Source organism: Halichoerus grypus, chromosome 7, assembly GCF_964656455.1.
Source record: "Halichoerus grypus chromosome 7, mHalGry1.hap1.1, whole genome shotgun sequence".
Lineage (NCBI taxonomy): Eukaryota > Metazoa > Chordata > Mammalia > Carnivora > Phocidae > Halichoerus > Halichoerus grypus.
In genome coordinates, this window is record NC_135718.1 from 77,059,738 (window position 1) to 77,636,453 (window position 576,716).

At 41.3% G+C, this 576,716-nt stretch overlaps 7 protein-coding genes, 1 non-coding gene and 1 pseudogene across 15 annotated transcripts in view; 3 read left to right on the forward strand and 6 right to left on the reverse strand.

Annotated features, from left to right (window-relative positions):
* ANKRD22 (ankyrin repeat domain 22) overlaps positions 1–2,673 on the forward strand; it is a 25,657-nt gene extending 22,984 nt beyond the window's left edge. Inside the window, exons 5-6 of the mRNA XM_036079341.2 lie at positions 393–491; positions 770–2,673. Of these exons, the coding sequence (XP_035935234.2) occupies positions 393–491; positions 770–847 (177 nt within the window). The 3' untranslated portion in view covers positions 848–2,673. The remainder of the gene's footprint in view (positions 1–392; positions 492–769) is intronic.
* Positions 2,674–3,489: 816 nt separating this feature from the next.
* LIPM (lipase family member M) lies at positions 3,490–19,869 on the reverse strand. The gene is made up of 9 exons (XM_036079338.2): positions 19,714–19,869; positions 16,927–17,044; positions 13,733–13,931; positions 12,780–12,889; positions 10,141–10,277; positions 9,615–9,761; positions 8,493–8,564; positions 7,224–7,295; positions 3,490–3,759 (listed from the first exon to the last, which is right to left on the reverse strand). The coding sequence occupies exons 1-9, from the start codon at positions 19,816–19,818 to the stop codon at positions 3,490–3,492; spliced, it is 1,230 nt and encodes a 409-aa protein (XP_035935231.2). The 5' UTR covers positions 19,819–19,869.
* An 18,706-nt stretch (positions 19,870–38,575) lies between these two features.
* On the reverse strand, positions 38,576–38,682 carry LOC144382677 (U6 spliceosomal RNA). Its single transcript, XR_013450074.1, has one exon. It is a non-coding gene; the product is annotated as a U6 spliceosomal RNA (small nuclear RNA).
* A 5,294-nt stretch (positions 38,683–43,976) lies between these two features.
* On the reverse strand, positions 43,977–60,002 carry LIPN (lipase family member N). Its single transcript, XM_036079327.2, has 9 exons — positions 59,490–60,002; positions 58,799–58,916; positions 56,536–56,734; positions 54,845–54,954; positions 52,464–52,600; positions 50,555–50,695; positions 48,963–49,034; positions 48,361–48,432; positions 43,977–45,311 (listed from the first exon to the last, which is right to left on the reverse strand). Exons 1-9 carry the CDS (start codon positions 59,595–59,597, stop codon positions 45,078–45,080), a joined length of 1,191 nt encoding a protein of 396 aa, XP_035935220.2. The 5' UTR covers positions 59,598–60,002; the 3' UTR covers positions 43,977–45,077.
* A 12,214-nt stretch (positions 60,003–72,216) lies between these two features.
* LIPK (lipase family member K) lies at positions 72,217–114,892 on the reverse strand. Of its 3 annotated transcripts, none has more exons than XM_078077785.1 (11): positions 114,759–114,892; positions 109,734–109,877; positions 94,263–94,378; positions 93,068–93,182; positions 90,246–90,345; positions 88,828–88,937; positions 87,508–87,644; positions 81,025–81,171; positions 79,112–79,183; positions 76,668–76,739; positions 72,217–73,071 (listed from the first exon to the last, which is right to left on the reverse strand). In XM_078077785.1, exons 3-11 carry the CDS (start codon positions 94,365–94,367, stop codon positions 72,832–72,834), a joined length of 1,098 nt encoding a protein of 365 aa, XP_077933911.1. In that variant the 5' UTR covers positions 94,368–94,378; positions 109,734–109,877; positions 114,759–114,892; the 3' UTR covers positions 72,217–72,831. The 3 variants fall into 3 exon arrangements, with proteins under 3 accessions (XP_077933911.1, XP_077933910.1, XP_077933912.1); XM_078077784.1 differs by having other exon boundaries at positions 90,246–90,444; XM_078077786.1 differs by lacking the exon at positions 81,025–81,171 and having other exon boundaries at positions 90,246–90,444.
* An 8,569-nt stretch (positions 114,893–123,461) lies between these two features.
* On the forward strand, positions 123,462–124,392 carry LOC118527492 (10 kDa heat shock protein, mitochondrial pseudogene; annotated as a pseudogene).
* A 10,353-nt stretch (positions 124,393–134,745) lies between these two features.
* On the reverse strand, positions 134,746–149,391 carry LIPF (lipase F, gastric type). The gene is given in 9 exon segments (XM_036079332.2): positions 134,746–134,982; positions 137,616–137,687; positions 138,267–138,338; positions 140,634–140,780; positions 142,324–142,460; positions 146,771–146,880; positions 147,976–148,174; positions 148,994–149,111; positions 149,287–149,391. Coding segments are annotated over 9 exon segments (1,197 nt in total).
* A 32,976-nt stretch (positions 149,392–182,367) lies between these two features.
* Positions 182,368–200,627, reverse strand: LIPJ (lipase family member J). 4 transcript variants are annotated; one of them, XM_078077790.1, is made up of 10 exons: positions 200,610–200,618; positions 199,940–200,051; positions 198,213–198,221; positions 194,072–194,270; positions 193,241–193,350; positions 191,599–191,735; positions 190,882–191,028; positions 187,319–187,390; positions 183,705–183,776; positions 182,368–182,718 (listed from the first exon to the last, which is right to left on the reverse strand). In XM_078077790.1, exons 1-10 carry the CDS (start codon positions 200,616–200,618, stop codon positions 182,485–182,487), a joined length of 1,101 nt encoding a protein of 366 aa, XP_077933916.1. In that variant the 3' UTR covers positions 182,368–182,484. The 4 variants fall into 4 exon arrangements, with proteins under 4 accessions (XP_077933916.1, XP_077933919.1, XP_035935223.2 ...); XM_078077793.1 differs by lacking the exon at positions 198,213–198,221 and having other exon boundaries at positions 194,072–194,171; positions 199,934–200,051; positions 200,610–200,627; XM_036079330.2 differs by lacking the exon at positions 198,213–198,221 and having other exon boundaries at positions 199,934–200,051; positions 200,610–200,627.
* Positions 200,628–217,819: 17,192 nt separating this feature from the next.
* RNLS (renalase, FAD dependent amine oxidase) lies at positions 217,820–477,127 on the forward strand. Of its 3 annotated transcripts, none has more exons than XM_078077789.1 (7): positions 217,820–218,084; positions 219,276–219,381; positions 220,040–220,182; positions 226,049–226,207; positions 419,381–419,554; positions 450,651–450,826; positions 457,922–458,047. In XM_078077789.1, the coding sequence occupies exons 1-7, from the start codon at positions 217,901–217,903 to the stop codon at positions 457,994–457,996; spliced, it is 1,017 nt and encodes a 338-aa protein (XP_077933915.1). In that variant the 5' UTR covers positions 217,820–217,900; the 3' UTR covers positions 457,997–458,047. The 3 variants fall into 3 exon arrangements, with proteins under 3 accessions (XP_077933915.1, XP_077933913.1, XP_077933914.1); XM_078077787.1 differs by lacking the exon at positions 457,922–458,047 and adding an exon at positions 475,457–477,127 and having other exon boundaries at positions 217,823–218,084; XM_078077788.1 differs by lacking the exon at positions 457,922–458,047 and adding an exon at positions 475,457–477,127 and having other exon boundaries at positions 217,825–218,018.
* Positions 477,128–576,716: the final 99,589 nt, after the last annotated feature.

The following is a 576,716-nucleotide window of genomic DNA, read 5'->3' on the forward strand; positions in this document are numbered from 1 at the left end:
CTTCTTCAGCTTGTGGGGACTTTAATCAACAACCACAGAGGATGATATTTGCAAAAAGGCCCATGAGGGGACCCGTTAGGAGAAAAGACAGCAAGATGATCAAGGGGTCATCGCCCAGACATATGGAATCCTACCAAGAATCCCTGAGATAATTCGGCAGTAGCGTTGTTTAAGCTGGGAACAGAAAATGAGAGAGGAAGATCTTAATGGCTTATAGGACATGAATTATATGCACGTTGAGGCGGGAAAGGCGTGTTAAGTACGAGAAATGTAGTTGTGCATAGATGGTTTGCAGACTGGTTTGCTTAGTTGTAGGCTGTGAGATGTGACACGACACCTGCTAGGGTTGGTGGAGCCCACTGACGAGCCGCAGTGTCGGTCCTCTGTTTCAGGATGGCTGCACGGCGCTACATTACGCTTGCCAAATGAAAAACCAGACCCTTATTCCTCTGCTGCTGGAAGCTCGTGCTGACCCCATGATCAAGAACAAGGTAAGCATCTGCGGACCATTGTCTGAGGTCTCTTCCAGCAGCATCATCTTCTCATTTCAACTTTGTATTGAAGTGAATTAATTGCCTCTGATGTTGTTAACAGCAAAACGAATTGTCCTCATTAAGCAATGAAGTTATCCTATTACTGTTGGAGCCGAATGACATTTAAAGCCCTTACCAAGCCTGTGAGTCAGTCAGTCTGGACTCTTCGCTAGACCTTTTGCTTTGACGTTGGATTGTATGGGAGATAAATAACTCTAGTTTCTTTTTCTCCTCAGCGTGGTGAGAGTTCCCTGGATATTGCGCGGAGATTAAAGTTTTCCCAGATTGAATTAATGCTAAGGAAAGCATCATAATCTTTGTGGCCTTGCATGGAGAAGTAGAAAAAGTTAAAGGACTGGATTCTATCTCCATTTTGGACAATTGGTCTGTGGACCGTTGAACCTGGATGCTATGATTTTTTTGGTAACCATAATGGTGGTTTCCATAGTTAACATTTTGGAAGAGCTTTGTATTTAGAATTTTCTTTTGCCCAGTGGAGTTCACCATGGTCACGATCCTTCTAGGAGAAACACTAAAGCTCTTGGAGCCTCCATTTTGGTCCAAAAAAAGGTGACGTTTCAAACTCAGTCTCTTCCGAAGAAGAGGATCAGAGTTACCTGGTTCGGTTTTCTCAGCTGTGTGGCTCTTACCAAGAGGCTGTCCTGTGGATATCATGCCCAGAAGACAACTCTTTCTCTCCGTCCTTTTTGAGTAGTAAGAGGAAGATTCAAAGTATCCGTATTTGTATAGACTGATATGTTAGGGGGATGGGAGGTGAGCTTCATATGTAAATATTTACTTGGTGAAACAACGTCAATAAAATCATCCATCAGTCGTCAGGGGAGGGAGTATTTATGCCACAGTAATTGGCAAATGCTACAAGTCAGAGCTTTTTCTTTTTCTTTCCAGAGAGCCAATTTCTTTTTTTTTAAATCTTTTGAGAGAGAGAGAGAGAGAGCACAGCCAGGGGGAGGGGCAGAGGAAGAGGGAGAAGCAGATTCCCCGCTGAGCAAGGAGCCCGATGCAGGACTCAATCCCAAGACCCTGAGATCATGACCTGAGCCAAAAGCAGACGCTTAACCTACTGAGCCACCCACACATCCCTCCAGAGAGCCAATTTAATCAGCATACCTCTAAACATTTTGCTTTTGATTTTGAACAAAATTATGAAACAATCAAGATGTTTGTTCAAAAGTATCTTTCTGATTCTCTTGTGAATGCAAGGTAGCTACTAAGGTTGTTCATTCTGTTTATATTCTTTGGTAAAATTTAAAATAGTATTGTTAATTATTAGACAAAGGATTTCTTTTTTTTATGTTATGTTAATCACCATACATCATTAGTTTTTTTTTAATTTTTTTATTGTTATGTTAATCCCCATACATTACATCATTAGTTTTAGATATAGTGTTCCATGATTCATTGTTTGTGCATAACACCCAGTGCTCCATGCAGAACGTGCCCTCCTCAATACCCATCACCAGGCTAACCCATCCCCCCACTCCCCTCCCCTCTAGAACCCTCAGTTTGTTTTTCAGAGTCCATCTAGACTAAGGATTTCTTTACAAGAAATAGAGCAATAGGATGTGATGGTATCTGGATTATACTTCTAGAGGAGAGAGAGAATATCAAAATAATATTTCTCAAGTCCTTTGTCAGTGAGACAGAAAAGAAATAAACACATTTAAAGATGATTGAATTTTGCAAAGCAAGACTGAGTCATTAATATCTTCAGACATGGACTGAGCCACACTATATGTGGTAACAAATAAACAGTCTAAGAAAGAATGATTTACCATCCTTGAACAGAATAAGGGTTTAATGAAAATCCAATCCAGGAGTATTTATTGAACTATGTACAGAGCCTTAAGGTACATGTTTTGTGAGGGAAGTAGTAGGGTGTAGATATAGATTCTGAAGCCTTTAAGTGTCTCTTAAAGTATTTAAGACAGATTTGCATTGAATGAAGTTAGCAGGTGACTCTGGGGGATTGAATAAACAAGTGAACTTCACGCACCAGTATACCTTCAATCTGGTTTGCAAAATTACACTCTCACTCACGTAATTTATAACTGTCATCTTTGAAACTGTGTGAACATTGAACATTTTTCTAAAGAAATAAATCCAGATTTGTGGATGAGTCTGGGTACTTGTCAAGATCAAAGGATAGAACACATGACAGTTTGTGTCATTATGCTCATGACTTTCTAAAGCTTTCTTCCCAGTTTTTAATTTTTGAAGGGGGAAAATGGGGCCAGATATTGGTAGCCTCAGGCAGTAAACTCTCATATGAACTTGGACTTGGCACTAGGTACTGAAACACAGACGTGCTCCATGCAGGGCTTAATGTACTTGCTGGAAAAGTCACTAAATATCTTACCAGATTATTTCCTCTGAGACTCAACTATAAAACTTGGCCCTTTTTAATGATGCTGAAAATATATTTCGTCCATACTGTTCTTTTTCCATCTCTCTCTCTCTCTTTCCTAAAACAGCTCAGCTTCCTGAGGTAGCGTGATGTCTCTATGGCAATAAGGTGAAAATGTCGAGCTTATTTTGTTGTAGTTACAACAATCCAGACATTCAAGACCTCTGTCTCTGTCCCAATCCATCATTTTACTTGACTGTTCCAAAAATATGGCTTCTAGAAAAAAAGTTAACATTGTAAAGGGGTCTACCTGAACGACATAAAGAGTCCTAGTTAACTTCTGGCTGTCAGGTAAAACCTGCTCTTCAGGATGGCAGAATATATAACACATGAAACCTATGTTCACCCAATGACTATTTTAACTAGCTAAAAAAAATTTAAATGGCCGTTTTAGTGGCAAATACAGGAACTCTGAAGGAATGGGTATTATATCTCTGCCCTCCCTTCCCCACCCCTTTCTACTGATATGGGAGGTTTCTCATTTCTGGAAATCCTGAAAAATCCTAAGACTCATCAGTATCGGATGCTTCACAGCCTGATCCCGCACTTTCCCTGGGAGAAGCTGGTCTCCTCCTGCTTCATCAGATGTATGATCTCATTGTACATACGGTGAGGAGCATCCAAGCCCCAGATGAAATCCACATGTGCCCACTCAGGAATGTTCTTATGGTAGATGAGATTGGTCACCTCAGAGAGCAGTGTCTTCACGTCCTCTGGATTTGAAAGCCAGTCCTGACCCCCAGTCCACACTGCGGTGGGGACCATCATATCTCTGACTTTGTACCTTATGGGAGTTGGCTAGAAAAAAGGAATCGTTTTTAACTGTCGGTGACATATGGATTTCCAAACTCACGATTTATATTTCAAGTCAACAGAGTCAAAATATGTCATGTGTTGTGAAGAAAGGTGCACGGGCACCACAGCCAAACAGGACCCCATCCAGAGTTGTCTGTTCAGCCCCTGCTTGAAGGTACAGTCGGTTAGCCTTAGTTTCTTCATCTAGGAAATGGGGATGACGCTTGTAACAACTTACGAGGTTAAGTGACAAACCATGTAAGTGGCTTTCCACCTTAAGCATGAATTTTCAATTCTTTTTCTCCTTATTAATAAATATTTAACACATATGTTGCCTTTGGAAGATAATGTTCCTGTCCTTTTAAAGGCTGATTTCACAAATTTCATGAGGCCAGAGGGAGAGAGATTCTTGAGAGAAAGGCAAGAGATTGGAGTCCCCTGAGAAGGTAGCTGGGTCTTCACAGAGACTTTCTGGGAGAACAGAAAGGCCTTGAGGCAGTCCAAGCTCAAAACCTGGGGAAGTCAGAGGCCCTAGAACTCCGGTCATTTGAGCAGGGGGGTGGGGAGGGGTAATGATTAGACCCCTGCTCCAGTCCCCCATCACCTGAAGAAAGTCATCTAGGATTCCAAACTGACGATCTCCCTTATTCAAGCAGTGCTTCTAGATCAGACTGGCTGGCTGAGCCCTGAGGTTAATCAAGCACCCAGAACTTGCCACAGTAATGTTGAGCCCCGATTCTTCTCAGAAAATCCACCGTGGAGCCAAGGCTTCAACCTAGGAGTCTTGGTTGATTCTGTGGCTTTCTAAGAATTTAGAGTTCTAGCCTGAGACTGTGATTTACAATAAGGAGTATATATTTGGTCTTCATCCCCATTTCTGGCACAGACCTCCTCTTTACCCTTGGAACTTACTCAATGACCAGAGCCAATAAAGTGTCTTTTGTTAAGTTAAAGAGGTGACTTTTGGACTTGACTTAAGGATGGGGGCTGGTTGAAATAAGTCAATCAGAGAAAGACATGTATCATATGACCTCACTGATATGAGGAATTCTTAATCTCAGGAAACAAACTGAGGGTTGCTGGAGCGGGTGGTGGGGTGGGAGGGATGGGGAGGCTGGGTGATAGACACTGGGGAGGGTATGTGCTATGGTGAGCGCTGTGAGTTGTGCAAGACTGTTGAATCTCAGATCTGTACCTCTGAAACAAATAATGCAATATATGTTAAGAAAAAAAAAAAAGAAGAAGAAGATAGCAGGAGGGGAAGAATGAAGGGGTGGAAATCGGAGGGGGAGACGAACCATGAGAGACGATGGACTCTGAAAAACAAACTGAGGGTTCTAGAGGGGAGGGGGTGGGGGGATGGGTTAGCCTGGTGATGGGTATTGAGGAGGGCACGTTCTGCATGGAGCACTGGGTGTTATGCACAAACAATGAATCATGGAACACTACATCAAAAACTAATGATGTAATGTATGGGGATTAACATAACAATAAAAAATTTTACAAAAAAGGATGGGGGCTGGTCGCCAGTGGAGCCAAGTCTGTGATTAGAGGGTTGGAACTTTCAGTGCTGCCCCCCACCTCCAGGGAGGGGAGGGGGCTGGAGATTGAGTTCAATTGCCGATGGCCAACAATTGAATCAATAATGCCTATGTGATGAAGCCTCCATAAAAACCCTAAACAAGGTTGGGGAGCTTCCAGGCTGGTGAACAAGTGGAGATTTGGGGAAAGAGGCCGGCTAGGAGAGAGCTGGAAACTCCTTGACCTTCACTCATACACTTTCCTCTGCATCTCTTCCTTCTGGCTGTTCCTGAGTTACAGTCTTTTGTAATAATGGATGATCTAGTAAGTAAAATGTCTCTCTGAGCTCTGTGAGCCAATCTGGCAAATTAATAGAACCCAAGGAGAGGGCTGTTAGAATCTTTGAGTATAGCCCCTGGGTCCAGAAGCATAGGAAAAACCTGGGCTTGAGATTGGCATATGAACTAGAGGGCAGTCTTAGCGAACCGAGCCCTTACTCTGATGCTATCTACGGATAGTGTCAGAATTGAGTTAGATCATAGGGCACCCAGCTGGGGTCTGGAGACCTGCCTGTTGGTGGTGGGGAATCTCCCTGTGCCCATACACACATAGGAAGTTGGTGATCAGAGTTACCTTTCATGGTCTAACTTAGATAGGAAAGGTTGGAATATTCTATGGCACCAGTCATGTATTTTTCTCATTTTACAGGTGAACTGAATTCAGGTCTAACTCTAAGGAGCTGTGATTCTAGAATGCCTTTTTTGCCTGAGTGTTTTCTTTTTCTTTCCTGGGGCCTACGTTGCCTGAGCTGCTTTCTCTAGAATTTAAAACATTAATGCTGATAAATTAAAACCATCTCGGAGCCGGAATGCTTTCTCCAAAGACATGTATTAGGAAACATTGAAGAAGGACCTAATAAAAAGTAGCTGATGCCCATGACTTAGAGTTTGCTGGTCAGGGCACTCCCCAGTCTGTCTGATTTCCTAGGCTTTTATATCTAGACTGATGTATGGGAGTGGATGTTCCTTATGATCCAAGACTCTCAGGGGTTGGCCTCTGTCCGTGGCTCCCTCTGGCTTTATGTTTGTATGGTCAGCATTTGTTTGTATTCATACACAAGCTAACCAATAATCTTCAGTGGGGATGTTATGCTCAGAAGAGTATAGCACTCACTTCTGACTCTCCACAACTGTTCATTTTATTCTAGGGCATCGGCTGTGCATTTTCCTAGATAATGTAATACCTTTTCACATTTTTCCCTTGCAAATGACAGATGCATTAAAAGTGCGACCAGCAGAACTCTTAAGGGTTATCTAGTCTAATAATAATAATTATTATTTTAAATAGGCTCCACACCCAGCTTGGAGCCCAATGCTGGGCTTGCACTCATGACCCTGAGATAAAGACCTGAGCTGAGATCAAGAGTTGGACGCTTAACCGACTGAGCTACCCAGGCACCCCAGTCCAATAATTTTTAAAGATAAAGACATTGGGGTCTGCAGAATGAAAGCAGCCTATCCATGACCCCACAGGTGGTAGGACGGAGGCAGGACTCACAAGCAACACTCACTTGCCACTGAAGGCCCTTTTATGTGCTATGAAGCAAACTCGTCCCTGCCATCTTCATCCCTGGTTTTGTTTTTTATTTTTATCTTTTGACCCTAAGGGGATCCTTCTAGTGACCACCAGAGTCTACACTTTTCCCTTCACCATATCTACCCCATCTTGCTCCTTAGAAGCCCAAGTGCCTTGTTCATGGCGGCCGACTCATCAGGAAAGTTCTCCTACTCTGTTATGAAAGCAGGAAGCCTCTTGGCAAAGCTGTGAACTTCTGTCTCTTCAAATGGAGTCAAGCCCGAACTCAGATTTGATCCCCGCCTCTACAAAAAACTGTCATTATAACTTCCCTCCCATTTATTTCAAAAGGATGGGTTTGATTTTCTTACCTGATTGCCTTTCTCCAGATTTTTGGTCTCGTTCCCCCAGTCAAATGCCCGGAATTCCCCAGAACTCATTGCCTAAAAGGAAACAAATTGACATGGCCTTCAAATGCATCCCTGGATAAGGGTGGGATGAGCAGGTGCTACCAAGTCTGCAGTCGTAAGCCAATTGGAGGGCAAAAGCTGAGGAGGCTCTTCCACTCGGTGTTAGGATAATCTTCGAGAGAGCGTAAGGGCGAGTAAGGCCCCTTCGGGGAGGAAAATGCACTGGAGACGCACTTGCCACCTTGTCCTACAACTCCAGGAAGTGCATCCCTGATGTAGTCTGTGTGTAGGTGGCTGTCTCCGCAGGCTGCCACGGGAGAGCGCCCCCTAGCGCCGTGCCGTGTGGTGATTCAGGGAGAAGGTGACCAAAATTTCGTCCAATTCAGAATTTTCTTTCCTTTTGATTGTAAAGTCTCGCTCCCCGTACACACGCACACACACACACACGCAAATAGAGCCATGACCTTAGAGGAACAATTTAGGCTCTAAATCGTTAGAGAAACAGATAGGACTGATATTTATGATTTTTAAAGGTCACCCTCAGTATGCTTAAAACTTTCTGCTTGAATTAGGAGCCCTCCATTTTTTTTTTTTTCAACGAGTCTGTGGTTGTAGTAGTTGAGAATCTAAGGTTAACTATGCTCTAGCTCTCTGTCTTTATCTCCATCCTTCTTTCCACAGCAAATCAACCACTCTTCAGTATCATCTATAATGAGCAATACTAGGCGCAGTGCTTCTTTATAGGTGAAGCAATAATTAGCACCCACACTGTCCTGGAATGAGTTCCGGATGATCCGAGATCTGCCCCACTGCCCCCAGAGACAGTTCCTGTGACTGGTGATCGGGACCCTCCCTTCTGTGATTGCGGGTGAAATCTGCAGCCCAAGGACTCCTGTGAATTAGGTCCTGCCTTCTTCGCATTTTTATTACCACTTAACCATTGTGCTGGAGAAGCCGAAAAGGAGAATAGAAACGTGATCTCCAGCTTCATCTGAAGTCACACTCTTAAGGTCCACTAAAGATTCCTTGGGCCAACCCTCCCCCCCACCATCTCCTGAAAAGATTCAGTGTTCTGGATCAAATTCACGGTCGAAACAGCATTGCCAAGATCATTGTCCATCTTGGAATAAATGTGAAATAACACCTGGGCTGTCAAAAGGACATCCTTTGACTGCTCCAGACAAAATACACAGAGACCCTTGGCAAAGACAACAGAGTTAGCATTCCTACCTGGCTCCAGTGTAGGATATTTTGCACAGACGTTCCAGCCAGAATGTGAGCGACATACACATTTGCTCGGCTCTATAACAAAACACGAGTGGTTTGTGGGGCATGGAAAACTCACAAAACATGCATCTTGTCAAGACCACGTCTCCAGGGTGTCAGATTGAGAAATAGGAATATCATCAAGTTATCAGCAATTATTCACGAATCAGTAATATACACACACGCAATAAATAAGAAATGCCACTAGGTGTATCCCCGGGCACCTGTATTTTTTCATCTGAGAAGAGCTTCTCTTTAGACATCTGACTTCTTCTTTTAAAAAACTTTACCAGAATAATTAAGGATGAGGGCTCTAGAATTGGGTCTGTATTCAAATCCCACCTCTGCCATTCAATTTTTAGGTCGATTTGGGAGTTATTGAATGCCTTAAATCTCAGGACACTAGTCTGTAAAAGAAGGCTATTGATCATACCTGTCTCATAGGATTGTTACAGGGAATCACTTAGCCTGGTACATAATAAGTGCGTATCGAATGGTAGCGATTAATCATATTGTTAAGAGAAAAGGGAAAAAATCTTCAGGAGTGAAAGATATATTCCTCCAGCTTCTGGAGGTGCTGCTGGCAGACAGCACCCCACTATCAGGCTTCCTTGGGGGGCCACCCCAGGTGCAGACAGCTGCCCTGCCCAGCGTCTCCCCTGGCGACATCTATAGCAAGTGACAGGTTGAGCTGCGAGTATAAAGACCTACCCTCTCACTGTAACTTAGGACAGCTTAGAAGGGTCTCCCCATCTTCACATCAACTGAGATTCCCACAGAGACTGCATAACGGCTTGATGTTTTCAATCTACCAAATCCTGCTTCCTTCCCTTCCCTGGTGTTATCCTAAGGGTATAACCCCAAATCGTTGTGCACACTCTTCTCCGCGTCCAAGTCTATGACATCAATGTCTAGCGATGCCCTTATGTCAACCTTGACTCAGCCTGTGTTGAAGTGTTTTCTGCATGTTAGTATGATTTGAAGAAAATGGAATAAGTCTCCCCTGGCATTAGCTCACTCTCAGGAGGTGAGACTCACTCCTCGCTTTGCTTTGGAAAACTAAGAATTGACTAGGCTCCCACTTACCATGTTCATATTGTTTGTATTAAATCCTCCCATAAGAAACAAGAAGTTGCTACAAATCTGATCGATGATCATCTGACCACACAGGTAAATAGCAAACTGTCTGAAGAATCTGGTCTGGTACAGAAATTCTTTTCTGCCAAACAGTCCCTGTAAAAATATGACATGGAATCGTAGTCATTACATCAGAGTCGAAAAGAAGTGAGTCTAATTTAAAAGCATACAGATCTTCCAAAACTTATAATGGAGCCCATCATAAGTTGAAAATATTGTAAATCAAAACCTGGGAGCTCTGGCTGCTGCCCAGCATCACGAGAGAGGTTTGTCTCAAATATCACTAGGTCAGGAAAAGATCAACATTTAAAATTCAAAGTATGGTTTCTACTGATTGCGTATCGCTTGTGCACCATCATAAAGTCAAAAGATCATGAAGTCGAGCTATTGTACGTCGGGGCTGTCTGTATGTCTTAGCAAATTGGGTTGGAGGACTCGTCTATGCAGACAAGGAATTATCTGAGGAGTCACATACCTTGATCATCATATCCGGCAGCAACAGAAATTTGGCACCAGGGCTTTTTGTATGTTTAATAGTGGCTATGGGTGCTAAAGCAAAATACATTTTGATTTTCTGAGCCAGTTCTGGCATGGTGGAAAAAGCAACAAAGCCTACAAGAGAAGAGATATGTCAGTGTGGATATTGCCTATCCCAGAACCCATAGATGCTGACTGTACTTTTATCAAGTTATTTCAGTAACTATGTGTAATTGGGTCTTAACTGTCCTGGGAAAGTATAAGCTCCTTGAAGGGGAAGACACCAGTAGCCAACACACCTCGGTGTTCCCTACGACACCTGGCATATCTTTTCCAGCTAGTAGGTTCTCACTGCATTATTGAATTAAACTATTGAGTCCAATAATATGGACTTTGAGAAAATATATATACAGAGAAGTAACTATGTGCCAGACACTTTTCAGGGCACTTTTGTTGTTCTTATCTCATTGAATTCTCAGACTCTTGTGAGGTGTTTTTAACAAATCTCTACTTTACAGTGAACGGAACTGAGAATTAGAGAAATCGCCTTGTTGATCAGTAACAAGCAGGTTCTGTAATAAAATGGGTGTTGGGATAGCAGGGTTTCTGCCGGTCTCATTGATTCCTACCTTTTCTGGAACCCAAACTGTAACATGATCTCAAAAACAAGTTGTCTACTGAACTGGATCCTAACTCTTACTTTTGTCATAGATCAGGTCTGGGGCCCTGGCTAAATCAGTCTGTGCCCCAGTTTCTTTTTTTTTTTTTAAGATTTTATTTATTTTTGACAGAGAGAGAGAGCACAAGCAGGGGGAACAGCAGAGAAAGAGGGAGAAGCAGACTCCCTGCTGAGCAAGGAGCCCGATGCGGGGCTCGATCCCAGGACCCTGGGATCATGACCTGAGCCGAAGGCAGACGCTTAACCGTCTGAGCCACCCAGGCGCCCTGTGCCCCAGTTTCTAAGCCTATGAAAGTCTCTGAATTATCACCAGGTAGGGACCATTCCTGTGGAGCCTTGGCGAGAAAAAAGGCTATCATTTAAAGCCAGGGCGTGGTCACTGTATTTGAAATACTCTACATCTCTGCACTCCCTAGCTTGGCTGATATCTGCAGCTTGAGTGGGAGGGGAGTGGGGTAGAAGAAGACTAGTATCACGTGACTCCCTCCCCCCAACCCACCCCAGTTCCTGGGGGTGAGTGAGTATTCATGAAGAATGCATCCTTCTCAACTTTTCCCTCCACATGATTAAGCTTGCTAGCCCCATGCAAAGGCAGGCCCAAGAGTGACTTGTTCCTCTTGCTCTCCCAGGTGTACCATCAGTAGGATTGGGTGGGAACTCCATTAAACTCTATTCCAACTGGATGGTGACCCTATTAGAACTCTTCTCAAATGTCAAGTTTGAGAACTCTCACTAACTTCTCCCAGCGATACTTTCTCTTTACGCAAAGTTAGTACAGGTTCTCCATCTAAAGAGCTCCATGGTTGACAGCTAGAAGAATCCCATGCTTTTTTGCCCCCTTTTTCTTCTCGAAATGGCATTTGGCTTCATCATCAGCACCTTTATCTTAATGTCAAGCTGGACAATTTGAGTGTAGAGCAAAGAAACTCTCAGAGGCCTCTAGCCATTAGAGCAAGAGCAGGGGATTAACACCTCAGCTTGCTCTCTGTCAAGTGTGTGGTGAGACGTGGCATCCCCAGAGCCAGTTAATGTTGTTGGAAAATCCAGAGAGGAAAATGTGAAAGTCAGACTCTTTTCATTCGCCAGAAAGCACCAAATAAAAATAAGCCCACTGAACTCCTGCCCTGAGTTCCAGGGGGGTGTGCTCACCTGTCTCCTCAGCATCCCATACCCTGGCCTTCCCCTATGGGTTTGGCTCAGGGTGAAGGTAAAGAGTGCTCTCAGCCTTCCCAGGGAGAACCTTCTCCCCATGACATACACTGCGCCCTTCCTTGTCCTGGTCTAAGCCAAACACTTTTCCTACTGCCTTTGGTCTGAGAGAGAGCCAGAGGACACAGCCTCCACTCCCATTCTCCCCATTGATGACCTGTATCCTACAGGGGCGATGAGTTAAGGTTTCTCATAAATTCACCAAAAGTAAAAGGACAACAGCACGAAATTCCAGACATTGGCCTTAGAAGGGAAGGAACAAGACTTGAATGAAATCCGCCAGCCGTCCTGTCTGTAATGTGACCACCATGCTTACTGTTTATGTTTATTTATTTGAGTGCACACTCTGTGCCAGAAACTTCTCTTATACTTGTGTCTTAGACGAAACCCCTGCCTTCACAGAGCTGATCCACATTGTCCCTGAATAGTTCGAACACCTCTAACTCCCCTACGAGGGAGTTACTATCTTCATTTTGTAGACGAGGAAACTAAGACCACAGGGGTTGGACAATTCACTCAAAGACATTCACCTAGGAGTTGGTAGAGCCAGATGTGATCTAATCCCACATCTGTCTGCCTCGAGAGCCCTTGCTCCTTCTGCTACTTTCGTCCCCGACTTCCATAGCCCTCAGAGTCACCGAAGAGGTCAGGGCCAGAGCTGAGAGAAGGTCGGGTGCCAGACCCCAGGCACCGCCGAGCGCCATATGCCCACATCCCTGACTATACAAACCTGCTCCCATCGAACCTACCCATGGTGGTGCCCTGTGAATAGCCGACATAATAGATCTTTTCCTGGCCGGTTTTCTGCAAAATAAAGTTTATGACTGCAGGAAGGTCAAACCTAGCCATCTCATCATAACTATAAGGGGGGGAAAAGACAAAGTTACGTGAAAAATTAGAATCAGAAACAACGAAAGCAGCCCCTGGGCTTTACAAACAAGCACCCGAGTCGTCAGCCCCACCAGCTTGTGACCATGCCCCTCAAGACCCCCAGGATGGACTTGTTTCCCACCCGTGACACATGGGGGCCTCTGGGCTCACAGACTATTTGCACTATTTGTACCCTGCTGTTTCTCCAGATAGTATCACAGAGCGATAATCATCTTCAAGGAATATTTACTGAGCACATGATCTACCGCCTAGTGAAGGTGTCCTGCTATACAGTTGGCAAAGCAACACCTGGCTGTACAAATTCATTTGTACAGAAAGGATTAAAAATGCTGCAGGGGCCCTTCTCCGATGACATGGATGAAGAGCAGGTTGAATGCCAATAGGTAATTTACATAAAAACATTAAAAATCTTTTGTAAGACCCTGAGATATATATTAGCCAAATTGATGGTCCCTAAGGCTTAATAGTTTCCCCGAAATCTCTAATGTTGCCTGATCTCATCTCTTTCTGGGGGTGCCAGTTCTTGTCATTACTCAGGGGGGAGTTAGTCCCAGGGTACGCATCTGCAAGGACGTGGACCTACACCTTCTCTCAACCACCTGACACCAACCACCATCTCACCCTATTAGCCAGACCCATTCTTCTATTAGGGAAACCCAGTCCCTCCCTCTACTTCCCCCAAATTAAAACAATTGGGTCTATCTTGGTAGGATATTGATGACCCAACCAAAGTAAATCATCCAAATGCTAGGAGCCATATTCTTTACTGGGTTCTCCCAAAGACATCTGTGTCTGCCTCCACTCAGTATACCTGAAAGCCCAGAACTCATCTTGGTCTACGGAGAGGGTCTTGTGTTTCCGAGACCAGGTGTTCCCCCTGCTATTCCCCAGCCACACGTCAAAACCGGCGTCTGCCAGAATGAAGCCCAGGCTGCTGTTGGGCAGGTTGAAGATCCAGTGGCTGGCGTCCCCATTCAGGCCATGCTGCAGTAACACCACTGGCCTCGGACCTACGTGCAAGAGAATTTCAGCCATGAGACATGTTCTCCACCTTCCTTGTTACCCTCTAGTGTGCAAGCACTTTCAAGTTCAACAGACCCGTGTTCAAATTTTGATTTAGCTGCTTGTTAGATCAGTTATATTAGTTGGTCACTTAACCTGTCTGTGTCTTGATTTCCTCATCAGAAAAACAGGATTTTTGTTACAACTAAATAAAATAACGCACAGGGAACAGATGCGACAACGCCTGGCATAGAGAAAGAATCAGTAGAGTTTGGCTTCCATTGTTGTCTTCCTGTAGTTCTTACTCTCACTCGGTGTGTCTGGGCACCACTGAGAATACTGGAAGTGCCCAGGACATAGTATAGTCTAATTATTAAGGTAATTATGTGATTATAAATATAATTAAATATTACATAATTATAAATGTATATATAATGTATATATATATATTTATACCATAATGTATAATGGTTTAATGATTACGGGCCCTTCATGTCAAAAAGATTCACAAGCCAGCTTGAAGGAGCCCCCACTGCCCAAATATGGGAAAATTTGAGACTCAAAATAAATAATGATAGCTATAAATCGTATCCCAGTGAATAAATTAAGAATGAGTGAGTCTAGGGGCGCCTGGGTGGCTCAGTTGGTTAAGCGTCTGACTCTTGATTGCGGCTCAGGTCGTGATCTCAGGTCAGGGTCTCAGGGACCCATGATCGCTTGTGACCCTGAGATCATGACCGGAGCCGAAATCAAGAGTCAGACACTTAACCAACTGAGCCATCCAGGTGCCCCACATTGTTCACTTTAAATATATGCTATTTTATTTGCCAATTATATATCCATAAAGCTGAGATGAAAAGAATTTTTTTAAATAAAGTGAATATCACCAATATTGGAATAAGCCATTATCACGTGCTTCATGATGTGACATGCTGAGGACACAACTTCACTTCTGCCGTATTCGGGCCAAAATGTATATAACCTGAATCACATCATGAAGAAACATCGGACAAACCAAACTGAAGAGCGTTCTATAAAATAACTGCCCCAAAACTCTTTAAAAATGTAGAGGTCAAAAGAGACAAAACTTGAGAAATTGTTTCAGTTCATAAAGGAGACAAAAAGTCATGAAGACTAAATGTGGCATATGACCGTGGATGAGACTACTGACCAGGAAGAAAAGCAAACACAAAGGACTGGTATAACTGAAAACATTTGAATATGGGCTGTGCAGTAGATACTAATATCAATCAATGTTAATTTCTACTCTTGCTGAATGTATTGTGATGACAGAAGAGAACATCTTTCTTTATAGCGAAGGGGATCGGGATACAACCCAACCTACTGGGTCCTTGAAGAGGCCGACAGGAGTGCAGGAACAACACTGGCCACTAGAGGGGAGTATTCTGCACCAACTGGACCAAAAGGGCAGATGGATGGATACCTTGAGCTCCCAAACTCTGGGGCTATAAGTGAACAGCGTAAGTAAACAGGATGTGAGAATAGAAACTCCATCCATGAATAGGGGTGCAGGTGACCTGTGAGCTCGGGCACCACCACAGTCATTCGATTGCTTGGGAGAGCTGTGCCTTGCTTACCTCCTAGGATTTGTGGGGCTCACTGAAAAGTTCTCTCTGCATCTCCAGGCTCTCTGTTTATTTGTATAAAATTCATTCATTCATTCGTTCATTCGTTCGTTCACTCGTTCATTCCACACATATTTATTGGCACCTAGAATGTGCGTGGCGTTTTTTTAGGCACTGGCTGTATATAGCCTGCAACAAAATCAAGTCCCAGCTCCCAGTGAGTTTACATTCTGGTTGGGGGAGACAGATGATAAACCAGCAAATTACCTATCTTGCCAGGTGGTAAGTGCTGTAGGGAATGGAGCAGGATAAGGGGCCGGACTCTACTGGGTGGCAAGGGGCTGCTTCAAATGCACTGAGGCTGGAGCATGCTGGACCTACGGAAGGCACAGCTATGCAGCTGATATAAAAAAAAAAGCTGGTTTTCAAAAAGCTGCACACGTGTAAACTGGAATAAAACAGAACCCCGAAGCTTGTTTATGCCAAAGATGATAGCGTTTGCCCGGCAGTCTCTGGTCCTAGTTAAGAATATGGGCTAGAGTGGCAGACAGGTCTTGATGTGACTGCGGGTTTTGCGATATTCTAGCAAGTGCTAGCATAGACCTTCTGGACAAGTTACTTAACCTCTGTGAGTGGCAGTTTCTTCAGATTATTGTGGAAGTTAAGAGAAACTAATGCAAATAAAGCACAAGCCATCAGAGCCGGCTTTTAGAAAGAACATAGTATGAAATTGTGTTATCTGTACTCATGACAAATACTGTAGTTGCTGCTATAAATGTAGAGCTAGAGTATTCAAAGGAATACAGAACACTTTCATTGGTAATGAATGTGAATATTTTTCAAAAACCAGCAATAGCTGAAAATCCCATATACAAAAAATGGGACTATATGAATTGAAGAAATGTATCAGAAAATTAAAAATGTACATCTATTGCCTGATGCTTAAAAAACTTCAGTGAAAAGCTGAGCAACATCTCAAATACTTAAAGTGCTATTTGGCTGGGGAATACAGAGTATGCAGGGGTGGGCGCCGGGTGCCGTGTTGGAGTTTGCATTCTTCATGAGCAAGGGTTGATATGGTCTGTTCAAGAGACCATCAGTGGATATTCTAGAATATCCATATAAGAGGGGTTTGAGGAATGGGTTAAGTGCTAGAAAGGGTCAAGAAATGGACCTTTCTTGAAGGTCTTTTTTTGTTTTAAAGCAAACGTTACGTTTCTTTGAAATCATTCAGGATATTTGGGATAAATGGGGTGGTGTTGATGGGGAGGATGGGGGAGTGAAGCTATCTTTGGCTCAAACAATGGGCCCCAGTCTATAACAAGAACCCAGACTCCCCTCTACACACTCAAATCACAAGGAAATCATTACTATAGAGAAGGCTGCCATGTTGGGATGGCATGGGGGTGAACCATACCTGTCTTCTTAAGTTGCGCTGGGCCTTGAGGAATTCTGTTAACTGAAAGGATGTACCCATCTTCTGTCACAACTTCATACTCCTCACAAGGGTAGCCTTGATGTTGGATGATTTCGCTCTAAGGAAAAAGCAGTGTCTTTTGAGTTCAGTTCTGTATGGCTATAGTCTCAGTGATCCAAAAGTAACAAGTAGCTTCCTTGACTCTGGAAGATATAGAAAGGGGTCCCATCTTTTCCCTCGTTACTCATGTTATCTTAGAAAAACTAGCCAGCCCTCTCTAGTACTCACTTTCTTTGCCTTTAATGTAGACTAGAACAATGGTTCTCAAAGTGTGAGCCCTTGACCAAAAGGCTCAGCATCACTTGGGCCCTTGCTAGAGATACAAATGATCAGTTTCCACCCAAACTGATTGAATTGGGAACTCTGAGGATGGGGCCCAGCAATTTGTGTTTTAATAAGCTCCTTTGGAAATTCTGATTCACTGTAATGTTTAAAAACCACTAGACCAGAAGACTGATTCCAAAGCCTGTGTGCATGCCAGAATTATCTGGGGGCACTTAAACCTCCAGATTCCTGGGCTCATTTCAGGTTAGGGACCAGGTAATTATAATGCACCCATTGAGGCGTTCTTCCTAGGACAGCTTATGAGAACCTTTAGACCACACATTCCCTACAATTCTTTTCATCTCTGAGAATCACAGATTCAAGAGTGGTAGCTCTTAACATTTTTAGGTCAGGGATCCCTCAGGGAATTTGAGGGGAACTATAAAAATGAATATGCACATGGACACACAGACACATTTTTTCTATTTACTCTCAGGGGTTCCCAATTCCTGGTTGCCTATATATGGATCCCTGTTTAAGGACCTCTACTCTACCCAGTCATAACATGTGGAAACTCTTTGTAAAATATGAAGCTTCAGAAATCTTTTCAGTAACCTCCCTATTCCCACCCACCCTCATCACCCCGAGGAAGGAATCATTTCTCTCAGCTTTAACAGGACCGAGAGAGGAGAAAGCCAGGGGTGAAATGCCTAGTGTAGTGCAAGGGAAAAGGGGCATAGTAGTTAAGAGAAAGGCCCTGAGGTCTCCCTGCTTGAGTTTTAATCCTGGTTCTAACACAAACTAGCTATGTGATCTTGGGAAAATAGTTAACCTGTCCCTGTTCCTCAACTTACTCATCTGCAAGTCAGGTATAGCAATGGTCTTTACTCCATGGGGTTCTGGCAAGGAATGTGAAGAGACAATGCACATATATAATACTCACTAGGTTACCTGGAATGTAGTAGGCATTCAATGAGCATCAGTGACTACTAGAATTAAAAATCACCCCCACCTTCTCAAGTAACTCTTATTTATTTGCAGACTTCAGCTTAAGAGATCTTTTTCCAGAAAAACTTTCCTGAATTCCCTGGATTATGTCCCCCTCATCTACATTTTCTTCCTCGATTTCACTGCTCTTGTAATTAGTAACTGGGGGTCTATTTTCCCTGTTGGACCCTAAGTTCCATGAACTGGGGTCTTTTGGCATTCGTAGATCTCTCTGGAATCTCACTGACTAGCGCAGTATCAAGGGCCTGTTAGGTGCTCAATTAACACTAGCTAGAAAGAAACAAGCAAGAAGCCAGTTGTATCCCGAAATATAGGATAGATTATATCCATAGAAATCCATCTACAGAATCAAACCCATTCAGGCTCTGAACCACTCGTATTCTATTTCATCGAATGTATCCCAGTAATTATATGGATTTCCTATTTTACTTTGCTTCTCCAGGCATAAACACTCAATGGCAGAGTCTGATTTAATGGGTTTTGGTATTAGGGCTCCTGAAGACCCAACAGCACCCAGTGCTGGGCACACCCAGTAGGTGAGGTTCGGGGAGACCGGCTCTGCCTATAGCTGAAGACATTGCCTCCATGCAATAACTCAGAGGAATGTGTGTGGGATCTTCCCAGGGCCAGTGAGCTGGCGGGAGCCTCTCCTCACCTGGGAGGGTTGATTGCACATTGGTTACAATTATGAGCTTTGTGTCCAGGCAGGCCCGGCTCTAAATTGCGGCTCTGCTACCTGCCAGTGGCGTGGCCTAACTTAAGTTGCTTATAGCCCCTTATTCTCAGGTCCTTGATTTGAAAAATGGGGATGATACTGGGCCGTACCTTGACAGCTTTCGATCACCGTGTCTGCCAAGGGGTAAGTATAACTATATGGTGGGCATTCCTAAACTCAACCCAGAACTTGAAAGTAAGCCCAGCACTCTGGGATACCTAAAAAGATGTCACATCGTTCATGAGCCTTACGTACATGAGGCCCTCTAGATTTTACCAAGGCCAGTCAACTGAGGTCCCAGTCCAAAAGAGGTTATGGAGGACAGATGCTACTAGAAGCCGGCGTCCTGACAGTAGGAAGGGAGGACTGAGCAAGTAGAAAAGGAATAAAAATCACAGATAAAGTGGAATTGCCAAGGGCCTGGGTGTGGCTCAAGATGCCACGATGATTTCTCTGCTCGTAGAATGAACCGAAGAATCCAAGAAAGATTACCTTGCGCTTGGGGCAAAGGGATTAAGTCATTCACCTGAGTTTACTGAATTTGTTCAAGGAGGACGAAGGTTGACACATACCCAGGTTAGCATTCTTCCCAGTACAACATGCTTATTTATAACTATGCTCTGCTAGCAAAAATCACCACCACATAGAAATATAATATATAATGCAGATAATACACAGATGCACAAGTTAGCATGTGAACGACTTCATTTCCCCCCAAACACAGAAAAATCCCAACTTACAATATTCATGAAAGCTTCTGGATCCACGGCTTTAGTTGGCATACATCCTGAATTCACATTTCTTTGGAACAAATACGCCACCAGAATCAGAAGCCGCATCTCCATTCTGTGTGAGACAATCCACACTCTTGACAAGATTTTTGGCAAGATCCAACATCAGCATTTATTTTTTTTTCTGGCAGTATCACCACTAATCCTAATGTCAGAAGGATCTACAGCTTTAAAAGCTGTTTCCTATATGTTCCGTCCAGGATTCCTCCCCTAAATTCAGAAACAAATTCAACAATCTTGGTTGACAGGAAGGAAAGAGCTCGAAGCAGAATGGAAACGTGGCCCAGGATGTCTCAGTGCCACCAGGCCCCTCCCAGTCCTCCCAGAACTCACAGTCACCAACCCTCAACTCCTGGCTGTGTAAAACTTTCTTTGATGCCACCTGGAGTTATGTGCATATGATACAGCCCATAAAACCCCTGTTCTTCATCATCAGGAAATAGGAACCACAGGGAAGATCTTTTTTCTTTTTTTCCTAGTTTTTGTCTTTCTTTGGAGGGTAGAAAGATACCAAGTCTGCAGCAAATATTGCAAGCTTCTATAGCCACATTCCAAGGCTTTAATGATCAGTCCTTTTTTTTTTTTTTTTTTTTTAAGATTGTACTGATTTATTTAAGGGCGGGGAGACAAAGAGTAGGAGAGCACACAGAGGGAGAGGGAGAAGCAGGCTCCCCCCTGAGCAGGGAGCTCAAGGCAGGGTTCGATCCCAGGACCCCGGGATCATGACCTGAGCCCAAGGCAGATGCTTCATCCACTGAGCCACCCAAGTGCCCCCCCCCACCCCGATCAGTCCTTTTATTGCAGATCAGTGTACTGATAAGTAGTTTTCTTTAACATGTCAACAAATGATAGGACATTTTCTCTTTTTAGCGATGGGTGAGATCATTGATTGGAAGAAAACAAATCTTCCACATTTAGGCCATTTCTATGTCCCTCAACTAAACAGACACATGCAAAAAGTTTTATTTTGGCTTATAATCACCAGCTAATGCCAAGAGATTAATGAGACAAATACCTGGCAATTAAATCATCTGCAATAACTAAAGTGAGTTGCAGCCTAGTTATTTTCACAAACGAAATGTCCCAATTGGGTCAACTGTGTGGCAATGTGAGCACTTCCTTACCCTACTATTGTTTAAGCAGGCCAGGAGGATAGACTTCTTGTCATTTTAAGTAAAGAATGTGTTAGAATTTAAGACAAAAAAAGCATTCTTTGAAGTATTATATTTCTTTGCTTTCACATCAGCTCTTCAGAACTGAGCTAACAGCAACCACACTAACTTAGAGACGTCTGGAATGTGGTTGGTGAAGGAACCGAAGCTGGAACAGGACAGGTGAGTCTGTGAGAAGGTACCACCCACGGTCTCAGCCTCACCTCTGCTAAGCTGCAGAGGTGTAATGAGGAAAGCCTGAAGCTCTTAATCTGGCCTGATCTCAACATTCCCACCACATTGATCTGCTGCTTGCTAAGGAGGGGCCCTCTGACCTAGTTCAGAAGAGCAGGGACGTCTGTCTATAACACTGCAGAGAGCCCCATGTCCTTAGTACCGGCTGAGCTCACTCTGACGGTCTGCGAAGTGAGACTTTCCAAAGGAAACTTGGCTCCCACCACCGACATTTTAGGAGTTTTAAAAGTCAGATAGCTAGAAAAAAACCAGGAAATCACATTCGGTTCTTTCGTTTTTAGAAATGTGAAGACGTGCCCAGTATTACCTGGGTAGATTGTGGCAACGCCAATCCTAAAAATTCAGGTGTTTTAATTCGTTGGTTAGTATTATTACCACATGGAAAAAAATGTAACATTTCAGTGTCCTCTTCCCCATTCGAGGACAAAACCACGTAAACCATCAGAAGAAATGACATCAATCTTTGGGAATTGTCTCTTTAAAACGTCTCTCCTGGATTTGAGATTCACAATTATTCTCAGTGATTTCATTATAAATCTGGGAAACATAATCTACTCACATTTGCTCTAATACATTCAGGTAAGATCAACTCCCACATTGGATTAATAAACTTGTGAATATTGTACAGATTTATTAATAAAAGAATCGATGCCAATTAAACTGATCAGTTCAGAAAGAATCCCATGTTTTGGGTGGTTTGGTTTTCAGCCTTTATGAGCTGTGCCCTCTTTGGGTGCAAGCATAATGCAGAGAAAATACAGTTCAATTGGCTACCAAATTCTTGGGTAACTTTATGAGCTCACAACTGTCATTTTGGAAGCCAGAAAGTGACATTCTAAGTCTAGCTCAAGGAGCTACATTTGAACAAACTGACATAAGTTCAGTTCTTCCACACTCCAGAATTTTAACCACCTTAGCAACTCTCAAGCCATGGGAAGCATCAGAAACATTATGAACAGAGATGGGGGTTCAGATGTGCCAACGAATGTGACCTCCAACTTGGAAGTGTTTATCTCCAGAGATTTATCTGTAGAGGTTTCTATCACGGAACTCTGTCATCTCTTAAAATGGCTTTTTGTCGTGTCCATACATAAAGACGGAGATCTGAAAGACTCTGATATCTTGAAACTAGGAAAAGGGGTCTCCCCCTGATGTACATTATGTATAAATCAATTCAATATCAAAATTACATAAAAGCAACAGGTCTAATAGGACAGAAGTTAAAGAAAAGCTTTCTAGGAACAAAGTGAATAATCAACATGTAGCCTTACTCAAATTTGTACTGTGTGTAAAAACTACACAAAAGGAAACTGTTAAAACAAACAAAACACTTCTCTCTCTCCCTATCTCTCTGTCTCTCAAATAAGTAAATAAAATCTTAAAAAAAAACCCAAAAAAACAAAAAACAAAAATAGGACAAAAACCCCAAAACAGAAAACAAACAGTAACACAAGAGTAAGAAAAAAAAGCAAAATGAAAAAGCCCCTCAAGCTGGGACAGAAGTCCTCTTTTCTGTTTGAGTTGTGCGTGAAAGGGCTCTCGACTTAGTGTTATACTCCCCTAACGCTGAACTGAGTTGTATTAAAACGGTTCCTTCAGGTTGTGTAAGCTGAAGCCCAGAGTCCAGTGGGGCCTGAGCCCCGGAATCTAACCAAAGTCCCAGTCGGTGCTCTGGGCAGACTTCCTCTGCCATCAAATGACTGGAACTTCTGGGCTCACTCAGACTTGGGCCTGACCCCTTCCTTTCTCACCAAGAGGTATCTCGAAGGACACCCCAGGCCTCCAGGCAAATGGCCTTTTGGTTTACCCTTCCAGCTTGTCAGACGTGCCTGAAAATATAGGACTCTCATTCTGAGACCAATCAATACCTCTCAGCTCTATTAATCAACACAAGATGCTTCTTCTTCTTCTTTTTTTAAAAGAAAACAGAAATTGTTTTATGTTAGAATAAAGGTATTAAATTCTAAAATAAAGTGTAGTTAAATTTAAAAATGTAGGGTTTCGAGAAAATATTTAAAACATGATTATGGGGCACCTGAGTGGCTCAGTCAGTTGGGCATCTGCCTTCAGCTCAGGTCATGATCTCAGGGTCCTGGGATCGAGCCCCATGTCGGGCTCCCTGCTCAGCCAGGAGTCTGCTTCTCCCTCTGCCCCTCCCCCAGCTCATGTGCTCACTCTGTCTCAAATAAATAAATAAAATCTTAAAAAAAAAAAACATGATTGCAAAATAAGACAACAGAATGTACTTAGGTGTATGTTAGGCGTAAGGAAAACTACAGGGTTTTAAAATAACAATGGCACAATACCAGGGTAGCTGGGTTGAAAGAAGCTGTAGCCTAAAACGGGTTCATTTCTTTTTTTTTTTAATTAATTTATTTATTTGAGAGAGAGAGAGAGAGTGGGTGCCGAAGCAGAGGGGGAGAGAATCTCAAGCAGACTCCCCACTGATCTTGGAGCTCTAGGCGGGTCTCGATCTCACGACCCTGAGATCATGACCTGAGCCGAAACAGAGTGGGACACTCAACCAACTGAGCCACCCAGGTACCTCAATGTGGGTTAATTTCTAAAACCAAATAGTCATACCCTAAAAAAATTTTCCCTCACCTTTTTTTTTTTTTTAATAATTCAAAGCAGGATCCCATTTTTAACTTTCAGAACATACGAACATTTACCTTGAACATTCACTGACGTGTTAGGTTTTCCCTTTGACAGGTAACTACTTGTAAGCAGATGTTGTCTGTTCTGCCAGCACCACCCCTTCTGCTTGGATGAAGACGTTCTAAAGCTATGTCTTATATATGGCAACACAGAGGATATGCAATGATAGACACTCTAACAATATCAACAGAAGAACCCAAGAAGAAGAGTGGCTGGGATTATAAAAGTCATTTTGCTGGGGCGCTTGGGGGGCTCAGTCGTTAAGCGTCTGCCTTCGGCTCGGGTCATGATCCCAGGGTCCTGGGATCGAGCCCCACATCGGGCTCCCTGCTCGGCGGGAAGCCTGCTTCTCCCTCTCCCACTCCCCCTGCTTGTGTTCCCTCTCTCGCTGTGTCTCTCTCTCTGTCAAATAAATAATGAAAATCAGTAATGCCGCTATCCCTCAGCTTTTGTCTGTCTGAAGGACGACTTTGCTGAGAAAGTATTCTTGGTTGGCAGCATCTTTTCTAAGCGCTTTGAATATCTCATCCCACTCTCTCTTGGGCTGCAAAGTCCCTGCTAAGACCTCTGCTGACGACATTGTGGGGGTTCCTTTATATCAGAATTGTTTTCCTCTTGCTGTTTTTAAAATTCTCTTTTTTCTCTAATTTTAGACAGTTTTATTACAATGTATCTTGGGGAAGATCATTCTGAATTGAAATTTTGGAGTGACCTCTGAGCTTCGTGAACCTGGATATCCATCTCTCTCCCTGGCTTTGGGAAATTCTCCACCAGTATTTCTTTAAATAAGCATTCTGCTCCTTCCCTTCTCCTTCCCGGACTCCAGTGGCACATATGCTGTTTCTATCAGTCCCATAAGCTTTCTTCATTCCTTTTTATTCTTTTTTGTTGATGTGGTTGTTTTAGCTTTTGCTCTTCTGATTGGATAATTTCACTTGATCTGTTTGCAAGCTCATTGCTTCGTTCTTTTATTTGTTTAAGTCTTTGTTCAAATTCTCTTCTGAATTCTTCAGTTCAGCCATTGTATTCTTTAGCCCCCAAATTTCTGTTTGTTTTTTTTTATATTTTCTATGTCTTTGCTGAACTTTCCACTGTGTTCTTATATTGTTTTCCTGATACCATTAAATTGTTACCTGTGTTCTCTTTTAGCCCTCTGAGTATCTTTAGAAGAATTATTTTGAACTCTTTGTCAGACAATTCTTGGATCTCTATTTCTTTGGGGCCAGTTCTGGAGGTGTGCCTTATGCCTTTGCAGGAGTCATGTTTCCCTCATTCTTCATGATCACTGTAGCCTTGTACAGGTGTCTGTTCATTTGAAGATGCAGTCACCTTGTTCAGACTTTATGAGCCGATTTTGGTGACGGAAACCTTTTGCCCGTGGGCAGGAGCATGCTGCAGCATGCTGTGATATTATGTCTAATGGCACAGGGTGCTAAGTGTGCGGATAGGTGTCAGTAGAAGCTCCAGCAGGGAGTGATGTCTTTTTGACTCAGGCTGCTGAGGTCCATCTCATCGACAACTGTGTGGTCCTTGGTGAGGGCTGTGGGGGTGTGCGGTGGAGGCAAGGGCTGTTGGGGTCCTCAATGGGTCCAGTGGCTAGGGATCAGGTAGGCAGCAGTGGTGGCTGGAGCTGGTGTTATGCACGTACTTGGCTGTAGGCGCCAGTTGCAGGTGCCTATGTCAGTTGCAGGGGCCAACTGCAGACACACACATAGTGGTGGGGGTAGGTGGGCGCCGTGGGCTCACTGGCAGCTGTGGGGGCCTTGGCCTTCAGCGTGTGCTCCCATGACTGCAGTCTCCCCTTGGCCATGCGCATGGCGGTGGAGGTCAGTGACCTGCGTCATGCTGGTGGTGTGCAAGTACACAGCTGAGGGACTAGCCCTGAGCGTGTGCCTGGCAGTAAGGGTCAGCCATGCCAGTCTAATCTGGTGTCTTGCACTCATGCAGCTGCAGTATCTGAGATGCAGGTGCAGTAGAGGCGGGGGATGGGGGTGGCGGAGGGGAGCAGGGACTCAGGAGGCTTGTATCAGGGGATGTAAATACCTATGGAGCAAACCTGGTGAAATCTGCAGGGGTCTGTGGTGGGCTCTGCTGGCCACTGGTTTGTTTGTTTCTTTCTTTCTTTTAAATTTTTATTTATTTGGTGGGGAGGGAGAGAGCAGGAGCAGGGGGAAGGCAGAGGGAGAGGGAGAAGCAGGCTCCCCACTAAGCAGGGAGCCCAACACGGGGCTCGATCCCAGAACCCTGGGACCATGACCTGAGCCAAAGGCAGACACTTCACCAACTGAGCCCCCAGGTGCCCCTGGCCACTGGTCTCTTGAGTGGGAAAAGTTGCTGGGTTGGTCTGCAGAGCCGGTCCCTGGGAACTGTGGTGGCCCCTGCTGTGTGGCTGTTATTGGTGGCCCCTGTTTTCTTCTTCATTCCTAGCTGTCTCTAAATATCCCAGCTTTGCCAAATGGGTGGGGTGAAGCCCAAGCAGGCCTTTGATGTGGTGCCCTGAAAGGCTGGGGAAGCTCCCCACTTACCTCCTTCTTCCTTTCTCAGCAAGGGGCATTCTCTCAGCTGGGGAGCTCCCTCCTGACCCGGGGCAACGCTGGCTCAGGGGCTGGAGTGATGCAGGCAAAATGAGGCTGTCTTCCTTTATCCTTGGGTGTGGTTATTCTCAGGTTATTTGTTACACTGCGTTGCTGAGTTTCCTTAGGTGGACTCCAGAACTCTCCCGAAGCTGTTTTTATTTGTGGGTAGTTATCTAATGGTTAATCTTTGTGGGTGGGGTTGGAGGCTGGCGTGTCCTACATTTACTGTATGTGTGACTCTCTGCAACTTTCTTACCCTTGCTGAGCCTCAGTGTCATCCCTTGTAACTTTTTTTTTTTTTTAAGAGAGAGAGCACAAGGGGAGGGGCCGAGGGAGAGAGAGACTCTCAAGCAGATTCCACGCCCAGCGCGGAGCCCGACTCGGGGATCGATCTCATGACCCGGATATCATGACCTGAGCCGAAATCAAGAGTGAGACACTCAACTCTCTGCGCCACCCAGGCGTCCCCCGCCTTGTAACACATGAACAGGAACGGCACCTTCTTCCCAGCCTGCTGTGTGGGTGAGGTGGGTATGAAGAGGGAGCACCGAGCATGCCTCAGCAAGTTTGCTTCGTGCGGGTCATGGAAGCTGTGATGCTGGCTGGCTGCTCCTCACCGTGGCCTCCTGCCGGCTGACTTGATGTTTAGAAGATAAACCAGTTTCTCCAACAACCAGAGAAACTAGGAGTCATCCAGTGTGGAGACCTGTGGTCATATCCCTTGCAGACTGGTCCACGTCTGACTCCCGAGCCTGTCCCTTCCTGGCCCTGTGATCTTTGTCCAGCCCCTTCACCTCTCAGTGCCTCAGAAAAACTGTGACACCACCACGATAAATGGGAAAATGCATACAGATGGGGTAAGCACATGTGGGTGCTTAAGGCATTAAGCCAAGATTAATTGAGCCCTAGTTTGTTAGAGCTGAAATCACAGACTTCTGACATCATGGAGTTCAATGTCCTGGCTTTTATTTCAGAATTATATAATATGCAAACTGCATATTTGTGGTAAAACTTCAAAACACTATGAAGCACATAGAATGAGATGTACATCCTACTTTTCTTCCTGGAGTTAATGTGTTAATGCGTAACCTTCAAGATACTTTTTATATGTTTACATATACATGTAATTATACATTCACAGACAAATGCATGTAACTTTATAGACATGAATAAATAAATTTATTTATATAAATATGTGTATGTTTGCATATTTCTTTATAGCTTTGAAACTTTCTGTCAGGGGCACGTGGGTGGCTCAGTGGGTTAAGGTACCCACTCTTGGTTTCAACCCAGGTCATGATCTCAGGGTCATGGGATCAAGCCCTGTGTGGAGCTCCACACTCAGCCCAGCCTGGAGCCTGGTTAGGATTCTCTCTCTCTTTCTCTCTCTCTCCCCCTCTCCCCACCCTTGCTTGCAGGTGCGCTCTCTCTCTTTCTTAAATTTGTCTCATTCGATTTCACTACTGCAAAAAACAATGTTGTACGTACCAAGATATAACAATGCACCAACCATTCTTTACTGATGGCTAACTTTCTTCTGTTTGCAATATTTATTTATTACAAACAATACCATACCCTCATATCTACATATTGTGTGCACATATGAGAGTATTTTTATAGGGTAGATTTAAGATGGGGAATACGAGATCAAAGGTTATATAGTTTCTACATCTTCAGAGCTACTGCAAAATTGTCCCCAAAAGATTCACCCAGGGTAAGTTCTGCTAATAGGGCATGAGCATGATTGTTTCTCCACATCCTCCTTCATTGATTCTGCATTTCATAAATTTTTTTAATGTTGCCAATCTGATGGGATCAAGATGATATGGTAATTTTTGTTTGTGTTCTACTGAGTTATAACGAACTTGGAAAATTTTCCTGTGCTCTGGCTCCTTGATTTTTCTTTATGAATTGCTCTTTCAAATTATTAGCCTATTTTCTCTACATTTTTAAAATGATTTGTTGGGCTTTCCATTTTTTTATGAATATTGATCTTTAGTTTGTTACATGTATTACACATATTTTCTCTTTTTCCTCTTTTAAAATTTTGATTATGGTGCTTTTCTTTAGTTCCTTGTTCATCTTACAGGAATGTTAACATGTTACGGAGTTAAGTCTCTTGAGGCCTTTATTTTGGGCTTCTAGGTTTTCCGATTTTTTCCAAGACAAATTTTCTTTATCCCAAGTTTACATAAATATATTTTCCAATATTTTCGCAATGCTTTTCATTTAGAACTCTGGACCATTTGAAATTTATTTTTCGGGGTGCCTGGGTGGCTCAGTCATTAAGCGTCTGCCTTCGGCTCGGGTCATGATCCCAGGGTCCTGGGACTGAGCCCTGGGTCGGGCTCCCTGCTCCGCGGGAAGCCTGCTTCTCCCTCTGCTCCTCACCCTGCTCTTGTGCTCTCTCTCTCTCTCAAATAAATAAGTAAAATTAAAAAAAAGAAATTTATTTTTCAATATGGGTGGGTATTGAATCTGGATTTTTTTTAATATAAGTAGCTATTCAATTTTACAAGTATAATTGATCCTTTAGTCTTGTCCGATTCTACTGCGATGAATGACCTTTACTTTTTCATCTTCTGTTATAAGTTCCAGAAGCCCCAGAGAGCTTACATGATTTTCCTAGAGCAACGCTTCTCAGCTGGGAACAATTTTGTTTCCCGGGAGCTTTGGGCAACGTCTGGAGACATTTTCAGGTTGTCACTACTAGGGGAGGTGCTCCTGACATCTAGTGGTAGAGGCCGGGGATGCCGCTAACCATCTTGCAAGGCAGGAGGCAGTCCCCTGCGCACAATGTCCCCATTCAAAACGTCAATTGAGGTTGTGAAATCTTGTCCTAGAGTCACTGCAGTGTAGGAATATAGGTCTGAGAAAAAAATTCTACTTGGAAAAGGCATATGAACATGTTTTACAATCAGTATTTAAAATTGCTGGCTTTTTGAGGCTCCTGGGTGGCTCAGTGGTTAAGCGTCTGCCTTTGGCTCAGGTCGTGATCCCAGGGTCCTGGGATCGAGCCCCCGTCTCGGGCTCCCTGCTCAGCGGAGAGTCTGCTTCTCCCTCTCCCACTCCCCCTGCTTGTGTTCCCTCTCGCACTCTCCCTGTCTCAAATAAATAAATTAAAATCTTTTAAAAAATAAAATAAGATTGCTGGCTTTTTGTAACTGTTGATAAATCCTCCAACAGGCGTTTTGCTTCCGAGCTAATAATTATCATGATTTAGTGGCTGGCTGTTTTCCAGGTGAGAAAGAATGTCACTCTTCACACTGACGTTCTCTGAGATGTTCCCTTATGTCTACAACTGAAGTATTTTATTCTCGCCCACTCTAGAACACATCGTTTGTTCCCCTGGATGACATATGCATAGACTAATTGTGTGCTCTTTCCAAAGCACTGGCTTTGATCAGACCAGGTGGGGCTGAAGTTTTCACAGCTGACTTTACCTCCCATACTCACAGAAATCAGACTGAGAATCATCCGATTGCTGATGCTGATTTCAGTTTCCACCCTAGACTTGCTGAAGCAGGATCTCTGGGCTTGGGACCCAAGGATTTGTATTTTTATCAGGTGAACCAGATGGTTCTGAGGGTGAGCTGGGTTTGGGGGTCGCTGCCGTGCTGCACCCACAGACCTCCTGCCCCAGGGAGAGAATCACCCCTCGCTGTGGGGCAAATTCTTCCAGAGTGACTGGTCTCAGAAGGCAATTTAATCCTGGGGGTAAAGTACAACTTGAGCTTTTAGGGTTAAAGTTTTCCCTGTGTTCACCAGCATAAAAAAATGTAGTAAAAAGATGATTCATAATAACCACGACCTCTTTGAGATTTTAAAATGTATCAGGGAAAACCACAAGAGTTGAAGAAACAAACATGCACGTTACTCGTTTTTATGGCTGCTAATGATAGTTTGTGTTGGTTCGGTTGCTCTCATCTCAAAGTGGATTTAAACATTAATTATCATAAATCTGGGTTGCATTTAACAAACAAATATAGCTAAGCCTAGAGAATCAGATCACATGGATGTGCTCTGCACGATGCTAAGAAAGTGCTGGGAGTCACCTCATGCCGACCCTGGAGGCATTTTACAAATACTGTGATAATTGGACCTTTCCATGTTTATTGAGATATTTAGCTTCCAGGGCCACTCAATCCCAGAGATAAAAGAGCTATGAGAATAGCAGCAAAGGGCTTGAATTTCCAAAATGGCTTCAATGAGAGCAAAATAATTTTCTTAAGTACACTTAACTATTAGACAGCAACAAGAGCAAATGGTTATTTTGAAGTCTTTAGATTTTAGCATTCCCAGTTTTTCAGCTTTTAAGGGATTCATTATATATATCATTAAAGTGGTGTCCTGGAGAGTTTGCCAAGGAAGGAAGAGAAATTTGAAGTGAATTGACAAAAATTCAGTATATGTTTGCAAATCATGAAGGAAGATATTTGTGAGGAAAGAATTCATTAAAAAAAAAAATCCAAGAGCTAGCTAAACATAGTTCCCCGGGGGAGAGCATTTTGGCAAAAGAAAGTGAAGGCCAGGGGATGCCTGGGTGGCTCAGATGGTTAAGTATCTGCCTTTGGCTCAGGTCATGATCTCCAGGTCCTGGGATCGAGCCCCGCGTCTGGCTCCCAGCTCAGCAGGGAGTCTGCTTCTCCCTCTCCCTTGTGCTCTATCTCTGTCTCTCTCTCAAATGAATAAATAAAATCTTAAAAAAAAAAAAAAAGAAAGAAAATGAAGGGCAGAATCCAGAGCATGTCTGAGGACCCTGCTAAACCTAGGGCTTGGTAATATTGATGTCCATCGATATCCACCTGTCATCCAGGTGATACGAAGTCTGGCTGAAGATGGGATAGTGCAGCAAAGGAGGGATATTTTTTCCCATGCACATTACCCACAGGGAAAATTAGGGGACCCGAGTAGCCCTGGTCTGAGTACTGACTGTCGTTCTGAAGCCACATCCAGAGTGCACGGATTCTGGGGTAGGGGGGCTGGGCTAGCGATTGCAGGTTTATGGCCATTCAAGAATAGCATCAGGAAAAAGGAGGATCTTAGGACTTTCACACCTGTTATAAGTCAGCAGGTGAAGAAGTGTGAGTGTTGAACTTACAACTACCTAAGACGTGTGAGTACATTTATACAGATAAATAAACCCAGTAGTCATCAGATGTAGGATTCAATCACTCACGAGGGCAGGTAAGTAATTTAGGAGCTATCCAAATCAGTGCCTTTGCCCCCAGACGTCTTTTTTCCCCTAATTAGGAGAAATCTCTACTTTGTTTTGTCAGAAAGCCTGAAGTTCCACTAATAAAAAAGAACTTGGTTAGTGAGGCATTCCAGGGAAGTAGCAGGAGCACTGGAATTGGAGTCAGGGTCTGGGGTCCCCAGGGAAGCTAGTTGTGTGACCCTGGGGAATTCACTTCCCCCATCCAGGCCCTGGAAGCTATACAATTTGGTTGAAACCAGATCGGTAGTTTTCAAACTGTTTTGTTGAAGTCTGGGTTCTGTAGAAGGGCTGCAAGAAGTCGGCCAAGGGAAGCATTCAATTTTGTTTTTTTAAAAAAAATGTAATTTTACTCATTTAAATAACTTTGCTTCACAGGTAATTGCAAATGTCTATTTGTATATCAAAGTTCACATCAGTAGCCACATATTCATTAACTTATGCTAGAATCTCCTTTGCTATCTTACATAATTGAAGAGAATTGAGGTTGTTTAAAACCTCTTAACTGTTTAAAAACAACTATGACTTCAACTACTTTTGTGTGCAGATTTTATCGTATCATTTAACTCAACAAACTAGAGTACTGAAGTGTAAGCCAAGATTGAGTCCCTGGAGTACTGTTGCTTACAATAATTCCTAATTCTGAGGATTATCAAGGTAACTTCATCCTTATCACTTCATAATGGCTGAAGGTTATAAATGTGAATTTTATATGATAAACTTAGACTAACCATCTAGTACTCATTGATTTTACATGTGTTGGAGCCTTATGTCATGTTTTTTGTTTGAAAAGATTTTTTTGTTCTAAAACTGTTTTAAAATCACTGGGTGAGATGGTTTCTATAATCTCTTCTCTGACGTTATATCTAGGTCCTTCTTAAAAACATTAGAAATATCTACTCATGTTGTCACCCTTTGAGATTTTGGAAATTTTGATAAGAGGCAGCCAAACGATGGCTGGGGAATAGTTTAGTCCCAGAGCACTTGGGAGAATCAGGCGTGGGTGGATCCAAATTTAGAGCGTGGGCTCAATCTCCAAACCTAGATCATGACCCGAGCCGAAATCAAGAGTCAGATGCTCAACTGACTGAGCCACCCAGGCGCCCCCAACACTGCTTTTTTAAAAGTGATCACCTTTGGGATTCAACAGTCTTGCACAATTCACATTTGGGGCGCCTGGGTGGCTCAGTCGTTAAGCGTCTGCCTTTCGGCTCAGGTCATGATCCCAGGGTCCTGGGATCAAGTCCTGCGTCGGGCTCCCTGCTCAGCGGGGACTCTGCTTCTCCCTCACCCACTCCCCCTGCTTATGTTCCCTCTTTCACTATCTCTGTCTGTCAAATAAATAAATAAAATCTTTAAAAAAATAAATTAATTAAAAAAATAAAAGTGATCACATTTATAGGAATACAACATATTGAGGCTGACGAAGACTTGGCAGATCAGCTGGTTTATTTTATAGATAAAAAAGCCCAGAAGAGGGAAACAACTCGCCCAAATGTTTAAGATCAGCTTCCGCATGATGAGGGCTAAGGCAGGCAAAAGAACACTGGGGAATGAAAAGTGAGAGGAGGAGGAGAGAGGAAGTAAGGTAGAGACAGCCTCCTTCTATCACTTCACTGCTTTCAGGGGACATCCTAGCAACATGAACTGGCACACTTTAAAAGAATTAAATAGGAAGTGTCTCTGTATTCAGAAGTTGCTTCTCCTCTCTATGTATTCTTGCTTGGGGATTCTATTTCCAGAACGTAGCGCCTATCTGGTCCTGTTGCTGATGTTGACATAGATCATTTCTGGAAGGTTCTCCCCAAGGGTTCCTGCCTTGAGATGTTTATTTGATTGTCTATAATATGCCTGGTATATCTTATCAATAGGGAATATGCAGCCTATTCTTAATCAAATCAAGAAACACCAAACAAGTAAATCAAAACAAACAACAAAAAAAATCCAGAAACTGTACAGTTTTAAAACAATGTCCTTAAAAATATAGAAAAAAAATTTATTCCTGCCTTTTCAAACCTGCAATATACCTAATGAAGGATGGAACAATTGAGGAACATGAAAGACTCTAAGTATCATTGAGTTTCTTGGAAAATTTTTTCCTAGGGCCATTAAAAGGGTAAGCAGGGGGATGTGTGGGTTCAATTATGGACCTGGAAATCCCAACTGAAACCTCAAGCCACAGGGACACCAAGCATGGAGTCCCCCCTACCAGAAGCATTGGGAATGGTGGAATCTGACAGACTTGGGTTCAAATCCCAGCTCTGCTCTTACCAGCTGTGGGCCCTTGGACCATTTTCTGATTCTCCCTTTTCTTACCTATAAATGAATAATAACACCTTCCTAGCAGCATTGTTGTAAAGCCTCAAACAAAAACACACGCGTGAGGAGCACAGCAATGTGCCTGGCATCTAGAAGCTACTTAATATGTCATTGGTATTTATGGTTGCCATTCTTATCATTAGAATGAATACCAATTTGTAGGCTTGAGGTTGAGAAAACTGAAAAGAAATCGGATTACTTGGACATTTCCTGCCTCACATTTCAGTTAAAATATATAAGGAGCTAGAAGCAGGTGATCCTGATCGCAGACATACTCTTTAGCAGCTCGGGTTTGCAAGGCTGGTTGTGGGCAGAATTGCCTACCCCCCCACCCCCCCACCCCCGTCCTGGGCGGCAATGGTCGCCCCGGCTTTGCCATGACAACATTTGGCAAGGTGGAAATCTGGAAGTCCTGCCTCTCACAACCTGCGTAGACAGCTGAGGCAGAAATTTACTTTGAAGCTCTACAATCTGATCATCAGTGTTGATTAAATCCACAAGTCTATTTCTGGCCGAGGGTGTAGCATGCGACTTTTCTGATAAAGGCAAAGACTTTAGAAAGACCTTGGAAGGACCTTCCCAACGTGCCACAGTGAGGGTAGTCCCCCTGCTACACCTTTCTGAAAACAGAAAGCACTGACCCAAGAAGTAGCTACAAATTCATCGAAATACCGTAGGAAAAATATCCTCACCTATTTTCTTTCCTCTTTAAGAAATTACTCCATTTCCAGAGCATCTCTTTCTGCCCTTTTTCTTTCTCTAACACAAGATAAAGAGGAAGGCAAGCATGTTTTCTCGTTTAACACATATAATAGGAAGTATAAAGACTCTTCTCACTCTTTTCCCCAAAAAGTCACTACTTATTTTCCTCTCTTTTATTCACTCAAACTTGCAATTAATTCCAAAATTAATTTTTTTTAAAGATTTATTTATTTGAGAGAGAGAGAGAAAGAGAGCACAAGCAAGGGGAGGGGCAGAGGGAGAGGGGCAGAACCCCAAGCAGACTCTGTGCCAAGCGCGGAGCCAGACACGGGGCTCCATCTCAAGACCCAGAGATCACGACATGAGCCAAACCAAGAGTTGGATAGATGCTCAACTGACTGAGCCACCCAGGCGCTCCCAAAATCAAATATTCTTAATTCAGAAATTTATTTCTAGGACCCATCTGTGACAAACAAAAATAGCATAAGTAGCCAGATGAGGGAAATGGTTAGAGAAAATCTAATTCAATCTCACAACAGAGTACTATTCAGCCATTACAGATCTACTGTAGCAGGATAGTAACATGTTCATAATATGTTTCAACGGGGAAGATAAAGGCTGCTAAATAATATTTACTGACTAGAAATAAGACTAGAAAGAAATCTATCAAAATATGAACCAGGTAGTTTTTGGTGGTGAGAACTTTGGTTATTTATTATTTTCTTTGTTAGTGTGGTGAGGATGTTGGTTATTATTTTCTTTGTTAGTGTCTATTTTCTAAAATGTCTATAAGAAACAGATTTTACTTTTGCAATTGAGCAAAAACAAAATAATTTTTTTTTTTTTAATTTAAGAGAATATCCCCAAGCTTATTTTAATCCAGATAAAGGCAGTGCGGTTTAGGAGCAGAAAGAACCGTAGGGATGGCCTACCTCAGGGCAGGGTTCATTTGCTGAAGGAGGGCTGATTCAGGAATGCTGTCGCCCAGCTCGAGGACTGAAGTAGGAGAAGAAGGAGGACACTGGCCACGCACAGCTTCCCCTGTAATCAGCCATCACTCTAGCAACCAGCTTCACTGCCTCAGGCCCCAACTCTTCTGCAGTTGCTTTAATCTATGGCTCCCATTAGTTCCTTAGGCACTGGTCCCCCAAGTATGGGCTAGACTCCCCTGGGACTATGGGAGTTTTAGCTGCTGCACAGGCTACTAAATCATGCAGAGGTGTTAAATAATACAGAATCACAGGATGGGAGAGTAACAAAGGACCACAAACGTTGCGGTTTAAAGTCACATAAGTTTATTCTGTTATGGTTCCAAAAGCCAAGATCGAGGTCAGGAAGCTGCGATCAAGATGCTGATCAGGCTGCATTCTTTCTGAAGACTTCAGGGGAGAAACTGCTTCCTTATGTTTTCCAGCTTCAAGGGGTTGCCCGCATTTCTTGGCTCCATCACACCACTTCCAGTTGTTCCAAGGTCATATTTCTTTTTTCTGACTTTGACCTTCTTGCCTCCTTGTCATAAGAACTCTTGCACTTCCATTGGGTCTACCCAGAAAACCCAGAATAAAATTCTCACCTCCAGTTTCCTATCATAATGACAGGTGCAAAGTCTCTTTTGCCATAGAAGGTAACACGTTCACAGGCTTCTGGGATTAGGACGGGGACATCTTTGGGGGGGCCATTATTCTTCCTACCATGTCTCCCTATCAAATTTCTTTCAACCTTCTGGGGCACCTGGATGGCTCAGTGGGTAGAGCATGCAGCTCTTGGTCTCAGGGTTGTAAGTTCAAGCCCCACACTGGGTGTTGACATTGCTTAAAAATAAAATCTTAAAAAAATTTCTTTTCTTTCAACCCTCTGAATGTCACAAGGAGAGAGTCTAACTTTGGTTTATGTCTTTGTTTCTAGCAATTGCTCATCTCCCTGGCAAATAAAGAGTACATTTAACAAAAGAAAGGCAGTTCTAAAACGCTAGTGCCCTGACTAGTCATGCTATCTATTTTATCATCAATTATGTTTTGTATTGTTCGTCTGTTTACGGCGACTTTCAAGTTTTGGCAAATAATACCTTTCCTTCCATTTATAGTAGCTGCAGCAAGTTTCTTTCTTTCTTTTCTTTTTTTTAAGGATTTTATTTATTTGGGGGGCGGAGAGAGAGAGAGCACGAGTGGGGGGAGGCACAGAGGGAGAAGCAGTCTCCCCGCTGAGCAGGGAGCCCAATGCCGGACTCGATCCCAGGACCCCAGGATCATGACCTGAGCCGAAGGCAGATGCTTAACGACTAGCCACCCAGGTGCCCCAGCAGGAGGTTTCTTTTAAAAAGCAGTTTAAGTTAAACAGAAGAACTGATTTTGAGACTTTTGAATAAGCAGTATTATGTTTGGCATGCAGGTACAACCAGCATTGTGAATGAGAAATGTGAATGACTAAAGCTTGAGAAATATTGCCTTAGTAGAACACCACCCTACTTAAAATAAGGGAAGAGTCAGGACATTCAGGGACGACTCTTCTCCTTGCTTAGCTCTGCATGAGGCCTCCCTTGAGGAATGTGACCCTTCTGCGTCCCTGCGCCTGGCTGGCTTAGTCTATGGAGCATGCGACTCTTGATCTCGGGGTTGTGAGTTCAAGAGTTCCAGCCCTACCTTGGGTGTAGAGATTACTTAAATAAAAATCTTAATAAAAAAAAACCCCCAATTTCCCTTTTGCGTCTTTGATAGTATGTTCTCTGCATGGATAGAGGATGGGTCAACAAGATTGGGAGAGAGACCTTCCTCTTCATTCAGGAAGAATGCAAACCAACAATGGAAAATTGGTGGGGTATTGTTTATTGGGCATGGGTTAAGGGTGAATCTCTTTGCAAGTCTTGCTGAGAGGTAAAGGTAAGTTCCTGTGCTCATGTGGTCTCTCTCTCTCTGGTGGCTGATGACCAATCAGGACAATCTAAGCAGGAAGGAGCTAGGTCCATAGGAAAAGGACCCAGGAGGTGCTTTAGAGCCCAAATATTCCAATCCTTTCAGCTTGGAGGTAGAGGGGAGAGGGTAAGGATGAAGTAGATGGCAATGGGGACAGGGGTCAAGGAACTTTTTATGGTGAAGATAGTTTTCCCTCAGGGACTTTACCACGGATTTCCCCAAGAAGCTTTTGGGGTGGGAGCTTCATCATTATCAACTCTTTAGATTTTCCCTGACGGCGCCCCCAGTGCCACGAGCATCTCCTGAGTACCAACCACTTGCCAGATTGTCTCAGTGGTGGGCTTATATAAAGCTAGACTTTAATTTTCTCTCTGTTAAAATCACAACATGTCTTAGATTATTGGTCTTCTCTTAATGAAAGATTATAAAATGTTTTTTGTTTATCTTTTATGTAATCTGCCTCAGAAGCAAATATTTCCTATACTTCAGATTGTCTTTATCAGATCTTTGATTACTTAGAACAACTGAGTTTTTTCAATATGAAAGAGCTAAGGGTTTTTTTGCAACTAGGTAACTTCTTATATTTGCCTTTTGAAACCTTAAACTATTGGAAATACGGGTATGTGGTACACCAATGCCTAAAATCCCATTTAAAGAACCGACTTAATATTAAACAATTTTTATAATATTTGCATTTTTAAATTTTCTACCATACACATGTACTTTTTAGTAATATAAATTGTATTATTTTATTATGATATAGAAACCTATGTAGTTTCCATATACCCCTGTGGCAAATCTTGCAGAGTAGGTGGTTAGCAGTTTTTCCTTTTTCCATCCCAGTGCTGACTTTTTGGCCTCTGTCTCCTGTGTTTGGAGCTTCGCCACCTCACATGGCTGATGAGATGCTTTGATAGAGTCTAGGACCAGGTGTTTTTACCTATAGCAGAGTTTCCAGTGATCTTTCTTTGGAGAGGGGCGATGATGGTAGGGCACGGAGGTCATTTTTAAGTGTATCATTTTTAAAAAGAATAGGACTGCTTCACGAATTCGCGAGGCATTCTCGAGTAGGGACCATGATAATCTTCTCTGTCTGGTTCCGAATTTAGTCTCTGTGCTGCCCAAGTGAACACTTAACAGTGCTTATTTTGATGAAGCCTACGAAGGGCACATAGTATTCTGAAAAAGTTAACTTTCCCAGCTCAGTTGACTGGTCAGGTTAAGAAAGCAATTTGCACACAGATTAAAAGTGACAAAAACAAAACAAAACAACAAAAACTAACAAATAAACGGAAACAGAAACGGACCCATAAATACAGAGAATAAGCTGAGAGGTTGTCAGAGGGGAGGGGTGGGAAGACGGGCAAAATGCTTGATGGGGAGTGGGAGATGCAGGCTTCCAGTAACGGAATGAATAGGTCCTGGGAAGAAAAGACACAGCACAGGGAATATAGTCAATGGTATGGAAACAGATGGGAGCTACATTTGTGAGCATAGAGCTGTCGAGTCACTACGTTGATACCTGATGCTAGTGAAGCACTGTGTGTCAACCATGCTTCAATCAAAATGGCACACAAAGGTAGGAGTTACTGAAAAAATATACTGGTGCCTTTATACTTCACAGAAAATTTTAATGATGGCACAATATTAGTGTCATTCTTCTTTTCATTTGGACTGGCTCTGTGGGGGCTGTGATAATGCCGATGGAGATTTTGATGAGCTAAGAGCCCCTGTCACCCTGATAACAGGCTGGGGGAGAATTTCATAACCATCAAGGTGCGAATACCAGGAATCCGTTTTCCCTGGACCCCCAAAGCACTTCTTAAATCACATCTGAACTCTAAAATGGAATGAGAACCGCACAGATGTTTTGCAATCTCTCAGTATCAGGTGAAGGTAAGAGTGAAGTCAATGGAAACATGGAGAAACTGACATTTCCCCTCAGGGCAAATATGTACATCAGGTGTCAGCACAGAATTCAGCTTCGGGTGGGACTAGCAATTAATTCAAATTAACGAACCCGAATTGAGTGTTTTTTACTTTCAAGTCACCTTGCTAAGCACTGGAAAGTTAAAAGGTAAAGCCAAAACTTGGAAACAACCCAGAAGTCCTTCAGTGGGTAGATAATTAAATAATCCGTAGTGGGCCCATACCACGGATATTTCTCAGCAATAAAAAGGAGCAAATGTGATACACTTTAATAGTTAACAGTTTGGATGGCTCTCAAGTGAGTGAAACAAGCAACTATCAAAAGGTCACACAACTTTTACACAAAGTTGCCGAGATGACAGATTAGTGGTTACAAGGGTTAGGTTTCAGGAGGGCTGGGGAGTGGTGGGAGTGGTTGTTAACTACGCAGGGAAAGCTCGAGGGAAGTTTTTGTGGTGATGGGCAGTTCTGTATCTTAGTTGTGGTGGTGGTTACACAATCTACATACATGATAACATTGCATTGAACTACACACACACACACACACACACACACAGAGGAGGGCATAGTGAAATCTGGTTAAGTTCTGTGGATTATACCAAGGTCAACTTCATGGTTTTGAGAGCACACTATAGTCATGTAAGATATTACCTTTGGGGGGAGACTGAGGGACGAGTATGTGGGAACTTTCTGCACTATTTTTACAATTTCACAGCAATCTATATTATTTCAAAACAAAGATTTTAAGAAGTGAAAAGGTAAGAAACACAAAGCTCCTGTTCTCAAGCTACTTAAAATTGATTAGGGAGATAGACTAAAGAGATAATGCAGGAGCATAATAAAAAGTGATTTAGAAGAAGAAGTATTAATTTGGGGGCGTCAAGTTCAAGGAAATCTTTTCAGAAATGGTGGTGCTTGAGCCAGACCTTGGAAGGTGTGGATGAGCTTCGCATAGGAGGACAACGGGCAAGTGGTCAGAGCTGACCAAGGCCCTGTCTCCTGTGTTTGGAGCTTTGCCACCTCACATGGCTGATGAGATGCTTTGATAGAGTCTAGGACCAGGTGTTTTTACCTATAGCAGAGTTTCCAGTGACTTCCTTGCTCTTGGATTAATAAGTCTCAAAAAGCCATTATTTTAGTCCAGTTTCACCTCACCATACTTCCTGAAAGAAACTCACCAAAGACTTTACATTTGACCTGGATTTGTATTAGAAATTAATGTCATGATTTACCTTGTTCTATACAAAATATTAATGGGATATTCAGGCTTGAGAAACTATAGTTCCCTAGTGAGTCTGTTTATGGGGTCTACGAGTTTCTTGCTTTGTGTAAATGTAACGGTAAGAAAAAAAAGGAGAAACGTTGTCAAATTTTCAATAACTTTATATTACAAAGTCTATAACCAAGTTCCACATCAGTGGATTGCTAGATTCTATGCTTACTTGGAAGTGATCCTGGTATTTCAGACAAAGTGATGAAAAATGTGTTACAATTGACCTGACTAGTGATCTACTCATCTAAATTTTTTATCCAACTTTATTGAGGTATAACTGACAGATAACACTGTGTAAGTTTACGATATACAATGTGATGATTTGATACACTCATATATTGTGAACTGTTTACCACAGATAAGATTAGTTAACACGTCCTTTGCCTCACGTAATTACTCTTTTGTTGTTATGGTGGGAACATTAAAGCTCTCCCAGCAACTTTTAAGTACACACTACAGTATTGTTAACTACAGTCACCATGCTGTAAGAGAGCTTCAGAACTTACTCATCTTAGCTAAAAGTTGTGCCCTTCGACCACATTTCCCCATTTTCCCCCACCCTCCCCCTCAAACACCATTCTACTGTTTCTGAGTTTGATGTTTTTAGATTCCACAAATAATTGAGACCATGCAATGTTTGTCTTTCTCTGTCTGACTTACCTCACTTAACATAATGCCCTTAAGGTCCATCCATGTTGTCACAGGATTTCCTTCTTTCTTTATGGTTGAATAATATTTTACTCGTGTGTGTGTGTGTGTGTGTGTGTGTGTGTGTGTGCATACCACATTTTGTTCATCCATTCATCTGTTGATGGACACTTAGGTTTCTATGTCTTGGCTGTTGTGAATAATGCAGCAATGAACATGGTAGTGCAGATATCTTTTTGAGATAGGGAATTGCATTGCTTTGGATATATACCCAAAAGTAGGATTGCTGGGTCATAGGGTAGTTCTATCTTCTCATCTCAATTTGAGATTTTGATGAGTTTATAAAAAACACAACAAACCCCCTCTCCCAAAAAACTCCAAAACATTTTCTCATCTCTTGCCTTTATTTTTCAAGTAATTCTGGTCTAGGGTAATACAAACATGACTTTCTGAATGGTGTCCCAACGATATTTATATACCATTTGAACACATTTATACAGATATATACTGTCAGACATCCTGGATTAAAATCATGACTCCTTCATTTGTGCAATCTTAGGAAAATTTGGCTTTTATATCTCATTTTTCTCTGTGCCTCATGTGACCATAGTTTTATCCCATAGGCTTATAAGTTTTAAATGAGATATTTCCTGTAAAACTCCTAGCAAAAAATAAACTATTATTCAGACTTATCATAGTCAATATATTTGCTACAATACGCAGAGCAAAAAATAAAAAAAGTAGAGGTATTGGTAAAAAGTGTTCTTTTCTTCTGTACTTCATAGCTTGTTGATTTTAAGCAGAAAAGCTTAGTGTATTTAAAACGTACTTTTTATTGAAATATAACATATATAATAGAAAAAGTGCACACATTGCAAAAGCATAGCTTGAGAATTTTTTAAAAGATTTTATTTATTTATTTGTTGGAGAGAGAGAGCATAAGCAGGGGGAGTGGCAGAGGGAGAAGCAGACTCCCCGCTGAGCAGGGAGCCCGATGCGGGGCTCGACCCCAGGGCCCTGGGATCACGACCCGAGCCGAAGGCAGACGCTTAACCCACTGAGCCACCCAGGTGCCCTGTCTGTATGATATTCTTTACAGCGATGTGTATAATTACAAAAGATCCTAATCCATCTGAATCTCTGTTGATAATGAAATTCCATGTAGTCTATCATAATGTTCCATATGAACTGATAGAGAAAAATCTCCAAGATATATTAAGTGATCAAAGCAAAATGTGAAACAGTATATATAGTATGGTACAGTTAGGTGAGAAGGAAACCCCAATGAGTATCTATGGAGCTACTAGAATATGCATGGTATAATCCACAGGAGGATACTCAAAAACACTGGTGAGAATGAATTGTCTTTGAAGGGGAGACCATGGGACCAGGAGCCAAGGCAGGGAGAGAGACTTACTTTTTATCGTATTCCCTGTTTTTATCTTTTGAGTTTTGTACCTGTGTGTGGTAGAACGGATTCTTCCCCACTTCTGCACTCCTGCATCACAGCATGATGTACGCGCATTCTTGGTCGTGTGGTTTACAGCCTCCCCCGGTAGGGAAGGCAGACTACCCCACCCCCCTGGGGCGGGCTCGGCTGGGTCATCTGCAGCAGAGACATGTGTAGGAGCGGCTGTGAATCCAGCAGAGCTGTAAACATGCTGCTATGATTGAGCTAGTCCTCTTTGTGCTCTTGGGATCTACCTTGTGAAGAACAGAGTCCTCTTAGCTGCTAGCTCCAGAATGAACTGGCATGTGGAGCAGACCAGGACCCAACCCACCGGGTTGAGCCAGGCCCTGGTGATCCCAGCCCAAGGCAGAGCCACCCCAGTCAAACTGCAGGGCTGTGAGCATGAAAAAGGAATGTTTGCTGTTGGGAGCCCCTGAGCTACTCACGATTGCTTGTTACACAGCATTATAGCAATAGCCGAATAAGACAAATCCTGCAGGAGCTCTCTCAACTGACGTCCACTTAACTAGATTCCTATAGTAACCAATGCCTCTTTTCTCTCTGTAGGTATCTTAACTGATGTCCAATGCCTCTTAAATACTCATAACGAATAAGCTAATCTATTACGGCCACATCTTTCCACTCGTTCCAGTTGAACTGTAAGCTTACCAAGAGTTAGATATTTGTTCTCAGACTTACTTATGCCTGTTCTATCTGTTATAATAGTTATATTATTTAATGCATTTTGATTAATTTGGTTAAATGTGACTTTAAAAGACTGTACTGTTTGCATGAAAACTACACTTTCACTCGGTGTTATACGCAACCGATAAATTATTGAGCATTTCATCTTAAACTAATGATATACTCTATGTTGGCTAATTGAATTTAAATTAAAAAAAGAAAAAAGAAAACTACATTCTACTCTTCGAAGAGCTCTCTAAAAGTCACTAAAAACAAACTTAGACAGTCCAATCTTGATAAATAAAAATTATACAAATATGGAAGGATTTGTACTTAAAATGGCTTCCCAAGTGTTTTAAAATTGTTACTCATTTGAAAGACATTAAAACTAAGGTTAAAAATGATGAAGTATGAATTATTTATTAAAGAATGATTATGTGGTATTTGACATCCAAAAGACCCTAGTCCTCCATGCAAATATTAGGGAGCTAATTTACATTTACTTGTTTAAAATTAACTGTGGGAGGTATGTATGTGTACCATTTATTTATGATTCCTTGAGGATCGTAAAGAGTTTTCCGTTAATGAAATCTTCATAGAAGGTAAAGAACTTTTGCAAGTTTCCACCATTCAGGAATCCAGAAACGGACACAAAACTTCACGTTCCTCTTGGAACTCCATACTAAATGCTAAAATCAAGGTCTGGCATCAGTTAGAGAATGAAACAGAGCAAGACTTGGAATATTCCTAGAGCCTCCCTTGCTGCTTCTAAAATAGGCTTTCTGGAAGCTGCTTTAAATGTCACTTGGGTGCAAGCAATTGTATAAATTCCCCTTTGACCATGAAAACACCGCTGGTGATCAGTTTAACTTATCTTTAGAGCAAGACGGGACAGAATTATTTCTCATGTGTTGTAACTTCAGAATAATCAGTAATTCAGCATATCCTACGTAGTCATTCCCAGTTTTATCTGTCTGTCTGTCTCTCTCTTTTTTTTTTCCTAGCTTATAACAGTAAAGTGGGCTCCTGGAATACTTCAATTTTATTAGTTTTTCCAGTGGGCTGTTCTTTTTCATGCTGGACGTGGGCCAGAGCTTATTTTCATGGCCTGTTTATGGATGACCATAGATGACCATGGCTTGTTTATAGATGACCACCTAACTGTGATTTCTAGTAGGCCATATGATCACAGCCACCCAAAATATATTCCCAAATGAAGTCTTTCCTTCTAAGAAATTGACTTTAACTAGGAAAGGAAAAGGCCTCTTTGAACTACTCTCCCAAGTGCATATTTCACAGAGATGAAAAATTGGGCCTACCCCTGACTGAGGGGAAGAGACTGGAGATTTCAGGTGTGTGCAGTTCTTAGCTAAGAGCAACACAGTTGAAATAATTCCTAGCCGGGACGCCAGGTAAGGGAGCCCCTCAGCAACAGCAAACAAGGTGAAGGATGCCGGAGAAGGCCTCCTTGCTGATCAGTCTCTTTCCCAAAGCCTCCCATGGGCTGGCAAGCAACTTTGAACCAAGATGGAGACGTGCTGCAGTCAGGAGTATGACTTCATCAAGGCTATGATTTTACTATACATCCGCTGAGGAGCGTCCATGCCCCAGATGAAATCGAAGTGATTCCAGTCAGGCAAGAGGTCGAAGTACTGGAGATTCCCGATTTGGGGGATTACCCTGGCCACATCCTGGAGCGTCACAAGGACATCATGGCCACCAGCCCACATAGCAGTAGGCACCTTCATGGTGGTCAAGTCATAGAGTGGGGGACGGCTCTATGGAAAAGAGAGAAAGAACGTTCATGAGAGAAAGCTCCTCACTACAACAATTGGGTTCAGGTACGCAGAGGGGCTCCTAAATGAGCATTGACTATGAACACAGTTCTGTCAGGCACCAAGGGAAGTAGAAAGAATGCCTGCAATGGTCCGTATCTTCAAGGAGTATGAAGGAACAAGGCAAGATAAGTCAACAAACATTTGCCTACACAGTAGGGTATGTCAAATGCCACAAAACACTCCCCAAATACAATAGCAGTGAAGGCAAAGAAGAAACAACTTCTGACCGGGGGCTTTCTAGAAAGAGGAGTTATTTGAAATGACTCTTGAGGGACAGTTGGATTTTGCCAGATAGGGATGAGGGTGGGAGGGCTTCCTGGAAGGTAGCCAGCGCATGTACACCGTGGTCAGGATGGCAGCCAGCGCATGTACACCGTGGTCAGGATGGCAAGCTCTCCAGTGAACCCAGGGAAGAAACTGTGTGGGACAATGCAGTAGGATATAAGATTGGAGACAGACAGTCAAGGTCTAGGCTAAGGTATTTTGACATCTTTTGGAAGTTTGGGGGGATGAAGCAGGGTCATTTCTCAGAGCTCAGTCTTAGGGTGACTGTAGGGCCATCAGTCTGGGATGCCTTGAGGAAGGAATAGGCTGGCGGTAGATCCTGGAACAATCTAGACACACAGTAGGGATGGTCCAGAGAAGGGATAATTGAAGCTATGGGGATGACTACATTCTCCAAGGGAGAAAGGGAGAGAGGTGTGAAGAATCTTGGAGGAAGGCTGACAATTTGAGTGGAGGAGATAGAAAGTAGATAGCGTCGATGGAGGACGAAGGAAGCAATCAAAAAGGGAAGGGAAGACTTAAGATCACTGCATCGTGGAAGTCCGGGTTGAGTGCGTGAATGGTCAGGGGCTGTGTGACCTCACAGAACACACATCTGAAGGCGAAAACAGGCCACTGGATTTGACAATCAAAAACCACCGCGACTTTAAATAAAGTAGCTGTAATAGAAAGATGAAGACCCAAACTACATTTTCCGGGGTTCAGGAGTGAGTGGAGGAAGGGAAGAAGTGCCAGGTCCTCTGCCCCGTGAGAAAACACTGGTGAAGAAAACAGAAGGAAATCTCTACCCTCGTGGAGCTGACACGGGTTAGTCTCCCTATTCTCGATAAAATGCAGTGGGCACAAAGATTGTGCTGGGAACTTAAGAAGACGGCAAAGTAATAATGCCAGAATATAATAAAATTTGACTTCAAGTGACCTAAAATCATACTCAAAGCAGGCAGGATCAGCCTGGACTCAGATTGGACCAGCTAACCATTGAGAAATTCTAAGGACACTGACACTCCCATATATTTAAGTCAGCACGTTGTATCCTTCAATCTTACAATTTTATTTGTCAATTTTGCCTCAATAAAGCTGAAAAAGAAAGAATTTGACTAACAATGGTCTTAAGTGTATGGGTGACATTTTTGTTTCATTTTCTTGTAAATGGAAACAATATATAAATTAAATATGCTCATTAAAAATAATGGAAGAAAAGAGAAGTATGTCAAATCCAAATTGAGAGCCTCCTTAATTCCTTCACACTCCCTTAATTCCTTCAGGTTCCCCTAGTTCAGTCTGCCGTTCCTCGGCTCTCTGAAGACAATTCTTTTAACTTTTGTTGTTGCTGTGTTGTTTTTTTTTTCCCTGGCCCTATTCTAAGCATTTGCAAATAAATGCATCTGTGAATATATACGGTCTGAGGGGCAGGGGAAAACTTTGGGGGGTAGTGGAAACTTCTATATCTTGATTGTGGCATGGTTACAGGAATGAGTGTATTTGCCAAAATTCATTGAATTGGAAAATTTGTGAATTTTATTGTATGTAAATTATATCTTAATCAAGCTTAAAAAATAATAAAAATATACATAGCTCTCTTAGTTGTCCTAAGAGCTAGTAGAATCACTTGTCTAACAATTCAATCCATTAGTGAGAAATTGACTGGTCTGATTGACTGTTTTGATGCTCAGAAACAACTTCATTGATCTATAAATAGCCTTAAATATATCAGTCTCGGAAAATATTGGAAAAATTTAATTTAATGTGTTTGGTTCATATTGAGAAGCCCAGCTCCTGAATTTGAGGAAAGAAATGGTGGCAACAGGATTATCACAGGTATAGGAGGGCTAAATGAATCTCCAAATTTTAGTGTGAAAACTCAGAGGGCAAAAAGATGCTAAAGGCTCAACTCTTCATGGGTGGATAATATTCTTTTTTATTTTTTTAATTTTTAAAAAATGTTTTAAAATTTTATTATGTTAATCACCATACATTACATCATTAGTTTTTGATGTAGTGATTCTTTTAATTTTCATGTGGGATCCTATATTTTTTTCTGTTGACATCCAGAACTGGGTATTCATTTTCTCTGTACATTTTTATAGATTTTTATGAAACAATTTTCATTATTATACTGTCAACAAAATTATGTTAAAAACCACCTTAGTAGCATTGGCTAGGTCTTGTGTAACTGTAAATGAAAAAGCAAGATTAAAAATTGTGTGAAAGCAGTGATACTGAGAAGATTGGAATAAATGCAGTAAAATATTGATACATATAGTGTTCTCTGGGTGGAGGGATTATAAATTATTAGAATTCCTTAAGATATCCTTCTTTTATTTCTATTCTATTTATTTTTAGATTTTCTGCAATGAATGCTTATTTAAATTAGTCATTTTTTAAAGAGCGTTATCAATGAGAATGCCACTAATTGTCAGGCAGGATTCTTTTCACTCTCCAATAATTTCTTTCTTTTTTTTTTTTAAGATTTTATTTATTTATTTGCCAGAGAGAGTGTGAGAGCATGAGAGAGAGAGCACAGGCAGGGGGAGGAGCAGACTCCCTGCTGAGCAGGGAGCCCGATGCGGGACTCGATCCCAGGACCCTGAGATCATGACCTGAGCTGAAGGCAGATGCTTAACCAACTGAGCCACCTAGTCATCCCAATTTCTTATTATAATGTCTCAAAGCCACCCTTCTGGGGCCATTCCAAGCAGCTCACCTGATTATAGTGATGCATGTTCTCAGCTTCGCTTCCCCAGTCATAAGCTCTGAATTCATCAGATCTGTAAAGCTGAAATACATGTTTTTTGGAAATATAATCAGAGTAAGAATCACAATTTTTACAGTAAATCTTAGAAAACCACTATGCACTGGGAAGAAAATAAAGCTTTCTGGATCACCAGAAGGATATAAATACATTTTTACCACTAGAAGCACAAAGCCAACAGAGAGGGAAGCAATGGTCTCCCTTGGTTTGAAGGGACAGCTAATGGGAAATCACGACTCCTTAGGGGGAAGTCAAACCTCAGATAGTTCTCTCTCCCGGAAAGGCTCTATCACCTGAGGCTTTCCCCGGTTACCTCTTGCTTCAGTCAGGCTCTGTTTTACAAGCTCCGATCTAAGATTGGGTTCATTTATGTCACCTACTTGGTCTGTACTATACCTTGTCCTTTCCCTTCAAATCTGGGGAAATCAAACCAAAGATGGTGACAGAGACAAAATAGAAGCCAGCTTCGAACCTTCTTAGGGTAGACCTGCTAACTCTCTCCTTTCAGTGTACCGAAATAAGATTGGAAGAGTCTTCCATGACAAAGACACTACCTGTTTTATATGCAGGATGTTCTGCATTGATGATCCAGTGGGAGCATGTGACATATACACATCCATTCGACTCTGAAGGGAAATAAAACATACTATAGCAAAAATCACCCAGTGAAAGAAAGTATACCTCCCAGAAGCAGAGAACAAGTGTGCTAAAAAGTAGCAAACCAAAGCTGGGGTTTGGGAAATGACAAGGCCGAATCATCTAGGTAAATAAGAGCTCATGTCAGTTCATGGATTGCTTGAGAGCCAACGTGCACCAGCTCTGAAGTCGTGGGATAATTTGCAAGGAGGGGGATGCTGTGCGCATGCACGTGGGTGTGCCCTGTCTCAGATCCGGGCGTCAAAACACCTGGGCTTCAGAACTTAACTCTTTTTTTTTTTTTTTTTAAGATTTTATTTATTTATTTGACAGAGAGAGACACAGTGAGAGAGGGGACACAAGCAGGGGGGAGTGGGAGAAGGAGAAGCAGGCTTCCCGCTGAGCAGGGAGACCAATGTGGGGCTCAATCCCAGGACCCTGGGATCATGACCTGAGCCGAAGGCAGACGCTTAACGACTGAGCCACCCAGGCGCCCCCAGAACTTAACTCTGTTAATTATAAGCTTTGTGACTTTGTGTAACTTGTGAGTTTCTGTATTTTCACCTATTAAATGAACACACTAAAAGTCATACTGTGCCAGGCTTTTGTGAGGATAAGATAAAATATTGCAGAAGAAAAGCTAAATATAATCACTTCCTATGCGCTGTGCTTCGGTCTTTGTAAACAACATAGAGATGAATATTATAGAGATGTACTAGCGATCGGAATCCTATGTCTTAGAACACTGTAGAACGAAAGTAATCAAGGGAACTATTAAAAATGCTTACTTTTGAATAAGCAGGCTTTGAACAATGGTTCCTCTTGTATTTTGGTCTGGCACAACTACACCTCTTGAATAGGGGTAGGGTGGGCTGGCGGAGAAGAGCCATTTGGGGACTAGCTTCACCGTACCAGCCTCATTGGCCGCCATATGGAATGGGACAGAACTAGCTGTTCAACCACATTAGCATGCACATGCACACTCTTCCTCCTCCTTGAATTCTCCATAACAGGAAGCAAAGAGTTGATGAAACAGGATTGCTCCTCTTTTGTGGGAAAGGGGTTCTATCTCCGTTCCATTCTGTCTTGTGCCTTCCAAGTTAAGTGGGGGGTTTTATCTGAGGCCAAAGTCACCCAACAAACGGAGGCACACAGGAAATAAGTTCAATGCTTGCCTGGACTTCTTTTCTGGGATTTTTTTTTTTTTTTTTAAATGCATGGTATTCGTTGTAAAATCAAATTGACTATAGGGAACGTGTGACACTCCTACCCATGATGGACATCTGTTTTCCTAAATATGACCAGGGATGGAAAGATGAACCTACCTATTCTTTCCCTCAGTTTTCACATTCATGGTCCATTGAATACCCAATCTATGCATAGCAAATCTCCTCCTTTACGGTTTAGAACACCACATTAGTTTATACAGTGTAATAGATACATCAAGGTGAGTCAAAGAAAAGCTGGAATCTCTTAAAGCATCAAATGGTCCCATAATCATTATACGTACCGTATTCATATTTTTCTTGTTGGATCCAGCCCATAAGGACATGAGTTCACTACATATCACCCATAATATTTTATTGTTGCAGAGTTTGAGGGAAGGTTCCCTTCCCGTCTTTAAAAATATACCTTTGGTACCAAAAATACCCTGTAAAAATAAGCAATAATTATCCTTTCAAGAATTGTTTTCAGGCTTCTTGACATTCCCTTCATCCCAGGAATAAGGATTCTTGGAGATCTATTTCCATTTGTATTTGCTCTTTCTGCCAAGGAGACTAAGTCATTTGGGAAAAGGAACTATTTATGAACCCATCTCTATCCAGGGAAGATCAACAAACATAATTTAAAAAGAGATTGCAGTAAGGCTCTTCAACCCCAAATTTGCTTCTCCATGGTGAAGCTCCCCTATTCTGTCCAATTGGTGACTGCCTATGTTTCTTATTTCTCATTAATTGGCAAGAAAGGCAGAGCAGTTTCTCCTTAAGGCCAAATATTGCCTTGACTAGGAAGGAAAAGCAAGGTTTCCCCTACTACGCATGTGCACATCATCTTTTTAGCAGCGTCCCAGAGGAGCCAGCTGTTGGGCTGGAAAGCAGACCATGGAGTACTGAGAGGAGGGGGCCACTGGACAGAAAATACTTGATATAATGGGACACAGTACAGTTAAAACTTCTAGGGCTTGGGAGAGTAAGCTTGGGTGGGCCTCTCTGAGGGGAGGACTGAAGCTTCTGGGGACCACAGACAGGAAGTGGTGGGAAGGGTCAGGGAATGGGACTGAAAGTGGCAGGAAATCTGACAGCAGGTAATATGAAACTGAGATAAGCCTCAGACCCACCTATGCCCACAAAGCCACATATATGTAAAATATAAAATGTAAAAATGATGTATTTAGAGATAGATGTGTCTACCTCCGAAAGTAATGTAACTTATCTGCTCAACTCTGCCCAAATGTAGAAAACATCCCAAACTAACGGGTGTCAACGCACTTTGGCAACAGAACTATCAACCACACAAAAGAGAAATTGCATCACTTGAGCTTACAGTAAACAACACAATAAAACCGTGGAACCAATCATTAGGCTCTATGGGAACTCATCCTTGTGTCAGCTCACAAATAATTTTTTTTTCCATTCCCACCCATTCACCCTAAGCCAGGGCCTCATTTTACATATGAATTACTGTGAAACCCTTATTGGTCTCCTTGATTTCATTTCGGCCAAAATTCATTTTAGCCAACACCCCAAATCAAAAAGGCGATTTTGCCAAAATACTATGTTTATCATGGCAATGACCTTTTTAGAGAAACAAAAAGCAAACAGAAAAAAAAAAAAAGAAAAAGACTTTTGATGGATAAAGTCCCAAATCCATAATTGGCAACCAAACTACTTTTTCAACCCCTGGAAAATAACCAATAAATGTCTGAACGAATAATTGAACTGTAAGACATTTAGGTTTGGGAATCATAGCTTTGGTAAATTAAAGCAAGCTCCCCTACGGGAAGGAGTGTATTATTCAGGCTTATCTAACATCATGTCTTCCATCTGGGCATCGTGAATTTATTGACCTGTCCAGTGGAACAAGAATGGAATGAGAAAATTGTGAGTGGGTTTTAAACTACATCACAGTCACCTAACTAGAAATTCTGATATACACTCAGGTCTGTTAATGACCGAGTACGGTAAATTGTATATGGGAATTGTAGACACGCACGTGGGTACAGACACGCACATACATGGACACACATACACGCACACCCACACACACACAAAGCACACGGTCACAGAATCTGGTTTCTACAGATTTCATGTAAATTTCCTACTTTCCTACTTTCGCTTCGTAATAGATTTTGCAATAATAAGGATCTACGGTCCAAAATGGGATCCTCAGAGACATTTTGGCGAAAATGAGAAGCCTACCTTGATTACGGAATTTGGAAGTAGAAAAAAACTGGTAAAAATGCCCGTGGGATATTTGAATGAGACCACAGGACCCAAGGCAAAATTCATTTTGATTCTCTGTGCCAGTTCGGGCATGGTGGCAAAGGCTACAAACCCTAAGAGAACAGGAGACAAGACAGTCTTGTAAAAATTAGAAATGCTGAGGCAATGTCCCTACTAACAAGAGTAGGACTCTGCTTTGACAGCTTATCCCTCTATTGCGATGCTCCTGTGGCTGAACTGGGAAACTCTCCTGAGTTGTTCAGCAAAGATAATCTGCCTTCAGTCCTCTCTGCTCTCAAGTGTCCATTTTCCTCGTATTCTGGACAATTTGACTTGGTTGGGGGGAGTGAGGGATAAGCTGCTCGAGCTGCCACTGCCGAGGGGTCCCGGGGACAGCTTTACCCCCCCCAACCCGCTCCCCCCCAACTCCCCGCATGGGCTAAGCGCTAGCAATTCTGTCATTTTCCCGCCAACCCTGAGATGCCAGGATGAGTCACAGAGCTTCCAGAAGTAAACAATTGGTTCACGGGAGGTGAACCAATCAGTTCTTTATGCAGTATTATCCAGTGATCCCACAGTTGTTTTTTCTCACAGTGCAAAGAAATTTCATCCCTCCCAGTGCTTCACTGGATGCTGACCAACCTCCAGAATGTTCCCTGATTTCCCTCAGTCCTCTGTGGTCTTGATAAGGACCAGCTGTCTCCATTCGCTCTGACTTTTCAGCAACAGCATAGCACGCATTTCTAGCCCTATGAGGAGGAGGGTGGCAAGCAGCACTGCACGGGGAAGTATGTGGAGTGTCTGTGTATTTTGGTTCCCTGAGATGCCTTCCAGGGACCCTGCCACTGTGTGTGTGTGTGTGTGTGTGTGTGTGTGTGTGTGTGTGCGCGCGCCCATGGGCGCGCACATGTACGCTCCTGCTTTTTTTCCTGAAATTCTTGTTGAAACATTGAAACCATTTTGGCCAGAAAAAGAACAGACTTTGTATTAATTGGCTGAGCCAACAAAGACTGAAACTGGTATACTGGTATAATACTTCCCCTGGGAAGATCTCTGGAAGTGCGTGGAGGTGAGTTGTTCCGCGCTCACACTGACTCGTAGTGTAAGCTGGAGCATGGGTTTGCTAAATGTCTAGAGTGGGTCCTTCCCACATAACCAAAATTGCTCTGCCCCAAATGCGGAGGATGTTCACTGAAAAATTCATGCCCTAAATGCAAGGCAGAGCAATGCTGATCAGATATTTTCTGTTTTCTTTTCAGATCAGATGTAAGAGCATATCTACTCCTGCCCACTTTTCTAGACCCCACTCAAGTCATACCTTAACCATCTGGTTCCTCCACATGCCCAACACCCTCACTGCGGGGAGGCAGACTGACCTGATTTGAATCTGTGTTCTTAAAATTAGAAATTTTAGTGGAAGATCACTAACAAATTCACAATATTCGTAGTATGGATTCCTCTAAATTTTTATTTGGAGCTGGATTTTTGATTTCTTTCTAAAAGATCTAGTAAATCACTAAGAAGTACATTTTCAGAGAGCTGGATCTTGAACTTTTAAAAATTTTCTGTATAGTGCTTGAATTTAATTGCTATTCCATAAATATTAAATTGCACGCTAAATAGATAAGCCCAGTTGATGTATGCTTTTGTATTTCAACTAAAAAAAAGTGACTGTAGGGGCGCCTGGGTGGCTCAGTCGGTTAAGTGTCTGCCTTCGGTTCAGGTCATGATCCCAGGGTCCTGGGATCAAGCTCCTTTGGTTCAGGTCATGATCCCAGGGTCCTGGGATCAAGCTCCGCATCAGGCTCCCTGCTCATCGGGGAACCTGCTTCTCCTTCTCCCTCTGTCCCTGCCCCTTCTCATGTGCTCTCTCTCTCTCTCTCAAATAAATAAATAAAATCTTTTAAAAAAGTGATCATATATTTTCAATTCGTTCAAATGTAAGTATAAGCTCACCCTTTGACTATTTTTTAAAATCCCAAATGGATTGTGAGGAAGGCATGATTGACACATACTTATCATCCTTCAGGGATATTTCATGTCATTAGGCTTTACTATTTTAGCTCAGAGGGGACCTAGAAACTTACTTTGGAAATACTTCGGTTTGGGGGCACATGGGAATTATATCACCATTACAAAAGTGCTGTTGTAACCAGAGATGGAGGAAAGATTTGCCTGACACACAGTCTCTGAAATTCAAGTTCACAGCCACTTGCTGTGGCTAGTAGAGCACTAGCATGTGTCTAGCACAAGATGGAAAATTAAGGGCACAGTAAATGGCGGTGATTCTGTTCCAGTTGAAAGGTGAACCTTGGGAGGCTCTGACTCTTGTAAAACACTGACGTTTGTAAACATACCTATTGTAGTGCCAAGTGAATGCCCGATGAAATACAGCTTCTCCTGACCAGTTTTATTTACAATGAAGTCTATTATTCCCGGGAGGTCGTATTTGGCCATTTCATCGAAACTGCAAAATAAAACGGGGGCTCATAAATACTTGCCACTAAGTTTAAACTCAGAGCACCTGCTCACTTACTTTTTATACACAGAATTCTGTGGCGGTCGCTCCTTTGGAGTGCATCTCATTATTTACCCAATCAGGTGTTGGCTAGTGTAGCTTTTGTTTGCTGCATTTATGTGCATTACAGTCTAATAACAGGACTGATTTCAAAACTTGTGTGTACTGTCTGAAGGCCTGTCCTACCTTTTCTCCTCTTCTTGTCCTTCCGTTTCCCCTGCTTTGCCTGCCTCTTCTTCAAACACCCACAGGGCACTTCTAGACCTTCGGGCCATTTCATACTCAGCTTTGGAAACAGAACTGGTTGCAAATCATGATTCTAGCTGAGAAACTCTTGATAAGTTACTTAAATGCTCTGAGCTTCAGTTTGCTCATCTGTGAAATGGACATAATACCTGCTCTCGAGCAGGGCTGTTAAGGGGATTGCATGACAGTCAAGTCATGACTCAGGTGCACCTGTTATTATTGTTTCTTTCCGCATTAGAGATATGTTTGATATCTACCAACATGCCATAGCCCCAGTTCAACTGGAATTAACACAGGAGAACCAAAAGACTTACGTAATATTTAGTGGAGCCAGGTAGCCCATGGGCTCAAGGCATGCTTATCAAAAGGACATGTGAGGAAATAGGAAATCTGTAGGCTGACACTCCCGAGTATAAGAGAATTCTTGTGATGTCTTATAGTAAACAAGCTTCAAGCTCCCAGCCAAGGGCCAGTGACACAAAATATTTCCTGATATTTGCTCCTGCCCCAAAGCTCTGGCCCTAACAATTTATTCTACCCTTCCTTCATTCTCAACCTGTCAGTGGGTGCTGAATATTTCATTAATATGGTAGGAATGCACACTCTGTTCTAGCTTAGCCTTGCAAAGGGAAGTCTCTTGCAGGCATCAGCCTGTCCTCTGGTGACAGCAGAAAATACTTTCAGTCAAAGAGGCAGCATACGAGAACATTGTTCTCCATTGCCCATTCGCAAGGTTTTAAAGACCTCATATTGGAGTTCTCTTGAAAAATGGTATGCAATACAGTCTCAACCAGAATTTCTCTAAATAAAATATAGTACTGGTATACATCACCTCTGCAAAATTGATTGGCCTGTCCAAGAGAAAAGACCTGGATTAGCAACACTAGAATGAATAGAAGCTTCGTGAGGGCAGGTACTTTGCTCACTCTCGAGTGCTCAGGGCCTGGAACTGTACATACAGTAGACACTCAGCAAACATTGGTTAAGTGAGTGTGTGCACCGATCGCAGGAATTCCCTGAGCTGTCCCTTGGGACAAACTTATAATGTATATTATTGGATAGAATTGCATGTTAAAATCATCATGTTAAAATGATATAATGTGCTTGTGGGAGAATCAGTGGAAATCTAACTTCTTGCTATTTCTCTGCTTTGAGATATTAGTAGAAACTACAAGGGACTATGTGACTTCCAATGTTACAGATTATTATTAACATCATCCACACTATTATATTCAAAGAAATCGCCTCGAACTTTCTTCATGGTTTTTCTTAGATACAATTTACCTAAAGGCCCAGAATTTTTCTTCAGTCACTGAGAGTGTTGTGTGTCTTCTTGACCAAGTGTTCCCCCGGCTGTTTCCCATCCAGACATCATAACCTGCATCTGCTAGAAGGAATCCAAGGCTGCCATTGGCAAAATTCTCCAGCCAAGAGGCATTGTCCGCAAATAAGGCGTGTTGCATATATACGACCGGCCGGGGTCCTGGAGGGACAGAGGAAGAGAGAGCAGAGAGAGAATAATTTATGATAAATAGAGCATCTCAGGAACATGACAGAACCCCCCCAAAACACACACACACCCCACACCAGAAGAAGCAAAGACCAAAATCAGCATTCACCTTCCCCCTTGTCATTCGTGTAGAGCGTGAGAATCACGTAAGTTTCTTGAGCACGTGCATTATACCTGGTGCTATGCTGACAGATGAACAGATGAACACACATGAGCTTGTTACATTCTCATAATACCTCTATTATGATATAAGTAGCTACTATTTTAAGGGTCTTCATTTTACAGATGCAGAAACTGAGCTTTAAGGTAGTGAAGTAACTTTCCCAAGGGGCCACCCAGTTAACAAGATGCAAAGCCAGGACGAAAGCCCAGTTCTGTTTCACACCAAAGTGGGTGCTCGTAACCGAGCTCGCTGCTCTATGAATTCGCATTTGCCTATCTCTGGGGTCTGACTTGCAAAGACAGGAAAATGATCGTGTTTGATGGAATCCCATGCCTCTTCCAGGGAGGAGGAGGACGAGAGCGTAAATGGGCAATGACTGGTTCCTCGCCAAGCTTCCCGCCAAATCCCCAGCCTCTGCCCACCAGAGAGCATTTGAAAACCCCAAATATAATAGAATCGGCTCAACATCCCTCTGACAACTGTCAAATTCCTGAGGGAGAGGGTATTCAGGGAGATGAGGAGAACCAATGCAGAAGGTTCCAAAAAGGCACCATAATTTAGTGGGTAAGACCATGGGCTCTGGAGCCAGGCTGGGTTTGAATCCTGATTCCATCACTTGCTATGTGTGTGACTTTGAGCATTTTACAGAGCCTGCTCAGGTTCATTATCTGTAAAATGATAACTATTCATAGTACCGACCTCCTAGGGATGAGAGGTTTATTGGATATAAATTAATGTAAAGCTTTGAGAATAATATATTTAATCAATGGTTCTTAATTCCAAACCTTCCCCAAATTCTCCCTTCTTAAGTAAAACTTTTCCTGGAAAAATGCTCTCCTTTTAGAGTTCCTAGCCCCCTCCCCCCAAGGCTGGTGTTGCCAGATTTTGCAAAAAAATGAAAATGAAGATTAAGAGAAGACTCAGGATGTCCTGTTGATTTGAATTTCAGATACAGGATGAACAATTTCTGTATAAGTACATTCTAAGTGGAACTTGTCCGAGAAACTGATTTGTTAGTGATCTGAAATTCAACTTCAACTGGTGTCTTCCATTTGTCTCTTACCCCCACCTACATCCCACTCTCAGTCTTCATTCTGAATCTCTAGAATTACGCCTTTCTTTCTTAGAGGAGAGAAAGTCAAACAGGGCGATTTTAGCTGCCTCTGAATATGAATGGCAGGAGGGATGGTGAGTGACAGGTAAAGGATTTGCCCCCTAAACTTCCCAGATACTTTGCTTATGCTTCTCTCTTCCTCACTCATCTTGAGCTTTGCAGTGACATGTCCCTATTTAAAGAGTCATTTCTCTGCTTTTGCATGGCTGGCTCTTCATGCTAGAATTCAGGCCTTATTAACACCATGTTCTTTCCTCCCACAAAACTTCTGTCCCTCTGATCAAAACATAGGAAGAATGATCCAGTTTTCCTTCTCGGAAAAAGTTTCAGAAATGTCAGGGTCATTTAATTTGATTTTTTTAATCCTGCAGAGGGAGGCCTATTGATTCTAGAGGGGGCAGGAGAGACTTCATGCAACCCAGCTGATCTCTTTGCAAGTGAGGAAATCCACTTTCCTGGGATGCAGCAATTTTCCACATGAGAAATCAGTCATGAATGAAAGAAATGTCGGCCCCGCCTTTGCATTTACACCCCGACCAAGCAGGCCTGCTTGCTGTCAACAAGATCTGTCTTGCCTTTTGTATTTTTAGGTTCTTGACTGTCTTCAGAGAATTGGAAAAGAATGAGACTCCCTGTTAACTATTTAAAGACTAATCCAAGAGTCCATCGATTTTGATAAACCAGTCATTCTCTTAATGGAAAGCCAGCACTAAATTGGATCCATCTGCTGTCCTCCTTTGCAGGAGAGAACATCTTTTACCTGGGCTCCTGGCATCTTTTCGTCCATGAGGAATTCTGTTGACGCTGAGGATGTACCCATCCTGAGTGATGACTTCATACTCTTCACTGGGGTAGCCATTATAGGTGATGATCTCACTCTGCCAGGTAAAAACCCAGACGTTAGCTCAACATCTTCTCCAGAGGTGATCAGAAGGAACTAGAACAAAGCATCTGGTGTGTGCTTATTGGGGTGAATTATCTGAAATCTGTAGCCCCCGGTAACTGTAAAATCAATTTACTGTGTAAAGTCTTGATAAAAAATTAGCAGAATATTAAAAAAATGTCTGCTATTGGCAAATTTGGGGGTGGGTAGTTGGGTAGAGATAATATTTAGTATTTTCTGACACAACTATGTTCTCCAGCTGATTCTCGAGACCCCTTATGGTTTGGTAGAAGGCAGTTATATATATTATCCAAATAGCTTAAAATAGAAATTTTAATATTTTTAAAATATAAATTCAGAAGAGGAGGTGGCCTATAAATTCTTTTTTGCTTTACATTACTAGAAAATATTATTTACTCAGTCAAAAGGGGAGATCTTCCTAGCTTTACTCTTAGAGAAATGTTAAATATCACCTACATTTTATCTGTTCCCTTATCTGAGACTCTCTGCTATCACAAGACCATTCATCTGCCTTATGTGATGTCCTTTGGGACTTGGCATGACTTACAATATTCATCCACACTTCAGGATTCGCTTCTTTTTCCAAATTAAAGAATCTACCAGCACTTAAAGTTCCACAGATCAAACAACAGGTTGTTGTTAAAACCAGCCACATCGTGGGAATGCCTGACGTAAGACATTTAATAATCACAGATTAATTTTATACATCAACTTTGCTTTAAGAAATGAAAATAGTGCCCTACTGAAAACCGGACGGACATCCTAGGAACACTAGAAAGTGTGGAAGGAAGCAAACGCAGTGAGCTAACTCTGAGCATGGGAATCCTTTCCTCACATAGAAACTGCTTTGACCCAATCCACTTCTGCAAGACATTTCATCCAGTACCAAGCCTTATTGTTTTGGTCGTCCTTTCGTCAAAGGTTTTCAATTACATTAAGTCTTTGCTCACCTGCAAATTGCCAGGGTACCCGAAGACTCAGAGGACAGGTGTCCAAAGCCACAGTAAAGGGAAAAGGGGTGTTATCCTCTACTCTAACCGGCTTCCCACAAAACAAACAAGAACAGTGACCAGAGAAGCCGACGATCGGTTTCCAGTGACCGGATTCTTTCTCTTGTGGACACCCAGTGGGGAAGGCTGCACATTTGAATGTGCAATCTCTTCCTTGGCGTGGCTTAAAAGCACCTCTTCCAAGGCAGACCACAGTGCCCCTCTTGTGACCCCCACTCATGACCTGACGTTGAGGTCCAGCCTCACCACCAATAAGATTTCTGACCTTGGGCAAGTTATTTAGCAGCTTTGTCTCTTGGTTTCTTTGTGGGTGAAATTAGAATAATGTTACCTACCCTACGGGGCTATAGGAAGGATTAAAGGACCTATAAAGCAGTAGACACAGTCAGCCCTTTCTTGCTATTTTTCCCAATCAGAGAATGAGCCAGAAAGTAACATCAGAGAGCTGTAACAAATTAATGACTGACGTCTAGAAATTTAGAGCTTTACTTCTGAAGATTTTAAATAGCTTTCCATGCATTTGCTGTCTGGTTGAAGATGATTTTATATCTGCAAATGTCATATAATTGAAAACATTGTTAAAACTAGTAACGGCTAGTTAATCTACTGAGTGCTAAGCTTGCCCAGAGAATGTTTGTAATTGCCTCAGATGTGTTATTTCAATCTCAAAGAAACTCCATGAAGTAGGTCCTATCATCCTCAATTTATTGATGAAAAAACCCAAGGCTTAGAGAGATTTCAGATCTGCCCGGGTCACAGAGCCCACGGGTGCCAGAAGCGGGTCCGGAAGGCAGGCAGCCTCCCAGCAGCGCCCTTGCATCTGACACCCCTCCCGCTTGTGACAGATCTTGACCTTACCTAGTTCAGTGAGCATCCTCTGCTCCCGAAGAGTCTGCACCGATTAGGAACCTCTAAACTTTTGCATGTGACTTCAGGCTGAAGAACGAGAGGTGGTTGCAGTGACAGTTAGAAGCTAGAGAGAGCAGAGACAGGAAGCCCATGGAAATGAGGAAACCCCGGGCTGTGGCGCCTCCCAGGGCATCTTCCTGACGCACCAAATGCCCTGATGCACTTGCAGATTGGGAAACAGTGGTCTGCAGGATGCCAAGTAACCAGTTTGACTGAATCCTTCATGTTTCCTTGGAGTTTCCTTGGGCCACTGTTGGGAGGGTTCCACTACATTTTCAAAGCCTGGCATAAAATGGGGAAGTCGGACAGACTCAGGATCCTAATGGACAGAAGCAGACAGAGCAATATCTACCTTCTCAATGCCAGGGCATTTGTCAGGGTCAGATGAAGCGATGTCTGGGAAATGCACTGATGTCAACCGTGTTGTGTGGAGGGAGGGGACTGATTGTGGCTGAATGGTTAGGATGAGGCCATCCCGACTCCTGGCTCCCGAGGCCAGGCAGGACCTGGAAGCTGCGGAGCGTCAGAGGACATTGACCCATATGCCCAAGGGATGCAGCCCTGGGTCAGCTTTGGCAGCGACCGTTGTGAGCACTGAACCACAGACCAGTTGACCTCTACTTAAAGCAAAGTAGAAGCAGGGCTGCCTGAGGGGCTCAGTTGATTGAGCGCCCCACTCTTGATTTCGGCTCAGCTCATGGTCTCAGGGTCTTGGGATCAAGCCCTGCGTCGAGCTCTGCGCTCAGCGGGGAGTCTGCTTGAGATTTTCTCTCCCTCTCCCTCTGCCCCTCCCCACTCCCGCATTCTCTGTCTCTCTAAAATAGATAAATAAAATCTTAAAAAAAAAAAAAACCCACACACAAAGCAAAATAGAAGCAAAGGCCAAAGGAGAATGAAGACAACTTAGCTCCAACCTCTCCCCCAAAATAGTGGAGGCACATATGCATCGTTTCTGTTTCACTCTGTATTCTGTACACCTCTAGGGCCCCAGCAGTGACTGAATCTCTTGGGGACAAGAAGCGGGAAGACAGTGAAGTCCTACCTAGCAAATTCAATAGCTTCTGTTCTCTGAGTCTGGACTCATCCTGCACCCCTTTCAAAAACAAAGCTCTTACTAGCATTTGTCCAAACCTTAAGATCTGTTCCACTTGAACGGGGAATTTCATGCCAATTACACCAACACTGACTGAGAGGAAGGACTCTGCTTGTTGGACTAAGTGGGAGGATTATGGATTATTCCACCTTTTTTTTTTTTTTAAATATTTTAGTTATTTGAGAGAGCGAGATAGCACAAGCAGGGCACAGGGAGAGGGAGAAGCAGACTCTCTGCTGAGCAGGGAGCCCAATGCAGGGCTCCATCCCAGGACCCCGGGATCATGACCTGAGCCAAAGGCAGATGCTTCACCTACTGAGCCACCCAGGCCCCTGGATTATTCCACCTTTGAGGCAAGACTCCACCGTTCCTGACCCTGATGACCCAATGACAGAGGGGTGAGGAACTGCTGGGAAACACACATGGCTTCTGATTTTCAAAATCACTTCAGGGGCGCCTGGGTGGTTCAACCGTTAAGCATTCGCCTTCGGCTCAGGTCATGATCCTGGGGTCCTGGGATCGAGCCCCGCATCGGGCTCCCTGCTCAGTGGGAAGCCTGCTTCTCCCTCTCCCACTCCCCCTGCTTGTGTTCCCTCTCTCGCTGTGTCTCTGTTTGTCAAATAAATAAATAAAATCTTAAAAAAAAAAAACTTTAAAAAAATCACTTCAAACAGAACTTCAACAGACTCTAGGGAGTTCTAAGAGGCACAATGTTATTAGTATTAATGTAGATTTGTGGCCATACTCCGCGTGGAACTAGCATGAATGGAGCTAAATATCTCCAGCCTTGACGGGTTTTAGACCAGCTCAAATCTCAAAAGTCTGTATCATCGTGCTCTCAGACCCCTCTTGGACGCATTCAATATGTTGAAAGGAGTTAAAATGAAACACATTGCAACTTCTTCCTTGGCCCTATGAAATACAAAACTATAGCTCCTACTCTCTAGAAGCTCAAATTTTCCCTACTTTTTTCCCCCATAAAATTAGATCATATTAGAGCTGGAACATGATCATCTTGGGGGCAGCCTTTCTGAAACCCGGTGGTGTTTCTGATACCTTGACCCAAAGTTCATATTGCAATCTGAGCAAATTTTTTAATGATGGCTGCCCGTTCAAATATCAAGGTGGCTAAAAATACATGCTTGAACATAGAACATAGATCCTTGAACTTGATGTCTGTCAGCGACAATGATTATTATTTTCCTTCCAATGTTCTAAATCAAAATACATTTGCTATTACATCTCCTCTTTTTTTGTTTGCTTGCTTCTTTCTCCCCAAAGACTGATATTTTTGGTAGCACATAACTTTGTATCAAAGGGGGAATCGTTTTCCCTTGAAAGCAACTCAAGTTTAAAAATAGAAATTAATGAGAATTTTGGAGAAACAAATAATTAAACCTTACCCCCTTTAGACAAATTTTGCCCTAGAATAAAAGACTTTGCATGAACAGGAGCACAGAATCTGTTGCTTGCTCACCAATTCAAACAGGGTGGTAAGCATGTGTGCGTGTGTGCGTGCACGCACACAATGATTGATTAGCCCAATTTGGCTTTAGGAAAGGCACTTTAAATTACATTTAACAATTTTACTTCTTTACCCATAAAGCAGAGTTGGCCATGCTCGTGACATCTATAAGAAACAATGCTGTTTCTGAAATTATCTATCAGAATGGAGCATGTTCTCTTTAATGCTGGCTGGTGTCTGTGAATCTCCCCATCAACCCCACTAAACCGCACCCACCTTCAAACACTGTATGGCTATAGGATGGAGAGGTGGAAGAGAGAAAAGGCAAATAAAAAGTTCCATCATAAATAACTGAAATACTAAAGATTTTTGAAAAGAGGTCATAAAAAGCTAATTGAATGTACACTCATCCCGATCCAAAATGCGCAAAGGAAATATCACTTCCATTTAAAGAGAAGTTATTACCAAGAGTGCAGGTGGTTGCCCTTGATGACTTCCACATCCTGGGGTGGCAGGATCAGGACTGTATTTGTGGCAAAGGTCAAAGCTTCTGGGGAATGAAGAGGAGGGACCATATCATCTCATAGGAGGAGATTTATAGGATCCAATCCTCCAAGCCTGTTTACCTGCCTAACTGCCTACTTAATGTGCAGAATTTATGTATGGTATTCTCTACAGCTCATTTTGTATTTGAATTCCTGTAGGAGGTATGTTCAAATGGAAATGTTTTTTTTTAAACATGCACAGACACGCACAGACAGATACACACACACACACACACACACACACACACACACACACACACAGAACACCTGGCCAGAAATTTAAGTTGTATCTAGTTTTAGATACAGTCTTATCAATTTGTGTGGGTAAATGAAAGGCAATTGGAAAGAACAACAAGATAACACTGGCTATTTTGACACATGCTCTTGTTTCTTTTCTGAATTAATTTTCTACTGTGTTAAATTGCTATTAAATCACCTTCAAATCTCCCCAACATCCCTGTAAATGGGTCGATGGCTTTGATTTCATCCCTCTCCTAATCACCATCAACATCTAACATATCTGCTGGGTGAGTGAATTAAATGAATGAACGGATGAATCAAGAAGTCCAGAAAACATTGCTTAATTACTGAGGAATAATAATATTATTCATAAAAATAGTGATTCTTAACTATTTATTATTTACTTTGTGTCAGGTATTTTACCTCGTTACTCTATAAATTTTACTGGATTTCTTTGCTCTTAAGTATGCTTCAAAGGACATTTTTCTTAGCATTGTTATATATTAAATTTAATAAGAGAGTAAATTTAATAAGAGAGGAAAAGTCAATCTTGTTTTGTTTTTGTACTACTTGGAATAATTCCACCATTAGTCATAGATTGCATTACATACTAATACAATAAGAAAAATTGCTACTGGATAGTCATTTTTCTGCTATCATTCAGCCTCCAATATGTCCTTAAATCTATCTATTATGGCACAATCTGATATCTTTCACACAATCTCTCTTCTCCAACTTCTCCATACATTAAAAAAAAAAAACTCATAAATGCAGAAGCATTCAAGTTTTTTTTTTCCTACAAATAACCAGATTTCTTAGGAAATAATAACCTAAACCTTTTCTCTATGCCAGCATTGTCCAATAGAAATGTGATGTGAACTACACATGTCATTTAACTTATAACCACATTTTTCAAAGCGTAAGGAAATTGGTGAAATTAATTTTTATATTATACTTCATTTAAACCAATAAACCCCAAATATTATCATTTCAATATGTAATCAATATTATTAACAAGAGACTTTCCTTTATATTATTATTATTTTTTTGCACTAAGTCTTTGAAATCTGATGATTATGTGACATTCACAGCACATCTCTGTTAGGACTAACCCCATTATTAATTCTATTAATGTTACTCAGGTAAATATGTCCAAGTCTCAAGAGGGCAAGGAAACAGGTCTTGTGATTAAATATGACTTCATACGTGCCATTTAACATCTCGGCATACCTAATTCCTATGTGAATTAAGAATTCTCTTTTTCCATATGGGATATAGGTCATGAATGGAAATATGAAGCCATTATGTGTACCCAGCACTTTATAAATAATAATATCTACCAATCCTTTTCTATGGAACTGGCATTGTGTTAAATTCTTTTGCATTATTATCTCACAACAACTCAATAATAGAGACACTTAAACATATTTCCATTATACAGGTAGGAAAAATGTGGACTAGGGTGATTAATTAACTGGTCTATGATATAAAGATAACAGTGGACTAGGAACCAAACCTAAAGACTTCAGGGCCCACGATGAGGTGCTGTACTCTACAAATATTCTTCATAAACAGCTTCAGTCTTCATGATGGCAGAATATGGATGAGGCAGGAATGAATGTCTCCATTTTGTTAAAAAAAAAAAAAAGGAAATAGCTAGAATCAATGAGAAATGACTTTCCCAGGGTCACACAGCTCATAAATGGTGGCGCTAACTCTGAACTTCTGTTGTCTAACACTACCATGAGGATTGTTTCCATAACAAATCCACGTTTCTGCTCAGTCAAGAGAAAAGGTGATTATGCTGTGAAAATACTTTAAAATTTATTTTATTTTATTGTTTCCTTATTTTTGAAGTCTAACTGCCATGCAATGTTATATGAGTTTCAGGGGTACAACACACTGATTCAATAACCCTATACATTACTCAATGCTCACAAGATCAGTCTACTTTGAAAAGAGCATGAGGTGTCATAGAAATAAGGGCAATTTTTTGTTATGATGATCTTTATAACTATTGGCCGTACCCACGGTGTCCTTGAAAGGGAGGGCTGAGAACTGTCCTTTCACTAAACGGAATGCATCCATCCGACACCATACTGGTGGGCAGGATGAACAGGTGCCACCATCCCTGAAAGAGGGGGCCTGGAAGATGGAAGCCCAAAGGTGGGAAAACCTTCAGCCTCAGATAAGAAAGCTCAGGTGAAGAAAAAGGAAAGGCGTGTTCTTGCAGAGGATGGCAACCTCTCAAAATTTCTGGTCCTCCTAACTACAGAGGGAGCAGTGTTTTGTTGAGGGTTGGGTAATTCTCCAGTGGGGCAGGGCGGGGCTTCCCTGATGGGAATCAGGTTGCGTGGGGCCAAGTGGATGACTCCTGGCTGTTACCTCGATGTGTTGTGGCTCTGACAAGCCACCACAGCACACCTGTCAACAGATTTGTCAGACGAATACCAACCGGCCTGGCGAACCTGGCCCTCCTCTCTGCCGGGCTGGTTTTGACGCAGAACTTGGGTGTCCTGTTTTACATACTCACGGACCCACCTGCTCTGTCCTGATCCTGCCCCCCGTCGCTGGCTCATCCTCTCCCTCTCTGCAGTTCTGGTAACAATGATTTTGCTTTAGTTTCTGTGTTTTCTTTAAATCTGTATGAAATTCTGGCCTTGCCCACTGTGCAAAGCCCCAGGAATCCCTTAACAAACAGGAGCCTCCCCGACCAGACGGTCTCGCCTGGGCTTCCTCATCTGTGTCTTTAAGGAGACAACACAAGGAAGCGTTGAGAGTTGGAATCTGGATTCTAATAACTCTGAGCTTAAGACCCAGATTTGCTTCTAAGTCTCCTAGCATCTGTGGTCTTTAAAATAGCCTAGTCCCAAAAACTAATAATGTAATGTATGGTGATTAACATAACATTAAAAAATTTAAAAAAATAGCCTAGTCCCTTTATCACAGAGATAAGGGCAGGGATAAATGGCTCAGGCCATGCCTTTGATAAATGCCCAAGAAGTTAGTAAGTGCTAAATAAAGTTAGCTATTTTTATTACTACCCTCATTGGGTTGAAATTCCCCAGCATATTTTAAACTATGTATAAGTCATAAGATGAGGACCACATTTTCCTTATTTAATGCCCTATGCCCTATTTCCAGCCTCTAACACATAGGAGGTGCAGAGTAAATTTTTTTTAAGATTTTATTTATTTATTTATTTATTTATTTATTTATTTATTTAGAGTGTGAGCAGGGGGAGGGGCAAAGGAAGATGGAGAATTTCAAGCACACTCTACCCTCAGTGAAGAGCCTGGCGCAGGGTTCGTCATGACCCTGAGATCATGACAAGAGCTGAAACCAAGAGTTGGACGCTAAACCGACTGAGCCACACAGGCTCCCTGCAGAGTAAATTTATTTAAATGAATGACTTGTAACTCTGAGGAGTTGTTTGAAAATTTCTTTGTCAGGGATCAGAAAGACACCCCTAGAAGGAGACCTCTGAGCCCCCCAGTCCTGCACAAAGTAGGCTTATGGTGGAACTGAAAAGTGGTTCCATGTTAAAAGTTTCTCCCCTCTGGAAGCTGCCAACGTTCAGATTCCTGAACACGTAATACAAAATCAAACTAAAAATATGGCATTTACATGATTGATGAGAGTGATAGTGATGTACCTTGAGGCTTCTACTAAGAATATAAATTTAAAGAGTATTTTTAAGAGACAGCCCTAAAGGCAAGAAAATACAACCTGATTAGGAAATACAACATTGTGACTTAATTTTAATTAAATTCCATTCAGTTTAAGGCAAACAGCGTGGGCAGATCGTGTCGAGGAGAATGAGGAAGATGTGTGGGAAGACTTAGGTATATAAACCTTGTTTGAAGATGGGCATCTGATTAGGGAAGCAGAGGCAGATGTATCTAGAAAAGCAAGTGAAGTCAGGTTATGGGGAACTTTGAAATATAGCTAGGGAAGTTAGGGCTTCATAGAAGAAAATAAAAAGCAGCAGAGTCATGGTAAGTTCTGGTACAATGGTATTTCATGGTGAAAACACCCTTGGAAGGAGGAATAAGGAAGATGAATCAGTGGAAAAACTCATAATTAAAGATATTAAGGAGGAAGCAATAAAGCTTTTTAAAAAAGATTTTATTTATTTATATGAAAGAGAAAGAGAGAGAGCACGAGCAGGGGGAGGGGCAGAGGGAGAAGAAGACTCCCTGCTGAGCTGAGACCCGGGATGCAGGGCTCTATTCCAGGACCTGGAGATCATGACCTGAGCCAAAGGCAGATGCTTCACGGACTGAGCCACGCAGGCGCCCCAAGAATAAAGCTTTTGTAGAGAAAAACTGATGCGGTAGAAATACTATATTGGCTCAGCATTCTGAAAATACAGTTCCAATGCTAGTGTGCTCACTAACTCATACACCTTGGGCACACCACTTAAACATATGCCTCGTAAGAGACAATTTTAGGTAGAACGTAGAGGGACTTTAAAATTGTTAATAGTTATGCTTATTTTAGTTACTTTCTTTATGTAGAGTCACACTAGCTCTGCATTAGCACAATGATACAATCTTTAAGAAGGATTTTGACTTCTGCTTCTAGCCATGAGACAACAACAGGGTCTGGAGTTACCATCTACCATCAAAACTAGACCATTGGAGCCAAAGTAATAAGCAACAGTTTTCGGACATTGGAAATCAGGCCACACAGGAGGGTGATCACTGAGAGGAAGGAAACGTTTGAGGGGTTCTCTAGGAAAACCTGAATGCTCTGCCTACTGATCCTTTCTAGATCACAGCAAAGGTAGGGCAACCCAAAGAAAGCTCGGTGGGAGTGGGGTCAAACCCTGGATGCCAGGGAAGCCACTGGTTCTGGAGAAGAACGTGAACCAGGCTCTTTTGGATCTGCGTGCCCTGGGTTCTGCTCACACAGACCCCCATTGCTGGCACTTCTTGGAGAACCACTTCCCAGGTGAGGAGGTAAAACTCATCAAGAAGATGGATGAACACCTGACTCACTGCCACAGGCTGGCAGCCCCCGGGGCCGGCTGGTGAGGATCTCTTCAAAAGGCTCACCCTGAAGCACAATTAGGAGCCTCCGGAGCCCATCAGCTGTTGAGGGGTCCCTCTGGCATCCCCCCGGTGCCGGGGTTCTGCCTGAGCCTCTCCCTGCAGCCACTAGGCAACTTGTTAGCCACTCTGGAACCCTCTCCCAAGCCGTGGAACAAATGGAAACAGAACAAGCTTTTTGCAGGAAAAAAAAAGAAAAAAGAAAAAAAGAGAGAGAGAGAGAAAGAAAGAAAGAAAGAAAGAAAGAAAGAAAGAAAGAAAGAAAGAAAGGGAAAGGAAAGGAAAGAAAAGAAAAGAAAAGAAAAGAAAAGAAAAGAAAAGAAAAGAAAAGAAAAGAAAAAAGGTAAAGAAAAGAAAAGAAAGGAAAAGAAAAGAAAAGAAAGGAAAAGAAAAGAAAAGAAAGCAAGCAAGCTCAGTGCTTTATATGAGTTATGAAGGCAGAGACTGGAATTCAGGGAAGATGAGGACGATAAAATCTGTGTCAGAATACCAGAGAAAGAAGAGCAATACAGAGGAAGGGCTTCCAAAATATGGAGAGGCATCCCCTTGAGTTTTTGGCTAAATAATAATGTGCCCATGTAGAAGTTAAAATATCACCAGAGCGGACAGAGTAAAACTTTCAGAGAAAGAACAATTGCCAGGAAACTATAAGCAAAACAATTCCTAGAGTGTCCCTAGTATACATAGGGATGCATTTGAATTCCCACCAGCCAGCATGGAGAGAGCTTTCCAAGCACAGGGGGGCATTCAGTAGAGACTTGGGAAGTGCATGCCTCACAGCAGGGCAGAGTTTCCTTGGAGGAGAGATTAGTCTAGACTGGCCCTTGAGGAGGTGAAAAACCCAAACCAAAACACACAAGTCTCAAAGCAATCAGACTTAGCTTCAAGCGAGCGAACTGACTGCCAAAAGAATTTCCAACCCTGTTGAAAGGAATACAATAAAACTTAGCACTCAGCAATGCAAAATGCAAAGTCTGGCATCCAATAAAAAAAATTATTAAGCATGCAACAAAGCAGGAAAATATAACCCACAACCAGGAGAGAATCCATCTATAGAACGAACCCATAAATGAGAAAGATAATTGTATCAACAGAAAGTATGTTACGATAGGTTTTGAAAGAGGCTGACTATGCTCAAGGATTTAAAGGAAAACATACAATAAGGAGGGGAAAAAGGGAAGATATAAAAGAGGCCTAACTGGGATATCTAGAGATGAAGAATATACTTCCAAAATAGAAAATGCACCAGATAGGATTCCAGCAGACTAGACACTGTGTAAGAAAAAATTTGTGAATATGAACACAACAGTAGACACTAAAAGGAAGCACACAGAGGGAAAACACTGGGAAAAACGCACAGCTTCAGTGACTTGTGGGTCAATAGCAAGTGGTCTAACGTCTAAATTAGAGACCCAGGGAATGTGAAGGTACAAAAGATGTTTGGAGGGAAAAAAAAGATATTTGGAGAAATAATAAAATTTTTTTTATAAATTCGATGAAAACTGTAAGTCCACAGATTCAAGAAGCTCATTGAATTCCAAGCAGAATATACAACCAAACCACCCCAAGGCTCAATGAAATCAAATTGCGAAAAATCCATTGGTGAAAAGAGAATCTTAGAGCAAAGAAAAAAAATCTACAGTAAGTACAAAGAAGGAATATAAGAACTCACATGTTTATCAGAAACTACATGCCAGGAGGTAATGAACAACATCTAAAAGCATCACAAGAGGGGCTCCTGGGTGGGTCAGTCATTAAGCATCTGACTCTTGCGTTCAGCTCAAGTCATGATCTCAGGGTCCTGGGCTAGAGCCCCGAGTCAGGCTCCTCGCTCAGCACAGAGTCTGCTTGAGATTCTCTCCCTCTCCGTCTGTCCCTCCCCACATCTGTGTGCATGCACTATCTCTCTCTCTCTCTCGTTCTCTAAAATAAATAAATATAATCTTAAAAAAAAAAAGCCCTGTGAGAATAAAAAAATAGGAAGCATATCAGTCCAAGATTCTCTTATCAGAAAAAAAATTTTAGAAATGAAGGCAAAATACCTTCTTCACTGATCAGCCCAGCTGGAGATTCTGGGGGCCTCGTCTATGTATCTTCTCCATTCATCACTGACCATCAGGGAAATGCAAATCAGAGCCACTCTGAGATATTCCCTTGCATCTGCTGGGACGGCTATAACAACAATACTACTATTTTTTAAAAATGTTTTATTTATTCATGAGAGTCAGAGAGAGAAGCAGAGGCAGAGAGAGAAGCAGGCTCCCCGCCTAACAGGGAGCCCGATGCGGGACTCGATCCCAGGACCCTGGGATCATGACCTGGGCCGAAGGCAGACGCTTAACCATCTGAGCCACCAGGCGCCCCACAACAATACTACTATTAATAAAACAGAAGACAAAAGAGAAGTGTTGGCAAGGATGCAGAGGAATTGAACCATTACCCACTATTGCTGGGAATATAAAATGGTGCAGCTGCTGTAGACAATGGTATGGAAGTTCCTCAAAAATTTAAAAACAGATCTACTACATGATCCAGCAATCACACTTTTAATTCAAGGAATTAAAATTAGCATCTTGAAAAGATACGCGTACTTCCAAGCTCGTCCCGACATTATTCGCAATGGCCAAGATATGGAAACCACCTAAATGTCCATTGATAGATGAATGGATAAAGAAGATCTACCTAATGCATACATATAATGGAATATAATTCGACCTTAAATGATGGTAAAACAAAGACTTTTTTCAGACAAACACTGTGAATCGATAGCTAGCAGATCTGCAAAACAAGAAGTGTTTAAGGAAGTTCATCAAAACGAGAAATAAGGAAATAAAGGTAATAAGGAACAGGGTCTCTCAAGCTTTTAACCAAAGAGACAAAATAATAATAATAATAATAGTTTGTTAGTACTATCAGTAGTAGTTTACTATTGTTGATAAGAAATTACCACAAACGTGGTGGTTTAAAAGAATATCTGTTTATTTTCTCACTCTTGCTTTGGGTCAGCAGTCTGGACATGGCCCAGCTACTTCCTCTGCTCAGGGACCCCCCGGGCTGCAGACGAGTTGTGGCCAGCCTGCTTTCTCAACTGGAGGCTTCACTGGGGAATAACAGGCTTCCAAGCTCATCCAGAATCTAGATGTAATTCATCTTGAAGCTGTATGACTGAGAATCCTGTTGTTCGCTGGTTGTCGGCTGGAGCCCACCTGTAGATCCTAGAGGTCACACACGGTTCCTTGCCATGTAGGCTTCCTGCACATATTGGTTACTTCTTCAAGCCAAGAAGAGGAATCCCTTCTCCAGTCTACTTACATGGAGTTCTCATATAATATAATGCAATCAGGAAGTGACGTCCCATCACCTTTGCCATAAACATGATCTAACCAAGGGTGTGACACCTTTGCCAATTCTGTTGGCCAGAAGCAAGTCTCAGGGCCCTCCCATAATCAAGGAGAGAGGATTGCACCAGCACGTGGACACTAGGAGGTGAAGGTCACTGGAGGGATCACCTTAGGGTTTGTCTGCCACGTTGTTATTTTGAAAATCCACTTGCTTAGAGAAAGGAAAACGCATTTAATTTTGCAAACATTCATCCATCAGTCTAATAAGGTCTTGGTAAATTTCCTGGGGTGCATCCTGTCCAAGGTAAAAATCCACATGATTGTAGTGTGGAATCAACTTGTAATAAATAAGCCTGGTAATTTTAGGGAGTAAATTCTCAACGTCCCTGACATCGGCCACACGGTCATGTCCTCCGCTCCACACAGCTGTTGGCACCTCCATCCTTGTAACGTCGTATAAGGGAGGTGTAAGCTAATTACAGTTAAAGAGATAGAGGAAAAAAAACAGTTTTTACAGAAAACCACCTTATGGAAGTAACATTCAGTATTAATTGTGAAGCAAGTTCTTCAAATGCTCAAAGTGTGCAGTTAGAATACCCTTAGTGATATATAGACACTAAAATGTTAAAAGTAATTAAAAACACTTTCATGCAATAATTTAAATTGGGAATAAACAAACCAAAAAATCACAACTGTTTTATTCCTGATTTGCACTTGGGGGAAAATAGGAAAGAATCCTAGGGGAAGGGGACCGTTATTTCTATGAGGACCATCTTTCTAGTAGCGCTTGCATGGGGAGTATGTCCTTTTCCAACAAAATAGATGTATTTATGGATTGGATAAATGTAAATACCTCTCCTCATATGCAGAAATCTCGACTAGGGGGATTATTGACACTTGAGCAGGCTCTTGGGGGAGCACTGAGACCAACGGATGAAAACATTTGAAATATGAGGTTAGGAAGGAGCCAGCCTGTCCCAGACAAGAGTGGCTGTGGTATTAATCTCTTGCCCCTTCTCTCTGGTTATACAGCCTTTCTCATGTGGATCCAACAAATCCCATCCCCTAGCTCCTCAGCGGGCCAGGATGACCAGGCCAGGCCAATCAGTCCTTCATCCTTCTGGCCTCCATGACTGGATGAGAGATGAGTTCATGGCTAAAACCAGGCCAGAGTTCTCTGGAACTTTTGGCTAGAGTGATTGAGAAAAATACTGGCTTTTTCTTTGGGTTTGCTGTTGAAAGAACGCTATGAGCTAAGTACATCCAGGCACCATTTTACTACTATATTTAAAATAGCCTAAGAAGGGAAAGAGCATACGCAAGCAGAAGTAGGAGAGAGAGGGAGGGGTTGAGGGAGCAGGAGAGCCCAGAGGACAGTATTTAAGTTCCCATTTATTATTAATTTCCCACCACACTTTTTAGCTCAGTAAAGCGGTATATATTTTTTAAACCTAAAATAAAGTTGTCTTCTGCTATCTGCAACTGGAAGATTATGGACTGCCACCATAGTCTGTGGACTGAATTGTGTTTTCTCAAAATTCGTATATGGAGACCTTAACCACTACTTTGACTGTATTTGTAGATAAGGCTCTTAGGAGGGAATTAAGGTTAAATGAGGTCATAAGGGCTGGGTCCTAACCCAGTAGGACTGCAGCCTTATAGGAAGGGGAAGAGAGAGATCTGTCTCCAAGCACAAACACAGAAGAAAGGTTATGTGAGCGTGTGGCCAGAAGGCGGCCCTTGGCAAGCCAGGAAGAGGGTCCTCACCAGAACCCCACCTGCCGGCACCCTGACCTTGGACTTCCAGCCTCCAGGACTATGAGAAATAAATTTCTATTGTTTAAGCCACTCAGTCTACAGTATTTTTTTTTTTTTTTTATGGCAGCGTGAGCAGATTAATACAGAGTGCCTGAGTGGTACACTCACTCGGTTAAGCGTCAAACTCTTAGTTTCGGCTCAGATCCTTATCCTGGGGTCATAAGATCGAGGCCCTGCATCAGGCTCCATGCTCAGAGCACAGCCTGCTTGAGATTCTCTCCCTCTCTCGTCCCCTCTCTCTGCCCCTCCTGCTCGTGCTCTCTCTCTCTTTCTAAAAACAACTAAGTATATCTTTAAAAAAGAAAATACACCATCATTAATTTTGGCAGCAAGATTAGGAAGAAAAGGTTATATGGACAAAAGATCCTTAGGCACTTGTAACCTTGCTGGGGAGAGCTTTCCTAGACCGGAAATGCACTGGGGGAGGTCCCCAACTTGGCGAATGTGCACCAGGAGTTCTCCAGACAGGGCGGTATTCAGGCAGAGAGCACTGGGTTACTCATCACCGAGGTCCCTGGCCCTGGATGCGTTGGTGTCTGGGTCTTTGCGTTACTAAGTATCTTACGGGTATCCCACGTACCCTATACTGCTGGGAGACCGTGGCCTTGGGCTTAGGAGCAAGTGGTCAATGAGAAGGTGTAGCTACAACAGGAAGTGAGAAAAGCAGAGAAGCCTGTGAGTGCAGATGGGCGTTCACCACCAGCAGTGCATGCGAGCGGAAGGGCTCAGGAGAGCCCGCGCAGTGCCCCAAAGGCAAAGAAGAGGCATGCTTTTCCTGACTCTGGTTTTCTTGGCAGGATCATACAGAGCACAAATACTCGGATGCAAAGATAGAGAGAGGTAAAGAATAGAGAGACAGCACAACCCAGAGGGAGCAGTATATATAAGCAAGGTTTATGGCAAGAGAATGGGCCTGCGGAGCCCCTCTGCAATGATTTAGGACCCTGTGAAGGATGAAAGGGGGCCCAGAAGATGGCAAAGCAAAAATGCATATGAAAATTCAGGATGCAAATAAGACGTGTTGGCTTTGGGCCAAGAAATTCTTTTTTACTTTTGTAATCATAAAGGATTGGTGATTACATTGATAATCACGCCTGTCTAATTTATGGGCCTTACTTATACTTGTGACGAAAGTGATTGCTTTTTACACATGCATGTTGTTCAGCCTCAGTTTGTTTGGGGTTTTCCATTATTCCCCCAAGGTCCCAAGCAAAAGATTTGTAAATGAACTTGAATCAGCCCGTCTTCTGAAGATGTGCAAGCACAATGGTAAAGCTAAGCCCTGTGACTCAGCTCTCAACCAAATTGATACCTGAGTCCCACAGGTAAGCTCATCATCCAAGACACTTTCCTTTTAGCAACTATCTACTCTTGCTAGGACGAGGAATTGGTTAATTACAAGAGTAAATGGTACTTGGTCATAGTGGGTGAGTCTGTGTGTGGTTAGCAGTTCAGGAGAAAACTATAGCGGTTTGGGAGAAAAATCAGATTTTTCACCCCAGCCAAAATCATGCATTTTCACTACTGCAGTTAGGGTAGCACTGAAAATTTGCTTTTTAAAAAAATTCAAATTTTTCCATATCCCTGACTTGAAAAACTCATGTATCTTTGATGACTACTTGTTTAATTTGAGCTCAGTCTATCAGCACGCAGCCAAAACCGTGTACAGATTTCCTTATAAGTACTGGAAAAAAGAACAACAAATAGAACACAACATATCGTCATTTAATATAGAGCTTTGGCTCCAAATTTTTCAGAGATTGTGTCAAGCAATATCTTGACACACCATTCTCTGGCAGATAACAGTATTTTTTCCTAAGAGTGTTATTTGTGTCTGGTTTATCTCTAGTGATCCATATATTGTTTGTTTTTTTTAAACGAGTATAGTACATGGCATCCCAAAGAACTGTCCCAAAGTGCTGAGAGTTTCTCTTTTTTGAGAAGGAATAAGAGCAGTGGAAGAAGAATGGATATAAAATCCAGGAACCCCTGGGCTCCTCTGGCTCATTACTAGCTAAATAATTTTGACAATTTATGTAACCTCTCTGAGCCTCTGCAAAATGAAGACAATCATATTTGCCTCGCAAGGTCCTTATGAGGATCAAAAGTAATGATATGGAACATGCAAGAAACCAATAAGTAGCATCTGATCGATATAAAATATCTGGCATAGTGTTGGTGCTTAGGGAGTGGATACTACTTTATTAGTTCACTTGCAGGTGCTATTGATGATTATTGTCATCTTTGTACCTGGTGAAAGTGCATCATGTTCTGATCAGGGTTTCCCCAGTCAAAAGCTTGGAACAGACCAGAATTAGCAGCCTATAATAAAATCAAAATAAAAATGCATTACAATGATATAAGAAAACAACATACACTGAAAGACAATAAACAGAAAATATACAAAGAGGATGACATCACATCCCACTCTTTCGGCACAAGAGCTAAAACCCAATAAAGAGGAATAAACCAGATAATATAAATGATAAATATTGATATACTAAATCACAGAACTGACAGTCTTTTAATCCCCTCCCCCATACTTCTCCTGTGAAAATCCTCAGACAGCAATGTCCTTAAATGTTCTAATGTTTATGAAATGTTCACAAGGATGCTGGATGGAATGATTCTTGAATATCTTAGCTCCAGGAATTTTAATATTTTTTTAAAAAGGCACCAGCTGTATGTCTCCTACATTGAAAAGTGACTGTTTTAACATACAAACAGCTTTGTACGTTATTCTTGCCAGGTGGTCTAGGATATTATGACCATATTCCTTACTCTTAAATAAAGGAATGTTCACTCAGAGTATCCTCAGTGCTTTCTATTTGAGGTACAGTGTTGCTGTCCCCCATTACATGGTCCAGCAGCCTGCCCCCATGTCATCTGTCCTGTGGCCACAGGCTCAGTGTCTGGGACAACACGCATGCCCATATTTGCATTTTCATGCTTAGGCTTCGGCTATTAGAATGGAAACATTCATAAGCCTCTATACCGAAGGGCTCCTTCTTCAGTGATTTGCCACCCATGTCAGATGGAGGCAGATAATGTTCACATTTGCCTCAAGTGCTTCATGAAATGATTCTCAGGCTCTTCCAAAGGTTTTTTTCTTAACTTGAATCTCAGATTTTTTTTTTCCACCCTCGTTGATTTAATCCGGATTTTTAGTTTAAAATTATTCCCCTTGTGATTTCTAAGGGCAGAGGCAGTAGTCTGCTGCTGTTGGAATTTTGCAGGTTTTTGACAATGGGAAGCAGTATCGTGGACTAGTTAGGTCCTCGGGTTCTAGCAGCAAACAGAGCTGGTTTGAATCCAGGCTTAAAGGATTATTGCATCTGTGATTCATGCCAAGTTATTTATCTTCCCTAATTCTTGTCTGTGAAATGGGAATGACACCATTCTCCTCATAGGGTTGTGGAGATTAAATAGGGTAATGCAATAAGGTAAAATAAATAAATAGGGCAATGCCTATAAAGTGTGTAACACCTAAGAAGACTCAAAATTACCACTATCAACATCAGCATCATCACCCTTGCCTTACCTGTCTGAATAACTTATGACCTCGTATTTTATCTCATCTCCTCCCCCCATCCTCCTGACTTATTTCTGTCTTGAAGAGGACCTTCTGTCACAAGGGAAGAGATCTTTTGAAGAGCAGTCAGCTGGGAGATGAGTAAGGGACTGGTGAGGACATTTGTAGAATGGGGGTCTCAAAGCCTCCATGGAAAGACTGTTATCAGAATTCAGTGAGACTGAATGAAATCACATGTATGAGTAGCAAGAACACATAGTAAGTGCTCAGTAAACGTGAAATTGAAACATGAAGGCCATGCTCATCACGGGCTCCATCTGTCTCCTCACTGGAAGGAGGCCCTATGTCCTGAACATCCTTCTTCCTGCAGGAACCTGAAGGCTTATCTCCTAGGGGGTGGAACTCTTCAAAGGAGTTCAGAAATCCTCAACTAGTATTTCAGGCTATCTACAGCAGTGCTTCTCAGCCTTAAAGCACAGAACAAATTTACTAGGGTGGAGGTTAAAGTGCAGATTCCTAGTATCTCAGATACATTAAAACTCTGGGAAGACCTTTTTCTCCTCCTCCCTATCCCCCCTCCCCCCAGACACAGACAGGTTCATACATATTTGGCTCAGAAAGCTATACCAATTGAATGTGCCTTACCTCTGAACTTGCTGAATATTGAGTGATACAGTAGAACACACAAAAAATTTAAACTGAGGGTAAAACCAGAAACCATTAATCTACTTTAGTCCTTCTCTAACATTTAATTTGCTCAGAATAAAGCATGATTTCCATACTCTGAAATGGCCCACATGCCAATAGGAGGCTGAGCAGACCTTTCTGGAATAGCCCGTGTCATGGTATATAAAGTTCTGTTAGAACTGACAATTTTCCAAAAGAGGAAATACAAGCTTTCCCTAGAGAAGGCAGTTTGGAGGGATCCAAAAATCAGAGTTCAGTCAGAATCTGTGGGAAGCAGGCCCATACACCAGACGCTACTGAGGACACGCTGAACAGAAGAGAGAACAGGAAGTCAAAGTGAGCTGATGCTGATTCCAGAAGCATCAACCTGACAGCAGCAGGTGCCAGCACAACCCTGTGGTGGGCTCTGTGAAAGCGCTCTTCAGGGGTCGCAGAGACCTACGTGTGCTTCATTTCAGAAATAGGAAGTTCGTACCTGGGCCCAGTGCAGCATATTCTGAACAGACGTGCCCGCGGAGCTCTGGGCCAAATAAACATCCAAGCGACTCTGCAAAAGAAAGAGATTATTTCTCATCTGGAAGCTAATCATGTGACCACCCCACAGGTAACTGTGAGTATTCTCTCTCTCTCTCAGGAACAAACATGTACCATACTGTCTTGAAGAACTTTCTCCTCCCTTGGCTCTAGTCTGTCCTGTGCAGCCTTCCTAAAGTCCAGAGGGCATCCTGCTGGTCAAAGGTGCTAACACACCTTTTCTCTCCAGCCTCATGTCAGACAGGTCCAGGAACCCAAAGGGTCAAGGAATAAAAGCCCCAGTGCCCTTCCTCACCCTGCATTAAGTCCCAAAGGACATTCTGAGAGAGTTGTTTATCATGAGACATTCAGAAAAGATCTGAATGTTTGCTTTCTGATTTTAACAACATAGTAAATATTCTACAGGGCTCTCTGAAAGTTTGGCGAACGTAATCCTTCCAGTATTGTAACTTCCATTAACATTTAGATTTTTTCTGGATTTAAAAAAAAAACTTGATTTTTTTTATACTTTCCATTGCTTTTTTTTAAGGATACATAGTTATACTTTTCCACCAAAGTGAGCATAGAAACACACGGAGCTTAAAAAAAAAAAAAAAAACATAACCCCTCATGACCTACCCAAACCTACTGAATCGATATCAAAATCTCTAGGGGTGAGTTCTGGACATGTGTATTTCTTCAAAGTTCCACAAACTCTACTTGTGCATCCCTGCCTATCCTCCACTAAAATAAACATCCTGTAGAGACTACAGTATCCCATAGGATGGTCCCCAACAGTGAAAAAAAAGGGCAATCTGACTGTAAAAATGTATAATGAAGGCCCTCAGTGAATGTTCAAGGGGGCCATTTTGTGAAGTCTTTCTTTAGCAAACTCTCAGGCCATGTCGAGAGGGTGCTTTTGGGAGATGATCTTTATTGTGTGTGCTTAAAGGTCTTCTTACTTAACTCTGCCTCCATGATATGCTTCCATCGAAGTGATGGGCAAGCACAGTTCCCTTCGGTAAACTGAGAACAATGTAGAGAAGGAATGTGAAAAGCCAGTGACTAGGGCATGCTTTCCATAAATGGCCTTTTAGAAATCTTGCTTGAAAGCAAGAAAAGTGTTAATCAGTACCTTCCACTAACAGAGGGAGACTAGACTCTGGGCAGAAGTCTGTGAGATAGTTGAAGACCATTTTCAGCTTAGTCCTGCCTGTGGTTTCGAAGATACCCCCTCTCTGGCAGGGAAGTAAACAGTAGCTTCCCCTCCTCCCTCTCCGACTCTTTGGGTCAGCTAGTGGTGACCGAGGAAGAAAAGGATTTCGGTTGGAGAGGACTCACCAGGAATCCCAGCTTATCCCTCTCGGTGTCCCTTGAACAGTGAATCAGTACCTATCATTGGAAAGCTATCCCTTAGTCCCTTTGGATTAAAGAAGTAAGTGGTTCACAAAATGACGATTTCCAAATCACCTATGAAAGTGGAAAACTGGTTTAAAAAATACAGATGCCTGAGCTTACTCCCTGAGATTCTACTTTAGTAGGTCTGAAATAGGGTTTAGGCACAGCAAGATAAATTTCAAAATCATTGTCTTAGTGTAAGTGAAGGATTTTTCAATGGCGGCACTTCGGCCAACAGCAAGAGTTGGTGAGAATGTTCAATGGCCAAGCCTTCTTTGCAGATCCTCCTACTAAAGCAGGTGGACTCCCCAGCTTTGGCTGGAAACCACCAACATGTAACTTCAATTCAGGAGACCAAAAAATAAATAAATAAATAAAAAGCCCTTGAGACGTGGTTTCCACGTGATTCAGTACAAACTCTCCTCACCTCTGTGCAACAAAACAATTGTTTTCTTGGCTCCGACTACTTACACATACCATGTTTAAGTTTTTGGGATCAAATCCACTGAAAGTAAATAGGAAGTTGCTGCAAATATGACGAAATAGCTTCCGGTTGCACACCTTGGTGGCAATGAATTGGTCAAAAAATGTATGAGGGTAGAACATCTTGTCACCAAATAAAGCCTGCAAGATCAATGTAAGATACCATCAAATTTCACGGATATGGATGCCAAGAGTGGAAAGTGAGTGGTAACTCAGACAAGGGCTGGACAGCAGTGGTATCTGCTCTATGCTAGTCTTCAGTGAAACAGAGAGGCCTGTTAAATTTTGTTTTTGGTTCTCCCAACCCACCTTGTTGGTCTTCCCAACTCTCCTCTTGATGCCTTTTCCCAAGATCCTCTACTTGCCGTGTTTTTGGAACGTGCCCTGAAAAACTAGTCCCTGTAGGAAATTGGTAAGTCTTTGGAGTCAGGGATACTTTGGCTCAATTCTGGATTCTGTCTCTTATACCTTAAGAAAGTATTTCATTTCTATTATCTGGAAATGGATAATGAAATGGAAAATTAATATGCAGTATGTAAGACTGTGTAAAGATAATAGGTCATGTTTAAAAGGAGCCTACTACAGTTTCTAGAATCTAGTTAACATTCCCCAAACAATAACTACTATTATAATTAGTGAATGATCATTCCAGAATATTCTAGCGAACTCTTCCAGAAGCAAAAGCTTAACCCCCCCAAAATCAATCTCTACTAGTGGAATTTCAGGCAATGTTGCCAGTGAGTTGAATTTACCTTCTGAACTTTAGGAATCCCTTCGAATTAGGACACAAATTCATATCTCATTCCTGTGCATAGAAGATGAATCTTGTCTTTGTTTCACAATAACTAGCTTTATAATCTTAAATTAGATACAAAGATGAAAGTGTTTTTAAAAAGATTTTATGTATTTATTTGAGAGAAAGAGAGAGAGAAAGCATGAGCGGCAGGAGGGGCAGAGGGAGAGGGAGAGAGACAAGCAGACTCCCTGTTGAGCGCAGAGCCTGGTAGCTCCATCCCAGGACCCTGAGATCATGACCTGAGCTGAAGTCAGACACTTAATGAACTGAGCCACCCAGGAGCTCCTGTAAAGATATTTTTTGATTCTTAAACCTTTTGGAAATTCTATTTACAGTAATAAAAACTGGCTTCTCTTTCTCCTGGAAGCCTTTTTTAACTACCAATTACAACCAAAGAACAATAACAACTAGCATTTATTTTTATTGCACTAATGCATGACGAGATCTCACAGTATCTTTGGTAAACTTGAACCAGTAAATTCCTACTGGGTATAGTTGATGGAATTCTGAGTTTGAAAAGTGGTTACTTTATATGGTCAAAGGTCATCTTCATTTAATGGAATATTTGGTATCCCATGGAATATTAAGGTTATCTATGATATACTGTGACTTCATATACCCCTTCCTGCCAGAGAGAGGGAAGGAGAAAGAAAGAGAGACTACAATGTGTTAAAATAGTTCAAATCAACCTCTTTAGGTCTAGAAAGCAGTAATTAATCATGGCAGACATTATCTAATTCATTCTGGCCTCTCATTCATTTTGTCACAATCACTGGGACACTTGAAAGATTAAAAAAATTTTTTTTAATTAAAAAACATTTTTTTACTTTTTAAAACTTAATTTTTTTTTCTTTTTTGAGAGGGAGAGAGAGCATGTGTATGAGTGGTAGCAGGGAAAGGGAGAGGGAGAAAGAGAGAGAGAGAGAATCTTTAGCAGACTCCATGCTCAGTGTGGAGCCCCATGTGGGGCTTCATCCCACAACCCTGAGATCATGACCTGAGCTAAAATCAAGGGTCGGACACTTAATCGACTGAGCCACCCAGGAGCCCTAAAAATTGTATTTTTAAGTAACCTCTACACCCAACATGGGGCTCAAACTCACAACTCGGAGATCAAGAGTCACATGCTCTTCTGACTGAGCTAGCCAGGCGCCCTTGAACTTACCTTTTAATAGAATGTTTGCAGGGAGCCTGGGTGGCTCAGTCATTAAGCGTCTGCCTTCGGCTCAGGTCATGATCCCAGGGTCCTGGGATCAAGTCCCGTACCGGGCTCCTTGCTCAGCGGGAAGCCTGCTTCTCCCTCTCCCACTCCCCCTGCTTGTGTTCCCACTCTCTCTATCTCTCTCTGTCAAATAAATAAATAAAATCTTTAAATAAAATAAAATTAAAGAATGTTTGCATCTCTTCTATGTTCTCAAGTGTAATAATCTAAATAGATTAGCACATGAATAAGTAATCAGAGTAGAAAGCAGGGTCTGGTTTTAATCAGCAAACATTTTTGTTTCTCATTACCAATATCTTCATCATCCACACTTGGCAGAAAATCCATGTGAAAAGGAAGTGCCAGTTCATAGATGTGACCAACCATCAAAATATGATGTGAAGAAAGAGGTTATATCTGCCATAAAGGGCCCTTGTTCTTTATTCTGACTGCTGGTGTTTCCAAATACAGGGTGAAGTAGCATGGCGGTCTCTGACTTCACATTACCTCTACCCCTACACATGAGCAATGCAACAAAACTACCATTATATTTACCCAGGCACAGATAATTGCTCCTTCACCCTAACCTAAAAAGAGAGGATAGTAGTGCAGGCCAGCCAGCCATAGAACACCCATTCCTACAGTGTGGTCAACATGACTCATAGACTGTAATTCCAAGTTGGTTCTGGAGGGCGTGTGCTTGTCACATAACAGTATAGCAGTCTTGCATTAGCTCTAATTTAAGAAGATATCCCTTCTTCTGGGTACGTGGCCCCGTGCCAGGTCTCATGGTTTGCCAAGCAGAACATGGGCTGGATGCAGCTCTCAATGGACTGCTGAGCTGGGCTCTGTGTACACAGCTGCATAAGGATCCAGAGCTGACTTTTTCAGGTTGGCATTGGAAAGGAGGGTAAATAATTACATAGAAGAAAGAATATTGACCATAGATGGCCTGCTCAGATCTGGGTTCAAATTCTGGTTCCACCACCCATTCGCTGGGTCATTCGGGACAGGGTGCTTAGCCTCTTTGAGCCTCAAGTTCTTCTTTTAAGATATGAAGATAGGGCACCAGGTAGCTCAGGTGGTTAAGTGTCCAACTCTTGATTTTGGCTCAGGTCATGATCCCTGGGTCGTGAGATCAAGGCCCACCTCTGGCTCTGCACTGAGCGTGGACCCTGCTTGGGATTCTCTCTCTCCTTCTGCTCCTCCCCACCACCCAAAAGAAAGAAAGAAAGAAAGAAAGAAAGAAAGAAAGAAAGAAAGAAAGAAAGAAAGAAAGAAAAAAGAAAGAAAGAAAGAAAGAAAGAAATGAAGACAATACTAACAACCCTTACTATTATAGAAAACACATAAAGAGCAAAGGGTCAAAGCAAGCTGTAGGTCAGAAAAAAGATAGAAGGGTAAGAACACATAAATGCCCAGGGGCAAAACAAGGGATGGGAGAGGTGGAGAGGATAAGCAATTGGTAAACAGGAGATCTGAAGCACCAAGTGCTGAGGTTGAATCTAAAATAAACTCAATTAATAATACTAGACAATACTTACTGAAGACCTGCTATAGGCCAGGTATGATGCTTAAACATATATCATCTCAATGAATCTCCAAAACAACTTGACAAATCTTACCCATTTTTTTTACTCATTCATTCATTTTCAACTTTATTGAGGAATAATTGATACCATAAGACATTAAATGACATTTAATGACATTATAAATGACATTAAATAATGACATTAAAAGACATTATAAGTGGAAGTTTGTATACTTTGACCTACATCTCCCCATTTCCTCCTCCTCCAGCCCCTACTAACCACCATTCTATTCCCCTTTTCTATGAAATTGGTTTTTTAATATTAGATGCTCCCTATAAGTGACTCAGTACAGTATCTGTCTTTCCTGTCTGGCTTATTTCATTTAGCATTATGCCCCCTAGTTTCATCTAGGTTGCAAATGACTGCATTTCCTTATTTTCTTTTGACTTTTTTATGTTCTTTAAAATTTTCCCATTTTAATTTGTCTATACTGTTTTCCATCAGGGCTATACTAATTTACATTTCCACCAATAGTGTATAAGGGTTCACTTTTCTCAACATCCTCGCCAACATTCATTTCTTGTCTTTTTGATAATAGCCATCTAATGAGTGTGAGGCAATACCCCACTGTGGTTTTGGTTTGCATTTCCCTGATGATGAATGATGTTGAGCATCTTTCCATCTATCTATTGGCCATTTTCATGTCTTCTTTGGAAAAATATGCGTTCTTATCCTTTGCCCATTTTTAATTGGATTACTTGCTTTTTGGCTATTGAATTATATGAGCGTTTTGTATATTTTGTTTATTAACCCCTTATCAGATACTTGTTTGGCAAATATTTTCTCCCATTCTGTAGGCTGCATTTTCAATGTATTGATTGCTACCTTTGCTGTGCTGAAGCTTTTTAGTTAGTCCCATTTGCTGATTTTTGCTTTTATTGACTGTATTTTTGGTGTTTTATCCAGAAAAATCAGTGGCAAGACCAATGTCAAGGAGCCTTTTCCCTATGTTTTCTTCTAGCAGTTTTATGGTTTCAGATCTTCTGTGTAAGTCTTTAATCCACTTTGAGTTAATTTTTGTGAGTGGTGTAACATAGGGGTTTAGTTTAATTTTTTTTTTTTTTTTAAGATTTTGTTTATTTATTTGACAGAGAGAGAGAGAGAGAGCACAAACAGGCAGAGTGGCAGGCAGAGGGAGAAGCAGGCTCCCCACTGAGCAGGGATCCCGATGTGGGGCTCGATCCCAGGACCCTGGGATCATGACCTGAGTTGAAGGCAGACACCCAACCGACTGAGCCATCAGGTGTTCCTAATTCTTCTGCATGTGGCTGTCCAGTTATCCTAACACCATGTATTGAAGAGATTGTCTTTTCACCATTGTGTGTTTATAGCACCCTTGTCAAAGATTAGTTGACCATAGTGTGGGCTTATTTCTTGCTCCCTATTTTATCCCACTGGTCTATGCACCTGTTTTTATGCTAGTATGATACTGTTTTGATTACTATAGCTTTGTAATAGACTTTGAAATTGGGAAGTGTGATGCCTCCACTTTTGCCCTGCTTTCACAAGATTGGTTGGGCTATTTGGGGTCTTTGTGTTTCTGCACAAATTTTAGGATAGTTTTTTCTATTTCCGTGAAAATTGCCATTGGAATTTTGATAGGGATAGCACCGAATCTGCAGTTCACTCTGGGTTGTACAGACACATTAGTGATATTAGTCTTTCCAATCCGTGGACACAGGGTATCTTTTTATTTATTTGTGTCTTTCTGGGTTGTATAGGTATGGAATTGAATCACCATGGGCTAATGTACTTATTTCTCACAAGCCAGAATCCCTGGCTTCTGTAAAAATGGTCTTCCTTTCATCTGCTTTAATCGAAATCACTGAACGCAATGATCACTTTTAGTCTGCAATAGGAGAAGCCCATATCAATCCATAAGAGGAAAACACACTAAAGTTCATGGACCAATTCACTTCAACTGAGTAACTGATCAGATTAGTTAGCTCTTAGCACACAGAGAGAATCTGGAGTTTAGGATATTGCCCAGATTTTGAGAAGTTGACAGACTGAGAGTCTAAGAAGTGTGGGCCGTTGAGTAAGGTTGGACTTTTAGTGGGGTGCCTGGGTGGTGCAGTTGGTTAAGGATTCGACTCTTGCTTTCTGCTCAGGTGGTCTCAGGGTTGTGAGATTGAGCCCCCACATCAGGCTCCGAGTTCAGTGGGGAGTCTGCTTCAGATTCTCTCTCCCTCTGCCCCTCCTGCTCATGTTCGCTCTCTTTCTCTCTCTCTAAAATAAATAAATCTTAAAAAAAAAAGGTTGGACTTTTAGTGATGGGGAAAGTATGTTCTAAGCAAATCATGACAGCAATGAGTAGGTGACACTAATTAAAGGCTTATAATGTGCAAGACCTGGTTCTAAGGGATTCACAAGTCTGAACTCAATCCTCACAGCAGCCCTAGGAGTAGGAACTATTAACATTCCCTCTTTATGGGTGAAGAAAATGATTCACAAAAGATTTAAGGTCTTGACAAATTTACCCAGCTAGCTAGGATCCAACCCCATGCCATCTGGCGCCATGCTGTGATCTTAACTCCTCCTCCATATTGCTCCTGAAAAAGCAAGGGTCACTAGAGAGAAATTTAACCTACTAGATTAAACAAATCAATTAATCACCTCAACATTTGCTTTATCTGTGAGTGAGGAATGACATGGGATAGAAGCCCCTGATAGACATTTAGACAATAGGGTAGAATGGTATTGGAGTGAGCTCCCTGAACCCTGTTGGTAAAATTACATTATTAGTAGATCTACATGGACATCTTACATCTGTTATAGTCTCAGAAGCTTGTAAAATGCCATTTTGTCTAAGGTTCTCTTCTCTTGAAATCAGTGAAAATAGAGCTAGTTTTAGTTACTACAGATTTAAACTTGGAGGAGTCACATACCTTGACTACTTCTCTGGAAAGAATTGTGAATTTTTTCATAGGACTTTGGGTGTATTTCACCGTGATGACTGGAGCCAATGCAAAAAATATCTTAATCCTTTTAGCCAGCTCTGGATTTGTAGAGAATGCTATGAAGGCTGAAAGGGAAAAACACTAGTTTATAGATTTAAAACAATTCTTCATTCATAATAAATGGTAGCAGAAGTAGGCATATTAAAAACAACAACAACAGCAACTACAAAAACAGCTCAGAATAAGTACCACTGGTAGGGAAGAATTTCCTAAACTTCTCAAGGAAACAATTGGCTAATTCAAAATGCAGTGACTTTTTTTTCCCTGGAGAATTTATGTCTCTTCATAGTGTTGCAGAAAGGGTTCAAACATCTATTGTGGGGCATGTCCAGGTAAACTCCAAGGGCCATTCTACCTTGACCATACTCTCTAGTATCATACAACACTGGGCTATAATTTTGGCTTCTCATTCACTAGCTGTGGGAAGTCTTGGTTTTCTCAAGCTGTCAATGTGGAAAATAGAATCCTCACAGGATGATTCTTTTGAAGGTTAAATTACATATATATATATATATATATATATATATATAAAACTGAAGGTATTCTTTGGCATTCTCACCATTGGAAAGGATTTCTAAATTCAGCCATTCGTAACACATGGATGATAATGGTCTCAAATGTTTGTAGATTGCAATGAGAGATGGTATGTAAGATGCATAGCGTCTAAAGACCTACTTTACACCAGAAACCTGATTAGAATTCAGATGTAGAAAAGAGCGTGGTGGAGATGCGGTTGATATTGTTGAGCTGTCTAGCTACACGGGGAGCAGGGAAGGGGGTGAAGTGCCTCAGGGCATTGTCAACACGGCCCCATCTACTCTAGCCTATCCCAGTGCCTCCAGGAACTAAAAGAAACAGTAATTGTGGCATATGATGTCCACAGTTTGTAATTCTCTGCTTTCTTTTTGGTGTCCTCATTCGACTGAAAGCTCTTTAGGGGAAAGACCCATATCATCCTTATCTCGGCCTTCCCAGGGTCCAAACCAGTGTCTGGTAACTGTGTGGTGTACACACAGGAGTAAGTCCCTCTCCCTCAGGCTTATCTATCAATCTCCAAATTCAGTCCTGGAGCGGCAAAATCCCTGGTGTCCTCCTCGTTTTGTTTACTCTTCAGAAACCAGTCAGAGGAAATGGTTTCCCAGGTCAAGTCCTCAAGCTAGAGACTGCACAGGGGGAAGAAGTCCTGACCCCTTTCATGAATATGGAAGGTTCTCTGACACTCTCAGATCCCACCTGCCCCAAACACACCAATGGTGGTGCCTTGGGAGTGGCCCACATAGTAGAGTCGCTCTTGTCCGGTTTTCTCTACGATAAAATTGATTGTGGCCGGAAGGTCATAGTTAGCCATCTCATCCAAGCTGCCAAAGAGAAAGAACAAAAAAATTGGGGGAAAAAACCCAACTCAATGTCAGTCCTACAATGTTTAGACACATTTATTGCAGACATAGATACATAGCTTTTGTCAATTTAAGACTAGAGTCAATGTAGAACATTAGGCATCTCTGCAAGTTTTGAAGATGTCCCCTTGATGGCAAGAGTGACATGGTTAAGAGACCAGATCAGAAAAATCTGCTTTGCAAAGTCCCAGAGAGGATTTTCCTGTAAGGCTAGTCATAGTTCACTTAATTCAACAGCGGATTTACCAAACTCCCTTGAAAAGAACAGTACCTGGAATGTTTATTTTAAAAGCAGACTAAAGCAAACAGATTTGTAGGGGTCAGCCCAGACAGACTGAATCAGAACTTCTGGGGAAGAGGCCGGGTGATCTGCGTATTTATCAGTCACCTCAGGTGCTTCTTTTCCTATGTGTAGTTGGGAAAACACTCACCTAGGGAATCATCATGTTACCTGTAATCATGCCATGACACGGCGGCATTGGGGTGTGGAATGAGGAAATACCAAATGGCTTCGAGGAATAAGGCGGCAATGAAGAAAGGAACAAACAGCTTTAGTGACCTGCAGGGCATGCTTCTTAGAGTCTGTACCAGGGTGGGGGGGTCCCCCTGGGATGAAGACGGCGTGGCTTCTAGGGCAGACCATGCCCCAGGGTGCTGCTGCTGGTGACTCTGCTCTTGGCTCATTCTGTGCTCAGGCTTTCTCTTTATTTCCCCAGGACCTGACTCTGGGGCCAGGTCTCAGCCCCGCCAGCCGATGGATGGTTCACTCACTCCTCAGTGAATAAACATTGGAGGGGTCAGCTGTGCAAACTCACCTGGGGCTCACTCTTGGCTTATCATGAATGTCTGGTTCTCAAAATTTTCACCCAGAGCCTTGTTTCCGGTCCCATTTCTCGATCAGTTTCGGTTTTCCTCTTTAGCAAGCACCCCAGGTAAACTTCCTTTGGGGTCCACAGTGGCAAAGTGATAGTCCTGGAATTAACCTTTCTAAAGATGATCTTTGCATTTTGATTTTTTTTTTTTTTTTGCATATATACTTTGCACACGCACACACACACACCGGTGAGCAGGGTTTTTTAAACAAACAGCAATGCAATGAATAAGGGCATTTCTTCAGGGCCTGTGAAGAAAGCCCGGGTAGAGGAAGAAATGTTTGTTTCCTTCTCGTGGATTCCACTGGGTTGTGTGTGCACAGAAAGAGGGAAATCCAAGGGTGTCCATGTCCATGAACAAGGTACATACTTTATTTATTAGTATGTAGCTCCTTACCTGAAGGCCCAGTATTCTCGAGATTTAGGTGAGAATTTCAAGTGTTTTCTGGACCAGGTGTTGCCCCGGCTGTTGCCCATCCAAACGTCATAACCGATATCTGCCAGAAGGAAAGCCAAGCTGTTGTTCGGGAGGTTGCAGATCCAATTAGTGGCGGATGCAATTAAGCCATGTTGCAAATACACAACAGGCCTCGGAGCTGAAAACACATGGGCAACAAGAATCTCATGTCTGAACGCCCTCGGTGTCTGGAGAAGAATTCTCTTTCCCGACTTCCTCTAGTAGAACAGAGGGGAAGGGATGACATTTGGTGCCAGGCAAATCTGGGCTCGAGTCCTTTATGAACTGCTTACTTGGGCAAGTTATTTGCCTTTTCCTGTCTTGTTTTTGTCTTTTTAAAATTTGGATTATATATAATGTTTTACATTGTTCTGTAGGTACTAGAGTCAGGTTGTTCTTGCTCAAAGTCTATTCTGCTACACATTAACCCCTTGTGCCTCAATTAACTTAACTGTATAATGGGCAGTAATTAACAAATGCTATCTCATAGTGTAGTCATAAGAATTAAATTAGAATTAAAATACATAGGGGCGCCTGGGTGGCTCAGTCGGTTAAGCAGCTGCCTTTGGCTCAGGTCATGATCTCAAGGTCCTGGGATCAAGCCCTGTGTTGGGCTCCGCGCTCAGCGGGGAGTCTGCTTCAGGATTCTCTCTCTTTTTCTGCCCCCATCTTACTCTCTCTTGCTCTCTCTCTAAAATAAATAAATAAATCTTTAAAAAATACATACAAGACAGTCCGGCATAATGAATCATTTCTCTATTATTATTATTCATATCAATAACATTTGATGTCTCACGAAGCATCTGATTACCAAACTAAATTTTTCTCGAAATAGTAATAGAAACATTAAAAATGCCATTTGTGAATACTGACTGAGTGCCAGGCACTAGGCTCGATTTTACACACGCCACATAATTTCATTCACATTGTCAGAAAGCAAAACAGCAAAATGCAAGATGTTCAGTGAAATGTTATGCAACGTAAAACTGTTAATCTGATAGAAAATTCCTGTTCACGATGTGGAATTGGGACAGCTTGACGAAGAAGAAGGCAGGGAAGTGGCATTGAGACACAGACAAGAGAGAAAAGCAACAACAATGTTCCCGTCTTTTACAAAAGGTTTGTTACTGTGCTGGTACCCGGGACCCCCTCAGCTCCCTCTGGGGCTAGACCAGCTCCCAGAGATCGGGTGGTTACACTGGGGTCCCAGAGAGCCTTTGGTCACCCAGACGCAAGAAACTAAAGTCTATGTTCACTCAGTCTACCTTTGGAGGAAACGGAAAGAAGAGGTGTTACTAATTCTGCTAAATTATTGCCTAAGAGCATAGGCCCCCTCGGATCTGAGCCCCCAGCAGCTTCTCATTGTAGAGTCAGCTGTCCAGCTCACGCATTTTGGCAGCTAGCTGGCAGAACTGAAATAAAAGTTTGGGCAGACAAAGTTCTCATGACTATTGTAATGGGGTTATCTAGAACCTAGATTTTTCTCTTTATATGATTAACCATTGTGAGACTGGCAAGTTTCATTATACAAGACTCCAAAGTATCAAAGGAGCTAAGATTTGAGAGAAGAAAGCAAACAGTTCTTGCCAGGTGGATTCCCCCTTACTCTACAGAGATCTATCTGTATTGTAGGGAGCTAGGAATGGCTCATTAATTAAGTTTAAGTATAGCAATAATTGGGTCCAATTTAGGGCGCCTGGGTGGCTCAGTTGGTTAAGCATCTGCCTTCAGCTCGGGTCATGATCTCAGGGTCCTGGGATCGAGCCCCACATCGGGCTCCCTGCTCAGCGGGGAGTCTGCTTCTCCCTCTACCCTTCCTCCCTGCTAGTGATCTCTCTCTCTCTCTGCCTTTCAAATAAACAAATAAAATAAAATCTTTTTTAAAATCGGGTCAGATTTACTTAAAACATGAAGTCCCAATGACTTAAGAAGAGAACTAATTACAAATGAAGTAAGTTGGAAAGCTGTCGGAATAGCTGAAGCAAAAGGTGATGATCATGTCCAAACCTAGACTTGAGGAATATTGAAGCAGAGAGAAGTTTTCAGATGAGAGAGAAATTTGGAGGCAAAATTGATAGATCTTGGTGACTGGCTGCGTATAGGAAGTGATGGACAAGAAAGCGTCAAGATGACTTCTAGGGGTCTGGTTGTTAAGCCTGAAGGGAGTATCTCCAGAACAAGACTAAGTTTTATTTCATGTTATTTTTGGAAGGACAAAGTCATAGAGGAAGAAAAGACTAAATAAGGAGTGTACAGTTGACCTTTGAACAACATGGGTCCACTTATCTGTGGAGTTCTTTGATAAATACAGTACAGTCATATAAATGTACTTTCTATTCCTTATGATTTTCTTAACATTTTCTTTTCTCTACCCTACTTCCCTGTAAGAATACAGTATATGATGCATATAACATAATACAAAATATGTGTCAATTGGCTGTTTATGTTATTGACAAGGCTTCCAGTCAACAGTAGGCTATTTTCAGTTATGTTTTAGGGGAGTCAAAAGTTATATGTGAATTTTCAGCTGCTTGTGGTGGGGGGTAGTGGTGTCCCTAACTCCCATGTTGTTTGAGCCAACTGTGTATCTAAATGCTTGAAAAACCCCAGAGGATTCTACAAGCGAAATGGAGCCAGACTGGTAGAGGTGATGAGTTTCCTATTTCAGACCAAAAGCTGCCCAGCTCCTCTAGGAATGCTCAGAGCACACCTAGGAATCTCTGCTGGAGGCAGTCTTCCTTCCATAACAACATAAATCCTACTTGCTCTGGGACATCCTCTTCCAGAAGGAATCCGGTAAATTCCAAGGACATAACCATCTTTGGTCACGACGTCATACTCTTCACAAGGGTAACCCCAGTAGGAAATAATCTGGCTCTGGAAGGAGGAGAGGAAAACAGACACAACCATGATGTCAGCTCTCGATTTTTATACCTACATTGCAACATAGTCCTTTAAGTTACACAAGCTACTGTTGAACTAAGTACTGGGACAGGATGCAGCAGGAAACTCAGGATCCCTTGAGGAGAGTTTTAGAAGAAGGTTGCATGCAGAGGCATTGGAAGGTGAGGGAGGTTGACCTTATACCCCCGTCTGCCCGGCCTGGATTGGGAGTTACAATGAGAATTACTAATGCACCCGGGTTCACTCACAAAATGTTTGAAAACAAATGTGTATGGTTAGCTAATGAGGGAAGCCATGGGGGATTGTGTAGGGCCCCGTGGCTAGTAACAAGTGAGCTATTGCCAGCCAACCCTGAAGGGAGGTGGGAGAGAGTGGCCCCCAGGCCCAGAATGAGATAGGAAGAAAGGACCACATGGAGAGGAAGCAGACAGCCCATCTAAGGTGACCACGTGGAGGGAACCAGGACAACGAATCATCTGACCTTACCCTTGTCCCTCCTTCTGATCTCCTGCTCAAGATTTCAATGGGCTGAACTGAACTGAAAGCCAAAGTCAAGGGACCTTGTTGACCTAGTTCTTACAGGTCAGTTTCTTGGGCAGAGGGTAAAGAAGATGTAAAGAAGAGAGTCTGAACCCAAATGAAAAATACCTCCTGCACAGATATACAGGCAAGAGAGCAAGTACTGTTTACTGGTCATCTGCATAGAGCATGGTGTATATGTTCTGCTTTATTAATCCTTACAATAAGCCTTTGAGATGGGATCATACCCATTCATGGCTGAGAAAACCGAGTTCCAGAGAGATGAATAATCTATCTGAGATTGCACACTAGGAAGAGAGAAAGACAAAATTAAAGCCTAAGGAAGTTTAGCTCCAAAGTGCATGCCTTTACCACAGGATTATGCATGTGCCCATGCAAGGTGCTCGAGAGGTGTGCATATATGATGGGGTTATTTAAAGCGGTGGTTATGAGCTTAGATTCTAGAGACAAATTGTATGGCATCAAAATCTAGCTCTTTCTCTTCTTAATGTTTCTTCTTAATGAAGGACTTACAATATTCATATTAGCTTCAGGATTTGTGACACTTCTTCTCTTGTGATAACCATATACAGGTCCAAGAAGAAGCATCCAGTATGCTGCTGCTAAAAGCTGCCACATTTGGGGTCTGCCTGGGAAAGGAAATATTAATATATTTGTCATCAAAGAGAATTCTACAAGTGAACTTTGGTGTAATCCTTCTATAATATGACTGTAAGAGAAAGTAGAAACCTGCTTCTAGGTTGTGCTTTAGCAAGCAATAAACTTAATATTCAAGACTCATTCCATGAAAAATCTGAAATTATGAATTTTTAGTAAGAAAAGAAAGAAGAAAGGAAGGAAGGAAGGAAGGAAAGAAGAAAGAAAGCATAAACCTCAAATAAGTCTCCAATAGATAGCTGGACAAAAGAAGGGAATGTAGAATTTGCAGAGAAAGAAATACAATGGCCAATATATTAATAAAACACGTTCAATATCTCTAGTTACCAAATGAATTAATTCCTTTTTTCTAATCATGGGAGTAAGCATCGGCACAACCTTTATGGAGAGAAATTTATTAACATGACTTACAAATTTAAAAATATTCATACTTTTCACTCAGCAATTCTATTTCCAGCAGTCTATCCAAAGGAAAAATAATATACATAATAAAAAAGAAATAATTATTATAAAATCATTCCTGATTATATATCTTAATATAGTGAAATTTACCAAATAAGAGATTGATAAAATAAATTATGGGTGAGGAAGAATGGTATTATCCAGCCACCAAGTATAATATTTATATGTGTTATGTGAAATCTCTATTATATAATATTAGGGGAAAACAATGTAAATTGTGCATATATTTTGAGCCCAATGTTAAAACAAATGATAAAGAGGACAAAAAGACTGTCACCTGCCAAACTCCTCATGATTTACCCCAAGATCTGAACTTGGCTGCCCACCTGCATATACATATCTGTATTTGTCCCACATTTTCCTTAAGTTCTTTCTCCCAGCCTATCTCTTAACTCAGGAAAAAGACATGACAGGCACAGCATCCCATGATAGAAACTGAAACCACCCCTCAAGCAATAAGGATTGCCCAGAGGAAGAGCTCCCATGGCCCAGAGCACCCTGACCAGTGTGAGCTTAAACCCGACTCACGCCTACGCAGATGCACCATGGATTGACCCACAGTTACCTCTACCTCATTATAACACTAAAATCTCCACCCAAGGAGGAACACAAGCCTATTTACATAACATGCAAAGTGTGTACAGGCATGGTCCCTTAAGGTGCATGCTCAACCTCATCCCTGCCTCTACATTCAATGACAAGGCTCCTCTATCTAAATACTCATCCTAACCCTGAATAAAAGGAACCCACCCACCTTGCTCGGGGGTCCAAGCTTTGGAAGTTAATCCCCGTGATCTCCTTATTTGCCACAAATAAACTTTTCTTTGTGTGACAACTCACTTGGTATAGTTTCTACCTGTGACTCACCAAGGGGCAAACTCAAGGTTAGTTCGGTTACATAAACACCAAATTTTAATTATGGTCTAGATGGTGAATGTTTTATTATGTCTAGGTGGTGAATATTTGGGTGATTATTTTCTCATTTTTCAGGACTTTCCATGCTTTATAATTTTTTTATATCCAGTATTACTTTATCATAAGAAAGAAGTTACTTTTCAAATAGAAAATTGTCAAAATTGTGGGGGAGAAAAGATGATTATATTCTCCATTTGGCTTTGAAACCACTTAAGTTTAAAAGCAACAAACAAGTAAACAACTGCAGAAATAACACAGGGGGACACTTTGCAGGAGACTTCCCATTACTACAGTCTTTACAAAGTGAAGACCTTCAATTTATGTTGGAAAACACACCCTAGCTGTTAGTATGTTCTTTTTTTTTTTTCAATATAAGACAGATGGTAAGTCTCACCCTGTAGGAAATGGGAGGATTTTTCAGAAGATGCTCCAGTATTGTTATAGAAAATTCCATGAATGTCTCTCTTGGATATATCAAGGTCATAATCTCTGTTGACTGTATGTATTAATATAATTAATTTATATTATAATATGATCAATGTGGTAAATATGTATTTTATATTAATGTAATATATTTATATATAACTCATATTGATTGATGCAGCTTAATTCTGGTGAATCACATTGGTAGTGATAACACCACCAATAGTAGTAATTATTATTACTAGTGCAACTATCCACTGAGCCCCTATTATGTGCCAAGTTAGGTGCCAGACATACATGGTCTCATTTATTCTCAAACTGATCCCAAGGGATAAGAAATATTATCTCCATTTTATTTCAACTGAGACTGGGTCTTAAAGAGGTCAAGTCATTTGCCTGAGAATCTGACTCTTGTTGCCAGGCTCTGAAGAAAATGCTCCTGAGCATTGTGTTCCTAACCACTTGGTCCATTGGGAATAGGCTTCCAGGGCCCTCTGGCTACTATGTGCCTGACTGGTGTCGCATAGACGGTAGAACACAGGCACCACAATTACTACAAACTCAGAACCCCACCCCAGCCAACTTGAATGAGACTCTGTGGGGGGTGTGGCCAGGGATCTGCATTTTCAGCCATCATTCCAAGTGATTCATTCATATGCATTCCAACCTGTGAGGAACAACTAGACTGCCTGGATTCCTTGAGAAAAGAAACTTTTTTGTTCTCATTTCTGTCCCTCTGAGACCTAGCATGGAGGTTCCTGATGTGGGAAACAAAGGCAGAACGAAACATAGATAAAATTAAATGTCCTTATAACCTGCAGCCCATTGACAAATACTTGAGGCAGGCAGGGTATAATGTTCCTCCAGGAAGCTCCCAACTCAATGTTAATGCCTTGCTAGAGGGAAAAGCAACCTTAGTTTGACAATAGCAAGGCCTCCTGTATCCTGTGAGTCTTCTTTAGCATATGAAAATCCTTCTGGAACTTCCCTATCTTTACTTCCCCCAACTTCAAAGTATATAATCAGTTGCCCCTCACAATCCTGGGGCAGCAGCTCTTCCTGCCCATGGTCCTGTTCCCGTGCTTTAATAAAACCACCTTTTTGCACCAAAGAAGTCTCAAGAATTCTTTCTTGGCCCTCCGCTCTGGACCCCATCAAACCTCACCTATATATATCCAAAACTCCATCAGTTCCTATAAACGTTTGTCAAGTAAATAGATGGGTGAAAGACTGAATGAGTACATCATTTAATCTTAAAGATGACCCCACATTGACTCACCATTTTGCATTATATCTTTTTTGCCTCGTTTCATTTTGTCAGCGAGCTCTCTTGCTCAACTGTAGACCCCAACAGATAAAACCAGAAATAGGGCAGCTCAACTCACGTTCTAACTAAAACCCATTGTGCTGATGCCTTATCATACTTTCTTGAGACGTTGACAAAGATGCTTTGCAATGACCAGAACATTCCAACCATGGACCAGAAAAGTCCTGAGAGCAATGAAATGTCTAGAAGACCACACCCTACAGGTCCCCTTCCCAGCCCGTGATGATGCGCTAATCACATACAGCTCCTATCCATGACTAGGTGCTCTCTGCCTGCTCCCCTGCACATATACCCTGTTCTCCCCAACCCCCCAAACTCTCCTATAAAACTCGAGGTGTTCCTTTTTGCCGCAGAGAAGTCTGTTGTTAAGGGAGAAGCCTGCCACCTCCCTCAGCTGCCGGCACCCAAAATAAATCCTTTTCTCTTTTCCAAACCCTTGTCTCTTGAGATATTGGCTTCTCTTGAGCCGAGTTTATCTGAATTTGTTTGGCAACAGAGTTGGCAACCCAGCCCAGAGCTACGCTCTCAACCTGTCCAGCCCCCTTGGGGTCCCCCAGAGGGAGTGGCTTAGCTGTTTGTTTTCTGAGTTAGCCACTGTGATAGATGGATCAGTAACAATTTCACCCCGCTCCACTGGTCCTCTCTTACAGTAAACTTTGAGTTGATTATGTCCTTAGTTCAGGATTATCTTATGAGAAGGCATGAGGGAAAATTTTAAAAGTGGTCTTTTCTCTCAAAGCACTCACAATTTAGTGGTTTCTGTGGAGTGGTTGACATTTGGGCCTCTGAGTTACAGTCACCGCTGTGAAGGGCCCCTGCGTTAGAGAGCATCCAGCTCCCTTCTACAATGGGCCTGCTGGAGAGCCTCTGGGGCCTGGGCTGGTGCAGAGGAGCTGGGCCATGTGCCGCCTGTAGGAAGAACTGGAGTCTTGTCCCAAGGGATGGCGCAAGACTGTCCTAGTCATGACAGGCTGTGTTGTGTAGCCATGACATCGAGCCCATTGGGCTGCTTTGTTTCATACCTCGGTGTGCTGGATCTGGGTTTGGAAGGATGACATGCCCAGACAAGAGCAGTCTCTGTCTTCCATTTTGGTTAGTGGTTCTAACCAAACAGCCTCTCTTCAGGCATCTCTCACCAGGGCTGTTCTGACTTGTACTTTTGAGGGGTCTACTTACCTGCTCTGCCCTATCTGAGTCTCACAATATTACCTATAATTGTCGGGTGAGGCTGCCTGATTTAGACACTTCTCCTTCATGATACTCCAAGAGTCCTCTTATTTCTTTGATGGGTTTCCATGACAGCTCCCTGACGAAAGCATCTCACACTGACATCCTGCTGGCCCACACGAATGCATAGAAAGAAAGCAGCCATGATAAATTCCGGGGGGCTTTCAGTCCTTAAAGTTGAGATCGGGGCCTCAAGTCTCCAGACTTAATCAACATAGATTATATATATTTTAGGTTTATTTATATATATGTATTTTAGGTTTATATATATATATATATATATATATATATATACTTATAAATATGTAATCTACATGTAGATTATATTGATTTATCACTCTAAATCAGCATTTCACACTCTTTTCTATGAAACATGACTCCCAGAAAATGTTACTTGTTAGAAGAGCTCACAGGAAAGCATGTATACATAGTTTATATCATATATAAAAACTATATACGATAGTATGTTTATCAACCCTGGTTTTTGCCCACTAAATGCCAATAGCCACCCATTAGATTACTCAAATATGCATCCTCATCTTTCCAAATGTCCCCTAGGGTGAACGACACTGCTATCCTCATAAGTACATATATATACAAATGCTATATAATGACTTGCTCTGGAAGTCTTAGTTTACAATATTATAATTAAGGGTCAGCATAGTCCTGCAATCCTGACCCTGTTTTACTATAATCGACTTTTCTGCAATCTCATTTGCTCTTGAAATTTTACTGTTTGAATAACACCAATTAAACATACTATGGCCCACTAATCTTTGACAAAGCAGGAAAGAATGTCCAATGGAAAAAAGACAGTCTCTTCAACAAATGGTGTTGGGAAAATTGGACAGCCACATGCAGAAGAATGAAACTGGACCATTTCCTTACACCACACACAAAAATAGACTCCAAATGGTTGAAAGACCTCAATGTGAGACAGGAGTCCATCAAAATCCTAAAGGAGAACACAGGCAGCAACCTCTTCGACCTCAGCCGCAGCAACTTCTTCCTAGAAACATCGCCAAAGGCAAGGGAAGCAAGGGCAAAAATGAACTATTGGGATTTCATCAAGATAAAAAGCTTTTGCAAAGCAAAGGAAACAGTCAACAAAACCAAAAGACAACTGACAGAATGGGAGAAGATATTTGCAAATGACATATCAGATAAAGGGCTAGTATCCAAAATCTATAAAGAACTCATCAAACTCAACACCAAAAGAACAAAGAATCCAATCAAGAAATGGGCAGAAGACATGAACAGACATTTTTCCAAAGAAGACATCCAAATGGCCAACAGACACATGAAAAAGTGTTCAATATCGCTCGGCATCAGGGAAATCCAAATCAAAACCTCAATGAGATACCACCTCACACCAGTCAGAATGGCTAAAATTAACAAGTCAGGAAATGACAGATGTTGGCGGGGATGCGGAGAAAGGGGAACCCTCCTACACTGTTGGTGGGAATGCAAGCTGGTGCAGCCACTCTGGAAAACAGTATGGAGGTTCCTCAAAAAGTTGAAAATAGAGCTACCATATGATCCAGCAATTGCACTCCTGGGTATTTACCCCAAAGATACAAAAGTAGGGACCCGAAAGGCTACGTGCACCCCGATGTTTATAGCAGCAATGTCCACAATAGCCAAACTGTGGAAAGAGCCAAGATGTCCATCAACAGATGAATGGATAAAGAAGATGTGGTATATATACACAATGGAATATTATGCAGCCATCAAAAGGAATAAGATCTTGCCATTTGCAACGACGTGGATGGAACTGGAGGGTATTATGCTGAGCGAAATAAGTCAAACAGAGAAAGACATGTATCATATGACCTCACTGATATGAGGAATTCTTAATCTCAGGAAACAAACTGAGGGTTGCTGGAGTGGGGGGTGGGGTGGGAGGGATGGGGTGACTGGGTGATGGACACTGGGGAGGGTATGTGTTCTGGTAAGCGCTGTGAATTGTGCAAGACTGTTGAATCTCAGATCTGTACCTCTGAAACAAATAATGCAATATATGTTAAGAAAGAAAAAAAGAAGAAGAAGAATGTAGCAGGAGGGGAAGAATGAAGGGGGGGAAATCGGAGGGGGAGAAGAACCATGAGAGACAATGGACTCTGAAAAACAAACTGAGGGTTCTAGAGGGGAGGGGGTTGGGAGGATGGGTTAGCCTGGTGATGGGTATTGAGGAGGTCACGTTCTGCATGGAGCACTGGGTGTTATGCACAAACAATGAATCATGGAACACTATATCTAAAACTAATGATGTAATGTATGGGGATTAACATAACAATAAAAAAATTAAAAAAAAAAAAAAAACATACTATGGCCCAAATTTCTAAGGAACACTCTTGGGAAATGCTGCTTTAATATATATACATATATATATATATATATATATATATATATATAAAATATATATATGTACACACACACACACATATATATACACACACACAGATATATATACGTATGTATATATATATTTTTTTCTTTTTCTATTCACTACACCAAAAAAAAAATCTGTATAATCAAGGGAAGACTAAAATGACATAAGTAGCTCCAAACTGGAAATTCATCTTTAAAAAGTTTTCTGCAGGCAGATGCCCTCCATGGTGGTGAGACCTGCTATAGACTTACCCAGCTTTGGTTGGGAAAAGGTATTACTAGCAATAGGACTACTTGTAAGACTGTCCTCCCTTGCTCAACAATTTCTAATAATGGTTGTTTTCTGTCTTTCCCCCCAGCTAGGGCAACCAGGGAGAAATAGGAGACTTTCAAAAGAATATTGCCTTGCTGCATTTTCTGTTTCATTTTGGGTTTAAATATTTTATATTAAGCGCATGTAGATTAATGTAAGCAACTCTTGTAAGTAATGCATTTTGCATTGACGGACACATTGATGATGACATCAAGGATACCAATTTCTCAACAAAAAAATAATAGAAATAAAGAGAGACCTTCATTTCACTTTTCTCATTGCTTCATGATGTTACTGTCAAGCTTATCAAACAACCATTTAACCAGGGCTGATGTTAATGCTTAGACAGCATTCTCAGTGAATCACACCCCAATTCTTAACTACACTGCAAAAATGGGGTAAGAGTTGGCCAGAATATGCAGGTAGGTACAAAGACGTCAATTTTAGATTTATTTTACCATTGAGCAGACTGAGATTCCTCAGAGTGAGACGTAGCGACTGGCTTTTCTGTGTTTCCAAAGCTCGCTTAGGAAAATATTTGCAATTGAGTGAATAAAAAATATTAAATGTCAAAATTAGTAATATGTAATATAATTACATTAACTTATAATACAATATAACAATGTATATCAACTTATATTAGGAGAGAGAAAAGCTCACAATCAAAACTGCAAGTTTCTACCTTATTAAGTAAAAAAAGAAAAGCCCATAGTAAGTTGGAGAAAAGAAGTAATAAAGATAAGAGAAAATAATTAATAAAATAAAAAACAGAGAATATTAGAGAAAATTAACAAATCCCAAAGGTGGTCCTTTGAAAAGATTTATAAAATTGATAAGCACTAGGAAGACGAATCAAGAAAAAAATAAAGTTATACAAAGTACCAGAATCAGAAATTAAAGAATGAATATCATGAATGATATCACAAATAATAAAATTGTATTAAGAGAATATGAGGAAAACTCATATGCCAATTAATGCCAATTAATTTGATAAAGTAGATTAACTGAACAAATTCTTTGAAAAACAACTTCAACTATTTCTGTTTCAAGAAAAAATAGAACATTTGATGAGCCCTATTCTATTAAAGAAATTGAATTTGTTTTCAGAAGAATTTACACACATACAAACAAAAATCCCACTTCTGAGTATCTTGACTACTAAATATTAGTCTTATTTGTTAAAAAAAAAAAAAAATTGAGTTGGGCCATGTTCTACTTTGATCCTTAAAAAGACTTATGAATAGGGGTGCCTGAGTGGCTCAGTGGGTTAAGCTTCTGACTCTTGATTTCAGCTCAGGTCATGACCTCAGGGTCATGAGATCAAGCTCCACATTGGGCTCCCTGCTGGGCATGAAGCCTGCTGGGGATTCTCTCTCTCCCTATGCCTGTCCCCCCTCCAAGTCTCTCTCAAATAAATAAATAAACAAATAAATAAACAAATATTTTTTAAATAAAGAATATCTTAAAAAAAAAGACACAGGAATAATAATAAAAAGTAACCCCAATGGTTTCCTTAGTAATTATCCTATTTAACATTTAAGGAAGAAATTATTATAATTAAGCAAAAAAATTTTTAAAAAAAGGGAAGGAACTCTTCCCAACACATTTTATGAAGCCCAAATAAATTCACATTATATTTTAAAGTGACCCAAATAGCCAAAACTTATTTGTAAAAGAAACGAAGTTGAATGAGTGACACTACCTGATTGCAAGATTTACAAGCTACAGTAATCAACACTGTGTGGCAGTGTCATGTGACAAATATCTAGTACAATGGGGTACAACAATTGGTGCACAAATATACACATACACAAAGAGTCAACTCATTTTGGACAAAGCTTATAATTCAATGGCAAAGAATCATATTTGCAAAAATGGTACTAGAACTGTGCATAAAAGAAAAAAAAATCAAGCTTAACCCTTAACATGCACCATTTATAAAAGTTAAAAGTAAATTATTGGCCTAAACATAAAAGCGAAAACTATAAAGCTTAAACAAAAACACAAGAGATCTTTGTGACCTCAGGGTAGGCAAAAATATCTTAGGACTCAAAAAGCATGAAAGACAAAAATGATAAATTAGATCTCATTGAAATTAAAAACTGTACTGCTGAAAAGACAACATTAAGAAATTTAAATGTCAAACCATTGACTTTGAGAAAATATTTGTAAAACAAAAATCTGGCAAAGAAATTTTATCCAGGATACATAAAGATCTCTTGCAATTCAATAAGAAGTCAAATAAGCCAATAATAAAATGGACAAAAGCTTTGAACAAAAGAAGGTGTATGAATGACTAATAAGTACATGAAGGGGTGCTCCGTATCTTTCGTCAAAAGGGAAATGCAAATTAAGACTACAATGAGATAACTCTTCTTACCCACTATAGTAACTAGAATTAAAAAGACCAACGGTTGGCAAGGACTTTGAACAACTGGAACTTTCATGCTTTCTTTGCTTGTAGAAGTGTAAAATGGAAAAAACACTAGTTAAAGCAATTTAGTGTTGTCTTATATAGTCTTATGGAGTTAAATATACAACATACAATTTCCACATGACTCAGTATTTCCACCCGTAGGTATTTACCAAGAGAAATGACCCAAATAACCCAAATATCTGTCATTATGGAATGGATAGAGAGATACAGTACATAGGTCCAGTGAAATACTCCTTAGCCATAAAAAGGGAACAAACAGCTAATACACATAACCACATGGATAAAACTTAAAAACGTTAGCTTGAACAAAAGAAAGATGTCAAATACAAAGGAGTATATACAGAATGATTATATTTATATGAAATTTTAGACAAAAATCAATACTAATGTGTAGGACAGAAATTAGATTGAAGGTGATTTGGGGCTAGGCAGCAAAGAAACATGAAGAAATTTTCTAGGGTGATGAAAATTTATATCAGGACTGATCTTATGGCAGGGCACCTGGGTGGCTCAGTTGATTAAGCCTCGGCCTTCGGCTCAGGTCATGAATTCAGGGTCCTGGGATCGAGTCCTGCATCGGGCTCCCTGCTCAGCGGGGAGCCTGATTCTCCCTCTGCCCCTCCCCCACACTTGTGCATGCTCTCTCTCTCTCAAATAAGTAAAATCTTAAAAATAAAAGACTGATCTTATGGCAGTTACGTGGATTTATTTGTCAAAGGTCATGGCTAGTACTGTTATAGCACGTAACTACGTTACAATATACAAGTTATACCTCAAAGAAGTGTTGAAAAGAAAAAGAAGAAGCAACCACAATGGCCCAATATCCTTTCCATGTTGGTTCCATCTACTTCCTTTCTCAAACCTCAGAATCCTTGTTTGTATTTGTGAAAAATACTGGGATCTTCAACCCTGTCTCTCAGAGATTCTGATTCTAAGGTGAAGTAGAGACTCAAGAGCTGCATTTTTATTTTTATTTTTTATATCTTTCTTTGAGAACTGCATTTTTAATTAGTACCCCAGGTGGTTCTTGATCTAGGTGCCTCCAAATTCACACCTGGAGAAGCACATCACTAGACAGATTTAATTCCTATTTCTCTGTGTCCTGGTTTCCCACACCTGTGATGTCCCCACTTTCATCTCTCCAGACTCTCTCCCTCTTGCCTGGTTCAACTCTTTTGAGTCATTCTCTGACCGTCCTTTGCTCTGAAATTTTCTTCTAATGAGTTTGAAGGTGATACCGTGAAACATCAAATCATTTTCCAATTGCTTAATTTCTGTTGTCTTCTAAATTACATAGCTAGCTGCTTGTCCTACTCTTTCTTCAGAAACATTTCAAAGATGAACAGTACATATTTCAGTAGTAACTGGGTAAGCTTGAATTCTTAGCCTTTTCAAATGAGGTCTGAATTATAATGTCTGTAGAAATAACCCAACACTCCCCTCCAGAGCATCAGCCCAATTTGCTCTTTTGTTTCGCTTCTTGGCTGACATTTAACTGTTCAGCAAGGAAATATCTTGACACTCTGCTTTCTATTTCACCTCTCAATCCTCATTGAAAGGGCAGATTTCCAGGCTTAGTTTCTGAAAGAGAACTTACATTTGGCATATATTAGATACCTGTTAATATTGTTAGGTTCTAACTCAACTGATGGGTCACAGAGCCAAGCTCATGCAATCTCCACGTGCTGTTATATTATTCAAACAGATTTCTTTTTGGGGTGTAACCTTTGCAGAGAAGTGCTACTGGTCTTTCCTTGGTAAATGATTCTGTCAGGCCACGATTAGTCATGCGCTCATAGTAACAGAGCAGAACCATGGCCATCCCAGAAAATCCAGTCCATAAAATCATGTTTCTTTCAGGAATACATATTTTTGCTTTGAATATTCATCTCTCTCTTTTTCCAGTCACCAACCGTCAAAGTTCTATTATTAGTAACATTTATCATGAAAAAATAAAATTCAATGAAAATAATAACAGCTATAATTTTTTTAAAAGATTTTATTTATTTATTTATTTATTTATTTATTTATTTATTTAGAGCATGTGTGCAAGCAGGTGGGGGAGGGGCAAAAGGAGAGGGAGAGATTGAATCTCAAGCTGATTCCCCACTGAGCACCACAGAGCCTGACCTGGGGCTCCATCTCACAACCCCGAGGTCATGACCTGAGCCCAAATCAAGAGTTGGTCATTCAACCAACTGAGCTACCCAGGAGCCCCACTATCATTTTTAGTATGGTTATATTATTACGGTTATATGATTTCAAAAATAATAATTTTTGTAAAGAACTTTGCGCCAGGAGTTTTTAAAAGCAGTTTCTATGAATTAACTTATTTAATCCACAAAACAACTTTATTGGTAGGTACTAGTATTATTATCTCCTTTTTGTCTGTCTTGCAGAAGGAGAAACTGAGGCACGGAGAGGCTAGTACATTAGCTAAATTCACAGAGGTATTAATTGCTGGCACTGAGATTTACATGGAGATCGTTTGATTCAAGATACCACAGTCCATCACCACTCTGTACCACCTCTCCTGTGTGTGCTGGAACATTCTTTGGATCAGGTCATTTCTTCATGACTATCGGCAAGACCATGTTTCATGGAATTTTCAGTAATTTAATATAAAAAGTTACAAGCTAAAAATCTAATTCAAAAGACGTTGGTCACCTTGCCACTTTCTCATTCCTGGCCCTCTGGTAAAAAAAATGGGATAAATTTTTTATTCAGGAGAAATTACTGATCATTGTTGTGCACCATCCCAAAGCGTTTGCTTTTTTTTCTGTCTCTCAGTCTCTTCCTCCTTCCCTCTTGCCTCCCCTCCCTTTCTTCTCCTTCTTTTTCCTTCTTTTTATATCATTCTCTTTCTCCCTTTTGCCTTCCTTCCCTCTGTAGCAGGAAGAATCACATCAGCATTTGGGTTTTAAAGGGCTTTTAGGGGCACCTGGGTGGCTCGGTTGGTTAAGCTCTGACTCTTGATTTTGGCTCAGGTTGTGATCTCAGGGTGGTGGGATCAAGCCCTGCATTGGGCTCAGTGGGAGGAGTCTGCTTGAGGATTCTCTCTCCCTCTCTCTTCTCTCTAAAATAAATAAGTACATAAAATATTAAAAAAAAAATAAAGGGCTTTCAAATAGGACTATTCTCTCTGAGGCAAATAAACAGAAGTGAAAGTGGAAACTGCACAGATAAATCAGATTTAGATACCCACAAAAGCTGTAATTAGGTTGAACAGGTGCTGTGGTTAATGAGAAGAGGAAAACAAACTTTGGCTCAAACGACTCACTGTGTGGAGTCTGGAATAATAAAAACACACTGTCTGGAATAATCAGGAATTATTCTGAGGATGCTGTAATGTATTTATAGCAAGCACTTTATCTGTTCACCATTTACGAAAATTCAAGCCGTTAACAGGTGGCGCTGGTAGGTCCACAACATGGATTTGCAGAATAAATGTCAGAATGGTAAGCAGGTAAATGTAAATTACTTGCTTTTTTAGTTGTTGTTGTCATTGCTGGTTTTAACTCTTTTAGCTGAAAATATTACTGAAATGTATTGTACATTTCTTACCTATTTAAAAAGTGACAAAAGAAAATCTGATTTTAACTGAGAGAGCCCAGTTGGAGTACTTTCCTTCCTGATAAATTGTTCTTAAACTTCTGGATAGATCCTTGGTAGCCAAGATTATTAGAAGAATATGGAAATTAACCAAATTAGCATAAAGATCAGTTTCAAAACTGGAAAATAGATTTGACAAAACTTAACTCCTCTTCCTAATCAAAACTTGTCAGCAAAGTAGAAACAGAAATTCCTCAATTAGTTGAAAGACTCCTATGAAAAATTCTCCAGCTGTAATTAGAATCAACCGTAAAATACTGAATACTTTCACCCTAAGAATGGGACAAAAGACAGGATATGTGCTCTTATCACGTCTATTCAACGTACAGCAGGTGTCATTAAATAAAATAGAGTAAAAAGAAAGGAAAAACAAAACCAAAAAGCAGAAAGGTGGGAAAGTAGAAGTGAAACTGTATTTGCAGATGACATGATAGTGCATTTAGAAAATCCTAACTAATCCGTACAAAAATTACTAGATCTCCTGAGTAAATGCAGAAAAGTATCAGGACACAAGGTCAATATTAAAAAAAAGCAATTGTTTATCTTATGCTAACAAAAAAAAATGCTTACAAAACAAAAATTTTAAAATATGAGTTAAATAGCACAAAAAACAAAAATAATAAGTAACAACTTGAACAAAAGACCAGCAAGATCTTTACACTGAAAATTGCAAAACTTAAAGAAACCTAAGTAAATGGAGAGATATTACGTACTTTATACGTAAAAGACTCCATATTGTTAAGCTGTCAGTTCCCAAACTGAACTATATATGGATTAAGTTCCAGGGACAATTCCAGCAGACTTCTTAATAAAAAATGACAAGTTGATTTTAAAATTTATATAGAAATATAAAGACCCTATAATAGCTTAAGCTATTTTAAAAAAGAATAACAATGTTGGAGGACTTACATTACACAATTTTAAGATTTACTATGGAACTACTGTAATTAAGACAATGTGGTATTGGCAAAAAGATTGAGAAAGATCCATTAAAAGAATAGAGTACAGAAATAGGCCAAATTATATGTGATCTAATAACTTTTGACAGATGCTCTAATGAAGTTCAATGAGAAGAGAAAAACCTTTTCAATAATTATTTCACAGGAGCAACTGGATATCAATTTTGAAAAAAAAAAAAACTTGCTACATTTCTTAAACCAGACATAAAAATATACTTGAGATGTATTGCAAATATAAAAGTAAAAACTAAACTATAAAGCTCTTAGAAGAAGACGGAAGATAATATCTTTACAAATTTGGGATAGACAACTAATTATAAAAGAAAAAATATTATAAACAAGTCTTTATTAAAATTAACTTCTGGTCATCAATAACACCATTAAGAAAATAAAAAGGCAAATCACAGACAACATGAAAATATTTCAGTTGATATCTAGTAAAGTATGTATGTCTAGGATTTTTCAAGATATAAGTAACAATAAGACATACAATTAAATTTAAAATTAGCAAAATACTTGGATAGTCACTTCACGAAAGAGGATATACGAAGAGCCAATAAACACACAAAAAGATGTTCAATATTGATAGTCATCAGAAAAATGCAAATTAAAACCCTCATGAGCTACTACTGCACACCCACTAGAGGGCTAACATTAAAAAGACCAACAATAGGGGCGCCTGGGTGGTTCAGTGGGTTAAGCATCCAACTCTTGGTTTCAGCTCAGGTGATGATCTCAGGGTCCTGGGATCAAGCCCTACATTGGGCTCCCCACTGGGCATGGAGCCTGCTTGGGATTCTCTCTCTCCCTCTCCTTCCGTCCTTTCCCCTCCCTCCCTCAAATAAATAAATCTTTAAAAATAAATAAATAAATAAATAAACAAACAAACCAATACTAGTAAATATTGGAGAGAAGGAGGAGCAATCAGATCACTCATACATTTCTGAGGGGAGTCTATAATATTACAACTGCCAAAAACTGGCAATTTCTTAAAACTCTATAAGATTGCAATTCCATATTTAGGTAGTTGCTCAGAATAAAAGAAAATATAGGTCTACATAAAGACTTGTTTGCAAATGTGCTCCTTGAAGCTTTATTCATAATAGTAAATTATTGAAAATAGCCCAAATGTCCATCAATAATAGAAGGAATACACAGTTGTGTTATATTTATACAATGGAACTCATTGACACATACAACATAAATAAATCTCACAAATATTTTGCTGAGTGAAAGAAGCCAAACACAAAAGAATGCTTACTTGGTAATTCTTTTTCTATGAAGATCAAGAACAGGTAAAATGAGGGGCTCCTGGCTGGTTCATTCGGTGGAGCATGTGACTCTTGATTGCAGAGTTGTGAGTTGGAGTCCCGCGTTGGATGTAGAGGTTACTTAAAAACAAAATCTTACAAAAAAAAGAAAAGGAAAGAAAAGAAAAAAGAAACAGGTAAAATAAATGTATTGGAATAGAAAAAAACAACTCTTTACTTGGTGGTGGCATTAACTGGACAGGTAGAAGAGTTTCTGGGTGATAGCAGTACTCTGTATCTTGACCAGATGACTGTCAAGACCCCTTAACTGCACACTTAAGACTTGTGCATTTTTATTGTATGTAATTACAACTTGATTAAAAAGAAACTGGAAACAATGTTGCAAAGCAGGTGTTCTCAATGATTACTAGTTCTGGTGTAAATTAGCTCAACTCAGTTGGTAAACAACATTGCTACACTTACCAGGACATCTTAAGACTATTCATATCTTATGTCCCAGAGGTTCCACTCGATAAATAGATACTAAGAGAATATGTTTTACACTTGAAGGTGGGGGGGGCCGGGGGGGGGCGGTAATCTTTTCTACAAAGTTGCTTTTATGCTTGTTATTTGAAATAAATAAAACTTAAAAACAGATGTTCAATTGTAAAGGGGTGTTTAAAGAAAATATAATGTTAATTAAATATATTAGATGATTAATTAAATATTGTAGAGAAAACCATTAAAATGTTCATGAAAACTACATAATAACAGGAAGACACACTTAGGATATGACATTAAGTAGGGGAAAAATTGTTGGGAGGAAGAATTATACATATCCATGGTCTTCACTCCAAGGTATGCAATGACCTTCCAAGAAATATATAGGCATGCAAATAGTTTTTTTTAAAAGATCAGATTATAGATCTTTGACCCCTGTATATATTCTTTCCTAAAATTGATACAACCTGCGAATTTCTAGCTTCAAGCTGGTTCCCCTTTTTCACCTCTACAAAGGGAAGGTCTACCTCTCCCATCTCCTGAATCTTAGCCTTGTGAATAGTACAGAGGAACACTTGACAACATCGACATTGGTACTGGCAAAAGCATTGTTGATAAAGTAGCAGTCCTTTTCCAAGGGCAAGTCACCTCTGCAAATGTGTTGATGTTTAATTCTCTGCTTTCAAAAATTGGAAAAGAATCTACTCGAGTTGTCAGGAGATAGATCATTAAAAATAATTTTTGTGGATGCATCTCTGATTTGTGACACAGAGCTTCAAAAAGAATTCAAGGACCTGAATAACACTATTTAAACAAGGGTTTTCAGCACTTACATCTGTTGAATAAATGGAAAACAACTGATGCTGAATTTTGTTTCATCTGTTAATAAATAATAATCATCACTGGTTGTACAAATTAAAAAGAGAAGTTCCATTCATGTCATTAAGAGATTCATTCCTAATAAAATTTGGTTTTAATGCTTAATAATTATTCATTAAACCTTTAATATATTGATGATCCTTTGACCAATTATACGCTAATAAAAATTACAATGGCAAGTCTTTAAAAAATTAAAATAAAATGCAAATTTATGATCACAAAATAAAACTTTTAATTTCAATGCATATCCACTGTTTTAGTTGCACAATAAAAGACTTTTTAAGCATACAAATACATTTGTATATGTATTTATAGAAATATATAAAACACCTGTAGAAAAAAAAATGGAATGGGAATATGAATTCAAGGAACAAACAAAATATATAACTTTTTAATCCATTAAATAAGAGATTTTTTCCAATGGATGTTATTAGGTTTCAAATCACTATTCTATTGGATATATTTTAAAAAATTGTGTAACAATTTCAATTTAGACTGTCTACAATATGCCTTAAGGTGCATCCTTTGCAACCATTTAAATTTATGATTAAAAATTTATATGTCAGCCTAAAACTTTGTACATATTTACGGAGTTTTGCACAATTTGTCTGGGGTGACAGAGGCAAAAAGAATCTTTAAGCAACTTACAGATACATTTTTAAATATATATTTTTAAAATATCTCAAATAAATAAACTGAAAAAGTATGATCTTCAAAAAAGACTGAAAGGGGGGCCTGGGTGGCTCAGTTGGTTAAACGTCTGCCTTCAGCTCAGGTCATGATCCCAGGGTCCTGGGATCGAGCCCGGCATCCAGCTCCCTGCTCGGCGGGAAGCCTGCTTCTCCCTCTCCCACTCCCCCTGCTTGTGTTCCCTCTCTCTCTGTGTCTCTCTCTGTCAAATAAATAAATAAAATCTTAAAACAAACAAACAAACAAAAAGACTGGAAGGATTATTCCAAAATGATAATGATTGTATTTGGATTCTAGGAATAACAACTTCCCCTCTTTTGCTACTTATTGGTTATACATTATCCTCGATGACTTTATTAGGTTGAATTACTCTTCTAATAAAAATATACTTAAGACATTTAGAAATAATTAGGTGTAAATTTAAACCCAATGACCTCTGAGTAAATGCCGTAGTGAGGTGGGAAACAAAGGCAGAAGAAAATTTATCCAATTTCCTTACTACCTAGAGCCCACTGACAAGTCCTGGAAACAGGCAGAGTGACCTTCCTCTAGGGACTCAACCGCCTGGATGTTAATACTTTGCTAAGGGCAAGCTTAGCCTGAGCCCCAGGATCCTGTAAGTCTACTTTAACATATAAAAATTCCTTTGGAAACTTCCTTTATCTCTACCCTCAAGATACATGTTGGCAATCACCCCCCAAGTATATGACCCACCGATATACATCGGAAGAGTCTCATTGAGTAGGGGACGGGTGGAGCTAGGTAGAGAGAGGTAGGTAGGGGGCTACAGGATCAGGCTCACAGAAATCCCAGAAATGCTGAGGCACAACGAAACCAAAGATAAGGGAACAAACCAGACCACCCTGCTCTGGGCGTCAGAGGTGGGGTCTTTTTATGGCAGTCATATTGTGACCAGATCCCAAAGAAGAAGTAAGCCATTAAAAATGTTATCATCAGTCCTCATTCAGAACAAGACATCACAAGAATGATAAGGCCACAAGCTTCCTGGTCGGTTGTCAATAAAAGACTGTGGATGGAGACCCACATTGGCAACCCAGTGGGGACCCCTCTCACTCCTGAGAGCTTTTTCTGTATCCTTGCTTAATAAAACTCTATTGCTTTGCTCACTCGCCTTTGTGAGATTCATTCTTCGACCCAGTGAGACAAGAACCTTGCTCTCCTGCTTCACTAGAAGTCTTCTGATGGGGCCAAGTTGACAAGTTTTAATATTTCTATTTTGTAATAACCATATCAACAGCTCCCTACGTCCACCTCACATTTTGTTTATTACAGGATTGGGGCAGTAAATACCAATGTTCTTCCTGGCCAGAAGACTATTGTCTGTCAATGAAGACTTTTTGGTGCTTGCCACATTTTCCCTTTTTATCCGACGTATTCTATCCCAAACCAATTGGGGTGTTTACAAAAATTTAAATTCTGTCTCCTCCTTTCCTCAGCATCCTTCACAAAGCTCTGATATTCTTACCTCTTACCAAAGAAGTGTGACTCACAAGGTTACACAACTCTTTAGCAGCCAGGTTAATCAGAATCTGGATCTAATTTGGTTCTCTGTTTTCTGAAGTCCTCCACCCACAGAGTGAAAGAAGGAATCAGGAAGATGAGGACATTATTATCAACAAGTGAATGGGAGGAAATCATTACACAACAGGACATCCAGGCCCGCAAATCCGGGATGTGAGGATTTAGCACTTTGTGTCAAATTTGACAGGCAGGATCTTCAAATGGGGTAAGGGGGCCAGTAGCTCTGGGCATCAAGCCCAGGGGAGCCCCAGCAGAAAAGACTTTCATGCTGAACGGGGAATGTAATGCTCAAGGGGGAAAAGGAAAAAGAGCAAACACTAGAGGGCATCGTATTTTCATGGCTCTTCGTAAGAAAATATTGTCCTAGGTTGAAGACAAAGCCCTTGAACTCTGGAAGACTGTTGCTTCAAAATTTAAAAAAAGTAAAACAGATAACAAAGGAGGAGCTGTGGAGGAGATACTTGATCCCTCAGTTTCTTTTACAAAGTAAAGGAGACATAGAATAGGTCAGTAAAGGAACACTGAAGTTAGTTGTATTTGAGTAAAATGACTCCTTTTTCCAAACATGAAAGTCTGGAAACAACTTTCTTGTTTCTGAAAACAGAGAATAAAATATAAGTATATTGTAAGAGCAAGAAAATAAATGTTTGGCTTTGACATGTAGACTGAGAGGACAATCATTTCGTCTCCCAGAGAGATCTGAATCCATGAGGCTGGCCCATCCTCTTGTCCCAGGAGTTCATGCAGGTCTGAAATTATGAGGGCTGGAGGGGCACCTGACTCAATCCGTATTCATAGGAACCACTCTTTCACTCCCGACCCAGTGCAGCTACTCATTACAAAGCAACAGAAAAGGAGAATGACATGTCCTCACAAACTTTTGGAATAACGTTCATAATTTCCATAAGTAGGAATGTCACTTAGGACAGCAATGCAGGGCAATCACTTGGCCCCACATTTTCCCGCAGATGAGCCTGCTCATAAGAAGGAATATTCATGCTCAAAGCCGTTGGAATGAGACAATAAAAGGCTTTTTGAAAATTCCAAAAAGTTTTAAAAAGACTATCCAAGCATTCTTTCCCAAACCCCTAGAGGCACCATCTAAGAGATTGGTCTCTTAAATCCATGAACTCTGCCATCTGCCTTTCCCAGCTGTGGACTTAACAATACCTCCTCTCGAGGAGACTCAAATATGCTTTCTAAATGCTACAGCATTCTGAAACTCGCTATGACATTCTCTAAGGAAAACTCTGCACTCTATCTTCTCGGTGGTCACGTTATACTCTCACTATCTCTTGCTTAACGAGGTCGAACCACATACAGCTTTCCTCACCAACATGTAAAGTTTCTGTGCCTCCAAGTATTTCCCAAGTCTCATTGAAATACCAGGACCCAGGCTCTGCAAATAGATCAATAGTTATTACCTGATCCCTGAAGTCTCCGGGGGGGGGGGTGTGTGTGTGTGTGTGTGCTGTCTTCAAGCCCTGGGAGCTTCAGATTGATTCCAGCTCCTTCCAGAAGCAGTTGCCAGGAGAGCATGCTCTGTTCCAGACAGCCCGGGAGATGTTGCAACCAGAAACTTCTCAACTCGAGGCAGATTAATCATGGCTTCAAATATGACAGAGGCCGCCCAGGCAACCTTGTCAGGTGAGTTCTTAGTCAGGGAGGAAAAAAGAAGTGTTAATGGTCTAAAACCTCGCTCCTGCCAAGCCGGTCCCTGGGTTCTGTGCCTCAAGGGTCAGGTGGATTGGAAGCTTCTCGGCAGAACATAGACTCTCCGTCCAGAAAATAATTCCACCCAAGGATGGATGCCACGACCCAGTCATACAAGCATCTCCATAAAATGCCTCAGCCCCCTGCACCATCAGTTACAACACGCAGAGTGCTATTCATTCCCAATTTCTGCCTTGGCTTTCCTAAATCTCCTCTACCTTCTTAGGTAAATTGAAAATCAGACGGGCAGGAAACAGACAAAGTATATCCAAGTCTTTCAACGGAAGCCTAGAAACACAGTGTCTCATTCAAGATCTCCAGCCAGCTAAAGGCAGAACCAGGGGCTTTTGCTCTCTCCAACCAGTGTCTTTTCCTACTGGATGAGCAGTTCCTGTGTCTGCACTGGGAGGGTTGTGGTATGTAACCTACAGGGAATATTAGACCTGCATGGAGTCCTGCTTTCTGATTTTCACAATTGTGAGGCTGCAGATTCAACTTGATGACATTAAACCAAGCAAACTTCTAAAATGATGCAAACACTAACATTTTACATGCGTAAAAGTCAGCTGAAGAAGAGTAAGAGTATTCCTGAATTAGCTCCTGAATTCTCCCCATCAGTTCAGGCATCTCTGTGGCCACTGAGAGCACAAGGGATGGTTGCAAAGTCACTCACAACACAACGTGCAGGGTGTCTGGGTGGTTCTGTCGGTTAAGCAGCCCACTTGTGACTTTGGCTCAGGTCGTGATCTCAGGGTGGTGCGATGGAGCCCTGTGTCAGGCTCTGCACTCAATGGGGAGTCTGCTTGAAATTCCCTCTCTCCCTCTGCCCCTCCCCCTGATTGTGCTCTCTCTCTCTCTCAAATAAATAAATAAATCTTAAAAAAAAAACCAACCCAAACACAACAGCAGACCTGGCATTTTAGTTGGGCAGTCAAGACTGTGTGGCATGAGACTGATTTCAATACCTTCAAGTCTCTTTGGATTGTGTCAGTGAGTAAAGCACTCGGATTCTATTTGATTCAAATTTGTAGTCAGCATTGGTTTTGCTTCTGTTACTGTAATAGTTTTGGCAGTTAATTAAAATGTTTTACAGATTGATTTGTTTTATTAGAAAAGTTTTATATCTCTATGTTTTTAATAGGCAGTTCCATTTACAAAGTAGTATGCCTTACCAGCATGACGTTTTGAGTCTTGAGAAGAAAAACAAAACCCACCAGAAAGACGGTTCATGTGTTGGCAATATAGAAACAACTGGAATCTAGTCTATGCTAGAAAATGAGATACCCTTAGGCAAAAAGAAGTGGGAAGGTGAAGCTTTCAAGTACTGCCTAGTTGATATTAAACTATTTTACCAAGAGTTTTCTGCAGGGCACCCTTCATCCAAAGAAAATCCAAATCATTGTTGTTTGGAGACTTACAGTGAATGAGTTATTCATCCATATAAGGGCCCTTTGTGGTTTTGTTTATTCTTATTTAACTTTAACCTTTGTCTCTGATCCCCATTTCCACACACTTGACCTCCATTCTACCCTAACCTGTCATTCTAACATATCATTGTAGAGAATATAGTACACAACTTTTCCATATGGTATTTCGTAATAAATCTCATCCCGTTTTTACCTTTCTCTATGCTATGCTTATGAACAGGACTGACTGCCTAATATGCAAGAGCCAGAGCAAAATGACAATACGGGATGCCATGTTTCAAAACGATGAAGAATTTCAATATGTAGGCAGCAGAGGAGTAAACATGTGAGAACATTCCAAGCACGGGGCCCTATGCTTTGCATATGTGACATACCGATCAAGTCAGCCCTGCTTTTGAGAACACAGCATGTTCCCATCTGTACATATGGTTTGCTTTTAATTACTGTTTCACGGAATTCCACAATATCTGTTTTTTAAGTATCCTGTCCCCCCTCCCTGAGTCAGACATGTAATTTTATTTCCTCAAAATCCCCACTGTTAAAAACATCAGCATTTACACCCCCCGTTATGGAATGTGTGAGAATTTCTTTGAGATGTATTTCTAGAGATGAGATCTTTGGTGATAGGTCATACAGTTTGCTCAATTTTCCTATGTGCTGTCAAATTGTTCTAGAATAGGCTGTGTGTTCCCATCCACAGTACTGGAAGTACCCATTTATTTCTCTACCTGTTTTGCTAGTTGTGCTGTTGTAAACATCTCTGTCAATCCGTCATTTCTCTATTCCATTCATCTATGACTTGACTCAGTGAACAGAAATCCAACTTTGTTTACATATTTACTTTTCCATTCATATTTGTGCTTTTGGGATCTTCTTTAAACTTATTTCCCAACCTCTAGATCACAAAATAATAGGGCAAAGGTACTTTCCCTTTGCAGAGGGGTTGGGGCCCATCTTGCTTTGTTACTTCTCCTTCCTGCCTTCTGCTGGAGGGGTAGGTGTTCTTTCAAAAACACTTCCTTCCTCTTTCATCATGATTTCTAAAAGCTCTAGGGTGTTAGGACAGAGCAAGGGAAAGCAGAGAGTAATCCCTGCTTGACTCACGCTATAGGCTCATCCTGGTAGTGAGTATGTGTATCCAGCAACTGTGTTCTAGGGGCTAGGGGATTAGGGAAGTCTTAAAGGGAATGCAACATTCACAGTGGACTGGAGCTGGGTCCCCAGTGTGAACACTTTTTAAAATCTGTGGCTTCAGAGTGTTTTGAGGGCAATGAAAATACTCTGTATTGTACTAGACTGGTACTATACTGTATACATGTCATTATACATTTGTTGAAACTGCTAGAATTCACAACAATTTACAAGACTGAACCTTAATAAAAATGGTGGACTTGTGGTGATGATGATGTGTCAAAGTAGGTTCACCAGTTGTAACAAATGGACCACTCTGGTCAGGGAATAATGATGATGTGGAAGCTATGCACCTGTGGAGACAGGTGATAAGTGGGGAATCTCTGTCCCTTCCTCTCAATTTTGCTGTGAACCTAAAACCGAGCTAAAAACATTGTCTTAGAAAAAAAAAAAAAAATCTGTGACTTTAAATCTGAGCCAGGAATCTGGCATCGTTTCATCAATGAGATTATATGCCTTGGTATTTGTGTAATGTTGGACTGACTTGTATTGTTTTGGTTTATTGCCTTTGTGTACTATCCCCTGGGGTTTGCATTTTTATGGGTTGGTAGGGACCTAGGCTATCTGTGAGATTCAAGATTTTTATTTTAGGGTATGTCTTCCTCCAAAGGTGTGTGCTGAAGACCTTTTGTATGTGCCTGTGTGGATAGGCACCTGGTATCTTGTTGGCTGGAGTGTACTGGAGATTATGAGTCACAGGGAAACAAGGCCCATGGACAAAACAAACATCAAAATTCACTCCCTCTGTTAATGATTGTAGTAATTCATTAAGGCATGTGGGTTTTCCCAGGGAGGGGGTGTTAAATTTAAAAAGGCTGAAGATCTTACACTATTTTGTTGAATCTAAGATGTCCTCATTTGTAAAATGTAACTTTCATCATATTATGTACTCCTAGGAAAGAAACACAACATCAGCCATACTTATAAGACATCGATTGTAAGAAGCATTCCGAGTAATGAGATATGAAAATGTAAAAAAAAAAAAAAAAAGCATTTTGAAATCAACGAAATATAGTTTATTATAATATAGCCACATTGAGTTAAATCACAAGGTTTAGACCACAAGATCTTTGTAAGAATTTGCTTCACAATTCAGATATATCTATGGGTTAAAACTCTTGCATGGTTTGGTATATCATGAAGTGAAATCACCTAAGATTCTGCAAGCCCCAAAGACCTCTTTTTAAAATGTTGTAGGGGCCTTAAAAGGCCATAGCTACTGGGAAAGGGTCCTGAGACCAAGCCCTTAACTCAAATTGTCACCTAAACCCTGCTCAGTAGATATTATAATGTCCATTTTACAGGTGAGGAAACAATTCAGAGAAGTTATAAATTTTTAGAGAACTAGCTGATGGGGGACAAATAATGAGACATTTTACCCCTTACCAAGACATTTAATGCCTGAATTATCTTATTATGTAAATATTTGATATTTTGTTATAGGTCTCATAGTCCAAATGGCCATTTGTAGACAGTCCATATGTTTTGAAATACAGAAAAAATTATAATTCAGGGCAAATGGGGTTTCTAAGTCAATGTTTATCTGTTTGTGTTATTACCCAATAAGCTATATGTACAGACAGGATCAAGTCTATCCATTTTACAAAATGGAAAGAGGCAAAAAGAGAAAAGAATTTCTCTTCCACTCAAAATATTTTATCTACAGACTAGTTGTCTATGGTGCCTATCTTTATAAACAACTTGAGAATTAATATTTTTAAAGGAGGCTAGCATTGCCCTAATACCAAAGCCAGAAAAGGACATTATTACCAAAGAAAACTATAGGCCAATATTCTAGATGAATATAGAAGCAAATATTCTCAACCATGCATTAGAAAACTGAATTCAGCAGCACATTAAAAGGATCATTCACCATGATCAAGTGGAATTTATTCCTGGGATGTAAGGATGGTTCAATATACACAAATCAGTCAATGTGATAATACCACATTAACCTATGATCATCTCAATAGATGCAGAAAAAACATCTGACAAAATTCAACATCCATTCACAATAAAATCACTTAACAAATCAGGTATAGAAGGAACATATCTCAACATAATAAAGACCATATGTGACAGGCCCATAGCTAACACCATTCTCAATGGAGAAAGGCTGAAAGCTTTTCCTCTAAGATCATAAAAAAGACAAGGATGCCTACTATCACCACTTCTATTCAACATAGTAGTGGAAGTCCTAACCAGAGCAATCAGACAAGAAAAAAAATAAAAGGCATTGAAATTAAAAAGGAAGAAGTATAGTTGTTTGTATTTGCAGATGGCATGTTTTTAATATATAAAATCCCAAGACTCAACCAAAAAACCGTTAGATCTAATCAACAAATTCAGCAAAGTTGCAGGATACAAAATTAACATACAAAAATCAATAGCATTCTGTTCATTAACAATGAATTATCTGAAAAATAAATAAATAAAAATAAAATCAATGCCCTCTACAATAACATCAAAAACAATAAAATACTTAGGAATCAATCTAACCAAGTAAGTAAAAGATCTCTATTCTGAAAACTATAAGACAATGATAAAAGAAATCAAAGAAGACACAAATAAATGAAAAAGTATCCCAGGTTCATGGATTGGAAGAAATAATATTGTTAAAATGTCAATACAGGCAAAAGCTATCTATAGGTTCGATGCAATCCCTATCCAGATTCCAATGGCACTTTTTTAGAAGTAGAAAAAAAATCTTAAAATTTATATGGAACCACAAAAGACCCCAAATGGCCAAAGCAATCCTAAGAAGGAAAGATAAATCATGCCATTTACAACAACATGGGTGGACCTTGAGGGCACTATGCTCAGTGAAATAAGTTGGACGGAGAAAGACAAATACTGTATGATCTCACTTATATGTAGAGTCTAAGGGGAAAAAATACAGGCTCATGGAAAAAGAGATCAGATTTGTGGATAGCAGAGGCTGGGAGGTAGGGCCAGAGGGAATTGAGAGAAGGTGGTCCAATGATAACTTCCACTTAAAAGGTAAATAAGAACTAGGGATGTAAGGTGCAGCATGATAACTATAGTTATTGTTGCTGTATTACTTATTGGAAAGTTGTTAAGAGAATGAATCCAAGAGTTCTCATTACAAGGAAAGACATTTTTTTCCTTTTTTTCCATTTCTTTTTATTGTACCTGTATGAGATGATGGATATTACCTGAACTTACTATGACAATCATTTCACAATATTCGTAACTAAAACCTTTATGTTGTATACTTGTTCATTCTTCTAGCTTCCTTTTATTTCATTCAGTTTAAATACTTAAAAGTACATCCAGTTACGTTTCCTGAAACAAATTCCTGGTGAATTCCTGATTTCAATTTGTTTTCCCCTTTCCCTTAAGGGAGAAAAAAATTTTTTAAAGAGTTGAAAAACAGAAGAATGAACACACATATTCAAAAGCTATTTCTTTGAGTAAAAATAATTGTATAAAATAGAGGAAAAGCAATATACAAGATTCAGAGTAAGAAAGGGAATACAATTCTTTGTGCAGAGAGAATTGAAAAACAAATTTAAGGGAATGTTCTAAGACATGGTGTTAGCATTTTCCAAAGTGTATAACTTAGAACAATAGTCCTACAAAAAATTAGTTAAACAACAACAAAAGATTCCCAGCCAGAAACATTTAAGAACCCTTTATGTTATACTCTTGGAGATTCATAACACATATTAGCTTTATGGACGCTTTTGGATGAAATGGAAATTTTATTGTGAAATATAAATGATTAACATTAACTCTAGAAGCAACAGAAAACCTAAATAGATCTTAGAAAAAATTTAAAAGGCAGTAAAAATCCCTTCGTGAAAAAGGCATCATACTTAAAGGAGTTATAGATTATAGTTCTAACAAATCATGAAAGAACAGACAATCCTTGGGCTATCGAAACTATTACAGAGCATCAAGAAGATTTTTCTAATGCATCTGATTAGAATAACCCTCATTGAAAAAAAAATCAAAAAAAGTTAAAGGCAACTACAGACCGTGCTTACTTATAAATTGTGATACATCAAAGTTAAATAAAAAATTAGCAAATATAATACATCACCATGGGTTCATTCTAGCTATGCAAAAGTATAGAATACAACGAAAATTTTCACTATGAAATGCATCTAAATGTCAAGACTTTTTTTTTTTTAATTTATTCATTTGAGACACAGAGATACAGAGAGAGAGAGAGCATGAGTAGGGGGAGAGACAGAGGGAGAGGGACGAAGCAGGCTCCCCGCCGAGCCAGGAGCCGGATGTGGGGCTCGACCCCAGGACCCTGGGATCATGACCCGAGCCGAAGGCAAGACGCCCAAAAGTCTGAGCCACCCAGGCGCCCCTAAATGTCAAGACTTTGTAACACAATAAAACCTTGTTTAAGGTGTGTGGACAAGGAATTTTTCCCCAATGACATCAGAATAATTGACTAAATATTTGGAACACAATAGAGCTAAATACTTGCATCATTCCAAATACCAAAAGAAATCCCATGTAAATTAAAAATTTAGATGCAAAATATAATAATATTAAGGTAGTAGGAAATGTAGGTAAATATTTTTATAATATTTGAGTGAGGAAGGGCTTTCTAAATATGATACCAAAGGCAGAAATCATGACAATAGATCATTAATTAAGCCATGTAAAAGTTTCAATAGGTCTACATTCCTAAAAGCAGCATAGAGAATTTCCAAAAGCAATGAATTTAGAAAAATATTTATAACTTATATAATAGAGTTAGTAATCTTTATATGTAAGGAGTACTTAGGAACCAGCAAATAAAAGACAGAACATAATTTGAAAAAGTGGGAAAAGTTCAGATATAAAAAATTTCACATAGGCTAAATATAAATAGAGACCATATGCATGAACGGATGTTCTAATTTGTTATTAATGATAGAAGGGCAAAATCATGCATTAAGAAATCCTATAAAATTAGCCAGTATAAAGCATAATGCTCAATGGGTGTCAGTGGCCTTGGAAGAGCAAATGGTAGCGGTCTGGAAGCCGGGTGAGGCTGAGAGCTTCCCAGCAGGTGCACACCTTATGTGTGCGGCATCACCTGGAGGTTATGTGTGTGGTGTGGGTCAAGGATGAGGCCTGGGTGATCAAGCATCTCGGGCTTCCAGCCCAGACTTCTAAGGCCATGACCCTGAATAGCGATGTGTACGTGGAACAAGCCCATTTTATTTGTTACTGCTTTTATAAATCTGCCATATGGTGCTAATTATTCCCATCTGCATGAGAACTCAGGAAAATCCCCTGACTTCACCAAGAAGGATCATAATTCAATCTGGATTTAAAATTAAAGTTTCTGCACCTTCCCCACTGGAGCCTATATCCAACCAGCCTGAGATCAGAAGCTTGCATTAGGAAAGGGAGTATGTTGGCTCACACTCTCTCTCCGGGTGCTTCTACCCTTTCTCTTCGAGTTCTCGAACTTTGGTTTCTGGTCCACTGAGTTGGGACACAGAAGATAAAAGGGGAGCAAGTTCTTACTACTTGTCCTGTTGTATTACTAGTGTTTTCTAGACTTGATTATATTGAAAATTGACTGTCTTGTGGGATTCTTTGGAGAAGCCTATCCGTAGCTCTTTGGACAGGGGACACGCGTCCACGCATCTCTATTCCAGATGCTCACTTACCTCTGCAGCTCCAAGTTATTTGGTGATACCTCCGGCCTCTTTCCACTGATGGTTCTTGGTCTTCCAGGCGGTCCTCCAGATGAAAGGCAAGCATATAGTGACTGTCTCTCCCATGTAGCCCACTTCTTTCCAAGCCTAGAAAGCGGCCATGCAGGGCATTCCTCGATCCTTAGCTTTGCAGGAGGAGTCAGACACCAGGTTGCTGATTCCTAAAGTGCAGGGTATATGCATTATGCTCTCCAAGTCACCCTTTTGGCCTGAAATGAGGGGCAAGCAGGTGCATCCCTGTTCCTGGGGAGAGGGAGAATGGGGAAGGAGAAGAAGAGGTGGGATTCACAATGCGGTAATACATTTCTCCAAAAGCCCTACCCTGAAATCCACAATCTCTGACCTTTTTAGAGCTTTGAGATGTGTGTTGGAGGCAGTCACGGAGAGGACATGACCCCTAGTTGACCCGCAAGCCGGACCCAAGCTGGACCCAGCACCCGGAGGCTCCTCACCTCCTCTGTGTCCTTGGACCGTGTGCTCTGCTCACCTTCCCCGTTCAGGAAGCTGCCCAGGAGCAAAACCTGCCGAGCTCATGTGTTGTTCAGCCTGAGGGACTGCACACGAGCACTGAATCCAGGTAAGGCCTCTCTAGCCACTTTTAAGATTCTTACACTCGTGTGTGGAGATCTACTCACCTTGCGGCAGCTGAGTCAAACCTGAAAAGTAATTTTCTCGGCTTATTAAGCCTGCCACCGACCATCCCAGTGTCTGAGAACAGGCTACACGCTGCTAGCAAGACAGGCATTTAGAAAATTTCGTCCCCTCCTCGACTGAGTTTTAGCTGAAAGGGGTGCAGCCGAAATATCAACCAAGAGGCGTTATGCTTCCAGAAAAATCTCAGGGAAAAGCATTGCAGGCAACGGTAGCAGCTGTCGGATCGGGCTCCGAAGGAAAGGGTGGATGGATTCTGCTGGTTCGCGTCAAAGTCGGGTATCGTCCTCCCAGAATAGGCAGGCACCAAAGTAGTTCTAGATGGCCAGGATCATTTCTTACTTAGAAGGGGTGATACTCTTGCAAAGTATGGAGACTGAAGTAAGTCACTATTGAGATGGCATCCCATGAAGCTGCCCCTTCCACCGAATTCTGAAATCGGTCATCCCGTGAATATGTCCATGTCTCTCTTTTATAATAAGCTAATGACATCCAAAAAACAAACCAAAAAACCGCCACCACCTGCCAATCTGTAGCGGTCTCTCCTCATCCTCTGTGGACCGGGCAGTTCATGAAACAACATTCTAAAAGTCAAATGATTCCTCCTACCTTTAGCGCAGGTCCTCCCTGGGACTCTAATCCTCCACTCTGGAGTATTAGGTCTCAATAGAAGTTTCCATTTTAATACCCCCTATAGCTATGACATATCTAAGAATTTATTAGTTAATTTTAGCCCACTGAAACCCATCTTGGAGGTCTGACCTCCAGAACTGTAAGGTAGTAAATTTGTGTTGTGTGAAGTCACTGTTTGTGGTGTCCAGCAATCGGATGCTAACACATAATCCATATGTTTGTGTCTTTCTCCCACGAGACTGTGAGCTCCTTAAGGGTATGGCTATTGTTTCATTCAAGTGCAGTATAGTACAAAAGCAAGAATGTTTACGATGTTAAAGTTTGCCCTCTTTGAGTTTATTAAGGAAAGCAGTTCCATAGGAATCTGATGCATTAACAATCATTTCAGTTTTCTGAAGTGCCAATAAAAAATTGTTTATCACTTTTCTTTCATTAGTTACTTGCATGTAAATTTTATGTCAAAAGAGAAAACAGGTTTGTTTCCAAATTCAATGGACTCATGACCCCAAGATCAAGAATCACATACTCTACCGACTGAGCCAGCCAAGTGACCCAAATGGAGTCTTAAGATGCCTGTAAACCAAATGCAGTAATAGGAGTATTTATTCTTGATTTGCACAAACTGTAAAAAACACATTTATGAGACAATCATGGAAATGTGAACATAGTGTGGATATTTGATAATATTAAGGAATTCATTATTTGCTTGGTTTTTAGGGGTGATACTGATATTGTGGTTACGTTTTTAAATTTTTTTTTATGTTTTAAAGCTATGTCATAAAACATTTCCAGATGAAATGATATGATGTCTGGAAGTTTGCTTTAAAACAATCCGTTGCTGGTTGTGTTGGGAATAGAGATGAAATAAAATTGGCCATGTAATTTAGGCCAAAATATAGACATTTGGGCTGAGAGGTCTTTGGGAGCTCCACTACTTTCTCAATTTTTGTGCTTGAAAACTTCAAAAAAAGGTTTTTTTCTAAAAGATTTTATTTATTTATTTATTTGAGAGAGTTTGAGAGAAAGCATGAGCTGGGTGAGGGGTAAAGGGAGAAGTAGACTCCCCATCAGTGGGGAGCCCAACACGGGACTTGATCCCAGGACCCTGGGATCATGACTTGAGATGAAAGCAGATGCTTAACTGACTGGGCCACCCAGGCACCCCTAAAATAAAAGTTTTAAAAAGAAATTAGTAATAAGATGATGAAGTAAATCAAACTCAGGGCATTGTAAATTTTGTGTCAAGTTTAGGAATACTTTTGCCATGTAAGCCAGTCCCAAGTGGGTTTGCTATTTACATGTGATTTTAAGAGAACCTGACACATTAAAGAAATGGACAGGTTAGCTACATGGAAAAAATGAATTATTTGTTAGTAAACAACCAGTAAAGGTATCAGAGAAGGACATAATGATAAGCTTTGGCGATGAAACAAGGGCTTTTATGTGTCTTCCTGAGCCATAGCAGCAGAGAACATATAATGAGAAGGAGCCCCGGGGTTCCCTGAAATGACAGTTTACAAATTCAAAGCAGTGATAAAAACTGTTACTCATACCTGCTGCCTAACACAAAGAGGGAAGAGTGGTAACAAAGACCAAAATGTACTTTGTAGCATAGCATCACGTGAAGGATTTATGTGTATTAGGACTTGATGTGTTGGTATGGGACATTGACAAACTTGGGTCAGGCTGACCTGAATTCAAATCCTGCTTCCACTATTTGCAGGGAGAATGTGCACACACAATTTATTCTCTGCATCCTTACTTTGTGAAATCGGTGTATTACCAATTTTGTAGTATTTTTGTGATGCCATATGTAAAGTGCTTAGCAAGTTTGCCCTACCTTCTGTTTGTGAACTGCTCTAAGACTTAATGTCTATTTTTTTTTTTTTTTTTAGAGAGAGAAGTTTTCACAATTTTTGATACTGGGCCTTAACATGCTAAGTAAGACGGCCACAAGCGCCATCTATTGATTAAATAGAGTCAATGCCTTGGATTAAGAGCGAAATCACAGGCAAATCTCCCAATCTACGTTCTAGTGGCAAGTTTGGGTAATGGGATAGTTCCTACAAAATATCTTTGTTAAAATAGATTGTGAATATGAAAATATTTTAAATAGCAGTAAGTGTTTTTCTCATAAGAATAAACCACATGTCTGTGCGCTTATGGAATTAAGTTCATAGAACAGTTACATTTTCAAGCTATTAAAAAAAAAACAAAAAACCCTGCCGGGTTTGCAACAATTCTGAATATAGCCGTGAAGTGTATTTATGTTTTAATGGTATAGATTTATGGACCTGTGTGTGATCTGAAATACATAATATTATTAGGTCATTTAAAGCTCAATTTTGACTTCAAAAACTTGTTTAAAGCTGCAGTCACCAAGAGTATGTGATAGTAGATGGAAAATCATTGGTGCTCTTGAAACAATGCCAACATCTGAGCTTCCGTCAAAGCATCTTGTAGATAAAAACCGGGATGCCATTAATATCAATTCTAGGCACAAGCTTCCTATTAAGATTATTGAGGTAATTTTATAAGCAGGATTCTTTTTTCTCTATTATTTCAACCGTCTCCTTTGTTTTGTGTCTGGAATGAACATATAAAAGGCAGTAAGCTGAACCATATTATAAGATATGACAATTGTTTCTTTTTTTTTTAAAAGATTTTTTATTTTTTATTAGAGAGAGAGAGTACGAGCAGGGGGAGCGGCAGGCAGAGGGAAAGGGAGAAGCAGGCTCCCCGCCGAGCAGGGAGCCCGATGTGGGGCTCGATGCCAGGACCCCAGGGATCATGACCGAGCCAAAGGCAGACGCTTAACCGTCTGAGCCGCCTAGGTGCCCTATGACAATTGTTTATAATAAGAGATACACTACTTGCCAGGCTTAATGAAATAAAAGATCCCAAGAGGCAGAAGCAATTTAAAATTAGGATTTTCTGATTATAAAGCAGAGCGAGATGAAAACAAATCAGGGACAACACAACAAAACACAGTCTGTTTAATAGACTTAAAACGGTGATTTTTCAAAATGTGGATTCCTGATCAGCAGTATCACTATCTTCTGGGAACTTTTGGAAATGCAAATTCTGAGACTCACCTCAGACAGACTAAATCAGGAACACTGGGGGTTAGCACTAGCCATATGTGTTTGAACAAGCCTTCCAGGTGATTCTGATGTTTGTTAAAAGTTGACATGAGGAGACTATTCTCCAGGATATGTCTGCATGTCTCAGATCAATTTTTGTTCCAGATTATTTTCAAGAACGCTTGCATAGCAGACCAAACCCTCTGCCTTAGAAAACAGTGGTAATATCTCTTTTCAGGAGACAGGGCAGGTTTGTTCCTGGCCAGTGTAATAAAGACGGTGTCCCTCTCTGGGGCCGAGATCGGATAGGTTTGCTAGCAGCCCCCTTTATAGCATGGGGATTCCCTATGCTTGGGGTTCCTCATTGTGGCGTAGACCCATTGTATGTGCAACATACACCTGGGTCAGCTTTCACATCTTCCCGGGACTTGGGGAACAAGGGCAAGGTGGAGGTCACGAGGCCTGCTGTGCTGTAAGCAACGGAGTCCTTTGTCTCTGACCTGGGAGTTTCCTATCTTCTGCCAGCCGTGATGATACTGTGGCAGGCTACCTCGCTAACTTGCGAGACCATCTCCATCCTTGACGGTGTAGAGCTACTGGGCCAGACGCTCAAATACATTGCATCTCTCTCATGTTGGTCCATTCTCTGCTCAGGTGTCACTTCCCAAAGGGGACTTTCCTGGTCTGTCTGTTTGACATACTGCGTTGTGTCCTTCCTACTGTCCCACCTGCTATATCTTTATTATCAGTGATTACTATTACCTGATACCATAATATACATCTGTTTATAATGGATTACCAAGCTTTCCCATTAACATGCAAGCTTTATGGGGGCCAGGGGTTTGTCTTTGTTTCCTGCATCTAGAACAGCATTGAGCTCTGTAATTATTTATTGAATATAAATATTTGTTAAATGAATATGAATATAATATATTGTATGTAACTTAGGCTTATTAAATGAATATAAATATTTTCTACAAGCAGCACAGGTTTCAGAGACCAAGAAGCTTTTTAAAAAATTTAACCTAATAGATCCATTTTCTCCTGTTTGATAAGTTCAGCCACATTTTCTGATGAGATGCTTCAAAATGAAGGTGTGAAACCCAGACTCTTAAGGTCACTGGAAAGGATATATTAATGCTTAGATAATTAAAATTGTTTGGCAGAATATTTATTCAAAGGAAAGTAATTCTTTTTCTGACTGTGTGCCTGTTTGTGCACACATATTCTAAGTAGTATATGTGTGTATAAATATATGTATAATCTTATAAGTATATATTATACAAAGTTTATTATGTATAATATATATACACACACATAAAATATATAGCAGGTATTTGTAAATATGTGTATTTATACTTGGATATATATTTTTAGACATACAATGTGCATATATTCTTCAGTGTTCCATAAGCTGATCTAAAATAAAGATAAGGCGATGAGGGTTCGCAAACAGAACTACTCAAGTCTCCTGCGCACTTGGTAGGGGCCGACCTTGTCACAGCGGCACACATTGAACAACACAGTGACGGAAAGCCAGCTGCTCTGGTGTTACTGAATCTACTGGAATCCATGACTTGGTTTCTCTTCCATAAAGAGTAGTGGATTGTTGGAACTTGTGGGGAGACCTTGAATTGAGGAACTTTAAAAAAAGTGTTAATGCTCCTCTTAAAGGCTGAGCTCACAGATATGGCAAGTTAAGTTAAGGAGCTTTGTTTTGGAGAACCAACTGGGTGATACGATAGAGGAGAAGCTGGGAAGAATGAGCAGGCAAACCAAATGAATGCAGGAAGAAGAAAGAAGTTTCCAGATACTTTCCGGTCTTGGAAATACACCTTGAAATAATTACACAAGAGGGTTAAAACTCAAAGAGAGATAATTCATTAAGAAATGTAAAATGTGTAATTATTAAAATGAAATAATCAGATGCAGGCCAGCCGGCTCCCAAGATTGGGTCTAACTAGGCTCCATAATTGTGCATAAATTTTGGCTTTCTGTTTTTATTACTATGACTACATAAGTTTACTTAAAGATAATCAGGCTTTGAGGAACTGATTTACGCTAACCAAAATCACAGAAAAGACCCGATAAGACAGAATATCGGTGCTTTATGTGTGCAGAGAAATTACCTGCTATGTAGTAGATCCGACACTTACATTGGGTGCTCTACAAGCTTCTCACTTAGTGGTTATTCCATCTTGCGGGATCTTCTTTAAAAAATATATTATTATTATTTTAAGTAGGCTGTGCCCCTAGTGTAGAGCCCAATGCCAGGCTTGAGCTCCTGACCCTGAGATCAAGAGTTGGACACCAACCGACTGAGCCACCCAGGCACCCCAGTAGTTATTCTATCTTGAAGCTAAGTTACTATAAGAAGATTGTCTGGAATGTAAGAGCAAAGAAAAATGATCTTAATAGATAGTGCCTTGGAGCTATAAAAGTAATATTGGGTGATATTGATTGGGTGCTGCCAGGGATCATACACTAGGTGTATTAGAATGTCTGGCATAGAGCAACAGTGCAATAGATATTTGTTCAATAAATGAATTTGGAAATCCTCACAACTCCACGAAGTAAATACTTTCATTATTTCCACTGGAGGAAACTGAGTCTTGGGAAGACAACATCTTTTTCATAATATACATCATTGATCTACACTTGAACTGAGGTCACGTTGACTTCTTAGTTCATGTTTACCACAATTTTATTTTGTGGCTTGAAAATATATATATCCTTTCCTACCTGCAAATTGACTAGAATACACTCGGTTTTAAGTTCCCATATATCCCTACTTACTGTAGACCTTATTATGACATCAGCATGTTATGATACCTTAAATTGTTTTATAGTTTATTTTAGCTTTAATTTACTATTCTCGATGAGGTTTTGGACTCACTGCTACTATCAGCAGCCTATCTGAAAACTACTTCTTAGGGTGGGTTATTTGAGCAGATAGCTCATCTCATCTGTATTTTTGTGTGTGTGTGTGCTGCTTTCAAAAGAAAATTCTAGAATGGCATCTTACTTGTATGCCTTAAATGCTTTTCCCTGTTGGCTTAGATTATATGGCTTTTACAGTCTCTGAGTTGGGCTAGGACAATGCCCAATTGAACATGGCAAAGCAGGTGAGGTTTGCATCTGGAGGTTCAAATCCTTCCCATACCTTCAATATCTTGCTCTCTTGACTTTTTTCTTGTTTCCACTTCTTTCTCTTCTTTTTTTTTTTTAAGATTTTATTTATGTATTTGAGAGAGAGAGAGAGAGACAGTGTGTGTGCGAGTGAGGGGAGGGGCAGAAGGGGAGGGAGGGAATCCCAAGCAGACTCCCCGCTGAGTGTGGAGCCTGACACGGGGCTCAGTCGCACGACCCTGAGATCATGACCTGAGCCGAAACCAAGAATCAGATGCTCAACCAACTGAGCGACCCAGGCACCACTCTTCTTTCTCATCCTAATGTCTATCCAGCTACTTCTACTTCCTTTCACACTTGCAGGGAAAACTTAATTCAACTGGCATTTTTCTCTCACGGATATGTGCGTAGAGCCTAGGAGCTCAGATATTCAATATTATTAACCCGAATAATACTTCACAAAATCCTCAGCAGTTCCCCTCATTCCTTCCCTCAGATAACTCTAGAAACATTTAATTTGGCAACATAACAGAGCTATTTATGTCAGCTTTGTGCAGCAAAAAGAGAATACTTGGACTAGGGTATGTGGATCCCAGCCGTGATGGTGTCAATTTATTAAGGGACTCAATCTCTGTGAACTTTAACAGCCTCACTGGGAGAATGTTGGGACTAAAGTGGGTAGTTGCCTAGCTCTTTTAATTTTAAAATACCATGATGTTTAAAAATAGGAGTCATATTATTTCTGGTAAGTTTTAGATGACAACACACTTCTCTGTTCATTTTTATTGGTCTTCATGTGAGTTATGCGCAGAACATAGAAACCTACTTGCAACCCCAAAATAAATTAGGAAGAATTTTGGAGGAGAATGTGAGCAATGATATGAAGGTGCAAATTAAGAGGTATATTTGAGACACAAGGAAGAGATGATTTGACTAGAAGGGAGGCCTCTGGTTAAAGTAGATGGGGAAGAGATAGTATAGATAAGTAACTCTAGATTTATGAGGACATGGGATGGCAGGTTGAGGAATTTGAATTTAAGAAGTTGAAGAATGGAGAGGATCTTAGGAATCAATTTGGAATATTAAGCAGAGACTAAAGAAAGGAAGATCATTTAAGATGCTACTGCAACAGTTCAAGCATTATGTGTTCACAGATATGGTGGAGATGGGGATGAAGAGCTAATATTTTTTAAAAATTGACAGAAAAATGAATATAAAAGTGTGATGTATTTTTATCTTAAAGATTTTATTTATTTATTTATTTATTTATTTATTTATTTATTTATTTATTTAGAGAGTGTGAATGGGGGAAGGGGCAGAGGGAGAAGGAAAGAATCTCAAGGAGACTCCCTAAGGAGCGTGGAGCCCAATGTGGGGCTCAGTCTCAAAATCCTGAGATCATGACCTGAGCTGAAACCAAGAGTTGGACACTTAACTGACTGAGCCACCTAGACACTCCATGATGTAGTTTATCTTAAAAAAATTACCTAGCTCTCTTCATTGAAAAAGCCTAAAAACAATGACCAACCCAATAAAAATGATCACCCTCCCTAGTGGAATAAGGCTTCTTAAAAGGAACCAGGACTTCTTGGAGAAATAACTGATTCCAGAGCAGGGGAGGCAAATACACAAGATGACAGTTAGGTCAAAAGGACACGGGAACCATTCCTAGAGGCTCTCAGAAGCAGTAGAAGGGAATAATTTTAATATCTCTAAGAATAAAAATTGCATTGCATTGAAACACATCAAATATGCAAAGGAACATTAATTGATCATGATACTAAAAGAAGGAAAACTCATTTTGGAAATTGAAAAAGGGAAAGAATCATATATTTTGGGTAGCCAAATAATATATGAAGAAAATTTTCTCCTACAGAAATATCCTGGCTAATAAATGAAGAAAAAATGATTCAGCTAGAATATCATCATTCCCTAACCCCTAGTGAACAGCTGAATCTGGGTGCTGCAAAGACATAGCTACTGACATCCTGAACGTTGAGCAATTCTGCATTCTGATCCTCATTCTAGAAAAACACAATACCGTCTATGAAGTAGCCTTTCCAAAAAAGATCTCGATGTGATCAGGGTTATAATTCACAAAAATGGTTCTTGGCAGGGACGATGGACAGTTCTCCCCTTAAGGTGATATTTGACAATGTCTGGAGATATTTTTAGTTATCACTAATTCGGGTGTGTGTGCTGCTGACATCTGGTGGGTAGAGGCCACCTATCTAGATGCTGCTAAATCCTAGAATGCCCGGGGATTATCTGGGCAAAATTATCTGACAAATATAATGGCCATAGTGTTGGGTGTTAGAAATCCTGACTTATGGGAGATGTGAAGTGGAGAGGAACATGTTAAATTATACAACTGGAATATAATCAGCAAAATCTCAATGGTATGAGACTACAAGCCAAAGACACAGTTTCATTAACAACAATAACCAAAAAAATTCAAGAAATAAAAAGAGAGGGGGCAGATGACCTATAGACCTAAAGAGATAAGAGGCAGATCAACCAATAAAACGTGAAGAGCATATTTGGGTTCTGATTCAAACAAACTGTAAAAAAATTTGACATTTATGCGACAATTGGAAACCTGAACACTGGATGTTTAATGATATTAAGAAACTTTTGGATGTGATGATGGTTTTGTTATGTTAAAAAGAGAGACCTGATCTTCTAGAAATACATCCTGAAATACTCAATGGGTGAAATATGTAATGTCTTAAATTTGCTTCAAGTTAATATGGGAGCAAGATAGTAGCTAGAGAAATAAATCCTTGAAGATCAGCTGAGAAGTTGACAGTTCAGATTTAGGAATGAGGGATATGAGCAGAGCTTCTGTAGGAGCAAATGTGTTTACTTGTGTTCAACAACCAAAACCAAAGTTGCCCCTGTCTGCTAAATGCAGTCTAAAAGAAAGGTAGTTAGCTCCAAAAGCACAGGAGACTATACAAATATAAGGATTGTTCTTTTCTTGAGAAGGACGAGTTGATGAAGCATCTGACTCCTTAACCAGCTCCACCACCATGAATATTGGTCACTAGTCCCTGAGATTCTCATGTCACTTTATTAAAGCCCACCAACAAAGTTCATTGAAATAAAGACTTTTAAATGATCTACTTTTAACAATCTCTTGTTGCCACTTTCAAAATAAAGGGGGTGAAACAAACAAGAAGGCTTCGGGCTTTTCCAGCAAAGGTTGAAGGACGTGGCAGTGTAATAAAAATCATTAACAGATTTTTGTGACTACTCACTATGTTCTGTATACAATGTGGGTACAAGATACTCTTGATCTCATTTGTATTTTATACATTAAACCCTACCCATAGCATGATATATGTGACCCAAAAAGCTTAATTTATAAAATATGAGGTCACGATATTACAGGGTTGATAGAATTTCTCAGGTGAGGCTGTGCTTATTGGAGATTCTGGAAGTTTGGAGGAGCCATTTTGGGGGTGGGCACACCGAATGATGACAGTTGTTGAGCTTCAGCAACAATAGACCATAGAAAGCAATGTACTCAATCTCAAGCATGCCCCAGAGGAGTCAGTATTCTATCCCATGACTGTCTTTTGGTAACACTCATGACTCATGTCTCACAATCTATGTTGAGTTTAGAAGATCATTGGGATGGGAGCACTGGGAGAGACATTTCACCTCCCCACAAATGTGTTCTTCCAAGTGTTTCAAGACCCATCTTAAGTGAAAAATAAAAAAATGTAAAACTTTTTTGACATTCAAAATGGCAACTGGAAAGATCATTGATGCTAATATATTTCTGAAGTCAAAATTACAGAAAGAATCCCTGTATCCCAAACACCATGTGAGAGAGAAGAACTTATTTTGGAACAATAAATGGATAATTCTTTAAATGGGGAACTACTTATTATTTTCTCCCATCATAGAAACAATATCGTTGTAAATTACTTGAGGGGCATCCATGGCCCAGATAAAATCCAAGTGATTGTAAGGAGGAATCTTCTTGTGGTAAATGAGATTGGGGAGTTTGGAAAGCAGAAGGTCAACGTCTTGAGGGTCGGCCAACAAGTCATTGCCTCCGTTCCACACTGCAATTGGCACATGCATGTCCATCAAGTTGTAGTAGGGAGGTGTGGGCTAAAACACAAGAGAGAAAGAACCCTAGTGTTTATAGGTAGCTGCACTTTAAAGCCCAATACTTATACCTTGGCTAGAGGATATTGCATCAGTTGATGACTTTTTCTACTGAGGTGTAATTAACACATAACATTGTATCAATTTCAGGTGTACAACATAATGATTTAATTGATGCATATATTGTGAGATAATCACCCCAGTATGTCTAGTTAATGTCCATCACCACACATAGTTACAAATTTTTTTCTTGTGATGAGAACTTTTAAGATCCACTTTCTCGGTAACTTCCAAATATACAATACAGCATTGTTAATTATAGTCACCATGCTGTACGTGACATCCTCGGGACTTATTTATTGTATAAACTGGAAGTTTGTGCCTTTTGACCGTCTTCATCCATTTCACCCACCCTGTACCCCCCACACCTCTGGCAGCCAGCCATCTGTTCTCTGTATCTATGAACTCAGCTGTTGTTTTTGTTTTCAGATTCCACATATAAGTGAGATCATACAGTATGTGTCTTTCTCTGTCTGACTTACTTCACTTAGCATAATGCCCTCAAGTTTGATCCATGTTGTTGCACATGGCATGATGGAGTTTTAGAAGGAGATTCTTACCAGTGATTGCTCAGAGAAAGTCACCTTTATCCACACAGCGAAGTGGATGCAATATGTTTTAGGTCAGTACTTCTGAAACTTGAAAGGGCCTGTGAATCACTTGGGGATCTTGTTAAAATGAAGATTCAGTACATCTGGGGGAAGAGCCGGGATTCTGCATTCCCAGGTGAATGCTGATCCTCTTGGTTCTGGACCATGCCTTGAATAGCAAGGCTTTAGATAACAATTCTTTGCAAATTAAAAACTTAGATTTCTACCCAAGCTCAAGAAAGTGGATTTGATTGGATTCTAAGTGTAATAGACTGTTTCTACCCAGGCACTCTAAAGTATGATCTGGAAATATCTTGAGTTATTTATTTTGGCTTTGTATTGATTCACCAGTATGGTCAGTTGGTAGGTCAGTCAGTTCATTGAAGGGGTTGCATTTGTTTAATACTTACCTGATTTTACTAAATATTGGTTAAAATTCTGATAAAAGCTATCATCAGTCCCATTTGCTATTTCTAGAAGATCACCATTTACACATAGATTTTAAAGAGGTTTATAAAGCAGGACAAGGGAATAAGTAAATCATCACCAATTTTACCACTATCCACAGAGAACTTTGTTAGCTTTTTAGATCATATTCTCAAGATTACTAAACCGATATACTACATTTTTCTATATTCTCACTTTATATAATAGCCAACTTGTGTCATAGCAAAATATTTCATCATATATAATTTTCCATAGTATTTTAACACTTTATTATAGTGGAGAAAGGGGTGTGGAGAATATCCATAATAATAAGCCCACTTACCTTTATTCATGCTCCATTGTTCAAAGAGTTTTCTAAATGCTAGCTTCTGGCTCTTAAATTAGTGTCAGTGCTCAGTTAGTTGAAGACCATCTGTGCTGTTTTATGGCTTGGCTGGAGGGAGGGTGGGCTTGGGATTCGTTATTTTGGATCCTTTAAGATGAAAGCCTCTGATGACAGAGCCCAGTAGAAAGGTAGATGCAAAGAATGACTGTGTTTTGGGGGTTTGAGGAGGCAATGGTTGGGGGAAAAGTGTTTTCAACAATGTTTGATCTGATGGTACCTCTTTAAAGACATCAAAAATGTCACAAAAAGGGGGGTCATCTTCTCTACACATAAGATATTGTGGTGAAGAGATAGAAATCCCTTGTAAACATCAAGTCGTGGAAGCAGATGAAAATCAGTAGTGCTGCTCGGCCAATACTTGGGCCGAAAATTTGGGGTGGGATAAGAAGGAAGGGAAGAAAATTATAAAAACTGCAGAGTAGCTCTCCATTCAAATGTAGCCAGTGATGGTCTGAGGGTGTACCCTGAGCTGAGGGCTTGCAGACATTGCCTCATTCCGAGTCTGGGTGGCGAGATGAAGCAATTCCTGACTCAACGCCTAGGGGGCCTCAGAGAGGATGGACTCCAAAGCAGCAGCAAGTGCAAGGGGTGGCCAGTATGTCTGCCTCTCCAGCAAGGCCTCTGTCTGCTGAGGAATATCTCCAGCCTTGACCTGCGAGCACGCCATCCTAACATCTCACCTCTGGGAATATGGTGGGATCACTTCTCTGGCTGTTGACAAAGGAGGGGCTATTGTTGAAGAAGACCAGAAATTCCAGCTTTATCTCATGAACAGTTCGAATTATTGGCTTGTTGTATCAGCAAATTGCACTTCCGAAAGGAGAGGACCGTGTGCTGGGCGGCTGGGATACAGGGCAGAGCTGTGTAAGGGGGTGAGGGGTGATGTGTTCTAGGAGGTTCTCGCATGCGGTGGTGCGGTACCCTGAGTGCAGCCGATGGAGCAGAGTGCACAGAGGGATAATGGAGATGGGGTGATGTCTGGCATGATGAAGAGATTCCAAGGAAATTATTGTCTACTTTCTAATTTCCTTAAGGATGAGTCTGGGCACCAACATTCCTTTGGAAAATATATGCACGATTATCATAATTTTACCTTTAACCTTTTATATCTTTGTCTTTCAAAATGTGAACAATTTCAACTTGAAGAGGCTTACCTGATGATAGTGCAGCATGTTCTGAGCCGGGCTGCCCCAGTCAAAAGCTTGGAACTTCCCAGACTTAACAGCCTAATGTAGAGAAATGAAGAACACAAGGAAATAAAAACTCTCCTTGCTATGTGAAAAACAAAATTCAGACACTTCCAGTTAGTTTATTTTCAATTTAAACAATATTTGAAACACATATTTCTCCTTCCAAAAACCAAGACCATCCAGGACCAGATATTTATACAAGTTTAAACGTGGCTTTGCTTGAAATACTTTTTTCTCACATGCCAAGTCATCAAAAATCATTCGTTTGCTCCCCAAAGTGACTGTTTTCATAGGATTTTATTTTTATTTTTTTTTAGAGAGAGAGAATGCATGCGCATGAGAGGGGTGGGGGAGGGGTAGAGGGAGAGGAAGAAAGAGAGAATCTTAAGCAGGTTCCATGTTCAGCACAGAGACTGATGCAGGGATTGAGCTCATTACCCCAAGATTATGACCTGAGCCAAAATCAAGAGTCAGAAGCTCAACTGACTCAGCCACCCAGGAGCCCCTCATAGGATTTTCATTCACATGGACTGATAGTTATTTTCAGTGACCCTGGTAAAGTGCCAGGGGTTCAGGTACACAAAAGAAGTTTTAACAGCATTTGAGAAATGATACCTGGGACCAGTGGAGGACGTCCTGAACCGATGTTCCTGCTGGATTATGTGATAGATACACATCCAAGCGACTCTAGAAAGCAAAGGCACACACAGATGTATATTTGGTTTCTTAAAAACAGCTAAGATTTAAGTTTTTCTGATCCAGGTCAAGTGCCTAAGGGCAGCATTTACCAAAGGAGATGAGCAACACAGTTGTATGCTGCTTTAGATCTTGCAAAGCGTAATTGCATGAGCCAGTTTGTTTGATTTGTAGCCCCTCAATGAGGAGAACTCATCATCCCTTTTATCAAAATGGGAATCAGGGCTCAGAGAAGTTTAGAGAAATGTCCAATGTCATGCAGCTCATATCAGGGTGGAGCCAGAGACTTTAATCTAGATCTCTAAATTCTCAGCTTTCATTCTTCTCTACCCAGTGCCGGAGTGCTGTAGATGTAATGTCCACACACAAGCCTTTTGCTTTGCAGACCTATATATGCATATATAAGGAGACATATGTATGTACACATTGTATATGTGATAGTCAGTATACACGTATAGGATATTTACAATTGTTGTGCTATCCTGCTATCCTATCAGTGTCCTAATCCACCATGATCAGACCCCAGACAACAAACTGAAATCCGTGTCTCAGCTTGCATAGACTAGTTCATAGTGGGTCTTAGTGCCACTCTGTGGAGGACCATGGCTAAGGGCAAACAAATTGACCATTATCATAGAAGAATGAAATCTTTCTCTACATAATGTTCATGCAGAAGGATGAAATCTCTAATTTCCTTTGCTCCTCGTCTCTATTTTACTATGGTTTTTCTCAGAAGGCTCTTATGAATGGAATGCAGTAACTTGTTCTGCCTTTTCTTAGTGTGACAAGGGTAGATGGCTCCATCATACTCCACATACAAAATGGCAGCCATTACCAGATCCATGGAGAGGGACTCGCTTGCAAGACAGAAGGATGAGACTTTTATTTACCATCCAAAATAGAAACTAAGGAAAATTCCCTTTGTTCATATATATTTTAAAATATCAACAGATTCTGATCAGCATTGAGAAAAAGGACTGGATATCCTTGATTTCCATGACGGCAGGAACATATCTGTGTTTTCACCTTTGTGTTCCCAGTAACTACAACACTTAGTAGTGCCCCAATAAATATTGTTTAATGAGTAGGTACCTGAAGGTGGAATTATACCTTCTTGTCAATGAACTTGGTTTTCTTAGGTGTTCAAGAGTATATAACTAAACCGACAATTCTGAGGGAGGATAATTGTCAGTATACAATAGTATTAGTAGCAAAACATATGCTATTCTTATGAGCCGTATGCTTTGAGCTATATTCTCCATGCTTTACACATATTAGTTCATTTAATCTCCACAATAATACATTTTGTGGACAAGGAAACCAAGATAGATGAGTGTAACTCAGCTCCAAAGATAGGATTTGAATTTTGGCTCTTACCCTGAATCCATGCTCTTCACTACTTTTGATACTGCACTTTGTCATACATGTTTTAAAACCCAAACCCAATTCAAAGCAAGTGAAATAGCCAGATAAAGAATATGGACAAAAGCTAACATAAATCATTGCTCTGAAATAAATTTTATAAAATTTATGGGAATGACTATCAGCATTAAGGACATTTATTCAATGCTTAGACATCGGCAGAGGAGCCTGCCAAAATATATGGTTCAGTGAGTCCCCTCACAGAATTGAAATGTTACACCAATTACTTAGGTGGTCAGAAGTGAGTAGTGCTCACTATCTACTACTTTTTCTACCTGCTGTTTACTTTAGGGGGCACTTGGGTGACAGCAGGGAGCTGGAGGGAATGAACTGGGAGCAATGATGTGACTTCCTTTGGGCTTATCTACATAGCATGGACACAATTCTGAAGCTACTCCTAGTTTTTTTGTTTTGTTTTTGTTTTAAGTAGACTCCACACCCAGCATGGAGCCCAACACGGGACTTGAACTCACGACCCTCAGAGCAAGACCTGAGCTGAGATCAAGAGTTGGTTGCTTAACCAACTGAGCCACCCAGGTGCCCACTACTCCTAGTTTTTTTTTTAGAATACCATGTCTAAGTGATGGTAGGACAAGTCATCAAAATTTGCTCAAAATATTCAGAATAGAAATGTCAATGCAGGGGCACCTGGGTGGCTCAGTCGTTAAGCGTCTGCCTTCGGCTCAGGTCATGATCCCAGGGTCCTGGGATCGAGCCCCGCATCGGACTCCCTGTTCAGCAGGGAGCCAGCTTTTCCCTCTCCCTCTCCCCCTGTTTGTGTTCCCTCTCTCGCTGTGTCTCTCTGTCAAATAAATAAACAAAATCTTAAAAAAAAAAAAAAAAGGAATGTCAATGCATACAAACCATGTTCAAGTTCTTAGTGTCAAATCCACAAATGATGAATAAGGCATTGCTGCAGAGGAGATCCACTGTCTCACGGGAACACACCTCAGTAGCAAGAAATTGTTAAAAAAACTGGAGTGGGTAGAATATTTTGTCACCAAAGATAAGCTGAAAAATAAAAGCATCGGTAGAGGTTTGTAAAAATTAAGCAGCGGAGAAGACTCATTAATTTGTCTAGTTTACTGGTACAGGTGTGAATTGGCTGATGAGATTTTCATATTTCTTTATGTTGTTTCAGGAATTTCATATACTTTTTCTCATTTAATTCCCACAATAAAGGTGGGGAATGGACAGGGCAGATGACCAACATTGAATATTTACTGTTCCATTGAGAAACGTAGTGGCTGCCGAGAAGAAGTATAAGACACAAAGAGTTACAGTCTAGTTGGGTTAATAAGTGTTATGAAATAAAATCATAAAACAACGTGGCAGGATGTCATAACTAAGTGTCAAGATGTGTGATTTCAGCAATAAAACGTGAAAAGATCAGGAGCCGAAATGGTGACTCAGCCATATTTTCAGCAAAGCCTTTGGAAGGATTTGCCTCAACTCTTCTTGAGGAAAAGACATTTGGTTATCCCCATATTATACATGAGGAAACAGGAGGCTAAGAAATAGTTGGGATCTTGTGCTAACTAGATCTGACTATAAAGTTCATAAATTCTATAAAGCTAGCATCCTGACCCAAACCTCAAGCCTCTGACTTAAGGTCTAACACTTATTATTATTATTTTTAAACCAACTATCTACACTGCCTATCAGAAAATCTGAGCACAAGTAGGAAAGAAACACCTGCATTAATGCAGCCAGTCATGATACTCAAAAGTGATCCCAAATTTTCACGTTTTGAACAAAAGCTTTACAAATATAGTTTGTAGATAAAGTCTCAGGCTTTCGACATACAGGTTAGTTCAGAGTGAAAAGAAATGAATAGCACAAAACCACAGAAGGAAATAGCATCATTACGTTCTAGGGCCTGCAGTAAAACTTTTCCTGAAGGAAGTTGTGTCGGTGTCTGTGTGCGTTGGTTTCGGTAGGTGATTAAGTGTTGGAAAAACAAAGATCATTAATTCCCTCTGGTGTGTGCCTACTTATACAAGACACTTAATATTTACAGCTTATTGCAATCCACACTCCTGCCCTCTGGAACCCCATTTAAAGGGGAAGCTCTTAGGAAAAGTTTTGGAAAGCCAAGGGCATTTGATGAAGGGTCTCAAAGTGCTTGCCTCAAGGAGCATTCTTTCTCCTTTTCCCTCTCCTTTGCTTTTTTTTCTACCCTTCCCCTTTCTGGTTTTCTTGGCGCAGGTGATTTAGGCTTCTTCTTTGACTGGTTTTGTTTTTATTTCTCCTTCCCTGAATCATGGTTTTCATACAGCTATGAAGGAAACGAAACGTCTGTGAAGAGGACCAACACTCCCGGTATTGCTAACCCATATAAAGTAACTGAGAATGCAGAAATAAAGGGGGATCTCAGCGGCTTTAATGGGGATTCAACCATGGTCAGCGCTAGTCAAGAACTAAAACACGCATGTGCACATTTCCATTCTTGTCCAGAAACATGGTTGTCCGCACGGTGTTTCTCTTCTCTTTCCATCAGTCTGAGACCAAGGATAATTTGATATCTTAGATTCAGTTAAAGACAATCACATACCTTGAAGAGGAATGAAGGAACAAGCGCGAGTTTGTTTAGCAGGGTTTTGGTGTACTTCACAGTGGCAACTGGAGCTAACGCATAGAAGGTTTTGATGCTTTTAGCCAGCTTGGGATTGGTAGAAAAGGCGATGAAACCTGAAACAGAATGACAAGGAACCAGTGAAGAAGGGGTGTGTGTGTGTGTGTGTGTGTGTGTGTGTGTGTTTTACAAGTGGACATTATTTTGGATTTACTTAGAGTGCCGTTTACTAAGAGAGAGAAAATGACCACCTCTGCTTGTTCAGAGCGATCAAATCTTAGTATATTTGTTTTATTTTCATAGATTCTCTCTAGGAACATGCATGAGGCTAGAACTTGTAAAAAGTTAAAATAAATTCTTTCATCTGACTTTAGAAAACAGGCCAACTTACGATTCGCATGGGATGATAAAGAGTTATTTATACTACATATAGGTTTTGATGAGTTCAAATTCATGTCATCACAAGGAGATAATTAGCATTTAATATGAGTAGGGTATGTAAGTGGGAAGATTGAAAAAGTTTTAAATCTGACCAAACAAGATTTGAATCCTGGCTATGTGGTTTACTAGTTTTGTGACCTTGGACAAATCACTTAAGCACTATGAGCCTCATTTTCCTCATCTGAAATATGGGGCTAATAATAATGAGTGCTTCAGTAGGTTTTTTTAGGAATCAAGTGAAGCGAGTTATAGAAGGTATTTACCAGGACACTAGGCACATTGTAAATGCTGGACAAGTGACTAGACACAATAATTCAAACATCTCCGCATGGTAAATATACTCAAATCTTGACTGTAATTAATTGGTCTTATGAATGGTAGCATATTAGTAGATTGGGATGTGATCAAAGAGTTTTTAAGCTAAACTCTATACAATCAAACTACACAGGATAATCTCTCCCCACGGTTTATAATGACATATTGATTAGACACAAGAATGACCTGAAAAAAATAAAAAAGACTTTCAAATGTAAACACCTACCTCACCTACCTCAGCCTAATTCTGCTTAAGGAAGAATGGTGCTCTTGGTTGCCTAATTCTGCAGATTACCGCAAGCCTATCACCCAGAGAAAGCAAGAATCACACTTGAAGACTTGGCTTGGGTGTCCCCTCACTGTCAGGACAGGTGACTTCCCCAAATACGTTTGCTTGCTCAGAATAAACAATCCTATTTGAGACACAATCCTAACAAGGATACTTATCTGACTTTCCAGTACACAGAAGATTAAAAGATGCAAATTCAAAGCAGAAATACCTCCCAGAAATCTATGAGTGTGGCGACAGCAATGACAAGGTATCCATTAGTGACAAAGAAGAATAGAATGTTCAAAATTCAAATGACTCCAAAGAGTGGTAGTTTGGTGTCATTTAGTGTCAGTTCTACTCATCTCAATAAATCCTAGGAAATTGTTGCATTGCATCTCAAGGCAATAATTTTATAACCTTAGATCATCGAGGAAAGGTTAAACTCTGTTCAATGGGTGCTCTTTAAAAATGCAGCAGTGTGTCATAAGTTAAGGCAGACTTCCCTCCAAAATAATGAAATTTTTGTATGGTTTTGGAAACTGAAGGAGTCAATTTTAGTAATCTAGAACATCTCCCCCTTTTTAACAAAGGATTTTGAGGGGTGCCTGAGTGGCTCGGTTGGTTGAGTGTCCGACTCTTGATTTTGGCTCAGGTCATGGATCTCAGGGTCGTGAGATCGAGCCCCACGTCAGGCTCCTTGCTCAGTGGGAAGTCTGCTTGGGATTCTCCCTCTCCCTCTGCCTGTCTCCCCGTGCACATGCGCGCATGCTCTCTCTCTCTCTCTAAAATAAATAAATAAATAAATCTTAAAAAAAAAAGAGGATTTGAGTCGATTGCTGACCACATGTGATTGATGCTGTGCTGCACTGTCCAGATTCTTCTTCATGTCTGAGGCATTTATTCAACCCTAGAGGCAGGGAAGTTTGTGACTCCTTTCTAATTTTGCTTTTGCTCAAGAGAATCCAAGGTTCTCAAAGAATTCAAGGGAATCCCTTCCCAGGGCAGTCTGCATTGAATGGCTGGTCAGCAAGTGGGTCACCTAGTCCCACTCAACGACTCTGAAGAGCCATCTCATACAGAGCTGGCAGAGACCTTTTTGAGACCGTGTCACGTCCCAGCTTCTCCCTCTGCCTAGTCCTGGTTTTCTGCCCTTTACCCTAGCAGTGTTTATTTATAAAACACCCTGAATACTAATCCTCATTTCCTTGGGAACATGACCTATGATGTAATGACAAAGGACACTGGGAAGCTCTTTGTCACTGACATTTTTCTCTAAAATTTTATAGGTGAGTGGTGCCTGGGTGGCTCAGTTGGTTAAGCGTCTGCCTTCAGCTCAGGTCATGATACCAGGGTCCTGGGATCGAGCCCCATGTGAGGCTCCCTGCTCAGCAGGGAGTCTGCTTCTCCCTCTGCCCACTCATGCTCGCTCGCTTTCAAATAAAAAAATGAACTCTTTAAAATTCTATAGGTGAGATCCATGTGCCCGCCACCAAGTTCATCTACTTCCCTGCATAGATGTCTATATATGGATGCTCTGATTGCTTAGCTTCACGGCAGGGACTCAGGTTATCAGCTGAGAGTAGGGACTATCATAAAAACACATCATTATTCCTCCCCTGTGACCCCATCTTCCCCTTCTGCTTCCACCCTTTTCCTTCCATTTATAGCTTTCTCTCGTGCGCTCTTGAACTCACTGGATTATGCTTTCATCCCAACCACTCCTCTGAGGTTGCTGTTAGGAAGGTTCCCTACACCTGTCCAGCTGCCAAATCCAATGGTCCCTTCTTAGACTTCAGTTCCCATGATTCATCAGTAGCCTCTTCCACAGTTGACCACCTTCTCCTTCTTAAACCCGTCCTCCCCTTGACTTCCAGAACACCAGGGACTCCTGGCTCCTCATAGCACTGTCACCATGACTCCTCAGCTCCTTTGTCTGATTCCTCCTCATCGTCTAAATTAAGAGCAGCCCAGGGCTTAGTCCTCAGGCTCCTCCTCTTTCCTGTCTGAACTCACTCCATTGGTTATTGCGTCCTGTCTCACGTACATTTTGTGTTTTCAGTCCAGTCCTCTCCCCTGAACTCCAGATTTGTATCATTACTCAACTGCCTGGCCTTCCACTTAGATCTCCAACAGGTATCTGACAGCCAACAGCGAGAAAACAGAGCCCCTGTGCCCCTGGACCATATCAGCCCTCCTCACAGCCATCCCCCTCGTGGGTTGGGCATCTCCATTGCTCTAGGTACTCAGGCCACAAATCTTGTGTCATCCCTGACTCCTCTCTTTCCCTTACACCCTGTATCCAATGTGGAGGCAAGTCCTGTAGGTTCCACCTCCAGAACACATCTAGAACCTAACCATGCACCACAGCTACCTACCCGCATCCAGGTCACAATCATGCCTCGCATGGTTACCTCTAATAGTCCTCTCCCTAGTTCCTCTACCCAGTTCTTTCTCCCCATCGGCAACTGGGGGGGATCCTGTTAACAGGACCGTGTAACTTCTAATCCTGTTGAGGATCCTGAGGTCGGATCCTGGTACTCCTGAGGTCGGATCCTGGTACTCCTGTCTTCAAAACTCTACTCTGGTTTCCCTTTTTACTCAGAGTAAAAGCTGAAATCCCCGTAACAGCCAAAAACCCTGAATAGTCCTCCTTCCTTAGACGGCGCCCCCATCTCGTCTCTTGCTTTCTGCCTGATTCAGCCATACAATGAATTGCCTCATCACCTTTCCTTGAACCGGCTGCAACCTCAGACCGTTTGCACTTGCCATTCCCTCTTCCCAGAACATCAGTCTTTCAGGTGTACACATGGCTCACCCCCACCGCCCACCTCCTTCATGCCTTTACTCAGAGAGCTGGTGGTATTCTCTATCTGAACTCGCTGTGTCCCCTCCGATGCTCCTTAATAGCCTTTCCTGATTTATTTCCTTCCCATAGCCTTACCATTATCTAACCTACTCTATATTTTACTTTTTAATCCTTGTCACTTTCTCTGCCTCCCCACTAGAGTGTCTGTAGCACAAGGATAGAAATTTTCATCTCCTTTATTTATTGCTATATTCTTAGGACACACTGCAGGTGCTCCATAAATGTGGTTGAATATATGGAAGACATTCAGTCCAGAGGCCAGGAGGTGCAGTATCTCAAAGCATGGGCTTGGGAGTCAGATTGCCTGAGCTGGTATCTGAGCTACCCTATTTGCCCTACCTGTGTTACCTTGCACAAATTATCTACCCTCATGTTTTGTTTCCCCATATATACAATAGGAATAGTAATTGTCCCTATATCACTGGATTGTTGTAGCCATTCCTTTATATGATGAATGGAAAGCAATTAGCAAGATGACCAACATGCATGGGTCTATACAAACAAAACCACCTGCTTCAGCTGCTTTTACCTACCAATGGTGGTACCCTGGGAATGGCCAACATAGTGTAGCTTATCCTGTCCAGTTTTCTTTAAAATGAAGTCAATCGTGGCTGGAAGGTCGTATTTAGCCATCTCATCAAAGCTGCAAGAAAAACAAAGACAAAATAAAACTGAATACATTTCCTTGCCATAATTTCTAAAAGTCAAGCATATTTATAGCTAAACCTCTCTTTGAGAAAGAGAAAACTGGATTCTCTAAGCATTGCTGCTTATAGCCCATTAGTTAGTGTCAGGTGCTTTTGAGGGGGGTGGCTTCTTATCAAGAGCTGACATCATTTCTGAAGCAGAACATTACAGCTGCAACTTAATCCAAACAAGAGAGCATCTGTAGGTGGGGATTCTTTCTATCCTTAAAAATGAATGTCAGATTTAATCATCATTTGTACGCAGTGTTCTGGCGCCAATTGAGATGAGTCATATCGCCCTCTCTTTTACTCCCCAGAGATCAGCCAGAATAATCTTTTGAAAATGAAAATGGGATTCTGCCACTGCCTTGTTGGAAACTGTTCAGTGGCTTCTCCTTGTGTGAAGGGTGAGCTCTGAGGCCCTCAGCATTGCCCGCGGAGCCCACCTGACCTATTTCTCTTTCTCACCACTCCAGAGACATGGGCTTCCTTTCAGACCTTGGAACACTCAGAGCCCTTCTGTGCCTCAGCAGCATCACCGAAATCTCTTCTGTTCCCCCTTCCATCAGCACTTTCCAGGAATGGGGCACGAGAGGGCCAGAGATAGGAAACCTTTGAAAAGCTTTCCACGGTGTCCAAATTACACCCCCCCTCTCCCACCTCACTTTTGATGGTGACTCGGGTTCTTGAACCCCCAACTGAGTTTGGACATCCTCCCAAATCTCCACGGATGTTCCTTTTGGAATCTGCTGAGGGCAGCAAATTTCCATGCTTCGGTCATTTCACTCATTCCATTTGGAAAAGCATACTCAGGAAATCGGGCTAATCATGCGTACCGAGATCATAGAAAATTGAAGGAAAAGCTACCCTTGGACTGCGGTGTATGGAAGAATCCAAGAAGGTATTAGAATAAAAATGACTTGCTTTTTTCCTACTGAGAGTGTAATATATTAAAATGGGACTGGACTGGAATATGCATGCATGAATACCCATGCTTTTTAGACTCAATGCTTATTTTTCATCGTCCATCTTTCCTTGTCTCCTTTCTTTACCTGAAAGCCCAGAATTCAACTGAGTCTGGGGAGAAGTATAGGTTTCTCCTGGCCCAGGTGTTTCCCCTGCTGTTGCCCAGCCACACGTCATAACCTGCGTCTGCCAGAATGAAGGCCAGGCTGTTGTTGGGCAGGTTGGAGATCCAGTTTGTGGCTGATGCGAGCAAACCGTGCTGCAAAAATGCAACAGGTCTCCGGCCTGAGGGAGAAAATCGTATCCAAGCTTTATACACTCATTCCTCATTCTCAGATAAACACGAAGACGGAAATAGGCTTTCAGATGAGTAGAATTAAATACGTTTACTTGATTGAGTTGAATATTTGAATATATTATCTTAATCATGGTGGTGGTTTCTCAAGTGACACAATGTATCAGATTGTGCATTTTAAACATGTGCAGTTTATTGTAGGCCAATTATACCTCAGAAAGCTATTGAGAAACTGATATTCTAAGGAAGTTCAGCGTGATGTTAATTTAAGTGGATTGTGAGTGGTAAAGTGATAGGTGATGTTGCTTGATTTTATTCTTTTTGTACTTCACAATTTTCCTACAATGAAAACAAGATAAATTTTTATTTAAGTGACCTTTATCTGTTTAGGAAATGAGCCTCAGATCGCCTCCCCATCCTCCTTACTGTAACACACATCCTGGCTAACGCTTCCTGGTCCTCCAGGACTCAGTTTAGTTATTATTTCTAGAGCAAGTTTTCCTTGACCTCCACTAGCTGAGTTAGGCACCTTTACCAGAACTTCCAGTTCAATATCCTCTGGAGAGTTCTAGCCTTGCACTTATCACATATTATTATATTATAACCACCTGTTCATGCATCTCATTGACTTGATGGTAATCTCTTCGAAGACTGGAGATAAGGTTTTGTCATTGCTGCATTTCCAGAATGAGCAAGACTCATTAAGTCCTTAGGGAGAAATGAAAGGAGGAAGGGACAGAGGAAAGAAACAAGGATGGAATGAAGGGAAGAAAAGAGAGAAGGAAAGAGGAAGGGAGGAAGGATTATACCTATATTCTCTGAATTTTTCTTCCCATAAGGAATTCTGTTGATCCCAAGTATATAACCGTCTTCAGTCACGACATCATACTCTTCATTTGGGTATCCCCAATAGGTGATCATCTGACTCTGATGAGGAAAAACAAAGCTTTTAGTTTTAGTTGAGTTTTTAAATGCGTCTAGTAAGTAGATGCTGTTAGTTATTCTTGATCGGTCATGTAAAAGCTTCAACTCACCATGATTCTAAGTCATGGTAGTTGCTCTTGGTTCTATAGGTTCCCCATCCCCAATCCTGGTAACTTACAATATTCATAGTCACTTCAGGGCTTTTAGGATGTAATTTTCCAAAGTAACCATGTGTAGTTCCAAGTGTAGATATCAAACTTGTCACTGTTAATAGCAACCACATTTTTGTCTTGCCTGAAAAAGAAGAGTAACCAGTGCCATGGTTAGCCCATTATACTTTCATAATACTTGTCTTTTGTGCTAATTTTACCTTCATGCAAAGTAGAGAAAGGCTTAGGTTTGATTATATTCTGTTGGGCAATAAACTGGGACATGTGGATGTCAGCATAAGTATCTTAATGCTTCACATGTTTTCACTCTACTTGATTCCACAAATATGTCTATAACCACAAATGTGTCTAAAAACATCTATATGTACGAGGATGTTCACTACAGCATTGTTTATAATAGGAAAGATTGGGAATGACTTAAGTGCCTATCAGCAGAGAACATAATCTTATAAATTATTGTGTAAACCATACAACAGAATGTCACGCATATTGCTTAAAAAAAAAGTGAGATGCAAATCAAAACTGCAATGAAATACCACCTCACACCTGTGTGTGGTTATTATCAAAAGACAAGAAATAACAAGTGCAACAAGTGTTGGCAAGGATGTGGAGAAAAGGGAACTCTTGGGCACTCACTGTTGGTGGGAATGTAAGTTGGTACAAAAACAGTACGGAGGTTCCTCAGAAAAATTGTAAATAGAACTATCATATAATTCAACAATTCCACTTCTGAATATTTAGCCAAAGAAAACAAAAACCACTAACTCAGAAAGATATCTGCACCCCCATGTTCACTGCAGCATTATTTACGATAGCCAAGACATGGAAGCAATGTAAGTGTCCATTGATAGATAAATCGATCAAGAAAATGTCACACACACACACACACACACACACACACACACTGAAATACTATTCAGCCTTTAAAAAGAAGGAAATCTTGCCATAGAGGACAACATGGATGGACCTCAAGGGCATCATGCTAAGTGAAATAAGTCAGAGAAAGACAAATACTGTATGATCTCATTTATGTGTGGCATCTAAAACAAACAAACAAACAAAAACACCAAAACAAAAAGCAAAACAACTGAACTCCTGGATACAGAGAACAGATGGGTGGTTACCAGAGGCAGGGAGGTGGAGGAGGAATGAAATGGGAGAAGCAGATTAAAAAGTACAAACTCCCAGCTATAAAGTAAATAAATCAGGGGGATATAATGTACAGCACGGAGACTATAGGTGATGATAATATAGTATTGTATTTTTTAAAGTTGCTAAGAGAGTAGATCTTAAAGGTTTCCATCATAAGAAAAAATAATTCTGTGACTATGTGTGGCAATGGATGTTAACCAGACTTATTGGGGTGATCATTTCACAGTATATGCAAATATCGAATCATTAATGTTGTACACTTAAAACTGGTATAAATGTTATATATCAGTTGTATTTAAATTAAAAAATAAAAAGAAGAAAATACTATAACACTCTCTCCCGGAAGAGAAAAAAGTGAGATAGGTATGTATGTATTTATATGAAAAGTTATCTTGGGTGGATTGTAAAAACAAGGCGGAGAATACCGTTCCTTTGGTGTATGTACTATAGTGTATACAGTACCATTTATAAAATTAAAAAGGTCTCATCTGAAAAGTAAAACTAGAACACCAGAATTGTTAGGCGTCTTGTAGTTAGAAAGAAATACTGCCCAGTGACAAAATGTGCTTGCTATAAAATGAATGAATGAATTTTTTTTACTCTGAGCTACCTGGAAAAACTGGGTTGCCCAATTTAAAATTTACCAGCCTTGCTTGTCAACATGTGGTGCTTGGGGCAGCTGGTCAGCATTTTCTCTTGGACAATAAAGAATCCCCCTTACACTCAAACTTATTAGAACTAAATTGATGGTCTTTTCCATTTTTCCATTTTTATTGAAATTACAATTTATAAACTTTTTCCAAAGGACCACTTTTATAGCCCTTTACTTTTCTGATCTTGTGATGGCAATTATCACTTATTTCTCAGCATGGACAAACTATTTGACATTAGACCCAGAACATCTAAACCCCCTTCTATGTTGTAATTACCAACTACATGTTTGAGAAGCTTCAGATACTAAGCTGGTGAAAAAGCCTCGAGGGAGAAGTGATATTTGTCCTCAAATATTTGAAGAGACGCCATATGGCGGACAGTCTTAAATCAATTCATGTTTAGTGCATCAGAAATAAGTCATTCAATAAACATTTGTTAAGAAACTACTAAGTGCTGGAACACCTGGGAGGCTCAGTCAGTTAAGCATCTGCCTTCAGCTCAGGTCATGATCTCAGGGTCCTGGGATTGAGTCCCACGTCAGGCTCCCTGCTCAGTGGGGAGTCTGCTTCTCCTTCTCCCTCTGCCCCTCCCACCCACTCGTGCTCTCTCTCTCCTCTGTCTCTCTCAAATAAACAAATAAATAATCTAAAAAAAAAAAGAAACTACTGAGTACTAGGAGCAATATTTGGAGGTCACAAGTGCAAACATTTTAATTCTGTATCGTGAAGAGCTTTGTAAGATTCGGATCATTGGACTCAAGTGGGATTCTTTGGAAAGTAGTGATTTCTCAGTTGCTGATGTTTCAACAAAGGCAGCATGACCAGTTGTCATAATTCATGTAGAACACTTAGCATACTTTGCAACTTACAGGAAAGCCAGACTGAAGCTCTCCAGACCTCAGTCTGACCCTCTGGTCTGAGAGTTTGGCCACTTATTTAGTGTAGGATTAGATATAATAGTGTCCCTTACAAATGGATTTTTAACCATGTCTTTACAAAGATATTTTAGAAAGGGACAAACTCGTACATAAAGACCAACCAGCAGTGTTTTAACATTCAAGCCAGCAGGGTTTGACCACATATTTCAAGGAGCCATAATTTTATACCATCTATTGCCTCGTTAAGTAATGGCATTGTAAAGTGAGGACACTTAACCTATGGTTTAAGTTTCAGATGTCCCAACAACCCAGTCGTAAACATGGGCTCAAAGATGTTCAGGGGCAGGTTAAGTGTGCTCAGAATGCGCCCGGACCAGCTCTGAGATGACGCCAGTAACTGACATTTGCAGAGGGCTCACTGTGTACTGGGCAGTGTGTCCAGCATGCTGAGTGTGGAAGGTAGGTGCCTTCGCTGAGATGGTTTCCTGTTTGAGAAAACACAGCAAGTAATGGTGCATGTCCCAAAGTTATTATCAAAACCCATGAAGATAATGAAAATTCTTAACAACATGATAGGTATGTCATAGACACTGAATGAATACAGTTATTATTACCGTCATCCCATTTGATTCTCATGATAAGCCTTTGAAGTAGATAGCATTTCAGTCCCCATTTTATGGATAAACAAGGCAAGGCTAAAAAAAAAGGGCTTCCCCAATAGGTAGGTTGAAAGCAATTGACCCCATGTTTGAGACTAGGTGGTCTGTTTCCAATGATTATGTTCTCCACTATAACGCTTCTTTAGGATGACCTAAGGCCAATGCCTATAAGGAACTGCTTGGGACATCTACCAGGGGTTTATATAATTTGGTCCAAAGTTGTTTGGAGGGGTGTATAATTTGAAGAAATTCATTAGTAGCTTCTGAAGTTTAGCAACTGTTTTAATAAAGGTTGATTCAATAGCACCTGGATAAAAGTAAATTATTTAATATAGTATAGTAATACAGCTAACCCATATGATGCTAGAGGACTGATTTTTGCTTCTCAAAAGGAAGAATAAGGGAGAGAAATGTTCACATTAGGCACTCGCTATAAAAATGCTGGAAGTAATAAGCAAATCTATCATCTAGTAATTAATAATTTCACATATAAATTAAAAAATCCAAGAAAAAATAAATAAGATCTTAGAAGAATGAGCCCTAACTTAAATAGACACATTTATAAAGAGGAATATGCAACAAATATGAAAGCTTTTAAAAAATGCAAGAGTTGCAATGAGTTCAATAATTCAAATATGAATTTTGCCCAGCAGAAGTCATACTCACTGTCTCCTCAGAAACAAGGTTATATTTCTCTTGATGTTTAGTATCTTGGTTAACGTTGCATTTGCTTCTTATATACAAAACTTCCAATAACGGCCAGAATTACTCAGCCGCTGGTAACATTCCATAAATCTTTATATCTGGATATCATCTAATTATCAGAGGACAAACCTAAAAATCAAATACTGCATTGATTTTCACATAGTACTGAGATCACACCTTTAATTTCTAACAACCACAAATATTGGCCAAAGGAGTTATGCCTAAAAGTGATTTAGGAAACATTAAAAATGATTCTTGATAGCTTAGACATATGGAAAATGTTGACCCAAAGGTATAAGACAAGCGATTATGTAGTGTAGCTCAGATAAAGGGGTCTAAGATGACAAAAGACCTCCTCTTGTTCTTTAAAAGTACAGCACATAAACTATTCTGAATGGGTACTTACATAACCTCCTGCAAATGAATGTAATCAGCAAGGATTAGTGTTATATTATGGTCTTTGATCAGGGTCTCTAACTCAGCAGATAATGATCTAGCTCATATAGAAAACCCCAGCCACTGCCCTTTGAAAACATATGGGTGGTGTCATTTTCTTCATATAACATCATTAGTTGGAGTTTAAACAATGTAATTGTGTTAATAAATGACTTGTGCATTAAAAAATTAATATTTAAAAATACAGTTGATCCTTTACAACCACCATGAGCACCCGTAGCTTATAGTGAGAGAAAAAGAGGATCCTGTTTTGACTTCTTAAAATAGTTTGCAATTTATTTTTAGGAATCATCATTTTTTTAGTAGCACTTAAATTGCATGCAGAAATAGTGAAGAAATGATTATTGCTGGAAAGAACACAATGGCAGGCTATAACCCATCAACTTTTCACCAAGTACCATAATACAACTAACTAGATTTGCTTGGTTTGAACAAACTAGGAAAAAGTTAGGGTATATCAAGTACCACATGTATTTGCATATATTTATGTTCCTAATATCTCAGCTTCACTCAACTCTGGTTGATTGTCATTGACAATAGGAGATTTTTGAAAAGAGGAGAGAGTGGTACATTCTCATAACTGTCAAAGTGGAACGGAAAGGTTTTGCTCGCTATCCTAATGTAATCTGAATTTACTTCCCGAGCAGGTGGGAAACAGCTTGACCAGGTTTTTCATGTCATTGTTTGTATACATTTAACAAGAGAACGCAGGATGTGTTCCCTTGGGCTTTTACTGTAGTTGAAAAGGATTTGGGGTCAGAGTTTGGGCATAAAGGAACACTAGGAGTCTTTTAAAGAGATCCGCGATTCTTGCCACGACAATGCAGCCAATTGGCCAAACACACTCACTCTTGCTTCTTTATAAGTACCTTAAATTCTGATTTGTTAGGGGTCATTGTGGTAGTCATATAAACTAGGAAAGAAGAGTTAGGTTCCAGTGTGCAGCGTGTGCTAAGGGCCATGCGGAAACATGTTGCCTTCTGTGCTGTATCAGCCCCCCTAACCTCCCTCACCCTGCTCACTGTCCTTTTCCCCTTGCAACTGTCCTTATGTACATACAAGTCTCAGCTCAGCCTGTATTTCCCTGACACTGTTTATCATCTCTCCATGTTGGGCTTGGTACTATTATATGCATTGCAATGGAGCCCTATGGTCATCCCTATTATAGGATTATTGATAGATGGGCTCTTTGTTAGATCTCTTCCCTTGCACACAACACACACATGTAAACTCCTTAACTGTAGGGGCTCCATCTTGTTTAATCAATATTTTATCCCCAGCGCCTACCCCTTGTCTGGAACAAAGTACAGGATCCATAGATATTTGATGAAAAAAAATGATTCAAGAAAGAAAAAGAATTGCCAAACCATCTATACACTTGCATAAGCATACCAAATACACTTTGTAATAGTAAACTACCTGATGGATATAAAAAAAATCTGATTAATTTAATGTAAATCAAATGAAAAGAGGGTATTAAAATATACATGAGAAAAATATATGTATTAAATTATTACTATCTCTTATTTTTTATGCTGATGATAAGAAATTTTACTAATGATAACAGAAAGCCATTTATAAGCTGCTGAAAGAAAAGTTGTAATTTAAGAGTTGTACAAATTGTTCCATGGAAACCACCTTGACCCCATGGTCTTTGGGATAGTCATTATCAGAATCCATTGATGCAATTAATGTTTGAGTCTTTAATTAGGACAAATGAAAACACAAATCTGATGTGGAAAGTGTCTTTGAATAAGACTGTAATGTTGAGAGAAGAGGTCAAGGACAGGAAGAATGGTTGTACCTATATAACCCTATGTTGGGTGATTCAAGGCAAAACACTTATTCACTAGGCCTTAGTTTGTGTAATAAACTCTATAACAATAACAATACCCACCCAACTACCTGGTAGGTTTCTCACGTAAATGTCCTGATTTCCTTTTGTTGCTTGTTATCTTTTCTTCAAGATATGGGATTCACTTCAAATGTCACCTCCATGGTGACATCTGAATCTCCCTGTAGAGTTAGTGGTTTTGTCTCCTCATTGTTCTAGGTCCTTATTGGTCCCCCTGCACTGGCACTCTCCATATTTTAAATATAAGCTGTTTTCCTGTCCAGATGGTGTCTGCTGAGCGACATAACAGATAAATAGATGAATGAACGCATGATAGAGATCACAGGAAATAATATGAAAGCAAATGCTTTGGAAAACTTAAAGAGCTAGAGAAGCAAATATAGGATAGTGTTTTCAGTAGCGTTTTGTGTTAGCCTTACTAGAGAACCATAAGATCCCGAAGGTGACACCAGCCTGCAGATGCTGTCCCAAAAATAATGTGGGAATTTCTCATGTTTGTTTCTGGACAGAGGGAAGAATAGCACATGTCTAAACACATGGCTTTAGGGTCAAACCCACTAAGCCCAAATTCTTGCATAGTCACCTATTGTCTCCATGGATTTACATCAGTTTCAGCCTCTCACTTCTCTCATTTGTAAAACCAGGACGACAGTGGCCTACCTCTCAGATGGTTTTTATAAAAATTAGATAAGTTATACACTCTATATAGCATCGGGCATGACATAGATACTTAGGAAATGATCTTTTAAATTTTTCATAATGAACAATTTAACCAATTGCTGAAGGCCTCATTCCTCAGTTATTCTTTTGAGTGTTTATTATATGCTTGAAACTCTCAGAAGCTGGAAAAAAAAATCTTACAAATGGCGAGCCAGGTTCATGCTCTCTAGAATCTTTTATTTTGGGGCACAGAGAGATGTTAAAGGAATGGATACAAGTCTTGGTGGATTGTAAAAAGGGCTTAAGGAAGTAAAGTGCTCTGTGAAAGAGAACAGCCACACTATTTAGGAAGGATAAGTTGGGAAGGTTTCTCTGAGGACAGAGCTGGGGCTGAGTGATAAGAAGGAACCAGCCTTGTGAAGAGTCAGTGAGAAATCCTTCTGGGTGGAGGTAAGAGCAAGTTCAAAGACCATGAAGTACACAAGGACTTGTCACATTGGAGAGACATCTAAGAGGCTGGTGTGGCAGGAATCTGATGAGCAAGGGTGAGAGACAGGATCCACTCATGTGGCTCATTTAGTCTGTGATAAGCAGTTCTGATTTCATTTGAAGAGTTGAAGGGTTTTGAGCGGGGGGTGGGGAGGGCTTAACTTGTTATATGTTTTTAACAATCAACCTGGAAACTGTGTAAAAAAAAATGGGGGGGGGGAAAGGAGGTAAGAATGAGAACAGGAACACCAGTTGGAAGCTTCTGCAGTGTTCCATTGAGAGATAATAGAGTCTTTGATCAGAGTGGTAGTAGAGAAGGTAAGAAGAACTGATTCAAGATATACTCTGTTCTTACAGAATTTGCTAACCCATTAGATTTGGCAGGGGTCAGGGTGAAGTTAAGAGAGGAAACAAGGGTGATCAAATGTTCTTGCACTGACCGTCTGGGGGGAAGATGGTGACAGCTGCATAGACGAGAAGTGTAAGGAAGGAACAGATGAGGGTTGAAGGTAGGATGCCAAAGCATTCATTTTTTTATATATTTGACATGTTGATGATAATTATAAGCAGGCAGTTTTCATATGAGACTAGAGTTCAAGAAATATGATATTGTAGACACAATGTGGGCACAAATGTGGGTATACAAATGGCATCTACAGATGGGATCACCTAGAAGAGCGGCTCTCAATTTTCGTTACACATTGGAATCATCTGGGAAACTTTTAAGTACAGATGGCCAGACTCCAGCCCCAATCGACTGAATCAGAAGCCCTAGGGTGCTAACTAAACCCTAGCATAAAAAAAAACCCCAAAACAAAAAACAAAACAAAAAAATCACTTCATGTTAACTCTGATGCATTTGTGAGACCTGAAAACCACCGACCCAGGGAGAGAGTGTAGACAGAGAAGAGAAGATGGTCCCAGATTGGGCTCGGAGGCATGGCAATACTTGGGAGACCGAAGGTCCCTAGCAAAGGGAATGGACAAAGAGCAGCCAGGTAGGCCTGGAAACAGATTTGGGCCCCTGGAGGAGACTGTTGTGAAAGTGTGGCTAGCTGGTTTCAGGGTCACTAAGGGGTCAAGTATGGTGAGGACAGATAATGTTCTTATATTGATTTTTTATTGAACCATGTATACATACGATAAAGCATATACATCTCAGTTCCACATTTGATTACTTTGTGTACATGTGCATACTCGAGTAACCACCATCCAGGTCAAGATATGGAACATTTCCAAAATTCCATAAGGATCTCTTGTGCTCCTTGGAGCTTCATATCTTCCTCTCTGTCAGGAAGTAACTGCTTTTCTGACTTATATAGCTATGGGTTCATTTTGCACATTCTTAAACTCCTTATCAGTGGAATTCTATAGGGTGTATTCTTTGTGTCTTGCTTTTTTTGTCCAAATTATTTCTGTGAGCTCCATCCGTCATTACTTCATGTATAAGTAGTTTGTTCTTTTTCTAATTCTATAGTTTGCGATTATACGAATTTGCCACAGTTCATGCAATCTTCTGTTGATAGGTGGTTGGGTCTCTAGTTTATCAGCACTTACGAATAAAGTTGCTATCCATGTCTTTTGATGGACATCTCTTTCTACCTTTACTAGGTCCATTCTTAGGGATGGAATTACTGTGTCATTAATATATGTGCACCGTTAAGTTAATTAGATCTTGACACACAGTTTTGCAAAGAGTTGTGCCAACTTACACCTCCTCCAGCAATAAAGGAGAGTTCCAATTTTTCTATATACTCACCAACACATAGTACGGTCATTCCTTTTATTTTTAAATATTCTGGTAGATGTGAAATGATATTTCATTGAGGTTTTAATTTTCCTTTCCCTGATTAATAATGAAAGACATTTTTGTAGGCTTACTGGACATTTTGATCCTCTTTTGAAGTTCCTGTTTCAATCTTTAGGTTAATTTAATTGAGTTATCTCTTTTTATTATTGATTTGTGGGAATTGTCTCTATATTTTGGATATTGGTCATTTGTTAGATGCATGTGTCATGAATATTTTCTCCTAGTTTCCCAGGAGTTTGCTTTTACAGTCTCTGAATGGTATCTTTTGGTGAAAAGAGCCATTCATTTTGATGAAATCTAATTTCTCAATTCTTTTATGGTGCTTCTTTGTCACACGTAAAAAATCTTTGTCTACACCAAGGTCACGAAATTCTGTCTTCCTTTAAAAACCTTATTGGTTTACCTTTTTACATTTAGGTTTGTGATCCATGTCAATTTAATTTTTATATTTGGAGAGAGGAGGGGTCGATGTTAATTTTGTTCTGTGCAGACGCCTAATTGATGCAGTAGCCTTCCCACTGAGTCGCAGTGCAGCCGGGATCATTAATCAAATGTGGGCTTGCCTCAGGGCTGTATTTGATTCCACTGACTACTCACATTCTAAGAAGTGGCCATAATCTTCCCTCATATTCTGAGATGTTTTCTTTTATTTGTTGCCACAAGATGGGAGAAGTGAGGGAAGCATGTGGTTCATGATTCCTTCACATTTTCGCTGCTCCTTGGTTGGATCAAAAAGTCTAAGAGCTTCCACTCCACTCTGACATTTACATGCAATGCGGTAGAACAGGAAATGATTTGCTCCGGAAACATCTGTCCTCTTGCAGATATTTCAAATTCTCTCACTCCATAGAGTATAATTCTTTGCCTCCTCCCACATTTGCTGCCAATGTTCACTGTTCTTAATCCTGGTCTTTCCAGCTCAGAAGGGCTTTCAATGTAGTAACTGAAGACTCACACCCATGTTGTAGCTCAGCTTTGAATCCAGCATTAACGCAGAGGCGACTGCTCTCTTTGAGCCAGTTGACATGTATGAAACCAGTTGGACAAGCCCAATTTGAGTCCAAAGTTGAAGCTCAAGGGTATCACCTTTTGGCTTGAAAACTTGCAATGGCTCCCATTGTCCCAAGAATGGAGTTTAAACAGAAAAGAATGTAATTCATCAATGGAATAGGGATTTTTGGAAAACTCTTTTGTTGCAGGAGTGGAGTGTTCCTAAAGTTCCCAGGCCCAACTGATCTCTCTTTTTCTTACGATTTTCTATTGTACTTTGGTGATAGTAAATTTCATTTTGGCTCATATGTCTCCGCTGTTTTATATTGCTTCTTAATGACTTCAGAACATGCTCTATTAATTCAACAAGATGAACTTCATTAGAACACATATTTATATCACTATAGAACATGGTGAAGGGCTTTTCACTCAGCACGTGCTTAGTATTTTAGATATGAATGAATTAGCTTATTTCCTGCATCATTTCACAAATACATGAGGCAACTCTTGGTGCTTAGGAAATGAGTTTATTTGACTGTCCTCATAAAATTCCAAAGTTCCTTTATCACTTGGGGGTGATAACATTGTCTTTACAACTCCTCTTAGAAACCTAGAAACTTCCTCTTAGAAACCTCATTACTCTGAATAGTTGACACTGATGTTGTAAGGGACAGATGTTCATGACCTGGGGCCCATGTAAATATGTGCATTTCTAAGGTGAGTAGTTCCATGACTTCCATTAAATTCTCAAATTTATCCTTCATCTATAGAAAGGTTAAGAATCATTGAGACTATGCCTTCGGCCTCAGGTCATGATCCCAAGGTCCTGGGATTGAGTCCCGCATTGGGCTCCTTGCTCTTCTGGGAGCCTGCTTCTCCCTCTGCCTGCTGCTCCCCTTGCTTGTGTTCTCTCACTCTCTCTCCCTGACAAATAAATAAATAAGATCTTAAAAAAAAAAAAAAGAATCAGTGAGACTAGGGTCATGTCTAACAATCCTTCATATAACAATTACAAAATGCTCAATAAATGCATGTCCAATAAGACTGAATGGCAATGAAAAGCAGAATATTTACTATGATAGAAGGATTCCCTCTAGGTTAAAAAAAAAAAAAGACATGATGTAAAAGGTTATTTTATGTGTATTAAGAATTCAATGTCAGCATTGAAAAAAATAGTATTGGTGATAGATGTAGTAATGATTATTTCTTTTTTTTTTTTTTTTAAAGATTTTATTTATTTATTCATGAGAGACAGAGAGAGAGAGGCAGAGGGAGAAGCAGGCTCCCAAGGAGCAGAGAGCCCGATGCGGGACTCGATCCCAGGACCCTGGGATCATGACCTGAGCCGAAGGCAGACGCTTAACCATCTGAGCCACCCAGGCGCCCCAGTAATGATTATTTCTGTAACTATTTCATAGAACCAAAATACTACAGTCAAACTTAAGAAATACTGTGAAAGAATATGAAAAATAAACGATAGCATTAAGGAAAAACAATTCCATTGTCAATTAAGAAAATTCCAGAACTTTGCATCTGGTAAAGTTTTCTTTATTGGGACAACAATTTTGTAAATTTCATAGTTAATGTCCTGAAGAGCTCCATGTCCCCAGATCCAATCCAATTGATTATAGGAGGTAGAGACAGGTGGTGAATGAGGTTAGGGATCTGACACAGTACGTTGCTGACATCCTTAGTTTCAGACACAGGACTTTTCCATCCACAGTGCAGCCCTCAGTCACACAGTACCGTGGAGGAGCAAGCTAAATGAACACAAAGAATTTTCACAAATAATCACACTTAGAAGCAACGTTGGGTCTTTGTAAAACTGTTTCACTAGAAGAGGTGTATTTTATTTATGTTATTTTTATTATTAGTGAAAGTGAGTTGGTGTTAAAATATATAGCGTCTAGAAAAAAGGCCACATGTGCATTAGCCAATGTAAAGTTCCATACCGGAGTAGCCCCACTATACCTGGCAAGCTTTGGTGCCCTTCTACACACAGACAGAGGTTAGGGGAGAGGTATTATTTTTATTCCTAATCTTTAAAGCAACAATAAAATAGATGATTAAAAATCAAACCGGATCTGCTTTGTTGGCTCTCTCAAAAAAACAAAGAGAGGTGTGTTTTGGAATTTCTAGATAAAGACCAGTTTGGGTTGATAGCTATTTTCCTATTCTGGCCAATTGGTCTTGAATTGATCCTTTAGGTCTAAAGATAAGGGTGTTGATCCACTCTCAGATTCAACAAGTCCTGCCCTAACCCTGCTGAGGCTTGTCCCTGCCCTCCTTCCGTGCTGCCCCCACTTGGGTAAGACAAGTTTAGAAGAGTCCTTAACAACACAATGAAGGCGAGTGGAGACAGTGGAGGAAGGAAATAGAGGGGGCATTGGCCGAGACAGAGGTATTGGGATAGAATTATGGAAAACTACTTTGGGGAGAAAAAACCTCTTGGATATTTTGACTAAATTTACAGGCAGAATCTGCTGCCTCAGTCAGTATCTAAGCATATGACAGAAGCATGAGAACAAAGTTGTCTTTAGCTGTGTCATGTGATGCTCAGAGTAGGTTGAAGAGATTAAAAAATATTAAGACTCTGTTAGCTTCTGAAGACACGTTGCAATTTATATGTGCTTTTACTTGTATTAGCATCTACAATCTTTAGAGCTGACCTGTGAGGTAGTCAGTAGGTATCACCTCCAATTTACAGGTGAGAAAACCAGCTCAGGGAGGTTAGTTTGGTTAAGGGTGTACAGTTAATGACTGGAGAAGCTAGGAGAAGGGCTTCGGGTTATAGACATAGTTCACCTTCTGGATGACCCTGGGGATTCTCTGGAGCACCTATCAAACGTCACTGCCTTCACTTACTAGGGCAGCCATGACAAAGTACCACACTCTGGGTGTCTTCAACGATAGAAATAGAAGTTCAACATCAAGGTATTGGCAGGGTTGGTTTCATCTGAGGCCTCTCTCCTTGGCTTGCCGATGACCGCCTTCTCCCTGTGTCTTTACATCGTGTTCCCTCTGTACCTGTCTGTGTCCAAACTTCCTCTTCTTATAAACACACCAGTCATACTGGATTAGGGCCCCTATAAAGCCAGCAAGTATAAGTAGTTCACTTCACAGTGACTTCTGAGAAAATTTTCAAGGCAAAACAAATGAGAGGCCAATCTCCAAACTTGGCTTATAAACTTGCTTCTTATTATGACTTAATGAGTCTTCCCAGGATCAGAAGTGCTGGCTCAGATTTCCAAAATCACGGAAGCCACATGGGATATTTGGCATTGGAGGGAGTTATGGTTCAAGAGTCTGTGGACCTTGAATTAGTAGGCTAACAACTTGATTGGAAATTTTGTGCCTTGGAGGAAATCAGAACATTGGAATCTTCACATATCTAGAGATACATGGAAGAAAACCATATGCACTGGAACAATCAGAAGGTTAACTGGCAGAATCCTAAAGACTTGGAAAATTTATTTTCTGAAATATTCTGCTGGAACAATGGGATGCTAAATAAGCAACTTCAGAGCCCACATTTAGTGAGATATTTATGAATTTCTTTGTTGTCAAAAAATTCTAGTTTCATTTATTGAAAAGACCCAACTATAGAGTTTGATATTTAACATAGAACTCCTCCAGCTATGTCTTCTAACATTTTGTGATTACCAGAAATTGCCTAATATTTTTTAAAGAGTAAATTAAAACAATTATTCTTTTAAAATTCAAGAATTACATTTTTTCTTAGGAAAGTGTCACAAAGAAATGAGCCTAAAGGAGTCAAACAGAAAATTGAGAAATTATTGTCCACATAGAGAGAATCTCAACTTTCTCTTCTATATTTACTAGAAAGAATATAACTCCACTAAAATTTAGGTGTCTTTGGGGACATTAGAAAAATCCACACTTGGGGCGCCTTAGTGGTTCTGTCAGTTAGGCATCTGCCTTCGGCTCAGGTCATGATCTCAGGGTCCTGGGATCAAGCCCCACATCGGGCTCTCTGCTCAGCGGAAAGTTTGCTTCTCCCTCTGCCCCTCCCCCTGCTCATGCTTGCACTCTGTCTCTCTCTGAAATAAATAAATAAAATCTTTAAAAAAATCCACACTTACCTCTAATGTACACAAATGTACTTAAGAATAGGGAAGGCCAGTCGCATCAAATTCAGTTATAAAAATAATTATGCTTGCATGAATGGAATGCTATTTAAACAAATAAAAATCAAACTAATAAAATGCATTTACAATAAACATATTTTATTTTGTAAAATATATATTATTTAAAAAAAATAAAATCAGTGGTCAGGTAAAGCTAAATTGATCACTTTCTCAAATCATATAGTCCATTAGCCTAATTTTACCTCTGTATAATGACCTGGTTTGGTATCCTGGCATACTAATATCTTGAAATCTCTATGAGATATTACACTGACAAAGTTTTTTATGTTAATAGTTAATTCTTGATTTGCTTTATTTGTCTAAAAGTTAAGAACTTAAAAATATTTATGTATAAGTATGTCTGATTTTTAGATATAGGTGTGAATACTTAATAGGTATAGTTATGAATACTTAATTGTGAAAACCTGAGATATGGGACAAAGCAAGGATGTCTGCTTTCAGCATCACCACTTGTATAGCACCACCTGTATGCTCGTGCAATATAGAAAGACAAAAAAATTTAAAAAATTAAAAAAAATCAGAGGACCTAAGATTGAAAAGGAAGATGCAAAACTGCCTCTATTTGTAGATAACTGTCATCGTTAAAAATCCCAAAGAACCTACCCCAAAAAGCTATTAGGAATAATATGTGAGTTTAATAAGGTCATAGGATGCAAAAATATCAAATGTATTTTTATACGTTAGCAAAAACAAATGGAAATATTTTAAAAATACATTTACAATAATACTAGAAAACAGGAAATACTTAACTATAAGTTTAAAAAGAATGGGTGCAAGATCTATATGCCAGAAACTATTAAAAAAAGAATGAAAAATACCTAATCAATGGAGAAATATATCATATTCAAGAAGAAATATTTTGTGTTCACTGTATTGGGTGTAGTTATCTTTAAATTAATCTATAGATTCAACACAGTTTCAATCAAACTCTCTGGTGGATCTTATTGTAGCTATTGACAAGCTAACTCTAAAATTTATATGGAAAAGCAAATGAACTAGGAGAGACAAACGATTTTGAAAAAGAACAAGTTCAAGACTCACATGACTTGATCTCAAAATATATTTTAAAGTTAGATAATGGAATTGATATGATACACAAATTGATCAATAGAACAGGATGGAGTTCAGAAATAATTCCACATCTTTATGAGGAATTGATTTTTCCAAGGTTGCAAAGACATTTCAAAGAAAAAAGATAGTTGTTTCAACAAATGTTGCCAAAATAAAGTTATTCATATATGAAACAGCGAATTTCAATCAATAGATCACATGGTACACAAATATTAGCTCAAAATGGATCATGGATTTAAATGTAGAACCTAAACTATAAAAATTTTAAAAGAAAGTATTGTTAAAAATGTGATTTTGGATTAGGCAAAATTTTTTTTAAATAAAAATACCAAAAGAATGATACATAAGAGGAGAAACTGATAAATTGATTTCATTAAAACTTAAAACTGCTCCTCAAAAGACACTTAAAAAGAGACAAGTCATAGTCTGGGGAAAAAAAATATTTGCATATTATGTTTGATTAAGGACTTGGATCTAGCACACTTAAAATGCAATAAAAGGAAAACAAACAATCCAATTTTTAAAAGTAGGCAAAAGATTTGAATAGGTATTTCAACAAGAAGATATATGTATGGCAAATATGCACATGAACAGAAGTTCAAAATCACTTGCCACTAGGAAAATGTAAATTGAAACCACAATGAGACACTACTACTTACATATTACAATGGCCAAAATTAAAAAGACCTACCATACCAAATTTTGGTACTCCCATATACTGTTTATGGGAATATAAACCATTTTGGAGACCAGTATTACAGTTTCTTAAATAGTTCAATATGCCCCTTCTATACAACCTGACCATTCTGTTCTTAGGTATATGCTCAAGATAAATGAAAACACATTTCCACACAAAAGCATGTATAAAAATGTTCATTACAGCTTTATCTGTAATTGTAAAAAACTTGAAACAACCCAAATGTCTTTCACAGGTGAATGTACTAACAAACTGGTATACCCACGCAGAGGGATACTAAACAATCAAAAGGAATGAACTATCATTCCCACCAACAGTGTAAAGATGGTTCCTCTTTCTCCACATTGTTGCCAACATTTGTTGTTTCTTGTCTTGTTAATTTTAGCCATTCTAACTCATGTAAGGTGGTATCTCATTGTGGTTTTCATTTGTATTTCCCTGATGGTAAGTGATGTGGAGCATTTTTTCATGTGTCTGTTGGCCATTTGTATGTCTTCTTTGGAGAAGTGTCTGTTCATGACTTCTGCCCATTTCTTGACTGGATTATTTGTTTTTTTGGGTGTTGATTTTGATAAGTTCCTTATAGATCTTGGATACCAGCCCTTTATCTGATACGTCATTTGCAAATATCTTCTCCCATTCCGGAGTTTGCCTTTTAGTTTTGTTGACTGTTTCCTTTGCTGTGCAGAAGCTTTTTATCTTGATGAAGTCCCAATAGTCCATTTTTGCTTTTGTTTCACTTACCTTTAGAGATGTGTCTTGAAAGAAGCTGTGGCTGAGGTCGAAGAGGTTGCTGCCTGTGTTCTCCTCTAGGATTTTGATGGATTCCTGTCTCACATTTAGGTCTTTCATCAATTTTGAGTCTCTCTTTGTGGGTGGTGTTAGGAAATGGTCCAGTTTCATTCTTCTGCATGTGGCTGTCCAATCTTCCAAGCACCATTTATTAAAGAAACTGTCTTTTTTCCATTGAATATTCTTTCCTGCTTTGTTGAAAAAATAGTTGACCATAGAGTTGAGGGCCCATTTCTGGGTTCTCTATTCTGTTCCATTGATCTATGTGTGTTTTTGTGCCAGTACTATGCTGTCTTGATGATCACAGCTTTGTAATATAGCTTGAAGTCAGACATTGTAATGCCCCCAGCTTTGGTTTTCCTTTTCAACATTCTCCTAGCGATTTGGTTCCATACAAATTTTAGGATTGTTTGTTCCAGCTCTGTGAAGAATGTCGATGGTATTTTGATAGGGATGGCATTGAATGTGTAGATTTCTCTGGGCAGCATGGACATTTTAACAATGTTTATTCTTCCAATCCCTGACCGTAGAATGTTTTTCCATCTCTTTGTGTCTTCTTTCATGAGTGTTCTGTAGTTTCTAGAGGACAGATCCTTTACCCTTTTGGTTAGGTTTATTCCTAGGTATCTTATGGTTTTTGGTGCAATTATAAAATGGGATTGATTCCTTAATTTCTCTTTCTTCAGTCACATTGTTGGTGTATAGAAATTCAACTGATTTCTGTGCATTGTTTTTGTATCCTGCCACAGTGCTGAATTGCTGTATGAGTTCTAGTAATTTGGGGGTGGAGTCTTTGGGTTTTCCACATAAAGTATCATGTCATCTGTGAAGAGGGAGAGTTTAACTTCTTTGCCAATTTGAATGCCTTTTATTTCTTTTTGTTGTCTGATTGCTGAGGCTAGAACTTCTAGTACTATGTTGAACAATAGTGGTGAGAGTGGGTGTTCCAGTCATGTTCCTGACCTTAAGGGAAAAGCTCTCAGTTTTTCCCCATTGAGTATGATATTCACTGTGGGCTTTTTATAGATGGCTTTTATGATATTGAGGTATGTTCCCTCCATCCCTATACTTTGAAGAGTTTTAATCAAGAAAGGATGCTGTATTCTGTCAAATGCTTTTTCTGCATCTTTTGAGAGGATCATATGGTTCTTGCCTTTTCTTTTATTGATGTGCTCTATCACGTTGATTGACCACCCTCGCATCTCAGGAATAAATCCCACCTTGTCATGGTGAATAATCCTTTTAATGTACTGTTGGATCCCATTGGCTAGTATCTTGGTGAGTATTTTGGCATCCATGTTCATCAGGGATATTGGTCTATAATTCTCCTTTTTGATGGGGTCTTTGTTTTGCGATCAAGGTAATGCTGGCCTCAGAATGAGTCTAGAAGCTGGTTCTTTGAAAGAATTAATAAGATCAATAAGATCAATAAACCTCTGGCCAGATGTAATACCTATTCTACTGAAGCTGTTTTTAAAAAAAAGAAATGGAAGGAAAACTTCCAAACTTGTTCTATAAGAAAATTTTCACTTTGGATGATAAAGTTTATTCATTCATTTTATGCACATATTCTTATATGTTGCTTATTCCTTATAATATTAAGTATACCCCCACACATTAAAAAAGAATTAAATCTAGGGAGAGGTAAGTATTGGAAATTGGGGTAGGTGTATAGAGGAGGAAACAATCATTTAACATCAATCTTAAGCCAGGGATAGGTAGGTAGGAAGGTAGGAAGACAGACAGACAGATAGATATAAACTCTAAACAGTAGCAATTCTATGAGTGATCTGGCAGAATTCAAATTTCATGAGTGGAAGAAAGAAAATGTGTGGAAAATTTGCTTTTTCCTCAGAGTAGAAAGGAAAGTTTGAGCCTAGCAGACACTTTCTGTTTGAATCCTCTGTGTAGCCTCTAGGGTATCCTAGAGGCTTTTGCATCCACCCCATGACCTGGGAATCCTTGCCTGGGTCTGCTCTGTAACTCATGGCTTTGTATCCACTACCCCAATCCTCAGAGACATGTCATGTGACTGTTCTAGACTCCAGCTACCCTGCTCCATCTCCAGTCTTCAACGTGGCGGTAACCAATGACAGCCCCAATCACATGGGAGGTAACAGGATAGAGGGAGTGGTACACTGGGGATCTGGGGGTGGGGGGGCATAAGGAGGGTCTGGACACAAAAGTATTGGAGATAAGAAGCTTTTGAAGCAGAATGGCATCACGTGTCTCTCTTTGATTTCTCTTTTCCTTTCTATGCCTTTCTCTCAACCTCAGACAAGTTCTGAACATCTTAGATGAGACCCACTCTATTCTGAAGAGCTCACAGGCTTGCGAGAGACAGTCAGGTAGGCAAATATAACTGATTCTATCATATGAATTTTATCATTCTGATATAGAGAACATCATCAGTGTAAAATAAATGTAATACTGTTTACAGTGCTCCTTCTGTTGGATTGCTTAGGGAGTGGCAATGTTTCAAGTAAACTCATGTGTTCCTACAAGCTTTGGGATTATTCTAGGATTATAAGATACAAACAGTAATTACGACTTCAGTGAATACATCTGTGAGCCCCTGGCTTCTAGTCTCTGATTAGAATGTCGTACAGAGAAAAGAACATGGAGAATTGGGGATGAAATACAGCACTAAATAAATGTCATAGTTTCTACAATCCTGACTGCAGATAATTCATCACAGCACAGGAAAAGACTGGTTACTTGTAAAAGGTTAAAACCAGTTTTTCTGACTCAGGAAAGGGCCACTGTTCCTTTTACTGCATTTGGCTGCCTCTTTCAGACTGACTTGAGATTTCTTGCAAATTATGCATTCTTCATTCATTTCACTAACTCATAAAATCAATATGACTTTTATAATGTGTTCTGTTCCCAAATCACAATGAGAGACAGCAAAGTCAGGCATTTTTGGTATAGAATTGTAAATAATTACCTATTCCACATTTTTAATGTCTGTAGAAAGAAATATTTACACAAAAGCTAATTAAATATACTTACTTCATGAAATGGCCAGAGATGTCCCTTATACTTGAAATCTCGCTCTTCTTTTTTAAAAGATTTTATTTATTTATTTAGAGAACATGTGCAGGGGGATGGGTAAAGGTAGAGGGGGAGAGAGAATCTCAAGCAGACTCCACACTGAGCGTGGACCCGGAGATCATGACCTGAGGCAAAATCAAGAGTTGGACGCTTGATGGACTGAGCCTTGCAGGCACCCTGAGATCTCACTCTTAAATGAGAAATCCTCTATACTCACCCATTGTTAAGGGGAAGAACCATTGTGGGGGGGAGCATGGAGATACTTCTGAGATAGCAGACCTCTGATCTGAAGTTACAAAGTCCCAAAAGATCTAAACTATCTGATCCAAGAATCCCTAAACACAAGTAAAGAAGAACATACACTATAATCAATCTCCAAAACAACATTTGCATTTCTGATCACACGAGAAACTGAATATGACCATTGACAGACAGAGGAAAGATAGAAAAGGCTCATGAGAAACCTGTTAACTGGACCCTGCATGGTTTTTGAGTATAGCCTGGAACTACTGCTTTCCTGAAAACCTCGCTCACAGTGACAAGGTTAGCCAAAGTGTAAAAGGTAATATTTGTCCTTCAGCTTTGTCCCTGTGTCACTCTCACCCCACTAAGCCCCTTGTCTTGGGGTGCTTGCGCTGATCCTTGCTTTTCCTGCCCTCCACCGGAGCGTTTTGCTGAGTGTCAGGCAGAGCAAACACTCCTTCCCTTTCTCTCCACACCCACAGACATGACCTTGTAGTCTCTGCTATCAGCTGCAGCCCCTACCTAAGAGGTGAGAATGGGAACTCTGAGTTTGTGCATTGGACCGTTTTGAATGTTCAATGCGTTCTCCGCTACCAGATCTAATTTACCCTTAAGATAAAATTGTTCAGACATTTCCTTCAAGTCTCGAGTGTGATGCCACTGCCTCAATGGAACTTTAACCGGAACATCTCATTAAAAATTACAGCACTAGTCTCATACCACCCACCCCCACTGTGTTTTTCCCCATTGCACATATCCCTTTCCAACCCCTTCTATGATTTCCTTGTTTCTTTTACTTAGTGTGAGTGCTCAGGAAGGAACTGTTGGATGAACTCATTAATCGGGGATGGGAGGAGCTCTTATTGTCATCCCTCTCCCACTTTGCTGTCCTTCCTTTACTCCATCCAGTCCTTTCTCTCTCTTGTCCGGATTGTTACATCCTTACCAACTCACTTTAGCTCAGTTTGGTCTCAGAGACAGACTTTCCTTCATCTTGCTCGAGAAGTGCAATTTCTATATTATAACATGAAACCCAATCCATATGTTCTAAAAACTCTCTCTCTGTGTCTCTGGCTCCGCTGCTGGCAGGATAAAATTTAGCAGAGAGGACACTCCATGATTCTCCTTCACTTTCAGCCTCTTCCCGATTCCCATCCACTGGTGTGGTATGCTGGGACCTGTTCCTACTGTCTGGAGGAGAACCAAGGGAGTGCTCCCTTTACCAATTCTGCGTGGGGTCACTCCACAGTGGTAGCTTGAAATCAGTTCTACCAGGAATTATTTTCACCAGGAAGATCGGCAAACCCTACAAATCAGGGTGTTTTCTTCCCTGGAGAGACAGATGTGAAATATCCTCCATCATAGCACTGTTCCCTCTCCCACCAAATAAATACATAATTCTCACCAGTGCTCTCCAACTTTAGACTCATGGGAGAATGGTTTCCTGGGGCGCCTGGGTGGCTCAGTCGTTAAGTGTCTGCCTTCGGCTCAGGTCATGGTCCCGGGGTCCTGGGATCGAGCCCCGCATCGGGCTCCCTGCTCTGCGGGAAGCCTGCTTCTCCCTCTCCCACTCCCCCTGCTTGTGTTCCTTCTCTCGCTGTGTCTCTCTCTGTCAAATAAATAAAAATCTTAAAAAAAAAAAGAATGGTTTCCTAATCCTGCCACACTCTGATGGGATTCCTCAACTGAGAAGTTGGAAGTTCTCACTTGACCTTCAACACTCGTATGAATTTTGCGTTCTAGTCCATACATATGCACAGCATGATAAGAATTTAGATAATTTACTATTTGAGTAAAATGGATGTACAAGGAAGACTCGCAAGCTGCTGCAAACTTTTGTGTGAAGGTTTTATGTGGATATGTTTTTTTGTTATTGTTGGGTTTTTTGTTTGTTTGTTTGTTTGTTTTTGTTTTTAAGTGAATACCAAGGAGTGAAATTGCTGGGTTGTATGGTAAGCATATGTTCAGTTTTGTGAGAAACTGCCAAACTCTCTTCCAAAGTATCTTTGCCATTTCATGCGTCCACTAGCAGTGAAGGAGAATTCCTGCTTCTCCACCTTCTCACTAGTATTTGATATTGACAGTGTTCCAGATTTTGGTTATTCTCATAGGTGTGTAGTGGTATCTCATTGTTGTTTTAAATTGTGTTTCCCTGATGACATTTGATGTGGAGCATCTTTTCATATGCTTATTTGCCACCTGTATATCATCTTTGGTGAGATGTCTGTTCAGATCTTTGGCCTGTTTTTAAAATCAGGTTGTTCTCTCATTGTTGAGTTTGAAGAGTTCTTTGTATATTTTGGATAACAGTCCTTTGTAGGGTGTGTCTTTTACAAGAATTTTCTCCGAGTCTGTTCTTGTCTTCTCATTTTCTTGACATGGTCTTTCACAGAGCAGAATTTAATTTTATTGGAGTTGAGCTCCATTATTTCTTTTATGGATCATACCTTTGGTGTTGTATCTAAAGAGTCATCTACATACCCAAGGTCATCTATATACTCAAGGTCATCTGTACTTCCTCTATGTTATTTTTTAGGAGTTTTATAGTTTTCCATTTCATATTCAGGTAGGACCTACTTTGATTTTTGTGTCTAGATTTATAATGTTTGTGTCTAGATTTATCTGTGTGTGTGTATGTTTATGCCTACACCATTTGTTGAAATAACTCTTTGCTCCTTTGTCAAAGATCAGTTGACTGTATTTACAGAAGTCTGTTTCTGGGCTCTTTATTTTGTTCCATTGATCTATTTATCTATTCTTTCACCAATACCACACTGTCTTGATTATTATAGCTTTACAAGTAAGTAGAGTGAGTCTTGAGGTTAGGTAATGTTGGCCCTCCAACTTTGTTCTTCTCCTTTAATATTGTGTTAGCTATTCTAGCTCTTCGTGTCTCCATATAACTTTAAAATCAGTTTTTCAATATCTACAAAATATCTTGCTGTGATTTTGATTGGGATTGCATGAAAGCTGGGGATCAAGTTGAGAAGAACTGACATTTTGACAACATTGATTCCTCCTATCCATGAACATGCAATATCTCTCCATTTATTTAGTTCTTTGATTTCATTCATCAGAGTTCTGTAGCCTTTCTAGTCTAGATCTTGTACTGATTTTGTGACATTTTTATCTAAGTATTTTATTTTTGGGTGCTATTTAAATGATATTATGCCTTTAATTTCAAATCCCAGTAGTTGATTGCTGGCATATAAGGAATTGATTGGCTTTTGTGTATTAACATTGTATCCTACAACCTTGCTATAATTGTTTATTACTTCTAGGGGTTTTTTTATTCTTTCATATTTGATACATGAATGATTATGTCATCTGCAAAGAAAAAGAGTTGATTTCTTCCTTCCCAATATGCATACCTTTTATTTTTTTTTGTATTGTCTTATTGCATTAGCTAGGACAATAACTTATTTTTACACTTGTGCTGCTTCCACTCGGCAAGCCATCACTGTCTCCTGAAGATTATTGCCATGTCCTCTTAACTGATCTCTCTGCTCTCACCTGAGTTTCCTCCAGTCCATTCTAATGAAACAGCCAGAGTGACCCCTTTTAAGACATTTTTAGTAAAACCTTGTCCCTCCCAGCTACAACCACGCAAAGCTCTTCATTCCACTCTGTGTAAGACTTACATTCTAACGAGGGCTTGCAAGACCCTGCACCATCTGACTTACCTCCTGCTATCACCTTGATGTCCACATTCTATTATCTTCCCCTCGTTCATCCCATACCAGACATTCTAGGAAATTTCCCACCTTAGTCCTTTCCAAGGCAGTCCTGCATTATCTATCTGGGAGGTTCAGGAGTGGAGCATAAGGGAAAGGTAGTTTTATAAGTAAATACAGGCTGAAAGTCAGCATGACATTAGGAAAATTGGCGTTTATTTTTTTAAATAGGTGATTCTTAAATAGGTCTCTGGATGGTATAGATGAGATGGTTGACACATATAAATACATTTGTTTCAGGATGACTTAGTTGTAACTACTCACCGAGTGATCACATTTTGTTATAACACATTCCTATTAAAAACTGAGTAGCTACTTTATTTTCACAAGATAATTACTTTCTGAGTTTTGCCATCCTTCTCCTTCTTACTGCATTATCAAGAAGATGTGATCTCTTTTCAGGGGAGGGTATCCTGTATTACCATCCTGGAAACGACAAGGACTAAAGCAGGAGAGCAGTTACAGAGGGCAATGCAACTGAGTAGACTTTCATTTAAGTCAATGAAGACCCAGTGATGGTATCATGGAGGTGGGATCTGTGAAGTGACACAGGGTCCCACATTAAAGGGGGCTCATCCTTGGTTTAATGCTTTACTATCACTTAGTACTTGAAAAACTTATTAATTTTAGAGCAAGGGGCCCTGCATTTTCTTTTGCACTGTACTCCGTAAGTTATGTAGTCAGTTCTGTGAAGACCTAAGCATATCATTTGATGGAAGAAAATGACATTGCATACAAAAAAATGGTTGAAGATGCAAAACGGAGATGATAAAATAAACAGAATGAGATCCTAGAAGAGAAAGAAAGGAGGAAGAGAAAGAATATGGGTACAGGTCTTAGAATCAGTGGGGACAGGGACTGCAGTTAAAAAAAGGAGGGAAGGGTGGAAAGAAAGGATGAAGAAATGAAGGCATCCTACACTTTTGAGGGAGAAGATAAAGAGGTTTCCAACTCTCAGTGTTCTCTATGTTCTCAGTAGGGCAGCCCAGCACCAGAAGCATGTGTTTAAACAATAGAGATCTTAAATAAATATTTGAAAGTGGGAGAAGATAAATACTATGAGAAAGATAGTGGAGGAGTAAACGTGTGAGAAAAACTAAACCAAATATAAAACAAACCCTATCAGAGCAGAATGCAAACACAAAGTCCTAATGGAAAAAGTTATAACAACAAATGTAGAAGAGGAAGACAATGTGCATTTGTTATGCCTTCACATATGTCGATAAAGCTTCTTAATACATGAACAAATATTCAATATTCTGTAAGATAATAATGTGATTTCCTGGGGTGCCTGGCTGGCTCGGTCCATAGAGCATGTGACTCTTGATCTTGGGGTTATGAGTTTGAGCCCCACGTTGGGTGTGGAGGTTACTTAAAAATAAAATCTGTAAAAAGAATAATGCTATTTCCTTAGTTATTAGTGACCACACTTTATTCATAGGAAGACTGTATAAGAAGGTTGTCATGTTTAAGTTCCTGGAAATTCTTTTGGTCACCATTTTCTTATAACAAGCTTTAAGCGTTCTTTATCTCTAATATTTCCTGTATCGCCCCACCAATTAATTAGCTACATTCTCATTATAATCAGTCATCCCCTAAGAATCACTTAACTGATTTTTTCCCATAATTCTAATTAAGGTCTTTATTTTTTAAAGTTTTTCTTAACTTCTTGGTTGACATATAACACAAACAGTGAAAGGTTCACACCACAAGGGCACAAATCAATGAGTTATCACAAATGAATGCAGCTGTGTAACCATCATCCAGATCAATAAACACCATGCTGCTGACACTCAAGAAGCAAACCCCAAGCCTTGTCCCATTTACTCCCAGCTTTCTCTCCAGACCCTTCTCTTTCTAACTATCTCGACTTCTTACATTACAGATTTGTTTTTGAAGCTTGTATTAATTAAACCAAGCATTCTCATGTCTGGTCTTCCTAAGGATTAGGCTTTTGGGACTCCTAGGTGTTACTGGGTGTAGCAATGCTTCATTCACGTTCATTACTGCATATCCTATTGTACGAATGCAACATTTCATTTACACTTTCTGCTCCTGTTGATGGATATTTCTCTCATCTCATTATAGTTTTATTTTGCATCTTTTCAAAGCTTTCAAATGTGGATCCTGTTTTGAAAGCCTTCATGGTAGTTTGGATTTTCTCTTTTATGAAAGTCTGTTCAAGTCTCTGGCCTCTTTTACTATTGGGTTATCTGTCATTTCCTTTTTGATTTGCATTGGAAGTCCCCAAGACCGTGCTTAGGCTGCGTGTTTCACTAGAAGGACTCCCAGGCCACAGAAAAACAGCTATACCCATACAGAGAATGGATCCAGACTAATATCAGCAAAGGTAAAAGCACCGGGGTGAAGTTGAGGAAAAACCAGGTGCAAGTTTCCAGCTGTCTTCTCGAAGTGGAGTTACATGGGGCTATGTTTCATTCTCCCAGAAATAATGTGTGGAACTATGTAGGCATGCAGCACTTGCATGACTGACCTTAGCTCCTCAGACTCCAACCCTCAGAGAAAAACAGGCATCACCGTAAGCCACACTCTTTGCACAAACTACCTGATCAAACTTGTACCGCATGGCCCGGGTCTCAGGTCTACAAAAATAGTCTTATCAGGTAGAATTTTCCAAAGGCTCAGAGTTTGGCTAATCCTGAAAACAAGCCCTTCTTGGGACTGTGCAGAGTTTGAGCCACACTGGTCTGCTAAGTTAACCCTTGCCTGTACAGATTTGTAGAATAATAGATTGGAGCCCATTTCGCTTGCCAGTGTTATAATTTTTATCTCCTACTATGTGACTGGCTTTTTATTATCTTGACTGCTTTGATAAGCAGAAGTTCTTCTGTTCCATTGACTAATCCCTGCATCAGTTAGTGTGGCTCTATAATAAGAGAATTGACATTTTTACAATGTTATTGTCCCCAGTCCTTGCACATGGTGGATCTATCCATTAACTCATGCATTCCATAATTTATCTTTAAACAGTGAGAAACCTATTAGGAAAATAGTTTTCTCTGCATAGAGGTCTCATACAGCTTTTATTATATTTTTTTCCAAGATATTTGATATTTCTGATGTTATTGTACATAGCATACTTTTGAAAAATTTACTTTATGTTTATTCTGGTTGGAAATAATGAACTAGAGGCAAAAGCATTTTTTTAGAGAAGTTTACTTGCAATCAATATAAGAAGTCAGAGATTAGAAGAACCAGCTTACCAAATTGAAAAAAAAAAAACCAGTAGGTGTTTAAAAAAATAGCAAGATTATCATCAGACTGTTTATGGTAGAAAAATAGCTACTTTTTCACATAATTATTACATCCACAGAAATCATATTTTTTTAGACATCAGCACTGCAAAAATTATGGAGAAAGACATTTTTCATTAGAGTCTGTTTTGTCTTGGGTAAATGATTCTTAACCTGGTGTTGAGTTAGGCAGTCTCTCTCCAGAAAGTAATCAGCTTCTGCATGGAAAATGTGCTGTAATTCCTGATTACAGCCCTTGGGACAGTCTGACAAGTGTCCGTTTGTAATGATCACATCAACTGGCAAAGACAAGAACTATTCATCTATTGGCTGTAGAATCAATATTTAGGAGTAATTCGTGCAGTTCTTTACTAAGGTTCTTTTTTACATTTCTTCCAAAAACAGTGATCTCCAGATGATCAGATCCTTGAGCTAAATTTCTTCATCTTCGCATCAGCAGGGATATATTTGGCCACACACAAACCAGTCCCTGAACCAGAACTAGACTGGACCGAGAATTGGGCATAATCTGGAACCGAATTAGGATAAGAGGTAGAAAATAAAAGGGTGGGGGGGGAAGAGATAGAGAACTCTATGACCACATAAGATCACCTCGAAAGCTAAGAAAAGGCTTGCCTCGATGTGAGGGGCCAATGGAAGGTTCACTTGGCACACTGTCATTTTCAACTCTGGTAGGTGAGTCTCTCTGGACATGGATGGATAACTCAGAGAGAAATTATATTAGAAAAGAAAATTAAGGGTTTTCTTTCATAAAGGTGCAAGCATAGACTTTAGAGGGTCTGGCTTACTAAATAAGAAATATAACAAGTATTTAAATAAGGAGAAACACACAAGATGACAAAGGTTGTATTGGTTATATTAGCTCATTCATGCTGAAAAACAGCAGTATTTTCATATAATTATCCTATCCACAAAGATTGTGAAATTTATTCAGACAGCAGCACTATATAAGATGGTAGTAAAGTTTTTTTTTTTTTTTATCAAGAGTCAACAATTTAAGAGAGAAACTCCAGGTTACATTTATTTTGAGAACTACTCTGAGGTAGAGCAACCCAATTCTTTTTTGCTTATCCCAGGGTACAAAGCCTTTTTTTTTTTTTTTCCTTTTTGGCCATCAGATGTACTGTGTATGTTTATTGACAACAGTGGTGAGGCGAAGTGTCAGTTTTGCTTCCATATAAATGGTTGCTATAAATATAATATTTTTAAACTGACCTTAAGTCAAAGCAACTTTGTTAAACTCACTGATTAATTCTAATGATTTATATGTAAATCCCTTTCGATTTTCTATGTATTCAGTCATGTCAACTGAGAATAAGGAGCTTCGTTTTTCATTTTACTAACCTTCACACCTTTGTTTCCTATGCTTGCCATATTGTCCTGGCTAGGATCTATACTACAACGTTGACATGAATATGTGATGGGACATAATTGTCCATCCCAGTTTTGGCAGGAAAGCTTTTGATTCTTCATCAATAACTATGATGTTTGATGTAGATTTTGTTCTAAATACTCTGTCAGATTAAGGAAACTTTATTCTTACTTTAAGAGTTATCGTCATAAATAGACTTTAAATCCTGTTAAATACTTCTTCCCATTTATTAAAATGATCAAATGGCTCCCCACTTCCCTGTTATACTCCTAACATGGTGATTTTCATAGACTGGTTGTCAACATTCAGGCATTTTCTTTTCTCTTGAGTAAATACCTAAGAGTGGAATGGCTGGGTTACATGTTAAGTCTATTTTTACTTTTATAAGAAATCATCAGGCTGTTTTGCAAAGTATAAGAGTTCTTTTTTTTTTTTTAAGATTTTATTTATTTATTTGAGAGAGAGAGAGAATGAGAGAGAGCACATGAGAGGGGTTATGGTCAGAGGGAGAAGCAGACTCCCTGCCGAACAGGGAGCCCGATGCAGGACTCGATCCAGGGACTCCAGGATCATGACCTGAGCCGAAGGCAGTTGCTTAACCAACTGAGCCACCCAGGTGCCCAAAGTATAAGAGTTCTAATTATTCTACAATCTTCCCAATACTTAGCAATACCTTTCTTTTAATGTGTTATTCTAGTGGCTATTAAATATCTTGTACTGTTTTAATTTGTGTTTGATGACTAATGATGCTGAAAATCTTTTCAGAGGCTGACTGGCCATTCTTTTTTTTCCCACAGCTTTACTGAGGTATGACTGACAAAAATTGTGTATATTTAAGGTGTACACTGTGATTTTTGATATATGTATACATTGTGAAATGAGGACCACAATCAAGCTAAGTAACATAACTATCACTTCATGTAGTTATCTTTTGTATGTGTGGTGAGAATCCTTGAGATCCACCTTCTTTGCAACTTTCTAGAATACAGTATATTATAAACTATAGTCACCATGAGGTACGTTAGGTCTTTTGTATCCATTAACCAACATCTCCCCATATCTCCCACCTGTGGTAGCCACCATTCTACTCTCTGTTACTATGTTTGACTTTTTTAGATTCTACGTATAAATGAGATAATACAGTATTTGTCTTTCTCTGTCTGACTTATTTCATTTAGCATAAAGTCCTCCAGGTTCATCTATGTTTCCATGTCCTTGCAAATAGCAGGATTTCCTTCTTTTTTAAGGCTGAATTTTATATGCATATACAATTATTATATAGATAATGATGATTATACATAAACATGATGCTAGTACATAAACATATATATCTATATATACATCTAGATAGATAGATGATCTCTATCCATCCATCCATCAACAGATACGGGTTGTTTTCATATCTCAACCGCTGGGAATAATGCTGCAATGAACATAGGAGGGCAGATATCTCTTTGATATAGTGATTTTATTTCCTTTGGATATATAGCCAGTTGTGAGGTTATTGGATTATATGGTAGTTCTATTTTTAATTTTTCAGAAACCTCCATAATACTTCCTATAGTGACCCTACCAATTTACATTCTCACCAACAATGGATATAAGGTTCTCTTTTCTGTCCATCCTTGCCAACACTTGCTAACTTTTGACCTTTTGATGATAGTCATCCCAACAGATATGAGGTGATATCTCATTGTGGTTTTGATTTTCATTTCCATTATGATTAATGATGTTGAGTACCTTTCCCTATGCCTGTTTCATTAGCCATTCTTATATCTTTTGTGAAGAATCTGTTAGGTCTTTTGCATAAATTTTCTTGGGTTCCTTTTCTTCTTATTGAGTTGTGAGAGTTATTTTTATGTGTTTCAGATAAACAGCTTTTGTCAGATATATTTTTTGTATATATTTTTTCTCAGGTGGTGGCTTGTCTGTCATTCTTTTAAGTGTCATTTGATAGGCAGAAGATTTTAATTGTAATTATCAAAATTTTCTTTATAATTGCTCATGCTGTGTTTCATCTAAGATATTTTTGCCTACCTCAAAGTTGCAAAGAATTTCTCCTCTGTTTCTTCTAGAAGTTTTAGAGTTTTGGGTTTTGGATTTAGGTCTATGTTCATTACAAATTAAATTTTATGTGTGATGTAATGTAGAGGTCAGAGTTCATCTTTTCTTCTGTAATCATATCCACTTTTGAAAACACAATCTTTTACCCATTGAAGACCAACTGACTACATATGTGTAATCTATCTCTGAACTCTGTATTGTTCCAAGGATCTAGATGTCTTTTTATACTAATACCACACTGTCTTAATTAATGCAGCTTGTGATTTAAGTCTTGCAATTTTGTAGTGCAAATCCTCCAACATGTTTCAAAATTACTTTGGCAATTCTAGATTGATTATAATTCTGCAAAAAGTTTAGAATCATTATAACCATTTTCAGAAAAAAAAAAGCCTAGTGGAATTTTTATAGCAATTCTTTGAATATACAGATAAATTTGAAGAGTGGATATCTTAATAATATTGTCTTTCAACTTGAGTATATTTGTTTATCTCTATTCCTAAGCATTATAACTGTGTGTAATATTGTAAATGGTATATTTAAAATATCATTTTGCAATCATTTGACACTAGTATATAAATACACAACTTATTTTTGTATTCTGACCTACCTTGAAACATTGCAAAATTTTAGCATTATCTCTAGCATCCTAGATGACTTGATCTTCCTTTAGAGAAGCCTTACTTTTGCTTCTGACAGATGGCTAGGGCATCAGTATTCCCAAATTATCTTTGTACATTAAGAATTCTTATGATTCAAAGGTGGTCTATGGTTTCTGAAAGGGTGATCAATTTCTAGTTTGACTTTATTCTTAGGGTATAGTACTTTGAGGTTCCAATCCAAAGCCCGAAGATCAAGGTTTATCAGAGAAACTTCCCTTTGGTAAGCTGAATTACAATTTTTATTCTCAACTAATTGTTTGCAGGATTTTAATTATACACCTGGATAAAGCAGGTGTTGCTAGGATATAAACAGCTAAAATGCTAGGCTTACTTTCCTGGACTTCTTTTTCTTGACCCTGTAATTCTTCCCTGCATTTTTAGCTCTCCTTGTCCTCAAATAAATGCTTTTCACATTGTCCCAGGTCTGAATTACTCAGTCCACCATTACCAGAAACCTCCAACTTATTTTTTAAATCTCAGCATGAGTAATTCTTCTGCATAGTTACCCTCTGCATTTGTCTTTTTTGAAGGATCATTCAAAAACTTTGAAGCAACACTTATGCTATATACACATTCCTGAACTCTTTAAAAAGATATCTCTAAGTGTGTATCTATTCTCAGTGCTCTACTTTCTTGGTACCAAGGGTTACCAAAAAAAGGAAGGACTGACCTGTAGTCTGAACTGTGGCCTTTAAAGTCATGTGTCTTCTCTTAGCTGCATTCCAGTAACCTATGCATAGATTTTCTTTTTTCTCACTATCTATGCATATTCTGTTATTTTTTGTGGAACACTTTTTAAAGCCCATAAGCATGTGCGGAGCACAGAGTTAGCCACCTCAGAGTGAACTGGACTTGGCTTGGCTTCCAAGCTCCATTTTGCTTGGGGCAGGAAACTCAACTTCCCAATTCAAGAAATTATAGATTTTTTTCCCCCAGTCTTTATGTGGTAAATTTACACTCAATTCTAGAACTCTCCCTTTTCATCTTGCTGTCCCCAGGGACTAAGAAAAGCCCGTGATGTTATGCATTATTGCAGAGTCGGAAGGACTATGGTCTAAGTCCTTGCATGTGATGTGCCCTGTACCGCCTGTTGATGCCCATCCATCCCAGGACCCTGGGATCATGACCTGAGCCGAAGGCAGATGCTTCACCGACTGAGCCACCCAGGCGCCCCAACAACCATTGCTACTCTTTACACATATTTGCTGGAAAGGTAGGCTATACAGGCTGGGAAGTGAGGCACAAACCCTTTATGGCTTTTACGAGCTCCCTACTTCTGAAGCTTGGCCGCAAGTGGGGCAGAAGCAGAAATACTACACTGGCATCCAAACTCTCCTTCTTCCCTTTTTCCTCCCCCAGACCCTTTGCATAGCACAACAGTGCTTCTACTCTTTATTCAGCATGGACAAAAATTAGCTTTCGTATCAGCAAGCATTCTCCCAAACTCTTTTAATATCATATATACTCATATTTCTTTGACGTAAAGAAAGCACCTTTTCAAAAAGTCATCCTTTTAAAATTATGCTTTTAGTTACTTATGTTGCATGTAGACACCCAACAGACTACTTTGGGCTGAGTTAGAATCTGCCGTTTCCCTCATATAATAAATGCCACTGATTTAATGAATGGAAGGCCTGGGGCAGTGAAAAAAAAAAGGGAAAAATTCCAGATTTTATTTAAATAACTGGAAAAACATGCATAGCAAGAAAAAAGTGATTGGATTTTAAGAGAAATGATATAGATCCTTCAACACAGAGTACCATAGTTCTTTATAGATTGCCTTGGATAATGTCAATGATTTCACGGTAAACTTGCTGATATACATCTAATCCGAACAAAAAGTCTATATGATTGTAGTAAGAAACAGTTTTATGGTATATGTGGTTTGTAATTTCAGGAAGTAGATTTTTCACATCTTCAGGATCGGCCAACAAGTCATTGCCCCCATTCCAAGTTGCTGTTGATACGTTCATGTTCCTCACATCGTAAAATGGAGAAGTGGACTAAATGTAGAGGGTTTTCACAGAAAATGATACATAAAAGGTGTTATTTACTTTTCTTTAAATGATGAATTAATACAATTTTAAAATAAGCTGAATCTAAAATAATTACTACTATAAAAGCAAGAACATCGAAAGAATCATTATTATGATTTTTACTCAGAAATAGATCAGATACAAATCAAAACTAGACCGTTTGCTCTAAGTCAGGGTATTCAAACATTCCTCAGAAGGAATTTCAGTTTTATTTATAAGGCATGAAAGTATTTCAATCAAAATTTTCCGTGGCTGTATAACTGCCAATATGTTCATCAATAAATGGTAAACATTGGCAATTGAAGCCAAATCTGATTTTATTGATTTTGATCTTTCTATTTTACTTTGGAGTTTTACATAAGCTAACCACATTAGGCATGAAGTTTAGCTAAGGCAGAAAAGGTTGGTGGAAAAGAATAACTTTGAAGACGACAGACTTGGGTTCTAATACTTCAAGATTTCTGTCATCTTCCTCATACAATTATTACCACCTTCTCATTAACTTTTATCTTTTCCTCATTATGCGGAATGAGGAAAATTCCATCATGTGGAATGAGGGTTTGTCTTATCTTCCCAAATACAGTCAATAGCTTTTGAGGGTCAAGAACCATATTATGCCTCTTATTTCTTATTTAACTAACCACAGAGCTATTATAAACACAATATTTTTCCTCTTGAGGGAGGATGAATTACTCTACAGCCTGTCAAACTTCTCCAGGCTTATCCAAGGTATTTGTTGTTAAAATAAGTAGAAAACCTGGAAAATACGTAGAAAACCTGGAAAAGCCCCTTGGGTTGGATGTGACAATATGGAGCCAAATCATGGTGATCTTCATCTGCTGGTCCTTCTCACTCTGTTATTATACTCTTGGGCTTTACATGAGCCTTTTTCTGTAGCAACATCATCTGAACAGATCAAGGAGATAGTTTTCAGCTTATACATAATTATGTACCTGATTAAAGTGAACCAAGTTCAGAACAGGACTGCCCCAGTCAAAAGCTCTCAATTGGCTAGAATTAAAAAGCTGAAAGAAAAAATTTAAAAGCAAGATTATGCTCATCTGTTTGCTACAGCACAGCTGGTAATGTGAGGTGTGCATTTCATGTACTGCCTGCCCCTTTGTACTGGGCCAGTGGGTATATATGCAGGGAGACTTCCTTGCTTCTCCCTTCCTTTGCATAGGGCAAGAAATGGAAGAGGGAGGAGGTGGTGGGGGGCAGAGGAATCTACAGAATGTGATTCTGTCATCTTCATATAAATGCACATTTCCCCAAGGCCTTTTACCTTGTTAAAGGGAGCCTGTGTGCTTGGGGCAACATCAGCCTTCCCCAGAAATCCTCAGCTTCATCCACAGAGGTCAAAAGTGTCTACAGGCTCCTGGGTGGCTCAGTTGGTTGAGCGTCTGACTCTTGGTTTCAGCTCAGGTCCTGATCTCAGGGTTGTGGGACTCAGGGTTGTGGGATTGAGCCCTGCCTTGGGAATCTGCACTCAGCAGGGAGTCTGCTTGAAGATTCTCTCTCTCCCTCTCCCTCTGCCCCTCCCCGTGCTCATGCTCTCTCTCTTTCTCTCTAAAATAAAGAAATAAATCTTAAACAACAACAACAACAACAAAAAGTGTCTAGGACTAAGTGCTTTAGGACTGAAATGACACTTCCCTAAACACCTTTGCTTCAAATAACAGCACTCAAGAGCATGATCCAGAAGCAGTCCCTTGCTTCACCTACCATACTTGTAGCCTCACCACCACTAACTGCGGTGAGCCTATTAGGTCTAATCTGATTGCGTTCATTTTTTTCCCCTAATAACGTTTTCATTGCAGGAAGGTTCAGACTCTCAGTTTACCCACGTTCTCTGACACTCTAAATCTGACAGGTCTCCATGCACCCCCCCATTTTATCTCCTCCCATCTCCCCCCAACTCCTAAAACTCTTTCTACCATCTGGAATTCCATCATTAGCCTGTATCTTAAAACCCATCTCTGATGGGCTCCTTTACCTTCCTGCTCTCTGGACAACCTGATTTTCCCCAAGAACGCTTCTTCTCCTACAGCTCTTTCCTGCCACAAAACTAGCTGAGGTTATTTATGACTTTAACATTTGTAAAACTTGTTAATTCTGAGGAATTTCCTCACATTACCTATGAGCAGCACTTGACCTAGGTGTCCATTTCTATCCTCGAGAGCTTTTCTTCACTTAGTTTCTGGAACACTGTCATTTCCTGATCTTCATTTTTCACTCCCTGCTCATTTTTGGTCTCCTTGCTGTATCCATCCAGCCGCTGCTGCCTGACCTCTGAATCTTTCTATGTCTCATCCCACCACCCTTGCTCCTCTTCTCCCCATCTGTACTTACTCTGTGTGTTCTCATCCAGTCTCTTGGCTTTCAGTGGCGTCCATATTTAAAATGTTTATCTTCCGTAAATCTCTTCTAAATACTAGACTCCTATACACAACTGCTTATTCAAATTAATCGCTGGGATGTCTCACACTTAACATCTCCAGAACTGAACATTTTATTTGTCCCTCAAACCTACACCACCACCAAATGTCCCGATCTCCTTTAATGGCAATTGCATCTTTTCCTTGCTTAGGCCAGAACGTCTGGAGTCATCCAAGACTCTCTTCTCTCTCCTCTCTCAGAATCCATCATTAAACGTCCATGGCTGCATGTTTACAATACACATGTATACTCAGAACCCAACCCTCTTCACCACCCTTCCTGGGAACACATCCCATGCAGGCCATCATCATTCTTGTTTGGATTATGGTAGTAAGCTCCTTAATTTATCATTGTTTCCACTTCAGTCTACTCAACATGGCACCCAAAGCATTCCCTTTTTTTTTTTTCCGAGTAAACTCTACCCCAGTGTGGTGCTCGAACTCACAACCCTGAGATCAAGAGTCACATGCTCTGCTGAATGAGCCAGTGAGGCATCCCCTAAGTATTCCTTTAAAAATGTAAATCATATCATGTCCCCTCCCTGCTCAAAAACCTGCAGAGGCTACTCACTTCAGCCAGAAAGCCAAAGTCCTCACAATGATGTACTTGTCCCTTTCTGGGTCTAGTACATTTCTGCCCCCTTTTCCCTACTCCTTTCTCCCTTAATCACTGACATCACCCTCACTGACCTTTCAGCCATGCCTCTCAGAAATGCTCCTGACTAAAGGGCTTTGCATTGGCTATTCTCTGTCTGGAATGTTCTTCCTCCAGGTTGTTCACATTGCTAACTTTCTCGGCTCTTTTAAATCTTTTCTCGAATGTCACCATCTCATTGAGGCTGGCCTAACCTCTCTATTCAAAAACACAACCCACTACCCAGTATGCCTAATCTCTTTATCTTGCCTTTTCTCCTTTATTTTTCCATAGCTTCTATCCCCTTCTAAAGTTTTAAGAATTTACTTATTTGCTATGCTTAATGTTTACTGTCTCTATATCTACCACTAGAATGTAAGCTTAAAGAGGACAGGAATATTTATTTTGTCCAATGATATATACCCTGAGCATAAAACAGTACAGAGCACATAGTAGGTAATAAATATTGTTTCAATGGATGAATAGATGCAAAGGTTGCTTAGGTTTTCCTGGCCTAACTATCACCGGGAATGAACTAAATCTAAACATAAGTTAAAGATTTTTAATAATTTACCTCAAAACAACCACTTAGTAGATTTAAACATTTTTAAATGAGAAAGCTCTTACCAATATCTCAATGATACTGTAAATTCATTAGTGTTTGTTAAGTTTAAATAACACTCATAATCATCACCCTGTTGAACTCTCATAATATTTTTGTTAGTTAAGTCAAAGCATTACTATTAACTCCATTTTTAAAAGTAAGGAAACTGACTTCATAAAGATTAAATGAGCTTGCTCAGTGTCTCACTGTCAGTAAGGTTCAGAGAAAGGATTCAGTGTCTGATATTTTTATCTCAAGTATACTGTTCTTTCTAAGATAATTATCCTGGCTCTCAACATTAAGATGATATTCACACTGGATTTTTTTCTTCATTAATATTCATGCAACAAATATTCTTGAGTATCTGCTATTTGCCCAGAGCTCTTGGCCTTGCAAATGTAGAAGTGAATAAAACTTGCTCATGGTCCTCATGGAGTTCACAATTGAACAGAGAAGAGAGTGTAGTCTAGTGAGAGACTAGGCATTAGGACACCTGTGTTCTAGTTTTAGGGTTTTTTTATTTTTTTATGTTTTATTATTATTATTATTATTTAGTCTTAGGTTTTTTTTAAAGGAATAGCTCTGACTCTTTGGGCAAGTCAAGTGATGAACATGGCCTCAATGATTGCTAGTCTACTATTTCGAATTCATATTTTCTCATTTGTAAAACAAAATAATTATATTGCTCTGATCATTGCTTAGGGTTAGAAGACCTAGTAGGTTATGATATTAACATATTATAAACTATAAATAATTACACAAATATGTAATTGTTACATTTTATCCTTCTAAATTTATCATCCTATGGCAATGGCATGATTCCCAGAATGATGAGATAAACCATGAGTGGTATAAATAAAATTGTACTAAAATGCACTTGAAAAGTTGTACCTGACTCCAGTGTAGCATATTTTGAACAGATGTCCCTGCTGGGTTATGTGACATATACACATCCACACGACTCTGAGGGGTTAAAAAATTATTTTTATACTTAGTTCAATTGGAGAAAGCATAATCTTTGATATTTACTACACTAAATAATTTCAATTAAATTTAAAGTTATTTTTAAGTAATATAAATAAAAAGATAAAATTATATTTTAATTAAGGACACAAATGTACTTACTAAATGTGTAATTTTTGCATTAATGTAGAAGCTATTATTGGATTTCCAAGTTATGTAGTCTGTCATCCCATACTGAAAACAATCAGAACTCTTAGGACTCACACACACACCCCTATTGCACACTAAAGAACTGAAAAGATTGAAAGAAATTACGAGGAAAAATGGAAAAGAAAAAACAAAAAACCCTCAAAAAAGCAAAGTACTAAAGACAGTTTTCCTTCAAGTTATTTGCCAATCCCAGAGAATCTGAAGTTTCATTGTGAGACCTCAGCTAGTTCAGGAAAAAAAAATCAGCCCAGAACCTGCCAAGGGCAGTTAGGAGACTTTAAAAAGAAACCCTTTCCATGATTAACTGGGCTCCTGAAATTCTACACAACTCCCAAGGAAGCAATCAGAAACAGAGCAGCATTCAAGTCAATCTGTCATCTAGGTTTGTACTGCCTACACGGTCCCTGGGAACCTCAATCAGTGAACAAGACATATAATGTCAATGTTATCCTATCAAAATCTCAGCAAGTTATCTTAAGGATATCAACAGACTGCTTCTCAGGTGGAGAGGCAGAAGACCCAGGACAGCCAACACAATATTGTACGGGAAGAAAAAGTTGGAGGACTGACACACACAACTTCAAGATGTACTGTAAACCTACAGTAATCAAGACAGTGTGGTATTGGTGAAAGAATAGACAAACAGATCCATAGAATGGAACAGAGGGCCCCCAAACAGACCCCTATAAATATAGTCAACAGATCTTTGACAAAGGAGAAAAGGCAATACAACAGAGAAACAATGGTATCTTCAACAAATGATGTTGGAACAACTAGACAACCACGTGGAAAAGAAAAAAAAAGAGTTGAGACACAGACCGCACACCCTTCACAAGAGTTAACTGAAAATAGAACACAGACCTAAATGTCAAACTCAAAACTATGAAACTCCTGGAAGATAACATAGCAGAGAAAATCTAGTTGACTTTGGGTCTAGTGATGACTTTTTAGATAAAACACCAAAGGCACAATCTATGAAAGAAATAACTGACAAGCTGGACTTCATCAAAGTCAAAAACGTCCACTTTGCAAAAGACAGTATCAAGAGAATTAGAAGACAAGCTACAGCCTGGAAGAAAATATTTGCAAAAGACATATCTATGAAGGACTGTTACCCAAAATGTACAATGAACCCTTCAAACTCAACAATGAGAAAATAAATAACCTGATTTAAAAATGGGCCAAAGACCTTAACAGACACCTCACCGAACAGATATAGAGATAGCAAATGACCATGAAAAGATGCTCTGCATCATATGTCATCAGGGAAATGCAACTTAAAAGAACAATGAGATAGCACTACACAACTATGAAAATGACAAAAGTCCCAAACGTTGACAGCACCAAGTGCTGGTTAGGATGTGGAGCCACAGGAATTCTCATTCACTGCTGGTAGGAATGCAAAGTAGTACAACCACTTTGGAAAACAGTTTGGTGGTCTCTTATAAAACACAGTGTATCCTTATCATACAATCCAGCAATCACATTCCTTGGTATTTACCCAAAGGAGTTGAAAACTCATGTTCATGCAAACTCTGCACATTGATGTTTATAGCATCTTTATTCATAATTGTCAAAACTTGAACCAAAATGTCCTTTAGTAGGTGGATAGATAAATAATGGTACATCCAGACAATAGAATATTTTTCAGCACTAAAAATCAATGAGCTACCAACCCAGGAAAAGATATGGAGGAACCTTAAATGTATGCTACTAAATGGAAGAAGGCAATCTGAAAGGGTTGCAAACTGTGTGATTCCAACTACATGACATTCTGGAAAAGGCAAAACTGTGGGAGACAGTAAAAAGATCAGTGGTATCAGTGGTTGCCAGGACTTAAGTGGGGAAGAATGAACAGACAAAGCACAGAGGATTTTTAGGGCAGTGAAAATATCCTCTATGATACTATGATTGTAGATCCATGTCATTATACATTTGTTAAAACCCACAGAATGTAGAACACCAGAGTGAACCATACCATAAACTATGGATTTAGAATACTTATGATGTGTTGATGTAGGTTCATCAGTTGTAACAAATGTACCACTCTGGTGGTCCTTGCCACACCCAAGGTCATCTAGGTTTTTCATTATGTTATCTTCTAGAATTTCTATAGTTTCACATTTCACATTTAGGTCTTTGATCCAAATTTTAGTTCATTTTGTGAAGGGTATAAAGTCTGTGTCTGGATTCACTTTTTTTGCATGTGGATGTCCAGTTGTCCCAACACCATTTGCTGAAGAGACTATTGTTTTTCTATTGCACTGCCTTTTCTCCTTTGTCAAAGATCTGTTGTTGATATTTATAGGGCTCTATTTCTGGGCTCTCTATTTTGTTGCACTGATCTTCTTGTTTCTTCTTTCACTAATCCCACACTGTCCAGATTACTGTAGTTTAATACTAAGTCTTGAAGTTCAATAGTACCAATCCTCCAACTTTGCTCTTTCCCTTCAATACTGTGTTGGTTACTCTGGGTTTTGCTTCTCTCCATAAATGTTAGAAGTCATTTGTCAATATCCTTAAAATAGCTTGCTGGGATTTTGATTAGGATTGCATTGAATCTATGGACTAAGTTGGTAAGAATGGACATCTTGACAACTTCTCTTTCTTTGAATGAGTAAATTGATTCTTGCTGGGAAATTATTAAATAGTACAGGTACAGGAAACAACCAGTAGTCTAAATGCCGCAGCTGCTTTTGCCCAATCTGGATTTTTAATTTAATGTGCTTAAAAAGTCTTAGAATGAATGCCTACATCTGTAACAACATCTATATACAATCAATCCATATGGGCTTGGTAATAGTAGCTTGAGCCCTTAAACAGTTTCCCACTCCAGGAATTTTGATGAATGCCAGAAGCATGTAAGATATTTCACAGGCACTAATGCTAATTACAAAAGGGTCAACAAGAAAGGGAAGGAGTGTTAGGAACCAAGATATAAGAGCAGGAGTTGTGAAAAACAAGTGATAAAAGACAACTTAAATACAAGAAACTTCGGGAAACTAACACCCAATAGTAAAGGCCAATAAAAAGACCCAGCACAGCACCTGCTCTCTGTTCTTTACAGAGGCAAGACAAATTTGACTGCAAAATAATCCCTGCCTGTTCATGCTGATTAGTTTCAGAATGTTGGTATAGTTCCAAAACCAGAAAGACTAAGAATCTAACTATTAGTATATGTGGATAAATCATAAAATGACACACAAGGCATAAAATAAGTGCTATTAAGAGCTGCTTTCTAAAAATTGACAAAATACATTTCAAATTCAACTTATTCTCACCATATTTAAGTTCTCCAGGTCACATCCATATATCATAAACAAGATTTCACGGCAAATCTTACCAATAGTCTTCAGTGTACACAGCTTTGAACCAACAAATCTTTTAAATGAGGTATTAGGTAGGAAGTCTTTGTTGCCAAAAAAAGCCTGTAAAACAAATTTACTTTATTCATATTTGAAAGACCAAAATAATTAATCAAGAAATGGTGCAATGAGTTCATTATATTTAATCAAATGCACTGTCTCACATTAGTTTAAAACATTTAAATTAGAGGGGTTCCTAGGTGGCTCAGTCTGTTAGGTGGGTGACTCTTGATTTTGGCTCAGGTCATGATCTCAGGGTTGTGAGATGGAGTCCCGTGCTGGGCTCCACACTCAGAGCAGTCTGCTTGTCCCTCTCCCTGCCCCTCCCCCCCTCGCTCCTGCATTCTCTCTCTTTAAAATAAATAATTAAATAAAGTCTTAAAAAAAATTTAAATTAAGGACAAAACTTGGAAGCAGGAGATAGACGTAAGTTGACTACTGGATTTTCCTTCACAAAGAGATGTCCAAAGGTATTATAAGTAAAATCTTATTCCTTTGTAAAAACGAAAGAATCCAGTGTCACTGAAACCAGAAAATTAAATTCATACAAACATAGTCAAGACTTTTTATTTTGAAAGGACAGAAACATTGTCATTTTGGATTATAACTACGTAAAGGAAAGGAATAACATACCTTTATCACTGACTTCCATTTGTATGCCCTTTTAATTAAAGGGCTCTTTGAGTATTTAATAGAAAAAACTGGAGCTAAGGCAAAAAATATTTTGATTCTTTCAGCTATCTTTGGTATTGTGGAAAACGTTATGAAAGCTGAAAGAAAATAAGACAGAAATGAACTATTCTTACACAATTAGTAGCATGTAAGAAATGACTTCATGACAAGTAAGAGTAAATTCAGTATGCTATGACCACTTAATTGACTCATTCATTTCTTAATTCCCTTATCAAACATTTATCGATCACCCAGTATGAGACATGCATATTGATCACAATAGCATACTGATGATTAGTATTAAAAACAATGTCTAGGCCATAAATAATGATAAATCAACACTAAAAGAGTCTTATAACTCCATAGTTGAGAAATCAGAAACAATACTGAACATTTCTATAACTGGCAATGCTGAAAATAAGTTAGTGAGCTTTTCTGATATTTGAATCTTACACTTTAGGTGAGAGATTCAATACATGTCAAATTATTTCAATATTTACTTTTAATATATTTCAAAATATCCTTGCCTTCTTGTACAGAAGATAACCAAACACTAGTTTATATTTTATTGTTAGTTTAGAGTTATTAATGTGACAAATAGTTTTCCCCTTTGTGACATCTTATCAAGCTACATTCTTGCACATCTCTATTTTTATAGCTTTTCTGTTTTCTGAGTTCTGAGAAGGCAAACAACCAAAGAATCATATAACATATTATGAGTCAGTAAACTCTAGCACATAACCCACTTTTTTTTTATTTAATAATTTTCCAAGATTCCTGGTTCCAGATAACTGAACAGCTGGAGAATCCAGACTCCAAGTCACACACATGGTTAATAAATGTCAGAGAAAAGATCTATGGAAAATTGGATTAGACTGTTATTCAACAAATTTTTTTTAAAGCAGGAAGTGGATTATTCCTATAAGAAAATGATCATTTTCAGCCTAGAAAAGACTCAGTGAATACTGGCTGCTATTATAAAATAGTCTTTGTAACTTCCACAGTAGAAAGAGTGGGAGTAAGAAGGTTTACCGCACCATGTAAGAGAATTACATTGGGTTTTAGAGAATTTTTTTCTTTTCTGAAAGTGAAGTTGTCACGCATTAGATAGAAGCATTGTTGTGAGCTGACAGAAGTTCTTTTCTAGTCTCTTTAAACATATGAAGACTTTGCTCATCTTCGTGTAGGTCTAAAGTTTAATTTGTCCTAAATGCATAACATAAATGGCCTTCTCATGTCTCTCCTTCATGAGGTCCTATGCCACACTTAAATGACCATAATAATAAGTATGAAATTTCTATTTGTGGAACAAGTTGTAGTTATGATTTCACTTTGATCCCAAGATGGATATCCAACTTCTGAACACTTGGAAACAAAGACAACTGCCAACAACCTGTTATTACAATGAGTTCTTTGTGACTGAAGAAGATAAGGTAGAAGTAAGGAGGGGGTAAGCTTCCAGGGCCCGGCTGTGGGACACTCCTCTCAGAGCTCTGCTTTGTGTCACTTGTAGCTTGGGGAGCTTGCCCATGTCCTTAGGAGGTGTGTCTGCAAACTCTACAACAGTCATTGTGGACTATAGCGACAATCTTTCTTGCCATACCAATAGTGGTGCCCTGGGAATGACCTATATAAAATATTTCCTCTTGTCCCGTGTGCTTCACGATGAAGTCAATGGAGGCTGGGAGGTCGTATTTTGCCATCTCATCAAAACTACAAAAGAAAAAGGGAAGTTGAAATCCCCTTGCTTCTAACGTGATGCTAACACTTGAAGATGATGAATAAGTAAGTGCATGAAACAATTTTCAACTCTCTTTAGGTATTATCAAGAAGTTATGAAGCGCCTGGGTGGCTCAGTTGGTTAAGCATCTTGACTCTTGATTTCGGCTCAGGTTGTGGTCTCATGGTTGTGAGATCGAGCCCTCATCAGGCTCTGCACTCAGTGTGGAGTCTGCTTGAGCTTCTCTCTCCCTCTCCCTCTGCCCCTCCCCACGGTTGTACTCTCTCTCTCTCAAATAAATAAATAAATCTTAAAAAAAAGGAAGTTACATGGCATAATGTATCTACTGAATAAAGACTTATGTGAGAACACAAAGTCAAGAAACTAAGATAGTCCCATGATAGTCTTATAAAGATGCTGTTTGTTTATTCTACGTACAGGGAGATAAACTAATATAGGTTATGGAATAAAACAATGGTTAAAGGAAGGGTGGGGTTAGCCAATAAAGGTTATTACTGAAAAACAAGAAACATGCTTAAGATCAAACAATCACTCTTTAATTTTCAAGCAAAAATTGACACAAATTGTTATGGTCTGTTAAAAGACCTGATTGAGAAAAGATACTTCTGTTCTACTTTATTTCATTCAAGCACAAAACAAAATATTTGACACACTTATAAAATAAAACGAAACATTACTTGATGTTATTTGTACCTGAAGGCCCAGAATTCTTTGGAATTTGTTTTGAGGTATGTGTGTTTCCTGGACCAGGTAGTCCCTCTGCTGTTCCCCATCCATACGTCATAACCAGCATCTGCTAGAATGAAGCCCAGGCTGTTGTTGGGAAGATTTGAAATCCAGCTGCTGGCAGATGTAAATAAACCATGTTGCAAGTATACAACAAGCCTCTGAGCTAGAAAAAAAAATGCAGAGAATTTCTTTTTAAATGTTGTAGTATCTGCATAAATATCTCATCTGAAATTCAACCTTTCAAAACATGACAGTTTGAGGTTTTAAAAAAATTTTTTTATTTTATATTGTATAGATAGGGTAAATTATTAATGTTTAACCCCATTGTATGTCAGTTGTTTAGCACAGTTTACAAAGAGTTTTTTTCAAATGACCAAGTGTACAATTAGGTTATGTCTCACTTAAATATATTAACTTTTAAGATTAGAACATTCGAATATCTAATAGTAATGTGAGCACTCATATACGTTTTAATTTAATTTACTTTAATTTAATTTAATTTAGTTTAATTTCAGAGAGGGAGAGAGCAGGAGGAGGGGCAGAGAGAGTGGGAGAGAGAGACTCTCAAGCAGACTCCACGCTGAGTGTGGAAAGAAAGAAAGAAGCTGTTCCTTCTCAGGAGAGGTGCTTCTGGCATTATTGGCTAAATAGGAGCTCCCACACTGGAGGAGGAAGGAGACAATCTCCTCTCTGACCAACTGACACAAAAGTACAAAAAGCTGACTCCCTTGCTTCAGGGTTGGACCAGCTCTGATGCACTTCATGTTCTGTATTTCCCCAAGAGACCAGGGTGAGGCTAGAATCCAGTTGAGACCACATATTTACTTAACTTCTTCCTCTGCTCTCTTCTGTTTCCCCCATTTCCTTTCTCCTGAGATCCCCTCAATAAATCATGTGCACTCAAATCCCTGTCACAAGCTCTGTTTCTAGGGAACCTGACCTAAGAGTTACTACTAAAAGTGACCAAGGAAGCAGACATTTGTGGATGGGATTGTGGAGTTGGATTACTTGCTGGCTGGCTGGTTGACATTGAGGACCACACCATTGACATCATTAATTGTAGGGAGAGTACTGACAGAACCTTGCATGTTGTAGCACTCCAGGGGCTAAAATACTCATGTTTCCTGTGATGGCACAGGATAGGAATGACTGGCTTGTGCAGTATCTCTCACAGTTAAGAGGTACAGGGGAAATAGGATTATGAGGTCTGGGTAGCTGTTGCTGAGTGCCAATCATGCTTTAAAGAGAGAGTATTACAGGATCAGGGCAATCAATCACCAATTCAAAGCAAAGGGTGAAAGTCCTAAGACTTTTCTGATAGCACCTCAACACCTCATCTTCTACTGCCAGAGGGCCAACTGAGGTGAAAATCATGGTCTTGAACTAATTGTAAGGAGAGTAGAACTCAGGAAGTTTGAATTCTCAGCACTGGGAAGAACCCATCCCATATTCAGGGCCTTGATAGGGAAGGAGGACTCAGAGACTTGAGATGAGACTATCTGAATAGAAGAACTGTAGAAGCTTGAGTCCCAAATTTCCTTGAACTCACTGGGACTATAGAGTGACCCACTCCTCTTTGTTAGAAAACTCTGACTTAGATATCTTTCAGAACAAGGCTTTTCCTCCACAAAATCCACCCCAATCCCTTCCTGTATACTCAATCACTAATGCTGGTTGAGTTCTCCAGTGGCTTGACTGAAGTGTTGGGCCTGCTGAGGGAGAGGAGAGATTGTACACTAAAAGAGCTACAAAATCTGGAAGAGTATGCCTAAGTGTTGAATATAGAAAAAAAGGAAAGGTATATATATCTTATATATATATATATATCTTATGTAGGATATATATATATCCTACGATGCAAGGTTTTACACACTGGCAATGGTTGAGAGGTCAGTCTCAACACTCTGCCAAGATTTCTCAGAAGCTTAGAAAATTCCAGAATAGCAAAGCAGATTGGGAAGGAAAAAGATACAGAGGCTCAAGACATAGGTATGCTAATCTAATAAATAAAACCAGAACACCCACCAATTGATTAATGTGCCTTGGGTGAGCCCAGAGGATATTTCATCTAATAAGTTGAAAAAAATACACTGATGAGGATATCATCAAAATTTAAAAACTCAGAAGTGGAGAACTTCGACTTCCATCTTGGGATGTATAATAAACTGGAAAAGTATTGCTCCCACTCTTATAAAAAAAAAAAACACAAACAAACAACTACATTCAAATTCATGACTTTTAAAAAACTCATCAAAGAGCTGATTCACAGAGCAAAAATCGGGCCTCAAATCTGAGGAGAGACAGGTGCTTACAAGGAGAAGGGAGACATAAGCCCTCCCTTATGCGGGAGACACAATTTGAATAGATTAGGTAGAATAACTGAAGAATTAGTGAAGGCCAGGGATAGGCTCCAAGGACAGTGTGAAGGACAGGGTTCAGTAGAAAAGGGGAAGTCTATATCCTCCTGCAAGCTCTGTCCCATGAACCCTACATGAACTTCACAGAAAAGATTGGGAAGAGTCTTGCCAAAGTGTCCATTGTGGTGCAGATCTGTGAGAGGGAACAACAGTTATTGCAGGAGGGGCAAGACGCTCTCCTCTGATCCTTTCCCCATTTGCCCTCCAGAGCCATACTCAATTGAGGTGCGGGGCGGGGCGGGGGGGGGGGGCACAGGGAGGGCAACGAGCACTACAGAGGATACACTAACCAACCAAAAGTGTGTAGGATGTCTCAACCAGTAGATGTCAGCCAGACAGTGGTCTTAACCACTCCAGTGCTGTGCTGTGGGCTCACAAAAGGAGTAGCCATGATGAGAGAGATGTAGACTAACCTGGCCCCCCAGTGTGGGTGCCTCACCAAGGCGACTAGGAAAGTATGTCTGACCTGCCTGCAAAGGAAATCTCACAGGGTACCATGCCCTCAAGGAGACCAAACCAGCCACTTGGAGACCAGTTGGGGGCACCAGACCCTTTCTTTCCTGGAAAGGGCAACAATTCATTATGACAGGGATTGAGATATATTTTGGCTATGATTTGCCTTTCTTTCCACCCAGGACCACAGCCTGCCAGCACTACTTTTCAAGAGTTCATGGAGTGTCTGGTCTATAAATATGGAGCCCCTCATGACATACCTCAAATAAAGGGATTCACTGCAGGTCAAAGACGGTGCATTCATCAGCATTATGGCCTTGGAAGGCCACTGGTCTTATCACATAACTACCAACAGAAGGCTGCCAACCCAACTGAGCAATGAAACCACCACCCAGTGGAGATGCCATCTGGGAGATGACATCCCATAAGCGTGGGTCCTATCCTAAGGACTCACTATATACCTTAAACAAATGGCCAGAATATATTGCTACTTCCTCTCATTGGTAGAACACATGAGTCTGAGAAAAAAAGGGGTAGGATTAAGACTCACTATCACCCAGTAATTCACTCCAGGGCTTATACTTTCTGTCCTCACAATTTAAGGCTCTATAGACTAGAGGTCCTCGTTCCCAGACAGAAAACACTTCCACTAGTTCACGCGGTAACTAATAATAAAGCTATGACTGCTGGCTGGCTAGACTTTGGGCTCCTCATGATAGAAGACTGTGGGGCGGGGTGGGGTGGCAAAGAAAAGAATTGCTATATTGGCAGGAATAATTAGCCCTGATCACCATGACGAGGTAGGGCCTCTGATACAGAATGAAGATGGAAAACCATATTTGTCATTCACGTGATTCACTGGGACATCCTTTGTTACTCCCATGCCTTACTTTACCTGTAAAATGTACAAGTACTGCAACCATGACCTGTTTTGGGCACAGTAGCCCTTCAGGATAAGGGCCTGGCTTGCCACATCAGGGGACATGGCTGAGAGGGAGAGGATTCTATAGTGGGTAGTAGAGGTCAGAATTTATGAGTACCAGCCATGGCGTTAGGATCAGTTGCAACGGCAGATGTCATACTCTGTTCCACTCACCCCCCTCTTGCAAGTTTCCCCAGGAATTCTGACCTACCCAAGTTCTGGAAAACCTGTACCTGGATGAAATAAGCTTCATGTGAAAAACAAATGGATCTGAGTAATGCAAGAAGTGCACTCTGTTATTTTGGTGCCCCACCTAGACTTCCTTTCCTAAGCAGGTGGAGCATGCTCCTAGCTGTTGTGGGTATTGCCTTCTAAGTGTTCATTATTGCCCCTCTCTCTGTAGGATTGCCCCCCAGGCAAATGGCAATTGCCTCACCTATGAGAATACACCTCTTTCTACGAGAAGCCTTAAGCAATGACTAACTGCTGAGACAATGCAAAAGGCTAGCTGCCTAACTTCAGGGCAGGACCACTTCGGTATTGCAGTTCCTGGATCCATGCGCTCCCCTGAGATCAGACTCCAGCTGGACTTAGCTGAGCCACATCCTTCCTTAGCTCCTTCCCCTGTCCTCCCGTGATTTCCACATGACCTTCTCCTGACCGTAGGCCAGCAATAAATCACATGCTCCTGACTCCCTGTCTCCAGCACTGCTTCAAGACAACTCTGAAGCACTTACTATATTTTTAAATTACTTTTCAATATTTTATCACAGTATTCATGATATTAGGTCATACTGTGAAAAATGATTACTATAATTATATTAAATATATGTTAACATTTTCTGTCTAGTAGCTCTGACCTTTATAAGATCCAAAATTACATTGATTGAGGTTGTTTCAAATTAGTATCTTCTGTGAAATATACTTTAATGTTTAAAATGAGAACTTGAGAGGGTATTTTATAATATGAGAAACATTCTTTTCAGGGAGAAAATCTAAAGAGAAAAGTAAAAAAAAAAAAAAAAAAAAAAAAGGCTGGCTTTTATTTGAGCAATTAGATGAATAAGGAAAAGTAATCCATTACAGATTCTGCTAGTAAGTGGCTGATACAGGATTATAACCCTAGGGACAAATTCAAGTGCTTTATTTTTTTCACCTCATTTGTGGATAATGATGTACCTACTGTTGGGTTAAAGAACCAGAGTTTGCTACCAACCTGATCTCTTTGTTATTACTAGAAGAGACAGCCATAAAGACAAGGAAGGACGTTTTTACCAGCCGTTTTTTAAACCTATGTTACCATGTTACCATTTCTAACCCCTCCTGAAACAAAGAGATTGGAGAGAATCAACAGAAATGAGTAAAGTGACCCACAAAGAACACTTGGAACAGCTTAATTTCCATCACACTCTAAAACCACCTTGTGAGGGGCGCCTGGGTGGCTCAGTCGTTAAGCGTCTGCCTTCGGCTCAGGTCATGATCCCAGGGTCCTGGGATCGAGCCCCGCATCGGGCTCCCTGCTCAGCGGGAAGCCTGCTTCTCCCTCTCCCATTCCCCCTGCTTGTGTTCCCTCTCTCGCTGTGTCTCTCTCTGTCAAATTAATAAATAAAATCTTTAAAATAAATAAATAAATAAATAAATAAAACCACCTTGTGAACAGGAAGCCAGGGGAGAACCTGGCTCTCTTCTAGTGACATGTAGAGACATGTAGGAGAAGTTAACTATACGCTTAATCTTTAAATCCTTTTCTTGTCGGGCGCCTGGGTGGCTCAGTCGTTAAGCGTCTGCCTTCGGCTCAGGTCATGTGGGATCGAGCCCCATATCGGGCTCCCTGCTCAGCGGGAAGCCTGCTTCTCCCTCTCCCACTTCCCCTGCTTGTGTTCCTGCTCTCGCTATCTCTCTCTCTGTCAAATAAATAAATAAAATCTTTAAAAAAAAAAAAAATCCTTTTCTTGTCTGAAACTCACTAAGAAGAAATGGAAGAGTTAAGGCCTTCAGGGCCCAGTAACCAAATTTCTCTGAATTGAATATTACCTGAACTGTCATTGTTTGTCTTCCCATAAGGAATTCTATAAAGGCCAAGGATGTAACCATCTTCAGTTACAATATCATATACTTCATCTGGGTAGCCCCAATAGGAAATAATCTGGCTCTACATAAAGAAAAAGGAAGCCTTTTAGGATACGATTTCTGGTCAGTTAATGGAACCTGATAATAATCTAACCTATTAATGTAATAATGGACCTTTGTATTGTCTCTCAACCTCAGGACTATTTCTTCTTACTAGTTCACTGATTCATTCAGTAATAGATATTTTAGAACATCTACTAAGCATTAGTCTTATACATTACTTTTTTCCTAACTACTAATCACTCAAACTTTTACCTACTCAGCCATATACAATTTAAAAATATATATTTATCCACAAATGTTTGCATGTCTATGGTTATAGCTAAGCTTATATCTGGAATTTGTATGTGTGGACATGTATACAAAAGAGAATTTGTAAGTCCTCCATAAAGGTATTTAAATGTATTTAAATATATTTTTATCCAGGGACAAAATAAGGGTGAAGGGGAAACTGAGCTACAGAATAGTAAATGAATATATAGACTGCAGACCTATTAAAATAAAAGCTCCCCCCTTCCCAGTTAAAGAGTAGCATTCCCTGTTATTTCGGCAGCTTAGCATTTATTTCCTAGCAACTTACAATGTTCATGTTCGCTTCAGGGTTCCTAGCTCTTCGATATCGAAAGGCACCTTGAGTAGTCCCAAGAATTAAAACAAAAGACATCACTTTGAGAAGGTAGGATATTTGGGATCTACATATAAAAGGAGATGTTAATACTATTAAAATTGCAGGAGGTGATAGCACTTGACTGTTTAAATAATTCTGTGAGTTAGGGAATATTACCATTTTCAGGGAAGAAAACCGAAGCTTTGAAAAATTAAGTAACTTCTCTAAGGACACACCATGTATAATTGGCAGTCAAGATTCTGATTCATTCCTGCTTCATTCCCAGATCCATACTTTTCCAACTACCCTCTTTTATAGCACAAACCCCTCTTTGATGTCTCCATTATAGAATTGTTAAGCCGAGTTCCAAAACTTTATCACATACTGCAAGTTAATTGATACCTGAATTAATGATGTAATGATATTCTTACCAGACTAACACTTGTTTTTTTTTTTTTTAAGGATTTTATTTATTTATTTGCAAGAGAGTGTGTGAGAGAGAAAGAGAGGCTCAGAGGGAGAGGTAGATGCCCCACTGAACGGGGAGCCAGATGCCGGACTCTGGGATCATGACCTGAGCCAAAGGCAGATGCTTAACTGACTGAGCCACCCAGGTGTCCCTGGACTAACACTTGTTTAAAGTATGGTTAAAGGTTGTTGGGTTTGGGGGAAGGTAGGGGGATGGATGAGGAGATTAGGAAGCTTGGATAATTTAACTTTTATCCAGCCTCTCAGCGTCTAGATTTTATTGCATATAGAAATGGGAGTTTTGGGAGTATCCTAAATTCTGGGAAGCCAGAACTCTTAAGTTCTTTCTAGAAAAGTAAGAAACCAGGGAGCCATTGAGGTCACTACTCACATTCTCTCTCCCAAAACATGACATATGGATCTCATGAGCCTTGTACCTTATGCCTAGAAGGACATTATGCAGAGTTTATAAAATGTCCAGCCCTGCCACTCACGAGCTTTGTGACTTAAAGGAAGTTACTTCCCCTCTCTAAGCATCAGTTTCTCTACCTATACTATGTGAATAATATAGCTACTTCTCAGGGTTGTTATAAAACTTAAAGTTGATAAATGTGATATGATGCTTTGTTAGTAGAATACCAGTCATATAGCTAATCTTTAATGTATATTAGATTTCCTCACTTAAGAGAACTAACTAATACCAGCAACTTAGAGAAATAATTTACATGCAAATAAGTGATATGTCTCTCTTTTATATTTTGGTAGGCTAGTCTTCAGTGCAATAATTTAACAACTTGCTACCAAGTATCTAGATTTGCAAGTTTTAAACTACATTTATTTTTTAAAATGTACTTTCTAATCGAAAGCTTTAATTTATGGAAACTGGACTTCTCCCCTTTTGGTCTAGGTTTGTATTATACTTGGTATAATATCTGTGCTCTTTAGTGAAGGCAAGAAGCAAATTTTAAAACATTATTACCAAGGTTTTCTACCAAAGAAGAGAGAGAAATTTGCTAATGTGCTTAGGTAAAACATTGATAACATGTGTAGTCACGATCTAGATATTCCTCTTCGGATGTGTTCTTGGCAAAGCGCTATCAGGTAGCAAGGCTACTTGGTTCTCTGTCCTCATGGGCTGTCTCAAATAGTTTCGTGGAAACTATCTGTATTAACTGGATTTTGAAGCTTCCTGAATAGACAGTGCTTGTTGCCTAGCAGAGATTTTGAAGTACTTTGCATTATGTCTGGAACATGTGCAGTATTTGTCATCCAAAATGAGAAATTTTTGAAAATGAAATGACATTAATAATTAACTTGGAAATAATTAACCTGGGAAACAGGCATAACTGGACTGCCCTAGGCAAGTAGGACTTATGGTCACCCAATTTTTATCCTTACTTCCCCAAATTTTGGTATTTTTACCCTGATAAAGTACAGGAGAAGGATGAACCTGTGGCATATGGTTGCTGATACTCTAACAACCACCAATGGGAAATGTTTCAACTGAATGAAATTTTTTTTTTTTAAAGATTTTCTTATTTATTTGACAGAGAGAGACACAGCGAGAGAGGGAACACAAGCAGGGGGAGTTGGAGAGAGAGAAGCAGGCTTCCCGCTGAGCAGGGAGTCCGATGTGGGGCTCGATCCCGGGACCCTGGGATTATGACCTGAGCCGAAGGCAGACGCCCAATGACTGAGCCACCCAGGCGCCCTACAACTGAATGAAATTATTAACTTTGTGTTTACAGTGATTTACCAATTGTATAAAGCAACTAGTGAAAAAGTTCACTGAAATCTACATCAGTGCTTTTCAGTATAAGGCTTCTGAGCCCTTGAAGTGTAGCTACTGAGGAACTGAAATTTGAATTTCATTTAAATTATTTTTGATTTATAAACTAAGACAGTGTAAAAAAATACCTTTCCCCTAAACACAACTTCATTGTTTTGGTAAGATTGTATGTCACTTGAATTGTTGCATTATGTAACATATTGCTGTGCTGTTATATTTCACATATGGGGCATATGTGATTTTTTCCAATATTGCGTGAAAATACGTCACCTGTCTAGTCAATGTCAGCAGATTTTATTTAGGTTGAGTAATTATTTCTTTTATTCACTGATGTAACATAGTAATATGTTTGGGCATTTTATGCAGACAGCATGAATTACAGTAGTACCCATATAAATCATAGTTGGTATTTAAATTAAAATACTTATTTCGGTTAATTATTTGTTAGCTTACAACTTAAGTATAGATAATTTTTTAAGTTAAATGGCGGCATAGTAGTGATGCAAAATTGAGTGGAGGTGCAGGAGCCAGTATTACACCAGATCAGTAAAGGGAAAAATAAGACAAAAGAGTATGTCTCCACTTTCAAAATGGATGGCAATTATCATTTGCCACCGCAGAGCAAAATCTAAAGTTATTTTTCCTTCTAATAAAGAAATATTAAAGATCGTAAACAACGTTAAGAGACATTTTCAGCAAATATATAGTGAATTTAATAAAGAGTTTCTTTTTTTTTGATAAAGAGTTTCTACACAAAAGTCAAAAAAGAATCAGTAAAATTGTCTGACATCAGAACTTAATGACGAAAAAACATTTCTAAAGGATTTTTAACAGAATCTGAGCTTGTAAATTTAGACTTCTGTAAAATGCCTTGGATTCTTGCACAAGAAAAGAAAACCGTTTTTAGATGGTGAAATGCTAAACAAAAATTATTACAGTTGGGGAGATTTTGTTACTAAATTATGAGGGAAAGCCTAAAAATGATATTTTACAAGTTGAAGAAAGATCTTCAATTAAGGCACCAAACCACTGCCTGTACAATACCCAAACTTCCTAAGAATATAAAAATCGATTGATTCAAAATTTGAAGGTTTCATGTACTTTTCTTTACTTTCAGATGAGTTTGCAATGTTATAGGCAGTACAGTTAATATTTTGGATAATTTTGTGTTGGATTTCCAGCTTTACAAAGAAATATCAATTTGAGAGTTGTAAATAATGAAGCTCATAGTGCAAATATTTTACAAATCTTTTACATCTCTTAAATAATTTCAGCTAGATATGAAAAATATTAGTTTCTATCACAATGAATAGTGCTCCAGCATCTTGTTTCAGAAATCCAGATTTATTAGAATTCTCTCGTATTTTTAGTTTTCCAAAATTTATTGGCAGTTCTATCACATGCATTTTTTTAACAAATTTTTAATTGTGGTAAATAAATACACATAATGAAATTTACCATGATAATCATTTTAAGGTGTACAGTTCAATAGTGTCAAGTATATTGACATTGTTTGGCAACCAATCTCCAGAAATTTTTCATAACCGTTGAACAACTCCCCATTCCTCCCTGATCCCAGCCCCTGGCAACTCCCATTCTTTTTGTCCTCTGAGTTTCATTATTCCATTTACCTCATGTAAGTGGCCTTATACAGTATTTGTCTTCTTGTGACTGGCTTATTTCACTTAGCATAAATGTCTTTAAGTTTCCTCCATATTGTAGCCTCTGCCAGAACTTCCTTCGTTTTTAAGGCAGAATAATATTCCATTATGTGTGCATACCATATTTTATCTGCTTATCTGTCAACGGACATATAGGTTACTTCCATATATTGGCTATTGAGCATAGGCTATGAACATAGGTGTACAAATATCTGTTTGAGTCCCTGATTTCAATTTTTTTTTTTTTTAAGATTTTATTTGAGAGAGAGAGAGAGATAGTGAGAGAGAGCATGAGCAGGGGGAGGGGTGAAGAGGGAGAGGGAGGGGAGAAGCAGGCTCTCCGCTGGGCAGGGAGCCCGATGTGGGGCTCGATCCCAGTACCCTGGGATCATGACCTGAGCCGAAGGCAGCCACTTAACCGGCTGAGCCACCCAGGCGCCCCCCTGTTCTCATAGTTCATAAACCTAATGCTTACAAGGCAGTCTTTAAAGAAGTTGCATTGTGTTGATGATTCGTGAGAACAAAATAGTCTTATTTGTTAAAGTATATTTTTAAAAAAAGATATATCATGATTCTTTTTCAAACAAAATGAACTCATGAAAATTATCATATCCAACTCATTAATCGATATGGGAATTGCCTGCTTTCAATTCTTTTATATATATACCCAGAAGTGGAATTGCTGATAATAGGGTAGTTCTATTTTTAACTTTCTGAGGCACTGCCTTACTGTTTTCCACAGTGGCTGTACCACATTGCATTCCCATCAACAGTGCACAGGGGTTCCAATTTCTCCACATCCTCCCCAACATTTGTTATTTTGTGTTGTTTTGTTGTGGTTTCATTGGGATAAGGTATACATAACATCGAATTTACCATTTTAACCATTTTTAAGGGTACAGTTCTGTGGTATTAAGTACACTCATGTTGGTGTATATCCTTCGCTGCCATCAGTCTCTAGACCTTTTTCATTGTCCCCGAATGAAACTGTATCCATTCAATGCTAACTCCACATTCTTCTCTCCCTCAGGCCCCTGGTAACCATCATTCCACTTTCTGTCTCTCTATAAATGTGACTACTCTAGGAACCTCACATAAATGAAATTATATATATTTGCCCTTCTGTGATGGGCTTATTTCAATTAGTATGTTTTCAAGATTCATCCACATTGTACCATGTGTAAAAACTTCCATTCTTTTTGAGGCTGGATAATATTGCATTGCATGTATATACCACATTTTGTTTATTCTTGTGTTGATGAACACTTGGGTTATTTCCATCTTTTGACTATTGTGAATAATGCAGCTATGATCATGGGTGTACACATATCTGTTTGAATCCCTGCTTTCGCGTCTTTTGAGTATATACCCAGAAGCGGGATTGGATCATATGATATATTAGTCAGCTTGGGCTGCCATAACAAAATACCAGAATGTGTACAGCTTAAACATCATTTACTTCCTTCTTTCTTTCTTTCCTTCCTTCCTTCCTTCCTTCCTTCCTTCCTTCCTTCCTTCCTTCCTTCCTTCCCTCCTTCCCCCTTCCTTTCTCTCTCTCTTTCTTTCAGTTTCACATAGAAATTTAGTAAAATTTTAAAGATCAGTTAATCCTAATAGTATTTGAACTATTCCAGAGCATGGTTTAAAATATACATCTTCCAAATTCTTTCTATAGAGTAAATTAATCCCAAAACCTGACAGAATTTGCACAATAACAACAACAACAAAAAAACCCACAAAAAACACTACCAGTCAGTCTCATTATGACGATTGAATTAAAGTATTCTAAATAAAATAATGGGAATTTATTAGTCCACTAATAAAAACATTATGACCAAATGAAGTTGTCTTCCTGCAATGTAAAAGCTCAACATTAGAAAATCAGCTAATATGATCTATCATTTTAATAGAAATAGGAGAAAAATCATATGATCATATGATAGGTGCAGAATTAAAAAATTATTTGACTATAGTTGACACACAATGTTACATTACTTTCAGGTGTACAATACAGTGATTCAACATCTCTATATGTTCTGTTCTGTTCACCACAAGTGTACCTACCATATACTATTACAATACCATTGACTATATTCCCTATGCTGTGCCTTTCACTCCCATGACTTATTCATTCCATAACTGGAAGCTTGTATCCACCAGTCCCCTTCACCCATTTTGTCCATTCTCCCACCCACTTCTCTCTGGCAACCTATCAGTTTGTTCTCTGTATTTAGAGGTCAGATTCTGCTTAGTTTAGTTTATTTATTTGTTTTGTTTTTTAGATTCCACATATGAATGAAATAATATTGGTTTTTTATTTCTCAGTCTGACTTATTTCACTTAGCATAATACCCTCTAGGTCCATCCACGTTGTTGCAAATGGCAAGATCTCATCCTTCTTTATGGCTGCATAATATATATATATATATATATATATATATATATATATATATATATATATATATACACAGCATCTTCTTTATCCATTTATCTATCAGTGAACTCAGGTTGCTTCCATATCTTGTTGTAAATAATGCTGCCACAAACATAGGGGTGCATATATCTTTTCAAATTAGTGTTTTCATTTTCTTTGAGTAAATACCCAGTAGTGGAATTACTGGGCCATGCTGTATTTCTATTTTTAATTTTTTGAGGAACCTCCATACTGTTTTCCACAGTGGCTGCACCAGTTTGCATTCCCACCTATAGTGTAAGAAGGTTCCTTTTTCTCCACATCCCCACCAACACTTGTTACTTCTTGTCTTTTTTATTTTAGCCATCCTGATCGGTATGAGATGATATCTCATTATGGTTTTGATTTGCCTTTCCCTGATCATGAGTGATGTTGAGGATCTTTTCATGTGCCTCTTGGCCATGTGGATGTCTTCTTTGGAAAAATATCTATTCAGATCCTTTAACCATCTTTAAATCATATTGTTTGTTTTTTGTGTGTTGAGTTATATAAATTCTTTATATATTTTGGATATTAACCTCTTATCACATATCTCATTTGCAAATATCTTCTCCCACTCAGTAGGTTGCCTTTTTGTCAAACATTGATTTTCTCACAGCCCTGGGGGCTGGAAGTCCAAGATCAGCCTAGCAGTATAAGTTTCTGGTGAGAGCTTTCTTCTTGACTTGCAGACAACCACATTCTCACTATGTCCTCAGGGAGCGGAGAGAAATGGCTCTATCCTTCTTAAAAGGCCACTAATCCTATACAGAAGGCCTCACCTTCATGACCCAACCTAATGACTCTAATTACCCTCCAAAGGCCCCATCTCCAAATACTATCACATTACAGGTTACGGCTTTAATGTGTGAATCTGGGGGGGGGGGGGTGGTCACAAACATTCAATCCATTACATATGGTAATTCTATGTTTTTTGAGGAATTGCCATAGCCCTTTCCACAGTGGCTATACCATTTTACATATGCACCAGCAATGCAAAGTGTTCACATTTCTCCACATCCAATTCAGGGTGCTTGTTTTTATTTTTTGCTGTGAATTTTGAGAGTTCTTTACATATTTTAGATACCAATCTGCTTTCTGATAGATGATTTGCAAATATGTTTTCCCATCCCATTGGTTGCCTTTTCACTGTGTTGATGGTATTATTTGATGCACAAAAACTTGAAAAATTTGATGAAATCCAACTTACCTATTTTTTCTTTTGTTGTCTATGCTTTTTGGTATCATATATAGGAAAGCATTGCTAAATCCAATGTCATGAAGTTTTTCCCTATGGTTTCATTTAAGAATTTTATAATTTTAGTTCTTATATTTCAGTCTTTGATACAATCTGATTTAACTTTTGTACATGGTATAAGGTAAAGGTCCAACTTCATTATTTTGCACACAGATATCCAGTTATCTCAGCACTTTTTGTTGAAAAGACTGTCCTCTTCCCAGTGAAGGGTCTTGGCATTCTTGTTGAGAATCATTCCACCATATATGCAGGGTTTATTTCTGGCTCTCTATTCTATTCCATTGGTATGTGTCAGTATTTATGCCAGTAACACACTGTTTACATTATTGAAGCTTTGTAGTAAGTTTTGAAATCAGTAAGTGTGAAACCTTCAACTTGGTTCTTTTCACTGGAATTTTTAACCCAAGAGAGTAGTATTTCTCTTATTGTTTCATTCCACTGTGTAATACATATTGAAAAGTATGTGTGCTTAGTTTTCTGAAGCAGACTTTATAAAAAGTGTCATGGATACAGTTGTCAAAATCACTCAATATGTATATGCAAATGCTAAGACTGATGATCAGCTTATGGAACTCTTGAAAGAAATAGAAAAAAAAATGAGTCTTGTGTTCTTTGCCAGAGGTCATTCATTGAGTCATGGATGATTTTTAAAAGATTTAGTGTACCGCCAACTCTAATTCAACACTGCTCTAAAACAAAAGCAATATTACCAAATACCCAGTAATCAAAGAAAAAAAAAATGATGGCAGTGTGACTTAACCTTTTCTCATCCATACGCTGGAAAAAAAAAAGCTCATTTATTACCTTATTAATGTACTACAAATTATGTGTAAGTGGAAACTTTCTATAATGCAATCAATAATAATGATTTCACATTTTTATAACATGAATCAATATGTGGATTTATTTCTAACTAATAGCATTATATAAATTATCTACAAAAACTAACAAAAAATTGGAAGAACACTTTGTGTGATACTGACAAATTTAAAGTTTCTTTTAAACTCTAATTTGAATTTGATATGAATAAGACTAATTAACATGAGCTTTCAAATTAGCTTAACTTTGGACCAATGTAGCTTTCAAATTGGTATACCATTTCAAAGCCAAATTAACTCTCCTAAAAAATTGTTTTAAACTGTCTAGATGCAAATATGCAAGGAAAATAATTTATTTGTAGTCAATTTAGTTATTGAACAACTTTGAAATATGTTTGGAACACCTTGGATATGTGAAACCACTCTTTTAAGCATAAAATTTATTTTATTTTATTTTTTATTTTTTAAAGATTTTCTCCATTTACTTGACAGAGAGATAGAGAGAGCCAGAGAGCATAAGCTGGGGGGTGGGGGGTGGGGCAGAATGGTAGAGGCAGAGGGATAAGCAGGCTCCCTGCTGAGCAGGGAGCCTGATGTGAGGCTCTGTCCTGAGACCCTGGGATCATGACCCAAGCCGAAGGCAGACGCCTAACCGACTGAGCCACCGAGGTGCCCCTATGTCTGATCAAGTATGTCTGATAAAAAATTTAGCTCTCAAATTGACATGTTTTTATAGGAGTAAATTACACACTGGATTTTAAAGACTAAATACAAAAAAATGTAAAATATCTCAATAATTTTATAATAGTTGTATGTTGAAATGATAATCTGAATATAATGGGTCACTATTAAAGTCACACAGATATTATAGAATTAGCCATTCCTACTAAAATAAAATGTTACTTTTACCTGCAAACCTTGTACCTAACACAGCAGATATCATTATTACATCAGCTTAAGTCACTCACCATAATTTTCCATCCATGCTGGCTGCCTGGTGAAATATTATTCCATGGACCAATCACTGGTGCTTTGCTCTGTTTAGGGCAAACTTTTATAAGATATTAAAGATGAAAGTAGAATGGAAAATTGAGTTTTCTACAAGAACACTAAAATTCAAGGCAACCAAAATTTTAAATAATCATTTTTAAAGATTATCACCCAGTTAGCAAAAGTACTTAAACAAAATATGAAGGTACCAAAAATCTGCATTATTAATAACACCCATCTATAACCAAATATAATTTCCTAAAAGCTGATTTGAGGGTTATTTTTCTTCAGCTTCCGACATTAAAATGATTAGCTTGACTCTAGACACACCCTACAACAATGAAAAACATTATAACCATACCTCTCTGTTCTTGTTGATTTTAGGTGCCTAATGTGTGTGTCTTCAAAGTAGTCAATCATAGATGGTGTTCCTTCTAGCAATAGAGTCATAAGGGAGCCAAAAAAGGAATATTGTTCTAGAAGAAAAAATAAAATGAGAACATTCAACTTCAGTGCAATATCAAACCCAGCCTCCTATCATTTTTTAAGCTACTTTCCCATATGCTATTCTAAATAACATTCACAAATATGAGAGCACATCTACAATGGTTGTTAGTAGTAGTTTCCCACTGACTTCAGTTTAAAAAAAATTAAAATTACTAAGACATGATTCCAGTTCTCTTAAAAACCTGAAATAGATTTCTGTTCTTCTGCCTGGCAGTTACTGCAGTAACAGCAGTGAGTTGTAAATATATAGTCTATGACTGGTGTAAAGCAGTTCAAATATAGTCTTAAAAGTATTACTAGGTTTTGAAGATTCATCCCTATGGAAAACATGAACAAGTTTTCAATTTTTTACTCAAGCCGTATGATAGAAAATATAACATTATTTGAAGATGGGCTAAGATTATCTTAAAATGTATATTGTAGACCCTAGGGAGACCACCAAAAATGTTTTAAGAAGCATAAATAATAAGCCAATAAAGGAGATAACATTTATGAAATCTTGGGTTACATATCAGTAGTGACTTGGGCAATCTTTAAAGATGACAACAGAGGACGCTCCTAAATGCCCCTCCTCCCATGGACACACTGAATGAACAGCTACACATGGAACAATTCTTTCTGAAAGAAATCCAGAAACTAGCTGAGCAATAACTATACATTGGGCAAATGAGAAAGTACCCACATCAAAACTGGTGGGAAAGGCTGAGACACACTTTGCACAGCACCATACCATAGGGAGGGATCCCCAAACTCCCAGCTTCTCCCTGAGGATTATAGGATTTGAACACCACATCTAGGGCCCCAACTTTTATGTCACACACCCAAGGGATGGGCCCCTGAAACACTTAAGTCTGAAAGCCAGTGGGGCTTGCATCCTCAAGACCCACAAGACTATGATAAACAAAGGAGCAGCTTTTAGTAGATGTGAGCACTTGCCACATCTATCATCCCAGGGCTCAGTACAGAGGGAGTAGGCAAAAATGCCCATTTCTCAGTTTTTCACTAAAAAATGTCTATTTGCATACTTTAAAAGATGCTGCCTGAGGATCAAGCTTCTAATTAAGCACACATCTAGGGGCTGACTGCCATGCTTCCCAGAGATCATGGAAGCCTATGGACACCTCCCTTTCTCTCTAGCCCGCTCCAAGTTGCCAGTTCAGTACACATATCTAGCACCCCAGCTTTTGTGGTTGCCTCTTGAGGGACAGGCCCCTGGATTGCTTGGCTCTGATAACAAATGGGGCTCACATTAAAAAATTCCACAGAGCTGTAGCAAACAAAGAAGAAGTTCTTAATGGGCTCACGAGCAACCCTTTCCTCTGCTACACAGCCAGGCCCAGTGCAGAGGAAGCAAGCAAAAATGCCCATCCACCAGTTTCTCCCTGGAAGGGGCCTAAATACTTACTTTCCATGTTGCTGTCTGATGGTCTAGCTTGCATCTGGACACTGTGATCCTTCTCTTTAGGACACTGATGGTTTTGGCATGGCCTCAATTACTGGGAGCCACTAAGAACAAATAAGGTGGCTTGGGTGATCACAAAGGATATTCAGGAGTATAGGCTGGGATTATTGATGAGGTTCATCTCCTATAATGAGACCACTCTGCCAAGACTAAGAGAGGTAGCTCTTTCATCAAATGCACAGAAACCCATAAGGCAAGTCAAGGAAAATGAAAAACACAGGAATATGTTCCAAACCAAAGAACAAGATAAAACTCCAGAAACAGATCTTAATGAAATGAGGATAAATAAGTAACTAACCTGATAGAGAGTTCAAAATAACAGTCATAAAGATGCTCCCCAAGATCAGGAGAACAATGCATGAACAAAGTGAGAATCTCAACAAAGAGACAGAAAGTATTAAAAGTACCAAAAAGAAATCACAGAACTTAGCTGAAAAACTCAAGAGAGAGTTTCAATAGCAGGCTAGATCAAGTGGAAGGAAAGATTAGCGAAGACAGGGCGGTAGAATTCATTTAATCAGAGGAGAAAAAGAAAAAAGAATGAAAAAGATGAAGATAGTTTAAGGGTTTATGGGACACCAACAAGTGGACCAATATACACACATTATATAGGCCCCAGAAGAAGAGAGAAATGGGCAGAAAGCTTATTAAAATAGTAAGAATAGCAATAATAATAACAACAATAATAATAACAGCTGTAAACATACCTAATCTAGGGAAAGAAACAGGCATTCAGATCCAGGAAGCCAAGAAAGTTCCAAAAGAGATGAATCCCAAAAGACCATACCGAGCACATTATAATTGAATTGTCAGAAGTTGAAGACAAGGAGAGAATCTAAAACAGTAAGAAAAAGAACTTGCTATCCACATGGAACCCCCATAAGACTATCAGCAAATTTTTCATCAGAGACTTTGCAAGTCAGAAGAGAGTGGCATGATACATATATATTCAAAGTGCCGAAAGGAAGGAAGGAAGGGGGGGAGGGAAGGGAGGGAGGGAGGAGGGAGGGAGGGAAGGAAGGAAGGAAGGGAGGACGGAAGGAAGGAAGGAAGGAAGGAAGGAAGGAAGGAAGGAAGGAAGGAAGGAAGGAAGGGAAAAAAAACCCCTGCCAACCAAGAATATTCAACCCAGCAAAGTTGCCCTTCAAAATTGAAGGGAAGATAGTTTTTCAGACAAGTAAAAGCTGAAGGAGTTTATCACCAGTACTAGGTGAGCCTTATAATAAACATTAAAGGGACTTCTTTAAGCTAAAATGAAAGGATGATAATAAGTAACAGGAAATTATGTGAAACTATAAAACTGGTAAGGTAAATATATAGTTAAATTCAGAATACTCTAATGTTTCACAGTGGTGGTAAATCTTGAGATTTCTTTTATAAAGCTAGTAAAGAGCAATTGTGAAAGGAAAGGTAGGAAAGGAGAATCTGCTTGACCACAAAGGCTTTTGCATATTAGTAAAAAGTACTTTCAGCAGTTGAGAATGTGGAAATTGACTTCCTTAAAATTATAACTGTCTACCATTTAGAACATCTTCATTTACTTATACATATTCCATTTGAGAACTACTCTCCTATCCAGTACTTCAATTCCTTTTGCAATATCCCCCATTGTGCTCATCAAGGTTTTGTTTGAAGGCGTCCCAGTTGGAGAGCTACTTCATGAGGAAATGTGTTCCATTTTTAGATGTATCTACTTAAAATTATTCTTTAAATATCTTCTTTGAGTTAAGCCAGAATCTACTTTATAATTCCCATCAACTGATTTTAGTATACTGATGTATCCCATTATTTTTCTCTCCTAAGGTCTTTTACATATTTGAAGATGGCTTTCATGTTTTCCTGAAGTTTTCTTCAGGCTAGAAATCTCTATCCTTCTTACCTATTCAAGTAAGATAATTTCAAGTTCACTTATCATCCTGGACATTTTTCTTTGGAATGGTACCCTTTTCTGAATGATCCTCTTAAAATCTGGGGTCCAGCACTGAACCTAGTATTCTAAATGTGATCTGACCAGTCTAAATAGTGTGGGACTATCACCTCTCTTGTTCTGCACACTGTAACTCATTTATCATAGCTTAGGTTTATATTTACTTTTTGTCTTGACAGCACTATTACACTGTTAACTCATAATGAACTTAAGGCCAAGTATAATTTTTTTTCTTAAGTAGGCTCCACATGGGGCTTGAACTCACAACCGTGAATTCAAGACCTGAGCTGAGATCGAGTCAAACGTTTAACCAACTGAGCCACCCAGGCACCCAGGCCAAGTACAATTCTAAGCTCTCTTTCCCTGATTCTGTAAAATTATTTTCTAGATACAAGGATAAGACTTCGAATAACATTGTCCACCTTTTTTTGTTGTTGTTGTTAAATTTGTTTCAGTGACTTCTATTGAAATCTCTTAAACTCCTGATCTTAAAATAACCCAATGAAGCTGTTCATCTTGATTTTATGCCATCTAAAAACTGTTAGATTTGCCATCAATGATTATTGAAGTTATCAATAACACAGTTAGTGAGAACAGACAGAGCCGTGCATCACACAAATAGACATCCTTTGCTAACTCGCATGATATTTTTATATTATTACAGTCATATTATACCATAAAAAAGCACTCTCTGAGAAAGTATTTTCAATACTGAAACTGCCCCACTGAATTACCATTTGGCCTATCTTAGTTTAAGCATTATCCTTGAAAGGTTTGTATACCTTCTAGGCAAACAGTGAGCTCTGTTTCTGAGAATTCCAACTTTGCTTCTAGTTGCCATGGATACTATATTGACTATGACAATGTTTCTGCCCTCTTGGTGCTTAAATTCTATTAAGTAAACAATAAATAAATAGGCAAAAAGCAAGATAACTTCTAAAAGTGATTAAGTGACACGAAGAAAATTAAATAGGTTAGTGGAATAGAGTCACAGGGTGGTTGTTTTAAGTCAAAGGTTACAGAAGGCTTCCTTTAGATAACTTTTAAGAGGGACTTAAATGAGCAGAAATAGTCAGCCTTGCAAAGATTAGGAAAAAGAACGAAGAGAAAAGGTCAAGGTGACTAGGAAGAATAAATATAAACACACCTGTTCTAGCTATTTTGCAATCCTACTTTCTTTAGTTGTCTAATAATTCTCAAATTTCTCAGAAAGATACACTAGTACCAGCAGCCAACCATTGACTTACAACCCTACAGTTATAGCTCTGGACTAATATAACCTACTCTGGAGGTTGGGGCTGGGGGCTAAGGTGGGTGGCTATACCAGTCCCTAAAGACTAATGAGAAATCACAAGCCACCATGGCTACCTCTAGTCAGTGGTCATAACAATCCCAAATTCTATATAACTTTTTAAAGAACATATTGTTGATCACACCAGAACAGGAAAAGAGTGAAGAATTAATGCAAATGAACAATTACTGGAAACACAAGTCAAAAAAAGTATGCTCTGTACTGAAGAACCACACAAGCAAAGGCTTACTGCTTTCACAGGTAAGTGGAAAATCTGAGGATATGTTTGGGGAACATATGATAATTCTATTTAGCTATAGCACAGGACATATGAAGATTACCAAGATAAGATATAAACATAGGTTGGGGAAATATCACTGAACACTTTTTATGCCAAGCAGTTGAACTTGGTTCTGTATGAAACTGAGAGCCACTGCAAGTTTTCTGAGAGCAGTACTGACCGATCCAGAAGCTCAGTGGAGAACACAGATTAGGAATGGGGAGCCTGTAGAAAGTCATTCTAATAACCCAGTTAAGAAGTAATGACTGCCTGGGGCACCTCGGCGGCTCAGTCAGTTAAGCGTCCCACTCTTGATTTCAGCTCAGGTCACAATCTCAGGGTCATGAAACTGAGCCCTGAGTTGGACTCCGAGCTCAGCATGGAGTCTGCTTGAGATTCTCTCTCCCTCCCTCTCTGCCCCTCCCCACCCATGCTCTCTTTCTCTCAAAAAAAAAGTAAAGCTGGATTTTACTGGTGTAGAATTGCATGGGATTGAATATAAGAGACAGAGGAGAAGAGGTCAAAAAGACCAGAGGACTAATAGTTAACAAGAGTGGGAAAAGAGAAGCTATTGAAGATGACCATGAGGTTTTAGGCCTGATTATACAAGAAATGAGGAAGCAGGAGATGGTGGACATGAGCAGAACAGACTCAAAACAATCCAGGAGGACCTGCCCTGGTCTTATCCTTGAGATACTGTGTAAACTTGGGCACACTCACTTTAACTTAGTGTCTATATTTACATTATGTAAAATGCTGGTGGCAGGGGGCAGTCGAAATAGATTACCTCAAATCTCCTTTCCAGACAATTCTGAGATTTTTAGAATGTGGTTGTGAAATCTCTTAGACTATAAACAACTTTAAGGCAGGGATTGATTAACTTCTTTTGTCTAGCATATCAGCTTTATTTTGCTTATAAAAAATAAATTAGTAGATATATATGGCCTTTCTAAAACATTTGAAATTAATAGAAAAAGGTAAATACATCTGTTTCCTCTTGAATTTCTTATACTGCATATGTACTTGTCTCTGTGTATGTTTACAGAACTCTGGGATTTTACTAGTTTTGTAGCCAGTTTTTCAGCATTATAGAATGAGTAATTTTCTATACATCCTTAAACTTTTAAAGCCATATTTTCTTAGTAGCTTCATTAAGAAGTTTGGATAGCCATAATCAAATCAACTAAATCCCCTGTTGGTTGTAGACTTCAACGTTTCTAATAACATTGAGGTAAGTACATTTTTATGTAAATCTTAATGTATATCTATATATTATTTCCCCGAGATAAATGTCTAGACTTGGTATGTCTCATTTAAAGGACACAGTTTTAGGCTTTACATATATTATCAAATTGTACTCAAGTTTGCTCACTATTTTTTGTCCTGGGCATTTTGTAACATACAAGTTGTAAATAACTATGTATTTAATGTTTTTCTGTTCAGCTCCATCTTTTATTTTTATGTCTTTTTACAGGCTATAAGTCATCTAAATTTTCTTGTCTTTTATCAGATATATGTAATATTGATCCATCACCAATTTGATGTATGGTAATTTCTTCATGACGGGGACATAAAGTAAAACTCATTTTTAAATGTTTACATTGGCTACCATTGTCAACTTTCTTAGCACTTCTCATAGCTACCCAGTTTCTCTAGTCTTCCAGATGATAATTTATCTACAATCTAGGGTTAACTGAATTCTTTATCAATGCTTTTTGTGTTTCACTGAGAATTTCCAGGACAATCTTGGGGGGAAACCAAACAGTGAGAATGGCCTGCATCCTTGTCTTGCTCATCTTTATATCCCTCAGAGCATTTGGAATGTGTTCTGACCTAGAAATATTTACTGAAGAGCTGAGTGATCTCAAGTTTTCTCGTGAACCAAACCACCGTAATCGTCACAAATCTGACACGCTGACGTTACTGTCCCCATTTCGCAGATGGAGAAACTGAGGCTCAGGGTTACAGGACAGCCACAGAGCCCGGGGCCAGTCTGAGAAGGACCGCCCCGGCATCCGCACGTGCTTCTGGAGGAGGTGAGCAGCGGCCTTCCGAGCCTCGCGAGTGCGGGCCCTCCCCGCGCACTGCCGGACTGGGGTGTCACGCCCGCAGCGGCTCCAGCCCGGGGTGGGGGTGGGGGTCGGTGCTCCCACGCTCCATCCTGCATCCCTGCCCCGCTCGGCGAGGCCAGGGGCGGCAATGGTCCCCGGAGCACCCGGGCCTGGCCCGCCCCGCTAACCGCGGCCCGCTCGCCTCCCGTCTGCCCCCTGCAGGCCGACCGGCGGGACTGCGCGCCGGCGGGGCGGGCCTGGAGCGCGGAGCCCGAAAGAGCGGCGCGGCCTAGCCGCGAGACCCCGGGCCATGGCGCGGGTGCTCATCGTGGGCGCCGGGCTGACGGGAAGCCTGTGCGCAGCGCTGCTCAGGAAGGAGGCGCCCCGTCCTGTGCACCTCGCGGTGTGGGACGAGGCTGGGGACTCAGGTGGGTCGTCGGGCGGTCGAAACCGGGAAAAGGAAGCCGGCGCCTGCGGGCGGCCCACCCCGGAAGGTCTGTGGGAGAATCCAGCCACCGCGGCCGACACCTCCCGGCGGCTACCTGCGCGGTGCGCGCCCCGTCACGTTCCCGGAGCCTCCAGATCCCCGGAAATGCCCGAGGCGGGCGGGAGTGGGCGGTGACCCCGGCGCCGCGCGGGGAGCGGGGCGGTGGGAGGAGCCCCGCGGGGCAGGGAGGGAGGAGCGGGAGGAGCCCCGGGCAGGAGAAGGCGGGGCGCAGGGGGTGTGGGAAGATCCCCGCGCGGGGTCAGGAGCGGGAGGAGGGAGGAGACCCAGGCAAGAGGAGTGGGGGTGGTGGGCGGGGAGCGGGAGGAGCCCCGGGCAGGAGGAGGGGGGCAGGGAGAGTGGGAAGATCCCTGCGCGGGGTCAGGAGCAGGAGGAGGGAGGAGGCCCAGGCAAGTGGAGTGGGGGGGGGGGGTGTGGGCGGGGAGCGGGAGGAGCTCTGCTTGGGGTTAGGGAGGAGGGAGGAGCCCTGGGTAGGAGGAGGAGGGCAGGAGGAGAGGGAGCTCGGATGAAGTTCCGGGGGAGCAGGAGGAGCCCTGGGCAGGAGGAGTGGGGGTGGGGGGTCGGGGAGCGGGAGGAGCCCCGCGCGGGGTCAGGGAGGAGGAGCGGGAGGAGCGCCCCCCCCCCCCCAGGGCCGCTCAGCGCCGGCGAGGAGCTCTGGCAGTTTGTCCAGCTTTGGCCTCCCGCCACCACCGCTGGTCAGCGGGCTTTGATCTTGGCCTGGCCATGCCTTCACTGCCTTCTGCGCATCGGGAGGATCCCAAAGTGCCCTTTGACCAGGACGAAGATCTAGTTTACAGACTCCTCTTTTTCTCAGGAAACCGAATTGCAAGAGTGATTCATTCTGACATTTCTTGGCATTATTTCGTTTTATGTTATCCATGCACCCATTCCTTTTGTTTAAATGTGTGAATCCAGAGGCCAGGCACAGCGCTGAACACTGCTGCACTCTTCATGTGTCCTCTTTAAAAATACGTCACAGTGACCAAATTGTCTCTGTGAATTACTTCCTGGCACTGGTAGAGGACAAAGCCCAAAACTAAACCAGAAAAGCACAACAAAGTCCTTTTTTAAAAAATACAGCCATAATCCATTTGGCCTAACCTGCGGTGAATAATTGAGGCGTGAATTGCAGAAGGTTTCATTCTGATGCACTAAGATGTTTCTTGTGAATGAATCCAAGGGGGAAGAATGACTACAGCCAGGAGTCCCTACAATCCACAGAGCACAGTTGACTTGGGTGCCCAGTACATCACCTGCACACCTCATTATGCCAAACAACACCAAAGGTGAGTTAGTAGAACGGGGCGGAATCATTCTTCGTGACTGTAGGATGTAAAAAGGTAGAAATCATCCAGTTTTAACAGGGTGACACTTTGCTTCTTGTAATATAGTGAAGATATAAATAAGATTATCATTGTTGATGAGTAAGAGGTAGCGAGTCCTACCGCCTGGTGTGGTCCTGAAGATCACATGAGATGCTACATCCTGAGGGCTCAATTTAAATATGAAACACTGTGTTGTGTTGAGGAAGAGGACAACTAGTCAATCTTCACCAAATTCAAAATGGGGGGACTGCATACCTTTCTATCTTCACTGACCTTTAATTTTGAGAGATACAAGAAAATAGGCCTTCAGCTAATGTCAGCAAAAGATTTATGGATTCTCAAAAGGTTTCTGTTCTTCACCTGAATTATGGTTTATTAATTTTTTTGAAGTACGCTCTAGGCCCCACCTGGGGCTTGAACTCAGGACCCCGAGATCAAGAGTCGCGTGCTCTACTGAATTATGTTTTATTAACACGAAACATACATTGAGTTGATCATATGAAGATTTCTAGTTATTATTTAGAATGATAATCTCTAAGAATTCTTGGAAGAGAATACAGTGTTTTTAAGCTAACTGATTGCGGTATATAATTATATCATATATATTGATTTATTTCAGTTTTTATGATGACCTGTTAGCTCTTGGCATTTTGAAGCCTCTGACCTCTCCTATTGAAGGGATGGTGATGAAAGAAGGAGACTGTAACTTTGTGGCACCTCAAGGAGTTTCTTCGATTATTAAGCATTACTTGAAAGAATCAGGTAGGGATAGGATTTTCTCCGCTTTCTTTTAAAATTGGCACTTAAAGATAAAAGTTGTATGCATAATTAAATATTAATACTATAAAGAAAGTTATAAAATAGATGTTCTCTTCACCACTCAATAGCTAATTTTCTTTTCCTAAAATAATCCCTAATAATAGTTTTCAGTGTATGCTTCTAGAAAAAAGTTTGTGCATCTATTGATTTACATGACTGCCTCTATTTATTTATTCATGTATGTGTATATTTATTCTTTTTAAGTATACAAATGGGATTATTTTTCATAAACTGACACCTTGTTTGGTCTGTTTATAATAAATCAGTCCTCCCCTCCCCATTTTCTATCTGTCTACCTCCTATTGGTTCTGTTTCTCTTGAGAAGCCTAATACATCATCATAGACTGAGTCAAATCTTAGGTCTGTTTTCATAACAACAAATTCAGTATGCTTCGTTCTTTTCAGTGCCTGTTCAGTATTACATTATTTATAAATAAACATACATTGTATATGTAAGCATTAGCTTTCTGGAAAATATTTAGGTTGTTGGTGGGGGTGAGGGGTTGTTTTGGTTTTAGCTAATACCAATATGGCTGCACTGTCTAATCCTGACACGCTTCTGTAAGCATATCTGTAGGACCAATTTCTAACAGGACAGTAGCTGTGTCAAATGGTATTGTGAATTTTTAATTAAACTAGGTGGTGCCTAAAACTAATGATGTAATGTATGGGGATTAACATAACAATAAAAAAAATTAAAAAAAAAAAAAAAACTAGGTGGTGCCATCTATTCCTCTTAAAGAATATCTCATCAACAGGGAATGAGGAGGCGCCTGGGTGGCTCAGTCGGTTAAGCATCAGACTCTTGGTTTTGGCTCAGGTCATGATCTCAGGGTGGTGAGATGGAGCCCCAAGTTGGGCTCTGAGCTCAGTGGGGAGTCTGCTTCTCCCTCTACCTCCGCCCCTCCCACTTGTGTTCTTTCTCTCTCCCTCTCTCTAAAATAAATAAATAAATCTTTAAAAAAATTTTTTTAAAAAAACAGTGAGTATCTCTTTCTATACATGTTGATATTATGGAGATTTTTAATTTTTGCCAGTGTGATAGGTTCAAGCTGGTGTCTTTTTGTGTTTTGATTTGTATTTACATAATTATGAGTGAGTTTATGCATCTTTATGTTTTTAGCGAGCTCTTTCCGTCTTTTTTCTGTGAGTTTCTTATTTATAACCTTTGCCTATTTTATATTAGGATTTTCATTTCTTCTTTATATGTTTCTGAATGTTTTGAAAATGACCTTTTTTAAAAAGATGATAAATGATCTTGGATGATAAATGATTTATTTTTTTTATTTTTTAAATTTTTTGAAATTATTTTTTAAAGATTTTATTTTTGTGTGAGAGAGAGAGAGAAAGAGCACGCACAAGGTGGGTTGAGGGGTAGAGGGAGAAACAGACTCTCCCCTGAGCAGGGAGCCTGATGCAGGACTCGATCCCAGGACCCTGGGATTATGACCTGAGCCGAAGGCAGACGCTTAACCAACTGAGCCACCCAGGCACCCAACAATTTGTTTTTTTTAAACAGAAGTAAGTTTCTTGATGAATCATAATTAAGTAAATTGCCCAATTCCAGATCACTGACGAAAGGTGCTAAGAAGTTTTGTTTCAAAAGCTATTTGTAGAATAATTACCGTTTTGATTTTCTTCATCAACTTTTACTAATTGAGAACTCCAAGAATCCCTGATAGCAGGCAAGGGAGACGTCAGTGAGATTGAATATACATACAGCACGGGAACATAGTAGATGTCACTCTGGTTAGACCATTTCTCCATCTAGAATTCAGTCTACAATGGTGTATTACTCAGGATATTCCAGAGAAACAGAGCCAAAAGGAGGTAGATATAATAGGATACATGTGTGTTTGTGTGTATATATATGTGTGTGTGTGTGTATATATATATATATATATATATATATATATAAAATAGGATATGTTCATATATATATATGATTTATTATAAAGAATTGGCTCATGTGATTATGGAAGTTGGCAAATGTCAAGATCTGCAGGATGAACTGGCAAGTTGGAGACAAAGGAAGAGATGATTTTTCAATTCAAATCTGAATACAAGGGGAAAAAACCCCAAAAAACCCTTGTCCCAGTTTGAAGGCTGTCAGTAAAGAAGAATTCTTCACTCTTGGGCGGGGGGGGTCAGTCTTTTTGTTTTATTCAAGCCAATGACTGGATAAGAGCCATCTACATTAGGTAGGGAGGGTAATCTGCCTTAGTCTACCAATTTAAATGTTACTGTCATCCAAAATCACCCTCAAAGGCAGACCCAGAATAATGTTTGGCCAAATATCTGGACACTCCATGACCCAGTCAACCTAATTTTTTAAAATTAACCATTACAGAATGTGATACCTTTGGATATTTTGTAGAATGTCACCAATCAGCTTCATAGATTGCCTCCATATAACATTTAAAAATCTCATTTCCATCATGATTTGACCCAATTTGGATGTGCATGTTTACTGAAATCCTCGAGTATTTACTAACTGTATTATCTGTCTATCCATCCATGCTTGCACACATCCATTCAGTAAACGCTTACTGAGTACTTGCTCCATGCCAGACACTGTTTTAGATGCTAAGGATACAAGAACCAAAGTCCTTGCCCTCTTATATAGCTGATGTTCTGGCAGATGGACAGTCCTTGAATACAGAGTACCTACATCCTGCTTTTGGGAGGTGTTTGGGAGGAGATATGTTTTATCTTCCAATTTTGCTTTGGAAGCTCTTGGGAAAAGAGGTCATATTTAATTATTTGTGGCTCACATAAAATTTAACAGTACCCCTGTACGTAGCAGGTAGGTATCATGATATATAGATTTCTGTATCTAATTCTATATATGTATATGTAACATATGTATATTGGAGTTGTTAAATATATTTAATATAGTTAAATATATTTAATGTAGTTATATATATTAGTTGACTATCAGTTTTAATTTAACCAATTCTTAGTAAAAACCTGTTTATATTTTCAATTTGTACAGCCTCTTGAGACAATGATTTTATAGATTTTTTATCACTATGTAAAATATTATTTACTTCAAAAAGTAATTTTTAAAAAAGATTACATACTACTGGTAGAAAGTTTGGAAGATACAGAAAGATAGCAAGAAAAATGTCACTATAGACATCAACAGTAAGTCCATTTTGTGACCTACTTTCTGCTTTTTTAAAAAATGAATTTTTATATAATTGAGTTCAAGGTCTATATAATTTGAGTCTATATAAATGATTTCTTTCTTTATTTTAATATTATCTTTGTAATACTTCAAGAGTCTTTTCCCCTCTTTACCCAGATCTGTTGTTACAGAATTTATAGACCTTATCTGTACTATTTTAAATTTTACAGTTGTATCCTTTTAAACATCCTTTAAACTTCTGTAAAGCTTTCTCTCCACTGAATGGTCCACAAAGGTGTTTTAGTGTTTCCACAACATAAGTGAGAGAGTTTCTGGAATCAGAATGACCTGGACTGAAATTAACGTCCTGCCACCCCTTCCTAGCTATGTAATAATAGGAAAGTTTAAAAATCTATACCCTGGTTCTTTCATTGGAAAAATGAGAGTAATAACAGTACCCACCACAAAGTGTTCCCGTGAGGACTAAGGGATATAATGCATTCATTGTCAACCCAAGCAAATAATAGGCTAGGTACAGAGCAACCTCTTGATAAATGTTGGTTTAAAAAATAATCTCCTTGAATGAAGTTGACCTTTGCATAAGAACCCAAATTGTGAAGTCATTCCAAAAATACTCTACAGTTTGGAATCGATAAAGCTTACAACCCCGCAATCTGTTGGACGAACCAGTAGTTGTTTAGATTGGACCCGCCTTCCAGGGAAATTATCTGTATGGGATATGTCTAATCATGTGTGCTTTAGAGTGCGTTCAGATCTCTAAAGCCAATTTTTAACTAGAACAACTTCCCAGAGCAGCGGCCTGAGCCGCAGGGATGCTGATCCCGTAGGTCTGGCTTAGGGCTCAGAATGTGCATTTCTGACAGGTTCCGAGGTACTGCTGGTACTGCTGGTCTGGGGTCCACGTTTAAGAGAACCATTGACATACACCTTGCAGAATATTTGGGGACCATTGGGTTACATGTCCAAGACATTTGGCTGGGTATGGAGAATTTCTAGGTCAGTAGACTTCAGTTCCCTGAAACACACACACCTGCTCACCATGACCAATAACCATGCAAAGCTCTTTCCCAAGGGAATATTATGTGAAAACACAACAGAATAAAATGTGTAAAATAACTTGACTTACTAGAGGTCCAGATCAGGGCCAGGACCAGAATGAGGCGAGTTAGTTGACCAGGTCGGGGCAAGACATTCTTGGGTAGGAGTTGAAAGCTCCAGTTACCTGCACCTTCCCCAAGCAGGGGCCTTAGGGAAAGCCTCAGGCAGGTTGGAGGCTGTTTACTAGCCCTTGCTCTCATCTATGAGCAGAATGATGCTAGTTGGCCTCAAAGAGATGGACCCCTGGGCCTAGTTAGCACCTTGTTCCTTCTAATATATTTGCCTTTGATTTAAAAAATGTGAATGTTTACAGTGTTGTCGCAGGATTATTCCAGGGACAGTGAAGGTGCCTGAGATCTGGAGACATGACATGGAAGAAGTGGGTTTTTTGGGTAGATAAGACATACCTGAAACATGCAGATATTTTGAATCAATGTTAGAATGATGGTGGAGGGACCTCATAGGTGAGGAGGATCCCACTGAGCTGGAGGACCCACAGGAAGGAAGCTTCAGGGCCCAGGGTGGATATAAGCCAGATTTTGAGTGGCTAGGATCGTGAGGTGTCCCCGGTAATGATGAACAGGATCTTCCAATGTGCTTTTTTGTCTTCTTCTTTATTATTTCTTGCTTTTCTGTTCCTGAGGCTGCATAAAAGTAGATTTGTTTTTAAATTAAGTTTTCTGAAAATTGAAATGTGTGGTAAGTGCTTGGTCCCAAGGAGACTTAAGTGATCCAGTTATGTTTTCTTATCTTTTGGTTTATGGTTCCTGATTCATTCTCTTCAACAGGTACTTATTAAATCCCTAGTATGTGCCGAGTACTCTACTGTATATGCGATACGGTATTCACAGAAACAAAACAGGCATAGTTCCTTCCCTGTGGGCTCACAGATTAATAGGGAAGAAAATATTAATCAAATAACTACTCAAGTAATTACTAAAATATTTTGGTGATAAAGAAGAAAAATGCAATGAGGACATTCTCGACTGTATTTCTCCTAATTCCAGTTCTTCTTAATAAAGGTAATTGATCCACCAACGAGGGCTTGGATTTCTTTCACAGACCCCTTTTTCAGGTTTAAGAGGGAATCTTAATTTCTTTAACAGGGAATATGGCTCTTCTCGCTCTTTCTAGAATTGTTAACACCTTCACTAAAGTGTATTCCTGCTCTACAAAGGTCATGAGCTTTAGATTCGGGTGGATATAGTTTTACATCATGGAGTGACATTTCTGAATTTGTTTCCTTGTTTGTGAAATTAATCATACAATGTATATCAAGTACTTATTATAGTCTTGGCATATAGTAGCTGCTCAATGAAAGACAGCTGGGATTCCTCGTATTGATTGTAGCAATAGGGTTTTGTACCCCGGGGCAGGCATCGATCCCGAGGTCCAGGGTGCCAGAAGGAGAGGAATTCCTACAGAATGAGAAAGGGAACCCCTAGAAGAGAGACTTCACTGTTTAATTCGCCTGAATGGATTCAGTGTGTGACTCTTCTGTTTCTCCTCATTCATATTGGAAATCCTGATTATGTGAACATGACTTTGCTTTTGGAACAGGTGCTGATGTCTACTTCAGACACTGTGTGACCCAGATCAACCTGCGAAATGACAAGTGGGAAGTCTCCAAGGAAACAGGTCCCCCCGAGCTGTTTGACATTGTTGTCCTCACAATGCCAGTTCCTCAGATTCTGCAGCTTCAAGGTGACGTCGCAAACTGTGAGTCCCGGCCTGCGCCGTCCACCTCAGAGAGCGGGGTTCCTCTCGTGGGGGGTTCACTGTGAGTCCCGGCCTGCGCCGTCCACCTCAGAGAGCGGGGTTCCTCTCGTGGGGGGTTCACTGTGAGTCCCGGCCTGCGCCGTCCACCTCAGAGAGCGGGGTTCCTCTCGTGGGGCGTGAATTCAGTATAACTCTCTTAGCATACGGTATATTGTGGATTCTATTGATTTGCATGTTTTAAAAACTGATACTATGGCCTTGTTCGTGATATTAGTCTAGGTCAAACTGAAACCCATGGAATTTTTTTTAACCAGTAAAAACTTGAACATTTTTCTTACTGCCCTTGCCTTTAAGAAATAAATGTTTTTGATGGACATGCAGTCGCTTGGCCTAAGAGAAGAGCAGTCTCTTGGTGGACATTCTGGAGATAAGAAGATTTTTATGATACAAGAATTAATTACATCGGGCACATGGGTGGCTCAGTCAGTTAAGCGTCTGCCTTCGGCTCAGGTCATGACCTTAGAGTCCTGAGATCGAGTCCCACATTGGGCGCCCTGCTCAGCGGAAATCCTCCCTCTGCCCCTCCCCCTGCTTGTGCTCTCTCTCTCTCTCATTCACTCACTCTCTCAAATAAATAAAATCTTAAAAAGAAAAGTGAAGAATTGATTACATCAGCCCCTGGCAAACCTCATCTTGGATTGCTCTTGAGTGTGAATCTCATGTTCTTGCCTGGGCTTGGGACTTGTTGGAGCACCTTTTACCTGGCTTCTCCCCCTCCTTTTTTAATTTTATTCTTATTTTTATTTTTTTTTAGATTTTATTTACTTATTTGAGAGGGAGAGAGAGAGAAAGAGAGAGTGAGTGGGAGGGAGAGGGAGAGACAATCTGAAGTAGACTCCACGCTGAGTGCAGAGCCTGACGCGGGGCTTGATCTCATGACCTTGAGATCATGACCTGATTCAAAACCAAGAGTCGGGCACTCAATTGACTGGACCACCCAGGTGCCCCCTCCCCCTCCTTTTTTTTTTTTTTTTTTTACAAACAGCTTTGAGATAAAATTCACAGACCATACAATTCATCTATTTAAAGTGTACATTTCCGTGGTATTGGGTATACTTACCTATATATGCGGTAATCACCACAGTCAACTTAGGAACATTTTCATCACCTTGAAAAGAAACCCCATATCCTAAAGCATTCGACTCCATCCCTCTATCTCTATCTGTATCTCCATCCTGGCCCTAAGCAAACAATAATCTACTTTGTGTCTCGATAGATTTCCCTATTTCCTGGATTCTTAAGAAAAGCTGTTCTGTGGCTCTGCCTCCCTGACTTTTCCCTGTCTTCCATCATGTCTGGCTGAGCCTGACACAGCAAAGTCATTGACTTCTAAAAAATACTCAGCTTGCCTTGAAGGGTTCCTTTCGCTCCCTTCCTTGAGCTCTTGCTTCGGAGAGATCATATATTCCTTTACTGTTTTCAGGTCATTGCCTCAGTGTTTGTTGGACTAATCTGCTTCCAGCCAAATTTTTCTGAAATGTATTTTTCATCAGCTCATTTGTTAGTTCTGTTATGTTCTGTTGTCTTCCTTATTTTGTCTTCATCGGTCCCTCTCTGATTATTACCCATATTTCCACGGCGCTATTTCTGTCGACTTCATGAAGAATAGTGTTGTCAGAAAAGGCCAGACATTTCAGTAAAAGTATGTTGCTAGTGATCATAACGATTGGATGCTACTGATCATTAATATAATAATATTTTTATTAACATGGAAAGATTCCACAATATTTTTAAATTAGAAAAGGTGTGTAGATGCATCTGTGTTTCTTTTCCATCTACCAAAAATAGTTTGACAGAAACATATTGTTATTGCTTGAAGATGATTTTCATTTTCTTCCTTATAATTTTTTGAATAGTCATAACTTTAAAAATAAGGAGAGTTTACTTTGACTATAAAAAATGATACTGTTGACACCATTTAAAAAAAATATCACGCTGAAAAGGAAATAGAACTTTTCTCCTTTTCCTTTTTATTGGAGGTGTATGGTGGGATATGTAGGCTCTTTATGATGAAAACATTTACAAGGGACACCTGGGTGGCTCAGTCAGTTAAGCATCTGCCTTTGGCTCAGGTCATGGTCCCAGGGTCCTGGGATCGAGCCCCACATTGGGCCTCTGCTCAGCGGGGTGTCTCCTTCCCCTCTCCCTCTCCTTCCCCTCTCCCCCACCCCTCCCCTCACTCATGCTCTCTCTCTCAAATAAATAAATAAAATCTTAAAAAAAATAAAACATTTACAAATTATTGACTTGGTACGCTTTACTGAAGGTAAGGGTCTTTGGGTTTTGTATTGGCTCAAATCAGAATTGGACCCCATGCAAATAAGTCTGTGTTTAGTTCATTGTTATGAAAGAAGCCACCCTGGCTGTAAAGGGTTAAAACAAAATGTCCAACAATAACCCTTTAGCACCTATGGGTCTAAAACAAAGGGATTATTTATTTTTTTATTTATTTGAGACGGGAGAGGGAGTGCAAGCGGAGGGGCAGAGGGAGAGGGAGAGGATCTCAAGCAGACTCCCCACTCAGCACAGAGCCCGATGGGCTGAGATCATGATCTGAGCCGAAATCAAGAGTCGGACACTCAACCAACTGAGCCACCCAGGCACCCCTAAAACAAAGGGATTAAAAACATCTGCTTTCTCTTTAAATTATAAATCTCAACACTGAGCTCAGTATGAGGATTGTTAATGTCTTCTGTCTGTGTTTTCCGGAGAGACTTGGATACGTGCTTGTTTGATTATTACAGGGTTACATCATAGGTCCCTTGAGGAGGACCTCCATCTACAAAGCCACGTGCTGCCACCTCGTGGACACTCTGTGTATTGCAGTTCTCCTCAGAATTCTTAAACTAGAGCGGACTCTGAAGACGAGGCAATACCGAATATACATAAAACTGTGACTATAATTCACAAAACCCCACAGTGTCACAGGGAAATAAACTTAGGCCCACAATAACTGACTAACCTACCCAGAAGTGTATAGCTAGTCAGTGACAGGCCTTGCCTTCCTACAAACTGTGAGCAGCCCCGAGCCTTTGCTTTCTTTGCATTTCCTTCTCACTCCGTCCTGCTTTTAAATCATGTCTGCGCTCTTGGATCAGTACAAATACCATCTCTTATGTGAAAGACTTCCCTGTTGATTACACGTGGTCTGGATTTTCCCCTACCTACTGCTTATTTTGCTTTTTACAGAAGACACGGAACTACTTTTTTTTTTTTTGATAATTACTTATTTATTACATTATTCCAGGTGGGACCCATGTAGACAACCTCTTATAATTCATGATTCGCCTCCTGGTTCTATAACTGTGCGCTCTCTATGCATTAATATCACAGGATTATCTCCCTTAATCCTCACAACGATCCTAAGACATTATTATTATGCTTATTTCCATTCTTGGTAGTGATGCTCGGATGTGAACCTGTTGGTGAGACTCCAGAGCCCATACTCTTAACTGCTTACACCCAGTTCTCCAGGACATACTTCACCTTAGACCACCTGTTGCTAATGATTTCCTGTAGGGATGAGGTCGCATAGTGTCCTGCGCACTCCCGATCACCGTGTTTTCTGAACTTGCCTGATGAAGATCGCTAATTAAAAAAATTTAAGGGGTGCTTCTGAGAAGATTTTGATTCCTAGGGTTTGGGTAGGGCCCAGGACTCTGCATCTGTAATCAGCACCCATCCTGTATACATCTGGGATTCTGTCTTATTTAACACTCATCGGAGTTCACTGTGACTCCTGTTTTTCAGTGTCTTCTCCACGGAGCCATAAAAATCCACGAGGAAAGGGGTCCCGTGGGCCACTCTGTCCCCACCCAGCATCAAGTACCATGTGACACGCAGATGCACACACCACTGGCTGAAGGAACAGCATCTGTTTTATTCCCCAACTTGATTATAAGCTTCTTGTGGTCAGATGACCTTGGAGTCCGCTGGATCTGGCTTGGTTCCCCGTTTGGGTGCTGGGATAAAAGGGTGAAGCTTGGGTAGACCAGGGAGTTTCAAGACTGGAAGGGACCTCGGGGCTCATTGCTTCTTCCACCCTGACTTTAGAGACAAGGAATTTCAGATGTGATCTGCCTTCTACAAGATCGCACAATTTCGTGGGGACCACACAGGAGAAAGTGTGGCTGAGGAAAAGGAGGCTCCTTTCAAATATCCTTATTGTCTTGATTTCATGTTTCCTACACATTTAGTATTCATTTATTTATTTTAAAATGTTTATTTATTTTAGGGGGGGAGGGGCAGAGGGAGAAGGAGAGAGAGAATCCTCAACAGACTCCCCACTGAGCGCAGAGCCTGACACGGGGCTTGATCCCAGGACCCTGAGATCATGACCTCAGCTGAAACCAAGAGTCAGATGCTTAACCAACTGAGCCACCCAGGTGCTCCTGTTTTCACTTTTTTAGAGAGAGAGAAAGAAAGAGAACGTGCACTTGCAAGGGGGGGGGGGCGGGTGGGAGGGGCAGAAGGAGAGAGAGAATCCAAAGTAGGCCTCGTGCTCAGCACAGAGCCCCTGAGGAGCTCGATCCCACGACAGCGAGATCATGACCTGAGCCAAAACCAAGAGTCAGACAGTTAACCAGTTGAGCCACCCAGGCTCCCCCATGTTTCCTACACATTTAAATAGAACTCCTCATTGGGCTGTAATGGGGCATCTGGGTCTGAATCCACACACGGGGCTTCCCTGTCGGAGTTCTCACCTCCTCCTGTAGGAGCGAAGCAGAGGCAGCGGGAAGACTGTGGGGTGAACAGTGTAGAATAAAGTGGGTGGGACGTGGTGAGCGACTCTCGGGCGTGAGAAGCATAGAAGGTTCGCTGCGTGCGCCATGCTGCCTCCCACATGCCTAGATGGAAGGAACGTGTACGTTAAAGGTCTCCTGATGGATGTGTTTCCTTAATGGTTTGGTATGCTGTCTCCCATCCTTAACACCAGAATGGCCATTTATTTTTTTGAGATAGGAAGGAACGAACGAACGAACCAGGTCAGGTACTGGCACCTCAGGGAGCACCCCTCCTCCCCCTTGTATGCTGAGGAGCACCCCTCCTCCTCCCCCTTGTGTGCTGAGGAGCACCCCTCCTCCTCCCCCTTGTGTGCTGAGGAGCACCCCTCCTCCTCCCCCTTGTGTGCTGAGGAGCACCCCTCCTCCTCCCCCTTGTGTGCTGAGGAGCACCCCTCCTGCTCCCCCTTGTATGCTGAGGAGCACCCCTCCTCCTCCCCCTTGTATGCTGAGGAGCACCCCTCCTCCTCCCCCTTGTATGCTGAGGAGCACCCCTCCTCCTCCCCCTTGTATGCTGAGGAGCACCCCTCCTCCTCCCCCTTGTATGCTGAGGAGCACCCCTCCTGCTCCCCCTTGTATGCTGAGGAGCACCCCTCCTCTTCCCCCTTGTATGCTGAGGAGCACCCCTCCTCCTCCCCCTTGTATGCTGAGGAGCACCCCTCCTCCTCCCCCTTGTATGCTGAGGAGCACCCCTCCTCCTCCCCCTTGTATGCTGAGGAGCACCCCTCCTGCTCCCCCTTGTATGCTGAGGAGCACCCCTCCTCTTCCCCCTTGTATGCTGAGGAGCACCCCTCCTCCTCCCCCTTGTATGCTGAGGAGCACCCCTCCTCCTCCCCCTTGTATGCTGAGGAGCACCCCTCCTCCTCCCCCTTGTATGCTGAGGAGCACCCCTCCTCCTCCCCCTTGTATGCTGAGGAGCACCCCTCCTCCTCCCCCTTGTATGCTGAGGAGCACCCGTCCTCCTCCCCCTTGTATGCTGAGGAGCACCCCTCCTCCTCCCCCTTGTATGCTGAAGAGCACCCCTCCTCCTCCCCCTTGTATGCTGAGGAGCACCCCTCCTCCTCCCCCTTGTATGCTGAGGAGCACCCGTCCTCCTCCCCCTTGTATGCTGAGGAGCACCCGTCCTCCTCCCCCTTGTATGCTGAGGAGCACCCCTCCTCCTCCCCCTTGTATGCTGAGGAGCACCCGTCCTCCTCCCCCTTGTATGCTGAGGAGCACCCCTCCTCCTCCCCCTTGTATGCTGAGGAGCACCCCTCCTCCTCCCCCTTGTATGCTGGAGGAGCACCCGTCCTCCTCCCCCTTGTATGCTGAGGAGCACCCCTCCTCCTCCCCCTTGTATGCTGAGGAGCATTCCCTCCTGCTCCCACCAGATGACTGCCCAGAGGTGGGAACCGTGTTCATCTGAGCAGAAACATGGTCAGATAGCCCGGGGGGGGAAACATGCTAGTCCTCCCCTGCCTTGACCCCACAAAACACTGCTAATTTCAGACCGGAGCCCTCAAGCTGCCTAATGTTACAAGAGGTGAATGAATGAAAGCAAACGGTCTACACGGAGCCCATCAGAAGGGTCCCTAAGAGGAAGCCGAGGGAGAGGCAGGGACAGTCGTAGAGTTAGTCTCCATCCTTCAGGAATCCGGGTCTATTCCAGGCTCCTGGAATGAACCATACATTCTTCGTGCATTTGCTCCTAAAGCTCCCCTTGCCTGGAATACTGGGACACGTGCTCTGGTCTCCATCCTTCGGGAGCCAGCCCTGGGCCCGTGAGTTCCCGGGCTTCTCTGACAGCTCTGTTCTTCAGGGGAAGCATCCCAGGACTTCTCCAGCACTGTGTCTTTATACTCATTTAGCTCTTGGCATCGGCTCTCCTGCAGAGGACAGTTAAGAGCACTGATGGAGGGAGCCAGAATTGCAACCGCGCCGTGCCACTCACAGTCTGAGTGATTTGGGGCAAACTACTTAACCTCCCTGAGCTCTTGTGTACAAAATGAGGATGACAAACATGATCTACATGTGGGATCATAGTGCAGACTCAGTGAGACACTCAGGGTACGGACCTTGTCAGGGCGCTGAGCCCATAGTAAGCACATTGCTGTTACTAATACTCTTGGTGACTTTTTAATGTCTGCGACTTCTTTACCACTAGGGAAAAGGCCTGGGTGTCTGTTTAAGGAGTGGAATGCTTGGTGTTGGGGATTAAGGCAGCCAGACAAATCCCGCGTATCAGTAAGGGTATTGGAAACACAGCGGGCATCATTACTTGGCCCTTGCGCAAAACAATGGCATCTTTGTATCCAGAACACTGTGTGGTCAACTTGCGTTAGAATCTACAACACTACAGTGCAAAGGGATGTCTGTTTCTTTGCTTCTCTAAGTTTACAAATTACCCTCTCCACCTTCCTGATAGAAAACCCTCCCTCGTCATCATTAGGGCTTCTTCTCTTCCCTTTGGGGTCATGTGGGAATTCCAGGCTTCTGTAGTGCCAGGAAACTGGGGAGGCATGGTGCTGAGTGCATAAGATTGCCAGCATTATTGGTGCTCCTCTCCTATGTAGGCTTGGGCCCAGCCTGGTCCTCTGACATCAGGCAGCCTGGAAGGACTCAGGGATGCCTCACGGGACAGCCCTGCACTGACCCGGAGGCTCTGCAGGCCCAGAGGCATGCTCCTTGCACGTTCTGCAGCAAGTTGCCCCCTGGGCAGGGCACGCTAGTGGGAGCCAGGTCTCTACCTGGACAGGAACCACCCCCCGAAACCCCTGCCCCTTAGACATTTGATGTCCAGCCCCTTCCATTTTCAGGGATCCACCACCTTGATCCACCTTACAATCCTGCAAGAGAAAGACATTTTACTTCCTTCTGACTGCGTGTGGGGTGAGGGTGGGGGTCATCCCAACCTTTAGAAACACACCACTGAGCATCTCTTCCCTAGATTGGAGGGTGGGGAAGGGAGAGTTGGTTTTCCCTAAATAACTCATCTTGGTAAAGTCTTTAATTTCTGGTTGCTATATGATAGCAAAGATATAATAAAACTACGGAAGATCTCAAGAAGGCAAATTGTAATAACTGAAGATCCCATGTATATATGAATATAGGCTAAAAGAAATGAAAACTTCTTTATGGAGAAATGTAGGGCTCCAGAGCTCTATAATGGCAATAGACATAGGTATATGTAAACATATAGGTGTATATTTAATTATAAATTAGGAGAACATAGAATTGCTTTTAAAATTCTAGAATACAACCACCAAACGTGGAACAGCAACCTTGAAGCCTTAAAGTAGATAATTTCAGATTAAGGATATGCACTTTAATTCACTGTGGAGAAGTTTGCCCTCCAACAAAATATTATTTGTTTGACTGAGTCTAAAGGAAATGCTTACTTTGCTTATATTTTAAAAATTATGACTTGTTCACCCAAAATGTAATAGTTTAAAAATTATAGTAAATTCACAGATGGAAGGTTTTTTTGATGAACTATTAAAGATCTTGGGGGTCCATTTCTAACTTTGTAAAGATGCCCTAGTGAATATCCACTTTCTCAGTAGTTATCTATGTACCATTCCTCCCCTTTCCCACGTCGGTGTCCGAGCAAGCAAGCAACACTCCTCATGCTGTCCCACACTCTCTTCTGTCCCAGCCTCTGGCTACACAGTCTGCCTTCAGATACCCTTACTGTGCACTTCAGGTATATGGAATTGCTCAGGATATATTTTTAATATATCTATTAATACACCTAATATTTCTGTTCTTTGGGTTTACCTTGATGTGTTAAACCAGTTTGATGGACATGTAGGAGGTTTCCAGTTTTACAAAGTTTCACAGAATGCTCCCAAAATGTTGATAAGTGCAAATCTGAAACAAAGATTTTCTCCACTCAATTCCTTTCCTCATGGAAACAGTTAATTTTAACATAGAGTAGAGTAAGGCCCTCTTGATGGTTTTTGTTCTAAGTTTTCTTGGCTAATCTATGTTTTGTTTCTGTGTGCTTTAGAGTCAGGTTTCATTAAAAAACTCCTGTTGGAATACTGATTTGAATTACATTGAACTTAAGCATTAATTTAGGGAGGAAGGACACTGTTACAATAGTGCATCTTTCTATCCAAAAGAACACAAATAAAACAAAAAACAACAACAACAAAAACAAAACAGTTCTCTAGGAATTTTCATGTCCTTCAGTAAAATTTTGTAGCTTTTAAGATCTTATATATTTATTATTAGGATTACTATCTGTGAATATTATCATTTTTGTTTTATGTTTACATAGGTTTTTTCAGAGGAAACCACCTAGTTGTTTTTAAATCCACTATGAAAGGTCTGTTTCTTTTGATAGTGGAGTTAAACCCTTTTATGTTTATTGGGGTAAATAGCGTGTTGCTTTTATCTTTTCCACTGATGTCTGTTATTTATTTTACTTGGTTTTTGTCCCACTTTTTTTCCATTTTCTTCTTTTCACCAATTTTATCAAGTATCCCTTTTCCCTTTCTCACACTGTTTATTTATAGGATCTACAGTGCTTTGTCATTCCATGAATGCTTATCTTTTTATCCTTTACAAACATGTTTAAACCTATTTCATCTCCTTCCTATTCCTTTCTGCCTTATTCCACAAATAATTTTTGAATGCCTACTGTATTAGATGTTGTTGGGTAAAGTAAAAAAATTAAGTAGTCTTTCCCTTCTCCCAAAATATTTCTTTATCACTTTAAATGACAAAGCTGATCAGTAATCTTACAACAAATGAAACAATCAGAGGTTGAAAATAATTCATTCCCTGCCCTGTCCGCCCTTCCTGCTCCCCAGAGGTAATTGATGTTAGTGGTGTGGTGAGTGTCCCCGGGTGCCTTCTAAATGTATTGTTTTGAAATTGGCTCTTTAAATTGACATTTCTTCAGGGGCATCTGACTCTTGATTTCAGCTCAGGTCATGATCTCGGGGTCCTAGATTGAGCTCCACGTTGGGCTCTGTGCTCAGCAGGGAGTCTGCTTGAGATTCTCTCTTTCCCTCTGCCTCTGCCCCTCCGGACCCACTCATGTGCGTGTGCGCGCGCACTCTCTCTCTCTTTCAAAATAAATAAATAAAATCTTTTTAAAAATTTGATATTTCCACAGATAAACACATCTTATTTATTTCCATTTAATGGCTGCATAATCTTCTATAGTTTGGAAGTCCTAGAATTTAATTTTTCATCCCATATTGTATATTGATGGACATTCATGTGGTTTCCAGTTTTTTTCTGTTTATTCCTGTTTATTGCTCTATTGAGTGATAAAGTGCCAAAATTGGAATTTTGGGCTCAAAAGATCTGTACATTTTAACAGATATTGCCATATTACTTTCTAAAAATTTTATAATGATGTGCATTCTTAATGTTTGAGAATGCCTGCTTTTCTATATACTTGTTAGCAGTGGATGTTTTTAATTTTTTATTAATCTTTTAAGATTTCTGCCATAGTGATAAGTGAAAACAGGTACATTATTCTTGTTTTAATTTGCATTTGCCTTGAAATTGCCTTTCACTTGGAAATGAGATTGAGCCTCTTTTTATGTTTATTGGTCATTTAGATTCCCCTCTTGTGAATATCCTGGTCATCTCTTATGTTTTTCTAGTGGGCTATTTGTCTCTTAGGAGCATTTCATATATAAAAGATATTAATGTTTTTCATGTGGTATCACAAATATTTCCCAGACTATCATTTATTTGTCTTTTGCTTTTTTAAAATGTCATTTGCCATAATAATTTCTTAAGATTTTTATTTAGTTAAGCATGTTTAGCTTGTATGGATGCTGGATTTCCTGACTTATTATTTCCCTCACTCTGAAGTCCTGTAAATATTCTAAATTGTATTTTAATACTTTTAATTCTCATGCTTTACGTTTAAATCTTTATCTGTAATATATGTTTTATAAAGTATGAGATAGGGCGCCTGGGCGGCTCAGTTGGTTGGGTGACTGCCTTCGGCTCAGGTCATGATCCTGGAGTCCCGGGATCGAGTCCAGCATCGGGCTCCCTGCTAAGTGGGGAGTCTGCTTCTCCCCCTGACCCTCCCCCCTCTCATGCTCTCTCTCTCTATCTCATTCTCTCTCTCAAATAAATAAATAAAATCTTAAAAAAAAATAATGAAGTATGAGATAGAGATTGGGCTTTGTGGGGCTTCCCCCCCCCATAGAAATACCGATTTTATCAACATCATAAGATTTATTTTTCCCACTACATTGAAATGCCTTATTTGCCATATGTTAAGTTCCATATATACTTACATTTGTTTCTGGATATCTGTGTTGTTCCGTTTATTTATTCCTGTGTCAATGCCATCACTCTTTGATTTATAGTCACTTTGTGGTTGTAAGTCATTTTTAGGGAGTCTGAGCAGTATGTGTGGGGTGTAAGCATGAGAAAGCTTGATTGTCCCCTGGAACGGCCCTCAGACTCTCCCGTGTGAACTTCACGTCATTCCACAGAGGAAGGGCCTGAATGGCGTCTTGGTCATTTGGGACAACTTTCTAGTCACCCTTGGCTGATGGAATAGTCTCATGCTGGTTTGTAAGGCTCGGTCGTGGTTATTTTAGTCTCGATTCAGAGCTCATTTGCTCCATCGCTAATGCCAGGCAGGCCTGTCTGGTACCAAGGGCTGGTGGCAGAGTGGATCTGGGGTCTGATTTTGAATATCCGCCCACTCCTTCCTTTAGACTCTCCCGGGACCAGCTGCTTGGTGCTGGTAGGCGGGCGGCCTTGGCTTGCCTGGAGTTCGTGCCTGTTGTCTGATGCTTGGTGACGGGTCTGCATGTAGACAAGGTGGGGTGTGTTTTCTTGGCCCAGAGGGCAGATTTCAGCTTCATACCGAACCTTTCCAGGCTGTTTCCTGGGGCTAGAGGCAGCGATGTCTCTTCCAGGCAGCTCCACCAGCTGAGCTTCGCCAGAGCCCCTGTGGGGTCTGCCCTTCAGCAAGTACCTGGTTAGAAAACAGGGCCCCTCCTTCTTGGAGCTCCTTCTCCAGGTAGTGTTTCTGAATCATTCTCTGGGGGGGCTCCCAGGGTTTGGAGGAAGAGCTCTCCGGGAATATTGGCATTCCCATAAAGCTGAGCTTTGGAATTTCACATCCCGTTGAATTTTCTCTCTTTATTGACTGGGCAGTGGGGCCAGAGTAGCAAGGCCAACTCTTGGTGATTTCTCAGAACTCGCTGAGGGCAGTTGGCTAAGTCCTTTTCCTGGTGGCCTCTGGAACTTGAAATGTAGCATTATGAGTGCTTTTTGTCCCCAGCTTCACAGAGAGCCAGGGCAACGGGGAGACCTGCTGTTGCAGTTTTAACACCTGGAAGGCAAGAGTTTCCTTCCCACGCCTTCATGAATATATCCCAATTTAATCATAACCATGCATCCATCGGAAAGTTGACTTGTTAGCCTCCTGTTCATCCTCCCAATTTGAAGCAAAACTACTTCCTCGGGGTGTCTTCCTGACCTCCAAGACCAGGCCATTTCTCCTACCAAATGTAATCCCAGTTTTCTGTGCCTCAGATGCTTAGCACTCACTACAACTGTAATTAACTAATGACTTAATCCACTGCGTGATGTGTGTCTTTCCTGGAGGAACAGAAAGTACACGAAGACAGGAACTTTTTCCGACTTACCTATTCCTGCTTTCCTAGGATCCCCTCACCTGTGGTCGGCTCTCAGTCTCTGTTTACTGAACGAATGAATGCATGAATGAATGGCACGATCTGAAGTATGTCTTGAAGAACAGGCAGAGGAACAGGAAGGGAATGCTTTGGAGAAGAAAAAAGGTCTTAGCAAAAAGCTGGAAGTAGAGGTGCTTATCTTATATTTTGGGGTCTGAAAATAGACTGGCTTGGTGAGAGTGAAGGCTTTGTGGTGGGGAATTTAGGGAGATAAAGCTGGAAATGTGGATTTGGGGCAGAGTGTGGTGACCTTCCAATGTGAACATCCATTGAACAGAAGTCCTAGTTCATCAGAAATATAGAATCTACCTTTTAAAACCTGACTGGGTACATTGAAAATAAATAAATTTACCTAATTGGATTGGGAGGAAGAAAACATTTGCGGGACTTGGGGGAATGTTGTTCGAAAGGCTTTTCATCTTGACAGACTCACTCTCCTTAAATAGACGCTTAGCACTTCAGTAAACCAAACTGTAAAAATACATAATCTCAGAACCTATCGTGTACTATAGAATAAAATGATAAATACTGCTCACCACGAACACCTTGATCTCCTCCTACGACTGCTAGAATCTCCCATTATCTTTGATGGAAAAATGAGAGCCAATTCCTTTTTGCTAAAAGAAGTTTAAATTCCTCATTTTTCTCTGATATTTTGGTGAAAAGATTTTGATTAAAAGCACAGGAAACACAGGTCCTTTATTCATCAAGTAACATGCTTCATTGCTTTTTCCAGCAGACCGTCTCCATAGGAGGGGAAATAATTCAGTTTCAAAGTGTCCTCAGATATTAACTGCTCTGTTGGGCTACCTGCAAGCTTATGAACTGAGATCTCAATTTTTAGAAAAACCAGTTATTACTATTAAATTCCTTTTATTTGTTACATCTCGATCTTTACCTTTTATATCTACCTCATCTACTTGTTTTTCTTTATTATTATCTACAAAGTACTGGAGAGTGGGACTTGGTTCTGGTTGATGTTTCCTTCTCTTTCTTAGTGCCCAAGAGGCAACCCAATCTAATCTTTGCTGTTCTTCAGAAACCCAGCAGGCAGCAGAAATGACAAGAGTTCTGCACCCATCGTGGAGTCTAGAGCCATCTGTCACCAGTCCTTCTTGCTCTGATTGCCCACTTTAGGAGACAGCGAGCTTCCCTCCTTCCATACGTGTCCCTCTGGGGAATGACTTACTGAAAAGTAAGAGGGGATCTGGAAGATGATGAGAACCGGGATCGAAAGCAGTTTGTCCTTATGTCAACCACTTTGCCTTCACTGTATCATTTACTCTTCACAATTGCCTCGTGAGTATTTTACCCCCATTTTATAGTAGAGGAAAGTAAGACTCCAAGAGGTTACGTTGACCTGTCTGAGGCCACAACTGTTGTGGTGCTGTTGGGTGGCAATCTGGAATCCAGTCTCCTCCAGGCTCTGGTGACGGAGGCCTTGTACCTCTTGGCCCCTGTACGCAGCACCAGTGTATGTGATCTCCCCACACTTAATATAAATGCATCAATGATGTTAATATTTGGGCCCCTTTGTTCTTGGACATGCTGTCGATAGCTATGTGATATCTGAAACGAGCCCACCAGGTTGCTACTTGAACACAAGAAAAGATCCCTTCCTAAATTGGCCTTCCAGTGACTGGGCACTTCCTTCAGGACTCGGAACTCTCCTTTCCATTCAGAGTTCTTCAAAAACAGAAAGGCTTTAAAAGGAGAAGTCACAACTAGATATGGGGTGAGATGAAAGAGCCAAGAGCTGTAATTTATTGAGTTGTGTCATTATCATAACTGACTCGGTCACCAAGTGACTTGAATGAAACCTTTTCCCTTCTGGGCTGGCAAAGGCATTTGGAAGAGAGAAGAAATTTGAGAACCGAGATTTTTAGCTTTCTAGCAGCAATCTCTGAAGATTCAGGTAAAATGTGCTACACGCGAAGAAGAAAGTATCACTGCCATCAACTACTAATGTGGAAGTAAGGAACTGTAAACATTAAGATTGAAAGAGAGGAAGGGAAAGATGGAAATGAAGGAACACCAGCATTCTGCATGGATACACTTTCTCCCAAACAAGAGTTTTTCTTTTTCACAAACGGATCTCATGTAAGAAGTTTCTTATTTGTTGGACCAGATTTACAAGACACGGCTCTATGCCGACTGGACATTTGGATCCTCTGTTATTCTTCTGAAGTGCTATTTCCAGAGTCTGACATTTTCTCATTTTGACTTGAATGTTTGTTTCTAGAAAACAATGAGGGAGATCATCTAAAAAAGCATCTCGTGTTTACCAGTATAGAAGTCTCTGTTGGTTTGAGGAAACTATTTAAATGTTTACCTCTCCTAAAACTTCCATGACATAACAGCCAAGGAAAACCACTCTGGCCAAAGCAGAGTTTGCTTTCCATTTCTGTGAGTTGTTAGATTTTTTTTTTTTCATCTTACAGTTTTATTTGCCACAGGCCAATGAGATGATATTTTATTTCAGGAAGGGAAAATAAAATCCAGTTTTATTTGTTAAAAAATGGTAGTTGTAGTCTTTTATTTAGATGTTGAAATCAGGTTTATCATTGTACAGATATTTACTGAACTCTCCCTATGTGGTAGAAGCTGTCTGGATGCTTAGAACAGCAGTGAACTGAACAATAAAAGCCTCTGGGAACTCTTATTCCAGTGGAAGGGGACAGAATATCCTATAATATTCTGTTCCAGGGGGAGGAGGAGGAGAAATAAAGAAATACCTAGGAGAGATAATAGTAAGTGCTGGGAAGGAAAATGAAGCAGGATAGGGAGATTAAAAGTGACAAGGGGTACTTTTGTACGCAGTGTGAGCAGCTCTGTGACAATGGGAGTTGCGAGCAGCAGAGACCTGAAGGTGGTGAAAGTGGGAACCATGGCAGTATCTGGAGGAATATCCAAGCAGAAACGGCTGCATGTAGAAAAGCCCAAAGAATGAGCAGTCCCTCAAGGAGGCCAGTGTGGCTGGTGCATAGTCACAAGGAGGGCCAGTGGTAGGAGATGAGGGCAGACAGAAGCAAGGCCTAGCTGTGGAGGGCTTTGTGCTCTGATAAAGACATTGGCTTTACTCTACAAGAGACGGAAGGCCATCGAAGGCATGATGTGATCTGACTAAGATTAAGGAGGCGTTCTCCTGCCGTTGTGTGGAAGTTAGACTGTAAGAGGACTGACCTGACCAGACGGACTGATACTATAAAAATACAGGCCAGAAATGCAGGCGGCTTGGACTATAGCAGTATTGATGGTGTGTCCAAGGATGGTTGCAATCCAAATGTACAAGAAGCCCTAGTTTTTGCATCAATTCTGCTCCCAATATCAGATCTCAAGGGTTCAGACAGGGAGAAAAATCACACACTCATTAACGGTGCCAAGAAAGTGTTTGAAGAAAGAGGAAGTAGTCATCTATGCCAAATGCTGCCCACAGTTTCGTTTAAGAATTGGCCATTGGATTTAGGAATATGGCAGGACAGGGGTGACACTGACAATAGCTTCTCTGGGGTACTGGGAATGAAAAACAGATGGAAGAAAGCTTGAGAAAAAACAGGAAGAGAAGACATTGAGATTGTAGGTTTAGACCAGTGTTTGTCATTCTTATGTTTATTATTACCTCTCTAAGGAGCTTTTTTAGACACTTTTTTCTAATTGTTCTTCCCTCACCCTGAGGAAATTCTGATATCACTGATACGTTCTATATTTGTTACATATTGTATGTACATGTATTTGCTTTATGCATGAAAAGTAAGAATTTTTCACCAAGCAAGAATGGGTTTTTGCCCACTGAGGGCAGTATCACCCCTATTGGGAATGGAATGGTTCAGACAATTCTTTAGATGGGTTTTTCTTTTGGTGGGGGAGGCAAGGAATTGGACTGGAGGCTAGAGAAGGAGGTTGGATTGTGTCTTTATTGTCTTGTATTTTTAAGATGGGATATGTTATACCATGTTTGTGTGCTGATGGAAAGAATCTAGTAGGAAGGGGAAACCTGATGAAGAACCAGGTCGGACAGTTCTGTAACCCAGGGTCTTCAGTAGGAGCTAGAGGACAGGGCCCTTGATGAGGGCCTGACAGGTCTCCCGATAGAGCGGGGACACACAGCGGCTGAGCACAGGTGGGGCTGGGATGCTGTCTTTGAAGGTGAGCCTGTGGTCTGGTTGATGTGTTTTCTCAGTGGAACAAGAAGCCAGATCATCAGCTGAGATGGAGGAGGGGCAAGAGATTTCGAAGGTTTAAAGGGGGAGCAGAGGAGTAATGTCGTCATTTGGGGAGTGAACTGAGTAGAACATAGTAGGCTAGCTAAGCAGTGCTAAGAGCCACTTGAAGTCAGTGGTTGCCAGTTGAAGATGAGACCAGTCAGTATGTTTTTCATGTTCTCCCCTAATTGCCTTAGAGATTTCAAGTATTTGAGTCAATGAATAAATGAATAAAGTGAGTTAATACTGAGTTTATGCTGCATGCTACCTAAGATTTTTTTTCAGTTTAGCACTTACATGGGTTTTTTTTTTTTTTAAGATTTTATTTATTTTTTTATTTAGAGAGAGAGTGAATGTGAGTGGAGGGGGCGGTTGTCGAGGGAGGGGCAGAGGGAGAGAGAATCTCAAGCAGACCCCACACTGAGTGCGGAGCCCAATGCAGGGCTTGATCTCACGACCCTGAGATCATGACCTGAGCTGAAGTCAAAGAATCAGAAGCTTAACCGACTGAGCCACCCAGGCACACAGTACCACTTAGATGTTTTTAACTGGGATGTTTTATGCTTGATTTTGTTAAAATTGAGGACTTCAGATAAGAACATAGAATTGCACACCCTAGTTCAGCTCTTCTGATCAAAGTAACTAAAATGAACATGGATTTTTGGTGCCTTTGTTTTGGTTGATGCTGCTGCTGAATTAGGGAAGAGGAGGTAAAAATGACCAATAGTTTTGAATCTTTATCTATATACGTTACTTTCATTAAAAAGGAAACTAGAAGTACATGGTAGTTTTCTTTGAGGATGTGGTAGTCATTCTGTAGAAATAGCTGAAGTTCTGAACTGTGCCTGTTCATTCATCCATTTATTCATTCCCCAAGGATTTTTCTCAGCTTCTCCTCTCTTATCAGGCACAAAAGGACAAAGCTGAATCTGACATGATTCCTACCCTGGAGTACCTTACAGGCATCTGACGTTGCACTGCCCTTAGAAGTGAAGTGTTTATCCTTCACTCTAGAGTATCTAAAATTAGGCGCACACTAATACATGTAAGGAGCGTGGTTCCTATGCGGCACCACACCGAATGTGCACTGATAAAGAGAGAATGTTGTGAAATTTGTAAAATAAAAAATTCACACACCTTAGTAAATTCAATCCATTATATCCAAAATCTTCCTGGTAGATTCTCTGCTCTTCCAACACGAAACAGTATGCTCATAGAGACTGCTTTGTCATGAATACAATGGTGTGTTTCACAGAATCGTAACTAGAGATGATTAATTCTTAAAGAATTAGTAATTCTTAAGGTTGGTACATGTCCCTCGTTCAAGACCAGTTGGTGCTTCCAAGAGTTAACAGCCTCATAAATCCAGCCCGTGATTCATCCTCAGGCCGAGGGCAAGCCTGGCGCTCATGGGCTGCAGGGCACACAATGAACAGCAGGGGGCAGTGTTTAAATGCTGTTCGGGAAGTCGATGCCGCGGGCCTCAGACAATTCAGAACACTTCCCAGTGATGATTGCAAATGCACCCCGGGATTATATTTTTCTTTTATATTGCTATGTGTCATGCTTTGTTTGCCAAACAGAATATAGAAAATGAATAGGCAGTTTTCTGGCACAGTTCTTAGTAGATAAATTGTCAGAATGAACTCCATTGCTTAAGAGAAGCATAAACACAGTTCAGTCACTGGATGTGGCTGTGGGGAATTTGGGTTTGGCCAAAGTGATATTTTCTTTGAAAATTCTGTGAGACCGCGGTTCTCTTTGTTTTCATAATGATTCCACTCCACCCCCCAAAAGAGCAAGCTATCAGATTACCGAGGTTCCACTTGTATGCATGTGGCTGCACATATCTGACAAGATTGTGAATTCATTTTGCCATGACTTGTAAGTTATAGATATTATGTGAATAAAAGGAAACTAAGCTGGGGCGCTTGGCTGGTTCAGTCTGTGGAGTGAGCGACTCTGGATCTCGGGGTTGTGGGTTCGAGCCCCATGTTGGGCAGAGAGATTACTTAAAAAAAAAAAGAAAACTAAGCTTTTGATTCACTTTTACAACTTTCATGGAGAATTTTGTCCATATAGCACATACAACAGAGTGTATTTAAGCCGTCCCCCAAATACAGATGTGTGTGTATGTTCGTGTGTGTGTGTGTGTGTGCGGGCACAAGCGTGGATCCTCTTCATCGTCCTTTACATTTTAGGGTAACACCACTCTTGGTGACTGAAACCTTTACGTGATAATATACTGGTGGAAAAGCTCTGTGAACATAGTCATTATCAGGCAGTAGGTAGATGAAGATGTTGTTCGTCTGTAACTGCTGTCCTTCATGAACTTGTTCACTAGTCCTCCACCTTTTATATTTCCTATTCATTGCAAAGACTTCGCTTTGAGAGGATGTGATTCCTTATTGCCCACATTGCCAGTCGCATTCCAGTTAATTATAATCCGCGTACATCTACTGAGCACTCACTGTAATCCAGGAATTGTCCCGGACTCTGAGTTCACATAGGCTGCGGAGCCCTCGCCCTGGTTCTTCAGGAGCTCGGAGTGGGAACATTGGTCTCTGTTGGACTTCTCTTCCAGTCCTTCTGAAATGTGTTGTTTTGTGTGTAGCTGGGCTGTGGGCAACATCTGGTCGTTTCCTCTGCCCTTCTTCCTCGTCTTGGCTCTGCTGCTTGTTAGCTGGGTGACCTTGGGCACACGACTGAACCTCCCCGAGTCCCCGATTTCTCTTCTGTACGGTTGAGATGACAGTTCCAATCCCACCAGGGCATTCATTTAGGAAGAGTAAATGAGATCGTGTATTAAAGCACCGCGTATGCTGCTGGTGCATGATCAGGGGTCAGTGGAAGAAGCTCTGTTGCCTTTTCCCTTGGTGTTGGGCTCGTGGCTGGCGCTGACGGCCACAAAGGTTTCATCCACTTTCATTGCCTCGCTGCTGATCCATTCTTCAAGCAAGTGGCCAGTTGGGAACTTAGAAGCAGAGTGCCTCCCAGTGGCTCCAATTCAGGAGCCCCTTTTATGGGCCAGGTATTTTACATGACTATAATCCTTGAAACGACCCAGTATTGTTATTACCCTCACCATCAGGGGAAGACTCGGGAGATAAGAATCACTGTCTACAGCTGTGGCCCTACCTACTAGAAGAACCAGAGTACGATCTCTAAAGCCTGTCACCTTTTTACTGCCACACATTGTTTCCAAGGTCCCCTCTAATTCTAAATGCTCTAATTTTTTTTTTTTTTTTGAAAAATGAGTGTGTTATAATCACAAGCAGTAGAATCTCATTTGAGCACAGGCTCAAAGGCTCAAAAGCCGGATGCCTGATGATGTCATTAACAAGCTAAGATGTAGAGATCTGCATTTTTATAAATAAGTGTGACTATTAGTCCACGGACAGACCAGAGTTACCCAAATAGTTCTTGGTTCTTGCCATCTGCATCGGTTGATTTTTCCGTATCAACTGAAAGTCGAATTATTTTTAAAGGGGGTGGGGGAGGGAGTGCATTTCTTCTTTAGACTTTTGGAAATATTTAAAAATTTTTTATAAAAGTTTATCACTTTGATTTTTTAAAAAGACTATTTATTTGAGAGAGAGCAAGAGAGATCACAGAGGGAGAAGGGAGAAGCAGGCTCTCTGCTGAGCAGGGAGCCCAATGTGGGGCTCAATCCCAGGACCCCGAGATAATGACCTGAGCTGAAGGCAGACGCTTAACCGACTGAGCCACCCAGGTGCCTCTATCACTTAGATTTTTAATAAAAGGGTTGTTTTGATATCATGACTTTCCTTTAATCGTAAGTAGTAAACTTTGAAAATCTGTGTTTGCTTTGGTGGAGTAGTTCTCTGTCTTTACCTTGTATGTATGTCTCGGTCCCTGGTAGCCTGAGGACATCAGCCATAAAGAGATGAAACAATTAAGGAGATGGACAGCTGACCCAAGTGGCTCAATTGCTCAGCCATTGCCCTTTGAGTTCAGTGTAGCAAGGGTCCTCGACTTGAGAAAGAGGAGCTTGCGGGTATGTATTTTCTGCAAAGAAACTGAACAAACTATTAAATTAGAATAATTACAATTCTGTGTAGAATTCTCTGTATCAACTTCTAAATGGTTACCTTGGGCAAATGCCAGTCTGTCTGGACTTCATGTTCCTCCTCTGTAAAATGAGACCGTTGACTTCTAGGTCTCCAAAGGTCCTTCCACATCTAAAATTTAGTCTACAATCTAATCTGAAATGATTCTGCAAAAAGGCAGTTGTGTGTGTGTAACTGCTGCTTGGAATGTGAGTTCCTTGAATGTCACTTCATAGGACACAGATGTTAGAAAGTGTGTTTATAAAATGTTAAGTGGGTGAGTGAGAGAGAAATATTTCAACCTTGTTTACAAACACCTTGGTTAGCAAGCTTGCACCTTTCTTGAATACATTAGATTTGGGGGGAGGAAAGAACAAGGCTGCTCATATTCAAACCAAGATTCAAATTTTTTTTAAAAAATTGGGGCACCTGGGTGGCTCTGTTGATTAAGCATCCGACTCTTGATTTTGGCTCACGTCATGATCTCAGGGTCATGAGATCGAGCCCTGCATTGGGATGTGTGCTGGGCGTGGAGCCTGCTTGAGATTCTTTCTCTCCCTCTGCCCCTTCCCCCCTGCCCCCAAGCTCACTCTCTCTCAAAAAAAAAAAAGCTTCTCTCTTTCATCCACTAAGCTTGAGTTCCTTCAGTCTTACTCTAACTCTGCCACCTTCCACTGTAATATTTCTGGAATGAGTGTATTATAAATTGAATGACGGGATCCCCAGTGTACTTGATTACACGTTGTGGGACGACTACAAGAAAGTAAGTCTTCTTCAATCTGTACTCTTTTTAGCCTCCACTGTCCCCTCACCTGCTAGCTACTTATGGTGTGTTGAAGGAAGAAAAATCAGTTACCCAAAGAAAGAAGATCTTCCTCTTAGCCTGTTCCCTCACTGAACTCTCTTTAGAGAAAAGCAAGTGACTATTTTTGATGGCTAGCTGAATGATTTTTTTGAAGTTTTACAAGCATAAATAAATAATCTTTATTTCTATAAAGCAGTTCTACTTGTACAATAGGACCACTGAATGGAATATAGCGGGAATTTGGGTAGATCCTTTTCTCCATTTGCCAAAAGGTATGTTTAAAGCAACAATAAAACCTAGCAACAACCAAAAGAAAAGGAAGTTTGGGGATTATGTGGGTGGATGAGTGGATAGGTGGGTAGGTGTCGGTGTGAGTGTGGATATTGTGTTGAAGGAGGAATGGAATTTAAAGTCATAATTATTGGTATATATTCTGAAGCAACTTATGGGTTTAATACTGAGTCCTACAATAGTAAGTTTCAATATTATTTGTTTTAAATCTGATAATGTTTTATACATGGAGAAGTTTAAAAACTGGGTTTCAATTTGTGAATGTAGGAAAAGAAAAAGATGAAAGCACTTCCTTTTCTGGGCAAGAGGGTTGGGATAAACGATGTCTAAGGTTCTTAATGCAGCAAATGTTCGCTGATTTTGTAAATCAGCCCATCAGTCTGATACCAACACTGGTGTCTGATACCTGATCCCAGTGCTTTCTAGGTCGACCCCCGAGTCGTGTTTCTTCTACACTGCTCTTCCCCTGCTCTTTCACTCCCTCCTGTTTATCTCTTAGAAACAAAAATATTTTATTTTTTTTACTTTCCCCTTTTGTAGCTTGTCTTATGAAACAAACGTAAAATCATAAGCAAATTGGATATGTTTCCGACTTACGTTTACAGGCACGGGCAGTGTTCTTTGTTTTGCATACACGGGACCAAATGTTAGGAGATGAGGTAGTGGATGGCAGCAGGTGTATGAGGAGCCCCACGTCACCCTGTGGCCGTGCGTGTGTGCGGGCATTCCCCAGGATTTGTCACACTGGACACAGCCTGTTAGCGTCTGCTCTCAGCGCTACCTGCATCACTCCCCTAAATGTGAAATGAGACCTAGCCTGGCTGTTGAGCCATGTAGTCACCTGCAGCAGTCCGCTCACCTTATGAATGGTTCTGAAGAGGCCCGTCGTTGTGCTTGTCGATGCTGTTGTCATGTGACCCAGCAGGGAGCCAGCCTTCATCCACACACACGGGCTTCCTGGGGGGCTTGACACCACCTGTGTGTCAAATGAACCCTCCTGTCATTTGTTGGTCTTTGAATGTGTGGATTTTTAAAAAATATACCTCTCCTCATCCATAGGTAGGGACATACTTGGAATCATGTGAAAGTGTGATGTAGTTAATGCACTCATGAGGTGCACCTAAGTGAAGTTTGTAGATTCGCTCGGTGTATGTCTTAAATTAGTTGATGTCGGGGTCATTGTGGCGCCTTGTCAGCATTTGGCTCTGGAATGCGTCTGCCACAGCTGTAGTTTCGCCGGCCCTTACCACTGCCTGATGAGGTGGTGGGTCATGGCCCTTTGGTATGTGGAGACGGGCACCCAGAGTCCTGGCCGATGACTAAATCAAGCAGACAACCCAGCGGGGGAAGCTGGTCTGGAAAGTAATAAGAACAAACAAAACATGACTGGAAAGTAATGAGAACGATTTTCTTAGCTCTCTCAACCACTGAAATGCAGCTGTGCCAAGAAATTCCAGAGACGCTGTGAGGATGCTGGGATCAGAGAATGTATTGATAAATACACTTTGGCTTTTGGAGACATTTCTCAGGACGCTGTGCTTTCTGTTTCCACCGCATGGTCCCTAGTAGCTTACTCAGAGTTTTTAAGACTCCTAATGAAATGCACTACGTACATTATTTGGGGGGAAGGAAACTGATATTCAACGCCCATCAAGTTTTCTATCTGGTGCGGCACAAACTGTGTCATAGAGTGAAATCTGGTCTCTGCCCTTAAAAGCAGTCCAGTGGAGGGGACTCACAGCACAGCTGAGCCAGGTGCTCCGTGAAACAGATGTCTACACCCACGTTCATTTATCCAGCCTCAGGAGCTTCCCTCCCTCACCAGCCCCTCTTCTGTGTTCAACAGAAGGAGGCCGTGAGCCAATGGGATCTGTTTGAAGAGATCTGGGGACACACTGGGATAAAGGTATTTAAGAAAAGGAACCTCATCATCCGATTCAGCTTTTCTGTTAAAATTTCACTATCATGTATAGTATTGCAATGCCTAGTCCTCAGGCCACTGCCACAGAGGATGACGATTACTTGAAAATTGGACTAAAATCTCAAATCACTGCTGGCAAAACTGGTGTCTTACGTAGGTAACTCTCAGAAGATTCCATAGTTTCAACACGAGCAAAAGTTCTAAAACATCGTTAACAGTTCTCTGATCCGCAACCCTGACAAAAAGATCTAAATATTTTATTTTTAAGATTTTATTTATTTATTTGAGAGAGAGAGAACAAGCAGGGGGAGTGGCAGGCAGAGGGAGAAGCAGACTCACCGCTGAGCAGGGAGCCCAACGTGGGACTCGATCCCCGGACCCTGAGATCATGACCTGAGCCAAAGGCAGACGCTTCACCGACTGAGCCACCCAGGCGCCCCAGATCTAAGTATGTTTATTATTCCCACTTCAAAAATGAGAAAATTGCCCAATGTGGCACAGTTAATGAGCACGCTGGCCTCGGGACCCAGTTAGGCTGCGTCCAGGGGCCGGGCCTTCCCCATTCCATCACACTTCTCACAATTTATGTGCTTCTCATACCCAACAAATGACCCACGGGTTTGCAGGTAGAAGAACCACAGTAGAAGGGCAAGATGGACAGTTGTACACCTCCCATACTTTCATATTCAGTGTGGTAGGCAGAAGAATGGCCCCCCAAAGATGTCCACGTCTTAATCCCTGGAACCTGGGAATATGTTGCATTACCTGGCGAAAGGGACTTTGCAGATGTGGCTAAGGATCTGGAGATGGGGAGATGATCTGGATTATCCAGGGGGCCCACTGTAATCCCAGAGGTCCTTGTAAGTGAGAGTAGGCGGGAAGAATCAGAGGCAGATGATATATGATGTGAAAGTAAAGGCGACCCAGAACCGTGGGCAGCCTTTGACAAGGAACAGGTTCTCCCAGAGAGCCTCCAGAGGTGTGAACACAGCCTCGTGGGCACCATGTTGTTAGCTCTGTAAGACCTATTTTGGACTTCTGTGAGGCAATGTATTTGTGTGATTTGAAGCCACTCTGTCTGTGGTAATTTGTTATAGCAGCATGAGAAAACTAAAATTCCCAGGAATTATTTTCATTAGTACTAATGTTTTTAATGATACTAGCTCATTTTCATCTGAGAATGATCATAATATTGAACATTATAATCATTACTAACTGAATATGTAGGAACTGTGAGGAATTTATCTCTCTTCTCTCTTATAAATGATTCCAATCGACTGCTTTCTCTGACAGTTTGAGAGAATCTTTACATCTTTACAGTTTTGTGAAGTCAAGTACTTATCGTCTAAGTAGTTCTAAGGAACTTGAGAGCAATTTACTTGGAAATGACCTAAAACTTATTTAGGCCTTTTAATGAGACCATTTTTTAATTTTGTTTTGTTTTGTTTTACGGTGAAAAGGGTTTGCCCCTTCATAGCGGATTCATTATTGGGAAAGCCAAAATTGCTCTGAAGTTTCAAAATGCTGGTATTTTTGGAATTGTTATTTACTTCACACGAGATAAAAATCTATTTTTTCTGCAATTAGTTTCACTTCGCATGTTGCAAGGATGTGTCTGTCAGTAAGTTTTGTAAGACCCCACTAATTATTTGACGAGAAACGTGGTTTCCAAATTCATAAAGTTCCAGGAAGCACACCTGAACTACCACGCAGATGCCAGGACGGGCAGATTTCGGAAGCACTTTCCCATCTCCTTCCACCTGGAGCTGAGTGACCTTGGATTTGGAATGTGCGCTTTAGGTTAGTGCTGTCACAAATCAACGTGAAAAGAGAAAACAATTTAAAAGTAAATAGAAGGAAGTCTTGAACTAAGGACGTAATACCTCTGAAGGTTATCTCAAGGGGTTGATACCCGTTTAGGACCATTACTTCCGAACAGTGAAATGAAAAAGCCGACACTCACTTGTCCTCAACCTCTCATCCCCGTGCACCGGTGCGCACAGACACACACTGCGAATCTGTTGCTGGGACACCACAGTCCCCAACAATTCCTTCCTTGTCATTTAGGTGCTACAGCCTACTGTCTAATCATCATCTTGGTTTCTTGGGAAGAAATCAGTTTAGGATTTGAAAACTCTTGTTGCCTTTGAAGTAACATTGTTGGATTTTTCTAACACTTGTTACGCAGAAATTTTATTTAGCCTGCACGATAGTAAGTTTAAGGCTGGTTAAGAACGATTTTTAACATTTCTTGCCTCGATAATTTCTTCTTTGATCATCGACATATGACATCAGTTTTCTGAATCATGGATTAGATGATAACATTTCTATTCATCCCCAGCATGAAGCCAATAATCAACTATTTTTAACCACTATCATTATGAGAAGTTTTTTCCAGTGGTAACGTTCATTGACATGTTCATTGTTTCTTATATGAAAGTGAGAAAAATAAGAACAGTGTCTCTTTGCAATAAGCGCAAAGGGCACAGCCTCATCCTCTTACTTAATTGTGCTCAACATCAATCAGTGAACTCTGTCTTTATTTGAACCATTCAGAGCTTTTAAAGTCACCACTGTTTATTTTAGAATTTTAGAATTTTCATTTTTGGTTCAAGTAGGTGAAAAGATCAGCAAAGCATTTTTTTTCTTTTTATAATAATTTAAAATGTCCTGAATAGGCAACAGTGCCAGAATGTTATTTACAAATGACTTTACAATAAGATAAATATAGAAAGTGAATATAGAGTTTTATCCATTACTATGAATAGGCCATCGGCAGGCAAATATATTTATGACAGAGAATTATGTAGGTTTGGATTTTTGTTTTCAATCTTGACGTGAAAGTAATTTGCAGAATTCTCCTGCCATTAAAATATGTAAATATTGAATATATTCTGCATTCTTTATTATTACTTTTCAGTAGCACTCGACATGCCAGACATGTATTTTTTTCTCAATACCACCCCCAAATTTAGGACACTTCATTTCATATGAACATATATTTAATTTTTAATTTAGTGATTATTTATGGAATGAATGGTGATTCAGATTCTTGGAATACGTCAGAATGATTCTCTTAGTTAACTTTAATTGTTCATTAGTGCTACTGATAAAGAAAATGTTTTTATTTAAAATTTCCAGTTAATCAGAGTGCATACATTTGGATATTTTTCCCTGAAACAGCAAGTCTCACACTGTTCCTAATTAGAGATAGATGTAGAGTGATATATCATGGCAGAAACTGACAAAAAAAAAAAAAAGTAACTTTTGACAAAATGAACTTCTGGGAATTTTCCTGCCATCTCGTTAACGTTAAGAGCTGCGTAATGCCGAATCATGCTGTTCAGTTTATACTGACTCTGTATTGTTACTTTTTCCCCCTTTTTACTAAAGTCTTTCTCCATTTAAGTTTTGGGTCAGTACTCTAGAAAAATGAAGATAAAAAGTTCGGGATAAGACACAAGGAACTTCTCAGTGGTTTGCTATACTGAAAATACAGATTATGTTGTGGAATCCCCGAGAAGCAGTGAGTTCAGAAGTGAGGCTTCTCCAGGAAGGCAGCGCTGCGGCCTGGGGACCTCCTCAGACAAGCTGCTGCTGGAGACCCACAGAGCAGAAGACCCAGGGGAGCACTCGCCGGAGCGACCACACGGCATTATCCCGGGGCCCCCGGTCACCGGACTGGAATGTTGATTCTGCTCAGTACTGTACAGCACAAACAGCATGCCATCTTTCCAACTTTTATTTAAAAATAATCGGACTCCAAACAAAACAGAACTCCATCTTCTATATAAGAGCATCCTTTCCAGAGTGGTATTTCCTACCTCCATCGTGAAAGAAGACCAGAAGTCACCAGTCATCCACATAACACGTAAGGAGTGTCCTCGAGTGGCCATAGGGTCACTCAGGCACCCATGCTGTTTGCTTTTTCAGAATCCAGCAGTGCAGGGCCTCCCTGCTTCTCAGAGTGCTCATCTCTGCGCCATACTCGACATTTTAAATTGAAGTCATGTGTGGATTGGCAGAATGCAGAGGGACCCTGGAAATGATTCTTGAAAGTCAAAACCTTTGGTTTGATAGCCAGATAGCCTCACGTATTTCCCGACTCAAAGCTCATGAAACTTTTATCCAATGTACTAAGAGAATAACAGGAGTACAAGAGGAAAGGGCTGAAGTGTAGTGTCAAGCAAAGGAGAAGACTGACAAATTGCAGTCCTTCCAACTGGTAGAAATTGGAGGGAGTGCGCCAGAGTGCATTCATCTCTGCCACAGATCAGTCAAAAAGGACAGAAATATGCAGCTGTTGGCCTTTCTTTATCCCATTAGGTACTTTTAAATGAGGCAAACAGAAGGATGTAGAGAAATCCTGTTTCTCTGAATGAAAAAGAGAAAAAACAAGGGATATCTAATACTTACATAGTGCTTGCCAGGTCCTCTCCAAATGTTTTAAGTATATTAACTAACTTAATTCTAGCATCAATCCTCACATTATTGTCCCCGTTTTCATGAGGAAACTAAAAGACAGAGACGTGAAGTAGACGCAGAGCTTGCAAATGACTGAGCCTGCTCAAGGACTCCCACCCGGGCTATCTGGCTACACCCCTCGCTGTAGGATTGTACCTTGAATTTGTCGGACTTCACTGAAAACAAGTATTTTGAGGACAGTGTTGTCTGAAGAATCATAAATACTAATATCCATGACTTTATCCATTCAGAAGCAAAACCCTTCTGGTGTCTCAGACACATGCTTCTTGGTCATCCGGATGTCAAGTAATCAGTTGGCCACTAAGACCTATTTTAGGAACCGGTTCTCACAGATGCTTAGCTTGTCGGAACCCAGGGGTCAAAGATACCTTCTGTTGTCATTTGAACCCATTCACCATCTTTGCATTTCTTTCTGATTAACTTATGAGTATCGTATAAGGTGTGTGAAGTATGTTTATGTGTATTTAGTGCCTTTTAACCAATTGTTTCTGTTAAATAAATATCTTTGTGTATTTTAGGTTTACTTTTCCAGAGGCATTTCATCTTCTTATGTGTCTCTCTTAACCAGATGTGATTTCTCTTTTTTTTTCAAGATTTATTTGTTTATTTTAGAGAGAGAGAGTTGGGGCGAGGGGCAGAGGGAGAAGAAGAGAGAATCCCAAGCAGACTTCATGCTGGGAGCAGAGCCCGACGCAGGGCTCAGTCTCATGACCCTGAGATCATGACATGAGCCGAAACCAAGAGTCAGATGCTTAACTGACTGAGCTACCCAGGAGCCCCCAGACATAATTTCTTAAAAGATAATTTGGATTGTACTGGACAACCACCAGACAACCCATTGGTCCATCTAAATTTAAAATATATAACAAGAAAGTGTGAAGTGGCATTGGAGAAGTTTCAGAAGAAGATGGAGAATTTCCAGATAACCAATTTTAGTTTGGATTTTTTTCCCCTAATATCGAAGTGAATTTCTTTACATGTAGATTTTATTATTTTTTTTTTAAGATTTTATTATTTTTAAGTAATCTCTACACCCAACATGGGGCTTGAACTCACCACCCCAGGTCAGAAGTCACATGCTCTTCTGACTGAGCCAGCCAGGCATCCCTTTCACATGTAAGTTTTAATTTTTCCTGTCTTAAATGTCCACTTGGCAAGTGAGAAGAGAGAGACCTTAGTCAGGACCCAGGGCAGGAATGGCCTAGGGGCTGGGAAGGGCAGGGGACAGAGGGGTCAGGGTGGGCGACCGCTAGCAGCCACATGGGGTCACCAGATAGCATGAGGAGTTAGGCTGGAAATATTGAGCAAAGGATTGTATCTGAGGACTGAGGACAAAGGGGAAAAGGGTAGAGGAGTGGGAATGCACAGGTTGGGGTCAACTGAAAGAAGTCCACCTCTTTTAAAAGCACAGTTCAAGAATATTACGCTTGGAGTCATCTGCGTCACCAGCTGGACCTTGCCTCACTTTGGGGGTAACTGTCTTCATCATCGTGTTCTAGGAAAGGAACGGTTTTCTATCGCTCAAGGGAAGATACTTGCAGAGCATTTGTATTCTATTTTGTAATTACAGTTGGAGATGCCGCTTATCTTATTTCTTGTAAAACTCAGAGGGAAGCCTTCCAAGGGCTTTCCTGCTCTTGGGTCTCTTCGTAATCAAATATGCTTCTTCAGCAGTAATTGTAGCATCTATTATCGCGCCTGAGCCGCTGGCCGCCGGGCAGCTCGCTGCTTCAGCATCACTGTGGTTTGCAGACCGTCCTGCCGTGCTGTCTGGTGGTCCTGATAATAGGTTCTAATGCGTAGCTGATTTATACTGCCTGGAATTGTCCCGTCTGTTCCTAGCAATTGAATTTGGCAAATTAATCATTGAACCTTTTCCACTCCACGCTCAGGGCAGGGGACAGAGGGGTCAGGGTGGGCGACCGCTGTGAGGTCATTGGTGTCACACCGAGTAAGACTTCACATTGACAGAAAGAAGGTTTGTGCTGGAACTGTGAACGTCCCCCCCTCTGGAGATGTGCATGTTGTCATTTCAGATGAAGGAGTGAGAGCAAATAAAAGCATATTATTTTTCCCAAGTGCACCGAGCCCACAACAGAACCGAAAAGGGAGGTTCGTACTCCTCATTTCCAGTCACATGCTGGGCTCCTTGGGCTTTCTTCTCTTCTCACCAGAGCTCTGGCTCCTGCAGCGCAGAAGAATCATGCTCAAATTCAGCCTCACACTTACGTTCTCAGAGCTGATTCCAAGATGCTGGGTTTAAGGAGTGGGGTGGGTGAGGGGGACCTGTCAAGGGGGTCTGCATGAATCTGATGCACTAGCTCTCCACTCACTGTAATCTTGAATTTTTAGATCACAGGGATCTATTTTTAATCAAGCCTTGTAATTAAGCAGAAACTTAGTGGATGGAGACTGACAGTCACATGACTGATCCCCAAAGCAAAATGCAAAGGTGTCTCTCTCCTCTTTGCCCCCGCACCCCTACCTCTCAGAAAAGCCTCATCTTGTCCTTGGAGTGGGCTGTGGAGGGTTTCATTTAATGCCCTCAGCCCCCCAGACCCCCTGTCCCCATACCTCCATCCTCACCAGATAGACACTTCAACCACTGAGGCTTCCTCCTCCATAAAGAATCTTCAAATAAGGGCGCCTGGGTGGTCAGTCAGTTAAGCACCCAACTCTGCTTTTGGCTTAGGTCATGATCTCAGGGTTGTGAGACTGAGCCCCGTGTTGGGCTCCACACTTAGTGGGGGTCTGCTTGGGATCCTCTCCCTAGCCCCCGACCCTCTCCCCTCTTTCGCTCTGTCTCCAAAATAAATAAAAAAATAATCTTTAAAAAAAATCTTCAAATAAACATCATCAGCAGGAAGTCCCTTGTTAGTTAGTTCCCTACATTGACTCCGAGTGGAACAAGGATGTTTCTTCTTGCCTCAGGGGTCAATCTGACCCAAGCCCAGATTTGACCAGAATATAGAGATATAAATTCTAAGGCTAATGAAGGAGCTGTTGTTAGGGTCAGTTGTCTTCTCAAGCTTAAGAAGGTTAGAATTCTTTTCTTTGACAAACATAATTTTCCTGCCTGGATTTCCTGTGCACTGTAGTACAGTGTGTTCTCAAGACTAATTCTTGGAACAGTCTAGAAGGTTCATGTGCTTCTTACTTTGTTGCTACTTGTCAAAGGGCAAAGGGGTTGAATGTGTCAGATGCATTGGGTCATTTACATAACACACTACATATTAATAAAAAAGGGTATGTAGAAATTCAAGGATATGTTTCATCTTGTTTCAGCATTTAATTTTAGATTATGGCCAAGTATCTGTTTTCATTGAGAAAAGCAAGAATCTGCCAAAAGTCAGCATTAAGCAAATGAATTACATCATGGTGAAAAAGAGTTGAGACATGTACACAGACACATTGTTCCATTCACTTGTTATCAGAGTAGCTTTGTTTTTTAAAAAAGTATTACACTTTTCATTGCAGTTTAGAAAACTTTTAGAGAATTCAGTTTATGTATTGATTTTCATTGCATTCTGAAACTGCTCACAAAGTGTAAATATTTTCTTTCTATATAATAGAGATACTCATGCAGTTTTCACAGTCAGCAGCCTTATCATGGGAGAGAATGCCCTGATTCTGAACTATATTACAAAGCTATAGTGATTAAAACAGTATGGTATTGGCATAAAAACAGACATATACATCAATGGGACAGAATAGAAACCCAGAAATAAACTCACACATATATGGTCAATTAATTTATGACAAAGGAGCCAAGAATATACAATGGGGAAAGGACAGTATTTTTTTTAATTTTTTTTAATTTTATTTTATTATGTTAGTCACCATACAGTACATCATTAGTTTTTGTTGTAGTGTTCCATGATTCATTGTTTGCATATAACACCCAGTGCTCCATGCAATACGTGCCCTCCTTAATACCCATCACCGTGCTAACCCATCCTCCCACCCCCTCCCCTCTAAAACCCTCAGTTTGTTTCTTGGAGTCCATAGTCTCTCATGGTTCGTCTCCCCCTCCGAATTCTCCCCCTTCATTTTTCCCTTCCTTCTCCTAAAGGGAACCCTCTTACACTGTTGGTGGGAATGCAAGTTGGTACAGCCACTTTGGAAAACAGTGTAGAGGTTCCTCAAAATTTAAAAATAGAGCTACCCTATGACCCTGTAATTGCACTACTCAATATTTACCCCAAAGACACAGATACAGTGAAAAGAAGGGCCATATGCATCCCAGTGTTCATAGCAGCAATGTCCACAATAGCCAAACTGTGGAAAGAGCCAAGATGCCCTTCAACAGACAAATGGATAAAGAAGATGTGGTTCATATATACAATGGAATATTACTCAGCCATCAGAAAGAATGAATACCCAACTTTTGCCTCAACATGGATAGGACTGGAGGAGATTATGCTAAGTGAAATAAGTCAAACAGGGAAAGGACAGTTTTTAAAATAAAAGCTGTTGGGAAAACTGGATAGCTACATGGAAAAGAATGAAACTAGACCACTATCTTACCCCATGCACAAAAAATTAATTCAAAATAGATTAAAGACTTGAATGTAAGACCTGAAACCATAAAACTCCTAGAAGAAACCATAAGTGGTAAGCTCGTTGACATAGGCCTTGGTGATGATTTTTTTAAATCTGACACCTAAAGCAAAAGCAACAAAAGCAAAAATCAGCAGCTGGGACTACATCATATTAAAAAGCTTCTGCACTGCAAAGGAAAACATCCATAAAATGAAAAAACAATGTACTAAATGGGAGAAAATATTTGTAAATCATGTATCTGATAAGGGATTAATATCCAACATATATAAAGAACTCATACAATTCAATAGCAACATAGAACAATTCAATTTAAAAATGGACAGAAGTGGGACACCAGGGTGGCTCAGTTGGTTAAGCAACTGCCTTCGGCTCAGGTCATGATCCCAGGGTCCTGGGATCAAGCCCCACATCGGTCTCCTTGCTCAGCGGGGAGCCTGCTTCTCCCTCTCCCTCTGCCTGCTATTCCACCTGCTTGTGCTCTCTCTCTCTCTGTCAAATAAATAAATAAAATCTTTAAAAAATAAAAATAAAAAATAAAAATGGGCAGAAGATCTAAGTAGATATTTTTCCAGAGAAAACATACATGAAAAGCTGCTCAACATCATTAATCACCAGGGAAATGCAAATCAAAACCACAATGACATATCACCATATATCTGTCAGAATGGCTATTATAAAAAGACAGGAAATAACAAGTAGTAGAGTGGAGGAAAGGGAACCTTTGTGCACTGTTGGTGGGAATGTAAATTTGTGCTATGGAAAAAGTATGGAGGGTCCTCAAAAAATTAAAAATAGAACTACTGTATGATCCAACAATTCTACTCCTGAGTATTTTTCCAAAGAAAATGAAAACAGTAATTAAAAAAAATATTTGCATCCCTATATTTATTGCAGCATTATCTACAGTAGCCAAACTATAGAAAGAGCCCAGGTGTCCATCTACTGATGAATGGATAAAGATGTGGTGTGTATATATACAATGGAATATTACTCAGCCACTAAAAAGAATGAGATCTTGCCATTGGTGACAAAGTGGCTGAAACCTGAGAGTATTATACTAAGTGAGCTAAGTCAGACAGAGAAAGACAAGTACTGTATGATCTCTCTTATATGTGGAATCTTAAAAAAAAAAAAAAGACAAGCTCATAGATACAGAGAACAGATTGGTGGCTGCCAGAAGCAGGGAGGGGGTGGGGATGTGGGAGACATGGGTGAAGAAGGTCAAAAAGTAAAAAGAAAAAAAAATGCAGTTGATGTAAAACAAGCATAGCAATTTTGAATCACAATCAAAATATTGAATAGATGTGTAGAGAAAAGACAATGTGTGCTTGAGAGAGTTTCTCTGGAAATTTGTACTTACTATATAATTCTCAAAATATTTTCTTGAAATTTTTGGGAAGTTTTTTTAAAGAAAAGTTATTGTCAACTCTCTTAAATAAAACTAGAACAAAGTATTTTTTTTTTTTTTGAAACTACATAAACATGGATTTGGGAATTTGGAGCCACCCTGGAAAAATTCTTCAAATTGTTGTTGTAGTCACACATTGTTTCAGATACATACCTACTTCTCTAACCAGGGCCTGAAAAATTTTTGACTCTTCTCAGACAATTTTCCACTTTCAAAGGAAAAAGATTTGCTATCCTTGCAGATAGTCAAAAGAATTAGCTGCGTTCTCTAAAAGCAGTTCCAGAAGGGGACTTTTCAAAATGTTTAGAATAATAGTAACAACTCTGGTATAACAGCATCATTTTTGAAACAGTGCAGTTGTCTGGATGTGTTAGTTCTTACATATTTGTTGAAAAAATATAATAGTTTATAGTTGCATGTGCAATAGTGAGGTAGTGGATGCCTTGTTTTAGAAATGTTCACTTCCTTGAACCCAAATACAGTTGCTGTTCTCATTGCCACAATAGCTTATGAAATGCTTGTCTTTGGCTTTTGGCTTGTAAATTTTCAGGAGTCATGATAGCATAACCTAGCAGAGTTGCTCCACAGGCATTTTTCAAAACTACGTCTTTTAGTGGTGAAAACATGTTAACAAAGCAAGACTTTACAAAATAGGAAAAAATATTATATTTTGAAAACTAGGTGATTACTTGAAGTATTTTTTATCACAATATAAATTTTATAGTTGCAATTATATTAACATTCTGGTGGAGGTGGTATCCAGTTTAATTCATCTTTGTTAGTTTGTGGCTTATGTTATTAAAGTGATAACAGTATTCTGTTCATGAATGGTGGTTAAAAATCCAGTGATAGAATAAATGACTGTGAATATTGAAAAATTAGATCATGAACATTTGATGCATTTAATACAGTATAGCTTGATGGAGTATTCAAAACTAAATTCAAATTTACTTTTGTAAATTTTTATTTTGATTGATTTAACTTTTGAACATGTTACACTGACTCTGAAATTATGAATCTGAAATTGGATTCAAGAAGGCATTGGATATGCTCATATTACAAAGCAAGTTAGATATTTACCGAAATTAGCCTATTCAACACATATGTGCTGAGTAATTTCTCTGGTTCCAGATGATGCACTAGATGCTAGGAAAACAGGCAGCATACTTACTCCATGGAGCTTACACTCTAGTGACTGTGGGCTCCAGACGGAATAAACTTAAACTAGGAGTCTTTGCAACAACTCTGTATCCCATGGAAGTGTTCTCATTCCAGATCTCTGGGTTCTGTTCTCTATTTTGAAGTGTGATGAATTTGGACTCATGGTCTCCAAAGTTCTCTCGGAATATATGCTATGATTTTCTGAATTCTCCTTTGTTCTTAAGTGATAGAGTTCTACCCACCCCCAAATTCTTAGTATTTTCAGTATATACTATTATATGCGAGTACTCTATGTGGAAGCATTTTGTGAACTAATAAAATCTTTTCACTCCAAGATAGTGTTATTACGCAATGAGAAAACATCTGAGCTGTATCTACACAAAGGACAGTGTAGACTCGCACAGTTACCCAGATAATACAACAGCTAATCTGCAGGTCTTTTTTCCTCCCTCTCAAAAATTGGAGATACTTTTGCCTGAATTAGCTGGTTAATTTATCAACTGTCCACCTCACTTAGTCTTTGTAGAAACAATTTCTAAATCCCTTGAAACTGTAGTTTACGTTCACTATGGTTTAGGGCTTACGTTTTTCTGGCGGGCACAGAATGTGTCACCCTATTAAAGAGAGACTCTCAATATTGTTTATGGAAACAGGGATCAAAATGAAGTCATAAATCTGGAAGACACCCTATTTGGCCACTGCCTTTTGGGGAGAAGTAATTCCAAGTAATTAAAAAAGGGCCGGTTAACTTTTTTCTTAAACATTTTCCATCAAGGAGTTTTAATTTCCCTCAGTAATCTAAGTCAGCAGCCACGGATGTTTTCTTAAGTAGGTTCCTTCTTGGGGAAAACTGGAACAAAGGACATGACAGGATAATGTCTAAAACTAACCCCTAAATCTCCCTCAGTTTTTCCTATCGTTTTGCTTTTATTTTAAGTGGCTCAACCCATAGTTAAGCCCTCTTAACTGTGCAATTGGATTCACTGCAACCGAGCATGCTCAAAACCTCAGAAAAGAAAAAAAAAAAATCAGATTTCACACTGGCAATGAAGTATTTTATTATTTCTTTCAAGTTCTGCCCCCTTTACACTTTTTTGGAGGCATCTCTAAAAGGCAGGCATTGCAAGAGATTTTGAGGTGATCAAACACAAGCATGGCAGAAATGTCTTCTCTAAGGGTTAATGAGGTCACATTGTTGTATTTTTTGAAGTCTTAGAATACTTGAGGATTTTTATTCTGATGACAAAGTGCGGCTGTTTCTAGTTAACTCTTTTTTTTTTTTTTTTTAAAGATTTTATTTATTTATTTGACAGAGAGAGACACAGTGGGAGAGGGAACACAAGCAGGGGGAGTGGGAGAGGGAGAAGCAGGCTTCCTGCTGAGCAGGGAGCCCAATGTGGGGCTCGATCCCAGGACCCTGGGATCATGACCTGAGCCGAAGGCAGACGCTTAACGACTGAGCCACCCAGGCGCCCCTCTAGTTAACTCTTTTAAATAAAGTTTTTTCGTAGTGCATCCATTTCAAAATCAGCAAACTTCTGGGCCCCGAGTCAATCTCCCCGTGTGCATGCCAGACACTTCCATTGTTTGTGGGAGTTAATCTCCAGGTTAATCTCCAAAGATAGATTTTTTTTTCCAGTTGGAATCACATATAAGTAAATAAAGTCCCCATCTGGATCTCTGCATCTGAGGCTTGTTTTGAATTCATAGACAAATTCTGTATTTCCACACAATTGTGCTGCGTTAACCACCTCTGAACATAAATTATATTTTTCCACTGCTGAAATTCTCAAGTGACTCAACAAGTATGTCATTCTTTTCTCCTCCAGGGTCCCCTGGGGACCCTAGATTTGGAAGCAGTTCACTTATAAAACTGTCATCGTTCACACCATGTTTTCCTCTGCCTTCTATTTTCACTTTTACTGAAATACGCATATAGAAAAATGCACGTGTATTAAGTACACATCTTGATGAATTCTGACAAACTGAACATACACCCATATAACCAGTGCCCCTCCCAAGAAACAAGACACACTAGTGCCCTGAGAAGCCCCCCGTTCACACTCCTGTCCAGTCACTGGCTCTCCCATCCTCCAGTAGCTATTTGCCTGACTTCTAAGCATAGATTTTTTCTTGCCTGTTTCTGTGCTTCATTTAAATGGAATCAAACAGGGGTGCCTGGGTGGCTCAGTCCTTAAGCGTCTGCCTTTGGCTCGGGTCATGATCCCAGGGTCCTGGGATTGAGCCCCGCATCGGGCTTCCTGCTCAGCGGGAAGCCTGCTTCTCCCTCTCCCACTCCCCCTGCTTGTGTTCCCTCTCTTGCTGTGTCTCTCTCTGTCAAATAAATAAAATCTTTAAAATAAATAAATAAATAAATAAATGGAATCAAACAGTACATGCACTTAAGTGTTTAGCTTCTTTCTCTTGCCATTTTTTGTGAGAGTTCTCTTATTGATACGTGTAGTTAAAATCATTTCTTCTTACTGCTGTGTAGTATTGCATAGGAGGGACCTAACACATTTTACCCATTTCCTGTTGATGCTTCTACAGATAGTGCTTGCTCCTGTGAACATTCTTTTTTTTTTTTTTTAAGATTTTATTTATTTATTTGAAAGAGAGAGAGAACACAAGTAGGGAGAACAGCAGAGGGAGAAGCAGGCTCCCCGCTGAGCAAGGAGCCCGATGGAGGGCTCGATCCCAGGACCCTGGGATCATGACCTGGGCTGAAGGCAGACGCTTCACCGACTAAGCCACCCAGGTGCCCCTCCTGTGAACATTCTTGTGGGTTTCCCTTGGTGAGCAATTTGTATATGTCTCTCTTGGGTATATGCATAGGAGATCATCAACATATTTTATTTTTTCAATTTTATTGATGAAAAACTTACATCACTGAGAATGTCTGATTGGCATGAATCAAGCAGAGTGACTCTGTTGAGTTGATACAATTTTTTTTCTAAATCATAGAAACTTAGCATTTTAGTTAGCCAGGCTTCCCTCTTGGTTTCAGTCAAGCTCGTTTCATTTTCGCCCTGTGCACCATCCTCCTTTTGCCCCGCAGACTTACACTGTATACTCACTCATGCTTACTCCTCCCTCTTTGCTTGTACTTCTGTCTCCTAGAGTGATCTAATCATAATACTTACAGTGATAAATAACAATAGCAACTGTGTATTGAGCACTAACCATGTGAAAAAAGTTGCGGTATCTTTTACATTATTTTATTTGAACCTCACATCTTTCTCGTGTGACACAAATATTATTGTCCTAATTGATCAATAATTAAAAATTATGATTGGGGCGCCTGGGTGGCTCAGTTAGTTAAACGACTGCCTTCAGCTCAGGTCATGATCCTGGAGTCCTGGGATCAAGTCCCACATCGGGCTCCCTGCTCAGCGGGGAGTCTTCTTCTCCCTCTGACCCTCCCCCCTCTCATGCTCTCTCTCTCTCTCAAATAAATAAATAAAAATCTTTGAAAAAAAAATTATGATTATTATGATACAAATCTACAAAACAAGGACTGAGAACAATGTAGTTAACATTCATGGACTCAACCCTCAGATTTAATTTATGGAGAAAGTCTGCCATTTTTGCTTCCATTTTTTCCTGTCCCCAAGATTTAGAATGAGACGACTTGCTCAAGTCACACGAACATTAAGGGAAAGAGCTGATATTAGAGCCCAGAGGATATAAGACTCTTCATTAGTGTCCCTGTAACCTCTACCCTCCCCCTCATACTTTGTATTTATTTCAAAGTCACACCTTCTTCAGATGGTTCTTCCTTGAATGATTCTATCCTGTTTTAGCCTTTTTTTCCCAAGAATACCAGCTGGCGTTTATTCATTCAGCCAACAAATATTTATGAACCTTTTTTAGGTTCCAGGAACTATGCTGGTACCTTTCCGTGTCTCTTGTAATTCTTACTGCAGCCTTTGGGGGGAGCCAATGGTTTTGACCTCAGTTGACCCAAGAGGAAAGCACAGTGTAGAGCGTAAGTCACTTGTTCAGTGCTCTAGATCTATGAGCCCCCCAAGCCAGTATTAATCTCGTGTGTCTGCTTCTAAAGCCAGTGCTTTTAATAACCTCTAAAATGTTGTTCCTTGGAGAAGGAAGGTTACTTTTTATTTTTTCTTGTAATGGGATAGTCAGTTTGAAATGCCAGCTGGGTATGAGCCCGTCTCCCAAGTGTGTGCCATCTCCCGTTATGCAAGTGAGGCTGTCCACGTCCAGAGGGGTGTGTGACGTCCAGAGGCGTGTGTGACGGGTACTGGGCCACATGGCTACTCCGGGAAGCCGGGGCTGGATCCCATCTTCACGCCACCCTGTCCAGGGCTGCTTGTCTGTGACATAATGCTGCAGGTCTCCAGATTAAGGGGACAAATATGTGAATATACAAGCCCCCGGCTGCTCTGGACCTGAACTCCCCTTGCTTTCTTTCTAACTGCGATCACACTTTCTCTTCTTTGTAAATGACTCTTCCCCCTTCCTCCTAAAATATAGGCAGTATTCAAGGCTTTGTCTTGAAGTCTCTTCTTTTTCTGTTCTCTCTCTGTCAGCAATTTCATTTACCCCAGGACCTTCTGTGCAGAAGACCCCAAATCTTTTTATTTTTAGCCCTGATTTCTCCTTCATGATTTAGACCCCAGGGCTCGGGCTGCCTGTGGAGTTCAACTCATGCAAAGCTAATTTTGGCATTCGCTTTCCTCACCAAACCTGTTCCTCCCTTTATGTTCAGTGCAGGGTCATCCCATTGGCTTGTCATCCTCTCTGTCACAACCCCATGTATCATTGACCTCTTGCCTGCACTTTTATAAGGGCCCTTCCTGAGCCCCGTTTCTACTTTAACCCATCCTTGTAATTGAAACCAAAGTCATCTTCTTTTTTTTTTTTAAAGATTTATTTTATTTATTTATTTGACAGAGAGAGAGAGATCACAAGTCGGCAGACAGGTAGGCAGAGGGAGAGGGAGAAGCAGGCTCCCTGCTGAGCACAGAGCCCAACGCGGGGCCCGATGCCAGGACCCTGGGATCATGACCTGAGCTGAAGGCAGATGCTTAACCGACTGAGCCACCCAGGTGCCCCCAAAATCATCTTCTTAAGGGCACCTCGGGTCATTTTACTCTCCCATGCAAATAAACTTTGAGGGGCTCCCCAGTGCCCACCAACTAAAATTGGCCCGTCAGTGTCCCCTTTTTATCTGATTTCAACTGATCTTTCAAATCAAATTAATCTATTTTTTTCTCCTGACTTGTCTACACTTTCCCATTTCTGAATCTTTTCCTAATGCTGTTTCTTTCTTTTAAACCAGATGATAGACACTAGGGAAAAGGCCAGTCAAAGGGAATCCACTTCAAATAGGGAATGGGACCAACATTTTATACTAGGCAAGAATAAGAGGGTTGATTGGGAACTTTAACTTGAAAAATATAACTAAAAATTATAAGTTATAAACATAAACTTATTTTCCTTATAATTAATAAAATTTAGGTTATAAATGAAATTATGTGCTAATTCTTAGAAAGTATGAAGAGTAGTTAAAGTATTGAGTTTTGGGCATGATTTTCTGACAATTATGAGATAAAATGATTCAATCACATTGATTTTGACTTTTGTAGCACAAATATAAATGATTCAAAAAAAATTTCAGAAACTCAGTTTTATTTAGAGCACCTTTTAATTTAATTTGATTTTAAAAGCACCATGTCAGTCCCTTATCAGTTCTTTAACTACTTGGGTTCTCTCTACCGGATCCTCATTTATGAGTGTCTTTGCATGGAATTTGAGTGATTCTTCCCTATCTCTACTTTCATTGAACTTCACGCAACTGTGCTTATTTTTCAATGTCTACACTTAGCAGTAGATTACTATTGATGTTGTAATCATTAAACAATTTGCGAGACTTCCTGTGATGACCTCAAACTTTTTCCTTAGGTTTTCTATGGTGTTTACCATGGTCTGAGTGTTTCAAGTACATATCTGTTCTACCAGGTTTTAAGTTTCTTGCAAAGCAAGAATAATGCTTTGTTCTTTTTTGTACCTTTGTCAGAATCCATGGAAATGTCTTGTACATAGTAAAAATTTAGTAAGTATTTGTTGAATTCTGTTTTCTATTGGCTCCCCAGTAGAACCAGTCCTTGCCTTTTGCTGCATTTCATCATTGGACACAATGCCATAAAACTAGTTTATGGAAAAATGGACCATCTGTTTTTTCTATAAACACAGTGCACTAATAAGGATTTGCATTCCAAATCAAAGACTCAACTTCAGATATAACCAATAGTGAGTGTATCATAAAAGATATAGTAACTAAAATCTTCTATGATAACAAGTAAAACATGTATTCCAAGTCTTGTAAAATGTTTAGTGGTATATCATGTATAATGATTATTTATGTTATAATATGTACATAAAATGTAAAGGTATAAGTTAGACTATTTATCTTATGATGTGTAAAGACCATCATAAAATCAATTAAGATTCTAATTGACAACATTCTCTTCTCTGCCCAAAGCTTAGAAGGGACTTTGGAAAATGATTTTAATAACCCGATTCTTTAAAGAATCTCACTCGAGGGGCACCTGGGTGGCTCAGTCGTTTAAGTGGCTATCTTCAGCTTGGGTCATGATCCCAGGGTCCTGGGATCGAGCCCCATGCTGGGCTCCCGGCTCAGTGGGGAACCTGCTTCTCTCTTTCCCTCTGCCCACCCCCCCACTGCTCATGTGCGTGTGTGCTCTCTCTCTAATAAATAAAATCTTTTAAAATAAATAAATAAATAAATAAATAAATAAATAAATAGAAATTAAAAAAATCTCACTCGAGTATGCGTTAAGCAGATTACTTCCTTTACTCCTAAGTAAGTAGAGATTGAGTTTGGGAGAAGCTAACAATTCTGTTGACCTTAGATTTGCTTCGTCTTATTTCAGGGGTTACTCAGTCCCCATTTTGGGATGTGATAATAATTTTGTTTCTACCGCTAAGAGCTGAGCTAACATTTTCCCCAGTCACCCTCTTCTTATTCAACTTAAAGCCAATCAGTCTGAGAACAAATAAATTCTACACAAGAGCAAAAAGTAGTCATGTCATTCTCCTTGATATTTAGTCATGAGAATACTTCACACACCATTGGAAAACCATTAAAACTATTACCAGGTCATTGGAATGGGCATTTTAAAGGGAATTTCTGGCAGAAGATAAAGCCCGGACTTAGCATGTACTGTTATACAAAAATCAATGAATGAATAAAGGTGGCAAAAATCCAAGAATGGTAGGAAATATATGGCTATGATTCAGTGGCTTGAGGTGGTGACCACCTGCATTGCTAACATCTAACTAGGAAAAATAAAAAGAATTGCCTCCATAACTTGAATGTCATTGCTCTCTCTTAGAAAACTTTTATCTCTAAGTAGAATTGTAGTGTACCTGATCTAATGTGGGTTTTTCTAAATATTCTGATAAATATAATTTGGGGTCAAATTAAAATAGATAACATATCCAAAAATGAGTTTATAAACCATTTTTTAATACTTCCCTTTCTTTTCAGTACCCAAATATATCCTTCTGCCTTCGAGTTTCTCTTTGTTGCCCTAGCAATGCCTATTAACTTGCATTCTTCCTTAATAAAGAAGGCTGCCTCTGATGTATTTCTCGATGCCTCCATATAATCATGACAACTGAAATCAGTTGCTGTTCTCTGTTCATCTCCAGTTGTAACGTGTTATTTCCTAACCTTTAGCTGGGTCAGGTATTAGGACCCGTGACTTTAGGAGCATTTATCAAGAAACATTTGCTCAGTTCAACTCCTGTTAAATAATACTTCATTCAAACTTCTTTGGTCTTACCATCAAACTTTTTTTTCCAGCAAATTCTCATTTGAAACAATTTGTTAGAGAGTAAAGCAACATGCATTTCTGGAAACTGTATGTTATCTCATTAAGCTTCTTGGATGACCCTGCCTTGGTGCCCCCTTCTATTTCCTATGGACTCATCCATTCATTTATTCTGTCATCAGCACATTCATATTATAAGAAAGCTTTCACTACACATGGCATTACATTCATCCAGGACCAAAGCCATATTTTGTGAGAAAAAGAATACATTTTCAGTTATCCAAAGACTAAAGGATTATTATTATTTACATACAATCGCTATGAGAATTATTAAAGGATGTACTTAAGCAGGAAAAAAAGCAAGACCAAAGGAAAAAAATATGACACACAAGAGCAATAGTGAGCACAGAGGTTTGTAAATGTATTTGTACATGTAATTAACTGTCAACTGCAAACAAATAGCTATTTTTCGTATTTTTTTAAACATTAAACCAAAATGCTAGACAACACCAAGGAGATTGCATATACATATATTCAATGGGTCGTTAACTTTGTGGTGCCAGAAAAAAATAACTAAATAAAATTACAGCTTCTAAACTGGCAGAGGGAAGAACACAGAATTTAGGAAATGTTAGTTAAATAAAAGTCAGGAAAAGAGAGCAAATGAACAAAGGAAAGAGGAAACACAGAAGAAGATGATAGAAGTAAGCTCAGCGTGTTAGTAGTCAAGCTCATGCCAACATATCAGTCCCACTGAGAAGGAAGACTCATTGCAGTGCTCTGGTACGTGCCAGGTACACCAGCTCTGAGTTCTCTATCCAGAGCAGCTCACGGACTCTTAACGACAGCCCACCGAGAGGGGATAGTTATTACCCCCATTCTGTAAACGAGGATACTGAAGTACAGAGAGAGTAGGTCTCTTGCCAGAAGTCACACAGGTTATAGGTTGGAGCCAGGATTTGACTCAGGTCAGGTGCTCTTGAGCCTACGACTCTCCACCAGCATCACTGTTTACTTGGTAATGTTGCCTGGGAAATGCGAGCTGCAGAATTGTATATCCAATATGATGCCACTTATTAAAATGTGAAAACCAATAAAACAATACTATATGGTATATACATACGTGTAGGTTAAGAGTATTGGGAAAACACATTCATCAGAATGACAGAACGATACTTACCAATTTTAGGATAGTGGTTATCTTTGGAGAGAGAGAGAGAGAAAAAACAAGCATATGATCTCAGAGGGCTTCGGCTATATCTGTTATGTATTTGTTTTTAACATACGGTCTGTTTTAACATATGGTACCTGGGTGGCTCAGTCGGTTAAGCGTCCAACTCTTGAGTCCCGCATCAGGCTCTGCGCTCAGCAGGGAGTCTGCTTCTCTTTCTCCCCGCCCACCATGCCCCCAAGCATTCACTGTCTCTCTCTCAAATAAAAAAATAAATCTTTAAAAAATAATATATGGTATGAAGCAAACATGGCAAAAATGTTACAATTTATTACGGCTGGATGATGACTCATAAGTGTTTTCACAGTATTTTCTATTCTTTTTGTATGTTTGGAATATTTCACAATTAACATATTTTCTCTTAAGGCAAAGAAACAGTTATAGGAAGGAGACTTTTCTGTCTTCTATACTCTAGGAAATTAGTCATTGAATCCTGAATTTTAAATTGTTCTTTTTGCATATTGCTCATTCTTTAAAATATACTGCTACCCATCATTGTACATATACAAAACTGTAACCGTGTTGCTGTTTGGGAGAGCAATAACTAACAGACCTTTCCTCCACCCGAATTTGGAACCAAATTGAGAAAGACAAAGGAGTCAGGCAAATGCAGATCAAACTATCACCATTTGCTACTTACAGGACATCTTGGAGAATGTGATGGGGTGTGTGGCAAAAGTGGACTTTCAGTACTGAACAGGTCTATCCAGCCAAGCAGGCAGCCCTGGAGAATTGTGGACCTTTGGAGGGGAGGGCCTGCGCCTGTGAAATTTATGCCAGGGAGCAGCAAGACCAGACTTGAGTTTTCCTGCAGGAGGGAGGAAGCTGCTGAGCTCCGTATACCCAGCTCCTCCCCATGGCCCCTCTGGCCTAAATTCACGACTGTGGAGGACTGAGGCATGCAAGAGAAGCTGGAAGTTTCTAGAGAAAATTATCCTAGTGGAAGTCTGAAGAGTAAGGAAGAAATGTTTCTATAACCCTCGCCAGCCCCCTCAAACAAGAGTAAATCTGCCTTCTGTGGCTTCTGGACACTTGGAATACTAGGAATTTTGAGGACATGAGTCATTAATATCATTAATTCATAGCCTGATTGGCCCACCTGGAAACACTCTCTCCATCCATCCAACCACAGCAGATATTCTTATCAACCAATTAATTTATGTATTTATTTTCACTCATGTATTCATTTATTATTTCATTTTCTGTGAGACTCTCTCACTTCGTGCTTTCTGTTCTGGAACTCTTCTCTGAACGAGTTGCTCTGTGAGTCGGCCTCAGAGGGGCTGTTCTTCACCATCATTTGGGATATTTCTACCACCTCTGCCCGGTGTTGTATCCCGTTTCCCGCTTGCTTGCATTACTCCCTCGTTGGGGTGGAGTACATCTCTCAGTGGTTTCCTAAGAACAGGTACATGGGAGATCCATTTTTCAACCATGCGTCTCTGGAAAGCATCTTACTCCCACTCTTCTCTACTGTTTTCCATCTTTGGGGCTTTTTTTTCTACTTTTTAAGGCTTCTTCAGTATTATCCTCCTGTCCTGCTGTTGCATTTTTTTTACTGTTTTATTTTTATTGTTTGTGTCCTTAAGATGCAATATCTTCTCTTATGCATATGAGGATAACAAACTTCTTTTCAAGTTTACTTTATCTTTCCTCTTAGTTCCTGTTTTTTTTGTTTGTTTGCTTTTTGCTTTTGGTGTTCTTCATGGCTTGGTTGTCTATTTATATTTTATATATATATATATATATATATATATATATATATATTTAAGATTTTATTTATTTGACAGAGAGAGACACAGAGAGAGAGGGAACACAAGCAGGGGGAATGGGAGAGGGAGAAGCAGGCTTCCCGCTGAGCAGGGAGCCCGATGCGGGGCTCGATCCCAGGACCCTGGGATCATGACCTGAGCCGAAGGCAGACGCTTAACAACTGAGCCACCCAGGCGCCCCTATCTATTTATATTTTAAAGGCACACTGCTACAATGCCAGTTGAAAGTTTCGTGTGTGTGTGTGTGTGTGTGTGTGTGTGTGTGTGTGTAGTGGGAAGAGGTGACATGTGGGCTGGCACACTTCACTGAAGGAGGCAAAGTTCTGACCATTTGAGAGGAGACCACTCAACAGCGCTGAAGCTCACCCATTCAGTACCTTTGTATGAATCAGAAAAAGGATCCCCTGGAGTGTATGAGTTGTTGAATTGTGGATGCCTTCATGCTAATTAGAAAAAGGTAGCCCCCCGCCCCAAGTTGGGTAAAGACTGGATTTCATTCTTTACTCACCCCCTCAGGCAGTGTCCTTTGTATGGAAAACAGCCTGAGAAACTGTGAGGGCCCAGTTCCTAAATGTTGCAAATGAATGCAGAGACGCACTTGACCAAATCGCGTTGTTACCGGCCTGGTTGTACTTTGCAGCAGCACTCGGGCAAATCAATAGAAAGTAATATCCTTTACCATCCACTTGACCTGAGTGATTCTGCTTTGTGGGTGAATATGTACTTGTAAGATCTTAATTACAAGCCTGAATGTCTAATTTAATAAGATACAGTGATCTAGAAGGCTGAGGATTACTTCTTTCACCACAGGATCTGTTTGAATACCAGTAGGTGCGTGTGTGTGTGCGTGCACATGCATGTGTACGTATGTATATATGGATGTGCGTATATGCAGGTAGAGGCATATGTGTAGGTATGTGTAAAACTGCACATCTAAGCTATGATTGCAGATTCAGGCAGTATTATTTGTAAACACAGTTCTTGTTAACAAAAATAACTAAATAAAATTTAAAAAAACGAGGCTCGCTAACACGCGTTTAGAGAAGATCCCCTTCCCTTGGTGCTGAAGGCTGTCCTGCATTGCTGTAGATTCCACCACCTGAACTGTTTCTTTACTTAGGCGCTCTACAGCCAGTTATTAGGATGTCCCCAGAGCCTTTATAAATGTGAAGAACATTGATCGCCCTGTGAAAGGAGGGGGTTTACAGATTTCTTTATGCTCTGTAGAATGTATTTTGTATGAGGATTGAGGATTTTATGTAGAATGAAAGAATGAATGATGATATGAAGTCTTTGGTTCAAATATGTCTTTCACACACACACAACAACAACAACAACAACAACAACAATGCAACAGCATCTTTTGTTACTCAGATGACTTAGAAAAATCAAGTTTCTCCTTGCTGATGGTTCTTACCATTGGGTTGTCGGATTGGGAAAATAAACTGTAGTGTGATCTGCTTTCAGACTAGGGCGAGTGTTTTTAGTACTTGATAGTACTTGAGGTGCATTGAGAGGTTAAATAGAGTCAGTATTTGGCACAAGATTATCCAGAGAGCCAATATTGTACTGATCAATTTGAAAATGGTCTAATCCAGTACTATCCAGTAGAACTTTCTGTGATGATGGGAATATTCTATATCCCCACTGTTGGATCTAGTAGGCGCTACCGCATATGGCTGTTGAGTACTTCAAATATGTATAGTGTGATTGAGGAATTGAAATTTTGTTTAATTTTAATGAATTTAAATTTAAATAGCTAGCCTTTTCCTCCCTGGCTGCTTGGAGCTCACCCGCCACCATCATGAACGAAACAGTAACTATCCCAACCAGGAAGATCATGACCAGCCAACTACTTGAGTGGAAACAAATGGTCATTGATGTTCTTCATCCCAGAAAGGCAACAGTACCTAAGACAAAAGTTCGGGAAAAACTAGCCACAATGTACAAGACCACACCAGATGCCATCTTTGCATTTGGATTCAGAACCCGTTTTGGTGGTGGCAAGACAACTGGCTTTGGCATGACTTAGGATTCGTTGGATTATGCAAGGAAAAATGAACCCAAACATAGACTTGCAAGACATGGCCTGTATGACAAGACAAGGACCTCAAGGAAACAGCCAAAGGAATGCAAGAACAGAATAAAGAAAGTCAGGAGGACTGCGAAAGCCAGCGTTGGTGCTGGTAACAAGTGAGCTAGAGTTTGCACAACAGAAGGAGTAAGGATTCTGCAGTGACTTTATCTGTGGTGATAGTGCAGATTGTTCAGGAGAGGGTTGATTAATAAACTAAGAACTTCAAAAAAAATAAATTTAAATAGCTAATAGATAATACTCTTTTACAGTTGCCTGGGAATGTAGATAGCAGAATACAATTATTTTGAGTAGCAGGTCTAGTTTATAAAACAGAAAATTGCCAGTGGCTTGACTATGACAGGGGTCATTTATTCACACACCGATTCAACAAATACTAAGTGCTCACTAAGTACTCTACTTACTGTATTATGCTACCTGTTGAGGTCAGCAACTTTTCTGACTTGGCCCTGAAATAAATGAAAACTTTGTAAGGCCACAACATCTATGTGAAGCTGACCAGTTAGGGTTAGAACAGGATAGAAAGAAGAACATGGCCCAGAAAGCCATCAGGGACACTGCCTACAGCCAAGGACAGAGGACAGAAGCCAAGAGACCTAAAGAATTGTTTAATCAGTTTGAAGAAATGATGTATGGTCAAAAATTACCAGGAGATAGAGTTCAAGAAGCTAAAACAGAAACAAGGGCCAAAATCAAGTAGAAATTGTTTCAAGATTAGCAGCGTGAATGGCACATCCCAGGAGACCATTGTTCAACCAGGATACAATATTGTTCCAAACTACAGCCGAGTGACCATAAGCACGGATGAAATCCATCCAGCAAGCAGATGTCTGTTGACTGAGGTGTGAGCCCGCCGCTCGCTCATTCCCATACACAGTGTCCTGGCTCAGCGGGAGCGGAGGACAGGGTGAATTTGTGATCTGACTGCTGTTTTGCCAGCCGTTCTGAAACCCCTCTGGTTCTGAGAGTCTCAGCTGGATTCTGCATTTCCATACAATATCTAGCAAGGACTCTGCTTGGCTTCTTTTTTTAACTGAGTCTGTGACCAAAAAACTACAATGACTCATGAGTCTGAGGTTGTGGAATGTAACAAAAGGATCTTTCGTTTTGTTCTTTGTAATTTTCTGAGCTCAAAGGATGGACTGTAGCCGAACGTTCCCGAGTTTGAAACCTGATATAAAGTGGCCCCTGACTTCTAAAGGAGATAAGAATTGGAAGAGAACAATAATAAAGATGTTACTTTCTAGTCATTTTGCTTTAGAGGCTGAAACTGACATGCAAATAATTCCTTTCAGAAAAGTTGTCACTTACTTTCCAAAAGTCTGTGAATGTTCAGGTTTGTGGGATAGTAGACGGTAGAGTGTTCTTCTGCACTTGGCTAGGAATATAGACAACTAAATACAGTTATTTTCTGATAGCACAGTGGGACATAGGCAGAGCAGACCTATAATTAATCAAGAACAATGTTAAAAAAAGATCTTTAAGATTAAAGGTTCAGAATCCACCCTTTTAAGCTTCTTAAGAAAAAATATTCTTGTGAGACTTCCTTCTCACATCTCTTGATGCCTGAGTGTATGTGAGGATTTCAGAGCTTAAAGATAAAACAGGATTTCTGTGTCTCTGGAATTTTTCCTTCTTCCCTGGACAACTGTTTGCATACATAGCTGTATCCTCATGCTAAGGAGGGTCCAGAGAAAGAAATGCTACTTCCTGTTACAATGAGACAGCACACCCCAGCTCCTGCATGCAGGCAGTTCCTGGGGGGGAAAACCACTTTGGTGTCTACCGTTGGGAAGCCCGTCTTCTCTTGTGCTCCCTCCAAGGAAGCAGACCAGCTGCTTGCCACATTGACAAAGTACTTAAAGACCATTCTTTGCTTATCAGCCTCCTCTTTCTTAGGTTAAATAAACCACATTTTTTGTCTTTCTCTTTGGGGCCAATTTTCTTATCTTTTTTTTTTTTTTATTCCCTTAATCTCTTTGATCAGTCTTCTTAGGATTCCTTCCAAATCCTATAGATGTTTGCAGACCTAAAACGGAAGCTAATCATTACCCTTAACAAAGGCTGGCCCGGTGCTGAGCCTGACGGGGCAAGATTGCCGTCAATCATCAGTGACATGCTGAAAAGACTCTTGCACAGAACTCGGTTTTGAAAATCATAGTGTAGCATGCTTGGATCCTTGGCTTGTGTTTAACCCTGTTTTTCAGGGGCATGGGTTTTTTGTTTTGTTTTGTTTTGTTTTCATCATGGATACTCAACACCAGTCTTGCTAATAAGTCTTTATTGGCTGAGGACTGTTTTCTTTAGAGAAATCGTCACTGTTGAATCTTTATTGTTGCATCTCTTTGCCAACTTCTGCAACACCATTGCCATTTAGAATTTTATTCGGTCTTCCGATTTCTCCACCCAGTTTGTGCAGAATGAAAGTTGTCCCCGTTCAGGCACTCATTGGTTCCTTCCACAAATGTTTATTGAACTCCCTTTTTTTTTTTTTCAGGCACTGCCTGTCCTGCCCGTGCGCATTTTTAATGTATCGATCAATACTTTGGAATCACCACTACCACTTCGTTGCAGCCTAAGGCAAAAGCGCATTGGCCTCATTGTAGGGAAATGTAGTTAATAAAGCATAAAAAAGTCTTCATTAGAACGAGAGACTGCGAGCCTGCCAGGGCTGGTCTGAGCATTTCCCTGGGGGCAAAAGTGAAGCCACACTTACCGTTTCTTGGGTAATACCAAGTAACAAGAGTTATGAGAGGAGTCACCCTCTCGCGTCCACTTGCTGGTCAAAATCCGAACCTCCTTTTTTCACTTTCCATTCTGGTAACTGTGGGTGTTCCTAGGGTTTATTTAGTTCTTGGTGTTTCGTTCTCTCTGTTCTTTCCTTTGGTAATATAAGCCTGTGCTACAATTTTAACTCTTTTTCTCTGTATTTATGTTTATATCTTCCCTATCCAAGACTCGGTTCTATACCATTAACAGTCTCAAAGACCATTATCTGAAATGTGTTCTATCTCAAATTTAGTACATTTTATTCTCTCCCAAATTATTGGCCAGTTCTGATAGCTGCATTCTTTTGCTGACATATACATCCTTCACTTAAAACCTCCTTCATTTTTTTTTATTCTGCACCCCCCTTTCCTTCTGTTCTCTCTCAGGATCGCCTGCCTTGGTGTCCCCCCTTCATAATCCATATTAACCATTATGGGTGGACTGAATTTCATCATATCATTCTTCTCCAAAACTTCCAGTGATTCCCCGTCATCTACAGGATGAAGTCACAACATTTCAGGACACACAAACCTGGGAACAAAACGGGGTCAGAATATTAAGGAGCCTGGCTTCTGTCACTGCCCCTAACTCCCTTCCAATTCATCCAATCAGTTCCCTGAAAGGCAAAACCTTTGAAAGTCAGGACAAGGAAAAACAGTACCCGTGGTTAGGGTCTGAACCAGAAAAGGCTAATTCAAGGATAGGATGATTTGGACAGAAGAGATTTTAAGCACATTTCCCAGCAAGGCCTACAGAAGACTGTGCACGTGGGCAGGAAATAAATAAGCTACCTTAAGAGGGAGAACAAGAGTGATGGAGGAGGACGTGAAGCATAGATCTCTAGAGGGAAAAAAAAAATAGTGAAAACCCCAGGGCTGCCTGGTAAGTTAGTATAAACGAGTGTTTACATAAAATCTTGGCTTCTGATGACTTGGCTTCCTACAGCTCTCTCAAACTTGTTTTCAGTAGGCCAGTATTTAGGGGACATAGTTCTGCTTAGGATTTAGAACTTTTCCTCTTGGTAGAAGCCTTTCTGCACCTGTTCAGTAAGATATTTCTTCACTGTGTGGCTTGGCCCTGCTCAGCGTGTGAGACAGGGAGGAGGGCACAGGAAGGCCACGCAGAGGACCACCTGCTCTTTCACCACCTCAATAGTCCCTTTCCTGTCTTAGCTCACACTCGGAAGCACATTCTTACTGATGTAGAGACATCATGGTGGTCCCTAGCTTGAGCCTAAGCCAGGCCCGTTACCCAAATTCACACACGTCTGGGCATGTCTCATTGGGCTGCTGTAACTGACCAGCTGGCAGACAGTTCATGGGAGATGGGTCAGAACTTCTGGAGAGAGAACGCTTTCACAGGGTGGTTGGAGTTAGACAGACTTAGTCTAATAATACAGCTTTAGTGATTGTTGGGAGTGAACTGTCTGAGAATATCACAGTACCCATCGCTTGGTTTGTCTACCAGCCATTCCCACTTGAAAGGCCAGGTGAATCCTATGGAGACATAGGCAGGAGGGAACTTGAAAGAAAAACAGAGAGCTCTGCACTACAGTCTTGGAAGCCTATGGGGCAATACTGCTCTAGTACTCGTGTGGAAAAATACAACACTGAATCAAAGAGTGCGGGATTCCCCGCCAGCCATCCACTTCTCATGCCACGTACAGTGACTTCTGCATCTCGTGAACTTCAGAGAGCCCAGCGCAGCTTTAGCTCTTCAAGGACTCTGGCTCATTGGCACGAAAGCACCAGGAGAAAGTGGTATCCATCGGAAATGGGCACAGTGCTTGGCAGGGGCAGCAGCGTCCAGCAAGTTATGGTGGCAAATCAGTGATGTGTCAACCAGTAAATACACTTAGACACTAGCGAAGACTTCAGAGCCTGCGTTTCAGACATCATGGGGATGGGAGGGTAGCCAAAACAGAAGAGGAGAACGTCAGGCCCCATATAGTAGCTCACAGGGCTTGTTCAAGAGCACACATGAGATAAACCTTAGAGATCGTAAATATTTGTGAAGGGCTTTGCAGGGCATCAGAGACGCTGTGTTTTAACAGGTCGGATCAAGAGGTAGCACAACATGAATTCTTAAGTGTCTGGGGCTTAGAAGAAGGCTTTGTCCTGTTGGTTGGTTGGTTGGATGGATGGTTTGTTACGGAACTCTTGAAATGAATAATGATATTTGAAATTTTAAAGAGCGAGATAAGGTGTATTTTAGAAATAAGGTATGCATTTTTTGTTTTAATAAGCTTAAAGAAATGGTAACTGGGTCTGTGTAAGCATTGATCCGACGTTTACTGCCTACTAAACGAGATCTATATCTACGAAATCCTTTTATACAATGCCAGGAACTTAAGTAGATGTTCAGTTAAGTATTACTGTGCATACACTTCTAATCTTCTCCTTTCAACCAGAAAGATGTTTATAATTTAGGGGAGGATAGGGATAGAACATTTGCTAGGTTTGGACATGAACAGAACTTCAAGCCTGAATATGCATCAGATTCAACTGTGGAGCTTTTTAAAAATAGAAATGCCTGGGAGGATCCCAGACCTTCTGAATCAGGATCTCTGGCTAGGGGACCCAGATACTTTTAAAATGTTCCTCAGATGATTCTGATGAGCAGCCAAGCTTATGAACCATTGATTGGAGGCTGGAGAAAGTGGTGGTTTTCTGCTTTATAAAAAACAAAGCCAAAGGATTATCTTTTCTTCCCTTGAGGATGCACCATGGTCAGATGGAAAAAGTATGGCACTGGGGTCTAGTCCTGGACTCAGCTCTGCTAAGGCAGAAAGTCAGTTAATCTCTTTTCTCCCAGTTTCTCAGCAGCTTAATGGAGACTCTGATTCTTGCTGTCCAGAGCTGTGATGCAGTAAAGGAAATGAAGCATCTCTACCATAGGAGCTGACCTGTAATAGACAGACAGTGACCATTACTTCCTCTCAGGTATCCTCTGCCCCTCTCTCTAGGTAAACAGTTACTCTCCAAAACAAGTGCTTTAGCTCCCCCCTTTCACAGTCCAATGGGGGAGATGAACAACAAACCAATTATACCAATATTCATTCAATTACGACTTTGTCAGTGTCACAGATGTAAATTACATGTTATAGGGTCACTAACAAGATTTTCTGACCTAATCTACACAGTATGTTAGCCTTCTGTTTTAGCTACATTTTGTTCTTCATATTGATATATTGAACTAATTTTTTCTCCAGTGTTAATGCAGGAAAGCTTATTGTAGGGAATAGAAATCCCTTATCCACAGTATAAATGAACAAATGCACACTATATTTTGCCCTTAGTTATATTTACATATGGATGTTACTTCCTATTATGGATAAATATGTACACAATGCCAAGCTTTTTGAAAGCCCTTTTTAATGTATTTTAATAAAGAATCTAGATTTTAAATTTTATTTAAGCTGTTGGGTTAAAGTAAAAAAGACTGGTTCTCATTATGGTCTAACTTGGCTGAAGTGACAATGAAGAAAAGTCCAGAGTCAGTTTTATTTGGCAACACTAGAAAGAGAAATCTCTCCTACCATGTTTTTAAAAACAACTTTCAATTAAGTTTCATTTGGGATTAGGGTCTGTCTTAGTTACATACTTCAGAAAATTAAGATTTATAACTGAACAGTCCTAGTGTCCTAACACCATTAGGCAGAACTATAATCTGGTCATTGTTTCCCATTGTGTAAAAGTCAGTGTTCCTTTTCAAATGGCATGAGAATTGCCTCTCAAAATCTTCTGGCATTGGCGATCAAGCTTTGTTAGGTGGGAAAATCTTTATTCAGTTTTTCACTTTTCGAAGTAAGTTAGGCATTCAGACATCTGTGTCCATAACAAGTCTAGAAGACATCTCTTTGCTGAATGGTATAGATGCCCATGCTGGAAGATTCTAGATTACCGGTAAAAAATATTTGAAGAAGAAGAGAATGGCTGGTGGAAATCACTTCTTAAATTTGTCAACTTGTATTATGTATGTATGTATGTACGTATAAAACAAAGGCTATTTCACTCAGTTTATATTGTATACACATAAGATAAATATCAAAATGAACCTCTGAGACAGCATCATAAAAATTAGCACATTTAAAGCATTTAAATTCTCAAAGCATTGCTAAAACATTAAACCTTTTAGATATGTTCTCAACTAAATATTATTATCCCCATTTTATAGCCAGTGTTATAGACATCCAAGGGTGATGTCGAATTTTGTTAATAAATGGTGCATCAAATATGTGCGTGGTAAAAAAAAAGAAAAGAAAAGAACATTGATACATTTATTCTTTCTTTATTATGTAAAGTCTGTTTGTAATAAAAAGGAGTTCTGTACATAGGGCAATAGATTTATGCACAGTGAATTCATAATGATTTCCCAGATGTTCATATTTAACTAGCAACCATTATGAAAGGAGTAAGGCTTTCTAAGGTTATCTTCCTGATTAACAGCTTTCACCGTCCCTGGCTGGGTGATTTTATAGTCTGTCAGGGAAATTAACCATGTAGCCTCCAGATCATAGCCATTGTAATAGAGACAGAATATAATTTCACACGTTTCCATCATAACTTGAAGTGAAAACCGGACACTACTTGATTTCACTTAATGATTTATGTTCTGCCATAGACATATTGACTTACCCAAACTATGAAGGGAAATGAACAGTTTGTCAGAGTTGGCATATAGTTTTTAATACAGAATTATGGCCATCATCATCGCAGATGAAATGCATGGCCACAAGAGCACTCTCAAGGACCTCATGGCCCATGATGAATTTTTCTTTTTTCATAATGCCATTGAGTATGGCAGTGTATCAGATTTCATTTTCTAAGGGCAGCGTCTCTTTGAGACAAACTAACCCAGTAGGAAAGAGGGAACTACTAAATCTGAAAAAATATCATTCCACTTTATAGGCAGACTAAAAATTAGTGATTTTTCAACAGTCCCAACAATGCAGTGTTGCTGCGAATGCGTGGACCTCCTTCAGCGTGAGTGGCTTATTTTAATCAGACTAAATTCTCACACCATGTAAATCCATTATAGTTTATGACTTAAATCCATGAGAATTATAATTGAGAGAGCCTTACCCAATCAAAATCAAATTTAATTATATGTTCACATTATAATCTAGAGAACAGAGGTTTTAGTTTAGAATCAGCCTCATCTCTTTGTTCTGAATGGAAAATAAAGAACCACTTTTTCCTTCTCAATTGTGACATACTTGCCAAGACGTATGAATCTCCCCGTGCCTCTAATGGTCTACATTTAGACAGTCCCCAACCCGTCATCCTCCCTGCTGCAACCTCTAAGCCTCTGTATGGCTTTTCTGGGACTGTGTATGAGTGTGCTAGGGCCACCATAGCAGAAATTCCACAGACTGGGTGATTTAAACCACGGAAATTTCCTTTCTCACAGTTCTGGAGACTCCAAGTCCAAGATCAAAGTATTGGTGGGTGCTCCCGAGGCCTCTTTCCTTGACTTGCAGATAGCTGTCTCCTTGCTGTGTCCTCACGTGGTCTTTTCTCCATGTGCATGCATCCCTGGTATCTCTCTGTAGGTCCAAATTTACTCTTCGTATAAGGACATCAGTCAGATTGGATTAGGGCCCCACCTCAACAGCCTCATTTTGCCTTAACCACCCTTTCAAGGCCCTGTCTCCAAATACAGCCAAGTTCTGAGGGGCTGGGGGCTAGGGCTTTATCGTATGAATTTGGGGAGGGCACACTTCAGCCCACAACGCCCTGTATATATTGCTCCCACTCTCCCTTGCATCTCCCCTTTTTTCCTGCTTCCTTGCCTTTTTCCTTAAACATTTATTGATCACTTACATATATGCCCGATACTGTGCTAGCGGCTGAAGATACAATAATGAACAAATAAACTGTAGCCCTTTTCCTCACAGATCTAGAGGAGAAAGTAAGGAAGTAGCCAATCACGCCAGAGAAGGAAGGTGTTCTGATCAGGGTGCACATAAGGCAGTGTGACAAGACAGGACGAGACCACCGAAACCTGCCTTGGGGATTAAGGGCACCTGCACTGTAGGTGCACCCTCTTCACTCAGTCTGGAAGGACCAGTAGCCATCAGCCAGGAGAAAAAAACTGAGAGAACATTCTACAAAGAAGCAGCATCTACAAGAGCCCATGGGTGGGAGAGATGGTGGGACAGTTGGACCCTACAAATAACTCAGTAGAATTCTAGGGAAGCAGTAGTGGGGGTCGAGACTGGGGCAGTCTCGGAGAAATACTAAGTATTGGAGAAATACTAAGTATTTAGGACTGCTTGGAAATAAATTAACATGAAAATAAAGTTGTGATTGGAAAGCAAGTCATATTAAAATCAAAGTAGAAATGACAAACTTGAAAAAAAAAACAACTGCAACTCAGAAAGGGCTAGTTTCTTCAGTATAGGGAGCTGTACTACTCAGCGTGAAAAGGCCAGTAATCTGGTACAAAAATAGGCAGAGAATAGAGAATGAAAGAAAAAGAAACGGAGGTGGCTCCTACACATATGAAAAAAAGATGCAAAAGAAAACCATACATTTTTACCTTTGGTATTGGCAAATATTTAAAAATTTGATAATATGGGGCACCTGGGTGGCTCAGTCCATTAAGCATCCAACTCTTGATTTCAGCTCAGGTCTTGATCTTGGGGTCCTGGGATTGAGCCCTGTGTCAGGCCCCGGATTCAGCGTGGAGTCTGCTTGAGATTCTCTCTCTTCCTCTGCCCCACCCCCCTCCGTCTCTCTCTCTCTCTCTCTCTCTCTCAAATAAATAAATCTTCAAAAAAATTAAAAAGATAAAAGTTTGATAATAATATAGTAAAGGTAAATAGAAACAGATACTCGCCTACATTGCTGGTGGGAGTGTTAAGTGTTACAATCTCAATAGAGGAAAATTTGGCAATATCCCTGAAAATTATCAGTACACATTCCCAAGAGTCCAGTTTCTGCAAAATAGCCACACACGTGTGAAGTAGTGTTTCCACAGGTTTTCACTGCAGCACTGACTGTAATGGTGAAAGTTTACTACCTAATAATAAATGATACATTTAGTATTTTGAGGAAGGCGTCATGATACATGCAACATATTTTGAAATTAATAAAAATATGAGGGATGGATAAAGCAAGTATATAATAGAATATTATTTATAGAATCTAGCTGGTAAGCAAATGAGTGTTTACTGTTAAATTCAACTTTTGTTTACGTTTGGAAACTTTTATAATAATGTGTTTGAGAAAGGCTGATTTCAGTGATGGTGCATCCATACCCTGGATCACTACAGCTGTTTTAAAAAAGAGTAAGGCCGTTGCTTGTGTACAGACAGGGAAGGCCCTCCAAGATACATTATGAAGTGAGAGAAGAAAAATGTCAGTAACTATGTTTGTACACCACCATTTGTGTATAATAGCTCTGCAAGGATGCACAAAAAATTGGAAAAAAAAAATATAGCCTCTGGTAGGGGAACTTCATCGGGGGGATGGAGTGAAAAGGGGATCTGTTATTTGATATATTGTTGACTTTTGAATCATGTGCATTTACTGTCTATTCAAAAACAGAGTTTAAAAACATAGGGGTAGTTACTGGGCCACTTTTGATGTCTTAACTTTACATAATCGTCACCGCCATCCTGCAAGGTGGGGATATCACTGGCACCATTTGCAGAGGTGGAAAAGAGTTTCTGAGAAGCCCAATGATTGTTCGAGGTCACACAATGAGCACATAAAAAGGCAGAGGGGGGACATAGGTCTGTCTGATTCCCAGCCCTTTGCCCTTGGCATCTGCTTAGTAGTGATGGATAAGAGCCCTGCATCCAAGCAGAGGAGACAGCTGCTGGAAGGGGCAGCTCTCGCCGGAGACCTGAAGCAGTGCAGAGCACTGTGGTGCAGAATGCACGTGGAGAGTGCCAGGGAACGAAAAGGAACATGACAGGCCAGGTCATAGAGGAACCCTAGATCCACATCAAGACACGTGTCCTCCATCTTACAGACACCGGGAGCCGTGCTTGGTGTTCAAGATTAGTTACTTTGCAATCGTGGATGCTGAAGGATAGAGAAGAGACCTGACAAATTTCCGACATCCGGCTTCATGGGGGGCTTTTGCTGCCCTTGTTTTCTGAGTGCCAGTCGAGTGATGGAATGGGGAACATTTGGTGAAGTTAGAGTGCTTTTCATTGTACGTGGTCATGCCTCCATTTTATATGCACACATGAAGACCCTACTTGTGTGTAACAGACACCTCCCAAATAGAACTTCCACAAGTTACCGCAGCAAGAATTATGGCCAGAGGGGACTTGTTCCCGTCATAAAAGGCTGCCAATACTTTTCTCTCTAAATCCCACCTTCCTGTAAAAAAAAAAAGAGTAATTTTAAAAAGTAATAATAATAGCTAATAGAAGTAGTTGTCAGTATGTAGGGTTTACCGTGTGCCAGAATTTCCCAACTTCTCTGTTACAATATTATAACTATAATTATATGATTATTATTCTAAATATGCTATTTAATATTCAATCATAGAACTAAATATTATAATTAAATAATGCAAATGTTCTGAATGATGACTATTATAAATATGCTCTTTAGTAGCAACATTTCCCTTGTATTTTGTACCACTTTAGCACATACTATAATACTCACATGGACTCACTTAAATGTAGTATTACTGATTGGCATTCAAGGATGACTTCACTTTGTTATTTACAAAAGTAAAAAATTGGAAATAATGTAAAGATCCACAATAGCAATTTGATTAAATAAATCATTGTGCCTTTATATTAAGAGATATTATATAGGCATTAAAAATAGAGTTTCAGGAGCACCTGGCTGACTCAGTCGGTAGAGTGTACGAGTCTCGATCTTGGGGGTCGTGAGTTCAAGCCCCACATTGGGCATGGACCCTACTTAAAAAATATATGGTTTCAAAAAGCGTTTAATGGCAAATGAAGAAAATAGGACACAAAATTATATCTACAGCATGACTGTCAGTTTCTCAAGGATGTCAGTGATCAGGTTGTATAATCCAGCTATCAGTTGTCAGCCTTCATCACACTTGACCCGCCCGGGGTACTTGAGCGTTGATTACTGGCGCTCCCCCCCTTCTTGAAATACTGTCTTCACTGGCACTTCCATCTTTCTTACCTCTCTTAGTGTCATGTTCTCATTCTCGCTCATCTTCCCGAGACCTAGTCTAAGTGTGGGAGTGCCCAGGATGCAATCCCGCAGCCCCATCCATACCCTCCCCATCCAGCTTTGAGGCTTTAAGTCCCAAATGTGCATCTTCAGCTTGGCTCTCTCCCTGGAACGCCACCTGCTTGTCTAGAAAGCACCTCAAACTTAACTCACCCAGGATAAACTTGGTTTCTCCCTTTATCGTCCCGTCCCTCCCTGTTTTCCCCATCTCTGAAAGGGACAGTTCTATCTGACTCCAGTTGCTCAAGCCCCAAACTACGTAATTATCCTTGACTCTTCTCTGTCACACCCACATCAGGAAGTGAGGGACCTGCTGCAGTCACCTGTGGCCAGGGTATCACTGAGAAATAAGGGTCTGAGTGTCTCAGTGCAGCTGTGGGAGGCCAGGCACCCACCACTGACTGGCCGGGGAGGGAGGGAGGGCGGGATGGGGTGTCCCACTGAGTCCACATTTTAGAACAGATAGATTTTGCCCTCACCCTAAGCCATATTCCTATGTTTCCCATTGTTTCCACCCAAAACCTCAGTGTTTTTAAAAAAGATTTTACTTATTTATTTATTTTAGAGGCCGGAGGAGGGGGAGCTCCCGCGCGAGCCAAGGGAGGGGCAGAGGGAGAGAGAGAGGGACAAGCAGACTCCACACTGAGCATGGGGAACCTGACTTTGGGGCTGGATCTCATGACCCTGAGATGATGACCTGAGCTGAAATCAAGAGTCAGACACTTAACCGACTGAGCCACCCAGGCACCCCTTCATATGGTCTTGGATTAAAGTTTTAAGTGTATGTAAGGTGCTAGTTAATATAGTGCTTGGCCCAGGTGGCTCAGTCAGTTAAGTGTCCAACTCTTGTTTTCAGCTCAGGTCATGATCTCATGGGTCATGAGGTCGAGTTGGGCTCCGAACTCAGCAGGGAGTCTGCTTGGGATTCTCTCCCTCTGCCTCTCTCCCCTCACATTCTCTCTCTCTAAAATAAGCCCATCAATCTTTAAAAAATATATAGTGCTTGGCACATAGTAAGCCTTTCATAAATATCATCTTGCTTACCTGTTATTTATTTTCATCTCTGGTGATATAAATATGTCCTCTTTATTAACAGGGATTTTGCTATAAGCTATTCACTACTGAGTGAAACATTTTAGGGGCAGGAGATGTTTGGCAAAAGCTTGATTCTGAAGCTGCTTGTGATGTGAGTCAGTGGAAATTTTAATTGACACTGTTAAATAATTCCTTGCTAGTTTGAATAATTGAAAAAAATTTAAAAAACGTTCTTTTATCTTTTTCTGTGCTATTTTCTCACAAGTTTCTATCAGGATGGTTAGAATTATCTGCCCAAATGTTTTTGGTTTTGTTTTTTAAAAGGAGTCCCGTCTGGGGTTAAACCAGCAGTTGCATAGTTTCCCAAGTGTGCATTCAATTCATATACATGCCATGCTATTCTGCTGGAAAAAATATAGTCCTCCATCTGAAAGTCTGACATAAATTTGACATACTTTCATGAAATGTGAAATGGTGGAGACTTCCAATCCTAAATTATTCTCTAAATGTTCATTTATATTAAAAGCCTCTGTAGACACATGTACTCCAAATGTTAATATCTTAGGAGATTACTTACAATGGCCATTTGGACATAGCTAGAAAGGAGACTATGAAAAATTTATCAGCACTGGAATGGGGCTTGATAAGTCCTCTTGGCGGAAACAGTCCTAAATTGTTCCAGGCAGATGGGTATCACTCTTCCTCTTTTCAAAGACGCTTGAGGAAGAAAGATTATATGACCCATTGGTATCTTATTGTAGTATTGAATGGTCAGCTGCGAGGGGCTCCTTCCCGACAGGCGTTACCATGTTAGCCTCCCTCCTTTCTAACGTTGTGTTCTTGGTAGAGAACAGCTCACCTATATAATCATTTCTTGCATTTATTTATTTTTAAAGATTTTATTTATTTACTTACTTAGCCCGTGCACAGGTGCTTGACAGAGGGGGAGAGAGAGAGAGAGAGCAGGAGCATGAGTGCGGGGAGGGGCAGGGGGAGAGAGAGAATCTCAAGCAGACTCCAAGCTGAGCGTGAGATCATTACCTGAGCCGAGATCAAGAGTTGGAAACTTAACTGACTGAGCCACCCAGGCGCCCCACAATTATTTTTGAATTGTCCCCTAATCCTTCATTTTCTTGACCTAAACAGTTCTTAAACATTTAACTTAACCATTGAGTGGAATTTTTTTTTTAAGATTTTATTTATTTATTTGAGAGAGAGAGAGTGAGAGAGAGAGAGCAAGAGCAGGGGAGGGGCGGAGGGAGATCAGAAGACTTCCCTCTCAGCGGGGAGTGGGATGTGGGACTCAATCCCAGGACCCCGGGATCATGACCTGAGCCGAAGGCAGACGCTTAACCGACCGAGCCACCCAGGCGCCCCTGGGTGGCATTTTTTTTAAAGGCAATCAAATGGTTTATAGATTTCATTCTGAGTTCAGCAGTGAGATTGGAACTGTCCTTTTCTTTCCTTTCCTTCTGCCTGTCCTTTCTCCCTTTCTGTCCTCTCTCTCTCTTACTCTCTTTCTGCCATTTATTCTGTCATTCAGTAAATGCTTTCCCAATCCCTAGCCACAGCAGCTGCTCTGCTAGGTGTTGGGAGTGCAGTGGGGAACAGGATCTGTGTGGTCCACGGTCCTGTGGCGCTCCCAGACAAATGCAGCTCTGTCCCTCATTTAGGACAATGGGCAGTCCTCACCTGTGTGTCAGTGTTGGAGACCAGCCTATCACAAAATCATCATCAGACAAATGGAGAAGAGAGTGATGAGTCGGTCTAGGCCCTTAGTTGTGTCATGGCATTGACCTTCAGAGTTATGCAAGTGTTCAGAATCGCTTCGCTGGGGGTCAAATAAGAACCAGAGGGAAATTCAGTTTAGGAATGCAGGAGAACTCCATGGGGGCAATCTTGGAAGAGGTTTAAGAGCCAGAACCTCCCACCCCCAGAAAAGTGCCTTACCAAAAGAAGAACATTTAAAAACGATTGCATCCTGGGCCCCGGAGGGAAGTATGCAGTGTCTTCCAGAAAGGATTGGGGGAGGGGGAGAGGCACTCAGTAAATCAGCAGTTATATTTAGGGATTAAGCCGGAAGGGGGAATATTTGACATTATGGGTGCCAATGTGTCTTTAAGTTTCTGCACAGTTTGCTTCCATATACACAAGGTCTCAAATAGACCTTCCTGGATGGGCTAGAATGCGGGGAAAGTAGTGGAAGGGATTATAGGAAATTCGCTTTCGCCAGAAGACACAGAGCTCCTCCACCCCCACAGCGGCTACGACTCCACCACCACAACCTTAACCACCAACCGACTCACAAGCTAGTGATGGGGCAATGCTAGCAAAGACACATTGTCTCATGGAATCATCACAGCCTACCAATGCGGTAGGCCATTATTAATATCCCCATCTCACAGATGGAGAAGTAAAGGCATGGAAAACTGATGTGATTTTCATTAGGTTGCACGACTCGTAAGTGGTGGGTTTATTCCAACCCAGGTCTGTGTGACCGCGGGGGACACGTCATAACCGCAGTCTGCGGTTCCCCTCTGCAGCCCCGTTTTCACTCGAGAACCTTCACTCAGGAACCCTCCGTTTCCAGCTGATCTCCAACTGGGCTTTGCTGTTTTCCCCCAAGTCTAATGGATACACAACTGGCTACTGTAGACAGGAAAAGAGATTTACTAATAAAAGGCTTCAAAATAGTGCTTACTTACAGTATAGAGACCATTCAAGATTAAAATCCAGATTTTCAAAGAATGGTGATTCATTTTGCAGCTGCAACTGCTATCCATTAACTGATTAACTCCTCTCACTGTTGACTGTTTACCCTCTTTTAAGGTTGCAGAAATATCCGGTTAATCCCACAGTTATCAATTGTAGAGACATTAGATTTACATATAATCACAGCTCAAAATCATGCCCGTGGATGTAATAAATGGTTACATTCTTTTATCGGTGGATTTAGTTTCCTAGTGGGCAGTAATTTTGAACTCGCAATGTGTGCTGCATTGAAATTAAATATTCATTATGATCTTTTGAAGTTTACATTGGAAAGTACTTCAAAAACTATCAGTACATCAAATTATAATGTATTGCTTCTCTTTTAAAAAAATCTGATAGTGGTAATCCTTTGTGAATTTTGCTCTTTACAATTCTTTCATCAGTGCAGATGTTAGCAACTCACATGGGACAGCTAAAAAACGCCTCCTCATAAAAGCTGTAGAAGAAAGTCAGTCGTAAATCATGCACTTTAAATATGGGGAGAGCATCTTGCTGTCAGTTGTAGAGTTTCTCAAGAACAGATGATCATGAAATGAAGGGTTTAATACTTCCATGAACAGAGCGCTTTCTTTATTGGTTTGTTTGCAGCTGATTGGACCCCTTCTTTGAAGGATGTCATTTCAGACTTATATTTTGTACTTTTCAAAGGCCTTTTAAAATTACCAGGAAGAATATCCAAAGAAAATTCTTATACTCCTTTTGTTTATGTGTGTGTGTGTGTGTGTGTGTGGACTGGGAGACCCCTCAGACTGTGCATTCATATTTAATTGCATTTCATATTTCATCTCGTGGCGCTTGGACTTGACTGATGGCTAACAGTAAACATGTATAATTATTCGTTCATACACTTGGCCATTGGCAAGTGATTTTTATGGCAGTAATTTAACTACTGAGGTTGCAAGTCGAGATTCCTCAGTTTTATTGGGATGCTGAACCTTACAAGCTTATGGTTGATAATGTTATTAACTCTCTCCGCATCTCCTCTGTAGTAAAGGGGAAAATTGGAAGTACAGCACTTTTTAACAATAGTCCATGTGTGTGGCTCTGGAGCCTCCCAAGGACTCAGTGGTGACCACCCTGGTACTCTCAGCTCTGCATTTCATTGTTTCGGGATACTTCAGTCTTGCACTTTGCAACAATGCATGCACAGAATCATTCTGTGTGTTGACTTCCTGGCTTTTGGTTTTTTAGAATATCCCTCTTTCTTTCAGTTCCTAGACCTCTTATTGGCATTAATTTTGGCTCAACTTCTTAGGAAAATGTTCAGAATTGCAGAAAAGCTGAAAAAGCTCAATGACATTTATATACATCAATTGTTAGCATTGTTTCAGATTGAGTTTTTTCTATGTATAGATAAATGTATACAGATTTTAATTTATCTGTTTATTTTTGTTTATTTTTCCTGAATGATTTGAAAATTAGTTGGTAAGTTGCAGACATCTCAGCAGGTTTTTGTTGTTTTTTTTTTTAATTCAGATTCCAGTTAAAACTCACTCATTGCATTTGGTTGTTATATCTCTTTAGTTTTATTTTTTTAAAAAAAGATTTTATTTATTTGAGAGAGCACGAGCAAGGAGGAGGGGCAGAGGGAGAAGCAGGCTCCCAAGGAGCAGGGAGCCTGATTCGGAACTCGATCCCAGGACCCTGGGATCATGACCTGAGCCAAAGGCAGACAAGTAACCGACTGAGCCACCCAGGTGCCCCTATCTCTTTAGCTTTAATCTAATGGTTTCTTCTCACAAACCCTCCCAGGCTCTACTTTTTTGTTATTTGTGATCTTGACTTCCTTGAAGAATTCGGGCCAGTAGAAGATCTGTTGATCTGAATTTGTCTAATTTTCTCCTCATTAGATTCAGGTGAAACTAGGGGTTCTCAAATTTTAGTGTGCTGTAGCATCATCGGGAGGCTTTCTAGACACGGATTGCCTGCCCTGCCCCAGGGTTCCTGATTCAATAGGTCTGTGTCAGGGTCCACTCACTGCATTTCCAACAAGGCCCCAGGAGACACTGATACTACTGGCCTGGGGACCACACTTTGAAAACCACAGGCTTACTTCTTGCAACACAGGGCAGGGCACAAGGTGGTGGCTTGTTCCACTACTGTTGATAAGCTTGATCATTTGCTTAAGGTACCGATTGCTCAATCTCTCCAATGTAGAATATCATTTTTCTCCTTTGTAATTAGTTATCTATGGAATGATGCTCTATAATTAATAAGTAATCTATGGGGAGCAGACAATGTGAATTTCTATTCCTTAGCAACCTGCTCTTAGCACCCAGTGATAATCCTCGCCTGAATCAGTTGTCAGTTTTCTTTCTTCCTCCTCCACTCTCCCTGTCCAGACACCCCTACACTCTCCCTCACGTCCTGTCTCTCTCCTCCCCGCACGCCTACGTACACATACAATTTCTCTCTCTCTCTCGCTGCCTCTCTGCCCTCTCTTCCCCTCTCCCTCTTGCCTTTCTTCCTCCCACCTACCCTGCTTCTGAGTTTCACTTTGGATCAAGATTTTTTTTAATTTGGTACATTATAATTTATTGCTATTGTTATTATTTTGGGGTCTTAAAATTTTCCAGATTTATCTGGTAACAGCCCCTTCTGGGTCCTTTTGAAACGATGCCATTACTATCAGGCATCGCCTTGTTTCTGGCAAAAGATGTTCAGCTCTCGCCTTGCGCTTTTCCTGCTCTAGACCCGGAACCTGCCATTTCTCTAAGGAGAGCTGGCTCCTTTTAGTAGGGAATATCAGTTAGAAGCCAATATCTGGGTGCTGGGGGGTTCTGATTGTCCTGGAGTGTCACTGCGGTCAGAGGACGGGCCTGAGATTTAATCTCTTCGGAAGCAATGATACTGATATCTTCAATTTAAATGCAGCATCAGTGTTCTTTCTCACCTTCCTCTGGTCCCCACTGGTACGCACATTCATTCGCAACAAAAACTCTGATGCTCTAAAGTAGTATTTTTTACTTAAACCATTTAAATATATATATAAATGTATATAAATATAAATATGTAAATATACATTTTTTATATTTATAAATATAAATATGTACATATAAATATAAATATATAAATATAAATAAATATATATATAAATGTATATGTATATTTGCTCATTTGCTCCAGCACATACAGAATAGATTCAGAATTGCAACAGTGGTACTTCAACCAACAATAATGGAACTACTAGGAAAACCAGATTTCCTTATAATTTTGTGTCCTTAGAATTTCCTACAGGGGTGCTTGGGTGGCTCAGTTGGTTAAGCGACTGCCTTTGGCTCAGGTCATGATCCTGGAGTCCTGGGATCGAGCCCTGCATCGGGCTCCCTGCTCAGCAGGGAGTCTGCTTCTCCCTCTGACCCTCTCCCCTCTCATGCTCTGTCTCTCATTCTCTCCCTCTCAAATAAATAAATAAAATCTTAAAAAAAAAATTTCCTACAGTGTCTAGTATTGAGTGCAGTAGACGTCTGAGTTCTGTGCTCCAGAGTTTCTTAAATTATCTTTTATTTGTGTTTGTGTTATCAATTTGATAGACAGTTTATTGTAGTTGTTGCTGTTTTTATTCCATTTTAGGTTTTTTCCCAACTATTTTGATTTAATTTTATGTTTTGAATATGTGAAATATTTACATGGCCAAGGTCAAAATTATATAAGAATTGAAAAGTTTTAATCCCATTTGTATTTATTAGTCTCAGGTTTATTTTTCTCCCCTATGTTTCTTTTGACAAAAATAAGTGCATGTACATTTCCCCTTCTTATACAAGAGGAGAATATTTTATATCTTCTTTGGTACCTTTTATTTTTCATTTGACAGTATATTCTGGGAATTGCTCTAATATCAGTTTATAAAGGTTTTCCTCATTCTTTCTCAAAAACACATATACCCCGTTGTGCACTGTAGATAATTCAGTGTCTTATGGATGCACATTTAGCTCATTTCAAAAATTATGTTGTCGTAAGTGATGCAGCTTTTAGCTGGCCTGGTTCAGGTCTCTCAAGAGGTTGCAATCAAGCCATGGGCCAGTTATCTTATGGCTCAATTGAGGCTGGAAAATCCACTTTTTAGCTCACTCAATAGTTGCTGGTAGGCCTTTGTTTCTTGCCACTTAGGCCTATCCATGGGCTGCCTGGGTAGCTCAAGACGTAACAGTTGGCTTCCTTCTCCCCTGGGCCACTTTCTGACATGATAGCTGTCTTCCTCCAGTATGCATAATGACAGAAAACACATGCACCCCCTGTGCACACATCCAAGGCAGAAACCACAGTCATTTTATAATCAAATATTGGAAGTGTCATTGATCATATCTTCTGTATCTTATTAAACTAGAAGTGAGTTGTGGAGCCCAGACCACACTCAAGAGAAGGGGAAAAAGTCCCACCTATTGGCGGGGAGGCATGTAAAAAAGAGATTGAGAGAGAGAGAGAGAGAGAGAGGGAGAGAGAAACCAAGGAAAAGACTCTTAACTCTAGAGAACACACTGATGGTCACCAGAGGGGAGGGGGTGGGGGAATGGGGGGGAAATAGGTGATGGGGATGAAGGAATACACTTGTCTTGATGAGCACAAGGTGATGTATGGAACTGTTGAATTACTATATTGTACACACCGGAAACTAATATTTCACTGTATATTAACTATACTGGAATTTAAAATTTAATTAATTTAATTTAAAAAATGTATGAACAGATTTTTAAAACTACCGCATTGCCTAATGCAGAGACTTCATCTCAAAACACGTATTCTGTGATAGCACTTATACTGTATGATGTCGCAAGCATTTTCTCATTTAATCCTAACAACTATCGTGTACTGCTCCAGAGAAGAACCACGTATCTCTCAAATCATAACTTTATAGTTTTAATGAGTTTCCTGGTTGTAAATCAATTGCTATGACTATACACCTTATATTACAGTTTAGCGAATCATCTTACACGTCTGTGCTACTTAGTGTCTTAGTTATTGTTTTAATGTTTTGAGGACAATGATTTTTTTTTTTTTTTTTTGAGGACAATGATTAAAAAAAAAAAAACCAAAGAAGAGGCAATACCCTGTTTAGCATGGGGAGAAATGAGTGGGGTGATAGATTAAAAAGATTGACTATAAGTTGGTGATCGTTGAAGCTCTATGATGGAAAGAAGCTTTGGGGCTCATTGTACTGTTCTTTCTACTTTTATATACTTTTTAGTCTTTCCAATATGAAAAGTAAAAAAAAGGGGGGGTAGAAAGAGAAAAAGAAAACCTATCCCTTTTAATTTTAATTTTCTGCCTGAGATTTATTGCAATAAGGGTATATAAGTGCTTTTGATCATTGAAAAAAAAAACACACAGCAGACAAGCTGTTCTTCTCATAACTGTTAACTTTTCTGGTCATCAGAAAGAGCCACAAGTTTCTAACATGTAGCCCTTCTTCTGTGACAGAGTCCCCAAACTGTGTATGGTAAATACACAGGAATCACCTATGGAGCTTGTTAAAATGTCCCCAGGTCCCAATACCGGCAATTATCATTTAGAAGATTTCAGTGGAATAAAGAAGTCTACATTTTAAGCAAATACCCCTGGTGTTTCTGATTCCAGTGATAAATGGGCCCCAATTTGATATACACTCTTCTGTGGATTTCCAGTCAGGGCACTTTTACGAGTAAAGCAGTGTGATAGAAAGATGAATGCAAGGTTCTTACACTCTGCTCTATTTCCTAAAGAGACTTGCCAACTAGTAAAGAATGGCAATGCATAAAGCATTATAACAGGAGTATAAAGAATAAGGCTTATTCCATGTTATCCTACCAGCTCTCGGTAAGGAATGAAGATCATATGGGGACAGATTTCTTGTTTGGGTGAGCAGAATATAACAGGAGCTCTGAAAATATAGAAGAATACATCATTGTTTGCTTTTCTAAAGAATCAGATGTTTCAAGCTAGTCTTGTCAAATGGTGGAAATTTTTCATTTTGTAGATGACATCTCTGATAAGTTCCAGGGTTTTAGGTTATTGATTAAAGAAGCATTCACATGCTTTGAATATAAAATATGCAAATGACAAAGGTAGTGTGAAATTAAATTAATATTTTTGGCATTAAGTTTTTCTAATAGCCAAGCAGGTGAAAAACACTCCTAGTTCAGTAGCATTAAAATAGTAATAGCTAACTTTTATTGAGCACTTATGAATTAGGGGTAGTATTCAGTATATAAAAATCCATCATATATTATCTCGAGTTAAGACTATAATCTCATTATATGGTGGCTGTTCATTTAGGGTAAGGAAAAGCAATCTAATTTGTCCATTTGCTAGACTGAGTTACATTCTTATTGCATATCTCCCACTTGTGAATAATCTTTTTTTTAAAAGAGTTTATTTGAGAGAGAGAGAGATCGGGGTGGGGAAAGGTGGAGAGGAAGAGGGAGAGAAAGAATCTCAAGCAGATTCCCCTCTGAGTGTGGAGCCCAACTCCAGGCTCCATCTCACATCCCTAAGATCATGACCTGAGCTGAAATCAAGAGTCGGCCACTTAACTGACTGAGCCACCCAGGTGCCCCCCACTTGTGAGTAATCTCTTAAAGGGATGAGTAAGATCAGAGGAAAAGTATAGCAACCAAGCCAAACTTTTGAAGAGGATGATGATTTAAAATATGTCTTTGGATTAAATACTGATGATTGGATTGAACACTCACCCCAATTTCAGAGAAATGTCAACACTAAATAGCGTGATTTGCTTGCCTTCATTTCTCTCTGTGCTTTTGAAGAACTACTTTTATCCTGAATGAAACTAAACAAAGATAGAAGAGTTAAAGTGTATCTAGAAGTCCAGGTGACCACAGAAGCATTAACAACTCCTCATGTGTCCCTGAACAATAGGCCAGAACTAACTCCAGTAAAGCCTGAAGTCACTCTAGACAAGAGCATCTGGTTTAGCAAATACAGGTCTCTCGAGTGCAGATGAGTTCATTCAGCTTTAGAATATGTCTAACATCAGTGCTGGAACAAGTTATATAATGGTCTGCCTAAATTCCAATGCTGAAAGTGAGGCATGTAGCTCTCCTTACTGCCTGCAGTGACATGGTGGGAGAGACGACTCCTCTGGTGAAATAATGAAGCGATGGCCTCCTGTTCAGACAGACAGGAGGTAACTTATAGCTAAGGCATTTGAGAATAAGCCCTCAAATTTCATGTCCCATTAGTCAAAAGTTCTATTTGTTGCATCAACAGAAATGGCAGCTAGAAAACACTATTAAAACTGTATTCTAACCAAAGCAGAACTTTGCTCTCTTTAAATCATTACAGGTTCATTGTAAAGGATATTTATGATTATACATGTTCATAATTCCCCATGCCTAATCTTGCCAACTGGAGAATCTCTGCAAATGTGCATATCTTATAAATATATGCAAAAAGTTACTGCTTCTCCTTTTTATCTGTTTGACCCTTTTCTTTAGACCACAGTGCATCTTTCTTACTTATCTGTTTATTTGTTCTGTGTACTTCTCAAATCTCAGCTGGATGATAAACAGGAGCCACTGCTGGACTTCAGGGATATGAGGGCAAATGTGGTGGGTCAGAACTGGCAGAAATTGATTGCGGAGGTGGTGGAGGGAGAAGAGCCTGAAAAGCTATTTGAGAAATAACCCAGGCTGTGTCCACTTCTGGGATCCACATCTACCTGGTTACTGTGGGGGTGGTCCAAATAAACCTACTTACAGAGCCACTGAGGAGCCTCCTAGGAGGGGGTAGGAGTAGGGGAGAATGCAACATATGCCCCCCCTTTCAAGAAAAAAAGCCTGATAAAACAGTCACAGTAACAAATAGTTTTTGTTAAGGGCTCGTACCATGTTAGCTGTTATGAACACAGGCCTAAATCCTAGGGAGAGAGGGAACTGTAAGGAAATGCTGAAGGACCATTTTCTCTGCATTTTGGAACTCATCAGAACCAAAACATCCTGCTTTAAAACCCATCTAAAAAAGTAGTAATTAGATGGGCGGCTTTGCACGGTGGGGATCAAGGCAGTCACCGGCAGAGGAATGCTGTCCCCAACCTAAGGAACAAAGGAAGTATTGAGCCTGGGGGAAGCAGGACAGACTGGCGAATATCGAGCGGCTGCCACTATGCCTTCTCCGATGGGAAGAGCAACAATGGGACCTTCTGCACACATGACACTTTTACTATTATTGCTCCAGCACATCTCCTAAGACTAAGAACATCACTCCACACAAGCACACTGCCATGGTTAAACCTGAGAAAAATCAGTTGTTATGTAATTTCACCTAATATTTTGTCTGTATTCAGATTTCCCCAATTCTCTCAAAAATACTACAGCTGGGTTTTCCGCCTGCCGCAACCAGGATCCAAGCCCATTTCATGAATTGTTTTAGTTAGTTTTTTTTTTTTCCCCCTAGGGAGTTTTTCATTGTTAATTTGGGAATAATTTCAGACTTAGAAAAAAGGTTACAAGAATAATACAAAGAATTCCTGTGTATCTTTCACTTAGATTCCCTAAATGTTAACACTTTACCCCATTTCTTGTCTGTCTGTCTCTGTCTCTGTCTGTCTTGGTCTTTCTCTCTGTATATGTATAATATGAAATTGTTATTTCTTTCTGTTTGAGAGTAAGTTGCAGAAGTGATATTTCATATCCTTAAATACTTCAGTACATATTTCCTTAAAACAAGGACACTCTCTTACATAACCATAGTACAATTGTCAAAACCAGGAAATTAGCATGGATACAATATTATCTAATCTACAGGCTTTATTCAAATTTTGCCAGTTGATTCGGTAATGCCTTTTATAACAACAGAAAAATATTAATTTTTTTTATGCTCCAAGATTCAATCAATGATCACATGTTACATTAAGTTGTCATGTCTTTTTAGTTTTTGTTTTATTTTGTTTTGTTTTTTAATCTGGAACAGTTCCTCAGTCTTTGTCTTTCATGACCTTGGTATTTTTGAAAAGTTGAAAAGTACTGAACAATTGTAATACAAAGTGTCCCCTGATTTTGGTTTGTCTGATGTTTCCTCCTGATTAGATTCAGGTTTTGCATTTTTTGGCTGGATGTGATGTGTGTTCTCAGAACATTATGTTACGAGGCACATGGTGCTGCCCTACCCCACCACTGGTTAACTTACCCATCACGTTAACTTGGTGATGGTAACTGGTGATGATGGTTGGTTAAGGGGATGTTTGTCAGATTTCTCCACTGTTAAGTTATAATTTGTCTCTGTGTAATTAATAAGTAATTTGTAGGGAGAAACTTTGAGACTATGTAAATATCCTGTTTCTTTCACCCACTGGTTTGAGCATCCATTGATGATTCTTGCCTGAATCATATCCAGATAAATTTTATGCTTTCACCTGGACTTTTTTCTTCTTTCTCTCCTGAATGACCTCAAAAACACTATTTTATAAGTCTACTTTACTCAGAGTTTCTTCCAAAATTCTAGCTAGTTGTCTCCAGATATCTTTCCATGGTATGTTCAGAGACCAGGTGGTGTGGTGTCTCTTCCTTCTCACACCTTCCCCTTGGACAGGTGCTTGTTCTCTCCCAAACTTTTATTGGCTTAAGCCATCAGTTTGTTATGTAAGACATTTCACATGACATTTCTGCTTTGTCCTAGTTTTCCTCTTGCCTGTTCCTGGTTTTAAACAAAAATCTTTTCTCTTTAATGCCCACATCCTGAAACACATCTACTTCTGTTTCTCAAGTTTTGGCATTTAACAGCTCCCTTCGTAAAAGATTTTCCCATTGTTAGTCACTGTTGTTTTATAACCATGGCTTTTAGCTTCCAAATCTTCCATTTTCTTTGTTGGGTCCTTCTTCTACCTCTGCCATTTTAGCTTTGGAAGATCACCTTCATCAAGCCTTTTAAGATCTCTTTCCATGTGGACTTCGGGAATTTGAAGCCTGTGTCCCAGTGGTTGTCATCTTATGACCTCAAACACTAGAATGCAAAAATGAGTGGATTCTGTACTGTTCCGATATAGCTCCTCTGCTTCCAAGGAACTGACCTGTGTTCATTATCTGTATTATTGTTTTTTTCCCTTAGGTTGTGTTTCTTCAGTATTTTCACCAATTTCAGCTTGTCTTCCAAAGCAACTCTGAACTCAGTTTTTACAAATAGTTTACTCATTTTTCCATTTAACTCAGATTGCATATCCTTCCCCCACCTGTGAGACTGCAAGCAGTCAAGTTCATTCTCACGGTGGCCCTTTATACAGCTTTCCCTTCGTTTTCATTTTGATATGTTTCCCAGGGAAGCAATACATTCAATTTAGTGTACCTGTTCTTGCCTTCATTTTACCATGTCCTGTGCTTTGGCGATCTCCATACCTATGTCTGTATTCTTGCAAAAATTCCACATAGTCTCCCTCTTAAGAAATACTAGGTCAATTGGTAGTTCTCAAACTTGAAACCTTCCCTGGCTGCACCCCACAGGGAAATGCTTTTTTGAATAGCAACTACCATTTCTTGAGCTGTTTAGCATATTTGCCTATCCCAGCTTTAACCATTCCCTTCCATGAAATCAAGTCTTTAGAAGAAATCCGGTTTGTTTTGTGTTGTGTATGGTGAAGGGACATAGCACACAATCACAGGTAGCCTCTGAAGTCCTTGAAATTGTGTGCAGACTTTTGTGCATTTCTCTTGGTTTATGGTTTCATCAAATTCTCAGAAGCATCCTGCCTCCCGTTCTGAAGTTCTGGTTTAAGTTCGTATTCTCTGGTCTAAAAGCCAACCAGGCTATTACTTCTGCATTTCAGCGTCTAAAGAAGTAAATCATCAAGCCCAGAGTCTTCCTCTTCCATGCCATTCTCAAAGTAGGTACTGGGTTTAGCCTTTGCCAGGTTAATGAAATTCTAAAGAGTTCTCTTGGAGTTTTCCCATCCTTTTCTCCTCATGTATTCTCCCAAGAGAACCCAGCTTTGCAATTTGAAAATCCTATCAATTCCCAAATTCCAGGGGCATTAGTTAGGGTCTTGGATTCATGCAGTCCAGCCTATATCTACTCTGTTCTTTTGGGCAGTTGCTCCCCTGTTTCATAGGCAGATGATTGCAAATAGTTTCCCCTACTGGGGTATTTCTCCCTTCCAGAAGCTACGTCAGTGTTCCCTGCCCTCTTCCTTCCGTCTCCTGTGCCTTCTGTGACCCATACGGAGGACAAAATAGGTGAATAGTGTTTGCCTCCTTTCCCTTTATTGTCTTCTGCATCCCCCACCACATCTTTGTAAAAACTGCTTGTCTCTGTCCTGCCCCAGTTTTTCAAATATGCTTTTCTTCCTTTCAGAATGCCCCCTCGAAGCTGACACTTATCAAAACCCTGAACCAAAAGAAAAACGCTGGGATACACGTCTCTACACTGTCTCATTTCCACTCCTGTTGCTCTTACTCTTGAATTCCTTTGTCGGTTAGCTTTTGCCCTAGCTACACCCAAACGACGCTTTCTCTCTCCTCCCGTCTTCCCTGCTCCTTCCCGGGCACGCTCTTCCCCCCTCCCCCATGTTGGCCATCTTATTTCCATCTCTGCATCCTCTCTCTCCTCACGTTTCCCTCCCCCTTTACCCCCTCTAGCAGCCCCTCTTGATTTCCCTTCTTTGCAGTACGCTCCGCTTACTTAAATGGAGATGATTTGTTTTGACACAATCTCTATAAGGTACTGAGAGCAAATGTATTATATGCTCCATCTTATAAAGATAGTAAGCGAAGCTTGAAAAGTTTAACATGTGTCCAACACCACACAACCACAGACCCAGAGTTCCCTTGTCACACTCGTTTTATTTAGTGACAAAACAGAGAAACAGGTAATACTTGGGAGCGCCTGGGTGGCTCAGTTGTTAAGCTTCTGCCTTCAGCTCAGGTCATGATCCCAGGGTCCTGGGATCGAGCCCCACATCAGCTCCCTGCTCCGTGGGAAGCCTGCTTCTCCCTCTCCCGCTCCCCCTGCTTGTGTTCCCTCTCTCACTCCCCCTGCTTGTGTTCCCTCTCTCGCTGTGTCTCTGTCAAATAAATACATAAAATCTTTAAAAAAAAAAAAAACCAAACAGGTAATACTTGAATGTTGCTTATTACTTTCTAGAATCTAGAATGTTAAGTGACTTTAGCTAGTGTCTTGGTTTCCTAAGATTTCTGCTTAATTGTTTAATCAAAAAGAATTGAAAATTAAGCCTGGCCTAGAGAAACATTCACTACTGATTTGGGGAGGTATCTATTACAGTTGCCCCAAATTACGCACCTGGCACAGCAGTAGGACCGTGACCTGGGCCACGTTCTCCGGTCCCAGATCTGGTGCTCTTCTTTTTTTTTTTAAGATTTTATTTATTTATTTGAGAGAGAGAGAGAGGACAAGTGGGATTAGGAGCAGAGGAAGAGGGAGAGGTAGAGTCCCCACTGAGCAGGGAGCCCAATGTGGGGCTCAATCCCAGGACCCTGAGATCATGACCTGAGCTGAAGGCAGACATTTAACCGATTAAGCCAACCAGGCACCCCGATGATGCTCTTCTGACATAGCTTCACCATCACTGGGAATATTAGCCTTTGAAAATAGTCCCTCTATCAGGCTAGCTTTTCAATATGGCACCGCTCACCTTCAGAAAGACCTCACCCATAATTTCCCAATGATCTCGGGTCACCTTAAAAACAATGTAAGGACTACTTTTGAAAAGTAAGCAGAGCTTCACATAAATCCTTTAACTAAATGCAAAAGTGATAATAAATACAGTTCCATTAAATTGTAGAACCTTCTGTTAATTTTACTCATGCCTGTTGAAGCTCTTTGGTTACCCTCGTGTTCCGCACTGGCTCAAAGCAGAGCCTGTTCACAGCATGACTGGAGAAGGTGTTTTGCTGAATGGGTAGATGAACACATATTCCATTTGCATGCTGATCAAGAAAGTGGAAGTCACAAAACTTTTTTTGTATTTTCACTTTTTTGCAAACAAATAATAGTCAAACACGGTGCCACACAACTTCCTGTTGTGGAACTTTCTCCACTCTGAGGTGACTGCAGCTCTCTTCAGAATCTAAACATCCCAACTCCTGCTTTCCCTTTTCCTCTCAAACACCTGTCTCTGTCCCTGCATGTATTTTAACAGAATCCATATGCGACTTTTTTTCCCCTTCACCTTATTTTGTGTGTGTGTCTCCTGTGGATATCAGGCATGAGCACCCATGTTGTACTATCATGACAAAGGATAATCTGTTTTCTTTTAGGTTAATTTCAGAGTCAGAGGTCAAGACATTGTCATTGGAATGGCTTCCAGTGTTTTTCATCTTGCTTATGCTCTGCTAGTATTCAGAATTGTTTGGGAATGTTTTTATAACCCAGTCATCAGCAGTGGTAAAAAGCAACATGGACAAACACAGCTTTGAGTGACTTCACATCCCACATCACAGCGAAGGAAACCATCAGGATAGTTATGATTTGTGCCTTTCAAGTTGTTGCTTGAAAAGAGAAGGTAAAAAAAGAGGACAGGGAAGGAGAGGGAGAAAAAGGAAGGGAAACTCTTCTACAATATGAACAGACCTAAATTCATAGGCATATCCCCTCAATAGTGGAAGACAGTGGTCTTGAGCTGGCTTGTGAAATGATGAGGACTAGTAGAGAACTCACTGTTTAAAAAATAATGTTCAGGGGAAAACCTGGAAAACTTACAAATTAAAAAATGAACCAGGGGAGGACACTTTGCCGAGTATTACACAAAATCACAGACTACCTGATGTCATATTGTAGCTACTCAATGACTGGTGACTGATGTTCAGCTTTCATGCTTCCTTCTGTTCCAATATAGCTTCTGTTAACATCAGAAGATACTGGTCATGAGGTGGGGGGAAAACCAGATTATTATCTGCTTAAGCCCCTATTAAATGTCCACTTACTACCTTTATTATCTACTTTGCCAGGATATCAGAATATATATCGTCGATGGAAAAAATTATAATATATGTATCTCCTCCTAAATATCCATTTATTGTTTTTCCTAACTATACATCAGATTATTGTAATGGTTCCTTTGAAGCTGGCTTGCAAATAAACGCATGCCAAAGCCAGGGATGACTCATGCTGGTGAGACAGTGAAAAGTAAGCACTGATTTAATTTCCTGTACAACAGAAAAAGTTGATTAGTGTAAAAGGTCAATTATTATAGGTAGCACTCATCTGCAAATGTTCTGGGCTATAAAATATTTTTAAATGGTTTCATACCTTATTCAGTTTCAAAACCTAAATATCCCACACTCAGAGCTTTGTCCTGTGCGGAAAGAGGACTGCCATAAACCTAGGGAGGGAAGAGAGACTATGATATCTCTAAGGTTGGTCATCCTGCCTCCCTACTTTTAGAGACCATCTACAGGTTGCCTTTTTGTAAATATTCGGGGATGAAGAGATTGAAAACCGGAGAGAAAACTGCACACACACAAAACTGGGCAGGAGAGTCATATTGGGAAAATATAAAAAGCCCACAAAAGCAGGTCAATAGTTTACATTTTACTGTTAGAAATACATTAGCAACTTGTATGCCATTTCCCACATCTGCCCCAATAGCCACCTTTTGGACTTTTCCTGATGTTTCTTAAGAGGACTGAATGCTACTTCAAACATTACCTTCTAAAATGCAGTGGGCACCTTTTCCCTGAGGGCACCCCAGGAAATGTTCTGCAGGCTGAGGGGCAGTGGAGTTCCCGGTAAAATAATATTGGGAGGTTCTCACACAGTCTCTTCCTCTTGACACACACGATGCATATTAGTATATGGAAAGTTCTGCTGTCAAACAAATTATTTAACTCTGTTTATCCTCGCTTTTCTCAAACATCCTTCTGAGTTGTTTTGTTTTTACCAAACTTTTATGTTACTTATTTTATTTATTTTATTTTATTTTATTATTTTTACTCTAACACCCTTTAACATCTCTGAGAATTAGCAGTCTCACTTCAGAAAACATTGGACTGCCCTTCACCTTCGTGGTCCTTCATCACCTCCTGTCACATCATCCCTAGCTCCTCAAGTTCTGCAGTGCTGTCAGGAGTAATTATAATAGAGGTAATTATAAGTAATGCTCCTTCTCCTTCCACATATGCCACAGACACTCAGGACTGTGGATGGAGTACTCTCAGCACTGTTCGATTAAGATGAGGAAATCTTCATAAATAGTAGCTTAATAAGAAATTAGTTTGATACATTAAATCCAGTTTTGGGAAATACGGGCCAGAGAACTAAATGGGCTGTCTGGGAGTTGTACGTTAGTTAGTTAGCTCATGTATACTCAAGAGACAATGGAAACTGATAGAATAGAGTCCGTTTCAATCTGTTTTAGGGTCCACGACACAGGAAAATACTTACGACAAGGGTTTGGAATGCCCCAGGGCTTTCCTTGTTTTTTCCCTCCTGTTTTAGGCTTTACTATGTTACAACTCCTACGTAGTTTGTATGCTGTGGCTGAATTGCATAGCTGTAGTCATTTTAAGAAATTTTACAAGAAAAACAAAATTTTAAATTTTGAAAAAAATCCCAGTTTTAGGTAAGAAGAGGTTTATATTTTGATGCTGTATTGTATGACCTTAGAAATCTGAGAATTTGAACAGGCTGTGCATCAAAAGAAATCAAGTTTAAAGAGTAAGTATGTCGTATTTTTTAAATGGGTTATTACTGTGACTTGCAGTTTGTAAAGTTATTTTTAAGAGAGCTAGAACATATTACTCCTGCAAAAACCATGTTTACATTTGCTAAGAATAAACAGGATTCTTGACCTTAAAAAAATAGACAGCTTTCTATATTATCTGATCTTGTTCAGTAATTTATTGCCATAGCCCTGGCTAATGTTCACTTTGTGTGCGCATGGTTCTTTCATGTAAAGATTGTAGGAGCTCCCACTTATGAGCTTAAAAAGTTCATAGATAAGAGTGAAGAAAATCTTTTGGTTGAAAATGACACAATAAGGGACTAGCCACCATTAAAGTAACTGCTTACTACATGTGCTTCTTTTTAAAATAACCTTTGAATACTTGATATTTAATAAACTTAGAGATTACATCTTAGAGAATTACCTCGAGGCACTGCAAAATAATTTCACTAATTCAGTTTCTAAAAGGTAAATGTTTTGCTACAGCTTACTCCCAAATCAGTTTAAACCATGTCCTTTCAATGGCTAAGTGAACAAATTGAAATTAGCATTCTGCCACATAGTTTTCTCCCCATAAAATCTAGCCAAAAATCCATACAGAAAGGTTATTTTCAAAAGAGTTTTAAGAGACTTTTAATGTTATTCTAATCAATTTTCCAATACAGGGAGTCCCTTTAGCCAAGAATGGGCAGCTGTCTCGCATTGTCGTGCCTAGCCACTCTATACAGAAAATCAGTATTTCAGAAAAGAGTTTGTAGTTTGATCAAGGCCAGGCTTTTGAGTTTTCCTTCTTGTCTCACAAGAAATCACAGCCTGAGTACTCTGATTCGGTATTCTGAATTGCTCGCATGTAGAAACAGCTCAAGAATACCAGCTGATGGTCTTAGAATCTCAGATGATGAACAGAGTCTTGCGCATCCACCAGACACGGCCGTGTGGTTGAATTCGCTGCCATGAGTGTCTCCTAGACAAGCCTGACACATTGGTGTGGCCCTCTCTGCAAGAGGTTATCTGTTCTTGTGAGAAAATGGGGAGCTCAAATTGACCAGGTCCTTGCTATTAAGTTTCAGTTTGAATAACCTTGGGAACCCTAAGCTCCACATCCATTTTGGCCTTCTACTTGTTTACACAAAGGGAACAGACTCAAAGGACTCATGTCCTAGAATTCATACTGGCCTCGTCACACAGAGCTGTGGGTTTGATGTTCTTGTCCTCAATTTATTGCTGGGGTCCAAGTACCCCGGTACCATGGTGATTAAGTGCCATTGAAATACATAGGTAATCAGTTAGTGTACTGGAGGATTGATTTCTCTCTTTCCTTTTCTGAACAGACAAAAGCAGTCTTCTTAGAAGCAATGAGAATAAGAGGACACTTAACATTTACGTTATGAGGACAGCAGTGATAAAGGCAAAGATGCCATTTAATTAATAACTTCACCTGGGCAGGGACTATCTGCAGGGAACTGAAAGTATTGAGAACCCTAATTGGCTTCTCCCCATATAGAACACAGGCCTCTCTTTGGAAGATATTGAAAAGGTAAATCATTTGCTCTCAAGCTGACTTCAGGTCCAGAATGGAATTGGGACCAAGACCCAGAACTCTTGGATTTCCAAGAAGCAAGAGTGGGTCTTATCACAGACCACCATCCTCACTTGAATCACTCAAGCGACCAGAAGAGGAAGCACATCGCAGTTTAAAAGAGGCCATGCAGTCGGAACTAACAAATAATACTTTTTTAAATCTTTTAAATATTCAGATGCATACACTTCATTTGAAATGTTGGCAGCTTTGCCATTCACAACTATGACCCAAATTCCTCCCTAAAACATTTTAATTGAAGCCAAATTATTTTGCTTTCTGCTTTTACATAAGAATGTAACACACTCATTGCTGTGACAAGAATCATGGAAAATTTGGCTTCTGGTACTTTCGCTTTCTTAGCCTTTAACCTCTCTTTCCTCACAATTATGTCATTGTTCAACCTGTGTTCTCATACTTTATATTTTATTTTCTCTGACTCATTTATTGGTCTTTTCCTTATAGTCATGTCTTTGAAGTTTTTAACAGGTAACATTTGGCTTTTTTTTTCTTAAATTTATTGAGGTATATTTGACATAAACACATATTTAAAGTGTACAATCTGGGAGCACCTGGGTGGCTCAGTCGGTTAAGTGTCCGACTCTTGATTTCAGCTCAGGTCGTGATCTCAGAGTCCTGGGATAGAGCCCCGCGTCGGGCTCCATGCTCAGTGGGGAGTCTGCTTGAGGTTCTCTCTCTCTCTCTCTCTCTCTCTCTCTCTGGCCCTCCCCACTGCATGCTTTCTCTCTCTCTAAGTAAATACATCTTTAAAAAAATAAAGTGTACAATCTGGTAAGATTTATGTATGTGTACACTCACAAAACCACTTACAATAGTGAGGGTATCCACAATCCCCCCACATTTTCTCATGGTTCTTTGCAGTCCACCCCCATCACCCCTTCCCCCCTTATATCACTAAGCGACCACTGATCTGCTTTGTATCTCCATAGAGACTCTTGACTTATCTAGAATTTTATATAAATGGAATCATGCAGTCTGTACTCCTTTTTTTGACTTCTTTCACTCAGCCTAATTAGTTTGAAAGTCATCCTTGCTTTTGCAGGTGTCAAGAGTTCATTCCTTTTTATTGATTATTAGTATTCATGTATGGATATATGACAGTGTGTTTTTTTTTAATTTTTTTATTGTTATGTTAATCCCCATACATTACATCATTAGTTTTATATATAGTGTTCCATGATTCATTGTTTGTGCATAACACCCAGTGCTCCATGCAGAACGTGCCCTCCTCAATACCCATCACCAGGCTAACCCATCCTCCCACCCCCCTCCCCTCTAGAACCCTCAGTTTGTTTTTCAGAGTCCATCGTCTCTCATGGTTCTTCTCCCCCTCCGATTTCCCCCCCTTCATTCTTCCCCTCCTGCTACATTCTTCTTCTTTTTTTCTTTCTTAACATATATTGCATTATTTGTTTCAGAGGTACAGATCTGAGATTCAACAGTCTTGCACAATTCACAGCGCTTACCAAAACACATACCCTCCCCAGTGTCCATCACCCAGTCACCCCATCCCTCCCACCCCACCCCCCACTCCAGCAACCCTCAGTTTGTTTCCTGAGATTAAGAATTCCTCATATCAGTGAGGTCATATGATACATGTCTTTCTCTGTTTGACTTATTTCGCTCAGCATAATACCCTCCAGTTCCATCCACGTCGTTGCAAATGGCAAGATCTTATTCCTTTTGATGGCTGCATAATATTCCATTGTATATATATACCACATCTTCTTTATCCATTCATCTGTTGATGGACATCTTGGCTCTTTCCACAGTTTGGCTATTGTGGACATTGCTGCTATAAACATCGGGGTGCACGTAGCCTTTCGGGTCCCTACTTTTGTATCTTTGGGGTAAATACCCAGTAGTGCAATTGCTGGATCATATGGTAGCTCTATTTTCAACTTTTTGAGGAACCTCCACACTGTTTTCCAGAGTGGCTGCACCAGCTTGCATTCCCACCAACAGTGTAGGAGGGTTCCCCTTTCTCCGCATCCCCGCCAACATCTGTCATTTCCTGACTTGTTAATTTTAGCCATTCTGACTGGTGTGAGGTGGTATCTCATTGAGGTTTTGATTTGGATTTCCCTGATGCCGAGCGATATTGAACACTTTTTCATGTGTCTGTTGGCCATTTGGATGTCTTCTTTGGAAAAATGTCTGTTCATGTCTTCTGCCCATTTCTTGATTGGATTCTTTGTTCTTTTGGTGTTGAGTTTGATGAGTTCTTTATAGATTTTGGATACTAGCCCTTTATCTGATATGTCATTTGCAAATATCTTCTCCCATTCTGTCAGTTGTCTTTTGGTTTTGTTGACTGTTTCCTTTGCTTTGCAAAAGCTTTTTATCTTGATGAAGTCCCAATAGTTCATTTTTGCCCTTGCTTCCCTTGCCTTTGGCGATGTTTCTAGGAAGAAGTTGCTGCGGCTGAGGTTGAAGAGGTTGCTGCCTGTGTTCTCCTTTAGGATTTGGATGGACTCCTGTCTCACATTGAGGTCTTTCAACCATTTGGAGTCTATTTTTGTGTGTGGTGTAAGGAAATGGTCCAGTTTCATTCTTCTGCATGTGGCTGTCCAATTTTCCCAACACCATTTGTTGAAGAGACTGTATGACAGTGTGTTTATTCATTTATCTGTTGGTGGATAATTAGCTGTTTCCAGTTTGGGGCTATAACAAACTGCTGTGACCATTCATGTGCAAGTCTTTGTATGAACATGTATTCCTGTTCTCTTGGTTAAATACCTGGGAATGAAATGGCTGGATCATAGGTTAGGTGTAGGTTTAATTTTTTAAGGAATTGTCTAATTCTTTTCCAAATGGTTATACCATTTTATATTTCTGTCAGCGGCGTATGAGAGAGTTCCAGTTCCTCCACCTTCTTGCCAGCACATGGTATAGTCTTTTTCATTTTAGCCATCCTAGTAGGTGTATAGAAGTATATTATTGTGATTTTAATTTACATTTAATTTAATTTACATCTGTCATTGCCTAATGACAGATGACGTAGAGCATCTTCTCATGGGCTTATTTGCCACCTGCATATCTTCTTTGGCGAAGTGTCTATTTAAATATCTTTTGTACATTTTTTATTCAGTTGCTTTTTTTATTTTTGAGTCTTGAGAATTCTTTATTTGGATATTCTAGATTCAAGTTCTTCATTAAATATATGCTTTGCAAATATCTTGTCTCAGCTCGTGGCTATCTTGTTTTTTTCCTTAAGTGTATCTATTGAAGAATAGCAGCTTTTAATTTGAAGGAGGAGAATTTGTGAATTTATTTATTGTGATTTTATCTTTGATGTCACAAAGATTTTTCTCAAACTTCACTTCAAGAAGTGTTAAGGACCTTAGGTTTTACATTAAGCCTATGACCCATTTTGAGTTAATTCTTATATCTAGTGTGTGGTATGGAAAAAGGTCATATTATGCATATGGATATCCATACAGTTGTTATTCCAGAACAACTTAATGAAAAGACTGTTCTTTCTCCACTGATTTGCCTTTGAACCTTTGTCAAAAAAACGATCATCTTTGTATGTGTGGGTTGATTTCTGGGCCCTCTGTTCTCTTCCATTAACCTAATTGTCTGTCTTTGCACCCATGCCACACTGTGTTCACTTCTGTAGCTTTATCATAAATCTTGAAGTCAGGTAGTGTCATTCCTCCAGTTTTGTTCTTCCTTTTGAAGTTGTTTCATCAATTCTAGGTTCTTTGCATTTCCAGGTGATTTTTAGAATCAGTTTTTCAATTGCTTCAAAACTTGCTGGGATTTTGACTGGGATTTTCTTGAATCTATAATATCAAGTTGGGGACAAGTGACATCTTTAACGAATTGAGTATTTTGACCCATGAACAAGCATCAAACAAGAAATGCTTAGGGATAAATCTGACTATGTGTGAGTTATATACCCTGAAACCACAAACATTGCTGACAGAGATTAAATGTCTAAATACATAGAGAGATATGCTTCAACTGACCATTTAAAAATTTTGCTATGGTTTATTTGCCTTGTTTTTTTTCTTCCTGTGTTGTAGTCCAACTTTGAAGAAATTAAGATATAATAACTTTAAAGGTGTACTATTTGACTCTACCTTTGGTCACTAATGAAAAAGTGATTGATGGACAGTTTAGAAAATTTGTGTTTGCAATAAATTATTCATGGAATCATTAGGTGCTCTATGTATTCTTCAGGCACTTTGTTCTTTCTCTTCTTCCATTTTTCTGTCTACCTTCTGGCACTTCCTCTTCTCATTAGTGTCTTTTGGGGTAGATGGGGTAAAGAGAAGAAATGAGACTGAACTCATAAATTCTTTTGTCATTGTTATTAAAAGCCTTTATGGAAGAAGAGATTGAATGTTGTGTTTAGGGATTTCACTTATCTTTTTGTTCCCATTCCATGTCCTTCATTTTCATAGATGAATGACAATCGGCAATAGTAGGAAAGTACAAATATGCACATTTAACTATCCAATGCTACCTTCTAAATTTGTTAATGTGCCTTATCAGTGAATGCTCAGAACATATGTGAAGCACATTTCTCAAGAGGGAAGCCTATCTTTTTGAAGAAGATTTGTCATAATAAAAATTTAGAATTGGTAATTGGTTAAATTATCTAGTAAGGTTGGTTTGGTAGCTGTTGCAATTAAAACAAGCTATTACTGAGAGCCCTCATAAAAACTTTTGTGTTATTCATACTTCAGATTAACAGTTCTTATGAAGACTTGCTTTTGGTTCTCATCTTGCCAAAGACTTGGTATAAGTTACAGCTAATGTACATATGTTACCAACACATGGCTTTTAAGAATTGTGAGGTGTGATAAATTGAATGTTATTTATAAGAGTGTCTTCAATAAGATATAGTTAAAACTATATTACTCTGGGGGCGCCTGGGTGGCTCAGTTGGTTAAGTGGTTGCCTTCGGCTCAGGTCATGATCCCAGGGTCCTGGGATCGAGCCCCGCATCGGGCTCCCTGCTCAGCAGAGAGCCTGCTTCTCCCTTTCCCTCTGCCTGCCGCTCTGCCCAGTTGTGCTCTCTATCTCTCTGTCAAATAAATTAATTTAAAAAAAAAAATCCTTAAAAAAAAAAAAACTATATTATTCTGGATTAAAAAAGAAAGAAAATAATACATATTGTGATGCAATATCCCTAATTATCTTTATTATAGCCACTTGATTGTTTATTTGCCAATAGGTAATTTGCAAAAGACACTCAGTTATTATTACCAATTTGTAAGGTGTTCATGTAATTTTACTTCATTTAGAGTATAATTGCTTGCACAGTATGTAGCATGAGATTATTAATTTTCTGAGAGAAATTGTTGTGAACAAAGAGAAACAAGCAAAGAAGGGAACCCAGAAATTGTCAAGAAAAATTGTATTTGGTCTTTAAGAAGTAAAAATATAAAAAACACAACTGGAATAAGAGAAGAAATAGTTAAAGAGCCCCAAGATAATCATTTTACAATATGTGTGGGTATTGAATCATCATGTTATATGCCTAAATGTACACAATTATATATCAATTATATCTCAATAAAACTGGGCAGGATGGGGGAGAGTACTAAGAAAGACTAAATTTATTCAGTAAGCAAGTTCTGTGACATGCATCATATGACATTTAGGGAACCTGCAAATGTCATCATGGAATCAGTAGCCATCAGTTTGAAAAATCACAGGTAACAGATAATTATCCATGTAATCTTTAGGAAATTTATCCATCTTAAAAAAAGGAAATTGAAAAGTGAACTTCTCTGCCAACAGTTTCTGCAAGCCTACTATGTGTTAAGCCTTGGAATGCAGAGATGAAAAGTCAAGATCTTGATTTCAAGGACTTCCAGCTGTGACCACATGAGAAGCTTGGTTAATCTTCTTCCCAAAAAAGCAATTATAAAACTGGAAAAAAAATTTAAGTGCTGTAGAATCAACCAAAGGCATACAATAATCTGAGAAGCTTTATTCTTGAAAAACTATTTACTCTTGGATCTATTCATCAGAGAATGGAAACTTTACTAGTTCAGGATGTTTCAGCATAATCTCAATCCGATCATTGGCTGACTATTGAACTGGGCAGTTGCGAGGGTGACCCCTAGGAATCCAGGTTTAAAAATGAAAACAAGAATAAAAAGAAAGCCAAGCATGGACATAACTAGCTATCCTCCATGGGAAGACACATTTCACTGAGTTAGCCCAGTCAGTTTGCCAAACAAACAAACAAACAAACATACAAAACAAACAATAAAAATTAACAACCACAACTGTCAGGGAGAGAACTCAGAATCCAGAGTTGCTATAATATATTATCTAAAATGTTCAGTTTACCACAAAAAGTTAAGCAACTGGAAAGTGTGACTAAGAAAGAAAGCAGTCAATAGAAATTATCTCTGAGTGTCCCCAAATGTTGGATTTAGTAGACCAATACTTCAAAGCAGCTAAATGAAATTATTTTTAAAGAATTAAAGGAAATTATGACACTCTGACTCAACAAGTAATAAATCTCAATAAGCGGATAGAAATTATTTTTAAAAAAGAATCATATGGAAATTCTGAAGTTAAAAATACAGGACCTGAAATGAAAAATTTAGAGTGATCAAAAGCAGATTGGAGATGGCAGGAGAAAGAATCTCTGAATTTGAGACTGATCAATAGGAATTATCCAGTCTGAAGCACACACAAATGGTACTGAAGAAAAGAGTGCCTTGGAGATTTGTGGAACAACAGCAAAAATACCAACATACATGTAATGGGAGTCCCAAAAGGAGAAGAAAGAGATAAAGCAGCAGAGGAAAAAGACCAAGAAGTTTGATGAAATAATGGTCCAAAACTTCCCAAATTTGAAAACTACCTTTACAGATCCAAGAAACTCAATGGATCTTATAAAAAATAAACACAAAATTATCCATGCCTAGCCATATCATAGTCAAACTATGGAAAGCCAAAGAAAAAGAGAAAATCTGGAAAGCAGCAAGAGAGAAATAGCTCATTACATGAAGATTTGGTGCAATTAATGATTGACTTCTCATTTGAAAGAACAGAGTCTAGAAAACAGCTGAAGGACATAGTCAAAGTGCTGATAGGAAAAAAAAAAAAATGCCAGGAATTATATATCCAGCAAAACTAGCCTTCAGAAATGAAGATGAAATAAAATCATCCCCAGATTTAAAAAATAAAAGAAAAAGACTGGGAGAATGCATTGGTAGTAGACCTGCCTTTCGAGAATACAGCAGGAAGTGATTTGGGCTGAAAAGAAGTGATACCAGAAGAGAACTCAAATTCACGAAAATAAATGGAATGCACTAGAAATAGTAAATGTGTAGGTTAATATAAAAGGCTCTGTAAAAAAAAAAATAAATAAAAGGCTCTGTAAGTATATTTTATCATTTCTTCTCATGACTTCTTAAAAAGGCATAATCTGTAATTTAAATATCATAATATTATATTATTGTATTTGCATATGTAGGTACACATTCATATATATGTAATATATATGACAATAATAGCACAAAAAGGTTGAGGAAATGGAGCTGTAAAGGATCCAGTTTTCTATATTTTACTGCAATTAATTGACTGTCAGTCTGCAGTTGATTTTGATAAGTCAGAATGCATGCATATTGTAACCTCCAGAGCATCCATTAAGACAGTAATTCCAAATAAAATCACAGAAAAATCAACAAAGGAGTTAGAATACTACACTAAAAATATACTTAACCAAAAATAAATGAAGAATAGAACAAAAAAAGACAGGATACATATAAAAAACAAATAGCAAAATGAAAAAAATATAAATCCAACCATTTACATTAAATATGAATGGTCTAAACATCTTGGCAGACTAGATTTAAAAAGCAGGATTCAACTATATGCTGTCTACCAAGACCACAAATTAGATGCAAAGACACAAATTTATTTATTTATTTATTTATTTATTTATTTTTAAAGATTTTATTTATTTGACAGAGAGAGAGAGAGATAGTGAAAGTAGGAACACAAACAGGGGAGTGGGAGAGGGAGAAGCAGGCTTCCCACCGAGCAAGGAGCCTGATGTGGGGCTTGATCCCAGGACCCTGGGATCATGACTTGAGCCGAAGGCAGATGCTTAATGACTGAGCCACCCAGGTGCCCCAAAGACACAAATTTATTTAAAGTAAATGATGGAAAAAGATGTATTATACAAACCATAGCCGTAAGAAAGTTATAGTTGTTATAATGATATCACACAAAATAGACTTTAAAACAAAAATATATTGCTGCAGCGAAAGAGGAGTATTTCACAATGACTAAAGGGTCAGTAGACCAGGAAGATATAAAGTTATAAATATGTATACACACCTAACAATAAAGTACCAAAATACACAAAGCAAAAACTGACAGAATTGAAAGGAGAAATGGAACAGGTCATGGAAATGAATCGATTAATTTCAACCAACTAAAAAACATAAAATATCTGGATATGATCAGCCATCTCTTTGTTAAAATAATGTTATACTAGACCAGTATAAGTTTTATTTGTGATATATGTAACACACACACACACACACACACACACACACACACACACACAGGCACTGGAATGAACAAGACAGATTGCAGTTCCCTAAGAATTTTAAAAAAGCATTAACTTGACTAAAGGTTTCTCCTAAGTCTTAACAGAGGTAGGAAATTGACTAAAGTCTCATAATAATCTTAGAGAAGTATGAATTTTACAAAAGGTTTCTCCTAAGGGATAATTACCCGTGGTTAGGCATCAACTTTGAAGAACCTATCAAATTCAGCCCACAGCCATGTCAAAGAACTTGTACTTAATTGATGACCCAGGAAACAGCACTCAGAATATGCTTACCAGATTTAAAGGGTCCCATATGAGGTGACATTTCTAATGCTCTCAAAGGGTGAATTAAAATTCAAAATATGTTATTAATAGGAAAATAAGCCTACACAAATTAAATGAAGTCCTGGCAAAGCAAGTACAGTGCAAAAAATGCAGTAATATAAGAATATGCTGGATCAAGACTAACTCATAAATTTAAGAGAAAAAGAGCTTAAATAATGGCTGAATACTTGATGAATGTAAAAAGCTGATCCGAGCAAGAATATGTTTTTAAAAATGTGACATACAAGTTTTAAAAAGGAATCTTTTTATTAAGATCTGTTGGTGAATTTTTCTTCATATATTGTGTCCATTTTTTTCTATTATATCTCTAAAAAAGTAGAACCTAAAAGAAAGTACAGAGAAGAAATGGCTGATATGAAAAGACAATGAATGGAAAATAGGTCCTTCATAAGGGCAAAAGAAAGATATTTGGGTTACTTTTCCCCAAATGGGAAAGAGTAAGAAATGGCAGCATTATTTTCAAGTGCTCAAGTTTTAATATTTGTAGGTTTTTACAAAGAAGCTAGGTAAAAATCTAACCAAGATAAACATCAGTCTGAGACAGGTGGGGTACCGCGTGACCTCATATGATTCCATGTGCGTATTCAACAGACATGCATTACGCATCCCGAGACAGTGTTATGTAGTGGATGGTGGTGAGGCCACGTCAGCAACAGCATGTGCCCCAGGGTCGAGCAGAACTTGGGACACATCCCAGCTCCTGCACTGGAGAGCTGTGTGAACTCAGCAAAATGCTGGCCCTCTGTGACCCTAAAATCCCCCAGCTGTGAGACAGACGGGCAAATGCCCACCTCACGGGAAGGTCATGGGAATTAAGTGGGGGTAACGTATAGAGAGCCTTTAGTCCAGTGCCAGGCACACAGAAGATGATCAGTGAGTCAGATGCCATGGATACCGTCTCTGAGTCCCCATCATCACTGTCACCCCTGTCACCATCACTATCCTGTTCACCATCTTCCTCTCCTTCACAACCGTCACCATCACCCCCGCTGCCACCCACAGCCCTGTCATTTTTGGCCTCCGTGGTGGGCATTCTGCAGGGTGATAGGCATCCACTTTGTTGTTCTCTGAGTCAGTTTTTTCTGTGAACAAGTCCTGAGTGTTACCATGTAGGAGGCAAATCTAGACATGGAACAGGCCCCAATTTGTTGTTGTTAGTTTAGGTCACACTGTGTCGTTCTCCTCTTCATGCTCTAATAATAGATAGTTATCCATCATTTAATGACATTCATACAAAAATATAATTTGCTGGAATTATTCTCATTGGGGCTACTCCAAGAACTTGAGTTCTGTTTATATTATAGCAAATTAATTACTTGAAAAAGCAATTACTATTTTATCGTGCTTTGTGCTTGCATGTTTTATGAACGTCGGTACACTGGTAAACAAGGAATGGAGAGCTGGGCCCTCTTCTCTGCCTCTGAACAACATTTGTGCAGGTTTTAAAAAACAAAACAGTTAATGGAAAGAATTTGACCATCTTTTTATTACTGCTAAATACTTAACATCTGTGGAGAAGGGATTCGTGTTGGAGAGATGTTCTTAAACAACAATTTAGGGAGGTGGCTTATATTTTTGTCCAGACTTTGGCTTTGAAATGTCATTGGATCATTGATTTAGGAAGTGGCTTTGACCAGCATTCAAGAGAAAGGAATAGTGTGTTTCCATATGTTACAGATTCATGTTGGTGGGTATGGAAGCTTGTTTTATATATGCCATTGTCCTCTTCCTAGTGCTATGCATTCCACTAAGGTTAAGGGTGGTTCACAGTGAATGACTGAGTTACTCCTTGGTACCATCTGTGGACCATTGCCTACCTGCAAACTGCCGGCTACCAGTCAGGGACAAGATAAATCAGATACTGAGAGTACGTGCTTAGAACGTTTCATAATAACGGGACGTAGGCATGACATTCAAACACATGCTCTTGTATCTCGCAAAAATCTTAGTTACCAATTGACTGAAAGTTTAAAAAAACAAAAACAGTCACAATAACTAAAACAGAAACAAACAAGAAAAATTCTTGTCCTTTATCATATTGATCTACAGAACACCAGTTCTGCGGGATAGGAATAGGTTTAGGACAAAAGGGCATAGCATCCTTCAAGAGGTTTGGGAGGAACTGATCAAGTACGTCAGGTAAATTCATGTCTTTAGGGATCCTCTGAGACTGCATTGTTAGCCTCCAGGAGAGGGATAGGGTAAGCCTCTGATCTCGTAAAACCCTGGATTTGTAAAGCATCTGCAAGGAAGACTGTCCTATGGAAGACCTTTATGAAGAGCTAGTATTCCATAGCTGTCCTTTTATTTTTTTTTTTTAAGATTTATTTATTTATTTGGTAGAGAGAGAATGAGGGAGAGGGAGAGAGAGAATCTCAAGCAGACCTCACGCTGAGCAAGGAGCCCGAGGCGGGGCTCGATCCCACGACCCTGAGATCATGACCTGAGCGGTAATCAAGAGTCAGCCGCTCACCCGACGGAGCTGCCCAGGCGCCCCTCTTCCGTAGTGGTCTTAAACTTTGCAGTCACTTTTCACACAGCATTAGCAAAGCACTAGAGTTTTCAAACTTAATTTTTCCCTCATTTTTAAATTTCTGAAACACGAGCTATAATGTAACCCCTGTAATCATGTTACCATTTTTCCAATATCATGGGTTTCTTTTCATTTAGTTAAAAAACAAAACAAAACTGACCGGTTGATCAAAAAGAGACAAAGTCCCACCTCCTAGAAGCCAGGGACTACATTTTTCCTATGATTTCTGGATCATCACAGAGAATGTGGAAAGAGCCTCTGCAGATCATGTGAGGGATAACTTGGCAATAATTGTGTTGGAAAATACTTCTTGGCATAGGAAGGTGAGATTCGGAACTGAACGGATACTGGAATTAATCAGATACGAAGAGGGTTTTTTAGTGCTACTCACAGAAGGTAGAGGAAAAAAGATAGGGTTAAAAAAAAGTCATCGAAAATGTACTTTAAAAAAAAACAAACATAAAAGTGGTCCTTGAACTGCTATCAGATAGATACCAGCACTCTGAGGCCAAGGTCTGGTGCCAGCAACAGGTTGCAGGGAGGAGATTGCTTCACTTCCTGGTAGATCTATCCTCCTCATTTAGCCGGCACACTATCGATTCCAGTTTCCTTTTTCTTGAGCTTGATCACATTAAAGCAGCTCTGTTGAGTGCCGGCCATCACTTCCGGAGCGGGGTGCTAACAGAGTGTGGAGCAGGTGAAAATCTCGGGGAAAGTGGACACAGTCCGCGAAGCATGTAAGCACAGCCTGGAGTTTGGAAAAGCCACGTAGAACGCAGGTGATCTCTTGTCCCTGTGTGCCCAGCTGGCTTCCTCATCACCTTGCCTCACCTAGCGGCCCTTTACATCCTCCTGAAGCCCAGCCTTGCTCTCTCCATCATCCCCCTCCTCCTTCAAATACACGCAGCATTTTCCTGTCTCGGGCAGGGTCGGGGAGGGGCCCCGGGAGAAACTAACAACTCGACATCGTCCAGCTACTTTTTACTTCCCGCTTCCCTGTTTTGGCAAAACTTCTTAAACCAGGTAACTGATTTCCTGGCCACCTCCCCTGTCCTTCTTCCCAGGCCTCTGGCTTTCATAGCGGTAAGGACAGCACCCACTACAGCTGACTTGACTGCACACTTTCTCTGCACCAGCCTGGCTGCTCGGTGCTTAGCACGCGATACTTCATTGCATTCTTAAAATAATCCTCGGAGTCCGGTCTTACTCCTACTGTAATGTTACCGGTGAGATGCTCAGGCTTAGGTGAAGCAGCTTGCGCCATACAGCTACCCCTATGGACCGGGCTGGGATTAAGCTACCTCTTTGTTTACCCAAACGTGCCAGGAAAATGCTTCCAACTTGAAGAGGCATTATTATAATCCATTTAATGCACCTGCTCTTAGCTCGGAGCATTGCCACCCTCCCAGGGGGCGTTTGCAGATTTGTAGGGGTATTTGGTTATCGCAAAGCTGGAGATGGGAATGCTACTGGGATGTAATAGCTAGAAAAAGGAGGAGGACAGCGGTGAGAAAGGCTGAGAACCACCTCACGGAACAAAAGATTATCCTACCTCAAATGCCGATAATGCCCCATTCGGAGACAATGGTGATGGATGAGAATCTAATAATGGATTCAGAAAGCCTAAATAACTTCCCTGAATCTAAAGCCATAAATCAAACTGATCTCTGTCTGGCCCTAAAGCTTATGCTCTGTTCACTCTCTTCAACAGAACATTAAAATATTATGTATAATTTGATTTGCTCTCAGAATTATCATATTTTATATGTAGCATCTCAAATATAATTTATTTAGAGAATAGTTAACTAATTTCCTGATTGAATGTTCTTTTAATACATTTAATGGAGATAGCATGTATCATAGGATTCACCAGATTTTCAGAAGGATGCTAAAACTTAATGAAAGAAACCATCAACGCTGTATTAGATTAAGAAAGCTGCATATTCTGGAACATGCTGCCTTCTTCACTGTCAACCAGGAGGGGAAGGGACTCATTTAGGAAAGGAGAAGGATGGGGGAAGGGGAGGGGAAAGCTAGATGAAGAGGTTAGGAGAGAAAAAAAAAAAACCCATCCTTGGATTTTTATTTAATTCGTCTTACATCCTGAGCTCTGGGCTGTCACTTCCAACGTTTGCTTCCTCTGAAACTTCAGTTTTAAAAATCTCCCTCATAGACCTTCTAAAGGGTTGCCCAAATTTAAATATAGAGGCATCTCTTTAATGTGCTTACTTCCAAAATAAATGCCATATATTTTTTGTAGCGGTCATTGGTTGTGCTGGGCAAAGACCTTGTCACTCTTGGTAAAAGAAGCTTGGCCTCATTGCAGATCACACATGGGGCCATGCACTTGGACATGCTCCTTGTCTGCAGATTTTAGCTTTCCTTTCCTAACAGCAAAGCCATATATCCTTTTTTTTTTTTTTTTTTTTTTGCCACTCAGAAAAATTCAGTAGTAGTTTCAGCCTTACATGGAGACTCCCATCCTGAATTGACTGGAGGAAAAAAAAACACTGTGTCTATTGGTTTCTATAGTTTTTCTCCTCCCTATTTTCACAGCTTGAAATATATTTAAATTCCCAATGTATTCCCAGTGTAGATGATTTTCTGGGCACCAGAGAAAAGAGAATCTCAAACTTTAATGGTAAGAATATCTGGGGAGCTGGTTAAAAATGCAGATTTCCAAGCCCTGCACTAGAGGTTTGAATTTAGTAGCTCTTGGGAGGAGTAGTATGCTTTGTCGACAAGCTCCTCGGGTGATGGAGTGGGGGTGGCTCATGAACCAAACTTTGAAGACGATTCGTTTGGCACTTGGTAGGCCCTTGGTAAATGGTTGTTGAATGTATCTAAAGGCTCTCTGATGTGTTTATTGCTATCAGGAGGCTGTTACCTCTAACCACATGGACTTACACTCCTAGAAGATTCTTTAGCGCCTCAGCTTTGTCCACCTGTTTTCGGTGACTCTGAAAGTCTTGCTGTGGTTTCTTCTCACGGTCTCCTGCACAGGCCCTCTCCATTCCCACCATCATCACACTGCTTTTCAGGCCCTCCTGTCCCATGGTGTGTTGGCAGCGTCCCCAGACTCCAGACTCTTCCTCCAGCTTATCTTTAAAACCACTCCCACATGCATTATCCTTATCCCCGTGCTTATGTGCATTGAAGACTCTCTTCATGATTTGGCCCGAGCTACTTTTCCACTTGATCTCTTGCTCCTCTCCTTCTCTTTAACCCTACTGGTTTACCCTCTTGTCCCTAAGCATGGGTTATGCATTTCCACCTTTCTGTCTTTGCTCATGCCATCTCCCCATGGGCAGAAAAGGGTTAACTCAGCAGGCCTGGGTTGTTCAGACCCTGCACTTGTCAAAGAAATGCGTCTTCAGGACTAACCCTTGGCCAAGAGATAACCTCTGAACCTCTGAAATATTCTTCCTCATAAGAGTGTTTTTGTATAACAAAGGCCTGGGACCATGCTGTATTTAGGGGTAAAAACACCAATTTGTATGCCTGAGGCATACCATGACCCAGCAGTTTCACTTTTTGGAGTTTAGTCTACAGAAATCACACAAGGGTAAACTGTGTGTTTCGGTCTTGTTTGTTGAAGCAGAAATTGGAAATAACCCAGTTATCCATTGAGGACAATATTAATGGAATGATAATTCCTTAAGAGTAATAGTGATAGAGCTCCCACTTACTGAGAGCATTCTGTTCCAGCCCTGTGCTAAGTGTTTTACTTACAGTATTTCACTTACATGTATAGCAAATCCTCTGTAGGTTATCCCCACTTAGACAAACACTGAGACACCTAGCGGTGAAGTGAGGTCACGTGGCCAAGATCCCTATGACTGCATCCATCAATTCATATGCGGCTAGTAAAGAGTGATTAATTAACAGAGTCATAGAGCCCTGTGTGCTGGCATGGAAGGATGCTTATGGCACATTATTAAACTTAGAAAGGAAAATAATGAAATTATTTTGCATGTTACCATCTCATAAGTTATACATATATGTCTATGCATATTGTGTATAAACTATGTTCAGCATATATATTAAGCATAAAAAATTTTAGAAAATGAAGCAAAGCACAAGAAGAAAATCATGATCCATGGCCAGGTCCATTATTTCCTTAGAGCAGCATTTCTTTTCTGGGTTCTAAGACCAGATCATATCAGCAGACCCGAGGAACCTCAATGCTAGCAGGTTTTCTCAAAGAAGAGAAGCAAAAGAAAAGTTTTGTTGTTCAACTAAATTTAACAAACACATGTCGCATCCTCTCCTTCTTCTGGTGCAGATGTGTTTATTAAAGAAGTCCTGCAGTAAACCCCTTCTTTATTCACGATTTCTTAGATTGTGTGACTATCTAACTCTCACACAAGTTGACTGTCCCTCCCTGGGCAGCCCGCGGGATGGAAGGTGACTGTTGCCCGCCCCCACCCTGCCATGGCAGGAACCTGGGCACTAGAAACAACTGTTTTCTTATCTTTTCATCCAAAAACAAATCAAGAGCTTCAATTTATTTGTCCCAGTATTTGTACCTTTGAGATCTGCAGGAATGCCCCTAAGTGACTCCCCCTGAGCCACGTGCCCAGGCAGTGACTATGGAGAAGGGGATAAGATGCCCTGATCAGTTGACCTTGGTCATAAGCTGGGCACTGTGGCCAGGACAGTGAGCTCTGTGATGGTCCAAATGGCATGAATCACAAATACCTGAGTGGGGAAAATTAGTTGCACCAAGAGAGGAGGCAAAAGATGACAAAAATATAAGACGTCCTTATATGCTGCCTTATTCTCTTCCTGTACTCTTTGGTTGGAACGCCTTCTGTGTTTCATAAAAATATGTATTATATATACATACCATACATTCCTTCTCAAATTATACTTTTTCAGTTAACATATTATGAACATTTATTTTCCATTGATATTATTCTTCAGAAACATGAGCTTTTAGAGCTGCATCATGTTCCGTTTTATGAATGAGGTGTACCTATTTTTTAAAATTTTATTTTAAAGTCTATTATAGTTAATGTACAGTGTAGTGTTACTTCCAAAGGTACAATATAGTGATTCAACACTTCCATAGGTCACGTGGTGCTCATCACAAGTGCCTTCCTTAATTGCCATCACCTGTTTCCCCCATCCCCCCCACCCACCTCCCCTCTGGTGACCATCAGTGTGTTCTCTGTAGTTAAGAGCCTGTTTCTTGGTTTCTCTCTCTCTCTCTTTTTTTCCTTTGCTCATTTGTTTTGTTTCTTAAATTCCACATATGAGGGAAATCATATGGTATTTGTCTTTCTCTGACTGACTTATTTCATCTAGCATTATACTGTCTAGATCCATCCATGTTGTTGCAAATGGCAAGATTTAATTCTTTTTTAATGACTGAATAATATTCCATTGTGTATATATACCACATCTTCTTTATGCATTCATCTAGTGATGGACACTTGGGTTGTTTCCATAATTTGGCTATTGTAAATAATGCTGATATAAACATAGGGGTGCATATATCCCTTTGAATTAGTGATTTTGTATTTTTTAGGTAGATACCCAGTAGTGCAATTACTGGATCATGAGGTAGTTCTATTTTTAACTTTTTGAGGAACCTCCATACTGTTTCCCACAGTGGCTGCACAGTTTGCATTCCCACCAACAGTGCAAGAGGGTACCTTTTTCTCCACATCCTCACCAACACTTATGTCTTGTGTTGTTGATTTTAGCCATTCTGACAGCTGTGAGGTGATATCTCATTATGGTTGTGATTTGTATTTCCCTGATGATGTGTGATGTTGATCATCTTTTCGTGTGTCCTTTTGGCCATCTGTATGTCTTCTATGGAGATATGTCTGTTCATGTCTTCTGCCCATTTTTAATTGGATTATTTGTTTTTTGGGTATTGAGTTGTATAAGTTCTTTATATATTTTGGATACTAACCCTTTATCAGATATGTGATTTGCAAATATCTTCTCCAAATCAATAAGTTGCCTTTTAGTTTTGTTGATCATTTCCTTTGCTGTGCAGCTTTTTATTTTGAAGTAATCCCAATAGTTTATTCTTGCTTAGTTGAATAAACTATATTTTATGAGTAAACTATATCCCTCTATTGTTAGGTATTTAGCTTGTCCCTAATTTTGGTTTTAAAAAGCTCTGGTTTACACATTCAGCATCAAGAATTCTTCTTGGTTCTCAGCATTCAGCATCACAAGACCACATTTGACACCATTCTGCTCAAAAGTGTGTAGGATGGGAACACAGCTTGCTTGAAGGGCAAAAATGGCCATTCCTTTCCTATAGGGGGCCTTGCAGTGGTCCACAGAAGCTCATGTGCAAAGAGATGAAATGCACATCAAGTAAGTGCAGGAACTGTCCTGGTTTAGAAGCCTTATGCCCCCCAGAGAACCAGTAGCTCTTACAGTTTCATGGGGACAGGTTTCAGGGTCCTTGTAAAGGACATGTCCAGTTATAAGAACACACACTCAGGGAAGCTTAAAGCTATAGTTCCTATCAGTTATTTATAGTTCCCATAGCCTAGATGCCACTTAACAGTCCATGGTCACGTTTACTCTAAGTCATGTTGACTAGTTGTCAACATACTTGATGTGCCCTTTCATCAGGTTACCAGGTAAATGAAGGTCAAATTCTCATGCGGAAATAGGGAAAGGCTTTATAAACCCTTTACCCACAAACATTTTAAACATAAATCACTGTCCAGATATATGGGCTTATTTTCTTTAAAAAAAACCCTAAAAGTGGGAATATTGAGTCCAAGAGAATTAACAATTTAAAAACTCCTGATGCATACAGCTAAATTATTTGCCAGAAAGGTAGACCAAATTAAAATACTACTGGTGGTATACTTATCATAGTTGGGGCCCCACCTGACTTTCCAGCATCATTTCTTTCACTTTCTACCTGAATGTCACTTTCCCTCTGACCCCATGAGCCTCTTGACAATTCCACTCATTTCACTTTCTTTAACATTTCTTGCTTAGCCTTGTCCTCTGACTAGAATATTCTGTCATTTCTCTGGCTGGTCCCACCTGATTTCCCTTTAAGAGTAATCTAGAAATGTCACCTCCTCTCAGAATGATCTCCAAACACTGGTTCCCCTCAACTGTTTCCTAAGTAGAATTCTTGACTCTCCCCTGTCCTTCCCAAAGCTTTTTGTTCCGAAGGTTACTTTAATGCTTTTCAGGTTGTCTTATTGTCTTCTGTACTAGAATATGAACTCTTTATAGTTAGAAACCACATTTGTAATTCTCTAGCTCAGAGCACTTTGAATTGTCTATAATGGCCTTTTAAAAATGTTTGTTGAAGAGCATGAATTAGTTTAACAATAAAGATTTATTGAACAGTTACTATAGGGTGGGCACTACTGAAACTACTCCATCCCCGGCATCTAGAACTGTCCCTGCACGTAAAAGGTGGGCCAGTGAACAAGAACCACTGGTTGAATGAGTGAGTGAATGCAGATGGAGCACTGAATTAAGACAAGGTCCCTATTCTCATGAAGAATACATTTTAAAGAGGGAAGAGAGAGAATAAACCAACAAATAAGAGAGCCAACAAACAAGGTGGAATAAGTGCTATGAAGAGAATTAAAAGGAGGATGATGTTATAAAATGCTGGGTGGCTACGCTAGCTGGTAGTCAAGAAGGGTTTTGCTGCCAAAGTGACGAGCTGAGATATGTATGCCAAGAAGTCGTTGGCCCTGCAAAGATTTGGAGAAGAGCATCCCAGGCAGAAGTAGAGCTTAGGGCAAAGACCCTGTGATGGAAAGAGCCTGGCATGTTTCAGGTGATGACAAGAAACGCTCTGGGGTGGGCCAAAACAGAAAAACAGAGATGATTTTCAAAATATTTAATGACTACTACACTATGAACATGGATGAATCATAATTCATTTCAACCACCGTCTCCCTCTCCCTCCCGTTGTCCCACTTTCCGACTCTGCATGTGTCCTGGATCTGCAGCCCAGAAAGCTGTAGAGACACCCATCTCATCAGTGCCATCCTTTTGTTCTCCTCCAACTCTGATGGGATGAAAGAATACTCCCTATCTATATTTATTTCATGGAATGTCGGGCAGATCATATTTTCAGTGGGTATTCCGGAATTCCTATAAGACTGAGTCTGAGACTCTCAGGAGTTTGTTTGGAATGGCTGTAGTATAGGGCCCTGATTCCCAAACTTTAATGCCCTTGGGAATCCCCTGAATGTCTTGTTAAAATACCGATTCTAATTCAGCAGGTCTAGGGTGGGGCCTGAGATTCTGCCTTTCTGTTAACTTTCCAGGTGACGCGGGCACTGTTGGTCCATGGTCCCCACTTTTCGTAGAAGGGCACGGGGCACTGATTCTGAGTTGTGGCCCCCTGTTAAAATCCACGAGGGAACTTTTAAATCTCTTGACCACCCTCAGGTTGTACACTATGCTGCTTGAGTCTAAACCTCTAGAGTTGGGACTCAGGCAGATATATTTTTTAAATTCTCCCGGTAATTCTACTCTTTGGTGCATTGTCTCATGCAGTCCCTTTGGTCACAGGCTAACTTCTGTAGTCATTGATGAGACAGCAGGTGCACTTTCAGAAAACAGACCTCCTAGGAAAAGAAAACCTTACCTTGTCAAAGTCCTAAAAGAAGTCTAAAGATAGTTAATATTTAAGATTTTTAAACTTCGTTTTTATTGAGTGTGTTTGTGTTTCCTCCCTTAAGAACAGGCAGGAGTTCTTTCTTGCTCTTTGGCCATCCTAATTTAAAACTCCTGTTATTGATACTGGCCGCTATTGAAAGAACTTTTCTTTTTCTGAAACCTTTGGACAAACTAGGGCTATAAAGTGAAAAAAAAAGGAGGGACCTGCACACTGGCTTTTGCTGTACAGCCCAGTGGAATGAACTAATGGAGTCTGAGGTTTGGGATAAATATGGTCACATCAGGTTGGCGTTCTCTCCAAACTGATGAAAAAAATTATACCCTTCTGGAGCCCACTGTAGTTAACTCTCGGACAGCATTTCCATTATAAATCCCTGTTTTAAGAGGTTTGTTACTCAGCTGTAAAATTTTGCTCTAGGCTATGGCTTGGACATAGACAATTTCAGCTTGAAAGAAGCTTTAAAAATAAAAGGTTTTTTTTTCATTGAGCAAGTGAAGTGTGGTTTTTTAAAGGAATGAAATATCCACTATTCTCAGACATTCTTTGCATCTCTCTCTATTTTTTCTCCAAGTGGTCTTGATTCCCAACAAATGAAGCCTAGTTATTCACATACTTTAAACCAAATGTTTAAACTACCAAATGTTTGAGGGACTCTTTGAATTAAGGAAATGCATTTTGAGGGTCACAACTCAATAAAAAGGAAGGAAAATGTTCTTTCCTATTTTTCAGATGTGCATAACTAGGGTGGAGCAGAATTCTGTTCTTTGAAGATCCTCAGTGTGTTGTTCATTTTTAAAAGGGGAGTTACACAAGAAGAAAGCTGAATTGAACAACAGGAAGTGCATTCACTATGTGTATGCTTTCACTGAAAATTTCTCAAGGGGTTTCTAAAATGTCTCTTTGTCATAAGTACATGTTAAAATAAACAGTGGTCAATTTCAGGATAAAAAAATCTTGATTTCTGTTTATTGGTGTCAAGGACTTCTTCTGAGGTCGCTCTCTTCCCGTACATGGGAGGGAACTGCCACCTTTGTCTGGCTTACGTCGCTCCTCCCATGGCATACTGAGTGGGACAGTCTTGGATTTGTCACAGTAACTCCCCTGTTGCCTCATGAGCATCCTTTCTGCTCACAGTGAGTTCCTTTCTCCGCTCTCTTTCATCTCCCTCTGACAGTGGATGCAACAGCAGTCACCTTTACCTCCAGCCTGACTGTGGTGTAACAGAAACCCAGTTGCACACACTGGGGCCCAGAGTGGCTCTGTCCTAGGGCTCTGAGTCTGCACAACCTTACTAGTAGTCAGTATTTGTCAACCCAAGGCCCTGCGGGACTTCATGCGTCCAAACAGACCTTACATAGTGTGATGGTGGCAAATTACCATTTATAAATTTATACTGTTGTCGTTAAAAGTAGTATTTCCTTTGTGGAGTGCTCAGTCAGTTAAGCGTCCAACTCTTGATTTTGGCTCAGGTCATGATCTCAGGATCGTGAGATCGAGACCCGGGTCAGGCTCTGTGCTGAGCCTGCTTAAGATTCTCTCTCTCTTGGGGCGCCTGGGTGGCTCAGTTGGTTAAGCGACTGCCTTCGGCTCAGGTCATGATCCTGGAGTCCCTGGATCGAGTCCCGCATCGGGCTCCCTGCTCGGCAGGGAGTCTGCTTCGTCCTCTGACCCTATCCCCTCTCATGTGTTCTCTCTCTCTCATTCTCTCTCTCTCAAATAAATAAATAAAATCTTTAAAAAAAAAAAAAAAAGATTCTCTCTCTCTCCCCCCGACCCAGTCCCCTCCTCCCTCCCCTCCAAGACCCCTCCTCTCCCCCCGCAACCGCTTGCAGGCACTCTCTCTCGAAAAAGAAAAATAATAAATAATAAATAAAAGTAGCATTTCCTTTGAAAGAGGAGATAATAGAAAATCATGGCATATAAAGATCCCATAAGCAACTACCAATGGAAGAAAGAACAAAGGTAGGCATTAACTTTAAAAACACACTTTAGGTTCTTTGTCAATTAGAGCAGGGAATTCAAGGTGTTCTGGCTGTTACCCTCAATTTGATTGGCCGTCTTTATTCTGACTGAAACAGCAGTGCCTCACATTTTTTTTTTAAAGATTTTATTTATTTATTCATGAGAGACAGAGAGAGAGAGAGAGGCAGAGGGAGAAGCAGGCTCCCAAGGAGCAGGGAGCCCGATGCGGGGCTCGATCCCCGGACCCTGGGATCATGACCTGAGCTGAAGGCAGACGCTCAACCATCTGAGTCACCCAGGCGCCCAGTGCCTCACATTTTTTTCAGGCATCACCTCTAGGGAACGATGCATGACCATTGCCCACCCACCTCCCCCCAACAGTCTGGATCAAGTCTTCCTCCCTCCTTCCTGCTTCCTCTTTGTCCTCCCACCTTACCCTCCCTTACCTCAAATGTAACTCCTCAGAATGTCCTGTCTGTCTGCTCTCCACCAACCAGGCTGTGAGCTCTTTGGGGTCAGAGACTACGTATCTTATTCATTGTTAGAATCCTAGGGCATAGCGCACTGCCCCAGTACCACACTCAGTAAATATTTGTTGTGTAAATCAGTAGCAAAACGAATAAACTGACAACGTGGAAACATAGGGACTTGTGCCTAACCAACTCTTGAATTTGTTTGCTGGTATCCTATACTACTTTCTGGTTTTATCTACGTATTTGGAAAAAAAACGGTCTGGTTTTGTTTGACAAGGGCTCATTCCTAGCAGTAGCAGTAGGAACAAGAGTAGTAATAGCTAACATTTACTGAGTGTTCAGTCACCAGGTACTCTTCAAAGGGCTTTACCTGTGTTAACTCAGGTAGTCTTCACAGCAGCCAATATGGTGGGCACCGCCATTGGCCATACTTGACGGATGAAGAGACCGAGCTACTTGCTCATGTTGCTACCGCTGGTGGTTCAAACCCAGCCATTTCCACCCGAACCACCTTTAGTCACTGTGCTCGATGGATGAGATAAACAGGCCCACTTGGCAGCCTTCCCTATGTGCGTGTCATGGTTGACCCTGTTTTCACATCAGGGGACCACTGCTCTTCGGCGTTTAGCTTGGCAACCACCACACCCCCGTGCAAAGTCCGTTTCTCTGATCTTCATTTCCTTGTAGCGTGCACATGTTTTTCTTTCAGTCCCTCACTGTTAGTGTTTTATGACTCGAGGAGCTTGAGGAGGCAGCTGTATTGTTAATGTAAGTCATTACCAAGACGTTTCTGCTCTTTTCCACAACCTCATAATTTGTTAAAAGTTCTGGTTTGGGTTTTCCTCACGTCTTATTGCTGACAGTTTTAGCAGTATATGCCAACATTATCGGCTGTCTCCAGGGCACCGATTGAGACATGAAGGTTTCTGTAATTGTCTAAGATCATCTGCCACTTTATGTAGTACAACTTGCTCACGTACGTACACTCTGCTTCTGGCCCCAGTGGGCTATAAAATCATCTGATGCTGCTGTAACTTTCAAGACAACAAAATATTAGCTCTGAGTCATTTGCTTTTGTTAGCTCACGTTTTAAGGCTGCCTCTATACACTCAGAAGGGGAAAACGATAAGCCGGGATTCTTTGGTGAAATGAAAAAAATAGGTAGTTTTCTCATCCTTACTTCTTTTCCATGATAACAATAGTGATTTGCCGTGCTATTCTTATAAGCTTTCTGCTAGTTCTTTCCCATTTGAAGCATGGATATTAACATTCTTTTTTTGCAAACAGTGGATCATGGCCAGTATCAAAAGCTGCTCTGACCCAGGTTTTGCTTGAGTTGATAGCAATTTAAAAGTGAGCACCAGTCCAAGGCCACACAGTTTGTTGGGGCCCAAACCGAGGCTGGACTCTGGTCCCCAGACATCCAATTCAGTGTTTTTTTCCATTGTTCCACACCCTCACAGTTGATTTGATTGAAATAATGGTCAATATTGTGCCTTTGCAAGAGAAGTTAAAGAAAAATTCACTTGCTAAAAAGCCAATTATCTTGAGAGCTCCAAGTCCTCATAGATTCAAGTTCCCAAAGAGTAACACACACACAACCACAAGTGGCTTCCCAGGAGCCTAGCAGAAAGCGGTGTAAAACCCATCTTTTATTTTCTAGCCAAACACTGGACTGACCTAAAGTTAGGTTAAAACAAAACAAAAGTATATGTGACATATTTGAATGCTCTTAGGGAGTTACTGTATACAGAAACTAAAAAAGGGGTAGTAATCTTTCAACTCCCTTAGCTTTTTTTCATGGAGTTCATTTTTCAGTACTGTGTAGAATCTAGTCTAAAATTCCGATGGTCCCTCAAAAGAATTTACAGTCTGTATTAGTTTGCTAGGGCTACCATCTCAAATAACCATCGCTTCAATGACTAGACTTAGATGTTTCACAGTTCTGGGGGCTGAACGTCCAAGATCAATGTGTTGGCAGGGTTGGTTCCTTCTGAGGGTTGAAAGGAAGCATCTGTTTGAGCCTCTTCTTGTGTCTTTGTCCATTCAGGCTGCTCTAACAAAATACCACAGACCGGGTGCCCTATAAACAACAAAAATTTATTTCTCATAGTTCCAGAGGCTGGGAAGCCCAAACATCAAGGCACCAGTAGATTCTGTCTGGTGGGAGCCTGCTTCCTGGTTCACAGATGTTGGCTGTCTTCTCACATGGTAGAAGGGTCAAGAAATCTCTTTTGGGGGGCCCCTTTTCTAAGGGCACTAATCCCATTCATGAGGGCTTTGCTTCCTAACCTTGGGTGTTAGGATTTCAGCATGAATTTGAGGGGTACATAAACATTCAGTTCATAACACCTAGTTCGTGGTGGTTTGCTGACCATCTTGGGCATTCCTTGGCTGGTGGAAGCATCATCCCAATTTTTGCCCTCTTTTTTGCCACATACTTCACATGACATTCTCCTTATGTGGACGTCTGTGTCCACAGTTCCCCTCTTTTGTAAAGGGACACCAGTCATATTGGATTAGGGGCTCACACTATTCCACTATGACCTCATCTTAACTAGTTACATCTGCAGTGACCATATTTCCAAATAAGGTCACTTTATGAGGTACTGGGGCTTAGGACTTCAACATATGAATTCAACCCATAATACTGTCTATTTCAGAAAATGTTAGTTCTTTGGTTAGCTCTATCAAATAGGAAAAACCTGAACATAGACAATATGGTTTCCCATCTATCAGGAAAAGAAAATGTAAAGTAGCAAGTATTTACTTTAATTTAATCATTTAATACCCTTAAACCCATCATATACTTTTAAATAAAGTCCCTATAATTCAAGACCACACTACCTGGAGATTAAGAATGTAATGAACAGTTTCATCACCTTGAGATACTGCTTGATTTTTATAGGCTTTCCTCTTGTGTTTTTTTTTTTTCCCTAGCAGAACAAATATTGTTTACTCTGGGTGAATTCTTGATAAGTTCTTGATCCTCAGCTTCCAACTCCAATTTATTTAAAAGGTGATTTAGAAGACAGCATTCTCTAATGCTTCCTATGCAGGTTACTGTTCCCTTTTTTATGCCCCCACAATACTAAGTACATGCCTCCATTACAGTACTTTTGCATTCATTAAAATACTCTTTGTTTTTATGCCTGGCTCTTCCATTAGACTGTTAGTAACTTGAAGACAGGGGTTGCCCGTCTTATTTATAAAACAACATTTATTTATTTCCCCAGTACTTGGCATAGGGTCTGGCACATAATGCTTGGGATACTGTAAACATCCAATAAAAGTTCATTAAGGGTGGGATCAGCATAGGAGAGTTTGTAGAGCTAGGGCGCCTGGGTGGCTCAGTCGGATAAGCATCTGCCTTCAGCTCAGGTCACAACCCAGGGTCCTGGGATCGAGTCCTGTGTCGGGCTCCCTGCTCAGCAAGGAGTCTGCTTCTCCCTCTCCCTCTGCCACTCTTCCATTTCCGCCCACCTACATTTCCTTCACTCAGGTCCAAAATAGACAGGCCTCTCCCCTAAGACAAGAGGAAAGCAGCCCACGTTCTTTGGCTGGAGTGAGAGTGAAGTCAGCTTTCCTCGGCTGCATTAGCTGCAGTGCAGCGCAAACGATCGGGGATCACCAGTCACTGGGGTGGGACGCAGTGCCACTCGGGGAGGGGGGCAAACCTGCAAACGGGCAGAGGGGAAGAGGGCAACCTCCATGCCTGCAGCGGCTCTCCGTTTCTAGGTGGCTTATCGTGCACAAACTCGTGCATGCACTCAAGTGGTATTTGGGACCAGCAGCTGCATGCCAGGCACTGCGCTAAGCACCAGGCGGAGAGCAGAAGCCAAATAGAAATGGTCCTTTTTCACAGAGGCCACCTGCTGCGGGAAAGATGGACAACAGTAAGATAATTACAGATTGGGGTGGGGCCATGACGATGGTAAGTGGAATGTGATACCGAGTCAGGGGGTTGACGCGTCTTCGGATGTGTAACCTGGGAGGGCTTCCTGCAGGCAGTGACATTTAAGCTAAGACATGAAGTAAGAGGAGCAGCTCTGCAGAAAGGCATGCAGGTGTACGGATTACCCGAGCTGTCTCGTTCGTACCCCACAACGACTGCTCGAGGTGCTGTCCCTACTCTTCGTTGAACCAGCGCCAGAATTCGAGTGAGAAAGTGCCCTTCCATCACCGTGTCGGGGCACAGGTGCCTGGCACTGAACAGCGGCCGACCTGAGAGTTTAAGTCGCGCTGGAAAGGAGTCAAGGGCACACAGCAGGCCCAGTCTGCGGTAAACATTGTTTGTCCGCCGCCCAGCAGTGGAAACACAGAGAAGAGCAGGCCCGATCATTTGTTTTCCTTTTCAACTATCACTGAAAACCTTAAATTTCTTAACAGTGTCTTGGGCTCTGTTGACTCTAACCAAAATTGATTAGCAAGCTCCTGGGGTGTTTGGAGTCTCTTCCCCGAGACACTACACGGAACGCTTCTGCCGCACTATGGTACTGAACAGACAGAGCAAACTGTTCCAGATAGGCTGGAAACGAATGAATTGCCTCTCTTCTTTGATCCTGATGTTTCCAACAAAAGGTGGTGGATTTGGTCTTGTGGTTCTGTCTCTTAAATTGAACACCGGATTTACCCACTGATAATTATAGACATCAGAACATGCTTCCATCGAAGGACAGGACTGCTGGAAAACAGAGAAGCTATAAAATGCATCTTTTTAACAGCCAAATTTTAAAAAAAAAAAAAGGAAAAGGAGAGAAAGCTCGAATCTTTTTGAAAACAGTCCTTCCCCCTTCTTCTCCCAGCTCCCTTTCCTGCCGCATCCTGCCGGATCCCCTTTACTCTTTACACCCACCACCCAACAACAACAAAAAAAAGAAGGTTTCACACCATATGTTTCTATTGAACAGTGACTTTCTGGTTTATGAAAAAATATTGGAAGCATTAAGTTAAAGTTACAGATCTAAGGGCCCATGCTACGATGTAGTCCTCCCTCCCTGTCTCTTCCCACCTCCCCTCCCCACTCCTGCTTTCCTTCCTTCCTCACTGGAAAAGTCTTCTGCTGCTTGTTTTTATAAGCCATGTTCTCGTGTTCCCTGGGGAAATGTGCCCTTTGGCTTCTAGCCAGAGGCTCATATCTAAAATATCAACCAGGGCAAAACTAGAACGTTTGCTCTTTTCAAAGCTGGGTTGAGGAGTGTTATTATGGTTTTTTTCTCTGTCTTAATCCGTAGACAAATATGTACTATTCTTCCTTTGAACCTTTGTGTGCAGTATTCTATAGGGAGAAAGAATGGACATATTAGGCAACGTCCCATTTTCCAGGGGGTTTATAGCGCACTGAACTCAAAACATCTATATAGAAAAAAAAGAAAATCGGCCAACCAGCTAGTGTGTCCTTCACCATAAAACAGTTGTCCCGCAAGTGCCCATAGGCATTCAGCAGAGAACAGACAAGTGTTCTGGCTCCTGCAGCTGGAGAACAGTAGGGAGCTCTCCTGAGGGGCTGGGCCTTGTGCATTTGGAAAGTGTTGGGGACAGAAGGCTGGAGAGGAAGCAGAGAGGAGGGGGAAGGTCTTACCAGAGGAGGAAAGAACTAGGCACAAGGGTCTTTGCTTCACAACAAATTCCCTGTTGGAATTTGCCCAACAGAATGGACAAAAAGAGCCAACTGTTTCATATGGCACGTGGTAGATTTTACTGTCACACAGGTGCCCGACCTCTGCAGCGTAGAGGTGGCCAGGCTCCTAGGTTGGAGTACAAGGGGGACACTGTGGCCAACGGAGACAGCTTGAAACGTGCTTGGCTAATGGGCCAGGCCGGAAGGCAAGACTAGCCCGGAGGGGCACAGGGTACCTCTAACTCATCTGCTAGTGGATGTCCTAGGAGTTCAGGCTCCTTAAGGGGGAAAAGGAGTTGGTTGAGGCATCAGGAGAGACACTCAAAAGGCTGAAGGGTGCATATAAAAGGGGACATTATGTTCGGAGAGTCTGGCTGGCCCCAGACCCTCCAGGATGGAGGGAAGGAGATGCGCGCCCTGATACCTCCGTGCCCCTGGAAGGATGCTCAGCCTCGGCAGGTGGCACGCCTCCCCCCCCCCCCCCCCCACTGCCTGCCACCTCCGAGGTCAAATCTAGCTTCACGACCTTTGCCACTGCTCAGGAGGCTTTGTTGATGAAGACATCTAGATCCTGAAGACTAACAGGATGACCAGGAATTCATCCTAGGATAATGCACCTCCTGGGTCTGAGTTAAAACGTCAGCCCTCTGCTAGAACTTGCAAACTATCCCCAGCAGCAACCCCATAGACCCCACATCCTTTCTCTTACGCTGTACCTCCCACCAGAGACAACACACTGCATTGCTTTGAATGTCCCTGCATTCATTCCGCAGACGATCCCTGAGGTTTCCCGTGGACGTGGGGCTGGGCCGGCTGGTGTTGGCTTCATCATGCAGCCGATGTGGCCAACGGTCGCTTTAGTGATTTACACCTTGGCCGTCGTCATTCTTCTCAGCCCCCTGCTGATGTTTTCCTCATTGAGGTGGACCGATGCTTCCGATAATGAGCTAACATTGAGTATGATGATTTCCTTACACATAAACCCCCAAACTCTTTACAAAAGCAACCATTCTGTGTTAGGTCGGGTGGGTGCCACCACTGTGGTGTGGGGCATCCAGTACACCGCTCAGGCAACAGTGTCACTGGGGAGGGCTGCCTCGGGTCACATTCCTCACGCCACCGCTGTGCCATCACAGTGCAGGTCCCAGGGCGGGCAAGAAAAACTCTTGAGGCTTCCCCGGGTCTTCAAAGACTTCAGCCAGAGCTGGGATTTTTCCTAAAACTTGTGCATTTTTTTTTTTAATGTGGGTGGAAGAGGGAGGCAGCTTTTATTTTGCATGCTGCTTTATCAAACCACTTAGAAGGCTTTTGCTATATAAATCCTACAAGTATGACTCAGTAGGATCTTTCCAAAAGCCACTGGTATTGTGCAAGAAGACGGTGAAGAAAACATTGGAAATCGTTAAGAGTTATTATGGTTAGGTGCACTGGCCAACAATAAGGCTGCCCCCCTCTTCTTGAGGAAACCGATCCTATAGAGAGAACAAAATTGTCAGGATACCTTGACTTCTTTGCACCTAGTCAGGCATCTCCAACAGAAGAATGACGAGGCCATTGATACGTGGCTCTGAGGGTTCCAGGAGAGGCCCCATGAGGGTTGGCTCCAGGCCTGGTCCCCGGTGTGCATCCAGGGTGTCATGGCACCCGTACCGGGTGGATGCCGTCCCTTGAGTTGAGCAGTGCACAGCATGGCTGACAGAGGACCTGGTTCCTTCACCTGGATGCTAGTCTCAGCTCTTCTATTAAATAGCTACTTGACCTTGGGCAAGTCATAGAACCTTAGTTTTACCTTGTCTATAAATATTCCCCGTAGTCCCTTTTACTTCTCAGCTGATCTCATAGTCATTTTTGTATCCTCTATCTCTCCATATTATTTGAGATTTTTTGAATATGGATTTCATAGTCATTACCAAGATAGTAGTACATTGGCTTTTTTTGTTTTGTTCTGTTTTGTTTTTAGAGAGAGAGAGAGTGTGTGAGAGGTGGGGCGGGGCAGAGAGGGGGTGGGAGAGAGAGAATCTCAAGCAGACTCCCCACTGAGCATGGAGCCCAATGCAGGGCTTGATCCCACCACCCTGAGATCATGACCTGAGCCGAAATCGAGTCAGACACTTAACCAACTACCCAAGATAGTAGTATATTGTAAGAAAAAGCATATCTATATATACATATATACACATACATATATCTAGCCATATATATGCACATACACACACATACATATACATGTATGTGTGTGTGTGTGTATATATATATATATATATATATATATATATCTCATCAGGGAAAAATGTAATAGCAACAAAAGTGAGCTGGAAGTATACCTCAGGAAAGCCATAAGAACTTTAAGTTCTGAAAGCTTTGGGTGCTTATTCAGCCGTCTTGGAAACACAATTTGGAGTAACTTGAGATTTAGGGCCCAGCATGGGGAGAAATTGCCATGCAAATAACCATTCCTAATTCACTTAGTCGAAACGGGAAATAAGAGAGTCCCCTGGTAGTAAAGCAAACATGATTCCCTTTCCAAATTTTAAGAATTCTGATTAGGACTAGCTTTATCAAAGAATGTTCTTGCTGACTTCTCGTCCAGCTTCTTCCATCCCTTAAGCCCATCAGTTAAAACTGTTTCGTGTTCGCTGGGTCTAAGGCCCCTTGGGAGCCTTTTTAATGGAGGTAGATTAGTATTCACTTTAAAACAAAAAGACTAAATGATGAATGGGTGTGCATTGGGATAAAGTGATTTGGGGAGGTTTTTTGTTTTGGTTTCTGGAAAATAACCGAGTCATTGGGAGAGATTTCTAACTGAAATGTAAATACCACGTTAATGGTCTGTTCCTGGTTTTTTTTCCTCGGTGAAAAGAGAGAAAGGAGACAGATTAAAATGAATTCTAAGGCCATCAAGGTGGAAGTAATTATAGGAATAATTCCCTCCCTGCATAGGTTTTAAACGACTTGAATGTGTTGCCCTAGAAGGTTTAGAACTTTTATTTCTAAAGAATTTTTAGTTCTGGAAAATAACGGCGTTTTCCCCATCCACTTTGGTATCCCTCCATTCTCATCAACCCACCAGCACTAGCTTCCACACCCGTGGCACTTCCGGTCTCAGCTCCCTCCTGAGGCTGACTGAATATGGCCGCCTCTGTGTCTCCATGGCGCCCTGCTGCTTTGTGCACCCCACTCTTACAATGCCTTTGAATTTTCGTTGTTCCTCTAGCTGCTAGTCTGTGAGCTCTTTGTGGACAGAAGCCGTGTTACTTATCTTTATGTTTTTATTTTTCAGTCTTTTTTTTCTCAGTTCCTTTTGATAATAGTGCCTGACAGATAACAGTACTTCATAAGTATTGGGTGAATTGAATTTAAAAGAGTATTTACCTAGATCAGATCTTTCAACTGCAGGAAACATGTCCGGACTTGATCAACTGAGTCTCAGGGAAATAGACACAGGTTGTCTGTGCTCCTGGCTCAGGTGTTCTCCATCAACCCCAGCTGCACCCCCACATTTGTCCCCACACTTGGGAACAAGTTCTACCTCTTCCTTATTCGGTCACAGGGGAAAGAAATCTGATAAACCTACTCATATTGAGCCATAATTGACTTTAATATGTTTCCCTTGAGTGACTTAACCACCCCTGTTTATTTGAGCTCTGAATAATTCTTGGTTAGGCTTTATAGCTTTCACTAAGAGTTGACCTTGTGGGAGGTTTGAAGGTTGTAATCATATATCCGACCTCTCTAAATTCGAAGCTAAGCAGGGTCGGGCCTGGTTAGCACTTGGATGAGAAAATAGATACAGAGAGCCATGTGGATATGAAAGCATTATTAATGGAACCCCAGTAGCCTCCTAAAGAACAAAGCCCCCCATTGAAGTGGGACCAGAGGACAAGAAGCTGAAGGTGATGCTTCATACTTACTTCTCAGATGTCCACGGAGCAACCACATATAGGAAAAGTTGGATCTACAAAACTGACTCGGAATGTATTTCCTCCCACCATACCACCAAAATGTCCCTAGAAAAGTCACCAATGGTCTCCCAGTTATCAAATCCCATAGTCATTTCTTGGTTTTAACTGATTTATAATTGTTATTTGGTTCTGTTGAATATGTCTTTCTCGAATTTTTCTGTGCCTCAGCCTTCCAGGATATCACCCTTCCTTGATTCTTTTTTCCTTCACCAACCATTCTTTCATGGGTTCTTCTTTCTCGGTTCACCCCTGAAGAGTTGACATTTCTCCTGGTTCTGTGATAAGCCATCTTCTCTTCTCACTCTGTGCATAATCATTCATCAGCAATCTCATCCGATTCCATAGCTTCTACTCTTGTCTGTATTCCAGTAACTCCGTGAAATCTACATCATCATTCCAGACCACCACCCATATTCCAGATCAATATGTTCTTTTTTTTTTTAATTCCACAAATATTTATTGACAAATTACTGTGGTAGTAATGTGGTGGTAAATAGTGGGGATACAGAGACAAGAGTCCCCACCTTTAAGAAACAAACTAGTAGCAGAGACAGATGTGTAAACAGAGTGGAGTGGTGATATCCCAGGGAATGTTCTGGAAACAACACGAAAACTCAGATCAAACTAGGAGATTTACAGAAAGAACATAGAAAGAAAGGATGTCTTGAAGGATAATTAAGTGCCAATTAACCGTGAACATTGTTATTCATTCAAGATTCCCTCCCCTCCTTTTCTTCTCCTTCTCCTGGGTGATAGATGGTCTGAATTCTATGGAAGGAATTGGTCTGTGTGCCTCCTCTTTCCTCACTGACCTCTGTCAGTTTCCTTTGGCGTGCATTGCTGTGTGTTGGCTTCCTCTGATAGTCATGGTCCTCCCGGGACTTCTAGTCTGACACCCCTCTCAGTACTTGTGGACCTGCCACAAAAAGGCTCTGAAATCTCTGAGCTGCTCTTCCTACCTCCTGCTGAGGTATGCAGAATTTTGTGAGCCTAACCTCAGGTCCATCTACAGAGACATCTTAGGGTGGGAATTTTCTGGAATGCACAGGTTTTTTAGGCTTTACCCTGAGATCCTTTTGTAGAACCTACCTCTCCAATTAATCTTTTTTCTTTTTTTTATCATCTGATTCGAAAAGCCTCAACCCCGGGTGGGGAATGGAGAGCCGGTGGTATCTAGCACCCATGTCGTCCTCTTCTCCCTCTGCCTTTCTCTCTCTGAGCCCCACCCTTTGTCCCAAGAAGGGTGTTGTTTTCCTCTCTCTGTCTTTTTGCATCAGGTTCTGTAGCTTTTCCCACTCTGAGATTCTTGATATAATGTCCATGTTTTAAGTCTTCCAGACTCTACTGCAACTTATGAATATATTTTTCCTTTCAAAAGGCCCAGCTCTGCGAATCAAAAGCTCTCTGGCTTTCAAAACTGTTGACTCTGCCATGAATTTCAAGGACCTATTTTGAAACTCAAGGCCAAGAATTGGACTTTTTGTTCTTGATGCTGCTTTTGTGTCCTACACTCCCTGAAGCAAAAAGCTTCAGCCTTCTTCAAAGAGTTTAATGTTAGAAAGGCTAAAACATTTTTCTAAAAATTTAGAAAAAGAAAAATACATTGGATTTTATAATGTGATTTTGCTATACTGGTCGCCATACCCACTTTCCATATTTACTTACACACTCGTCCATTTTGTAATTGTCTTCCAATTTCTTAACTCTAGTATGAAAAATTTAAGATTATTTAGGGCAGAGCATAAGTCAGAGATGTCTTTTGTCTTCCTCAGAGCACCTGGGTTCCTTTTTTCATTCATTCATTAGGCAAACATTTATTGAATACCAAGAGCTGTTGACAAAAAGATGAATAACAACAGTGTTTGCCCTTCATGAGTTCATAAGTTAATAAGAATTACTATTAGGTAATAAAAGGAAAGTAGAAAGTAAACCAAGATAACTCAGAGGAGAAGAATATAAATCAGAATGAGGGAGAAAACAAAACAAAACAGCTTCTTAGAGAAGGTGACACTTGAGCTGACTTTTGAAGGTTCAATGAGGTAAACATTAAGGAAACTTTTATTCCATCCATAGGGACCTGGATGTATGAATAAATGGGAGCATATTTGCAAATCGCAACTATTTAATTGTGTCCAGGAAAGATAAAGAGTCTTTGGTGGTCAGAGGGGAAGGCGGTGGAGGGATGGGATTAGTATTCCCTAAACAGATCAGACTCATCAGAAGTTTGAACTTAACTATGAAAACCACAAAGAATTATAAAAGGATTTAGGGTTTTAAGGAAATTCTTAGAAAGGATTTTAGAAAGGTCACTCTGGCCAGTGTGGAAAATGCAGAGAATGAACTGAATTTTTAGGGGACTCTCACGTTAGAAGGGATGAAGGTGAGAAAATTATTGCCAAATTCAGATGAGTGGTAAAAACCTCGATACAGACAGTGAAACATGGAGGAGAAGATACAGAGGATGGGAGAGAGACCTAATCTTCAGGCCTTGGATGTGAGAGTGGAGGAGAGGGAGGAGGACACGGAAGTTTCTAAAGTCGCTGAGTGATTGTGAAGAGTAGTTTCAGGCTCTTCGGTAGGGAAGGGCACATGGAGGGGAAATACAAAGGTGAGATTTGGCCTTGTTAAATGTGACGTGTCTGCAGGACCTGAAGGAGAATTGTCCGCTGGAGAGCTTCCCATGAGGATCTGTGGCCCACACTAGTGTTGGAATGGAATTAGAAGCGTTGGTGTGATTGCTAAAGGCATGAGTGTGGGCAAGATGATCAATCAGGAGGAGTGTGAAAGCACAGAGAATCAAAGGACAGAGAAGAAAATCCTGTGGAACCTGGTGTAGGCCAAGGAAAAGGAAGCCTCAGAGGCCAGCAAGAAGGAACCCTCAGGAGGAGAGGCGGAGAGCCAAGGGAGATGGGGCGCAAAATCCAGGAGATGAGAGAGATAAGAGAGAGCCTGTGGGCAGCAGAGCTGCTAATGACATGGTTCCTGTGAATTAAGGATAGAATAGTACTGAGGAAGCAAGTGCAGATATGAATATCAGAAGTCCATGGCTTCAGGAAAGAATAGGTAGTGAGTTCTGCTTTTTCTAGAATAATATGAAAGAAAAGTGGAAGTAGGGAATCAATGGGGGATTTTTTTTTTCTTTCATTTTAAACCAGATTCTCAGCATTAAAACACAGATTTAATCAGGCGAATGTCCAATCATGACGTGAATATAAGGGAAACCCGCTTTAGTTACGTGTATATATAGACAGCCTTCCTAAGTGAAGAAAGTTTTGATATAATATGTACAAAATATACTTAAGAAAGTCATGTTCTGCAGGAGTAAACTATCCGATTTTTCTGTACTCACCGCCCCCCCGCCCCTAAACTAAACAACAGCAAGATCCTACAGAAAACTGTATTATCCTGCATAGAAGGGAATCAACCCCTTCTCAGTTTTATGTCCTATGACTAAGAACCCACAAGGATCTCTGTCTCGGCTGAAGGGCTTCTGAACAATTTCCGAATTCCAAAGAATTGTTCCCAGCCTCTTGTCCTATTATGCACGCTTGTCATTCCTGTTGCAGAGAAGCTTTTGGGAGGGTGTCACCATAGGGTATAGTAACCCTGCCGCCTCTAAGGAGCTATTCTTGCACATGAGAAGCTTCGAGTAAATGAAAGCATCATAGCTGGGAGCTGTCTTCCTCAGAAGCCCCACTGAGACCTGTCAAGGTTTTCCACTTCCTTTCTGTGTTTATTAGTCATGGAATAAACAGTAACATTGGAGAGCCGCCATTGCCTCCCCAACCCATCTTAGATGTTTGTTCGATTATATTTCAGATGCTTAGAGAATGATTTCTTCTCCCCAGGAAATGTACCCCTGGATTACTTTGCATGCCAAGAAAAGGCAGCCCTCACTACTGTGCCTGCCAAGCAAGCAGTGACTAAAGAGAGCATAACCATGTTTGTGGACACAGAATCAATTCCAAATATCCTAAATCTCGACACACCTAGATTTGGCATTTACATGCTGAGCTTTGCAGATATGCCGGGAGACTCGGAAGACCCGGAGGTAATTTGTCTTTCAGGATCAAATTTTTTTTTTTAATCTGGAGAAAAATGCCCGCTTCCCAGCATAGTAATGCCTCCCCATCTTTCCATAATCGCCATGGTCAGCATAGCTTCGGAGAATCACCACCAACTTGTATATAAGTAGGTGGGAAGGAAGAGCTCTCTCTATGTGCTGCATAGATAGGAACTTGGAAGAATTGAAAGGGAAAATTGAAGTGAATTTTCTGATAAAGAAACTGTTCTGTCTTGGTGTTCATCGATTGCCATGGGTTCCCAAAGTTCATTACCAAGCACGAAGAAGAACTTTTCCCCTGATCTGTCAATTCTTAAGTCATCAGGATAGAACTCATTTGACCCAATGGAAAGATAACACTGAAATATATATTCTTTATAACACATGCGTATTTATAAAAAAAGAAGAAACAGAGATTTTCTTTCTCTTAACTCAAAATTCAATAAAAATTCCTCTTAACTCAAAATTATTTGTGCTCATGGGGAGTTTGAAGAATTGTCATTCTGAGATCATGTATATGGATGATTCCCTACCAAACGTCCATCCCTTCTTCCTTCTAAACAGAACTGGCATTTATTTGCTTATACACCCCTTCCCCAAGCAGCCCAGGAGACTGAGGGGAAGCTAAATGCATCCCCAGTTTCAGAGTCAGTCTTGAATTTCTAAACTAGGCAGGATCCAGCCCTCCTGTAGTGACCATAATGGGGCTGGTTTGTTGGTCATGTGACCTAGATTGAGACCACAGGGAAGGATTTTTATTGCATAGTTGGGAGATGGATTTTCTTACTCGTGCCAGACATGAATAAGGAAGCGTGTAGTCTCATTGCTAGCAGGAGATACCTAATGAAGAGGAGAGATATCTAATGAAGAAGAGAGACACTAGCCGTAGGAAAAAGCCAACACCAAAGATTATAGAGGAGAGGGATAAAAGGAATTTAGCCCAAGGGGACATGCTATGGCTCGTGAATTAGCCAAACTTGAAATCTTTCCTCCTTGTTGACCTCCCATTATGTGAGAGAATTAATTTCCTTATTACCTGAGTCAAAGTGAATGGGGCTTTTCTTTCTTTGCATCTGAAAGCATCTTGAATTGATACATTTATGATTAACATTTTATATTCGTGTCTGGGCAGACCCTACAAGTAACTGAAGTCTTTGTCTGCCTCAGTGCTTTGATTGGAGGAGTACCAGCCACAGATGATCTCTTCTACCAGTCTAGCGCCAGACCTGCAATCTTGGCCATTAATGTCTGCCTTAGGCTAGAGCACTGTGTATCCATGGATGTGCTTGCTAGGATGCCAAAGGCGACTGACATCTTTAACCCTGAATCCCCACAAACATTTGTGGGAATGCATGTGTTGATAGGGTACACATCGGTGTGACTCAGCCAACATTTATCACATATAATATGTTAGGATCTATAAAGAAATGAAATTGCAGATGAAGAAGACACAATCTTTGCCCTCAGGGAATATATACTCCAGTGGGGGTAACAGGCGTGCAAGCACACAGTCAGCCATATTACAAGCAGCTCATGAATGAATCCCTGATGTTGGAGTAAATAGAGAGCTTTGACTGCAGGCAGAATCACTGTTTCTAGGAAGACTTGGAGAAACTGTCAGACAGGAAATGACATCTTCTCGGGATCTGGGCAGGCGGTACAGAAAGGACAGTCCAGAGAGTCGGAATATCTGTGTGAAAGAAACAATAAGACAAGATCTTGATGTGGAGTGTTGTACTGGAATACAGCTGGGAGGTCTGAGTCTGAGTTACACCTCCGTCACATTGGGCGCGTTACTTCCCACTACTTTAGACCTTGGTTTCTTGATCTGTAAATTGAGAGTGTGGCTGGGTCATCTATAGGGCATCTTCCAACTCTGACAAGTCATGATTCTTCAAGTGCCTCAAGAGATGCCAATACTGTATACAACCTGCTTCAATTTCTTTTTTTAACCACAGATTTTGCTACCATATTCTTTGGCCAAAAGTTGACCCTGATCATGGACTTCTATATTCCTTTCTAGTGTGTGTGGTGTTTAAGTAGGTCCTAGAAACCATCCTAACTCATAAAAATGTTTTCACCTATGAACAAGCTTGCTGGCAAGACATCTCTGCTGGTTTCAGAGCCCAAATGTGTGTGGTGTTTAAGTAGGTCCTAGAAACCGTCCTAACTCATAAAAATGTTTTCACCTATGAACAAGCTTGCTGGCAAGACATCTCTGCTGGTTTCAGAGCCCAAAATTGCTCTGAGGAAAAGAGAAAGACATTTGTTGTATTTTCTACTGTCTGATAGAGTCACTTGGAATTGTTGGAGCTTACAACACTAGCACTAAGTGGAAGATGGCGTTAAATGGCACCAGCGACACCTGGAGTTTATGATTCCATGTTCTTACTAAATATCCCCCAGCAGGCCTCTGAGATTTAAAGCAGCCATGGTAACAATAACCGCCTATTCTTTTATGACTAAAGAGAGTTTGGAGTTTGGTGTCGTTCTATTAAGGTTAAAGTGGTTTTTGATATATGAGAAAGGAGAAATAAAACAACATGTACCAGGGAGAAAACTATTGTGTTTCACTTAAGAATAGATTGGATTGACTTGTATAGATCAGGACAAGTTCACTTTTGGGTTTTGGTGCTGAGATTAGGATCTCCCTGGTGAACTCAGCCGGTTGTTCTTGGCAAGATACAGAAATCAGTTCTGGTTCACTTAAGCAAAAGGGAATTTCCTGGGAGAACATGGATGTGTATGTGGAGGGCAGCTGAAAGAATTAAGAAGAGCCTGGAGAACGGGGTTTGGGAATGTGCAGAAACCAAGGGTCTCCCAGTGAGCCATGGAGGAGGGGGAGGGGCAGCCAAAGTCTTGGGTGGACCTCTGGTCACCACAGTTGTAGTAAATACTATTGGCCATGGTCCTTATATTCTTGCATTAGCAGTTTAAGATTAAAGGCAAGGGGTGAAACATACTTTTGGCCAAAATTCAGATCACCTGCCCATTCCCTTGATGTTCCTGGAGAGAGAAAAGAAAGGATCTGATCTTTTTTGCTTCTGTAGGAGGAAGCATACTCTCCCACCAAGATTACCTTGAACGCATCAGTAATAAAGGTGGCATTAGGATGGGGAACAGATGCTAGGCAGGCAAAAAATGGCATGTTCTCCATAGGTTAGTTATGATACCTTTAGTTCTGCAGGTGACTTAAATTTGTACTCAACTTAACTTGAATATGGAGGGAATTTACTAGCTTATATTACAAGAAGTCCAGAGTTGGGACAGTCTTTAAGACTGGTTGAATCAGCCTCTCTTGAAAGTTACCAGGTCACAAGTGTTTCCAATTTCCCCCCCTCTACCATCTTCAGTGGATTGATGTTGGCCTTTGGCTGGATTGTGCAAGATGGATGCAGCATTTTCAGGCATCATATATTTCCAGATATGGCAAATCTGGAAAGGGAATGAGGCCTTTTTTCCTGAGTTTATTTCTCAGAGTTAAGAAATCTTTTCCAGAAGCACCCCAGCACACACATCACATTGAATTGATTTGAACCTCAGGAGCATCCACAAGCACAGGAAATGGGATGTGTATGATTTGCTTAGGCTCAATAAAATCCTTCTCCCAGTCCCTGAAAATGGGGATAAAGTCAGCCTTGCATGAGTCATGAGTCACATGCGGATTGACTGGGTATTTTACTTTGAATGGACTCAAAGTTTTATTAGAAAGCAGGGTGTGTGGGGGGGTGCCTGGGTGGCTCAGTCAGGTAAGCACCCAACTTTTGATTTCAGCTCAGGTCATGATCTCAGAGTCCTGAGATTGAGCCCCGAGTCAGGCTCCACGCTCAGTGCAGGTCTGCTTGTCACTCTCCATCCCCCCACTTTCTCTCTCTCTCAAATAAGTAAATAAATAAAATCTTAAAAAAAAAAAAAGGCAAGGCATGGGAATGAGAATTGGGAAGACTTCAGCAGTGCCCAGCATAGTCCATTACCCCGGGATCTGGAAATTCTCTGTAGCAAACTGGCCCACTGGGTAAACTTTGAATTGGATTTCTCCCTAAGACATAAACCTTGGATACAATAATTGCAGTAATTCTTACTATCATGTCAATATCTTGATTTTAAAATAATTATTTCAAACCACATTTGAATAACATTTTCGGTATAAAATTCAGCCCCATCCATATGGTGTTTTAGGTGCAATCTTTTATGGATATCCTTTCTGCATCAAATGTTAATGAAAGATTGGTATAACTGGAGGATGGGAGAGGCAGATGGGCAGGAAGATGACTGCCTGCCCTCTGTCTTCAGGCAGATTGATGCCTCTTTACGCCGCTCACAGATTAAAAGCCAACGGTCTATCCGTTCCCCACGAAAATACCCTTGTTACAAAAACTGGAGCTAAAATGCCTTAGTTTTATAGCTGATATTTTCTCAGGCAGGACCTAATGTGCAATTTTCACTCTTGTTCATGAAGTTGTTTTGTGTTGTAAATTATGCATTAGCCTCCAAACTGCTGTAAGCATCACCTCTATTATTTGTGTGCCTCATCAATAAATTATGCCATTTCAATAATATGCAAATTTCTATCAACATTTTTGGTCTTGAAATTACAAACCTCAAGCTTGTATAAATAATATATGGAAATGTAGATGGTATCTGCAAACCGATTTTATTATTGGGCATTTACTGGTAATGAAGTATAATACTTAGTTGGATGAGTTCTTGATAAAATGTCTGGAAATGGATCCCTTGCTGTCCTGCATCCCTCTCTTAAAAGTAAAGACATTTACTTAGCTATAGGGGTAAATGATAAAATTTTGAGGGAGAAAGACCAACTTGAAGCCCAAAAGAGAGTTTTAAGGAAGCAACTCTCTTAAAAGGTACTTGGGGGTTGGTCTGCATTAGAGCTTTCTGGATGCATATAATGGTCTGTAGCCTGGCAACATTTCTCGCAAGCAAACTGAAAATTACTTTGCTGCCAATATTCATATTAAGTGGTAGAAGCTTTGATTGATTAAGAAATTATAACTGTGAGTGGTTTCATAACCTTGATGGAAATAAAATACAAAACCTTCTTACGTCTGCGGATTTGCTCTAGGACAGAGGCCTGGAGTTCTTGTTCTAATTTAGAACCATCCTGGGAGACCCATCCGGTCCAAGGTTGTCTCTGATCCATAAGAGCCACAGAGATGTTTTGGTGGGCAAGGCACAAGAAGCTGTAGGATGAGTCTAATGCTGGCCTCTTGTGTGGCATCCAACGCATGTAGGGCCTCCACCCAGCCCGATATTATCACAATTTCACTCCACTTACATGGCAGCTTACCGTGCCAGATCCCAGAGGGAGCCCACACCACCAGCCCAGAAGCTGCCCCTCCCTGAGTGTCAGGTAAGGAATTCCTCTTTACCTTCCCATGCCCCTTTCCTTCTCGTACTCACACCTTGCTTTCTACAGTCCCTCCCCTAAACTCTGGTGAGGGTCATCACCCTGCCTCAGAGTCCTGGCACCCCATGTCCCGGCTCCTCCCTGCCTCTGTCTTGATCTCAACCTCAACGCCATCGGCTCATCATCTAGAACCCTGCTGATAGATCAACTAGGGAGACCTCATTCTAGTGATAATATAATAATTGTTATAACATTAGTACTAAGAATTAGGCAGTGTGGCTTTAATGATTACAAGAATAAAAAGATAGCTCTTTATTGTAACTTTACTATGTGGGTACCTACTAGACTAAGCAATCTTACATGCTTTCTCTTGTTTAATCCTCTAAACAACACCAAAGGTGGGCACTATTATTATCCTAATATTATAATCCCCCACTGTTCTTTTCCTTTTGAACTGCAGCTGTGTCCCTTTTGCTTTCTAGCCATCTCTGGAGACACTTTTTATGCTGCCTGGAAATTTTAAATTCCGGACTCTTGCATTGTTTCATTTTCATAACAGTTTCTTCTTATCTTATGGCCCTGATATCCTCTAGATTCTCTTCTAGGTTGTTATTTTTATGTAAATATTGAAGTTCTATTAATTCTGTTTCTTTGTGTGCTTTTGGGGGGTATATTTTTTTGACCTTTATTCATATTTTTCATGTTGCTTTTGGTTTACTCCAAATATTTGCTAGTTTGATTTTTGTCTGTTCACTTTGGGTTTGAAAATTTTGGGGGGTTGGGCTGGGGGTGGGTAGGAGAAGGTGCAGGGTCTAGTTACAGGTGCTCATGAATGAAGGGGAAAGGAAAGACATATGCTCATTGTGGTGTGCTGGAAACTTGCCTTCTGGTGCACCTGTCCTCCCAGTTTCAGCCAATGGGGAGTTGAGGTAAGGGAGTAAGAGGACAGCTGATCAGAATTTAATTTGCCAATGAATCACACAGACATGCCTCTACAACTCGTATCTGTTTGCACTAAGCAGAGAGCACATTTTTAACGACTCTGTCCTTCACAGGGAGCTCTCCTGCTTGTGTTTTGAGGCATGCTTTTCTCCAATCTTAGTCTCCACCAGATTTTTAACTTTCAGGAATGCTTCGAAATCTCTGGCCCTTAGATAGCACAAATCCTTATTTCTGCACGCTGTGTGGATTTATAACTATTTTTAAAAATATCTGTTCTGGGGCTCCTTGGTGGCTGAGTCGTTAAGCGTCTGCCTTCGGCTCAGGTCATGATCCCAAGGTCCTGGGATCGAGCCCCACATCAGGTTCCCTGCTCCACAGGAAGCCTGCTTTTCCCTCTCCCGCTCCCCCTGCTTGTGTTCCCTTTCTCACTGTGTCTCTCTCTGTCAAATGAATAAATAAAATCTTTAAAAAAAAAAAAAAAGTGAAGAAAAGAAATCAGACTGAACATGAAAATTCTATTTTTAAAAAAAATAAAAATAAATAAAATAAAAAAAAATATCTGTTCTATTATCTCATGAGATTTTGCTGGGAGGGTATAGGGATTCCTGGATTCAGTCTACCATTTTGATCCACTCTTTACTCCCATTTCACAGATGAAATGACTATAATTAGCTTAAAGAATGTGAACAACAATCTGAGATCCTAGTTATTCTAACCAAATCCTCTGATGCCACAGCTTGTGTTCCCAACCAGTATCTATTCTGATTTTCATTATAGGCTTTCCAGTTTATATAAAAATGGCTCATTTGAGCCATACAATATAGTCTATAAGGGATTATGACTATTGTTTCCAGTTTATTGATGAGGAAACAGACTCAGAATTGTTAAGTGACTAGCCCAGGAACTCACAGCTAATGGTGGCATAATAGTGGTAAGTAGTTCTACATGTGCAGCAAATAATGCTTGGCACACAGTAAGAACTCAGGATGCAGAGAAAAACATCATGCACCTAAACCCCAAGACCTCACAGAATACAACCTAAAGTAGGATCCAAGTTTCCTAATTCGCATCTCATCTAATAAGCACTTTTGTATTAAGCCTCATTATCTTGATTTTCTTGGTTCTGTTGTTATCCCTTTTTCAAAATCACCTTGTTAACACACACACACACACACACACACACACACACACACACGCAGGCACACAAACACACCCTTACTCTATTGGGAGATTGCAAATGGCAAGACCTGGCTTGTTTTTGATATGACTACATCCAATAACACATTGATGTTTCCTGCAAGTAAACATCAGAGAATTAGCCCTTAGGTTTGCAAAAGATTTCCAATATGACCTCAATGCTCCAAAGTTATGCCTTTCTGTTTTAAGGTAGCTATGTAATGTGCTTGGAAATAAAAGAGAGAGAACTAGCTCAATCAAATCAGAAGCTTACTGAATAATCTAATCAAGTGGGAGTCTAGTAGACCAGGCTGATTTTTAATAGTGCCAGTAGACACTTCAAATAACACCAGCCTTTTGTTAAGCAGTCATATTGCACTGAAGAGTTCCAAGAGACTCATTGCTAACTGGAGAAAAACTAGCAAGCCTGTAATAAAACAATTATAAGCACATTACAAATATTAATTTCATTTCAGTACTATTACCTAGGTCATTGTACTCTGGGAGAGTATAAAAGCAGAAAGCATTAGATATCAACACTGAGTGGCACGGCTGAAGTGAAATTTCATTGCCTCTGCTGAATAAGGGGATTTGATCTAAGTCCTTACTTACCCCCTTCATTAGTGACTTGTTAATAACACTAGTAATAGGGGCGCCTGGGTGGCTCAGTCGTTAAGCATCTGCCTTCGGCTCAGGTCATGATCCCAGGGTCCTGGGATCGAGCCCCGCATCGGGCTCCCTGCTCCGCGGGAAGCCTGCTTCTCCCTTTCCCACTCCCCCTGCTTGTGTTCCCTCTCTCGCTGTGTCTCTTTCTGTCAAATAAATAAAATCTTTAAAAAAAAAAAAATAATAACACTAGTAATAATGGTAGCCACCATATGTTCACAGAGCTATTGAGATGATGATCTGGGCTCCAAGAATGGAATTCTGTCCTATTCATTACTGCCTAATTTCTGCTTCTTCACTAATGAAACACAAAGGAAATAAATAATAGGAACGATCATTTACTTTTGATACTGCTTAATTAATCATAGATAATTGTCTATAAAATTGCCTCTTTTTATCTTCATCAAAATACTGTAAAACAAATATTATGATATCTTGGTAATATCTAAATTATGATATTTAGATACTGAGATAGGGAAACATATTCTGAGAGGTTAAGTGATTTATCCTGGGTAGCCCAGTTCCCTGAGCACAGATCAAGTGATGAAATGAAAACTCATATTCCAGTTAACTGTCACTGAATTCCCATGCTGATGGTGCACTGCCCTGCTTCCCCAGTAATACTCAGAAGAACAAGTCTGGACCACTGGGTTTTTCTATACTGGTTTCCATCCCTTATATGAAGATGTTCACCTTATAGATATATGGGTCCTAGGATTCACTAACACCACAGACCTCTTAGAATTCCTCTGTTTTGCCCCCAACTCAACTCATCACACCCACCAATGTGTTCAGCAAAAAATCACAGAGATATGTAATACTGAATCTAGTGTTTCCCCTAATTTTACTGAAATAATAATTTCCTTCTTGTGGCCACTGGATTAACATGACTTTTTAGTCAATTATTTTGAGTGCCAGTTGTTAATGTTTTGCCTGGGTAAACACAATTTCTGATATTCAAAACTTATCAAGGAATTCAGCATGGCACTACTAAGAACTACACATTATTTAAAAATAAGAATTTTCAGCTGGCTCCAAAATCTCACTTCAGCTCTGTACCACCTATGATTGAATTTGGTTTAAAAGCAGTAAAATGTATTCTGGCATTTTAGCTCCATTTAAAATACTATGAAATGCAAACATTCATTTCAGCTTGATCTTTTCAGCCCATTCATTTTAGTGCTTCTCCAAAAATTGAAGATGAGATACGTAACCACAGACTCCTTGCAGGGGGTCAGATTTATATCCTCCTTGGTATTTTATTTGAAAAGTTTGACTTTAAAAAGTGCTTTATAGCCACTAAAATAACAAAGCCAAGAGTTATAGTTCAAAAGCCAACAAAGGAGATAAAATAGGAATCATTAAAAAAAAAGTCATTGAATCCAAAAGAAGACAGGAAAAAAAAAAAAAGAGAGAGAGATGGAACAAAAAACAGGAAAAAGAGAAATCAAATAGCAAGTGATACACCTAAATCCAACCACATCAATAATGACATTAAATGTAAATGGCCTAAATGTCCTAACTAAAAAGCAGAGATTGTTAGATTGAATTAAAAAGATCAAGATGCAACCATATGCTGCCAAAAAGAAGCACATTTTAAAGTAAAGACAAATATATTAAAAGTAGAAAGTATGAAAAATATATATCATGCTAACACTAATCAAAAGCTGATATAACTGATACAGCTGATGTGACTATATTATATAGCTGAGTGGCTATATTAGTATTAGACAAAATAGATTTCAGAGCAAAAAATATTAACAGGGAAAGGAAGGTCACTTCATAATGATACAGAGCAAAAAATATTAATAGGGAAAGGAAGGTCATTTCATAATGATAAAGAGGCCAATTCAAGAGGATGAAAGAATCCTAAATGCATATATACCTAATGAATTCAACATACATGAAAATGAAACAAACAAAAAACCTGATAGAGCTGCAAGGAGAAATGGACAAATCCACAATAATTGTCAGAGACATCAATTTTCCTTTGTCAATAATTTATAGAAAAGGAAACACACACAAAAAAGAAAACAAGAAAGGAGACACAAAATCATCAATGATGTAGTACACTTGAATGTTACTTATCAATCAACTTTATCTAATTGACTTATATAGTACACTCCAGTCAACAACAGCAGAATACACATTCTTTTCAAATACACATGGAAGATTTACTAAGAAAGACCATGTCCTGGGACATAAAAGCAATCTCAGTAAATTTAAAAGGATTCAAGTAATACCAAATATGTTCTCTGACTACATAGAGTGGAGTTTTATTAGAAATCAATAACAGAAATATCTCTGGAAAAGCCCCAAATATTTGGAAACTACATAACACTTCTGAATAGCCTATGGGTTAAGGGAAAAATCAAAAGGGAAATTATAAAGTATTTTGAACTGAACGAACATGAAAATGCAACATATCAGAATTTTGAACATACCACTAAAACAGTGTTTAGGAGGAAATTTATAGCACTAAGGGCCTATATTGGTAAAGAAGAATGGTCTCAAATCAGGGACCTCAGTTTCAACTTTAAAAAAACAAGGAGCAAGGACGCTTGGGTGGCTCAGTCATTAAGTGTCTGCCTTCGGCTCAGGTCATAATCCCAGGGTCCTGGGATCAAGCCCCGTGTCGGGCTCCCTGCTCGGTGGGGAGCCTGCTTCTCCCTCTCTCACTCCCCCTGCTTGTGTTCCCTCTCTCACTGTGTCTTTCTCTGTCTATGCAGCAGCCTTTCCTGATTAAAACTCTTCAGAGTCTAGGGATAGAGGGCACATTCCTCAAGTTCATAAAATCCATCTATGAAAAACCCACAGCGAATATCATCCTCAATGGGGAAAAGCTGAGAGCCTTTCCCTTAAGATCAGGAACACGACAAGGATGCCCACTCTTGCCACTATTGTTCAGCATAGTACTAGAAGTCCTAGCAACAGCAATCAGACAACAAAAAGAAATAAAAGGTATTCAAATTGGCAAAGAAGAAGTCAAACTCTCTCTTCACAGATGACATGATACTTTATGTGGAAAATCCAAAGGACTCCACCCCGAAATTACTAGAACTCGTACAGCAATTCAGTAATGTGGCAGGATACAAAATCAATGCACAGAAATCAGTTGCTTTCTTATACACTAACAATGCAACTGTAGAAAGAGAAATTAGAGAAACGATTCCATTTACAACAGCACCAAAAACCATAAGAGACCTTGGAATAAACCTAACCAAAGAGGTAAAGAATCTATACTCTAGGAACTACAGAACACTCATGAAAGAAATTGAAGAAGACACAAAAAGATGGAAAAACATTCCATGCTCATGGATCGGAAGAATAAACATTCTTAAAATGTCTGTGCTACCCAGAGCAATCTATACCTTCAGTGCCATCCCAATCAAAATTCCAATGACATTTTTCAAAGTGCTGGAACAAACAATCCTAAAATTTGTATGGAATCAGAAAAGACCCCGAATCGCCAAGGAAATGTTGAAAAAGGAAAACAAAGCTAGGGGCATCACATGGCCCGATTTCAAGCTATATTACAAAGCAGGGATCACCAAGACAGCATGGTACTGGCACAAAAACAGACATATAGACCAATGGAACAGAATAGAGAGCCCAGATATGGACCCTCAACTCTATGATCAAATAATCTTTGACAAAACAGGAAGAAACATGCAATGGAAAAAAGACAGTCTCTTCAATAAATGGTGCTGGGAAGATTGGATAACTATATACAGAAGAATGAAACTCAACCATTCTCTAACACCATACACAAAGATAAACTCAAAGTGGATGAAAGACCTCAGTGTGAGACAGGAATCCATCAAAATCCTAGAGAAGAACATAGGCAGTAACCTCTTTGACATCGGCCACAGCAACTTCTTTCAAGATACATCTCCAAAGGCTAGTGAAACAAAAGCAAAAATGAACTTTTGGGACTTCATCAAGATAAAAGCTTCTGCACAGCAAAGGAAACAGTCAGCAAAACAAAGAGGCAACCCACAGAATGGGAGAAGATATTTGCAAATGACACTACAGATAAAGGGCTGGTATCCAAGATCTATAAAGAACTTCTGAAACTCAACACCCAAAAAACAAATAGGTCAAAAAATGGGCAGAAGACATGAACAGACACTTCTCCAAAGAAGACATACAAATGGCTAACAGACACATGAAAAAATGTTCATCATCATTAGCCATCAGGGAAATTCAAATCAAAACCACATTGAGATACCACCTTACACAAGTTAGAATGGCAAAAATTGACAAGGCAAGAAACAACAAATGTTGGAGAGGTTGTGGAGAAAGGGGAACCCTCTTACACTGTTGGTGGGAATGCAAGTTGGTACAGCCACTTTGGAAAACAGTGTGGAGGTGCCTCAAAAAATTGAAAATAGAGCTACCCTATGACCAGGCAATTGCACTACTGGGTATTTACCCCAAAGACACAGATGCAGTAAAAAGAAGGGCCATATGCACCCCGATGTTCATAGCAGCAATGTCCACAATAGCCAAACTGTGGAAAGAGCTGAGATGCCCTTCAACAGAGGAATGGATAAAGAAGATGTGGTCCATATATACAATGGAATATTACTCAGCCATCAGAAAGGATGAGTACCCAACTTTTACATCAACATGGATAGGACTGGAGGAGATTATGCTAAGTGAAATAAGTCAAGCAGAGAAAGTCAATTATCATATGGTTTCACTTATTTGTGGAACATAAGGAATAGCATGGAGGACATTAGGAGAAGGAAGGGAAAAATGAAGGGGGGGAATCAGAGGGAGAGATGAACCATGAGAGACTATGGCCTCTGAGAAACAAACTGAGGGTTTTAGAGGGGAGGGGGGTGGGGGGGATGGATTAGCCCGGTGATGGGTATTAAGGAGGGCAAGTACTGCATGGAGCACTGGGTGTTATATGAAAACAATGAATGGTGGATCACTACATCAAAAACTAATGATGTTATTGTATGGTGACTAACATAACATAATAAAATAAAATTTAAAAAAAATTTTTTAATTAAAAAAATTAAAAAACAAAGAGCAAATGAAGCCAAACTTAGCAGAAGAAAGGAAATAATAAAGATCCAAGTGGAAATTAATGAAATAGGAAACAGAAACAATAGATAAATCAATAAAACCAAAAGTTGGTTCTTTGAGAGGATCAAATAAAAATCTCTAGCCAGACTTCGATGATAAAAATAGGAGAGAAGACGCATATTGCCAATATTGGCAATGGGAGAGGTAACATCATTATAGGTTCTACAGATATGAAAGGATAATAAAGGGATATTATGAGCAGCTTATGCCTGTGAATGTGACAACTTAGATGAATGGACACGTTTCTTGAAAGACACAAACTACCAAAGCCCACTCAAGAAGAAAAAGAAAGGCTGAGTAGCCCTAGATACACAAAAGAAATTGAATTTATAGTTTAAAACCCTCTCACAAAGAAAACTCCAGGACAAGACGGTTTCACTGAGGAAATTCTACCAAACATTTAAGAAATAAGGTATATCAATCCTACATAATTCTTCCAGAAAATTGAGGTAGAGGGAATACTTCCCAACTCATCCCATGAGACCAGCATTATTAACCTTATGCCAAAAGCATACAAAGACATTACAAGAATAGAAAACCATAGACCAATATCCCTATGAACGGGAAGACAAAATTTCTGAACAGAATTATAGCAAATGGTAACAACTGTGTATAAAAAGGATCATGACCAAATGAGAATTATCTCATGAATGCAGGGTTAATTTAATTCACACACACACAAAAAAAATCCATGTAATTCACCATATAAATAAACTTAAAAAAAAAAAATCTATGATCATCTCAACAGATGCAGAAAAAGCATTTAACAAAATCCAATATCCATTATTTATAAAACCTCTAGCCAACCAGGAAGAGAAGAGAACTTCCTCAATCTGATAATGGTATCTATGAAAAGCCTGTAGCTAGTACCACGTCTCATAATAAAAGACCAAATGCTTTACCACTAAGATCAGGAACAAGACAAGACTGACTGCTGTCACTACTTTTATCCAACATTATACTCGGAGATTTAGCACTACAATCTGGCAAGAAAGTATCTAGAATATGGAGTATCTAGAATGGATGGAAAGGTATAAAACTGCATTTATTCACAGACAACATAAGTGTCTATATAGAAAGTCCAGTGAAATCTCCAAAAAAAAAGCAGTGGAACTGATAAGTGAGTTTTGCAAAATTGCAAACTATAAGATCAATATGCAAAATTTAATTATATTTCTCTACAGTAGCAATGAACAATCAGAAATAAAAAAAATTTAATACATGTACAATAGCATTGAAAAAAATTTCATTAGAGATATATCTGACAAAGGATATACAGGACCCATACTCTAAAACCTATACAAGCATTGCTGAAAGACGTAAAGAAGACCCAAATAAATAGATATATCTTTTTCATGGATTGGAGGACTTGGTATTTTCCCCCACATTGATCTGCAGATTCAATTCAGTCCCAATCAAATTCGCTGCAGGCTTTTTTGTGGAAATTGACATTCTAAAATCCATGTGTAAATTCAAAGAACCTGGAAGAGTGAAAACAACTTGAAAAAAAGAACAAAGTTGGAGGGCTAGCATTACCTGATACCAGGAATATCGTAAAGTTGGAGTAATCAAAACAACGTGACATTAGCATGAAGGTAGACAAGTAGGTTAACAGAACCTAATAGAAAGAGTTCCACACATACATAGACAATTGATTTTTTTTAAAGATTTTATTTATGTGAGAGAGAGAATGAGAGAGAGAGAGCATGAGAGGGGGGAGGGTCAGAGGGAGAAGCAGACTCCCTGCTGAGCAGGGAGCCCGATGTAGGACTCGATCCCGGGACTCCAGGATCATGACCTGAGCCGAAGGCAGTCGCTTAACCAACTGAGCCACCCAGGCGCCCGACAATTGATTTTTGACAATGATGCAAAAGCAGTTCAGTGAAGGAAAAAATAGTATCTTTTCATTAAGTTGTGCCAGATCAACTGGATAGCTATACACTTAAAAGAAAAAAACAAAGAACTCCAATCTATCTGCAACTCACAAAATAGGAAAATTAACTCAAAGTGGATCATAGACCCTACATATAAAACCTAACATTAAGAAGTCACTACATCAAAAACTAATGATGTATTTTATGGTGACTAACATAACATAATAAAATTAAATTTAAAAAAATAAGTTTCTAAAAGACAATATAGGAAAAATCTCTGTGGCTTGGAATCAGGCAAAGATTTCTTAAAGAAAACACCAGAAGCATGATCCATTAATGAGACTTGAGCTCAGCAAATGGCTCTAGCCACCCTTGTCCTTCCCAGTCCTGAAGGGCAGATCAGCTCAGACTCCAGGTTTGTTCAACATTCCTGTTTAGGAGACTGCAATCTAGGCTAACATTGCCTAGCAATCCTTTTTTTTTTCTTTTGACCTTTTAAATACAGTAGTAATGACTACCCTTTGTATAGCACTGTTCAAGTTACACATGGATTTTCTATATATCATCTTAATTAATTACACAGCAACTTTATAAAGAGATTATGTTCTATGTCCATGTTACACGTGATGAACTGCGGCTCAGAGAGATTCCGTTCCCCACTCAAGGTTACCCTGCTAGAAAGTGGTATGGTCCAGCTCTAGCACAGGTTCCCTGACCTTAGAGTCTGGTTGTTTTTCTACTGTCTCATTTTGCCTCTCTATACAGAATGGTAAATTGGACCCTGATCTTTAAAAAGAAGCTATTTCTTGGTAGATGAGAAGATTGATGACAGCATTAACTCTCTCAAGACCCCAGGATATTACTGGGTAAAGTAGATATTTATCCTTTATCTTTCAGACCTATCATGGCTGCCATTCATGTTTGTAAGTCAAGGGCTGAAGGGAAAAGGTACATGACCAACCACCCCTACTGTTCTGAATAGAAATAAATTGGCCTTAGTCTTTGATGACACTTTGCCACGCTGTACTCAGGTTGCCGTAAATTAATGTAATTCCCAAAGTGACTACCAGCTGCCCGTGGTGTAACCTCTTCACCCAGTAGGATCTGACCCGCTATTCCTCTGATGTCGTCTAAATAGATGACTCACTTCAGGGAGCCTCCCTTTGAATTCAGTGCTCTTGGCATTGGCCCCAGTTCTGTAATAGCCACATGCCCCAGGGGTAAAGTAATGGATCTCTGGCAATCTGGCTGTCTCCTTTATTTCTCTTTCACATTTGTTTACACATTTGTGACCATCCTCTGAGAATGGCACAAAGTAGAAAGGATAATATCCTCCCACCATCCTCTGTAAGGGTCAAAACCACATGAACAGTCTTATCAGTCTCAGTCAGATTATCCTTCAATTGTGCTTCTAGACACAGTTAAGCCATCTGAAAGCTGAAGGAGAGTGTCGTTAACAGAATCAAATTTAGGCCAGTACGCTTATTGCAAAAGACAACATTCGAGAAAGGTAAATGAATAAAAGTGAGCCTTTCATATCGTAGGCAGGCATTTAAACACTTGGCAGCAGGGTGCATTTTATGACGCTATCCAGAAAAACGCAAAACTATTTCCTTGTCAGTCCTGGTCTCATCCTTTCCCTAGGAAAACACATTCAGTATCCTCCCTGCATGGCGTCCCAGAAACAGACATGGGGCAGGAGATCCGGAAGATTATGCCTAGAAGTGAAATATTTTACTTCATGTTCCTCTGACTCTAACAACAGTTTCTGTCCTTTTTGATTTGCATTATTTCTCCCTATAAACCTCTATTCTTTTCTTATCGTTCAGGGTATTTTTGATCCTTGTAACAATTCTGGGAGGAACAAAGAATTAGTTTCTCTACTTTCTCCTAGCAGAGGCAGCATAGTTAAGGAAAAAAAAAAAAAGCATCGATGGGTCTAAGTTGCCTCTGCCACCTGTCAGTTATTTGGCCTGGGGGGAATTTACCTAACTATGCTGAAGTTCAATGATTTCATGTATACAATGAGAGCACAGTCCATGGGTCCTTGCAAGAACCAGATGAGTCACTGTAAAGCATGTGAGAAGACAGGCATATAGAAGACATCCAATAAACATCATTTTTTTCTTGTCCCTTAATGAGTTTAAAAATATGACTGATTTCTCTCTGTTCTAAACCCTTGTTGATATGTGTACCTTTATTTAGATCAAACGGTAAGTAAGTTCTTCTTTGGCAATCAGAAATTTAACAGAAATCATGCAATCTCCAGCTCCTGTCTTTCAGATGATTATGGCTCTCTGTTCTTGCAACTTGAAATGAGATGTGATTTGCAGTTCCCTTTCTGGAGTGTATAACTTAGAATGTGCCAGGTAGGTAAATTATCTTACCTTAAGTGAAAGAGTAGTTAGTAAGGAGAATATTACATATTAGATATTGGAAAGAGATCCACAGTTTTCCAAAGAGGCTTGGATTCTCCCATGTCCTTCCCAAATAATTCTGGTTCTGAAATGCCATAAAGAGCCAGCCACCCCATCCAAGAAATACAGCCTTCTCCCCTCAATGCAGAGCAGGGCTTTTGGTGCCCTAGCAGACTAATAGAAGAAAGGCAAACCCAGAGAATCCACAAGGCCAATAACCTGGAGGTATCGTTAACACACAGTGTGATGGCGAAGATTAGTCCGACGCACCTGTGTTCCGATCCTTGCTAACTGTGTGGATCATGATAAAGATTGAACAGACCTCTCTCTGCTTAATAGGAGTCTCTTCGTTGTTCTTTTCTTTTTAATGTAAAATGGTGATTATAATGGTACCCCTGTGGAGTGCCAGGCACGTATAGAGATGTTCAATCCATATTAAATGCTACTTTTGTTAGTTCTCTAAAAGAAACCATTCCCTGTTGACGTTCCATTCGAACCACGGCGTTAGGAAACGAAAACAAAAAAAATGTAAAAGCGAAACCAGGCCAGATAAATGTAGGCTCTTCACATCAATTTGCTCCACCCGTTCTAACTTTTCTTAGATGTAACCAATCGTTATTGGATCTCTTTGTGGAGCACCCCCTTTCCCTGCAGTCCCGTGGGATCTCCGCCTGCGTGAGAAGGCTGTGTGCCATGCTGATTAAGAACATGGCTGAGTTTGAATCTTCCATTCTCCTCTTACTGACTTTGGTGCCTTGGGCAGCTTTATTTGACCACTAGGAAGCTATAAAAAGGGGGAAATAATAGTGCCTATCTCCTGGAGTTGCTGTGATAATTTAGTTAATACCTGTAAAGCACCCAGAACAGTGTCAGGGAAGGGATACATGATCTGCAATCTCCAGCCATGAGTAAACGCTAGCAAGCAGGAGTCGCAAAATGCATGCATCGTTTTCTCTTCATCTTTCTCTCTTGCTCTTTATTCAGGAGGCCTGACTTTTTATGGCGAGGACTGTTTCCCTTCGTCTCCCTTTTGCCTTTCTTCCCAATAGTCAAAGAAAGAGGGCAAAGTGTTATCGGCAAACAACCTGCAGCCCCCAAATTTGTCACTACAGTCGTCCTGTGTTGCAGTATTGAAGATACGAGTGACGATGAGTCCCTTCCTGACTTCCATGCTGGGCTTCGCCATCATTCCCAGGAGCCCACTCCATTAAAACAGGGTTTTAGGGGACTACCAAAGGTGCTCTAGGTTTTTAAAAAGATTTATTTATTTATTTGAGAGTGAGAGAGCTGGGGAGGGGCAGAGGGAGAGGGTCTCAAGCAGACTCCCCGCCAAGAGCAGAGCCTGACATGGGGCTCAATTTCACGACCCCAAGATCATGCCCGGAGCCTAAACCAAGAGTCAGACGTTTAACCGACTGAGCCACCCAGGCGCCCAGAAAGGTGCTCCAGTGTTGACATGGTTACATATTTCTTTTAGGCTGTCATCTTCTTTTTTTTTTTTTTTTTAATTTTATTATGTTATGTTAGTCACCATACAGTACATCATTGGTTTTTGATGTGGTGATCCACAATCCGTTGTTTTCGTATAACACCCAGCACTCCATGCAGTATATGCCCTCCTTAATACCCATCACCGGGCTAACCAATCCCCCCTCCCCCCTCCCCTCTAAAACCCTGTTTGTTTCTCAGGTCCATAGTCTCTCATGGTTCATCTCTAGGCTGTCATCTTCTTGAAGGCAAAGGACCACTCCTAACTTCTTATAGCAGCAACACCTCGTACATCCATAGCCAGTGATGCTCAGTAAGCCGCCACCCGACTGGATGAATGAATGGATGGAGTCACATTCAAAGTATAGTATGTGAGCCCTCTGTTCGGCAACAGAGGAAACTTCCAAGTTAGTTTCAGGATGATCCTAGACCTTCGCAATCTTCAAGGCTGCTCTCACGCATCCTGTTTTTGGTCTTGCTCCCTTCCTAGTTTCATCATGCTTGCCATGATTCGCTGTCCCCCCCTCAAACGTAACTTGTGTTTTGCGGTCTCTGTGCTTTACTCTTGCATTTGGAATGCCTTTCCCTCCGTCTCTACTTAGCCGAGCGTCAGTTCATACCTCCCGCAAACGTTTCCTTCTCTACTCCAAGCATTTCCCCTTCCTCTGGCCTCCTGTCTCAACTGTTGTCTGATTAGCTGTCCCTTAACATTCAATACTGTTGTGTGGTTTTCGTTATCATTATACGAGACAAATCCCTTCCCGGATTTTCAATCCCTGGGAGCAGTGGGCACATCTTACACATCTATACCCAGCATTGCAGCTCACACTCGGTGCACTAACAGCTACATAATTGTTGCTGGGGTCACTTGGCCTAAACCTCCTTCAACAGACTGCAATGCAAAATACAAGTGCGTGTAGCACGATGACGCATTACTTTGTGGGTAAACAGGAAGACTCGATGTGTGAAACACATCGGGACAGAAATGTAAGTTGCAGGTGGAATTGGAGCTTGATTCGTTCCTTTTTTACTCTTGTGCTTTATTTTTGTTTGGTCTGCTGCATCTTTTTATTTTTGTCCAGCTTGGGCTTCGGGGCAGAGCTAGTGGGGTTAGGGCATTTCACTTTCGTGGGGTGAGAGCATTTCACTTCTAAGTGTCGTCGCATGCACTAACCAATAAAAACCCTCCTGCAGAATTGTTTATTTGACAATGAAACCTTTCAAAACAAAACACGAGACCAACTAATGCCTGGTTGCCATCTGTTCTGAAGAAGTGCGGGGAAGGCGTAGATGGGGGTGAAGTGTTATATGCACAGTTCCCTCCTCCTCTTCAGACCTTTCAGGAACGTGGTGCTAATGACTGTGGTGTGGATATCACCCAAATTTACAGTGCGTGGCAATGTCTTTGAGCATCTTGATTATGACAGTATACAGAGCGACCAGATCCAAAGCCGCGTGAAGAATGGTCAATGCGCAGGATGCTGGAAGGTCATGTAAATTCTTGCTACGTAGCTTAAATCCCGGTAGGTGCATCTTTTTAAAATGTAGGCGAAGGGGAACGCATTACCAACCATCACTCCAAATCTCAGAGCAGCCACGATGACAGAGGATCTTGTGCTCAGGACCAAGGTTGTCTCTGATGCTGGACACTTCCTCTGTCCCAGTTGCCAAGAGCATCCGGTCCCGTGCATTTTCCTTACTCTGCATTCATGCATCAAAATTTGTATATCTCTACATTGTGTGAATATCAGCACCTGGGTAATGCGTCAGCATTGTGTGCGTCTAGATCAGCAGCCTCCTTCACTCCTTCACTTCACATGTTAACAAACATTTGCCTTCAATTGTATATCCACAGAGGAGGGAAAAATGTCCCGTTCTTTTAGGCTGTGACAGAACACTTTCCGATTGGTGTGGGCTGCCTCAAGTCATCAGCTAGGCAGGGAGCTGGGGTCTCCAGTTAGGCTCTGCTTCAGGCAGCCTGGCACCCTGCTTTGCTCCCCGCCCACCTCTAAGAGACTCGCCATCCACGCACATCCGTGAGACTGTTGTCGTGCCCCTTCTTCTGTCTTCTTTCCACTCATGGTCAAGCTCCCTTTTTCCCCACTCCTGGATCATTCATTTCCCCCATTCCAATGATAAACGATCAGTTTTTCTCTGCTTAAGCTGGAGCATCAGAGAGAATCAGAGAGAACCGACATGTTGCACGTCAGCATCTGTCTCTATATTCCAGTCGGTCGTCCCGGCATTCGTCCCTCCAGCAACTTCTGTAGGTTGACTGATGTGCCAGGCACTATTGCGTGTATCGGGTGAAGAAGACAGAGTTCCAGCACTCGGGGATCTTCCATTGCAGGGGAGGGAGTCAGGTGGTGATGGGGGGGAACAGACAAGCGCACACGCGCCAGGTGGCCATAGAGCTGGGAGGGAACATACAACAGGGTAAAGGAGAATGCTGGGTGGTGGGGGAGGAGATGGGGTGTAGAGGCAAGGCCTCCTCACATGACAGAGGAGAACACTGAGGCAAGGAGGGACAAGTAATTGGCCCAAGGTCACACACTTACATAGTGCATGGCCGAGCCAGGTGAGAAACCAGGCCACCTGGCTGGACAGCCCATGCTCTACCACTGTGCCCAGCTGGGCTCTTGATCCTAATACATCCTAAAATGGGTAGCTGAGCGTATTTCCGGGAGAGGTCCACACGGCTGGAAGTCACATGGTGCAAGAACCCAAGGAATCAATGAGAATGCACCGTGCCAATGCCCAGTCCTATTGACTGAAAACAGATGGACCAACAAGCAGGGTTTAACAGATAAATACCACGATTGCCAGGACGGTCACCTCAGTAGACTTTGTAAGCACTGACATAAACTTCTCCGTTTGAAATAATTGTTTCCGATGTACATCTACTACAGTTAGAAACAGTGCCCGTTTCAGGAGACTTAAACCCATAAACTCAGCATCACATTCCTTGTTCCCAAAAGCAGCTCAGTCACTGTTCCTTCAGATGTGGCAAATACTAAGTAGTGAACCTTAACAAAGTCACTCTTTGTCCATGCCGGCGAAATGCATTTCTAAAGAAGTGTTAAGAACACTGATTCCACCACGGCGTCTATTAATAATAGTCCTGGGTGCAAAAAAATGGAGCATGCCCTTACGGGGTAAGAGATATGGAAGATGCTGACAGGTCGTGCGTCTCAGCGTGTGTGCGTAGCCCAAATGCAAACACAGGGCAGGCCTAACCAGGCTGTCTTTTTACAATGCAGGGCCATTAACAGTGCTATTAGGGAAAATAGGAATTAGCTTCATGTAAAATGGCCTGGAAGCAGGAAGACAATAGCGTGCCTTACCTTAAAACAGAACCAGTATTCACTGATTTTGGATTCATTGCCAGTGCCCACCCCCCGCCCCCGGCACTTTGTAAAGTGTTCCCTTTATAAAAAAACACCTAATTGGAAAACTGGCAATAACTATATGAAAGCAAAAAAGAGAAAGAAAGTGATTTCTTCCACTGTCTTTTTTTTTTTTAATCATGTCTTTTGTGGGATTTCTATCCAACTTCTCACTTATAAGGAAAGCTGAATCATGGAGTAGGAACACTATACGAATCAGCTATACATTCTGAGGTTTACTCACAGTTAGTAAACAGAAGACCCTGATGAAGTTTAAATTAGTTAATCCTCAGAATTTCTGGGTGTCTGGAAGAAAGGACGAGGAAGCCGCTGATGTTGCATTCAAGGTGATCCGGGCCATCATAAAATTCCATTTCCAGTTCCCAGAAAGAAATACTGAAAAGACCGTCTATATGTTCAGTGATTCGCTACATGCCATGGATTGGTTTTGAAGCAGTGACTGTCGGAGGTAAAATTATACCCCGACTGGAAACCACTTTTTTCTTCTGGGTTTCTAATTCATATGTCCCATCGTTCAATATAAGATAGTTTTAAAATCACGCGTGCGATGAATAAGGCAGTGTGAGCAGGAAACAGGATGAAATATCAGGGAAGAGTGCACGCTCATTCTACCTGAACGAAAGCCACCTCTAATATTTGGAGCTATCATTTAATGTTTAAGTGACAATTTCAAATAGAGCAGAAGTTAATGAAATAAAGGCAGAGCTTCTCCCTCCAGAAGCGTTATCCTTATCAGGAGTTAGCTACTTATGAAGAAGGATGGTAGACATGTCGGGCCTAGAAAGAGATTAAAAAAAAAAAAAATCTGTCCTTGAGGAACCGAGTCAAGATGAGGTGACAAGACGGGTACATAAAAGATAAAATAAGAGGCTGTGTGAACTTGTGACAGGAGAGTAAAGAGGGCATGCGTGTGCGGGGCTCGTGAGGTCTTCTTCAAGGAGCAGGAGTAGAAGATGGAGCACATTCTAGGCAGAAGAGTGGCCAGCTGCAAAGGTGGAAAAAACATGGCGGAGATGTCACATGGGCCACACAGGCTGGAGCAGGACAAAGGCCGGAACGATAGGTTATGACACGGTCCTACAGAGCCTTAAATGCCTGGCTCCGAAATTGGAATTTCCATTGCTCAGCAATAGGACAGCCATCAGAGGGTCTCAACTGATCTTGTGTGGAATGGGGCAAAAGCCGACACATGCTGTGAGACGCAACACAGGTTGGAAAGGAGGGCGTTTCGAGACAAGAGACATGATTAGGAAACCACTTCATGACTCCACGTGTGTGGCAGTGCAGACTGGGAATGTGGCGGCGAGAGTGGGTCCATGCAAGCAACTTTCTGGAGATATGGGGACATCTGGAGAGTGACTGCCTGAGAGACAAGAATGACTTCTTTTTAGAGCTCGAGTAACCAGAAACATGTTGGATCCTTGATTGTTAATGTTTGCTAGTTTGATTAGAGGTTTGTTTTTTTCTTCCAGAGGTGAACGAAGAATAGCTTCTTTTTTGTTCCAAGTGAATAAGCCTTTGCACAGAAAGGACAGAGCCCACAGAATGATAAGGTAGAGGTGAAATGTCATCAGCAGAATCAACAATGCTCCAGTCCACCTGAAGCCAGTGAGGGATAGAAGGGGGGATCCTTAGAGAAGCAGTTCAGTCACCTCTCCAGGTGGTTGCTATGCTGGGACAGGGGGGTTGGCTCGTGTCTGCAGCCCCTGGCCCCCAGGAGACTGGCACCATCCTCATCTGGAGAGACAGGAGGGACACGTGGCTCATGTTGTTACAGATGCCACAGGGACTATATGGATCACACACAGGGCCTGGCCTCAGTCTGCCTGACGGGGCGCCATTGTGTTCTCTCTCTTTTGGGGTTGCTGGTAGAGACCTGATGTGAGTAAGAGTAGCCAGGCATTCAGGAGATGTTCTACTCAGACACAGGTACCTCCATAGCAAACCACAGCCAAACCCAAGCGCACCCTTATATTTCAAACCTAGCATTAGTGCCTAAGCTCTAACTGCTAATGGAGGAGATTGAATGGTGCCCCCTACAAAAAGAAAAAAAAATGTCTACAACCTAATCCCTGGAACCTGTGAATTTTACATTTGGAAAAAGAGGGTTTATAGATGTAAATTAAGGATGCTCAGGTGAAGAGGTGATACAGGTGAGCCCTGAGTCCAATGGCAAATGTCTTTATGAGAGAAACACAGAGGAAGGGGCTCTGTGGTGACAGAGGCAGAGTTGACTGAGGTGGCCACAAGTAAAGAAAGCCAGCGATTGCCAGAAACTAGAAGAACCACAAAATACGTTCTTCCCTAGAGCCTTGGTAGGGTGTGCAACCCAACCGACACCTTCATTTTGGACTTCTGGGCCTCCAGAATGATGAGAGAATGAATTTCTATTGTTTCAAGCCATCATGTTTGTGGTAATTTGTTACAGCAGACCTAGAAACTAAGATAACTATTTTAAAAATCAGTTAGCCTCAGCCAGTTTTATAGTTCATGGTCTATAAGTCTTAACGATTTATAGGGCATGGTGGTGACCAACGAGACAGATGTGGGCTAGGCATAATATTATGTATAATAATAATACTGGTTCTATGAAATAAGTGCCTACTGTGTACTAGGCACTCCATTAGGGTCTTCCTGAGACATCATCTCATTTAATTCTCTCCAAAAACCAGTGAAATCAGTTTAAACCACCATTTTACAAATGACGAAAGAGTTAACCAAATGAAGCTAAAACCACACATCTAGCTGGGGCCAAGGTTGGGCCTTTTGGCTCAGTCTGATGCTCTTCCTATTACGTGACACGTGTGCAGGAACAGGATCTCAAGGAAAACACTTCTCAAAATTAGAAAATAGAGCAATTAACTTAAATGGTTTTTTGTTTTTTGTTTTTTGTTTTTTTTTTTGCAAAAGGCATCTGAATGTTTGAATAGGTTTTTTTCTCTTCCCCCCTTCTGATTGCTACATCTTTAGAAATGCAAAAGAATAAGAAGGAACAGGAATTGGGCCTGGAAAATAAAGACAATGACTTGGAGGAAAAGAAAATGTGGGCCCAGCCGTGTTTTGCTCTGCTCCCCTCCTCTCTCATCCTCCAGGGAGAGGGCAGAGAGAGTTCTGGATGGACAGGTGTCCTCAGATCCTGATGGAGTGAGTGTGGCACCACCACAGACCAGTTGCCCGGATGTTCTGGCAGTGGCTACATGAATGACCTCAGGTAGAATTCTTGCATTATGTTCCCTAGTGGCTGGCCCCGGGTCTGGCTTTTGAGGTAGCAGAAGCAGCAGTTAGCTTGGAAGGAGGAGCTAGGGGACCTCCTTGAAATGCCACTTGCATAGCAAAGACACTGTTGGTAGTAGATGGTATGTCTGTGGGTGCAAGGGGGCTGCTGAAGCCCCATTTCGAGCCGCACTCCCCCCATAGTAGACGTTAGCAAACACTCTGAGGAGCTGTCAGACCTGCAGGGAGCCCTAAGGAATCTGGGTCTCTCTAACCCTGGTGCTATTCTGCCAGCCAGCCAATGGGCTGTTTAAGCAACTCTACTTAAGTTGGGGTTTAGCCATCAGGGTTGGTACAGCAGGACAGAAGAGGCCAGCCTCTCAGAGGAAAGTCATTTAGGAAATTGCTTTCCAGGGGGTGTCCATAGTATGCTTAAGGACACAGTCCTTTCCAGAAAGGCTGCTTCCCTGAGGTCCGGCAGATTAGCTGCCTCTATCCATCAGTCTTAATGTTCTCCAGAACATCTGTAAAGACGTTAGCCCAGGAACATAAAGGCGATGTGTACTTTATGCTTTAGTGTATACACATCTACCCCAGGAGTCCTCGGCAAGAAGTGGTAGATGGAGACGTGTCACCAACTTAACCTCGTGGGCACTTTCACTCCTTGTGCAATTCTGTGAGAATCTTGCTAACGGAGCCAGATGAGGAACAGTGTCTGTTTGATCTTTATCTTGAATGAGAACCTCTTTAACCACTCATTCAGGAGATTCCTTAAGTTAGATTTTGTAAGCCTTTGATGGAACACTCTACCATTTGAGATGGCCAAAGTTTAGCGCCATATTTTCAGTGATGGCATAAGGAAGTCAGCGTGCACAGGTATAGCACCAAATGGAGGAATACACAACACATGCTTTCTACAACTCCCCAAAATAACTCTCTAATGTAGTCCATTTAAGTTCCATGCTGTATTATAGCGGGCAGAACCCAATTTTAGGGTTGGACTCCATTCCCAAATGTGCCACGCACCAGCTAGCTGACCTGGGAAAAGTCATTTTATCTCTGAACCTTTATTTCCTCAGCTGTGAAATAGGATTAATTATCCTTACTTCCCAGGGTTGTTGCAAGAAGCAAATGAGATAACATGTGAAAGCATCTCGCACATACTGGCAGGCAATAAAAAAATTCTGTTGAATCATTAGCTTCATCAAGGCAAAACCATGGCTGCTTATTTCTGCATCTCCAGCAAGGAGTTAAAAACAAAACAAAACAACAAAAAAAGACAAGGCTCATTGTTGCCCTAAATTTACTGGATGATTACTGAACCTTAGCTTCATTTTATGTGGATATTTTTGTATATTTTAAAAGTCCATGGATATTCATTTCAGATCACTAACTCCAAAGGGAATGTGGGTAATTACACAACACATGAATATAAAGTGAGTCAGGGATGTCAACACTGTCACATAAAACTGTATTCACATCTGCACCCTAAAAAGAAGGCATCTACCGTACATGAAATCGTGTGGGCAACAAAAACCCAAAAATGGTAAAGATTCTAGAGACCATAACCAGTCGAGGTCCTGAACTTGAAATTTCATGAAGTGAAAATGAAGAACATTTTTTTTTTTTTTTGAGAGCGAGGGAAGGAGGGGCAGATGGAGAGGGAGAGAGAATCCCAAGCACGTTCCACACCCAGCATGGAGCCCGATTCGGGACTCGATCTCACCCCTGAGATCACGACCTGAGCCTAAATCAAGAATCAGATGCTCAACCAACTGAGCCACCCAGGTGCCCCGAAAAATGAAGAACATTCTTGTTGCACTTCCTTTGTTCCCCTTGTCCAGGGTAGATGGTGATGTTATGGCTGAGTCCTCGGCATTGTCACAATAACATAGATATTTAAATATGCAACTCGTATTTCAGGATCTGGCCTCCAAGTTGTCTGAAGAAACAAGAGTACCATTTTATTCAGCACTGTTGGCACTTTGACCTTTTTGGAAAACATGCATTATCTTCCACATCATACACTGTTTGCCTGTCAAATTAACATAGTTGACTATTTACAGCTGTTCTATGTAAAGCTTTACTGAAAATAATTCCCCATAAATGTGGATTCTTGTCATTTATAAAAGAACGACTTCATTAATCACAGGCTTTTAAGTCCAAATTTCAACTTGAATATGGTGCTTTATACCAAGATTTTCTATAGGAAACACATAAGAAGAAAAGTCAGTTTGAAAGGTTGGGGGAATATCTTCTCAAACCGCATTGTACAAATCCAAGCTTTAGGCTACCAAACAGTAACTACATTCTTTAGACCCTGCTGTTCAAAAGCCTATGGAAATTTTGAAACATACAAGAACTTGATTCAAAAAGTACAACTTCCCCCAGAAGAATTCAGCAGAAAATAAAAATAACCTCACTGAGCTCCCACTCCTCTCTCCAGACATAATGTCTAGGAAGGCCAGATTCTCATCCTATGTAATTCTGTGAGAATTCCCACAGGGAAATCCACAGAAGAATTCAGAAACCTCCCTCGCGGAAATTCTCATGAAGCTATGTAGGATGAGAATCTGGTTTATAAACAATAAACATAAAATTCTTTAAGATATGATCTTTGCCCTCAGTGAAGCCCCAGATGTTAACTGGGGAAAGATAATCTCGGGGCTCCAGTACATTGTCTCCTGGGTTCTAGAAAATTCGGTGGGTTTTTCACCAATTCTATTGCCATAAAGGGACGTATGGGTATTTATAAAATTGCCCCCATTCTTTTTTTAATCCAATTTTCAATCAGGATGCATAGGACTAACCAAATTTTAGGCAGAAGGGTAACATATTTGCCTATGTAGGGGATTTTTAATTGCAAACATGACATAGGTTTGTTGTAAAACATTTGAAAAATAGAAATGCATATAAAGGGGAAAAAAAAAAAAAAGAAAGCCCTGAAAAAAAAAATCTAACAGACTTTGCCAATTAATACAATTCTCATATTTCTCTTCTCAGAGCTAAGAGGAAAAATGAGGTCAGGTTATCGGGTGGCGATTGAATAATTTTGAAACCTTCACCTACTTAGAATTCGCTGTAGCATTTTCTCTAAGGAAAAGAGAGTGGGAGTTTTTAATGTGCTTCAACTCATAAGGTAGAGTTGCTGTGATGTAAATACAGAAATAGGAATCAAGGTCAGGGTCACACAAGGGCACAGACAGGCTTTGTCATGCTAACCATGGTGAGAAAGCTGAAGGTCTAATGAGAGCAGCGGGAGGAGCCTCACAGGTCAGACTCACAGAAGAACTCAGAAGTCAGGTCAGTCACAGAGAGAAGAAGACCTGGAGGACCAGAACTGCTGCCCAGGAAGCCTTAATGATATGTCCTCCTCTTCTACCGGTTCTTGACTTTCAGATTAGCCAGTTCATGTGCATTCTGGTCTGGGAGCCGGGAACAGATTGTCTTTACAGAATGTAATGGCCGACACTGACCGAGTACTTGCTATGTACCAGGTTCTGTTCTAAGGGTTGTGGTGCACATTTCATTGAATCCTAATGAGATTCAGCAACCCAATGAGACAGGACTGCTATTATCCCCATTTTAGAGAGAGCAGAACTGAGGCTTAGAAAGGTCAAGTCACTTGCTCCATCATATAACTAATAAATGTGTCTGAAGTCAACTTTTATTCTTTGAGTGTTTCTCTAGGCACCCAGACCAGTGTCATTACAGTCACCTTATTGACGGAGGGGGTGGTGAAGAAAGCCATTCAAAAAAGCATACATCAACTCAGCTTCATAAATGGCATGGTGTGGTTGAGATTTTGATTATGAAATCATCAGTCCAGCCAGTCAAGGCAAAGTAGTAGTCTGTTGTTTGAATGTGAATAAAACCTCGATGCACTCTTGAATTCCAGTTCTTTCAAATGCCATACGCCTTTCCTAAGTTTCATAATGAGCTCGAGTTACCTCCAACATGGGTCGTTTATTTGGGGAGAGGTGGGAACCGACATCGTTAACAGGGAAAGAGAAGTTAGTATTTTCCATCCCACAAAATCATCTCTTACAGGTTCATTTGCTCATATGCTCATGAACTTTCCCCCTGACCCTCTATTGCCTCTCCAAGCACCCTGGAGTGTCTGTGTTCAAGTGAGACCTTCTTACCATGCCCAGAGCATGGCCTGCCTAATTGCTCACACATATCTTATAGCATCTGTGTGCTTTCCATCTGGGTACATCTGTGTGCTTTCCATCTGGGTACATCTGTGTGCTTTCCATTGGAGGCAGCATTGAAAACCGAGGGGCGCCAGGGTGGTGCAGTCAGTTAAGTGTCTGAATCTTGGTTTTGGCTCAGGTCATGATCTCAGGGTGGTGAGATCTAGCCTCACATCGGGCTCCATGCTCAGCGTGGAGTCTGCTTGGGTTTCTCTCTCCCTCTAACCCCTCCCCCTGCCGCGTTCTCTCCCTCTCTCTCTCTCTCTCTCAAAAATAAAATCTTTAAGAAAAGAAAAAAAAGAAAAAGAAAACCAGAAAGGATTTTTAATACTTCTACCGTCTCCTTTCTACTCGTCTCCAGAGTTATAGCCACCCACAGCCTGATTTCTCAAAAGTAGTCTTCCCAGCCCAAGATCCAGCTTCAGTGCACTCATTGCGGTGGATCTGAAAAGTACAGAAGCAATCTCGTGAGCTAATTACAATCAATTTCCAGGACAAGTTTGGTTAACTACATGAATCCCTAATGGGCAGGTTGACTGGAGGGGTCATTTCTGAGCAAGAGAGTCTTCTCACTACTTAAAACCCCTAACGCCTACCCTTATGCCATTAAAGTCAAGTTAACAAGGTCCACAAGTGGATGCGTTGGGCTGGAAACTTCAAAAGAGCCTTCCTGCTTCGATGATTTTCCCATACAAACAATAAGTGAAATGCGCACATATACCTTAGGATTTCACATTAAGAAGACATCATAGTCAAAGCCGTGCCTCTAAAATCAAGTCTCAAACAGCCATCTTAATCGTCTGTATGAACCTGTTAAGTGGTGTATACACAGACACATGTGGATACCACCTTGAGGTCCCATGGTGTAAGCAGTTGTAGAGCAAAGAAAAGAAATGAGAACTATTCCCTGAACCAGTCTTTAAAAAACAACCTCATCCTTCCCAGTTTCCCTTCCAAAATCATGTGATTTGAATTTCCCAATCTCTAATGTCCCATCAGCTCTAGGACTTTCTGACCATCCTTTCTCTTACGCTCGCAGAAAGCTAGGTTTCATTGCACCACTGCAGGGGTAATGATGCAGTCTCGCAAGACAAACTTAGGTTAACGGAAGACCCAATTATAAACCTTCTCTATATTCCTCGGGTGGATTTGGCTACTTGCTTCGTGGGAACCAGGTGCCAAGAACAAACTAATAAAACAAACAAAACAAGCTCCTTACAATTTCTTTAAAGTGGAAGGCACGTGGGGTGCCTGGGTGGTTCAGTCAGTTGAGCCCCTGACTCTTGATTTCCACTCAGGTCATGCTCTCAGGGTCGTGAGATCGAGCCCCACATGGGGCTCTATTCTCAGCACAGAGTCTGCTTGAGATTATCTCTCTCCCTCTCTGTCTGCCCCTCCCTCTTCTCTAAAATAAACAAAGTGGAAGGCATGGATATAGAGAACTAGACTAAATAAGAAAATGACTTATGTTATTTGTACTAATTTCTTCAGATAGAAAGTATTTTCCCTATCTTTAATGTTGGTACAGATGTGACGTGGAGACTGTTTTCTTTTGGTTCAAAATATAAAATGAGAGGACCAAAATAAGGTCAGGATTCTCGGTGGCTTACCTACTAAACGCAAACGATGAGTAGAAGATACTGACATGAGGAAATTTTATCTGCACCTGCAAGAGGAACAGAAAATAGAACGGGTCAGATCGCTCAGATAAATTGTCTGAAACATATCCGAACGTGAGAATTGGCGACAAAGCAAAAGAGTCTGATTTGCCCACCAAGAAAACCACTGAAGCACAGAAAGGGAGACATCTGAAAAAGGAAGGAAGAGGCCCTTCAACCTAAATGGAAAACGTGACCCACCCCCACCCCTGTTTTACCTTAGTGATGCTTAATTAATAGTTTGGGCCAAGCTGCAAAGAGTGGTGAGCATTTGGTTGGCTACTAGAAGGAAGATCATAAGTATGAAGCAGGGATGGTGTAAGATAAAGTCGACATAAGATCAAGTCAGTGTAAGACCAAGTAGATGAGAAATTCTTACAGGGAGCCTCATCTCTCTAAGGTAGGGGAACACACTGTCACTTACTGCTGTTTTCCCACTGCCAAAAGCAGTGCTTAATTGGTATTTGTCAAATGAATGAATGTCAGGTAATGTTGGGAGTGGAGTTCCAATTTGCTCGTGGGAAGAATGCAAGAAACTACAGGCCAGCAAAAGCTATTAATAGAAGTGGAGCATAAGATCTAGATTGGTGAAGAGGAAGGGGGCAGAAGCAAAGATCAAGAAGAAGACATTTATTACCATAACAGAAGGATCTGGGATTTGAGGGGGAACCAGATCTTTATCTTCAACCTCTGCCTTCATGTATTATTATGTGACCTTGGGAAGAGTATCCAATTTCATATTTTCCTCTTAATGACAGGAGCTCATAGTTTCTCCAAACTTTAAGGGGACATATAAGAGATTCCTCAAACACGGTAGTGAGTAAATACTTCTCCTTTGGGGCTGGGATGTCCATCAACAGATCTGTGTCCAAAACAGAGATGTTAAATATTTCTAGTCTCTCTTCAGAATCAGTGCTAAGGATGAACATTTATTCATTCAACAGATATTTAGAGAGCGCCCACTATTTCACAGATTCTATTCAAAGCATGGCTAAAGTGTTCTCTATGTTGAGTAGTTCAGTAGTTTGAGGCATAATCTACAGAGAGCAATTGAGAAACCACAGAATATTTAGAATCCCTTTCTTTTCATTATTGCTAAGTGTCTTCAGAGAGTAGTTGAGGTACGTGTGTAACCCCCTCAGCCCTTCCTCATTTCTCTTCCCCATGCTATCTGATCTCAAGCCTCCTCTAAGGTCATCCATGACTGGCCAAACCTTTGGACACTGTTCAGGTCTTTCTTTCTTTCAACTTAGGTTGAAGCATTTGATATTAATGATCATTCCCTCTTGGTTAAAACTTCTGCCTTGCCTGGTTTTCCTATCGATGATGTAGTGTGTTCTAAATATTTATAAAGTGAGCTTGGAACCACAGAGATGTGAGTACAGATCTCCCTTCATCATCTTGGAAACCTGAACAAATTATTTAAACCCAAGGTAGTTTCTGCATCTGTAAAAGGAGGGTCTTGTAGCTTCATTCATCACCTTCCTTATGTTGTTGTGAGGATTTCATGAAGGTAAAGCATGGTACCTGGCACGAGATCAACATACGAGTTCTCTTTGGGTTTTGCTTTGCTCTCCATCCACCCTGCTACCTATCTCATTTCAAGTCCTCCTCATCTCCTCCCTGAGTTACATCAGTGGCTTCCTCACCAGTCCCCCTGCCTTCAGTCACTCATCGCTCCATTCTGTTCCTCACCTGCGGACTTTCTCAAATACAAATCTGATCATGTCACATCCTACTTAAAATTCATCAGTGGAACCCAGTTACCTGTAAGATAAGCGAATTCCAGACTCCTAAGCATGATGTGACCCAGGCTCATCTCTGCAGCCTCATTAACAGCCACAGGAGTCTCCCACACCCGTCACGTTGGCCATCCTGGGCTACCTGTAGTTCCCAGAGTATTCTGTGTGCTCACATGCCTTCCTACCTTTGCATATGACTCTTGCTCTACTTTGAAAGCCTTTGCCTCCTTTCCTGGCTGGATTAATTCTGTGTGTTCTTTAAGATCCAGCTCACCATTCTGTCTTTTTAAATTCTTCTTAAAGCAAGCAGAGTTGACTCTACCTCTGCAGTGCTTTGGCATTATCTAATGCATACATCACGTTTTCACTGTTAGTCTTGCTTATCTGTCTTCCCAATTAGGTGTGTGCTCCATGAGATACTATATCTCTGTCCTGTTCTTTTCATGGGGCCTGGCACCTAGTATGCTCAATACATGTTTGATGACCTAATTACATAAACAATGAGTTTGTGTTTTGGCAGGGACAGAGTGAAAAAAAAAAAAAGAGCACGGAGTTTGAGCCAGTATGAATGTCAGAGTGAGTCAACCAGGGGTAAGTGGGCAGATGTGCGGAATCAATGATGAAGGCAGTGCATAACCAAATTAGAGTCTGCGTAACAGCTAACGTGTGTCTAACATGGCCCAGTGAGGAAACAGATTCGACCTTTTCAAAAGCGAGGGAATGTCTAGGTGTATGTACATTCTACAACATGAAACGATGATCAAATGCTCATATGTAAATTATTTGGAGCTCACAGAATAAGGCCACAGGGATCCCCATGGGTTGACCAGCAGGGTGTGCAGTGACCAACTCCTATAGAACTCATTGACTGAGATGAGAAATAGCAGAAGGTATTGCAGGAAATCTCCTTGTGTCTTGGAATCATGAGAAGTTAGCCAACTTGGAGGAAGGAATCTGAGCTTAGCCACATGAGAGCTCCAATAGAAGAATGATGTTGGAATTGTGTGTTTCTTTGTGCATTTGCCTGTCTTTTAATTCTTGTCTAAAGAGTCCCTTAAGCCACCTCAATACATTAGAAAGAGCTAGTGATGCTGTGTTGTTAAATGTCTCAAACTGTTATATTTTAGCACTGACCACTGAGCTTACGTCTTAGACCTCATCATATTTTTGTGGGGCCTCGTTTAGTTTGTGACTTCCTAAATTATAATTTAGCGTCAGCCCTCAGAACACCTTTCTTGTTTGAACTTAGTAGCAAAATGTCCTAGAGAGGACAACAGGTGACTGTAAATTTAACCCTTTGAAGCTTTTATATTGATATGGTCCAAACTCAAGTTTTCTTTCTGAAGTTGCAATGAAAAAAAAATAAGAAATGAGAAATAATAAAGAGAATAATTATAGGGGTAAAATCATTAACTGTAATATTAAATTATGACCAAAATTTCAAGTTCTCTAGTTTAATTTATTTGAATAAAATTATAAATTTATAAATGTTTTTAATTATTTAAATTAAAATTATAAATGTTTTTAATAACTTATGGAAAGGTCTTTGTGATCTCACTTCTAAGTGGAATCTTAAAAAAACAAACTCAGAGATACGGAAAGCAGATCGGTGGTTGTCAGAGTCAGGGCTAGGAGTTGGGCGAAATGGATGAAGGTGGTCAAAAGGCACAAACTTGCAATTGTAACATAAGTGGGGACTATAGCTAACAATACTGTATCATATACTGTAAGTTCCTCGGAGAGTCTTAAAAGTTTTCATCACAAGAGAAAAAATTCGAAGCTATGCAAGGTGATGGATGTTAACTAAATTTATTGTGGTGATCATTTTACAATATTCAACACAGTATGTATATCAACATAGTATATACACAGTATATCAATCATTAGATTGTACACCTAAAACTAATACAATTTTATACATCAGTTATATCTCAATAAAACTGGAAAAAAATATATTTTAGGAGAGGCCTTTGGATTTTTATTCCTTTATTATACTTGGCAGAGAAAGTTTCCTGTATTCTCCAGTGTTTTGTGAATATTGCCATTGTATAGACCAGAAGTTGGCAAACTACAACCATGGACCAAATCTGGCCTAACCCCTGCTTTTGCAAATCAAGTTTTATTGGAATACAAGCACACTTACTCATTTATGTATTGTCTGTGACTGCTGCCGGGCTATAATGTAACAAAGTCTGTACGACACACAAAACCTAAAGTATTTACCATCTGACCCTTTGTAGAAAAAGGATGCTGGTCTTTGATAAGACAGTGGTTATTAAGCCAAATAAGCCTGTTCTTCAGAGTGTAGAGCCCAGAGCTACTGAGCCCACAGACTCCAGGGCAATGTATCTTAAAAAGTGAAAAAGAAAAAGATCTTAAAAAGAAAAAGCTGGGCACCTGGGTGGCTCAGTCGGTTAAGCGGCTACCTTCGGCTCAGGTCATGATCCCAGGGTCCTGGGATCGAGCCCCGCGTTGGGCTGCCTGCTCAGCAGAAAGACTGAGCACTCTCACTCTAAAATGTGGAAAGGGAGAAGTCTCATCTCCCTGTGGAGTCCTCACAGATTAAAAGAGAAGAAAAAAGAAAAGGAAAAGGAAAGCTCTCTCATCTAATTGAACAGCTCTTCTCCCCATAAAGCTACTGTGATTATCTTTTTAAGGTATATTTGGGCCACTCTCTAGACATCCTTAGCTGAGGTACTAAGCACTGAGCACTCTCAGTGCTATTCTGCCTCTCCCACTCCCCCTGCTTGCGTTCCCTCTCTAGCTGTGTCTCTCTCTGTCAAATAAATCAATAAAAAATCTTAAAAAAAAAAAAGATAGAAAGAAAGAAAAAGCTACCAGCTATCAAAATGAATTTCAGCTCCACCAGCAATGTTTTCTAACAACTAGCTGTAGTTTTCCTTGCCTACCACCAACTATGTTTAGAAGCTTAACGTAAGGGACATTTTATATTCATAGTGAGTTATTTGGCTCTATTACTTTATTTAATCCTTTGAAAACCATAAGTGGCATTCATTTTGAGATACAGGGGTGATGGTCTGCAATCTAGAACTGATTTCTTGTAAGAAAGTGGAGAAGATGAGATATAAAATCACTCTGTACGTCAGGGGCCCTGATGACTCATAAAATCTTTCTGGGCTCTATTTAAATCATTTGAAACTGAAATTAATGATTCATATATGCGATGGCTCTCGCAGAAGTAAGAAAGGAGTCATGATTCATCTAATATTAGTGCATGGGCTTTGTTCTTACGGCACAGGGTGGAGAAATGCATTTCCAATGGGTTGAGATGTGTGCTCTCACACGTGTTCTTTTTCCTGATTTTTGGATACCAGATGGAAATAAGGCTAATTAAACTAACTTCCCAATCACATTACTGTGAAAAAGTTCACCAGCAATATCTGAAAATGAGAAGTCATTTCTGATCTCTCTGATGGGACATGATGGCCTCAGTACACCAAACAACATTGTGTATAGATCTCTATTTGTTCTTACCCACATCAAACATGTAAAAAAAAAAAAAAAAAAAAAAAATGGACACAGCAGATAGTTTCCTGAACAGTTGAACAATTTGAAATAAAGTAACATTTTTATAAATTGGATCATATTTTCCTACTAATTTTAATTGTATTCCAGAAATGGGTCTCCAAATAAGGTTTCTTTTCTCAATATAGTATCTTAAAAAAACCACACATACTCACAATCAAAACAAACCACACTTTTCATAGAGAAACATAATTTACTAATAAGCCAACTCATATCCTTTCGGATTCAAGGAGAGTTATAAAAAATAAACAGTAAGCAAAAAAAGTATTTCCAAATTAAAAAATACGTTGTGTATAATACCAGATTGGAAAAGGGATCATTCACTATCTAAAATGTGGAAAGGGAGAAGTCTCATCTCCCTGTGGAGTCCTCACAGATTAAAAGAGAAGAAAAAAGAAAAGGAAAAGGAAAGCTCTCTCATCTAATTGAACAGCTCTTCTCCCCATAAAGCTACTGTGATTATCTTTTTAAGGTATATTTGGGCCACTCTCTAGACATCCTTAGCTGAGGTACTAAACACACTTAGCAGTTGCATTTCTGGGATATGTGTCCTGTCTCTTTAAGAACTTGCCTTTTTCACTTTTCATCCCTAAACTGCTGGGATTGGAGGGGGGGATGGGAGTAAGGCAAGCAACATAAAAAATCCAGCCAATCAGTAGAGAGGACAGCAAAGCCAAAGTTCATCCTAATAATGATTTCCTGAGATGGAAACATTTTTATGCCCCATGTTAACCCACGTTGCCAGTTCACATCACCAATGTCATTCATCCACAAAAACGGATTTCCACGTAATATGGAGTTAATGCTAATACTGAAACCTGAGTGCTCTAATAATGACTTTCAGAGCAGGGACCTGCCTGTCCTCCTTAGCCCCAGTCATTATGATCCCCTTCCTTAGGCCGGCAGCTGTAGCCGGACAGTGGTAGGCAGCATGAGGGCTAGAAATACGCCCGTTCTATTTGCATTTTGCTCCTGGCACTTAATAAATATTTGTTGACCTACTAAAGGAACTAGCGTTGGCCTTTCTTGGTTTATTTGCACTGACTCCGGCTGCTTTTCCTCCATTTTCCCCTTATGATGATTGCACCTGTTACCTTCGCTCACGGTCATGCCACTCTCCTCCTCTGTACTAGTATTAATTCTCGCCTAACACATCAGTTGTATATAGCAGAGTCATCTCTCGTTTTCTCACTCTCAACCGTAAAGGGACCCAAGACACAGTAGCCACGGGAGAGAAGAATCACAAACTAGACCAAACCAGCAACGAGAACTGTAAGCCAGCCTTTCAATGATATGTTTCTTCACGGGGAGAGTGACTAGGGCAGTCGAGAGGATGGAGATTATGTCCTTCCATCTGTAGTGGGCTGGCGCATTCCACGTGCACCTAGAGCTTAATAAGAACTTTTTGATGTGGACGATGATGATAGTTCAAGGGAGCAGGAAATTGAAAGAATCAGAGGAGGAAATGAGGCCTGATCTATATCGGCCCGATTTGTATCTGCAGTCCACACCAAAGCAATGATTTTTACCCACATCTATGAGATTTGAACGTAAATCACTAGATTCGCATCTTTTAGTTACCCTCACCATTTCAGGGAGAGCCTTCACTAGAATCATCTCAAGGTCGTTGTCTTCCCTGTGCTCAGAGATCCTCAGAGAAGGAACATTTCCAATTTCCCGGGGGGCCAGGAAGTTTTCCCCTAAGCCTAACGAAAATTCTTTCTTTTGTAATGCAAGCCCTAACTCTACCCAGCTGACTAACACAGCAACTTATCTTCATCTGGATAATATTTCTTTGCCTATTTGAAGGTTGTTATTACAGCTTCCTTGCACTCCAGCGTTCTTTCCCCTGAGCCAACTGATCCTGGTTCCCTTAGCTTTGCCTGTTTTGTGACCCTTTCCACACACTTATGTCTGTCCTTTGGCTAATCCCCAAGTATACTGCATTTCGCTAGAATTACCTAGGAATAAGCGAGATGGACTTTGAGCAATGGTGAGTCGAGTCTCTGGACTGCTTCATGACTTCTCTGCTGTGGTTACTGACGCACCTTGCATTATCAACCTTGAATTGTCCATTGTGTTACCTTTTTGCTGCTTCCCGGTAAGTTCGGGCTTCGGATCTTTCCTGTTAAACATGAGTCATGTTTTCCCCTTTCTCTAACTCAAGGTTAGGTTTCCTTCTCTGGGTAAATTACTCTTTTATTTTGAATGACTTGGCCCATGACTTAAGGGTTTAGAAGTAGTTCTAAACTCCTACCTCTGTTTTTTTAGGAAAATCCTTTCATATTTTTTTCAGCAGAATAAAATGTCCAAAAAAAATATGCCACATATGAGATAGTAGAGGTCTAAAATGTAGAGAAGGTAAGTCCAGCTCCTTCATTATTCAGGTGATGACACCAAGACCTATAGGAATTAAACATTTTGTCCCAGACCTCAGAGATTCCCAGGAGCGGAGGCAGGACTGAAGGCAAGATCATCTGATTCCCCCTTGTATGCTCTTCTCTAACACACTGAAGCCTTGTAGCCATGCCTTACGTTACACTGCCCAACGAGAAAGGTATGGAAATTATAAGTCCGAAGGAATTTCATAGAAAACTGCTTTTATTGTAAATAATACGATCTTACCAATGAATAGTATGTGCATTATAAACTAGACTTTCATGGTATATTATAATGGAAAACTTTATGTATTCAGTGGCCAGACCAAAAAAAATCTACAAAACCCTTCAGTTAATCATAATAGGTTCTCCCTCACTGAACCAGATACAAATGTGTACAAGTGTGTGCAAGTAAGTATAAAGAGCACAGAATAATGAATCCAGGTTCAGTAATTATCAGTATGTGGTCAGGCTCGTTTTAGCTATAGTCCCGATCTCCCCCGTAATTATTTCATGGAAATCTCAGGCCCTCTTATCATCTCATCTAGTCCAGTGTGAATTTCTAAAAGATGAGGGTGCTCTTGCAAAACCATAACCACAATAGCTGTCACGCCCACAAGTAGTAACAATAATTTCTAAATGTTGAGTATCCAGTCCCATGATTGCTTAATATCATCAAATAGCTAGCCAGTGCTCATATTTCCTCAGTTTTCATCTGTGTGTGTACGTGTTAACAGTCTGTGTCTTGATCGAGATCAAAATAAGGTTTTGCAATATAACTGCAATTGCAATGTAGGCAGTTGACATATGTCTCTTTAGTCCCTTTTAATCTATGGGTTCCCTGTCCTGTTCTTTTCTCCCCCTACAGTTTTCTGTTGAAGAGAAGGGGTTGTTTATCTTGTATAGTTTCAACAGTGCTTTTTGGTGAGCACATCCCCATGGTGTCACTTAGCATGTTCATCCAAACCTGTGTATCTCCTATAAATTGATGGTTAGGTATAGGAGATTGATCATGTTCAGACTCACTGGAGGGCAGAGAAGACCACTTCATAGGTGACAGTATATTCTTCTATCAGGAAGTGAGCTGTTACCAACTCTTGATGATCTTTGCCAAGATCCATTAATTCATTAGAGATTACGAAAAAAGTGATATTTTACTTTGTTGGCTACATTTGTACTAAAGAACATTCTATTCATGAACTTGTAGGTTGCTCTTCATTGCTCTTGTCAATATCTCCTCAGTAAGTGCCTGTTCTCTTAGAGATTATTTTATAGGTGAATAATATTTCCTGAATTCTTGCAAGAGTTTGCCTATGGCCTTTTTACTTGAAGATCCTTTGGGCTGGTTATAAAATCTATGGCTCACATTTTTCTTCCTTTGAGTGTTTTAAATGTGACACTTCATTGTCGGCTGCATCAAATATTACTGTCACAGAGTCTGACAATCTGAATTTCTTTTCCTTATAAGTGACTTGTTTGTTTGTTTTGCTTGGATACTCAAAAAATTTATTATTGTGTTTTAAAAGAAACTTAGCTTTAAAACTGAAGTCCCATAGTTTGACTAGAATATGTCTCAGCAATGACTGTTCTTGGTTGATTTTTTTTTAGGGATGTGATGTGCTCTTTCAATATGTGGTTTTGTCATATTTCTTTAAAAAAGACCATGCTTAGTGTTTGTGCTATTCCGTTGCCCTGGTTTTCTTCTTTCGGGCATCTCTCTGGCATGCTTTTATCATCTGTAGGGAACTTATTCTGCCCCTTCTTTGTCAAACTCCCAGTCTTTCAGGTCCTTATTAGTCACCTCTCTGAGCCCTTTCACAACTTCTGTAAGAAGTGACATCTCTATCCTCTTTACTCTCATAGTACTACTGTTCTGACATACATTAAATAATGTGTTTACATGCTTGGTTTTCTTATCAGACCATATTTCTCAAAGCAGGGACAATATCATGTTAATCGACATATGTGTTAAGCACAGGACTTGGCATCTAAAAGACATTAAAATGCATGTATTTTGAATGAATGAGTTAACAGTTGATTATCAATATGCCATTGTAAGTTCCTGAGCAGTCATTGTTAATTAGAAGCAGCCTTAAATTAAATTCGACTCATGTAGGACTTCCATGGCTTATGGTAAGATCCTGCTTTCTCAGTTTTTGAGAGTTATCCCAATGGTTCTGTGTCACATTGATGTGTTTAGAAGGATGTCTTATTTTCTTACAAATATGGATATGTAACTCACATACCTCAATGTGCTGTTTAGTATAATTTCTTTAATATTATTTCTTGGATATTTAATATTCAGATCTAACATTCAGTTCTTCTGTCCTTTAACAAAACACTTTAATTTTCCTTCAGAAAACAAAAATTCAAATTATACTGGATGTTAAATTCTGGGACTTTCCCCCAACTTTTTCTCCCTTTCCCTATTACTCCATGGCTGCCATTGACTTGTAGGGTAACTTTTGCCTTTAGGAGAGACACCAATTAGGAGAAATGCACTTGAGAGAATCAATTGTAAAATCAATGTGACAAAAAATAAATAAAAATCAACATGCTTTCCATAAACCAGAGAGAACGATATACAAAGTTACGGAGATTGGACAAAGCCGGGCATAAAGTTCAGTTCGACTAGAAGAGAGACTCCACAAAGAAGAGATAAAGCTTATAAAGGAAGGAAAGCTGGGATTACTGCGTGTCATACTAAGGAGCCGTGATCTTGTAGATTGGTGGTTATAACTCAGACGAATCTGTAGTAAGCTGAATAATGGCCACATAAACATATCAGGTTTGAATCCCTGGAATTTGCAAATGTTACTTGATAAGGGAAAAGGGTCTTTGCAGATGTGATTAAGTTAAGGATCTTTAGCTGGGGAGATTACCCTGGGTTATCTGGGTGGACCCTAAATCAAATCACAAGTGCCTTTCTAAGAGAGGCAGGGAGAGATTTGGCATAAACACAGAAGAGGAGGAGGCAGTGGGACCGCAGAGGTGGGGATTAGTGATGCAGCCACAAGTCAAGGAATGTTGCGCTGGCAGCCGCGGCTCGCTGCAAGAGGCAAGAAACAGCTTCTTTCCTAGAGCCTCTGCAGATAGCACAGCCTGGCCGAGAAATTGGTTTTGGCCCAGTGAAACTGATTTTGGACTCATAGCCTCCAGAACTGTGAGGAAATAAATTTGTGTTGTTTGAAGCCACCTCTGCTTGGGGGGGATTTGTTACAGCAGTCGTTGTAAACTAATACCAACCCAGCAGCCTCTTTTACTCATGGAGATATAATTCACGTACCATAAAATTCACCCCTTGAAGTTCACAGTTCAGTGGGTTTTTTTCTAGCATGTTCATAAAGTTGTGGTTTTGGTTTGCAACCATCACCATTGTCTAAATCCAGAACATTTTCATCACCCTGAAAAGAAACTCCATGCCTATATACTAGTCACTCCTTATTCCCACTCTGGCAACTATTAATCCACTTCCTGTTTCTATGGATTTGCCTATTCTAGAAATTTCATATAAGTGGAATCATACAATTTATGTGCTTCTGTGCCTGCCTTTTTCTCTCTTAACATTGTTCTCAGGGATCATCTGTATTGTAGCATGAATCGGGGCTTCATTTTTGTTTCTCACTGGATAATATTCCCTGGTGTGGATAAACCACGTTTGTTTATCTATTCATGGGTAGATGCACATTTTGGTTGCTTCAGCTCTTTGGCTGTTATGAATCATAATGCTATGGATATTCATGTACAAGTTTTTGGGTGGACGTGTATTTTCGACTGTCTTGGGTATATACCTAGAAGTAGAATTGCTAAATCATATGGCAAGTCTGTGTAAAACTTTTTGAAGAACTGCCAAATGGGTCTCCAAACCACTTTCACCTTTTATTCCCAAGAGCAATGTATGAGGGTTCCAAAGCTGCCACATTCTTGTCAATACTTGTTATTGTCCCTTTTTAATAACCATCCCAATCATCCCAGTGTGGTTTTGATTTGTATTTTCCTACTGACTAATGACATGGAGCATCTTCTCATATGCTTTTGGGTCATTTGTACATCTTCTTTGAAAAAAATGTCTATTAGATTCATTTGTCCACATTTTAATTGGGTTATCTTCTTTTAGAATTACAAGTTCTGTATGTTTTTTGGATAAAAGTCATCTATCAGGTATATGATATGCAAGTAGTTTACCATTCTGTGTGTGTTTTTTCACTTCCTTGATCATGTCCTTTGAAGCACAAAAGTTTTTCATTTTGATGAAGTCAAATTTATCTCTTTTTAGTTTAGTCACTTAGGCCATTTGGGGTTTTTTTTGTTTTGTTTTGTTTTTAAAGATTTTATTTATTTATTTGACAGAGAGAGACACAGCGAGAGAGGAAACACAAGCAGGGGCAGAGTGGGAGAGGGAGAAGCAGGCTTCCCGCGGAGCAGGGAGCCAGATGCGGGGCTCGATCCCAGGACCCTGGGATCATGACCTGAGCCGAAGGCAGACGCTCAACGACTGAGCGAGCCCCCCAGGCGCCCCACTCTTAGGCCATTTGTGTCTAACATTGCTTAAAGCCAAGATTTATACCTGTGTTTTCTTCTAAGATTTTATAGTTTCACAAAAGTTTTATAGTTTTAGCTCTTATATTTATATCTTTGATTCATTTGGGGTTAATATTTGTATATGGTGTGAGGTAGGGGTCCAACTTGTATGAACCACCTCTTATTTTCTGTATTCTAATGATTGACATCTGTGGCCTTGTGGACCCTACAAAGACTGGCCCCCAAGGTTAGCCAGTCCCTAGCAATTCACCCATGAGTGTTTTTTTCAAATGCAGACCAACCAGGCCATCGGCCATATACCCAACCACCTTTTTTATCAGGCTCTCTCACTCCAGGTCACTATTCACCTTCCCTAATTACTCCAGGGTCAGGTATCGTACAACTAGGCACAGCCACTATGCAACCGAGCCAGCTAAAATTATTCAACTAGCCAATCCTAAATCTTTTTACTCTGGCTCACCTCTTTCTTCCCATAGAAACCACAGTAAAGGTTCTTGCCCACAATTTTCCCCTCCTTCTCTGCCTCCTGACTCACCCTGTTGCTTCCCCATGTGGTGCCCCATGGTGGTACGTGGTAGCATGCCAGTTTCTGTTCAGAACTGTGAGCATAACAAACTGTCTTCAGTTTTAGTCATCTCCTGATCTTTTGGCCTTGACATACCTAAATAATGATAAAACCTATCAAACATATATTAAAACACAATTTCATCCTTCTGCATGTGAATATCTGGTTGTCCCAGAACGTATCTGTTGACAAAATCATTCTTTCCCTCATTGATTGGTCTTGGCATCTTGTCAAAATCAGTTTGTCTTAGACATATGGGTTTATGTCTGGACCCTCAGTTCTATTTCATTGATTTATGTGTCTATCCTTAGAGCCAGTACCATAGTGTCATGACTACTCTAGCTCTGTAGTAGGTTTTGAAATTGGGAAGTGTATGTCCCCCAACTCTTTTTTTCTTCTTCAAGTTTGCATTAGCTGTTCTATGTCTCTTGAATTCCCATATGAATTTTAAAATAAGCTTGTCAATTTCTGCAAAAAAACAAAAAGGAAGTTGGAGTTTTGATGAAGATTGCTTTGAATCTGTAGACCATTGATTTTCTCTATTATTTTTCTGTTTGGTTTATTTCCACTCTAATATTTATTATTTTCTTTCTGCTTCCTTTAGGTTTAGTTTACTCTTCTTTTAGTTTGTTAAGGTGGGAGTTTAGGTAATTGATTGGGGATCTTTCTTCTTTTTAATATAGGCATTTACAACCACAGATTTCCCCGTAAGTGCATCCCATACCGTTTGATATGTATTGTTTTAGTTTTTATTCATCTCCAAGTATCTTGTATTTTTTCATCTTATGTCTTCTTTGACTTATTGATTATTCAGGTGTGTATTGTTTAATTTCCACGTATGTGTGAGTTTCATTGATTTCTAATTTTATTCCATTGTGATCAGAGAGCATACTTTGTATGATTTCAATCCTTTTAAATACACTGAAATTTGTTTTATGGTCTAACACAGGCTCTAATCTGGACCCATGTGTACTTGAGAAGAATGTGTTATTCTGCTGTTGTTGTGTGAAGTGTTCTCTATGTCTGTCAGGTCGAATTGGCTTGTAGTGTTGTTCCCATCCTCTATTACCTTACTGATCTTCTGTTTGATAGTTCTATACATTATCAAAAGGGGGTTATTGGTGTCTCCAACTATTATTTCTCCCTTCACTTCTGATGGGTTTTGCTTCATGTATTTTGGGACTCTGTTGTTAGGTGCCATATGTTTGTTATTGTTATATGTTCTTGGTGGATTGATTCATTTATTATTATAAAATGTCCTTCTTTGTCTCTAGTAACATTTTTTTGTCTTAAAGTCATTTTGTCTGGTATTAGTATAACAGCTTCAGCTCTATTTTGGTCTTTTTTTGCATAGTATATCTTTTTCCATTCTTTTACTTTCTACCTATTTATGTCTTTGAATCTGTAGACAGCATAACATTGGATCAGGTTTTGTACCCATTCTGCCAATCTCAGCCTTTTAATGGGAATGTGTAAGCTCTTTATACTTCATGTAACTACTAAAATGGTAGGATTCATGTCTGCCAATTTGCTATGTGTTTTCTATACATCTTAGACTTTTTTCTCAATTTCTCCATTACTGTCTCTTTTGTATTAAGTAGGTAATTTCCTGTGTACCATTTTAACGCCCTTGTCATTTTTTAACACACTTTAAAAAATTATTTTCTTAGTGGTGTCTCTGGGCTTACAGTTAACATCTTTATTTTTAACAATCTAGGTTGGATTAATATCAACTTACTTTCAGTAGTATACAGAACTTTTGCTCCTCTATAACTCCATCCCCTTCCCCTTCCTTTATGCTGTTATAGTCATACAAACTACATTTTATTTCATGTGCACATTGACACAGATTTATAATTATTTCTTCATTTTATTTTATTTTTTTAATAATTTGTCTTTTAAATCAGATAAAGTGGTACAAACAAAAAGCATATTTGTACTGTCTTTTATATTTATCTCTATAGTTATCTTTACCAGTGCTCTTTTTATTTGTTCATCTGGATTTGTGTTACTGTCTAGTGACCTTTCATTCTATTCTGAAAGACTCCCTTTAGTATTTCTTGTACAGCAGGCAATGAATTCTCTCAATGTTTTGTTTATCTGAAAATGTCTTGATTTCACCTTCATTTTGGGGGATATATAATTGGATATATAATTCTTGGCCGATGGGCTTTTCTGTTAGCATTTTGAATATGTCATTGCCACTGCGTTCTTACCTCTGTGGCTTCTGATGTGAAATCAGATGCTAATATTATTGAGGGTCCCTTGTACATGATGAGTCATTCTCTCTTATGGCTTCAAGATTCTTTTTGCCTTTGTCTTTCAGCAGTTTGATTATGATGTGTCTAGGTGTGAATCACTTGGATTTTATTCTTAGAGTTTGTTGAGCTACTTGGACATGTAGATTAATGGTTTTCATCAAATTTGGAATGTTTTTGGCCTTTTGTTCATATATTCTTCCTGCTGGTTTCTCTTCTCTCCTTCCATGATTCCCATTATGCATATGTTGGTACACTTGATAGTGTTCCCCAGGTCTCTGACGCTCTGTTTATTTTTTTTTTTTTCATTCTTTTTTTTCTTTCTCTTCCTCAGTCTTGATAATATCAGTTGACCCATCTCCCCCATAATTATTTCATGGAAATCTCAGGCCCTCTTATCATCTCATCTAGTCCAGTGTGAATTTCTAAAAGATGAGGGTGCTCTTCCAAAACCATAACCACAATAGCTGTCACACCCACAAATATTAATAAATTCCTAAATGTCAAGTATCCAGTCCCATGATTGCTTAACATCATCAAATAGCTAGCCAGTGTTCATATTTCTCCAGTTAGTGATTCTTTCTTCTGCCTGCTCACATCTTTGAGCCCCTCTAGTGAAATCTTCACTTCTGTTATTTTCCTTCTCAACTCCAAAATTTCCATTTGGCTCTATTTTATCATTTCTGTCTCTCTACTGGTCTTCTGTATTTGGTGAGAAATCATTCTCTTTCTTTCTTCCTTTCTTTCTATCAAGAAAGAGAGAGTGCTGGAGAACGTAAGTAGGGGGAAGGGGCAGAGGAATAGGAAGGGAGAGAATCTTAAGCAGACTCCCTGCTGAGCATGGAGCCTGACTCAGGGCTCCATCTCATAAACCTGAGATCATGACCTGAGCTGAAATCAAGAGTTGGATGCTTAACTAACTGAGCTGCCCAGGCCCCCCTCCTTTATTTCTTAAGATACAATTTTCTTTAGTTCTTTGAACACAAGTAAAATAGCTGATTTAAATCTTTGTCTAGGGGCACCTGGGTGGCTCAGTCAGTGAAGCATCTGACTCTTGATTTCGGCTCAGGTCATGATCTTAGGGTCATGAGATTGAGCCCCGCTTCAGGCTCTGTGCTTGGCACGGAGTCTGCTTGAGATTCTCTCTCTGCCTCTCCCTCTGCCTCTCCCCCTTGCTTGTGCTCCCTCTAAATAAATGAATAAAGTCCTTAAAAATCAATCAGTCAATCTTTGTCTAGGTACAATGTCTGGATTTTGTCAAGGGCAATTGACTGCTTTTGTCCTGTGTGTGGGCCACAATTTTTGTTTCTTTGCATGTCTAATTTTTTGTTGAAAACTTACATTTTAAATAATGTAATGTGGCAATTCTTGAAGTCAGATTCTCCCACCTCACAATGGTTTGTTGTAGTTGCTGTTGGTTGTTGGTTGATTTGATTTTTCTGAACTAATTCTTTAAGGTCTGATTTCTTTGTCATGGGTGGCCACCGGAGTCTGCTGGCTAACCAGTGTTTGGCTTACAACCAGACAAAGATATCCTTAAGTGCCTGGAGCCAATAAGCCCCTCAGTCACTGTCAAGGGACCCTGTGTGTGTTTGGGGCACATCTTCAACACCCTAATGGGCACTGTGCAGCTCTGCCTTTGCTTTTACTTCCTGCTTGCACAGAGCCTCAAGGTGAGGCAGGAGTGAGAGTGTAGGTCCTTTTCAGGTCTTTCCTGAACATGGATATGCTCACATCCCTATGCATGTACTCGGCCTTCTAGATTCCCAGTAATATGCCTTTGCTTTTCAAATATCCCTATGGGCATAACTTCCCATAGCTTTTCATTTTAAGCTTTTGGTAAACCTGTTATTTGCCTATTATCTACTGCCTCTGGTAACTGTTACGTTAAACAGTTGCCCCTGACTTTTTTCCTACAGACAATAAAAAAATTGTTTCTAATGAGAAAAAGGCAGTTTACAATGCGTGGATGAGCTCTGAGTCAAGTCGAATATAGACAGTGTTCTGAGCAGTATATGCCAGGGAACCACCAGACAGGTCAAATAATGATAGTTGTCTGGGAATGAGGCTTGGAAGGAGCTCTACCCCTGTTCTGGCCCTCTTTTGGCTTCCAGGCTGCTGGTTTTTATCATGATTGCAGGCTGATGGTTTTCCAGTTTATTGCAGAGCTGAGGAGGGGAGTAATGGGAATAGAGCAAGGTAAAAATCAAACAAATTTCACTGTTTTTACTGATATTCAGACATTTTTCTGGAATAAGAGCTCCCCTGATTGCTGCAAGCCTGTGCTTAATTTCCAGAGTTCTGCAAAGTACATTTTGACAATTTTTGCCAGTATTTTTCATTGCTTTTATGGAGGACGAGATTTTCAGAGTTCCTTGCCCTGGTGTTTTTCACTATCACCCCAATGTCCACTTTTAATGACAAATAATTTTAATAATACCCTTTGCTATCCTAAAATGAAATCCATAGGTAATATAACCTACCAATACACATATTTTCAAAACTATCAATATAACTACCTAACTACAATATCAAGAAGGAAAGAATATATTAGTAATAATTGACTAGAAGACACCAGAAAAGAGTCAGACATTTACACCTATTTGTAGAATATCTTTGAGTTGGACATCCCAAATCAAAATGGTGCTTACGCTGGTGCTCTTGGAGTACTCAAATACCGTATGTGGCCGCTGACATCACAGTTTTTTAAAAAAAATGCTGAGCAATTCTTGGTCAAGTTCCAAACAAAACAAAATTTAATCTTCCTTCGATTTATGTGGGATTTACATTTCTGAAAAATTAAAACCTTGCAAAAAATATTGGTGTTTTTATATAAAACTGAACTTTGTCCTAGGGTTAGATAATTACCTATGGGTTTTTTATCTACATGAAGGGTTGGCGGGAAAATCTAGCATGATGCCAAATTGCTCCTTGTATCCTTGGCTGCTATATGCTGAATGTCAGTAACAGCCCCATAATTACTTAGACACTTTTGAGATTCCCTCCCCACAGAGAGTCGTCCCAAAACCCCCCCTAGGGGGCAGTACCACTCCTTTGAGAACTACTGCGTTAGCCCGGCTGGTAGTTGTTTTTGGCTTCGTTTTAATCGGAGGTATGCCAAGTTTCAGAGGAAGGTCCCCAGTAAGAAAAGCAACACGCGTGATGAAATGTAAGTGTGCTGTACACATAGCTATTACTCTGCGCAACACCCTGCTTTTCAGGAAATTGAATATAAAATAATCACTAAATGCTTTGCAGACCCTTCGATGGATTAGATGTTCAAACGCTTTGGTGGGTTTTTTTTTTTTCTTTTCAATTTTTATTTTGAATGGTAGTTTTATTTAGTGCATTCAGATGAACAAATACAGAAATCTGGTCTACACGGAATAACACTGCTTCTCCCTGTCTTAAGATCCTAAGTCCTTAGGGAAGGGCTTTGTTTCTAAATTCCATTGACATCTTTCTGTAGTTGGCTGGTCCAATGATCTAAATTCCTTGAGTAGGATCCCTGTGGTATGTAATCCAGATTGTGTCCAAGAGACCATCACTTGGTCCCCTCGTGGAGATTAAATGAAGGAGTCACTAAATTTCACGGTCACCACAGTTTCAAGTGGCAAACACCGTGACCCTTGCCGCTCTGACAGACACACTGTGGTTAGGATTAGCGACTCTAAGGACTCTTACGACAGTGGTCCTAGGGAATGAATCTGGGCTGGTTCTTAGTCAACTGCAACAAAATTCTACTTCCCTCTTGAGTTCATGACTATTTATGAAGAGTATTGCAAATCCTTTAAGAGCTATAACTTTCTTTTGACCTTCTGAATATAACACCTAATTAGTCAGCTTGCACGAAACCAGGTGATTTGAAATGCCGTAGCTCCTGGCCTTCATTCTAATGGATGTGGAATTGAATGCATTTTTATAATGGCCCTTCCTTTGCAGCTCCTATAAACTCAACCTCTGAGCTGGCCGGCAAGCAGATGTTCTGAGGCATATAATTCTTGCAGCCCCCAAGAGCAAGAGATAGCTTCTTACAGTTTATGGACATTTTTATTTCCAGTTGCTCCTTACATTCCTGGAACGCAGAGTGATGTATTCTGCCTAGATGAGGCTTGTTTTAAAAAACGGCCAAATTTGATTCCACCAGGGGGCACCATGGTAAACTTCATTTTCAAAGGTACCCAGAACAGGTCGGCTAAGAGCCCCAAAACTAGAATACCGAAATGAATGTAATTAAAGCAGCGATACCTTGATCAAGATATTGATGCCATCCTGATTTTAAAACCTCTGCAGAATGATTCACTTTGCTAAGGAGAGGTGTTCATCATTGACCGACACAACTTCGGCAAACCGAAAATAGAAACAGGCCTTATTATGGCCAGTGTGTGAGCTCCCCAGACTGTGAAGAAAGCAGTGCAGTTTTCTTGACTCTCGGGGAGTGGGGACCTCTGCTTTTCTGGCTCTAAAAAAGAGTGAATGCCTTTCAGCACATGCCTCCCCGGAGGCTGGCCCACCAATATCACAATTTCCTACGTGCTACAAAGCAGCTATCTCGTACAGCTCCTATTTAGGATGGATTTCAGCCATTTACTACTGAGAGACCTTGGGAGTGAATTTATGCGATCCCCCCCCCCCCTCCGAGTCCCACTCCAAACAAGATTCTAGTCCCTTCTCCGGAAATCATGCTGTTGAGATTCCACGAAACTGCCCGAATGAAGACAGCTGCATCAGTGTCCCCAGCCGCAACAGGACCTAACAGATGACAGGGCACAAACAGGACACAGCGTGTCCCAGCGCAGAGGTGGTACGCCCTGCAGGCGATGTTAAGGCCCTGGCTTGCATTCACCCTTCCGGCAAACACTACCTCCCACGTACCACTGTTGGGGGCTCTGGGGACGCAGGGACGAGGGAAAGCAAATGTTCTCTTTGCCTTCATGGGGCCTGATGACTACTGGGGGGTTAGACCGATAAAGAGAGGATGATAAAGAAGGAATCAAATATAAACATATGTAATTCCGGAGTGAGCAATCAGAGGAAGCCAAGCAGCAGGTACTGTTAAGGGAGAACGAAGGGAATGTCTTCCTTAGACAGGCTTCTGACGGGAAGCAGGAGAAAGAGCCAGCCATTGAGGACGGACAGGGACACGGGGAGGGGCAGCGCTGGTGAGACGGCTGTGTTTTCCTAACCAGAACGAGGCCTCCGTGACCTGGGTGGCCCATTCCAGGCAGAGCATCGCCAAGTAAAAGGAGGCCAGATCACAGGAAGGCTTTTCAGTTGAATTCTCAGGGCACCTTTGAAGCGGGGAGCTGACAGGGTGCGGGGAAGGGGTTGGGAGGGACGGGAGGAGGTGGAGAGGATGGGGAGCCCAGAGTAAGAGAAATCCTCAAATCTTCCAGGAGACTGCGGCCCCGGGAAGGAGCCGGGGTGGCCGCTGTTCAGATGGACACAAGGAGCCTGGTTCGAGGGGCGATTTGGAAATGGCATCTTTGTGACGTGCTGGGGAACGAGGTGTGGGGAGAAAGGAGGGACAAAGATGACTTTCAGGTTCCCAGCTTGCGCGGCGGGGCGAAGAGTGCTGGAGTGCGCTCAGCCTCAGGAAGGAGCGGCTTTCGGGGAGGCGGGGGGGGGGGGGAATGATTAGGCGCCAGCCCGCACAGGACAAGCGCCAGAAGCCCGAGCTACGCCCCGGTGACATGTGTTCAGAGCTGCCCTGGGAGCTCGCCAGAGCTCAGGTCTCAGGGGCACCGCCACTCTGTCCCCTTCCAAATACCCACAGTGCTATTCCCTACGTGTGTGTTGTCAAGGTCTGCAGTGGCCAAGGGCAGAGAGCCCTTCACCCCCTTTGCATTTCCTGTAAACTACAGACCCATGTGGCTTCTGATTCTCTCTTCTGCCGTCAAAGAAGTTGCAGCCCCTGCTCGTGAAGGCGACTCCACATCACCACCTATCTCCTATCTCGACAACACCCCCCCACCCACCCCCGTGGCATCCTAAGCGTTGGATTTATGGCCAGAAAACCTCAGCTGCTTTTCTTGGTGGCTGAGTGACCTGCAGCACGCGATGTAACTTCTGGGAGCCCTGCAGGTCGTGGGAAAGACAATGCCAACGATTGCCTGTGAAAGCCCCGGGTGAACTGCACGCAGGTCCATCAATAGGCGCTGTCATTCTTTTTCTCCTTTAAATCACAGTCATCACTCCCGTTCCAAATAATCTGCCACTTATTTTGCCCTGTTTTCTTCCCTTTTTTCTTGCCTGCTTCTTCTGTCTCCTGTCCCTTCTGCCACATAAATTTGCTTTCCTGAAAAAGGCTGGTTATTTGGAGACATCATCACCAGCCAATCAGAGCCCACCATTCCTCCTGGCTGGTAAGCCAATCAGATGTAACCTCCAGGTCTCCTTTCTGTGTTGCTAAGGCTTCAGGTCTACTTCTAAAAGCTGACTTGCTTGCTTTCTGCTGGTTCTCATCCTCTCTCTCTCCCTCCCCCCCCGCCCCCCCCAGCCTGTCTCCCCACTGTCCCTCCCTCTCCATCCCTCTCCTCCCTCCCCCTTCAGGCTTTGGAGCAATTCCAAATACTTAAGCCTTCCGGAAGTTTGGGTTACGGATAAGCAAGGTCTGACTGTGTATTTTTTTCCCTTGAGAAATAAGAGAACAACTATTCCATGTTCAATATTGGAACAAGTGTTTTAGCAGCTTAATGTCCCTTGGCTACATAACATTTAGTTTTGTTTACGGGAGGGTTTTTTTTTTTATTTTTTATTTTTTTTGGTGTACAAATCAACTTTAATTCAGATAGGCCAGAGTATAAGCTGGAATTAAATTTGGGAATGAAACGTCGTATCACTTAAACCTCATTGGGCTTCACCTTTCATTCAAAATATCTTAAAGCTCTTCCAGTTCTTAACTGATGACAGAAGATAATAAATATATTGTGGCCATTATGCTCCCGTTTCTTGAACTTCCAGTGCTGGGATTACTGGAAAAAACTACCTAGGGATAGCAGTGATTTGGGAACTCATACCTAATCACCACGTGGGTGTCCTCTCACTCACTTCCTGCCTCTTTGGAAGGAAATTAACAAGGGAATAATGCTAGAAACCCTCCCCCACCTCCACCCCCGCCAGGACCCTATGGTCCATCTTTAAAGGCTGTGTAGCTGGGGACTTTAGGAAGATTCCCTTAACACAGAACAGCTCTGCCTTCCAAAACCCTGAAGACATTTGATAAGGAAAAATAACTAACAAGTGATGTCTTTCTCATAACCTTTGCTACCTACTTAAAAACTGAAACAGTACAAGAATTTGCAGCTTAAAATGACCAGAGAAGTGGCAGAAAGCCAGAATTCTGTCAAAGACAGCTTAGAAAAGCTTAATAATTAACGAATGGGTCACTGCCTTCAGGCTCTGACCTTTAGAATTAACCAATTTTAGCCATTTGGTTAGGTTCCTTCAAATCCTTACGTATCAAGGGAAAAAATACTCCCGGGTGGCTCAGTACCACCCAGCCAAGAAGGGATTCTGAGCAGCCCACGTTATTTGGCAAGTAGCTTTTCTGAGAGCACGGAGTGGGTCCTAAACACAGTATTAACAACTGTTAAATCATATTTTTTTTGGTTAGAGTTTAGGCCTTAAGCACTACTGCATATCCTGCAGGTGAAATGTACAAAATTCGGTTAACATGGTAACGGCTCTAAAAATACCTAGGCTACAGTTTAACCACAGAGTTTCCTCCTTAACGTAAAACAGCCACCGTCACGAGCTGTTCGAAAGTGCAGCAAAAGCAATCCGTGTCGGGCTATGTGCAAGCAGGCTATTAAATCAGGCCTGGCAATGACAGTCTGCATCCAAGTAATAATTAAAGTTTTGCAGGCCCGAGCGGCAAAGCACACATCAGCTAAGAAGAATGTGAAGTTGATAAGCCTTTTCTTTTTCCCCTCCTACAAACCTGTTTTCTCCCTCCACCCCCACCCCCAGGTGGACGAAGCAGGGCGTGGCAGGGGTGCAGAGACAAAGAGTCCCCACACTGTAACCGCAGGGCCCCACCCAAAGGAAAGCCTGGGGCAGAGGGACCCAAGGGGACATTGGGCTTGCTGTCACTGTGGTCCCGGCAACCTCTGCCCCGGCTCCCTCGGAGGGGGCACGGGAGAGTAATTGCCCACCTGGGGTTTCGGTCCAGGCCCTTCCTTTGCTTGGCAGAGACCGAGAGGGTGGGAGTCAGGCTGGCCCCTGACACCTTTGCAATTAGCGACTTGGATTAGGCGCTTTTGAATTCTGAGCCTCGTTGGCTGTCCAGGGTTAAGAGATCTCTTACTGAACTTTGTCATGTCTAGGATGTCAGATAACAGAACACCCGGTTACATCTGAATTTTAGATGAACAATGAATCACTTCTTTAGCATAAGTTATTCCCCCATGCAATATTTGTGACATACTAAAATGAAAAATTCACTCTTTTTCTGAAATTCGAATTTCACTGGATGCACTCTATTTTAGCTGGGAACTCTAGTAAGGCGCTTTCGGATTTTGCTCTTTTCTTAGAGTCTCCCTGTCCTCCAACACGCAATCAGTAAGTTGAGTTTTGTTTGCTTGTTTGGGTGTTCTTTTTTTTTTTTTTTTTCCCCTTGGTTTGTTTTATTGTTGTTTAGTGTAGCTGTACTTTGTTTTTAATCTGTGGGTCAGTGTACAAGGGCTACAGTCCAGGGAAAATGAACTAGCATTTACTGAGCTCATTCTTAAACCAACCTTACATTAGGTACTTTTGATACATTTTTTTTTTTTAATCTTTACATTTCTGTACGGTAGACTATTTATAATCCACATTTTACAAAGGAGGATACTGAGGATCAGAGAGGTTAAGTGACTTGACCAAGGTCATACAGCTAACAAGGAGCAAAGCTGGGAATAAGCTAGGTGAGTATGAATCCAGCTGGCCTTCTTAAGTACTTTAGTGCCTCTGCATTGGTCAGATTTAAATGTAATGCTTAATTTTTGCATGTCTCTAATTTATTAGGTTCTTTTTCATAATAAGCCTCAACCAAATAGCACAGATTCCATGGTAGGCAAAAAGCTCTAATTGCCTGCTGAATTGCAAACTATCAACTCTTTCTAAATAATAAACTGTTTTATTGATCTCTTTCCTATTATTGGACCTCCAGCCCCCATCATGGCTGCTCTCCCCTGAAGCTATTCCATATATCAGTTAATTTAATGCTTCAATCAAGCCCATGTATGATACAGGTGGTACTGTAGTTATAATCTCCATTTTATAGATGAGGAGACAGGTTTAGAGGTTAAGTACCTTTCCCAAGGTCACACAGCCTAGGCTTTGCAGCCAGGAAGACCAGATTTTAATCATGGTTCATGGAGTGCCTTGTTGGCTCAATCAGTTAAATGTCCAACTCTTGATGTTGGCTCAAGTCATGATCTCAGGGTATGCATAGGGCTCCCCACTCAGTGCGGAGTCGGCTTGTCTCCGTCTCCCTCCTCCCCCCACCCCTCACATGCATCCTTAGGAAAGGTTCTGAACTTCAATTTCTCCACACCGTGAATTGGAAATAGTTGTGCCTCTCCCACAAAGAAAAAGCTTTGCACATAGTAAGCAGTCAACAAACATGAGCTTATGAAATGATTTTGAGAAGTGTCTTTACTCAGCACCTGTGACAATAAGAGACATGAGAGAATACACTAGGTCAAGGATTGACAACATTTTTCTGTAAAGAGCCAGAGAGTAAATAAGTTAGGCTTTGAGGCCAAGAGGCAAAATCAAGGCTATTATGGAGGCAGTTACATAACGAGAGAGCACAAATCTCCACAAATTTTTATGGATGAAATTGAAAATGTAAGCGTAATAATGACTGAGTACAATTTTCTGTAATGTAAGTCTATTAATAAGTGAATGGAATTCTTCTGTTGTGGAGGAGGTATAACATTTCACTTAATTGGGGCTCAAAGTTAGTGTTTCCTATCATCAACATTGATTACACACGTCCATCTGTTAATGCTGATTCATAATGAGGTTTTACATATTTCATCTTTGAAAATGCCTTTTCATACTGTTGAGCACTGCCAAATACTGGTGTCTGTCCATGAGCCTATGATTGTAATTGAGCACATTCATCGCGTGGAAGGCACTTAAAGAATTCTACTCAATTCCTGTCTTGGTATTTGCTTTTTTAGCATGTCGTGAAATTAATTACTTACCACTGAAGGGTAGGTGGAAACTCCTCAATTCACAGTTAAATGGATTTTGAAATGTGGAAATTTCATTTGCACTTGCATCAAGGTCCAAAAAAACACCACTGGAACTGTCATCTGAGCTCCGAAAATATATCTGGTACACGTTTGTGTGGCAATCGAGGCCTTGCTTCTCGTTCTCACTTGTGACAGCACAGGAAATGGATAAAGCAGCTTGACATTTCGTGTGATTCAAACATTAGTTGTCATTGACATGACTTTTCCGCAGTATAAGTTTCACATTTAAGTGCTGTTTTGCCTTGTAATTTTAGGTCATATTCATTAAGAAACTATCAACTCGGCAACAAAAGCTCATTTCCAAAACCTTATAGTAGTTGACAGCACCACATGTCATTCACAAAAATTTCAACGTTGGCCCTCAAAAAAAACCACCATCAGATTTTAGCAATAGATCTGCGACATGGTAGAGAAGTAGGATATTCAGATTCTTCTGTGACAAATTCAGAATTGATGATGCGTAGGTCCGCAAAAGTAAATGAAGCTCACCATTAACACTGTTTCAACTGCACGTGATAGATTTGAATATTTCCCACAAAGCACCTGCTGGTGAATAATACAGTGAGTATCCATAGGCTTCAAATGCCTTCTACTTTTAGCTAAGTCTTTTTTCTGCTTAAAAACACATACTTTTATGACCACAATCTGGAACACATCTTAGAAGATTCCCCTTCAGATGGAACTGAATTAGTGACCTCTCAGTTTCTTTGAAAATATTCCTGCCTATTGTTTTACAATGCAAACTGCTCCTAGAGGCCAACTCTTCAGTCACTTCGAAGGCAGGACTGAGTCCTCAAATAATAACAACTGAGCAGTATCAGCGACAACTGTCAATGCATCAAGAGCCAAGGGAAACCACTCAAGATCTTTTGCCTCGCTGTTCAGTTGACTAACAATGTTGCTTCTGACACAGTGAACTCTTCAAGCAACTGTTCTCACTGAAAAGCCAATAGTCTTAAACAGGCTCATTTTCCCAGGACAATTTCTTTGACTGCTACAGCCAAGCCCAATGTAATTTACTCCCCATTGACAAACCAGCTCTCCTTGCTTAGGAAACAAGTGAACCACTTAGAAACTCACTTCTGTTGCAGCCTCATTTTGCACTTTTTATCTTTGTTAAAAAAAAAAACAACTCTGCTATGATGAGATATTCCACTTATTTTATTTTTATGACCTTGCTTTCCTGTGAGTTGTGCTGAGTGTTTAGGCCCACTAATTCCTATGAAGACAGAATTTGTTGGGATTAGCTGTGGTATCATTCCCCACTAAATGCAATGCGTGGCCAGCTAATTTGATAACAAAGTCATCCGCACCCCACTGTCCATACCATGGAAAGTCTGCTTGTCTTTTCTTGTTCTGACATGATAAGTATGCAGCGCTACTTAAAAAAGAATATTAAAAGATGTCCCAGGACAGCATGGCACTTGAACCACAGTCCAATTATAACTGCGTCAGTGGTTTGTGGTGCACCTACTCTCCTGCACTGCAGAGCAGTCAGAGAGTGTTTACAATCTGTGCCTCAACCACCCTACTTTGCCTTGGTAGTAGGAAGGCAGCCCAGAGGCCGTAAGAGAACAAATGAGCGTGGCTGGTTCCAGTGAACCTTTATGTATGGATACTACGCTTGAATGTTCTATCATTTTCCTGTGTCACAGAATATTCTTCTTCCTTTGATGTTTTGCAATCATTTAAAAATTTAAAAACCATTGTCAGCTGGAGGACCATACAACAATGGGCAGGAATCAGATATGGGCCATGGGACATAGTTTACCAAACCCTATTCTAAGTAACTAAACATTAAAAGTAATATATATAAATGTATTATATTAAAACAAATATATAAGTAATATGTAAAAACTTTGACAAAAATTTTTCTAAAATAGGTAACACATGATCTACATTGTAAAACAGGCTGTGTTGGATGTATGTTAATCTTTGTTTTGTCACAGAGAGATAGTGTAAATATTAAGAACAAGGGCTTTGGAATTGTTCATGTGGGGCCAAGTCTTGCTCCGACATTTGCTACTTGGTCAGGCAACTTAATATATTTAAATTTGTTTCTTCGTCCATATAAATGGGGTGGATAATTAGAATTCTTACTGAGGTCATAAATGAGACAAAGAGAGTAGTATCATCACTGCTATTTAACATAGGAGAGACCCACCTATTCAAAATGTGGTCTACATCATCTGGCAGCTTGGTAGAATCAGAGTCAGCACTTGAACAAGATCCTTAGGTAATCTGCACGCACATTAAAGTTTGAGAGGCACTGACATAAGGAGATGCTAGCTAATGCAATCATGCAAAGAAAAGAAATTGAAGTTACACATTTTGGAAAGGAAGAGGTAATTCTGTCATTATTTGTAAATGACATGATGGCCATCTACAAGCCAGGGGAAATTCAAGGGGAATCAACTGACTGGCTCAGAAGGTGGAGCATGCAACTCTTAATCTCGGGGTTATGGGTTCGAGCCCCACATTGGGTTAGAGATTACTTAAAAATAAAATCTTTAAAAAAATAAAATTGGCTAAGAAAGTTGAGGGGTGAAAAATATAAGAGGCCAGGTTACTTGCTCTACCAGATATCAAGACATATCAAAAAGGTATAGAAATTAAAATAGCATTTTTGTAGAAATGGTCAGATTAATCAATGGGTCAGAATTGAGTCCAGAAATAAACCTGTGTTTAAGAATTTAGTTGATAAAAGAGGCATTTCAAATCAGTGGAGAATGGATTATTTAAATAAGGGGTAGAGAAACAACTGACTATCTAGGATGCATCTGGCTGGCTCAGTCACTAGAGCATGTGGCTCCTGATCTTGGGGTTGTGAGTTTGAGGTAGAGTTTACTTAATAAAAAAAAAACTTAACAAAGAAAAAAGAAAAGCTGACTATCCATTTTAAAAGAGTTCAATTTCCCCTACCTCATACCATATCAAACAATAAAGATGGCTGAAAGGGTTGATCATAAATAGAGATATAAAAGTACTGGAAGAAAATAGAAGATTCTTTTTTTTTTTTTTAATTTTATAACCTTCAATTGGGAAAGCTTTTCCTTCAAAAAGACACAAAATACCAAAATTTAAAAGGAAAAGAATTGAAAAAATTTGACTACATCAAGTTCAAACTGTTCTGTCACCTAACAAGCAACCGATCGAATATATTTACAGTATGTATAACAACTATAGGAGTATATGCAGAATATATGAGCAAAACAATAACAATGCAGGATCCAAATGGGCGAAGGTTATGAATAGGCAATGCGCAGAAGAAATGCAAATGGCTGGTAAACATATGAAAAGATGATCGACCTCCCTGGTTGTTACTGTTTTCTGTTGCAGTGTGACAAATCACCTCCAAATTTAGTGACAAAACAACCATTGTATCACATCAAGAATTTGGGTACGTTACAATGGGGACAGCTTATCTCTGCTCCACAATGCTGAGGGTCTCAGCTGGAAAGACTCAAGAGCTGGGGTGTAGTAGCTTCTGGAGGCATCTTCACTCACATGTCTGTGGGTTGTTACTGGCATAAGCTGGAGCTGGTGACCGGAAACCTATGTATCCTCTCAGGTGGCCTGGGATTCTTCCTAACATGGCGGCTGGGTTCCAAGATTGAGTGTCCCAGGAGAACCAGGCATAAATCGTATCATTTTTTATGACTTTGCTCAAAAGTCACATAGTGTCAGTTCTGCCTTAGGCCAAACTCTGTCAGACTCAAAAGAAGGAGATAGAGACCTTACCTCTTGATAGAAAGGATGTAAGAAGAGAACAGTGGATGAGGGGTATTGTTGCAGCTAAATGGGAAAAATCTACCAGCTGCGCCAGTTGTCAAGAAAATGCAAGGCAAATACCTTGAGACCATGTACCACGGGTCAGATTGATAATTCTTCCAGTGTCATTCATTCTTTGGAAGAAAGAGCAGGGGTGGGGATAGAAAGGAAGATGAGAAAAACAAAAATACTGGACTACATTTTATCACACTGTTTTTTCCCAGTGTAAAAAAAAAACAAACAAAACAAGGGCACGTGGGTGGCTCAGTCAGTTAAGCATCAGCCTCTGGCTCAGGTCATGATCCTGGGGTTCTGGGATCAAACCCCACGTTGCACTCCCTGCTTGGCGGGGAGCCTGCTTCTCCCTCTCCTCCCCACTTATGCTTTTTCTCGCTATCTCTGTCATTGTGTCTCTCTCTCAAATAAATAAATAAAATCTTTCAAAAAAATTTAAAAACAAAAAATAAAAAAGCAAAACCTTGGTGTGGGAAGAATTTCTTTTTTCTTAAAATGTTATTAGAAACTGACCATTTTATTAGAATGTGAAAAAACTATTGTGAAAAAAATTATTCTGCTTCAATAGCAATACATTTTCGCATTTAAATAAACAAAAGCAAGCAATTCCCTTTCTTCAATTTAACTTGCTCTTGATCATTAAAGCACACACTCTACTGAACATAAAATTGCATTTCTTCCCCTATAGTACTTACTATATATAGTTGCCTTCTACTGGGGGTTGAGTGAATAAATTTAGCAGGAAATAAAAAATTGGTTTCTGTGTGTGTGTGTGAGTGTATGAGAGAGAGATGTGGAGAATACACCTTATGTTGTATTTGAGCTTTTTAAAGACTATTTTTGAATTATATTCAAGAAAGTAAGAAGCTCAAGTGTAGCTAACTTTGTCTGATTTTAATGAGCCATACAGATATTATTTTGTTCCAAGAGAATTTTCCAGTATAAAAGAATTCATTAAGTCTAATAGATGATTTGTAATTAATGGGTTGATAGTTCTGGTGAAGTGCAAGTTGTTATATTGTTTTTCTATGTGCTAAGTGCATTAACCTGTAGGGTAGTATTTTTACCAAGACCATTAACACAGAGAAAAATTTTTCCAACAAGAACGTAAGTTTTGGGGCACCTGGGTGGCTCTGTTAGTCGGTTAAGCCTCTGCCTTAGGCTCAGGTCATGATCTCAGGGTCCTGGGATTGAGCCCCGCATCGGGCTCCCTGCTCAGCGGGAAGCCTGCTTCTCCCTCTCCTGCCCCTCCCCCTGCCCGTGCTCTCTCTCTTGCTCACACTCTCTCAAATAAATAAAATCTAAAAAGAAAAAAAGAAAGAAAGCGAGTTTTATGTTCTTTACCAAAGCCATCTGGGTTCTTTCATATTACCAATGTAAATGTGTGATTTTATGTTTATTTACTGTACCTGTGATAGTTACAAATGTTAATTGTGTGGTTAGCCAGCTCCACAGTTTGCATCAGAAGATTCTGCATGCATTTCACACCACTGAATTGCAGTACGTACTGTTATGCAAACTCATAAGCCCACCCCGATTTTGGTAACTGCCACCCCAGAAATAATGGCCGGGGATTCAGGGACTAGCAAAGAACAGTGAAAAGCACATGCTTTTCCCAGCCATGCTGGAGTAATAGAGGGAGCTGCTTTCCCCACAATGTCATCTCTTTGACACTTGCAAGAGAATAATAGATTATTCTTTTGCAATTGCTAATAAAATACAAACACCGAGTTAGCAAATTAAAAAGTTAAATTTCTCAGAATGACATTGACTCATCTATATTGCATATCAGAAATAAATATTTTATTCACTGTATCATTCAATTCAATTTCTCAATATACATTATTTGAAATAGAGGTGAATTAATTTTTTTATGGGCTGCCTATTCTGATTTTCTCGTTTTGCACCATGTCCCTGAATCTTGATGTGAGAGGACATGCGAGCACAGTGAAATTGGTGCGGAGTGAGAAACTAGAGCCTAAATGAGTTCACACTCCGGCAGCTCTCAGGTGACAAAGGCTCTGTTGGTTATCTGTTGTTTCAAATTAGGACTGTGTCTTCCCACACAACCAACGTTCTCATCTGCGATCTCAGTCTTGCCCACGAAAACCCATTTATCGTGAATAAAATAGACATACTTGTTCACTCAAATAAAATAGAGAATGGTACAATTGTTTAATGGCTAGTGAACCCTGGTTATTGAGGAAGTGCCAGACAAGGACGTCGATGGGGTCTTTCGTGAGATTTGGAAGGGGACGTCCAGGGACTCTTATGAGAGGCGTCCATTCTTTCTTCTGATTTCAATACCGACTGTGGCTTTGCTTATCCCTGCATCACCTACTAGTAAAGCCACTTTCTGTTTATTTGGGGGCAAGGACTTACTCCATCCTGCTGCGGTGGTAGTGGTCCCGTGTCTCGTTCCTAAGTAGAGTGAAAGGGAAAGGGGAGACAAGGCAATGGGTGAGCTCACCAGAGATCTTCCTGTGACGTGACAGTGGGACCGTTTGGTGAGAAGGAGGGCACGTGGGGAGGAGATGACTGGGCACCACAGCGGAGGAAAGCAGGTGGCCAGCATAAGCCATCGGGGGTGCATCTGAGCCGGACAGCCTGTCTGCTGCCAAAGCTGGAACTGGGGGCAGGGTGGGTGGGGTGGAAGCTTGGAAAGAGGATCTGTGATTGAATTTTTGTGCACGTGGGATATCCAGGAAACCAGGTATGTCTGAAAAGATTTCAGTAGGTGACCCGGTTATTTTACTCTAAATTTCCTTGTCATGCGTGGGTCCATTTGAGTGTCCCTAAGCAGACACAGGTGTGGAGAAAGGTCTGCTCTTTGGAATTTGCTCTTTAAATACCGCAGTGACGAGATCCCATTTGTCATCCCATCATGGAGATCACACCCTAGCAGATGTACACGTTTACCTGCAAGCAAGAGTAAACAGGTGTGTGAAGTGGGTGTGTTAGGGCAGGAAAGCCGAGGAGGAATTTATGTTTTGGTTCTACAACAAATGATAGAACCATGGGTCATAACAAGGAAGAAAACTACGATTTATCGTGTTTCAGGCTGTAGAGGTGCTTCTGTTAATTGCATTAGTGTTCAATTAGATACTAACTCCGATTGATAACCGAGGCCTAGTAAAAACAGATACCTGGTAACAAAAAATTTTAATAGAGTAAACTTTCTTCTTTTTTTAAGGTTTTATTTATTTGAGAGAGAGAGAACACGAGCGAGAGCATGAGCAGGGGGTGAGGGCCAAGGGAGAGGGCAAAGCAGGCTCCCCGCTGAGCGGAGAGCCTGATGCAGGACTCCATCCCAGGACCCTGGGATCATGACCTGTGCCGAAGGCAGACGCTTAACCGACTGAGCCACCCAGGCGCCCCATGTTCTTTTTATTTTTAAAAAAAGATTTTATTTATTTGAGAGAGAGTGAGAGAGAGAGAGCACAGAGGCAGAGAGAGAAGCAGACTCCCCGCTGAGCAAGGAGCCCAACTTGGGACTTGATCCCAGGACCCTGGGATCATGACCTGAGCCAAAAGCAGATGTTTAACCAACTGAGCCACCCAGGTGCCCCTACAGTAAACTTCGTGATAAAATGATATTTAACTAAAGTTACATTATAGATCAGAAGCAAATACCTTGAGGCTTTAAAAACATGTCTTCCTAGAGATGAGCCAGGAAAAATTCTTCGTATTCTTCCTTCCTGGCTCCCACTTGTGAACCTCCTGTTAAGAGTTATCCCTTCCTATACCAGTTAAGACTGTCTCATTCATCCCTTTCCTTGTGATGGCAGCCACAACAATCATTATCATTGGTTCCTTTTTTTTTTTTTTTATTTGTCGCTACTCTGTGCAGGGTATTTTATATTTCCGTAATTTTTATTATAGGTAGAATATAAAATTTCCAGTTTAATCCTCATAACCACCCCATAAGCGAGGTCACACCCCTCACTACTGAACAGATAAGGAAACTAAAGCTCAGTGAGGAGAAATGTGTATATCACGTTACATCGAGATGCCCTTATTTATACACATCAGCATTTTTGCCGAGGCTCAGAAATGCAAGCGTTTGGCTAAGGATGACCTCTCATCTGATCGTTGAGGTTAAACATTTGCGGTGATGTAAAAGTCAGAGAAATAGGAAGAAATGACAGAAACCCGGCAGTAAAATACGTTCAGCTCAATAGCGTGCATAAAATGGAAACAGAACAGAGATAACAAAGCAATAAGGGCAATATTTTACTAATGTACAGAGTAGCATATGGGTATAAGACATTTTAAAAGTATTATAAGGAAAAAGTAAGCTGATACGAAGATGCAAAATAATCGTGTTTTCATCAGACTGCAACTTGCATTGGTGATGGGAGTGTGCTGATTTTAAAGCAAGGAAAATGCGATCTGCTGGTGCCACTTACACGGTTTTTTTCCCCCACGTCCAGTTTATTTGCTTTGGCTTTAGCGAAGCATTGTGGGGAGAGTTGTTATTATGTAAACAGAAAGGAAGCTAGCTGATTTGCCAAGTACAAGATGAACATGTTTCTCAGCGTCCTAGAGCTTACACCACCAGATTCTGACATTTTGCCTCAATACCCTAGATTCGAGGTCCTTGCAAACATGGCTTTCTGATTTCTAAAACGTTACGAGTCCTGAGTTGGAATATTAATTCTCCAAGTCATCGCCTCTGTATAAAGTAACTCTGGCCATAAATATAAAAATAGATATCTGTAAAAAATATGAGGTGACGCGTAATAAGGTTTTTATTATTATGAATTTTAGAATGACTGTATTGCTCATGAATGGCAGGGCCATAAGGTAATTAAATGGATAGGCCGGGAAGAGTGATTGTAAAATATGCATGATATTCTGTGACATTTTGTATCATGGCGCACACGATGCCTATTTTCATGTTCTCGCTCATCTGAAACTTAGCGCTCTTCCTACCAGAACAATGACAGCAGCAGTGGTCTAAAAGCTGAGAATGCGTGAGGTAAGACTAGCATTGCCAACATTATTGTGGTTTGGGGACTTACTGTATGTGTTGCACAAAGATAACACAAAAGCCAACTACATTTCTGTTCTGAAATCCCAAAGAAGCCTCCCAAGGAGAAAATGGATACTAACCGTGGTAAAATTATCTTAGGTCTCAGGCCACAATCTGCCCCAGACCCTGCAACGTTGTGTTAAGAGGCGTTTCTCAGTGCCCAGCATAGGGTCGGGCACACAGTGGGCCTACAGTCAACCAGGCCAGGGGGAAATGACCCCACGTTCTTTGAGAAAACAGCTCCAGCACGGAAAATAAAAAAAAAATGTTTATTTTTCTAATCCCGTGGTTAGAACTCGTTGCCATAGAAACAAGTGACTCTCAGTTTCACAGGACCTCCATCCAGATAAAGGGAAGAGTGGGTAGTGAGTTTGTAAAGCAGCTGAGACTCCGTGTGGTTGCGGGAACGGCAGAGGCTTTATGGAAAGCCAGCTACAGGCACGTCTAGATAGCGGGATAGTCTCTTTCAAAGGCCGCCAGGATGGAGCCGCAGGAAAGCAGCAGAAGCAGAGAGCAGGGAGAAGACTCTGTCTCTTTTCCCCCCGAATGACAGATCGTCTTTATGATTTCACAGATGGGGAGGGCGCAGGGTGTGGAAATCTCTCCTGGATTGCCGAGAAGGCTGGGGGGGGGGGGCGGGGACCAGGTTCATCACGAAGGCCGGTCCCAGTACTGCAAAGACATTTTCAGCATGAAACCTGCCCCTGGTATGGCAGAATTGCCTGTTTAATCGTGGACGCCTAAGAACTTGCTCCTTAAAAGCATGCCTGGTTTATTTTTATCCTTAATGGAAACAAAATAAGATCAAGTCAGGATCAATTAAGTAGGATTATACTCTAGAAACTTTAGGTATCTTTATGTTCTTTTCTTCCCTCTTTGATGCCACTTAATGCATGGATTGTTAGGGTCCCCCAAAGTTGGGGAAACATGAGGATAAACTTCTCTTACTAGATATGAACCTAATTGTCCTAACATACTTATGCTTTTTAATGCATTCTGATGAGTCCAAAAAACAGCTCTGCATAACTAGATGGACTGCACCCATTAAAGTTTGCATTCGTGTAGTAATTAGCAGTCTCCCTGAACACATGAGTGTAAAACCAACTTAAGTCTTAAATTTTTGTCAAAATATTTCTATCAGGGGTGTGTCTGCCTTCGGTTCAGGTCGTGATCTCAGGGTCCCAGGATCGAGCGCCCAGTCAGACTCCCTGCTCAGCGGGGAGCCTGCTTCTTCCTCTGCCCTTCCCCATGCTTGCACCCTCTCTCTCACTCTTTCTCTCTCTCGAATAAATAAAATCTTAAAAATTCTTAAAGAAATTTTCTATCAAGTAATGAAAAGACAATACAGAGAAACCTATTTCTTTGGCACCTATTTTATACAATCATGGGATAGGATTAGGATTTAGAAACTGTAATGCAGACAGACTACACTAAGGATCACCCGGAGTGTGGGTTTTCACTCCTCTCAAAAGATACATCTTTAAACATTCAGCATCCTGAATCCGTTAGCTGAAGAATTCCACAATTTATGTTAAATTTTTAAAGAAAAATTTGGTCTGAAATGCTTTTGGCATCTTGTCTAGTCCTTACTTTTCAAAGAAGAATTTTGGCTTTTTGACCCTCCACTCTGACAAGTGAAGCATATCGAGTATACTTTAGTAGCCAGGGAGTTTTGACTTTGTACTATCCTGATAGGTTTGAACTGTTAGGATGTTACCTCTAAAGGCTTTTTAAAAATATTTTTCTAAAGTTTAATACACACACAGACACCTCTCAAGGCTTTTCAAGTCAAGAATGATGGTGTTGGGTTTTTGCAATACACTGATTACCTGCCTGGCACTTTGCTAAGCGCTTCCTATCTCTGTGCTAAGCACTTACTATCACCTCATTTAATTTTCTTAACTATCCGTTAAGGCAGGCACTGTTACTGTTCTCCTTTTACCGGACGACAGATGCTTGGAGGGATTAGCTAACTTGACCAAGGTCACATGGATAAATGTCAGAACCAGAATTCAAACCCCGATGTTTCTGACACCAGAGGTGCCTCTCTGTATGAAAGAAATATTTCCCCAGGGAAATCCACATTGATATATAACTGCTGAAGTCTGTCACCAATAAACTCTAGATTTATTGCTTGCCAAAAACTATTTTTGAAACTGTGCTTCCAGGCTTAATGACTTCTATACCTATACAGTCCAAGGGAACATTCGGTTTATTCCAAGTGAAGTGAAACGAGACCGAGCCTGTGATGCTCTTACAGGAAAGGAATGACTCATGAATGGTAAAATTTCAAACTCTGTACTGGGCTGCTAGGAGAACTATTTATGGAAAATGGGTCTTTCAGCCCTGTTTCTACAGTCACTTTGAGTAAAGAGGAACCAGCTCATCTGGCGAAAATACTATTGGCTTCAGCTACCCACAGGACTAGCCGGTCTAATGTTAGGAGTTAAGTTGGTGCATAAAATTTGCCCTTCTTGGAATTCAGCATAAAAGATAAAAAAGCAAAATGGAAGTGCTGAATTACTGTATTGTACACCTGGAATTAAAATTAAAACTTGGGGCGCCTGGGTGGCTCAGTCGTTAAGTGTCTGCCTTCGGCTCAGGTCATGATCCCAGGGTCGTGGGATTGAGTCCCGCGTCGGGCTCCCTGCTCCGCGGGAAGTCTGTTTCTCCCTCTCCCACTCCCCCTGCTTGTGTTCCCTCTCTCGCTGTCTCTCTCTCTGTCAAATAAATAAATAAAATCTTTAAAAAAAAATAAAATTAAAACTTAAGGGTGCCTGAATAGCTCAGTCGGTTAAGCGTCTGCCTTCGGCTCAGGTCATGATCTCAGGGTCATGGGATCGAGCCCCGCATCGGGCTCCCTACTCAGTGGGAAGCCTGCTTCTCCCTCTGCCTGCCACTCTCCCAGCTTGTGCTCTCTCTCTCTCTCCCTCTCTGTCAAATAAAATCTTTAAAAAAATTAAATAAAAAAAAGTAATAATAAATAAACCAAGAGCAGCTAGTGTCCCCAATGTAGCGCTTAAATACTTAAATACAATTTTGACTTCCTAATTTCAACTGTCCCTGAGCTGAAATTCTTTATATCTAGTGGCAAATCAGGGAATTAGCAATCCTCCGTAAGTGGCTATGAGCACCAAAACTTCTGGAAAGAGGTTAAGGCTTTGAGCACCAGCCATCAAATTGAGCAGGATTTTACCATGAACTACCCTATTGATAATGAATTGATAATGAAGACCAAGGGAGAGCTAGAAGGTGTCTGTTCTACTATTAACATTGAAATATTTGTTGTCATGCCAAAAAGTCAGCATCAGATTAAGAGAAATACAGTGGACAGCAGTGCTTTGTTTACCTGTGAAAACACAGACCTTCTTGACCACAAGATATTCTCACTCAGCATACTCCTGGGCCCAGGGATTTGGTTTCAAGAGGTGGATCTCTCCCGTCCACAAGAACAGAATATAGCATGCTTTGCTTTTAGAGTGCTTTGCTAGGGGCCCCTGGATGGCTCAGTCGTTGGGCGTCTGCCTTCGGCTCAGGTCATGATCCCAGGGTCCTGGGATCGAGCCCCGCATCGGGCTCCCTGCTCTGCGGGAAGCCTGCTTCTCCCTCCCCCACTCCCCCTGCTTGTGTTCCCTCTCTTGCTATATCTCTCTCTGTCAAATAAATAAATAAAATCTTAAAAAAAAAAAAAATAGAGTACTTTGCTAGAAGAAACTAGAAGAAAGCATGCTTTAATAGTGCTTCAGTCCCGGTCCCAGCAAAAAATAGATGGTGAGAAGGTTTTAATTGAAGGAATTTAAAGAAAGGGCATTTAGAACGGTGGTTAAGGGTAAGGCCACCAGCAAAGAATATTGTGGCATCTCAGGACAGTGGCAGCAGGGAGCGATTGCTACTCCTAAGCCGGAAGAAAACATGGTGTCTGATGCCCCATGCGGGTTGGAACCACGGAAGGAGGGCTGCCTGAAAGGAACTTTAACCAACCGTAGAGGAGCTCAGCATTGCCAGCACCTGGCGGGGCGGGAAGGAGAGAAGCGATCAATGTTCCAACCTGTCTCCTTCCACCTGCAGTCTGCCTCCTGTCTATGGCCTATTGGCCACAGCCCTCCAGAAACCAGAGCTCAAGGGAATTCGGCAGTAACCCTGGGGCCCGCAGCAGAGTAGAGAAGGGCAAGGGTGGATGTAGGGAAGCAGGAATAACCAGTACAAACCAAGGTTTGGTCTCTCCGTGTTTAAACAAGCAAGCGAGCGAGAGAGAGAGAGAGAGAAGAAAAACAACTGACAGATTATCTACGTACATATCATTATATTATACGATACTAAGAAAGTAAACAGCACAGAGGCAAACTTCTATACGTGCAATAAATGGAGAACCTCTGTAATATATCACTCATTAATAAAAATCCACTTAATAACAGGAACAATCTAATAGACCAATTAGCAAAACAACATGGACCAATTATTTCCAGAAGAGAAAATACATAGACAAAGAATGTTTGGTCTCATCCGAACATAAGAAATACATGTTAAAATCAAAATAAGATCTCGTTTTCCTACTGAATTATCAAGAAAAATAGGTAATACCTAACACGGGCAAGGACACAGGGAAATGGGCCTTTCATACACTGTTAGTGAAAGTAGAAGCTGGTGCAGTCTTTCTGAAAATCAATTTAACAATTCCACTTCCATTATTCTGTCTTAAGGAAATGATCAAAAACACAGATAAAGATCAACGCACAAAGATACACATAACAGCTTTAATTATAATAGACCAAAAAAAGGAAACAATGTCCAACGATTAGTAGAAGTGTTAAGTGAATTACACAAAGTCCATTCTATCACATTTTATGGGGGCATTGAAAATCATATTCATGATGACATTTTTTTGTCCTAAGGTAAACAAAAATGCAGTATTGCAAAATCGTGTGTATAATATCAGCATGGCCATGCTTAAAGAAAAAAGTCAGGAAAATATTGAAGAAAAAATATCAAAATGTTAATAATAGTTGCTTTTTCTCTGGACAGTGAGGATTATAGTGATTATTTCCCCCTTTTGCCTCTTTATGCCTTTGTGTACTCTCCAGATACTCTAAGATGAGGATGCATTCATTAATATTTATTGAATGCTCACATTGTACCAGTCATCGTTGGGAGGACCTGGACACACAAAGTTCTTGAGGCTCAGCCCTTGCCTGAATTTGCTTACAATCTAGTGAGGGTTTTGTTTTGTTTTGTTTTTTTAATTTATTTATTTATGAGTGAGAGAGAGCAGGGAAAGGAGCAGAGGGAGAGGGAGAAGTAGACTCTGTTGAGCACAGAGCCCAATGCAGGGCTCCATCTTAGGACCCTAATATGACCTGAGCTGAAACCAAGAGTTGGACGCTTAATCAACTGAGCCACCCAGGTGCCCCTCAACTTCAAAAATTAGATAATAAGAAAGCTGTTGTTTAACTAGAGTGAGTGAGGAGTAACATCACATCTATTCCCCATTTGACCTCTTTCCCTCAGACCACCTTTCCAAGCCCACAGGGATCACGGCTGTTTTATCTTCCAAATATGTCTAAAACCCTATGCGAGGTAAACCAATAAATCCTTCAGAAAGAGTAAATAAATAAAATATCTTCAAGGCTTTGGAGTAGGTAAAGAGTTCTTAAATAGGACACAAACATGCTAACTGCAGATGGAAGAAAATGGTAAATTCTATAAAAATTAAAACTCTGTTCACAAAATCACATGATTGAGAGAGTAAAACTGCAGGCCATGGAGAAGAAAGTCTGTAATTCACATACAAGACTCCTGTGCAGAATATGTAAAGAACTCCTACGTAGCAATAAGAAAAAGGCAGACAACCCGGAAGAACAATGAGCAAAGATTTGAACAGATCACTAAAGGATATCCAAATAAACATGGCAGGTTTTCCAAACATGAGTCACCATGCAATGCAGAGTAAAACCACAGTGTGATATCACTACACCCCCAAATTAAGGAGGTGGTTAGGTAGTAGCAAACATGGACAAAGATGTAGAGCAACTGAACTTCCGTTCACTGCGGGGTGGGTGTGGGGGGGGCAGTGCAGGTTGGCACAATCACTTTAGAAAACATCTGGCAGGATCTGGAAAGCTGAGTGGAAGGGAACCCCATGCTCGGGAGCCCCAGTGCTAGGTATATACCCGAGAGAAACACATGGTATGCTCTTCACATTACGTTTGTCATCACCAAATACTACAAGCAATCCAAATGTCCATCCACAGTAGGAACTGTGGAAATGATAGGATGATAAGAAATGTCCTATCCTACAGTGGGGACTAACTACAACTACCTACAACAGCATCTGTAAATATCGCAAGCTTAGTATTGAGTGAAAGAAGCTGAACACTAAGAGTACGCACTGCATCATTCTGTGTATGTGACGTTCGAGAACAACTGAACCAGTCTGTGGGGTTAGAATTCAGGAGTACTGATTCCCTTTGGCAGGGAGGGCCTGAAAAGTGGGGCCAAGGTAGATTCTGGGGTTCTGGTAATATTCTGTTTCTTCATCTAGCTGGTGGTTATACTGGTATGTTTGTAGGAAAATTCATCAAGGCATACTTCTCTTTATGAAAATTAAAAATTACATATATATTTATAAATATAAATACAAATAAAATATAAATAAATATTTATAAATATTTATAAATATAAATACACACACGTATAAAATAGGTAATGTAAATGTGTTTATATACACATAGATATATATACACACACACAAACATACACACATATATATTCCATCCAAAATGTAACCACTTCTGACCCTCCTCTATGTTATCTCCATTCTAACGTGACTCCAATAGTGTTTACCCACTTCCTCTCTTGGAGTCTTTATCTGTAGCCAGAATAATAGTCTTTAAAACAGAGGCTTGGTAGTATCTGTCTTTGGCTCATAACCAGCAGTAACTACCCATGTCAATCAGAATAAAATCCTCAGAGGAGACATAGATCCCTGACAGCCTGTATACAACAGCGTCACCACACAGACCTGTCACGTTTATCCATTTATCCTGCTTCATTTTTCTTTATAGTTCTTCTCACCAACTGCCATACCATTGACTTGGTTCTCAGTTTATAACTGGCCTCTCTCCGACTAGAATGTGAGCTATATGAGAGCAGAGGCTTTAGCTTTCGGCGTCATGTCCCTGATATCTAGAATAGTGCCTGGCATAAAGTAGGCAATGAATGAATGAATGAATGAGATGATCACCAAAAAAATAGAGGAAATAGGAGCACCTGTGTGACTCAGTCAGTTAAGCATCTGCCTTCAGCTCAGGTCATGATCTCAGGGTCCTGGGATCGAGCCCCGCATCGGGCTCCTTGCTCAGCGGGGAGTCTGCTTCTCCCTCTGCCTCTCCCCTCCCCACCCCTGGCTCATGCTAGCTCTTTCTCTCCCTCTCTCTCAGATCAATAAATAAAATATTTTTTAAAAAATATATAGGAAATAGGCAGAATATATATGTTTAGGTTTCTTTTATAGGTTAAGAAACAAGAAAATGAAATTACTTGATTTAATTCAGGAGTACAGCTCAGGCCTGTTTCTCTCTCTCTCCCTGTCCTTTGTCTCCCCATATCCACACATCACACACATCCATGAAACGTAATTATATAACCCTGGTGGTTCAGAATTCAGTGAGGGTGACATCCAGGTGAAGATTCATTATACTGGAATTCGGCATTTTTATCTAAGCCTTGTTTTGTGGATATATGGCCCTTTTGAATACATGATAGTAGAAAACCTATCATTTTTCTTGCCAAAAAAATATATGTTTGGAACCTAGGGATGCTCCCCTCAGCATTCTGCATAAGAAAATTTTTCAAACAAAATAACTCCATTTTTTTAGGCTCTACAACAATTCAAAACTTTTCCGGCCCTAACGATGATTGTTCGTAAGTGCATATGTCCAGAAATTGAGATTGTTGCCATCAGAAGTCATACCTCCCTGTCCTCAGAGTGAACCGTGGGGCTCCCGGAGCAGGCGAGGGTCTTTATGGTTAATGCCTGTGTCTGGATAGAGACTGACCAGTTACCTTTTCATGGGGCCACCCAGTGGGGTCTGCCACTTGGCAGCTTGTCTGAAAACTGGTGAAATGTGTGCATGTTGGCAGGGGGAGGGGGGGGCTCAGTTTGGTTGTCAACCTGGTTGGCCCTTCAATTTGGGTTAAAAAAAAGAGAGAGAGAGAGTTTTAGGCCCTTTCAGTTACCACATAGCTGATGACACAGTTCTGTTGCTTTGGTTTTTAATTGAAAAAATGAGAAACAGCGATAAGCCCCAAAGTCCATGGTATGTGCTCAACCGCCAGTAAGAGTCTCCTTCCCCTCCTTCGTCTCAGAAAGCAGTAAGCATAACATCAGGCCATAACTGTAACAGCAGATTAAATAATAAAATGAACCCCAAGAGACACTGAGTATAACAAGGCCAGTGTCAGATCATTTGTTCATCAAGTAGTTCAATCTTTCAATAAGGCAGACAATGATGGTTAGAGGGAACGATGATGATGCCTTTACTTCTGAGTGAGTGCAAAATAGGCATTCCTGTCAGAGGAGAAAGCAATGCCAAATTTCACTTTGAAGCTCAGAATTACAGCTCAGGAGGGGAGAGCATATACGTGACTCCAGTACAGGAGTTCTGGTTTCATTGGCCTCACGACTTGGAAGCTGTGTAACCCAGGGCCGTTTCATTAACCTCTCTGAATATCGGCTTCCTAGGGGTGTAAAATGAGGATGGTAAAAACACCTAATTTACAGGGCTTTTGTGAAGATCCAAGAAGGTCTTAGTTCTAAAAATATTTTGTAGCCAAGAATACGCTATGATAATGTATAGGATTATTAGTGTGCTTAAATAATTCATTGAATAACCTTCATACCTTCTCCCTAGCTCCTAAGGCCTCTTCCCTAAGGTTTAGCTGAAGTACTGCCCATCCCTGAGGTCTGCCTATCCCCCCCTGTTGTAGATTAGGACAGTTTTCAATAATTACACGAAAAAGTTGTATATGTTTCCTGTCTGAACCAGCCTGCCTAAGCCTTCAGAATAGAACTGTGGCCTTCTCTGAAACCCACATTATTAATGCTGTGCATATATGAACAAGCAATTCCCTGACACCCTTGAGGGTAGGAAGATAGATGGAGATTGAAAAGTGAGGAAAATCTCCTCCTTCCCAGTCCCGGATGGAACAAATATTTTCTTCTCTGTAATAGAAAAAGTGGCTGTTTGGTTAACACGTATCCTATGCCAAGCACTGTGCTACACATTATTTGGTGTGATCCTCACAACATCCTGTACTATCATTGCTGCCTATAGACAAGAAGACTATAGACTACTTTAGAATAAGTAACTTGACCAGTGTCACATGGCGGAGTCAGAATTTGAACCCAAACCTGCCTAATTTCTTTCCCAGTCTTTCTCCATTTGGGGATTGATGATTTACCTCCTACATTTTAACTAACTTTGTGTGTCTGTGTTTGCCTTTCTGTTCCTTTATGCTTTCATTTTTTGGTATGCGTGTAATGAGTAGGGTAGAGGCTTAGGACACAGATGCCTAAGGTATGGTTGCCATGCTTAAGGAATTGTTGTAATCCACTGCAAGAAAGATGACAAACAAAACCTATATGACATAGAAGAATTTAAGGGTTCATAAGGGATGGTGCACTAGCCTCCTCGCCTGGAATGTGCGAGTAATACTCTACTTTATTCAGCTGTTGTTAGGATAGAGTGAAATGCCTTTATCAAGTGTTTGGCAAGGACCCTGACTCCTAGTAAGTGCTCAGTATGTGGACCCTATAGTGTTGCCAGATAGTCCCAGGATAATAACTGGGATCCAAAGCTGGAAAAGCAACATGGTGCCAGATTTCGAGAGCCTTGAATGCCAGTCTAAAGAGTTTGGACCTTCAGCTTGGTTAAAAACAATTGTGCCAAGGTCAGTAATCATTGCAAAAAGAAATTAGAGCTGATGCTGTTTTGCACTACCTTTCAAAATTCATCGTGAGTGAGACAGAGTTAAGGGCCACAGTTGGAACTGGTTTAGAGGACTTTTTTATATTTGATGCACTAAAAGGAAAGATGATATTTTCAAGTTTAATGCCCTATATTTTTTCTTCCACAGTAATTAGCAAATGCCAAAGGCAGCAACTGGAGTCTGTGAGCTACTCCTCTCGCTACGCTCTGGGCCTCTTTTATGAAGCTGGCACGAAGATTGATGTCCCTTGGGCTGGGCAGTACATCACCAGTAATCCCTGCATACGCTTCATCTCCATTGATAATAAGAAACGCAATATAGGTCAGTACCCCCATTATTTCCCTTAAATACAGTAACAATGGTGGGTGTAGATCATGAAAAATGCTGTTTAATTGAGTGTTGCCATTCTGAACAGAGCAAGCATTTAACTCCAAGCCACAGGGGATAAAATTTAATGTCACATTTGGCCAATAATAAAATACACAGTGAAACCAGCAAAGTTTTTCAGAAAATCATTCACCACATGGTTTGTATTACTGAGTTCATGAAAATAGTGTCAGAAGTTTTAAGATTTCAAAATGGCCCAAGTTCTATTGCTTTACTATGGGTCCATCTATATGCAGAAGTATCTCTCCTCCTTTGTGGCTTGGTGGAGTTGTTTTCTGTTTGTTTGGCTTTGTTTCTAAGATTTGCTAAGTGCTACTCTTTCCACTTCCCAAGCTAGAAATAAAAAGCGAATTTTACTATGTTATGAAAATCCTTCACTTCAGTATCATCTTATTTATTTGATTTTCATCTGGAAGACTACATAAAATTACTTTGTGTACAATATGACGAAAATGATAGGTAAATTGTTTCATAAGAGCTTCACTAGAATGGGCTAACATCTCCACTCCACCCTTTTTGTTGAAGGTAGTTATTAAAATTAGGTTGGAATTGCAAGAATCAACATAACGCTCATCTCAGGAATAAAGGAGAAAGTGTCTTCTTTTTCGCAGGATTAGAATGATCCCTAAGATAACTGCTTTTTGAAGAATAAGCTCTAATGACCGGAAACAACTAAATTCTTGCAGGGAATTGTCGTTTCAGTTCGTTATGGTGTTTTCTGTTGCAGTGATGGTTTCACCAAGCCATTAGTTAGAAGTCTTGCTTGATAAAATCACCAACTAACATCTCTTGGCTTGGCAGAACTTTATAATGATAGAACTGGGCTGGCGTATGGTTTTTATATCAGAGTACTTGATCTTAGAAAAATGTTTCTTTTATAACTTAAAACTCCCTCAGGGCTAGACTGTTTATGTTAACATGATACCACATATATGTACAATCAGCGGTTCATGAAATGCCCTGTAACAACAATGGAGTAACCATTTTTAACTCTACAACTTCTTTGTTCTGAGAAAAGAATAGCCCTTGATCTTCTCACGTTATATGTTATGAGTTGGACATTATCCTTTGTGTCCTGTTTCATAAGATACGATATCTGTTAGGGTGTATTCAGTAATATGTAACAGAAAAACCAATTTAAAGTTGTTTAAACAACATAAGGGTGTGAGTTATGTTATATTATCATTTGTATTATCTGCTGTGGACTGAATTGTATCCCTCCGAAATTCACGTGTTGAAGCCCTAATCTCCAGTGTGATTACATTCGGAGATAAGGCTCTTAGTATATAATGAAGGTTAAATGAGGTCATAAGGGTGGGATCCTAATCCAGGATGATTGGCGGCCTTACAAAATGAGGAAGAGAGAGTTTTCTCTCCTCGTGCACATACTAAGGGAAGGTTGAATGAGGATGGTGAGAAGGCGGGAAGGCAGGCTTTCTGCAAGCCAGGAAGGGAAGCTTTACCAGAAACCCAATCGCCTGGCACCTTGATCTTGAATTTCCCAGCCTCTGGAGCAAAGAGAAATACATTTCTATTGTTTAAGCCATGCAGTCTATGCCATTTTGTTACGCCGGTCCAAGCTGACTGACACATTATCGAAGAGGAAGAAGTTGGGGAGACAGCAGGAAGGATCAATTCAAGACCTGAGCAATATCTTCAAGGACCTAGAATTATCCTTCTCTGCTCTCTTCACTCTTGAGGTAGAGACCTTCTTTCTCGGAGGATTGGTGCAAGATAGCACTAACCACTGGAATCACATCCAGACCCAATATGTTCAGGAAGAAGAGGGACCATTCTGTTTCTGTTTCTTTCTAAGAATCAAGGAATTCTTTCCAGAGCCCCCTCAACTGACGTCATCTTGTATGTCATAGGTCAGAATTCGGTTACTTGACCAGTCTGAAAGTCATCATTCACTGGCAGGGGGGATGGGACTGCCACGAAGAACTAGACAGATCAAGATTTACTCCTGGAATTGCTGTTAGGATCATCTTCCTTGAGTCATATGAGGGGTAGATACCTGAATAAAATAGGGTTTTGTTTGGAGGAAAGAAGAGAGTAGCAGATGCTAGGTTGGCAATACATAACGCCCATCGTGAATTTTCAAGTCAAGTCACATCGTAGACGGGAGGTAAATTTCTAAAGTTGACACATAAAGAGAAGAACCGTGTAGGTTCAGAATCATCTTTGAAAATCACTTAAATCTACATGACATTTTGGAGAGAGAAATACCTTTCAGTAAATTCAGGATAGCCATCGTTCCAACATCCCATAGATTTCAGTTTCTTTGGTTGAGGCCAGATGAAGTAGTTGGCTTGCACTTATAGGACAGAGTGATATTTTCTACTGTGAACGGCGCACGGAAAGAAATAGCAGTCGTAGCTCCTAACAGATTAAATCGCTGTACGAATGGAGTGGGGCGGTGAGTGACAGCACCCAGAGTACAATGCAGTAGCAATTTATTAAAGAGGTATGCAACTTTGAAAGAGCGCAAGAGAAACATATTAATAAATTCTCACATGATTGGTAGCATCTGAAATAAGAAAAATAAAAAAAAATTTTTTTGCATTAACAACCACAGAGTTTTGAAGCGGGAAGCCTGGGTAGATTGGAAACCCTGTTTTTGTTATAGCAGGTGCCTCTTCGGACAGCAACGAAATGCCTGCCTTTCTTTGCCAGTTTTATGGCGAGTTAATCTTGGATTATGCGAGTTTTAAATTATGGGAGGCCTCCAGTAATGGCATCCCCTAACATAAAATCTAACTGCCTTGCATTTAAACTTTTTTTTTTTCCCTCACTATCTGGGCCCAGGGTGCTATGTGTGTCTAGTTGAATTCATACAATATAAATGTCCACATAGAATAACTCCGCTATATTTTATTGGCGCTGATATTTAAGTAGACCAGTAAGAGTTGTCTCTTTATGTTGCTAACACTACCCCGCACCCACCCTGTCCTTGGAGTGTCTGATCGAATCTAGAATTAATACTGTAAATATACACAGTCAAGTAATGAAGGGGAGGTAAGGCAGCAGCAAGAAAAAAGTGGCAGGGTTGAGTCCACAAAATGCAGGCTGTTGTTAGGTCTTACAGAGAGCCAGAGGATGAAGGATTCGTGGGCCAGACCAGACAGAGGTCAAGGAGTAGTCATTTGTCAGATGTCGGGAATAGACAGTTCATGCAGAAAGCCACAGTGAGAACCCAGATCTCCGTAGGCAGAAGGGCTGAATTCCAAGACATGTGAGAGCCAGCTTCAGGTACCCATAGTTAGGGGTGGGAGCCACCGTACTTAGGTTTGTGTTTCCCAAAATGCGTTCAATGGAACACGAGTTCCTTGATATGCTCTGTGGGAAGGGGCTCTGTGATCACATACATTTGCAAAACGCTACCAACTTTATCTCGAATTTAGAGAGTTTCAGGTCATATTGCTCTATTAAAAGACATTCCTATTTTTAAAAAGCCACCTTCTCACTTCATGTAATCTAAAATTTCCCAAATGTATTTGACCAGGGGTATTTTATTTGAGTGCCATACCTACTAATATCCAACAGAAATGGTGCCCCTGGACACCCTTGGGAAACCCTGACTTGACATCACTGTTTGTGCCTCCAACCTGCAAGGGAATCGTAGGCCAGTGAAGGGGGGTGGCAAAGGCTGATCTGGAAGCCATCAATAGAAAAATACTAATTTTTTTTTTTAGAGATGGAAGAAGCTTGAAGCTACCCTGGAACCCACCAAGAGTTGCCTCATTAGAACAAAAGATAACTTCTGGGGCACCTGGGTGGCTCAGTCGTTAAGTGTCTGCCTTCGGCTCAGGTCATGATCCCAGGGTCCGGGGATGGAGCCCCGCATCGGGCTCCCTGCTCCGCGGGAAGCCTGCTTCTCCCTCTCCCACTCCCCCTGCTTGTGTTCCCTCTCTCGCTGTCTCTCTCTCTGTCAAATAAATAAATAAATTCTTTAAAAAAAAAAAAAAGATAACTTCTATCCCTCAAGAAATTCCAAGGGATTTAGGAGCTCTGTGTTAGGAACCAGGATCAAAGACCAACTATTTGAACAAAAGATGTTTTTAGTGCTCTTATCACTTGGGAAATTACAAAGATTTTAGGAGCTCTGAGCCAGGAGCCAAGGGGAGAGACTAATATATGTATATATATTCTATTATTTCACATCTCCCAAGAAGATCCCAAGAGATCCCTCTCAAGATCTTATATTTGGAATTAGCCTGGCCAGGAGTAACTTCTTAGATTCAACTCAGTTCTACCTCTTAATAGCTGTTTGATTTTGGATAAATTACTTAAACTATCTGTTTATTGATCAGTATGTTGAGGAAAACAATACCAACCCCAGAGATTTGGGGATGAAATGGCTTTAACATATAAAAGGAGTTTCATATAGCACTTAGCAAGTAATAAGTCAGTATCTATGGCACCTATTATTACAACTAATAATGCCACTCTTGCATTTGGATATTGTATTTCCCAAAGCAAAGGGCATAAATATAAAAGCCTCCCTTTGGTGAATCCAGCCCTCTGATACCAGTGCAGATAGGAGGCTGGGTGGCCTTAATAAGTAAGATATATAAGTTACCCTGAAAATGGTTGGTCACAATTTCAGCATCCTTCCCTGTTCACCATCAGGAAGAGTATTAACGATAGTAAAATAGCCAATAGGCAGCAATCTGAGGAGATTAATATAATCTGCAATTCTAGAAATGTCAATGGCCAATGACTATAATTACACAGCTTTCGATAACTCATCAAAGGAATCCGTTCAATTCATCCCCAAAGAAAACAAACAAATGAACAAACGTTTTCATCACATGGAATTTACACCTGCCAGGACTTTACTGTAAGGGATCCTTGATAACAAACGCTAGTCTAATATGTCTTGCCTCTAACAGAAGACGCAGGAATGTTCTTCACCGAGCTGTCTATTCCATCAACTCTTTATAAAAAACAGGAGCATAATACGAAATCCTGTAAATAATTGGGATGAGCCTGGGGCCTCAAATCCAGTCACCTTGGGTTCGCTTAAGGGAGTTTGTGCTTGTTCCAGTTAAGCAGACAGCCGTGCAATTGACAGCACAAAGTGGTCTGCTTTAGGATGCGAATAAATGTGGAATTATTTGCCCTTAAACTTGCAGAAAATGTAATCAAGAGAGGTAGCACTTGGGGTTTTTTTAAAGACTGATTTATTTATTTTAGAGAGAGTGCGCATGCACCAACATGGGGTGGGGAGAGGGGCAGAGAGAGTGGGAGAATCCTCAAACAGACTCCCTGCTCATGCGGGGCTCGATCTCACGACCCATGAGATCATGACCTGAGCCAAAATCAAGAGTCAGTCACGGAGCCACCCACCCAGGCGCCCCAAGAGAGGTAACACTTTGAAGTAGAACAAAAAAGGAAGAGGGAGAAGAAGGAAAGGGGACTGTAGTGTGGGGGGAAGGAAAGGAAAAAAGAGCTGTAATCCTGAAAAATGGTTAGGTTTCCTGTTCGGGCTTTTGTTTTAAAATACGAACTCCAGAAACAGAGCTCCCAGGTAAAATAGCAATCATTGTCTTAAAATAACCAGCAATAACCAGTTACAAGATGCATGATATGCTGTCTTTTGTATAATAGACATAGTGATTTGTGACTCAATTAGGTAGCTGCTGCTGTCCAGATCAACCTGTTAAGACAATTTACTAAACAGCCAATACTAATTACAAATATCCATCTCATTATTACAGTGATGCCCCAGAATGTCACATGATCGTAATATCGAAATCTTGGGATGATCTCCCAGGAAGGAAAAAATACACGTGTGTGTCTACGTGTGTATACACATACACGTAAAACTAAATGTCTGTTTGTTGTCACTTAAATCAATAGGCACAAATCATAAAATGCACTGATCTCATTTCACATAATATTTGCCAATTCTCAAAACAAAAAGGATTTTCATTAGAGAGTGAAATTACTGAGCCCATCTTGTAAGGAGAACATTTGCACACAAAGTAAAAACAAACAGCAGACCCCTTTCAGCCTCTGGATTCCCTATCAAGCTATCCTCAAGGGGAACGATTTACACCCAAGAGAGCACGTGCCCTCCCACTTGCCAAGCAAATTAACTCACATGAAAATCAATGCCAGAGACGGAAGGAAACTGGAAAATGCAGCGAAATATATAACATCAAAAACAAACTTTAGTCTGCTTATCCCTCGGAAATAACAAAAACAAAAAAAAAAAAACAAAAAAAAACCCCAAACTTTAAAAATATCCTGTGGAGAGTATTACCAGGAAAGATATTTTACGGACGTTTCTTTCAGAATAACTGAAGTCACAGATAGTTGCTTTATATGTTTCCATTCTCAATTTGTTGAGCAGTTACTTACGAATATGTATTGAATGGCTCTGTGCTAAGAACTAGGGCCTCTTAGTCCCCACCCTCATGAAACAGAGTTCCGTGGTCTGCTCAAATGTGGAATTCTGAAGGAAAGAGATAGAGAGGCTCTGTTGGGACGAGTGACCTGGAGTCAAGGAAGCATCCTCCTAAATATAAATGGATGCACGAACAGAGACAACATAGAGACCATTAACTCACATCTGTAATCAAAACCGGGGAAAGTCGTGTTGCCTCGTGACAATATTATAAGCTTTTAAAACAACACTTAAGACCTTCTGTCAACATGGAGCCAATACTCTTCTTTCTTTAGGTGAAGAAATGAGAAGTGGGGGCCATGAAACATTTCAGTCCGTGAATAAGTCAGAAACTTTAGCCCGGCCTATTATTTAACTTTCTCCTGGGGCTGCTAAAAAGTTCCATACAAGTAAGTCATGAAATGTCCAGGAGGCAGTGAGCAAAAGGGTGAGGGAAGTCTGGAGTCTGTAGCTTCCTGGCATTTCTGTAACTACAAACAGTTGCAAATTACAAATGTACAGAACAGCCACACTGAGAAGTTGAGCAGGATTGAATATCTTTAGTCCCTTTTTTTCCAACCTTCCCCCTCTGTGTTCTGCCTGCCCTGCCCTCTGAGAGTGGTATTTTCACTTGGGCTGTTGGCCTGAAGTTGTGGCTGTCGGGCTGAGACTCACCAAAGACCTTCACGTTGGGTCTTTGGTGAGTCTCAGAATGGGTCTCGAATGCAAGAGCCAGATGTGCTGGTGACTGAGTGTGGTTTTATCCACGGTTAGTGGGGCAGAAGGCGGGAATGAGAATCAGGCGATGGTGTACGGATCTGAAACTGAGAGGTCGTAGGTGAGAGCAACAGAAAAACTGGCAAAGGCTGCCATTACTGCTGCCAATTTCGAAAGGAAAAATCAAGGGAGAACTCTGTCTTGGCTTAGTAAGGAGGTGAGGGAGGTCAGTGTACAGCAATGGGGGAAAGATCCGCAGAGGGGCCCAGGTGGGACTTGCCATGGTCTTTCTGTCCTCTCTGCTAACAAAGGTCATGGAACTAGGTGGGTAGCTATTGTCTGATAAAAAACTGCTCTATTAAATGTAATAACACCTAATTTTGGCTATTTGTGATTCCAGTCCTTTTAAGGGGTGGTTCTTTTGTCTCCTGAGCACCTGAAAGGGATGGGGTGCCAATTGGGAATGGAAACAGGGAGAGCTAAATTGCTTTGCCTAATTGAGGAGAAAATTTCAGACGTCCTGAGACAACGGGGACAGGGAGGAGCAGAGAAGGAGAAGAGGAAAAAGCCAGCTGGATGATGGAAGGCTCTGGCTTGACCCAAGGGATCACTGCGTGGATTTGTAACTTCTTTGCTGGATGATTTACTCTGTGACCACTCCCACAGCTCCCTACAACCCAACACAGCTCTGGATTGAGCAACTGCTTTAAATCCATGCTTGCTTTTTTATTGGGGACTTGTTGAGTAAAGTCAACATAGTCCAGGCGCTTTGGGGAATATCTAGGATGAAATTTGATAGGAACTTTGAGATTTCTTCAGGTTAGTTTCCGAGCGGGCCCTTGGAGGGTGGCAAGCCCACATCTTGTGTTGAGAACCATATTTTGAATCAAGACAGAACTCCTCATCCTCTGGACCTCGAATAAAGTAAAGTCCAACTTGCTGCTTCCATTATACCTGCGACTGGGTCAACCCGCTGGGGGGACGGGGAATTGGGAAAAGACTGTCTCTGTGGGACTGAACTGTTTCGAAGGATCGTGAAGTTAAGTCCTTACAGTGGTCTGAAGTGAAGCTGTCAACACTCTGGGTTGGAAGCCAAGGCTCAAAATGATGTGCTTTGCTCTGCTTCCCAGACAAGTGCGTGGTTTTCATCATCCTGGAGGCATCTCAAAACCTCTGCAAGTTGAGAACAGTCTTGTAAAGCTCCGTAGCACTCCGTCAGCTTGTGAGCCTCGGGTCCTGAGAGGCTGTGTAGACCGCTGAGCTGGATGAGAGCTTGACAGGTCTTAATTCTGGTCCATTTTTATTCGGGCCTATGACGACATTGACCCAAAGAGGTCCTTTGCCTAGAGCTCCCTCAGAAAAGATTTCACCATTTCCCTCCCTGTCAAGAATTCCGCCTCAGGTCAATCTAAATGTCTCGTGGGCTGAAGAATTGAAATGCCCTGTTTGCAGAGCCTGCTGCTTTCTCCAGAATTAGAAGTTCTCCCCTGTAGCGGGATACATGCCACGATCCATCATGCACGCTATTCATTAGCTGGTCCCTCTTATCTGCATCCAGACTGAAAATATGAGATAGACACTAACATCACGGCATAATGGGAGCGTGGACTTGGAGCTCAATAATTTGCTGAGCCCATCATCCTCAGTGTAGTTCTGAGATGCCCTTCCCTGGTCCTGAGAATTAATGCTTCGCTGACACTGAGAATTAAGCCTTCGGCCCCGGTCACCCACTTAGCAGGCAAGGAAAATTAATAGCTAGTCAGCCCATTGTTCATCCCTAAGACAATCTAGGGATCTGTTAGCACTGCCCTTTGAATCATATAAAATGAATGAGCTCCCTTTGTAATTTCTGAATCTGGAAGCCTTTGAAAAGCACATGTGAGTTCTTGGCAATCAGAATGATCAGAAGCCTCTTTGGGAGGCTCTCCGTGCCTCGAACACTGGGACTAGTTGACTAGACCGTATCAGAGGGATTGCCAGTAAGACCTGGAAATTTTATGGAGCCTTCTCCCCAAAGAGGTACAAGCATTCTCAGCAACAAATTTACCGTGGTCTCTAGAGAATATACATCTGTTTTGAATGATGCCCTGTAACACAGACCTTGATTTCCAAGGTTACGCTTCAAAGGATCCCACTGTTCTCTTTGTGAAAGATAGTTCTTTTTAATACTTGGATAAAGAACAACTGTGCTCCAGCTGAAATATTGAACTTAGAAAATATGTGATAAGCTCTGCAAATGTGTCATTTCCCTGCCACAGTTTAGCAATCATGTCTCTGTTTTGTATCCCGATGGTATTAAAATGAAATGCTATCTTGCATAGAAACCTTGCCGTAAATGATGAGTTCATATTAACCCAAGCTCGGGGAGTGGTGAATTCTTTACTGTATAATTCATGACTTAGTTTTTATTCTCATGGATGGTCAAAAACAACCGGTACTATCCAGCATGATGTAGTGGGCTTTGCACTCACAGAGACCTAGCTCCGAAGTATAACTCAACTCTTCCAGTTAGTTTGAGCCATTTAGTTGAATGGCAGCCTTTTCACATGATTCAGCCTTAGAAAGCTCTGACCATGAATAAGTTTCATAATCTCTCTCAGTTTCACTTACCTGTACTGTAAGTATAAGGTTAATAACATCTCCCAGGAATGTTTCAGGGGCTGAGTGTGATGGTATGTCTGAAAATCCTAGTACCGGTAGCCTGGCACACAGTAGGGCAGTAAATGCTATTTTTATAGTTGCTGTCACAAATTATTTTACGGTCTCAGTCTATCAGTTACATAAACTTCTTCGATTCTGAGAAAGAGATGAGAAAAGGAAATTGCCAACGGTACTAGTTTAATTAAGTTATATTATCTTTTGTTAAAAATAATAACACACGTTGTTAGGGTGGGTGAACAATATCTCTGTACCTGAAGAAGGTGTTAAGCTGGGAGAACATTAAGTGAGATGTAGTTCTTCTGTCTTTTTATGGAATCTCAGATGACTTTTTGCATGAGAATTATTCACAAAAAAAATTTGCACTGCAGCATATCTGAGAAGAGTAAGACACCGAAGTTAAGCCGTCAGCAGATCAAAGGGCTGAGACAAACAGAGCAGGTTTGCAAGTCGGACTACAGGGTCCCACCACAGGAAATCGCTGCATTGTGCTTCATAAATACTTTATATCAGTTAGCATTTTTAACTCTGTCCAGAAGCACCAATCCATCATTGTGCCCAGATGTGATGTGATTGAGTCAGTTTCGCCTAAAGAACCCTTTGGTTTATTACCAGTGACTTTCTTCTTATTGAGTGAGCTGAGAAGGCTTTGATATGCCCTCTAAAGATCGTATGTGGGCCCTGCCAGTTTTAGTGACCATTGCCCCTACAGACTTCATATATGTGCTCATTTAGATAACGAGAAGAATCCGTGTAGAGGACAGGTCATTGAATTCCCTGCCTAATATGAATGAATATTAAGCATTGGGATCTGAAAAGAATATATTGAAATTCCATTAATATTTATAACCGATCTGTGGGACTAAGGGAATTCTTCAGTATAAAATATTCCAAATTCATGTTTGTAAGAATGAAGCATCCTTGAATTTAAAATATAGTTTTCCTCACTGAAATAGATTTCTATTACACATATACCTGGTGAAATCTTTGTTGGTGATGTTATGTATCCTTACATTATTTAATAGTGATGGGGAAGGCATTTTAGAACCTTGAGCTCAACCAAACCTAATTCACTCTTTTTTATCAAAAATAAAATGTCTGTTTGTTCCCTTTTCCACTGTCTATATTCATAATAATGGTTTCTCAAGGGTAGCTAACAATATCATAAAGATTACAGTCCCTTTGATTTAAGAACTTTTGCCAAAACATAGATTTAATCTCTTTTTTTTTTCTGTCAAAATAAAACAGAAAGAATAATTCCACTGGTCTTATTCGTAAAGGAGATAAGAGTGTCCACAGTAAACTAGTAAATTTCCTCTACGAAAAGGGCCAGAAATATTTTGACACAATCATAAATAAAATCTTCACCATCTGATTAGTGTCAGTTATTCAAATTCAACATTTTATAACGTTAGGACTGAAACTTCCCTTTAATGTACCAGTTGAACTAGAGCAAAGCTTTAGGTCAAATCCTCAAGCCCAGAGATCTATTTCATCCACTCGCGGAATCCTTTTGAACAGTTGCAAATCTAAAGCTGACCCCAGTTTCCCAACTACGGCGATAAAGTGATATTCTTAGAGGCAGACCAGACTGCTGGTTCAAGGGGGAAACCTTGCCCAATTTGGGAAAAGGGTCCAATCATAATGCCACTTAACACACAAAATTTCATATAGGGCACAAGGCTGAGTAGGCCCAAATAACAATGTATAATAGGGGATGGTTGTTTATTGCTGGTGACTAGTGGGGAAGCAAGGAGCATCTTGGGGGGGTTGTCATCAGAGGAAAATGGGGCTTTCACACCACAGAAGAACTCCAGCACGGGCCTGGAGCTCTGAGTGCCAGTTAGGACAAATCATCTGCTCTGGGGACCTGGGTAGGGCCCAATTAAAGGACTATTGAAATCCTTCCATTTTTCCTTTTGGCGGTGCCCGTAAAAGCTGCAACAGGCTGAAAATCTTCTTGTGTCTCAGGATAAATAGATGTTTTCATAAAACTTGGGAGGTCTTAGCCAAAGAAAAAACTTCTCCCAAACAGATCCTGAAATGTATGCTGTCCCACTAAACATGGCCCCTTTCTTGAAATGGGCAGAATCTATGGAATTTATGGAATTTTTTTTACAGAATTAATGCGAGGAACATAGAGGAAAAATTATTCCAGCCCTGGACAGGGAATAGAATTCAGAATATGCTTGCTGGAGTAGCATTACTCCCTTTAAAAAACAAAACAAAAAAACCATATATGTTATAATCAAACTTAACACGTGCAGCACTGTGCCTTGATTGCCTCAAAATTCAAAACTTGTCCCTTCTCTAATCTTCTGTGTTTCAGAAAACAGAGCCACCAGTCTGCTAGCTCCTTAGCCAAAAATCAGGAATCATCCTTGGTTTCTTCCTCTCCTCTACCCCAATATCCGATCTATGAGCAAATCATACTGATCTTGCCACCAGAACAGACATCGAACCCCTTTCTCGTCATCACTGTCTCAGCCAAGACAGCACCTTATTTTAACTGGTCTCTCTGTGTTGTCCCTTTCCAGTTCATTCTTCACAGGGCCAGCACGGTCTTCTTAAAACACACATCCGTTCACACCGCTCCCTTTCCCATTCAGAGCCCTCCACTGCTTTCCCTGTGCACACAGGATGCAACCTCAAATCCTTATCATGACCGGCAAGGTCCTGAATGATCTAGTATAGGGGTCACAGACTTTTTCTGTAAAGGCCAGAGAGTGAATACTTTGGACTCTGTGAACTATACAGCCTCTGCTACAACGACTCAGGTCTACCAGTGTAACGAAAGCTGTAGACATTATATAAAGGATCGGACATAGCTATGTTCCTTTTTTTTTTTTTTTAATTTTATTATGTTAGTCACCATACAGTCCATCATTAGTTTTTGATGTAGTGTTCCATGATTCATTGTTTGCATATAACACCCAGTGCTCCATGCAGAACGTGCCCTCTTTAATACCCATCACCAGGCTAACCCATCCTCTCTAACCCCCCTCCCCTCTAGAACCCTCGGTTTGTTTCTCAGAGTCCATAGTCTCTCATGGTTCAGCTGTGTTCCAATAAAACTTTATTTACCAACACAAGTGACTGGCCCACGACCTTAGCTGGCCAACCCCTGACCCAGCACGTGCCGATTTCACTACCTCCTCGCTCCCTTATCTCACTTAGCCCCCCTGACACACCTCTCATTCCTGCTGGGGTGTTGCCCACTCAAGACCACTGTCCCCATTCTGTTCTCTCTGCATGGGACTGTCTCAGTGTAAATGTCACTCCCACATTTCGTTCGGTGTTCCTATTGCCCTTTTATAGCTCCCTATATTTTAATTGTCAGAAACTATACATTGCATTTGTTTAATGTCTGTTTCTCCTTCAAGTTGGGAGGTCTGTGAATTCAAAGACTGGATTTGCTTTGCTCATCTTTGTATCTCCGGCACCTGGCATGCTGCTTAATGCATAGTCATTTCTCAATTAAATGTTAGGTACATTAAGAATGAATTAATGAGATCTAATCAAAACATGAAAGAAAACAAAAGATAACAATCTGGGCTCAGATCTGAAGTATGAGATGCTTTAGGTCCGTTTCTTTCCAAGGTATTTCATTTTTAAAGTTCTGCACTTGAAATAGGCAATAAGTAGGAGTCAGGGTAATTAACAGGCATATCCCCAGATCTTAATGCTACAGGGGCACCGTGCTTGACACATTGTAGCTTACACAAAGTCCTTCGCAGGTCAGGCAGCTCTACTTACTTCATCTTGTAGCTCTCTGCCTTCTGGAACATGAGCCCCGAGGGTCAGGGTGAGGGAAGAAGGAAGTGGAAGTGGACTGGATATGACGCACTTCACTGCCCCTCATAGTCCACCAACCAAAACTAGTTCCCTGGCTCCAGCTTATCCACCAAGTGGATTAGGAATTGGCCCCGGAGGTGCCTGGGTGGCTCAGTCAGTTAAGTGTCTGCCTTCGGCTCAGGTCATGATCCCAGGGTCCTGGGATCGGGTCCTGCATCGGGGTCCCTGCTCAGAGGGGAGTCTGCTTCTCCCTCTGCCCCTCCCCCTGCTCATGCTCACTCTCTCTCTCTCTCTCATTCTCTCTCTCAAATAAATAAATGAAATCTTAAAAAAAATAAAAAAGAAAGAAAGGAATTGTCCGGGAGCACGTACAATATCTGGTGAGAATGAACTCACTCTCCCAAAGAACATAAAGAGTAGTTCAAATACATTCCCTAATATAAAATAAAAGTGGCTGAATGAAGGTACTATAAATCCCAGAGATTGGCATACTACCAATGATCTATTTTACCGATTTAAAAAAGCTTTTCGCACATGTTAATTTACCTCGTTTATGGTAAGATCGCACTTGGTGGTAATTATTAGTGTCTTATCTCCTGTCTCCCTCAGGTACTTTTCTACAATGACTTTTAATGTTTAGGAGAAGAAAATGCTCATTTTGTAATAATTTCATGTTATGATCATGACTTTTCTATATACTTTATAAGTGGGTCATTTTAAAATAATTCTGTGGCACATTTCTTTTTAATATATATTTTTTAAAAATTCTTTTTTTTAAGATTTTTATTTATTTATTTGACAGAGAGAGAGAGATAGCAAGAACAGGAAAACAAGCAGGGGGAGTGGGAGAGGGAGAAGCAGGCTTCTTGCCGAGCAGGGAGCCCGATGCGGGGCTCGATCCCAGGACCCTGAGATCATGACCTGAGCCGAAGGCAGATGCTTAACGACTGAGCCACCCAGGCACCCCATTAATATATACTTTTTAAAGATTTATTTATTTATTTTAGAGAGAGAGAAAGAGAGTGCAAGCGGGGGGAGGGGCAGAGGCAGAGGGAGAGAGAATCCTCAAGCAGACTCCCCAGTGAGCACAGAGCTCGACCGGGGCTCTATCCCAAGACCCTGAGATCATGACCTGAGCTGAAATCGAGAGTTGGCTGCTCAACTGACTGAGCCACCAGGCACCCCTATGGCACATTTCTTTTAAAAAGGAAAAGGTCAAGTCCAAAAATTGACTGTAGGAGAATGTTCTTTACAAGGAAAGAAATATATGCATTTTCTCTTTGCCCCCCAAATTATTTATGTCTGTGTAGGTTATTCATCAATCATACATTCAATCAATATTTATTGCCTTCCAACTCTGGGCCAGACATTGTTCTAGATATTCAGTGAATGAGACAGTTCTAGTGCTTGCATTCAACAGGGAATATTAAAATATACTCTTTTTTTTTTTATTTGAGAGAGAGAGTGAGCACAAGTAGGGGGAATGGCAGGGAGAGGGAAAAACAGACTCCCTACTGAGCAGGGAGCCTGATGCAGGACTCGATCCCAGGACTCCAGGATCATGACCTGAGCCAAAGGCAGATGCTCAACCAACTGAGCCACCCAGGTGCCCCATTAAAATATATTTTAACATGATAATAAGTTAGAATTCCTTGGAAGTAAAATTTCAACAGTGTTTAATCTGATACTCTCTTTTTTCCTTGTTTTATTTTTGCAAAATTTTGGAGGATATATATTTTGAAGTCTATGTAATGATTGTGGAATTGAAGTATCCATAGCTCCATGAGACATTGTGGTTTCATCTGGCCAGTAATCCTAGTTGGGTCTTTGGCAATCCTTGAGTGACACTGACAGGAATATAAAAATGTACCTTGTTTTAAAGGGACAATAACAAACATATCTGCTCCCTCAAAGAAGGTAGAAACAATTCTATAATTTGAAATCCGCCTCCTGAGTTTTATCCTCCTTATTTACATAGCTTGCCTGGAAGAACTCCTCTGGAGAGATTGGTCTCTGGCACAAAACCAGATCTGCTTCTCGCACATGCAAATAAATGCAGGAACCTAAGGAATGATGGAGAGCGCTGGACTCAAACAGGAGTTGTTTGTTGGCCAAGTGGCGAACTTCCCTTGTACAGAACCTCCCGAGGGCCCTGTAACAGGGATTCTGTTGATCGGCACGGATTTGTCTTTGCCATGGAATCCGGAAATCTGCCTCCTGGTTTGCCACAATGGAAAGCTTTAAAAAATTGTTTCCTCTGAAAAGGTCAGAATTATTTGGAAGATAATCAGAATTTCCAATTCAGTAGTAAATGTGATTGGAAAAGTCAAAGTCTCAAGTCCTGAGATGGGGAGTAGGGGAAATGTTACCTCAGACCCTCCTGATGTAGAAATACGTATGATTTTTGAGCTCTGACATACACAACATGTATCTGGGTTTGGGGATACCATGGGTCTCCCCTTTCCCTCTTGCTGTGTGAGTGTATGCATACATAGCAGCTTGGGTGTGTGCTGATTAGATCTTAAATTGCAAATAAGAACATATGTTTTTCCTCCATTACTACTCGTTTCTATTAAAAAAAAAAAGGCAAAGAGATTTCTATAGCCTGAATGTAGAACAACTGAGTCAGGAGTTTGAAAAGTACAAAGAAAAAAAATGAAAACCAGAATGATGTTGTTCAACCTTTGAAAACTCCATCCCTGTAATCTTTATTATACTGCGCTAAATGCTTTCCACGTTTTATCACATCTCATCTTTACAACTCTGTGAGGTAAATACTCTCCCCACTTTATAGATGAGGAAGCTAAAGCTCTAAGCCTTAAGTAAAACCATGACTTCAGCTGGAGCTTTCTTTGTCTTTAAATCATACTTTTTTGATAAAAGTAAACATCTCTATCCTGGAGATCCTGATGAAAACTCCCCAAGGAGACTTCTCTGGCTCCACCACCCACCCTTCAACACATCGAGATTCATCCTTCCCTAGAAATGAGACTCTTCCTTTGTATATTCTTCTCCAACCTATACTTTCTGTCATATTGAAAATAACAGTGGCTTTTAAAATTCATTTCCTAAAGATGAGATTATAACACCAAATGTGTTATTTGAGGTTTCACTTGCTCCTCCCCTCCTCCCCAGATTTGGGTTCTCCAGAACCTCAAGGGCACGTGTGTGCCTCCAGCCCTACCAGTCCGCTCCCAGCACCACCACCACCGGCTGCCATCAAGAACCCCAGCCATGCAAGAACTTTGAAATCCAGTTGTCCCATGACACTCCCATGACAAATGACATTCACACTCATGGCACACTTCATGGGAGTAACTCAAGTTACTAGGAATCTGGAGAGGCCTGGTGTTCTTTCAAGATCACATCCATCGAAATACATGTAGGCAAGACTAATGTTATTTTCAGAATAAACTTGACTCCATCTTAATATATCTTCACAAAGTGACATGTTCTCAATTCTGGGTATATTCGTTTAGCTAGTGTTAGTTACAAATGATTTCACACAGAGCTGTGACACCTGAGAATTATTTCTCCATTTCAGTGTGTGAATCCAGTAGCAGTGGTCCTCGAACTGTTGTAGTTGTTCTAGCAGAGCTGTAACTAGACCAAGACATCCTTAAACAGTGTGGTACCTTTTCTCACCTTACTACAAACTAGCTTGCTATGTTTAAGCTCAAAAGTGGGATGGAAGTTAAGGTCCTAAAGTCTGGAGCAAACTCAAGGGTTGAGAAAGCTCAGATGAAGGAACATGTGTTCATCACCTTGGTCCTGTGGATTCCTAGTTTTAGTCTCTGAGGACCAGGAATTTGTATATGGCGACAGCAGGGAGTGGATGGGGAAAGGATCTGCTTTCCTTCTTGCTGTCACTGCCGACCAGACCTCCATTTGTATAGACTCAGAGAAAATTAAAGCTGAAAGGGATCTCAAAAGAATGGAGTAGGCCCAGGAAGAGTTTTCCCCATAAGTACTGGCTTTTAAAGAAACTGCTATATCATCTAACCTTGACATACTGGAGATACAAAGAAAGGTTCAAGGCAGGTAAGCAGACAGGAGAGGAACAGGAAAGGAAACTGGTATTTGTAGAGCGAGCATACGTGTGCTAGACGTAGTTCTAGATACCTCACACATTTAAGATCGTTTAGATTGCAAGTGACAGAAAACCCAACTCAGATGGCTCATGCAAAAAAAAGAGGGGGGGATTTATTGGTATTGTTCCTGAAAAATCTAGGAGTAAAGCTGCAGGATCTTACATACAGACAGTAAAGCTGCCTGGATTGATTGAACCAACACCATAAAGACTTTGTTTCTGTCTGTTTCTTGACTCTACCCTCCCCTGACTTAGATTTATTTATGGTGAACTACCAGGTGGTGCCCAGCATTCAGTGCCAAGCTATAAAAAAAGAACCCATTTTCCAAAAGCTCAACAGTATTCTTGGAAAGTGAACCTCATTGGCCGATTGGCCTGGCTTCTGTACCCACTGCTGAACCAAGCACTGTGGCCGGGGGAATGGATTAACTGATCTGTTCGGCCTAGGCCACCTTTGTTGGGGCTCAAAGTGGGGGAGGTGTAATCCCATAAATCAAAATTTGGGTACTGTTGCCCTCAGAAGAGCCAGGAGCCGCTGAGCAGGTGGTGTTCACCACACGTGATCCTCCTAACTAGCCTGGAGGTCAGTATTTGACTATCTTCTACCATGCCTTCCCTTTAAGGTCCTGGGCTTCTTGAGTCTATTAAGTAGAATACCAGGTAGAAGGCTTTCACCATTTATGAACTGGTTTGAGCCCCTTTATAAGACCCAGAGTCAGTCCAAGAGGAAAAGAAATAGTAAAATGAATTTGTGTAGGCAATGTGTATTTTTTCTTCCTACTCCTGGGACTAGGAGTACTCCCTGCCCATCCTCCACACCCAGCCCTGGGGCCATCCTTCACTCCTATATAAGTCAGCTCTTTCCACTGATCACCTTGTCTGTTAGGAAGTCTTGTTGACTTTGAAGATTTGCCTCAAATTTGCCTTCTCACATCTCCTCTCCACTCTCAGGACTTGGGCATGCCTCTCTAATAGGTAGTGGTCCAGCCCAGCCCCTGTTCCCACCCCCCTGATCACATCTCAAAGCCTCTTGCTTCCAGCACTCACAGGTATGGTGGAAATAGGCAATATATTGTTTATTTTTCAAGTAGCTCGGATTACTGGCGAATGTTATCGTTTACTTTCTCAGCTGGCTGGAGAAGGCAGAACACACTCTTCTGTGAACAATTTTCCATTGTTTACTGGGAGGTTATTTCCTGAATTTGTATACATTTACTTATACCGGAGCTCTGGGGAAACATCTTCTAAAATTGGAAGTACGAACTTGAGGGGAATTCTCATTTTATGTTCAATTCATCGTGTGGGGTTTTACACACTTGTTTATATTTGACTAAACGCCTATCAGTATGGTCATCTTATAGGGGATTGTTTAGACGATGTCTGTGTGTCTTGCTAAACATAAGAAATCCAAACATATGTGGTCTGGGGTAACAAGGATTACAAACATACATATGCGTTGGTTTTTAAAATTTCCCTTCTGCCCTTTATTTAAATAAAGGCAAATGCATGCATCCGTAGATACATAAGCTCCAAGAGACACTCACGGCAAATGCGCACCCACAGGCCTAGAATAAACAAGTCAAAGACCAAAAGAAGAGAAGAAACTGAGAGGTGTGTCAGTCATTTTTAAAGCTAGTATTTCTAACTCCCTGATGGAAAAGTTTCTTCGGGTCCCATATAGAACCAGGTCTGTAATTGTTCAGCTGTGAGCATTCAGGTCTGTCAGATGCGAAATGCACTGTCGCTTTGTCCCGGAGAGCTGACCCCATCCTGTTTGTTCAACAAACAGTAGACCTTGCCCTCCCCCTCCGTGCCCCGTGGGTGCGGACAGACAGCATAACTGTTCCTTCATCCATCTGTTCATCCAGGTATTCAACAAATATGGATTGCTCACCCTGTGCCCCAATCCTGAGGGAGGATCCATAAGTTCAAGTAGCTCTCAGTCTAGAGGGAAGATAGGCAAGTAAACAGACAATTAAAATACAGTGTCATTAATACTCTGATTCCTCCCATGATGCATCATTCTCTGAGATTTAGGCTTCCCGTCAGCGAGGTGTGAGTCACGAGCAATAGCTTGATGGAAGCTCAGGAACTCGAGCCCTCTGAGATGGAGCGAGTCAGCCTCCATGGGTGGGTTTTCCAAATGACACTTGAGGAACATTTCCTGCACACCAGCCTCTGAATTTACCACTTTACGTGGTCTTCATCTGTGCAGGGATCCTGAGCTTGGCACCAGGGTCACCAGAAGGGCAAGACAAAGGCACATCACTGGAAAAGAATATACAAATTGGGTTTATATGTGAAAATACCACATTCACATTTAATTAACTGAACACTAAAGATAAATAAGATACATTGTAACCTAGCAGGTTAGCAAAACTCACTCTGTCGGTAAGAGTATGGAGAGGCCAGAACTCTCCTCTGCTCCTGGGGAGACTGTCCTTTTGGAGGACCCTTTAGCTAGATCTGAAATAATTTTAAATGTGCTTACTCTTTGACTCAGCAATCCTATTTCTAGCAATTTCTCCTAGAGATAGTCTCACGTAAGTGCAACTAAGGTACATGAATAAATGTGCTCATTACGGCATTTCATTGCTTGTCACAGAAACTGGAGAAAAAGGAAAAGAAATATCCAGCTAAGGATGACCAATAATAAACGGTGGTAATTCCATGCTATTAAATTAAGTAGATCCATGTGAACTGGTAAAAAGCCATCCAAGATATGTTAAATGAACAAAAGCAAGTTCAAGAACAATAGATGTAGTAGGAGTGTATTTCCATTTTGAGGAGGGGAGTAGATACGCAGACTCGTGTAGAAAATTCTGGAAGGATACACAGGAAACTATTGACAGCCATTACCCTGGGGAGTAGGACTGCTAGGGCTAAGGTAGAAGCAATACTTTTATTTATTTTTCACTTTATACCTTTTCACAGTGTTTGAGTACCCTTTTTGTTTTTTACATTTTTTTTTAATTTAAATAAAAGTAGTTTTAAACGACCAAAAATAATTTCCTACTATTTTTTCTTTAAAGGATCACACTGGGCGTAATCCTATTAGGGACTTTAAGAAGTTTTATTTAATTTTGTTTAAAACAGGCATTTCAGAAATATGTTTGACCAAAGAATTTCATTGTTGTTGCTTTGCCTAATAACTATGAATGTGTCACATGAGTCATCTGGAGGCAACACTGACCTAAGGAATCACAGGGGCATTATGACCGGCCTAAAGTCACACAGCCAGGCAGTGGGAGACAGAATTTCTGAGTCAAGATCCAAAGTTCAATCGATGTCCTTCAGAAACTGTGCCATTAGGATGGAGGAGGGGATCTGATTCATTCATACTAAATAAAATTTATCTTGTTCCTTAGGTGGGGACATAGCACTTCAGAATTTTCTGTAAGTCTTAGATGCTAGATGATAGTTTCCTAGGAAGAGTGAGGTACTACCTTCAATAGGCACGGGCGGGGGGGATCCACTATTGTACTTGAGTTATACTTCCTGCCATTTATGTCTCCGAAATGAGGCTGTTCATTCAGACCTCTTCAGTGTTTTTCCTTGGATATTTACAGCAATCGCTATTATCCATTAATCCAGTCCCCTATTGCAGGGAAAGAGAAAGGAAGAAAATAAAACCACTATTTCTCTTCAAAACTGATAGGATAAAAATGAAGTAAGTAGAGGGAGGACTGTGAGTAAATCCATCTTCCCTGCGTGCCTGGCCCACTGTCATTTCAGCCATCTCTACTTCCGGAACCTTCCTCCTCAGTTACAACCAGAAAACCATGTCAATTGAATATAAATACTTACTACACAATCACAGTTGCAGTTACAGCTGGAGATCGTGAAGGTGCCCACCGGTCGGGGTCCCGGGTAGGAGGTGATGAAATGGCGTGTGACATGGGAAGGGCGCTCAGAAGAATTTGGGACTCTGTCACTACCCATAAGAAACAGGTTGGGCTTATTAAAGAGCAAACGAAACCTGCAGGTGGTCCCTTGGGATAGCGACGCCTCGTTCCTGAATCTGGGCCCGAGGTAAACACACCGAGCAGCAAACCCGCCGTCAAGGAGCTGGTTTGGGTTGGCTCTGCCAGGAAGGTTTGGAAGGGAAGAAGACCTCAGAAGGGTGCATCTTCTCATCTCAGCCTCCCTTCCCCTCCCCACCCCACGGCATCCATTCCTCTCCCTGCTAGTCTTTCCTCATCTGGGTGAGCTGAAGCTGGATTGCTTTGCTGGACGTGGGGATGTGCTGAATAAAAAGGAAAAGGCCACCTTGTAATCAGAGCATTTATGGCTACGAGGCAAGGGTTGTTGAGCCAGTTCTGCTTGGAGTGGGGAGAGGGACACTTGCCACTGCTTCTTGTCTAGTCCCCTGTTCGTCACGTGCATCCATCTGTCTGCTGAACTTCACAGCCTCGCACCGTCAACACCACGCCAGTTAGCAGGTAACCGTTCGCTAGTTGGTCAGCCTGTGTGTCACGCCCCTACCTGTCTGTGTCATCCCTGGAAGCCGTCCGGGCGCTTCTGTCCTGCAGCACCAGACACCACCCTAGACACCCACACGCACATTGTCTGCATCGCGAACTAAAGAAAGGTTTTCCCCGGTTCTTCGATGCCCTCGGCCTGCAGCTGCTGGTGGGCACCACTCCTTACTTCCCTGTGGGAGGTGGGGCCTAGAGCTGGCCTGACACTCTGTCCTTTGATGACGCAACCTCTGTCCCTTGATAGATCCTGCCAAAAAGGGGAAGTTTATCAGATAGAAAAGGTCTCTGAGATCTTTGTATGTGAAGAAAGGTGTCCCCGGAATTTGAGCTTGCCCATGACTGAAGAACGGTTACATAGGTAGGAAAGCAGAAATGGTCACAAATTTGGATCAGAAGTGGGAGGGGAATATTCTAAGGTATTTTTTCTATATATCCGATTTCTAGCACGATACAAGAAATGCATCTTTCTCCATTGTTTTAAGTTTGTTGTCCACTAACTACTTAATCTGTTTTAGGATTTCTTTCCAGAGAAATCTATTTTAATTCATTGACTATTATTATCCATCAGTATCAGGCATTTTTAATTGCTGTGACTTTAGAGGGTATTTAAATATATGGCAAAACAAGTCTTCACTCATTGATTTCTCAAAAGAAAATGAAAATGTTCTCATTGCTTTATTTTTCCCTTTAGGGTCATTTTTTTAAATTCCAAAAAACTCTTGTGGAATTAATAAGATTTTTTTTCTTGCTAATTATTGCTGGTAAATAGGCAAATCGATTTAATATCAAGATCTTTAAATTTATTTGAAGTTTCATGTTGGGTCACTATGGTTTTCAGTTATATGATTTTCTTTCTTTCTAGTATTATAAATTTTATTTCTGTTTTTTATCTTAATGCACTGACCAGAGCAGTGTTATATACCACCAGTCTTTCTAAGCATCCTTGGTTTATGCTGATTTTACTCTTGACAAAATCTATATTATTTCACTGTAAAGTATGATACAAATCATCAGCTTAAGAAAGATATTCTATTTTGAGAAAGTAATTTTTCTCATGTTGTAACATTTTCCCAATGAATTGATAGTAAATGTTAATGAATGCCCTTTAAATATATATTGAGATTATCATGTTTTTCTTAATTATGCCTACTAATATGAAAAATGTACCTATTAATATTAATAGAAAAATAGCTTGCAGTTTTGTGTATATATTTATATGTGTAAATGTGATGTGTATGTCTATAATAAATATTGTACTAGCTTGACAAGTTCAAACAAACCACAAGTAAAGCAACCAGACCTTGAAGTCATTTTTAAAAATTAATTTATTGGCTGTGCTTTCAATTTCTTTTATATATTTTGCTTTATACTGATTTCCTTTATGTTGAGATAATTTTGATAATTTTTGTTTTCCAAGAAAAATCACTCTGTTTCTTCAAGACTTAAAAGTTTATCAGCATGGGGGGGGCGCCTGGGTGGCTCAGTGGGTTAAGCGTCCAACTCTTGATTTCAGCCCAGGTCATGACCTCAGGGTCATGAGATAGAGCCCTGGGTCAGGCTCCGCACCTGCTTGAGATTCTCTCTCTCTCCTTCTCTCTGCCCCTCCCCCTGCTGGTGCTTGCTCTCTCACGCTCTCTATCTAAAAAAATAAAATAAAATAAAGAATTTCTCTGTATCTGATCTATCCTATCTGGCAGAATAAGGCAGTGGGGATGCTTGTCTGTCCTTGAGTGGGGTGGAAAACAAAAAAAAGAAATGAAATATCTCCCCTGAGATGCCAAACCACATATCCACCCTCAGGCAGATTGGATGCCAGAATTCATTCTGCCAGTATATTCCAGAAATCTAGTTAAAGTAGTCATGGGCAGTATTGCCTCCAAGGCATCTGGCAGAAGCGAAAGTAAATCTCCAAAGGAACACTCTTTAAGCTTAGGCCTCGGAGAATTTCTCAGATGAAGTTGCTAGAACTTTAGGCTCACAATAAGGAAAAAAAAGAAATCACAAAACACACAAGGAAAACACCATCATGAGTGTGTGGCAATAGCCATCCTTAACAACATAAAGGGGAATCAGACTCATAAAGACTACAGATTTGGGAATGATCAAACACACAGTATAATACATTGACTATGTTTAGAGAAATAAAAGAGAAGGAAACAATCCAAATGGATCATGCAGATCTGAAAAACAGAACTTTTACAGATGAAGAATAAAATAATTTAAATTTGAAATTCAAGGGACAAATTGAACATCAGAATAAACACAGATGAAGGGAGAACAGTAAATTGAAAGATAAATCAGAAGAAATCACATAGAATCTAGCATGGAAAGATAGAAATGGAAAATATTAAAAAGAGACCAAGACACATGAAGATAGAATCAAGAGCATCTGCTGTGTCTTTAATCTGAGTTCCACGAAGACAGAATAGAAAGAACAGGGAGAACTGTTTCCAAAATTCATGACAAAAATGAGTCTCCAGATTGAGAAAACTCAAGGAAGTCAAAAAAGGGAAGCAAAAAGAAACTCACACCTCAAGATATCCAAGTAAAACTGCAGAACCCCAAAGGCAAAGAGAAAACAATAGAAACATCCAGATATAAAAGGAAAATTCCCCGCAGAGGACCTGCAACCCAATGGGGTTGACTTCTTAACAGCATCAGTAAAAGCTAACCTATATGAAGAGTATCTTTAAAGTGCTGAGAGCAAATATTTTCAATGTAGTATTAAATGCCAAGGAAAACTATCTTTCGCAAATGACAGTGAAATAAAGACATTTTTAGAAAAACAAAAGCCTTCAACAGAACCTCATTAAGGAACTTCAACATGAGATACTTTGGGAAAAGGAAAATAACCTTGGAGACAAGCTGTGAGATCCATGAAGGAAGCTGTGGATAGATAAATACAAACAAACATTGAGTGTATTAAAGCTGAATACGTGAAACCTGGACCAAAAAAAAAAAAAAAAAAAAACATAAAATGTTGGTAAACATAAAACTCATGGTTTAAATAATGAATTAAAGTATTCAAAGGTTCTTATATTATTCTAGAGAAAGATAAACATACTAACTTTTGACTTTAATTTGGATGCTTAAGTCTATGGGTAATCCCTAAAAACAGAAACCAAGCATATAGTGTCCAAACTAGTAAAGAGGAAAAATGAAATAAGGGGTAAAAGTGGTTTAAACAAAAAGAAGGCACTTTTTTTTTTTTAATTTTAAAAAGAAACAAAGAAATGTTGGAAAAGTGGAACAAATAAAAAACAGAAAATAAACTTCAAGGCATTTCTAAATGTATGTAAAGATGTTCACAGCATATTGTTAAAAGGTATCAGGAAATAGAAACTGGTATAAACTTCAGTATAAAGTAAACATTGTCAGGACTTAAAGGAGAAATTGGAAAATTTTACCATATTCAGGACAGATTTTTAATATACCTCTTTCAGTAATCGATCAAGCAGACAATTCATAAGAATTTAGCTGATTAGAACCACACAGTCGATAAGATTGTCCTAATGGACTTATTAAAATTTAATTCAACAACTAAATGTAATTCTACTCAAGCACACAGGTAACACTTATGAAAACTGACTATGTATGAAGCCATTCCAGAGATCTTAGAGTATCATACAGATCCCATTCTTTTGACCAACACAATTGAGTTAGCATTTGTTTTAAAAATGTATTTTATTGGGGCGCCTGGGTGGCTCAGTCTGTTAAGCGTCTGACTTGATTTTAGCTAAGGTCATGATCTCAGGGTCGTGGGATCGAGCATCAGTCTCTGCGCTGGATGTGGATCTTGGCTGAGACTCTCTCTCCTTCTGCCCCTCCCTGCCACACATGCTTTCTCTCTCTCTCTAAATAAATAAAATCTTTAAACAAATGTATTTTATTATAAGTAGCATCGTGTCTTTAAGCATTTTTTAAAAATTTTATTTATTTATTTGTCAGAGAGAGAGAGACAGAGAGCAAGCACAAGCAGGGGGAGAGGCAGAGGGAGAAGCAGGCTCCCCGCTGAGCAGGGAGCCCAATGCAGGGCTCGATCCCAGGACCCTGAGATCATGACCTGAGCCAAAGGCAGACGCTTAACTGACTGAGCCACCCAAGCATCCCCTTTAAGCATGTTTTAACCTGTTAGTGGTTATTTTTATGGCTGATATGACCATGGATCTGAGGCAGCTAATGTCCTTAATTTCAAGACAAATTTCAGTTTCTGTTTGGAGGACAAGGGACAGTTTTGTAAGTATTTCACTCGAGAGCCTTCTTGAGCTCAGTATTCTATCAGCCATAGAAGGAAATTCTGCCCCACCTCTGACACTGGGGCTCCTGCTGTTGTTACCAACTCTTAGCGCCTTGACCCCACTCAAAGCTGTACACTAATGGCTATTATAACAAATAAAATAAAATAAAATAACAAGTGTTGATGAGAATGCAGAGAAATTAGACCCTTTGTACCTTGCTGGTGGGAACAGGGAAATGGTGCAGTCACTGTGGGAAATTGATACGGTGATTCCTCAAACATTTAAACATAGCATTACCATATGGTCCAGCCATTCCACGTCTGGGCATACACCCAAAAGAAGTGAAAGCAGGGCCTCAAATAGATATGGGTGCACCATGTTCATAGCAGTATTATTCACAAGAGCCAGAAGATGGAAGCCTGCATAAATGGATGGACAGATGAATGCATACACAAAACGTGGTCCATCCACACACTGGAGTATTATGCGGTCTTAAAGAGGAAGGGGGTTCAGACACCTGCTACAACATGGATGAGCCTTAAAGACATCATGCTAAATGAAATAAGCCAGTCATAAAAGGACAAATATCATATTATTCCATTTCTACAAGGCACCTAAAGTAGTGAGAATCAGAGAGAGAAATAGAGTGATGGTTGACAGGGGCTGGGGGGGAACGGGGATGGAGGGGGTCAGTATTTCGTGGGTACAGAGTCTATGTGGACAGTTTAAAAAGCTCTGGATACAGATGGCAATGATGGTTACAGGACAATGTGGGTGTACTTAATGCGAGACTACTGTATACTTAAAACAGGTTAAAATGGTAAATTTTAGATTATGTCTGTTTTACTACAATAATTAAAAAAACATGTAAAAACTGCTGTGCCTATATCCAGGAATAGTCTGCCACTGTTCCTGGGGTGTTGATATAATAATCAATCTTAATGTTTTGAGAGAAGCCAACTCTGTTATCCCTTTCCAGAGCTGCTCTTGCTATGGCGTAGAGGCCAAAGGGAGAATATTATCTGGGGATGCGTTACATTTGTGTAGCACTTCATGTTTGAAGAAAGATTTTTATGTCTCCTCACCCATTTAATCCTTGTGACAGCCTTATAAGGGAAGTAGTACTGGTCCCTTTTAAGTGATGTATGAAGGGGAGGCCTGAGAGATGAAGTTGTCCAGGACCACTGGGCTGTTAGGATGCCCAGGTTCAAGTACTTACCTTCCGACTAAAGCCCCTGATCTCCCAGTGTACAGAAATAGTTGTTGACTTACCGTGAACTTACATTTGATATGCCAAAAGCAAAGTGCTGGACTTGTTACACTGAATAAAGAAGAGAAGAAGAAAGATAACATTATTACTACCTTCCCAGTGACCAAAGAATGCTGATTATACTGACTCGACGCTCTGAATCCCGTTAACATATTTGTGGCTCTTTACCGTGCTCTATTTCCAAACCTGAGTCACGTTTAAAGTCTGGTTGGCTGTTTGTATTTTTGGACGTTAGCTTCTAAAAATACCCTTTAATTTGGTGGGGAGGGGCAGAGGGAGCTTTCCCTTAAAACTCATGGTTTCGGGTTGCAGCAATTCAAATTTTAATCTAAATTCTGGAAAAATTTTTTTTAATTCTTTATTGTTATGTTAATCCCCATACATTACATCATTAGTTTTAGATGTAGTGTTCCACGATTCATTGTTTGTGCATAACACCCAGTGCTCCATGCAGAACGTGCCCTCTTTAATACCCATCACCAGGCTAACCCCTCCCCCCACCCCCCTCCCCTCTAGAACCTTCAGTTTATTTCTCAGAGTCCATCGTCTCTCATGGTTCCTCTCCCCCTCCAATTTCCCCCCTTTCATTCTTCCCCTCCTGCTATCTTCTTCTTTTTTTTTTTCTTAACATATATTGCATTATTTGTTTCAGAGGTACAGATCTGTGCTATGGTGAGTGCTGTGGAAAATTTTTGTCTGATTCCAATAAAAACAAGCAGCCAGGTTGTTCTCTCATTGTCATGCAAGAACGGTTTCATTTTGGGTCTTAAATTTCCTTTTTTCACTGTTCTTCTCGGAGTGGATGGCTAACGTAAGTGGGAGAGAGCTGGCGAGGCACCATCACTGCCCTCAGTAATGTTACGACCCCCCCCCCCCCCCCCCGCCAAGCAAATGGCTGGGTCAGTGCAACCTTCAGATTCTCAGCACGTGGCGAGCATTCACTTTCCTTGGAAGCCTGCCATCGATAAGCCAGCTCAGAACCCAACTCTGCTTCAGAAGGTCAACCCAGTAAGCTTTCTCTGTCTTTGGGAAGATTTGGTACCTAACAGAAGGGGGGTGGGGTTGAAACCCCCTTGTTGGGAGCAAGCCTCCCTTAATCTATTACCTGGGAACCGAAAGAACACTCCCTGGGACAAGATGGGCGACAAGATTTTTTTTTTTTTAAGATTTTATTTTGAAGTAATCTCTATACCCCATGTGGGGCTCGAACTTACAGCCCCCGACGTCGAGAGTCACACGCTCTACGGACTGAGCCAACCACCAGGTGCTCCATGGGTGACAAGATTTGAGGGTTTGAACTCTGGGGTCCTCCCCTGTGCAAGGTACCTCTAAAGTCTACCCTGGGGGGTTAAACACTGAATGTTCAGAGGGGGCCCCTCTGTGTCCTCTTTCAAGCTCCTGTGGGGTGGAAACAGAGGACCATCTCCTTACACTGTATTTACTGCACAGATTCCGAAGTCAGCTCTCCCACCTCGTGCATATGAAAATATTTGGAAGCACTCACTTGACTTTGAAATGCTCACAGCATTTTGGGACTCCCCCTTCCCTTGCGTTTTGCTGTAAAATTCACAATCCAGGATTCTCTGGGCAGAGAGCGGTGGGGAAAAAATGAAGTACTTAAAAAAAAAAAAAAATACCTTACACCTGTCATGTGGGCAACACCATAGGACCTTTTCTTTTGTCTATATCCGGTGTATTGCTTCTGTTCTCATAGCTCACATTGATGCAGCCCCTGCTCGATGCCAGAAATTGTGCCAAGCTCTTCACGGGCGTTAGTTTCTATAATCCCCACCGCAGACCTGTGGGATAAGTACTAAGATTCTGATGTTACAGAAAACGAATCAAAACAAAAACCCCAAAATGGAAAGAGGGCAAGTGGGCATATAGCAAGTAAGTGGCTTAACGTTGTGCCACGGGGTTTTTTTAGTGTGTAAAACTGTTCAAACAAACCTGCCCCAAATAGAACATTGTCTTACCCTTGACAGTGCGAAATTAGAATTTCCAGAATCAGGCTTGCCGATCCCTGTCAGGACCTTATATACTTCAATATTCTCTTCTTTCAATAAGGTGGGGGAAAGCACCAACTGTCTTATTATGTCATGCATTTTATTTTTTTTTAAGATTTTATTTATTTATTTATTAGAGAGAGATCATGAGCAGGGGGGAGGGGTAGAGGGAGAAGCCGACTCCCCGCTGAGCAGGGAGCCCAATGAGGGGCTCGATCCCAGGACCCTGGGATCATGACCTGAGCCAAAGGCAGACACTTAACCGACTGAGTCACCCAGGTGCCCCTATTTCATGCGTTTTAGATCTATGATTGTTTCCCCTCAACTTTCCCTTCTACATGATTTGAAATTGTAATAACAGGCAAACTCTTAACACTCCTGCCAACACTGTGTTTTGTAATGCCTCGGTCACTTTGCTTTCAACTTAAAACATCATCCGATTTTCCGTATTCCATGAAAGAGTGAAAGGTACAAAGCCGACGTGCATTATTTGAAATTGTGAAAATATAGCAAAAAAAACAAAAACAAAAAACCTCAATGGCAAACAAAAATGGAAAGTAGTTCCATGTGATGAATGAGGGAGGTTTTACTCTTAATGCCGCTTCAAAGATAAAGAATATGAAGTCAAACCCATTTTTAGAGAGAAGCTTGATTTTTTTTTTTTTTGAACACGGTAAAGATATTTTATTCTGGCATTAATATAATTTCAACAAAATATTTTGAAATTTGTTTAACAGAAAGTAAGTAAGTGTTTACTGAACATCTACTTTGTTCTCAGAATTTAAGGAGAGTATAAGCTATATATAAGAAACAGCTCCTGCCCTGGAGAACTTATAATTTAGTGGGTGGGAGAAGACGAACACACCAATCAATTGGATTTTACCCAAGGCAGAAATTACTGGGTGTTCTTCTTCTCCTTCCTTCTGGTTCTTCGGCAAGATCTAAAGATTTGTTCTCTAAAATACATCGTGACTCTGTCCTCCTCTTCAGAGAAGCTTGATTTTGAATTTCAGAGTTAGCCTAATTTGGTGGTGCAAGATTAGAGTCCGTTTTCCCTCTATTTATTGTCTGGTTATTGTGATTCATTTTTTTTTTTTTAAGATTTTATTTATTTATTTGACAGAGAGAGACACAGCGAGAGAGAGAGCACAAGCAGGGGGAGTGGGAGAGGGAGAAGCAGGCTTCCTGCTGAGCAAGGAGCCCGATGTGGGGCTCGATCCCAGGACCCTGGGATCATGACCTGAGCTGAAGGCAGACACTTAACGACTGAGCCACCCAGGCGCCCCGATTGTGATTCATTCTTAAACCTGGCTTGAAATGTTGACAGATGCTTCACTCTAACCTGCTTCAAGATGTGTCCTTGTGTTCCTCTTAACACTAGAGTCATCCGAAATCGGGCCTTCCCTTGTGGTTCACACCACTGTCCCGTTTGGAGTCACCCACTTGGAGCACAGCACCGAGGATGTGCAGGAGCTAATCTTCCAGCATCTGGAAGGCATCTTGCCAGGCCTGCCTCGACCAGTTGCGACCAAATGCCAGAAATGGAGACATTCTCAGGTAAGCAGAGAATCCGCGGGTGAGGACACAATTTTCTTCATCAGAATTGACTGAGTCAGCAGAACGGACTCCTTTTTCTCATCTCTTCCACTCTGTAGTTCAAGAAACAAACGATGTGATCTCTGGAGCAAATATTTGTTTGCCTCATGTGTAACCGTAAACTTCTACAGGTCTTATTAGCCCGTTATTTCTCGATGAGAGCTGCGTACAATTTTCCCCAAAATCTAGCATCTCGAGACTTACACACCCAAAAGCTGGGGTTTCCTATGCAGGCAAGGCCGGTTATATATCATAATACAGCTGTTTCTCTGGGGTTTTTCTAAATCAGGACTGTGGTTATATAGAAACCACTTTAACCTCCCCAATTTTTTGCAATATGTCAAATTAACCTTGTAAGTGTATTTTGCTACCACAATTTTCATTTTTATTAAGTTCCCACTTTGGTTTTGACTGCCGCCAGCAAAGCTCCTTGGGGGACAAAGGTGAATACCTGTATAATTCAGCTACTTGAGTTGTTTTTCTGGGTTAGATAAACCTGCTGATCGCTCGGCTAGCTCAGACTTCAGGCTCCTTGCACTAAGTAAATGTTGACTTTTCTGAAAATCTCTGCATATTCCAACAGAAGTTTGCGAGTATTTGTAGAAAAAGTCTTTTGATCTGTAAACTCAGTTGTAAAGCCGTTTGGGGACAGTTGCAGCAAAGGGCAGAAGAGAAAAGCAGCAGTGACTATTTTCCCCCAAGATCTCCAAGCCCGTGGATTAACCGATTTATCAGCGCTGCTGGTTACCCAACTTGGGAAACCTTTAGGAAAAAATGGTATTGTGAGAAATTGCAGCAGATTTTGTATATTTTACATGCAGGGCTTTCCAAAAATCAGAGGAAATGGTAAATTACTTTCTAAAATACTGCAGCATGCCTGTGTGTTTACCCGTGTCTTCTCAAGTTCAATTATACAGGGAACTTTGGGGAAAATATTTACTTAAACGTATCATGGTCACTTTAGAAGACTTTACTTTTTCCTTTTAAAAGCATAGAAAAAAATCTCAATAGCTAATGTCTTTATGTGCTACTAACTCAATTTTAGGTTGGTTTGAAAAAGAAGACAGGGAGATCATCTTGTTACTGTAATTTGAAGCTAGATGTATTACACGGCAAGTCCTTTTGCAATTTATAAATATTCCTTTAAAAGGAACAATAGTTTGTGAGTTTCTTCTTGTGACTTCCGCAAAATAATTTAATAAGCTGGAAAGATGGGTTAAAATCAACTTAATTCTTCAAACTTAAAATGTGTTAATAGAAATAGATTTGCCCCAACCACAAAATGACCTATTCAAAGTTTGTGCAATATCACAAAATTTAATAAAAAATATTTGAATACAAAGTACATCCAAACCCTAGCCATGATTTTTATTACAATTTGGATGTTCTCTTTTGAAATTAACCCAGTGCATTTACAGCTCTGTTGTCACAAAATCTACATTGGCTGCAAAGTCTAAAAGGGAGTAAGTTGTTTCATTAAAACTTAGAAGTTTGCATTTTCCAGCATCCATACCCTTCTCATAGTACCTTGAGCAACACCCTACAGAACATAACATCATCATTTATGGCAGAGATCTTGCCTACATCGTGAGATAGATGACGGTGATGATACATAGATGATAGGTAGATAGATAGATAGATGATAAGATGGATGGATGGATAGATGATAGATGGATAGATGGATGGATAGATAGATAGATAGATGATAGATGGATGGATGGATGGATAGATGATAGATAGATGGATAGATGGATGGATAGATAGATATATAGATAGATAGATAATCTCCCATATCACCTCAGAAAAAGGAATAAGGAATGACAGATCCAGAGACATAATAGGATTTAACTAGTTTTTGGTTATTATTCCCAAGAGAACATTTTGCCAGTGCTTTTCAAAGGTCCATTGTAACCTTTGAAATTTGACATAAATAAATGTGTGCACCCCTCTTCCCTTGCCATCCCGGAGCACATGCTCTACCTTCAATAAGCTCATTGATGCACGTGTATGAATATGGTCTACTATGTGCATAGACTGAAGGGAAGGATTGTGTAGGAACAGGAACAGAAAAGAAAGAGGAACCTCCCATTGGTTTTGAATTTCCATTCATTTCTGAGCAGAGGTGCAGTCCCCATACTGGGGAAATCCCACCCATGTCTTCTAGTCTAGGTCCCACCCTATGTTCCTTTTCTTTTCCTCCTCCCCCTCTCCTGTTCCACCCCAAATGTCTCCTATTCTTCACACTCCTCCCTCTTTCTGACAAATGATAGAGCCCTTCAAACCCTCATTTTGTGAAATCCTCGGGAGACCACAGAACTGGCGTCCTGCACCCCAGGCAGCAATGGGTGGTGTGGATTCCCCATCCTAGACCCCTTTGTCTCCATTCATTTGATTTTTTTCCCTTTTTTCTCTTCTTTTGCGATCCCTGCCCTGTCAAGGGTAGAGGAGAAGGGGGTGGGGATCAGGAATCATGAGCACCCATAGTGTGCAAGCCAGGAGCTGGGCCATTCAAATATGTGCTCTCATTTAACATTGAAAGTAGTCTGATGAGGTTGCTAGTTTTAACCCCCTCTAGCGATGAGAAAACCAAAGCCTCAAAGCCATGAAAGAAATTCCTGAAGATCCCTTGGCTCGTAAGGACAAAACCAGTCTTCCCACCTGCCTGTCCTTCCCTGCCTGTCACTGACCCGCTGTGTCATGAGGCTGCTACAACAAGCCACCACCGGCTTAGGAGCGTAAAACAACATAAATTTACTATCTTACAGCTCTGGAGATCAGCAGTCCAGGACGGGTTTCATGGACTAACATCGAAGTGTGGGCAGGCTGTATTTCTTTCTGTAGTCTCTAGGAGAGGAACCATTTTCTTGCCTTTTACAATTGTTAGAAGTTGCCCACATTCCTTGGCTCCGGGCCCTTCCTCCACCTTCAGAGTCAGCAACAGTTAGTCACATCCTCATCGTGTGTCCCTCTGGCTGTTGTGTCTGCCCCTACTCTTCCTTTGAGGACCTTGTGATTACTTTGGGCCTGCCTGGATGTTCCAGGAAAATTTCCCCATCTTGGGCTCAAGTGATCAGCGACGTTTATTCCAGCTGCAACCTTCATTCTCCCTCGGCATGCGACATCACATTCGCAGGTGCTGGGGATTGGGATGTGGGCACCTTTGGACAGGGTTGGGGGGAGTGCGATTTCCGCCTACCACACCCTTTTCTCTCCAGACTTCCTTGGTAGATGCCTTTATGAGGCAGTACCTCCTGCTGTCCTCATCAAAGCTCCAGGGAGAGCAACCCCCTTCCAGGCTCCAGCCCCTCTAAGGAAGTGGCTGCTATGGGAAAGGGGTAAGGGCATATTGGGGGGGGGCATTCTAGTTTCCCCACTACTGCTCTCCCACATCCTGGGCTGCCTCTAAAGTTACAGACCCACAGTGACGGGAAAGGGTGCACGATGTCTGTTCATTACTCATTTAGCTACTCATTGACTCAATAAGCATTTAACAAATGCCCGCGGCATGCCTGGGACCCGGGTCCCCGAACCCCAGGGACTAAGATTTGCTGACGGCCTTCTTCAAAGACACTGGGCTGAATTTTTGGTCTTGAGTAAGATCACGGTGCATTCTTGTGGGCGCTGCTCTGCCGGGAAGAAAGAGGCGGACGAAGGAGGAAGGTGTGTGTCAAAGACTTGGGAGCTGCTCTGTGCCTCCCATTCGGGTTTGCATAAAACACCTGAGGAGGTGGTTTGAACAAACTTAGCAAAGCAATGGCAGGTTTTCAGGGTTCTCAGTCCTCCCTTTGGCACTCTTTGCCCTCCAGAATTTAAATGTTTATCCAGCTCATACAGCTGGATGTCTAAGCTGTGATGCGTTGCATGAAGGCTTCTGAGACCAGCATGATGCATTAATGCCTTCAGTAGGAGAGTAATTGCTGCAAATGCCTTCCCGTGTACCTCGACGGGACAGGTGAGCAGTCCGATGACCCTAATACTCTCACTGCTGTGTACTGTGCTTTTTTCCCTTGTTTCAGGGCTTCTTGCGATGCCTTGCTCCAACTATCGTAAATGTCTGGATTTGCTTGTGAGTTGAACTCTGATTTCCCCCCACCTTTCTTGAGTCCCCGAAAATGCCAGTGGTTCTTTCCCCTGATTTATTTAGCACACTCATGGAGTACTGTCTTTAAAACAAAAACAAACCAACAAAGAAAAAAACCACTGAATGTATTTTCAAATACCAAGGAAATCAGGAGAGGAATTTAAGGGGAGGGAAGGAAGATGTTGGTACCTCTGGCAAAATAAATGGATCCAGACTAACCTCTTAAGCTTTTGCAGTACAATTAGAAATCAGGTATCTTCTGTAGTTACATTTTTTTTTTTAACTTAGTCTTTTGCCCTGAGAGGATGCCTTTTCTCTCCCCAGTGGCAGTCTGTTCATTTTTTTAAGATGAATCATGAACTCTTTAAGAATCTAAATAAAAGCAGGGGTGCCTGGGTGGTGCAGATAGTTAAGCATTGGACTCTTGATTTCTGCTCAGGTCATGATCTCAGGATCGTGAGGTGGAGCCCCAAGTTGGGCTCCACACTCAGCCAGGAGTCTGCTTGAGATTCTCTCTGCCCCTCCCCCCCAGATCTCACACACTCTCTCTCAAATAAATAAATCTTTTAAAAAAAAGAATCTGATAAAGACTCTGAGCATGAAGGTTCTCATCATTTCAAAATATATATGTACACATGGCCACAAAAATTGCATACAATTATGAGGATTTATAAACAACCTAAAGTCCTCCCATGAGTCCCACGTTAAGAGTACCTGCTATAAAGTTTATTCTACTATATCCTGCATAAATCAAGAGCTCTTCTCGGCCCAGTCTTGTGTTGCAGTCAAAGAAACACAATTCCACAACCAAAAGAAATTTAAAATACAGGCATACCTTATTTTATTGCACTTGGCTTTATTGCATGTCATAGATACTGTGTTTTTTTAACAAATTTAGGATTTCTGGCAACCCTGGGTTGAGCAAATCTATGGGCGCCATTTTTTTTCCAACAGAATGAGCTCACTTCATGTCTCTGTGTCACATTCTGATAATTCTCACAATATTTCAAGCTTTTTCCTTATTATTGTATTTATGATGGTGATCTATGCTCAGTGATTATGACTCTCTGAAAGCTCAGATGATGGTGAGCATTTTGTAGCAATAAAATATTTTTAAATTAAGGTATGTATGTTTTTGAAGACATAATGCTATCGTACACTTAAATGACTGCAGTACAGTGTAAACGTAAATTTTACATGCATGGGAAACCAAAAGAATTCATTTGACTCGCTTTATTGCAATACTTGCTTTACTGTGGTGGTCTGGAACCAAACTCATGATATCTCCAAGGTGGGCCTGTAACTCCAATCTTTACAAATACCTTTTATGAAACTTTAAAGAATATCCAACATTTGTCATCCTTGCCAGCACTTTTGGAAGTCTCTCTTCTCATTCTCTGTATCTCCCGCTTCTGGAAGCTCCCCCACACCTTCCCTGTGCACCTTTACCTCTTAATTCCCCACCGAAGTTTCCCTGACCAGCAGCCCTGTGGGCTCATCTCTTCCTGTTTGTCCTCCCTTCAACCTCAAGTTCACATTCTTCACTTTAACTCTAACCTTTTTTTTTTTTCTTAAACAAGTAACTCTTCACCCTTTTTAGTGCAAATTTCCCATTTTGGCTTCCTCATTACCTCAGTTGGCATAGTCCTTGCCAGGAGTAGAAAGAATAAAAGAGAAAAGAAGGAATGTACAACAGCTTATGGCCAGAGTTTTCCTTAGCTGTTTGTGCTTGGTGGGGGGAGAAAGTGCACACACCAAAGAGCCTGAGGCCACCTAGTACTTACATTCTTGCCCCGTGAGATTAATTTTGGATGTGTGATGGTGTCTAGGTCATCCCTGGAAGGTCAAGTAGCAATTCATATTCTCATTTTTTTCTTTTTCTTTCTTACCCATTTCCTGGTGTATCGCCCTCGTTATCTTGTTTTGCTTGGGTTGGAACTAGAAGGCAGTGACTGCTTGCACGAAAATACCAAAATTATAAACCCCAAGGATTGTCCTCTTCAAAATAGTCACCTTGATAAGCTACACCCTTATTTCCACAAGATGGGGCACGTCTTTCAGAGCCTGGCATGCATTCTTTGGCCTATCGTTGGTTGGATCAGGTCTTTAGAATTTGAGCTTGAATTCAATGTTTTAGGAACAAAGCCATTTGGACTTAAATCTTTTTAATAAAATGGATGGTCAATTTTGACACTTTTCTTAAACGTTACAGATTCAAACATACGGCCTCCCAGGATAAGTACTCTGAAAAAAAATAACCATTGTGTTTATCAGTTCAAGTACGTTCCGTGTGTTGCTTGGTAGTTTATATGCACAGTAAAATCATACTCTATTGGTCCTTCTGATTTTTCTCCCATATTTGTGCTTTATAATTTCTAGATTTTTAATGATGTGATTATGATCTTGGACTCTGGCATCAAACAGATTTAGGTTGAAAGCCTGGCTTTTGGTGGGCCTCTGAGCGGGCTAGACTGGCACGCCAAGCCTCAGGGCCCATCTGTGACCAGTAACAACTGAACCTGGCTCATAGGGTTGTGGTTGGAATGAAATGGGGCAACACGGTGGAAAACATTTACCACAGACGCTAGTACAAAGCAAGTTCTCGGGAGATATTACTAAACGCATAGCAAGAGGAGGAAGAGAGGACATGGGGTCATTTCCTAGGAGCCGAGCTTGTGCGTCCCTTTCACTTGCTTTCTTTTCTTAACTACCTCTCTCTCTTTTTTAAAGATTTTATTTACTTATTTGACAGAGAGAGACCCAGCGAGAGAGGAAACACAAGCAGGAGGAGTGGGAGAGGGAGAAGCAGACTCCCCACTGAGCAGGGAGCCCGACATGGGGCTCGATCCCAGGACGCTGACATGACCTGAGCCGAAGGCAGATGCTTCACCGACTGAGCCACCCAGGCACCCCGACTACCTCTCTTCACAGCCACTTGCTGTCCTACTTTTTCATTTTTCACACTCTCTTTTCAGAGTTTCTCTCTTCTCTGTGTTCTCTGCTTCACTTCTGCAAATAGCCCTGGACAAGGCATGTTTCTGAAGGACTGATTCAGTGCCAGGCACTATGACACTTAGTCGTGCCATAGGGACCATTGAATAACATCAGAGCAAGGTGAGACCAAAGAGGTGGACTTCTGTGGATGCAAGGAACTCTTGTCAGTTGTTGTTGTTTTTAAAGCTTATACATTTTTCAGCTTCTTGCTATTTATTCCCAGACTGACTTGCACATTCTTTAGTGTTTGGTAGTTAAACATATTTATGCCATTTACGCCATGAGTCAACATTTCCTGGCATGACATTATGGCCACAAGAGTGCTCTTGCCTATGTGCCATGAGTTTCTGGTAAAGTACAGAGAGCCAAAACAGGCCCTTTGGGATCAGTGGACTCTGGCATGACCCAGTCCATCAACAGCAAGACACATTACAGGTGTCAGCACTAAGCTGACCATTCCATTGCGTAATCTCCCACCTCTGTCACTGGCTCATTACTGATGAGTTGCTTCGGTTTATTATGAGGTAGCTGCATGTATGTGAGATCATTGGCTGAGAAGTTCTGATCATGGAATTAGGGATGTACAGTCACAGTTTAATTGAAGTTTCTATGAGCAGATATTTCCTCTTTTAACAAAATTCCATATTATGCAAACTATTAAATGTTTTAACACATAGGAATTTAATTAAATCATTTTTTCTTAAGTACTCATGAGACTGACCCTGCCATGTATTCAGAATCACACTTTTTCAGAAGAACTAATTATTTTGGGCAGCATTACTTTATAGAAAACTTTTTAAAGCAGTCTGTCATTTCTCCTGGACAAATGCTATATATATTCATCTGCAGTCAGTATTACTACTTAAAGCTTGATGATGGAGGTTATTATATGGGTGTGGACACCCCAAGAGAAGTAGGCCTGATTCCAGCACTATTCCATAAAGGGTAAGTCTACTTGATCTATTTAGGATAGACATCAGCATTATGCTATAAAACTAACAAATAAAAAAGTTCAGTTGCCCAAAGCTATTTATATCCACATTAGAAATTAATAATGTATGTCCATGTTTCCATTTCACACACCTATACTGAGCTCTTACTCTATGCAAGACATTATGCAGGATTCTAAAGACTCAAAGACAGCTCCCCTCCTTCAAGGAGCTTGCTATATAATTAGCAAAGCTGACCAAAAAGCAGATAATCATGAGATAATGTGGTTTGCTATAGGAAAGGTATGTATAATATACTCTGTGAACAAAGGGAGTTTTTTTTTAAGATTTTATTTATTTATTTGATATAGAGTGGGGGGGGGGTAACGAGCACGGGGGAAGGGTAGAGGGAGAAGCAGACTCCCCAGTGAGCAGGGAGCCCAACGTGGGACTCGATCCCAGAACCCTGGGATCATGACCTGAGCTGAAGGCAGATGCTTAACCAACTGAGCCACCCAGGTGCCCGAATACAGAAAGTTTGAGGAGAGTGGTAACACATAGCTTCCTAAGAGAAGACATCACTTGAGCTACAAAATGAAGTCAGACCGGCAGAGGGAATGATGTTCCAACAACAGATGCACTTTCCCAGAGGTGGGAGAGCACAAGGTGCATTCTTTCTTTTCACCTTGGTCTTTGCACCTTGGTCTAAAGTACCTCTTTAAACATGACAGCCCACATCATCATTTTATTACACTGAGTGTGTGAGTGTGTGTGTGTGTGTGTGTGTGTGTGTGTTCATTATATATTCTTTCTATATATTCATTCTCTCTCTGTCTCTCAAAAATGCCATTTATTTTTTATTTATTTTTAAAAAATATTTATATATTTATTTTAGAGAGAAAGCACGCATGTGCCAGTTCGGGGAGAGGTAGAGGGAGAGGAAGAGAATCTCAAGCAGACTCCTGGCTCAGTGCGGGAGCCTGACACAGGGCTCAACCTCACGACCCCGAGATCATGACCTGAGCCAAAATCAAGAGTCGGACCCTCAAAGGACTGAGCCACCCAAGCGCCCCACAAAAAATGGCATTTATTAATCCCCTAGTCTGTGTAGCTCACTGGGCTTTGTACTTAACTCACTTCACCCTCCAAGCACCCTGTGGAGTGTCTGCTTCTTTCCCGTTGCACAGATGAGGAAGTTGGGAAATAGAGGCTCAGTACCTTAAAAGCCAGGGCTTTCAAACACCTCACTCTACTGCCAGTAATTGTTTGAGTTCTGGCTTTCCCCCAATTATGACACATTCTCCCATCATCATTCTTCTGCTGCTGTTAGCTAGAAATAATAGTTAACATCTATGCTCTGATTTTAGAAAGCAATTTTCTACTTCTTTCCATTGGATCCTCACAATTCTGACAGATCAGGAAGTAAATATGACTATCTTTGCTTCAAATGAAGAAACTGGGGTTCACGTTGCATGGTTTCCCTAATGTGACGCATCTAGTAAGTAGCAAAATAGAAATTGGAATGTTTCATTTTAGATACAAAAGTCCACATTTCACACTGTATGCAAAAATTAACTAAACGTGGATCATAGACCATAAAACCTTAAAGTATAAAACTTCTGGATAAAAACAGGAGAAAATCTTTATGATCTTGAGTTTGGCAAACATTTCTTAGATAAGATACAAAAAGCACAAGCCATAAGAAAATAAATTGATAAATCGGGCTTGATCAAAATTAAAAACAATGTCTTTGAAAGACACTGTTAAGAAAATGAAAGGACAAGACAGAGACTTGGAGAAAACATTTGTAAAAACATGTATCTGATAAGAGACTAGTATCCAGATGATATAAAGACCTGTCACAAATCAGTAGTAAGAAAACAAATGGCCCAACTATTTAAAAATGGACAAAAGATTTGGAAGAGCACTTTACTAAAGAAGAGGTTATGAATTTAACCATGGAGGTGTAAGCTTTCTACAATGAAAACTGTAAAACATTGCTGAAAGAAATTAAAGGAGACTTAAATACAGGAAAATATACTGTATGTTCATAGATTGGGAGACCTAATTATTGTTTTTTAAGTAAATTCTGTGCCCAACGTGGGGCTTGAACTCACGACCCTGAGATCAAGAGGCACATGCTCTACCAACTGAGCCAGCCAGCTCCCCTGGGAGACTTAAATAATTTTAAAATGGCAATATTACCCACAGTGATCCATAGATCACTTACTGTAATCACTGTTAAATTCCCAATGGCCTTTGCAGAAATGCTGACCCAAAAATTTATATGGAGTTGCAAGGGACCCCAAATAGCTAAAACAATCTCGAAAAAAGAACAAAGCTAGAGGACTCACACTTTCTGATTTTCAAACTTACTACAAATCTACCCTAATCCAAATAATGTGGTAATGGCATAAGAATAGACATATAGATTAATGGAATAGAACCATGAGTCTGGAAATAAACACACACTTATGGTTAATTGATTTCTGTTAAGTTTCCCAAAAACATTCAATGGGAAACAATAGTCTCTTCAACACATAGCACTGGGACAACCAGATATCCACATACGAAAGAATGAGTTGGACCCTTAACTCACACCCCATGCAAAAACTTACCCAAAATGGATTAAAAACCCAACTATGCAAGCTAAAATCATAAAATCTTAGAAGAAAACATAAGGGTGAATCTTCACAACCTTGTATTTGGCAATGGTTTCTTAAATATAACACCAAAAGCATAGGCAACAAGAGAAAAAATAATTTGGACTTCATCAAAATTAATAACTTGTGTGCATCAAAGGATTAAGAAAGTAAAAAGACAGCCCACAGGATGGGAAAAAATATTTGTGAATCACTTATCTGATAAGGGTCTACAATCCAGAATATATAAAGAACTCTTATAACTCAATGGCAAAAAATCAGACAACCCAATTTTAAAATGGGTCAAGGACTTGAATAGACATTTCTTCAAAGAAGAGATACAAATGGTCAACAAGCACATGAAAAGATGCCCAGTGTCCTTAGTTATTAGGGAAATGCAAATTAAAACCACAATGACATACCATCTCATACCCACTAAGATGAATATAATTTGAAAAAAAAGAAAGAAAAAGGAAAAACAAATCCTGGTAAGGATGTGGAGAAATTAGAATGCTCCTACCTTGCTGGTGGGAATATAAAATGGTTTGGACGTTGTGGAAAACAATTTGGCAGTTCCTCAATAAGTTATACATAGAATTGCAGGATGACCAAAGTATCCCCCTCCTATATACCCAAAAGAATGGAAAACATGTGTTCAAACAAAACTGTGTCCACAAATGTTCATAGGAGCACTGTTCACAGTAACTAAAGGTGGAGATAGGCCAAATGTCCATCATGGACACGAATGGATGAACAAAATATGGTATATCCATAAGATGGATTATCATTCAAGCATAAAAAGCAATGAATTTTACCTCAATTAAAAAATCAATCATTAAGGGGGTACCTGGGTAGTCGGTTAAGCATTTGACTCTTTATTTCGGCTCAGGTCATGATCTCAGGGTCCTGGGGTTGAGCTCCACATTGGGCTCCCCCTCACCTTCTGCCCCACCCCCTGCTCTCTCTCTGTAAAATAAATCAACTGTTAGGTGGGAAATCTGTCTTTAACATAGTTCTAATAAGAGGACCCATGGGAAATTATATAGAAATACACATATTAAATATTTGAAGGACAAAAAAAAGCAATGAGGTATTGATAAATGCTACAATGTGGATAAACCTTGAAAACATTGTGCTAAGTGAAAGAAACCAGACACAAAGACTACATCTTGAATGATTCCACTTATATAAAGTATCTCGAATAGGCAAATCCGTAGCGACAGAAAGCAGATAAGTGCTTGCCAGTGGCTACTACTAATGTCATATGTATTTTAGCGCACACAAAAAAGAAGAGATTGGATGGCAATCCACACAAAAAAATGCTGAACATCACTGGTCGTTAGGGAAATGTAAATTAAAACTAAAATGAGATGCCATAACACACCTACTAGAGTGGCTCAAATCAAAAACTCTGAAGGTACCAAGTGCTGGTGAGGATATGAACGGAATCCTCACCTAGCACTGCGGGAATGCAAAATGGCACCGGCCCCTTTGGAAAACACTTTCATAGTTTCTTACGAAGTTAAATACACACTTACCATCTGACCCAAGGGCCCCACTCTTAGGGATTTACCCAAAAGAAATGAAGACATACATCCATATAAAAACTTATTTGCAAATGTTCATAGCAGCTTTATCAATAATTGCCCCAAACCTGGAAATAACCCAAATATTCATCACCTGGTACATGGGCAAAATGTTATACCTCCATACATGAAAAACTACTCAGTAATAAAATGAAACAAGCTGCTACTATCTGCAATACATGAGTGAATCTCAGAAGCATTACCTAAGTGAAAGAAGCCATACTCAAAGGCTATCTATCGTATCATTCTACCTGAATGTCTTCCTGGAATAGGCAAAATTGTAGGGACAGAAAATTGATCAGTGGTTGGCAAGGGCTATGACTAGGAGAAGGAGATGAACTACAAAGAGGCTCAAGGGAAATTTTGGGGGGTGACAGAAATGTTCTCTGTATTATTGTTGTGGTAGTTAACACGACTGTGTACATTGTTAAAATTTATAAAACGGTACACATAAACAAGGTTGAATTTCACCATATATAATTTATACCTCATTTAAGCCGACTTTTCAAACCACTTGTTTTTTATCCTCCATTATTGTCTCTCTGAGGAGCACAAGCATTGATTCTTTTAATTTCACAGTGTTGGAAGTAGAAAGGAGGGGGTTGTTTCTGGATCTGAAGATCAAAACGGCGGCAATCTTTCGGCCAAAATCTCACAGCGCAAACAAAAAGCCATTGGGTTCATTCAGCACGATTGAGGACCAGAAGAAAATAATAGCTGTGCTTCTGGGTCATCAAGAAAAAGAAGGGAAAAAAAAAAGAAAAAGAAAAAGAAGGGAAATGGAGTGAGAGAAGGGACGCAGAAGGATTGAATTGGCGGGGAACCAAGCTGCTGTTAAATGGGGGAGAAGTCATGATTAGGCCCACTTGAGTAGGAAAGATGATTTTAGCTTCATGTCTAGACTCACAGATCCAAAGCGTTTTTGGCCTTCTGCATCCTAGGATCCCAAGCAATTGGATCCTTGGAGAGACTGTGGCACAACGTTTATATTTAGATGAAAACAAGAGGATCCCAGTCTGTTAGATTACCTTCTGGCCTGTCCCCCCAGCACCCTACGCAGGCTCGCCGACTACACATATTTGTAGAGTTTATGCATGAATATACTAAACCTTGCTGAAGGGCAGGAGAATTTCCTATTAAATTAAAAACTCTAAAGGGGACTGTAACACGACCATTGTTTTGTCTGTTATTACTGCAAGAGTACTAGGGAAAACAGTATCTCATTCTTGATTGTGTGCTTGTGAACAACTCGTCGAAATAGACTGCTCCAGTGTTTTCAGGACTCTGAAAGATAGAATAGATCTAAACAGATTGAATATAGACCTCAGGAATTGAATATACAGTTTCAGCAAAATACGTCCTTCACCGTTCAAGCCCCACTAAAGCTGCTACATGGATCATATAATTGATTTGTGGCGCTTCCTGCTCACATCTACCCCATGGTTTATTAAAGTAGAATAGACAAATACCAATGAAGCGAAAAGCTCCACTGAGAATTGACCAAACCACATCACTTTCTTCACACCTAGGGTATTCCAACCAATAGTAATTTTACAGCGACTGTCCATAGTCCCAGACACAGAGTTCTGCAGCCGGGAGCCCACAGCACAGGCAAACCTTTTCCCTAAGGCACAACAAAGAAACGGGTTTATGAAATCACCATTAAATATAATAGAACACCGGAAAGATGTGTTGAACAGAAGCAAGAGGACATGATGAACATAATGCATAAGAACCAATTAACAATGTTGATAAAGCTCTTTGTGAATACAGAGGACTGTAACATAGGAAACTGTCAAACACCAGTGGCCACAAGAAGTGCAATTTTTTTTAAGGAAATATGCCTAAAAATAGACTAAGTGGAATAATCAGCCCTCCCATTTATCATTATTATCCCAGTTCTCAGTATCACTTATCTTCAATAATATGCAGCGTATGGTTAAGAAATAACCTGTATCATCACTTGTCTTAATCATACGGCAAATATATTCCATATGTGTAGGACCTCGGGCTGTACCACAAACCTCTGAGCACAGAGAGTTGACTGCTCTAAGAGAGAATTTTTAAAAGATAAAGACATAAGTTGGCTAGGTCACCCAGAAGAATTGGTTTCTTTCCTCCCTGACACCTAGAGCTTTCTAGAATGCATTCCCCGTGTCCCAGGAAAGAAAGTTATTTAAAGGAATATTTAGACTTCATGTCTGTGCAGGCTCACTGCCGCTTTGACGTGAACTAGAAACATCGCGGACTGGGTCACTCGGGTCTCCAGTTTTAAAAATAAGGACAAACATCTGTATGTCCTGTCACGCCCCCGCACACACACTCACGTTCACACATACACACTCGTCTAGTTCGATCTTACACACTTTCCCGGGTGTTCTTCACGGTACCATTTTATGAGGTGAGGCGGAATTGTCTGGGTAGGAAACTGTCTTCACTTGCTGTTTTGAAATTCAGGTTGAGTCAGGTACCCCCGGTGCCTTTGCCTGGGATCCACGAAAGGTGAGCCTGAGGCCGCGAATCCTGCTTTCTGGGGGTCAGAGAAAGGAGCATAGGTACCCGAAGAAGAGTGGTCTCCTGGACGGTGCAAGTGAGGAAGAGCTGAGTCAGAATGGGCAGGTGTCGAGGGCGATGACACAGAAGGAAGGAAGTAACACGATAATTCCGAAGGTAAAGGAAATTTCAGAGACTAAAACAACAATAAAGAAAATTATTATCATAGAGAGAAGAAAAAGTTCCTCCACGTTTAAAGACCATTTGAACACAGAGAATTTAAAACTTTCAAAAGTTTGAATTAGTTTTTGGTGGGCCCATGTGCACACATCCTTTGAGCAAACATTTATTCAACACCAGCCACGTACAATGGAGGAGGAGATGCAGGGAATACAAAAATGAAAAAAAAATAACCCTCAACAAAACAAAACAACCCCCGTAGCTCCCTGTTTCTGAGGACTTGCAAAGCTTTTAAATAACAAATATTTCTTACCAGATTGCAATTTGGTGAGTTAAGTGTAGCGGAATCAGCAACCTTTTACGGCATTTTCATTAGTCCCCAAAGGGATTTTTTTTAAAAAATAAAAGAAAGGGATAGAAACACTACATTTTTAATTTAGCCAATAGCACACATTTTTTTTTCCTCAAGAAAAAAATGCTGAGGGGTTAATATTATTTTTCACTGACCCATCAATGAAATCTCATCCTTTCAGACCGCCTGGGCTGGATCCCCATCTATAAAGATGTAAACAGACATTTCCACTAACATGAGCACAAGCCCTGGTCTCTCGTCCTTTTGTTTACATTTCTCCCTGTTTTTGTAAACAGGAATATGATGGATGCTTCAAACCAGTGCCTTGGGAACGTGGTAGGAATGGGGAAATGTATACATAGAATCAACACAGACCACATTTTCTCCCTAGCCTCATGCAGTTTGAAGGTAGGCATTTATTCTGCATTTGATGAAGCCTTTTCCCCAACCCTGATTTTTCTCTACAGCCTTAAGTTTACTACTTGAGTATTTAGCTGCAGGTGAACAGATGAAGGATGTGTTACCCCAGATTCTAGTTCTAGCTAGATGAATATTTGGTTAGAAGAGAGATTGCACAAATTTCTGGGAAATGAGTCGTACACAAGATTTTATTCCATTTTTAAAAATTACTCACCAAGTCCAAACGAAGGTTATGCAGTGTTACCTGAGATTACTGGTGGTTTCTGCAAGCTGACCTCCGCTTCCCAGCACCCCCACCCCCTTTATGGAAAACATTCCTCAGGCTGAACATCTCTGTGCTCTGAGCCACATCAAGCATCTCACTGCGTAGTAGTTGTTCCAAGCATTTTTATTTCATGGACCAGTAAAATCCCTCTAAATGTTTTGGGAACCAGTATAATATTGCTATCTTTGCATTCTGCAATTAAGAATTTAAAAAGTAAAAACACGGCCACAAGAATTTAATGGAAGGAATAACCAAAAAAAAAAAAAAATAGCAAAGATAGAACCTCATGACCAATTTATAAATAGAATACATTTCGCTCTGTGAAAAAGCTCATAATTCTCCTTATTTTTTCTCTTCTTGCCATAGATTGACTTTTGGGAACCACTATCTTTGAGCTTTGCATCGAGGCCATAAAAGAATAAGTTAACCAAGTATTCAATTTCTGCTGTTTATGTACCATGGCATGGGTTCAGGTTTTTACTGTCTGCAGAGTAGAGGGTTCAGGTTTTTACTGTCTGCAGAGTAGAGGAAGTGAAGAAATGTAGGAATCAGCCCCATATCATCTCAGCACTTCTAGCTATTCGTATTGCCGGTGTGGCCCATAGCTCAGAAGGGGACTGTCACTCAGAGCTTGCCCCCGTCAAGTTAGTGTGCAACTAGGAGACAGTAAGCTTTCCCCGGATGCCGGGAACAGTCGGAGGTAAGAGCCACCCTCCGACACTGGAATTGTTAGAAATCAATTTTAAAAATTCAGTGTGATTATCAAAAGCGCAAGGGAAGGCTCAGACATCTCCATTTGTCCAAGACGCAGGCATATGCAAGTCCGATTGACGTGACCCTCAGGAACATAAGGCAATGTAAGAAAGCCATAAAAGTACTCAGTCTTTTATAGCACCTGGGTTGGTTGGTTTGTAATGTGAATTATTTCAAATGCAATTGCAAACTAGAAAATCAGTGTCATGGGGAATAGTATCGGTCTCGGACATGTTTATGTTTTCAAGCGCTCTGGGTAAATTTCCTCACAAGCAAAGAGGAAGCCTTAGCAAATAGGGAGGTCTGAAGAAAAAACCTGAAAACCTCCAGAGGTGCCTTTCTTTAGGACAAACCGTGGTTGTCATGGTGGCCTTAACAACCGTTGGGTTTTCCACCTTGGTAAGCTCTTCAGCAAACCTGTCGGTGCTGGTGACGAAATCACAAAGACATTTCCCCCTCAGTGAAATAGGAATTGATGAAGAAGGCTACATCCTGGATATTTTAAATTTAAATCAAAATGGTGTCTTTTAGGGATGCCTGGGTGGCTCAGTCAGTTGGGTGGCTGCCTTCGGCTCAGGTCATGATCCCAGAGTCCCAGGATCGAGCCCCACATCGGGCTCCCTGCTCAGCGGGGAGTCTGCTTCTCCCTCTCCCTCTGCTGCTCCCCCTGCTTGTGCTCTCTCTCTCGCTGTCTCTCTCAAATAAATAAATAAAATCTTTTAAAAAATGGTCTTTTAGGAGCAACTGCCCCCCAGGGCCTATATCTTGAAGGAGGAAGCCTAAGCCCCAGACTTCAGGCCACAGAGATGTCAGTAGATGCAGAGGCTGGGAGAATGTCCATCATGCTGGTCACTCTACTATGATGTGTATTGTTTGTGTTAGTGCTCGGGTCAGAGTTCTATAGGTTTCAAATTATCTGCTCCAACCTTACTTTTCCCATGAACCCTGATAGTTTTGTAGTATTGTGGCCAGAGCCAAAGTACCTGTCTTATTTTCACACGGCTCTCAAAGCCCCACTGTGACCCATGGAAGGACAAAGGCATGGAGGGACGTTAGGAATTAAGGGCTGGGGGTGGTTATTAGAAGAAATGAGAAGTGGGTGTCTGGCATCATCTAGAGGAAATCACTCCTGATGTGCTCCTAATTCTTGGCTCTGAAACATGTCTGGTTTGGACAAAAGCAATGCATCATACTCTCCTGGCTTCATGAGAAAAGAGGAAAAAAAAAAAAACAGTGAAGAATATTTAATTCGTTTATTTGTAATTACGTGGTTGCTCTTCAGGCTTTGAACCCAGGATGGTTTTATAGGATTCCTCTCAAGTGCCAAGTCCAGTTGATCTGCCTGAAGCCATCAGGTGGGGAGGATGCTTCAGCCACATCTGGGCTCCGTGGGAAAGAATGCCACAATCAATTAGTGGCATCTGTCCGGAGATGCGGCACAGGGGTCACCCCGATCGCAGGGGTGAGGAGATGAATGGGCTGGGAAGACAACCACACGTGGTCCTGGAATCCGTACGTTTACCTTTGGAAAGGAACAGATTGATTCTGTGTCGGTTTCACCTGAGGCTGTTCCTTTGGATGAACTGAGAACGTGGAGGGTTTAAACTAGCAATGCTGAAGACAGTCTCATAGGGACCCGGAGATGCTGTGACCAGAAAAAGCCCTGCTTCAAGGATCCTGCTGCTCATTATCTTTGGACTTGCTATGCATTTACTCATATTAAGTACCCACCATACTTCTCTCCTTCCCCCATTTTTTAAAATTAGTTTCAGGGGTAGAATTTAGTGATTCATCAGTTGCATACAACACCCAGTGCTCATTCTGTCAAGTGCCCTCCTTAATGCCCATCACCCCATCCCCTTACCCCATTTTATATTTGCCATATTTCATTGCTTGTGAGACACCACGGAGTCGGTATACACCAGGACTCAGTCAGGAGGTTGTTTTCACACATGTGAACATGGCTATTTGGGGTGGATTAACAGTGGGACCGCCACTGTAACCCCTTGATATTTTAATTAACAAATTATGTGAGGACCATTTGAGAAAAGAGTATGAGTCCTGGTCGCTGTCTGGAAACCTTTCTTCCCTGCCACAGAGAAAGTGCATGACCAGAACTTGCAAGACAGGTATCAGTGGCTCGGAGAAAATGCCAGAAAGTACAATCCAGTGGAGCACTCATGTAAGAAATGCTCTAGGAGGCACAGAGGACAGACTGTGATGTGGGGAGGAGCACGGATGTGGACAACTCTGAGTTAGAGAGGAGAAGTCATGCTCTATATGTGAAGACATTTTTGGAACGGCTTAACCAGTATTCCTCTTTTATGTCCTTTCTAGTTTTGCAAAAGAACTACTTGTAGATAAGTACAAGAGAACTGTTCGAGTAAATATAAAGCTATGTGTCACGTTGCCACCATTTTTCTTCCTCATTGGCGCATAAAATACTGGTGCTTCTTCCGGTTGACCGTGCCTTAGATTCAGTGAAGTACAGTATAATTTACATGTGTGACAAGTGAGGAAATGCAGGAGCAAGAAGCTAATTGTTGAAATGTTGTCACATTTTCTTATCAGGTTGGTTGCGCATCTAGGATTAGAACCGGTGAGACCTCATCTTGCCGTGCCCACATGGATGTCCCTTAGTGCCACATTTCGGAAAGGTTGGTTTTAAGGAACCAAATCATGGGCTGGACAGCTAACTAGAATGGATCAACCTAAAATATGGCCGTGCTCGAGGCCACACAGCAAGATTGTTGTGTTTGGGTAGATGCCTGACAGTCCGAGGACGAGCTTTCGCCGTCAGCTGAGGTGTGGAAGGAAGAATGCATGTCACCAAGTGTATCGCTGGATTATTTTTTGCTAATTATCACCTTCACGTTGTTGACAATCCCCATTTTGAAGTCGCTGTTAAGCCTTCTGGTCTGCTCCTCTCTCTTGTCATCTTTAATTTCGTTCTCACACCAGAGGGACTCCTTGTGTGTATGTTTACAGCTAATAATCACGACACAAAGAACCCGTTAGGTTAAGCCATGTGAAGATGGACAATATTTAACGTCTGTGACCTGCAGAATCAGCAGCTTTGTGTGGTTCTGCTTCATATATGACATGAGATGTTCACATGAAACAGTTCACATGATGAGAGGACAGCCCTAAATTTGTCACTATTGAGAGCGTCCTAAATACAGTATGTCTTCCATTTGAGCTTCTGCCAGCTCAGTGTGTGCCTCTGAATAACACTTTTTGTGTAGATGGTTCCCTTTGAAGACCTTCATTTGATCAATTGCATGTACAATACTGTCTTTTTTTTTTTAACTCAATAAACGTTCATTGCACACGTAATAGAGACTAGGCACCATCCCCAGCCTTGGATACAAGGATTGGTGCGGCCCAGCCCCTGCTCCTCGAGGCATGCAGTCTAGGAAGGGAGACAAATCTGGACGTAATTACAGTGCAAAACAGCAAGTAACATCACAGATAAAATAACACGCTGTAAAGGCTCTTGCCCTGCCCGGCAGAGCACGAAGACCTCAGTGCAGGTGACGTTTGTGCTGCTTCTAGAAGGGCAGCGAAGAGGGGGGAATGGTACACCATCACCCCGCAGGACGGCTGGTTCAAAGTCACAGAAACACGACAAAGAAGGGCGTGTTTGAAGCACGCTTCAAGGTGAGTCCACCTAAACGCCGTGAGATTGATTTCCTCCCCAAACTGCAGACTTGGCCAATCAGCAGCCCAGTCTTCCAGCCACGTGACCTCGCATCTGGCCTGTACCAGTCCTCAAACGGAATTACACGGCACCGACAAATTGTCAGCTCACCCTGGGCAGAACGTTCTCCCACCAGCTCCCTCCTGCTTAATACCTGTTAATGTGCAGTAGTGATGGTTTATCTGTACAGGGATGTCAACTGGAATGTGTCAGAACTTTATCACACATGGAGATTTGTGTGTGTGTGTAAATTATATATAGACATACACGTATGTATATATGAGTACATATGAATGAGCTATTCCATTTATGTGATTTTCTAGATGCGTTAAGCTAAGAGACCATCAAACGTTTTTGTTTTGTTTTAAAAATCATACATATATATGGACATGCATTATTTTGTATTATACATATGTGCATTCGTATATATGTATATGAATGAGTTACTCTGTTTATATGAATTTTCAGATGCATAAAACTACCAGTGACTATCAAACATTTTTGTTTGTTTTATTTAAATTAAGTCTTCAGGGGCGCCTGAGTGGCTCAGTCATTAAGCGTCTGCCTTTGGCTCAGGTCATGGTCTCAGATCCTGGGATCGAGCCCCACATCGGACTCCCTGCTCAACGGGAAGCCTGCTTCTCCCTCTCCTGCTCCCCCTGCTTGTGTTCCCTCTCTCTCTGTGTCTCCCTCTGTCAAATAAATGGATGAAATCTTAAATAAATAAATAAATAAATAAATAAAGTCTTCATGGAAATATTTCTGAAAGTGTCAGAAGGGTGAGTTCTGGAGTCCACGTGCTCTGTTCGGATCTCTGTTTCTTCACCTCCTAGCTCTCTGTCCTTGGGCAGGTGACAATCTTTCTGAGTCTCAGTGTTCTCCTCTATAAAATGAGAATAGTAGTAACTGCCTCACAGGGTGGCTGTGTTCATTAAATGGGTGCACATGTAAAGCATGTGTATGCAGCGAACATTCAAGAAATGCTAACAAGTAATACTTTATGCATATTAGAACTGGTTCTTGAATATTGGGGCCATTATTATGAGCATTGATGATTGTGGGAAAACATAGCTGGCACCCTCATGGCCTATTAAAAGTCAGAAAATGATTTGCCCCTCTACTCAGTGGTCCCAGACTGCCAAGCTTCTGCCCAGTCTTGTCTGGTTTTTGAATGTTTATATAACATCCCTTGTTTTCAGACTACCAGCTATCACACTCTGAAATCATTAATATGTATGAGAACCTAACAGTTTTCCCTTAGTGTTTCACTGGCAAATCAAATAATCCAACCTGTTTAAATTCTATCTGAAGTAGGAATTTAGGGGCGCCTGGGTGGCTCGGTTGGTTAAGCGTCCAACTCTTGATTTCAGTTCAGGTCGTGAGCTCAGGGTTATGAGATCGAGCCCTGCATTGGGCTCCACACTGAGTGTGGAGCCTGCTTGTCCCTCTCCCTACCCCTCTGTTCCTCCCCTTGCTTGCACAAGCACTCTCTCAAATAAATAAATAAGTAAAATCTTGAAAAAATTAAAATAAAAAAGTAGGAATTTAAAGGCTCTGACTGAACGCCCAAGTCTGTGCTTCAGTGTCCACACTCTGTGTTTTCTGTTATTCCACTCAAAGATCTTGTGAGCCGATTTCAAGATTATTAGCTATGGAAAGACAGATGCTGCATGAGCTCACTTCTATGCAGAATCTAAACTAGTCAGACTCATAGAAGCAGAGAGTAGAATGGTGAAGACTAAGAGCTGGTGGGAGGGGGGAATGAGATGTTGGTCCAAGGTACGAAGTTTCAGTGACACAGGGTAAGTCTGTTCCGGGGATCTGATGTGCAGCAACATGACTTAGTTACCAGTACTGTACTGTGGACTTGAAATTTCCTAAGACGATAGATCATAAAGTGATTCACCAGAAAGAAGGGAGGGAGGGAGGAAAGGAAGGGAAAGAGGAAGGGAAAGGGAAAGGGAAAGGGAGAGGAGAAGAGAGGAGAGTAGAGGAAAGGAAGGAAAAATGATAACTGAGCTGATGATATATTAGCTTGATTATGATGATGATTTTACAATGTATACATATGTATATCAAAACATCAAGTTGTATGCCTTAAATATATACAATTTTTATTTGTCAATTATACTCCAGTAAAGCTGGGAAAAATCAAATTGCAACTGAACATAATAAAACTATGGTATAATTTTTAAGTAGGCTCCACGCTGGGTGTGGAGCCTCATGAGGGGCTTGACCTCAAGACCCAGGGATCAAGACCTGAGCTGAGATCAAGAGTTGGACACTTCACCGACTGAGCCACCCAGACACCCACTGTGGCATAACTTTTAAAGAAGATTATCTGCAGTGTGTATGAAAGATGCTGCTCCTACCAAGTGACCTCCAGGAAAATGAGAGGATGCTCTTAAAATTTTACATTCGTATCTGAGCGACACAGGACTTTAAACGTCCCTATCTTTAGTGATTCAACAAAGAAATAATTGTAACTAACCTCCTTATTAAAGCTAAATATGGCTCATAAAAAAATCTATGCAAAACTTCTTCTGGTTTTAAAAAATCGTCCAAGCATGTACTAACTCAGCTTACCTAGAACCAAATCTCAACCCCATAATCCAAATAGCATTTGATACATTTCTTGATTTTTTTTTGGTAATTTATAAATAAACAACTCCTCGTGGGCCTTAGCCTATTACTTTCCATGAACACGTATAAGAGACCAGAACTGCCCTGTTGTAGTCTGTGTGAATGTCATGCCCTGAAGTTGTGCAGGGAAGCAACCCCAAGTGAGATTGACTTTTTTTTTTTATAAAGGAGGAGATTTTATTGATTTATTTTTTAAGTAAACTCTACCCCCAACATGGGGCTCGAACTCACAACCCCAAGATCAAGAGTCGCATGCTCTATCAACTGAGTCAGCTGGGCACCCCAAGATTGCCTTTATAATAAGTTTGTGTGATTTGTTTTTTAGGGGGTTTTTGTTCTCCAGGAGCCAAACTGTCTCATGTCCAAGATGACTGTGTTCACACACCCCTGTCGCCTGCTCATTCTTCTGGCTGTGAATGCTTATTAGCAACATCCTTCCCAATTTTCAGAATATTTTTCTCAGGAAATAACCTCTATGCCTTTTCAGCATTTCAAATGTTATAAACCTCATTCTATAAAATAAAATAAATCCCAGACTTTAGCTAATTCTCTCCCCTTTGGCTCATAAGTAGTAAATTCTTTTATTTTTTTTTTAAAGATTTATTTATTTATTTATTTTAGAGAGAGAGAGAGCATGCAAGTCGGGGCAGGGGCAGAGAGAGAATCTCAAGCAGACTCCCTGCTGAGCATGGAGCCCTACATGGGGCTCGATCTCACGACCCTGACCTGAGCCAAAACCAAGAATCAGGCACCCAACTGACTGAGCTACCCAGGTGCCCCTCATAAGTAGTAAATTTTACATTTTTAATAGACTTTTGTTTAGAAGTATTATACATTTTAATTCCGAAACACTAAGTGCCTCTTATCTTGCCTCTCAGCCATGTCCCTTCCTCTGATTAGCCCCTTTCCAAAACACACTTTGTTCTCTCTTGCTCATGGACTATGGGGCCTTTATGCTTGCTGCTCATTCTCTTTGGAAAGCCTTATCCCTGTTTCTTAAACTCCTACGCGTCCATCAGAACTCAAGTGATATGACCCGTCCCCTCCCCTTTGAAGGCTTCTCTATCTGGGTGTGCTGGGTTGGGTACCCCCAGGTGTTCCCATAGTGCCCTCTTACTCACCCTGTCTTAGCCCTTAGATGCTGTCATATGCCCGCACTCTGTGCTGAACTGGAAAATCCTTAAGGACACATTCCTTCTCTCTTTTCTGTTTCCCTTGTCTAGCACGTCACAGGGACTCCATTATTGGTAAATGATTTCATGAATATCATTTCCCCCTTATACAAAAAAAAAAAAAACACTGTACTTCCAGCTAATTGAGCCTATCATGACCTACTAATTTTCAAGTTCTGATAAGTTTGTCAACTAACTGAAAATGTCAACATTTGAGAAGGTCAGCATGACTACTTGGGTGAGAAGAGGGGCTTAGGGGTCTCGGTTTTGTGAGACATGGCGATTTCTTCAGGTGGGTGCTGACATCACAGCACAAGAGGGCAGAGAATGTCAACCACAATCCTTTTGTGTTGTAGTTATTGTTGTTTTTAACCTTTTCAGGTTACAAATGCTGCCATCAACTCCCATGGCCAGTTGACTCTTCATCTCAAACCTTTCCTTGTGTGTGGAGGGGATGCGTTCACCCAGTCCAACTTCGATGGCTGCATCACTTCTGCCCGGTGTGTTCTAGAAGCTTTAAAGAACCATGTTTAGCACTTGTATCTTTGTCCTCTATGTGAGCTTTGGGTTTTTGTTTTCACAAGTTTCTGTTATCGATTATTTTGCTCTCTATTTTGTTGAGAGAAATTACTGAAAATTTTTCAAATGGAGTATAAAATTGATTTTATGATTTTGACAGTTACAACCCATGCTAGAATGAAAATTCCTTGTACCATGCACCTTTCATGGTGTTTCTGAATTGTCATGACTACTCCTCGTCAGAGGAAAACAGTGCTTAAGAATAACAAATGGCCCTCCCAAAAAAGCATGTCCAATCAGAGTAACAGTTCATGTTCCAAAATCCTTATTCTTTTGAAAATTTCCATTCCAAATAAAGAATAATTATTATCCAATCCTCATTTTTAATCTTCAAGTATGTCCTTGATTCAGTGTTTTTGCCAATTGCTGAACTACGGGATTCCCCCAAACTGTGGCTAACGGAGCGTAATTTCTGTCTCTCTCTAGTTATTAAACCGTCCTGAATAGTAGGTCATAGATGTCATTGTTTCTAGGAATATCGTTTGGAGGGCAATTGAATGACAAAGAAACCCCTCTTCAAATTTTCACATAATAACCAGATGCAACTTGACTCTCCAAGTCATATCATAGTTTTTAACCTTAAAAAAGAATTCAGTCCTAACATGAAAGGTAAAAATTAAATAGAAGCTGAGAGACAATATATTGATCTTTACCTCTTGCTCTACCGGATGGCTGGTGCCATTAACTTCATGTGGTCCCTGGGATGACCTGTGTGGCATTTAGAGTGTGTCGAGTTTAATGAATTTAATACAACAAGAAAATTTACTGAACTGGAAAATAGATGCACTTAAAATAGTTCAATATTTGCCAACTTAGAGGTTCAGCATATCACCCACATGCTTCAGTGACCCACCTGCTTCCCGTCACTTGCTGGCTGGACAGAAATTGATCCCCACCTTCTAAACCAGCTACCTGTCACTAAAGGAAGGGGGAACTGCATGTGATTTCTGGTTTGATGAGATGACTGATATTGAGATTTCTTTCATCATTTTGGCCCATATTTAATTAACATTTGTTTTTCTCTGGGTTTTACCCTGGAAGCATGGCCGAAAAGACATTCAAATGTGTTAACTATCTTGTGTTTAACTGATGCCATTCTGGAGCCATTGGATTAATAACCTCCTGAAGCCTTAAGAACAATTGTTACATTCGTCTCATGAACGCTCATCCTCCAAAGAAAAGAGCAAAAATGGACTTATGAAGGCGGGGTGAGTTACTTAGAGAAAAGATTCATCTAAGTCATTACTGATGACTTTTAATATCTACTCCTTCTAATTCCCTAATAATTCCGCATCTGTTTTGAAAAATCTATGGCACGTACGGGAAAAAGCTCAAGCCTGCTTAGTATGTAGATCATCATTACTTCGCCATTTGAGTCGTTTTGAAAACTCATTTTACACGTAGATCCATCTCTGCGAGGAAGAGGCCAATTGCCTGCTGCTCAAATGAGGAAATAAAATGTATCCACCGCTTGTGTTGTTTATTTTCATTCACCTCTTTCCCTTCAGAAATTGAACCGGGAAGAAAAATATCTTGTGCTGGAGGCCATCCTAGAAGGCCACGAAACTCAGATGGCCAGGATGCCCTGAAAGACCCAGGGCGAGGGCATCTGATGCCCCTGGAAGTAGTGGTCGGCAAGCATCTGGAGCACTTACAAAGGTGGATGTATGTCAGCCCGCAGGACCACACAGCACTGTGGTATTTGCAAACAAGAACTTTTATTAAATCAAGCCAGCCAAGGAAAGCTGCTCTGTTTTGAAAGGAGCGTATTTAAGTGAGAAACGGCTGGAGTGGTGGGGTGATTTAATACTTGTTAGCTGATAAATATAGCCTTCGCCAGAATAAAACTTTATGATGCAGTGTTGAAAAGCTTAATTACTAAACCGTCTATGCAGATCTTTCTTGCTCAGAAAGCGAGGTTGACAAATTATAGCAGTGGAATAGTATTTTTCACCTTTGGCATTTCTGAAGGGGAGAAGTATGTCTAAAAACATCGAGAAAGCAGTAATAATCCCAGACCAGATATTACCGAGGGGGAAAAAAAGACACTTCCTTGAGTCACCAAGCCTTCTGTGCAAAATGCCATCATCCCCACCCCCCGCCTACCCACTACCTTGTTAAGTAAAAAGAACAAGGTCAATTTTACATTTACAAGGGTATTTTATACTCATCCGAGTACATATATATATGTATACATACACACACACACACACACACTCATCCAAGTACATACATATATATTGTATATAAAGTATATATTCATCCAAGTACATATATATATATGTATGTACGAGTATATACTTTATATATAATATCCATAACGATATGCCAGAAGAGGAGCCCACACGTCTATAACCCTTTTCTGTTTACAAGGCACCACACTGCTGCTGGATGAACATGGTCACCAAAGCTGAACCAAAATACTAGTTGGAGGTACGGTCCTCACTATGTATGTGGCTCTCTCATGAGGCTTCATTTCAGAGAGCTAACACTAACGCTGATGTGATATATACAGGCGTCTGATACGGAATAAAGTCTCCATAAGCCCTGGCTGAATGATGGATCTTCCCGTGATTTTCGTTCGCTGGCTTATTTCCTTCCTCGGGGGTCGCTGGCTCTGACAAATAGCTGCATCCTGGCGATGCTGAGTTTCAGCGCAGGCGCGGTTGGCTAAGCATGCAGACCCCTGCGCACCTGTCCTTCCCTCTGTGAACCTGTCGGGCTCGTCGTTCCCTGTGTCCTTCTCCTGACCTCTGTCCTGTCTTTCTCCCCTTCTGCTTTTTCTCCTGTTTCTTCCTCCAGGCCCAATCCTCCATTCTCAGAAACCTGGAGTCGAAGTGCAATCACGTTGTGATTCATAGTATTTGTGATTCCTTGTTTTAATATATCGCTTTTTCCCCACCCTAAAATTTAAAGCAGTCAATCTGGCTTTTTCTTCGAGGTGACTGGACAATCATTATTTTGATTTTCAGAAGTAATGCGAGAATTTAAAACTGACTAAGCTTTCGGGGATCTTGGCACTAATAACCTAAAAAATACACACAAAGCATGCATGGTACCAGGCTCTGCGGTGGGCACAAGGGACCATCATCAGCAGTGTCCACCCAAAGAGTCCAGTTAGGGGCAGACAAGTCCCATGGAGTGGGAGGTGGGGTAAAGGTCCACCTTGGTGTCATTGCAGGCAGTAGATAAGATGCTCTAACTCAAGAAGCTGGGGAATCCAAAGAGAAAGAACTAGGTTTTCTTGAGAGGGGGTCCCTGAACAGATGTGGAGATGTGTCAGTCAAACGCATCCAACAACGTCCCGCCCTCCGCACCGTACCTGGGCTGACCTGGCTGACTCCACGAGTCCAAACTGCGCATCGCTGTGGTTAAGACAACTGAGTGCTTTCAGTGGAGAAGGCTCAGTGGAACATAGAAGAAGAAGCTTCAGCAAAGCTCACACGAGCCTGGGGCAGGACTGAGCTGCTGTATTCCAGTAGGGAATGTGTTTGTGTTCCCGCCAGGACCATCTGGACAGGTAAGCCAGGGAAGGTGGAAATGGGATGTGTTCTTTGTTTCCTTTTCCACGGACGGTGATTATAATCCACTTAAGAGGCTCATCTGCCTTAGATGAGCCTGCTAGTGAGAGAGAGTCTTTAAGAGAGTGTTAATTTAAAACACATGTAGAATCATAGAATCTGGGAATGTCTGGGTTTGGACAGGCTTGGAGACCATTTAGACCAGTTCTTAGCCATCTTGGATTTTGAATCTTCATGAGAAACTATAGAAAACTATGAATCTTCACCTAATAACAATGAAAATGCACATAGACACATAGAATTCACACACCATTTTAGAGCCTGCTTGCTAGCTGCCTATTTTTGTAAATAAAGTTTTATTGCACACAGCCTTGCCCATTCCTTTGTATTGTCTGTGGCTGTTTTTGCATTACAACAGTAGAGATGAGTGATTGCGACAGAGACCGTAGGGACTGCAAAGCCTAAAATAGTTACTATCTGGTCCTTTAAGAAAAAAATTGCTGACTCCTGTTCTAGAGGGTTACAGGCCTCCGCAATCTATTTTTAGACACTCAGAGGTCTGTGGACCCCAGATTAAGAACCTCTAAATCTCAGCCCTATCACTTTATGTAAATACAGGCTTATCTTAGATCCACACATCTGGTCCATTGTTCCTCGATCCTATGCCTTATTGTAAATCCTTGAAGGCAAGCCGTGTAGCTTTGCAGTTAAGAGCGCATCCTCAGAAGTTGAATAGATCCGTGTTTTAATCCAGACTTTGCTCCTCATTGCGTGACCTCGAGGCAGTTAAATAACCTTACGGCCTGCATCATCATCTGAGAAAGGAGTTCAAGAATTTTATCTCATTTATCTCATAAGATTGTTGTGAGGCATGAACGTGCATACAACCTTAGCAGAGTGCTGGACACACAGTAAGTGCTTAATAAATGGTTAATAGCAGTGATGAACGGGAAGAGGAGGAAGAGGATGAGCCGATCCTCCTGGTGCCTCCAGGCTCCTGTGAAGGCCAGTTTCCTCTGCATTTACATAGGACGCTTGGGAGAGTTGATGGTAAGGCGAGCATGTGTGTTGATCGCAGATACGGCGAAACACAGAAGCTTAAAAGCTCTGGGTTTCTCCCAGCCTTTGTGTAACATAATGGTAGTGTCCACCTGAGACCAGCTATGGGCCACTTTCTCTTGTCCTGCTCCAAGTGGTAAGCAGACACCTGTCCCTTGGGAGGTAATGTGGTTTGCTCAGCTGCAGGCCTTGAAAAGAAACCAGGATAAGTCATTACCAGGAGTAGGGCAGGTGTAAAATGTAGGAACATTCTCTGCAGTGAACACTGTCTTCTCCTTTGCAAGCATGTGTGCAAAAAGCTGCATGCTTGGACAGGCTCCTTCAGATTATTTATTCTGAAACACTGTAAAAACTAGGAGTGAGTTATTTTCACATTCTTAACATGTTTGGCTAAGTATGCAGATTCATTTCCTGTCCCTGGCCTTCATTTAAAAATGAAACCTAACTCCTGGTAAGTTCCCCTGACATGGTGGTGGGTTCCATGACCTCTCAAATCCACCACCTACTAGATGCGTGATCTTGGGCCAGTTTCTTATGTCTCTAAGCCTCAGGGCGTTCATCTGTAAAATGGAGATACTAATTTTACCGACCTTAGGGTTATTCTGAGGGTTATAGAATATCCAATGTAAAGGGTTTAGCATGTGCTCTGCACCTAGAACATGCTCAATAAATTTTAGCTGTTAGTATTACTATTATCATTAGTGAAATATGACTTCTGAAAATAATCCTCTCTTGGGACGCCTGGGTGGCTCAGTCGGTGAAGCATCCGCCGTCGGCTCAGGTCATGATCTCAGGGTCTTGGGAGATCCTGAGCATCGGGCTCCCTGCTCAGCAAGGAGTTTGCTTCACCCTCTGCCTCTGTGATCTCTCTCGCTTTTGCTCTCTGTCAGATAAATGAATAAAAGTCTTTAAAAAAAAAAAAAAAGGAAAAGAAAATAATCTTCTCTCATAACCACCACTGCATTTGTAGGTAGTATAGATGCTTTAGACCCCAGCTAGATGGGGCGCCTGGGTGGCTCAGTTGGTTAGACCCCAGCTAGGAAGCCAGGTCAGTGTTTATAAAACGCACCAGGGACTATCTTCAGGTGCCACTGTAAGTTCGGGCGCAGATTCATTTGTGTTCAGAAATCCTTGTTGACTCTTGAGTGAATGAATGAATGAATGCTCTTAGGGCTTACTGCTGTGCTATTTAACATACACGGCACCCCGTTTCCCATGAGCCAATCAAATCTTCCCTCCCTTGTGATACCAATCACATGTATACTTACTCATTCAGCGTCTACCTACCACCTAAACCACAAGACCCACAAAAGCAGGGCCTGACATATAGGAAGTACACAGCAAAAATCTGTTGATCTAGCGAATGAATGAATTCAACTAATTAACATTTCTTATTCTAATTTTAGTAAGTACCAAAGGGAAACATTGCTGATACAGAATGATCCCATAGAACAAAAATGCACCAGCCTTGTCCACAATAGAGGAGATAATCACAACAGTACCTTCTCTCCACTCCAACTACATCATTTCTCTTCAGAGTCAATAGGTGATCTCAGAAAGTTCCTGCTTTATGCTGCCTGCAAGTATTTGGCAGGACCTTATTTGGAGGGTGGGAAGATGTGGGAGCACTGCTCTACCATTTGAAGCTGCCTAATAAACACTTATGCTTCACTTCTCATCATTTTGCCTACTATTTAAAGGTTTCTGCCTACGAAGCCAAAAATTCGAGCAAAGTAATACGCCAGACTACAGAAGCCTGCTGAGTCTGTGTTGTGTTATCCTACCTGAAAAGCTGGAGACATATATATATTGGAATTTATTAGAACTACAGATAATTGAATTACCTGGAGAAGGAGGTTATGTGAATTTCAATTTAAATAATTACGAACCAGAAATCCCTTTTCTGCACCAACTTCTGCATTGCTCTCTTTCCAGAATGCTTGCTTCACTTTTTCTTTTCTTTTTTCCTTTTTTTTTGTTTAGTGCCTATACATAGCATATTGTGGTATATGGTATACATAGCATATTAAAGTTGAATAAATCTTACAAAGCTTTGGAATTGGGGTTTCACTAGAATATAGCAAGCTTCGTGGGGACAAAGATCTTTGTCTTTTTCCTTTACTGTGGAATCCCCAATATCCAGAATCATGCCTGGCACATACTGAATACTAATTCGAGAACATTCAGACCATCAGCAGTTAGGAAGCTAGATTATGTACTTAAAATGTGTAGCAAAAGAAATGGAAAACAACTTCTAAATTCTGACAAGGGACAAAAAATGAGAATGAGAAAACTTTTGAGTCTTACTGGTGGATATGTAAGCAAGTTCTATAAAGACAGGGATCATGTCTAAATTATCTAAAATGTTTCCCCAACACCTAGCACACAGTAGGTCACCTAGTAGACCCTGAATATATTTTTGTTGAATAATTCAATGATTAAAAGAAGAAAACATTTAAGTGAAAACGAGCACTACATTCTAAAAAAGCCAGGAGAAACTTCTAGAAAGACAGCATGTGGAAGGGTCCGTCTCTGTGTAGTTGGTGTGTTTGTGTGAACACATTGTGAGCCAGAGTGGGCGAGGTGATGCTTTCCCCATGGAAACAGCATAGCTCACGTGGCAGCAAATCCTGCTCCTGTGGTTAATTACCTACCAATAACAGGCAGTGAAGGTTTATTGGCTTACATTTTCATTTTCTTGGTATTCTTTTATTAGAATTGATTTAAAGGCGGCGAAAATTAGACCTAGTATAGTACTCACTTCTATCAGACAGTCACAACCTCAAACTCACTCACGCATGGTTTTAACCATTACAATAGGCCATGTTTATTTACCCTTTGGAAAACAACTATTTGCTGCAAACCAAAAGATTGTCAGAAAACAAAATGTCAATGGTACAGAGACCACTGTGGAGAAAAAAAATCGGTAAGTGTCACTCAACTGAGAAAAGTAAGCTCTGTGTTATAGGAAAGACCTAAGACAATGTGCCTATAATTAGGAAATCCATTCATTCGATAATTCATGTTAATAGTTGCAGTAATAAAAACCTTATAATTATTTCAATAGATGCTGAAAATTGTGTCATAAAATTAACTTAGATTACTGGTAAAGGCTTACGGTAAACTCAGAAAAGGGGGCCACTACCTTAGAGGGATAGACTATTCTAAAACCATAACAAACATCACAATTAAGAACAAATCACTAGAATCATCCGCATTAAATTGGGAAGAAGTCAAAGCTCCTCACATCAATGTTTTGAAATTTCTAGGGAATGCATTAAGGCATGGAACATTTTTAAAAATGTGAACACAGGGAAAGAGAGACAAAATAGGGGATGCGTGGGTGGCTCAGTCAGTTAAGCTTCTGACTCTTGGTTTCAGCCCAGGTCATAATCTCAGGGTCCTGAGATAGAGCCCCACCTTGGCTTGGCGCCCAGCACGGAGTCTGCTTGTCCCTCTCCCTGGGCTCCTCCCCCTGCTCTCTCTCTCTTTCATAAATAAATAAAGTCTTAAAAAAAAAAAGAAAGACAAAATAGTTATGACTGCCATCAATATGATTATACTCCGAGAAAACTCAGTTGAACTAACTTCTGGAATTAATGAGAAATGGCTAGGGAGGCTAAATACAAATATGCAAAGATCAATAACTTTTAATAGTATAATCAATGCAAATATATCTTGTATGTATTTTTATTAACAAAAAACATAGAATGGAAAGGAATATTCTGAGAAGATATATCCAGAATTTATACAAGGAAATGATTTTGAAATTTTGCCAAATGATATATTTTAAACATTTGAATAAGTAGGAAGATATACCATATCCATGAAGGGGAATAGTAAATATTATTAATTTTTTCATTTCCCTCTAATTAATTTATGAATTAAACATAATCACAATAGACATTTTTAACACAAAAAAATAATTCTAAAGTTCATCAAAAAAATTTACAGGTGAAAATATCTAGTAGTTTATGAGCAAGAAAGTCATAAACCTGGGACTTATCAGCTATTAAGACATACTGTAAAATTAGATAAATGAAGAAGTTTACCATTGGTTCTAGAATTGACAAAAAACAATGAAAAAATGGCTGTAAAACACTCAATGTGATAAAGGGAGCATTCAAAAGGAATGAGAAAGGACAATTTATTCAACAAATGATTTGAGGAAATTTGGCTAGCTCTTTGGTAGAAAGAAAGAAAGAAAGAAAAAGAAAGAAAGAAAGAAAAAGGAAGGGAGGGAGGAAGGAAAGAAAGAAGGAAGGGGGGAAGGAAGGAAGGGAAAGAAATCAAATGTGACTCTATCCTTATACCATGCATTACAATAATTTCCAGATGGATTAAATGGGTAAATATAAACAAATATGCATCCCCCTAAAAAACAGAGGAAAATACAGACAAATATTTAAAACAGATCAATTATTAAAACACTACTTTAAAATGATTTATAGTAAAAGTATATTATATGCTCACCAGGGAGTCTGCTTCTCCCTCTCCCTCTGCCTCTCTCCCCTACTTATGCTCTCTCTCTGTCTCAAAGAAATAAATAAAAAATCTTAAAAAAAGAAGTTAAAATTTTGGCATTTTTCTTTCTTTTTTTAAGAATTATACAGATAGAAGAATTTGCTATTTCTTACAAAAGGGGGAGAAAACCATTTACCAATCTATGAGAGCGAGGCCCCCTCTCTCATTATATTTCTTTTCTACTTAAAATCCGACTTAACAGAAATGGCCAAAAAAGAGGAACAAAATACCCACACAAATCAATATATATAAACATGTTTTGCCTAGTAAGTAATCAAAATATATACACATATGTATGGATGTGTGTGTGTCTATGTATGTATATATATATATACACACACACACAACATATATATACATATACATGTGTGTAAATATATACTTTATATACAAGGATGTATAAATAGTATATACTTACATATATATACAATCATGTTCTGCTTCATGACTAAACAAAAGTGTGCAGGTTAAAAACTGCAGTGAAATGCAAATTAGCATCTTTTAAAAAGTTACTAAATTCTAAAAAGAGATCAAAAGGGACAGAAGTTAAATGTTCACAGCCTCTCTGCATCATAACCTGGCAGTCTGTATAAATGTGGTTTCTTAAGCATGTTTTTGACTCAATAATCACACTTCTAAGAATACGGCTCAAAGGAATAATCAAGGATGCAGACAATGATTTATTTGTAATATGTGCATTTCCAGTACTAGTTATAATAGTGAAAACCTGGAAACAACCTAAGTCAACAGTAATAGGAAGCATTTGAATAAATTCCAATAGATCAAAACAGTGGCATTTAATGTAGTCACTTGAAAAGGTGCTTCCCAAGCACATTTACCTATCTGGAATAATTCTTATGATATATCGTTAAGAGAGAAAACCCAAAATATGTAACATTCAGACCGGAACATATTATGATCTTCATTCTTTTAAAACACACGGTATGTATAATGTGCATTTATGTGTAGACATATATGAAGACCAAAGGAAATATACTGAAATCTTAACAAGGTCCTTGCAGTGGTGGGATTTTGAGCAATTTTTATACTTTTTCTGGTTTTTGTTTTCTCCATTTTATACTTTGTCTATAGCTTTACGATGAGCAAACAGGCAGCCAATTGACCTTGTTTTAAGGAGCTTCAAAGGGCAGAACTAGGACCAGGAGCAGCAGGAGAACAAGTGAAGCTAGTATTATCAGAAAGGCACTTCCAACAAGCAGAAATGTCCAACGTGGAGCAGATCTCCAGGGGCTTCTCTCTGCCATCCTGGGAAGTGTCCCATCAGAGGCTGGGTGACCACCCACTAGAGTATTCCACAGCGGGAACGGGTCGTGAGGACTCTGCTTCCCAGCCCTGGCTGACTCCAGCCATCTGGGGGAGGGGGAGGTGGTAGAATGCAGATTCCTGGGCACATACCTCCATCTACCTGAATCGAAGCTCTGGGACTGATGTCTGGAAATTTATATTTGCTTTGAATTTCCCCAGGGCCTTCAGAGGAAGCAGTCAGATAATTTCTGCACTTAGGAATCCCCGGATTAGAAGACTTAAAGCTGCTTCCAATGTAGGATCTCAAAGCAAATGCTGAGACTAGAGATCATCTGACTATCTGCATTATAAAATCCAAGACAGTAATACAGATACGGGCGGAAGTGTGCTGGATGGGGCTGGAGGGAGGATGGAGTCACTTGAAGTCACCAGTGAAGCTAGCTGAAGATCAGCCTTGCCCACTGTTTAGTTATTTGGCAGTTAGCCTCTGATCTAAGGGGCCTCACACTGTAACCTGCAGGAGAGAATGTTTGCATTCTTAGAAAATATATATTGACTATTTAGCAGTAAATGGGCATTTTGTCCACAATGAACTCTCAGATGGTTCAGAAGAAAAGAATATTTGCTGTATCTATCTATAGGTTAAGGCCGATAGGTGATAGGTAGATATATACATAGATACATTGATAAGTAGATGATAGATAATTGGTAGACAGATGATAGATAATTGGTAGACAGATGATAGATAGCAAAATGGATGGATGGAAGGGAGAGCAAGAATATACAAAAGGAACTAAACTAGAAATTTAGGTGAACAATAAATGGGGGTCTTTGTCTTAGTTTTGCATCGTTTCTGTATGCTTGAAATTATATTCAAGTAAAATGTGACCCCACAAAAAAAAAAATTAAAAGGCATATCAAACACAGTAGTAATCTCTGGGGCACAAATCTAAATCACCAGGCCTGCTTTTCCATCATTCATTTATCCAACCAACATCGACCGAGAGCCCTCCATTCAAAACACGTGGGGAAGATCAGGGATCAAAACAGTTTCCTACCCTCCCCATGGTCCTATTCGAGTTAGGCAAACACAAAATGCAGCTCTGGGGCCCTGAGACTGAACTAGAATCTCTGGGGAAGTGCCCCGGGACCCAGATCACATAAGGTTCCTGGGTGTTGCTTTAAGTACTAATGCTATGGGGCTTTTCAAAATATGGGCTGTAACTCAGACGTGGTTTGTAATAGCAATTTTGTGAGCCAAAAAGTGTTTTGTTTTGTTTTGCTTTTCTAATTAAAATAACAGAAAGAGAAAGATCGAGAATGCTGACACATGGTGAAGAGTGGCCATAATTTTGTAATACATTGGCTTCGGTGCCCTGGGTCTCTATGTAAGCCGGGTTTCATCTAGAAAATCCTGCCATGAAAGAGGGTCCGTGAAGTACATCCCTGCTTTCATCCTGTTTAGCCCAACAGTTCTCCCTGCACCCAACCTGGAGGGCCCGGGAGGCTGGGGCAGGCCGGCCGCCATGAGAAGGGACAGGCTGTTCTGGGGACTTGCCTCCCTGGACATCTCCCTGTCCTATGCACTCCTCACCCTTCTGGCAGCGCCCAGAGCTCTCCTCCCCCACAGAGCGCAGGGCTCCAGCACATGGCCCATCCTGTCCTCTGATGCACGTGGCCCAGCTCAGCACACGGTCTCTGCCCACGCTCTGTGGCAGAGGGTGGCGCATCACACAGAAAGGGACCTCGTGTCTCCATGGGCCGGGATGCTTTTTTGAGGGAACAAGAACAGAGGGCATAAATAATGCCACCGATTTTGTGGGCCAAAGTGCCGGGTATTGGATTCAGGCCCCTCGTGTCTGATCGAAATCCTACGCAATCCCAGCTTCTCTGCCCCAGATGGGAGCTAACAGGTGTCTGAAATCACAACAGAACAGGAAATGAGCTGAGAAATCGTCCCCGGCGCTCTGGGGACCCGAGAGCCTGCTGAGCTTTCCAGAGCAAGGATGCCCCTGTGGTTTGCTTGTGAGCTGCCCAGAAGGTTTGCTGACACTAAGAAGAGAAATCCAAAGCTAGGTCGGCCTCAGGGGCCGGGGCCGGGGAGTCTCGAACCGTGTAGAAAGCAGAGATGCACTCTGGAGGCCTCAGAAATGCTTTCCTCTCCATCTCACGGCAAAAGGAGTTCTCCCAAGGAACCGAGAATGGAGTTACTCAAAAGAAAACCTGCTGACCTCACCAAGACAATCCCTTTCCTGTTCTGAGCCTGGGAAGCGCCCCCGGTGAACCCCAAGAAATGAAGTTGCTCATCAGCAGAGGACAGAATTAGATACTCTCAGATTTACTCAGCGACATTTCATGGCGCTAGGAGCCAACCCTTCACCTCAAACCAAAGCCCTGAAATGCTTGCTTCGGTGCCGTGGTGGTAGAAAGGCCTTCTATCAAAGGCAGGCGCCAATACCACAAGCCAAAGACAAATAACAGAGGAAATCATTGAGACCATGACCTCTTGGTGACCTCTTAGAGCTAAATCTTTGCTAGACCTCAGATTATCAAACGGGCCACCAGCCCGCCCAGAGCAGTTTATGTATGAGGGCATGGAAGCCACCTCAGCATGTAGAAGCCTGGCTTTCTAGAAGCTTGAGAAGAGACACTCCAAAGGCATTTCTTGTTTTATTCCCCCAGAACAAGGAGTTGATGTTTAGGTGAAGAAACCCTTCTGGGAAATGAGCTCATTCCTGGGGGCTCCACTGGGGTCATCAGGAAAGGTGTTTGCTTGCGAGTCTGGATGGCACCAACCCTCTGTCCAGTGGTGAGGCATTAATTAGTTTTTGAGAAATGTGGTCACTCACTAGCAAAAAAATGACCTGGCAGGACGTCACAAGGGCCTCCTCATCCCATAGAAGCAGACTCATGGCGGGTGGGGGTGGGGGTGGGCACTGAGCAGGTTCCCCTCTCAAGACAGTGTCAGGGCACACTAAGGAGACGCCTGGCCCCCCGTGTCCAGTTTCCTCGGAACCCCTGAGGCCCAAGACAGCAACTGAGGCTGAAGGACACCAGTGTCTGACAGGCAAGGCTTGGTCTCTAAATTGCCCTTGGAGCGTCTGACCTGAAAACTGAGGCAAAGCCAGCTAAGTCCTCAGAGCGAAGGTGTGGAGAGGAGCCAGAAGACAAAATCTGACCCTCAGTTGGATAGAAAGGAGATCTTGACAACAGTGTGTGTGGGGGGGGGGGGGGGGGTCAGACAGGTCTAATTGGCATCTCTTAGTGGAAGACTCACCAAGGAGTACAAAGGTCAATTGATAGAGATTGTAAATGTAGAAACAGACGTCATTGTCTGTTGGACTCCTGTCTTCTCTTGTCAAAGAGGTCATCTCCATCCCAGAATCTAAAAATGGCCTCAGAGTTTGGAAGGCTTCTGTCCTCAGCTGGCTTAGGTGCCTCTTCTGAGTCCTCACCAGTAATATGAAGGATTCTAGTGAGGTAAGTGGATTTCAAAGTCTGCTTTAGTCATAGGACGTTATTCAAACAATTTCTATTGTCATATAAGTAAGTTAACCAGTTACAGGAGAAGCAACTCTTCAGGTTGAAACAGGCCTCCTCTGGGTTCCTCCCAGGGCCCCTCATGGTACAGTTTAACCGAGAATAGGGGGCTACTGCTCAGGTCCTCCCAGCCTGGTTCTGGAGCTCTGTGACCTGTTCCGAATGTCCCGCAGACATTTGTGGCTTCTCTCCTTGGCCCATCGTGGGGTAGTTGTGCACATAGTGTATCTGACCCAGCGAACCCTGAGTCCCCTGTTTCAGCACACACACCCTCTAGGAGTGAGCTAGGCCAGGCCCTGGTTTGATGATGGGTGAGAATGACAACCCAGACCTGGCTAATGTCACCATCACTTTGGTTTTCTGCCACAGCACCCAACAAGCAGTGGAAAAAAATAGGAAATTGAGGAAGGAAAAAAAAGAACTAATAAAATGCTTTCATGCACAGGACCTTAGCTTAGTACCCTAATCCTATTTACATATACAGAATCCGTTCTCAGGAATCCCATCATAAATACTCCCTTATTCAGAGAACTGTCAGTTTATACCCATTCTTTGTGAATGCCAAACTAGGGTCTTGTGCATGAAAACATTTTATTCAATCTCACAGTTACCAAATTTTTTTTCAAGGGGCCCAAGAAGTCTAATGTATTTGATTCACCTGGAGTTTGCATTATATTGCTTTTTCTCCAAAGAGGATATGCCTTCCTGAATTTCACTAATCTTTATCAGAGACTCCAACAATCTGCTGACTCTAGTGGACATCTGTCCATTATCTTCCTGACATCCACTGTCTTTCCTTCCAAAGACTTCGCTTGGGTCCCCTTGCTTGTTCTATCCTGAGTCCGTGTCGTCTAGAGCGGGCTGCATGCTCCGCCCTGGGTGAAGACGGGATCATTCCTAGGCCGGAGCAAATGAGTGCCTCCCATGGGCTTGGCCACACACCTGGCCAAGTGAGGGGTAGAATACACATGAAATGAACTCCTTCTATCAGACTGAGGCTCAGGGCCTTGCATGAGTTTCCCACTGGACTTAAAGTTGAGAAGATCGGCCCCTGGAGCCGCCATAGCCGTGCCGCCATGTAGGACAAGTGTAGAGCTGGCAGGACCCCCATGGGAAGGGCAAGAATGAAGCCAACACAGTGGAAGGTGGAGCCAGGATGAGGAGATAAATTCTGACCTGAAGACTTCATTTGAGCTGAATTATGTGAATTGATAAATTCTCGTTTGACTTACGCCAGCCTGACTCAGTTTATTTAAGTCACTTGTAACAGAACGAGTTCCAATTTATGCAATGATTGTGGCGCTCTTCCTAGAAAGGAAAAATGTTTGCTGCTTCTGATTTCTATAGGTTTAGGCCACTAACACTACTGTAAAATAGGAGTGGTGGTAGTAGTAGTAAATCCTACGTATCGAAGACTTTCACCCCCAGGCGCTATACCTACAGCTTTATACGCATCATCTCATTGATAACTTTTTTTTTTTAGATTTTTAAATTTTATTTATTTATTTTAGGGAGAGAGAGAGTGAGCCTGCATGAGCAGGGGAGGGGCAGAGTGAGAGAGAATCTGAGGCAGACTCCGCACTGAGTGCACGAAGCCAGACCTGGGGCTCAATCCCATGACGGCGAGATCACAACCTGAGCCAACACCAAGAGTCGGATGCTTAACTGACCAAGTCACCCAGGCGCCCCTCATTGGTACTCTCATCTCCATTTTACAGATAAGAAAACAGAAGTGACTAATGTCACAATAGCTTACAAGTGTCAGAGATGAAATTTAAACCCCAGCGTGCCTGATCCCATAGCCATGACCAGCTATTACGTGGTAGGCGCCATGTGGGCACGAGGGACAAAAGTGACATATGTTGTCCTTGTCCTTCAGGAACTTTCATTCCAGTGAGAGAGAGAGAGATACAATATGTGGGAGCCATGGAGTCAACCCTCTCTCCACCCCATGTCCCAGTATGACCTTATCTGGTCAGTGCCAATTGCTTTTTTTCTCAGCCGGTCGTGGTACCGCATTCCTGAAGCAGGGGAGGTCATTTGGAAATATATGGAACGTTTTCTGGTTGTCACAATGACTAGTTGGTGGGATTTAGTGGACACAGGCCAGGGATGTTAGATGGTCTGAAAGGTGCAGGATGGTCCCACCCAACATAGGTAGTCCCATCAAGTGCCAATAGTCCACCACTGAGAGACCCTCAAGGGTAAAGTTAGATATTGAAATAATCCACCCCAGAACTGGTGGCAGATATGCAAAGAGATATCATTAGTGTTGCTTTACTAGAAAAATAAAAATAAAGTTCCAAAGTCTATGAAAAGCACTTAATAAAACATAGTGTCATCCCCAAAGCATCCCGCTGCCAACCATGCATAGAACCTTTACTGCTTATAAGCAAACCTTACACCAAAGTTTCTCTCTATGATTATAAGCCCATTGAATTTTGTTTCCTCCCCAAGATATTTAAGATCCAAGTTTCTCTCGGGGCACCCAGGTGGCTCAGTTGGTTGAGTATCTGCCTTTGGCTCAGGTCATAATCCCAAGGTCCTAGGGACTGAGCTCTGTTTTGGGCTCCCTGCTCAATGGGGAGTCTGCTTGCTTCTCCCTCTCCCTTTGCTCCTCCACCTGCTCATGCTCTCATTCTCTAAAATAAACAAATAAAAAATTTTTTAAAAACTTAAAAAAAAAATCCAAGTTTCTCTGAGAATAGCCCAGCCCGTGGCCAGCTCTCATCCTTTCCAAGTGTGGTCTTGAGCCCCTTGCAAGGATACTGGATGATGTCTACCCTCCCCAGTCTCTATATCCAGATTCTCTATTTTCCTTCTCTTCCCCCGCTTCTTCTCATGCCCCCTTTCCATCATTGGTCATCTCTTTAAAAACGTACTCAAACTCAAAATGTGAAGGTCTGACCGTACTGTGCACATTTCTACAGTTTGTAGGTTCCTTGCGCTTCCTAGTTCAGTTTAGAGGGAATATCACCAGCGTGTCCTCCAGGAACCCAACCGCTCCACCCAACATAGCATGGCTTCTATGCTGCTTCTTGGGTTTGCAGCCACGTATCCTCAAATATCAGCCCAACCACCAGGGTCTTCACTCTGGGGGATTTGTAAGTCATTAAAAAGAGAATCTGTGGTGCATCGGTGTGGCGCTATGAAAAGCAGACACTGAGATGAGATTAGATGTAGAAGGGAAATGCCTGTGAATGATAAAGAGTGCAGGGAGCCCATGCAGGCATGGAGAGCTTCCAGACGGTGATGTAGGTCTGACATCTGTGAAAGGAGAGGAGGGAAGGAGGATGGGGCAGGAAGAGCCAGAGAGCACAACCTTGAGATGGGATCAGGCTGGCCGTTTGAGTACCGGGGCAAAGGTCACCCGTGGGAGGAAGAAATGGCTTGGGGAGTAGTGGCCCAGCTCTTGGGCCCCCGGTCTGCTCAGCTCAGCACCTGGCCTCTAGCCAGCTACCTTCCCCGAGCAGCTTCTGGTGGCCACACACAGTGTTGTGGGTATTTTTAGAGTGGAAGTCATTCGTCATATAGTGTGTGTGTGTGTGTGTGTGTGTGTGTGTGTGTGTGTTTAAAAGAAAGAAGATTGCCTTGAAAATTAGGGTCTGAACTGTGACATGATAAAATCACGATAAGACCGAAAGCGAATCTTTCTGTCTGGGAGACCAAGCCTAACCCCCAACTTCAGGGCTCTTAGCCTGGCTGACCACTTTCCAAAGGAATGGACCTGGAAATGCCAAGACTGCAAAGTATTCTGGGATGGCTGGGCACCCAACATGCTGCATTAATCGGAGAGGGAGAAAAGTCCTCTGTTTTGGCCTGAAATCAGGAGAGTTATTTTGGGAGTAGCCCTCCTCAGTGACCCAGACATGACCAGCTGAGGTCCAAAGCTCTGAAGAACACAAGCCTGGAGAGTGCTTTTCTATGCCCTGCGGTTCTTTCTCCATAGGGCTTTCTGCATAAATCTGCTACAAATCTGGCATTCACCTTCTCAGGGAAGCTTGCAGAGAAGCAGATCACTGTCATTAGAGGTGGTGAGCTTTCCTGGGAAGTGACTTTGCCTGCCTCTCCGAGGGCCCTCATGACTCACAGTCTTCAGCCTGGTAAAAAAGCATTCAGAGTTTACCTATCCAAACCAAATCTTGGGAGCCCGTCGTCTGCCAGCAGAATAACTCCCTAGAAGAAAGCCTCAGAAATGACCATCATGTCTACAATGTTTATGATGTTTACTATGTCAAAGTCTCTACCACGAGCTGCCAGGTGCCAGCAGGGATTCAAAGAAAAGTAATGCTAGTCCGATAGGGAGGCCTGGCGAATCCTGCTCAGGTCACCCATGAGCACACCCAGACCCTCCTCCTACTCCAAAGGGAACGATAAACCAGTTGTGATGACTGATACTATGCCTCTCTGCATGATCTCATCTTATAATTAGAACAGCCCTATCAAGAAAGTGTTTTCATAATCCCTCTTGGAGAGATGAGGACCCCCCGGGCTCACGTGCTAAAGTAATTTGCTTAAACTAACCCAAGCAGCAACGGCTGTTCTGACTTCAGAGCTGGTACCTTACCCACACCTTCCTATCACCCAATCTCTGTGATCAGGGCAGATCCAGTTTTGGGGGGCCGGAAGCTTATACATTTGGGGGAGCAGCCCTCATTAAAATGAAAATAAATTTAGAAGGGGTCCTTGCGAATGAGGAAGCCTGAAGCTTAAGCTTCATTAGCTTGCCAGTAAATCCACTTTTGATTGTTATACTTAATACTGTTAATAGGAAGAAGAATAACCCTTCTTCCAATCCAAATATAGGAAAACCGGGCTGGTTTAGGGTTTTAGAATTGACTTTGACGAACAACGTTGTTCTAGGCACTCAGAGACCCGTGTGCCCCCCTTCCCACCTCCATGCCTCTGACGCATGCCCCACCCGCTCCAATTCTCTTCGTGTTATCTCTGCATCTTTAGTGGTGCCTCTCACTATCAACTTCTTCATAATTATCATATTTATAGCTAACATTACTCGTGTGCCAGACATTGCTCTGAGCTTTGTTCTCACTGCCCCATAAAAAACCTTGTACCGTTGCCACTTCTCGGCTGAAGGAGCTGGGGCTCAGGGAGATGAAACAGTTTGTCTCTGGAATGTGCACACTTAACCACCGCACCACGGGGCTGTGAGCAGCCCAGGTAAATCAGACATTAACACAAGAAAACTTCATGTAATCCAGAATGCTTAACATTAGGATGTTAGGATGCTTAACAAGGATATTAGGATCCTTGATGCTTAACAAGTGTCAGAGATGGAATTTAAACCCCAGCATGCCTGATCCCATAGCCATGACCAGCTATTATGTGGTAGGCGCCATGTGGGCACGAGGGACTAAAGTGACATATGTTGTCCTTGTCCTTCAGGAACTTTCATTCCAGTGAGAGAGAGAGATACAATATGTGGGAGCCATAGAGTCAACCCTCTCTCCACCCCATGTCCCAGTATGACCTTATCTCGTCAGTGCCAATTGCTTTTTTTCTTCTTTTCTTTTTTTTTAAAATTATTTATTTATTTGAGAGAGAGAGAGAGTCCGAGCAGGGAGAGGGGCAGAGGGAGAGGGAGAAGCGGACTCCCCACTGAGCAGGGAACCCAATGCGGGACTCGATCCCAGGACCCTGAGATCATGACCTGAGCCGAAATCAAGATTTGGGCTTAACCGACTGAGCCCCCAGGTGCCCCACAATGTCCTGATAAAGCATCAGGTATCAAGGCTAGATGTTCTGTAAGTCACCGATGCAATACTTAGGTCAGAATCTCTTCTTGGCACGTGTGAATAGTATAAGAGCAAGAACGTATTTCAAGTCAAATCAGCAATTCTGAGACATAGAAGACCTTGACAATGTGTGATTTAATGATAAGAAATACATTTTTTCCCCTGGATTGCAAATTTTGAAGGCCAAAGAATAAGCTCAACAAAGCCTCAATTCAAATACTTTGCATAAGTATTATGCTTTTGTAGTCATTATCAAATTGTTGGTCCCAGAAAGGGGTGCTACCCCTGAAAAACTAGCCAGGAATGGTGTCTGAGGAAACAAGGGGTGGGGAGGGGATTGGGGTGTGTGTGTATGTGTGTATAAAATTATCTGGTCAAATGGGCTTGGCAGTCTTCTTCCTGGGGCTGAGGCATCTTGGAGAGTGCATATCTGAGTTATGTTCCTTGAGCTTCAATGTTTGAAAGAACTTCAAAATTTACCTAGTTCAACCCTTGATTTACACATGAGGGCAGTGGGACCCTGGAAACCAAAGGTCACAGAGCTAATGAGCATCATTCATTTAACAAACTAATCGAACACAGATGGGTAGAGAACTTTCCACTGCACCACGCTGTTCTGTGGCTAAGATAGGCTATGTGCACAGCATCAGGAATCCTGCAATTAAAAAACAAATTCTGTCTATGACATAGACATGGAAAGTTTCCATTGGTCTGGGCTCTGCCTATCTATCCACCATTATCTCCCACAGATCCTCAGTATGGACTCTTGGTCTTTGTATTTCCCAGAAAATACTCACTATGCACTCTTGTCTTAGCTTGGGCTGCTCTAACGGAATCCCATAACCTGGTGTCTTCTAAACAAACAAAACAAAATTGATTTCTCACGGTTCCAGAGGCTGGCAGTCCAAGATCCAGGTGTCAGCATGCTTGGCGTCTGGTGAGAGCCTCTTCTAGGTTGCAAACTGCTGACTCCTTGTTATATCCTCACGTGGTAGAAAGAGGAGGAGCTAGCTCTCTGGACTCTTCTTATCAGGGCAGTAATCCCATTCATGAGGGCTCCCTCCACCGCCATGACCCAATTACCCTCCAAAGGCCCCCACCTCCAAACAGCAACCCACTCGGGATTAGATGTCAATACATGAATGTTGGGAGGGGGATATAAACACTCGGTCCATAGCAACTCTCATGGCTCTTAGCCTTTATACAAGCTCTTATCTCCATCTGGATTGTTTTTCTTCTTGTCCTCCAGCAGATGAGCTCCTTCATTTGTCAAGACTCAGAAGCATGACCTTCGCGGGGAAGCTTCTGGTAAAGACCCCTCTTCATCCAGGAAGAATTAGTTTGATCCCTCTTCTCTTTGCTCACGCACAGCTGTAAAGGCTTGAGCACTTACCCCATCGTGTTTTGGTTCTTGGTTTAATTGTGTCCTTCCATTAAACTCTGAGCTGCTTAACGCCAGAGATCCAATGTTGCTCATTTTTATAAGCATCTAATGGCCACCCTCTAGTGAGTACAGAAAAAAATGATAACAGTAATAATTAACATCTAATCCCTATAAGAATCCTGAAGGGAAAGTGTGGTAGGGATACCCATACATTACCAGTGTTCACCAAGATTTCTTGCTCTCCAGGTTAGGGGTGGCCATGTGACTCGCTTTGACTAATGACATTTAAGCAGAGGCAATCTCTATCACCTCCATGTATAATCATCTGAGCGCAGGGGCTCTTGCTGCAATGGTGGACCCAAAAGCCTTGTCTTGGGCAGGCAAGGTCATAAGGTGGTGAAGGCTCAGTCACCCTCTGCTGACGCACGTTGGACATATAGGATGGGCGAGAAAGAAATCTTTGTTGTTTTCAATCACTGATATCTTATGTTTGCTACAACAGTATAGAGAGGCAAATTCTCTTCTAACTCCTTCCCAGATCCTCTGATATATCCATTTCCTAATTCTACCTCAGCTGTTGGAGTTTGCTCACAGCAACCCTGTAAGGTTTTTACACATTAAGTATTTGTCTTTTCCTAAAAGCAATAAAGAGCGTGTTATCGGTGTGTTCGTTTTGCAATAAGGTTTTTTAAAGTCATTAAAAGAGTTCTTTTTTACTTTCTGCTAAGCAAACATAGTATCTTTCATTAAATGTCAAACACAAATGTTTTTGTCTGCTATGGTTCCCTTTTTTATGTATTTTATTCATTTTTTATTGAATCTTATTTATTTTTATTTGATATAACATCATACAACATGTTGGTTTGACACATTTATATATTGCAATATGATTACTATTGCAGAATTAGCTAACATCTCTATCATATAACAATTGTCTTTTTTTTTTTTTTTTGGTGACCGGCATAATTAAGGTCCAGTCTCTTAGCGAGGTGGATATCTATAATACAGTACTATTGTCTATAATCACTACGTTGTACATTAGATCTTCAGGTCTTATTTATCTGCTAGTTGCAGGTTTATACCCTCAAATAACATTTTTCTTATTCTCCCACCCCCCAGCCCCTGGTAACCACCCTTCTACTCTGTTTTTATGCATTTGGCTCTTTTAGATTTCACATATAAGTGATATCATACAGTATTTCTCTTTCTTTGTCTGACTTATCTCACTTAGCACCATGTCCTTAAGGCCTGCTCTGGTTTCCTTAAAGAAATTTTTACTTGAAAAAGGAAAAAAAAAGTCAATTCTCTTTTCTAGCAGTATCAATGAGTTGGTAAAGCACTGAAATTAGGTTGGATGAAGGAAATAGAAATTTGAGGCTCAGGCGCCTGGGTGGCTCAGTTGATTAAGCGCCTGCCTTCGGCTCAGGTCATGATCCCAGGGTCCTAGGATCAAGCCCCGCATCCGGCTTCTTGCTCAGTGGGGAGCCTGCTTCTCCCTCTGCCCCTCCCCCGCTTGTGCTTGCTCTCTCTCTCTCTCTGTCTCAAAAATAAATAAATTAGTTAATTAGAAATTAAAAAAAAAAGAAATTCGAGGCTAAAGAAAGCACTGTTGTTTGTCTAATTCAGCCCAAGGACCCTTCCGTGGAGGCTTGAAACATAGTGTTCTCCAGGAAGTCAGGTTAGTACGAGCTAGTGTTTAAGAGCACGATTTCAAAGCCAAATGAGTTCCAGTCCAAACTCTGCCTTGTTCTATGACCGTGGCTACATCATTGAACCTCTTGGAGTCTTAGTTTTATCATCTGTGAAATGGGCAAATAATAGCTACCTTCATATGGTTGTTATATGGATTACATCCATGAGTTCATGTTGATAAAGCCCTTGGCACGGTTGCCTTTGGTGAAGAGAAATTTTAAGCCAGCCATAAATAAGACCTGCCCCTCTGCATAGCTCGGGTGAAAGAAAAATCACAATGGTATCATGAGGAAGTGGCTGTAATACTCAAGGAAACCAACCTAAGTTGGCTCATCTTCACAATTCCTGTTCTTTCAGCAATCTGTTGGCTCAAGAAATTAGGAGGTGAACCGGCAGAGTCAGAGAATGTGTTCTTTGCTCTAGGGAGTTAAAGATTAGGGTACAGTTAGCTATTTAGAGCTATTTACACATTCTCTAGGCCCAAACCAATCTTGCTCTTAAAATCCTAGCTTAAATTTCTGCCTCATCCTATATACATTCCTTGCCTATATTTTTATTCCTCCATACACCTGGGAAAAAATTAGCATACTCTACACACAGTTATGTACTTGACCTTTCATTTCGGTATGTATTCAGTTGGTAGCTGTAGATGAAAGTGTAAAGATCTGGGGTGCCTGGGTGGCTCAGTCAGTTGAGCGTCCTACTCTTGGTTTCAGCTCAGGTCATGATCTCAGGGTCCTGGGATGGAGCCCCACATTGGGCTCCACACTCAGCAGGAAGCCTGCTTGGGACTCTCTCTCTGTCACTACCCCCCCCCCAACGCCCCCGCTCCCATGCTCTCTCTCTCTCAAATAAATAAATAAATCTTAAAAAAAAAATGTGTAGAGATCTTCCTTACCCAGTTTACAGGTAGAAATTGTTGTGCAGCTGGGCCATAATTCATTCACCTGGTTCCCAGAGCAGACATTAAACTGTTTCCACGTAGGACTTTCATGAATAGCCTTTGCACCCATAAGCGCACATCCTTAAAGTCCTTTTAAACTGAGAAAATGTGTTAGGCTTAGCACTGGAGGTTACTCCTCCACATTGATGGTAAGTGATACATTTCCTTCTCATTTGTGGGACTACCCATTTTTCTGGCTTCAATTAAAATTAAAATTAATGTCCTGTAAATATTGATGTGATGGCTTCTGCCAAGTTGGAAATGGGGATTATCGTCCTCATTCCGCTAGGGGCGGGAATGTTTGGAAACTCTTTTTTCCTTTGTCTTGGTCACTTCACTTTACTGACGGGTCCGACAGTGAGACCCACGGATATGATTCCCAGCCAGTTGCTCTCAGCCAACTCCTTGGTACTTTTCCAAATCAGTCCTTTTGTAGACGACGATTAAAATCCTTCAGTATGCTCCACACCATACTTTAATGCTAAGTAGGAAAGAACCGCTATGTGAGGTCATTGTCAACTGTTACCTTTGTATTTAGAATTAGAAAATAAACGAAGTCCACAGGATGAATGTCTCGGAGAACCTGGGGCTTCCAGAATGTTCTTTAGCTTGAGGAATGTGAGCTCAGCAGTAGCAGAGGACTAGAGACTCCACTTTCTTTCCCCACTTCCTCCTCATCCCTGTGCCAAAGATCCCTAGGTCCCTGGTGGGAAAATGAGCCTATCTTTTTAGGCATCCAGACATCGTAAGCCCCAAACACTCATAAGGTAAAAGTTACATCTACAGAATTTCATTCAATCGTTTCTATCATGACCTAATGGTCAGACCTTAGGCCTGGGATTTGTTCCTAACTCTGACCTTAATTCACCTGGCAGCTTTGAGTTTATCATTTCCCCACTGTCTCAGTTTATCCATTGGTACAAAGGAATGACTATTTATTTGTGATCATCAAATAATAATTGCGCTTCACTTAGAGATCTCCCAGTGAAGTGAGTGGCTATGATTCCCATACATACCAGGGTGACACAGTGAATATTGATCCTATTACGTATTTCTCACTACAGCCCTAGGAGGAAGGCATTATTACATCCTCTGTTGACAGCCAAGGACACTGAGGCTCAGAGAAATTAACTAATTTTCCCACAGGTGTCAGAATAAGTGACTTGTGGAGTCAGGGTTCAAATTGGACTTTAAAGACTGTGCTTTCCCAAAGTCAAATTAGATTTTGTTAAACAGAATCCTCAATGCAAAGTCCTAAACATTTATCTTCTGTGTCCAAAGTCTTCTGAAAATGTATGCATAAAAGACTCTCTTACAGGAGTTACCATTAATATCACAGTCAGTCAACAAGATTTATAAACTACCCTTTATGTCTTACCAAGAATAATGGCAGTAACATTTTGCATTCCAGACTCCTTTTCAACTTCTCAAAAGACTATCTGTATTTACTGATGCATTTTATTCTCCCCAAAATACTATGATTTCTCAGAGATGAGGGGAAAGAATTTGTCTAGTCAATCATAGTTTCCTGACTGACCCTTCATCCATTGAAATTTCTTTTGGGAGGAGGACTGTGTTTATGCATGAGCGATTCAATTATGTTATTGAATTTTTTAGGTAAAAGAATAAGTGTTTGTTGTAATGACCCAAATATTCCAGATCTGTTTTTGAGGTTAATCACTTGCCCCTTTCTTCTTCCAATCCTTCTGAGGTTGGCCATGGTAATGGATTGGTATATAACCTTCCATCCATTGGATTTCCATCCAATCCATGACTGAGTCATGTAGTAAAAGGTACTTCCTCCAGGAAGCCAGGAAGTATGATCTTTACAAATTTCGGCACAGGAACCCATCCGCAATTCTCCCACTGGCCCTAGAGTCTAATCCCGCCTTTCTTATTCATCCTATGCCTGAATTACTCTTCCCAGAGAGAGGCCTCCAAACCTGACCATCTACAAAGTAGGATCCCAGGATTAGTTGGCACTGGCTGAGCTTGCTCTGTTCCCAGTTTGTCACCCACTTGAGATAGTACCTGTTCAACAGAGTACATGAAAGTTGTGAGCCAAACCCACCCTGTCACCCTAGCCAGTTGTCCATCAATTTCCACCGATGATACTTTATGGTCTGTAGGGATGCCTTTATAAGAACTTGAAGCTGGGAGTGAAGTCCTTGTGCACACAGTACTCCCTGATACAAAGCCCATCTTCTGTTCCTCCCTTCCTGCCATTCCCCTGACAGCATGAGAGTGTCTCTTGGGCTCTGTCCTAAGATCGTTTTATAATCATTTAACTTACACTCACATCACATCAATTTTGACATCATAATGTGATCTGCATTGATTTGAGGATGCCATTAAGATGAGCTCATAACTATGTCAAAATCTCTGTTGAGTAAATAAAGAACCGATTTTGAATGTGGGGAATGATGTAGGATGGAAAGATCACGGAAGGAGACTAGAAACAATACAAGCCCAGTAGGGAAATTTTAGACATCAAACAATTTTTTTTAACACAAAATACCAAAGGTCACTAGTCTCCCACATCAAATGCACAGACAATTTTTTTAAACAAATCCATTTCAGTCTGGGTCTTGAAACAAGTCTAAAATATGTGATTTTGTTAAGAAGGTTCTAGGATAATTTTAAGTTTGTTGTTTTTAAGAAAGGAAGGCGGAACTGTTTCGGATGTTGGAGGAGGGAGGGGAGGGAGAATAGCACTGTTTCATCTCTGTCCCTCATTCAGCACATGCATTTCAACCTCTCCTGAGTGGTTGACACCTGAATAACTGATCTCGAAGTACAGAATTCCAAAATCATCCTCATCTGCAGGCTTAAGATGCCACCAGAGGGGCAAAGCGGGATCCAAAATGCAGCTTTGTGGCACTTTTTAGAGGGCCGGCGGCCCCCTTTATACTCAATGAAGGCTGACTGGGGCACCCATAATTTGCCCAACATGCGCCACCTGCATCTATCTTGGCAGTGGTTCAACAAGAGGGTGAGGTTTGGCCCAAGGTGGGTGCAATCAGCAGGTAAACCTTCCTTCCCCCATCCCATCCCGTCTGAAGAAGGCGGATGGAGACAGAAGAGTTTGCAAGTTGAGTTCCCGCCGACCTTAACTGGAAATAACTTGCTCTCTTTCTCATCTGCAGCTGTATCCTCCTCGGGGAGCTGTCCAACTCAGTGTGATTCTAAACATCTGTCAGCTAAATCAGGGCTCCAAATTTAGCACTCGGGAACATGATGTGGATTTGTGATGCTCGCTAGAGAACCCCGGATCCATAAACCACGCTCACATGAGACAGCCGGGTGGTATTCTGGTTGGCAGTTTCATCTATGACACATTTAATTTGCCTGCACATTTATGAACATTATGTAAAGGGAAAGAGTGACCATTTCCCTGAAAACAGATTTGCGAATGGCCACAAGATCAATACCGGAATGGAAAGTCTTTATACTGGGAACACCGGATTGTTTTCCTATCTGATCAGTTGCCTGGAATTAAGAAATATTCCCAATGGAGTGGTTTTGCCTGAATTTCCTGAAACTCTATTCTCTACCCTGAGCTGCGTCTCTGGTCCAGCTACAACTTGGCACCACGGTGCCCATCCTGAAGGGAGATAAGTTTTGCATGTAGTTGTGGTTCGTAGTCACCATCTTTAAAGACGTCTAGCATGTGGAAAATCATCTTTTTCTTCCACTGGACTGATGTTTCTGAAGGCATGGGCTGTTTGGAAAACCATGAAGCCAGGCCTTTGCTCAAAGACTCTCTTTTGGCTGAGGGCAATACCCCCGAATGATTGTCTGGGAATCCTTAGTACATATGGGGGTTTGTAACCCATCTTGGCGGTTCCTGAGATCATGGCACCCCTGAGGGACAAGATAGCCTTGAAATTCAGTGTGGGTTCCCAACAGAAGATTTACCACAGTAGACTTAAAACTTGTGAATTCGCTTTACTTAGGTTAGTACCAAATCTCCCAGCTTCCAGAGTCCAGTTCTGCAGATGGAGTTAGTTAGCCCCTCCTCCGCACTGCCCAGACAGCTGGTGTGCCTCTCATCTGGTACTGACATGTGGTATCGTTAGGGAGTATCCTCAAATGCCACTGAGATCTCTCAGGGGACAGAGATGGCATTTGATTTGTCCTCCATGCCCAAGATCAGGACAGGCCATAGACGGTGGCCAACTGACAGTTTATAGATAGACCGGTTGGCACTAGTTTGAACAGCTTTTTTTTCTTTTTAAGATTTATTCATTTATTTATTTGAGAGAGAGAGAGCAAGAGAGAGAAAGCACGAGCGGGTGAGGGGCAGAGGGAGAAGCGGACTCCCCGCTGAGCCCGGAGCCACCACGGGGCTCGATCCCGGGACTCCAGGATCACAACCTGAGCCGAAGGCAGATGCTCAACCGACTGAACCACCCAGGCGCCCCTAGTTTGAACAGCTTAAGAAGATATTGTCTAGAAGCAAGGAAAGGTGGTCCAGGCACGGGTGGGTGGCAAGAAGAGAGCCCTCACAAAGGCGCCCTGGATAATCCCAAATGGATCAGAGCCCTGTGTGGGGAACTGGCTTCAACACTCACTTCTCTTCCTTTTGGAGAGAAGGCGGTCCGCTTGAGGAAATGCCAGAGCCCAGACGCGGGCAGCCAGGGGCTAGGACACGAAGAGGGGCTCCATCTACATGGGGTTGTTTGAGGGGGCCGGGCAGCTGGTGGTTTCTACTTCATCATGTCTTCTTTCTGCCCCCTGAAATTAGATTGGTTGAAATTTATTCCTGGAAGGCCTGGATTCTTCCCTCGACCCTTCCACTCCTGGGATGGACACACTCACCCACGTAAGGTAAAAAATAGTTAAGACCAAAGACTGTAGCATCAGACAGATCAGGGTTCAAATCCCAGTGCCGAAGTCATTAAGGTGGATTGTCCTGGGAAAGCTACTCGACATCTCTGAGCTAACTTCTTAGGTAGATGAAGGGATGAAATGAGCCGATGTGAGTGAAGTCTCCGGCAAATGTTCAGCGTAGCCTCCCTGTTACCATCATTACTGTAAGTAGTTTGGACTCTTGTTTGTGAGTGGTAAGAAGGAGCCCAAGCTGACTTAACCAAAAGATCCAGGTGTGTCTCACAGAAATCAGGAGTGGGAATGTACCTGGGCCTCAAGGAGGAACTGTCATCTTTGCCCTTCTCTGCACATCACTGTGGGCGAAAACCCGCCTCTCAGCTCCTAAACAGACAAGTTGTGGGTTCAGCTACCCCAAAAAGAGCCCAAGACAAGTCTTTTTCCTGACATGAATTTCTAGGGGAAAGACTCAGTTTGACTCACCTTGAATTTGGTGCTAGTCCTGCTCATTCAGCTGGGGCAGGGGCTAAGCACCGGTGGGTGCAAAGTCACGGCTACACAAAGGCCCCCGCCCAGGCCCACTTCACTGCTGGGGAGGCAGACAGAGAAGGACTGTCGGCTTTGTGGCGGAATCATCATGAGACGGGCAGATGCTGCAAAAGTTACCTTCCAACTCTTAGGAGGATGAAAATGGGACATTTAGAAATGTGTGAAATGTAATTCTATGTGGAAAAAAAAAAAACAACCCACCCCAATATCACATATGGGTTGTAATCATAACGACATTCATTTGTAAAGGTAAAGATTTATAGGGAGCATAAAGAAATGGTTTTTGTGTTATGGTGATGATTTTTTTTTAAAGATTTTATTCATTTATCTGACAGAGAGAGACACAGCGAAAGAGGGAACACAAGCAGGGAGAGAGAGAGAGGGAGAAGCAGACTACCCGCCGAGCAGGGAGCCCAATGAGGGGCTCGATCCCAGGACCCAGGGATCATGACCTGAGCCGAAGGCAGACCCCCAACCAACTGAGCCACCCAGGCGCCCCTGGTGATGATTTTTTAATGCCTTTTGATTTAATAACAAAGTTTTGTTTAATGTGGAGAGCTCCTGCCAGGATTAATCACCCTTGGACCTTTGCTACCTAACACCTTAGCAAGGACTAGTTGACAATTGGCCGAGAGCCAGGCCCCAGGGACAGATCCAGGCCTGGAGGAGACGAGGAAAGGGGCAGCAAAAGGCTAAGGGCACTGGAGGCAAGCTTCTTGTTCTTCACAAGGTACTAAAGCCCTCTACGTGGAAAGGCAGAAACCTGGCTTCGAATTCTGAAGCCCCCATCGTATTTTCAGGGAACGTCAATGAACTCCAGGCCAGAGAAAAGGCAGCTAGCTCCCTGAGAACTCCTTTGGTAATAAGAGGGCATCAGGGACATTAAGAAAGAATGCCACATGGTTTTCAGGGCAAGGCTGGTGCCAATTTCCCAAGGTCCTCTGAATGCTATAGACTATGGACTATAGACCCAGGTACTCCCATGCCCAGCGCAGCAGAACCCATGAGGATCTCTGTCCCGGGCTCCCAACTCTGGACGCACTGAGGACAAATGCAGCCTTTGGCACCCCACTTCCTCCAGCCTGAGTGTCAAGGTCCTGCAGCTTTTTTTTTTTTAAGATTTTATTTATTTATTTGAGAGAGAGAGAGAGAGAGAAAGCATGAGAAGGGGGAGGGTCAGAGGGAGAAGCAGACTCCCTGCTCAGCAGGGAGCCCGATGTGGGACTCGATCCCAGGACTCCAGGATCATGACCTGAGCCGAAGGCAGTGGCTTAACCAACTGAGCCACCCAGGCGCCCAAGGTCTTGCAGCTTCTTATGCTCCCGTCAGGGATGGGGCAGGACAGAGGGTCACTGTCATGTTCAAACCAAACACTGATGAAGCAGCTTGGAGAGCTTTGTGAGAGCTTAGCCCCGACCCCAGATACGGCTGCACGCCCCTGGCCTGGCCCGTGCCCAGGGCTCCGAAGTACAGCGGGGACCTCATCCGCAGCCTGGTGGGCAGAGAAGTGTTCTTTTTGTGATTGCTCAAGTTGACCGCCCGGAGACGCTGCTCAGATGTTCCCTTCAACCCTGCTTTTCTCTTCCGCCAAGCTCTATAAAGCCAAAGCACCAGAAAAATTCAGGGCAGCCTGAGGGTTTTGGGTGAGTGTTCCAGGCCCAGGTGTGAGAAGATCCAGAATTCTGGTGCTAGAGACCCTTCCTTTCTGCTCCCACCTTGACTATGGTCTGAACTGAAACCCGTCGCACACCTAACCTGTGTGATCTCAGCAGTGTTTATCCATAGACCCAGGCCTCTGTGGCCACTGAGGTGTAGACCTACAGAGCTCATGAAAGTAGTCCATTAACCAAGCACCGACTAGGCGCCCGGGAGTGGGCTAGGCGCTGAGGACAGAATGGTGCATCGGACTCAGTCTTGCCCTCAGGTATCTGCAGTCCAGACAGGGGGAAAGATGCCCTGAGAAGCAAATGACAGCACAGGGAGGTAAGTGCTCGTAGGGTACAGAACACGGCTGACAGGCAGTCACCTGCATGGTAAAGGGCCAGAGTAAGTGCCTTACAGCAAAGACCAGACGGGCAAAGGCCAACAGGAAGGAGAGGACGTGGGCAGGTGAAGGCGGGGAACAAAACCGCACTCCCGGCCCCCCAGCCGTGGCCGCGGGCCCACCTTTTCTCACGAAGCCCTACTGCGAGCCTGCCCTGCAGAGGCAGCAAGTCTGGGCGTCTCCGTGAAAGGCTGGGCGGTGTGGGGAGCTGGACACACAGAAAGGAAAACAAAGGCTTTCCTTCCAGAAATCATTACAAAATCTGACTTTCTGATTGGCAGCATAGAGGACTGTCTGAACTTCGTGCCAGAGCAGGTGACTCAGGTCCATCCGAAGAGCATATCAGATACGAGGGGGCCTACTGTGTGCTGCATGGAGGGGCCAGGAGAGAGATTAGGTAGAGCAGGACAGAGCGAGGAGAGAGAGCAGAGCTGGAACAGGGTCTGGGGAAGGGGGTAAGTAAGAGGAAGGGGAAGCTTACGGAAGAAGGAGGTGACCCACAACACTGACCAGGGGAAGCCTCCCTGCGGATAGTCATCTGGCCACCGGTCACCTGCAACTTCGTCCCTGCTGAGGTGGGCAGGGGATGGGCAGACTTAGAAGAAGACGTCCAGTTCAGCAAACTAAAGCATTTCTCGCCCCTTGTCCCTGGCAGGCTTCGAAGGTGGGGTGAACGCTCTGTGGTGTGGCACACCGTTGCAAGAGAGAGAGAAGGTGCCCGGCTCAAGCCAGAGATCTGACAAAGCTTCCCTGAAAGAGTGAGTGAAGGGGTCTTCAAAAAGGGGTCCGGACATTTAAGTGAGCATCTGCCCTAAACATACAGAGTTAAGTCACAAGAAGATGTCACATCCCCAAATGTGTTATTCCAGCTTCATGCGGTCCGTGCACGTGGGCGTGCATGCGTGGCAGCGTGTGCAGGCTGAGACTTTTGATGAATATTCAGATTTCTGTCCACTCCCCCTCCCCGATTCAAAAGTAGAGGACAGAGATGTCCATCGGGTAGTTCCATAACCAGCCAATGCCTTCTCTACAATTTGGAACTCCTTGTTTATAGAATTTTAGAGCGGGGGCCAGAGGAATGGAATGAGAACCTGTTTCCTATGCCTAGCATGTGCTGGGCATATTTACCAGGAGAATAAAAGTAAAATGACTGTTTCAAATGTCTCATGTTACATGTAAAGGAAACTGGGGGACACAAAGCTTGGATGAATTGTGCAAAGGCTCACGGCTCCCCATTCTTTCATGTATGATTCATGAGTGCCCACCAGGCGTCAGGCATCGTGTGGGACACTGGCAAAGCCAAACGCTGGAAGGCAGATATTCGGACTTCTGGCCCAGTGCTCTCCTTTTACATTCTTTTAGGTAGGTAAGTGAGAGGCATCAGCCTGCCCGTCATCTTTATGAGGGGCTGGAAGAGTGACCTAATCTCTTGATAACAATCTGTCTCTTTCCCCTGAATATGCAAGCATTTGATCAGCTGCAAAATAGGGAGGAAATAGTTTGTCTTCAAAAGATAAAGCTCTGGTGGATTTAGGTTTACAGCTTTTCAAGTAATCCAGGCTCACAGAACGAAGCAAACGGAACAAGTTCAAGTGCAGTTTATTCTATTATCCTATTAGATGATTGCCTCTTTTGTTAGACTAGAGTCTAACTAGTTAACAAACTTATATGCCTCTCTCACAAATCACATTTTTAGGATGATGATCTTGGGTTATTAAAGTTTGGGTTAATGAAGTTATCTGAGGATTATTCCCGAGGAACTCTAAATCAGAGGACACAAATGAATGGTCCTAGACGAATCCTGCCTTTGGTTATGTTTGGTTTGGCTTGCAGAATGTTGGCCCACACAAGAGTTTTAAAACTTTATTTTTAAGACTTTATTTATTTGTCAGAGAGAGCGAGAGCACAAGCAGGGGGAGAGGCAGAGGCAGAGGGAGAAGCAGGCTCCCCGTGGAGCAGGGAGCCCTATTGCAGGGCTCGATCCCAGGACCCCGGGATCATGACCTGAGCCGAAGGCAGATGCTTAACTGCCTGAGCCGCCCAGGCGCCCCAAGAGTTTTAAAATTTTTGAATTACTTCACAACACTTAAAAATCAGGATTATATAAAAATCAAGATTCTATTTAATGTAATACTTTCTAGGTCCCAAGTGAAATAAATCAGAGAAAGACAAATACCGTATGATTTCACTTATATGTGGGGTCTAAAAACAAATGGATAAACGAACAAATAAACAAACAACGACACAAAACCAGAAATGGACTCATAAACACAGAGAACAAACTAATGGTTGCCAGAGAGGAGGGGGTCAGGGGGACAGGCAACATGGGTGAAGGGGATTAAGAGGTACAAACTTCCAGTTATAAAATAAGTAAGTCACGAGGATCAAAAGCACAGCATGGGGAATATAGTCAATAACATGTAATAATTTCGCACAGTGACAGTAAGTACACTTAACCGTGGTGAGCCTCCCATAATGTATATAATTGTGAATCACTGTGTTGTACACCGGAAACTGATATAATATTGCATGTCAACTATACTTCCGTTAAAAGTTTTTTAAGACTCCCATGTGCACATAAAAACTTAATTAAAATTGTATGCTTTTCTCTTGTTTAAAAAAAGAAAATGAGGATTCTAGCTTCTCCTACAGAATCAGAAGTTCTCGAAACACTGAGCCACGCCCCTCACCCCCTGCTTTACGCTCTGCATCCACCTGCTATCTCTTATTTACATGCAAAGTCTTGCTGTCATTTGAGTTCACAGCTTTTGCTTCATATTAGGGATCAAAATCTTCGCAAAGCTCTGGACACTTCCAGGCAGTTTTCTCCAGGCATTGAGTCCAGCATGGTTCTGGTGATCAGTGGGGTCGGAGTAAAATATGTGTCTATTCACTGAATATCTATCATTGCCCACCATGCTCCAGGCATGTGCTGAGAATGGAAGACTCTGAGTTACCCAAGTCTCAGCCCCTCTAGGATCCCAAGGTCCCAGTGAGGGAGAGAAAGATGTAAGTGATTAGAATGGTTTATCCAAACGTTATGGTGAGTCATGGCAGCACGAAGGTGGGAGCCACCAACATTAACAGGGGAATTTCAGGAATTTTAATAGAGCAAATAATAACTGAGCTGCATGTTCAGGGCCCAACAAAGGAAACAGAAAACATTCTAGGTCGGAGGAGACCTAGGAGAATGGAGCAGTTTTGTGCTGCAAATTGGTAACCCAGCTATGATGGTTTTAAAACATGACCCCAAACTTCTTTGACATCCTCTCATTGAGGGCTGTGCTCTGTACCCCCAACTTCCCCACACCCCTTGAGTCTGGGTGGGTGGGTAACTGTTTCAGCTAACAGAGAAGGGGGAAAGAGATGCTGGACCCGTTCAGAAGTCAGGACATAAAAGGGGACTTCCATTTGTCGCTGGATGGAACACTGGCCTTGAAGCCGGAGCCCCTGTGGACGCGGACCGACTGCTCCCAGGCTGTCGTGCTGTGAGGAAGTCCTGTCCCCTGGGCAGCCCTGTGTGGGTGCTCTGGTCGGCAGTCCTAGCCTTTGAGTCATCCCAGCCCAAACACCAGACATGTGCGTAAATAACCTTCTGACCACTCCAGCCCCCAGGTGTCACATCACCCCCAGTGTTTGTCTTCCCCACTGAGGCCCAGACACAGTGGACAAGAGATAAAGCATCTTGGCTGTGCCTTTATAAACCCCTGACCCATAGAATGGTTGTTTTAAGCCCCTGACCTTGGGGATAATTTGTGACATAGAAACAAGAGCAGGAACCGCAAGTTATGAAATTGCTAAGAAGCCAAACAAGACAGGGCGGCAACCCACAGATTAGCAACAGCAGAGAGCATCTCTAGGCCAGAGGGACAAAGAGAATAGTTGGCATTAACGAAGCTCAGGGTTTAGGGTCACCTGGCAGAAGTTAGAACCAAGGAAGACCTTCTAGAAAGAAGAAACACAGCTGGGACCAAAGATACCACCCAAGGAAAAGGGGTATAACAGGTTTCTTTATTCTTCCTGCCCTAACCTCTTCTGCTACTGCCTCCCATTGGCCGAAAGCAGCCAAGTCTCAAAAACACAGCCTGCCAAGGTCAGTCCCTTCCAGTGCAGAACAGAGCAGAGGAAGACAAAAAAATGGATGAGGGGAACAGGCCCAGGATTAGCACACCAGATACTGAAGACTGAGTAGGAGGTCACAAGACACATCCAGAAGGATGACATTTCAGACAGAAGAAACAACAGAGGTATGAAGGTGCGTGTTCATGCTCGGGGAAACTTCTAGTAGCTCCCCATAGTTGAAACATACCTTGCATAGAATCGGTAGAAATTCTTATCCCCACTGTATGGACAAGACTGAATGTTTGTGTCCCCCACCCCCACCCCAAATTCATATGTTGAAACACAATCCCCAGTATGATGGTATTCGGAGGCGGGGCTTTGGGGAGACAATGAGGTCATAAATGTGGAACCCCAATAAATGCAATCAGTGCCCTTAAAAAAGAGACCCTAGAGAGTTCCTTTGTCTCTCCTGTCACATGAAAACAGTGAAAAGGTGGCCATTGATGACATAGGAAACAGGTCCTCACCAGACACTGGATCTGCCAGCACCTTGATCTTGGACTTCCCGGCCTTCAGTACTGTGAGGAATACATTTCTGTTGTTTAGAAGCTACCCAGACCATGGTGCTCTGTTACGACACCCTGAATGGACTAAGTGTAGTAGACATTTGTCATTTGGGGAGTTATCTGGGCCCCAATATCTTCTTACTTAGGAGAACCTTGTTGTCTAGGTCTTGGTGGCAGGTAGAGTCCGGTTAGCGACTAAGAAAGCCAAAGGGGCCCCACCTCTGTCCAAGCTGCAGGAGCCCCGTTGGACATTTCTGTCCAGAACTTGCAGTCTTGAGGGACACAAAGATAGAGAGTTGAACAATTATTCAACAGAAGCTGTGGTGCCATTGGGAGTCTGGAAGCACTGGAGCTGAGTGTCTAGGGGCAGCCTCCGAACCCTGCCAGCTTTGACCTTGACTCTATTGCCCACTTCTTGACCTTTCTGGACTTCTGCTACTTTTCTAAGTCTGACCCTCCCCTTAATTAATTCTGGGAACTACCCAATATCTTGCCAACAACTTCCTTTCCTGCTTCAGTTAGATGGTCAGTTTCTGTTGCTTGCAATCAGACAATGATACGCCAAGATCCTGTGCTCGTAACTGCTCTGTCTAGCGTTTATTTTGAGAACATGAGGCAGATGTTGAAGTGAAAACGAATCCACACTGAGACACTAGATCCATAAATGTGATGTGGATCCCTCTGAACTCACTCATAACAGATAATAAAGGATCCTCATAAAGGATATCACTTGATAAGAGAAAACATTAAATCACTAGCTAACATTAAATACTTGAAGAGTTTCCTATGACTATTGTAAAAAGTTACCACAAACTCAGTGGCTCAAAACAACAAAAATTTATTATGTTACAGTTCTGAAGTTCAGAAATCCAAAACGCGTCCCACGGGACTATCATTAAAGTGCCGGTAGGACTGGATTCCTTTCTTGAGGCTCTGGTGAGTCCATTGTCTTGCCTTTTGCTGCTCCTGGAGGCTCTGCATCCCTTGCCTAGTGGCCCCTTCCTCTTACAGACCCAGCAACAGCATCAGTCACCTGGAAAATCACTCTTCCGCCTCCCTCTTCCACATGTAAAAGACCCTGGGATTATATTGGGCCCACCTAGGTAATCAGGATAATGTTCTTCTTTTAAGGGTAGCTGATTAGCAAACTTAATTCCTCCCTGTCATGGGACATAGCATATTCTCAGAATCTGGGGATTAGGACATGGACATCTTGAGGGGGCCAAAGATTCTACCTACCACACATACTTACTGTGATGGTTAATTTTAATGGATCAGCTTGACTGGGTTGGAGATGCCCAGATTGCTGGCAAAACATTATTTCTGGGTGTGTCTGGGAAGATGTTTCAGGAAGAGATTAGCATTTGAATCAGTGGACTAAGTAAAGATCAGCCTCACTAATATAGGGGAGCATCATCCAGTCTGTTGAAGGCCTATTAGAACAAAAAAGTGGGAGAAGGGCAAATTTGCTCCCTCTGCTTGAGCTGAGACATCTGTCTCCGGCCCTCAGACACCAGCACCCCTAGTTGTCAGGCTTTCAGACTCAGACTGGGCTTGACACCATCCCCCCTTCCCTAATTCTCAGGCCTTTGGACTTGAACTGAATCATACCACTGGCTTTCTGGGTTCTCCAGCTTACGGATGGTGGGTTGTGGAACTTCCTGGGGTTCTCCATAACCATGTGGTTCCCCATAACCGTAATTAATTCCTATAATAAATGTATATGTTTTATATATATATGTATATATATACATATATATATTTAGGAATATATATATATATATATATATACTCCTATCGGTTCTGTTTCCCTAACACTCCCTAATACTCTTATTATATACCAAGCCTTAACATACTTCACTTTACAATTTTTCTAGTGATGCTTCTTGAGCCATGTGATGGGCTTTATGTCCACAGCCGTAGGTATTAATGAAAAGTTCTTGTGCATATCATTGTGCATATGTTACCCTCTGTGGCCATGCGGGTGGAGAAGGAGGCCAATTGAGAATAGGATTCAGGTGTTCTCCTGTCCCTGCCCAAAAACCATCTTAATCTCACCACGATTCACAGCAAAACAGTACAAATGACAGTTATTCGGGTTGACTGCTTATCATGTTTGCCTAATTACCATACAGTGAAAAACAGTGAGTCACAACACATGTCCGATTAGCTTGTGTGAGCTTTATTTGATTACAACAGTAACCTCCGTTCTGTATGCTAACCTTCATGGCTAGTTACACATGTAAAATGGTTGTCTGCTCACAACTTAAAAACATCACAGGGGACAGCGGATATTAGAGGCATAGTAAATTATCCAGTGCCTTGATTTCCTACTGTAAGGAATGGTTAAAGCCGTGATTGCTCTTTTAGAGGGTGTGTCTATATTCTTACTCTTGGCTCCCAACGTCCTAACCATGCGAGGGGGTGAGAGGAGAGGGGACAGAACAGGAAGAGAAAAAAAATGAGATTTATGTAACCGTGATAAATCTGTTATATTACCTACATCACACACTGGACATGTTAAAAAAAAAAAAAAGCATCCTCAATTGCTGCAAATCACACATCCCTGATTATATGGCAGAATTCCTAGCGGGAAAGCCAGAAGTAGTAAAGGATGGATTTTTAGTATGTCCTATGTGTTTATTTATGGTGCAACACATCATCAAACAACAGTTCACAGGCTCCAAGCTGGCAAACCGGAGGGCTTTGAAGAGAAATAATGAGCTGAGAGGTTCATGACACGCTATTAAAAGTTTGTGATTGGATTTGGAAAATCGGATGGATCTCCAAGGCAAGGGACCATTTCTGAGCCGTTGCACTTAGAATATTTTTGAGCCCCAGCGCAGATATTTATGGGAAGGGAGAGTTGTTTTTGTCTCGGGTCCAGGTTCTGACTCTGCTGTGCAGCAGGGAAGTCACTTATGCTGCGGACCCAAAGTCCTGGAATAGCCATGATGTCACCTTTTTCTCCTGACCGGCCACCACTGCACAGAGGCGCGCCGCTAGCTCTGTGATGTTTCAGCTTGATTCTCCCATATACGGGTTGCAATTCCAGCCAAAACAAAGTCGGCAGGGGAGTTTACAGCCACTGAATCGCTCAAGGTGGTGCGGGCTCAGTGGGATGGAGGAGATGAGGTCAGAATGCATGCATTATGAACAAAAGGACGAGAGAAAGAAAAGGCATCGGGACGTGGGATTTGGGGCTGCCTGGTGTGTGCTTTCCAAATCAAGCCTCTGGTCTTCCAATCCGTGCTTTGATGCTCTGTGTTTCCACCTTTGAGATTTTCAGTGCTTTTCTGGCCTGGGTGAGGAAGAAAGCACCCTGTTCTGGGTGGCGAACCATGGAATCCCTCTTGCTGAATTAGAAAGGAGACATTTTAGGATATGAGCTCATGAAAGAGAATAGTATTTGAAAAGGGGGAAAAAAATTATGCACACACAGTGACACATAACTAGGCCAACACAGGATGAATCTGTGGTTGAGCCATTTTTCCCATTGCAGATGACACTTTAACCATTTGAGTCCCAGAGCCCTCCGGCACACAAGGCATGGAGACAGGGCTCGGCAGGTGGTACAGCCCCCCAAGCCTGGCGCCACCCGAGGCCGAAGCTGGAAGGTCTAGAGACCCTGGGTCAGTGCTCAGCTCCCACGCCCGCACTGTGTGATCGATCACCAGACCCTTCGCCTGCCATCCTTCCCTTCTTCCCACCAGCGACATCATGCCATAGACACGCAACCCTCGATCCCGAGAGATCTTTCAAATGGGGGGAACACTGGGGCAAAGAGATCAGGCCATGAATGGCTATTTGTGATCATTATGGAAGAAGGGAGGGGGGATGGGCAACATGTTATGCTAATCAAGAGCAATAACTGTTGTTTCTTCAGCTTTCTTCCCAAAAGTCACATGGATGGCGGTCCATGTTCAAGCCTACTCCAGCCAAACTCTGAAATATGCAATATTTGTTTCCTATGGGCAGGGCTGTGCTTTTTTTTTTTTTTCTCTTCTCTTCCACTGTGGGAAAATGAACTTATTTTCAGTCACCCCTGACATTTGACCACTCGACTGATCACGAGGACACTGTGGTAAACCACAGCTCAACTTGAAATTATCTCTTTTAAAGCACGGTTCCTGTACTCTGGATGGCACCATCCCTGGTTGCCCGGCATCGGCTCTTCTCTCTGGGAGTCCCATTTTCGCTTCCAGCCATCTACTCGAAGCGACTGATCTTGCCCTGAAGTCTTTCAGTTGGGCTCATCCTCAAAATAAACTGAATGCAAAAAAACAAAAACAAAAACAAAAAAACACGACACCAGTTCCCCCGCCCCCAAGTCCTTAAAGTGGTGCATTTACATATCATCCTTCTTTCTAAAAGGGGGTTGGGGGGAGGGGTGGGAAAGCATGAGAACTTCAAAGATCCTAGAAAAGAAACAAAAACAAAACGCCACTTCTCCCGATTCCTATCAGGATGGTCCAGCAGGGGTTATACATATTCCTTCTGTTTGAATCATCTCGGTTTTCGTCGCTGCTTTACACCTCCAGCATCCTACCATCTGCCCACTTTAAAGAAATGCAGCAAAGCATTCCAAAAACAAAGGCTGGAAGGAAATAATTTTGAACAAACCCAGGGAATGGACTTTTCTGTGCCCTTCTGTTACTGCCCCGCCCGTGGAGGGTAGGCAGCGTGGGGAGGTCCTGAGGCACAGGCCGTGGGGGCTCACCCCCCCCATGGCCCTCTTGCGCCCCGTTGTGCCTGCAGACTGACGAGGGAGAACAGCATGTGCAGGTCTGGCTGCCCTCCTGGCAGAGGAAGGAGGGGGCAGTTGTGTCCTCGGAGCTGGTCTGTGTCGCTGGAATATAGGTCAGCATTTTCTGGACAACTCGAGGCAGACTGGAAGTGTGCAGACCCTGGCCCAGGCCCAGGTCCCCTCCCTCTCTTCCTGCCCCAAACAAGTCCACCCAGGCCCAAAGAACACAGAGAGGCCATCAGGACAGACTAGGGCGGTCTTTCCATTTTGCTCACAAATGCTGGGGAAATATAAAGCGAGCAGAAGCTCTAGCGGTCCTGGGGCGGGGCCAAGGTGCAGGCCGGAGCTCAGTTGGCCAGGCCAAAGGCAGCTGCTGGCTCTCCACGCTTCCCCCTGGGGACTTCACCTCACCCCCGATTTAGACAGCAGAGTGAATGGGCAATGTGCACGGAGCTGTGAGGGTAACGACAAAACCAAATGACTTTGCGTTCCCGAGCAGTTCAGGTGGAGGCAGAGAGAGAGTGCAGAAAACATTTTCTTCCCAACAGCAGGATGTGGTGTCAGAGCGGCTGGCCTTGAGGAGAGACCATTACTTTAAAGGGATGTTGGCAAATGCTTTCTGCTGAACCTTTCAGCTTGGTTACTTGCCTCCCCCCACCCCCACAGTTAGCAGAGGGATGAAGATACCACATGAACTGGATTTGTCTTGCGAGTTGAAACATCAATGGCCTGATTTGGGGTAATAAGCTTTGCCAAGTTAGCGCTGAGTGGGCAGAAAGGAGGAAGAGGACAGAATGTTGTGACAGCTCGGGTGCCGCAAAACCAGTCGCAAAAGAGCATCATGGGGCCGATTGTTCAAACTGGCCAGTGTGTGCATGCTCCAAGTAGAATGCAAAACTTGCAGATCCCAGTGTCTGATTCGTCGTCCTTGGATTAAAACAATGAAAATAAAATGCACTAGTGAAGGGTATTGCTCCAGGCCCAAAAGTTTGGAAACCAAATGGAGCCTCCCAGAAAGTGGGATTTCCTTTAATTAGGCTAACACTGGATGCCTAGGTCATAAGGTTGACAATGAGAAATGACCATCTGCACAGTGGGTTTAGTTGGGATTTCTCCTCATGCAAGTTAAATTGAAATGCAGTGAGTCTCACGATGTTCTGGGCCCTGGGCAAGGCATTTCCCCACCAATTCCATGATTTAGCCCTCATGAGAATCTGGTGGGTCATGTATCATTATCACTCTTGTACTGATGATGCTTTCACTGGTTGAAGTCTCGGCTGGTGTGTGAAGTGGTAGAGCTGGGTTCTCAGAAGTTTCTAGATGAGAAAAGCTATGAGCTAGGATGGAGGTTTCTTTGAATTACCTATTTGCACTATATCACCTAAATAAGAAGGTAGCGGGGTTGCTCCTGAAATATTATCACCCCCTTTTCATTAAACAGCACATAATTTTAGAAATAAACTCTCGATGAGAGGTCTTTAGATAGCCTGATTCAAATCTGGTCTGGTATTTGAAGTACATTGAAATGGCCAGACATAAAATAGTTTGGAACTTATAAGAGGAAAATATTGCCTTAGAAAATTGGAAGTTTAAAGATGTAAGCGAATAGGTGAGCCAATGCTAAGTACGTGTTAACAAAGCAGGAGGAGGGAAGTTAATTTAGTCAGCATCTTAGTTGGAGTGATTGGATGCCGACCTCTCTTAAAGTAGACAAAAAAAGACATAGTGTGATCTTGTCTGTCCTTTTTACGCCTCTTGTTTGAAAAAGGAGTGACATGGGGTGAGAGAAATAAGCTAAAAGTGCCAGTAATAAAGATGGAAAATAGATTGCCCCTACCCTCAAGGATTTCAGGGTCTAGAAGAGGAGGCAAAAAGATAGGAATGCATACCAGGCACAAAAGCAGTGCAAAGGAGGAAAGCTTGAGTTGGAATTTAAAGACTTTGACCAAATGAATAATTTGGGAGGGTGGGGGAGGAAAAAAGAAAAGTCTGTGCAAAAGCAAAAAGCATGAAATGAGCTGACACTTGGGGGCCCCGAAGGAATCTGACTTTGCTGGAGGGGACAGCAGAAGGGCTCAGTGTGCAGAGATGAGCTGGTGAAGTAGCTAGGGGGTCAGAGCCTGGATGCGTGGTGGCCAGCCACAGATAGGTCTTCAAACGTGGATTTGAGTTCCCTACAAATTACTCTTGTGGTGGTGTCAAGAGTGAGCGGTTGGTCATCTGATCAACCAAATGAAAAGCTGGTTGTTTCAAAAAAGTAATTAAATAGACAAACTCTTGGCATGATTGATTTTTTTTTAAGAGGCAGAAATAAACAGTACCAGATATGAAAAGAGACATTGAAATGGAAAGAGTAAATATTTAAAAAATCATGAGATAATCACATGGACAACTTCAGGCCAATATATTTGAAACTTTAGATACACTGTACAATTTTTAGAAAGCACAAATTATGGAAATTAACTCAAGAAGAAACTGACACTGAATAAACCTATAACCAGTAAGGGGGAAAAAATTAACTCAATAGTCAAAAATATACCACAAGCAGTACTAGTTCCAGAAGATTTTGCAAACAATTTTTTCCAGAAATTCAAGAAAGAAATAACAACCCCTAACAAACGACCATTCTAAGGGATAGGAAGGGAGGGAAAACTCCCCAACATACTGTTTTTAAAGATTTATTTATTTTAGAGAGGGAGAGAGAGAGAGAGCCCAAGCAGAGGGGGAGAGGGAGAGGAGAGAGAATCTCAAGCAGACTCTGCGCTGAATGCAGAACCCCACTCGGGGCTCGATCCCACCGCACCAAGGTCACGACCTGAGCTGAAACCAAGTCAGGTGCCCAACCAACTGCACTACCCAGGCGTCCCCCCCAACATATTTTATAAAGCCATTATAATTCTGATGTCAAAGCCAGACAAGGGCAGAATATGACTCAATCTCACATATAAACAGAGATCCAAAACTACTAAATAAATATAAGCAAGAAATCCAAAATGAGCTGCATAAATAGCATATAAAATACATTTTATATGGCATGCAAGGATTGTTTAACATTAAAAACTCAATCATATAACTCATTTCATTGACATATTACAATAGATAATGGAAAACATTCAGTAAAATTCAACACCTAATCATACTTTGGGAAAAAAAGTCTTTGCCAATGGGTTTGAATCATAACTCCACAACTTAATAGTTATTGTGTTTTAATTCCGGCAAAAACAATCTGAGCTCTGCACAAGAAAGGCCGAGAACGGATGAGGAAAGGAAAGAGGACCCAGGCAGAGAGAACCATTAGCAGGTCATTTGGAAGCAAATCCAGGTAAGAGGTACAGACATGGAAGGTTGGAGAAGAGTCCTCGGCAGAGCCAGGCAGGAGGGCGGACTTCTGCACTAACCAAGACAGAAGACCGACAGAAGCTGGTGACTGGCTGGATGTGGGATGAGGTTTGTCTAGAGGAGCTCTTCTAGCTTTCTGGACTAGGTGGCTGTGTGGACAGTGATTCAATTAATCAGAACAGAAAAATGCAATTTGAAGGCTTGTCTGAAATTAGCAAGTCTCTCTTGCGTGAGGGGGAAGTAACCATTTAAGAGAACCAAGTGTCAGCAGCCTGAAAAAGAGCTTTGGTCATCACTGGATTTCAATTAACATCAGAAGAGAGAGAGAGGGAACATGCAAAAGAAACATTATCTGCTTTTAAAGGCCAAGTACTACCTGGCGTGGCAAAGTCACCACCTGATAACTGTTTACTGGACTGAGCCAAAGCCACCAGCAGTTTGCAGCGTGTATGGAGAAGTAAGCAGTTGTTGCTTTTAAATACCCAGAATCACAACTGGGAAGAAAAAACAAAGTTTATCTTGGAAGCATATAGGAAATCTAGGGTTAAGAGGTACCTAATAATGGTATTATTAGTGATAAAAAATATTCAAAACAGAGCAAAGAGAAAAGCTATTTCTATTTTCTTTAATCATACTCTATTGTACATTTTGTTATGTTTTTATAAATAGTTATGTCATTCTTGGATTAAAAGTTCAGCTTTGGGGGTGCCTGGGTGGCTCAGTTCGTTAAGCGTCTGACTCTTGATTTCGGCTCAGGTCATGATCTCGGGGTCTTGAGATCAAGCCCCGTGTGGGGCTCCAAACTCAGCGCAGAGCCTGCTTGAGATTCTCTCTCTCCCTCTCCCTCCAACCATCCCCCTGCTTGCTCTCTCTGTCTCTGTCTCTCTCTCTAATAAAATAAATAAATCTTTTTTTATAAAAGTTCAGCTTTGCTCACCACAGGTTAAGTTTTTATAGAAAAATAACAAAATATAGGCCCTCAACGATCCCTGTGTCCCCAGTGCATTGTAGCCACATGCGGGCAGTGACCACAACTCCCTTTTTCTTCCCCCTCTTCGATTCTCTAATATGGCCTCCCAACTACATAATATCCATGTATATCCACTCATTACACTGTGACCTGAATATGTATAAAAATCTGTAGCAATAAACCAAGCCAAGTCACCCTTTTACTATGTGTGTGCAAAATGTCAAGAAAGGTATCATCTGAACATTTCTGCCCAGCCTGGGGAAAGAACGGACAAGACCGTAGAACATGGAAGGCCTTCGAATGTAGTGATATCCCACAGAAGGCAGCATCACGCAGCTGACCAAAAGTTTCGTTAAGAGCAAGACCAGTCTTTCCCCAAGACGGTTGAGAATGACAATGATTTAATTTGGCTTTAAGGAAATTCATTCAGACCTAAGTTGGGTGGACAGTGCTGGAAAAGTGAGTGTCCACCCCCCACCCCCCCCACCCCCAGAGCTTGGTAATTGTTTGCTAACTGCCTGGTGCTTAAACTTCAACCTTCGGGACTCCGGATTAGAGATGGCATTACCCAGGGACCCAACCCAGATCAGAGTGAGAATGTACTAGAACCCTTTGCTGGGAGCAGTCTCCTGCTGATCTGATGCAAGTGGCAAGATCCACAGCAGGACAAAGGAACTTTTGAAAAGGACTTAAAAAGAGCTCACTTGCTCTGCGGTTAACCCATCAAAGGCATCTTCCTGTAACCCGGAGGACAGCAGGCCTCGACATGTGCTGGCCATTTGGAAAACAGATTCATATGGAGTAGATCAAACATTTCAGGAGAGCCCCTTGCCTTGAAAATATGGGGCCTTATGAAAATCATTAAGCAATTCATTGATATTTATTTGCTTACACTGTGCTTCAACAGAGCAAGCTGGAAGATGAGGATGAGAACCATTGACCCAGTTTCAGAGGCCCTAGCTCAAGAAAGAAGGATTCCCTTACATGCCTGATTTTAAAGAGCCTTTTAAGAAGAGAGCCTACCACACAGCTGGGTGGAAAGACGGTCTTGGCTCCCTTCAACTGTGTATTAGGTTAACAACCACTCAAGCTTCTTAGAAACCTAGAAATCCCCAGGCGGTTAGAGGAATTCCACAGGGCTAAGAAAACCCTTGCAATCTCAGGGCTTTAAGCAGAAAAATATTTCCAAACATCTTCCTTCCTCACTGTGTGCACTTTTGTCAGCCACTCCCAGCCTCACCAAACATGGCCACTCCACAGCACGTCCGATCATCTCTCCCTCCTGAGGAGCCAACCCCTTCATTCCAGCTCAGGTCCAGCAGACCTGGAAATGAACAAGGAGCAAGTCCATATTTTCACTTTGGGAGTTACCGGGTTATTCTGCATGAGTTCCTTCTAAACCAAAGCCACTCCACCATCTGACGCTGGGAACTTTGCTTCTTTAAAGTTTAAGGAAATAGTCCCTCAAGATTCATCAGCCTCCTAGCCTCAACTTCCCTTTTACTCAGATGCCAAGTTCCCATGAGTACAGAAAGGCTCAGCGGGATGCCATCATTCTTACACTTTGGGCTTTCAAATGATCTATACTTCGGGGGATGCCAAATACATAGCCTCTGAGCCTCTGGGAAGAGAGGGGGAGGCTGGCTCTAGGGAGGGAGGCTCAACTTCTCCCAGAACATTACAGAGGTTGAAAGTCTGTCCTCAAATACTCAACACATATGTTTTGAAAATCATTAAGTTCCAAAATTAAAAAACAAATGTAAAAGATCCAGCATTGGTTCTTGCACAAAGCAGATACTCAAGGAATGCTTGTTGACGGATGAATTTGTTAGCTGATAAATATGAGAAATACAGTCTGTCTTGTACCACATGGCAGCTGAAACTTCTAGGAAGACATTTGTCCCTGGTTTGTCATTATACAAGTTATGGAAAATGAGTCACCTAAACCCTACCTGTGTTCACAAAGCCCTCCCAGTTCTCCCCTGTGTTTGTCATGTTCGAAAGGAGCAATGTCACATGGCTTTAATTGCTAATTAACTTCTTGTGATCTCCCCAAAGTCATGGACTCCAAAGGGAAAAATTCTGTCTTATTATTTGTCTACTTAAATTTGGAGGGTAACTGCCTCAGGATCCAACATGGATTCTTGTTGGGCAAAGCACATACTCATATATTTAATAACTGTTTGTTGACTGATTGATTTGTTCCTTGATATATGTTAGAAATACAGTCTAGTTTGCACCATATGGCAGTTAAAACTCCAGTACACAAAAAGCGTCATTCTCTGCTACTTTTTTATAGTCTGTACTTAGAAGAAATGTTGTCTTGGAAGATCTTTTCTGTGGTCTCAAGTTAACCTTGGACATCTATATTTAAGAGGGAATAATGTGGTTTTTTATGCAGGGAGATAAGATAGCAAGTACATAAATATTGTCACCACAAATATGGCAACACTGCAGTGACATTTTCTGTTGGTTGACAGAGACATTGCTTCATTTCTAATAGGACCATGACCGCCATTTCTTTTCTTTCTTTTTTTTTTTTTTTACGATTTTATGTTATTCATTTGAGAGAGAGACAGCACAAGCAGGGGAAGAGGCAGAGGGAGAGGGAGAAGCAGACTCCCCACTGAGCTGAGAGCTCAACATGGGGCTCGATCCCAGGACTCTGAGATCATGACCTGAGCTGAAGGCAGACACCTAACCATCTGAGCCACCCAGGCACCCCATGACCGCCATTTCTATAGTAGATGGAGGGAGCCTTAGTTATGACAGGTCCTTTGTTGATGAACTGATTAGGCTTTTCAAAGTATAAGTCTTGATACTTTTTAGATGGAAGAAGGGAAGGAGGGAGGGAGGGGAAGGAGGGAGGGAGGATGAAAGGTAAAGAAAGAACAAAAGAAAAAACTATTTGTGAAAGTATCCACATACACGATTTAACCACTTGTTAACTTCCAGCATGTACCTATATATAACAGATATGTCATTATAGAAGAGTTTAAAAAAGAGAGAAATTCCAACTTTAGGACTCTAATTGGAAAATCCTTCCCCCATGAAACACTGTTGTTATCAATGACCACTTAACCCAACTGCATCTTGTTTCCGGGCCTACAAAAAGCTCACACTGGGGGTCCACCCCAACTTTAGAACTTCAAACTAACACTCTACTCATTGGTGCTTCACATGAGCATGTTCTTTGAAAGAAGCCTGAGAAATGGGCCTGTATAGATGCTTGTACTTCTCATAACTGGGACAGTAGCTTGCCTCAATCCTGTGTGGGCTCCGCGCTTGACCCTGAAGTCACCCGTTCCTTTAGCCAGCCCGTCAAGCCAGGGGCCATCTGCTGTCTTTGCAAAGGACCAGCACATAGGACGAGCTCATTCCCTCTGTGCTGAATAAGTGAATTTTCATATCAGCCCAGGGAAGCAACAGTATGATGCCCATGTACTGGACACGGGAAGTGAAATATGAAGAGAGTAAGTAACGTGCCCAGGCTGTTGGGAGAGAGCCCTCACTCACGCCACTGTCTCTCTGACTGGCCTCAGCACAGGGCCCTCCTGGGAGAAGGCAGCCATGTACCTAGGGACTCCATTCTGCGTTATATCCAGGAGTTACTTTTAAGGGGATTGTTTCTTTTTGCTGTTAGTTTAAAAAAAACCTTGTTCAAATAATGCAATATATGTTAAGAAAGAAAAAAAGAAGAAGAAGAATGTAGCAGGAGGGGAAGAATGAAGGGGGGGAAATCGGAGGGGGAGAAGAACCATGAAGAGACGATGGACTCTGAAAAACAAACTGAGGGTTCTAGAGGGGAGGGGGTTGGGAGGATGGGTTAGCCTGGTGATGGGTATTGAGGAGGGCACGTTCTGCATGGAGCACTGGGTGTTATGCATAAACAATGAATCATGGAACACTATATCTAAAACTAATGATGTAATGTATGGGGATTAACATAACAATAAAAAAATTAAAAAAAAAAAAAAAAAAAAAAAAACCTTGTTCAATCCCTTGAAGATTAGCTAAGAAGAGAGCTCAACCACTAGGTCTGTGTGACAGTGTTTCCCTATGACCGCTTTTTCTAAATCAGGAAATGGTTACTTGGGCCTACTCAGAGCTCTACCTCTTCCTCCTTTCTCGAGGCTTGGTTGACAAGGAAAGTGGTCTCTACACCAAAGAGTGTGCCATTGCTTTTCACGGGCTGCCACAGCCCACCACCTCTTTCTGAAAGGAGCAGTGTCCTTTTCTTCTCCAGAACTTTATGACTAAACGCAGCCATTTTCCAGCAATATCTAAGTAAACAACAGAATACAGGTGTTCAGTAACAATCATCACATAAATACTCCACTTAAAGACCAAAAATTTCTAAAGAGATGGATCAGAGACTACCAAAAATTTACATGATTTCTTGATTAAGTAACTGTGTAATGCTTACATACAAAGCAGCCCACAGTGATAACAAGAGTTCAAAATGGCACCGTGGCTCACAAATCCAAAACCCGTGTTGTAGTGAAATTCACTGCAATAGGATTCCACTCAGGTAAGACTTTGACAGGAATTGGTTATACATGAGTCATATTGGTCATGTTTACTGAATCTACACATGGACAAAAACCGCATATCCAAAAAAAGGGGGTGGGGCGCACCTGGGTGGCTCAGATGGTTAAGCGGCTGCCTTCAGCTCAGGTCATGATCTCAGGGTCCTGGGATCAAGCCCCGCATCAGGCTCCCCGCTCAGCGGGGAGCCTGCTTCTCCATCTACCCCTCCCCTCACTCATGCTCTCTCTCTCTCAAATAAATAAATAAAGCCTTAAAAAAAGAAAAAAAACTTGGAGGGAAGAAAGGAGTAGACAAATTGTGTTATAATGGAAGAAAGCCTGAATGTAGGCAGACTGGCAGATGAGGTGGGCTTGTATAAACTGACTTGACCTATTCTGAATCTGGCGATTGAGATGACGCTGTTGCCCAAGAATATTACTCATTTGGAGTAAGAAACTATGTCAATCACCTAACACAATGTCTGCCATGCGGGCTTGGTGTTTTGGTCTAGCTGTCCATGCCAGTCACCGAGACCAGCTGAATACCACTGATACCATGTCAGTCAAGGCTACAGCAAGGTGAGGAAGCATGAGAATAAAATTGCTCATGCTGTTCTGCTTTGAGTCCTACCCCTGGTATGACCATGCTCACTGTGAGTGGTTCATTCTGGATCTATGTTAGGAATGGATGTATTCCCCCATGAAACACAATAAAACACTCATTGTCAATTCCGTCCTCCCCTCCAAGCCCCACCTGATGCAATCTCATCCACCCAACAAATCTCCTATCGAATGCCACCTCCTCTGTCACATTTCTCTGGACTCTCCAAGCAAATGTTTTCACTCTCTCTTGAACATCTTAAAAACTCTGGCTTTTCCCCTTCTGAGGCTACTTATCCTACTCTGCATGTTACAGGGCTGTTTCTTTGCCTTATCCCCTATTTGAGTTTAAGTCCCTTGAAAGCAGAGATCAGTCTTATCTCTACATTTCTTACAGGCTGAGTGCAGGGCGTCAGGCTTAGAAGCTCAATAAAAATGCGTTGAGTTGCAGTGAATCATGACCCACCCGGGCTACCGGGCCCTTGGCCAGCCTCAGAGTCCAGAACACAATGGGTCCTTGTACTCCCCACTGTGCACACCCACAAACATATACTAAACACCTGGAAACACAGGGACACTTAGTTGCTTGGCAAATCCTCTCCCTCCCAGGGTGTCTTCTCTTTTGAAGAGGCTGCTCTGACAGCTGGCCTGCTGATGGTTAGATGGGGCTCTCCCTGGAAGGGCCATCATGGCAGCGAATGGCCAAGTTCACTGTGCCAGGAACCAAGACAAGAGAAAGGGTCCAAGTAGGAGAGTCTCGATGCCAAGAATGTGCTCTCAGATTCAGAGCGGAGAGGGAAGCAGGGAGCACTGCCGTGGAGGAAAGCCTCCTCCCACTCCTGCCCTCTTTCCCTTCTCCTGCACCTGATCCTCCATGGGCAGGGGTCTTGCAGAGGGGCCTCCTGTCCTGGGGTCCGGGGAGGCCGGTGCCACTCCAGCACGAGATGCTGGGGCAGCGACGCTGTCTGCTCTTTATTAAATACGAATGGCACTGTGCGGTTTCCAGGAACTTCAGTGGGAAGCTGATTCCCCCCAAACCCTCAGGACATCTCCCAGTTCCTGAAAGGATTATTATCGTTACTGGTATTAGGACTTACAAAGCCTGCATCATTTTTAAAAAGTCTTCTTAAAGGAAAAATGGTAGAGTAAGCACAGGCGTGCAGCTTCTAGAATGTGTCCCGAGATTCTGCTTCCTTCACAGGAATGACATAACCTGTTGGATTCTGGTTGGGCACAAGGCAGAAGGGTTCAGGCTTCTCCTCCAAGCCCAGGCAGGGTTGCCAGATTTGGCAAATAAAAATACAGGACACCCAGTTCAATTTGAATTTCAGATAAACAATGAATACCATTTTTGTATGAGTATGTCCCAAATATTGCATGGGACATACTTACACTGAAACAACATTTGGTGTTGATCTCAAATTCAAGTTGAACGGATTATCCTGTATTTTATCAGGCAACCCAGAGCCCGGGGAGAGTCAGGACAGTAAAGAGATTTTCACCAACAAAAGCCTCTTTTAAAGCCCCAGCTGAATGGCTTTGGATGACATTTCAATTCAGACCCTGCATTTTCCCTGGAGTGTGAGCTCAGTGTCATCGACAAACAATTGGGAGAATGAGCGTTCAGTGAACATTCTGCCCCTTCCTTGCCTTTAGCAGCCTGTGGCAAAGTGCTCCCCCTCAGCCAGCTGGGGAGGAAAAAAAAGCTTTCTCTTTTAAGATGGCTCTCCCCTCCCCTTATACAGATTGGGTTGTTTCTTGGGTTTGCTGGAGAGCGGCTGGGGCTAATTACTTGCAGACCATGGTCCATCCAGGCCCGCCAACTGTGGGCTGGGAGGTAAAGAGTAAGGGGTTTGGAGTCTGGCAGACCTGGTTGGCAATTCTGTCTCTGCCGTTTCCTGCCTGTGCCACATCGGCCAAGTTGCTTACCCTCTCTGGGTCCCGGTTTCTGCACTGATGATATGAGGGTACTCACGGGGGCGGGGGGGGGGGGTTGAAGTAGGGGTCACGTGAGACCGGAGCACATAAGGCACTCATCACAGTGCCTGACACGGCGTAGGGCTCCCTTAATCTGAGTCTTGTTACTATTGTTGCCTGTCTTTGCTAGGTCACACCTGGCAAGTGGCACCTGGGATTGAGTCTCCTCAAGCCCGGACCTTGGAAACGCAGGAACATAAATGCCAGAAGGTCATCAAGCCTTGTGCACCAGGAGGTGTGACTTGGGGGAAAGGGGTCTATCGTGATCCCTGCGGCACTGTCAGGTCGGTGAGCAGATCGCTACATGAACCAGCATTCGGTCACCACAAAAATGTACGGGGAGTCTGAAGCCTACTTTAAGAAATGGGGGAAAGAGAAAGAGAAAAAGAAAGAGGGGGGGAATCACTGACTTGAGGAAGAGGGAGGCGGTATCTCAGAGATTTCTTACGAGGAATCAATGAAATAATCTCAGTAAGTATTAGAAAAGGGCAGGCAAATAACAGCTTAATCGATGTTAGCTATTATTATTTGGGACACCTCAAAGAATGGGCAGGATTTTAATAAAGAAAGAAAGGAATTTGTAACTTAGAAGACAAAAATATTTGAAGTTACGATGAAGCTGACTTTAGATGTGTGAATGATGAATTGGGAACTGGTTTTCCAGGCGGTGTTGCTGTGGAAGACTTTTGAACAGGGGTTGTGATATTTCTAGCAAACCTATGCTGTGAAAAGCTTGCTCTCACAAGGTGTGTAAGGTGGACGCAACAGAAAGACTGGGGTAAGCAGGAGGCTCTTGAGGTGGATGAAGCAGATGGGCAATAACATGACCACAGGCTTGGGGAGGGGACCGGAGTGTTGGGAGGGAAGGGGACAGGCAGGGAGGGAGGAGGCACTGAAGAAAGCAAATACACAAGCCCGGGGCTGCTTGGGTGGCTCAGTCAGTTAAGTGTCTGACTCTTGATTTCAGCTCAGGTCATGATCTTAGGGTCGTGAGATCAAGCCCCGCATGAAGCTCTGCACTCAGCACAGAGTCTGCTTGAGATTCTCTCTCTCCCTCTGCTCCTCCCCCTGTTCATCCTTTCTCTCTCAAATAAATAAATAAATAAATTAATTAATTAATTAATTAATTAAAAAAAATACAAGCTTGGCTACCAACTGGATATCACTGGTCAGGAAGAAGAAAGAGTCAAAGTTTCAGGATTAAAAAAATTTTGGCTGTTGCCCGTGGCAGACCCTGGTTTGTTTGTTTGTTTTTTTTCCTATCCCACATTCCCCATCACCCCACCCTTCCAACATTTTGTTCAAATATTCGCCCTCCTCTAAGTGGCCACTGCTTCATAGAAGACGCACCTATCGGCAGCTCCAGGGGGTGGGGGTGGGTATTGATTTGTCTAAGACACTCAGGTGGCTCCATTTTCTTGCCAGGAAGCAGATTGGGCATGAGCATATGGCAAAATTCTTGGCAAAAAGAAGCAAATGAGTGGAAACAACCCAAATATCTATCAAGTAGGGATGGATAAACAAAATGTGGTATATCCATATAATGGAATATTATGTGACAATAAAAATAGAATGAAATACTGATTCATGGTAAAACATGGAGAGGCCTCAAAACATTATACTAAGTGAAAGAACTCACACACAAAAGACTACATATTATATGACTCCATTTAAACAAAATGTTCAGAATTGGCAAATCCATATAAAGACAGAAAGTAGGTTAGTGGTTGTCAGGGGTTGGGGGAAGAATGGCATAGGAAGTGATTGTTAATGGATATAGGATTTCTTCAAGGGCAATACAAATCTTCTAAAATTAATTGTGGTAATAGCTGCCAATTCTGTGATTGTACTAAAAACCATTGGATTGTACACTTTAAATATGTTAATTATTTGGTAGGCAAATTATATCTCAATAAAGCTGTTATTAATTTTTTCCTTAGAAAACAAAAGGAAGACTTCTAGGGAGATTTCTGAAAAATGTTTTATCACTCTTGAAAAGAAGCACAGAGAAGAGTTGGCTTCTCTTGCTGGAGGCTGACCTATCTGAATATGATCCCCAGAGCTGTTGTGGATGTCTACCCACCATGACAGGAACCAACACAAGTCAGGACTGACCCGCAGGGCAGGCAAGAGCCCAGAGAAGCCCCTAGACTTCTCCTTACCTAGAATAATAAGTTTCCTTATATTTTAGGCCAATTGAGTTGCGCTGTTCCGTTACTTCTAGCCATAACATAACATAGCATTCTAACTGATACGGTTCCATTAACAGAAATTTTTAGGTCAGGAGAAAAGTTGGTTTTCAGAGAAACTATGCATTTACATTAATTTAGAAATGCAAGTGTAATGCAGGTGAAAATTTGAAGTGTAGTTCAAGATCTGGAGAAAGGGATGGAGGGAGGGATGGGGAGGGATGGATGAACAGATGGACAGATGGGTGGGTGGGTGGATGGATGGATGGATGGATGGGTGGATGGATGGATGGACTGATGGATGGGTGGATGGACTGGGGAGTTACTTACAACAGAAGGCTGAAGCCCAAGGGAGCACAAAGACAGAGTGCAGAGAGGAGTCTCCTGGACTTCCTACACTGAACGGGAGGGAGAGCAAGAGAAATGAGTGAAGCATTCTGCAAACAAAAGGGGTTGAAAAGGACAAGGGGAAAGTGGAAAATGCTGTAAATGCTGTCATGCAAGACAAAAAGGGGATTCAGGAAGAAGGGGATTCAAGTTTGGGTCAAATTCTATAGAAACCAAGGAAGAAATAGCCCAGAAAATACATTTAGATATACAACTAGGAGGCCAGTATAAGAAAAGGTTGTTCCTGAATTTGAGTGCAGTGACGGTGACACAGACCAGATTTCAGAAGATATGAGCCAAGGGGTCAGTGAGTGAACACTGAGGAAGTTAAGACACCATGTACGCACCTCCCTACAGAAGTTTGGTCCCTATAGAAAGCATTACTGAATTCACCAGTACCTGGTTCTGCTCCCGTTCCCAGCATGTGGAAGATGGTGCTTCTAACACCTCTGTTAGCAAGGCGGTCCTATCCTTGCTAACAGACAACAGGAAGAAAGGTAGGAAAGAGAACAGCAAAGTCGAGGAAGGGGTGCTTTTATTCTGGGTTTTGATTTTTCATTTTTTTACAAAGATTTTATTTATTTATTTATTTATTTGAGAGTGAGAAAGAGAGAGAGCACGAGTGTGGGGTGAGGGGCAGAAGGAGAGGGAGAAGCAGACTCCGCGCTGAGCAGGGAACCCGACCCTGGGATCATGATCTGAGCCAAAGGCAGACATTTAACCAAGTGAGCCACCCAGGCACCCCTGATTTTTCATATTTTTAGGGCAAGTGAGACCCAAGCATGTTAGGGAGATGGAAAGAGTCTGTAGGGAGGAAGGACCTGAAGAAGACAAAGCAGCGTCCTGCAGAAAGCAGGAAATATGGCAATGTATAAGCCCAGCAGCAGGTCTGTGCCCTTCTTCTTCCAGGAAAGAAGGAAAAATCCAGGCCCAAGATGAGTACCCAGCTAGTTGGATTGGAGAGGGAAGCTGAGGGAGACTATGCACTCCCCTTCCTAGACAGGGGAGTGGAGGTTGGAGCTTGGAATCCCAGACCCCTGAAGGACGACTGGCAAGGACACCCACTGAATGCATCTCATTATCGTGCTTTAAATTCTATAGGCATGTCTTACACAGAATCATCATTATTTAAAAAGTAACTAAAGTCATGCCCAGAAAGGGTTAAAACTGTTTTGTGCTAAGTTCTCGCCTGGCCCCCCCCCTCCACTGTTTCCCAGTGTCCTTTACCCAAATTCGTTATTCCATTGACAGGCCAGTGCTGGTCCCCCACAGAACAACACATGCTGTGCTCTCCCTGTGAGCGCACTTGTGATGAACTTTGAGCCACACATCTGCTGCAGAGAAGGAACGTGTATTCCCAAATGGCTGACATTAGCTGAAGATTCTGGGTTCATCTCTACCATAGCGGATTTTTATTAGATAGGCTGCCGGAGAATCAGAGGAATAAATTTAGCTGCTATGTCTATACCTCATTACAATGCATGCCTAACTATTGTGCTTTTCATCAGCTTGATGTTATTCCGACTCTGTTGCTGCAAAGTGAATATTTGGATTGAAACCGGTGTCCATCCTCATTTACCCTCCAAGCCATTGTTGTATCTGGGCTAAGGATGTATTTTCCCAATGTCGCCACTCCAAGCCTCTTTCTTTGATTTAAAGCATGGGTTGGCAAACATCATGTGTAAAGGCCCAGAAAGTAAATATTTTAGGCTTTGTGGGACATAAAAATCTCTGTTGCAACTACTCAACACTGTCATTGCTGCATGGAAGCAGCCAGAGAAAATACGTGAATAAGCCTGGTTGTGTTCCAATAAAACTTTATTTACAAAGAAAGTGGGTTGGATTTAGCCCATGGGCTATAGGTTGCCAACCCTGACTGAAAGTATGGATTAGCAAGAAGGCATCAGGTGAACTGATAGATAAAAACCAGTATCTTTTCACGTGTTTGTCTCCAAAGAGAAAAAAGTAACTACAACATTTTGTTGGACATTTTATTTCTTTTGCAGACAACAGTATGACATCTCCCCCCTTCTAATATATTACATCTTAAGATTTTAGATTTCTCTCTCACACACAAAAAAAGTTGAGGGAAACAGTAGAATTTAATTCAGCAAAGAGGGGGTTAAGTGGCTAAAAATTGTAGGGCGAATGTATCACTTATCCGAAAACATAGCCTCTTCTTCAAAAACTAATTCACCCAGGCATTGAGTTGATTATAAGAGATGTAAAGTAAAAACAAATTTGCTGACCTTCATTTCAGAGATCAAAGGTTAAATTCATACCCTGTAGGATGGTTCTGTTAAATCACTCCCAAGCTGCCTGGTGACATATTTTCAAAAAATATTTCTCTCCAGCTTTATCAAGTGTTCTTTGTGTTCTGGAAACAAGATTTGAAGTCCCAGCTGGAGCTGAGACGTCATGAGTCTTAACTGAAATTCTTCTCCAACTATATCCAGAGGCCTATGGTTCGTTGGGATAGAAATTAGTTGCAGGGGTTAATACCTCTGAGTCTAGTTATTCATCGAAGATTGAAATTACCATTTTACACTGAATAACCAAGGATAGTATGAACCATGAATAGATAAAGAGCTAAAATTGTCCACTTGGAGGTCCTGGAAGGGGCTGAACAAACCCGTCTTAGCTTGGAATGCCCATCGGTGACTGTTCCCAATATCTTCACCTCAGAGCAGAACCCCAACAGTTCAAAAATTAGGAAAACTGTGTGCACAAATTACTCCAACTCGAAATACATTTGTTAAAAACAAAGCAAACTTCCTATCTCTTTAATTGTAAACTCACACAAAACCTTTCAACAGCAGTGGTTCACAAAATTCATTTTGTGACAAAGTTTATTGACTCCACAGTGAGGTGAAAAATTGAGAACACTGGGGGCACCTGGGTGGCTCAGTCGTTAAGCATCTGCCTTCGGCTCAGGTCATGATCCCGGGGTCCTGGGATCGAGCCCCGCATCGGGCTCCCTGCTCGGCGGGGAGCCTGCTTCTCCCTCTCCCACTCCCCCTGCTTGTGTTCCCTCTCTCGCTGTGTCTCTCTCTGTCAAATAAATAAAAAAAAAAAAAAATTGAGAACACTGGCATAGGTATTTTATAGATCCAGATGCATTTCATTTTAAGGGCCTTCCTCCAGTCTATTTCCATGTTAATCAATCAAATTTAATTAACTTTAATTAAATAATTAGTTACTTAGTAAAATAATGTCAACAGCCCTACATTGGTCCCGAGTTGTCTTAAACCACAATAGCTATGGACTGAGTTGGGTCCCCTCCAACCACCTGTGTGATGGTTCTTAGAGATATTAGGTCTTTGTTTTGTTTTGTTTTTTTAAAGATTTATTTTATTTAGAGAAAGAGAGAAAGAGCATGACAGAGGAGGGGCAGAGAGGGGGAGAGAGAGAGAGAGAGAGAGAGAATCCTCAAGCAAACTCTACACTGAGCGTGGAGCCCAACATGGGGCTCAATCTCATGACCCTGAGATCACGACATGAGCTGGAATTGAGAACCAGCCACTTAACCGACTGAGCCATCCAGGTGTCCTGAGATATCAGGTCTTTGGGAGACAACTGGAGTTAGATGGGCTCATGGTGGGTGAGGGACCCTCATGATGGGATCCATGGTCTCAAAGAAGAGGAGAAAAGATAAACCACACAGCAAGAAGGTGGCATCAGTAAGCCAGGAAGAAGGTCCTCACCAGGAACCAGACCGGCCGGGATCTTGATCTTGGACTTCCCAGAATGGTGAGACATTAATGTGTGTTGTCTCAGCCTCCCAGCCCATGCTACTTTGTTATGGCAACCCAAGCTGACTAATGCAACAATTCTATTATATAATGAGTAGGGAAGTGAGAAGATAGAGGGTGTTACTGAAACTTTAATTTCTAGCACTTGCTGGCTCAATAGAGAATAACAAATCTGGATTTTCTTCCGCACAGAGTTCAGAGGGTAGGTCATCGCTGGCCGACCTCTAAGAATCTAGAATGTATGAACTAAGTGGAATAACCGTTTGTCTTTTGGGGGTGTGTGTGTATCCTCAGGAAGAGGTCACATCATTGATGTGGTGGGAGGCAGCTATCAGGATACCTGCTTTGTTGGGGGGAAACACTGAGAATTGGTATTTCCTGCTGGGGGAGAGATGAAAATTAAACTCAAGTGTCCTCACCGATGGCACTCCACGCCCTCACCACACACTTCCTACTGTTGCATGAGGCAAATCAGTGACAATTTAGCAATTGAAGTTTCCAATAAGACACCCATCAAGAGACTTTGGATATGTTCTTTATCCTCTCCAAGACTTCTTAATCTATGAATGGGGATAATAGCATATGTAATCTCATGGGGGTGCTTGGAGGAATAATAATAATGTATGTAACACACTAGCTCAGTTGTGAACATAAAGTAAGTGCTCAATAAACGTTTTGTACTATTATTTGGATTATATGTTAAAAAGAGACAAAAATGGCTGATTTTATTCATGAAATTGTTTCCCAAATTTTGAAGCTAAAATAGGAAATAAAATTGCCTAGATCTTTATCAATTAAAGGCAGTTGAATGGTTGGAAACCTTCCATCTGAGACTTTGCTCGTGTGTGTGTGTGTGTGTGTGTGTGTGTGTGTGTAATCACAAAGGATGGTAAAAAAAAATGCTAAACTATTCTGTTGAGAGGCAGAGAGATATCAGATGGAATCTCGATCTCCAAATTCTCTCCTGCTTAAAAGCCACCACCAGTGAGATCCAGATAAGAAAATCTGGCAAAGAAACACTTGATCACACCCTAAGTTTTGGCCCCCATCCCTGACTAGTGAGGCGCAGACCCGTGTACTTGGGAGGATTTGCTTGCCTGGGACAGGGAGACCTAAAAGGCCCCACCTCTCCTCCAATATCTCCCCAGGAGGAAGAGGCCCAGTGTTAACAGTTTCAGCCACACAGATCCCCAAGTGAGAGAACCGACACGGGCCACAGCCCAGAGGGCCAGGTCCCCCTGGCAGAAATCAGGGCTTTCTCTTCTTTACTGATCACGTGAAATCTCCACCTCGCTCGCAACTCAGCAAAACTCTTCCTTCTCGGAACCGAGAGAGCAAAGAGTTGGGGCAAGGGAGAACCTTAAGTTTCCTTTAAAGTATAGATTTTTCACTTTGTTGGGGGGGAGAGGTGGGAGAGAGCACAGACCTGTGTGAAAACCACTGGAAGCAAACACTCTCCCCTTACCCCGCCCAAAAATGTACATTGATATAGATGTAAAATATTATGTGTAATTTGAGGGAGTAATCAGATCTCCTGGAGCCCATGCATGAGCCCCAATTAAGAATTCGTGCCTTGGGGTGCCTGGGTGGCTCAGTTGGTTAAGCATCTGCCTTCAGCTCGGGTCATGATCCCAGGGTCCTAGAATCGAGCCCCGTATTGGGCTCCCTGCTCAGTGGGGAGTCTGCTTCTCCCTCTCCTTCTGCCACTCCCCCTGCTTGTGCTCTCTCTTTCTCTCTGTCAAATAAATAAATAAAATATTTTTAAAAAGAATCCTTGCCTTACTGTCATTTTAAACAAATATTTAGCAAGCGCTGAGTGTCAGGCACTGTGTTAGGCACTTTTATATGTGTGTGTCTTTAGGTCTGAAAACATTTCGTCTTCACAGACACTATTGTCCCATTTTGCAGTTAGGAAACCAAAGCTAAGAAAGGTTAAATGATGTGCCCAGTTCTAGGTTCTGATAGCAGCTCTGTCATGTACTGCGTGCATGAACTTGGGTCAGATCACCTGTCCCGACTCGGACTCTTAGTTTCTACTCTGTAAGCTTGGGTTAAGGTGGTGCTCATTGCTGATGGTTGTGTGTGCTAAATGGTAGGTACTGACCCAAATTGTCGTGTGGCTTCAATGAGATCCTGCAGTAAAATATTTTGCACTGATTCTGGAGCATGCTAAACCCACCGTAAATCATCACGTTAAAAATTAAAATAAAGAGCACTTGCCTGATCATCGGAATGAGCTGCCAACCTGTGTGTCAGTTAAAGAAAGCCAGACCATGCCAATCAAAACCTCTTTGGATATCAGGAGCAAACATCTACTCAAAGTAGCTCGGAGAAGGAGGGTTACTTAATCAATAATTTATCTAACAAACAGTGTGCCTGCACTCTGCCAAGACATGCGGGCATCTGGTGACCCAGACCCACTCATCACAAGTTGTGGTGGGGTATAGCTTTGGAAAATGGGTCTCTTGCAAGTCCTGGTCCCCAGGAGGAATGAGGGATGAATCGATAATGGTCCCTTGCAATTTTCTCCCCAGCGTAGAAGAGAAAACTGAAAGTCGTGTCTGCTTAGAAGGTACGTATCCTTGTATTCTTTTGTAAAAGGGCAACATGCAAACTCCTGGTTTCACACTGTGTCCAAGTCTTTTGGGAAACACGCCCAACAGTGGTCCGTGCCTGTTTCATACTTGTTTTATTTTATTTGGCAGCAAAATGAAGATCGTGTTTCGAATAAAAGGCCAGTTCTGTCCCTTAACACGTTTCATTAAGCATTATATGCTGTTCCTGTCCTCTTTTTCCACGATCACACCCAGGCATGCTTTGCAGACTCCTTTTGCAGGACTAGTTTTGCTCATTTCTACATTTATGGTTTCTTGAAGCCACAAGATAAATCTGACATTTGACATGGGTTGGAGAATTTGAGGAAGATAAAAGTCCCTTACTGACACATTGTTTATGTTTATCAATTGATAAAATTACTTTTTCTTGATGCCATTTAGAAAAAACTGTTGGGAAACCCACAACTGAAATATGTTCCTGGAGAGAACAAGAACCAGGACGAGTGGAGGAGACAGTGGAGCCGGGAGTCTGAGCCCAGGCTCTGTACCTCACGAGCTGTGTGTCCTTGGGCAAGTTGCATACCTTCTCTGGGCCTCAGCCTCCCCTCATTAGTCATACAGGGGTAATACTGCCTTGAGCTTGAGCTCGCAAGTCTGTTTGAGGATCCAATGAGATAAAAGTGCTGTGTCCCCACAGAAGTGTTTTCTGGATTTTTGAATATGTGTCAACAAATGGAAGACTCTAATTATAAGAATAAAAACTTCCTGAGCCCAGAAAACTGACTAGAGCTTCTTCCCTTGCCACGTGATTCCCCTCAGCATTTTCTGATGGCCTTAGAGGCAGATGGATCCAGACCCTTCGTTCTGACTCTGCCCCATTCAGTTCCCCACCAGCCTGTGGACAGATCTTGTCCTATTCATCTTCCTAATGGTTCTTGGGTCAGTCTTCAAGGGTGGATGCTCACCTCTGATGGTCATTAAAAAACGAAATTCGTCCCCATATGTTAGCACCCTATGTCATCAGGTATTGTGCTAAGCTATGATTTTACAAGAATAAAAACAACTAGATAGCAGGCCGTCTTACAAGTCCTTGAGTCCATGATCTCACCTGATGCTCAGGACAAACCCCTAACCTATAGACTGTTATTATTTCCATTTAATGAATTAAGAACTGGGGCAGAAATGAGTCAAGTAGCTTATCAGAGGTCAAACAATCTATTAGTGGTGGAATCAGGCTGTGAATCCAAAAGAGAACTAGAACCTCCTCCCTGATTCCAAGGGGCTTAGAATCTGCTAGGAGGGTCCTATTTCACATCCCACTCACCATAACAGAATGACACATCCCAGCCTACAGCTGTGGGCTGGGGGGATTTGGAGGTGGGCTTGCCGATTTCTGCCTCTTCCCACTAGGAAAGAGGGCTTCAGAGAGAAGCTGAAGTCTTAGGCATAGAGCCTGCTGACCAGACCTCCCTTGTCACCATTCACATGGGCCTACCCACCCAGGATTTTAGATATTTTCCTGCCATCGTTTTTAGCAGCCATGTTGGCCGAGGGGTCAAATACTTAGTGCTTGATAATACCAACAAACTACGCACCATCCAGCTTCCCATCCAGCATGATTCACCCCAGGCAAATCTTGAGAGCTGAGGCGCTGGAGGTCATCTAGCAAATAGATTTTCGTTCCTGTGCCAACTCCAATCTTCCGAGAGCCACCGCTGGAGTATTGGGTTTAGAAGGATCCAGGGGCTGTCAGAGATCAAAGGAAAAAGTGCCACAATCAATTAGTGATGTCTGCAATGGGCCCAGGGGTAGAGAGTGGTGGCAGGCATGCAACACACGTACCCGACCGAATCTCATCCAACGTGTTTGTTTTGCAGAAGAGGAAATGGAACTCTGAAGTGAAAGGTTGAATGCCTCAAATACACTTAGCAGGTTAGTGGCAGAATCACCTGGCTTCCAGTGCTTTCTGTAGCACCTCAACGCCTGTCAAGCGGTAATTGGTGATCACAGGACCAGCAGCAAAAAACCAGCAAGCAAATTACATTGTGCTTAGTACAGTGTTGGTGTTAAGTGTGTTTCTTCTAATTCCTTGAAAGCTGATGACCCACGAAATGTAAGTCTAGTCATTGGAATATCTGATTATTCAGAGTCTTCCCTGACTTGACCGCATAATAGCCAACAACCACCCCCGCCCCAGGCAAGTAGCAATTTATTCCAGACTAGAGGAAAGAACAGGTCAAGGTCTTCCTTCTTTTCCTAAAGGGCCGATGACACATGTTCTTTCGTGACTGCTTGCTGGGCTGACCAGGCTTGTCAGGAGAGCCTGACAAACGAAAATGTGTCGGAAAGAATGATGTCTCCCTGAACAGCCAGCTCAGCCCCGTTAAGCCTTGGTGGCCAGATTTCATCATCCGTAAGCAGTCCCGAAGTCTGAGCTAATCACGATGGGAGTCCCAGGGGACAAATGAGGATGCATAGGTAGAGAGGGAAAAAAGAAGGGCCACCAAGCCCGGGATCTGCATTTGCCAAGGCGTGGTGGTGAAAAGCGGGGCAGCCCTTGTGGGGGTGGGGTGGGATGGAGTCTGGGGAGAAGCAAAGGGACCAGGAGGGGACAGGGAACATCGCAGTCCAATGGACCTCCAGCTCGGCCCTAGGTTCTCCCCTTCCTAGGGTGGGATCCCACACACTGTGCAACCTCCCTGGGCTTCAGTGCCCTCACGCCCCATGTATCCATCAGGATGGTATAATTATATCCAACAGCGGCACGCAGCGCCTGGAATTAGGTTGGTGGGGAGCAGATGGTCAAGTCAAGTAATTAATGAACATACAGGCTTGTTCTATGTCGGGGGGACATGGTACTGCCAGGAATGAGAGCCTCCAAGTTCTGGTCCCCAGCTCTGCTTCAAACCAGCATGTGCCCTTGGACCCTCAGCCTTGCACCTTGCAAGCCTTAAAGAAATATTTGCAGAAGGGGATGAATGAGTGAATGAGAAACCCCAAGAATGATTCTACAAGAAGAGTTGGGCCCCAGTTTTCTCGTCAATCTAAGGAAGACAGACTTCTTTGATCACTTTCACGGGAATGTTCTTTTGGCCTCTGCATTTCTCATAGATGCTCAATGCCACCGTGAGCGGGGCTCTGTCCTGCCCGTGGCCCTGAAGTCCCAGGCAATTTCAGAGAAGGCAGTGCTTGTCTTTCAAGGCTGTCACCCCCCTCACCTGTGAATCAGGGGCTGCCAAGTGGTGGTGGGGGGCATGCTGCTGGATGCTCCAGCCACCCTAGACCCCGATCTGCAGCCTGCAGGTGGGGCGCCAGCTCATTGGGCTGGAAGGGGACGGGCAGACGGGTTTGCTGAGCCATCAGGGTGCCAGCTCAGCTCGGGGACAGCCATGCTTTTCCCGGCTTCCTGTCCCCTGGTGGAGAATCCCTCGAACGGTGGGCTCAGACCCCAGAAGGGGGCAAACAAAGGCGCTCAGGAGCTGGGAGACAATATCATTCAAAAGATGAGAGTTCAAAAGAAAAGAGCACAAGTTGAAAGTCATTGATGTGTCTTTAGTGCTTCAAATATGACTGCTTTTGTTTATTTTTTTAATCTCAGCAAGTCACAGACCCTGAATGGTAAATCAGATTTCTGCCCCCTCCCCCGCCCGTTTGGTACTCCATCTGAAGAGGAGATTTTACTCGGCTTTAAAGATACAGTGGCTAACTGAACATAATAAAAATAAGTAAATAAATAAAATGTAATATGGGGCAAAAAAAAAACCAAAAAACACAAGAACTTCAGAAGTCCCCAGCTCTGTGCCCTGGAGTCAGGGCAGGCAGCCCAGTGTCTCAGGGAGGGAGGTGGCAAAGACTGGCTGAGCAGCCCTCCCCTCAAAGGAGGTCAGAACCAGGAACTTGAATAAGGTGGGAACCAGGCTGCTAAACTTGCTGGGAGCTGATAAAAACAAGCAGCCATGAGACAAACTCCCCCCCACCCCGCCCCCGAGAAGCTAAGGGGCTGGTTTGCTCTTGACATTGTGCCAATAGGAAAGCACTGTAGGTCTGTAAGCAGAGAATGGACAGCGGGAATATTCTGCTGGCAGATACTTCTAGTATCCTCTCTTGCTGCAGATTAGAACAAGGGGGTGGGCGGTGGGCAGGCACACTGACCTAGGAGCAGATCAAGTGCAGATCTGGAAGTAGCCAAAATGGGGGTAGGTTATCATTTTTCTGACCTCTATTTTCCTCAAATAACAAGAATGTTTTTAGTGCTATCCGATACCATTTAGTTACGTATTCATCTACTCGATAAATAATCGTAAATATCTCCTCTGTGTTCACCCTTCTGGGAGATACAAGAGAGGAAGAAATTGATAGTCTCGCCAACGTAAGCGTATAAAAATGTGTTAAAAAGAAAGAGAAAATAGGATGCAATTGATGTCCCAAGGGCCAGTGTAGATACTGCATGACCCAAGCAATCTGTCGAAGGACAATCCCTGGGAGTTGGGACCATCTGAATAGGGCAGGTGATTGGGGGGTTGGGGCTGGTGCAAAGGGAACATTCCAGGCTCAGGGAAGAGAGTGGCAAAGATTTGAAGAAAGGCACAAGCAAAATGTTTGAAGGATACCAGGGAGGGGACATGGGCCTGTCTGGGATGAAGGCATTCCAGGGCTCTCCTGGAAACAAAGGGGCGTCCTTGCTGACTCCTGAGACAGAATGCGTCGTTCTAAGACCATGAATCCAGCGGCAATATTCAAAGTGGGTCAGAAGTTGAGAGTTGAGGAGGGACAGGTCAGCGGAGGCCTCCTCTAGTGATCCAGAGGCAGAACCATGGGTTCCCATCAGCCCTTTCGAGTATTTCAGGGTCCAGCCGGCTGTGCAAGTAACGCATAGAGTGAACTGGACCCCTGTGCTCCAAATCCCTGCTCGTGCCAGGAAATGGATACTTCTGGTGCCTAAGAGGAGCCTAGAGAATAGAACAAAACCCCAGGAAAGTGTGCTTCCCATCTGCAGCCCACATCCCCGGCAGCCCGCCCACCATTGTGGAAAAGGGGGGGGGGGGGATTAATGAGCTGCAGATCGGCCAAGGCCTGGGCTTATATTATTCATTTTTCTTGGAAATGTCTGGGGTTCCATGATCCCTCTCTAATCCCATATGCCATACTTAGCTTATATTTTGACAGGCCTGGGGCTAGCTGCTTTGGCCAACCTCCACTTGAGGATGAAGGTGCTGCCCCCGGTCCACGCCGAAGGCCAGCCTCCCTGGCTGGGGACCCATTCCCGCCAGGTGGCATCAGTTAGCCCCCAAAGCCCGGCTCTCTGGTGCTAATCACAGCGCAGGAAAGCAAAAAAAATAGGGTGTCTTTTTACTGTTTCTCTTTTCTGTTGTTTTTTTTAATTTGAAAGCAACAAGAGTTTTTCTCTACCATCAAACTGAATTAACTTTCTGAGTTTAGAGAAGTCATAAGAACTTTTATTTTGCTACAAGTTATAAGAATTTTATGTGGAGCGTCTCCACAACGTGGGTTTTTCTTTGCATCCAAGGCCCTCTATTTTATTTTCCTGGATGGCCTATAATTTATTCTATTATCCTGTACCCAGGATTCCCTGCTCCGAACCAAAGGTTTCTTGGCTTTCTATACCAAAGAACACTAGAGGAGTGAGAATCACTTTTCGGCTACTGGGAACACAAGATGTTTCTTTGGGTTTTAGTATCTTTATTTTTTGTTAAAAATGTTGAAACCAAACCACAGATCTTTTTAATATTTTTACCCAACTAATGAAAAAGTGATTTCTGCAAAGTGTATGAATGCACGTCCTTCCAGAAGACCTCTAATTACCTCAGTGCCACCCACGTCACTCCTGTTCCCGACTGTCCTTAGCGCTGCTGTCGTTTGTTGCCTCGTCCTCATTCGCTAGTCACTGGTGACAGTGGGTGCGATCTCTCAGTGTCACATCTTGAGAATGCAGCCCAGCAGGGGCATAGCACAATGCTGGCCTTTTAGGGGTTCTAAAAAGCTTACTTAATTACCACCCCAAATGGATGTCTGAGAATCAATCTGGTTTTCCTCAGGACTAATCTCACTCTCTCCTACCCATCCCCCTAATTAGGACCCCACTCTCGTCTCTGTTACGGGAGCCTTCAGACCTCCTGGACCCCAAGAGTACCCAGAGCACTCCTCTGGCCCCCTAACCAGCACCTGGTAGCAGCCCACATACCACACGTTCTCCGCCTGCTTTGCCACCTCATTGGGTACCGGGAGCGTGGTATTCCGGAGTTGGATTTACTTCCAGATGGAGAAAGTGAGTTCTAGAAAAAGCACGGTGGACGCTTGGGTTCGTCTGTTTGCCAGTTTGTTCTCTTGATCCTCCTTCTTCCTGACTTTCTTTTGGAAAACCACCTTTCTACACATTTCCAGCATTTCCGTGGAGGGGTTCATCCCACTCCTACGCTCCAGAGGACAGCAAACGATCTAGGTCTGGCCAGTTTTCTTCCCTGCTTTCAGGAATGGATTCAGGAGGTGCATGTGTGACTCAAACCAAGCCAACGTGTCATTCTCGGGATTTGTGCTAGAAGTCTTAGGAAAGAGATACTGTCTTTCTACTGGGCTTGAAAGCTGATAGACAGTAAGCGTGAAGCTTCTGGTGGCCATTCTGTCACCAGAAGAGGAGACCCTTCTGGAGTACCGAGCCAAGAGAGAAAAGCAGAGATGAAAGGTAGAGAGACACGGATGTCTAATGACTTCATTTAAGCCTGTAACCCTAGTTGCGCCTGAGGCTAATTATGCCTGAACTTTCCCATGATGTTAGCCAACACATTCCCTCTCTTGCTCAAGCCAGTTTGAGTGAGGCTACAGCCTTTCCTGCTCATACCTTGGAACTTTGAGCCTGCTCTTCGTGGAGAGCCTCCTGTTCTTCTTGATATGTTTATGTCCAGGAATGGATTGGTTCCTGCTTCTCTTTCCAGTGATTAAGACACAGCATAGAAGAAATACAGCTTTTATGAAGACTGCTATCATTTCCAACCCATCTTAATCAATATCCTTAAGCTCTTCTTTCCCAAACATGACAAGATAATGATCAAGTAGCAGCATTTACAGATGGTTTACCTGCGTGAGGACTGACAGATAATGAAGGTCTAAATGTGAGGAACAACAACATAGGACCTCGCTGATGCACAAAATTATGCCTGGTCCCCAAAGGGTGACCGTGGACACGTTACACACCAGCCAAGTGAGGCCCGCTGCAGAACCACTCAGTGATAAGTCTAAGTACTTCCTCTAGTCAGTATATATAGCACTCAATAATTGGGAGTCATCATTAGTACACGTATTAGTAATCGTAATTATAATACTAATAATCACAGAGGCAGTAGGAGTTCGCTGACTTCTATTTAAATTTCGTGTGTGGAATTCAGGCCTATCAAATAGCATTAAGAATAATTAGCACAGATAGGCCTTGGTGTTCTCTTTACCTCGCATGCAACGTTTAGGGGAATGATGGAAGAAGGACATTTTGGTCAATTTTGTTGAGGCCAATACAAAGTACTTGACTAAGCCAAATTTCTCAAACCCTCACAGGATCTTGTACACTAATCTCTGCTTACTTTCAATTCTGTCACATTTCAGATAATGCTACCAGATCTCTTCTAACAGTTGAATTATATAAACTTTATAAAAGCTACCACACCCCATTTATTTGTTCAGCCTCTACAAATGGCATCCAAAGCGACATACTAACTTTTTAAAGGAAGAATTTTGAAAATGTACTCTGGAGTACCCCACTTTTAAAATATGGCATAAAAGGGAAAGAAAATTGAAGATCAAAACCGGAGGGAAAAAGTCACAATAACCACCAAACAGAAACTGAAGTCACGTCAACAAATGTAAACATGACATACACATGTGTATGATTACGGTTCCTTCAGACCCTGATGACTGAGCTTTAAATGGTTTTACAGTGTGGGCTCTTCTTTAAACCCAACCCTGGAGCCTGGGGCAGGCAAAAACGGGAGAGAAAGGGGGTCCCGGTTCCCACCTGACTTAGGAGCCCAGTCGGTGTCTCTTCTTTCTGTTGAGTTCAGGGCTCTCTGCCCGGACTCTAGTCCGATCTCCTCCCCTCGGATGTCCTATGCTCATCAGCCTACCCCTATCCAGAGAGACTGGTTCAGGGATGGTTATGGGTCAACAAGAGTCAGGTTCAGGATTCCATTGAACATCTAGGGCAGAAAAACCCACCTTTCTCCATCGGGCCTGAAAAGAGGTTGTGCTCGTTATTGCTGCAAAGGCCCACAACTCGCACTCATGAAACACAAGCCTGACACCAACACTCACAGAGAGCAGGGGCAAGAAATGGGGAGAAACTGAGTCCCAAAAATCCCCCTCGGAACTCTGAATCCCATTGTGCCTAAACATGCCCGCTGAATGTTCCAGTTTATGTAAGTCAATGAATTCCTTTTTGTGTATAAGCCAGTGTAGGCTAGGATTTTGTTACTTGCAAATTAATGTGACCTAACGATATAGAGAGTTGGCATCAAAAGCAAACAAACAAAATCAAATTCTAAGTTTACATTGGGAAAATCTCTATGGTCACAGTTGAGATTAAAACCCAGGACAACAGCTGGACTTCTGATCCAAAGACTCGCAATTCACCTTGAGCTAAAATATTTACACAAAACATCTGATGTCGGCTGTGCGGCCATATCTGCTCAGTTGGAGAGTTTCAAGAGAGAAACTCAGGGAAGTATCAGAATCTAAGATGGGGCTTTGGCCAGAAAATGGATCCGGGCTGGGAGGTCTCCCCAGGAAATTAACTGAGGAGTCAGACGTTTTCCAACATCTGCCCTGGTCAAGAAAAGCAGTAGGGTAGCTTGCTAAATGCTGAACTGGGATACTTGCAACAACTGCATTATTTAGGGCTACTGTGACTTCAAATGAGAGACTTTCCCAAACTTGGGAAGGTGCCTCTGGGGCCAGAAATAAAGGGGTGTGACCCTTGTAACACACAAGCCGAAAGAACTCAGACAAATGAGGAATTGTAGTTTTATGAAATGGGGACTGTACAAAACAGATGCATTAGGAATTTGGAACCAGCTTCAGACAGTACATTGTTTGTTCAATTCCTGGTAGAGATCCTGCCCCCCAAATTATTTTTAATCGTATACGGCAACTTCTTTGCCAAAAACAGAGCTTTGATGCAACGCTACAGTGAAAATCACTTAAAGCAAGTGAAGTTCAGAAGAATCTGGGAACTCAGAAGCTTCCCTCCCAAACCACAGTTAGTCCAGTGCCCATTCTTGGTAGGGCGGAGGCAGGGTAATGGCAGCCTCAGAACTGGGACAGTGACATGGGCAAAAGCCAAGATTGTTCTTGACATTAAGAACTTTGCATTAGGACTCCCACATTCTTCTGATTCACGCATTCAGGGAGTATCTGGCAGTCTTTAATTCTCTTTCAACTGGGTAAACATCAGGAACTATTTAAAAAATTAAAAAAAAAAAAAGGACGGGATTAACTCAGCCTAGTACACATTCAAATACCAAGATTTGAGTCCGTGGGCAGGACATTTGCCAACTACAGGAAGTTTAGTTCTCCACCTGGGGAGCCAAAGGAATCTTTCCACACCTTAGCTCCTTCCCCTGCTGTGACTCATCTGGGTACCACGTGCTAAGCAGTGCTTATAGCAGAAAGACATTTAATGTGGCACATGGGAGAAGGGTCCTGGCTTTGTGCTGAGAAACGCAGTGTCCGAGATGAAATGGAGGGTTCAGTCAAAGGCAGAGAATCAGCCCTAGAATGGTGCCTGGGACATAGCAGACACCTAGTAAGGATATGTTGGGTGAATGAAGAATAACATAGCAGATGACTGGATGGATGGATGGATGGATCATTAGACTGACCCATTGGCTGTGCCCTTTAAAATGAGACCTGCGAGAACAACCTGCAGAATGTTTGGAAGCAGAGCAAGATCACAGGTGGTCAGCAGGACAGATCATGACGGTCTATCTACATTGCACGAGATGAAGTGGGAATTACTAAGGAAGAGGGCATAGGAAGATGTACCGACATGGTTTCTACTCCTGATGCTTGCCATCCGCTGGAGAAAAGAAATACATGATGGAAACAAGAACTGGCTTTGTAAATTAGTTCTCTTCGTGAAATAAGGGGCACAGGGGGAAAAAGCTTATGAGCACATATACGGGTGCTGGGGGCTGAATGCTGGAGAAGGCTTCACATAGAGCATCGGTGTGGGTAGGATTTGTATCCATGGATAGGAGCAAGGATGGCCTGGCAGAGGAGTGTATGATATGAATGCCATCAGGTGACATATTTGGAACCAGCCTGAACCCTAAATATCTCTAGTCTCTTCATATTTCTTGTACTCTCCATGTTCCTACTTCATCCCTTGTCTGAATTACAGCCTCCAGTTGGGTTTTCAGTCTGTTTATCTTGCTGTCTTCTGATCTACCATCTTCAAGGAAGCAAGAATGATCTTTTTAAAAGGTCAATCTTAACAGGTCCTCCCCCCCGCGGCAATGGTTCCTCACTGACCTTAGAACAAAGTCTAACGCACCAGGCTTTCAAGTCCCACAGGATCTGGTCCCTGCTTTTTGCCTCCGGTCCTCGTCTTCCCAGGCTCTGGCCGACACCATTCTGCTCTCTAGCTACACTACATTGACTTTAGCTCCCGAGTATGCTATGCTGTCTCCCCTCTGGGCTTCGTACATGGTATTCCACCCACCAAGAACACCTTTCCCTATCTTTCACCTGGGTAACTCTGATTCACAGTCGGATCTCAGCATAGACATCACTTCCTCTGTAAAGTGTCTCGGCCTCAGAGTCTTCGTCACGTGTCCCACCTACATTCTCTCATAGCACATGAGCCTCTTGTTGAATCAATGAATGTCATACAAATTGGCAAGGAGTAGGTGGGCCTTGAATGATAGGTCCAGGATTCTGAAGTCTACCTTGAAAGCACCTACCTATTAACCAATTTTGAACACAAAGTGTGACAAAACAAGAGATGATGGAATTGATATTCAAAAGAAAAAACAGATATAACTGATTTTATTGAAAAGGAAGTTTGGAAAATGAAAGAAGTCAAAGATTTTATTTCACAAAAAGAAAGGTTTTCAAAGAAGGAGGCAGGAAATCAAACGTATGGTCTAGAAATGCTTCTTACAGAATTTACTACCATGTGGAGACTTTTGAGATTAGGTGCAAGCCAAAGCTGGTCCTCAGAACCAAACCCAGGCCATCCTCCCTTACTGCCATGTTGTAAACCCTGGTACATGCCTCCCCCAGACACACCACAGGTAGAGAAAGAGCCACGCAACATCTCAAGGACCGTTTGTAGATCACCCTATCCACCTAAGGTGCACACCATTTCTTTGACTGTGGGCCAAGAATGATAAAAAGTCACAGTTGAGTAGAGGAGATGGACCCTCTCAAGCTTGAGTCCACTCAAAGTGGAGTGTCAGTAAACACACAAGGTGGTCCTCCATCTACCTAAACTGCAAGGCTGAGCTGGTCCTTCTTAACAAGATGTTAAGAAGAAGAGAAAGGAAAATGGCACCATTGTTCTATTATTATGCATGTGGTGAGTGCATGTAGGCAGTGGAGGGACAAAAGCCCAGCCATTCTGCACATACTGGAAAGGTCAAAACAGCCTGACTAGCTACCATGAGTCGTCTTAGAATACATTGGCCTGGGTGGTTCCTGAGCCTCATTCTGCATTCAGAGTCAAATATTGTTTGGATTATAATATTAAACTAGGACTAACATGACCCACACTGTTAAGATTATTAAAAGAGTGGAAAATTGCACAATTGAACATTTTTCTTCGTCTTCAGAGCCTGAGGGTCATAATTTGTAGGGATCACTGTGCTGGCTTGGATATTGATTATTTATGAAGCGCTGACAGCTTCTTCAGTTCTGTATAAGATGGAAAAGAAGTCCCAGCCTCTCCTAAAGGAGTGGTAATATAAGTTAGGCAGGCAAAGTATCCAACATAACATGGACGAGGTGTGGCTGCAAATTAGTAACAGAGAATTTCTTAAACAAACCAACAAAAACCAGAGCTTACTGTTCGAGAGAACTTTTCTGCAAATCCGTCACCTTGGGGCATGGTACAATTAGTTCGGAGATAGGTCTGTTGCTCAAACATTTTTGGAAGCCATCCTCAGACATGGAGACACAGTGTGGTGTAGGGAAAAAGGCATAAACTTTGAATTCTGACCATTACCAGCTGCATAATCACAGACGAGTTTCTTAATCTATAAACTCCTCAGACTCTTTCTCTTGTGAAGTGGAAATAAGATACCATACCACAACTTTTTGAGAACCAATGAGATAATGCTAAATATACTAGTCTTGGAGTGCTGGCCACCAGAGCCAACCATTACCTGTTGCATCATTTAAGATCAGTGTCAGATCTACAAGATAAAACCTGCCACGTTTGGTTAATGATAGCATGTTTGTTTGTTTGTTTGTTAGGGGGGAAAGGGGCGGAAGGAGAGGGAGAGAGAGAATCTGAAGCAGGCTTCATGCCCAGTGCAGAGCATGATGTGGGGCTCAATCTCACGACCCTGGGATCATGACCTGAGCCCAAACCAAGAGTCGGACACTCAACCGACTGCGCCACCCACATGCCCAATCATAGTGTTTTTTGATCAGCAGCAGAGCTACTGAGCTTGATTACTCCTTCAGTCATCCAGCTCAGCTCTTGTATTAGCTTCCTAGGGCTGCCATACCACATACCACACACTGAGTGGTTTAAACCACAGAAATGTTTTCTCTCATAGTTGTGGAGGCTAGAAGTCCAAAATCAAGGTACCGGCAAGGCCATGTTTCTCCCTAAAGGCTCTAGGGGTGGATCCTTCCTTCCTCTTCCTACCTCTGGTGGTCCCTAGCAATCTTTGACATTCCTTGGTTTTGTAAACACAGCGCTCTGATCTCTGCTTTCCTCACCACATGGCATTCTCCCTTATGCCTCTGTTTCTGTGTCTTTTCCCTTCTCTCTTCTTCATAGGGTACCAGTTATATAGGATGTAGGCCCCACCTAAAACCAGTATGACCTCATCTTAAAATGTCTGCAAAGACTCTTTCCACATCAGGCCATATTCTGAGGTTCCAGGTGGATGTGAATTTTGGGGGTTCACTATTCAACCTAGAACAGTCCCCAAAATCAAAATACAAAAAACAAAGATCTTTACATTCTTGAGGACACAAAGTAATCTAATGCAGGTTTTTTATAAAAGGTAGGAAAAGGGGGGCTCTTCAATGACTCAGTTGGTTGAGAGTCCAACTCTTGGTTTTGGCTCAGGTCATGATCTCAAGGTCATGGGATCAAGCCCTGTCAGGCTCTGCACTCAGCATGGAGTCTGCTTGAGATTCTCTCTGCCTCTCCCTCTGCCCCTCCTGCTCATGCTCTCCCTTATCTCTCTCAATCTCTCTCTCTCTTTGTCTCTCTCTCTAAAATAAATAAATAAATCTTAAAAAAAAAAAAAGATAGCAAAAAGAAGAGTTCCAGATACGTTAAAGACAACGGCAGTTGGCAACTTTGTTGAAAAATATGGCTTGGCCACAACTGGGATTAATTTGAAGTCATCATCTCTGACTTTTTGTGTGTATCCTTAGGATTTTAAGACTCTCCTTAAACCACCTTTTTGTCCCCCCATAAATGTAGAACACAGAATGTGCTCATGCACGCTTGCGCTGACCAAGTGACACTCACCTCAAGGCACTAACAGAGTGACTCCCTCAAAAAGGAATCACCATCACAATGATAATGAACGTGGCATTCTTCCTCTAAATTTGATCGGGCCAAGAAGAGATTCAAGCTGAGTTACTCCCTTCCCATCCCCAGTGACCAAGCTCTGTGTAGTCATACAGTTTGCAATTGTAGAAATAGCATAAATTTCTATAGATAGGCAGCACTTAGTTTCTTTTGATGCAAACAGGAAGTTGAAGATGTTCTCCAGCCTCAGGTGAAACTCTTCCATTGAAGAAGGCAGATTCTAGGGGGAGACAAGTTCTGGAAGACTGAGATGACTACGGAGCTTTGACTTTCAAAATGGTGGCGCATTTCCCCATAGCTAACACAGCCAGACCAGCTCTTCAAAAAGAAAACTAAGGACTTAGGGACTTGAAGGCTGGGGTACCTGAAGATGGCAGGAGCTCCGAAACTCTTCTGAAAGAGAAAGCCAACAGCAAATTAGCACTGCTGTAAATGGGGAGTGGTCTCTTGAGGAAAAGCCATAGAATTCCCTTGTAGAAGCACAGGAGGGTTGGAGGAGAGTTTTCAGCCACTTGGTATGCTGCTAGCCTGTAGTGTAGACAGAGTTCTGAGCTTCAAAGGACTGGGCTGTGTCAAGGTGAGCAGACACAATGACCCCATGCTAGGGTCTCCACAGTCTGCTGTTTATGCCCATGCCTCCATGCCATAACCAGAAGGCATAGATCTCAAAAGAAGGGAAGTCCTAATCTGCTCCTGGGTAGCGGGAAGTATTATAATTATTGCCCAGATCAACACAGGTATTCCTGGCCTCCCCCTGCCAAAATCTAGACAGTCCAAGAAGACTTTGCCGGAGGCCCTGGTGAAGCAGGTAGGTATTCTCGAAGCAGCCACAGGAAACTGTGGGACAGAATCAGGCCAGCCAAGTCCCAGCTTGTAAAAAATCTTCAACCAAGGACAGGCTGATTGTCATGTGGGGGGAATGCCCTGCTCAGCTTTCAAACCCTGTGATTTTAGCTATAGAAGATTATAGAAGCCTTATCAACTCTTCTCTTTCAATAAAGCATTCTTTTGATTCATGCTAGCCAGGGTTATTTATGGAAGTTGAAGAGTTGAAATCAGCCTCCCAAGCAGGCAAGGGAACAATTGTGGGAACCCAGAGAAGTGTGTCGTGCTCATGAAGTTCTCAGATTCCCTTCTGTCATAGTGATCTTTGACACCAGGCTCACTCTAGAAAAACTTATCTAAGGGGAACTTAACCTGGGAAGCAAAGACAACATTTAAAGACTGAAATGCCTGCAAGAGGCAGAGCAAGCCTGAGGGGTCTAAACTCAGGGCCTGCAAAGGCCAAGCAGACAACTTCATTCATTCCGAGAAGCTGAGCTAGTTTAAGAGAGCAGTGCGCACGGAGGGACGCCATGTTGAATGCTAGCAGGGCTCCCGGCTCCAGCCAATTGGTGTCCTACATGAATACAGGCCCACAGCTGCGAGATTTTTAAGAGAAACGTAGCATCCAAAAAATTCAGATGGATCTATCCATTTTTAGCAGTTGTATTGCAATGTAATTGACATACGATAAATTATACATATTTAAAGTGTGCAACTTAATAAGTACATTCACTTGTGAATCAGAACCATACTGGAGATAGTGAATGTATCCACCACTCCTGAGAGTTATTTTGTGACCCTTTATAATGTGTGTTTATCAGTATTTCATTCCCTCTTACAGCCGAGTAGTATTCTATTATAAGTATATGCCACAATTTGTTTATCCGTTCATCTGTTGACGGATATTTGAGTTGTTTCTAGTTTGGGGGGTGGCGGCTAGAATAAAGTAAGTCTTTGGACATATGCTTTTGTTTCTCTTGGATAAACACCTAGGAGCAGAACAGCTGGGTCATGCAATAGCTAAATAGTTAGCCTTTTAAGAAACAAACAATTTCCAGAATGGCTGTACCACCTTACATTCCCCACCCGCCCCACAATGTGTGAGATTTCATTTGCTCTGCATGCCTGCTAACACTTGGTATGGTCAGCCTTTTTAGTTTTAGTCATTTTCAGAGATGCGCAGTGGTGTCTCACTATGGTTTTTAATATGCATTCCCCTAACGACTAATTCAATTGGGCATCTTTCTGTGTATTTATTTGCTGTCCATACATCTTTGGTGAAGTGTTTATTTACATTTTCTGCCTCTTTTTATGGGGTTCTTTATTTATTTTTTATTGTTGAGTGTTGAGGTTTCCTTATTAATCTGAATATACATCCTTTACCGGATATGTGATTTTCAAGTACTTCTCCCAGTCTGTGACTTGTCTTTCATTGCTCTAAGAGTGCCTTTCAAAAACATAAGTTTTTAATTTTGCCAAAGTGTAGCCTTTCTTTTTTTTTCCTTTCATGGATCATGATCTTGGTGTTCTGTCTAAGGAAGTTTTGCCTAACCCAAGATTGTAAAGATGTTCTCCTATGTTTTCTTGCCTCCCTTCTTTCAGAAGCTGGAGATAATTTTAAATGTTAGTTCAGTGTAGGTCAAACAAGACACATTTAGGGCTCCATGTAGCCCGGGAGTCACCTGTTTACAGCCTTTTACTTGCAGCATAACCCCTCCTATCCCTAATTTTGTATCATGTAAGGCTAACAAAGCTCTTGCTTAACTCTTCTACAAGATAGTGTCTTTCACAAGAAACTGTGATAAGTCTTGCTCAGAGTCATCTTTTCCCTACACAGAAGATCAATGTAATTTTTTTTTAAAGACATATTGGGAGGACTGAATGTTTTTATTGAGTACTAAGAAGAAGAAGAGCTGATGGTTTAGCTCTGCTGAGCTTGAACTTACTTGGACTCTGGTCTGATGAGAGTAACTTTCACTAGTCCAATGAATTGGCAGCCTACCACCTCGGCCAACTACTGCTGAGCTTCAGCGAATGAGAAAATTGTAGACAGAATGGGGCGAAGAGGAAAGGGCAGAGGGAAACCAGACTTTGCTGTTTAAATATCACTTTCAGGTAAGTAGGGTCGGCGCCAGCTGGAGCCTTTTTTCTTCGGCACTATCTCAGAACTCAAAAAGATGATTTCAAAAGCACTTGACTAATTAAATATCCTTCCTTTAACACTGACTCTCCAGCATAGGATTTTTAATACATTGGGAGAGATAAAACTCTGGCCCTGGGCAGATGTTAAAAACATTTTTTTTGTAGTCAGCAGAGAAACAGTATTCTTAGCCCCTCTGGCACTGTTCTGAAAATCCACACATGACGCAGGAAATTAGTTGTCTCCTGTCCAAACTCTGTTCACAAGGACAGTTTTTAAAAATGTAATCAGACACTAGTAAAATGCAGGGTGCAGTTCAGAATATGAGATGTGTGCAAAGAATGTAGATGCTTAAGAATGTCACCGGGTAGACGAGCAGTCTGAAGACGAGGGACGGCGGGAGTTTAACAGAGACTTTTATTGGGGAAAAGCTTTGCTGGACCCTCTGCCACCCACTTCAGCAACTCAAAAGGAGTAAAGACAGCTCTGTGAACTCATACAACTGCTATGAGGGCAGAGATGCTGGTTTGGATCAAGGAGCACAGAATTACATTGGAGACTGTGCTGCTCTGTTGATTGTCTCCACAATGGTTCAGAAGCAGGACTGGACTCCTGTTAAATGCATTTCCAGAGAAGTGGAAGTTTTCCATTACCATTAAAGAATCTTGCTTCTGAACCACTTTCATATCCTCTTCCAGGGCATACGTAATATTCTCAAAGCAGCAGAATAGTTTACCCTTCTTCTGAAGCCAATCTATGCCATTGTGTTTATTTTTCAAAAAATAAAGAAAATTCGGAGGATCAGCAAGAGGTTAGATGCCTTGAGACTTGTGGTGAGTCAACAGTGATGGCCTGAAGACCCTGGAACCAGCAATGAAGTACATCAGCCCCTTGGCGTTTCTTTCTGCATTGAGTGCTAGTCCTTGATCAGTTCATCACAGCCCGAAATGAAGCTGGTTCTTGCTATTAATCCAATGTGGGCAGGCTTGATATCTAAATAATGAACCGAGAAATAACTAGCCTAGCAAACTCCATTAGAGCAGAACTTGAAATAACTATCAGGGGGTCCGTTGATTATCTTACGGGTTTCCTCCATGGCCCTCACAGAGAGAATCATCAAAACACAGGACTTGGGAAATTTTTTTTCCCCTAAAGTATGTAGATGGATGAGGGTTTGGCTAGGAAAAATTTAACTCCATTTTATTTAGTAGAAAACACATTGTCTACCATAGAAAAAAAAGCGGCCATTCCATTTTAGCTTACTTTCTATCAGTCCCCAGTGACTTTGTCTACTAAAGGAAAGCACCAGCCTTGGGTATTACAGATGGGGGTTTGAAGAGCAGCCCTGCCACTTGCAGTCTGTGTGGCCTTGAGCCAGTGTTCAGATCTCTCTGAAACTCTGCATCATCACACGCAAGGGGGGCTGCTGACAGGGAGCCCACAGGGTAGCCAAGAAGATTCACCTGCACTTCGAGAGCCAAGCGAGGTACCCGGGCTTCATGGCCAGCCTGCCTCTGTTCTCAGTCTGCCCTGCAGACTCTACCATAGCCTTCCCCACAGAGTTTCATAATTTCTTCTTTCATCTCTTGACTCTGCCCAATATCTTGTCAGGGCAAGGACCATGTCTTGCTTGCTCACCTTTGCATTATTCACCGGACACACCTCGTACAGAGGAAGCATTCAATTAAGTGTTCTTGGAAAGAAAGCAAGGATGAAGGAAGGGCAAAAATCGGTTGGCTAGAATAGTGATTAATTGATTAAAAGCACAGACTTTGGAGTCAAACTGGATTTCAAGTCCAAACCCTGTGACTCACTGGCTGAGTGACTTTGGGCAAGTTTTTTGACTTTCATCAATAGGGAAAAGATAATAATCTGCCTCAAAGAGTTGTGGTAAGAGGTATGAGATTATTTTGCAAAGGCTTTAGCAGAATGCTCAGCACATGGTAGGTGCTCGCCGTACATTATTCTATATCATATCATATCATATTCTATTATTATATAGTTTAATAGGACTCATCATAAATCTGATTGACACTTTGCAAATGTTTGGGTAATAATTGCCTTGGTCCTTGCAGGAGGAAACTGGCATGGAAATCATGTAGGAATTACCTTCTGCTGTCACTAGAAATAAGTTGTAAATGATCAGTCCTATCCTGGAGCTTCATGCAGGAGAAGATGGGCGGCCACTGCCATCTGCAAGCCTGGACCCTGTTGGAGTGAGAAATTTTAACCTATTCAACAGACATTGGAAAGGCACAGGGCTAAGGCTCTCGGAGGTAAACCATATTCTGTCCTCCAGGTGCTGGCAACTCCTAAATCATGATAAGGAAAGGCAGAACATCAAGTGATCCCACCAAAGTGCAGATGCTGGTCTGGACCCGAGGGGGTGAGGAGGGTGACCTGCTGATTAGGAGAAGGGGCTGTGGGTGCAAACTGTGGTCTCATCATTTAGTGGCTGACAGAAGCTTTGTCTCATTTGCAGTGAGAGCACCTTGAGTATCCACCTTACAGAATGGTGGTAAGCTTTAAATGATGCTTGTGGCAGGCTGGACATCGCACCTAGTAAGTGCTCAATAAATGTCAGCCATTGCTGTTGTGGCAGTTACTCTTTTTTTTAAAGACTTTATTTATTTATTTGAGAGAGAGAGAGAGCATGAGCAGGGGGGAGGGAGCAGCAGACTCCCCGCTGAGCAAGGAGCCCAACTCGGGACTCTATCCCAGGACCCTGAGATCATGACCTGAGCTGAAGGCAGACACTTCACCCACTGAGCCACCCAGGCGCCCCTGTGACTGTTACTCTTATCCAGCTAGTATTATTTTAACTGGATAGCAGTAGTATTATTATAGGTATTAATATATAGTATGGTAACATTGCTAGCATCTTAAAACTAGGATATTATACATATCTCTATATTGTTGTCGGTGATATTGTAACATTAATTGGGATAAAACCAAGACTATAATGATACTATTTGTAACACAGTCAGTGCTTCGTGGAGAATTTGGCATCTGAGCTAAATCTTGAAGAGTGGGTAGCATTTGAGCACCATTGGAATGGTCTAAGGAATGAAAACAGGTGTTTTAAACCTGCTTTTTGAAGCTTCTAATCGCTTCTAAGTTTTACATCCTCCAGTGGGTAAGACCTCTTGCAGAAGGCTCCGTTACCGAAGGGTTAATGAGGTTGAGGCCTGGAACCAAAAACTGTCAGGGCTGAAGGAGACAAAGGAATGCACGTTCCGCACAAATTCCCCAGGTCACCACTTTTCCCCTATTTGGCCTGACTTACCTACCTTGACATCCCCCAAGAGAACAAGGGCCGTGCTGATCAGAACACTCAACACACTATAAATACTCACTTCACAATTACTGCATTATTAGTTTTATATGTTGAAAACAAATTCCCCTTTGGGACTCCGGCTCCACTCTATTGGCACCTGGTGGATCCTTTAATATTTCAATTCCTCCATCTTCAAAGATTCACATCAGAGTCTTTCCTGAGGCTGAGGACTGAATGTTTTTGCACCTGGGAATTTCCCTTGTGGCCAGAAAACCTGAAAAGTGGGGGGACGGGGGATGCTTCATGCATAAAAGAAATGCTAAAGGGGAGAAGATAAGCCAAAGTGGAGGGGGGATGGGTCTTGAGGTCTAAAAACCACACATGAAGATTTCAATTAGCCCACTTCCATCCTCTTCTTCCCATTCCCATTAGAAGCTTACAAAAGTGTGTGTGTGTGTGTGTGTGTGTGTGTGTGTGTGTGTATACACATGCTCGTGTGCACATGCAGGCATCAGGACGGATGCAATAAATCAAAGCTGAAACTTGCATTGACTCCCCAGAAAACGTTTCATGAAATTTGTTTGTAAAACAAATCTAAGGCAGCCATTCTCAGACTTCAATGAGCACGAGAACCACCTGGAGAGCTGGTGAAAATATATATTTACACCCCCACGGAGCCTGATTCAGTAGGTCCAGAATGGAGCTCTGGAATCTTTATTTTTAACAAGCGTCCTATGTAATTTTGATGCAAATGGTCCTTGAACCACTCTGAAAAGTGCTGGTCTAAGGTTTATGTTTGTCTATCTTTCCATTTTTTCCTGTCCTTGTGTTCATTTGGGGATGACTTTTAACCACTTCCCCCAGTCTTCTCACTAAGCATAAAATTCCCATCAGTTGCACAGGTGGATTTTTCCCCCCATTTTTGGAAACTATTTACTCTCTGAAAGCTAAAGTGACTTTATATGGAGTAGGGCTGGGGCCTATGTGGTGGAGAATACTTTATCCTGGACCTCAGCTAGACGTCATAGAGTATCAGAGAGGTTTCCCCACCAAGAGCACTTAAAGCTGAGGGAAGTCAGCTGAGCTGGGCCTTCTCCAAGTTGCCCTTCCCTGTTAACTGGAAAGCTACATGGTCAACTTCTGCATAGACCACACAGGTGCGGAAATAGCAGTGCGTGTTAGGGTAGGGGGGATCCTGGGAATTCAGTTGGCCATGGGTTAGCAGCTGTGTATAATTGCGAGTTGGACCAGAGGGACCAAAGGGACCAGAGGGACCAGAGAGACCCAGGCAACCAGTCAAGGGGTGGGTAACCCAGGAGCCTCCCTATCCTGGGCTTTGCCCTTCCTTGGCCTCCAGTTGAGTGGCCCCGGCGCCTACCCTGCAGGAAGAAACTTGATAACAGGAATCACAATGTCCTTTGTGCCTTCCCTGCATTTGAAGTTGAGCACATTCTGCTCATGGATGAGGCGGTGGAAGGTAAGAGGAAGGGCCCTGGGTAGCAGGAGGAGACCGTGGCCCCTCAGAAGGAGCCGACCACAGAGTGCAGGGGGTAAGGAGACATTCTGAACTCAGTGAATATCCTCGTAAGACATTTGAAGACCAAGAAACGCTCTTATCTGGAAAGTTAAGCCCCTAGCTCTGTGACTAAGTGAGCCCTGCTGTTTTTCACTTATCTGGATGTCAGTTTCCTCTTCTGTGAAATAACCATGTTGGAGTCAATGCTTTCTACGACCCCTTCCAGCTCTCGTATCCTAAAAAACAAATGTTTTGCCCAGACTATGCCTGACAAGTTTTTTGGAATTCGCTTCGATGATGATCTTTAGTAGCTGAAAAGTCGGTTGTCTATTAGTGTGTAATGGACTACACCCGAACTTGGAGGCTTAAAGCAACCATTGTATTTTGCTCGCCATCTTGTGGGTGAAGAATTGGGGAAGAGCTCAGCAGGGTGACTCATCTCAGATTCCAGCTGGGGCTGAAGCTCCACTTCCAGGGTTCTGGGATGGGTTCTTCACTCATCTGTCTGTGTGTCTGCCTACCTCCCCCCTCCCTAATCCTCTCTCCCCCCACTCTCTCTGTCTACATACTTGGTAACTCATCCTCCAGGGCCCCCCATGTGGCTCCTGTTTCTAACAGCATGGCAGCCTCAGGGGGTCGGACTTCCCACACGGAGCCTCTGCGGCGTGCCCGTGGGCCAAGGGAGAAGCTGCTAGTCCTCTTGAAGGCGAGGCCTAGCATTGGTACTTTCACTGGATCCCATTGGTCAAACGTCCCAAGCCAACCCAGATGTGGGCAGAGAACTAGAACCCACAGCTCAATGGGAGGAGTACCAGAAAACTTCCAGCCATCCTTAACCTACCACAGTCCACACTTAAATAGAAAAAAAAAATTAATTCCCAACGTCATTAAATCTACCCGACACCAATGGTTCGAAAATTTTTTTTTTTTTCCACAAAACTCTAAAGATTTAGCCTTCTTCAAACGAGAAGGCTGTTGTGGCTATCCAAGGATTGTTCTACAGACTTTTCATACGCAGACAAGGAGCTGGGATGGTTGAGGAAGTTCCCTGTTATAGTGACCATTTAAATGATAGCTATTAAAAACAAACAAAAGACTCATTTTCTTGTAATTAATGTTTAGCTTTGACAACATGGAGTCCTTGGCTGTTTTAGAAAGAAGGGCAAGGGAAGCGCTAAGAAGTATCTAGTAACTCTAGCTACAAAGCACTGTTGGTGAGGGCCACTTCATGGGGCCACAGGCTAAGCTCAACGCCCGGCGCTCTGCTTACGGTACTCAGTGTGACTCAGTGTGACACACTCCCGTGCAACCTACACACAAACAGATCTTTGTTGCTCTGGGTGCAGCAAATTCTTTAGCAGGAATAATCCAGTACAACAAACACTCCCTTCAGTTCCTTCTCCGTCTTGAGAGTATGTGAGCTGCTGAGAGAAAAGAAATCAGTGCTCAATAGGAACCGAATGCTAGAAATGCTCTCTTTAAGCATGGCTAAGGAAAAGAAATGGAATGGCGCCATTCATCCTAAAGGTTCAGGAATATTAACAAATATATGAATTCAGGACATTGACACAAAACGTCATGGCAATAAGGCGGCAGCATGGCGGGGCAGAGAGGCACATGGGCTCTGGAGTCACCTGTTTTGGGTTTGGGTCCAAGCTCCATCAGTCACCTCATAGCCACAACACCTTGAACCAAGAGTTGAGCTCAGCTGCACCTCCCTTTCTTCAGAAGGAAGAAAAAGACCCATAGAAACATCTACCTCCCAGATCTGCTCGCTGGGGGCTCAATGGGTTGATCCTCGCAAGGTGCTCAACATGCAGTGGGCACTTGATGTATGCTTGTGTTGCTGTTCTTATTACTATCATTACCACATCATGGACTCATGCACACTCACATTGCTCTTCAGGTGTGCAAAGAAAATGTAGTGTTTGGGTTTTTGTTTTGTTTTGTTTTGCTTTGCTTTGCTTTGCTTTGTTTTTAAGTAGAATCCATGCCCAGCATGGAGCCCAACTCGGGGCTTGAACTCACAACCCTGAGATCAAGACCTGAGCTGAGATCAAGAGTAGGATGCTTCACTGACAGAACCACCCAGGCACCCCAGAAAATGTAGTTTTTTAATTGTTTCCTTACTGATCTAATATTCCTCAGGAGTTCCCCCACTGCACCGGGTAGTTGGGGAGGGATTTTTAAATTTGTTAGTTAAAGGTACCTCGCTCTCTCTGGTTTGAATACTTGGTCGGGGGAGGGATGGCTCAATACTTGGCAGGGGGAGGGATGGCTCAGTCGTGTCGATGCCATCTAGAGCGCCTCCCCTTGCCAGTGCCTCTCACCAAGAATGGAGTCAACATCAATGCACGATGAGGGCCTGGGACCCACAGCCCTGCTTTGGTCCTGGCTGTCTTGGCAGTGGGGGGTCCCGGACTGCCATCAGCTCCGCTGCCCACCGTGGATCCAGCCATCACTTCAGCTCTCCCTGCTGCCCCTGGCCGTCCTGGTCCCTCTGGGTCCGGTTGTTGGGGCCAACTGGAACTTCTGGGTTTCCTGCTCACCATGTGTGGGTCCTAGGGAGTCAGGAGCCCCCTCAGTTCATCTACCCATGACCTCCTCCCACCTGAGCCGCTGCATTACTGTCATGGCAGCCTGGAGTCAGATGCTGGGGGACCCCAGGACAGTGGTCCCTATGGGGAGGGGGGCACAATTTTGCCCCCAGGACACACTGGATAATATCTGGAGACAGTTTTGGTTGTCACGATCGGAGAAACACTATCGGCATCTAGTAGGTAGAGGCCAGAGATACTTCTAACCATCCCATAATGCACTGGACAGCCCCCCAGCAATAAAAATAAGCCTGCCCAAAATGTCCACAGGGCTGAGGTTGAGAAAATCTATCCCAGCGGCTCGCAGCACCCCGCTCCATGCTGAGGAAAGCCGGCTACTAGATGCAAGAATCTCAGTCACCGTAAGCCTTCTAGATGTTCTACCACACAGCACCAGCTCCCTCTTCTGCCTGCTAGCTCAGGGTTTTATCTGGGAGTGGAGTGAGCAGGGAGGTAGGGATATGGGCATCTCCCCACCTGGGTCTGCCTGGCTCTCCTGTCCCCACACCTCACTGGGGGCAAAACGGCGAACTTTCCCCAGCCTCCCTTGTGTGACAGAAATTTCCCCGACATCTTCTGCTCCTCCTTTCCAAGATGCTTTTTGCCCTTAGGGCCGCCTCTGGGGCCTCCATTGTGAAAAAAGTGCAGGGAGAGAAACCGAATTATCACTGAGGGAAGATAAACTGAGAGGTACGGCAAAAATTCTCTATTGTACTTTTATTAATATTTATAAATATTATATAACCAGCTACTTTTCTTATGCCAGGCAGAGACTTGATAAAATATGCATCGAATGGAATTACTTACACTATAAAGAATTTATTACTACCCTAAAAAAACAAAAAACAAAAAACAAAACAAAAAAACAGAAGTTTCTTGGAGGGGTGTCTTCTTTTCTAGGTGGATTCCTGTCTAGTATTGTTGGGCTGTTCTCAAAGTCCCACTCCGACCAAGAGCACATTCTTGCCTCTCTCCACCTCTGAAAGAGGAGCTGAGGGCCGGGGCTTGGCCCCCTTGGCATCAGGCCTTCCACGGGCGGCTGGCTGTGTGTTCCCTGCCCTGGGCCCGAGCAGGTGGGACCCAGAACCGCAGTGTCCCTGCACAGGCTCTGGATCGAGTGGGAATGCAGCTCTCACAGCTGCGGGAGGTAGAAGAGGGACAAGTTACTGCATCTCGCTGAACCTCAGATTCTTTCACTGCAAAATGCATCGGAGAGAGTATCAACCACACAGGGAGTGTTAGTCCACCTGGGGTTCCCATAACAAAACACTGCAGACTGGGTGGCCGAAACAACAGAACTTTATTTTCTCGCAGCTCTGGAAGCTGGACGCCCGAAATTAGGTGCCAGTGTGGCTGGTTTCTGATGAGGACCCTCTCCTGGGCTTGCAGACAGACAGCCTCCTTCCTGCTGCGTCCTCACTCGGCCCCTCCTCTGGGCACATGCAGACAGAGCACGAGAGTGAAAAGGAGAGAGAATGAGTTTGTGTCCCCTCCTCCCTTTAGAAGGACACCAACCCCTGGGATCAGGGCCCCACCCTTATGACCTCATGAGCTTAAATACCTCCTAAAGGCCCAGTCTCCAAATATCCTCACATCGGAGGTGCAGTCTTCAATGTAAAAACGGGGGCAGAGAGAAGACAGAACTCAGTCCATAGCGTAGGATCTCTCTAAAGATGAAACAAGATCCTCCACGTAATGGTCAGCACCATCTGCCCAGGTCAGCCACACGCAGAGGAGTTTACTGAGTCGGGACTAGGGAAGAAAGAGAGTACAGACTGGCCAGGTGCTGGAAAGAGCCCAGGGCAGGTGCCGAATGTGGCAGGAAGGAAGAGGTGGGAACCAGGTCCCCAGCACGCCAGAAACCCACACGCATTGATGTATTCTGCACACATAACTGCCATTTCTTTACCACTGACTATGTGCTGGGCACTTCGTGTACATTTTCTCTGCTAACTCTCTCCCGATGACCTCACCAGATGGGGGAAAGGAGATTCAGAAGAGTTAAGTCACCTCGCCAAAGCTACATCCTTTTGAGTGGCAAAAGCTTGACTTAATTCCAAGACTGTAGGATCCCAAGCCATGCCCTTTCCCCCTGGGCTCAACCGTCTCCTGCGCAAGCTCCGTGCTTTGGACACAGAGATCGGAAGACATTATCCCTTCCCCAGAGATCATTTTTAATTAGAAAGAGGAACTGGTCTCTAGCAAAGTGTTGTCACCCAAGCCGAGGTGTAGAATCAGCTCTTGCAGCATTTTGAAGGGGCTAGAAAATTTGTCCATTTGCCCCTAAACATAGTGAGCTGGGAGTATATTGTATGAACTTGGGAGATAGAAGGATTAAGGACATTGCATTGGTTGGTTATAATTTGTTACTGCAAAACAAGTGGTTCACTCCAAATCCAATGGATTAAGACAATAATCATTTATTCTTGCTCAAAGGACCATGGGTCAGCCGGGTATTGCTCACTGAGGCTGGGTTTTGCTGGGTGGCTCTGCACTTGGCTCCATTTTACAGATCCCCTATGTATCCATCCGGGCCCCAGGCAGACAGGATGCAGCTATCTGGGGAAAGCTCTTCTCCTAGAGAGGGGAGAAGTGATGCCTCTTAAGGCCCAAGGACAGAACCTAGGCATGGTCGTTGAGGGTCACACCCCAGTGGCCAAAGCGGGTCCCAAGCCCACGGGAAAGTACTCTGCCTTTGTGGGAGGGGCGACCAAGCCACATGGCAAAGGGTGTGGATAAAGAATCGAGGCTCACCATTCCATCTACCAAAGACATTTTCTGACTTGGGGGGGTCGCTAACATAGAGGGGATGGAGTGGTAGAGAAGATCTATAAAATCCCACCAGCCTTCAAAAGATTTGTGGGAAGAATTTCCCTATGAATAAAACACCACATCTCCCTGTTTCTCCAACCAAAAGACTGAAAGACAAACCACCCCCCCAACTCCACCCTGCCACTTTCCTTTCCCTTTTCCTTAAGAAGACTCCAAAATTGTAGGATGCCAGAATACTAGGGGAGCCTGACTAGCAAGAGCGATCGCTCCAGCCTCTAGTCTCAAGCATCAATAAGAGGAGCGTTTAGCAAATGTCTGTGAAAAATGCATCCCTCTGCCTTTGGGTCTCTGAATCTCCATTTGGTAGTTTATCTACACCCCTGTAATCTGCAAACACACAGACACCAGCCTAACTGCTTGACAAATAAGAACAAGTGTGCTAATGACAAGAAAGGAAAGCCCTAGAAACATAAATCGGAGAAGACCATGGTCAGAAAGTCAGGGAAGGCCTCCAGGGGTATCACATTACTGCATAGAGCTGGATTTACATTTCGAAGTGTTGGCTCAGCAGTCGCAATGATGGGGCTGTTTTTGAACCAGAGACATGGTTCCAATGCAACACCGGGTCGGTCTGTCTTTTCAATAAAGATCTCCCCTGGCATCATTGTCTGTTTTCTCTCTTAGGCACACAAGCTCCAGGATACTAATTATTTTGATTCCAGGAAGCAAGGACACTGAATGAACTCTTTCTAGGGGTCCATGCCATGTCCGAGTACCCTCCTGCTCCCAATCTGTCATGAACCCTAGGAAAATCCTCCATGTAGCTTAGCACACAGATCGATATCCAGATGCCTTTTGGTGCCAAACTGTAGGGCCCATGAAGCGGTGCAGCCCTGAATTGCAATCAGCAAAACGTTAGAGATCTCCTGATGTCCGAGCCCTGTTGCTGGACAGTGGAAGGTAGCGAAGGACGCCAACAATACATATTCTCGGCACAGAAATGCATTCATTAGCTTCAGAGCTGAGGTGACTTTAATTGCTGGGGAGCTGGGGGTTAAGAGTTTAGGCCTTTGCTTATAAAAACACAGACCCAAATCAGATAACTAATTTAGAAGCAATTACAATGCATTTTATCCTATTCTTTTGCCAAAAAAAAGCACCTTATCTGGGCTCGCTTTCCTTTTTATGTTTCCTTTTAAGTCTCCAAAATACCTCCTCCTGGGTCAGGAAGAAGAAGCACAGACCAAGCAGACTGGGAAAGGGGGCGATGCATGCTCTGGGTGCCCCCACGGCCCTGAAGAAGCAACGTGGATCCAACTCTTGCCAGAGATCAGGGTTGGACAGACTCCTTCAAGTGTGCCTGACCAGCCTCACATTCGAGGGCGGGGTTTGTTTGTTTGTTTGTTTTTTCCACGAACATATGGATTGTGTTAGTGTTTAGGAGGCAGTTAAGTTTAAAAAGGAAAAGAGAAAACAAAGTTAAGGTACACTACTTTTTATTATATCAAAGCCAAGCACCATTTTTGTGTGTGTGCTCTTAATACACTGTCTCTATTTAAAAATAAAGAATGTTTTAAAAGATGAAGAAATAAATAAGCACCGTTGTCTAATGCAGTGGTTCTTAAATTGGGGGTGCATAAGAATCCCGTGGGAAATTGTTAAAAATCTAAATTTCAGTATAGCGGACCCAGAGAACAGCCCAGGAATCTCCAGGTTTAATCCTTTCTCTGAAGGATGTGGTTCAGGGACAACTTTGGAAAGCACCGATCTAACTACCTCTTGGTTTTCTTTGGTTTACCCTGACATCCCTCGTACCATGATCTATTTCTGACTCCACCAGTGAGCTGTAGACAGCGCACTGCCTATTCCTGCTTTTGAGAAAGCATTTGCCTAACCCTGGCCACGCTCATTTGCTGTGGGTTCCAGATGATGGAGGTATCTCCTGAGTTGTTAGAAAAACACTGCAGCCCTCTAGATTACTGGTTCTCAACCAGGAGTGATTTTGCCCTCCATATCTAACAATGTCCGGAGACATTTCCGGTTACTGTTCTCCCGGGGGGCAGGGGTGGGGAGTGAGGAAGGGTGCTACTGATTCTGGTGGGTAGAGATGGGGCAGCTCCTAAACATCCCGCACAGGACAACTATCTACAGCAAAGAATGACCCAGCACAGAATGTGAACCACGTGGAGGTTGAGAAACCCCACTTTAGACCCAGCTATCCTTCAAAGAGTATTTGGAGAGCTTACCCCCCTTCTCCCTGTGCTTAAAGGTATAATGAGCCAGGAGGTGGAGAATCTTGAATGCCATTCTCATGCATGTACACACTGCTCCATAGTTAGTGAGCTTAGAAGACTAAGAAAAATCACCTGTGTTTGCAAAACAATTAGCCCAGAGGAGACTAAGTCCTGATCAACAATACAAATTCAATAGCCCTTGGCAGACATATGCATGTTGCATGCGACACAATGAGGAAACCACATCATCGACTCTAATTGTCTTAGCAAAATTTTTTTTTGAACAAACCCATTAAGATGTGGCTGGGGACATGGATAAAAACAGCACAGTCCCTGCCCTCAAATACGTTATTTTCTATGAGTGGACATCATGTCTACCCCAAGAGCCAGGATGTGGAACAGACAGAGGGAGGGATGGACTGAATATAGAGCATATGAGACCTGTGTAAATAGAAGAGGGGAACCCCAAATCTCCTGATGGACAGAGAAGGGGTGGACATTGGAGAAGCATGTGTGATCATTTTGAGTTTGGTCTAAAGATCGTGTGATTTTGACAGAAGGCATGACAACAAGGTTATTCAAGCAAAGATTCAGAGGCAAAACAGCTCAGGGTGGCATTGGGGAGGGGGTCCCAGCAAGTGAGCAGGAAGGTATCACTGACAGGTTAGAGAAAGAAGTGAGTTGGTCTGGTTTGGGAAGGGTCTGCCTCCTGGACCGATGTGTTTGGGCTTTGTTCTGTGGGTAATAAGTGGCCACCCTTGTCCCTGTCCCAAGAAGCTCTAATTCCTAATCCAATCCTTATGGTTCCCATAGTCCTCAGCAGAGTCCACAGGCACACGGGGGCGCATACTTCCCCCGGAGGTGTAGCCCCCACACCTTCAGCTGCTCACTGGGCTCTCTAGAAGGCCTGTGGAATACTGAGCCAAGTGACAGATAAAAGCATTTGGTTGTTTAGAGGTCACAGCAGAAGTATAAGGAGAAGGATTTCCAGCCTGTACAAAAACAACACTAGCCTAAACACCATGGAGACAGGTGCATGGCTCTCATTAACCTCAGGAGCTCAGAGACCACCTCTCCTTCTTAACAGAGCCAGCACCTGGCTGTCAGCTCAGGGACAGGCAGAGATAGGTGAGCTGGGCCATGACCTTGGGCTGGAGCCACTTGGGCTAACTCCATGTCCCTCGAGACTAATCTTTGGTTGCTTCTTTAAACAGAGTGGTTCCATCTAAGCTATCCTCAATATTTAAAATTCGGAAGTAATTGCTCAAGTAAAGGTATAAATACGAAAGGCAGCTTTCATACAAATATGAAAGGTATAAATAGAAGACAATACAACGGGCCAGCAGAAGAGAACTTTGATGAAAGTTGCACAGGCCGGGGAGCAGGTTCTAGGTACCTGGAGTTGCATTTCTCAAACTGTGTTCCATGAGACACACTTGAGTTCCCTGAGGCACTATTAAGTGTTCCATAAAAACAACTCCATAGTCAAGAAAACTTGGGAAATTTCAAAAAATTCCACAGTCTCCAATGGAGTTTCAAAATTCCCCAGTAGAGCATCACACTAAGTGTTTTGAGTACTAAAAAAGGAAAAAAAATGTATTTGACTTTGATCAACCCAAATTTTCCAAATAAACTTATTTTACTTGGGGACCCTTTCATTGATTTTTTTAAAATAGCATACCTGCTATGTTTCATGGATCCAGAGGTGGAGCGGGTCTTGTTCTAAGCCCTTTACAAAATATTAGCCCGTGTGCTCCTCATACTATACATACGAGGTAGACAGTATTGGTTTATTTTACAGATAAGAAAACTGAGGTATGAGGCAGGGGTGCAGGGGGGCAGAGAGGTTATTTTGCCCGTGTCATCCGGGCATCAAGCCTCCATAGTTGAAGTTTTTAAACCGATACCTGGAACATGGTGTGAAAAATACAGTGTCCTAAGGATTCGGTCAAGAACATGGGGGAATCTGGCTGTTTTATTTCAGGAGTTCCCTTATCTACTTGTGAAACCTCCAGGGACCCCATTGGTATCTATGCTCTGGTTGAACAAAAGCTCTCTGTCATAATGGGCCAAAGGCAAAGGTAGAGAAGGAGATCTATTAGCCAGCGCAGGCTGAGAGGACTAGGGAACACCTGCCAACAGGGTGTACAAAGCAAGGGACAGTGTGGACTCAGAGGTACACTGTAGTCAGAGTCAGCATCATAAATCCCAGACTGGTCCCTCAGACAGGACTTTAGGAGCATCATCCATGCCTCTCATTTTACACCCAAGTGAGGAACCTGGACCTTGTTCACAGTTATCGCTGGGCACCTGTTTCCTGGTCTCAGACTTTCTCCTACACGTCACTCAGTCACTGCTAATTTTAAAGATGGAGAGTAGCTTAGACTGAGTCACTCTGCTGTCAGAAGCCATCAAAAGCTGGTCTCTGCTGCCACAGAACCAGCACAGGACGCCTCAGCCCGAGAGCACAGCCCAGCTCACTTACCTCCTGGCCCCCCAACCGCTGCATCTGGTTTCCTCAAATGAGGAGCAAAATGAAAAGAACTGGCATACTTTTCTTAAGAGCAAAGTACTTTTCACCCTATAGAATTCCCTGTGACTGTGATTCCAAAGCTCAAGACAGGCTGTGATGTCTTAATTTCTCCAAAAATCTCCTACTCGCTGCACCAGGTAGACACACTATGCAAAGCTCACTGGGACAAGGGAGCTGCTGAGTCCATGAGAGGTAAGAGATGAGCCCCCTGTGAAGCTGGCGTGGGTGGGAAGACTAGGGAGCCACCCCTCCCCCCAAGCTGCAGGAGCTGCCAAAGTCCCTGGTAAAGGAGTACATGACCTGCCCCCCACACATGTCACTGTCCCTGAGCCAGGCCTGCCAGGTCTAAGAACAGGAGCTCTTAGAGAAAGCTCCTGGCACGGTTCTCTGCCTCCCCTTCCAAGCCCTGAATCAGACCAGACAGAGCCAGGGCAGGCCTGCCACTTGGCCCTGCAAGCGTTCCTCTGCCCTGGACCAGACCCACCCTGGACCTCACTGTTCGGTATGTAACGTGGATGGCTGCACACAATATGGCAGACACGGCCGACTGGATTGCTCCAACTCCGAGATGAGCTTTCTGGGCCACGAACCATGACCTGAAAAGATGAAAAATAAACAAGCACAGATGTGCGTGAGCAAGTGAGGGAGACGGAAGGGGAGAACACACGGACAGAATCCTATGCCCAACCAACTCAAAGCACGAGAAGTTTATAGCAGAAAAATCCTATAATAGGCGGAAACTAGAAAGGGAATTGGTGGGAATTCAAAGAGCCTCAATATTACAGCATACTGAAGAAATTCCATTTGACTACATGTGGGCTCATGCAACATTTCTACCCAACAGGAAGAGGGAAGACAGAGTTAATCCACCCTTTAAATCCCACCTCCCCTGAAAAATCTCCCCTCGTCTCTGATACCCACACGGACCTCCCCTTTCTGTGCCACGGTCTCCAATTGCATCGCCTATGTTTGTCTTGTCTCCATGGGTCAGGTCAGGGTGTAGACAGCAGAAGAGTGTACAGCCAAGGATTCAGACCTGGCTCCGAATCTCAGTCGAGTCGCCAAGATCGGAACAGATGGTGGATGAGAAGTCCAGGTCCGAGAAAGAGAAAGAATAAGCCCTTGCCTCTCTGATCAGCTGAAAATCTAGGGAGACAAATACATCCTGAGGAGTTAAACAGGAATCTAAGATGAAGACAGGAAAGACCCAGAGCCCAGCAGGTCAGATAAGTTAAAGGAAAAGCGCCAAAGAGCGAGAACACCAAACTTAGGGTGGACCCCCGGCGAATGCCCTCAGCCTTCAGCCTTTGTTTGTGATCACACTTCCTGCTACCAGTTAGTCATCCCTGGCCCAGGAGGAGACAGACACAGGTGTGGTTATGATATTTTGAAGGGGGGTTGGACAGTGTTGAAGGGGCAGTGAGTCAGTGTTAGAAATCTGCCCACCACTCTTGATTGGGATACTTGTAAAGATGCAATGAATGGACAAAAACAGTTCTTACACCCGAGGACAACATCAGTGCCATGAACTTCTATCCCCTAGTGCTTTGCTGCATTGTGTGCCTGATCAAAGATTTGTTAAGAGATGAGTAATTTAAAAAAAAAAAACAAACAAAAAACAGGCACTGTGGAAGGCAGTATGGAGTTTCCTCAAAAAATTAAAAATAGAAATACCATATGATCGAGCAATTCTGCTATGGGGTATTTACCCACAGAAAATGAAAATGCTAATTCAAACACTAATTCACCTCTATGTTTACTGCAGAATTATGTACAATAACCAAATTATGGAAGCAGCCCCAGTTTCCATCGATAGATGAATGGATAAGGAAGATGTGGCTTATATATACAATGGAATATTACTCGGCCATAAAAAAGAATGAGATCTTGCCATTTGTGACAACATGGATGGACCTAGAAGGTATTATGCTAAGTGAGATAAGTCAGTCAGACACAAACACCATATGATTTCACTTATATGTGGAATCGAAAAAGCAAAACAAACAAATAAACAAAAAACAGAATCAGACCTAGTCATACAGAAAAACAAACTGATGGTTACCAGAGGGAAGTGGGGTGGGGGATGGGCAAAACGGGTGAAGGTGAGTGGGGGACACAGGCTTCCGGTTATGGAATGAGTGAGTAAGTCAGTCACTGGGATGAGGGCACAGCATAGGGAATATCGTCAATGCTACCGCACTGGTGTGGTGTGGTGATAGATGGTTCCGGCACTTGCGGTGAGCGCAACATAACACACGGGATCGTTGAACCACTATGTTGTATACCTGAAACTAACATCACATGTGTGTCAACTACACTCAAAAAAAAAAAAATTTTTAAAAAGAAGACTACGAAAGTGTGATAATTTCAATTAGCAAAATAAAGATCAAATGAACAATGAATCCTCACATATTCTATTTACTTATATTGTTCAGCTGGTGACTGTAGTAATAACTGTCTCTACTGTGCATTTCCTAGAAATTGAAGCTGGCTTTCTCAAAAGCTAAATAATTCATTTTGAAGTAAACCCAAAAAGCCATGCAAATTCGTGTTGGGACTGTGACCCTGTGAAAGCTCAGCCACTGGGTCATTGTGTGGACCCTTGACACGGTGCATCCTTGTAGCTCTGGCCCTCGCAGGGTGTGGTCCAAAGGGACAAGCCATGTGTCCACTATCTGTCTGACAATGACCTATGGCTGAACACTCTGCTCGTAAAGCCTGATTTTATAAAATAGCTGTTGTAATGGAATATGTCTGACATCAGAAATGTCATATTAACAGCTTAGTAAAAAAAAAAAAAATCCCTAGTGCTATGGTAAGAAGGGATGTTTTCAAAGAGACCATAGATGAATATCAAAAAAAGAATGAAATCCACTGAATGTCAAATTGATCAGTGCATTTGAAAAAACTTCAAGACAAAGAGACGGTGAGGATTTATTTTCGAATAAAGAACAAGGCATGTGTCCAGTAGAGACAGACAAATATTTCAGGGCCAATATTGCAAGGGTGTGTATTTGTTTTTATGTAAATTTAATACCAAATGTAGGGTCTTACTGTCCATGCGAAAGGATTGACTGAGATTTTATCATTATAACCCTGTGTCCTAAGAGTGAGAAAGTCAGATAGGCGTTAAATCCAAAAAAAGTGAGATGTTAATGACAATGATTCAAGATTCCCTACGACAACAGTGATTTCAAGCCTGTGTGTATTGGTCTGAATAAGCTAGGTTGTGCTATAGTAACAAACACTTCCCTAAATCTCACTGGTTTACCTATTTCTCAGCCCCACAAAATCTCTGCCTATGCAGAGGTCCTTCCGGGCAGCTCACGACTCAATCTGCTTGCATGTAATAGCTATGAAATCTGGGGTGCTTAGTTTCAAGGTCACCATGGCAGCCGAAGAGAAAGCTCAAGGTAGCACATTGGCTTTTTTTTATTTTATTTTATTTTTTAAAGTAATCTCTACACTCAGTGGGGGGCTTGAACTCACCATCCTGAGATCAAGAGTTGAATGTTCTACTGACTGAGCCAGCCCCAGCACCTCAGCTTTGAGATGCTTTGGCCTATTGGCCACCTACATACAAAGGGGCTGAAAGATGTGGAAGCATGAGATATTCAGTGACAAGAAAGTGTCTGTCCCACCATTTGACCCTAACCTGTTAGGAGACGTTGAAGGTTAATCCCAATGGTTCTCCATTTTTCAATTGTTAGACTGATTCATGCCTACACGAACACCAGAAACTGATTAGTTTTTACTAATACTTCTTAATATTAGATTAAGCCTGACATTTCTTTTTTTCTCTAATCTGATTAGAGAAACTGATTAGAACCTCTTTACCCTCCCCAAACGCTTTAGTCCTATCACATTTTTGAAGAGCCTTCTTAGCAGACATCAGTGTTTCTCAACCTGCAAGAGGATTGGGCTCCCAGGCGCTGGCTGACTATCAGCTCCCGTGGTACCTACACATCTCCCAGCCCTGGGGACACCCTGGTAGGGCATTTATGAGACCTGAGTGCACAACGTTGTCAAAGGTTTTTGTTTCTTTCCATGCAGAATTTGCTTTGTTACATTACTTTCTACTTCGGGACTTGGTTTTGCTCACATTTTTTTTTTTTTTTAAGATTTTATTTATTTATTTGAGAGAGAGAGAATGAGAGAGAGCACATGAGAGGGGGGAGGGTCAGAGGGAGAAGCAGACTCCCCGCCGAACAGGGAGCCCAATGCGGGACTCGATCCAGGGACTCCAGGATCATGACCTGAGCCGAAGGCAGTCGCTTAACCAACTGAGCCACCCAGGCGCCCGGTTTTGCTCACATTAATTTGATGATTCTCTCTAGAAAGAATACCTGAACTGTGCAATTCTACCTTCCTACTTAACATCCTCGGTAAAGTGAGGTTGCTAGGTCCACTACCATTCGTGGAAAAATGGGGGTGGGAATATTCTGGGCTTCAGATCTTATTCTTTTTTGTTTAAACTTTGCTCAAAAAAAAATTTTTTTTTTTACCATGGATAAATCTCCATATAATATTTTCCAACAGAGTTAGCCAAGAACATATCTTCAGTGGGAAGCACTACATGTGTTACCATTTAACACTGATATATCACTTAAACATACATGCAATTGCAGTGCGCCTTACCCAGCCGTGTGAACTCATGCGGGTGGTACCGGATGGGTGTCCTGGGTTCCCTTCCAGCTCCCAAGCACTTTCATCATGCTGTGACCTTGACTGAGTCACTCAACATTGCTCTGCTAGGTTTCTATAGAGAGGCAAGAGATGAACAGAGATGACATGTGTAAATATATGTTCTTTGAGGAAAGGGAGGGTGTTATGTGATTTTAATAGCGAGGCGTGAGGACTTGGCTATGCACGTACACGATAAGTATCTTTTATGGGAGATGTTAACTCATCCTTGTGATTTTAAAAAAAGATGGGATTAACAGATTTTACTCTGTTCTGCTGAGATCCATGTAACAAGACTGGTCTTCTAAGATAACTTCTTCTCTTACCCTCAACCCCCAGAATCCCATGTTCAACTTCCTGGTCACTGTTCCGTTATCAAAAAGTGATGGGTTTGTTTCAAGTCTGCTTAAACCCTCTGCCTTTGTGTCTGCTAACGAAGCCGGAAAATCTTTTTTTTTTTTTTCTCATTTTAACAGCTGATTTGATTTTATTTATTTACTTTGGGATTGCTCAGACTTTGACTTTCCTTATCTCTGCTGGTCTTCACTTACAATCTCTGGGCTTGTTACATTAGAAAGGCACAATTGAGCAACACTTTCCAGGAAAGAAGGGTTTGGGGACCTGCTTCCTGGAAATATTAACAGACCCTTGGTGAGAAAAGACTTTTCCATTAAAATTGATTAGTAAAATCAAGACCAGAAGATGCTTTTGGCAATGTTTTTCAATGTGCTTGGTAACATTTTATTTCGAAGGATATTGATTAAATTTGTATTATTTTTGTAGCGCAACGATGTAGATCTAATAGTGTATTTTTAAGAATTACATTTCTTTATTAGATTAAGCCTGACATTTCTTTTTTTCTCTAACACCTCATCACGTAAGAGTTCTTGAAAAATCTAGGATAGCACTGACATCAAAATATTTCATTGATTAGTCAAAGAACGTGTCCACTGAGTAAAGAAAACAATGCTCAATCTACACTGTGTCCTTACGTGACAAAAGGCACCAAATAAATGTGAAATTTAGCTTGGAACCACATCGTGGAAAATACTGAGGACCAGGACCAGGAGTTTGGAATGTGTTAAGTAGAAGATGAAGATCCTTTAGAAGTTTTGAGGCCGTATTTTGCTTTAACAAAATAAGCTTGCCAGTATGGAGAATGGATTGAAAAAAGAAGATGAAGGAAAGAAGGCCAGTTAAGGGGAGAGTAGTTTAAGTGAGACCAAAGCTAGTCCAGTGACAATGAAAAGAAGGACAGGGAGACCGACAGAGCGATGTCTCAAAGATAACACGATCAGATCTTAGTAACCAATGGGGTAGAGGTGGTAGGGACTGAAAAGTGACAATCATAGAGGCAAATGATTAATGAACAAATGTGTGTCGTATTGATGGTAACAAGCAAAACCAATACTTCTAAATCCCCTCCTGCTCCCATACTTCTTTTTGATAGCACGCCCAGTCCAAATTTACTGGATCAATGACCGCCTCTGTCTGTATTATGTATGACAATCTCTGAGGCCAGTAACCATGGCCCTAGGATCTGTATTTTTTTTATCAGCTGATGCTAAAGGGAAGGCAAAGCAACAGGAGATTTAAAAAAAAAAACTAGTTCCTCCCTTATCTCAATAGCCTGCACACCAAACAAGGGCAGGGCATCCATATACAAAAAATGGGGTTACTGAGAACTCTGATTTTTCTCCATAGGCTCTGAGCTTCGGTACCTCGGTGACCAAAGAGCTATCTGACACTTCAGGCCCGCAGTGCCTCAGGACCACAGAGATGCTCCTTGGGGCAGAAGCATGGCTGCAACAGAGTGTTCTAGAGAGCTGAGCTTTAGAGATAAACTGGAATGTATTATTGATTTCTATTTGAATCCACGTATCACTAGATGGTCTTGGCATGACATTCATAAAGAATAAGAACTTTACAGTTTGTCCTCAACTAATTGCAGTGTCTGAACAATCTTCTTGGGCTACTGCTCAGATGACCTATTGAACCAAAGATGGGTTATCTCATCTCAGCGGACTGAACCCACAGACATAATAATGGTTCTCATGAGTGTGTAGAAGGACTCTGTAACTAAACTCTGTTTTTTTCTTGGGCATTTGGCTGAGATAAAAGAAAAGGAAAGAAAGGAATGGGACCTGTCTGTGTTCTCTAGCATGATTATTTGAGCCAGGCTTTAAGGAAAGACATATACCGATGATTCCATTCCACTGTCATTCCAATCAACACTCACTGAAAATCATGCAAGATACTGGAGAGATCAGAAAGCAGAACATACACTCAAAGAGCTGAATGACTGTTCAAGGAAATATGTGCTAATTCTCAATAGGTTACAAGAAGAGTGTCCCTGGGTTGTTGAATAAGGCATCATGAAGGAGCTGGAACTTAAATGAGGCCTTCAAAGAAAAGTAGTTCTTTAGCAAGTAAAGAAGTCAAAAGATAGAGTATCTGGGAAGTGAGAAGCATGGTCCCAAGCAAGAAAGCATTTGTGCTGGTCAGACAGAATAACTCAGATTGGCTTAAGATAGGGAGGGAGCTCCTTGGTTCATGTCACTGAAATGTATAGGGGTCCATCTTTAGGGACTTACGTGTCACCACCAGAACACGATCTCTCTCCATCTGTCAGTTCTGTTTTTCTCTGTGTTGACTTTATATTCAGAAAGGCTCTGAAATGTTGCAAAAAAATAGCTGACATTGGCTATAGGCTCACACTCTCTCTCTCCTCCATGGCCCCAGCAGACCAGTGGGAAACACCACTTCTTTCTAGCACATCCATCTCAAGATTGCCTCTGACTGGACCATCTCGGTTACCTACCCATGCCCGAACCTATCCCTGTGGTCAGGAAAATAAGATACACTGATCAGTCAAGTCTGGGCTATGTGCCTACTATGGATCCAGGGAATGGGGCCAAATATAACTGGCTATTGTTGGATATTATTGAAAAGACGTATTAAGAGATGTTCACTATAGCATTAACTCACCTGGATGTTGTATAGAACAACTTGAGATCAACAAAAGACAGCTTATTAGAATTATGAAAAATATGGTAGGAGTTAAGTACTGAGGTAAGATCAGCAAATGGTATGGATTTTTGCTGCAAAACATGGGAGATCACTGAAGACTTTTGAACTTTTGGGTTCAAATGACACTCTAATTTCAAATATCTGATTAAAAATGCTCTTTCATGGGGAAGAAAGTTTATTAGCTGCATTAAGATTATGTATTTATGGGAAAGTAGTGTGTTTGAGCGTATTCATATACAAACAAGTAAACAAGTATGGTTTTTTTTTAAGAATTTATTTTATTTATTTATTTATTTAGAAAGAGAGAGTGGGTGTGGGGGGGAGGGGCAGAGGGAGAAAGAATCTCAAGCAAACTCCCCACTGAGTGTGGATCCCAATGCAGGACTCAATCTCATGACCCTGAGATCATGACCTAAGCTGCAACCAAGAGTCGGATGCTTAATGACTGAGCCACCCAGACATCCCACAAGTAAAGCTTTCTAAATATTTATGAAGTTACATAAAAGTGTAAAAGAAGGCTTGATCTGTTTGATAAATTAATTCTATTAGAGTAACTTCACACATTGGCTGAAATGAATGTAAGATGAAGTAAAGAGAAGCCCCACATTTCTTTTTTTTTTTTTTTAAAGATTTTATTTATTTATTTGTCAGAGAGAGAGAGCACAAAGCAGGGGGAGTGGCAGGGAACTTGATTCAGGGCTCCATCCCAGGACCCTGAGGTCATGACCTGAGCCGAAGACAGACACTTAACCTACTGAGCCACCCAGGCATCCCAAGGCCCACATTTCTTTTATAACTCATCCATTCCTTTATTATAGTCCTCCTTCTACATGCAAGGCATTCTAACCATCATGGCTTGGATCCAAAGAGAAATACAGATTTGGACCCCTGCACCTG

Bases quoted from the DNA above. Each gene is read 5' to 3' on its own strand.
- LIPM (XM_036079338.2), bottom strand. From the start codon at position 19,818: ATGGAGATGCGGCTTCTGATTCTGGTGGCGTATTTGTTCCAAAGAAAT. The intron at 13,932-16,926 runs GTATGGTTCACC...TCTTGCACGTAG, and splicing joins AGCGCAACTTAAGAAGACAG to GTCCGAGGCCAGTGGTGTTA. The intron at 10,278-12,779 runs GTAGGTTCGATG...CTTCTCTTGTAG, and splicing joins TTCACAGGGCACCACCATGG to GCTTTGTTGCTTTTTCCACC.
- LIPN (XM_036079327.2), bottom strand. From the start codon at position 59,597: ATGTGGCTGGTTTTAACAACAACCTGTTGTTTGATCTGTGGAACTTTA. The intron at 50,696-52,463 runs GTAGGCTTCTCA...TTATTTTTACAG, and splicing joins TTCCAAATTCCGTAATCAAG to GGTATTTTTGGTACCAAAGG. The intron at 45,312-48,360 runs GTGAGCTGCTTG...TCTTTTCCATAG, and splicing joins ACATGCATCACTATAATCAG to AGCCGTCCCCCACTCTATGA.
- LIPK (XM_078077784.1), bottom strand. From the start codon at position 94,367: ATGTGGCAGCTTTTAGCAGCAGCATACTGGATGCTTCTTCTTGGACCT. The intron at 90,445-93,067 runs GTAGGATTTATG...ATGTGTTTTCAG, and splicing joins AAGAGGATGTCCCAGAGCAA to CTCCGAGGCCTGTTGTGTAT. The intron at 87,645-88,827 runs GTGTGTTTGGGG...TTTCCCTTTCAG, and splicing joins CTCCCAAGGCACCACCATTG to CCTTCATAGCATTCTCTACA.
- LIPJ (XM_078077790.1), bottom strand. The intron at 193,351-194,071 runs GTACAAATAACA...TTTCTTTTGTAG, and splicing joins AAAGAATTCTGGGCCTTCAG to TTTTGATGAGATGGCAAAAT. The intron at 182,719-183,704 runs GTACATAATTAT...CTCTACATTTAG, and splicing joins ACTTGGTTCACTTTAATCAG to TCCACTTCTCCATTTTACGA.
- RNLS (XM_078077787.1), top strand. From the start codon at position 217,901: ATGGCGCGGGTGCTCATCGTGGGCGCCGGGCTGACGGGAAGCCTGTGC. The intron at 218,085-219,275 runs GTCTGTGGGAGA...AATGAATCCAAG, and splicing joins CGGGCGGCCCACCCCGGAAG to GGGGAAGAATGACTACAGCC. The intron at 419,555-450,650 runs GTCAGTACCCCC...TCTTAACACTAG, and splicing joins TAATAAGAAACGCAATATAG to AGTCATCCGAAATCGGGCCT.